General features: G+C 45.1%; 2 protein-coding genes across 3 annotated transcripts; both read right to left on the bottom strand.

Moving 5' to 3' along the window:
- Positions 1-43329: 43329 nt before the first annotated feature.
- On the bottom strand, positions 43330-147257 carry DNAJB11 (DnaJ heat shock protein family (Hsp40) member B11). 2 transcript variants are annotated; one of them, XM_075317817.1, is made up of 11 exons: positions 147083-147257; positions 123990-124146; positions 121822-121919; positions 113289-113421; positions 96468-96610; positions 78193-78275; positions 78057-78114; positions 73370-73481; positions 67714-67873; positions 53826-53915; positions 43330-44730 (listed from the first exon to the last, which is right to left on the bottom strand). In XM_075317817.1, the coding sequence occupies exons 1-10, from the start codon at positions 147133-147135 to the stop codon at positions 53851-53853; spliced, it is 1062 nt and encodes a 353-aa protein (XP_075173932.1). In that variant the 5' UTR covers positions 147136-147257; the 3' UTR covers positions 43330-44730; positions 53826-53850. The 2 variants fall into 2 exon arrangements, with proteins under 2 accessions (XP_075173932.1, XP_075173931.1); XM_075317816.1 differs by lacking the exon at positions 43330-44730 and having other exon boundaries at positions 52821-53915.
- Positions 147258-204866: 57609 nt separating this feature from the next.
- On the bottom strand, positions 204867-558702 carry CALCRL (calcitonin receptor like receptor). The gene is made up of 13 exons (XM_075317814.1): positions 558595-558702; positions 450929-451019; positions 394668-394815; positions 373853-373963; positions 333092-333204; positions 326681-326772; positions 310577-310703; positions 238482-238635; positions 214627-214687; positions 214468-214534; positions 210748-210966; positions 206172-206213; positions 204867-205966 (listed from the first exon to the last, which is right to left on the bottom strand). The coding sequence occupies exons 2-13, from the start codon at positions 450977-450979 to the stop codon at positions 205745-205747; spliced, it is 1407 nt and encodes a 468-aa protein (XP_075173929.1). The 5' UTR covers positions 450980-451019; positions 558595-558702; the 3' UTR covers positions 204867-205744.
- Between the last annotated feature and the right edge of the window lie 13651 nt (positions 558703-572353).

Raw genomic sequence — 572353 nt, 5'->3', positions numbered from 1 at the left:
GGGGCCCTCTGGGAACTTCCGGTTCCGGGCAAACGCTCAGGACGAAGGGTGAGGCTTCAGCTTTGCGCGCTTTTGGTCGAGAAGATGGCGTTTTGGCGCCGAAAATGGCGGGAATGGGACTTTTTACACGCAGTTTTCGGATTTTAAGGCGCATGTCACCCAGGTAAGTGGGTCCTGTCCGAATTCTGTTCGTGACGCCAGAAGTTTTAGAGCTGTGCTGCCCCTGCAGTGGATTGAACCGCTCGGATACGGGGTGAGTGTCCGTTCGTGGCTCGAGGGTCTCCGGACCCGGGGGCTTAGGGGCCACACTTCAAAGTAAAAGGGGGTATTTACAGAGAAGTTATTGTTCGTGATGCCACCCGTGGTGTGCGGTAACTGGGAGTACCGTCTCTGCCGTTGGGAATACCTGGGGTGATGAAGTGGGGAAGCAAGGTGTCGTTGCCCTCCACGGGTAGGGGCAGGCCCCGGGACTCTGGATGTGGCTACGGGGTGCCGTGCAGGGGGGGGGATCACTCAGGTACTTACTCAGCAAATAAGCAGACGCTGACAACTGGGTAAACCAAGTCTCTGGGTGCCGCTGCCTCTCAAAGGCGAGCTCGTCCGGGTCCCGTCCCCTGCATTACTGCCTGGTGCTCCGTGACCTGCCTCCTGGCACAAAGTTTAGATTCTCCGTAGTGGCCCGGTAGCTTGAAAGTTGCCGGGCCCCTCTCCCCACTGTGGCTAAGTGAGGGAGCCTGCTCTCAGGGGCTCATGTTTGGGATTTCAGTGGGCCGCTTGTGTGGAAAGCCCTATCCTCTCATTGCGCTAGTGCCCCTGACCTCTGAGCTGGTGGGAACAGTCCATAAAAGCCCTGTTCTCCGCAGGTTAATTGCCAGGTTGCCTGAAGCTTCTCCCCAACCTAGGGTCCGTGTACCCTGCCATGCCTTTGGTCCCGGACCGGTGATAGGACCAGGCTGCTGATCGTCCTCTTTGACAAGTCCCAGGCACCTCGCCTCAATCCCCTGCGACCGGGGGTCCGACTCCTCTAGGTCCAGACCAACGTCTGCAACCTAGTCAGCTTCCCCTGGGAGCCACTACTCCCAGCGTCCTCTTAGAATCTCTCAGCTCGAGGGCTACCACTCTTCACTCTTCGTCACACTCCCCACCTTCCTTACCTGACCCCTAGGTGGGCGACCCTAGTCCCCTTAAGCGTCCACTGGTGTGTCTGGTGGGTGTGGTGCAGGGTGTATCTAGGATTTGATTTGCTGTTGGAGGCAGCACTGCAAGATGGGGACCCAGAACCATGAGGGATTTGAATACTGCACGGGAAGGGCAGTTTGTGCAGTACCCTGTGACGACCTGAATAGTCCATGGGCGTCCCATATCCCAAGGGTATTTTCCTTATATTCACACTACTGAACTATTCACAAAAATGTGGTTGAGAATGCAAACAAAACAATTTTAGGAAAATTCCCGTACTTCCCAAACTTCCAGCTAAAAATAGACCAGCCTTTGCTTCCTTGTAACACCAGATATCACTAATCCATCAACATTCGCCTCTCATGGCCCAGGCACCGCTTCCATTTTACATGCCCTTCTGGTGGCCCATGCCCCACGGTGACCCTGACCTTTACCCCTTTGTCAGGCTAAAGGTCTTTTCAAGCAGTAACTTTATATTTATTCAGGTATATCTTCCATACTCACAAGAAACTTCAACCTTTTTTAAATGCATTATATCTCATCTGATGAGATAGATCCATGAAGCCTCTGGTCCAGGTGAGCCAATTTTAAAAGCAAGATTGACGGATGGTGTAGGAACAGTAGGAGAGATAAGTTGGTGCACAGAGATTTTGAAGAAGAAATCAATGTAGAAAAGAAAGCGGAAACAGAGATGATTAGAATAGCAGTGCTCATACAGCAGATACTAATGTAGCTCAGCTGGTGCTGCAGAGACAAATATAGCAGAATTCTAAGGCTATGTGTCCACGGTAGAATGTACCTGCGGATTTTTCTGCCTGAAAATCCGCGACTTTCGCGGCAAATCCGCACCCGCGGATTTGCCGCGGATTTTGATGCGGATTTTTTTTTTTCCCCATTCAAAACCAAAAATCCGCACCAAATCTGCACCAAACAATTGACATGCTGCAGATTTTTCCGGATCAAAATCCGCGGCAAATCCACAGCGGAAAAATCCGCAGCATGGACACAGCATTTCCAAAATGCCATTGAAATGGCTTGGAAGTGCCGCTGCTGCAGATTTTCGGGAAATCCGCGGCAAATCCGCGGCAAAATCCGCAGCGTGGGCACATAGCCTAACAGTCAAGGCTGATGCTGCACACCTAGATCAGACAACTTACCACAATATTGCATTATATAAGGAAAATACATCCTATGATGTCCACCCACAGGTTGAGCTTTACAAAACCGCCAAGATAGTGCCAGACTGGGACCCTCAGTAGGCCCACAGCTGCTATTACCACTTATGGTTCCCCGCAATTGTGTCACTTTTGGTTACATAGTTATAGGTTGAAAAAGACCTAGGTCAATTGGCTTCCTTCACTAATTCTACATTTTGTCACTACCGTAAGTCATTTATAACCAACAATGTTGTGTGTACTGAAGAAATTATCTAGCCCTTTTTTAAAAGCTGTTATAGTATCTGCCATTACTACCTCTTGTGGTAGGGCATTCCACAGTCTGACTGCTCTAACTGTAAAGAACCCTTTCCTATTTAGCTGTCGGAATCGCTTTTCTTCCACTCACAGTGTATGCCCCTGGTCCTTAGTATTGTCTTTGGAAGGAATAAGTCATGTGCCAGTCCTTTATATTGACCAGACATGTATTTATACATGTAAATGAGATCTCCTCTGAGACGTCTTTTTTCTAAGCTAAACAGATCTGACTTTTTCAACCTGTCATGATATGGGAGGCCTTCCATTCCTTATAGTAATCTAGTTAACCGCCTTTGAACTGACTAACTTCTGAAAGTCCTTTTTAAATATGTGGAGCCCAAAACTGAATCCCATATTCCAGATGCGGCCTTACAAGTGATTTCTGGAGGGGTAACAATACGTTGGGATCACGGGATCTAATCTCTCTTTTTATACACCCTAAAATCTGGTTTGCTTTAGCAGCTGCTGCCTGACATTGAGTGCTGCTGCTCAGCTTATTTGTAATGAGAATAACCAAATCCTTCTCCTGTTCTGTAGTCCCGGATTACTTCCATTTAATGTATACGCCGTGTGAAGCATCAACCAGCATCATTGTAAATGGCCGGTATGTTATGAAGCATTGGTGCTCTGCAATGTGAAGTTGGCTGGGACCTGTGGTTCCACAGTATTGCATTACATGCAGAGTCATGGAAGGGTGTGTGAGGCTGATTAAACACTCCTTACCACCTGTGAGCATGGCTCCAAGGGTTAAAACAATCCTGTGATTCTGAACCTGTTGCAGAGTGTCTAGGGCAGTCTAGGGGAGACTGGCTCTAGACTGTCAGTCTGAGTGGAGACTGGAAGGTGAGTGCAGCCAGGCTAGGGCTGTGGCTGCAGGGCTGAACCTCTCCTGGAGGGGAGACAGACAGGGGTCTGCAGAGTGTCTCTGGGTGCTGGGAAGGAACCACAGCAATTGGTGTTTGCTGGCAGGAGCCAGTGTGTACAGGCGCCACACCTCCAATAGAGACTGTATTGGACTGGAAGCCCACGGTATGTGGACGTGCTATGTTTTTGCCTTAAGCCAGGAGAGGCTTTGTGTGTTACTTTGAGGTGCAGTGCCTGTTTGTTAATAAGGTGCGTGGACTATTAATGTGATAAAGTGTTATGGTGTTCCTCAATCCCGCTGCCAGACGTGTGTCCCCAATACACTCAGGGCGCAGGCTGTCACAGCAGCTATAGAATTACTCCATCCTAGGTGCATTACTTTACATTTATCAACATTAAATCTCATTTGCCAAGTATCTGCCCATTCTGACATCTTATCCAGATCTTTTTGTAATATTGTACTATCAAGGTCAGTTTTTAATATCCTACATAGTTTGGTGTCATCAGCAAAGACTGACCCTTTACTATCCATCCCATCCACAAGGTCATTAATAAAGTGATTAAAATGAATCTCTCCTAGCACAGATCCCTGTGGTACCCCACTGCTGACTATAGCCCATTTAGAGAATGTACCATTTACGACTACTCTTTGTTTCCTATCTTTTAGCCAGTTCCTTACCCAGTTGCATATAGTTTCCCCTAGTCCTTGCTTCTGGAGCTTTAGTATAAGGCTATTATGTGGTACAGTATCAAATGCCTTTGCAAAGGCAAAATAAATCACATCAGCTGCATTACCAATATCCAGATTTGCACTTACCCCCAAGATGTTTAGACACAGCTTATCTCTCATAAATCCATGCTGTCTGTCAGTTATTATATTATTTTCTGCAATATATTTTTGCATGTCATCCCTTAAAATTACCTAAAAAATTTTGCATACTACTGATGTCAGGCTTTCTGGACGGTAGTTGCCTGGATCCACCCTCTTACCTTTCTTAAATATCGGAACCACATCAGCAATCCTCCAATACTGAGCCACCAACCCTGGTGACTTCAGACCTACGAATTCTCTCTATGCACTCTACACTTTTAGGATTCTCCCGTTCCGGCAACAAGACTGGATAATCATGTGAGTGCAAGTATACACAAATTACTTCCAGCAACGCTACAACTAAATGTGTCCCACCTCACTCAATTCACTTTTATTGAGCAAAGTCATACATGTCTAGTTGGCATGTGCCTTCATGGATTAAAATTGAATGCTTGTGGTTTTATGGCCTCTTGCTCTCACCACTGACACGAGAGAATCCTGATAGAGTGCAGTGCGAATGCTGTAAGAATTCATTAGTCTTCAGTGACAGTGACTGCAAACTTTCATCAAAAACTTGGACAACTCCTTTAATGCTCCTAATATAAATAAAAACATAATAACCCTTAACTTGTCAGCTGGCTCAACACATTACCCATATATCATGTAATTTTACACTTTATACATTGTTACATGTGTACTGAATCAGAACCAATAACGGCACAAGAATACATCACCAGAATCACCTGCAGTACAGTAGTATATCACCAGAACCCCCATCAGTGCAGAAACACAGCATTACAACCGACATCAATATATGAATACAAAATCAGAACCACAATCAGTACAGAAATACATCACCAGAAACATCATTACTACATGAATATATCATTTGAACCACCTCAGTACATGAATACCTAGTCAGGACCACCATTCATATATTAATTCAGCACCAGAACCACCATCAGTACATGAATTCAGCAGTAGAACCACTATCAGTACATGGTACATCAATTGTAATGTCAGGTTAGCCCAATATACATTTGTATCATATGAACCTACAACAACCAGTATATCCTTAACTTTCAGTATCTTCTTATCATTGTTATCAGTCATTGTCAGACTGTGGACCGTCCAGGAACTGCAGTATTGATGAGAATTAGTATGCCAAATAAATATTTACATCCAGGTACCTTATACCATTTTCTCTCATTGGAGTCGTTATTATTCTCTTCTTCATCTTGTCCAGATGACATGATGACTTTTAACGTTCACAGTTCGTCATCCTAACACAGTGTTCTTAAAACAGGGTAATTATGATGCTCCTGAATTAAAATATCTGGCTATGCTGTGCCTCTGAATAAATAATTGTACTTCACTGTGTTTCCAGCACAAAATATGACTTACACACTGTCAATCTTAAGGCCCCGTCACACTAAGCAACATCGCTGCTATCGAACAACTTTTGTGACGTTGCTAGCGATGTTGCTGTGTGTGACATCCAGCAACAACCTGGCCCCTGCTGTGAGGTCGTTGGTTGTTGCTGAATGTCCTGGGCCATTTTTTAGTTGTTGCTGTCCCGCTGTGAAGCACAGATCGCTGTGTGTGACAGCGAGACAGCAACAACTAAATGTGCAGGCAGCAGGAGCCGGCTTCTGCGGAGGCTGGTAACCACAGTAAACATCGGGTAACCAAGAAGCCCTGTCCTTGGTTACCCGATATTTACCTTTGTTACCAGCCTCCACCACTCTCACTGTCAGTGCCGGCTCCTGCTCTGTGCACATGTAGCTGCAGGACACATCGGGTTAATTAACCCGATGTGTGCTGTAACTAGGAGAGCAAGGAGCCAGCGCTAAGCATTGTGCGCTGCTCCCTGCTCTGTGCACATTTAGCTGCAGCACACATCGGGTTAATTAACCCGATGTGTGCTGTAACTAGGAGAGCAGGGAGCCAGCGCTAAGCATTGTGCGCTGCTCCTTGCTCTGTGCACATTTAGCTGCAGCACACATCGGGTTAATTAACCCGATGTGTGCTGTAGCTAGGAGAGCAAGGAGCCAGCGCTCAGTGTGCGCTGCTCCCTGCTCTCTGCACGTGTAGCTCCGTGCGGTGGTAACCAAGGTAAATATCGGGTTGGTTACCGATATTTACCTTAGTTACCAAGCGCAGCATCTTCCACGCGGCGCTGGGGGCTGGACACTGGTTGCTGGTGAGCTCACCAGCAACTCGTGTAGCCACGCTCCAGCGATCCCTGCCAGGTCAGGTTGCTGGTGGGATCGCTGGAGCGTCGCAGTGTGACATCTCACCAGCAACCTCCTAGCAACTTACCAGCGATCCCTATCGTTGTTGGGATCGCTGGTAAGTTGCTTAGTGTGACTGGACCTTTACTGTACATGCCCTCCATACTGCCCTCTCCATATTGTTCCACCACTTCATACTATCCTCACACTGTGTTTCCCCTATACTACTCAGCCTGTATATTATGCCCCTCATCATAGTCACTTTCCTCAGCATACTGTCCCCTCCTAGCTGCACTGTTCCCTCACACATTCTCTCTATACCACCCCTGTCACACTATCCAGCCTTAATTCTGTGCCCGCTCACACTTTTTCCTCCATACTGTCTCATCACACTGTTCCCCTCAAGCCTGCTTTTTGTACTCTCCTTATGACGATTTTGCTTCTTGTAAATTTATCTTGTGAATGTAATTGATGTGCCGTATTTTTCGGACTATAAGACGCACTTTTTCCCCCAAATGTTGGGGGAAAGTGGAGGGTGCGTCTTACAGTCTGAATGTAGGGCTGCGGGGAATGAGGGTGCTGCGGTGGAGCAGGTAATCGGTGGCACAAGCAGGCTGTAGCAGCCTGCCGTGACCACGTGGGCCCGCTCATTTCTTATGCATCCTCCCGCCCATCATTTTTCAGTGCTGAAGCTGGCGCTAACAGGTAGGCGGGATGATGGGGGGGATGCACGCATAATTAGCAGCCGACCCGCGTGATCACCCCTTAAAACTACAGCCTGGAGTGATCATGTATGGCTATATTCACTGCCCCCCGCGCATCATCTCCACGGGGGGGAGAATAGGTATGGTATACTCACCTGTCACCGTTCCCCTGCAGCATTGCGATATCCTCCTGTCTGCCGGCCAGCTGATCTATGTACAGAACGGTGAGAACAGGGATGATGTTGTGACGCCCTGGACTATTCAGGTCGTCACAGGGTTCTGAACGCTCTTTTTCTACAGTGCAGGATTTAACCCCCCAATGGTTCTGGGAACCTAACCTGCAGTACTGCCTCCACCAGCATTCACAAATCCTAGATACACTTTGCACCACACCTGTCAGGCACACCAGTGGGCTGTTTAAGCAGGAATAGGGTCGCCCACCTAGGGGTCAGGCAGGGAGGTGGGAGGTGTCAAGTCAGTCGAGTAGGAACAGTCGAGCTGTGAGGAGCTCTGAGGAAGCTGGGAGTTGTAGCTCCCAGGGGAGAAGCAGACTAGGTCGCAGACTGTGGTCTGGACCTAGAGGAGTCGGACCCCCGGTCACAGGGGATTGAGGCTAGGTGCCTGGAACCAGTCAAGGAGGACGGTCAGCAGCCTGGTCCTATCACCAGTCCGGGACCGAAGGCACGACGGGGTACACGGACCCTAGGTCGGGGAAAAGCTTCAGGCAACCCGGCAATTAACCTGCGGAGGATATTGCCTTAATGTTCCCACGAAGCCCAGAGATCGGGGGCACTAGCGCAACGAGGGGGATAGGACTTTCCTAGCAAGCAGCCCACTGAAATCCCAAGAGTGAGCTCCTGAGAGCAGGCTCCTTCACTTAGCCACAGTGGGGAGCGGGACCTGGAAAGCTCCAGGCTACCGGGCCACTACGGACAATTTAAATTGTGTGCCAGGAGGCAGGTTACAGACCACCAGCAGTGCTGCACGGGACAGGACCAGGACAAGATTCCCTCGAGAGACAACGGCAGCCAGAGACTTGGTTTACCTTGGTATCTGCGTCTGCTTCCTTGCTGAGTGAGTACCCGATTGACCCCTGCACTCACCTCATCACCATCCAGAGTCCCGGGATCTACCCCTACCTGTGGAGGGTAACGTCATCTCGCTGCCCCACTCCATCACCCCGGGTACTTCCAACGGCAGCGGCGGTACTCCCAATTACCGTACACCATGGGTGGCGTCATGAACTATACCTATCCCCTGTAAATAACCCCCTTCTACATTTGAGCGTGGCCCCCTAGCCCCCGGGTCCGGAGACCCTCGAGCCATGAGTAACCATTGCTCCTGGATCTGAGCGGATCGATCCGCTGCAGGGGCGGCACAACGTCATCGCTGTGCGCACTCTCCACACACAGCAGCGGCCGCAGACAGGAGGACATCGCGATGCTGCAGGTGAACGGCTCCACACAGGTCAGCGTCGCTGCTGCTGCTGACACAGAGAGGAAGATGATCAATGCTGCAGGGAGTGAGCAAAGGTGAGTATAAATGTTTATTTTTTTTCTGTGCCATAGGATACAGGCCATATAGCAGGATAGGGTATATAGCAGGATGAGGGCATATACCAGGATGGAGGTATATTATGAGCAGGATGGGGGGTATATAGCAGGATGGGCGTATATAGCACCCTTCTCTAGACTCTCTACTGACTGCTGACCCCTCCTACTAGGCTGGCTAATCCCAGGGACTCGTTCCTTTCCATGGCGACCATTCCCTTACAGAGTACATGGTTAACCCTCTATGCTCGGTGTGGAGTGCAGAACTAGGATTTTGGTTGTGCTTTGTTGGTATCGGCACTGGTACTCCAGGTCCCAGAGGGTAGGTCCTGCATCCCCAAGAGGATGCAGTTCCTTGTAGTGCCCTGAGTGTCTCAGGGGCACTACATCTGCATATGCGCGGCTGCCTTGACAACACGTCTTGGTTTCCGCGCAGACACCTGGACACCCGAATAGGTTCCGCCGCATCATATTGCTGCCGGTGGTTGCATTTAAAAGGTGCACCATGGGAAGAGAAGTGTACATCACTCCTCGCCTTCCCTTTTTGATGAAGTGGCTGACTTTATGCTGGTGACCGCGAAACGTACGTCAGGGCGTCTTTTCCACCCCTGTAATATGCTATGGCCTTTCTAAATCTGCTTTATTTGTGCTTTTCAACCTTGTTTATTCTATGCAATAATTTTATTTAGATGCTCTCTGCCTCTTTTGTTGCTCTATTTAGGAACCTTTTCCTCTCTTACTACTGTGTATACAATACATATGTGTGAGACTATGTTTTACTTGTATGAACATATGATCTAGATTGCTGAGCACTACAATTCTTATTTTTGTTTGCCATTCCAATACGGTAACATTACTCTAAGCCATTTTCGCGTAATACCGTATTTTTAGTTTTATAAGATGCACTGGATTAGAAGACTCACCCCAAATTTGGAGGAGAAAAACTTATAAAAAAAAAAAATATGGGGTCAGTTTTATAATCTAGTGGTGTCTTACCAGGGAGAGGGGGCAGCAGCAGAGTGGGGGTCACAGGAGGCAGGGGCAGTACTAAGAAATTGCAATACTGTGAGTGTTTTAGAGGGGGGCCCAGATACTCACTGCTGGTGCTGCTCTGTGTGGGGCCGGTGACGCCGCTCTGCTCTGTGCGGGGCCGGTGACACGGCTGCTGTGTGCGGGGGGTGGGTGAGTCACCAGCCATTCTGAAGATGTTGGCGGTGAGCGCTTCAAATAATGGTGAACGGAGTCGGCGCGTGCGCAGATGAGCTTGAGCTGAGAGCTCCATCTGCGCACACACTGACCCTAGTAGGCGCCATTATTTGAAACCCTGACCGCCAACATCTTCAGAATGACCGCACGCCGCACAGAGCAGCCCCCCACCAAGCAGAAAGGAGCAGGCGAGCAGAGCGGCCCCACACAGAGCAGAGCGGTGCCGCCGATGCACAGACCAGCGCCGCCAGCACACCACATAGTATTACCCCGGCCTCCTTTGACCCCTCTGCACAACCCCCCTCCGTTAAGCTACATTAAGATTTTAAGATGCAGCCCTCATTTTCCTCCCAAAGTTTTGGGAGGAAAAGTGCGTCTTATAATTCGAAAAATACGGTAATTAATTTTTGGTGCTCTTTAGTCTTTATCCATTTTCGATATTGCCTTGTTGTACCATTTGTTTGTTTTACATATATACCTATTTTTTTGAAAGGAAAATTCCTTTGTGATACTAGATATATGCAACATATTTTCGCCTGAGATCTTGCACCATCTAAGGCTGGGTGCGCACGTACATGCTGAAATTTCTGCAGCGATTTGGCAGTGCATGTGCGCTTCAAATCGCTGCAGAAACACTGCATAATGGATGCAGTGTTTCAGCAGAATAAATCCCGATTTCATGCGCTATGGATGCTGGCTCTCCCATAGACAGAGTGGGAGCTGCATCCAAAGCGCACGAAAGAAGTGACATGCTGCATTTTTGAACGCATGGATTTGGATCAAAATTTCAGCATCCAAATCGCTGCGTTCAAAAAAAGCATCGTGCGCAAGGATTATGCACAATCTACATGGATTGTGCTGGGGACGCAGGACGCATGCTAGACGCAGCGTACATGCATGCAATACGCACACATGCGCACATGCTCTGTTTCATTATTGAGGTTGATTAGAACTATGTTCTCAGTCCTTGTTCTACTGCTAATTAACATCTTATCCTACTATCCATTTTCCGTCCTCTTTTTATCAAGTCTTGTGTATTATGTACTTTCTAATCTTTACTGCATGCACTTTGCACCTTGAAAATTATATAAATAAACTCTGTATTTTTCAGCAATTTTTGCTCATGTTTCTCCTTTGATCAACATGTTTAATATAAGCTGCCAATTGTGGCCCCTCCCACTCTGGTCTCCATTTTCTCTATTGATGGAATTTAAGTTTTTCATGACTTTCAGAAGTGTTGCACACTGCTGAAAAAAGGATTAACTCCTGCACGGCTGGGAGCAGTGAAACAACTCAGCCGACGCCTAGCAGAGCTGAGCCCTTAGGGATGCTTCTCACTTGCGAGTTTCTCGCAGTAGAGCAATGCGAGAAAATCTCGCATTGGAATCGGACACATGTTAGTGAATGATTCAGCTCTCATCTGCGATTTTTTTTTTTTTTTTTTTTTTTTCTTTTTTTTTTTTTTTTTTTTCTCAGTCCGAATCGGACTGAGAAAAAAAATCGCAGCATGCTGCTTTTTTGCGAGTTTCTACTGCGAGTTTCTCCAATGCAAGTCTATGGGAGCGTGTAAAAAATCGGATGTCACGGGATGGCACTCACACCATCCTAGTGACATCCGATTTCCTAAATACATTTCTTGCATGTTTCCTAAAACACTGGAAACGAGCGATGTCTCCCAATGTCTGTCAATCACTATTCTCTGTCAGTCGGTCTCTCCCTCTCGGTCTCTATTCTCTCTCTGTCGGTCCGTCACTATCTCTGTCCCTCTCTCACAGTCTGTCGGTCATTTTCCCCTCCTCTCTCATACTCACCGTTCCCCGATCTCCGGCGCGGCGCTGCACGGCTTTCTCACTGCTGCGGCGGCTTTTACTATTTTGAAAAAGCCGGCCGCTCATTAAACAATCTCTTATTCCCTGCTTTCCCCGCCCACAGGCGCCTATGATTGGTTGCAGTGAGACACGCCCCCACGCTGAGTGACAGGTGTCTCACTGCACCCAATCACAGCAGCCGGTGGGCGGGTCTATACTGTGCAGTGAAATAAATAAATAATTAAAAAAAAATGGCGTGCGGTCCCCCCCAATTTTAATACCAGCCAGATAAAGCCATACGGCTGAAGGCTGGTATTCTCAGGATGGGGAGCTCCACGTTATGGGGAGCCCCCCAGCCTAACAATATCAGTCAGCAGCCGCCCAGAATTGCCGCATACATTATATGCGACAGTTCTGGGACTGTACCCGGCTCTTCCCGATTTGCCCTGGTGCGTTGGCAAATCGGGGTAATAAGGAGTTAATGGCAGCCCATAGCTGCCACTAAATCCTAGATTAATCATGTCAGGCGTCTATGAGACACCCTCCATGATTAATCTGTAAGTTACAGTAAATAAACACACACACACATGAAAAAATCCTTTATTAGAAATAAAAAACACAAACACATTCCCTCATTACCAATTTTAATAAGCCCCAAAAAGCCCTCCATATCCAGCGTAATCCACGGACCTCCAGCGTCGCTTCCAGCATGGAGGTGACAGGAGCTGCAGCAGACACCGCCGCTCCGGTCACCTCCAAGCAGCAACTGAGGTGAGTAGCGCGATCGGCTGAGCTGTCACTGAGGTTACCCAGCGGTGGCCGCGATTAACCTCAGTGACAGCTCAGCTGATCGCGCTACTCACCTCAGTTGCTGCTTGGAGGTGACCGGAGCGGCGGTATCTTCTGCAGCTCCTGTCACCTTCATGCTGGAAGCGACGCTGGAGGTCCGTGGAGTACGCCGGATATGGAGGGCTTTTTGGGGCTTATTAAATTGGTAATGAGGGAATGTGTTTGTTTTTTATTTCTAATAAAGGATTTTTTCATGTGTGTGTGTTTATTTACTGTAACCTACAGATTAATCATGGAGGGTGTCTCAGACGCCTGACATGATTAATCTAGGATTTAGTGGCAGCTATGGGCTGCCATTAACTCCTTATTACCCCGATTTGCCAACGCACCAGGGCAAATCGGAAAGAGCCGGGTACAGTCCCAGAACTGTCGCATATAATGTATGCGGCAATTCTGGGCGGCTGCTGACTGATATTGTTAGGCTGGGGGGCTCCCCATAACGTGGAGCTCCCCATCCTGAGAATACCAGCCTTCAGCCGTATGGCTTTATCTGGCTGGTATTAAAATTGGGGGGGACCGCACGCCATTTTTTTTAATTTATTTATTTCACTGCACAGTATAGACCCGCCCACCGGCTGCTGTGATTGGGTGCAGTGAGACACCTGTCACTCAGCGTGGGGGCGTGTCTCACTGCAACCAATCATAGGCGCCTGTGGGCGGGGAAAGCAGGGAATACGAGATTGTTTAATGAGCGGCCGGCTTTTTCAAAATAGTAAAAGCCGCCGGAGCAGTGTGAATGCCGTGCAGCGCGGCGCCGGGGATCGGTGAGTATGAGAGAGGGCTGCTAACTTCAGTCACTCGGGGGATTAGTGGTCACCGGTGAGCCCTTCACTGGTGACTGCTAATCAGGACGCGGCACAGACAGAGCCGCAGCATGACAATGAAGTCGGGTTAAGTTCACCCGAGTTCATTCTGATTGTGCGGCTCTGTGTCTGCTGTCATCTGCCATTCAGCTCTGCTACATGGCTGTCTGTGTCTGCTGTCAGTGGCCATGTAGCAGCGCTGAATGGCAGATGACATAGTAAAAAATACGCATTACACACGCATTACACACGCTAGTAAAATCATTAATTTATTCAGAAATAGCATCACACTTGCGTTGCACTCGCACCTAACGTGAACTAAAATCAGCCGAGTTTTTTTCAGCCCAGTCGGACCGATTTTACTCGCATAGATGTGTTTCCAGCCTTAGGGTAAGAACGCACTTTGCTTTTTACCTGCTTTTTACCTGCTTTTTCAACTGCAGCGTTTAATGCCAAAATGGATGTGTTCTGCTTTTCAAGCAAAGTCTATGGGAGTTTGGTTTTCTAAACTGCACTATGCAGTTCAAACTGCAGCCTTTTTGTTGCAGAACTTTGGTCAAAAACTCAGCTTTACAGTGCAAAACCCAAATGGCAAAAATAATTGCCAGTGAATTGATGTTGGTCATACACACAAAAAAAAGTGTGACACCCCCAAGGACTCGTGACAATGGTTGTTGATAGCAAATTCTGCCAGAGGAAGGAACGCTGACCTCTTCTCCTGAATATAGGAAACAAAAACAGTGCAAGTACTGCTCAAGGTTCTGATTCATACATTCCGTCTGACCATTGCACTGTGGGTGGAAAGCAGAGGAGTGGGATAACTTAATCCCCAATCGGAAGCAAAAAACTCTCCATGTACCCCTATTGGACACAATGTCAGACAGAACCCCCATCTCCTGAATAAAAACTTGAGCCAGCATCTTGGCATTAGGTAGGGAAGGTAGAGACACAAAGTGAGTCATCTTAGAAAACCTGTATTGAAGGGGGCGTGGCCTGCCAGTGATGTAGGACGTGTTGTTTATCTGCTCCTGTCATATTTGTCTCAAAATCAACAAAAAATTCTGTAAAAAGAAACGCTACTTACTACATTGGAACAGCCGGATATCTTCTTCTGAAGTGGTATAGCAAAGGTTGTTACTTTTCCATCCATTTTCTGCGATTTCTGAAAAGTGCCATTTTCTATAGATCACTCGTGTCCGAAAAAGATACGTAAAAAAGTGACTGTGGTTTCTCAAAAATTTATTTTTTCTATAAAATTTCTATTTGTGAGGACAAATATTGGATTTTGGACTTCTAATTATTAACTGACTGACTTATTTTCTGTGAGGGGGTTGCTGTGCAACTGACACGGCGGCCATCTTGGATATTTGATGAACATATGCTAATATCATATGTCCTGCTTATAAATTTTAAATATCTTCCCCTCTTCTGGATATTAACTATATAGTGAATATTTTACAGCTTGAGCTTAATTTCGGCGTTTTCTTTTTTCACTGAAGAATTTCTGACCCTCGGGCTGTATTCATCATACTGGCAGGATAGTTACGCCAGTTTTACTATTCCTCTTTTGTACTGAGGCGTGCCCTGTCAAAAAACTGTTTAGTTTATTTTTTGAGAAGTTTAATGCTGATCTTACTGCATTTTTGTCATCTTTATTTAGAAATATAAAACACTTTTCCTCATTTTTGGGGGAGTCTTGTTTACTTTTTTCTTTTTATTACTGCATACAAGTGAATTGGCATATATTATTCTAACATGTCTAGACCAATGAAACCTCAAGACAAGAAACCATTAATTTTGTCAAATGCCACTCGTGTTAAACCTAGTATTCCTGGTAAGCAAAAGAGACCAGACAACAAAAAAGACAGACTTGGAATGGGATACGATTTCTCCGTCAGCAGAGCATGACTCCACATCTGGGATGTTGTTTGTTGTTGCTGCAGCACCACACGTTGCTGTGTGACACCGCGGGAACGACGAACATCACCTTACCTGCGTCCACCGGCAATGCGGAAGGAAGAAGGCGGGCGGGATTTTACGTCCCGCTCATCTCCGCCCCTCCGCTTCTATTGGCCGGCAGCTTAGTGACGTCGCGGTGACGCCGAACGCACCTTCCCCCTTGAAGGAGGGATTGTTCGGTGGTCACCACGATGTCTCAGAGCAGGTATGTGCGTGTGAAGCTGCCGTAGCGATAATGTTCGCTACGGCAGCGATCACCAGATATCGCATGTGTGACGAGGGCGGGTACTATCGCGCTGGACATCGCTAGCCGATGCTAGCGATGTCGCAGCGTGTAAAGTACCCCTTAGATTCCAGACTCTAGATTCTTGGCTGGCAAAGGAGGAGTTATTGGATGTTTTCCGCTGCCTGAATACAACATCTAGGGAGTACACATTTTATTCTCATTCACACCAATCTTTTTCCAGAATTGATTTAGTTCTTATTTCTATTGCCTATATTAATTTTTTTACATTCATGCAAATAGGCTTGAGAACCTGGTCGGATCATTCCCCAATAATTTTTGAAGTTAATGAAGTCTTCCCTAATAATTGTCCGAGAATTTGGAGATGTAACAGCTATCTATTACAAAATAAGAAATATAGGAAAGAAATAGAGACCGCTCTTTTGCAGTTCTTCAAAAATAATGACAAAGATAGTATCCAACCTCACCTGTTATGGAATGCGCATAAGGCATTTATCAGAGGGATTTTAATTGAACTTAACAAAAGGAACCGTAAAAAAAAAAAAAAATCAAAGATTTACCGTATTTTTCGCTTTATAAGACGCACTTTTTTTACCCCAAAATTGTGGGGAAAATAGGGGTGCGTCTTACAAAGTGAATGTAACTTACCGGGCAGTGATGCAGCGGTGGAGTGAGTCACAGGAGGCTGGTGCTGGTGCTGCCGCTGGAGCGGAGGCGGCCGCCATGGATCCCGCGGCAATCGCTGCGGTGGCGGCCGCCATGGATCCCCCGGCAATCGGCTGCGGTGGCGGTGGCGGCCGCCATGGATCCCCCGGCAATCGGCTGCGGTGGCGGCCGCCATGGATCCCGCGGCAATCGGCTGCGGTGGCGGCCGCCATGGATCCCGCGGCAATCGGCTGCGGTGGCGGCCGCCATGGATCCCCCGGCAATCGGCTGCGGTGGCGGCCGCCATGGATCCCCCGGCAATCGCTGCGGTGGCGGCCGCCATAGCCGAAATCTTTATCTGCGCCTGCGCTGCCTTCCGGAAAATGGCGGAGGTGACGCAGGCGCAGATGGAGATCTCAGAGAAGCGAGATCTCCATCTGCGCATGCGCTGCCTTCCGTAGCCATTTTCCTGAAGTCCATCGCGTCGGAGGCTACGCAGGCGCAGATAGAGATCGCGGCTCTCGAAGATCGCGATCTGCGCATGCGTGGGCTCCATTTTAGATCTCCGCAGCAGACTGAGACTATCATAAGAAAGAGGAGAGAGAGAAGAACGATTCTCCCTCTCCTCGCTAGGGCTGGATGCTGATTGGTGGAGACAACTTCTGCAGAGCTGCCTCCACCAATCAGTGATCTGAGCCTGACAAAGTGTTGTCAGTTGAACGAAGGGTCCTAATAGGTGAGCAAAAAACACTGAAGGGGAACACAACCCCCATCATCAGCCTTCAGAATATACTGTATCAATCGGTGTATTCTGAAGGATGATGGGGGCTGTAGTCCTTTATTGTAAACACTCCAGGGAGGGACTAATGTAGTGGCCAAAGTGTAAATGTAACTACAACCCCCCTCATCTTTCAGAATACAGCCATGTATGGTATACAGTACATGGGTGTATTCCTAAGGATGAGGGGGGTGGTAGTCCCAGATCCCCATAAAAGTGCATCATGCAGGTCCCCCATAGCAGTGTCATCCACTGATCCCACATAACAGTGCATCATCCACAGGTCCCCATAATAGTGCGTCATCCACAAGTCCCCCATAATAGTGCGTCATCCACAGGTCCCCCATAGCAGTGCGTCATCCACAGGTCCCCCATAATAGTGCGTCATTCACAGGTCCCCCATAATAGTGCGTCATCCACATGTCCCCCATAAGTGCGCCATCCACAGGTCCCCCATAGCAGTGCGTTATCCACAGATCCCCCACAGCAGTGTCATCCACAGGTTCCCCATAGCAGTGCGTCATCCACATGTCCCCCATAATAGTGCGCAATCCACAGGTCCCCCATAGCAGTGCGTTATCCACAGATCCCCCACAGCAGTGTCATCCACAGGTCCCTCATAATAGTGAGTCATCCACATGTCCCCCATAATAGTGCGCCATCCACAGGTCCCCCATAGCAGTGCGTCATTCACAGGTCCCCCATAATAGTGCGTCATCCACATGTCCCCCATAATAGTGCGTCATCCACAGGTCCCCCATAATAGTGCATCATCCACAGGTCCCCCATAATACTGCGTCATCCACAGGTCCCCCACAGCAGTGTCATCCACAGGTTCCCGACAGCAGTGTCATCCACAGGTCCCCCATAACAGACCCTCATCCATAGGCCCCCATAATAGTGCGTAATACTCAGGTCCCCCGTAAAGAGGGCATTATCCGCAGATCCCTCATAACAATGTTATTCATTCATTGTAGCTTCCTGAATGCTGACAGCACTGATGAGGAATTCCTGGGGTTCCCTGAGGACTAGAAGAGTCCCGTATCTGAGGACTAAAGCTTTCCTTCCTATGTTGTTCACAAACATGGTTCATGTTACAAACAATGCTGCTATTGACTCCTGTTGAGTCTAAATTGTTAAAATAATGTTATTTTAATTTTATTAAAATGTTCTAGCACACTATTTGGCTCAATTTTTTTTTTTTTTAATTTTCCTCCTCCAAAACCTAGGTGCGTCTTATAATCAGGTGCGTCTTATAAAGCGAAAAATACGGTAACCCCTTCACGACCGCGGGCAGTAAAATTACGTCCTATTTTAACGTGTCTTAACGACCAGGGATGTAATTTTACTGCCTAAACTTCATTTGATTGCCGTGGCCATAGCAACGGCTTTCAAATGATATCCCCTGCTGTTTCTTACAGCAGGGGACCTTTGCTTGACCCCAGAGGGGGTGGCATCGCAACCCCCCCCATTGACGATCGTTGTGATTGGCTGTTCAAATCTGAACCGCCAACCACAACATTCGCACTGATTTCGGCAAAAATAATGCCCAAATTAGTGCGATACTATGAGATCCTGCTATGATCTATTGTAGCAGCTACAGCAGATCATAGGTGGATCTCAAACATGTCGCCCCCAGCCCCTGCAGCACTGATTGGAGCGATCGTGCTATGACGCGCAATCGCTCCAATCAGTGTCCAGTGGGGCGGTGTGATCTGCCTGTGGCCGCCCTCCCCAGGCCTGTGCTAGTCTGGGGACCCTCCCCCAACATGTCTGCAGCGTGCAGTGACTGGTACTTGTGGTACCACGCCACCGCTGCCGCCGCAGACCCCGCCTCTGATGTCACCGCTTCTGCGCCTGCTCCACATGAGTATTCCGCTCCCGTTATGGCCCCTGCCCGTGCCCCCCCCGATCTTCCCCCCCCACGCCCCGATCTGCCCCCCGACATCCCGATCTGCTCCCCCTGCGATCTGCCTGCCTCCTCTGTCATCTCTATTCTGCTTCCTTCCTTTCTTCTTTCCTTGCTTCTCCGGTATCCCCCTCTGCTCTCCCCCTCCCCCCTCTGCTCTCCCCCTCCCCTTGACGTCCACTTACCTGCCTTCACCGGGTCATCCGATTTCTTCACTGGCCCGATCACATCTGCCTCCATCTCTGGGTCCTTCTTCCTGGGTCTTCTGCTGATCTGTCCAATGTCCTTCCTGCGGCTCCTGTACAGCTGTCTATCTCGCTTGCCTTCTGTACCTCCTGCTACTCCTCTGGGTACTGTGAGTATAACTTTTTTTTTCCCTGTATCCTGTTTATTTTTACACCTCATCTGTCCGTGCGTCCCGCCAAGCGCTGATCACGGATGCAGATAACGGATCTGCATCCGTGGTCAATTTTTGGCGTGACTCTTTTCCGTATCCCCAACGCTTTTTGTATCGCATCTGTCCGTGCGTCCCGCCAATTGCTGATCAGGGATGCAGATAACGGATCTGCATCCCTGCTCAATTTTTGGCGTGACTCTTTTCCGTATCCCCGACGCTTTTTGTATCGCATCTGTCCATGCGTCCCGCTGAGCGCTGATCGATCGGCATCCCTGCTCAATTTTTGGCGTGACCTTTTTTTCGTATTCGCGATGATTTTTGTATCGCATCCGTCCGTGCGTCTCGCCAAGCGCTGATCAGGGATGCACATAACAAATCTGCATCCCTGCTCAATTTTTGGCGTGACTTTTTCTTTTTTTCCGTATCACCGACGCTTTTTGTATCTCATCCGAATGTGCGTCCTGCAGCGGCCGATCAGTGCACCGCGTCTGTGCGTTTGAAAAGTCAAATAGCGTTCCTTCTCTTCTGAGCCCCACCATACGCCCAAACAATTTATTTCCACCACATATGAGGTATCTGCGTACTCAGGAAAAATTGCACAAGACGTTTTATGGTGCAGTTTTACCTGATACCGTTGTGTAAAAAAAAAAAAAAAAAAAAGCTACCTGGTTGATGCAAACATTTTGTGTTAAAAAAAAAAAAAAAATGTTCACGGTTCAATGTTATCAACTTCTGTGGAGCCCCTGGGGGTGCAAGGGGCTCACCAAACATCTAGATAATTTCCTTGAGGGGATGGGGTCACTTGTGAGGGAGCTCCACTGTTTAGGCACCATAGGGGGGTCTCCAAACGCGACATGGCGTCCGCTAATGATTCCAACCAATTTTGCTGTCAAATGGTACGCTTTCTCTTCTGAGCCCTGCCATGCGCCCAAACAATTACTTTCCACCACATATGAGGTATCGTCGTACTCAGGAGAAATTGCACAATACGTTTTATGGTGCATTTTTTCCTGATACCCTTGTGGAAAAAAAAGCTACGTGGTTCAAGTAACAGTTTTGTGGTGAAAAAAAAAAAAATTGTATTCATGGCTCAACATTATCAACTTGTGTGGGGCCCCTTGGGGCTCGCTAAACATCTAGATAAATTCCTTGAGGGGTCTAGTTTCCAAAATGGGGTCACTTGTGGGGGAGCTCCATTGTTTAGGCACCTCAGGGGGGTCTCCAAATGCAACATTACGTCAGCTAATGATTCCAACCAATTTTGCTGTCAAATGGTGCTCTCTCTTTTCTGAGCCCCGCCATGCGCCCAAACAATTACTTTCCACCACATATAAGGTATCGGCGTACTCAGGAAAAAATGCACTATAAATTTCATGGTGCATTTTTTACTGATACCCTTGTGGAAAAAAAAGCTACCTAGTTGAAGCAACAGTTTTGTGGTAAAAAATGTTTTTTTTTCTTTTCACGGCTCAACGTTGTAAACTGAAACCCCCAGGGGTTCAAAGTGCTCACCAAACATCTAGAAAAATTATTTGAGGGCTCTAGTTTCCAAAATGGGGTCACTTGTAAGGTAGCTCCATTGTTTAGGCACCTCAGGGGGTCTTCAAACCCGACATGGTGTCCGCTAATGAGTGCAGCTAATTTTGCAGTCAAAAATTCAAATGGCGCTCCTTGCCTTCCGAGCCCTGCCGTGTGCCCAAACATTTGATTTCCACCACATATGGGGTATCGGCGTACTCAGGAGAAAATGCACAATAAATTGTAGGGTGCACTTTCTCTTTTCTCCCTTGTGAAAATTTTAAATTTTATGGCTAAAGTAACATTTTTGTGTTAAAAAGTAAAATTTTCATTTTTTCCTTCCACATTGCTTTGGTTGCCGTGAAGCACCTAAAGGGTTAATAAACTTCTTGGATGTGGTTTTGAGTAGAGTGAGGGGTGCAGATTTTAGAATGGGGTCACTTTTGGGTATTTTCTGTCACCTCGGCCTCTCAAAGTCACCTCAAATGTGATGTGGTCCCTAAAAAAAAAAAATTCGTTTGTAAATTTTGTTGGAAAAATGAGAAATTGCTGATGAACTTTGACCCCTTCTAACTTTCTAACGGAAAAAAATTTTGTTTCGAAAATTGCGCTGATGTAAAGTAGACAAGTGGGAAATGTTATTTAGTAACTCTTTTGTGTGACATATTTCTCAGATTTATAGGCATACATTTTCAAAATTTGAAAATTGCGAAATTTTCCAAATTTTTGCAAAATTTCCTAAATTTTCACAAATAAACGCAAAAAATATCGGCCTAAATTTACCACTAACATGAAGTACAATATGTCACGAAAAAACAATCTCAGAATCGCCAGGATCCGTTGAAGCGTTCCAGAGTTATAACCTGTCAAAGTGACACTGGTCAGAATTGCAAAAAATGGCCCGGTCATTAGGGTGTTTTAGTGGCCGGGGGTGAAGGGGTTAAGTAAGGAAATAGCACAAGTAGAGAGTCTCCAGATTCTACACCCAACCCAAAAGGTTTCACTCACAACTAATGGAGCTGCGGCTACAATTGAGATCTTGCTTGGCTGGAGAGTTCAATCGGTTGCAACTAGCTAGTAAGACATGTTTTTATCACTCTATTAATAAACCGAGTAAATTGATGTTGCGGAGGGTGAAACAAGATAGACAAAAAACAAGAATTCTGGCGATTAACAACAAGTCGGGTTCACTATGAAAACATCCTGGTGACATTGCTGAGGCTTTTGCAGCTTACTACTCAGATTTATATAATCTGAAAGACAACCCCAATCAATTTCAGCCTACTTCACAGTTGATCAACACCTTTTTAGACAAACTACATCTTTCTGTTATTGATAAGGTAGACTTGGACATTATTAATCAGCCTGCCACTGAACAGGAGGTATTGACTGTTATTAAACAGTTAAAGTTAGAAAAATCACCTGGTCCTGACGGGTTTAATAATGAGTACTACAAGTCATTTGACACAATTCTATGCCCTTACATTACCAAGTGAATAAATTCTTTTCTGAAAGGAACAAATATCCCGGATGAAATGCTGGAAGCCAACATTATCTTGCTACCATAGAGCACAGGTAATACAGCAATCCCAATTGATAGATATAGTTAACAGCATTAAAATAAATCCTTTATTGATTATTCTAAAAAGAGGAAACCAATCCCTCTAAGTATTTTCAGCTCACAAAGCCTTCACCATGTATAGTCAATGCGTGCCCAGATAGCCTAAGGCAGTTCATACCGCTTTTATACCATCATGGTGGAGGCCACTAGTTCAAAAACAAATAAACAAACCAACATAATAAACAAACACAAAGTGATTATGCCAGATCAACGGACCTTGGTCCAATTTGATAGAAAAACTAAGGCATAAAAAACTAAATATACCTAACAAAAATTCATCAATTTTTATATGATACTGACAGCGGTCAGATACCACAATTATATACATATATTAGGCATATAGCAGGAATGGTTCAAAAACAAAAAAACAAACCAACATAATAAACAAACACAAGGTGATTATGCCAGATCAACGGACAATGGTCCAATTTGATAGAAAAACTAAGGCATAAAAAACTAAATATACCTAACAGAAATTGCATCAATTGTTATATGATACTGACAGCGGTCAGATATCACAATTATAGACATATATTAGGCATATAACAGGAATGGTCTCACCAACTCCTTCCACAGATAGGGGGCAGGCAGTCTCTCCTTTGGATCCCTGGGTTCGGCATACTGATCCAGCATTCACTCTCCCTGTCCAATCAGGAGACCATAAAATAACAAAATTACCTGCCACCCCAAGCTCCCGTCCTAACAAGGACGGTCCACATCTAATGCAAGGTTGGACCCCTAAGCTGACCCTGTTAGCGTCCCGACGTGTTTCGTCCACATCGACTCCTCAGGGGACATATTAGAAATACACCAGGTCCTCACTGCCAGCCCTCACATGCCTCAGATGTCAAAAGACTAGAGGCAGGTAATTTGTTATTTTATGGTCTCCTGATTGGACAGGGAGAGTGAATGCTGGATCAGTATGCCGAACCCAGGGATCCAAAGGAGAGACTGCCTGCCCCCTATCTGTGGAAGGAGTTGGTGAGACCAGTCCTGTTATATGCCTAATATATGTCTATAATTGTGATATCTGACCGCTGTCAGTATCATATAACAATTGATGCAATTTCTGTTAGGTATATTTAGCTTTTTATGCCTTAGTTTTTCTATCAAATTGGACCATTGTCCGTTGATCTGGCATAATCACCTTGTGTTTGTTTATTATGTTGGTTTGTTTTTTTGTTTTTGAACCATTCCTGCTATATGCCTAATATATGTATATAATTGTGGTATCTGACCGCTGTCAGTATCATATAAAAATTGATGAATTTTTGTTAGGTATATTTAGTTTTTTATGCCTTAGTTTTTCTATCAAATTGGACCAAGGTCCGTTGATCTGTAATAAATCACTTTGTGTTTATTATGTTGGTTTGTTTATTTGTTTTTGAACTAGTGGCTTCCACCATGATAGCCTAAGGCAGTTCATACCGCTTTTATGCCATCTGGGCACGCATTGACTATACATGGTGAAGGCTTTGTGAGCTGAAAATACTTAGAGGGATTGGTTTCCTCTTTTTAGAATAATCAATAAAGGATTTATTTTAATGCTGTTTACCATAGAGCACAGACAATACTTCAAACATTTCTAAATATAGGCCCATTTCTCTTATTAATACTGATACCAAAATAATTTCTAAATTTATAGTCAATCGATTGCTGCCAATTATCCCTAGTTTAATTAATATGGATCAGTTTGGATTTATTAAACATCGACAGGCTTCAGATGCTACTAGAAGATTAATCTTTTGTCCCATATAGAAAAAGAGAAACTGCCCACCATTTTGCTCTCCTTAGATGCCGAAAAGGCCTTTGATCGCATTCTTTGGGGTTACATGTCCGCCACTCTTGACAAATTTGGTTTTCATGGGAAAATTTTAAATTTTAATTTTAAAATTATATACTACCCCCACGGCACGGATTTTGGTAAATCATTTCCTTTCAAATAAGTTTCGTATTTCTAATGGTACTAGACAGGGCTGTCCGTTGTCCCCTATACTCTTTGCCCTTATGATAGAACCGCTTGCTGAATCCATTAGATTAGATGAAAATATTAGGGGCATCCATTATAATAGAAGACAATACAAGATCTCATTATATGCGGATGACATTCTCTTGACGCTAACCAATCCGTTGGAGTCTTTGCGGCGTGTTAGTTGCATTATTACAGATATTTCTAATATTTCCTATAATCAATCTAATGATTCCAAATCTAAAATGTTGGAGTATAATTTAGACCCACATTTACGTCATTTTTTGCAGTTAGAATTTACGTTCGACTTGTCGTCCAATGATCTTCTATATTTATGTATAATTATCCCTTCTAATTTACAGAACATAATTTCGGTTAAATGTCAGACGCGCCTTAGATGTCATTCACGCCACTTTGAATACCTTAAAAATCACTGAAACGTCCTGGGTAGGGAAAATAGTCACTTATAAAGCTCTTATTCTATCAAAAATTTTGTATATAATGCGTTGTCTGCCCTTGACTATTCCAAAACAAATATTGATTAAAATACAAGCACAGATCTCATCTTTTGTTTGGCAGGGGAAGGTTCCCAGACTCTCTAAACTTACCTTATTTAAGCATAAGAAAAATGGAAGTATTGGCTTGCCTAATATCAAAGGAAGTATAGTCGTGTCAATTCTTACCAGTGGTAGTATAAACAGCCAAGCAAAATTGTATCATAAAAACTGTGGTGACAATTAAAAGTCATGGAGGCGTCTCTCACTGTTTGTGAATATTCAAATTGTCTCTCCAGTAAAGGAGACAAACTCTAGCACAGCGCCACCTATTGGAAGTAGCGATCCTAAAAGTCACAAGTGGATTTTCGACAATCCTTTGCAATATGACTCAGGATATATAAGCCAGATCAGAATCCCAATTTGCAGACACGGTGTTTCGGGGTGCTTGCCCCTCGTCAGTGCAAAGTATGGGGGTGTCTAATCTGGCTCATGAGAAAGCTATGTGGGGACCACGGGGGAACACTATTCTCCTTAAGGAGACTTTGCAAGCCAGTCTGGCTGCCAGGTAAGGGGACTTATAGCTGCAATGCCCCTCTGGGAAATATTCAAATTGTCTCTCCAGTAAAGGAGACAAACTCTAGCACAGCGCCACCTATTGGAAGTAGCGATCCTAAAAGTCACAAGTGGATTTTCGACAATCCTTTGCAATATGACTCAGGATAGGATGTTTGTGAATAGACGCGCTGGTGGGCGGAGTCTATCTTTGCCATTGCCCTACACTAGGCCCTACTTTGTTTAGGGGCGTCGCTTCTCTATGGTGATGGGCAGTTACATATAACCTCATTAAGAGATGTGGGGCGGTATTTGAACTCGCCCACAGGATATTTAAGGGCAGTAGTTTTAAAGCCCTGTGCTCTATGCCATGCCCGGACACACCATGTTGGAAGTCCGTATTCTACTGAAGGTAGGAACATGTTTTCTTGTGTATATACTGAGACTTTTTTGTGTACGTTTGCATTATATTTATCCTGACCACATTGCTCATTTTTGCAGCCTTTGGTTTCTTGACCACAGTCCCCTGATGACTAAGTGAATCAAGAAACGCGTTGGGAGGTCTAAGAACACATCAGGTCAGAATGTTGCCATTTGACGGGTATTGTGAGGCTGAAGTGTCTGCCCCCCCCCTCCATTGGGCAACATTTTTTTGTTTCATTTATCACAGTGAGACCCAATTAATGGTTTTCTTGAACACTGTAGATTAATGTGCAATATATCTTGGTGTACATATTGGTGTGACAACTGGCGATTTCTTGTCACTTCCAATACGATCATTCACGGTGGGGGACTCTCCTATCATGTTAGTTTGTTCTAATTTGGTAATAGTAGGAGCTTGACATTTGCTCTAATCACTCTAGGTTGGTTTTACAACCATTTATGTCGTGTGGTTTAAAATCTTTTTAATCATTAGTCATTAAAAGTTATACTTTAATTGTCACCACAGTTTTTATGATACCATTTTGCTTGGCTGTTTATGCTTGCCTAATATCCAAGCCTATTTGACGAATTTGGTCAAGAAAACCCAAAACACATTACTGGATAATTTCAACAATAGTTGGATGTACATTGAGAAAGGCCTGTGCCATAATCATCATAAACGGGATGTGATCTTGTCATATTTAATAAAAAGAAACAAACGTTTAGTGGATAATCCGACTACCAAGGCAGAAATGAGAACGTGGAGATTACTGCAAGATATTTTATTACGCCAGGGCGAACCCCTCGGCGAAATTAGAGAGGTCTAGTTAGATTTATTAGAATTATTAATCCCACGTATTAAACTAGGTGGTTAAAAACCTAATAAAAAATTATTGAATCAAACTGGATGGTTGGAAAAAGAAGGGAATTTTAAACATATGTAATTTATTAAGAAATAATTCTCTTTTAGGATTTGAGGCTCTTGCTGAGGTATTCCATCTGCCTGATACAGAAAAGACTAATTCGGTTAGGATAAGTGAATTCTTGGCAGATACAACAACTTCTGCCTTCAAGAATCCGAGATTACTGAATGTTCTTTTGCACAATCAGACTAATGAGATCGTCTGGAAAACTAGTAACATTTACAGAATATTCAATGATTATCTCCAATTGACTAAATTACGGTATATGAAATCTTTGGAAAGAGATCTCGATTGCTCATTCTTGCTTAAACGATTGCAAACATCCTTGAAACACACATATGAATTGTGCCTGTGCCAATTTGCAGGAAACACACTATAAATTACTTAGTAGATAGTATTATACGCCTCAGGCCCCCTTAACACGTCCGTGTCACCTGCACTGATTTATGTACCCCCCAGTGATGTCTATGCCCACAGCCACGTCTATGTCCCACAGCTTTCTAGTAATATATACTCCTCCCAAGTGATGTATTTGCCCTCAGCATCTCCTTTAATGTCTACGCCCCCAACCTCCCTAGTCATGTCTATGCCCACCAGCCTCCCCAGTGATCTATATTCCTCCCAACCCTCCCCTGTGATGGATATACAGCAGTCCCAGCCAACTCAAACCTGGAAAAGCAGTTGTGAAAAGCAACAATATAGTCTAATATTACAGCTGCACCAAAGAGTAGAAGCTCCAGCCACCACAGTGAGTTGTTTGACCAAATTTAGCAGGGTAATTTTCAAGTTGATGATTTTGTGCGGCCCCCGAAGGTTGGTAGAAATTTCCAAATGGCCCCTGGCAGAAAAAAGGTTCCCCACCCCTGGCTTAAGAGTATACACAGGTGACACATGCAGACACATAGGACACTACATCCCTCCAGATTTTTGGCCACCAGAAACAACAATGTGTTCCACAGGTCACTGCTCAAAAAGTATGTGGTAATGTTTGTAGCTGTCCCCCTTGCCCCCGGCCCCAATCATGGATGATGGTAGTTCAGAGTTTCAAATAGCTAAGATTGTTGATTCTCGTTTTATATGTCTTTCCCTTCAATACTTTGTGTACTAGAGGGGTTACGGTCCAGAAGAATGGATGTGGGTTCCAGCATTGGATGTGGCCGCCACAAGGTTGGTTTCTTAATTTCATGCTTTGCTTCCAGATAAACCTGGTCCTGAGTGTGCAGAGACTACCCTTAGAAGGTGGGGTATTGCCAGGGGTGTGTCACGCTTGACAGACAGTCCTGTGGTGTCCGGCTGTAGAAGGTTGCAGCGTTTAGCTACACAGGCTGCTCCCTGACTTTCACTTTTTCTCTTTAGGACCCTGCAGATTTCCTGGCCTTTTAGTTGTTAATCATCCCCTTGCTGTTTGCTGGTGATAGACTAAGAAAACTACATAGGCACTGGATCTAAGCAGTCAGCTTGTATTCTTCTGAAGAAACTTTGTGGCTCATTGCATCATCTCTCCCTCAGTTTTCCTGGAGATAAGTTGTTTAACACCTTCACCCCCAGATAATTCTGTTTTTCCGGGTTTTTTCCGAGAGTCGTAACTTTATTTTTCCATCAATCTGGCCATATAAGGGCTTACTTTTTGCGGGACGAGTAGTACTTTTGACAAAACCATTCGTTTTATCATATAATGTATTGAAAACCGCAAAAAAAAAATCCAAGTGCGAAGAAATTGCAAAAACAGTGCAACTGCCTGATTGTTTTTGGGATATTTTGTTTTTGGGAATATCACATGACCCTGTCCTACCATGACAACCATTAAATCCATGTAATCACATCACGCGACTTCCAATGGCGCCAGGTAAGTGAATGCTACCGCGGCTGGCATGTACAGCACGCTGTGACAATTTCACAGCGCGCTGTAAAGGGGTTAACAGGCACGAGCGGGTAGCGAATCCACTCGTGCCTGATCGCCACACATGTCAGCTGTTCAAATCAGCTGACGTGCAGAGATCGCTGCCGGCTGCCCGTGGCAGCCGGCAGGGATTACCGTGACACAATCCATGATGTACCCAGTACGTCATGTGTCGTGAAGAGGTTAAGTGCTTTCCCCTGTGGGTGCTCCCTTTCTTTTTTTAAAGCTTAGTGTGGCTAAGTGTTCAACTAATCCATTCCCTACCTAGGGCCCGTTCTAGTGTCAGGTATCCTGCTCAGCGCATAGATGCAGAACTTATCTAGGGTGGACAGGGGAGAACAGGGGCCAGCAGAAGGTTGGACACAGGACTTCCTTTCTCTGTTTCCGTATGCATGGTAGAAGTAAATAGCCTATAGACATGTATTAATCACATTAAGAGGAATACAAGCTGTGAAAACTTTAATAAAAATATGTTTTTGCATGTTAACTTTTACATAGACATCTTGACTCTCATATTCACTAAAAATTATCTTTAGTTTGAAAGCCAATTTGACTTACAAAGAACTGGTACAGCGACTGGGTCGAATGTGGCACCACCGTACACCAATAGCTATAAGACTTCCTTTTGAAGACACATGTCTACACTCATTCATTGTTTTCGTCACATGTAACAATATGGAAGAGATACATAGATGACAACTTTTTATGGAAAGGTGATAGACAAAATGCTGGAATTTTTTCATGATCTGAACTCTTAAATTGCCAACTTGACCTTTTCTCTGCATCATGATATTAGATCCATTCATCTTTTAGACACGCCTGTTGCACTATACTAGTTGTCATTCAAGAGATATAAAAAAAAAAAAAAAATTACCTAGATCACAATTTCAACACATTTAAAGAATTGTGTTCAAAAACTCGCCAGATTAGGCTGGAAGGAATGGCCTCAAAATTCGCCTCATGGAGTTATCCTGAGATCTGCTTACTAAATCAAACCACCAAAACTTCATTTGGGTCCTAGAATACCATTTGTAAACCCTTTTTATCCATTTATGCCCATTAATTCATAAAAAGTGATAATCCATTTCAGGTGTCATATTTCCGGTGCCGAAAGAGTTTGAATTTCACGTATAATACGGTTTTTAGTCTTGAGTGCTAACCCTTATAAATCGACTATTATTTTCATGCACCGCCTAAACTCTCTTTAGCATGGAGTTCACTAGAGCTTCACAGGTTGCCGGTGGCATCCTCTTCCACTCCTCTATGAAGACAGCATGGAGCTGGTGGATGTTAAAGACCTTGTGCAGGAGGATGCTCAATAGGGTTTAGGTCTAGCACCTTTACACTCAGTTTCTTTAGCAAGGCAGTAGTGGTCTTGGAGGTGTGTGTTGAGGTTATGTTGGAATACTGCCCTGCAGCGCAGTTTCCAAAGGGAGGGGGATCATGCGATGTCAGCATGTTCCAGTACATGTTAGCATTTATGGTTCCTTCAATGAAATGTAGCACCCCACAGCCGGCAACACTCATGCAGCCCCAAACTATGACACTCCCCCCACAATGCTTAACTGTAGGCAAGACACACTTATCTTTGTATTACTCACCTGGTTGCCACCACAAACGCTTGACACCATCTGAACCAAAAAAGGTTATCTTGGTCTCATCAGACCACAAAACATGTATTCCATAATCCATTTCCTTAGTCTGCATGTCTTCGACAGTGTGTGGCATATGGCATGAGCACTTACAGGCTGCCCCCTACCCCTTTAACCTCTAGTACAATGCTGGCAGCACTCCTATTCCTACTTTGAAAAGACAAGCTCTGAGCATGTGACGCTGAGCACATGAACTCAACTCCTTCAGTTGACCATGATGAGGCCTGGTCTGAATGGAACCGGTCTCGTTAAATCAACTATGTTCTTGGCCACCATGTTGAAGCTCTATTTCATAGTGTTTGGCAATCTTCTCATAGCCTAGGTTATCTTTTATGTAGAGCAACAATTCTTTTTATCAGATCCTCAGATAAATCTTTGCCATAAGGTGCCATGTTGAACTTTCAATGAGAGAGTGTGTGGGCGATAACACCAAATTTAAAACACCTGTGATCTTGTAAAACTAGAGTCACATTGCAACGGGGATAGTTTCTGTGTGCTTTCGTTCATGGGAGATGAAAGTGCTGTGAGCAGCTCCCAGTATGTCTGCGCTCTGTACTCATGCTGCTATCTCTCTCCGTTCTCTTCAGCACATCCAGTCTGTGAGCTGAGAATTGAACATTATTAGTTAAAGCCGGACATTATACTCTGAGATACCCTCTAACATTGGTACAATTTCCCCTTTTGCAATGGGAACCAATAAACAGAACAATGGTCCTTCTCTTATGAGCCTATAAATTTAAAGCAAGTAGTTTATTTTCTTTATAATCTCTGCCAGTCATAGTTATGGATGTTAGAGGAAACAGTTGTAGGACCAAATCTCATTCAAACCTTTTTTTTTTTTTTTTAAACTTTGAATTTTTATTGAGATTTTCAATTTACGTTTTTCATACATAAAATAAAACATAAAATTCAGAATTCTTATCGAACCTAGACAAACAATGACAGGACAGGTGAGGAGGGTTAGGAGGGGAGAGGAGAAATAGGAGGGAAGAGGGAAGGGTTTCAAGAGTCCATGCTCCTTCCATAGGACCCATAGGCCTCAGTCTCACAGATCCTCCTGTCCCGCAAAGTAGTCCCATGGTGCCCACACGGCCTGGAAACTGTCAACTGTGTCATGCAATAGTGCCGTGAGATGTTCCATGCGTCTAACGTCCAGTAATCTATACTTGAGGCTCTGGAGTGAGGGTGCCCCTGGCTGCCTCCAATTCTTTGCAATTAAGCATCTGGCCGCCGTAAGGATGTGGGACAAAAGCTTAGAGGCCGTTTTTCCCAATCCCCCATTCCCAAGACCCAGAACATAGATCAGGGGAATCAAGATCAACCTCTATATATAGTACTTTATGGATCAACCCTCTAACCTGCTCCCAGAAGGGGACTATCCCTGGACAGGACCAGAATATGTGCAGAATGGTGCCCCTGCCTCCCCCGCATCTCCAGCAACAAGCCGGTATGGAGGGGTCTATGCCATGAAGGAAATCTGGAGTGTGGTACCAAAATAGCAAAATTTTATAGATATTTTCCTTATATAGTGTGCATATTGACGTCTTGGCGGCGTTTCCCCAGATTGCTGCCCATTCCTGAGGAAGTATCCGCCTTCCCAATAGAGACTCCCATTTCCGCATGTATGGAAAAGACCCCTCGGGCCCCTCCCGTGACTCAGAAAGCAAAATGTAAATTTCCGAAATTAGTCCCTTAGTATCAGTGCCCCTTCTGCAAATTTTCTCAAAATCTGTGGGAATCGAGGCCCCTGCCCTGCCAAACAAGGAGCCAGCCAAGTCTCTGATCTGCAGATATTGGAAAAACTCTCGATTAGAGAGAGAGAATTTATCTCTAAGGTACTCAAAGGAATGGATCTGCATTGTACTTCCATCTATAATGTCTGCAAATCTGAATAGACCTGCCTTGAGCCAGGGGTGCACCATGTCCGACTCCAGACTGCTTGGGAGCAAGGGTTGGTATATGAAGGACACCAGAGGGGAGCAGGGGGATGCCAAAGGAAATCTTCTAATGCAAAATGCCCAGAGGTCCCTAGTGAACTGCATCGGTCCAAGAAGAGGGGGGGGCGAATCACACCGGGCCGGGGGCCACAGGAGCGTGTTTGGATGTATAGGCGCCAGCCAAAGTTTTTCAATCTCAGTCCACCTGTTGTATGCCCAAAGGGACACCCAACAGGGGATCCTCCTAAGATGGGCCGCCCAATAGTATTTTAGGATGTTCGGGACAGAAAGCCCCCCCGTTTCTCCGAGCCATCAACACCTCCCTGGCCACCCTATGACGTTTGTTACACCAAATAAATCTAAGGATAGCCGCCTGAAGGGACTTCAGCTCCTTTATTGGTACCTTAACTGGGAGGGTTTCAAAGAAATATAATAATTTTGGGAGCAAGCTCATTTTAACCGCCGCAATGCGCCCCATCCACGAAAGAGGGAGGGGCAACCACTTGCTCAAAAGATTTCTCAGCTCTCGGAAAAGGGGGGGGAAGTTAAGGTTATAGAGGGAATCATAAGTAGATGTGAGGTTAACCCCCAGGTACTTGACCGCATCTGTCTTCCAACGAAACTTAAAATTCAAACGCAGGTAATCCAGGGCCACCGGGTCGAGATTCAAGGGCATTGCCTCCGTTTTGCTAGAGTTGATCTTATACCCCGAAAGGCTCCCGTACCTACCCAAGGTGCACATTAAAATTGGAAGGGACACATGGCTGTTAGTAAGTGTAATGAGCACATCGTCGGCAAAAAGCGAGATTTTAAACGGTTTATTCCTGACCAGGACCCCCGAGATGTCTGGGTTGCTCCTGACCGAGGCCGCGAGGGGCTCTATGCATAGCACAAAAAGGAGGGGGGACAGGGGGCACCCCTGCCTGGTGCCATTGGAGATGAGAAAAGGCTTAGAGATGTGGAGGGGGAGTTTGATAGAGGCCGTAGGAGCGCTATACAGGGACTTCAAGGCCCGCATAAAGCCACCCGAGATCCCAAAGACCTCCAGTGTCTTGAAGAGAAAAGGCCACGCAAGGCGGTCAAAAGCCTTCTCTGCATCTAGACTCAACACCAACGCCTGTTGCTTCGTCCGATTTGCCACATCCACCAGGTCTATGACCTTCCTGGTGTTGTCACCCCCCTGACGGCAAGGGACAAAACCCACCTGGTCTTTATACACGAGTTGGGGCAACCATCGATTAAGCCTGGCCGCCAAGAGCTTAGTGAACATCTTCAAATCGGAGTTCAAAAGGGCTATTGGTCTATAATTAGCACAGTCCAATGGGTCCCTGGGTGGCTTGGGCAGGAGGATTAAATGGGAGTGTAGCATGGCTGGAGGGATAGGGTCACCCTGAAGGAAAGAGTTAAACAAGGCGGCCATGTGTGGGAGGAGCTCCGCCGCAAACACCTTGTAATAAAAATAAGTAAAGCCGTCCGGGCCCGGTGACTTCCCGCCAGGCAGGGCTTCCAGAACTTGCTCCAGTTCCTCTGTAGTAATCTCTTCATTCAAAGCCGCGGCTGCTCCGCAAGGCAGTGAAGGGAGCTCAAGGGCCGAAAAATAGTCCCCAAGTGCCCCAGCCCCGCGCGAAGCCATGCCCGGGGGAACCGGAAGGTTATAAAGCTTGTTGTAGTAATTGAAAAAAATGTCAGCTATTGAAGCGGGGTGATAGTGGATAGTGCCCTTTTCGTCGCGCAGAGCCTGAGGGCATGAGGATGTAGCGCGCTCCTTAAGCTGCCTGGCGAGTAAGGTATGAGCCTTATTACTCCTTTCATAGTATCTTTGTTTGGAAAAGGTTAGCAATTTTTCTGCTCTGCCAATTGCCAAGTCTCTCAACTTTTCCCTAAGGCTGATGACTCTCCTAAGAATAGTCAGTGATGGGGCAGCCGCCAGTCTCCCCTCCTGTAGCTTAAGATGGGCCGTTATAGAGTCCCGCTGACTTGTGGCATTCTTTTTAGCCCTGGCGCCCTCTCTAATGCATAGTCCCCTCATCACTGCCTTGTGAGCTTCCCAGAGTGTTGCCGGCGACGTGACCGTGCCCGTGTTCAACTGAAAGAATTCGACCAGTTGCTTATTTAAAAAGGCCCTAGTGTCGGGATTTTTGATCAGAGATTCATTAAGGCGCCAATGCTGAGGCCTAGGTCGAGGACCATCTTTCTTGAAGTCCATTATGAGTGGGGAATGGTCTGACCACATAATGGATCCCATCTCCACCCGCTCAAGACGCCCCAGCAGCTGTGAGTCAATGAAAAAATAGTCTATTCTGGTGTGCGTCTGATGCGGATGCGAGTAGAAGGAAAAGGCCTTCTCTCCCGGGTGGTCCACCCTCCAAGCGTCGTATAAAGCGCCTGATCTAATGAGCCTACGAAAGTCCCGGGACAAATTTTTCAAAGCACCCGATGGAGGGTGTCCACCCACAGAGAGTCTGTCGGCCACCTCCGAAAAAGGGATGTTAAAGTCTCCCCCCAACACCGTAGAGGCCGGTGCCAGTCCGCCTATCAGATCGAGTATTTTCTTAAAGCGTATCTGCCCTTCATTAGGTGCATAAATGTTGGCCAGTATGTGCGGGGATCCCCCCAGTTGGCCCTCCAGAATCACATATCTACCCTCTGGATCGCAGTGAGAACCCGTAATTTGTAGAGGACAACTGGAGGATATTAAAATAGCAACTCCCCCCCTCTTGGAGCCCGAGTAAGCCGAGTAATGGATGGGAAAGCGGTGGGATGCAAATTTGAAAGTGTTTGATTCCACAAAATGTGTTTCTTGGATAAAGGCTATGTCTGCACCTGATGTTTTCAGTTCCTGTAGCAGCAATTTCCTCTTACGGGGTGAATTCAGACCTTTTACGTTAAGAGAGATAATGCGGGTCATATCTAAAACTTAGAAGTAAGAAAAAGCTAATGGCACACCTATACCGTCGGGGGCATGACTTCCCCTGTGAAGCCGGCCAGAGGAGACGGTCCATACGACAAAGGGCCGCAGCTCCCAGGGACTCTAGAAGGGGTGGTACCTGAAAGGACACATAAGGAAAAAACATCGGGGAGGGGGGAAGACAAGGACAAACATAGAAATGAACATGAATTAAGAACATTAACCAAAATGCATAAACCTTAGGCATAGATTCCCGGGGGGTAAACCCGGAAGGGAGAGACCTAGAGGGAGGTTCCCCAACCCGTCTGGGCTGAGAGAGCCACCCACCTCACTCCCCAGTAGCCCTCCCACGGGGGTCAGTCCAGTGGGCACGGGCCCGTGCCTAAAGGAAACAAGGGAGAAAAAAAAAAAAAAAAAAAAAACACCTCAACCACTAACTCCAAGTAAGGGGACCGGGCTCCCGCCAACCCCCCTACCCCCCACGGCATCATTGTGGCTACAGCCCCCCCCCTTATGCAGCTCAACAGACCCAGAGGACCGCAGATGACACAATGGACAGTCAGAGGCTTGCTGTAGAGAGAGTCACAGTATCACAAAGCATGCTCAGCCACTGGAACTCAGAGGGTATAAGAAATAGGCACCAACCAGGTTAAGGAGTGTCCTCAACGGCGAGCCGGGGAGGGGAGCGACCCGCGGCCCCTACCTCCTCTCCCCCCCAAAGCCCCACGCCCTCCACCCCTCACCTTGGACCACACGGGAGGGGGCGGACCTTCCAACCTTTGCAAGTCCCAATCTGGGATACAGACCGCTGGAATGGCCAATGCTTCACAGAACAGAGTAGTATCTGCTGGAGTGCGAAGGGTCGCCGATTTACCCCCTATGCGCGCTGTTAGTGCAAACGGGTAACCCCAGCGGTATGGAACCTGGTGCTCCTTCAGGCTCGTGAGGAGGGGTTTGAGGTGCCGCCTTTTCTGGAGTGTGATGCGAGAAAGATCCGGGAAAAGCTGGATTTCCTTGCCATTGAACACAGATGCCGTGCGCCTCATTCTAGCCTTAGCCATGATCAGTTCTTTGGTGGAAAAGTCGTGAATGCAACAAATGATGTCCCGGGGTTGGGTGGATAAATTCTTCGGCTGTAAAGCCCTGTGTGCCCTGTCCAGCTTGATGATGTTAGAAGGGGAAGCGTCCAACACTTCATTAAAGATGGATTGTAGTATGGAGTTTGTGTCCTCGGGCCCATCTGACTCTGGGACCCCCCTCACACGGACATTGCAACGGCGTCCTCTGTTGTCGAGATCCTCTATGTGAGACTGCATATCCTCCATAATTTTTTGTTGCGATGTTGCCAGTTTGTGTAATTCTGATACATGGGATCTGGTGATGTCATGCTCTTCCTCCAGGGATTCAATTCTGCCAGACAATTGCTGCAAATCTCTCCTCACTTCAGCTATTTCTGACCTGCAAGTTGCTTTAACCTCATGTATGAGGCATTGAAAGTCCTCTTTAGAAGGAAGTTTACTTATGAAATCATGCATGTCCTTATAGAAGGTGTCTGGCCCTTTAAGGTGAGCACCTGCAGTAATAGACACTGGAGTTTTAGTCTGGTGCTGGGGAAGCTGGGAAGGTTGATCTCCACACCGAGGCCCAGAGGGGGGAAGCAGGCTGCTCTGTTCCCTGATATTACCAGCTGTGGCTGCAGTCCCTTCTTCTCCCGGCAGTGGGGAGGGCTGCCCCCCGACCTCCACCTTATCTCCCACAGCCACTATGTGCTCCTGGGCCTGCTGCTGCTGTGCCTGAGGATCCGATGCAGTGCAGGGCTGCTGAGCCAAGGCATCCCCTGTTGGATCTGCTGCAGGGACTCCTCCACTCCCCCCTGTGTCCCCGCTCACCCACTCCTCCTTCTCTTGCTGCTTAGCAGGCCAGGCCAGTGCCTCCATTTCCCCTCCATGCTCCTGGAAAGATGGCGTCCGGGCCTCCCCTGGACCCTGTTCCAGGCCCAAGAAAGTATCCAGCGCCGTGGTGTGCAGCGGGGGGGCCACCGATGTCTGCTGCGATGGTTTAATCCTCCATGGTCCCATCCTGAGAGCCGGTGAGTAGGTTTATGCTTATGATAAGTGCTGATTTAGCTGAGGGTCAACAGGAGCTCCTCTTTCCCACGTACACTCAGCTCAGCATCCTGGACACGCCCCCCTCATTCAAACCTTTTGATGTTACAGTCTCCATTTTAAAAATTTATTTTTGTAAAATTAGTTTGTCCCAATCTCTTATCCTCATGTGTTCCCTGACCATTTCCAGGATACAAAAGGATGCATTCCCTGACAGGTCGTGACAGTGGAGTGTCACGTTTGTGTTGCATGTCACAAAAATGTTCATTGATGCATTTCCTGAAGACACCTGTTTTACTTGCAAAGTTTCTCAAAACATTCCTTTCTACTCGTTACGCTAGTGAACTTGTTACTTGGTGTTACCCATTTGCAGAGAGTACATCCTCCACATCTTAAAGTTCCACATACTTTGCAGTCTATCCATGTTCCTGTTTGGGTTTGTTGTAGTGACTATGGCCTAACTTATCTTGTAATAACCTTCATTTTCTATATGTAATCTATGGATATTCTGGGATAAAGCCTGTCAATCCTGAGTCTGCTCTTAAGATCCCCTAATGGCTCACTAGGATACCAAGAACCTGGTTTGCTCTACTATCAAAAGTTCCTATTCATTTTTTACTTTTGGATATAAACAGAAATTGTTTATCCCTCCCTAGGTCATGTCTGAAGGCCAGATTCAAAAATTATTCTGGGTACCGCCTGTTCAAAATTTGTCTCAAAATGGAAGCCTTCCATTTTGAACTCTTCAATATCTGAGCAGTTTCTCCTTACTGAAAGATATTGCCGCTTTGGTATTCCCTTTTTAAAGTGAACCAGGTGATAACTCTTCCACTGGAGTAAGATATTAGATGCTGCATGTTTTCTATATGTGCTGGTTTTTAAGTATCCTTGGTTGGTTTTTCTAATATGGACATCAAGAAACCATTATTAGTTTGAGTGTAATTCAAATGTCAAAGTTAACCATATATGATTGATAATAAGACATCCGACAAATCTTTTAAATTCATCCTATGATCCTATTCTTAAAATTAAGATGTTATCAATGAATCTTGCCCATAGGGCGATTTTATTATTCCACCAGGTCTGCAGTGCAGATCAGTTTCCTCCAACAAGCCCAGGAGGGGATTTGTATAAGATGGCACAGAGGGACTACCCATTGTGCTCCCCCTGTGCTAGTGGAATTACTTCTTGTTAAAGATGAAAAACCATAAGAGAAAAAATTCACGTTAAAAATCAACTTTTAATAATCTTAGATTACTTACCGGTAATGATTTTTTCCAGAAGCCACGACAGCGCCACCAGAGAGATAGGTCCGCCCACCTTAGGACAGGAAACCCTACAGAAATAAAAGGCCGGCATCTCTCCCCTGCCTCAGTTAGGTTACAAAGCACAGAGGATTATAAACAACAAATTAATTTGAATAAATATGAGATCACCACTACAACTAATCAATTGGCGGAATGTGGAGCCCAAGAACCAAAGGTGAAATAGAGAGGTAGAAAAAGGGTGGGAAGCAGTGGCGCTGTCGTGGCTTCTGGAAAAAATAATTACCGGTAAGTAATTTAAGATTTTTCCCTTCACCACGACAGCGCCACCAGAGAGATTCCAAAGACAACTACATTAGGGAGGGACCACAGCCTCAAGTACCCTTCTACCAAAGGTCATATCCACTGTGGCTGACCAGTCTAAGTGGTAGTGTTGACAAAAGGTCATAGGAGAAGACCAAGTGGCCGCCTTACAGATAAGATCCAATGGAACATCTGCCCTTTCTGCCCAGGAGGTCGATACACCCCTGGTGGAATGGGTCGAGACATTCTGTGGAACGGGCCTATTTTCAGCTACATAAGCCACCTTAATCGCCTTCCTGACCCACTGGGCTATTGAAGTCTTGGAAGCGGAAAACCCTTGTCTTGGTCCCTGAAAACACACAAACAAAGCCTGACGTGGGGTAAGGAGCTGCTGCGCGTTCTACCTGCTGAGGCAGCCGCCGGGCACTGAGCAGGAACGCGAAACACGGGAGAAGGCTTCGGTTACCTGGAAGGGACTGCCACCAGGCGCCGCACAAGGACCGCTGAACGTAAGCCTCCCCGAGTCTCGTCGTTCCCAGGGGAAAAACCCCGGCCGACGCATCCAGGGCTGAGGCCATGGAGCCCGCATCCTCCAGCTCCACTCAGCCCCAGGTCCTGCCGTCCTCTTCACCGTGGCAGCGCCACAGCACTGTAGGGTCTCCGATCCTGGGACAGGAAACCGAAACTGAGGCAGGGGAGAGATGACGCCCCTTTTATTTCTGTAGGGTTTCCTGTCTTAAGGTGGGCGGACCTATCTCTCTGGTGGCGCTGTCGTGGTGAAGGGAAAAATATTAGAAGGTCAAAGACCAAAAAGTCACAATAACATGTAACGAATAAAGTGCAGAATGTGTAATAACAAATGTTAGGTGGGAGAGTAAAAATTCAGACTGCCCCTAGATAAGCCCTAATAAGTCTCTCCCTACCTAGCAATGGAGGGTATGACGCCCTAGGGTTGTGGCGCCCCTATTCACCGATGGGAGACCCTACATAGCCCTAATTAACCCTGCATCGACCAAATAACATCCTCACCAATTTAAACATAAAAAAAGACCCCCATCAAATTCAGATAAAGGGTCAAAAAAAAAAAAAAAAAAACTTATCTGAAAAAGTCCAGAGACAACGTCCCGACGCGTTTCCTCCCAACAGATGCCAGGGATTCATCAGGGGACAACCAGGTGGCAGAGAGTCAATGCAAGAGCCTCCCTGTGTTAAGGGGGGTATAATTTTACGATGATGCAATAAAAGTTATGCAACTACACCTTAAAATCCGTCTGTATCCAAATCATCGGAGTCATTTGTCATTAGCATGCTCTCTCATTCATCCAGAGACCAGTGATGTACAGAGATCTAGGATGAACATATGACTGGTTTAATTACGGAAGTTCACCTACATTTAAAGAAATCAGTTGGCTAGGAGCCAATAAAACTTAACACGTCTCCTATTGGGTAAACTGTAAAGAGCTTATTCTGAGATATATACTGTATGTGTTTCTTCATTTTATATTAAGCTAAAAGTCAGCATGATTCACTTATTACAGGAAAGTCCCAAAATGTCGTGAGAGTCTTACGATGTCTGAATACAGATTTAGGTGCGGTACATAGTGCAAGCTCCATTTTAAGTACTGCTTTTTGTATATCTTCATAAAATTCTTAATACTCATAACAGTTCATAACCATGTCTATAACATTCCCCCCTTTGGAGATAGACTCGACGAAAGTAAGGAAAGATTTTTGGCTATCGATCTGTCCTAATGTCAATGGTTACCTCACATACCGTGTTTCCCCGAAAATAAGACATCCTCTGAAAGTAAGACCTAGTAGAGGTTTTGCTGATTTGCCAAATATAAAACATCCCCCGAAAATAAGACCTAGGAAAGTGTCCGTTTGTAACCATGCCTGCCGAACAGAACAACATGCAGGGCATGCAGATATGATGATTTGTAGCCCGCCAGCATTGTCCCCTACCTTCAATGTTGCAAAGCAGCTGCATTCATGACATGACTGTCGCCGGCCGCCAACCCAGATGTAAATTTCTGCAGCCGTCACTTGCAAATCTGCAGGGAAGAGGCCTGTCACCTCCGCCATCCCCCACACAGTCTGCCGTTATCTCGTCCTTACTGCGCTCTCCTGTGGTGACCTTCTCTGGTGGCGGGAGCCGTCATATCTCACGCTGCGGCCGTCACTTGTAAATGTGCAGGCAAGAGGCCAGTCACCTGCCGCCATCCCCCACACAGTCTGCCGTTATCCCGTCGCTTACCGCCATAGCGCTGTCCCTCCTGTGCTCTCCTGAGGTGACCTTCCCTGGCGGCAGGAGCAGTCATATCTCACGCCGCGGTCGTCACTTGTAAATGTGCAGGCAAGAGGCCCGTCACCTGCCGCCGTCCCCGTACACACTTTGCCATTAACCTGTTGCTTGCCGCCATAGCGAACAGCACACTCCTGCGCTCCTGCGCTGTCCTGTGGTGAACGCCCCCTGGTGGCCGGAAGCAGTCATATCTCATGCTCTGTCCCTGGTGTGCTGATGTGATAAGCTCCCCCGGTGGCCGGAAGCTGCAATACCGTCCCTGCTTCACAAGTGGTCCAAGAGCTGCTGTGAGAAATCTATACAATCTCCAGACCGTGTGTGGGAAATCTTTACAATTTGGCCATTACAGTCTCTAGACTGTGTGTGGGAGCCAGGTACTTCACAGCACTTATTTTTTGTGGCCCTGTGTGTGAGTCAGGCACTCAGTGTGTCACTTTGATTCTTTAGGCGTCCCTCACACACAGGGATTCTGATACTGTACATATATTACGGTACAGTTTTTATACCGCACGTACCAGAATCGCGGACATATACGCAGACCCATTATAATCAATGGGTCTGTGCAAACATCAGTGATTTCTCACGGAGCGTTTTTGTGCGGCGCACCGGCGTCTCCGTGTGTTCCGCACAGAGACATGTCTGGTTTTCTCCAGCAGCACTGATGTCACATGGACCACCCATTGATGTGATCTGTGTGACACATACTGGAGAAAACACGTGCCTGTGAAATATGATTTTCTATAGTCGCCTGACACCAGCGCCGCTGTTTTTGCCTCTGCTGTCTGTTACTTTAAACCCAGCTACGGTAATTATTCTCATGAATATTAACTGCACTGCAACCCATAAGTAAAAGACAGTGGCGCCGGAGACCGCAGAGTGTGAGACATCAGCACCACGGATAGCAGGAGCGTGGACAGGCGTGCCTGATCTCCAAGTGTTACGGTATCACGGATACGGTAGCAGACGAAGATCACATGTAGCAAAATCACGGCACACGGAGGGCCATATGCGTCTTTAACACGTCAGTGAAAAACGTCTTTTTGACTGACAAAAAAGAACTTGGCACTCAACTCTGGTTTTTAGCATTTCCGTTGTCCACTTGTTGACTGAGGTTACCGTAATCTGCTCGCCATTTTCGGACCAATCAGATATTCAGTATCTTCTCATTAACAGACCTTCCTCAGTGTGCAGAGGTGATTCAGTGAGAAGTATCCTAGAAGAGGTTGGTGCTTATCTTAACCTTGCGGTGTCGACCGCTGAAGTGAGTCGTCTGTTATTGACCGAAACATTTTGTGCTATTCAGTGTTAGGGAATAAAAATTCACCTTCTTTACATCCAGATTTGAGAGCCATGTTCTTTTTGTCATTGCTTATGGGATTGGATCCTACGGTACTTGTGCACCAGCTACAGAAGTGCCATGTATTCAATTTCTTTGTTGTTTTTGACTGACATGTGAAAGAGGCCTTAGGGTTGTCTGCTTTTCTGCTGAAGGGTCTAAAGTACAAGAAATAAACATTGTTGGTATATTTTTACCCCTAGACATGAGCGCAAAAAGAAAGCTATTCCGTCGAGTACAAGAAAGGAATTGTGGAGGACTCTCGGGGCAAGAATCTTACTGCTTTCTGCAAAGAGAAGATGCTGAATATCTGATTGGTCCGAAAATGGCGAGCAGATTACGGTAACCTCAGTCAACAAGTGGACAACGGAAATGCTAAAAAGCGCAAGTGTGGATCAGGTCGGCAACCATTATTATCCTTGCTGGAAGACCTAATCTGTGAATGGGTTATTGACAGGAGAGCAAAGACTTTGGTTGTGAATAGGGCTCAGATTAAAGAATTTGCCCTTGCAATGGCACCACATTTCGAAATAGCCCTCGAAGAATTCAAAGCATCACAACACTAGCTGGATAGCTTCCTTCAGCGAAGTGAACTGTCTTTAAGAAGATCCACAACACTGTTCAGGCTGGAAGATGCTGAAATTATTAAACATGCATTTGCATTCAAGTCCTTTATTGAGAACACGGACTTCTCTAAATACAATCTTTCCAACATGATTGCTATGGATGAAGCAGCAGTGTTTATGGGCCAAGCATCTCAAACAATTGAACAGCGGGGTGTCTCCTCAGTGTACATTCCCTCCACTGCTTACGAAAGTGCACGTGTTACCTGCATATTGGCAATTCGTCTGGATGCCACTAAAGTCCCACCTTTATTAATTTGTAAGGGCAAGAAGGATAAGATTGAACGTGTTTCAGGCATATTTATTCTTGAAACTGAAAAAGCCTGGGCCACGCAAGCAATTATAAGGAAGTGGGTCGACTTAATGCTGCCACTTGTTATGCGAGGGAGCCAAAGAGGTCTGCTAGTCTGGGATGCAGCCAGCACACACCGCGCTAAAGATATGAAGAAATTTCTTCATGACAGAAACGTAGATCAAATAATGATTCCTGCAGGAATAATGGCCTATCTCCAGACTCTGGATATTGCAGTAAACAAGCCATTCAAGGATAATTTGCGCATTGGAAATAAATGACTACATTGAAAACAGAATGGAGAGAAATCGGCGTGGAAACTTTGTGAAGCCTAAACTGCAAGAGGATGTGACTTGGGTGAAAAATTCATGGGAGAAAATCACTGCTAGTTGCATTGCAAATGCACTAAGAGCAGGCTACTTGGACAAGAGGAGCTTATTTAAGGACAGTGCTATTGCCAAACACGAGAAATTTGGGCCAATGATTCTAAAAGAAATGGAGTCACACCAAACAATTGAAAGTTTGGATTGTTATGATGATGCTCCAGAAGATGATGACATGACTGTCACTGAATAAATCTTGCATTGTTTTGTTAAATATTGTGATCAATAAATGTACCATAGATTGTTGTAAATGGAAGTAATGGCAGTAACAAATTCTTGATAGGATTCACTGTTTATCTGGTTATGCTGGTTTGTGATAACTACTGTACAGCATATAATAAAGTTTCATTTTTTTGTTCATCAATGACTGAATTTTTATTCATGGAAAAATAAGACATCCCCTAAAAATAAGACCTAGTGCATTTTTGGGAGCAAAAATTAATATAAGACACGGTCTTATTTTTGGGGAAACTGTACAAGAGAACCCATCCCTTATGGATGAACCTCCCCACCCAACAGGAGGTGCATAGGAAGTCAGATCCTGACCGTATCCTCTTGACTGTCCTCATGGCTATGTTCCACGCTGGCACACGTTATTCAGGAGGGAGGAAAGGAAGTGGTGGTAGTCCTCTCATCAGCTAATATTTATCAGGGTTGGTTTCACTCAGAGCCTCATATTCCTCAGTCCTCAGGCGGTGATGGTGGGACATCATTAAAGGCGGGATGCAACAGTCATCATCTTGTCTACAAAGTATCGGTAAAGATACCCCAACATATAAGGACGCCCTCTTCATGTAAGAACGAGGCTATAAGAAGTAAACAATACACAGAAGGTTAGGGATAGACTTAAGCAAAAAGAGGCCCTGCTAACTAAGACACAAAAGAATAGATCACTGGGTGTTGCCAGCAAAACCCTAATATTTGCCAAGTCCTGATGATCAAAATCCCCTTAGGACCACACGATCCTCTACATCAGGGAACTCTTGTGCAGGACACCAGGCAGGATAATATACTAGTGAGATTATCTCAAAAATCGTCTAAGTAGCAACTGCCATAGGCAGAAAAATATTCAGTGTCCAATAGAACAAAATAGTGAACAGTCCATTGATGTGTTCTATTTTATTGTATACTAGATACAGCAAAAACAAAATATGCAAAAGTGATGGAAAAAGGGTTTTTACATGACTATCAGCAATGTCTTTTTGTCAAGGTTCATTAGTGGGAACAAATGCATATATGACAAAAAAACGTAGTGGGGATTTCAGGTTCCACCTCTGCAGCATCAGCAATAAACAGAGCAGTGGCCTTGGGTCCTAAGATGGCGACTGAAAAAAAACAACAAAAGAGGAACTATGTAGTTACACATGTCTTTTTTTCAACCTAAGTAACTAGGTCCATCTAGTTCAACCTTCCTCCACTAGTGTCGGAGTTAAAATGGCCTCCAAAAGAGGAAGTAGGTGTTGGCCAAAATGGCGTCTGAAGAGGCCGGGGAGAGAGGGACAAGAGACGAGCCATCTACATTCAGGACAGGAAATAATGGAGTGGGCTTATGTGGACACAGTGCTCCACAGACAGTACACGAGTCCAACCTATGGGGACAGTTTATAAGGTGGAGGGCGTTGATGGAGGCAATATACATGTAGTGTAGTTACTAGATTCAGAATTACATCTCTTCAATCTATCTCAATATTTTCATTTCCCTTGACATTCTCTCCTCATCTAATCTTCCCCCCCCTGGGGAGAGTCTCCATTTTCTTTTTCAACATGCGTCTCTCCTTCTGTCACTTTACACAATTTACTTCCTCTTAAACTTGCTGGTCTAAATTGATCTCACTTCACAGATTTTCAAATAGAAAACAAACACTTCTCTTTTTTTTCAATTTCATCACTTCTCAGGTCCTCCTGCACCAGAAACTGTGTACATTATATATACAAACTTCTAGAGTGTTGTGCACTGAGATACAATAACACAACAGGTTAATCTGCCACTACTCCAGCATGAATGTCCAAGCTGAAAACTTTGCTTCTGGAAAGAATCACGTGGGTGACAAGAAATTACACTCACCCTCACTATAGGCCAGCTATGCATTGATATTACAAGGAAAGACGGTCCAATCCAAAACTCAACTTAATTAAGGCCAAGATTAAGGATTCTCCATTGTAATGCTATCTTTCAAATCTTCTCTCCGGGGAAGACCAAGATTCGAGATCTTATCATGATCTTATGATTGAACACGTCACACATAGATGTATATTGCAGTCTACTTACTGCCACATAACACACAAACAGTTATTCTCGAAACTACAAGTTCCTCTATTTCACACAGCTGCTAGTAACATGGACACTTCCTCATTTTCACAAGTAACTCTGCTTGCTGGGTACAGTAAACTCATAACTTACTTCCTCTTTTCAGACCAACGACTTTTTTTTTTTTTCCTGAACAGTCAAACAAAAATGAACCAATAGAGATTGACATAAGAATGAAGACACTAGATATAACATGCAGGTGCCTGAACTCGCCTGCCACTACACAGTTACACCTATAACCATATAGCCTAGTTCATACCAGAAGTCAGCGTATATAACAACTTCCTCATTCTGCTCTAACACCAACGAAATGACTGGAGCTCATAACTTCTGCTTTTCACAGTCAAAGATACACGTTACATATATTACCCAGACAGTTTAAGAGATAATTATGACCGGGATTCACCTAGGACTTTATCTCACAGAGATCGGTCATCAGGTGTCTGGACTGGGACAGCACCACTCCCCTTCCAAATGGGAGCATGAGAGGCCAGGTAAGAAAAGAAAAATTCTTACCTTTTTTGTGGCGTTGTGCAATCTTCCCTCTCATGTCTGCCGTTTGGAAATGGAGATAAAATGGCCGTCTGTCATCCAGACTTTTCGTCTAAGGGCACATTAGGCACCATCTCTTAAAGGGGGCATAATTTTACGGTGATGTAATACAAGTTATGCATCTACACCTTAAAATCAGTCTGTATCCAAATCATTGGAGTCATTAATCATTAGCATGCTCTCTCATTCATCCAGAGACCAGTGATGTACACAGATTTAGGATGAACATATGACTGGTTTAATTATGGAAGTTCATCTACATTTAAGGAAATCAGTTGGGTAGGAGCCAATAAAACATAACACGTCTCCTATTGGGTAAACTGTAAAGAGCTTATTCTGAGATATATACTGTATGTGTTTCCTCATTTTATATTAAGCTAAGTCAGCATGATCACTTATTACAGGAAAGTCCCAAAATGTCTGAGTGTTAGGATGTCCGAACACAGATTTAGATGCAGTACATCGTGCAAGTGCCATTCTAAGTACTGCTTTTTGTATATCTTCATATAATTCTTAATAACAGTTCATAACCATGTCCATAACACCTGGAGTGACAGATAGGTGGTGCATGGGGGTGATACTTATGGTTTTTCGCTTATATTGTCCCCACTTTAAATCGGCTGCAGCCTGGTTTTGTATATTGTTAAAGATGAAGTAATTGTGTGTTCGCACAAGTTTCATGAGGTCAATGTCAAAGGGTTTGTGCCCTCTAGTTAGTTCTGGTACTCAAATAATTTCATATCTTCCAAACCTCTGTTGTGTAGGATACTACTATAGAGAGCCTCTACATCTACTGAAACCAGGACAGTATTGTCATCCACCATGATTCCATCCAACCTGGAGAGCAAGTCTGCGGTATCCCTGAAACATGAGGGCAGTGCTCGAACAAAGTGACGTAAAATGTTTTCAATATATTGCTACGTTCTGACCAATGGAGTTTATGCCAGACATTAAGGGTTGTCCATTTAAGGGGTAAAGCCCCTTATGAACCTTTGGCAAGGCATAAAATATCGGGACCATAGTGTATGATGGTAACAAAATTAAATTTATTGTTAGGAGGTCTGAACAATAAATTGATCTCTAGCAGGATTTTCTTTAAGGGATCTGGAATAATTTTTGGTGGGATCAGAGTTTAGGATTCCATATGTAGCCTTATACTTGAGGATAGACTTACACATTGTTACGTATTTTATATGACCAAGAATAACATTACCCCCTTTGTCAGACCGCTTCAAAATGAACGGATTTTTTTTCCCAAGTTATAAAGAGACCCTAGTTATTTAATGCTCATATTGGGAGTTGGTCTCAGATTTATTGGGCTTAGCATTCTAAGATCCACGTCTACCATTTGTAAGAAAATATTATTGAAATCACCCGTTGGGGGAATTTTGGTACTTGTTTTTTTCTTTAGGTCAGTGAACGGTCCTGTCGCTTCCTCTGTAGTATTTTCTTCTAAGGGGCTGGTTCCCTCTAGAGGACTTTCAGTCATTCAGTCCTAATTGCAAGAATTCTTTCCAATAAGTTTGCGACAGAAGAGATTCACATCTTTTACCCAGTTGAAACTCTTGTACATGGTAGTAGGGACAAAGGATAATCAGATTCGAAGTACCCCAATTCCTAACTAGAGTATATATGTACTCAGATTTATGAATGGTCTTTCATCTGATCTAGTCCTCAATTTCTCAGATCGGAGCAGAATGATGCTCATCTGATCTGAAAAAGATGATGACTGGGGCAGATGATGATTTTAGAGCGGGGGTCTCCATATTTCATTTGGTGGAATCTGTGATTGGTAAAATCTCCAGTCTTTTTTATCCCTAACCTCTGCCTCTCTGCCAGTTTCCTATGTCCTTTGTTTTCCGTCCCGATGCTTCCCTGTCACTAAATCTGTGTCTGATATTTCTGGTTCTGATGAGGAAATGACCGAAGTCTTATTTTTATTTTTTCATACCTCTTATGTCCTATTCTCTTTGAATTCTCCCTGATGCCCAAGAAACTATGTTTAATTTTAATTTAAATCTGTAATAGGCTCTCTCTCCTAGGATAATTTGCCTGACTTGGATTTTATAGATTTTAAAAATTAATTCATTCAAATTTACCAGTTTTGATTTGTAGGATGTTTTTTTCCTCTTCTAGCAATAATTTTATGAATCTCCTTGAAGATGCTATGGATTTCTCATGCTAGACTTTCAGGAGTGGTGGGCTGCTAGTTCGGGGGATAGGGTAAGGGTAATATGTAAACCGCTAGGTACTATATTGTTCTTAATACAGTTCTCAAAAGGTCTTAGTTTCCCTCCAATACTTACGAAAATTGCCTTAAGGCTCTGTGCCCACGTTGTGTATTTGCGTGCAGTTACGCTGCGTATTGCACTGCAGCATAACTGCATGCGTCCTGCGTCCCCAGCACAATCTATGAAGATTGTGCATAATCCATGCGCACGTTGCATTTTAGCACGCAGCGATTTGCATGTTGCCAAATCGCTGCGTTCTAAAAAGCAACATGTCACTTATTCCGGAAAAACCGGAGGAAGGAAGAACAAAACCAAAGAAGAGGGTAATGGTGAAATATAAATATTTTATTTATTATAGTGCAAAAATATCCATAAAAACATGAGTATATGGAAGGTTAAAAACAAGGGACTGGGGTAAAGGTTCAGAAATGGGCTGCACAAAATGACAGTAGCAATGAAAGGGCCCCTCTCCTGCACAAAGCGACCCACCGTAGTGAAGATGCAAAATAAAGAGGGGGATGAAAGGTAAGCCTGATAGGATGAGAAATGTGGTGTACTGAAAAATCATAAGTTTAAGGCTATGTGCTCACGCTGCGGAAAATGCGCGGATTTTGCCGCGGATTTTCCGAAAATCTGCAGCAGCGGCACTTCCAAGCCATTTCAATGGCATTTTGGAAATGGTGTGTCCATGCTGCGGATTTTTCCGCGGCGGATTTGCCGCGGATTTTGATCCGGAAAAATGTGCAGCATGTCAATTATTGTTGCGGATTTTGGCTATAGAATGGGGGAAAAAAAAAGAAAAAAAATCCGCATCAAAATCCGCGATAAATCCGCGGCAAATAAAAGGTGCGGATTTGCCGCGAAAGTCGCGGATTTTCATGCAGAAAAATCCGCAGCAACATTCTACCGTGGACACATTGCCATTGCAGTCACTGCTAGATTAAGGCTATGTGCATGGACTGGAAATCTAATGTACCACAGTCTAGTGGAGAAAAGTGTTTATTTATTTAGTGGTTAAATGACCAGTCCATGCACCAGGACATACAATAAAGATATAATATCTGTGCATATAGGTAAGATGTATTTATTATACATGCACTGCCACTGCAGAATGGTTTAGTATAAGTGAAAAAACCGATAGAAGCTGCAGAGATTAAATTTGCATTGGAAAGCAACAAAAGGTAAATATAAATTCCAAAGGTTACCTGTTTAAAGATGGGGGGGTCGCAGGGAGCAGGAGAGGGGTCCCGCCAACGATCGTTTCGCTGCAGGAACGCTTTTTCCAGGGGCAGTACAGGGATAAAAGGAGATGTACCTCTTTAAATAGTGTTGGCACAAATGAGGTAAGTCATACAATTGTGAACAGATGCGGCACACGCACTGATCGCCGAGGGGCGGGGAGGCCACAAGCGCCGTAACTCAGGCGCACGCCCAGGAGGCAGGGACGCGTCACCATGACTCCCGGGCATGCGCACACGGCGACGCAGGGCATCCACGCAGCCCGACCGTCGGCAGATCAGCGCGTGCGCACTAGTACAGACAGATCTCCTCTGACAAGACATGTAAGAGGTATGAAATATCGGAGTGTAAACACAAGTATGAAATGCATAAAGACAGCGTTATGGGGCACATAAAAACATGACACATGGGCACGATAGATGCAGGTTTCCATATATTAGTTAATCCAGGAGGCATCAGAAAAGGTGGTTGGATATAACAATGGATCCCAAAACATAGTCTCATATTCATATAAAAACACATAGGAAGAGACCTAGAGGAAAAAAAACATAAGACAGAGGAAAACATTTAATACAAGGTACACAGAAGTAAATAATCTGTACATTTGCCAACATCTTGTGATGTGGATAAATAATAGGCACAAAATTGCATAATTAGCACAAGCTGTCAAAGTTCGTACACGATAAGAGCGCATAGAGAGGTGTATGGTGCTCCAAAAAAGAGACTTTATATATAAAAAATATATATGTTGCAAATTAGATCATTATAAATTAGAAGAGAGACTGCGAGGGGGCACAGCAAGGCTCTGTGGTGTATAAAGAACAGAGCAAAGTGAGGATATCAGGGAGGAGGGCCAACACTCAGCCAGAGAAATTTTAAGGCTCCAATGGTAAAAAAGAGAGAGGGAAGGGAAAGTTTCCAGAGCAGAGAAAAGGACTTACTCCGAAGGATGTTGCTGCACGCCACACAATGACCACAAGGGTAACACCCACGACAGCTTGTGCTAATTATGCAATTTTGTGCCTATTTATCCACATCACAAGATGTTGGCAAATGTACAGACTATTTACTTCTGTGTACCTTGTATTAAATGTTTTCCTCTGTCTTATATGTTTTTTTCCTCTAGGTCTCTTCCTATGTGTTTTTATATGAATATGAGACTATGTTTTGGGATCCATTGTTATATCCAACCACCCTTTCTAATGCCTCCTGGATTAACTAATATATGGAAACCTGCATCTATCGTGCCCATGTCTCCTGTTTTTTATGTGCCCCATAACGCTGTCTTTATGCATTTCATACTTGTGTTTACACTCCGTTATTTCATACCTCTTACATGTCTTGTCAGAGGAGATCTTCTGTCTGTACTAGTGTGCACGCGCTGACCTGCCGACGGTCGGGCTGCGTGGATGCCCTGCGTCGCCGTGTGCGCATGCCCGGGAGTCATGGTGACGCCTCCCTGCCTCCTGGGCGTGCGCCTGAGTGACGGTGCTTGTGGCCTCCCCACCCTCACCCCTCGGTGATCAGCGCGTGCGCCGCATCTGTTCACTATTGTATGACTTGCCTCATTTGTGCCAACACTATTTAAAGAGCCACATCTCCTTTTATTCCTGTACTGCCCCTGGAAAAAGCGCTCCTGCAGTGAAACGATCGTTGGGAGGACCCCTCTCCTGCTCCCTGCGACCCACCATCTTTAAACAGGTAACCTTTGGAATTTATATTTACCTTTTGTTGCTTTCCAATGCAAATTTAATCTCTGCAGCTTCTATCGGTTTTTTCACTTATACTAAACCATTGCAGTGCAGTGGCAGTGCATGTATAATAAATACATCTTACCTATATGCACAGATATTATATCTTTATTGTATGTCCTGGTGCATGGACTGGTCATTTAACCACTAAATAAACACTTTTCTCCACTATACTGTGGTACATTAGATTTCCAGTCCCTGCACTTTGCCATTGCAGTTACTGCTAGATTAAAACTTATATGATTTTTCAGTATACCACATTTCTCATCCTATCAGGCTTACCTTTCATCCCCCTCTTTATTTTGCATCTTCACTACGGTGGGTCGCTTTGTGCAGGAGAGGGGCCCTTTCATTGCTACTGTCATTTTGTGCAGCCCATTTCTGAACCTTTACCCCATTCCCTTGTTTTTGACCTTCCATATACTCATGTTTTTATGGATATTTTTGCACTATAATAAATAAAATATTTATATTTCACCATTACCCTCTTTGGTTTTGTTCTTCCTTCCTCCGGTTTTTCCATGCTATCTAAAGAATATACCCACCGAGGGATCACCATTTAGTGACTCCCCGGTGTTTCACCCAATTTGGTATGGCCAGTTTTTCCTTGTGTTTAAATGTCACTTATTCCGTACGCTTTGGATGCAGGTCCCGCTCTGTCTATGGTGGGGGCTGCATCCAGAGCGCATGAAATTGGCTTTTTCACTGCATTCATTACGCAGTGTTTCTGCAGCGATTTGAAGCGCACATGTGCTGTTCAAATCGCTGCAGAAATTTCTGCAGGGACACAACGCAACGTGGGTACATAGCCTAAGTTCTTTGAAAATATTTAATAAAGTGTTTCTTTAATGGTTCTTTACTATACACAGTACAAATCACAGCAAAGCAGACAAAGGATGGTATGAATCATATGAAAGTCAGTTCTATGTAACTAGAATCCCAAAACAAGAAGAAATGAATCCAAGTGTGACATAGTAAGTGTTAGTTGCATTTGGGCTGTTCTATGTACTCAATTGTTAGCACAACCTTTTAAACCTAATGAATTGCATGTCATGATACTTTAATACATAAAGCATTTATTTTCTTTGGAGAAGGGTCATAGTCATACTCTTAGGCTGTGTATGCACGCTGCGATTTTTGTTGGAGTTTGTTGCCCAAAACTGCATGTCTTTCTTTCTCCCAGCAAAGTCTATGAGAATTAAGAAATGCTGTGGGCACATTGGGTTTTTTTGCCTGCAGTTTTGGATTGACAAAAAAAAAAAAAAAAAAACAACCACAAGAAACTGTTGCATGTTAATTCTTTGTGCGTTTTTGTCCTATGTTTTTTAGCCCTTCCAGGTATTGCTTTCACTAAAAAAACTGGCATGAAAAGCATGCTTTTTTTGTTGCTTTTTCTGGCACAAGGTGGTTTTTTTTTTGTTAACAATTTTTCTGCAGCGTGCACATATAGCCTAAAAGACCCTCTATACTGCCATTCATGGAGTGTGTTGATCCAGAGGAATGCAAAGCTCCATGAGGCAGATATTTTCCCCAAAAAAGGGGAACAAAATCCTTGCTGACTCCAAATGTGTCCCAATAAGTGTAATATGAGTGAAGTGTGTAAAATAAAGTGCCATTCATGTAAAAATGACTATGTATCATATTCACGGTATTCTGTGCCAAGATGCAGATTTCATCACCATTGATAAAGTATAAAAATGCTACAAACTATAAGAAGACCAATTCAATGGATCATTATTTTTATATTAAAAAAGAAAAAAAAAAAAAAAAACAAACACCAAAAACAAAAAAGGAAACCCAGAATAAATATATCCAGTTACTCTTTTGCCTAAATGTAATTCATGATTAATAGCCCTGAAGTCCATTATAAACATTCTGCACTGATCCATGTTTCAACAGTTGCCTCACACCTAAAAACACAAGAAAAAAATATTACCATTGGTTATGTTACACATTTCATGAAAATAACATTCTAAAAGATATCATATCCTAGTTACAAATATATTCCACACAATACCATAGAACCATGTAGGTCCACTTCCTGGAAAGATCTTTTGTAAAACCAGCTAATAATCAGTTAATACAGTTTTATAGGCTGGACATATACTATATACTGTACATACACTCATGCAAAGAAGTAATCCTACATCCATCTCCCAATGCCACATCTATCAAATGCAAGTCACACTAGATAATCCCATCGTTCAAGGGCTAAATAGAGTTGATAGACTGGGTCCTGCAAATTGATTTCCATCGGCTATAACAGGTAAGATCCTGTACTGTGGCCACTAACTGCATCCACGTCTTTTCTTTTGATTAGTAAGCCTGGTACAAAGTATTTGTTGCAGCATGATGCACATTTGATGTAGTAAAATTTGGTGCAACGTGATGCTGTTCTAAAATCATTTTAGAAATTTGGTGGCCTCACGCCATTTTCACCCAGCTCCACCAAACTGAGAGGAGCTGGGGCAGTATGGGGCGTGACATCCTCTGCTCAAAGTTATGACGAGCATCGGCTTTCCTTATATCACAATCTTACGCCAGGTCGCAACTGGAGTAAGAGACTTGTGGCAAAATGTAAATGAAAGCGCATTACACTTTTCATACACACCAGATTCATTAAAAGACATGTGTCGGTCTTGATGAATAAAGAGGCTAAAAAGGTTGTCTTATCAAACTATCCCTCTTGTTAAACTGAAGATTGGAACCAGATGATCACTGTAAGTTTTATATCAGAAGCCCAATTTGAACACGCTATTGTTGGTGAAAGCTGTGGAGAGTGTAGCGCCGACATCCCTGCACTGCTAGTTCTCCTCCAGCCCAACAGTCACCACCACGGCCGGCCCACACAACGCTGCCTGTCTTCCCTGCTGTCCTCCATGTGGCTGTTCTCTGCTTCCCCCTCCTTGGGTCTGTGCACGCCACACAGATCCTCTGGGAGTGCTCCTAAGGCGTGCGCGCACCGATGCCCTTCTCTTAAAGGGCCAGCGTGTCATTTCCTGGAAGTGCCTCTCTGCCCATCTCTGAGAAGCACTGGGTACTTAAGGTACTCTCTCACTAGGGGAGTTGCCTGATCAACGTGATTGGTTAGTGGTTTGTTCCCTAGCCAGCTCGTTGTCAGGTCCCCTTGTCCGCTGTGCGTCCTCGTGTCAGTGTTCAGTATCCTTTGCTCATTTATTTCCCCCGTCGGTACTCCTGTGTCAGTCTACACTGGGTGTGCTACCTGCCTCAGCTGCACCGGCGGTTCCAGCTATAGTTTTCACAGCAAAAATACAAAAAGAACTCATAAAAATACCTTTATTGAAAAAATATATTAAAAAAGTACAACCTGGGCGCTTTACACAAGATAAAAATGGCTCTAAAAACAAAGAATAGAGAGAAGAATGCGGGTGTACACACAAAGCAGGAAATAGGGGACGCACGTGCACCATTGTGGATGGGCATTTAGCCCAGTATTGTGTGAGTAGTTCTTCACCATACGACTTTTGAGTCCAGACTGTGATGTGACACAGGAGCATGGGGATACAAATATGAAAGCTAAACCTGTATCAGATTAAGAGTGAAAAATACTAAAGCATTAATGAGATGTAGAGAAAAAGAAAAAGGGCCAGCTTACCATACAGACCATGATGAAGGTGTAGCATATCGCTGAAACGCGTAGTCTAGGATACAGTGTTAGTTTTGTACCAGCCATTAAAATGCGGTACTTTGTAATCAAATTAAAAAATAAAATTTTGAATTTTTTATAATAAAAACTTTGTCCACTTTGGATTTGCTGTAATTTTTTAAACTGTTTCACTATTAAGGAGATATACATCGCAAGCCACTATCATAGCATGGAAAAGGTTTTCCCCTTCCCACACACAGAAAAATGAATGTGGTTATTTGTCCCCTGCCTCAGTCTAGACAGACCCAAATAGTCACATATTACAGCTTGACTATTTGTTTGAGAAACTCATATGGAGATATCTATGTATTAGCTTATCTAAAGGCGGCGTCACACGGTACGATATAACGTGCGATCGCACCCGCCCCCGTCGTTTGTGCGTCACGGGCAATTAGTTGCCCGTGGCGCACAATGTCGTTAATCCCCATCACACGTACTTACCTCTCTAACGAAGTCGCTGTGGGCAGTGAACATCCTCTTCCTGAAGGGGAAGGGACGTTCGGCGTAACAGCGACGTCACACAGCGGCCACCCAGTAGAAGCGGAGGGGCGGAGATGAGCGGTACGTAACATTCCACCCACCTCCTTCCTTCCACATTGCCGGCAGCCGCAGGTAAGCTGTGTTCGTCGTTCCCGAGATGTCACACGTAGCGATGTGTGCTGCCTCGGGAACAATGAACAACCAGCGCACAGAAAGAGGAACGACATTTTGAAAATTAACGACGTGTCAACGAGCAACGATAAGGCGAGTATTTTTTGCTCGTTAACAGTCGTTCGGAGATGTCACACGCCATGACATTTCTAACAATGCCGGATGTGCGTCACAAACTCCGTGACCCCGCCGACATATCGTTAGATATATCGTAGCGTGTGACGGGGCCTTTAGTCTTACTGATTAAGAACGACTATGTCTGCAGTAAATATAAATAGTGTATACATCCATGCTCTAACCAGATAAGGTCAAACTGAATTTTCAGTCACCTAAATCATTTGGTAGAGAAATTTTGAATAAGACCCCTGGTGAGGAAAGACGCATCGGGTTATGCATTCCCCATATTCTCCTTGGGACGTTGTGTGATGGGGATTGTTTTTGTTTTCTCTTTGATGTACTAATACACCCCAATGTGTCCTTAGTTGGCAGCATCAAGTGGGGTTTATTTAGGTTGGCTCTGAATTTTCCAAAAAAGGAAATAACTATCAATAGGATATATGATTATATGACTTAAAAACCAGAGAGAACGGACGGTACTGAACGGACTATACGGACTTATGGTATAGATGTTTGAGAACAGGTTTTGTGTCTATAGAGGGATAAGATTTTTTTTTTTGTAAAGCTGTATCTGGGAATTTCATTGTCTCAATACAAATATCAGGTATTACGAGGATGATCAACTTCTTGCCCCCTTCCCTCGTATTTCCCGCTTTGTGTGTAGACCCTCATTCTCATCTCTATTCTTTTTTGTACCAATATTTAGAGCCATTTTTATCTTGTGTAGGCTATGTAAGCACCCAGGCTGTGCTTTAATAGAAGGATTTTTGTGTACTCACCATAAAATCTTTCTCTGAGTCTTCATTGGGGGACACAGGACCATGGGGTGTATGCTGCTGTGACTAGGGGGCTGACACTAAGTGAACATGAAAAGAGTTAGCTCCTCCCTGGCAGTGTACACCCCGAGCCGGAGGCGGGACTATGCCAGTTTTGTGCAAAAGCAGAAGTAGGAGAGACCTGAACAACCATAACTAAACAATGTAATACAAGAGAAAAATGTGTGGTGAAAAAACACAGTGCCTTATTGGCATGTAAATATATAGTAGCCGGATGGAAACAAAGGTGACCCGCAAACCACATCGGCATCCGGTAAATGAAGACCTCACAATCCAAATAGGGTGGGTGCTGTGTCCCCCAATGAAGACTCAGAGAAAGAGATTTTACGGTGAGTACACAAAAATCCTTCTTTCTCTATCGCTTTCATTGGGGGACACAGGACCATGGGACGTCCAAAAGCAGTCCCTGGGTGGGTACATAAGCCGTCCTACAGATCCAAAACAAACGCACAAATTCTGTAGGAACGCTCTGTACAAATGTTTACTACCTTTTTTAGAGGTGTGCGACGGCCGTCTGCAACACCTTTCTCCCAAGGCAGGCATCTGCTGATGCCTGGGTGTGGACCTTGTAAAACCTGGTGAAGGTATGAAGACTGGACCACGTTGCGGCTTTGCAGACTTGCTCGGCTGAAGCCTGGTGCCTGATTGCCCAAGACGCCCCAACTGCACGGGTGGAATGGGCTCTTACTCCCCTCGGAGGGGACTTGTCCCTGATTCGGTAGGACTCCGAAATGGCTGACCTGATCCATCTGGCAATGGTAGCCTTGGACGCCGGCATGCCCTTTTTGGAACCAGAAGGCAGGACGAAGAGGTTGTCTGATTTGCGGAAAGGCGCAGTTCTCGAGACGTAAGTCCTGAGCGCTCGTACTAAGTCCAGAGTGTGTAGTGACCTTTTCAAGGAGCGAGTGGGTGCCGGACAAAAAGATGGAAGCACGATATCCTCATTCAGGTGAAAAGGAGACACCACCTTCGGCAGGAACTCCGGAGACGGACGCAGGACAACCTTGTCCTGGTGAAAAACAAAAAAAGGTGAACGGCACGAAAGAGCTGCCAGTTCAGACGTTCTCCTGATTGAAGTGACCACCACCAAAAAGATCACTTTCCAGGATAAGTGTGAGAATGAAGATTCTTTGAGCGGTTCAAATGGAGCCAGTTGGAGGGATCCTAAAACCCGATTAAGATCCCATGGTTCTAGCGGAGCCCGATAGGGCGGATTCAGATGAGCGACACCTTGGATGAACGTTTTGACCTGCGGACGTGATGCTAGATTTCTTTGGAAAAGAACAGACAAAGCCGACACCTGCCCCTTGATGGTTGCCAGCAAGAGACCCGCTTGCAACTCTGCCTGAAGGAACGCTAGAAGCGTCGGTATTGACAGAACTAGTGGGGAGAGATTTCAGTTGACCTCGCACCACTGAAAAAAGGCCCTCCAGGTGCGGTAGTAGATCTTTGAAGATGAAGGCTTTTGAGCCCTAATCATAGTCTGAATCACTTCTGGAGCAAATCCTGACTGGGCTAACAGCCAGGATTCAAGAGCCATGCCGTCAAATTGAGAACCCCTGAATTTTGATGGAAGAGCGAACCCTGAGAGAGCAGGTCCGGACGATCTGGAAGCCGCCATGGGGTGTCTGCGACGAGCTGTGCGAGTTCTGCGAACCATGCTCGCATGGGCCATTCTGGAGCGATGAGAATCACCGGAATGCCCTCTGCCTTGATTTTCTTGAGGACTCTTGGGATCAGTGGCAGCGGCAGAAAGATGAACGGTAGTCTGAACTGATTCCATGGAAGAATGAGGGCGTCGACTCCTGGCGCCTGCTGGTCGTGGTAGCGGGATATGAACTGTGGGACTTGATTGTTGAACCGCGAGGCCAACAGGTCCACATCCGGAGTCCCCCACCTGTGGCAAATCTGCTCGAAAACCTCTCTGTTGAGAGACCATTCGCCCGACGCCAGACCCTGTCTGCTGAGGTAGTCGGCCGCCCAGTTTTCTGCGCCGGGGATATGTACCGCGGAGATCCTGGCGTTGTGAGACTCTATCCACTGTATGATCCTCTTCACCTCTCTCATCGCCATGACGCTCCTTGTGCCACCCTGATGATTGATGTATGCCACCGCCGTGGCGTTGTCCGATTGTATCCTGATTGGAGACCCTTGGAGAAGGCGTTGAAAAGCTTGCAGGGCTCGTAGGACTGCTCTGATCTCCAAAACATTGATCGGGAGCCGGCTTTCCTGCTAGGACCACTGACCGTGAGCCGTGTGTTGATGGAAGACCGCTCCCCAGCCCAGAAGGCTGGCATCGGTGGTGACTGTCTTCCAGTGCACCGGTAAGAACGACGTTCCTTTGACGAGATTCTGGCTGTTGGTCCAGCGCAGCGTGTAGCGGACTTTCGGGGACAAATGTATCTTGCGATCCAAGGTGAATAGAGACTTGTCCCAATTGTGCATCAGGAATAGCTGAAGAGGGCGAAGGTGGAAGCGGGCAAACGGAACCACCTCTATTGCCGCCACCATCCGACCGAGGGCCCTCATACCAAATCGTATGGACACCGCGCTCTGGAGTGGTGGAGGGTCTGGACGTCTTTCCGGAGGAAGACAATCTTTTCCTGTGGAAGGAACACGCGTCCTTGGATTATTTTTTTATTTTTTATTATTATTTATTTATAGAGCACCATTAATTCCATGGTGCTGTACATGAGGGGGTTACATACAGAATACATATACAAGTTACAGTAGACAGACTAGTACAGAGGGAAGAGGGCCCTACCCTTGCGGGCTTACATTCTATAGGATTATGGGGAGGAGACAATAGGTGGGGTGTAGGTCAGGCAGCGGCTCCGCACGGTGGTCGGGCGGCAGCTCCGCACGGTGGTCGGGCGGCAGCTCCGCACGGTGGTCGGGCGGCAGCTCCGCACGGTGGTCGGGCGGCAGCGAGTTCATTGTAGATTGTAGGCATTTCTGAACAGGTGCGTTTTCAGGTTCCGTTTGAAGTTTGCAAGGGTAGGGGATAGTCTGACGTGTTGAGGCAGCGAGTTCCAGGAGACTGGGGATGCTCGGGAGAAGTCTTGGAGTCGGTTGCGTGAGGAGCGAATGAGAGAGGAGGAGAGGAGGAGATCTTGGGAGGACCGGAGGTGACGTGTTGGAGTGTAGTGGGAGAGTAGTTCGGAGATGTACGGAGGGGAAAGATTATGCACAGCTTTGTAGGTCAGTGTTAGAAGTTTGAATTGGATACGGTGGAAGATTGGAAGCCAGTGGAGGGACATGCAGAGGGGAGAAGCGGGGTGGTATTGAGGAGAGAGGTGGATAAGTCGGGCAGCAGAGTTAAGGATGGACTGGAGAGGGGCGAGCGTGTTGGCAGGGAGGCCACAGAGGAGGATGTTACAGTAGTCGAGGCGGGAGATTATGAGGGCATGCACTAGCATTTTAATAGATTGCAAATTGAGGAAAGGGCGGATTCTGGAAATATTTTTGAGTTGAAGACGGCAGGAGGTGGTGAGGGACTGGATGTGTGGTATGAAGGATAAGGCAGAGTCAAAGGTCACTCCGAGGCAGCGAACTTTGGGTACTGGCGAGAGCGTGGTGTTATTTATTGTAATAGATAGATCAGGTGGAGAGTGTAGGTGAGACGGAGGAAAGATGATTAGTTCAGTTTTGGCCACATTGAGCTTTAGGAAGCGAGAGGAGAAGAAGGAGGATATAGCAGATAGACATTTCGGGATTTTGGACAGCAGAGATGTGGCATCTGGGCCAGAGAGGTAGATCTGGGTGTCGTCGGCATATAGGTGGTATTGGAAGCCATGGGACTTTATGAGTTGTCCCAGGCCAAATGTGTAGATAGAGAAAAGTAGGGGTCCTAGGACAGAGCCTTGAGGGACGCCAACAGAGAGATGGTGGGATGAAGAGGTTGTGTGAGAGTGGGAGACACTGAAAGTGCGATTTGAGAGGTATGAAGAGATCCAAGAGAGGGCAAGATCTCTGACACCAAGGGAAGAGAGGGTCTGTAATAGGAGGGAGTGGTCAACGGTATCGAAGGCTGAGGACAGGTCTAGGAGTAGGAGTATAGAGAAGTGCTTGTTCGCTTTGGCAGTAAGCAAGTCATTTGTGATTTTAGTCAGGGCAGTTTCGGTAGAGTGATGTGGACGGAAGCCGGACTGTAGGTTGTCAAAGAGAGCGTTAGAGGAGAGGTGGGAGGAAAGTTCAGCATGGACATGCTGTTCCAGGAGTTTTGAGGCAAGTGGGAGTAGTGATATGGGGCGATAGCTGGTAGTAGAGGTTGGATCGAGGGAAGGTTTCTTTAGGATAGGTGTGACTGTTGCATGTTTAAAGGCAGAGGGGAAGGTTCCAGTCGTTAAAGATAGGTTGAAGAGGTGGGTTAAGGCTGGAGTAAGGATGGTGGTGAGGTTGGGAAGGAGGTGGGATGGCATGGGGTCAAGTGCGCAGGTGGTGAGGTGCGCTTTTGAGAGAAGACGTGCAAGCTCTCCTTCGGTGATGGTGGGGAGGAAGTTTATGGGAGAGGGGCAGTGGTCAGCTACATGAAGGGGTTGTGGTGGCTGAGCAGAGAAGACTTGCCTTATTAGGTCGATTTTTTCTTGGAAATAGGTGGCAAAGTCTTCTGCAGAAATGAGGGAGGTTGGAGGGGGCAGTGGTGGGCGAAGGAGGGAGTTGAAAGTGTTGAATAACTGTTTGGGGTTGTGTGTTAGAGAGGATATGAGGTTTCTGAAGTAATCGTGTTTAGCGGAGGTGAGGACTGAGCGAAATGTGTGAATTGCATTTTTGAATGTGGTGAAGTCTTCCTGGGAGTGCGTTTTCTTCCACCGCCGCTCTGCAGCCCTAGACCTTTGCCGAAGTTTTTTAGTGAGGCTGTTGTGCCAGGGCTGTCTATTGATTTGTCTCACTCTGCCATGCACAAGGGGAGCGACTGAATCAATAGCTGATGTGATGGTGGTGTTGTAGAAGGTGGTGGCGCTGTCTGTGTCGTGGAGGGACGATATGGAGGACAGTGGGAGGATAGAGTCGGCGAGGGTGTGCATGTTGAGGTGTGCAAGGTTTCTGCGGGGATGTGCTAGGTGCTGGACAGGGGGGGTAGGTGAGGAGGACAGGGCTGAAAAGGTCAGAAGATGGTGGTCAGATAGGGGGAGGGGGGAAGTTGTGAAGTCAGAAAGGGGACAGAGGCGGGTGAAGATAAGGTCTAGTGTGTGTCCATCTTTGTGGGTGGCAGAGGTGGACCACTGAGTTAAGCCAAACGACGAAGCAAGGGAGAGGAGTTTGGAAGCAGCTTGTTGGCGAGTGTCAGTGGGGATGTTGAAGTCACCCATGATGATGGTGGGAATGTCAGCAGAGAGAAAGTGTAGAAGCCAGGCAGAAAAGTGGTCGAGGAAGGCAGTGGTGGCGCCCGGGGGTCTGTATATGACAGCCACTTGGAGGTTGGAGGGAGAATAGATTCGGACAGAGTGCACTTCAAAGGAAGGCAGGTCGAGGGAGGGTAGAGGTGGGATTGGATTAAAGCTGCAGTTGTTAGAAAGGAGGAGGCCCACTCCTCCACCTTGTCTATTGCCAGGGCGAGGAGTGTGGGAGAAGTGCAGGCCACCGTAGCATAGTGCAGCTGGGGAGGCAGAGTTGGATGGTGTCAGCCATGTTTCAGTGATGCCCAGAAAGGATAGATTGCTGGAGGTAAAGAGATCATGAATGATGTGCAGTTTATTACACACTGAACGGGCATTCCAGAGCGCTCCTGAGAGAGGGGGCGGCGGAGTCGGTGAGAGGGGAATAGTTTTTATGTTGGATAGATTGCGGTAGTTACTATTATGTGGAGAGTGGTGGGTGGGTGATAAAGAGGGGTGTACCATCCATGGGGGGCCAGGATTGGGGGCTATGTCACCAGCAGTGAGAAGGAGTAGAGAAAGGGAGAGCAGGTGGGAGAAGGAGAGTGGACGGCATGGTCTGCGCGATATTAGGAGCGATCTGAGGTTCAGGAATAGGTCAGCAGATGAGGACAGATGAGAAGGCAAAAGGGACGGGGAGATGAATATTTGCTTAGAGGGTGCTGGGGTGTGGGGATAGCGAAGGAGAGTGAGGAGGAGAGGGGCAAAGACTGTGAGGGCATAGGTGAACATGGTGGGAGTAGTGTGGTAAGTATATGATTTAACAAGTAAGTTGTGTCAGTGGGAAAGTTGGTTAGAAAGAGCTGAAGTTTACCTTCTGGTCATGTCTGGTTCATTTCTGGTATATTTCTGACACTTATGAGGCACTTATCCAGAGGCACGCACACAGACCACGGTCATAGACCTAGTGCAGTACTTATATACATGTCTCATTGACCCAGATGAACATCAGCTGACCAGCAGGGGTGAGGCACATGAAAGAATTACAAACAGGTAGGAAGCACTCAAAGAAGAGAAAAAAAAAAAAATGGTATTGGATGGTATTGAACTCCATGCCTAGGAAGGTAATCCGGCGAGCCGGGGTCAACGAGGACTTCTTCCGATTGATGAGCCAACCGAGACGAAATAGAGTGTCGATGGTGACCTGGACACTTAGACGACAGTCGTTGAAAGAGGACCCTTTGATCAGTAAGTCGTCCAGGTATAGAATTACCAAAACACCTCTGGAGTGTAGGATCGACATGGCAGCAGCCATGACTTTCGTGAACACTCGAGGCGCAGACGCAAGACCAAACGGTAGGGCAGTGAACTGATAATGATCGTGTGCTACGGCAAAGCGTAGGAATCTTTGGTGCAGATATGCGTCCTGTATGTCCAGAGAGGCGAGGAATTCGCCAACCTCCATGGAGGCAATCACCGATCGGAGGGACTCCATGCAAAATCTTCGGGTTCTGACGTACCTGTTGAGGATCTGGAGGTCGAGAACAGGGCGCACAGTGCCATCCTTCTTGGGGACAACAAAGAGGTTGGAGTAAACTCCCCTGAACCGTTCCGAATCTGGAACCGGAATCACGACCCCTGAGCGGTGCAGAGATTTGATGGCGCGAAAAAAGGGGCGAGCTCGCGCGTCCGACTCGAGAGGATGGGAAGGGAAAAAGCGGCTTGGAGGAATTGTCGTAAACTCTATCTTGTAACCCGAGACTAGGATTTCTCTGACCCAAGCGTCTGTGATCAAGGGGAGCCAGACGTGTTGGAACAGAGAAAGGCGCCCCCCCACCTGGTCTGCGCTGACGCGCGAAGACCAGGAGTCATTTGGAGGAGTATCGCTGAGATCTAGATGCTGGCGTGGTCTGGAACGCCAGGAGGGATTTGTTTTGAAAGACGGGTTCTTCCTGCTTCTCTGCGGGGGATCTGTTCCTCCTAGGCTGTGCCGGGGAACTGAAGCTGCGAAAGGGGCGAAAACCTGAGGTTGGCTGGCGGCGTGGGAAACGCCTTGGCCTCAGCTGTGGAAGGGAGGTGCTCTTTCCTCCGTAGCCTCGGCGATAATCTGATCGAGCCTGTCCCCAGTCAGCCTCCTGCAAACGGGAGGGCAGAAAGTGATTTCTTTGAAGCCGCGTCTGCATTCCAGGCTCTGAGCCAGGCCGCCCGACGGATTGCCACCGTGTTGCTGGCCGCTTGTGCTGCACAATTGGCTGTAGACAGAGATGCGTTAATGATGTTCTCACCCGCTAGGGCAATCTGTGCAGCCATGTTGACGAGCTCGGGATCGCCAGACTGCGAGCGAAGTCCTCTGCGGAGGGTGTCGGCCCAGGTCACCATGGCCTTAGCTACCCAGACGGTGGCGAAGGCCAGAGACAGGGCCGCGCCTGCCGCCTCAAAAGCCGAACGGGCGAATCTCTCGATGTTCCGGTCCGTGGCATCACTGAGCGATGTTCCCTGCGGCAGAGATAGAACTGTATGCGAGGCGAGACAGGAGACCGGAGGGTCGACCACCGGTGAGCCCGCCCATTCCTTCCTGAGATCCTCGGGGAAGGGATAGTGTAAATCAATCGACTTACCATTGTTGAATGTCTTGTCCAGTTGCTGCCTGTGCTTGCGTAAGATCTTGGCGAACTCCAGATGATCGCAGAAATACCTGTGAATACGCTTAAGTCGTTTGAAAGATACCTGTGAGCTCTGGGTGGTGGCAGAGTCAGGTTGTAGCTTCAGCGTCGTATTCACCGCGTCGACCAGGCTGTCCACTATACGCCGGACGTCGGCTGCCTGATCCAAATCCATACGAGAGGCTGCATCCGACTCTTCCCCTGAATCATCACACGGTCTCGGAGACGAGTGGCACTCGGGCCTTGGAGGGGAGAGGGACCTCTGGGAGGAATTGGAAGACGAGACCGTGCGGGTCCGCTTCCGCGCTACAGTAGTCGGTTCTGGGTCAGACCGACTGTCATCCTGCGACGGCTGGACCTGCGGGGCCTGGCTGAGCGTAGGGAGCGACTGCAAAGCCTGCGCGATGGTCAGAGACGCCCTCGACAGGGAATCTACCGACTGGGAGAGAGAAGTCAGCCACTCCGGGGGAGGGAGCGCATTGGAGCTCGGTGCATCCTGTACTGCTGCAGTAGCAAGTGGGATGGGGGTGCCGGCGGCGTCTGGAGCAATCTGCGTGGGTTGTGGGTCAGGGGTGCAAGCTGCGCAGAGGGGGGTAGCCTGGCCTTGGGAGAATTTTTCGTTGCAGGACGACCATGCAAAATGCATTATGAAAGGGACCTGTTTGGATCGGGAAGACTTAGAGTTAGGCATGGCTGATCAGGGGGCTCCTACTAGAGACACTAGGGAGGAGACAGGAGATAGGAGGAAAAAAGTGAGGAGAAAAAAGTAAGAAAAGTTGCTGGTCCTAATCAGAAACAGCACTCACCCAGGCCTGTGTCCTCTCCGGGTCAGCAGGAGGCTCAGAGTAGCAGGGGGCAGCCACTGGAAAATAGATGCTGTTGCTCAGTGGCCTGCCTGTGCTGAGGTGGGCCGTTTGCTAGGGATGAGCTCTGCTGTTGCTGGGCAGAAAAGGCGGGGGCGGGCCAGGAAGACGCGTGCGCGCAAATGGGGGGGCGGAGCGCTCCGAACTAAGGTGGGCCCGGAGCCGGGGACTAAATTTGTGAGCGGCGGCTGCCGGGAGCGCAGCGCTGCGCGCGGAGCAGAGCTTGCCTGCGTCCCTGCGCGGTGTCCAGAACCCTGGGTCCCATCCTGGCTGCTGAGGCCCCCGGTGAGTGCAGGCTGATGCTGGCAAGTGCCAGGGGAGGCTGCTGGGGGGCTGTGGGGGAGACTGCAGAGCGCTCCTGCGCTGCAGTGTGTGATCCTTTGCCTGGGCCCAGTGAAACAGGGGAGAACGCTGGGGGAGGCCTGGTGCTGTGAGCACTCCTGCGCTTGCGATGTTTCCTCGCCGTCTCCACCCGAAACACCCCTTGGGACGGTACCATAGGGGTCGACGGGGAGTGAGCCCATAAACCATAAATGTGTGGGACCCCAATCAGCCCCTGGGGTGGTACCATGGGGCCGGAGGGGGATAAGGGCTGGTGTCTCGAGCCTCAAGGAACCCTGGGGACGATACCCTGTAGGGAAAGAGCAGGCGAGGATACTCTCTGATGCAGGATCTTTAACCCTGCAGAAGAGATAAAAAGCGTAAAAAGGATGAGAACGCTGAGCGGCGCCGTATAGGATGAAAAAACTGAAAAAAAAGGAATAGCCTAGGCTGAGGTTGGCCCACAGAGATATGGGCCCACATCAGCCTCCTACGACACTAAGCAAAAAACTGGCAAAGTCCCGCCTCCGGCTCGGGGTGTACACTGCCAGGGAGGAGCTAACTCTTTTTATGTTCACTTAGTGTCAGCCTCCTATTCACAGCAGCATACACCCCATGGTCCTGTGTCCCCCAATGAAAGCGATAGAGAAATATTTTTTTAATAAAGGTATTTTTATGAGTTCTTTTGTATTTTTGCTGTGAAAACTATATTAGACAAAATTACTCTGCATCTGCACACTGAGTTATGGTCCCTGCTATAATAGTGACTCTGCCAGTCCTTCCCGGTGGTCCCTGCTGCATTAAAGACTCTGCCCGTTTGTCCTTGGGTCAGTCCTTGCCCTGGGGATCAGCTGCCACAGTCCCGGTCTCTGCCTTGAGAGTGACACCTAGCATCTGCCTCACGGTGGGCGCTTAGTAAAGCCCCTTCCTTTCAAAAGTAATCCCAGGTCCCACTGTGGTTTAGTGGTTCCACTTCTGTTTGCCGCCTTACCATCTCCAGCGGCGGACATCACTAAGAGCTTTACACCAGTTTACCATAGCAGGAGCCACGCTTTCTTAGCAGTGCTAAGCTTTTGCTAATGGTGGCCACACAGTCCAATAAGCTATTTGGACAGGTAATATTCATAAGAGAACCTTTAAAAAGTGTTAGATCTGTACGTCTTCAGAAGATGTTAGCATGGTTTTGAATAGATCTTTACACTAAACGTTAATTTTGATGAAAACAAGAGGATTGATCTTTCATTTCCTTACTTTTTGGAAGCAGATACGTACCATTTTTTTGCTCCTCCGTTAGTTGTTCCTTTGGAAACTCCACATCAAAAGTAATAACTAGGGATCCCTTAATGTTGTTATTGTCAAAATTTGGAAGGCCCTCTCCTTTCTTCCAAAGCTTTGCTCCTGGTTTTGTGATTTTATCTCGCATTATATGAACCTATGAATAAATTAAGTCTTAATTAATAAAATCACGTTTCCTAAAAGCTTATACGCTCCATACACCGGATGTGCCCGAATAACACAAAGAAGCCTAACAGAATAAAGACATTTACCACTTCACGACATCTTTTCTCTTGGTACTGTCCTGCCTCAAGGCTGAGTGCTAGGATCAGGTCCTGATGCTGCTCTTCAGCCTGGCAAACGAGACTTGTCTCCTGCTCTGTTTCTACAGGCAACAACTGGTCCTGACACGTGACTAAGACTTGGAAGAGTTCAGAGCAGCAATTTTTAGTATATTTTAAGAGAACCCCTATAAGGACAACGCTCATCCCCAAATAGATTAGAATAGGAGATGCTCTGAAAATGTGTGTCTGGATCAATGAAAGCCTGAGTCTGGGACAGCAGATGGATATGTGAAAGCAGCTTGCTCCTGAAACTAAAGATATGTTCCTTTCTGTATGTAATATGCATCATATTGATTCTATTGGGTATTTATGCTACGGTTTTCATATAAGACTGCTTTCTGTGTACATCCATGCATATACGTCTCTCTTGTATGGTTTAGGACTCTTTCTGGGAGATATTGTCAGGGAACATGTCGGACCACCCTTAACAGTGGAAATATACCTTATACATTTGTTTTGTATCATCTTGTTCCGTTTTTATACTCATTATGTAATAAATCCTCCATTTTTATAAGGATCAGGTTTGCTTGCACTCATGCTCTGTTCGTACAACCTTTTATTTATTATTGCTGGAATAAATTGTTTTATAAGAGCTGTTTTAAAAGGGAACCTGTCATCAAAATATTAGACCCCGAACTAAAAGGCATGTGTGTACAAGCTTATTAAAGCCATACTTTGCTTGTACTATTATGCTTGGAAACTGTTGAAAAATCTCGTTTGGAAGTTTTAATTGCAAGGGCAGGAGCAGACGCTGCATTTCTAGCTCTCCTGCCTCTCATCCTATTTCCCTGCCAGCCGCTTGTCTCTGATGGACAGGTCACTCGTTTCTCAGTCACCTGCCTTCCTTGCCAGTGGTTCTGCGGTGCGTTCACATATTGACAGTTTGGATCTCGCAATGTCATCAAGAGCTTACTGTGCATGCACTGCCCCCTCTGAAGAGACTCAGGACAAGAACTGCGCCCGGGAAGAGTCTTAGATGGAGTGGGGCAAGTCATTGCAACAAGACCAATCTGTACCCAGGTTGTGCTTCTGTAGACATGCTCCCTGTAAAATAGTTAACTGGGTTCTCCCTGCTACAATAAATGTCACACACATGATTTCTTAGGCAATGTAGGAACATGGGGATCAGAAGGAAGGGGGCATTTGGGTTTGGAAGACCAGATTTCACTAAATTTTATTTGTGGTGTGAGGGCAGTCGCTCTTCCACAGTCTTTGTTCTAACAATAACGTGGGGACCTCCTGTATTTCCTGTGACAGATGACGGACCTGAGTGAGGGCTAGCTTGTGCAGGATAAGTTAGAGGTTTTTATTGGTAACATTTTGGGGTACAGAACATTTTTTGATCGCTTTCAGTATAAGGCACATTCTTGTGTTCTGCGCTGAGCACTTACATCATGGTTTCTATGTAAATCCACCCAAAAATATGCTTCTGACAAAAACCGGATGGAACCACTTTGAGCTCCGTTTGGCATCTGTTCTGGTGGTTTCCATCTTTTTTACCTCTTTGGTTGTCCACACTTATGTCCTAAAAAGACACCTAAAATGATGGAACACTGCTGGACTGGAACAGAGACCAGACGGAGTCCAAAGTGTCTCCATCTGCGATAACAGATTTATAAAAGTTTTTTTATGTTTTGCCCTCACACAATAAAAACACTTTATATAATAAATAGATTTTTTTGTTACTATATTCTGTGAACTGTAACTTTTTTTATTTTTCTGGTTAACAGGGCTGTATGAGAACATTTTTTTTTGCACGACGAGTTGAAGATATGTTTTCTACCAATTTAGGATGTAAAAAATAATGCATTATGTAACAGGCCATGATACCTTGGGGTCAGGCCCGGACTGACAGCCGGGAGGGCGGGACTTCTCCCGGTGGGCTGGCCGGTGGAGGGGTGGGAGGGCCGCCCCCCGCCTCTTCCGCACTGCCTGCTGTTTAAAATTATTTTGTGGCTGCCGCCACCCGCCGGCTGCCACTATAACTGCGGGGTCCGGTGAGCGGCCCCCGCCGCCAATTTTCAATGCTGCTGGCCAGGGCCGGACTGGCCATAGGGCAATTCTGGCAAATGCCAGAAGTGCTGGCCCCTGTAGTGGGCTGCTCACTCTATAGTCACCGCCACTCTCCTCAGCAGTCTGCATGCTGGACAACATTAATTTGCCTTGCGCGCAGTAGCATCACTGAAAGCAGCAGGAGGCAGCGCGCTGTGCTGTGCCGCCCCGGCCCTGCTGTTTAGTGAGATCCTGTGCCCAGCGTACTGCTGAGGAAAGCGCCGGTGACCAAAGCTCCCTCCTTCCTGTTCAAATATGTTTGCGTTTCTCAGACGCAAATACATTTGATCAGTGACAGCGCCGGGCCTGGGGCTCCAGCGTGCAACAACGTGATGAGATCAGCAACTTGCTGACGTCATCACACTGCTGCGGGCGCTGCTGAGACACGTCGGACAGCAGTAAGAGCTCCGTGGAGAAGCCAAAGATGGAATGTGTACTCACTATGGGTGAGTGAGGAGGGGATTAGGGCACATAACGGGGGAACATTTGTGAAAGGGACACAGCTTTGCGAGAGGCGGGGGGAAGGGGAGTACTTTATCCAGAGGGGCAGTGTGTATGAGGGGGGGGGGGGGGTATTTTACATAATGGCAGTGTGTGTGTGTGTGTTTATAGGGGGGGTATAATATTATGGAAAAGGGCAGTGTGTGTATATATAGGGGTATAATATTTTGGAGAGGGCCAGTGTGTGTGTGTGTGTGTGTGTGTGTGTGTGTGTGTGTGTGTGTGTGTGTGTGTGTATATAATATTTTGGAGAGGGGCAGTGTGTGTAGGGGTTAATATTTTGAGAGGGGCAGTTTGTGTGTCTATGGGGGTATAATATTTTGGAGGGGGGCATTGTGTGTGTGAGGGTATAATATATTGGAGAGGGGCATTGTGTGTTTTTGTGGGGGGTATAATATTTTGGAGAGGGGCATTGTGTGTTTTTGTGGGGGGTATAATATTTTGGAGAGGGGCAGTATGTGTGTGTGGGGGGGGGGCTATAATATTTTGGAGAGGGGCAGTGTGTGTGTGTAGAGGAGTATAATATTTGGTGAGGAGCAGTGTGTGTGGGGGTATAATATTTTGGAGAGGGGCAGTGTGTGTATGTGGGTGATATTTTGTGAAGGAAACACAGCAAGTCTTTATTTAGTAGCACAGCATGGGAGATATTTATATATTTGGGGCAGTATACTGACACAATGCCTTTAAAAATAAAAGTGTCAGGAAGTGCTGCTGAAGAACAAAGAGGGAGGTCTTCAGAGTCTAGCTGTGGGTATGAAATCTCATCATGGTGTCTGTACTACATGGAGACAAAAGGGACGGTAACAACTCATTCATGTTCTAGTGGTGGCTCTGGTGCTGCATTCATGTGCTAATGGTGATTCTGGCACTGCATTCATGTTCTGGTGGTGGTTCTGGTGCTGTATTTATGTGCTGATGATGGTTCTGGTGTGGCATTCATATACGGATTGTGGCACAGGTGCTGTATTCATGTGCTGATGGTGTCCCTGGTGCTGCATTCATGTGCTGCTGATGGTTCTGGTGCGGCATACATGTATTGATGGTGGTTCTGAACTTGAAAATCCAAAACAAGTTTCATGGCTATGTCAAAAAAAAGCTTAAAAATAATCAAAACTTTGTTTTGACATTATGAGGAGAATTTGTCAAAATTCTGCTCAGTTTCTGCTCCAAAAACAGTGTAAATTAACATGTCTACACATTTTTTAAGCATAATGTCTCCAAATCCTCTTCAAATATTTGGTTCTAGTAATGTATTCATGTGAGTAGCTCTTGCATGACGCTGACTGCTGACATCCTCTTGATGTCTGATGCGTCCTTTTTGTTGTAAAAAATACAAACTGCTGTTGCGCCTTGAGTCTATAAGTGTCTGCATCTCTGACATCACTTCAGCAGCGCGGTAGCCAGTTACTTGCTGAGCTCCATGATTGCTTGCAGCGCTGTCATTGTGATGTGACACCAGCGCTGCAGACAATACCAGACCTGGGGAGAGTGAATAAAACAAAAACAATGCAGGGAATGGGTTTCCAAAACTGGAAAACCTAAGGTTATGTGCACACAAGGTGTTTTAAACTCAAGCAACACCGGCAACTTTAACTAGATGTTGAAAACCGTGGCGTTTTTTTTCCTGACCCATCTGCTGTGTAGTTTTATAGTTTTTCTATGGTCTTGACCATCTTTGGCTTTTTTGTGTTTTCTTATTGTTTTTGTCACTTCTTTTTTTTTTTACTGTGCTTTTTAAGAAAAAGTGATGGTAAAACGCAATAAAAGACATCCGAGCATCTTCCGAACCTTTCCATTGATCTGCGTCTACTGAGTGGAAAACACCAAAAGAATGAACTGGTCACTTCTTTTAACCACTTGGTGGTTTTAGAAACTTGAAGTGGTTAAAAGATGCTCAAAAGCCTGAACCTGCGCACAGTAATAGATGCAGATGGTCACTGATTGTGAGTATTTTTCATAGTGGTATCCATGGTGGGATCTGCCCCCAAAAATGTCATTGCACATTCCCTAAGTGGCATGCACCCAAAATTAGTGTCAGTGACAACGATAGCTTCCCTGATCACCTATCTGTAGAATAGGTCATCAATATTAGCTGAGGGGGATCTGATTTTGCTTCCATGTCCATCAGTTATATGATGAAGCCTTAGCATTATATGGAGAGCAGCATTCTCTTCATTATCTGCGAGACCTAGCTCTGTAGGGAAAATAGCGGCTTCACCAGGTCCGGCAACTTAAGAGCAATAAACAGGACTGAGCTGTAATACTGGATGCAGCCGTGACTGCATGTTATATGGTCATGTTACACAATTTACAAGTGCACAAAAGATATTACACATTCACCAAGTGACAAGTGGGCCTGTGTACCCCCCAAATGCCAGGGCTGAATTTTAGTCCCAGTCCGGCCCTGCTTGGGGTCATCAGATGACCTTAGGGTACCATGACAATGATCGGCATTTGTGATTACGATTGCGGGGAGCCAATCTTGTCAGAGGGTCTTTTAACCCCCTTTTAACCACTTAGATACCATTGTCGATTGAGACAGTGATATTTGAGTGGTTAATTGGCCCAAATCGTTTGTAGTACAAAAAAACCCCAAAAAATGAAAACAAAACTAGTTTCCCCTGGGATGCTTTGGTGACATCAGTTGTGAACCCTGGTGCCTACTAAGACTTAGGAAAAGGAAACCCCCCCACCCCCCCAAAAAAAACCCAAAAAAACCAAAATGCTCAATTTGGCTATTGAGATTTTTAACTTACTTTGTGACCGTCCAAATGTGAAATATCCATTTCAAAACCAATAAGTGCTTCAACTAAAGAAATTGTCACGTTTGTATAAAGGTCATCCCCTCTTCTTTCAAATATAGGATGTCTGGAAAATGCAACCAAGATCATGTTACTGACAAAGCAGTTCTCAACTGAAGCAAAACACGCCACTGGAATTGTAACAGTAATGGTTAACAAAATCAAGACACTGGGAAAAGAAAATGGTGTCAACATTGGAAGAACTGTTGGTATTATAACAGAAGCCACAGCACCCCACTGGATTCTAGTACTTATCCGCACAGCAGCAGCATATTTAGTCACCCCAGATTATGTGCATGGTGAAATTCACAGCTTGATGTTACCGGTCAGCTGCAGGCAATGCATTACCTACTAATAGAAGTAGCAATTTGCTTTTACACAGAGCAATGATCGCTCCAACAAACCAGTAGATGCCTGTTTGTTATTGGCTTCATCTTTTACAGTGGCATAAACAGTATTGTTGGTCCTGTAATTAACCAGATAAGTACCAGTACCAATTTGTCACATTCCTGGACAGGCACATTTTTTTTGTATAAAGAGTTTTAAACAAAACTGTTTTGTTTGCATATGAAAATATTTTCTTCTTCATGATGCATGGGGACCTAGTTTTTATGATCTCTCTCTATTCTTTTTGCTGATATCAGGGAACAAAAAAAATTAACTGCATGTATTTGTCATATTTAATCACAAAGCAGGACTAAAATTATTTTAAATGGTCTTCTTTCCTTACAAATTATTATTGTATATTGGATAGATGTTTCACTTTGAAAGGGGCAAGTTTAGAAACAGCCAATCAGACTGATTGTGACTTTTTAAAATTATTTTTTACTTACACTACAGTTCAAAGGTTTAGGGTCACTTAGATATCTCATTTTTTTTTTTTCTTTTTTTTAAACAATAAATTTTTATTGAGTTTCAAATTATTAATACAGAGAGTGAAAAAACATTAAAGAATGACGATTGATTCACTTATAGCTTGAAATAAGTCATAAACGTTTGATATACCTTGAAAGGCGACTAAGGCCGTTTTGGCCGTCTAAGTTATCACATTATAAACCATTTCTTATAAAACTGAGATTCATATTCTGGCAATAAAGCAGAGCAATAAATATAGCAAGCTAGAAAGTGAGAGAAGAATTAAGACAGAAGGGGTTTAGGACATTGCACATTATTTCAAGATGTGATGGTATAATGGTGAAGACAAGAACGCCTCCCAGTGAAACCAGGTCTTGGCTACTGTGTCCCTTTCCTGTTGGGACCCAGCCACCAGTAATTCCATGCGGTGTGTCAGGCCCACCTCCGCAAACCATTCCTCAAGAGACGGGGGATCCATGGATCTCCAATGTCTGGGGATCACGGTTTTCGCTGCCTGCAGTAAATGTCTGAGCAAAGATTTTTTAAATTTAGATTTGGATATGGGGAACATGTAGAGCAAAATTGCTTCCGGGGACGGAGGGACTGAGATTCCAGTCACTTCCAGTACTATCCTGAGGACTCCATTCCAAAAAGCGTTCAGGGTTGGGCATGACCACCATATGTGTACCATTGTTCCCGCATCTGCCCCGCATCGCCAACACGTATCCGGCACCCCTGGAAACCATTTGTTCACTGTTACTGGAACCCTGTACCATCTCGATACTATCTTATAACTCGTTTCCTGAGATTTAGATGCAATGACTGATTTATGAGAGAGGGAGGATATCTCTTATTTTTGAAAGAAAAGCACTTTTTTTTCAATGAAGCTAACATTAAATTAAACAGAAATACACTCTATACATTGTTAATGTGGTAAATGACTATTCTAGCTTCAAACGTCTGTTTTTTAGGCAATATCTACATAGGTGTATTGAAGCCCATTTCCAAAAACCACCACTCCAGTGTTCTAATGGCACATTGTGTTAGTTAACTGTGTTAGAAGGCTAATGGATGTTTAGAAATCCCTTGAAAACCCTTGTGCAAGCACAGCTAAAAACAGTTTTGCTGATTAGAGAAGCTATATAAAACTGACCTTCCTTTGAGCTAGTTGAGAATCTAGAGCATTACATTTGTTGGTTCCATTAAACTCTCATAATGGCCAGAAAAAGAGAACTTTCATGTGAAACTCGTCAGTCTATTCTTCTTAGAAATTAAGGATATTCCATACAAGAAATTGCCAATAAACTGAAGATTTCCTACAACAGTGTGTACTACTCCCTTCAGTGGAGAGCACAAACAGGCTCTAACCAGAGTAGAAAGAGAAGTGGGAGGCCCCACTGCACAACTGAGCAACAAGACAAGTACATTAGAGTCTTTAGTTTCAGAAATAGACACTTCACAGGTCCTCAACTGGCAGCTTCATTAAATAGTACCCGCAAAACGACAGCATCAACGTGTACAGTGAAGAGGCAACTCCGGGATGCTGGCCTTCAGGGCAGAGTGGCAAAGGAAAAGCCATATCTGAGTACGGCTAATAAAAGGAAAAGATTAATATGGGCCAAAAAAAAAAAAACACAGCCATTGGACAGTGGAAGATTGGACAAAAGTGTTATAGACAGACGAATCGAAGTTTGAGGTGTTTGTATCACACAGAAGAACATTTGTGAGATGCAGAACAACTGAAAAGATGCTGGAAGAGTGCCTGACACCATCTGTCAAGCATGGTGGAGGTAATGTGATGGTCTGGGGTTGCTTTGGTGCTGGTAAAGTGGGTGATTTGTACAAGGTAAAAGGGATTTTGAATAAGGAAGGCTATCACTCCATATTGCAACGCCATGCCATACCCTGTGGACAGTGCTTGATTGGAGACAATTTCATCCTACAACAGGACAATGACCCAAAGCACACTTCCAAATTGTGCATTAACTATTTAGGGAAGAAGCAGGCAGCTGGTATTCTATCTGTAATAGAGTGGCCAGCCCAGTCACCAGATCTCAACCCTATTGAGCTGTTGTGGGAGCAGCTTGATCGTATGGTGTGCAAAAAGTGCCCATCAAGCCAATCCAACTTGTGGGAGGGGCTTCTGGAAGCATGGGGTGAAATATCTCCAGATTACCTCATCAAATTAACAGCTAGAATGCCAAAGGTCTGCAAAGCTGGAATTGCTGCAAAGAAGCAGTGACGAAAGCAGAGTTTGAAGGAGAAAACTATTATTTCAAGTAAAAATAATTTTTTCGAACCTGGTCAATGTCTGGACTATATTTTTTATTCCTTATGCAACTCATTTGATAAACAAAAGTATGATTTTTCATGGAAAAGACAAATTGTCTGTGTAACCCCAAACTTTTAAACTGTATTGTATATTTCATACATTTTGTCCCCCATAAGTTCATAAGACCTTTGTGAGGTGGGGGTGCATTTCAACATTTAGATAAATGTATCATTTTGCTGTGGCTTCTTCCAGGTGCGCCGCTGGAAGAATCAAAGGCGAAACGCATGTTGGGCATCAAAAAGGTAATATACACTATGCACCATGATTATTATAACATCCATGAGCAGTCAGACTGTGGAATGCCCTACCACAAGAGGTAGTAATGGCAGATACTATAACAGCTTTAAAAAAAGGGCTGGATGATTTCCTCAGTACACACAACATTGTTGGTTATAAATGACTTAAGGGGGCTTTACACGCTACGACATCGCTAATGTGAACTCGTTGGGGTCACGAAATTGGTGACGCACATCCGGCCGCATTAGCGATGCTGTTGCGTGTGACACCTATGAGCGATTTTGCATCGTTGCAAAAACGTGCAAAATCGCTCATCGGTGACATGGGGGTCCATTCTCAAAAATAGTTACTGCAGCAGTAACGAAGTTGTTCCTCGTTCCTGCGGCAGCACACATCGCTCCGTGTGACGCCGTAGGAACGAGGAAGCTCTCCTTACCTGCCTCCCGGCCCCAATGCGGAAGGAAGGTGGTGGGCGGGTTGTTACGTCCCGCTCATCTCCGCCCCTCGGCTTCTATTGGGCGGCGGTTCAGTGACGCAGCTTTGACGCTGAACGAACCGCCCCCTTAGAAAGGAGGCGGTTCGCCGATCACAGCGACGTCGCCGGACAGGTAAGTGACGGGTCTGGGCGATGTTGTGCGGCATGGGCAGCAATTTGCCCGTGTCGCACAACAGATGGGGGCGGGTACCCACGCTAGCGATATCGGTACCGATATTGCAGCGCGTAAAGCGGCCTTTAGTGACCAAATGTAGAACTTGTGGAGGAAGGTTGAACTAGATGGACCTAGGTCTTTTTTCAACCTAAGTAACTATGTAACTACGTAATAAACTCTAAGCATTACATTGCTAAGCTATAGCTTTTACCAGTGGTTTAGTAACCCCTATATATTAAGCACTATGCTCACTTACTTTAATGTCGGACATTTTACCTTGCCTATATATGGTATATATTTTATATTGGGAACTGTTATGGTGTCACTTTCACCCCATTTAGTCACTTGCCCTAATATTACAGACAATATTCATCTTGATTATTTAATGTAGCTCTTTTCAATAGTCTTCTGTGCATGATGCGCATTTTATATATCTCTTTTAAAAAGATTTTCATGATAATATCAACATATTTATCTCATTTTATATGTATGTTATGCTTTAACATAAATCATTATTTCAATATGTGTGTGGTCATATCTGTAGGTTGTGTGTAAACATATATCTTACTTGAGAACTTTGATACGAAAGCGCAAGTCGCCAGGCTCTCCATCAATATGGGGTTCACCTAGAAAAGCAAAGAAGGGATTTTAAGAGCTGAACACAAGTCTTGAATGAACATAAACATACAACATAAGAGTCTTACCTTCTCCAATGAATGGATACTCCATCCCATCTCTAACTCCAGGCTCAATTTCAACTTCTAACGTTCGTTCCTCATTTACAAGTCTAATTGTATGGGGAAAGGAAGCACATGCGATACAAGATGAAGCATTCATTTTAAGCCTTTTCTTGGTCACACCATAAGGATGAACTATTCCATCATATAGGTCAATAACATGAGCTTGGGTTGTTCCAACAAATTGACAAATGGCACTGCCACTGATCAGCTGTTATTTGCCTAAACAAAACACTGAAAAAACAGCCCACTGACTGATCAGCTTTTGAAAAGAATAGGAGCCAAGTGTAAGACCCTCACTGACATCTTATTGATGACGTATCCTCTGGACAGGTCATTATTAGTGATGGGCGGATTCACAGATACTCGGGATCGGCAGGTCCAACTGGGTTTTTAAACACCCCCCCCCCACAAAACAGGTTCGCATCCAGAATTGATCATGGATAACAGGCTGAACACCGGTCCTCATACAAGTCTATGGTGCCCCAAATGAGGTGCTTAAAAATGGTGGTAGAAGGAATAGGGGATTAGAGCAGGCGCTTTATATTTACCAGTTGCCACACAGCTCTAAACACTACTTCCGGGGTTGTTCATTATCCCTCATGCATACGCACAGCTTCGTTTGCCGACCGGCAGTCAACGCGTCTCTGATTGGTTACAGTGCCTGGGGCAGATATTTAAGCACCAAATTTGCCCCTCTTGGCAGAAAACCACACCAAAACTGCATCAAAACAGTTTTCATGCATTTTTGGTGCTGAAATTTTTACACCATATACCTGCACCCACCTACACCTACTGGCAAAAAAACAAATAAATTGCATTGCTATCACATCGAAACCACAAGGTGTTCTTTTGCCAGGAGGCGTAAATTGAGAACAGACATATGGTGTAGAAATTTCAGCACCAAATTTGCATCTATTGGCAAAAAAAAAATTCTGCCAGGAGATGCAGGTCTGAACTCAGTGACCTCACAGGGTGTGAGGTCACTCAGTTCAATAAGATCACCTGAGGTCAGGTTACCTGTGGTCACAGGTGGAGGACCATGGGAACCTCCAGCTGTGACCACAAACAAGTGAAGTTGCGGCGCAGTCGCTGCCTGAAGCTCATAGCGGGCGGTTCTATGCCCGCGCGCTGTCATTTCAGATGTAGCAGATCTGGAATTGTTGTGGGACCTCGTGTGGATGTCAGACCTGGGTGTTTTGGGAATAATAAAGGGGTTAAAGAGGGTGTGTGTTTTTTTATTTTAAATAAAAAAAAATTTCAGTGTGTGTTTCTTTCTTTTGCACTTACAGATTAGTAATGGGGGGCAGTCTCAGATGCCACCCATTACTAATCTAGGGCTTAGTATTAGCTGTGAGCTGTTAACCTCTTATTACTCAACTGCCATTACACCAGGGCAATCGGGATGAAATGGGTAAAGTTCTGGGATTGCCGCATCTAATATGCAATAGACACTAATGCAACCCTGCACCATCAGAGATGCAAAAATTATGGGCTGATAAGAAGATGGTCCCTCTCCTCTTGAGTGCCGGACATAGCGTTTGTGTTTCCATTTTAAATGAGTTTTGGTGCAGAGAAGACAGCAATGTTTCCGGATTGTGTTGATATATGGCTTCTTCTTTGCATAATCGAGCCTTAATTTGCATTTGTGGATTACAGTTAACTATGTTGACAGGCAATGATTTTTTGAAGTATTCCTGAGTAGAGTTGAGCGCGGTTCGAGGTTCTCCAGTTCGCGGTTCGAGTGATTTTTGGGGGTGTTCTAGATAGAACTAGGTATGCACACCAGTGACTATGGAAGGGGAATACATGGAATAGCAGAAACTGCTGTGTGAATACTGACATGAAAAATTCAATAGCTATTTGTAAGAATGAAATGTGAAAAATGGAACCTGCATTACTGCCATGAATATATGAATAAAGAGAAATTTAGCTACTGAATTGATCAATGCAGAAGAGCCCCAACACTACGCCAAAGTATTTCTCTACGTTGGGGTCCCTAGCTTGTGTGTGTCCTCTCATGCAGTTAAAAAACTTACCGTGTATGGGACGCTGAGACCCAGGCTATATATGCGTATAATGTGGATTGGCAATAGGTGTGTATGGGGAGGGTTCACAAACGAAAAACTACTAACATTAAGGAATAACGTTTGGAACTCCATTCTATGTCTGAACTGGGTGCACCCAGTTCAGACATAGAATGGAGTTCCAAACGTTATTCCTTAATGTTAGTAGTTTTTCGTTTGTGAACCCTCCCCATACACACCTATTGCCAATCCACATTATACGCATATATAGCCTGGGTCTCAGCGTCCCATACACGGTAAGTTTTTTAACTGCATGAGAGGACACACACAAGCTAGGGACCCCAACGTAGAGAAATACTTTGGCGTAGTGTTGGGGCTCTTCTGCATTGATCAATTCAGTAGCTAAATTTCTCTTTATTCATATATTCATGGCAGTAATGCAGGTTCCATTTTTCACATTTCATTCTTACAAATAGCTATTGAATTTTTCATGTCAGTATTCACACAGCAGTTTCTGCTATTCCATGTATTCCCCTTCCATAGTCACTGGTGTGCATACCTTATCTCCCCATAGTGATGTTTTTTAGGTTTTTTGCACCCAGTTCAGACATAGAATGGAGTTCCAAACGTTATTCCTTAATGCTAGATAGAACTAGAACTCGAGCTTTTTGCTAAAGCTCGATAGTTCTAGATACGTTCGAGAACGGTTCTAGCAGCAAAAAGCAGGGCTTTTTACAGCTACAGTGTGCAGGAGCCATCGCTGGCAGCCTGCCAGAAGCTGGTAACCAAGATAAACATCGGGTATCCAAGCAAAGCGCTTTGGTTAGTAACCCGATGTTTATCCTAGTTACGTGCAGGAAGCCCACGCTTCCCCGCTCAGCTCACTCCGCCCCCTCCTGCACACGGCATGTACACATATATATACACACACACACACACACACACACACACGTCCCCAGCCATGCAGTCCACGACACTGACGTCCTCCTGTCACTCTGCATACATGGTCCCGCTCGGCTTACCTGCGGTGATGAAGTCCCGACCTCAGCGCTGTCACTGTCCTCCATGGCCGCCGCTTGTCACATCACCTTCTCTCGCTTCCGACCAGAGACTGACTAGCGGTGACGTCACGGGCCTCTCGCGATACTTGGCTGTGAAGGCGGCGGTCATTGAACTCAGTGACAGGTGCTGTCAACAGTGCAGGAGATCAGCGCAGGTAATGTACCTCGCTGACAGCAGCACTTGTCATGCCCTGCAGTGACCTGGGCGGTCATGTTAGCTCAGGTCACTGCACTGCTCTCCCAGCCAATGGGGAACATCCTGCTCTTCATTGACTGGGACAGTGTGGATCGTCATGGCAACCCCTTGGATTACACCAGACCTGGATTTGTTTTTCTTTCTAATAAATTGGTTAAAGAGGGAATGTATTGGGGAGTGTTTTTTCAAATAAAAATGTGTTTGTCGTCAATTTATTTTATTACTGACTGGGTTGGTGATGTCGGGTATCTGATAGACGCCTGACCTCACCAACCCCAGGGCTTGATGCCAGGTGACATTACACATCTGGTATTAACCCCATATATTACCCCGTTTGCCACCGCACCAGGGCGCGGGATGAGCTGGGGCGAAGCACCAGGATTGGCGCATCTAATGGATGCGCCACTTCTGGGGCGGCTGCGGCCTGCTATTTTTAGGCTGGGGAGAGTCCAATAACCATGGACCTCCCTAGTCTGAGAATATCAGACCACAGCTGTCTGCTTTACCTTGGCTGGTGATCCAATTTTGGGGGGACCCCTACGTGTTTTTTTTTTTAATTATTTATTTAATTTAAAATAACAGCGTGGGGTGCCCTCAGTTTTGGATTACCAGCCAAGATGAGGTTGCCAGCTGTGGTCTGCAGGCTGCAGCAGTCTGCTTTACCCTAGCTGGCTACAAAAATAGGGGGAACCCTATGTAATTTTTTTTTTTCATTTTTTTGGCTAAATACAAAGCTAAGCACCCCTTAGTGCCACATGAAAGGCACCAAAGGGTGAAAAATTACAAAATGCAGGAGAGTGGGACATTATGTGTCTTTCTGCCATTATAATGACAGAAAAGACTGATATGAAGTGCACAAGCACAAGAAAATCACCAGAGCGCTCTACGCTGTGTAAAGCAGTAGAAAATGGCACTGGAGTGAACATGTGACCGCCTCATGTAGGATGAAGCTATGGATCCTGGGTAAATTTATGCATTTACCCTCCTTCAGTTTTTTTGCAGTACACAAAAAAAACGGAAGGCACGCGGATGACAAACAGATGACATACGGACCGTCTACGGAACAGAAACGGATGCCACACGGATGCACCTGTGAAAAAAAACGAACTTTTTTGCAGACCGCAAAAATGGATCGGTCGTGTTAATGTAGCCTTATTCTGATCTGCCGTTTATAAACTGCAGGCAGAAATAAGTGAATAACGCCCCCCGGCGTCAGAAAATCTCCGGGGTTTCAGGGCTAGCTGAGACCCTGGAGATCATGATTCAGGACGTTTTTTCCGGTCCCCGCTCACGTGATCACAGGTATACACCGTACACCGATGATCACGTTACAGTAAATGACAGCGCCGGTAAAAAAATATTTATCTCCCATCTGGCATGAACAAACATGATAAATCTCCTCCCCGGTCCCCCGGTGTCGCCAAAGTGCCCCCCCTGATGCCCTCCCAGAAATCCAAGATGGCCGCGCACACAGCAGCGCGCCGGCAGCATTCACCCTACTCCTCTGATTTCTGTCGCATGTGCCATGACACATGCGACAGAAAACTCCTCCCCGGGCCCTGCCAGGTCACCCCCTATAACCCCACTGGTGTTCCCCGGTGTCCCACGGTACCTGTGCAGCGTTGATCCCCCCACGGCCCTCTCCTTCACAATAGACGCTGCCGCATGCACAGAGCGGCTGTCAGCTCAGCTTCCTGTGTTCAGACACAGTGAGTGGTGGTTATGCATCTGTAAGCTAAATGGGCGGCACGGTGGCTCAGTGGTTAGCACTGCAGTCTTGCAGCGCTGAGGTCCTGGGTTCAATTCTCACCAAGGACACCATCTGCAAGGAGTTTGCGTGGGTTTCCTCCGGGTACTCCGGTTTCCTCCCACACTCCAAAGACATACAGCGCTATGGAATTAATAACGCTATATAAATGAATAAATTATTATTATTACTGCAATGCCCTGCTCATGAGGTAAGGAACATAATTGATCAGGAGAGCTATATACTACATTTCCAAATGGAGGGATTTGCTTTTATAGTTTCCCTGCTGAACGACTACCAAACATGAGAGTCCGTTATACGCCACAAGAAAACACATCTAAATAGCGAGCTCTGTTGTTAGCTGGATAACTGGACTTAAAGGGGTATTCCATCTCCAAGATCCTATCCCCAATATATAGTAGGTGGAATAGCAATAATATCAGCAAATACCAATATTTGGAAATGTAGAATAGTTCTCCTGATTAGGGTCCTCATGAGCAGGGTATTGCAGCTTTGGTAGCAACCATTACGACATGGACTCTGCTGCTGTGGACCCGGGGAGAGTGAGTGCAGATTCATTGCACCCACACTCCTCACATGAAGGGTCCGCACTCCTAGAAAATGGGGGATACGTTCCCTGAGTGTCTCCCCCCCATATTCAAGACGGTCCAGAGTCGTCATGGGACCCCTTTATTTTTTTTCTTACAATAAATTGGTGAAAGAGGAAATGTTTTGGGGACTGTTTTTTCAAATAAATTTCTTTTGTCGATTTTTTTTTTTTTTTTTTGTTAGTACTGACAGTTTATGATGTTGGGTATCTAATAGACGCCATGACATCACAAACTGCTGGGCTTGATCTCAGGTGACTTTACAGCTAGTATCAACCCGATTTATTACCCCGTTTGCCACTGCACCAGGGCACGGGATGAGCTGGGGTGAAGCGCCAGGATTGGCGCATCTAGTGGATGCGCCACGTCTGGGGTGCCTGCGGCCTGCTATTTTTAGGCTGTGAAGGCCCAATAACTATGGACCTTCCCACCCTGAGAATACCAGACCACAGCTCTCCGCTTTACCTTGGCTGGTGATCCAATTTGGGGGGGACCCTACTTTTATTGTGTAATTATTAATATTTATAAAATAATTATAAAAAAAGAGCCTGAGGGGACCTCCACATTGGATCCCTAACCACGGTAAAGCTGCCAGCTGTGGTTTTCAGGCTACAGCCGTCTGCTTTACCCTAGCTGGCTATCAAAAATGGGGGGACCCAACGTCTTTTTTTTTTTAACTATTTTTTAAATAGAAAAAATTAATGGGCTTCCCTGTATTTTGATTACCAACCAAGGTAACGGCAGGCAGATGTGGGTGGCAACCCATAGCTGTCTGCTTTATCTGCGCTGAGAATAAAAAATACCGTGGAGCACTACGTCATTTTTTTTACAGATTTATTTTTACAGCACTGTGATGCTCAGCAATCAAAATACAGGGAAGCCCATTTTGTTTTTAGTTATTTAAATAAATAATTAAAAAAAATATATATATGGGCTCCCGCTGCATTTTTTGTATTGCTAGCTAAGGGTAATCCAAGCAGCTACTGGCTGCTAACCCCCACTGCTTGGTGTTACCTTCACTGGCAATGTAAAATCCAGGGAAGCATTTTTTATTTTTTTTGCCAAAAAACTACCAAAAAAGGACGTGAGCTTCGCCATATTTTTGTATGCTAGCCAGGTATAGCAGGCAGGTGCTGGAAGAGTTGGATACAGCGCCAGAAGATGGCGCTTCTATGAAAATACCATTTTCTGAGGCGGCTGCAGACTGCAATTCGCAGCAGTGGGGCCCAGAAAGCTCAGGCCAACCTGTGCTGCGGATTCCAATCCCCAGCTGCCTAGTTGTACCTGGCTGGACACAAAAATGGAGCGAAGCCTACGTCATTTGTTTTCTAATTATTTCATGAAATTCATGAAATAATAAAAAAAGGGCTTCCCTTTATTTTTGGTTCCCAGCCGGGTACAAATAGGCAACTGGGAGTTGGGGGCAGCCGTACCTGCCTGCTGTACCTGGCTAGCATACAAAAATATGGCGAAGCCCACATAATTTTTTCAGGGGGCAAAAACTTCTGCATACAGTCCTGGATGGAGTATGCTGAGCCTTGTAGTTCTGCAGCTGCTGTCTGTCTGTATGGAGAAGAGCAGACAGCAGCTGCAGAACTACAAGGCTCCGCATACTCCATCCAGGACTGTATGCAGAAGTTTTTTGCCCACCAAAAAAAATGACGTGGGCTTCGCCATATTTTTGTATGCTAGCCAGGTACAGCAGGCAGCCACGGGCTGCCTCCAACCCCCAGTTGCCTATTTGTACCCGGCTGGGAACCAAAAATATAGGGAAGCCCGTTTTTTTTTTTTTTAATTATTTCACTTATTTCATGAAATAATTAAAAAACAAATGACGTGGGCTTCGCCCCATTTTTTTGTCCAGCCAGGTACAACTAGGCAGCTGGGGGTTGGAATCCGCAGCACAGGATAGCCCGAGGTTTCTGGGCGCCTCTGCTGCGAATTTCAGTCCGCAGCCGTCCCAGAAAATGGCGCTCTCATAGAAGCGCCATCATCTGGCGCTGTATCCAACTCTTCCAACAGCCCTGGAGCCGGGTGGCTTGTTGGGTAATCATGAGTTAATACTGGCTTTGTTTTACTAGCCAGTATTAAGCCAGAGATTCTTAATGTCAGGCACGTTTGACCCGGCCATTAAGAATCTCCAATAAAGGGTTAAAAAAAAAAAGACACCACACAGAGAAAAAATACTTTAATAGAAATAAATACACAGACACATTAGAGACTCCACCTTTATTACCCCCTGTCAGCCCTCCACGATCCATGGTCTTCTGTCTTTCTCGTTCAACAAATGCAGCTCTGCTACATCACTGCTGCATGGGGGAAGACGCTGCTTCCCATGGAGCCTTCACTCCGTGAAGGCTCCACGGGAAGCAGCGTGCAGCCTTCACTCCGTGAGAGATCAGTGCTGCTAGCGGTAACGCTGACAGACGCGTTACCATAGCAACGGTGCTCCCGGAGCCGCGGTTAGCGGTGACGTCACCGCTAACTGCGTTGCTATGGCAACGGTGATCTCCGTTAATGACGACCGTTAATGGGGAGTCGACCGTGTGCTAGAGCATGTCGCCGGTACCCGGCGATACACAAATGTGCACCGTGTACCGGAGAGATGCACTCGCAGGTCCTACATGACGCGTCATAGTCATGTGACCAGTCTGTAGCCAATGAGATAATAGCCACGTGACTGGTCACATGGCTATTTTGACATCACGATAGGTCCTGCATCACTGCTGGCAGTGCTGGTCACCGGGAGGATTCAGCGATCATCAGATGGAATAGCGGCAGGAGACAGAGTGCAGGAGGGATCGCGGGGACCGGTAAGTGTTATGGCAATGTTTATTAACTGTATGTGTACATTTATAATGCATTTTTATGTGTTTGTGATTGCCTCCCATTATATCCTATAGGTTCGAGTTTGGTTCGTAGAACGTTCGACGAACCGAACTCGAACGGGACCTCCGTTCGACGAACCGAACTCGAGCCGAACCACGGCCGGTTCGCTCATCTCTATTCCTGAGCGCTTGCAGTGATTTCCATAAAGAATCTTGCCCGTTTTTTATACAGTGTCTGAGGACTCACAGATTCATGCGCATCCAATTGTGACTGTCGGCCATGTCACTTGAGTACATGAACTTTTCTAAGATTGCTGAATCTTTTGATGATATGCAATATAAATGCTGTATATGTATAATGTGTATGTAATATATATATATATATACACATTATATACACACACACACATATTATATATATATATATATACATACATATATACACACACACACACACACACACACACAAGAAGCTGGCCCGATTCTAACGTATCGGGTAGTCTAGAATGTTTATGTAGGTTAGCAGATTGAGTAATAATATAATCAGCAAGTCTTGAATAATGATGGTTCATTTTTTGCTCGTTGGTCTCCCTGCTGTGCAGCACGCATCGGCGTGTTTGACAGTGGGAGACCATCGATCTGAATGGGCAGGGAGTCGGCGTACACTGGTAACCATGTTACACAATCGGGTAACTATGCAAAGCGCTTTGCTTAGTTACCCGATGTGTACCATGGTTACCAGCGTACGCCGGCTCAAGCACACATATGCCGGGAGCAAGGTGGTAACCATGGTACACATTGGGTAACTAACGAAAACGCTTTGCAAAGGTACAGGATTGTGTACCATTTGTTGCCAGCGTACGTCGGTAAGCTGATAACTATGGTACACATTGGGTAACTATGCAAAGCGACAGTGCTGGTTTATTTTTTGCTTGTTGGTCTCCTGCTGTGCAGCACGCATCGGCGTGTTTGACAGTGGGAGACCAACGATCTGAATGGGCAGGGAGCCGGGGTAAGCTAGTAACCATGGTACACATCGGGTAACTATGCAAAGCGGTTTCCATAGTTACCTAATCTGTACACTGGTTAACAGCGTACGCCGGCTCCAGCACACGTGTGCCAAGAGCCGGGGTAAGCTAGTAACCATGATACACATTGGGTAACTAAGCAAAGCGGTTTCTATAGTTACCCGATGTGTACCATGGTTACCAGCCTACGCCGGCTCAGGCACACGTGTGCCGGGGTAAGCTAGTGGTTTCACACATCCGGCTTTTCTCCACTTTGTCGGATCCTGCACGCTGCTGTAGGCTGGTTTCAGACGTCCGTGTTTTAGGTACGTGTGACATGCGTTTTGTAACACGAATGTCACACGTACCCATGTTATTCTATGATGTGCCACACACATCCATGTTTGCACACGGACGTGTGACTTTTCATGACCCCGCACGCACATATGCAGGTATCTTCGGCAGCACGGATGTCACACGGATCGCACACTGATGTGATCCGTGCGACATCAGTGTAAAACATACCAGAGAAAATATGGGTCTTTTTAATAAAAATATTTTCTATATTTACTTCTCTCCAGAGATGCTGTCTCCGGCTCTGCTGCCTCCCGCTTTTTATCGCCGCTCATTATACTCACTGAATATTCAGTGCCCTGAGGGGCTGGAAGCGCAGGAACAGCGCGAGGGACTTCAGTGCCGGGGACCGCATTGCTGGGTGAGTGTACAGCAGAGTATGTGTGTACATGCATATGCGCTATGTGTGTATGCGTCGGTGTATCCATATATGTGTGTGTGTGTGTGTGTGTGTGTGTGTGTGTGTGTGTGTATATATATATATATATATATATGTACGTGTGCTATGTGTGACGGACATCTGAAGGCAGCCGTACACTGTGTACAGGACAGTGGCTGCGCCGCAACTTCCTGGTGAACATGACAACACGTGATCGGAGCTTGTCGCGCGGCAACTGTAGTGTACACAGTGCATGGGAGCGCGCCGGATCCGACAAAGTGGAGAAAAGGTAAGCGACAGTGCGGACGTGTGCCGGGAGCCGGGGTAAGCTAGTAACCATGTTACACATCGGGTAACTAAGGAAAGCGGTTTCTATAGTTACCCGATGTGTACTATGGATACCAGCCTACGCCGGCTCCGGCACACGTGTGTCAGGAGGCATGGTAAGCTAGTGGCTTTTCTCCACTTTGTCTTGCGGTGTGGGCTTCCGGTGCTGCAGCAGTCACCTGGGAGTCGGGCGTCTCCGTGTGGGTTCGGGGAATGAGTGTGGGGTGGCGGGGCCGGGGCGAGCATCCAATGCGTGAGGGGGTGGGGCCTGGCCGAGCGGCCAATGCGTGCAGGGGACCGGGGCAAGCGGCCAATCCGTGCGGGGGGCGGGGCCAGGCCGAGCCGCCAATCTGTGCGGGGGGCGGGGCCATGCCGAGCCCAGCGGCCAATCCGCTGGTTGTCACTAACGACACAATTGTCACTGTAACGACACAATTTTGGAGCAAGACAGAGACAGAATAAGGCAATTATATATATACACTAGAAGGTGGCCCGATTCTAACGCATTGGGTATTCTAGAATTTACGTATTGTGTAGTTAATGTATGATTTTTGTTATATATATATAGATGTTGTGGGGGTGTGTGAGAGTGGTGTTGTTCGTGTGTTGCGTTGTGTGTTGCATTGTTTGTGGAGCGCTGTGTGTCTGTAGCGTTGTGTGTGTGTGGTGCTGTGTGTGTTGCACGGTTTGTGTGGGTGTGTCTGTGTGTAGGCATGTGTGTGTGGGTGTGTGTGTGTAGGCATGTGTGTGTGGGGGTGTGTGTGTGTGTGTGAGGTGCGTGTGTGTGTTTTGGGGGGAGGTGTGAGGTGCGTGTGTGTTTTGGGGGGAGGTATGTTTTGTGCAATGTGTGTGTTGCGCGATATGTGCATATATTTGTGTGTGCCGCGGTGTTTGTGTGTTGTGTGTGTGTGCGGCGTTGTCTGTCTGTGTAGGGCGGTGTTTGTGGTTCCCAGTGTGTGTGGTGTGTTCTGCGGTGCGTGTGTGGCGGTGTGTGTGTGTGTTTTGGGGGGAGGTGTGCACCCCCCATCGTGCTCCATCCCCCATGCTGCGCACCCCCCATCGTGCTCCATCCCCCATGCTGCGCACCCCCCCATCGTGCTCCATCCCCCATGCTGCGCACCCCCCATCGTGCTCCATCCCCCATGCTGCGCACCCCTCATCGTGCTCCATCCCCCATGCTGCGCACCCCCCATCGTGTTTCATCCCCCCATTCTGGGCACCCCCCATCGTGCTCCATCCCCCATCGTGCTCCATCCCCCATGCTGCAAACCCCTCAGAGAGGAGTATAATAGGAGGATTATAATAGGAGTATAACGGGAGGAGTAGTCCTGGGGAAAGAGGAGTATAACGGGAGGAGTAGTCCTGGGGAAAGAGGAGTAAAACGGGAGGAGTAGTCCTGGGGAAAGAGGAGTATAACGGGAGGAGTAGTCCTGGGGAAAGAGGAGTATAACGGGAGGAGTAGTCCTGGGGAAAGAGGAGTATAACGGGAGGAGTAGTCCTGGGGAAAGAGGAGTATAACGGGAGGAGTAGTCCTGGGGAAAGAGGAGTATAACGGGAGGAGTAGTCCTGGGGAAAGAGGAGTATAACGGGAGGAGTAGTCCTGGGGAAAGAGGAGTATAACGGGAGGAGTAGTCCTGGGGAAAGAGGAGTATAACGGGAGGAGTAGTCCTGGGGGGGAGGGGGAGGTGTACAGGTGCCCAACAAGTGCGGGGGGCGTAGCCTAAAGGGCATAGTGTGCGGGGGCGTGGCCTAGTGGGCATAGTGTGGGGGGCGTGGCCTAGCGGGCATCGCGTACGAGGGCGTGGCCTAGCCAAACTGTTAATCCATGTGGGGGGGTGGGGCCAGGGCGAGCCGACGGTTGTCACTGTAAGGCAGGGGTGGGGAACCTCCGGCCCGCGGGCCGTATACGGCCCGTGACGACTTTTTATGCGGCCCCCGGGCACATTCCCGGGGACCATTGTGCTTTGGTGGCAGCCGCGCTTTTCCCGGCTGCCGGCCCTTTAAATCCCACAGCCTGATGCCCTGTGGGTAGATGCTAGAATGTACGGGCTCTCTCCAGATCCTGACTTCCAGGACCTGACTGCAGCCCATACATTCTAGGCTTATCCCCGGCCTGTGTGCTCTGGTGGGCGGGTAAGCAGCAAGCTGCGATAAAGTCACACAGAAGAGCTGCAGCAGGTTTACCAGCCTCCCGGACCTGCTGTGTGTGTGTGACTCTCCCTCCCCCTCACTGCGAGTACTCAACCCATCGCTGCCCCCCCCCGCTCAGTGCTGTGTACACCCTCGTACTGTGTGTACCCCCCAATGCTGTATGTACCCCCCAATGCTGTGTGTACCCCCTCGTGCTGTATGTACCCCTCAATGCTGTGTGTACCCCCTTGTGCTGTATGTACCCCCTAGTGCAGTGTGTACCCCCTAGTACAGTGTGTACCCCCTAGTACAGTGAGTACCCCCTAATGCTGTGTGTACCCCCTAATGCTGTGTGTACCCCTTAATGCTGTGTGTACCCCTTAATGCTGTGTGTACCCCCTCATGCTGTGTACCCCCTCGTGCTGTGTACCCCCTCGTGCTGTGTACCCCCTCGTGCTGTGTGTACCCCCTCGTGCTGTGTACCCCCTCGTGCTGTGTGTACCCCCAGGTGCTGTGTGTACCCCCTAGTGCTGTGTGTACCCCCTAGTGCTGTGTACACCCCAGTGCTGTGTGTACCCCCTCGTGCTATGTGCCCCCTAGTGCAGTGTGTACCACCTAGTGCAGCGAGTACCCCGTAGTACAGTGAGTACCCCCTAATGCTGTGTGTACCCCTTAATGCTGTGTGTACCCCCTAATGCTGTGTACCCCTTAATGCTGTGTGTACCACCTCGTGCTGTGTACCCCCTCGTGCTGTGTACCCCCTCGTGCTGTGTACCCCCTCGTGCTGTGTGTACCCCCTCATGCTGTGTACCTCCTAGTACAGTGTGTACCCCCCAGTGCTGTGTACCCCCAGGTGCTGTGTGTACCCCCTAGTGCTGTGTGTACCCCCTAATGCTGTGTACACCCCAGTGCTGTGTACCCCCTCAGCGCGGTGTAACCCCTCAGCGCGGTGTAACCCCTCACTGCTGTCCGTGCCCCCCCTAGTGCTGTCTGTACCCCCTGGGTGATGTCTATGCCCCCCCACCAGTGCTGTCCGCACCACCTAATGCTGTCCATGCTGCCACCAGTGCTGTCCATGCCACGGTGAGTGCTGCCTGTGTCCCCCTTATGCTGTCCATGCTCCCCAGTGCTGTGTGCCACCCCTCAGTGCTCTTAACTCGCTACTGCTGTCTGTACCCTCCCACTGCTTTCTATGCTCCCCAGTCCGTGCTCTCCTATTGATGTCTATGTTCCCCCAGACCTGTCTGTCTCCCTAATGCTGCCACCCAGTGCAGTCCGTGCTGCCACCCAGTGCAGTGCGTGCTGCCACCCAGTGCAGTGCGTGCTGCCACCCAGTGCAGTGCGTGCTGCCACCCAGTGCTGTGCGTGTCCCCAGTCATGTCTGTGCCACCGCCAGGGCTGTCCATGCCCCCTACTGATGTATATGCCCCAGCCCCTCCTGTGATGTATATGCCCCAGCTCCTCCTGTGATGTATATGCCCCAGCCCCTCCTGTGATGTATATGCCCCAGCCCCTCCTGTGATGTATATGCCCCAGCCCCTCCTGTGATGTATATGCCCCAGCCCCTCCTGTGATGTATATGCCCCAGCCCCTTCTGTGATGTATATGCCTCAGCCCCTCCTGTGATGTATATGCCCCAGCCCCTCCTGTGATGTATATGCCCCAGCCCCTCCTGTGATGTATATGCCCCAGCCCCTCCTGTGATGTATATGCCCCAGCCCCTCCTGTGATGTATATGCCCCAGCCCCTCCTGTGATGTATATGCCCCAGCCCCTCCTGTGATGTGTACTCCCAGTGTCTCCTGTAATTTATGCGCCCTGGCCCCTCCTGTGATGTGTATGCCCCCAGCATCTCCAGACAGAGACAAACCTGGAAAAGCAGCTGTGAGAAACAAGATGATCAATATCACCGAACATTACAATCGCACCAAAGAGAAGCAGCTCCGGCCACCACAATAGGGGTGAGTTAATCGTTTGACCAAATATAGCAGGGTTATTTTTCAGGTTGATAATGTTGTGCGGCCCCCAAAGGTTAGTAGGAAATTCCAAATGGCCCCCGGCAGTAAAAAGGTTCCCCACCCCTGCTGTAAGGACACAATGTCACTGTGACACAATTTTGGAGCAAGACAGACAAACAGACAGACAGAATAAGGCAATTATTTATAATATATATATATATATATATATATATATATATATATATATATATATATATATATATATATATATATATATATATATATATATATATATATATATATATATATATATATATATATATATAAGAATACATATAAATAACAAACAATATAAATAAATATATACATTTAAAATTGCAAAGTGTTTGCATAGAGGAACAATTTCTGATATTGCTTCACCATTTTCAAATGCAGTTGTTGAAAGGTTGATGAATCTCTGGCCATCTTTGCTTCTGAGAGACTCTGCCTGCCTAACATGCGCTTTTTATACACAGTCTTGTCACTGAGGGGAAAATTGACCCTCTGGCTGTTTTTAATTAGTGCCTCTTACTTTTCAAGCCTTTATTAACTCGGTCACATCATCTTGTTTGCAATGTTTTACTGTAATCAATTAGTTATTTTTTTCAATGAAATCTTTCACCATCTGATGGGTGGTCTATGTTCTGTTGTGAATAGAATAGATCATGGCTACAAGAGATTTCCAAATCATTGCGTTCTTGTTTTCTGTACCTTTAACATAGTGTAACCAAGAGGCACTAAAGAAAACAGCCTAAGGCTATGTGCGCACGTTGCGTACTAGCCCTGCAGATATTTCTGCAGCGATCTGAAGAGCACATGTGCGCTTTAGATCGCTGCAGAAATGTCCGTAGTGAGCGCCGATTCCATGCGCTCTGCCTGCAGCTCCTGCCATAGACAGAGCAGGAGCTGCCGGCAAAGCGCAGGAAAGAAGTGACATGTCACTTCTTTTTGCGCAGCGCTTCGGCAGTAGCCGAAGCGCTGCGCTCTTAGACGCCACGTGCGCACGGCCCCTGCACAATCTCCATAGACTGTGCAGGGGACGCAGGACGCATGCAGTTACGCTGCGCTACAAAGCGCAGCGTAACTGCATGTTTTTACGCAACGTGCGCACATAGCCTTAAGGGTCAATATTGACTTTGTATAAAATGAGGATATTAGGCTACTTTCACACATCCGGTTTGAGCACTGCGGCTCAATCCGGCTGTGAAAACTATGCAATGGATGCAGCGAAAACACCGCATCCGTTGCATAAGTTTTTACATGCGGCCCGTCCGTTTTTTTCCGGTTGCGGCATGCTACTGAGCATGCGCAGTGGAAAAAACCGCATGCGGCGAGCGGATGCGGTTTTTTCCGCATCGCGCCGCATCCGGCCTCCATAGGTATGCATTGAAATTGTGCCGCAGCGGCCGGATGCGGCGCGATGCGGTGTTTTTTGCCGGAGCAAAAAACGTTGCAGGGAACGTTCGATCCGGCCGCGGCATCGGCTAAATCTGCCGCATGCGGCAAAAACCGGACCGAACGCAAGCCCCTGCGGCACAATACGGCACTAATGTAAGTCTATGCAAAAAAAAAACGCAACCGGCGTTACAAAAGCCAGTTGCGGTTTTTCTGCAGAACGCCGTATTGTGCCGCAGAGCAAAAATCCGGATGTGTGAAAGTAGCCTTAGAGAAGTAAAGTCTCTGAGAAGCAAAGATAGTCAGAGATTTACCGGTCTGTCAGCAACTATATTTAAAAATTGTAAAAAATTTCAGAAAAATGCTCGTCTATGTAAAATTGCAAAGACTTTGAATATCCCAGCATTTACATTGCATATCATGAAAAGATTCAGAAATTCTGGAGAGATTCATGTGCACAAGGGACAAGGCCGCAGGTCAGTATTGGAGGTCTTGATCTGTGAGCCCTTAGGTGGCAAATGAAGTAAAAACAGGCATGATTGTGTCATGGAGATCACTACTAGTTCAGGAATTCTTCCAGAAATCATGGTCTGTGAACCAAGGTCGCAGTGCAATCCACAAATACAAGTTAAAGTTTTACCACTATCATGCAAAGAAGAACCCATATATCAACACAATCCAGAAATGCTGCAGTCTTCTCTGGGTGAAAGATCATTGAAAATTGAGGCAAATAGAAAACTGTTCTGTGGTCAGATGATATTCATTATGGAAACCACAGACGCCATGTCCTGCAGAGTCAAGAGGAGAGGGACCTTCTAGCTTTTTATCAGCCCATAATCCCTACATCTCTGATGGTACAGGGTTGCATTATCGCCTATGGCATCGTCAGTTTATACACCATAAAAGGAATTATATAGGAGGTTTGGAACAACACATGCTCCCATCCAATGTCCATTTCAGGGAAGGCCTTGCATATTTCAGTAAGACCTATACTGAATACCCAGCACAACATCTTAGTTTCACAATAGAAGTTCAGGTGATGGACCTTAAAGGGAACCTGTCATCAGAAATTTCGCCTAAAACCTAACAGATTCCCCCTCTGCAGCTCCTGGGCTGCATTCTAGAAAGGTCCCTGTTATTATTGTGCCTCCTTTCTGACCCAAAAAAAGAGTTTATATCGAGGTACCTTTTTGGCTTCTGATTCTCTAAATGTGTCACGGGGGCAGGCTGCCTGATGGCCGTTATTCTGCCCCCTGGTCCTGTATGCCGCCCCCATCGCCGATTTCTATACTTCTGGACGCCGCCCACTGCTCCAGCCATCCCCGCGCATGCCCAGTGCTCATCTCTCGTGGATGAGCACTGTGCCCAGTGTCACCGCTGGTGACGTGCGCGCAGGGTTTAGATTATGGGCGGTGCTGTTATGTTTATTAACAAGCAACCGCCCATAATCGCGGGACCGCGCATTCCCCCTCGGCCTGCTTCGTGCTTCCTGCTTCCGCGCTCTTCCCATCTATTTCCTGCCTCAGGGCAAGATGGGAAGGAGGTGACGTGAGTTCAGCAGCAGCGCGCTTGCGCAGAAAGAAGCAGGCCGAGGGGGAATGCGCGGTCCCGCGATTATGGGCGGTTGCTTGGTAATTAACATCACAGCACCGCCCATAATCTAAACCCTGCGCGCACGTCACCACCGGTGACACTGGGCACAGTGCTCATCCACGAGAGATGAGCACTGGGCATGCGCGGGGATGGCTGGAGCAGTGGGCGGCGTCCAGAAGTATAGAAATCGGCGATGGGGGCGGCATACAGGACCAGGGGGCAGAATAACGGCCATCAGGCAGCCCGCCCCCGTGACACATTTAGAGAATCAGAAGCCAAAAAGGTACCTCGATATAAACTCTTTTTTTGGGTCAGAAAGGGGCCACAATACTAACAGGGACCTTTCTAGAATGCAGCCCAGGAGCTGCAGAGGGGGAATCTGTTAGGTTTTAGGCGAAATTTCTGATGACAGGTTCCCTTTAATCTGACAAGTCACCTGAAACTAAGGTTACAGATTTTTTTTCTTAGGCAGGTTTTCATGAAACTAATGGCAAGCAGAACAATAATTGCATTTCGCCATATGTTATAAGAATTGTACATGCTTATATACACAATTTGCATAAATAAGCCTAAGGCTGAACTGGACCTACATACTTGACATTAGGGCATTCATCACAAACAACTTCCTGCGTCATTTGAAAACGTCCTGGCCCCAGCTGGGTTGTTCTCATTTCTTGTCGACAATTACATTTTCTCTTGCCTGGTGCTTGGCGAGCTACGGGCTTATTTCTTACAACCTAATGAGGAAAATCCAATAAGTCAATATATTATGAATTCAAGCAAGAGCGGATAAATGCCTAGAGGGTTTTAATAACACACCAAAAGGGAAAATGTTAATTATCCGAACAAATCATGGGGTTAAGATAATGTTTCTGAGACTAAGTGAGACATCTCACTTCTTGTTAAAGATGGTAAAGCATCCGCTGAAGCCCAAAACCATTGTAAGATGACTTCTTTGGAAAAGTTTGAGATCAGTTATATGAATACTTTTTGCAGGCATTATAAAGGTATAACCTGTAAATTATATAGTAGAAAATAATATAATAACTGACAGCCAGCATGGACTCATGAGAGATAAGCTGCATCTAACCAAGATGCTAGTTTCTATTAGGAGGTAAGTGTAAATCTGGATGTTTGCAATGCAGCTGATGTGATTGATCTGGACTCTGTAAAGGCCCCGTCACACTAAGCAACATCGCTAGCAACATCGCTGGTAACGAACAACTTTTGTGACGTTGCTAGCGATGTTGCTGTGTGTGACATCCAGCAACAACCTGGCCCCTGCTGTGAGGTCGTTGGTTGTTGCTGAATGTCCTGGGCCATTTTTTAGTTGTTGCTGTCCTGCTGTGAAGCACAGATCGCTGTGTGTGACAGCGAGACAGCAACAACTAATGTGCAGGCAGCAGGAGCCGGCTTCTGCTGAGGCTGGTAACCAATGTAAACATCGGGTAACCAAGAAGCCCTGTCCTTGGTTACCCGATATTTACCTTTGATACCAGCCTCCGCCGCTCTCACTGTCAGTGCCGGCTCCTGCTCTGTGCACATGTAGCTGCAGGACACATCGGGTTAATTAACCAGATGTGTGCTGTAGCCAGGAGAGCAGGGAGCCAGCGCTAAGCATTGTGCGCTGCTCCCTGCTCTGTGCACATGTAGCTGCAGCACACATCGGGTAATTAACCCGATGTGTGCTGTACTAGGAGAGCAGGGAGCAGCGCACAGTGTGCGCTGCTCCCTGCTCTCTGCACGTATGGCTGGTCACTGGTTGCTGGTGAGCTCACCAGCAACTCGTGTAGTGACGCTCCAGCGATCCCTGCCAGGTCAGGTTGCTGGTGGGATCGCTGGAGCGTCGCAGTGTGACATCTCACCAGCAACCTCCTAGCAACTTACCAGCGATCCCTATCGTTGTTGGGATCGCTGGTAAGTTGCTTAGTGTGACTGGACCTTTAGAGCATTGGATACAACAGCCTGGTAAATGTTAAAAATAGACAATAGATTTGAATGAAGGTGTCTAGATGACCCTCTTGGGAAAGAAATTATCACCCTTATCTACCACATAATAAACCAACCATTATCTAATCAGAAACTAAAAACCATGGAGCAACGGGAAGCTGATCTGGGGATTACCCTGACTCTCTGGCATCACTGTCATGATTACATTTCGAAAGGAAGCAATCAAATCTCCCTGACTTAGGGGTGCTTCACACACAGCGAGCTCGCTGCCGAGATCGCTGCTGAGTCACGCTTTTTGTGACGCAGCAGTGACCTCATTAGCGATCTCGCTGTGTGTGACACTGAGCAGCGATCTGGCCCCTGCTGCGAGATCGCTGCTCGTTACACACAGCCCTGGTTCGTTTTCTTCAAAGGCGCTCTCCCGCTGTGACACACAGATCGCTGTGTGTGACAGCGAGAGAGCGACCAATGAAGGGAGCAGGAGCCGGCATCTGACAGCTGAGGTAAGCTTGTAACCAAGATAAACATCGGGTAACCAAGGTGGTTACCCGATATTTACCTTAGTTACCAGCCTCTGCAGCTCTCACGCTGCCTGTGCTGCCGGCTCCGGCTCTCTGCACATGTAGCTGCTGTACACATCGGGTTAATTAACCCGATGTGTACAGCAGCTAGGAGAGCAAGGAGCCAGCGCTAAGCAGTGTGCGCGGCTCCCTGCTCTCTGCACATGTAGCTGCATTACACATCGGGTTAATTAACCCGATGTGTACTGGAGCTAGGAGAGCAAGGAGCCAGCGCTCCCTGCACACACAGCTAAGCGGTGTGCGCTGGTAACTAATGTAAACATCGGGTAACCATACCCGATGTTTACCTTAGTTACCAGTCTCCGCAGCTTCCAGACCGCGGCTCCGTGCAAGCGCAGCGTCGCTTGCACGTCGCTGCTGGCTGGGGGCTGTTCACTGGTCGCTGGTGAGATCTGCCTGTTTGACAGCTCACCAGCAACCATGTAGCGATGCAGCAGCGATCCTGACCAGGTCAGATCGCTGGTCGGATCGCTGCTGCATCGCTAAGTGTGAAGGTACCCTAAAAGTCCAGTCACACTAAACAACTTACCAGCGAACCCAACAACGATACAACCCGATAGGGATCGCTGATAAGTTGCTAGGTCGCTGGTGAGATGTCACACTAAGCGACGCTCCAGCGATCCCACCAGCAACCTGACCTGGCAGGGATCGCTGGAGCATCGCTACACGGGTTGCTGGTGAGCTGTCACACAGGCAGATCTCACCAGCAACCAGTGACCAGCCCCCAGCCAGCAGCGACGCGTGGAAGCATGCTGCGCTTGGTAACGAAGGTAAATATCGGGTAACCAACCCGATATTTACCTTGGTTACCAGCGCACACCGCTTAGCGCTGGCTCCCTGCACACCTAGCCACAGAACACATCGGGTTAATTACCCGATGTGTACTCTGCTACGTGTGCAGACAGCAGGGAGCCGGCACTGACAGCGTGAGAGCGGCGGACGCTGGTAACGAAGGTAAATATCGGGTAACCAAGGTAAGGGCTTCTTGGTTACCCGATGTTTACCGTGGTTATCAGCGTCCGCAGAAGCCGGCTCCTGCTCACTGCACATTCAGTTGTTGCTCTGTCGCTATCACACACAGCGATGTGTGCTTCACAGCGGGAGAGCAACAACTAAAAAATGGTCCAAGACATTCAGCAACAACCAGCGACCTCACAGCAGGGGCCAGGTTGTTGCTGGATGTCACACACAGCGACATCACTAGCAACATCGCTGCTATGTCACAAAAGTTGTTCCTTAGCAGCGATGTTGCTAGCGATGTTGCTTAGTGTGACGTGGCCTTTAGACCTCTCAAGCTCTTTCACAGAGCATACCATGATCCAACCTTTCTACATCACATCTACCCGGGGGTCTCTAATAAATGCTTTAGAAGATGTAAATCCTTGGTCAGTTTAATACACATCTTGTGGACCTGCCCAATAGTTAAGGCACTATGGAAGGAAGTGGTTAATGTCACGGGGTGTGATGGGATCACTAGGAACAGGGGAAACTAAACTGGCAATCAGGCTAGCTGAACCCTGGCTGACCCGGATTCCAAAAATGCATCAGAAGATGATGATTTTTGGGTCGCCTTCCTTGCCCTAGCTCCTGAACAACCCTGGTCTAGCGGCCTCCCCTCCCTCCACCCAGGAGAGGGCTAGGACAGGATTGATTAATCCCACAGAGATAAACAGACGGGGGGAAAAACAAAACTGAAACGTACAGCAATCACTCACAGAGGTGTAGACAATACATGATCAGAAAGAAACTAACCTCATAATGACGGCCGTACGACTTAAAGCGGCGGCAAAACAGGGTACTTATTCTGTTCCGCCGCTTTAAAGCGGCGGGCCGAAAAAAGCCTGTAGCACCCCCCAGCGACCGAAAATCTCGGGGGTTTCAGCTACCGGGGGTAGCTGAGACCCCCCAGATTATGAATCGGGGTGTTTTTTTTGGACCCCGATAATGTGATCTCCGGTATACACCGTATACCGACGAACACATGAAAAAAAAAAAAAGAAATGATCGGTAAAACTGATTTCTTTTTCATCTGACGTGATCAAACATGTCAGATGAGAAAGAAATATAAACCCCTAGTGCCCCCAAAGCCCCCGGTACCGGAGAGTCCCCCCCCCATCACCCCTCCGGAAGTCAAAATGGCGCCGAAGCGCACAGAAAACTGCCGCCGCCGCCGGCTCTGCATTCATTTCCCTCCGATCTGAAATGATCAAACATTTTAGATCGGAGGGAAATGTCCTCCCCCTGACCCCTTCTCCGGTACACCGGAGCCCTATGGTACCCCGGAGCACCCTCTGGTTCTCCAAAGAGCCCCCCGTTCCCCCCGCCGGAGCATGTAAGATGGCGGCGCGCAGCGCACAGTAGCGCGCGGCCGCATTCATCCTGTTCTTTCTGCCGCATGTGACACGTCACATGCGACAGAAAAGTTGTCGCCAGGTCTCCTGCCGTCAGCCCCCCCCGTTACCTGGCTTCTGCTCCGTCCCCGCGATCACTCCGCCTCCTTCTAGAAAGCTGGCGGCGCATGTGCAGACAGCGGCTGTCAGCTGGATCCTTGCAAGCAGGGACGCTGACCTCACTGCTGCACTGTGGACCGGGGGAGAGTGAGTGCAGTAATCTGCAGCTACATGGAGAGCCTGCTGTTCTAGAAAATGGGGGGGTACGTTCTGTGAGCGTGCCACTCATATTCTGGAATGAGGTTACTGCAGGTTACTCTGTCCTAGGTTGGACCGGGGCAGTGTGAGTGCAGTATTCTCAGATTACTGCACCCACACTGCTCATGGAGAGCTTGCTCTTCCAGAAAATGGGGGATACGTTCCTTGAACGTGCCCCCCATATTCTAGAAGGTTCAGAGTCGTCCAGGGACCTCCAAAATGGATTACAGCGACCGGAATTTGTTTATTTTCAATAAATTGGTGACAGAGGAATGTTTCGGGGAGTTTTTTTTTCAAATACATTTTTTTTTTGGTCTTTATTTTTTTCTATTACTGACTGGGTTAGTGATGTCGGGTATCTCTTTAGATGCCGTGACATCACTAACCCCAGGGCTTGATGCCAGGTGACATTACAGCTGGTATCAACCCCGTATATTACCCAGTTTGCCACCGCACCAGGGCGCGGGATGAGCTGGGGCGAAGCACCAGGATTGGCGCATCTAATGGATGCGCCACTTCTGGGGCGGTTGCGGCCTGCTATTTTTAGGCTGGGAAGAGTCCAATAACCATGGCTCTTCCCACCCTGAGAATACCAGACCCCAGCTGTCCGCTTCACCTTGGCTGGTGATCTAATTTGGGGGGGGGACCCCACGTTTTTTTAAAAAAAAAAAAACGCCTGGGGAGCCCTCCAAATTGATCACCAGACAAGGTGAAGCTGTCAGCTGTGGTTTGCAGGCTACAGCTGTCTGCTTTACCCTAGCTGGCTATCAAAAATAGGGGGGACCCCACGTCGTTTATTTTAATTATTAATTTTTTGGGGGGCTAAATGCAAGGCACCCTTTAGTGCCACATGAAAGGCGCTAAAGGGCGCCAGCTTAGAATATGCAGGGGGGTGGGACGTTATACATGTTTGACATCTATCCATTCATCCATTGTAGCATTTTAGGCTGTGTGCCCACAATCAGGGTTTGCAGCGTTTTGGGCGCAGTGTTTTCCCTGCGTCCATAACGCTGCATTGTGCAGTAGAAGCACAGTGGAAGGATTTTTAGAAATCCCATGACCACTGTGCTTCTTTTCTCCGCAGCATACACTGACCTGTGGTGCAGCTTCCCGAGCCTCAGCATGTCAATTTATGCTGCGGAGACGAGAGTGTTCTCTGCAGGTTGCATAGAGCTCCACAGCACCCTGAACCCAAATCGTGGGCATGGGCAGCTGCGTTCTCCCGTGGACAACACTCACATCTCTGCAGGAAGGCTGACACTGTATACTAGACGCCGTGTCGCTGGATCATGGCCACATAGCCTAAAAGTGAGAAATTTGTTGCTACAGCAACATTTTTGTTAAGTACCTGTGGATTCAAAATGCTTACTATACTCCTGAATAAAATCCAGTTTCCAAAATAGGGTCACTTGTGGGGGGGTTTCTGCTGTATAGGTACCCAAGGGGCCCTGCAAATGTGACATGGTGCCCGCAATTTATTTCAACTTTTCCAGAATTCAAATGGTGCTCCTTCCATTCCAAGCCCTCCCATTTATCCAAACAGAGGTTTTTGGCCACATGTGGGGTATCCCTGTGCTCATAAGACATTGGATAACAACATGTTGGGTCCACGGTTTGTTGTTGCCTCTTGAAAAAGTAAGAAATATGATGCTAAAGCCAAATTTTTGTTAAAAAAAATGAAAATTTTCAATATGGCAACCTAAGCTTATCAAATTCTGTGAAGTACTCTTGGATTCAAACTGCTCACTATACACCTAGATAAAAGCCTTGAGGTGTCTTGTTTCCAGAATGGGGTCACTTGTGAGAAACCTCCACTGTTTAGGCACCTTAGGCGCTTTCCAAATGCAACATAGCGTCCGCTAATGATTCCAGCCAATTGTGCCGTCAAATGGCGCTCCTTCCCTTCCGAGCCCTGCTGTGCACCCAAACAGTTGATTTCCACCACACATAAGGTATCAGCATACTCAGGAGAAATTGCACAATAAATTTTATGCTGAATTTTTTCCTTTTAGACTTGTAAAAAAAAAGCTACCTGGTTGAAGTAACAATTTTGTGGTAAAATTTTATTTTTTTATTTTTATGGCTCAACGTTATAAAATTCTGTGAAGCACCTGGGGGTTCAGGATACTCACCAAACATCTAGATAAATTCCTTGAGGGGCCTAGTTTCCAAAATGGGGTCACTTGTGCGGGGTTTCTGCTGTTTAGGTACCTTAGGGGACCTCCAAATGCGACATGGTGCCCGCAATCTTTTTCAGCCAAATTTCCTTTCCAAAATTCAAATATTGCTCCTTTCGTTCCAAACCCTCCCATTTGTCCAAACAAAGCTTTCAGACCACATGTGAGGTATCACCGCGCTCATAAAAAAGTGGGTAACAAACCTTGAGGTCACATTTTTGGAATTACCTCTTGAAAAAGTGAGAAAATTGATGCTAAAGCAACATTTTTGAGAAAATTATTAAAAATTTTCGTTTAATATTTCTTTATTATTTCAAAAGTTTTCATATAACAGAAGATAAGAAATGCATAAGGGTCTTTCATGTTACCCAATGTTACAGCATATGAAGATTATAAAATAACCTATGTCTTGAAGTCTCGTAAAACGTATGGTACTATGAAATGTATCGCAAATCATGTAAATTATTAAAAATTTTCAATATGACAACGTAACGTTAACAAAATCTGTGAGGTACCTGTGGATCCAAAATGCTCACTATACCCCTAGATAGAAGCCTTGAGGGGTCTAGTTTCCAAAATGGCGTCACTTGTGAGGGGTTTCTTCTGTTTAGGTACCTTAGCGGACCTGTAAATGCAACATGGTGCCCGCAATCTATTTCAGCCAAATTTGCTTTCCAAAATTCAAATATTGCTCCTTCTGTTCAGAGCCCTCCCATTTGTCCAAACAGAAATTTCTGACCACATGTGGGGTATCGGCGCGCTCATAAGAAAGTGGGAAACAAGTTTTGGGGTCCATTTTGTTGTGTTATTTCTTCTAAAAGTGAATAAATTTGGGTTAGAGCAACATTTTTAGGTAAAAAAGGGAATTTTATTTACTTACCGTAAATTCCTTTTCTTCTAGCTCCTATTGGGAGACCCAGACAATTGGGTGTATAGCTTCTGCCTCCGGAGGCCACACAAAGTATTACACTTTAAAAAGTGTAACCCCCTCCCCTCTGCCTATACACCCTCCCGTGCATCACTGGCTCCTCAGTTTTGGTGCAAAAGCAGGAAGGAGAAGACTTATGAATTGGTATAGGGTAAATTCAATCCGAAGGATGTTCGGAGAACTGAACCATGAACCAAAAGAACAATTCAACATGAATTTACGGTAAGTAAACAAAATTCCCTTTTTCTTTGTCGCTCCATTGGGAGACCTAGACAATTGGGACGTCCAAAAGCAGTCCCTGGGTGGGTAAAAGAATACCTCGATAAAAAGAGCCGAAACGGCCCTCCTCTTACAGGTGGGCAACCGCCGCCTGAAGGACTCGCCTACCTAGACTGGCGTCTGCCGAAGCATAGGTATGCACTTGATAGTGTTTCGTGAAAGTGTGCAGACTAGACCAGGTAGCTGCCTGACACACCTGCTGAGCCGTAGCCCGGTGCCGCAATGCCCAGGACGCACCCACGGCTCTGGTAGAATGGGCTTTCAGCCCTGAAGGAAGCGGAAGCCCAGAAGAACGGTAGGCTTCAAGAATCGGTTCCTTGATCCACCGAGCCAAGGTTGACTTTGAGGCCTGAGAACCCTTACGCTGGCCAGCGACAAGGACAAAGAGCGCATCTGAACGACGCAGGGGCGCCGTGCGAGACACGTAGAACCGGAGTGCTCTCACCAGATCCAAAGAGTGCAAATCCTTTTCACATTGGTGAATTGGATTAGGGCAAAATGAAGGCAAGGAGATATCCTGATTGAGATGAAAAGGGGATACCACCTTAGGGAGAAATTCCGGGACAGGACGCAGAACCACCTTATCCTGGTGAAAAACCAGGAAGGGGGCTTTGCATGACAGCGCTGCAAGCTCCGACACTCTTCGGAGTGACGTAACTGCCACTAGCAATGCCACCTTCTGCGAAAGACGTGATAAAGAGACATCCCGCAGCGGCTCGAAAGGTGGTTTCTGAAGAGCCGTTAGCACCCTGTTAAGATCCCAGGGTTCCAGCGGACGCCTGTAAGGTGGAACTATGTGGCAAACTCCCTGCAGGAACGTGCGGACCTGCGGAAGCCTGGCCAGGCGCTTTTGAAAAAATACGGAGAGCGCCGATACTTGTCCCTTGAGAGAGCCGAGTGACAAACCCTTGTCCATTCCGGATTGAAGGAATGAAAGAAAAGTGGGTAAGGCAAACGGCCAGGGAGAAAAACCATTATCAGAGCACCAGGATAAGAAGATCCGCCAAGATCTGTAATAGATCTTGGCGGACGTTGGTTTCCTGGCCTGTCTCATAGTGGCAATGACCTCCTGAGATAATCCTGAAGACGCTAGGAGCCAGGACTCAATGGCCACACAGTCAGGTTGAGGGCCACAGAATTCAGATGGAAAAACGGCCCTTGTGACAGCAAGTCTGGGCGGTCTGGAAGCGCCCACGGTTGACCCACCGTGAGATGCCACAGATCCGGGTACCACGATCGCCTCGGCCAATATGGAGCGACGAGAATGGCGCGACGACTGTCGGACCTGATCTTGCGTAACACTCTGGGCAGCATCGCCAGAGGAGGAAATACATAAGGCAGTCAAAACTGCGACCAATCCTGAACTAATGCGTCCGCCGCCAGAGCTCTGTGATCCTGAGACCGTGCCATGTAAGCCGGGACCTTGTTGTTGTGTCGTGACGCCATGAGATCGACGTCCGGCGTTCCCCAGCGGCGACAGATCTCTCGAAACACGTCTGGGTGAAGAGACCATTCCCCCGCGTCCATGCCCTGACGACTGAGAAAATCTGCTTCCCAATTTTCTACGCCCGGGATGTAAACTGCGGAGATCGTGGAGGCTGTGGCTTCCACCCACTGCAGAATCCGCCTGACTTCCTGGAAGGCCTGACGACTGCGCTTGCCGCCCTGATGGTTGATGTATGCGACGGCAGTGGCGTTGTCCGACTGTATACGGATCTGTCTGCCCTCCAGCCACCGATGGAAGGCCAATAAGGCTAGATACACTGCCCTTATCTCCAGAACATTGATCTGAAGGGAGGACTCTACCGGAGTCCAGGTTCCCTGAGCCCTGTGGTGGAGGAAAACCGCTCCCCACCCTGACAGGCTCGCGTCCGTGGTGACCACAGCCCAGGTTGGGGGTAGGAAGGATTTTCCTTGCGATAGAGAATTGGGAAGGAGCCACCACTGAAGAGACGTCTTGGTTGCAAGGGACAGAGACGTTCCTGTCGAGGGAAGTCGACCTCCTGTCCCATTTGCGGAGAATGTCCCATTGGAGTGGCCGCAGATGGAATTGCGCGAACGGCACTGCCTCCATCGCTGCCACCATCTTCCCCAGGAAGTGCATGAGGCGCCTCAAGGGGTATGACTGACCCCGAAGAAGAGATTGCACCCCTGCCTGCAGAGAAAGCTGTTTGTCCAGCGGTAGCTTGACTACCGCTGACTGTGTATGAAACTCCATCCCGAGGTAAGTCAGTGATTGGGTCGGTGTCAACTGGGATTTTGGGAAGTTGATTATCCACCCGAACTGCTGGAGAGTCGCCAGAGCGACTGTAAGGCTGTGTTGACACGCCACCCGAGAAGGTGCCCTGACTAGGAGATCGTCTAAGTAGGGAATCACCGAGTGGCCCTGAGAGTGTAGGACCGCCACAACGGATGCCATGACTTTGGTGAACACCCGTGGGGCTGTCGCCAGGCCGAAAGGCAATGCCACGAACTGAAGGTGTTCGTCCCCGATGGCGCAAGAAGCGTTGATGTTCGGGTGCGATCGGCACATAGAGATAAGCATCCTTGATGTAGATCGATGCTAGGAAGTCTCCTTGTGACATCGAGGCGATGACCGAGCGGAGAGATTCCATCCGAAACCGTCTGGTGCTCACGTGTCTGTTGAGCAGTTTGAGGTCCAGAACGGGACGGAATGATCCGTCCTTCTTTGGCACCACGAACAAGTTGGAGTAAAAGCCGCGACCATGTTCCTGAGGGGGAACAGGGATCACAACTCCCTCTGTCTTCACAGTGTCCACTGCCTGAAAAGGTGCGTCGGCCCGAGCGGGGGGCGGAGAGGTTCTGAAGAAACGAGTCTGAGGACGAGAGCTGAACTCTATCCTGTAACCGTGAGACAGAATGTCTCTCACCCATCGGTCTTGAACATGTGGCCACCAGGCGTCGCAAAAGCGGGAGAGCCTGCCACCGACCGAGGATGCGGTTCGGGGATGCCGAGAGTCATGAGGAGGCCGCCTTGGAGGCAGCGCCTCCGGCGGCCTTTTGGGGGCGTGACTTAGACCGCCACGCATAGGAGTTCCTCTGGCCTTTCTCCGGCCTGCTGGACGCTTGAGAAGTCAGAGACGCAACCTGCGGAGCAGAATTACGTGTGACTGCATTAATCTCAGCCAGACAAGCTGAGATAGCTTGTAGTGCCCACACGGCTGCAAAGGCCGGGGCAAAAGACGCGCCCGTGGCTTCATAGATGGATTTCACCAGGAGCTCTATCTGCCTGTCAGTGGCATCTTTTAGCGATGAACCATCTGCCACCGATACCACAGATCCAGCCGCCAATCTAGAGACTGGAGGATCCACCTTGGGACACTGAGCCCAACCCTTAACTACGTCAGAGGGGAAGGGGTAACGTGTGTCAGTAAGGCGCTTAGTAAAGCGCTTGTCCGGAACCGCTCTGGGCTTCTGGACAGCATCTCTGAAGTTAGAGTGATCGAAAAACGCACTCCGTGCACGTTTGGGGAACCGAAACTGGTGTTTCTCCTGCTGAGAAGCCGACTCCTCTACAGGTGGAGGCGGGGGAGACAGATCTAACACCTGGTTGATGGACGAGATAAGATCATTTACTAAGGCGTCCCCTTCAGGTGTATCAAGATTGAGGGCAACGTCAGGTTCAGATCCCTGAGCTGCGACGTCCGCCTCGTCCTCCAGAGAGTCCTCGAGCTGGGAACCCGAGCAGCGTGAAGAAGTCGGGGAAGATTCCCAGCGGGCCCGCTTGGTCGGTCTGGGACTGTGGTCCGGGCAGGAGTCCTCCGCGTGGGACCTAGGGCCCAACCTGGGAGCGCGCTGCGGCGCGGACCGAGAGGGGCCTGGAGGCGACGAGCTAACGGGGACCGGGGCCTGTGTAAGGACCGGTCTGGACTGCAAAGCTTCTAGCAGCTTGGCAGACCATTTGTCCATAGACTGAGCCATGGATTGTGAAAGTGACTCAGAGTTTCTCAGCAAACGCAGCAAACTCTGTCCCTGCCGCCTGGACAGGGGGAGCAGGGGGGTCTACCTGAGCGGAGTGGCCCACTAGTGACCGAGGCTCCGGCTGAGCAAGCGAAACAGGGGTCGAGCATTGCTCACAGTGAGGGTAGGTGGAACCCGCAGGTAACATAGCCCCACAAGAGGTACAGGTCGCAAAAAAAAAAACCTGTGCCTTAGCACCTTTGCTCCTTGTGGACGACATGCTGTTGTCTCCTAGGAGAGTGATCACTGAGGGTATATGGGAAGGGGTATACAGCCCAACCGAACAGAAATATGTATATAAATACGTATCTATTCCGGCACCCTGGGGGGGGACCAGCACCGGGTGACCAGTGTGGCTTACCGACCGCTAAAAAGCGGAGTGTGTGTCCTCCAGATTCCCTGCCTTAGGTCTCCCAGAGCTGCAGAGCTCTTCTCTGATAATCCTCCACCGGCAGAATGCCAAAAACATGGCTGCCGGAGCTCTCAGGGGAGGAGTGGAGCCGTGGGCGGTGCTAGAAAAGTGCGGAAATCTGGGGTCCCCACAGTGATCAGTGAGGGGGGAGGAAACATACAGGATGCTCCGGCCCTCACAGCCGACGTCAGGCCGGCCGTCCCGCCCTTACCCCTGACAGGCAGGCCCGGGGGCGGGATTTTTGCTACTAGGCCGCGATGAAGCCGGGGACTAAATTTAAGACCGCGGCCGACAAGCAGGCGCGGTCGGCGCGGAAGTCCGCCGGTCTTCACAAATCAGCAGCTGCTGCAGCGTCCGGGAAGAAGGCGCTCCATGCACAGTCCCCATGGGGACACAGAGTACCTTATAGATGCAGGGCCCGGTCCCTGAGGATGAATAGACTCCTGTCCAGCAGATTCCCACAGGGGCTGCGGAGGGAGCCCGGTCCCAGTGAATGGATGACCGGTCAGGATCCCACTTCTCCCAGAGCCACTTAGGGATGGTGAAGGAAAACGGCATGAGGCTCCGGCCTTTGTACCCGCAATGGGTACCTCAACCTTAACAGCACCGCCGACATAGTGGGGTGAGAAGGGAACATGCCGGGGGCCCCGTGGGGGTCCTCTTTTCTTCCAACCGATATAACTAATCTGAGAATGCCTGAGTGGATGTGTGCCTCCTTCCACACAAAGCATAAAACTGAGCAGCCTGTGATGCACGGGAGGGTGTATAGGCAGAGGGGAGGGGTTACACTTTTTAAAGTGTAATACTTTGTGTGGCCTCCGGAGGCAGAAGCTATACACCCAATTGTCTGGGTCTCCCAATGGAGCGACAAAGAAATTTCATTTTTGCTTTTTTTCATTCCACATTGCTTTTGTTCATGTGAAGCACCTGAAGGGTTAATACACTTCTTGAATGTGGTTTTGAGTACTTTGGGGGGTGCAGTTTTTTTAGAATGGTGTCACTTTTGAGTATTTTCTGTCATCTAGGCCTATTGAAGTCACTTCAAATGTGATGTGGTCCCTAAAAAAATGGTTTTGTAAATTTTGATGTAAAAATGAGAAATCGCTGATAAACTTTGAACTCTAACTTCCTAACAAAAAAAAATTTGTTTCCAAAATTGTGCTGATGTAAAGTAGAGTAGACATGTGGGAAATGTTATTTATTAGCTATTTTGTGTCACAGAAATCTCTGCTTTAACGGTATAAAAATTCAAAAGTTGAAAATTGCTAAATTTTCAAAATTTTTGCCAAAATTCAATTTTTTTTTCATAAATAAACGCAAAAAATATTGTCCTAAATTTGGTACTAACATGAAGTCCAATATGTGACGAAAAAAACAAATCTCAGAATCACCGGGATCCGTTGAAGCGTTCCAGAGTTATAACCTCATGAAGTGACACTGGTCAGAATTGCAAAATTTGGTCTGGTCATTAAGGTTTAAATTAGCTCCGTCACTAAGGGGCTAAAGGAAGGGAGGAAATAATCAGACAACAAGAGTATTTCCACAACAAACCAAAACAGCTCACAGAAGTTCACCAACAACTGGATAACAAAGCACAAAGGACCAGGATCACATAAAGCCATCATTGGCATGGGAGACCAGGTTCCACCATCTTAAAAAGGGCAGAGGCAAATGTAATTGGTCAACTGAGACATGTGACTCAAGCAGTAATTCACAGGCTGGCAGAAATTAACTCCTGCAAGCCCAATTACTAACAAGAGCACAGCAGGTCAACGCCGAGCCTATCTGTGCAGCTCAAAAGCAGTATCGTGTGGAGGGTCTGACTCTGCTGTGTGAACAGCGTCAGAAGTAGTCCTGACACTGAGTCAGTTTTCAGCCAGACACCGTGTGACAGGGCAATAGGTTATGGGGTCTCGCTGACACCCATATTGCTACGTGGAGATAAACCACCTGGGATTAATAATAAAACATATCGCCTCATTAGCTTTATTCCAAAGGCAACAAGGTTTCATATAGTGAGTCAGTGGAGATCCCCCTCGCTCTCTTGCTCTTGTTAAGAATTGCATTAATCTAATTATGCTACATGACAAAATAGAAGCTACTATAAGTGACCAACTAGAGCAATTTCTAATATGGGGTGCCTGGATACAAAGTAATGCTAACCCAGATTTCTCCAGTTTTATCCTTCCCAATTTAGTAAGGCATTGGTCCTTTTGTCAGAACGACGGGTCACGTGTCTCTCTGGATAATTATCCTTAAAAGAAATACGTAATTACTTACCGGTAATGTGTTTTTTCCGAACCCATGACGGCACCACGATATAAGGGTGCCGTCATAGGGTGAGGGAAAAAGTACATAACTTATTATAGCAATGTGATATCATATGGTCTTTATGTACCCTCCCTCCCCTAGCCTATTTTATCTCTTATATTTCCATAACTTGATAAAACAGACTCTAGAAATATTACAAACTTAACTATTTCTAAGCCTGTGCATGGGGATCAATAATATTAATATTCCATGTATGTTGCTTATGTCACAGGTCATTTCCAATAACACTTTGCTTTTTGTGATTTTCATGGACCTATTTACTTGTATAGGTGATTTTTTTTTTTTCATGACAGATCAACAAATGGACAAAATACGGCCCACAAAAAAAACATGTAAACCACCATACAGACTATAAAGGGTATGTTTCTACAAAAAACCTCTATGAAAACGCTCATCTGAATTATTTTCAATTGATGACCTTGTGGATGGGATTGATAGTAAAGTGTCAGTCTTTGCTGAGGACACCAAACTATGTAGGATATTAAAAACTGACCTTTATAGTACAATATTACAAAAAGATCTGGATAAGATGTCAGAATGGGCAGATACTTGGCAAATGAGATTTAACGTTGATAAATGTAAAGTAATGCACCTAGGATGGAGTAATCCTATAACTGCTTATACATTAAATGGAAGTAAAATCGGGACTACAGAACATGAGAAGGACTTGGGTATTCTTATTACAAATAAGCTGAGCAGCAGCACTCAATGTCAAGCAGCAGCTGCAAAAGCAAACAAGATATTAGGGTGTATAAAACGAGAGATTAGATCTCGTGATCCCAACGTATTGTTACCCCTCTATAAATCCCTTGTAACGCCATATCTGGAATATGGGATCTAGATTTGGGTTCCACATTTTGAAAAGCATATTGAAAGTAAAGCGGCAAGCAGATGCTGCGATGTCGCACGCGATAGTCCCCGTCGCAGCAGCGATATCTTGTGATTCCTGGCGTAGCGAACATTATCGCTACGCCAGCTTCACATGCACTCACCCGTCCTGCGACGTCACTGTGGTCGGCGTCCCGCCTCCTTCCTAAGGGGGCGGGTCGTACAACGTCACAGCGACGTCACACGGCAGGCGGCCAATCAAAGCGGAGGGATGGAGATGAGCAGGATTTAAACATCCCGCCCACCTCCTTACTTCCGTATAGCCGGCGGCGGCAGGTAAGGTGATGTTCCTCGCTCCTGCGGCTTCACACACAGAGATGTGTGTTGCCGCAGGAACGAGGAACAACATCGTACCTGTCGCGGCAGCGTAATTATGAAAAAGTCGGAGCTTACACCGATGATACGATAACGACGCTTTTGCACTCGTTGATCGTATCATCTAGGATTTACACACTACGATGTCGAAAGTGACGCCGGATGTGCGTCACTTTCGATTTGACCCCACCGATATCGCACGTGCGATGTTGCAACGTGCAAAGCCGCCCTTAGAGTCAGTTCAAAGGCAGGTAATTAGACTACTACAAGGACTGGAAGGCCTCCCACATGATGAGAGGTTGGAAAGGTTGGGCTTTTTTAGCTTCGAAAACAAACAAAAAAAACCTTGGCAGCTCACTCATTTCTATGTATGTATGTATGTATGTATGTATGTATGTATAAGTACATGTGTGGTCATTATAAAGGACTGGTACATGACTTATTCCTTCCAAATACCTTACACAGAACCAAAGGACATTAATTACGTATGGAGGAAAGGTGATTTCTGGCAGCGAAGTAGGAAAGGGTTCTTAACAGTTAGAGCTGTCAGACTGAGGAATGCCCTGCCACAAGAGGTAGTAATGGCAGATACTAGAACATCATTTAAAAGAGGGGTGGATGATTTTCTCACAACAAATGGCATTGTGGGTCATAAAAAATGTATCCATAGATATTGAATAAGTGGTGGAGAAGAGAAAGGTTGGACTTTATGGACTGGTGTCTATTTTCATCCTATCCAGCTGTAATTATACACGTTGAAGCTTCAATGGCCAAATTCATGTCACTATAACATACATTAGGCATGACAAGGCATTATATTTTCTTTATATACTGTTTGAATAATGAGCAGATATTGAGGTGTCCACAAGTTAATATATCCTAAATGGGACGATCTGAATGTAAAAATTATTAAAACAAAAATTACCTCTACAAAATTCCCAGAATAAACTTCTTCCAGTGTTACTTCGAGATCAATTATTATGTCACTGCCACGTGGAACATTTCTGTCTTGTTGACGCGGATTGCCTCCAAACATGAAGCCAAAATCTCCAAAGAAACTAAGAATACACAAAAAGATATATACTAGGTGTACATATTAAAATACCAATCAATTATATAAATAATATTTGAAGAACCTGTCAGCAGATTTAACAATTTCTATGGGTGTACAGGTCATAGAATGATGAACAAAGTGTTCATTTCATCCGATGCATTGTTGCGGAGAAATCCTCTCATCTTGCTTTGTAAATTACTTGTTCCAAACTAGGGGCAGGACATCGATTGGTAGAGGAGTCTCATTCCACAGTCAGTTTCCATATTTTGTGCCCCCACAATGCCTTCTCACCTTCTGTGACGTCAGCTGCAGTTGAGGAACTCTCACGCGTGTGCAGATATTTCCTCTCCTCTCTGTGGAGGCACCATCCAGGCACTCACAAGCTTTCCTCAACTGCGGCTGGAGTCACAAAAACTGAGAAAAGATCATGGGAGGCGCAAAACATGAGAATCATCTGTGGAGCCAGACTCATCTGCTGACAGATGTACTGCCCTACTTTGGAACAAATCATTTACAAAGCAAGATCAAAGAGGATTTCTCTGCAATAACGCATCAGATGAAATATAAAAAGGTATCACATTGTTCAAGATTTTATGACCTGTATGCCCATTGATATTGTTTAGAATGGATAAATCTGATGACAAAATCCCAGCTGAAAACATGCACTATATTTTGTAATGTTCAATCTTGAAACATGTTGATTAGTGATGAGCGGATCTGTGGAAGTACAGGTTTGCCAGGTTCAGCCGGACTTTATTTAAAAGTCTGGTTCGGGATTCGGAATTGATCCAAACCCCATATAAGTAAATGGGGAAGCGAACTTTGGTGCTGTCAAACGAGTGTAAAATGGTCGTAGTAGGAGCTAGGGTGCTGCAAAATGGGGGTAATAGCAGAACAATTACTCTGCAAACAAATATGCATAGGGAATAAATAAATAATTTAAAACAAAACTTACTGCAGCTCTCAGCTTTACCTTGGCTGGTTATTATTTACTTAAATATTTTTCAAAAAATGATGTGGGATGCCCCCTATTTTTGATAACCAGCCAAGGTAAAGCACACAGCTAGGGACTGGTATTATCAGGCTGGGAATGTCCATCGTAATTTGGCCCTTCCCAGCCTACAAATAGCAGCCGGCAGCCGCGCCCCAGAAGTGTGCATCCATTAGATGTGCCAATTCTGTTGCTTGACCACCTCTCTTACCGACTGCCCAGATACGTTGGCAATCGGGGTAATACTTTTGGGGTTGACGTCACCTGTAAATTGACAAAGGTTAGTAATCGATAAGCGTCTCTAGACACCCACAATACTAACCTGGCAAGTGTAGCGTTAAAGACACGCAAAAAAAATATATTATTTGTATAAAGGCTAACACTCCCTCGTTCACTAATTTATTAATTAAAAAGAAATCCTTGAAGTTCTGACATAGTCCAATGGCGTAATGTTCCACGACACTCATCGATTCCTATGGAGTTTTGCTCTGATCGTAGGGCAGAGGAAGCGCGATCCCTCTCCCAATCCCCTAAAATGCTTTGATCGGTATCACCCTCCCTGGTATGAATTAAAGGGTTATTCCCATCTCTAAGACTTTTTTGTAATATGTAGTAGGTATAATAATAATATTACCAAATACCTCCAATTGGAAATGTTGAATAGTTCTTCTGATTCAAAGCGCATTGCAGGACCTTAGATATTCATGGTTATGAGTACAAATATAGTCACAGATAGTCAGTTGCTCATGTTATTTTTGTGCAAGAATAAATGCGGATTGTTGTTCATGGGAAATAAAGAGAATTTTGTTTACTTACCGTAAATTCTTTTTCTTATAGTTCTGACATGGGAGACTCATACCATGGGTGTATAGCTACTGCCTCCGGAGGACACACAAAGTACTACACTTAAAACGTGTAGCTCCTCCCTCCGGGCTATATACACCCCCTGGATGACAATCTAACCAGTTCAGTGCAAAAGCTGAAGGAGGACATCCACCCATAAGTAGAGATAGAGTAAAACTCGGAAAAACCGGAACTCTCTACAACAACAGCCCGTGAAAACACACGGAACAAAAACTGCCAACAGGCAACAGGGAGGGTGCTGGGTCTCCCATGTCGGAACTATAAGAAAAAGAATTTACGGTAAGTAAACAAAATTCTCTTTTTCTTCATCGTTCCTTCCATGGGAGACCCAGACCATGGGACGTTCCAAAGCAGTCCATGGGTGGGAAATAAACCAAACTGAGAAGTAGGCAAAACCTAACTTCACAAATGGGCGACAGCCGCCTGAAGGATGCGTCTGCCCAAGCTCGCATCTGCCGAAGCATGAGCATGCACTTGGTAGTGCTTCGAAAAAGTGTGCAGACTGGACCAAGTGGCAGCCTGACAAACCTGCTGAGCCGTAGCCTGGTGCCTGAAAGCCCAGGAGGCACCGACAGCTCTGGTCGAGTGCGCCTTAATCCCCGGCGGGGGAGGCACCTGAGAACACTGGTAGGCATCGGCGATAGCCGACCTAATCCAACGAGCTAGGGTCGGTTTAGAAGCAGAGACCCTTGCGCTGACCCATGGTTAGCACAAAAAGTGAGGTGCACCGCCTAAAAGCGGCGGTGCGTGACACATAGATTCGGAGCGCTCGCACCAAATCCAAGGTGTGCAACGCCTTCTCAAAGCGATGCACAGGGGCCGGACAAAGAGAGGGCAAAGAAATGTCCTGGTTAAGGTGGAAGGAAGACACCACCTTAGGGAGAAAATCCGGAGTCGGACGAAGAACCACCTTGTCTTGGTGAAACACCAAAAAGGGGGATTCCGAAGAGAGCGCAGCCAAATCAGAAACTCTCCTGAGAGAAGTTATGGCTACTAGAAAAACAACTTTCTGTGAAAGTCTAAACAAGGGAACCTCCCTAAGAGGCTCAAAGGGGGGTTTCTGTAAGGCCGTGAGGTCCAGATTAAGGTCCCAGGGATCCAAAGGCCGCCGGTAAGGAGGAATGATGTGAGCTGCGCCCTGCATGAAGGTGCGCACCTGAGCCAGTCGGGCGATACGCCGCTGGAATAATACCGACAGAGCCGACACCTGTCCTTTGAGGGAATTGAGGGACAGTCCTAGCTGTAGACCAGCCTGTAGAAAAGACAGGATGGTCGGCAAGGAGAACGGCCAAGGAGCATGGTCGGAAGAGCGACACCAGGACAGGAAGATCCTCCAAGTCCTGTGATAAATCTTGGCCGAAGAAGACTTCCGAGCCTGAGTCATAGTGGAGAGGACCTCAGAGGGAATACCTGAAGCCGTCAGGATCCAGGACTCAAGAGCCACGCCGTCAATCTGAGAGCCGCAGAATTCTGGCGGAAAAACGGACCTTGAGAGAGAAGGTCTGGGCGGTCTGGGAGATGCCACGGCACCTCTACAGACAGGCGGAGCAGATCTGGATACCAAGCTCGCCTGGGCCAGTCCGGGGCAATGAGTATGACCCGACGGCCCCCCATTCTGATCTTGCGCAGAACCCTGGCCAAGAGAGCTAGCGGGGGAAACACGTACGCCAGACGGAACTGTGACCAATCCTGAACCAGCGCATCCGCTGCGAATGCCTGAGGATCGTGGGAGCGAGCCACGTAAACCGGAACCTTGTTGTTGTGCCGGGATGCCATTAGATCCACTTCCGGAGTACCCCACTTGCGGCAGATTGACCTGAAGACTGCCGGGTGTAGGGCCCACTCGCCGCTGTCCACGGTTTGACGGCTGAGATAATCGGCCTCCCAGTTTTCTACGCCTGGGATGTGGACTGCTGATATGGTGGACTTGGAGTCCTCCGTCCACTGGAGGATTCGTTGAACCTCCAACATCGCCAGGCGGCTGCGAGTTCCGCCCTGGTGATTGATGTAGGCAACCGTTGTCGCGTTGTCCGACTGGACTCGAATGTGCTTGCCCGCCAACAGGTGGTGCAAGGCTAGGAGAGCTAGAAACACAGCTCTGATCTCCAGCACATTGATCGGGAGGGCTGATTCGGACGGAGTCCAAGTGCCCTGTGCTCGGTGATGGAGAAAAACTGCTCCCCAACCGGAGAGGCTGGCATCTGTGGTGAGAATCACCCAGGACGGAGTCAGGAAGGAGCGTCCCTGTGACAGAGAGAGGGGCCGAAGCCACCACTGAAGAGAGCTCCTGGTCTGTGGCGACAGAGCCACTAGCTTGTGCAGGGAAGAGGTCCGCTTGTTCCAACAGCGGAGAATGTCCAACTGCAGGGGACGCAGATGGAACTGCGCAAATGGAACCGCTTCCATTGACGCCACCATCTGACCCAGCACCTGCATGAGGTGTCTGATGGAATGACGGCGGTGCCTCAGCAGAGAGCGCACCGCTAGCTGAAGGGACTGCTGTTTGACCAAGGGCAACTTCACAAGTGCCGGCAGAGTCTCGAATTGCATCCCTAGGTACAGAAGCCCCTGGGTCGGGGTCAGAGTGGACTTGGGCAGGTTGACAAGCCACCCGAACTGAACAAGCGTGGCGAGAGTGAGCGAGACACTCCGCTGGCAGTCTGCCCTGGATGAGGCCTTGACTAGAAGATCGTCCAGGTAGGGGATTACTGCCAACCCCTGAAGGTGCAGAACCGCAACCACTGCTGCCATAACCTTGGTGAAAACACGAGGGGCCGTGGCTAACCCGAAGGGGAGAGCCACGAATTGGAAATGTTCCTCTCCGATTGCAAAGCGGAGCCAACGCTGGTGTGAAACCGCGATAGGCACGTGTAGATAGCCATCCCTGATGTCGATGGATGCCAGAAAATCTCCTTGGGTCATTGATGCAATGACCGATCTCAGAGACTCCATGCGAAAACGCCGCACCTGAACATGCTTGTTCAGAAGCTTGAGATCCAGGATGGGCCGGAAGGAACCGTCCTTCTTGGGGACTAGAAAGAGGTTGGAGTAGAAACCTCTGAACCGTTCCCGAGCGGGAACCGGAACAATAACCCCGTTGGCCTGCAGGGATGCCACGGCCTGAGAGAAGGCGGCGGCCTTGGAGCAGGGAGGGGTGGACAGAAAAAATCTGTTTGGCGGGCTGGAGGAAAATTCTATCCTGTAGCCGTGGGAGATGATATCCCGCACCCACTGATCGGAGACGTGTTGAAACCACACGTCGCCAAAGCGGGAGAGCCTGCCACCGACTAAGGACGTTGCTGGCGCAGCCAGATAGTCAAGAGGGGGCTGCCTTAGTGGCAGCGGCTCCTCCGGACTTCTGAGGACGCGGCTTTGCGCGCCAGATGGGTTTACGATCCTTGGCTGCGGTAGTGGACGAGGCTGAGGGCTTAGAGGCTGACCAGTTAGAGGAACGAAAGGAACGAAACCTCGATTGGTTCCTGCCCTGGACAGGTCTCTTGGCTTTAGCTTGTGGCAAGGAAGTACTCTTCCCTCCAGTCGCTTCCTTAATTATTTCATCCAGTTGTTCACCAAACAGCCGGGACCCAGCAAAGGGGAGGCCCGCAAGATACTTCAGGCTCCTGCCGCCTCATATACAGACTTGGCCAGAAGGTCAACCTGTCGGTCAGTGGGATCCTTAAGAGAGGTGCCATCAGCCACCGCTACGACTGTGCGGGCTGAGATTCTAGACACCGGAGGGTCTACCTTTGGGGACTGAGCCCACTCCTTTACCACATCTGGTGGAAAGGGAAAACGGTCATCAGAACTACGCTTTGGAAAGCGTTTGTCAGGACAGGCCCTGGGTTTGGTGACAGTGGCCTGAAAACTGGAGTGGTTAAAAAACGTACTCCGAGCCTTCTTAGGTGAGGCAAACTGATGTATCTCCACCAGAGAGGCTGGTTCCTCTGACACTGGTGGCGTGAGGTTCAGAACGGAGTTAATGGACGCAATCAAGTCACTAACGTCCGCATCATCCTCAGACAAGGCAATGGGGTACCTAGAGCTAGCGTCTGAACCCACAGTAAAAGTATCCTCCTCGCCCTGCACCTCGGCCCGAGAATCAGAGCCGTGAGACGAGGAAGGAGAAGGGTCCCTGCGTCTCCGTTTAGGAGGACGGGGTCCTAAAACATGCTCTGAGGGCTCTGCAGAGCTCGGAGCAACAGAGGCAGCCTGAGAAGGAGGCTGATGCATGGTCTGCAGTGTCCGGGACAGCTGTCCCATAGAGTCGGCAAAAGACTGGGAAATAGCTCTGGAAAAAGATGCTACCCAGGCCGGGGGATCAGCCATCTGGGCTGGAGTGGCCGGAGGAACCCCTGAGGAGGCTCCAGGCTGAGGGATCACCATGTTAGAGCAGGCATCACAATGTGGGTATGTGCTTGGCTCTGGCAGAATGAGCTTACAAGCAGTGCATATAGCGTACAGCTTTGCAGCCTTGCTCCTAGTGACAGACATGCTGCTGAGGTGAAGCTCTGCAGCTGGAATACACTCCTGTAGAATGCCCTGAGAGTGTATAATAAAAAGCCCACAACCAGAGGTTGTGGCTTACCAGACCGCTCTCTGTGTGACCTCCGGATTCCACAGCTCAGACCCCCAGTAAAGCGTCAGCCTTCTCCAAAAGCAGCAGCTGCAGCATCCAGCGCCGATCAGTGTAAGAACGCTGAGAAAATGGCACTGGAAGGAGGAGGGGGGCGGGGAGAAGCCCAAGAGCGGGAAACCAGAGGGCCAAGGAGAGATACAGGGGAGGGAACATCTCCACAGAAAGGAGTGTCCTCCCCTCTGCTAGCCGGCCGGTGGGCGGCGCCACCTATGCATCTGCATGAGTGACATGCAGGGACGCTGAAACCGAAACTAGGCCCAAACTGAAGCCGGGGCCTAGATTAGTAGCGTGCGGCCGACGAGCAGGCACCCCCGACGCGGTTCTCCGGAAAAACACCGAGAACCGGCCGGAATTACAGTAAAAGACAAATAACATACTCTCCCCCTCAATAAAAGTACCCGGGACCCCTGAAAAACGTCTCAATACTTAGCTTTTGAGACGCAGGGCCATGTCCCTAAGGGAAGGTCAAATGCTCCGTCCAGCAGGAACCTGACAGGGCTGCGGATGGAGACCGGTCTCCTGCACAGCAGAGAGGACCGTGTTAGCTCCCACTTCAAACCAGAGCCTGAAAAGGATGTTGAAGGAGCGCGGCATGTGAAGGCTCCAGCCTTGCAAAGTCAACCTTAACAGCACCGCCGACACAGTGGGGTGTGAAGGGACATGCCGGGAGTCCAGATTGGACCCGCTTTTCTTCCAAATCTTTAAAAATAAAAACTTAAAAATGAAAAAAAATCAGAATGCATGTGTGTGTGTGACCTCCTGAAACACAAAGCATTGAACTGGTTAGATTGTCATCCATGGGGTGTATATAGCCCGGAGGGAGGAGCTACACGTTTTAAGTGTAGTACTTTGTGTGTCCTCCGGAGGCAGTAGCTATACACCCATGGTCTGGGTCTCCCATGGAAGGAACGATGAAGAAATAAGACATCCCCTGAAAATAAGCACTAGCTCATCTTTCAGAGCAAAAAGAATAATATAAGACCCTGCTTTATTTTTGGGGCAACACGTTAGGGAGAAGAGACTGAACCTGTATAACATAGGATAGACTGACCTGGTTGTATAAATCGGGGACAGCAGCTGCATGTAACTAATCTATCACGGTCTGCTATAAGACTGGAGTAACATTACAATGAAACTCTTGCCTCTTGGCAAATAGTCTGCAGTAGGGAGCCATATCAGAGAGGGAGAAGGAATCAAGATGGCAGCCAACTCAGAGATGGCGTATCAACTAGGAAACAAGTATACACAATGGATACAGAAGAACCTCTGCTTTATTCTTTAATAATACAACAAATTTTGTTTGCACGGTTGCACTTTTTTTTTTTTTTTTAAAACTAAGGAAAGAAAAAAAGACTAAAAATTATATCCATATTCTTTAAGGTCATGTTAACACGCGGAGTACACGGTTTTTCCCCTCATTATTTGTAAGCCAAAACCAGCAGTTGGTATAAAATGCAGAAGTGATGCCCGCGTTACTAATATACTTTTCCACTCCTGGTTTCGGCTTACAAAAACTCACCAAATACTCAATGTGTGCACGTGGCCTAAAGAGGATTGGTCATGGTAAACATGGCAGAATAGAATAGATAGGTCCTATGCACTGATAGCACAGAGGACAACAAAATATGCTTGAACGCAGCAATAAACCATGTCAGCAAGCTCATACTTCTGAGGGGGGTGCTCACAGTCTATGTAAGGCAGATATAGTGACATACGGTTGCGTGAGGCATACAGAACCGCATGTCATTGCATCTTGCCACGATTCCATTGTAAATGAATGGAACTGAAACGCATTTATGACGGATCCGGTTTGCGGCAAAATACCGCTGGTGTGAGCGTGGCCTAAGCAGCGCTAAATAGAATACAGAACAATAATGTAAATACAAAAAGGGATTTTGCCCGGAACTACTTACTGTGAGAATATATCACCATGGGAACCTTGATGGCCCTCTTTAAGTCCTTCTTCCCCATATGCATCATACTGTTTTCGTTTTTCCTCATCAGAAAGCACCTAAATGCACAATTCATGGTAAAGGAAAAAAAAAAAATTATAATTTATATTTCGTCCTTACAATACAATACAGTGGGATGACTGGACAGTTCAGTTGCAATTCAACCACATCCACTTTACATAATCCAGTGTCCCACCTCAAGTCTTCATTGGGGAGACTTTAGGCAACTAATACCTGTATAAGCCCCAATAATCGCTTATCAGAAAAAGTCACAGTAAATTGGAGCCAAGGCCGAATTTACACTCCTCTGGGAATTCACTATCGATCTTTAAGATTGGTCATTATAATCAGATCTGTGGTGGCCTGACTACCAGAACTCCCCTCATCATTGACTTGAAGGCCCCAAAAGTAGCATAGCTCCCCAGCTTGTGTCGTGGCTGTGATTCGTAGTACAAGCTCTCTCCAATACAAGGAAAAGGAAGAGTGTGGTGCCATTCAGTGGCACTAGACAACATACCGAGCTGAGCCACTTCTGGTGCTCCACAGTACCTTCCATTAACTGACCACAGAGGTGCTGGGAAGCAGAACCCCACAATCTCGTACTAAAAATTATTTTATCGTAATCTAAGAATATAGGAAGTGATTCAGTCCATCACGTGTTGTCAGTCTGTTATCTATAGGTAGTAAGTTACAGGAAAGCTTATAGCTAGACCACAGCTTAGAGCAAGTGAAATAAGTATTGAACATATCCCCAGATATCAGTAACAACCCATCCAATCCACATTAATTTCATTTCCTAACCATAGATGGCCATTTTGTGATTTGTAATAAAGAGAAATGACACAGGGAAAAAAGTATTGAACACAGATACTGAAATGTATTAGTTCGTACAAAAGCCTTTGTTGGGGGGAGAAAATCACAGCTTCAAGACGGCTCCCATATGGAGAAACTAGTCACATGCATCGCTCATGTGTGATTTTGGACCAGTCTTCCACATAAACACTCTCCCACGGTTCAGTGGGTTCTATGAACTCTGATCTTTAGTTCTTCCCATAAATTTTCTATTAGATTCATGTCAGGTGATTGGCTGGGCCATTTTAGTAGCTTTATTTTCTTTCTCCATCCTCATTTCATTGTCAACATCCTGGTAGATGGCAGCAGATTTTTATCAAGAATGTCTCAAGTACATTTGACCATTCATCCTTCCTTAAATTATATGACGATTGCCAGTGCCGTATGCTGAAAAACAGCCCCACACCATGATGTTCCTATCTCCAAACTTCACTGTTGGTATCATGTCTTTATGGTGATATTCAGTGCCTTTTGCCCTACAAACATGGTGTTTATTATGGCACCCAAAGAGTTCAATTTTGGTCTTATTTGACCAGACTATATTCTCCCAGTATTGCACAGGCTTACCTAAATGTTTTTCAGCAAATGTTAAAACACACTTAAACACTTTGTTTATCGAGTGTTGCGTGGTGAATGTGCATACAGGCCATGGAGGTTGAGTGTATTACTTATTGTTTTCTTTGAAACTATTGTACCTGCCGATTCCAGGTCTTTCTGTTGCTCTCCACAGGTGGTCCTTGGCTCTTGACCAACTCTTCAAGATAATTATTTTCACGCCTCTATCTAAAGTCTTGCAGGGACCACCTAGTTAGGGCTGGTTTATGGTGAAGTGATGCTCTTTCCACTTCCAAAGATTTTGTGACAGCTCACTGGTTTTACCCATCATGCAATGTTTCTTTTCTGGCAAATTGGTAATGAGATACCTTTTAATGGCTACCAGTTGAACCAGCTGATATTTTTCACTAAGTGGCAGGATTGCTTTCTAATCACTGATAGATTTCAGGAGGTGTCATGACTTTCAATGGCTTTCTGCACCTCTTTCTTCATATTGTCAATACATTTTTGCTGTGTCATTTTTCATTATTACACAATTTAAGTTATGGACATCTATGGTTTGATTTTTTTTTTTTTGCCTGTGTGGATTGGATGGATTGTTACAGACATCTGGTACAAAATTAATTTCAATAGCTAATTTAGAAATAGATTAACTAAGGCAATTGGTGACGTGGTCAAGACTTATTTTAACCGCTGTATATACTTCAGCACTTTTTACTAACCTCATAGGCAGCACCTAAATCTTGAAATTTATCTTGCGCTTGTGGATCATCTGGATTTCGGTCTGGATGCAACTGCAAAGCTAGCTTTCTATAGGCCTTTTTTATTTCCTTTACAGTAGCGCCACGTGAAACTCCTAGGATTTTATAGAAATCACGTCTGAAATAAGAAAGACATATGTTATTATAAGCGATTCAAAACCTGCAGACTGACAGCTTCGTAATCAGACATGACAACTTCTCTGTTGAAGAGGTATTCAACTCTGGAAGTTGAAAAGGGAATCACCAGGGGCAAACTCTCCGAAAACCGGGTATCTGAAGAGCTTTGTCTGAATGGAGCAGTGGTTGACCACATGCACTTCGAAGTCTTCATTTATTCAATGACATGTGAGCGCACTGCTCAAATATCACGGCGGTACCCATGAAAAGGAATGGGCAGTAGTGCATGACTGACCATGGCTACATTCACACAGGGCTCTTTAGAGCCTCGGTTCTCGGCACTATTGGCATCCCGACAATAGCACCCTTACCTTATCGCGTATTTATAACTTGCTGCACTATGATTTTTAATTAGTTTTCAATAAAATGGAATTTTAAGAAAAATATTTTCTCTATGAAGATGTGGCTGCTGGATATTTTTTTTTCTTTTTGCTGCAATCACCCTTACCTTAAGCCAGGTATCCCTTATTCAATGATAGGGAATGACTTCCAAAACTGAGCAAACTAAGCGTGTTCCTAATGAATGTCCCCTTTAAGGGTGCAAACGATCAGTGTGAGCATTGTTTTGGATGCAGCGTGTTTTATACAAAAATAAATTCTTATAAATAATACACAAAGTGGAAAATCACTTGATAAGCAGTGATTTGTTCTAACTCAATAGAATGTCTTTGATTCTGTGACTAAACTTCACCCATGGTAATATGTTTTCTACACTACACTTTTACTGCGCAGCTGGATTGTATGGGGGAGAAATGTGTGAGGTGATAGTATGAAGGGAGAAAAGAAGTGAATTTTGTTTACTTACCGTAAATTCCTTTTCTTCTAGCTCCTATTGGGAGACCCAGACAATTGGGTGTATAGCTTCTGCCTCCGGAGGCCACACAAAGTATTACACTTTAAAAAGTGTAACCCCCTCCCCTCTGCCTATACACCCTCCCGTGGATCACGGGCTCCTCAGTTTTGGTGCAAAAGCAGGAAGGAGAAGACTTTGAATTTACCCTATACCAATTCATATCCGAAGGATGTTCGGAGAACTGAACCATGAACCAAAAGAACAATTCAACATGAACAACATGTGTACACAAAAGAACAACCAGCCCGAAGGGAACAGGGGCGGGTGCTGGGTCTCCCAATAGGAGCTAGAAGAAAAGGAATTTACGGTAAGTAAACAAAATTCCCTTCTTTGTCGCTCCATTGGGAGACCCAGACAATTGGGACGTCCAAAAGCAGTCCCTGGGTGGGTAAAAGAATACCTCAATAAAAAGAGCCGAAACGGCCCTCCTCTTACAGGTGAGCAACCGCCGCCTGAAGGACTCGCCTACCTAGACTGGCGTCTGCCGAAGCATAGGTATGCACTTGATAGTGTTTCGTGAAAGTGTGCAGACTAGACCACGTCGTTGCCTGACACAACTGCTGAGCCGTAGCCTGGTGCCGCAACACCCAGGACGCACCCACGGCTCTGGTAGAATGGGCTTTCAGCCCTGAAGGAAGCGGAAGCCCAGAAGAACGGTAGGCTTCGAGAATCGGTTCCTTGATCCACCGAGCCAAGATTGACTTGGAAGCCTGAGAACCCTTACGCTGGCCAGCGACAAGAACAAAGAGCGCATCTGAACGACGCAGGGGCGCCGTGCGAGACACGTAGAGCCGGAGTGCTCTCACCAGATCAAAAGAGTGCAAATCCTTTTCACATTGGTGAATTGGATTAGGGCAAAATGAAGGTAAGGAGATATCCTGATTGAGATGAAAAGTAGATACAACCTTAGGGAGAAATTCCGGAACCGGACGCAGAACCACCTTATCCTGTTGAAACACCAGGAAGGGGGCTTTGCATGATAGCGCTGCAAGCACAGGCACTCTCTGGAGTGATGTAATTGCCACTAGAAAGGCCACCTTTTGCAAAAGACGTGATAGAGACATCCCGCAGCGGCTCGAAAGGTGGTTTCTGAAGAGCCGTTAGCACCCTGTTAAGATCCCAGGGTTCCAGCGGACGCTTGTAAGGTGGGACTATGTGGCAAACTCCCTGCAGGAACGTTCGGACCTGCGGAAGCCTGGCTAGACGCTTTTGAAAAAATACGGAGAGCGCAGATACTTGGCCCTTGAGAGAGCCGAGTGACAAACCCTTGTCCATTCCGGATTGGAGGAATGAAAGAAAAGTGGGTAAGGCAAACGGCCATGGAGAGAAACAGTTATCAGAGCACCAGGATAAGAAGATTTGCCAAGACCTGTAATAGATCTTGGCGGACGTTGGCTTCCTGGCTTGTCTCATGGTGGCAATGACATCCTGAGATAACCCTGAAGACGCTAGGAGCCAGGACTCAATGGCCACACAGTCAGGTGGAGGGCCACAGAATTCAGATGGAAAAATGGCCCTTGTGACAGCAAGTCTGGGCGGTCTGGAAGCGCCCACGGCTGACCCACCGTGAGATGCCACAGATCCGGGTACCACGACCGCCTCGGCCAGTCTGAAGCGACGAGAATGGCGCGACGGCAGTCGGACCTGATCTTGCGTAACACTCTGGGCAGCATCGCCAGAGGAGGAAACACACAAGGCAGTCGGAACTGCGACCAGTCCTGAACTAACGCATCCGCCGCCAGAGCTCTGTGATCCTGAGACCGTGCCATGAATGCCGGGACTTTGTTGTTGTGCCGTGACGCCATGAGATCGACGTCCGGCGTTCCCCAGCGGCAACAGATCTCTCGAAACACTTCTGGGTGCAGAGACCATTTCCCCGCATCCATGCCCTGACGACTGAGAAAATCTGCTTCCCAGTTTTCTACGCCCGGGATGTGAACTGCGGAGATGGTGGAGGCTGTGGCTTCCACCCACTGCAGAATCCGCCGGACTTCCTGGAAGGCTTGACGACTGCGAGTGCCGCCTTGGTGGTTGATGTATGCGACGGCAGTGGCGTTGTCCGACTGGATACGGGTCTGCCTGCCCTCCAGCCACCGCTGAAAAGCCAATAGGGCTAGATACACTGCCCTTATTTCCAGAACATTGATCTGAAGGGAAGACTATCGGAGTCCAGGTTCCCTGAGCCCTGTGGTGGAGAAAAACCGCTCCCCACCCTGACAGGCTCGCGTCCGTGGTGACCACAGCCCAGGTTGGGGGTAGGAAGGATTTTCCCTGCGATAGAGAATTGGGAAGGAGCCACCACTGAAGTGACGTCTTGGTTGCAAGGGAAAGAGAGACGTTCCTGTCGAGGGAAGCCGACCTCCTGTCCCATTTGCGGAGAATGTCCCATTGGAGCTGCCGTAGATGGAATTGCGCGAACGGCACTGCCTCCATTGCTGCCACCATCTTCCCCAGGAAGTGCATGAGGCGCCTTAAGGGGTGTGACTGACTCCGAAGAAGTGATTGCACCCCTGCCTGCTGAGAAAGCTGTTTGTCTCGCGGTAGCTTGACTACCGCTGACTGTGTATGAAACTCCATCCCGAGGTAAGTCAGTGATTGGGTCGGTGTCAACTTGGATTTTGGGAAGTTGATGATCCACCCGAACTGCTGGAGAGTCGTCAGAGCGACTGTAAGGCTGTGTTGACACGCCACCCGAGAAGGGGCCCTGACTAGGAGATCGTCTAAGTAGGGAATCACCGAATGGCCCTGAGAGTGTAGGACCGCCACGACGGATGCCATAACTTTGGTGAAAACTCGTGGGGCTGTCGCCAGGCCGAAAGGCAATGCCACGAACTGAAGGTGTTCGTCCCTGATGGCGAAACGCAAGAAGCGTTGATGTTCGGGTGCGATCTTCACGTGGAGATAAGCATCTTTGATGTCGATCGATGCTAGGAAGTCTCCTTGTGACATCGAGGCGATGACCGAGCGGAGAGATTCCATCCGAAACCGTCTGGTTCTCACGTGTCTGTTGAGCAGTTTGAGGTCCAGAACGGGACGGAATGATCCGTCCTTTTTTGGCACCACGAACAAGTTGGAGTAAAAGCCGCGACCACGTTCCTGAAGGGGAACGGGGGTCACAACTCCTGTCTTCAGAGCGTCCACCGCCTGAAAAAGTGCGTCGGCCTGAGCGGGGGGCGGAGAGGTTCTGAAGAAACGAGCCGCAGGACGAGAGCTGAACTCTATCCTGTAACCATGAGACAGAATGTCTCTCACCCATCGGTCTTGAACATGTGGCCACTAGGCATCGCCAAAGCGGGAGAGCCTGCCACCGACCGAGGATGCGGTTAGGGGATGCCGAGAGTCATGAGGAGGCCGCCTTGGAGGCAGTGCCTCCTGCGGCCTTTTGGGGGCGTGACTTGGACCGCCACGCATAGGAGTTCCTCTGGCCTTTCTCCTGCCTGCTGGATGAAGAGGATTGGGGCTTGGCGGAGGGACGAAAGGACCGAAACCTCGATTGTATTTTCCGTTGTTGAGGTCTCTGAGGTCTGGACTGGGGTAAGGAGGAGTCCTTTCCCTTGGATTCCTTAATAATCTCATCCAATCGTTCGCCAAACAAGCGTTCGCCAGAAAACGGCAAACCGGTTAAGAACCTCTTGGAGGCCGAGTCTGCCTTCCATTCGCGCAGCCACATGGCCCGGCGGACTGCCACAGAGTTAGCGGATGCCACAGCTGTACGGCTAGCCGAGTCTAGAACTGCGTTCATGGCGTAGGAAGAAAAAACTGACGCTTGAGAAGTCAAAGACGCAACTTGCGGAGCAGAATTACGTGTGACAGCATTAATCTCAGTCAGACAAGCCGAGATAGCTTGGAGTGCCCACACGGCTGCAAAGGCCGGGGCAAAGGACGCGCCCGTGGCCTCAAAGATGGACTTCACCAGGAGCGCTATCTGCCTGTCAGTGGCATCCTTTAGCGATGAGCCATCTGCCACCGATACCACAGATCTAGCCGCCAATCTAGAGACTGGAGGATCCACCTTGGGACATTGAGCCCACCCCTTAACGACTTCAGCGGGGAAGGGGTAACGCGTGTCAGTGAGGCGCTTAGTAAAGCGCTTGTCCGGAACCGCTCTGGGCTTCTGGACAGCGTCTCTGAAGTTAGAGTGATCGAAGAACGCACTACGTGTACGTTTGGGGAACCGAAACTGGTGTTTCTCCTGCTGAGACGCCGACTCCTCCACAGTAGGAGGCGGGGGAGAGAGATCCAACACCTGGTTGATGGACGAGATAAGATCATTCACTAATGCGTCCCCCTCAGGTGTATCAAGGTTAAGGGCGACGTCAGGGTCAGAACCCTGAGCTGCGACGTCCGCCTCGTCCTCCAGAGAGTCCTCAAGCTGGGAACCCGAGCAGCGTGAAGAAGTCGGGGAAGATTCCCAGCGAGCCCGCTTAGCCTGTCTAGGACTGTGGTCCTGGCAGGAGTCCTCCACGTGGGACCTAGGGCCCAACCTGGGAGCGCGCTGCGGCGCGGACCGAGAGGGGCCTGGAGGTGATGATCCAACAGGGGCCGGGGCCTGTGTAAGGACCGGTCTGGACTGCAAAGCTTCTAGCAGCTTGGCAGACCATTTGTCCATAGACTGAGCCATGGATTGTGAAAGTGACTCAGAGTTTCTCAGCAAACGCAGCAAACTCTGTCCCTGCCGCCTGGACAGGGGGAGCAGGGGGGGTCTACATGAGCCGAGGGGTCCACTAGTGACCGAGGCTCCGGCTGAGCAAGTGAAACAGGTGTCGAGCATTGCTCACAGTGAGGGTAGGTGGAACCCGCAGGTAACATAGCCCCACAAGAGGTACAGGCCGCAAAAAAACCCTGTGCCTTAACAGCTTTGCTCCTTGTGGACGACATGCTGTTGTCTCCTAGGAGAATGATCACTGAGGGTATATGGGCAAAAAACAGGGTATACAGCCCGACCGAACAGAAATATATATATATAAATACGTATCTATTCCGGCACCCTGGGGGGGGACCAGCACCGGGTGACCGGTGTGGCTTACCGACCGCTAACAAGCGGAGTGTGTGCCTCCAGATTCCCAGCTTTAGGTCCCCTGGAGCTGCAGAGCTGTTCCTGAGAATCCTCCACCGGCAGAATGCCCAAAAAATGGCTGCCGGAGATCTCAGGGGAGGAGTGGAGCCGTGGGCGGCGCCAGGAAAGTGCGGGAATCTGGGGTCCCCACAGTGATCAGTGAGGGGGGAGGAAACATGCAGGATGCTCCAGCCCTCACATCCGACGTCAGGTCGGCAGTCCCGCCCTTACCCCTGACAGGCAGGCCCGGGGGCGGGATTTTTGCGACTAGGCCGCGATGAAGCCGGGGACTAAATTTGAGACCGCGCCCAACAAGCAGGCACGGTCGGCGCGGAAGTCCGCCGGCCTTCTCAATTCAGCAGCTGCCGCAGCGTCCGGGAAGAAGGTGCGCTCCTGCATATTCCCCAATGGGGACACAGAGTACCTTAGAGTTGCAGGGCCCGGTCCCTGAGGATGAATAGACTCCGGTCCGGCAGATTCCCACAGGGGCTGCGGAGGGAGCACGGTCCCAGCAAATGGCTGACCGTTCAGGATCCCACTTCTCCCAGAGCCGCTAAGGGATGGTGAAGGAGACGGCATGAGGCTCCGGCCTTTGTACCCGCAATGGGTACCTCAACCTTAACAACACCGCCGACGTAGTGGGGTGAGAAGGGAACATGCCGGGGGCCCCGTGGGGGCCCTCTTTTCTTCCAACCGACATAACTAATATGAGAATGCATGAGTGGATGTGTGCCTCCTTCCACACAAAGCATAAAACTGAGGAGCCCGTGATCCACGGGAGGGTGTATAGGCAGAGGGGAGGGGTTACACTTTTTAAAGTGTAATACTTTGTGTGGCCTCCGGAGGCAGAAGCTATACACCCAATTGTCTGGGTCTCCCAATGGAGCGACAAAGAAATATTGAGACTGGGCAATGTGTGCAGGACAATATAAAAAAAAAAAATGGAAAGAGGAGAAATTGCGAAAGGTACCATAAAAGGAATGGTGTAAGGGTCATATTAGATAACAATAAAAACCCCAGTATCTTCTTACCATTGTTAAATCCCTACTGGAAATTGTAGGTTCATGCAGTATTGTAGGTTCATGCAGTACAATTGTACAGTATATGGGCTGACATTACAATTGATCCCTGCACTGGCTGGGGCAACACAATCCTGCACTGGCAATGTATTTCTATACTGATGGTGGTTCTAGTGATGTATGTCTGCACTGATGGTGGTTCTGGTGATGTACTGTAGCTATGTACACAGGTGACGTCATCCACATCGCCGGGCAAAACCTCACCCCTGCTCAGAGAACTCGCTGGATCACGCAGGCGCACCTATGTTTACGGCTCTGTCTGCATTAGGGCAGAACGAAGTGCATCTGCCGAGATGGCAATGTCTCTTCGCAGGCGTGACATTTTGCCCAGGTATGTGGATGGCTCTGGATGCATTCATCCACGTCAACTATCAAAGGAGGACCGCGATCAATGCCAAAAAGGAGGGACAGGAGCCGCAACCTGGGAAGCCCATCAGATCAGACCCAAGGATTTACATGCACAGCGGGAGATTTTCTAAAGGTATTTGTGAGGTCCACAGGGGAAGTCAGGGGATAACATGCACCTTTATAGAATACAGCACAGGAGCTGCTGAACAAGTTAATTTTGGTTTAGAACTGAAAAATCTGGTAAGAGATTCCCTTTAAAGATTAGTACGTTTTTATTTATCTTAGGAGCATTAGAGGGATTATCCTAGTTGGTTATCAGGGTCTGCACTCTTTCTATGTGACTTTAGACCTCTGAATTCTCACAGCATGCACTGCACACTGTCAGGATTCTCTGGTGCCAGCAGTGAGAGGTTACGAAACCGCAAGTATGTGATTTACATATATGCGTTTGTGTCAACGAGACATGCATGGCCTCGCGCAATACAAGTGAAGTGAGTGAGGCCGGAAACGTCTAGTCTTAAATGAGGCTGGAAGTATGCAAATCGCATACATGCGCTCACGTGACCGCCCACACTTGCTTGTGGCATGGGAGAATCTGAATAGTGTACAGTGCACGCGATGTGAGAATTCAGAAGTCTGCATCTAGAGTGACTGCAGACTAATCACAAGCTCTTTTAAAATTGAGCATTTTAGCATGCCCAATCCTAACAGAGTGTAATATACTCACTGTAGCAAGTAGCAAAGACTAGGGGAAACTATACGCAACTGGGTAAGGAGTTGGCTAAAAGATAAGCAACAAAGAGTAGTCATAAATGGTACATTCTCTAAATGGGCAATAGTCAGCAGTGGGGTACCGCAGGGATCTGTGCTAGGAGAGATTCATTTTAATCTCTTTATTAATGACCTTGTGGAAGGGATTGATAGTAAAGTGTCAGTCTTTGCTGTTGACACCAAACTATATAGGATATTAAAAACTGACCTTGATAGTACAATATTACAAAAAGATCTGGATAAGATGTCAGAATGGGCAGATACTTGGCAAATGAGATTTAATGTTGATAAATGTAAAGTAATGCACCTAGGATGGAGTAATCCTATAACTGCGTATACATTAAATGGAAGTAAACTCGGGACTACAGAACAGGAGAAGGACTTGGGTATTCTCATTACAAATAAGCTGAGCAGCAGCACTCAATGTCAAGCAGCAGCTGCAAAAGCAAACAAGATTTTAGAGTGTATATAAAGAGAGATTAGATCCCGTGATCCCAACGTATTGTTACCCCTCTATAAATCACTTGTAAGGCCACATCTGGAATATGGGATCCAGTTTTGGGCTCCACATTTTAAAAAGGACATTCAGAAATTAGAGTCAGTTCAAAGGCGGGCAACTAGACTACTACAAGGAATGGAAGGCCTCCTATATGATCCCCATATGATGACAAGTTGAAAAAGGGAATTTTGTTACTTACCGTAAATTCCTTTTCTTCTAGCTCTTATTGGGAGACCCAGACGATTGACGATTGGGTGTATAGCACTGCCTCCGGAGGCCACACAAAGCAATTACACTAAAAAGTGTAAGGCCCCTCCCCTTCTGGCTATACACCCCCAGTGGGATCACTGGCTCACCAGTTTTAGTGCAAAAGCAAGAAGGAGGAAAGCCAATAACTGGTTTAAACAAATTCACTCCGAGAAACATCGGAGAACTGAAAACCGTTCAACATGAACAACATGTGTACCCGCAAACAAACCAAAAATCCCGAAGGACAACAGGGCGGGTGCTGGGTCTCCCAATAAGAGCTAGAAGAAAAGGAATTTACGGTAAGTAACAAAATTCCCTTCTTCTTCGGCGCTCTATTGGGAGACCCAGACGATTGGGACGTCCAAAAGCTGTCCCTGGGTGGGTAAAGAAATACCTCATGTTAGAGCTGCAAGACAGCCCTCCCCTACGGGGAGGCAACTGCCGCCTGCAGGACTCTTCTACCTAGGCTGGCGTCCGCCGAAGCATAGGTATGCACCTGATAATGTTTGGTGAAAGTGTGCAGACTCGACCAGGTAGCTGCCTGGCACACCTGTTGAGCCGTAGCCTGGTGTCGCAATGCCCAGGACGCACCCACGGCTCTGGTAGAATGGGCCTTTAGCCCTGACGGAACCTGAAGCCCCGCAGAACGGTAGGCTTCAAGAATTGGTTCTTTGATCCATCGAGCCAGGGTGGCCTTAGAAGCCTGCGACCCCTTGCGCTTACCAGCGACAAGGACAAAGAGTGCATCCGAACGGCGCAGGGGCGCTGTGCGGGAAATGTAGATTCTGAGTGCTCTCACCAGATCTAACAAATGTAAATCCTTCTCATACCGATGAACTGCATGAGGACAAAACGAAGGCAAAGAGATATCCTGATTAAGATGAAAAGAGGATACCACCTTCGGGAGAAACTCCTGAATGGGGCGCAGCACTACCTTGTCCTGGTGGAAGACCAGGAAGGGAGCCTTGGATGACAGCGCTGCCAGCTCAGACACTCTCCGAAGAGATGTGATCGCTACCAGAAAAGCCACTTTCTGTGAAAGCCTAGAAAGTGAAACCTCCCTCAGAGGCTCGAAGGGCGGCTTCTGGAGGGCAACTAGTACCCTGTTGAGATCCCATGGATCTAACGGTCGCTTGTACGGGGGTACGATATGACAAACCCCCTGCAGGAACGTGCGCACCTTGGAAAGTCGTGCTAGACGCTTCTGAAAAAAGACAGATAGCGCCGAGACTTGCCCTTTAAGGGAGCCGAGCGACAAACCTTTTTCTAACCCAGATTGGAGGAAAGAAAGAAGGATAGGTAATGCAAATGGCCAGGGAGACACTCCCTGAGCAGAGCACCAGGATAAGAATATCCTCCACGTTCTGTGGTAGATCTTAGCAGACGTGGGCTTCCTAGCCTGTCTCATGGTGGCAACGACCCCTTGGGATAAGCCTGAAGACTCTAGGATCCAGGACTCAATGGCCACGCAGTCAGGTTGAGGGCCGCAGAATTCCGATGGAAAAACGGCCCTTGGGACAGTAAGTCTGGTCGGTCTGGCAGCGCCCACGGTTGGCCGACCGTGAGATGCCACAGATCCGGATACCACGCCCTCCTCGGCCAGTCTGGAGCGACGAGTATGACGCGGCTGCAGTCGGATCTGATCTTGCGTAGCACTCTGGGCAAGAGTGCCAGAGGTGGAAACACATAAGGGAGCCGGAACTGCGACCAATCTTGCACTAGGGCGTCTGCTGCTAGAGCTCTTTGATCGCGAGACCGTGCCATGAAGGTTGGGACCTTGTTGTTGTGCCGAGACGCCATTAGATCGACGTCCGGCCTTCCCCATCGGCGACAGATTTCCTGAAACACGTCCGGGTGAAGGGACCATTCCCCTGCGTCCATGCCCTGGCGACTGAGGAAGTCTGCTTCCCAGTTTTCTACGCCGGGGATGTGAACTGCGGATATGGTGGAGGCCGTGGCTTCCACCCACATCATAATGCGCCGGACTTCCTGGAAGGCTTGCCGACTGCGAGTCCCGCCCTGGTGATTGATGTATGCCACCGCTGTGGAGTTGTCCGATTGAATTCGTATCTGCTTCCCTTCCAGCCACTGCTGGAAGGCTAGCAGGGCAAGAAACACCGCTCTGATTTCCAGAACATTGATCTGAAGGCTGGACTCCTGCTGAGTCCACGTACCCTGAGCCCTGTGGTGAAGAAACCCTGCTCCCCACCCTGACAGACTCGCGTCTGTCGTGACCACCGCCCAGGACGGTGGTAGGAAGGATCTTCCCTGTGATAATGAGGTGGGAAGAAGCCACCACTGCAGAGAGTCCTTGGCCGTCTGGGAAAGGGAGACTTTCCTGTCCAGGGATTTTGACTTCCCGTCCCATTGGCGGAGAATGTCCCATTGAAGTGGACGCAGATGAAACTGCGCAAACGGAACCGCCTCCATTGCCGCCACCATCTTCCCGAGGAAGTGCATGAGGCGTCTTAAGGAGTGCGACTGACTCTGAAGGAGAGCCTGCACCCCCGTCTGTAGTGACCTCTGCTTGCTCAGCGGAAGCTTCACTATCGCTGAGAGGGTATGAAACTCCATGCCAAGATACGTTAGTGATTGGGTCGGTGACAGATTTGACTTTGGGAAGTTGATGATCCACCCGAACGCCTGGAGAGTCTCCAGTGCAAAATTCAGGCTGAGTTGGCATGCCTCCTGAGAGGGTGCCTTGACCAATAGATCGTCCAAGTAAGGGATCACAGTGTGTCCGTGAGAGTGCAAGACTGCTACCACTGCTGCCATGATCTTGGTGGACACCCGGGGGGCTGTCGCCAGACCAAATGGCAGAGCCACGAACTGAAGATGTTCGTCTCCTATCCGTAGCAATCGGCACGTGAAGATAAGCATCTTTGATGTCTATTGACGCTAGGAAATCTCCTTGGGACATTGAGTCAATGACTGAGCGGAGGGATTCCATCCGGAACCGCCTGGCGTTCACATGCTTGTTGAGCAGTTTTAGGTCCAGAACGGGACGGAAGGAGCCGTCCTTTTTTGGAACCACAAAGAGGTTGGAGTAAAATCCTCGGCCCCGTTCCAGAGGGGGGACAGGGATCACGACTCCTTCTGCTCTTAGAGAGTCCACCGCCTGCAGCAGGGCATCTGCTCGGTTGGGGTGTGGGGAGGTTCTGAAGAACCGAAGTGGAGGCCGAGAACTGAACTCGATTCTGTACCCGCGAGACAAAATGTCTGTTACCCACCGGTCCTTGACCTGTGACAGCCAAATGTCGCAAAAGCGGGAGAGCCTGCCACCGACCGAGGATGCGGAGGGAGGAGGCCGAAAGTCATGAGGTAGCCGCCTTGGAAGCGGTTCCTCCATTTGCTTTCCTGGGGCGTGAGTGAGCCCGCCAGGAATCTGAGCTCCCTTGTCCTTTCTGAGTCCCTTTGGACGAGGAGAATTGGGGCTTGCCCGAGCCTCGAAAGGACCGAAACCTCGACTGCCACTTTTTCTGTTGAGGTTTACTTGCTCTGGGCTGTGGTAAGGAAGAGTCCTTACCCTTGGACTGTTTTATGATTTCAGCCAATGGCTCACCAAACAGTCTGTCTCTAGATAATGGCAAGCTGGTTAAGCATTTTTTGGAACCAGCATCTGCTTTCCAGTCCTTTAACCATAAGGCTCTGCGCAAAACCACAGAATTGGCGGCCGCCATAGAGGTACGGCTCGTAGACTCTAGGACAGCATTGATAGCATAGGTCGCAAACGCAGACATTTGCGAAGTTAGGGACGCCACCTGTGGCACTGCTGGATGCATGATAGCATCCACCTGTGCTAAACCCGCTGAAATAGCCTGTAGTGCCCACACGGCCGCGAATGCTGGAGCAAACGACGCGCCGATAGCTTCATAGACAGATTTCAACCAAAGGTCCATCTGTCTGTCATTGGCATCTTTAAGTGAAGCGCCATCTTCTACTGCGACTATGGATCTAGCCGCCAGCTTGGAAATTGGGGGATCCACCTTTGGGCACTGGGTCCAGCGTTTGGCCACTTCAGGGGGAAAAGGATAACGGGTATCCTTAGAACGTTTAGAGAAACGCTTGTCTGGATGAGCGTCGTGCTTTTGGATTGATTCTCTGAAGTCAGAGTGGTCCAAAAAGGCACTTAATTTACGCTTGGGATACAGGAAATGGAACTTCTCCTGCTGTGCAGCTGCCTCCTCTGCAGAAGGGGCAGGGGGAGAAATATCCAACAGCCTATTAATCGCCGATATAAGGTCATTAACCATGGCGTCACCATCAGGGGCATCCAGATTGAGAGGGGCCTCAGGATTAGACTCCTGATCACCGTCCTCAGTCTCATCACAGAGAGACTCTTCTCGCTGAGACCCTGAGCAGTGTGATGACGTCGAGGGTCTTTCCCAGCGAGCACGCTTAGGCTGCCTGGGACTGTCATCTGAGTCAGAGACTTCAGCCTGTGATGCTTGAGACCCCCTTGAAGTACGGATTAGTTCCAACTGAGGGGGACCAGTGAGCATAGCCACAGCAGTGTCCATAGTCTGAGGAACTGGCCTGGCCTGCAAGGTCTCCAGGATCCTTGTCATAGCCTCAGACATTTTATCAGCAAACACTGCAAAGTCTGTCCCCGTCACCGGGGCAGGGTTCACAGGCGTCTCTGCCTGGGCTACCACCACAATAGGCTCTGGCTGGCGAAGTGCCACTGGGACTGAACATTGCACACAATGTGAATCATTGGAGCCTGCTGGTAGATTAGCCCCACATGCAGTACAAACAGTGTACACAGCCCGTGCCTTGGCAGCCTTGCGTTTTGCGGATGACATGTTGCTGCGTCCTCAGAGCAGTACAGAGTGTCCAGCCAGAAGCGACCTTACAGTGCACTATATAAATATATATATATATATATATATATATATATATATATATATATATATATATATATATATATATATATATATATGGTACCAATAAAGAAGTACACTAATATATCACTGAGGCACTAGTGGGGCCTGCACTACTGTGCAGCTTACCACCCGTCTCCCAGAGCCTGCTGCCTCCTTCCAGCCAGATCGCATGTGTAATGGCTGCCGGCGTCCTTGTGGAGAGGGGGGGCGGGCCCTGGGCGTACACCGACGAAGAGCGGGAAGTCTGCTTCCCCTTGTGCCTAGTGAGAGGGCTGGAGCATGTAAATAAGGCTCCAGCCCTCGGCGCAGCCATTGAGCAGCGTCTTTCCCCTACCCTGATTGACAGGGTGGGGGCGGGAACGAAGCGGCGCTAGGCCGCAGAAGCCGGGGGCTAAAGTTAAAAACGCCGCCGCCGTACAAGCGCGGTCGGCGCCAAGCCCCCGGCGCACTACAAGTCGCAGCTGCGCCGCCGCTCCAGGAGCGGTCGGCGCAGTAGTTCCCAACACACAATCGTCACTCAGCAAAGCTGCAGTGACCTAACCCCCAGCGTACAGCGTCACTGTCCCCGGCGCACTATAACGCTCAGCAAGCCCTGAGAGTGTCCGTGCCTGCCGGGGACACAGAGTACCTGAAGTTGCAGGGCCATGTCCCTGAACGGCACTCCCGCTCCCAATCCAGCAGGTTCTATGGGTCTGTGGATGGAGCCCGGCCCCAGGGCTTGGGGGCCGGCAGGATCCCACTTCCACAGAGCCCCTCAGGGGGATGTGGAAGGAAAACAGCATGTGGGCTCCAGCCTCCGTACCAGCAATAGGTACCTCAACCTTACAAGCACCATCACGGGTGAGAAGGGAGCATGCTGGGGGCCCTATATGGGCCCTCTTTTCTTCCATCCGATAGAGCCAGCAGCTACTGCTGACTACAAACAGTGGAGCTATGCGTGGATGTCTGACCTCCTTCGCACAAAGCAGAAAACTGGTGAGCCAGTGATCCCACTGGGGGTGTATAGCCAGAAGGGGAGGGGCCTTACACTTTTTAGTGTAATTGCTTTGTGTGGCCTCCGGAGGCAGTGCTATACACCCAATCGTCAATCGTCTGGGTCTCCCAATAGAGCGCCGAAGAAAATCTTAAATTACTTACTGGTAATGATTTTTTCCAGAAGCCACAACAGCGCCACTGCTTCTTTGGTGGCGCTGTCGTGGTGAAGGGAAAAATTAGATATGTTTAGCTTAGAAAAAGACGTCTCAGAGGAGATCTCATTTATTTGTATAAATACATGTGTGGTCAATATAAAGGACTGGCACATGACTTATTTCTTCCAAAGACAATACTAAGGACCAGGTGGCACTCACTGCGAGTGGAAGAAAAGTGATTCCGGGAGCTAAATAGGAAAGGGTTCTTTAAAGTTAGAGCAGTCAGACTGTGGCATGCCCTACATAGTTACATAGTTACTAAGGTTGAAAAAAGACCTAGGTCCATCTAGTTCAACCTTCCTCCACCAGTTCTACATTTAGTCACTAAGTCATTTATAACCAACAATGTTTTGTGTACTGAGGAAATCATCCAGCCCTTTTTTAAAAGCTGTTATAGTATCTGCCATTACTACCTCTTGTGGTAGGGCATTCCACAGTCTGACTGCTCTAACTGTAAAGAACCCTTTCCTATTTAGCTGTTGGAATCGCTTTTCTTCCACTCGTAGTGAGTGCCCCCTGGTCCTTAGTACTGTCTTTGGAAGAAATAAGTCATGTGCCAGTCCTTTATATTGACCACACATGTATTTATACATATAAATGAGATCTCCTCTGAGACGTCTTTTTTCTAAGCTAAACAGATCTAACTTTTTCAACCTGTCATCATATGGGAGGCCTTCCATTCCTTGTAATAGTCTAGTTGCCCGCCTTTGAACTGACTAACTTCTGAATGTCCTTTTTAAAATGTGGAGCCCAAAACTGGATCCCATATTCCAGATGTGGCCTTACAAGTGATTTATAGAGGGGTAACAATACGTTGGGATCACGGGATCTAATCTCTCTTTTTATACACCCTAAAATCTTGTTTGCTTTAGCAGCTGCTGCTTGACATTGAGTGCTGCTGCTCAGCTTATTTGTAATGAGAATACCCAAGTCCTTCTCCTTTTCTGTAGTCCCGAGTTTACTTCCATTTAATGTATACGCAGCTATAGGATTACTCCGTCCTAGGTGCATTACTTTACATTTATCAACATTAAATCTCATTTGCCAAGTATCTGCCCATTCTGACATCTTATCCAGATCTTTTTGTAATATTGTACTATCCAGGTCAGTTTTTAATATCCTACATAGTTTGGTGTCATCGGCAAAGACTGACACTGTACTATCAATCCCATCCACAAGGTCATTAATAAAGAGATTAAAAAGAATCGGTCCAAGCACAGATCCCTGCGGCACCCCACTGCTGACTATAGCCCATTTAGAGAATGTACCATTTATGACTACTCTTTGTTGCCTATCTTTTAGCCAATTCCTTACCCAGTTTCATATTGTGTCCCCTAGTCCTTGCTTCTGGAGCTTTAGTATAAGGCTATTATGTGGTACAGTATCAAATGCCTTTGCAAAGTCCAAATAAATCACATCAGCTGCATTACCAATATCCAGGTTTGAACTTACCCCCTCATAGAACCCCAACAGGTTGGTTAGACACGACTTATCTTTCATGAATCCATGCTGTCTGTCAGTTATCATATTATTTTCTGCAATATATTTTTGCATGTCATCCCTTAAAATGCCCTCAAAAACTTTGCATACTACTGATGTCAGGCTTACTGGACGGTAGTTGCCTGGATCTACCCTCTTACCTTTCTTAAATATCGGTACCACATCAGCAATCCTCCAATCCTGAGGCACCAACCCTGTTACAAGTGAGTCTAAAAAGATGAGATACAGCGGTCTGTCGATTACGGAGCTCAATTCCCTCAATATTCGTGGATGAATGCCATCTGGCCCTGGGGATTTGTCAATGTTTAATTTACTCAGACGTAGGCGTACTTCATCTTGTGTTAAATTAATTATATCGGGTGGTGAACTTTGATTTTTCACTTGTTGAATGATCCCTGGTACAGTCAGTTCCTTGGTGAATACAGATGAGAAATGCCTATTTAATATCTCAGTCTTTTGTTTGTCCTCTATAACTAACTTGTTATTATATTTTAAGGGGCCGATACTATCCTTTGTTTTCCTTTTGGCATTAATGTATTTATAAAAGATTTTGGGATTTATTTTAATGTCATTGGCGATTTTTGTTTCAGTAGCTAATTTTGCTTATTTCTTTTTTACATTTCCTATTGATATCTTTATACTTCTGAAATGCTATTTCTGTATTCTCAGCCTTTAAGATTTTAAATGCCCTTTGTTTTTGTTTTATAAAACTTTGTACAGTCTTATTTATCCATAGTGGTTTCTTTTTATTCCTGGACATTTTATTACCAGAGGGTATACGTTTTTTACAGGACTCTAGTAGTATATCCTTAAACTTACCCCATTTATGTTCGGTATCCCCAGTTATTATGACTTTGTCCCAATCTACACATTTAAGCTCTTCCCTTAATTTGTTGAAATCAGCTTTCCTAAAATTCCAGGTTTTAGCATTCCCCCTTTGAAATGTTCTATTGAATATTATGTTGAAGCTTACCATATTATGATCGCTGGTGCCCAAGTGCTCCCGGACCTGTAGATCTGAAATTGTATCCGGTCTATTTGACAGGACCAGATCTAGCAAATTATCTCCCCTCGTCGGTTCATCTACCATCTGAGAGAGGAAATTGTCTTGAATGGTAGATAAGAACTTACAGCTTTTAGCAGAACCAGAAGATTCTATGTCCCACTGTATGTCTGGATAGTTGAAATCCCCCATAATAAGAACCCGATTATTATTATTAGCTGCCTTTTCAATTTGTTCCAGCATTTCACCCTCTATTTGTTGAGGTATGTTAGGAGGCTTATAGCAAACTCCAATTAGCATTTTTTCTATTAATTCCCTCCCCATGTACATTTACCCATACAGACTCTACATTGTTGCTGTTCCCCTCGATGTCATCATTCAACACAGGTTTTAGGTTAGATTTAATAAATATACACACCCCACCACCTTTTTGGCCTTTCCTGTCCTTCCTAAATGTACTATAACCCTGTATGTTTGTCACCCAGTCATGGCTTTTATCCAGCCAGGTTTCCGTAATGCCCACCACATCATAATCCATGGTTGACATAAAGCTGGTGTCACACTAAGCGACAGCGACAACGACGTCGCTGTTACGTCACCATTTTCGGTGACGTAACAGCGACCTTGTAAGTCGCTGTTATGATCGCTGCTTAGCTGTCAAACACAGCAGAAGCAGCGATCATAACGTCGCTGTGCTACATGTGCAGAGAGCAGGGAGCCGCGCTTAGCGCTGGCTCCTTGCTCTCCTAGGTACAGTACACATCGGGTTAATTAACACGATGTGTACTGCAGCTACATGTCACAGTGCAGAGAGCAAGGAGCCGCGCGCACTGCTTAGCGCTGGCTCCTTGCTCTCCTTGCTACAGTATGCATCGGGTTAATTACCCGATGCATACTGCAGCCACATGTCACAGTGCAGGAGCCGGCACTGGCAGCAAGAGCGGAGGCTGGTAACCAGCGTAAACATCGGGTAACCAGGGGAAGGTCTTCCCTTGGTTACCCGATGTTTACGCTGGTTACAGCTTACCGCAGCTGCCAGTGCCGGCTCCTGATCGCTTCATTTCGTCGCTCTCTCGCTGTCACACACAGCGATGTGTGTGTCACAGCGGGAGAGTGACGACCAAAAAATGAAGCTGGACATTCAGCAACGACCGGCGACCTCACAGCAGGGGCCAGGTCGTTGCTGGATGTCACACACAGCGACAGCGACGGGACGTCGCTGCAACGTCACAGAAAATTGTGACGTAGCAGCGACGTCGTTGTCGTCGTCGTTATGTGTGACACCAGCTTTAGAGTCTCCAATTCATTCATTTTGTTTGCAAGACTTCTTGCATTTGCCAGTAGACATTTAATCCTATTAACACCTTTATTACTCCTAGCCTCCCTACGTTCCTTGTATGTCCCATCCCCCCCTAATCCTTCATTGACCCCTACCGTCTCACTGTCTCTATCTGCTCTATCTCTCCCCTTATTTGCTCCACTACCCTCCCTCCCCCCCGATCCTAGTTTAAAAGCTCCTCCATCCGTCTGACCATTTTCTCCCCCAGCACAGCTGCACCTTCCCCATTGAGGTGCAGCCCGTCCCTACCGTAGAGCCTGTAGCCGACTGAGAAGTCGGCCCAGTTCTCCATGAACCCGAACCCTTCCTTCCTGCACCAATTTCTAAGCCACATATTTATCTCCCTAAGCTCCCGCTGTCTTTCTAGTGACGCTCGTGGCATCGGTAGTATTTCTGAAAACACCACCTTGGAGGTCCTGGACTTCAGCTTCTCTCCTAGTTCCCTGTAATCATTTTTAAGGACCTTCCACCTGCCTCTAACTTTGTCATTAGTACCAATGTGCACCATGACCGCTGGGTTTTCCCCAGCCCCACCCAGCAATCTGTCTATCCGATCCGCAATATGCCGAACCCGAGCACCCGGCAGACAACATACTGTTCGGCATTCACGGTCTCGGCGACAGATGACCCTGTCTGTCCGCCTAATTATAGAGTCCCCTACCACCAACATCTGTCTGGGCTTTGCTGCACTCCTATTTCCCTCCTTCCTACAGCAGTTGTTTTCCTGGTTGCTAGGAGCAACATCCTGCTGTAGTGACCCTAGTCCAGGCCCTTCATTCCTAATATCAGCCAAACAGGCATATTTACTAGGTTGTGCCAGGTCTGGACTAGGCTCCCTGACACTTTTCCCCCTACCTCTTCTTCTAACTGTTACCCAGCTACCTACCTCTGGGTCTTGATCTTCCCCACCTCCACCCTCCTCCATATCACTGGCCCCAGCCAGAGAAAGCTCAGTGAGCTCTAAACTCCTCTCCAGGTTTGCAATGCCCCTTAGTATTGCAAGCTGCTTATTTAGATCAGTTACCTTGGCTTCCAAATACGCAACATGCTTGCATCGAGTGCAGACATAGTCACCCTCGAACGGCTGCTCAAGAGGTAGTAATGGCAGATACTATAACAGCTTTTAAAAAAGGGCTGGATGATTTCCTCAGTACACACAACATTTTTGGTTATAAGTGACTTAGGGACAAAATGTAGAACTGGTGGAGGAAGGTTGAACTAGATGGACCTAGGTCTTTTTTCAACCTAAGTAACTATGTAAAGATTCAGTTTTGCTTACAGGTTTCAGCAGTCATCACATGGCCACTAATATGCAATTTTTATATACAGTGGAAGCTTGGTTAACGAGAACAATCCGTTCTGGGACTGTGCTTGTTAAACAAGTTACTCGTTCAGCAAAGCAAGATTTCCCATAGGAAATCATTGCAATGCAGACAATTCCTTCCACAACTTGTTAAATCTCCCATCCTGGTCTCCTATTCTGTCATTCCACACACGTATAAACACACACAAACACGCACAAGCATGCACATATATTATGCTCACCTTATCTTCTGTTCCATCACCGGCCTGCTGGATCTTGTAGTTCTCCGGTATGGGCTGTGTATCGGGTAACCAAGGCGACCGATGCAGGACGTTCAGCTGTCAAAGGCAGGAGCCGCTTGCCTCTGATTGGCCAGCACACTGCCTTTGAGTAGCGCCTGACGTGAAGTTCCTCCCTTGTCGCCGATGGTTACCGGATACACATCCTGGAGCGGCGAACTACAAGAACCATGAGGCCGGCGATGGAACGGAAGGTAAAGTGAGCATAATGTGTACCTTCCGTTCCATCGCCAGCCTCCTGGGTCTTGTAGTCCGCAGGTACAGCATGTGTATCGGCAAGCATCGCGACGAGGGAGGACCTTCCCCTGTCAGCCGCTACTCAAAAAAATCTGTATATATGTATATACATATATGAGAAACGGGTTTGCTTTGAACCACGCTGACACTCACATGCTCTACAAGGGGTTGTGACTGGCACAACCTCATCAGGTGAGTGTATTCATCTTTATCTTTTACACGGTTATTACCGGGTAAGACCCTATTGCGCCTTTTGTCTCCCCTTCTCCAGCAGCCGCTACTCAAAAGCAGTGCGCTAGCCAATCAGAGGCAAGCGGCTCATGCCTTTGACGTCAGCGCGCTGGGAGTGGAAGGTCCTGTATCGGTCGCGATGGTTACCCGATACATGCAATTTCCAGGAGGCCGGCGAGGGAACGGAAGGTAAGGTGAGCATAATATATGTGTGCTTGCGTGTTTGTGTGTGTTTGTGTGGACTGCAAGAGTGGGTTAGAGCGCGGTGGATGTACAGAACCGGAAGTGTGTGAGGTGAGGATTTTGCTCATACAGCAAAGCTTTCTCATAAATAGAGTTACAAATTTACAGCAAGCTTTGCTCGTTAGGCGAAATAGTCGCTAACTGGGTTACTCGTTAAGCGAGGTTCCACTGTACTTATGGTCACGTGATGACTAGCTTTTCTTCCCGATTCTCTCAATGGAGCAGGGACTGTAGTTTTCCTCTGATCATTGACAGAATTATGAAGAGCAGTTGGTCAGCACATGACTAAGTATGCAAATCTCATGAATGACTGGTCACATGACTACTCAAACCGCATCCTGGGGTCAGACCTAGCTCTGCCTCTGCGGCCATAGCCTAGTTTCTCCTTTATTTTTTATCAAGGAACGAGGGGATATAGTTTTTCATAAAAAATGAGTGAACTAGAAGATCAGTGACTAAATAAGAAACTCACATGAGTGTTCACATGAGATCTACTCAAAAGACTTAAGTGGCCTCACTTAATACACTTGCATTGATGGAGGCCGCATCCCTCTACTCAGATTCTGGCCGGGAGTCTGCATATCGTGGCCACGTGACTTCCCTTCCCGGCTTTGATACTGGAAAATCTTGACAGTGCACGTGATGTGAGGATAGTCACAGAGTGACACCTTTACTAACTGCAGACTTGTGGATTTAGACCGGATAAACCGTTGCTGGCTCTGACACTGGAGAATCCTGACAGTGCATGTGACGTGAGGATTCACAAGTCTGCAGTCACATAAAGACACAGTGACTGCAGACTTGTGGATTGAGACCGGATAAACCATTTAAAGGGAACCCGTCACCTGGTTTTTCCCTTATGTGGCCACGATAATTAAGCCCTTATATACAGCATTCTGGAATACCGTATATAAGAGCCCAGGCCGCTGTGTAGAATGTTAAAAACACTTTTATAATACTTACCTGGGGGACGGTCCGGTGGCTCCTCTCTGCAGTGATCTCCATCCGCTTTCTTCTGAGGCCCGTGGGCATGACGCGTCCCACTTCATCCACACTAGCTGGTATTGAGGTCCACTTTGATCCGCCCTGCTCAGGGAATATCAAAGTAATGTAGTGCATGGGCGGTCTTTAACCTTTCCTCGCGCCTGCGCATTACAGTACATTGATCTGCCCTCAGCCGGACACATCAGAGTGCGCCTACGCAGGACCGTAATACCGGCCTGGGCTGGATAGGAGGAGGACAGAGATCCCAGCAGACAGGAGGCACTGGAAGGGAGAGCAGTGACACCCATCGGACTGCCCTGCCCCTCAGGTGAGTATTATAAGTGTTTTTTACATTCCACACAGCAGCCTGGGCACTTATATACAGTATTCTGGAGCGCTGTATATAGGGCTCACTGATGGGGGTTGCAGCTTATATGCACCAAATCTGGTGACAGGTCCCCTTGTAACTAGATGGAGAGCACATTTTACCCCGGGTGCAGAAAACCTGGCGTCACCCTGAGGTCAGCATATACTTGGCCATCATATAGTTCCCTGTATATGCCCGAACTGCAGGATTTGTTGGGGGTCACCTGCGGGGATCCCGACCAGAGAGAGGACGGCCCGGAGCAGATCCCGATACCCTCGGTCTCTCTGAGCATTTGGAGCGGACCGGTCCATGTCTCCGGCCTCTGTGGTGTGTGGCCCGGCTGATACCCGCCGCCTCCCGCCACAGTATAACCTGCCCCTACTTGCTGGGCAGTGCCCGGCAGCCGCTCGCCTAGGAGACGTGTACCTGCCCATACCTACCCGGCAGCCACCATCCCCGCCACATACAGCAGCAGACACACGGCGATCCTCATGGTTCCGGCCGTCACCGCTGCTGTCAGTCACCGCGGCTGTCACCACATATGCGCTCCTCGGAGCCTGTGCTCTTCTCAGCGCCGCTGTGCAATTCACTATTTCCTGTACACTGTGCATTGAACCAACCACAGCCAATCATACAGCACAACGTCGGCGCCAGAGCCGCATCCTCAGCCAATCAGCATTTCCATGTTGTTGCTTCTGGGACCTCTGCTCCAATGACAGCTGAAGACATGGCACGCTACCGTTCTCACTCGCCCGGCCAATCCCATGTTTGAGGCTGAGGCCAGCTTCCTTTGATTTGTCGCCGTTTAGAATAGCAGCCATATTTTTGGTGTCTTCCGCCGCCTTTAGTGACAGCCAATAGCTTATTTCCCAGTGTTTAGGGCGGGGACTCTGAAATGTCTGCTGAACAGCCGGCTTTGTCCAATAATATGTAACTGGAAAAAGTGTATTACGTAGTCTTTGTAATATTTGGGTGGTTGGCTCAGTATTTTGTCCATGCAGGGGTGCAAAATATGCTGTCAGTGTTATTTTATGGAGGCGTCCACACAAGCTTTTTCTCACTTGTATACTGCTCGCAGCAACCAATCACGCGCAGCTTTCTTTTTTCCAACTTCTTTGGTAAAATGGAAGCTGTGGTGTCATTGGTTGCTGCAGACAAGACTGACAGTTGTTCTTTTAACCGCTTTTGAAGTGAGGCCCTGTGTGTACATTGCTTTCCCCCTCTGTGACCCTCAATAGGGTAAAAATATATATATATAAAAGTATAAATTATATTAAAATGAATCAGAAGCACGATGTTCTACATAATCATGGCACAGAGGACTCACACGGCAACCCACAATCAGCATCGGACTGGGGTGTCTGGGGCCCACCTGAGGAATTGACTCCAGGGGCCCACCCTACAGCGATATGCAAATACCCGTTAGCCATTATTCCTGTTATAGTGGAGCACTGACTGTGAAGTGTGACGCCCTGGGCAAGCCAGGGGTCACAGGTCATGACACCACCACACACCCCACATTCCCTGCAGGAACACCAAGGTCAGAACACAAAACCCTTATTGCCTTCCTCCAGGGGCTGATGTCCACACCAGGGGGTGGGCCAGGCGGTTGGCTCCGCCCACCGAGGAGTTCACAGCCCTGGAGGCGGGAAAACCAGGAGATTAGTGGAAGTTGAGTTGGAGAGTGGAAGTGTAGTGGTAGAGGAGCAAGAGAGAGGCGTTAAGGTGGAAGAGAAAGTGACAGTTAAGAACCTGAAGTTGGTCCGGGTGTGTGCCCCGGACTGAGACAGCAAGGTTGGCAGACGGCGGTGACCGTTTGCAGGAGAGGCTGATCGGAGGTTGCCGAAAGGACCGTGGACGGGTGGTGGCCCGGCAGTACCGGAGCGGTATACGAAGAGAAGCCAGCACCATTGACAGGGGCCTTTCGGATCCCGGCAAGGCTAGGAGTCGCCGTGAATTTGCCAAATCCGTCAGTGAAGGTGACCTCCTGGGTCTCCCAACAGCCAAAGTCCCGATTGAACGCAACTGTCCAACCATATTGGAGAGACACTACCACCGCCAGGGCACCAGTTTCTCAGGGCCAGCGCCTGCGGGCAAAAGAGGGTCTCCTCCGGCTCATATCCAAGCTGGGGAGCGGGTTACCGGTGGGAATCCATCGCTACCAACAACCGTATTTAGGTGCAGGAAAGAGACAGTCACCGCTAACTTGCAGGGAACATCAACACCGCAGCCGTCCGAGGGAGCCGTCCAACCAGCCGCTTGTTTACCGTGAACTGTGTCATCATCCTTGGGCTGAGTGAGTACCTCCGTGCCGTGCGGCACAGCGCGCCCCTGCACCCCAACAGGCCCCATAACCCGCCTGTCAACCATCCTAACTCTCCATCATCGGGCCCCGGGACCACCAACCCCCCTACCCACGGAGGGGAGGGCCAACATCTAGCTGCTCCATACCATCACTCCCGGGATTCCCATACAGAGCAGCGGTGGTGTCCACACAATCACCACAACCGTGGGTGGCGTCACGGACAATAAATCCCCAAAACCAATCCCCCTTTTCACTCACGGGCGAGGAGCGCCGCTTGAGTCCCCGGGATCCGGCACATCGCTCGAGCCACCGAGCAGCAGAGGCCGCAGCGGCAGCCGGACCTGAGCAGAGGGAGAGCGCGGCGTCCCCTCCTCCGCCCGCGACAACTTGGCGTCACGAACAGGATCTTACCGCTCTGCCGTCTGGTAGAGGTGCACCTTGTTACCGCCGGAGGTGTCCGGCCGCAAAATTTCAGAAGCCGCCATCTTTGGCGCGAAAAGTACCCGCTCGAGCGTCTTCTCGAGTAGTGGAGGCGCGAAGGCCAAAACCTCGCCCAGATAGAAGAGGGGCCGGAAAAAGGCTAAGGGGGACGGAAACAAGATGTCTGTGCCCGACGGAGCTGCTGGGGGAGCGGTGGTCGCAGCCGCAGCGGCACCCGTGGATGGGAATGGACCTGCCCAGGTCCCGGCCGTGCTGGCGGGGGGTGCCGCGGCCCCAGCTCTCGCTCAGGTAATGCCGTTCTCCTTGCCCTATGTGCCCGGAGCTACCTGGCTACCGCAGTACGACGGGAAACCTGATGCGTTACAGGTTTTCCGGAAAACGCTTAACCCGCTCCTGGAGTTGTACCCCCTGACTGATAAGCAACGTGCAGCGGTAGTGCTGGGCCAGCTAACCGGCGCGGCTGAGCAGGAGGCGGAGACCTGGGCCGAGGGGGACCGGTTCTCTGTAGCCACCATCTTTGAGAAACTACAGACTGCCTTTGAGACCCGTACCGAAGCTGAGCTGAGGATGCAGTTTTACCAATGCCGGCAACGGCCCGTAGACAGCATTCGGGACTACGCTTTACGTCTGCAAACCGCCCTCCGCACCCTGAAGCGGGTGGACACCATCAACGAGGCAGACAGCAACAAAATGTTAGTAGAGCAATTTGTGCAGGGGATGAGATCCTCTGAGGACCGCAAACAACTCCGGCTGTGGGCCCTAGAACACCCTGACGTGGACTTTGCTGTGTTAAAAGAACGGGCCATTAAAGCTCTGCAACCCCCAGCTTCGGAAGTCTTGGAACCAGCCCCATGGCCAGTTGAGACGGCCCCTGTCGTGGTGGCCCCTGCCCTACCAGCCTCTCTAGTACCTACAGATCCAAGCAGCACAATGGAAGAATTGGCTGCCCAGGTCCGCCGCATGGATGGAGACCTCGCCAAGATTCTCGCCGCACTCCAACCTCTGACCAGATCCCAGCCTCCAGCCAAGATACAGCTCGCCGACAGCCCTGAGGATGTTCCCTGGATGCAGCGGAGAGGTGCTAACAACTCGCGGAACAGATCTCCAACCTGCTACCGTTGCAGCAAGCCTGGCCATTACTTCCGACAGTGCCCGTTAAACGAGCAACCCCTGGGGCCACGGGCCAATCCTCAGGAGTAGAAACCCCGTGGCCCCCCAGACTGGCGGGACCGGTATATCGGGGCCCGGCCTATCATCCCCGTGGCTGTGGACGGCGTACCGGTGATGGCTCTCTTGGACACTGGATCACAGGTAACCACCATACCATACACAGTGTACCAACGGTATTGGGGGACAGACGTGCTGGCTCCCCCAGATACTAGTATAACACTAATTGCTGCTAATGGATTCCCATTGACCCAAGTGGGGTATAAACAAGTGGCCATGACAGTGGGGCAAGCTGAACTGAAACACCAGGGTATGATTGTCATCATGAATGAACCCAGTGATCATAACCCGAAGATAGTGCTGGGAACCAATGTGATGGAGCACTGTATGAGTGATGTATTGGCCCTACTGCAGCAGCTGGCCGCCACGGCGGCGGGGAGCCGACAGAGAGCTGTGCAGCGTGAGATCCGAGCCCTGATGTACCACCAGCATGTAAACTCAACAGGAGAGATTGGTGGAGTGAGGGTGATGGATGCCGCCCCGTTGACTGTGCCCCCTAGGAGTGAGATGATGATTTGGTGTAGGGCAGCAGTAGGGCCGCAGGGGCGTGACTACCTTGCCATGATAGAGCCCATGCCCTCTGAACACTGGCCCACAGTAATGGCCGCCCGAGGTGGTAGATGTAAAAAAAGGGAGAGTGCCCGTGAGGGTGCTGAACTGTGGGGAGGAAGAAGTCAGGCTTCCCCGGTATGCTACCCTTGCCAAGTTGCTCACCCTAGATCCCCACACCTTCCATGACGCAGCTCCTCCAGTCTCACTACCCACGGCCAACACTCACCCGCCCCAAGAGGAGTTAGAGGGGTGGCACCAACAGCTACATGTGGGCACTGACGAGACCCCTACACATCACAAAGAAGGGGTATACAAAGTGGTACGGGAGTTTGAGCAAGTTTTTAGCAAACATCCCCTAGACTTTGGTCAGATTAAAGGGGTCCAACATCATATCCCTGCCAGTGAACACCCCCCTATCAAGGAGAGGTACAGGCCCATTCCCCCTGCACACTACCAGTGCGCCAAGAACATGTTGAGGAATATGAGGGAGGCAGGGGTTATCAGGGACAGCTGTAGTCCCTGGGCCGCCCCGTTGGTACTGGTTTAGAAGAAAGACGGCACCATGCGGATGTGCGTGGATTACCGGAAGATTAACCAGATAACACATAAGGATGCCTACCCTCTGCCCCGTATTGAGGAGTCCTTGTCCGCGCTGAGAACCGCCAACTACTTCTCTACCCTTGACCTCACCAGTGGGTACTGGCAGGTGGCCGTTGCGCCTGAAGACCGGGAGAAAACTGCCTTTACCACCCCTATGGGACTCTGTGAATTCAACAGTATGCCGTTTGGGCTGTGCAATGCCCCGGGTACCTTCCAACGGCTGATGAGTGCTGTTTGGGGCACTTGAATTTTGAAACCGTCCTGTTGTATCTGGATGATGTAATTGTGTATTCACAGACATATGAAGCCCATCTGGAACACCTAGCCGAGGTGTTCGCGTCCCTTGCCAAGTACGGGATGAAGCTGAAACCCTCGGTGCAGTATCTGGGGCATGTGGTGGGAGCAGAAGGTGTCGCCCCCGACCCCGAGAAGGTCACCGCCATCCAAGACTGGCCGATGCCAACCCCAGTGAGGGAAGTAAGGCAGTTCCTGGGTCTGGTGGGGTACTACCGTCGCTTCATCAAGGGATACACGAAGATGGCTGCCCCCATGCAAGACCTCCTCGTGGGACAGACCAAAGGTGGTAGACCCCTCGGGGCCCCACTGGTGTGGGAGGAGAGGCATGAGGAATCTTTCCGTCAGCTGAAAGCGGCCTTGACCGGGGAAGAGATCCTGGCTTATCCTGATTACAGCCACCCATTCATCCTCTACACCGATGCCAGCAATGTGGGCTTAGGGGCAATCTTGTCCCAGGTCCAGGATGGGAAGGAAAAAGTGATTGCCTATGCTAGCCGAAAACTTCGACCGACCGAAAGGAACCCTGAAAATTACAGCTATTTCAAGCTGGAGCTCCTAAAGGCAAGGAACCTGTGGAAAAAAAGCGCATAGGGTCTTACCCTTATAAACATGGGGTATAATGACGAGTAATGCTACTCACCGATTGAGGTTGTGAAAGGCACAACTCCTGTAACCGCATATATGGATCAACGGCAGCAGTACCCCGATTGGCAGATAACAGAGAGAGATAGTGGAGAGGGGCTTTAGAAAACCGCGCCAGAGATCCCAGATGTAAGATTGAATCAATGTATTTTTTATTTCGGCATAGGTCTACGCGTTTCAGGAGTCTCAGCTCCCTTCCTCAGGACCAGCAAGCACAAGATACATCAAATCTCAAGACCACAACCGTGGGTGGCGTTACGGACAATAAATCCCCAAAACCAATCCCCCTTTTCACTCACGGGCGAGGAGCGCCGCTCGAGTCCCCGGGATCCGGCACATCGCTCGAGCCCCCGAGCAGCAGAGGCCGCAGCAGCGGCAGCCGGACCCGAGCAGAGGGAGAGCGCGGCGTCCCCTCCTCCGCCCGCGACAGAAGCACAACGGCTCCTGCACATCTCCTGTGCACACACAATTAATGATGTACTGTTATAGTAGTTTGCAGTAAGGGGGATCTTTGGTGACAAGTGATCACCGATCCACAGGTTAGTCAGGTGATCACTTATTGAATGAATGGATCAGGGGATGAGTCGGACATCAGCTCCACTTTCAAGGGGATAAAAGTTGCACGATCGGTGCAATTCCCAGCAATCGGTCCCTACTAATGAATAAGTTATCACTGATCCTTAGGCCACGTTCAGTATGTGGCCAGTATCTCATATCAGTATTTCTAAGCCAAAACTAGGAGTGGGAGAAAAGTGCAGAGGTGTTTCTATTAGACTTTTCCTCTGATTTTACCACTCCTTGTTTTGGCTACAAATACGGAGGTAAAATACTGAACAAATACTCAACGTGTGCACATGGCCTTAGAATAGGCAATTACTTAGCATATTTGTGCAGTGTAATAGTCACATGACAGGGAGTGGTTAAATATTCAAGTATTTAATCTCTACTGGAAATAATCTTCCCTTTATTGATAGAGAGAAAAAATGTCCTCCAGACACAACACAATCCACTATACCAAGACCACTAATATCACATACAAGGGAGAAATACCGCCACACCGTGACCAATAATATATTACCACCACGTAGTAACTGAATACAACCACATACAAGAGAGAAATACCGCCACACCATAATCAGAGCACATAGTGATTGAATATTACCACATATAAGGGAGAAATACCTCATCACTATGGTCATACCACATAAATGACCAAATAATACCACATACAACAAAGAAATACCACTACATTGTGACCAGACCACATATTACCACCACACAGTGCCCAAATAATACTACAATAATGATCATGAATAAAAACCACAATACTAATAACACTAATATTACCATCAGTGCCATTATACACAGGAGCTCTGTATATAGTGTCAGTGTACAGGTAATACAGTGATCACCAGTGACATTAATTAGTGACATTAATTAGTGACATTATACACAGGAGATCTGTATATACAGTCATATGAAAAAGTTTGGGCACCCCTATTAATGTTAACCTTTTTTCTTTATAACAATTTGGGTTTTTGCAACAACTATTTCAGTTTCATATATCTAATAACTGATGGACTCAGTAATATTTCTGGATTGAAATGAGGTTTATTGTACTAACATAAATGGTGCAATCCGAATTAAAACAAAATTTGACCGGTGCAAAAGTATGGGCACCCTTATCAATTTCTTGATTTGAACACTCCTAACTACTTTTTACTGACTTACTAAAGCCCTAAATTGGTTTTGTAACCTCATTGAGCTTTGAACTTCATAGGCAGGTGTATCCAATCATGAGAAAAGGTATTTAAGGTAGCCACTTGCAAGTTGTTCTCCTATTTGAATCTCCTATGAAGAGTGGCATCATGGACTCCTCAAAACAACTCTCAAATGATCTGAAAACAAAGATTATTCAACATAGTTGTTCAGGGAAAGGATACAAAAAGTTGTCTCAGAGATTTAAACTGTCAGTTTCCACTGTGAGGAACATAGTAAGGAAATGGAAGAACACAGGTACAGTTCTTGTTAAGCCCAGAAGTGGCAGGCCAAGAAAAATATCAGAAAGGCAGAGAAGAAGAAGAATGGTGAGAACAGTCAAGGACAATCCACAGACCACCTCCAAAGACCTGCACCTTCATCTTGCTGCAGATGGTGTCAATGTGCATTGGTCAACAATACAGCGCACGTTGCACAAGGAGAAGCTGTATGGGAGAGTGATGCGAAAGAAGCCGTTTCTGCAAGCACACCACAAACAGAGTCACCTGAGGTATGCAAAAGCACATTTGGACAAGCCAGTTACATTTTGGAAGAAGGTCCTGTGGACTGATGAAACAAAGATTGAGTTGATTGGTCATACAAAAAGGCGCTATGGAAGGAGGCAAAAAAAACACGGCATTCCAAGAAAAGCACTTGCTACCCACAGTAAAATTTGGTGGAGGTTCCATCATGCTTTGGGGCTGTGTGGCCAATGCCGGCACCGGGAATCTTGTTAAAGTTGAGGGTCACATGGATTCAACTCAGTATCAGCAGATTCTTGAAAATAATGTGCAAGAATCAGTGACGAAGTTGAAGTTACGCAGGGGATGGATATTTTAGCAAGACAATGATCCAAAACACCGCTCCAAATCTACTCAGGCATTTATGCAGAGGAACAATTGGAATGTTCTGGAATGGCCATCCCAGTCCCCAGACCTGAATATCATTGAACATCTATGGGATGATTTGAAGCGTGCTGTCCATGCTCGGCAGACTATCAAACTTAAGTGAACTGGAATTTGTTTTGTAAACAGGAATGGTCAAATATACCTTCATCCAGGATGCATGAACTCATTAAAAGCTACAGGAAGCAACTAGAGGCTGTTATTTTTGCAAAAGGAGGCTCTACAAAATATTAATGTCACTTTTATGTTGAGGTGCCCATACTTTTGCACCGGTCAAATTTTGTTTTAATGCGGATTGCACCATTTATGTTAGTACAATAAACCTCATTTCAATCCATAAATATTACTCAGTCCATCAGTTATTAGATATATGAAACTGAAATAGCTGTTGCAAAAACCCAAATTGTTATAAAGAAAAAAGGTTAACATTAATAGGGGTGCCCAAACTTTTTCATATAACTGTAGTGTATAGTGTGTGTGTACATGTAATACACTGACTTACCAGTGACGTCTCTAGCTGACGTTATTCATCTCCACTTTTCCTCTTCATCGACACAGACCGCTATCACTTCCTCCTGCCATGACGCGACTCTGCAGAAAATAACACTGTCACCTATAGCCAATCACTCTCAGAGCACATTCCTCACTTTTCCCCCAATTTCTACATAATGGGTGGCACAGCACTTGGCTGGTGGCACACAGTACTAGGGGCGTACACAGCGGCAGGAGGCTCACAGCAGCAGGAGGCAGAATGCTCACAGCAAAGGGGAGGCCCACTGCAAGGGGGAGGCTCACAGCAAGGGGAGGCTCACAGCTGGGGGAGGCAGAAGTGCTTATCTGGTGCCTGCGCATCCTCTTCTTCCGGGTTGATGGATGTCAGTGCAGTGCTGAGGAACTCCTCTGCCTCCTGGCACCTCACCGTTCAAATGTACGCTCGCCTAAAAGACGCACATACATTTGAATATGAGAAGCAAAGTCTGCAGTTCCTGCACTTACCTCATTTTGTGCAGGCCTGAAGACTCCCGCACTGCAAGGACCTGTGGTGAGTAACATGACTATGATGTCACCACAGGTCCTGCTACAACCACGGAAACTGCAGAGATCGCACAGATTATTCTGTGCGATCACTGCAGTTTATGATGGAAAGGCTGGGGGCCCATCAGAGCATGGGGGGCCCCAGTCTACCCGCTAAACGCCCCTGCCCTGCCTGTGGTAACAAGCCCACGGTACCCCGCACCATATAAAGCATGGGGGCCCACTGGGGATGAGAGGCCCGGGGGCCCACCAGAGGATCCAGTCCGACGCTGCCCACAATGGTGGAAAGTGCATTTAAACCCACCTCACCTACTTGTTTTTGCTCTATCTCCTCCCTTCTTCCCGAGGGACTGAAGTGAGCCGAACGATCAGCGATGCCATCACTCAGGTTACCCGTGGTCAGCTGGAGTCCTCCACCTGAGACCGCAAATCACCTGAGTGAGGGCACCGCTGATCTCGCGGCTCACTTCAGTCACTCGGGCGACTTACTGTCACAGTTGGAGGATCCAGCGGTGGCCGCGGGTAACCTGAGTGACGTCATCGCTGACAGCGCGACTCACTTCAGTTGTTGCTTGGAGCTGACAAAGAGCGGTCGTGGTCTGTGGCCGCTTGCTGTCAGCTTCCGATGTGAAAGAGGTGTGGGACCTCGTGTGGATTACGTCGGACCTGGAGGGCTTTTTGGGGATTAATAAAGTGGTGAAAGAGGGTGTTTTTTTGTTCTTTTTATTCCAAATGAAGGATTTTTTGGTTGTATGCGTTTATTTTCTTTAACTTACAGGTTAATCATGGGGGGTGTCTCATAGACGCCTGCCATGATTAACCTAGGACTTATTGGCGCTATGGGCTGACATTAACTTCTTATTACCCTGAATGCCATCGCACCAGGCCAATTCGGGATGAGCTGGGTAGAGTCCCGGGACTGTCGCATCTAATGGATGCAGCAATTCCGGGTGGCTGCTGGCTGATATTTTTAGACTGGGGGGGCTTGCCATAACGTGGGCCTCCCCATCCTGAGAATATCAGTCTTCAGCCATGTGGCTTTACCTTGGCTGGTATCAAAATTGGTGGGGACCGCACGTCCATTTTTTTAAATTATTTATTTATTTTACTGCACGATATAGACCCGCCCACCGGCGACTGTGATTGGTTGCAGTGAGACAGCTGTCACTTAGCGTGGGGGACAGGGGAAGCAGTGAGTACCAGATGGAGTAATGAGCGACCGGCATTTTCAAAAGCAGGAGAAGCCGCCGGAGCTTTGTGACAGCTGTGCAGTAATGCGCTAGTGATCGGTGAGTATGAGAGAAAGCGGGAGAGACCGACTGACAAACCGACAGAGAGAAAGAGAGAGACCGAAAGACATGCAGTTTGTTTGTCAAAAAAGCATGCAGAACGCAACAAAAATGCAGTGCTAGCGCATTTTGGTTGCGTTTTGGACACACCTCATTGATTTCAATGGGTGGAAAATGCAACCAAAATGCACAAAAGAAGTGACATGCTTTTGTCAATTTTTTGGCATCCAAAACGCTGCATTTAAAAAGCAACTTGCGCATGGAATTTACTGACTTCTCATAGACTTTGCTGGGGAAGCACAATGCATGCATTTTGACAATGACATGCTGCAGTTTTAAACACAGCCAAAACACAACGTGCGCACATAGCCTAAGAGTTATGGCTCCTACAGACCAGTTAGACGCTCTTAATCTACTCGTTATCTGCATTAAAGACAGCTGTCTAAAGGGTGCTTTACACGCTGCGTCATGCATATCGCACCCACCCCCGTCGTTGGTGCGATATGTGGTGATCATTGCCGTAGCGAACAGTATCGCTACGGCAGCGTCACACACACATACCTGTTCTGCGACGTCGCTCTGGCTGGCGAACCACCTTTTTTCTAAGGGGGCGGTTCGTGTGGCGTCTCAGCGACGTCACACGGCAGCCGTCCAATAGCAGAGGAGGGGTGGAGATGAGCGGCCGGAACATGCCGCCCACCTCCTTCCTTCCGCATTGCCGGTGGACGCAGGTAAGGAGATGTTTGTCGTTCCTGCGGTGTCACACACAGTGATGTGTGCTGCCGCAGGAGCGACGAACAACATCATACCTGCAGCAGCAACGATATTAAGGAAAGGAGCGACGTGTCAACGAGCAACGATTTTTCACGTTTTTGTGCTCGTTGATCGTCGCTCCTTGGTGTCACACGCTGCTATGTCGGTAACAACGCCGGAAGTGCGTCACTAACGACGTGAAACGACGATATATCGTTATCGATATTGCAGCGTGTAAAGCACCCTTTAGATTGTCACCTGTATCAAAGACTCCTGTCCATAGACTCAACCAGTCAGACTCTAACCTCTACAACATGGGCAAGACCAAAGAGCTTTCTAAGGATGTCAGGGACAAGATCATAGACCTGCACAAGGCTGGCATAGGCTACAAAACCATATGTAAGACGCTGGGTGAGAAGGAGAAAACTGTTGGTGCAATGGGAGGAAAATAAAAGAAATACAAAAGGAGTGTCAATCGACATTGATCTGAGGGCTCCATGCAAAATCTCACCTCATGGGGTTTCCAGGAACATGAGGAAGGTGAGAGATCAGCCTAAAACTACACTGGAGGAACTTGTAAATGTTGTCAAGACAGCTGGGACCACTGTCATCAAGAAAACCATTGGTAACACATTTCGCCGTAATTGGTTTAAAATCCTGCAGTGCCCTCAAAGTCCCACTGCTCAAGAAGGCACATGTACAGTTTTTTATAATGCAGTTTGGAATATTTGATGCCTTAGTGCACATTGGTGCTGGCTCTTTGTTGTTTCTTTGTTGAATTGGTCGGTGGTTGACCTCCACCTTGCTATGCACCCCAATTTGGGATGTATTCCATCTGTATAGATTTTGGCGTTTGGTGACTGTTCACATTGGGTCATCAGGCTTTGTCCACAGGCTATATATATACTTCATGCAGCATTTGCTTGGACCTGTCCCGCCCACAGCCATGACTCAGTCATGGGTACGGGACTGCAATAGACCAGGTGAGTGCTGCTGAGAGCAGTTCTGCTATTTATATGTGAGGCCGCATGGCACATTTTATAAAAATATTTTAGTGTAGGACTGCTTCAAATGAGATTTGCCGTGACGTGGCGAAGCAGCTCAAGAAATTGCAATTTTTTGCCAAAAATCTCAAAAAAATTTTTATAATGCAGTTTGGAATATTTGATGCCTTAGTGCACATTGGTGCTGGCTCTTTGTTGTTTCTTTGTTGAATTGGTCGGTGGTTGACCTCCACCTTGCTATGCACCCCAATTTGGGATGTATTCCATCTGTATAGATTTTGGCGTTTGGTGACTGTTCACATTGGGTCATCAGGCTTTGTCCACAGGCTATATATATACTTCATGCAGCATTTGCTTGGACCTGTCCCGCCCACAGCCATGACTCAGTCATGGGTACGGGACTGCAATAGACCAGGTGAGTGCTGCTGAGAGCAGTTCTGCTATTTATATGTGAGGCCGCATGGCACATTTTATAAAAATATTTTAGTGTAGGACTGCTTCAAATGAGATTTGCCGTGACGTGGCGAAGCAGCTCAAGAAATTGCAATTTTTTGCCAAAAATCTCAAAAAAATTTTTATAATGCAGTTTGGAATATTTGATGCCTTAGTGCACATTGGTGCTGGCTCTTTGTTGTTTCTTTGTTGAATTGGTCGGTGGTTGACCTCCACCTTGCTATGCACCCCAATTTGGGATGTATTCCATCTGTATAGATTTTGGCGTTTGGTGACTGTTCACATTGGGTCATCAGGCTTTGTCCACAGGCTATATATATACTTCATGCAGCATTTGCTTGGACCTGTCCCGCCCACAGCCATGACTCAGTCATGGGTACGGGACTGCAATAGACCAGGTGAGTGCTGCTGAGAGCAGTTCTGCTATTTATATGTGAGGCCGCATGGCACATTTTATAAAAATATTTTAGTGTAGGACTGCTTCAAATGAGATTTGCCGTGACGTGGCGAAGCAGCTCAAGAAATTGCAATTTTTTGCCAAAAATCTCAAAAAAAATTTTATAATGCAGTTTGGAATATTTGATGCCTTAGTGCACATTGGTGCTGGCTCTTTGTTGTTTCTTTGTTGAATTGGTCGGTGGTTGACCTCCACCTTGCTATGCACCCCAATTTGGGATGTATTCCATCTGTATAGATTTTGGCGTTTGGTGACTGTTCACATTGGGTCATCAGGCTTTGTCCACAGGCTATATATATACTTCATGCAGCATTTGCTTGGACCTGTCCCGCCCACAGCCATGACTCAGTCATGGGTACGGGACTGCAATAGACCAGGTGAGTGCTGCTGAGAGCAGTTCTGCTATTTATATGTGAGGCCGCATGGCACATTTTATAAAAATATTTTAGTGTAGGACTGCTTCAAATGAGATTTGCCGTGACGTGGCGAAGCAGCTCAAGAAATTGCAATTTTTTGCCAAAAATCTCAAAAAATTTTTTATAATGCAGTTTGGAATATTTGATGCCTTAGTGCACATTGGTGCTGGCTCTTTGTTGTTTCTTTGTTGAATTGGTCGGTGGTTGACCTCCACCTTGCTATGCACCCCAATTTGGGATGTATTCCATCTGTATAGATTTTGGCGTTTGGTGACTGTTCACATTGGGTCATCAGGCTTTGTCCACAGGCTATATATATACTTCATGCAGCATTTGCTTGGACCTGTCCCGCCCACAGCCATGACTCAGTCATGGGTACGGGACTGCAATAGACCAGGTGAGTGCTGCTGACAGCAGTTCTGCTATTTATATGTGAGGCCGCATGGCACATTTTATAAAAATATTTTAGTGTAGGACTGCTTCAAATGAGATTTGCCGTGACGTGGCGAAGCAGCTCAAGAAATTGCAATTTTTTGCCAAAAATCTCAAAAAAAATTTTATAATGCAGTTTGGAATATTTGATGCCTTAGTGCACATTGGTGCTGGCTCTTTGTTGTTACATGTACAGGCCCGTCTGAAGTTTGCCAATGAACACCTGGATGATTCTGAGAGTGATTGGGAGAAGGTGCTGTGGTCAGATGAGACATCATTTTTTTCTCTTTGGCATTAACCCAACTTGCCGTGTTTGGAGGAAGAGAAATGCTGCCTATGACCCAAAGAACATCATCCCCACTGTCAAGCATGGAGGTGAAAACAGTATGTTTTGGGGGTCTTTCTCTACTAAGGGCACAGGACTACTTCATTGCATCAGTGGTACAATGGATGGAACCATGTACTATAAAATCCTGAGTGACAACCTCCTTCCCTCCACCAGGACATTATAAATAGGTCATGGCTGGGTCTTCCAGCACGACAATGATCCAAAAGATACAGCCAAGGCAACAAGGGAGTGGCTCAAAAAGAAGCATATTATGGTCATGGAGTGGCCTAGCCAGTCTCCAAACCTTAATCCCATAGAAAACTTATTGAGGAGCTAAAGATCCAAATTGCCAAGAGACAGCTTCAAAATCTTCATCATTTAGAGATGATCTGGAGTGGGTCAAATTTCCTCCTGACATGTGCGCAATCCTCATCATCAATGACAAAAAAGTCAGACTGCTGTGCTTGCTAACAAGGGTTTTGCCAGAGGGATCAAATACGTATTTGTCTCTGCAAAATGCTAATCCATTTATCTAATTTATCAATGTGATTTTCTGGATTTTATTTTGAATATTCTATATCTCACTGTTAATTTTAACCTACCCTTTTTTTTATAAATTTAACTTTTATTAACATTATCAATAACACAGGAAACACCGTATTGTATAGAGTAAAGCACAATGTCAGAACACAAGCATTGTATTGACGAATTGTTAGCAGATCAAATCCTAAAATATGGGCAGATACAAAACTCAAGACTGTATAAACAAAATTAACCTACCCTTATAATTATAGACTGTTCATGGCTTTGTCCGTGGGCAAACTTACAAAATCAGCAAGGGAACAAATAATAATTTCCTTCACTGTAGAAAGAAAACAAGCAGGTGGAAACTGCACTTAAATGATTGGCAGCATAATAATGCAGCAAGCGCCTGTGCTGACAAGGTCCCATTAATGAGAACCTGACAGCTGACACAGGCTGCCAATTAGCCTCTGTGCTTTCACTTCTTTTGGATGAATCTCAGACATCTGAATAAAGTGTGAGAACTTCAGTCCATTAGCAACCACTGACTGGTTGCAGGGCTTCTGTGGCATAATAATGTCAAGAGCTGTATGACATATACTTATATATCAGTTGGTTGGGTGCATGGCTGTCATACCTTGTGAAGAAATATATTTATCACTGAACAAAAGGGGCCTTATCTCCAGCTTTAGTCTCCTCAATGTTTATTTGTTTTTCACTTGGAGCAGTCTCCATATACTGCTTTCAGACTGATTGAGGAGGATGAAGCTGGAGATCTCCTAATCAAGTACAACGTGGGTTAAAATATATTTCTTCACACATTAGAACCCTGCTACTAGCTGTTTACTGGGGTATATGTGATACAGCCTTTGTCAAGTGACACATACACATAAGTCTTGGGAACTACATATTTTCAATCTGTAATGCATAGTGACATGTGAGTGTAATGGGCTGTAGTTTGAATTATATGAGGGCCACCATCTTATGTCCTTCTTGGAGAACTCCTTTAAGAAGTGGTTGTCCTAGTAATATGGTAGTACTTTAAGATATTCCACAGGTCACATTTCACCTCATCAAAAGGGGATTTACTCTACCCCTGACATAGACCTATTTAATTGTGGGCATGTCTGAGTATTTTAGGATCTCACTCAAGCATTCAGCACAACACATATAGCTAAAACCAGAAGAATACCAGTGTTTAGAGGCAAGCACTTTATTACATTTTGTGCCAGCAGGGGGAGTAAAATCTATGCCACACTTGATTGCTGTATCCACCACCCGATTATTAGAAAAAAATAATAAATGAAGAAAGTAATCCAGCTGAGTGCTCACAGTGATTTATTGAGTGCAATACAGACAATGCACAGAGACGTTAATGTGTTAACCATGGTTATGATTAAGGGCGTCAAGCCAGAAACGCGTTAACGTCTCTGTGCATTGTCTGTATTGCACTGAATAAATCACCGTGAGCACTCAGCCAGATTACTTTCTTCACTTATTGCTGTGCGGCCAGGGCAGGGCCGGGCCGATATCCAAGACTGAAGCACGGTGAAGTCAGGCATGGGTGAGCTGGATCTTTATACAAATTAGAAAAAAATGTCTTACTTGTTGAGAATGGACTTGGGAGAAAGCTTTCCTAAACAAAGAACAAGTACAAAACGTTTTTGGTACTTTGCAATCTTTTATTACTTTACTGCTGAAAAGAAGTGAATGGAAGTGCAAGCAGACATAAAAACTTGTTTTGACACTAGAGTGTGGTATGACCAGGAGTGGGTAAAAAATAACGAAGTGGTGCACGTGTTTCTATTATACTTTTCCTCTGACTATTCCACTTGTAACGCCCGTACTGGCATCCCCTCACTGTCCTGCCCCCTCCCTTGGCAGTCTCACCTTCCCGGGTCGCCCAGCGCTGGTTGCTCCATCCCCGGTTTCTTCTGCAGTCTCCCAGGGCCTGCACACATTGCACAGGCCTTGTGGGAATGCCTGTAGAGTGTGTGCGCAAACACTCCCTTTTTCTTAAAAGGCCAGTATGCCCTGACCCAGAAGTACCTCTCAGCTCAGTTGAGAGGCAATAGTGCCTGGACAATGAGTTCTATACATTGCTAGTTCTCAGGTCCCTTTGTGTGCGGCAACTGCTGTTACTGTGCTGTGTGTTGTTGCTGATTGCGATCTGTGTTTCAGTGCATGACAAGTCCGCTGCTGGTGCAACTATCCACACCAACTGCTTCCACGATATCTGCTGCCGTTGCTTCAAGTATCTATGCCGGCTGCCTCCTACAATATTCGTTGCCACAAGTATCTACGTCAGCCGCATCCTACAATATCCGCTGCTTTAAGTATCTACTCTGTCCGCCTCTGCAAGTATCTACTCCTGCCGCCTCCTGCGATATCTGCTGCTGCAAGTATCCATGTCGGACTCTGATACTGCATCCATCAATTCTGGCCGAATCTATGACACTGGCTGCTGCTTTTACAACCAGAGACTATATCCGTGGCACCAGCTGCCATGGTACCATTCATTCCCAGGGGCTGCCCTCTATCGGCTACCTATCAGGATGTGTGCCTATCGCCAACTCCGGTGGCTTTAGTGAAGTCTCAGTGGCTGATCCAGTTCGTTCCTCCAAGCCAGTGCTCTGTATCTTTGATCCAGTGGATCCACTAACCCCGTGCTCGCCTGGAGAGCATAATACCATTCCTGGTTTTGGCTTACAAATACTGAAGTAAAAAAACTCACCAAATGCTCAACATGTGCACTTTGTTTTAGTATATGTGCGCACAACATCTGTTTAGGCAGGAACACTGCAAAATCTGTCTGAAAAAGTGCTAAATGCTAAAAATTATGAACACGTGCATTTGTCTGCAAAAACAACTTCTTGTTCATATGTTCAGGCTTTTAAGCTTCTTTTAACGGCTTGAGGTGTCCAAAGATAACAAGTGGTTAAAAGAAGAGTGACCTGACCATTCTTCAGGTGACTTCCGTCTGGATGCCATTCAGTAGATAAAGGGTTTTTCCACTACAAGGACAAACTGTTTTGATTCCACACATTTTCCCTAGGTAAAATAGAAAAAAAACCCCTATACTTACGTCCGCTACCAACGCGGTTCCAGCCCTCGCGGTGCTATGGCTCACTTGATGTTGTGCGCAAGCGCCGTTACCCTGGTCACCCGCATACATACGCCGACGACTAATAAAGCTTACGTTAAGCTACTTAATATATGAGGATTCTTGTATTGTGCGCTTTTACTACATTAGAGTTATTCTTGTACTATGCGCAGGAATGCGTGGTTTGTACAGTACTAAGGCAGGCAATATGTTTAAGTTTGTACGTAAGCGCCATTACCATGGTTACTCGTATGCATGCACTGATAGCCGGTAACTCTTAAGGCTGATTTCACATCAGCGTTTTTCTGCCGCACTGCCAGATCTGGCACAAGTACAGTACAGTTCACAGACAGTGCGGCAAGCCCTGGTCACATGCTGTCACATGCTCCGGTTACATGACCGCATGTGTCCGGAGCTTGCCAGTGAACTGTATTGAACTGTACTACACTTATGCCGGATCTGGCAGTGCGGCAGGAAAACGCTGATGTGAAACCAGCGTAACTTACTTGATGGCTCTTAATACAATGCATCAGGATCTGCCACTGCTCATGTGTTAAGTATTACTGATTAATGATGTGGGTTTAAATAGCCACTTTATAGCTCACATTTCATTTCTTCTATTGCCCTTGAAGACGTCACTACATGAGAATACACATGGGGCTTTGACCACCAGGATGACGGAGTATAATTTCCTTTTCTGGGGGTTCGGTGCTCTTTGACTAGGGTTTGGTTCCATTGTAAACTACCAATATTTGGGAGACTAATTTTTTTTTTTCCAGACCTTAGTATGGTTTTCCATTAGGTGTGTTTTATTTTATTGAGGGTGTTTATCTTCTTTAACAGTCCTAATGAGAGAACAATGTTTGCATTTGAACTATATTAGGACCATTACAAATTCCTATTCACCTATTCATAGTGATTTTTGGTATCCTTTATTGCATTGTCATCGTTTATCCTCTGATCCCTATCAGGGAATATTGCTGTATTTGAGTTTATACAGGGTCTGTGCACACTCCTATGTGTAATAATCTTTGATGCACTTTACTCAGTCTATATAGACTATTGTTGGTATTCATGTTTTGATTTCCATTGGAATCATATCATGTATCCATATTATTTGAAGTATTTTCCTGGTGGTCCAGTGTTGTGTGTTTTAATTGTTTTTAAATGTCCTAGTATTTTGTAAGTGGCTGGTTCCACATTTTTGTATGTATTTTTTCATATATTTGATGTGTTTTGTTTATGTCATCATTAAATAAAGTTCGGTCACTATTTTTTCATGTAAGAATTGCCTGGTTGATCCCTCATTTATTGGCAATATTTTTCACTTGTATCTTTGGCTCACTTGACGTTGTGACATCACGTGAGCCCCACTTCCGATCAGCGCTGGCTTCTCGTCTTCGGACACAGGAGCAATCAACAGAAACACAACACACTTCCTGTTCAATAACTTGTGTGTCAGGCAGAGACAGAAGCCAGCACTGATTGGAAGCAAGTCTCACGTGACATTACAACGTCGCATGAGCCCTGGCATCACAAGCCCTGGCATCACGAGCCCTGACATCACAAGCCCTGGCATCACAGGCCCTGGCATCACGAGCCATGTCAGCGGAGAGTATAGGATTTTTTATTTTACCTGGGGGAAACATGTGGCATCAGAAGGTGATGTCCTTGTATTGTAGTGGACAACCCATTTAATTCAATGCAAGTTTAAAAAAAGCCAGCAGCCAAAGACAAGATTACTCAGGACAATAGACTCTAGCATATCCTAAAGTGTTTTCATCGTGAAAAACTCACTGGATTTCTGGACATTATATACACATAACCCATAAAGGGAACCTGGTATGGCTGTGTAGTTGCTTGTCTCCAAATAAAAAATGGTACAGGTTTATGTATAGACCTGATGTGCCAGTCATTACAAGGCTAGTCTAGTTGTAACATGCAAATCAGACTGGAAGTGAATTGGGGAAGTGTTAGTTCACTTGGAAAAATAGTACAAGTGCATTTGTACACCTCCAGCCTGATTTACCTTTGACTTCTAAACAAGATTTCTTAGGATAGCCACTTCCTATTGCTACAGTCATGACTCAGTTTGGGATTAGATCCGGTTATCTGTTGTTGCATTCTTCTTCTGTCTACTAGACTATTGCCTTTTCTTGCTGATATTTTCTTTGTTCTTATTTCTTGGTATGCTTATCTTCAGGTGTTTCCTTTTTTCAAGTTGTGGTCTGCCCTGTTATATTTAGAGAACACAGGTGAAATAAAAGAATCGGGTTTGATGCTGCGCTAAAAACCACAATTCCACAAGTTGTAATGGATTCTTTTCTTTATTTCCAAAGGTCAACGTGTTTCAAAGGCATATCCGCCTCCTTCATCAGGACAAGGGGAATAAAAAGAACAGCCTAACACATGCTGTTTCCAGAGGATACATATATACCACTGAAAGAGAGCAGCCACATATGCAGAAATGACGTCATCTGTCAAGTGACTAAGCTACACGTGGAGCAAACAGGAAAGAGTGAAAAAAAGAATGAAGATGTAAAAAGAGGGAGAGGAAAAAAATTATAAAAATAGAGAATAAATTGGTGTGAGCGATGAGTTGATGTTACTAATAAAAACATGGAGAAAAATGAGAGAAATAAAGAAATTTCTATAACGAGTGTGTCCCATGTATAATATAAATAAGGTTGTGAGCAATGGTATAGAGTGAAAATGAATTGATCCTTGTGGAATAAAAGGAAGCGTGTAACAAAAAAAATTAAAATATTATAAAACAATATTTTTCCTTTAAAGAGAATATGCAGTGCAAGAAATGTGAAATTAGATACTTCATATGAAAAAAACAGGGGAACCATATTGAAATAGATTCAATAAGGAATATGCAATATGCATGTGTAAAAAGACAAAGGTGACGAGTGAAAAATAAACATAACATGAAAAAACACCATCGCGCGTGCGCTGGCTAAGGTTACTAGAAAAAAGGAGGCCAGCTGACTGAGAAGGTAAAAAAAGGTCAGGAGCGTGGGAAAAAATACACTGCGCGTGCGCAACACACTCATCGCTAGAACACGGGAACTGCTAGCGGGGTGAACTGAGTTCAAAGCGTGAGGAAAAAAAGGGTTCATTTGATGGTGCTACTGTGCAGCGTGTATCCGTGGTAGGGAATGAAGCCGCTCGGGAGCGGGGAGAAGCCAGTAAAAGGTATCGGGGGATGAACAAGAGTGAGGACAGAACGGAATGAGAATTTGAAGTTGTTTAAAACAACAGATGTGAAAAATTAAAAAGGGGGGGAAATATATGGTGGTATAGGAGAAGGGATACATATACATTCGTGCAAGAAAAATACATGATACTCCATTGGAATCACAACAATAAATAATAAAAAAATAATAAATAAAAAAAATAAATAAATATATGAATGGTATTTGCAAACATATTAAATACAAATCAGGAAATGTATATTAGAGATATAAAATTTAGAAGAAACGCGTTGAATTTAAAAGAATTGGTGGATTATCACATACAATAAAATCAAATGACCCCCACAGAAAAATATAATCTATATCCATATCTAAGTAACAATATCCGTCCATTACTAAAATCCCATTGTGCAAATGCAACCGAAATAAATAACCTGAAAAAAAGAGATTTGCACCTATAAAAGACAAAAATGGACATGTGGATAAAAATATTCAATATAAAAATATATATAAAAAGGAGGATGTGAAAATGCTTAAGAATATAAAAACCGGAGATAAACGAACAAATAAAAACAAAGGACTATAGATCAATAAAAAAGGTCAGTGACCTCATTAAGACCATGAGGTTTTAAGGTGCCCAGTTTATGAATCCAAAAGGTCTCTTTTTTGCTGAGTAATTCCGATCTGTTGGGTATGTCAATGGTAACATGTTCTATCGGGGTAATTTTGAAAGACATCATTTTGTTATGGAATAAAGAACAATGTTTTGATAGACCATGCAGCATATAGCCAACCTTCACATTGTGTCGATGGGAATTGAGTCTGTTGTGCAGAGCTTGACTAGTCCTCCCCACATACTGTTTGCCGCAAGAACAATCAATCAAATAGACAACATGGTCTGTCTGGCAAGTCATATGGTGCTTAATGGGAAAATTCTCAGATCCCTTATGGGAGCAAAAAGATGTTCTATTGTAACAAATGCTTCTACAGCACAAACAGTTCCTAATATTGCACTTAAAAGACCCAACTAAAGAAGTATTGGTGATGATTTTTTGGGGCCCCTTCAGTCTGCTGGGGGCTATCATATTTTTAATAGTAGGGGCTCTCCGGAAGGTGATCCCAGGATGGGATGGTAAGATGTCCTTTAGAATAGGGTCATTTAAGAGGATGTTCCAATGTTTAGAAAATATTTTCCTGATACTGAGGTTATCGCTGCTATACGTGGTAATAAAATTAAGAGCAAAAGCATTATTCGTATGTGTCTTATTTTTTGCCTCAATTTGTGAACGTGGGGATTTTTTGGAGGTGAGAAGATCCTTTTGCTCTAAGGATCTAGTCGTGTTAAATGCTCTTTTTAATAGATACATAGGATATTTTTTCTCTAGGAAGCGGTCCCTCAGGGTACCAACTTGAGCATTGAAATCTTCCCTTGTCGTGCAATTCCTCCTGATTCTCTTGTATTGGTTAACAGGTATATTTTGCAGCCATTTATTATAGTGCTCACTATTAAAATCAATGTAGCTGTTAGCATCAACCTGTTTGAAAAAAGTCTTAGTGTGGATTCTATTGTTATGGTGAAAAATGGTTAGATCCAGGAAATGAATGGCCCTATCATGGACCATTGGTGTAAACTCTAAACCCCAGGTGTTACTATTCAATGAAACCAGGAAAGAATTGATATCGCTCTGATCGTTGTCCCATATAAAGAACAAATCGTCTATAAACCTTCTATAGACGACTATACCATTGACATGATTCCCATTGAAAATATACAAGATTTCAAAAAGTCCCACAAAGAGATTTGCATAAGTGCAAGCTGTTTTCGACCCCATTGCTGTTCCGATTCGTTGGTGGTACAGTTTATCAGAAAATGTGAAGAAATTGTTATGCAATATGAAGCTCATGGCCTCCAGAATAAATTCTTTCTGTACCCCAGGAAATCTGCTGTCATTTTTGAGAAAGTACAAAAAACTGAAAAGACCCAGTGGTAAAAGAATGCTATATCTGGATTATTACTGAAGTCTGACGAAATTAAGTCGCTGAATGTCTTGATATGACATTCAGCGACTTAATTTTGTCAGAACTCAGTAATGTGATGAACACCAAAAGAGGCATCAAATACAACCTATCCAGAAAGGAGAGATCAGCATTAAAAAACCTCAGAGAAAATCAGGAAATTGTCATCAGATCCGCAGATAAGGGAGGGGGCATAGTGGTTCAGAATAGGGGAGATTATATGAGGAAAGCTATGAGAATTTTATCAGACCCCATTTATTACCATACAGTTGAATGGTCCAACTATGAGTCTGCTGTAACATCCTATAAGGTCATGATACAGAAAGCCGTTGACAATAACATTTTTGATGCTTCTGAAAAAAAGTTTTTACAAATAAATAATCCAAATATAGCATTCTTTTACCACTTACCTAAACTGCACAAGGATCCAGTTAATCCCCCGGGGTGCCCCATCATCTCGGGCATAAATTCCCTTACGGCCAATTTAGCGGCATATATCGATCAGTTAATGCAGCCACATGTGTTAAGTCTAAGGAGTCATCTCAGAGACTCTGCCCATCTTATAGATATTATCAATGATATCCCTTGGAAATGCTCCTATCTGTTTGTCACCATTGATGTTTCCGCACTATACTCAAATATCTCTCATACACTGGGTCTTTTAAGTTTTTTGTACTTTCTCAAAAATGACAGCAGATTTCCTGGGGTACAGAAAGAATTTATTCTGGAGGCCATGAGCTTCATATTGCATAACAATTTCTTCACATTTTCTGATAAACTGTACCACCAACGAATAAGAACAGCAATGGGGTCAAAAGCAGCTTGCACTTATGCAAATCTCTTTATGGGACTTTTTGAAATCTTGCATATTTTCGATGGGAATCATGTCAATGGTATAGTCGTCTATAGAAGGTTTATAGACGATTTGTTCTTTATATGGGACAACGATCAGAGCGATATCAATTCTTTCCTGGTTTCATTGAATAGTAACACCTGGGGTTTAGAGTTTACACCAATGGTCCATGATAGGGCCATTCATTTCCTGGATCTAACCATTTTTCACCATAACAATAGAATCCACACTAAGACTTTTTTCAAACAGGTTGATGCTAACAGCTACATTGATTTTAACAGTGAGCACTATAATAAATGGCTGCAAAATATACCTGTTAACCAATACAAGAGAATCAGGAGGAATTGCACGACAAGGGAAGATTTCAATGCTCAAGTTGGTACCCTGAGGGACCGCTTCCTAGAGAAAAAATATCCTATGTATCTATTAAAAAGAGCATTTAACACGACTAGATCCTTAGAGCAAAAGGATCTTCTCACCTCCAAAAAATCCCCACGTTCACAAATTGAGGCAAAAAATAAGACACATACGAATAATGCTTTTGCTCTTAATTTTATTACCACGTATAGCAGCGATAACCTCAGTATCAGGAAAATATTTTCTAAACATTGGAACATCATCTTAAATGACCCTATTCTAAAGGACATCTTACCATCCCAGCCTGGGATCACCTTCCGGAGAGCCCCTACTATTAAAAATATGATAGCCCCCAGCAGACTGAAGGGGCCCCAAAAAATCATCACCAATACTTCTTTAGTTGGGTCTTTTAAGTGCAATATTAGGAACTGTTTGTGCTGTAGAAGCATTTGTCACAATAGAACATCTTTTTGCTCCCATAAGGGATCTGAGAATTTTCCCATTAAGCACCATATGACTTGCCAGACAGACCATGTTGTCTATTTGATTGATTGTTCTTGCGGCAAACAGTATGTGGGGAGGACTAGTCAGGCTCTGCACAACAGACTCAATTCCCATCGACACAATGTGAAGGTTGGCTATATGCTGCATGGTCTATCAAAACATTGTTCTTTATTCCATAACAAAATGATGTCTTTCAAAATTACCCCGATAGAACATGTTACCATTGACATACCCAACAGATCGGAATTACTCAGCAAAAAAGAGACCTTTTGGATTCATAAACTGGACACCTTAAAACCTCATGGTCTTAATGAGGTCACTGACCTTTTTTATTGATCTATAGTCCTTTGTTTTTATTTGTTCGTTTATCTCCGGTTTTTATATTCTTAAGCATTTTCACATCCTTCTTTTTATATATATGTTTATATTGAATATTTTTATCCACATGTCCATTTTTGTCTTTTATAGGTGCAAATCTCTTTTTTTCAGTTTATTTATTTTGGTTGCATTTGCACAATGGGATTTTAGTCATGGACGGATATTGTTACTTAGATATGGATATAGATTATATCTTTCTGTGGGGGTCATTTGATTTTATTGTATGTGATAATCCTCCAATTCTTTTAAATTCAACCCGTTTCTTCTAAATTTTTATGTCTAATATATATTTCCTGATTTGTATTTAATATGTTTGCAAATACCATTCATATATATATATATATATATATATATATATATATTTTTTTTTTTATTTATTATTTTTTTATTATTTATTGTTGTGATTCCAATGGAGTATCATGTATTTTTCTTGCACAAATGTATATGTATCCCTTCTCCTATACCACCATATATTTCCCCCCCTTTTTAATTTTTCACATCTGTTGTTTTAAACATCTTCAAATTCTCATTCCGTTCTGTCCTCACTCTTGTTCATCCCCTGATACCTTTTACTGGCTTCTCCCCGCTCCCGAGCGGCTTCATTCCCTACCACGGATACACGCTGCACAGTAGCACCATCAAATGAACCCTTTTTTTTCTCACGCTTTGAACTCAGTTCACCCCGCTAGCAGTTCCCATGTTCTAGCGATGAGTGTGTTGCGCACGCGCAGTGTATTTTTTCCCACGCTCCTGACCTTTTTTTACCTTCTCAGTCAGCTGGCCTCCTTTTTTCTAGTAACCTTAGCCAGCGCACGCGCGATGGTGTTTTTCATGTTATGTTTATTTTTCCCCGTCACCTTTGTCTTTTTACACATGCATATTGCATATTCCTTATTGAATCTATTTCAATATGGTTCCCTTGTTTTTTCATATGAAGTATCTAATTTCACGTTTCTTGCACTGCATATTCTCTTTAAAGGAAAAATATTGTTTTATAATATTTTAATTTTTTTTGTTACACGCTTCCTTTTATTCCACAAGGATCAATTCATTTTCACTCTATACCATTGCTCCCAACCTTATTTCTATTATACATGGGACACACTCGTTATAGAAATTTCTTTATTTCTCTCATTTTTCTCCATGTTTTTATTAGTAACATCAACTCATTGCTCACACCAATTTATTCTCTTCTTTTTATAATTTTTTTCCTCTCCCTCTTTTTACATCTTCATTCTTTTTTTCACTCTTTCCTGTTTGCTCCACGTGTAGCTTAGTCACTTGACAGATGACGTCATTTCTGCATACGTGGCCGCTCTCTTTCAGTGGTATATATGTATCCTCTGGAAACAGCATGTGTTAGGCTGTTCTTTTTATTCTCCTTGTCCTGATGAAGGAGGCGGATATGCCTTTGAAACGCGTTGACCTTTGGAAATAAAGAAAATAATCCATTACAAGTTGTGGAATTGTGGTTTTTAGCGCAGCATCAAACCCGATTCTTTTATTTCACCTGTGTTCTCTACGACTATATCGGGGCTGCAGCTTACCGCATCTCTTTACATTCATTTGTTTCTGCTTTACCAGGAGCTGTGCCTGTCACAACTATAGCAGGTGAGTAGCTGTCCTATTGCTATATATCCATTTTATCATCGGATAAGACCCTATGTGCGCTTTTTTCCAAAGTTCTCTCTGACTTGTTACATTTAGGGTTGTGTTATATATGTTAACTTTCCACTGCTGGCTATACCTCTAGCTCGACTTGTTTGTACGACATCCAGCCCTTCAGCTTAAAGGATTACCATTGGGTAGCACCAGTTGAATTAGTGCTAGAGTTGGTTTGTTTTCCTTCCCAGCACCTATTCCTTTCATCTTATATGAATGTGTTTTAGTTCTTTCACTCTGGGTTTTTGTGTCTTCCTGCACACCTTCCTCTCCTTTTGTTGGCAATATTTTGAGGCCTCCTCTCTGGTCCTTTAGGAGATACGAGAAACTCATCAATGGCCTTTTAGGGAGTCAGGTCCGAGGTGGTGTTGCTAGTTTTGCAGCTAGGGTCTTTGTAGCCTGTACAGAACCAGTTGGGTGCGTGCACGTCTTCTGCTGTATTAGGTCTTCTCCTTTTCCGTTACCCGTGTGTAAGAGTGTCTATGTTCATAACGTGATAGCCAAACTGTTCAATATAGGTATCATCAGACCATAACACATTTTCCTACATGCTATTGGCAGACTTGATGCAGATTTTGGCAATACATAGCTGGGCTTGGATGTTTTTCTTTATAAGAAAAGGCTTCCATCTTGCTAACCTACACCACTGACCAGACATGTGAAGTATAAAAGCTATTGTTGTCACATGCAGTACAAAACTGGATCTTGCCATAAATTCCTGTAGCTCCTTCAATGTTGCTGTAATCCGCTCGGCTACCTCCTGAATCAATTTTCACCTTGTATTTTCATTAATTTTTGAGGGACAGCCAGGTCTAGGTAATGTCACTGCTGTGATTAATTTAAGCCACTCCTTGATGGCCATCTTCACAGTGTATCTGTAATGCTTTTAACACTAAAAGTCCCAGAAATTTCGAGCTCCCCCCTGAAGTCACGATAGTGGGTCAAATGACCCTTAAGGCCACTTTACACACAGAGATAAATCTTTGGCAGATCTGTGGTTGCAGTGAAATCATGGACATATTGTTCCATTTGTACACAGCTACAAACCTGGCACAGATCTGCCAAAGATTTATCTCTGTGTGTAAAGTGGCCTTTAGTCCAAACTGACAACTCTGATGGCTCCAATTTGCATCCTTTCATTTGTACATGTGGCCATTGCCTGAGGAATCTGCAGGGGGCAATTGTGTTGATCCACCTCAACAAAGGATGTTAGCTAAAATCCTTCAGGTATCATTGGGACTATTTGTATCCTTCTCCTGAGTGATAACTTTCAACAGTGAGATCCCTTTGCTGTGGTAAACTGTTTATATACCATGACTTTTGCTGTAAAATGCAACTAAGGCCCGTTTCACACGTCAGTGAAAAACACTGACGTTCTTCACTGACGTGTAAAACACGCACATGTCCCTCCGTGTTCCGTGATTCACGGCACACATGGGTTGTCCATGTGCAATCCGTGATCCCGTGATTGCATATGGACATTACTCACCTGCCTTCACTGCTGCTGTCCATGGTGCTGAAGTCTCTGGCTCTGTAGCATCCACCCACCACTCTCAGCACCTACTTCCTGGTCGGCAGTTCCTGCTTTCATGGATATTCACGAGCCAGGCAGGAGCTGCCGAGAGCGGAGCAGGCACAGCGAATCGCAGGCAAGGTAAGTTGAAAATTTTTAATATTTCATATGTCCGTGATTTTCTGGCACGTGTTTCACTGATCACACATGGATCACACCATAGTGTGGTCCGTGGGTCATCAGTGATGCCAGACAAAAACTGACATGTCTCCGTGCAGAATCACGGCCAAGGGAGCACGCTGCACGGAGACACGTTCAGTAAAAAATCACTGATGTGTGAGCAGACCCATTGATTAGAATGGGTCTGCGTATGTCAGTGATTCTGATACGTAGAAAAAAAAGCATAAACGTATCAGAATCACTGACGTGTGAAAGGGGCCTAAGAAAGTGTTAGGAAAATCCTACTAAAACAGCTAACCTTTATATTGTGGTTCATCAGAATTTATGGCAGCTGTGTACTGACTAATATTTACCATTAGTTTAAATGTGATTGGCTAATTCTGAAACAACAACATCCACAATGACATGAGGGAGTTCACACTTAAGCAATTATATCAGGTTAGTTCTTTGCTTTTCTTTCAAACAAAAATATTTCAGTTTCTTTTTCATTTGCAATGTACAGGTGACATTATGGGTAATATTAAAGGCATAATGAATCTAAATGTATTCAGTCCCCACCCAACCAGCATGACAGCCGCAGCCTGTTCTTAGCAATGTGAGATCTCAGTAGTAGGACACTATGGAGTGGTCAATCAAAGCAAATACAGCATAGATCTATTAGAAATGCATGCAGCTCATACTGTGAAATCTGCTGACAGATCCACTTTAAGGCGGGCTTTACACGCTGCGACATTGCTAGCGATGTCGAGCGCGACAGCACCCGCCCCCATCGCACGACCGATATGTGGTGATCGCTGCCGTAGCGAACATTATCGCTACGGCAGCGTCACATGCACATACCTGCTCTGCGACGTCGCTGTGACCGGTGAAACGCATTCTTTCTAAGGAGGCGGTTCGTTCAGCGTCACAGCGACGTCACAGCAGCGTCACTGAACCGCCGCCCAATAGAAAAGGAGGGGAGGAGATGAGCGGCCGGAACATTCCGCCCACCTCCTTCCTTCCTCCTTTTCTGGTGGACGGAGGTAAGGAGATGTTTGTCGTTCCAGCGGCGTCACACATAGCGATGTGTGCTGCTGCAGGAACGACAAACAACATCGTACCTGCAGCAGCACCGATATTATGGAAATGAACGACGTGTCAACGTGCAACAATTTTGCACGTTTTTGCGCTCGTTGATTGTTGCTCATTTGTGTTACACACTGCGATGTCGCTACCGGCGCCGGATGTGCATCACTAACGACGTGACCCCGACGATATATCAGCAGCAATGTCGCAGCGTGTAATGTACCCCTAAGTATATAGCAGAATCCTTGAAGTAAAACACATTTCAGCGCTCTAGGACCTTGGCCACAACTGTATTTCGTATACAATAGACGAGGACAAAAAAAGAATGGTCAGGCAAGTAATCTCATAAGTTGTCTCATATTTTAACTACACAATACACATATAAAGTATATGAATATACATTATTACTACTCTCACAGTTGTGTGTTGGGTTCCTTCACCTCACATTACTTTTATTTGTATGGGTTTTGTATTGGGTCTTGTCCCAACTTTTTGTTATCAGTAAAATGTATATAATTTTGATTTATCGTAATCGGGTCCTACCTGGTTTTCAAGGGTGTAATTAAAGTCACCTGGATTACCCGGTATGAATGGCTTGCCTGCCGATTCCATATCACACTACTTTTTTTTTTTTTACACAGAATACACCGTGTGCAGATCTTTTAACATCCAAAAAGTCCGTGGAGCCTCTGTTAGGAGTCTCGACACAGAAACTAGCCAGATATCCCTCCGGGAAGGACCTAGCCAAGGAGTGGCTCTTTTTAGGAGACCACCATAACCACCATATTAAGTCGCCCTTTTAGTCAATATCCAACTCTTTGACAAGTTTAAAGATATGACAAGGGAAATACCAAGGCCAGGTATCCATCCAAAGACAGCTGTTTCGGGGTATTGCCCCTCATCAGTGTGAAGTAGGTTTCTGGCCAGGTGGGAGCAATGCCTAGTAGACCAACAAGACAAGACAATCACTAATCTCGGGGAAACCAGCCAGAGAAAACACTGCCGGCAGCCAACGAGGGAATTATGAGATGCAGAATTATTAGGCAAGTTGTATTTTAGAGGATTTTTTTACTATATGATCAACAACTATGTTCTCAATCAACCCAAAAGACTCATAAACATAAAAGCTTAATATTTTTGGAAGTTGGAGTGTTTTTTTTTAGATTTGGCTATCTTAGGAGGATATCTGTTTTTGAAGGTAACTATTACTATGCAGAATTATTAGGCAACTTAATAAAAAACAAATATATTCCCATCTCACTTGTTTATTTTCACCAGGTAAACAAATATAACTGCACAAAATTTAGAAATAAACATTTCTAACATGCAAAAACAAAACTCCAAAAAATTAGTGACCAATATAGCCACTTTTCTTTATGATGACACTTAACAGCCTACCATCTATAGATTCTGTCAGTTGCTTGATCTGTTTATGATCAACATTGCGTGCAGCAGCCACCACAGCCTCACACACTGTTCCGAGAGGTGTACTGTTTTCCCTCCCTGTAGATCTCACATTTTATGAGGGACCACAGGTTCTCTATGGGGTTTAGATCAGGTGAACAAGGGAGCCATGTCATTATTTTTTCATCTTTTAGACCTTTACTGGCCAGTCACGCTGTGGAGTAGTTGGATGCATGTGATGGAGCATTGTCCTGCATGAAAATCATGTTTTTCCGATACCGAATTCTTCCTGTACCACTGCTTGAAGAAGTGGTCTTTCAGAAACTGGCAAGTCTGGGAGTTGAGCTTCACTCCATCCTCAACCCGAAAAGGTCCCACAAGTTTACCTTTGATGATACCAGCCCATACCAGTACCCCACCTCCACCTTGCTGGCATCTGAGTCGTTGTGGAGCTCTCTGCCCTTTACTGATCCAGCCTCTGGCCCATCTATCTGGCCCATCAAGAGTCACTCTCATTTCATCAGTCCATAAAACCTTTGAAAAATCAGTCTTAAGATATTTCTTGGCCCAGTCTTGACATTTTATCTTATGTTTCTTGTTCAAAGGTGGTCGTTTTTCAGCCTTCCTTACCTTGGCCATGTCCCTGAGTATGGCACACCTTGTGCTTTTTGATACTCCAGTAACGTTGCAGCTCTGAAATATGGCCAAACTGGTGGCAAATGGCATCTAGGCAGCTTCACGCTTGATTTCCCTCAATTCATGGGCAGATATTTTGCACCTTTTTTGCCCAACATGCTTCTTGCGACCCTGTTGGCTATTTGCCATGAAATGCTTGACTATTCGGTGATCACGCTTCAAAAGTTTGGCAATTTCAAGACTGCTGCATCCCTCTGCAAGACATCTCACAATTTTGGACTTTTCATAGCCCATCAAATCTCTCTTCTGACCCATTTTGCCAAAAGAAAGGAAGTTGCCTAATAATTAAGCACACCTTATATAGGGTGTTGATGTCATTACACCACACCCCTCCTCATTACAGAGATGCACATCACCTGATTTACTTAATTGGTAGTTGTCTCTCAAGCCTATACAGCTTGGAGTAGGACAACATGTATAAAACGTATCATGTGATCAAAATACTAATTTGCCTAATAATTCTGCACACAGTGTACAGCACTGACCATGGTCAAGGAGAACCAAAAGGTATGGTATACTGTTATAACTATTTAAATATACAGTTTAGTTTTGGATTCATTGGATTTATACATATCTAAACTATGCAATAATTGCAACTAAAATACTGTTCTTCTGGGATCAAAATAAAAGTGCCTTACATAGTTACATAGTTATTTAGGTTGAAAAAAGTCCTAGGTCCATCTAGTTCAACCTTCCTCCACTAGTTCTACATTTAGTCACTAAGTCATTTATAACCAACAATGTTTTGTGTACTGAGGAAATTATCCAGCCCTTTTTTAAAAGCTGTTATAGTATCTGCCATTACTACCCCTTGTGGTAGGGCATTCCACAGTTTGACTGCTCTAACTGTAAAGAACCCTTTCCTATTTAGCTGCCGGAATCGCTTTTCTTCCACTCGCAGTGTATGCCACCTGGTCCTTAGTATTGTCTTTGGTAGAAATAAGTCATGTACCAGTCCTTTATATTGACCACATATGTATTTATACAAATAAATGAGATCTCGTCTGAGAAGTCTTTTTTCTAAGCTAAACATATCTAACTTTTTCAACCTCTCATCATATGGGAGACCTCCATTACTTGAAGTAGTCTAGTTGCCCGCCTTTGAACTGACTAACTTCTGAATGTCCTTTTTAAAATGTGGAGCCCAAAATTGGATCCCATATTCCAGATGTGGCCTTACAAGTGATTTATAGAGGGGTAACAATACGTTGGGATCACGGGATCTAATCTCTCTTTTTATACACCCTAAAATCTTGTTTGCTTTAGCAGCTGCTGCTTGACATTGAGTGCTGCTGCTCAGCTTATTTGTAATAAAAATACCCAAGTCCTTCTCCTTTTCTGTAGTCCCGAGTTTACGTCCATTTAATGTATACGCAGTTATAGGATTACTCCGTCCTAGGTGCATTACTGTACATTTATCAACATTAAATCTCATTTGCCAAGTATCTGCCCATTCTGACATCTTATGGCACTATCAAGGTCAGTTTTTAATACCCTACATAAGTTTAGTGTCATCAGCAAAGACTGACACTTTACTATCAATCCCATGCACAAGGTCATTAATAAAGAGATTAAAAAGAATCGGTCCTAGCACAGATCCCTGCGGCACCCCACTGCTGACTATTGCCCATTTAGAGAATGTACCATTTATGACTACTCTTTGTTTCCTATCTTTTAGCCAATTCCTTACCCAGTTGCATATAGTTTCCCCTAGTCCTTGCTTCTGGAGCTTTATTATAAGGCTATTATGTGGTACAGTATCAAATGCCTTTGCAAAGTCCAAATAAATCACATCAGCTGCATTACCAATATCCAGGTTTGCACTTACCCCCTCATAGAACCCCAACAGGTTGGTTAGACATGACTTATCTTTCATGAATCCATGCTGTCTGTCAGTTATTATATTCTTTTCTGCAATATATTTTGGCATGTCATCCCTTAAAATGCCCTCAAAAACTTTGCATACTACTGATGTCAGGCTTACTGGACGGTAGTTGCCCGGATCTACCCTCTTACCTTTCCTTAATATCGGTACAACTTCAGCAATCCTCCAATCCTGAGGCACCAACCCTGTTACAAGTGAGTCCAAAAAGATGAGATACAGCGGTCTGTTGATTACGGAGTTCAATTCCCTCAATATTCGTAGAATAATGTCATCTGTGCCGGGGGGGATTTGTCAATGTTTAATTTACTCAGACGTAGGCGTACTTCATCTTGTGTTAAATTAATTATATCGGGTGGTGAACTTTGATTTTTCACTTGTTGAATGATCCCTGGTACAGTCAGTTCCTTGGTGAACACAGATGAGAAATGCCTATTTAATATCTCTGTCTTTTGTTTGTCCTCTATAACTAACTTGTTATATTTTAAGGGGCCAATACTATCCTTTGTTTTCCTTTTGGCATTAATGTATTTATAAAAGATTTTGGGATTTATTTTAATGTCATTGGTGATTTTTGTTTCAGTAGCTAATTTTGCTTGCTTGATTTCTTTTTTACATTTCCTATTGATATCTTTATACTCCTGAAATGCTATTTCTGTATTCTCAGCCTTTAAGATTTTAAACACCCTTTGTTTTTGTTTTATTATACTTTGTACTGTCTTATTTATCCATAGTGGTTTCTTTTTATTCCTGGACATTTTATTACCAGGGGGTATAAGTTTTTTACAGGACTCTAGCAGTAGATCCGTAAACTTACCCCATTTATGTTCAGTATCCCCAGTTACCATAACATTGTCCCAATCTACACATTTAAGCTCTTCCCTTAATTTGTTGAAATCAGCTATCCTAAAATTCCAGGTTTCCCCTTTGAAATGTTCTATTGAATATTACTTTGAAGCTTACCATATTATGATCGCTGGTGCCCAAGTGCTCCCGTACCTGTAGATCTGAAATTTTATCCAGTCTATTTGACAGGACCAGATCTAGCAAATTATCTCCCCTGGTTGGTTCATCTACCATCTGAGAGAGGTAATGGTCTTGAATTGTGGATAAGAACTTACAGCTTTTAGCACAACCAGAAGATTCTATGTTCCACTGAATGTCTGGATAGTTGAATCCCCCATAATAAGAACCCGATTATTATTATTAGCTGCCTTTTCAATTTGTTCCAGCATTTCACCCTCTATTTGTTCAGCTATGTTAGGAGGCTTAGAGCAAACTCCAATTAGCATTTTTCCATTATTACCCTCCCCATATACATTTACCCATACTGACTCTACATTGTTGAAGTTCCCCCCCAATGTCATCATTCAACACAGGTTTTAGGTTAGATTTGATAAATATACACACCCCACCACCTTTTTTGTTTTCCCTGTCCTTCCTGAATGTAGTATAACCCTGTATATTTGTCACCCAGTCATGGCTTTCATCCAGCCAGGTTTCCGTAATGCCCACCACATCATAATCCATGGTTGACATAAGAGTCTCCAATTCATTCATTTTGTTTGCAAGACTTCTTGCATTTGCCAGTAGACAAGTAATACTATTAACACATTTATTACTCCTAGCCTCCCTACGTTCCTTGCATGTCCCATCCCCCCTAATCCTTCATTGACGCCTACCATCTCACTGTCTCTATCTGCTCTATATATCCACTTATTTACTCCACTACCCTCCCTCCCCCAGATCCTAGTTTATAAGCTCTGACCATTTTCTTCCCAAGCACAGCTGCACCCTCCCCATTGAGGTGCAGCCCGTCAGAAGTCGGCCCAGTTCTCCATGAAACCGAACCCTTCCTTCCTGCACCAATTTCTAAGCCACGTGTTTATCTCCCTAAGCTCCCGCTGTCTTTCTAGTGACACTCGTGGCACCGGTAGTATTTCTAAAAACACCACCTTGGAGGTCATGGACTTCAGCTTCTCTCCTAGCTCCCTGTAATCATTTTAAGGACCTTCCACCTGCCTCTAACTTTGTCATTAGTACCAATGTGCACCATGACCGCTGGGTTTTCCCCAGCCCCACCCAGCAATCTGTGTATCCGATCCGCAATATGCCGAACCCGGCAGACAACACACTGTTCAGCATTCACGGTCTCGGCGACAGATGACCCTGTCTGTCCGCCTAATTATAGAGTCCCCTACTACCAACATCTGTCTGGGCTTTGCTGCACTCCTATTTCCCTCCTTCCTACAGCAGTCGTTTTCCTGGTTGCTAGGAGCAACGTCCTGCTGTTGTGACCCTACTCCTGGCCCTTCATTTCTAATATCAGACAAGCAGGCATATTTACTAGGGTGTGTCAGGTCAGGACTAGGCTCCCTGACACTTTTCCCCCTACCTCTTCTTCTGTTACCCAGCTACCTACCTCTGGGTCCTGATCTTCCCCACCTCCACCCTCCTCCATATCACTGGCGCCAGCCAGAGAAAGCTCAGTGAGCTCTAAACTCCTCTCCAGTTTTGCAATGCTCCTGAGTGTTGCAAGCTGCTTATTTAGATCAGTTACCTGGGCTTCTAAATATGCAACATGCTTGCATCAAGTGCAGACATATTCACCCTCGAACGGCTGCTCAAGGCATGCATACATCTGACAAGATACACACCTGGTAGCATTGTCCATGGAACACCTATTAAATGGGGATAAACAGTAAAGTAGAAAAACAAAGAAAAAAACAAAACAATGGGAAACGTATAAGGATAAATTCAAACTATGTTCTTGTGTCAAACTATGAGATTGTGTTTAAACTATGCACTTAGCTGCAATCCCTGCACTTTGCTGCAGAACCTCGCATGAGCCTTAGTTGTCTCAATTTATGCAAATATAGTATTACCTTATAAAACTTATGCTAATGTTCATTCACCTGTGTGTATCCAAACAATAGTGGCAAATAATACATATTTCTATTTCTAAAGATGATGCACAAGAAAGAGCGCAACTAGTTTACTGAAGACAAGCAGACTAAGAAAAAGGATTACTGGAACCATGTCCTGTGGTCTGAAGAGAATAAGATCAAATTATTTGGTTCAGATGGTGTCATGCATGTGTGGCGGCAACCAGGTAAGGAGTACAAAGGCCACCGTGTCTTGCCTACACTCAAGCATGGTAGTGGGAGTGTCATGCTTCGTGTGGTGCATGAGGGCTGTCTAATGTGGACAGCTACAGTTCTTTGAGGGAACCATGAATGCCAACATGTACTGTGACATACTAACGCAGAGCATGATCCCCTCCTTTCGGAACTGACCTGCAGGGCAGTATTCTGACAAGATGAGCCCAAATACACCTCCAAGAAGACCACTGCCTTGATAAAGAAACCGAGAGTAAAGATGCTGGACTAGCCCAGCATGTCTCCAGACCTAAATCCTATTGAGAATCTGTGGGGCATCCTCAAATGGAAGGTGGAGGAGCGCAGGGTCACTAACATCCACCAGGTCCGTGATGTCGTTATGGAGAAGTGGAAGAGGATTCCAGCAGCTCTTGTGAAGCTCTAGGGAACTCCATGCCCAAGAGAGTTAAGGCAGTGCTTGAAAATAATGGTGGACACTCAAAATATTGACACATTTAGGCACAATTAGGCCATTATAACTTAGGGATGTACTCACTTTTGTTGCCAGCGGTTTTGATATTAATGGCTGTGTGTTGTGTTATGTGTAGGGCACATCAAATTTCCACTGTTATACAAGTTGTACATTGACTGACTTATACTGTATCAAAGTGTCATATCTTCAGTGTTGTCCCATGAAAAGATATACTAAAATATTTACAAAAATGTGAGGGGTGATATACTGTGTCCCCCTCATCCTGGTATATATGTTTCCCATCCTGGTTCCCTTCCTGGTATATACTGTATGTCCCTCATCCTGGTATATATGTTTTCCATCCTGGGCCCCTTCCTGGTATACATGTTCCCCATCCTGGTCTAAATGTTCCTCATTCTGGTATATCTGTCCCCCATCATGGACCCATCCTGGTATATGTGCCTCCTGTTATGCCGCACACATAAATAAAAGAAAAACTGTTCTACTCACCATCTCTCCAATTGTGCAGCATCCTCTTCTGATGCCAGTAACTGACTTTGGCGTATGACGGACTGCATATGATGTCACTGCCATGTGTTTCCAGTCAAAGGCGCACCGAAGGCAGGAGCAGGATCATCGCTGCAAGAAATCGGCGGCGGTAAGAACAGTGAATATTAATTTCCCCATTAAAGGGAAATTAATATTCACTGCTCCCCATGCTCATATTCCCATGAACCTCTCAGCGCCAGTGTCAGTGATAGTAAATGACTTGAGAATTTTACTATCACTGACCTCGGTGCCGAAAGGTGGGCAGGATTATGGGCATAAGGAGCAGTGACTATTCATTTTCCTTTAATGGAAATGAATATTCACTGTCTGCCGCCACCGGTTTCCTGCAGTAATGACTCTGTTCCTGGCTCCACTGACTCCGCCCCCCACAGTGAGCCAGGTAAATTAAGACTAGATGCATCAGGAGGAAAAGTGCGTCTTATAGTTCAAAAGATATGGTAAATATTAAAGAGAATAGATGAGTTGAGATCACCATCTTGTTACCTACGGTGTACCTATTCCTTAAAGGGATTTTCCCACTAACAAAGTTCATTTTAATCGCTAGATCTTGAAATAATAATGTTTGATAATTGGATGTGTTTAAAAAAAATGTTCCCGTGCTGAGAGAATCTTATAAATGTTCCCCTGCTATGTTCTGTGGAATTGCTGTTTCTGACCGTACAAGGACATGGTCTGATCATACCACAGCTCGTGGGCTGGGGAGGAAGTAAAAACGTATACAAATACTAGCTATAGTACCCGGCGTTGCCTGGTATAGTAACTGTCTCTCTGTCTCCCAGTCTCTGACTGTGTGTCGCTGTCTGTCTCTCTATCTGTCTCTTTCCTTGTCTGTCTGTCTCTATCTCTGTCTCTATGTGTTGCAAATAGAGGAAAAGTCCTGCACCACCCGCCCTTAGGTTACCTTGTGGTTTCCACACACGTGCAGGGGATGGGGTTGTAGCGCTTAGTAATCTCCGGGTGCAGCGTGCACGTCAGGGAAGAAGATCAGTCTCAGTAATCCAATAGGAAAGAAAGAAAACTGACTGCATTCAGCTGCTGTGCCGGAAGATTTATTTAGGATTTTTCTCCATAAGTGCAGGTAAAAAAGCGGGAGGTGACCTGGATGCGAGTCCCTCCAGGAGGACGACGGCCGTTTCACCTGTCAATCGGGCTTCTACGGGTCCATACGGGTGGACCCGTAGAAGCCCGATTGACAGGTGAAACGGCCGTCGTCCTCCCGGAGGGACTCGCATCCAGGTCACCTCCCGCTTTTTTACCTGCACTTATGGAGAAAAATCCTAAATAAATCTTCCGGCACAGCAGCTGAATGCAGTCAGTTTTCTTTCTCTCCTATTGGATTTCTGTCTCTATGTGTGTGTCTGTTTGTTTCTCTCTTTGCTGGTCTGACTCTTGGCCCCTCTGTTTCTTTGCTGGGCTGTCTCTTTGCCGGGCTGTCTCTTTGCCCGGGCTGTCTCTTTCTAGGTCTGTCTCTTTCTAGAACTGTCTCTCTAAGTCTGTCTCTTTCTAGGTCTGTCTCTTTGCCCGGCTGTCTCTTTCCAGGGCTGTCTCTTTCCAGGGCTGTCTCTTTCCAGGGCTGTCTCTTTCCAGGGCTGTCTCTTTCTAGGTCTGTCTCTTTCTAGGTCTATCTCTTTGCCCAGTCTGTCTCTTTACCCGGTCTGTCTCTTTACCCGGTCTGTCTTTGGCCAACTATCTCTGTCTCTTTCCAGGGCATATTACCTCACACATAAGCCTTTTCAAAAATGTTTATTGAAAAAGAGAAAATATCATACAAAATCAAGTATAAGTAATTCTGTAACATAGTGGCATATTTTCAGTTTGTGCATGAGTACTTCCACATATCGAGGAAATAAAGACAATCGCAATAAGAGATCAAGTACACACAATCTCTACGTGGATTTTGGTAATGAGTCAATGAACATAAGAACGTTTATTTCTGAAGCACTAAATTTAGATTCATAAAAAAACTGGAAAGAGAAAAGAATGTTAAGAAAAAGCAAAGAAGAATTCAAATGAGAGGAAAGACAGATCAGAGAAAGAAAAAGAAGAGAAAGGGGGGATAGAAGGGGGGGCAGGGAAGGAGGGACTTGGGGTCTCCCTTGGAACACAACCGGTTTAAGGAGATCAACACTCCACCTCTCAGCACGAACCGAGCAAAAATTAAGTGATTGGTTCCTAAGAGGAAAGGATGACCTTGAAATCAGCGGATTCTCTAAATAGAAGCTACGGCGTCCAACAGCTGAAAAACCTGCTCAGGTGGAGCTCAGAGTGGGAGGATAGTTTCTGCATCCTGCAAATGTGGTCCATTTCCGCCAACCACTCCAGAATCGTCGGGGTTACGCCCGACTTCCACTTTCTCGGGATGATTGCTCTGGTCGCGGCAACAAAATGACGAAGACCTTGCTTTATCTCTTTGAAAGCTCCGGGGATCATGGACAAGAGACCGATCTGCGGAGAGCATGTGATTGTCAGCCCTGTTATGTGGTTATGAATTTGGAAAACTTTATGCCACAATTCCTGAATTATCGGGCAGGACCACCAGATATGTAGCATGGATCCCTCAGCAGCATTACATCTCCAACAAGTGTCAGGGACGGTCGGGAAGATTTTGTGTAGCTCCTTCGGACACCTATACAAACGGGAAATGATCTTAAAGTTTTTTTCCTGCACTTTACAAGGCAAGGGAAGCCTATGTACACACATATAAGCTTTTGCCCAATCCAGGTCAGAGGAAGCACTCCCCAGATCTTTCTCCCAGGATTTCACGTACCAGACTGGATTCGAATTGATTGGGTCAATCAAAATGGAGTAAACCTGGGAAATTACGTGGGATGGAGATTCTAGTTGGATCAAAAGGGATTCAAAGTTGGTACAGACCCTGGCCAGGTCGGAGGCTGAGCGAGCAGAGGAGATGAACGATTGCAACTGCAAATACATAAACCACTGGATTTGTTGATCAGGGAAGGCGGCTCGGAAATGCTGTAAGGTTGGCAGAGCAGGCGCTCCCAATAGGGTATCGCCAACCCTAGGCCTCTGAGATGAAGACCAGATCATAAACCTGTCCACACCAACAGCCGGCGGGAAGTCGGGATTATCAAAAAGGGGTGTCAGGGGGCCCCATGCTTCAGACAGATTAAAATGAGCATTAGTTCTATCCCAAATGATGAGTAGGTCCCTTGTCAGAGGGGAGTTCAAAATGCTCTTAGGTCTTCTGTGTTTCGCGATCCAGGGCAAGGAGGTCAAGGTCCAATCTAAAAGATTAGCTTCAATATCCACCCACCGCTTCGTCTCGGCCCCATGAAACCAATCTATTACTCTGGTGAGGATAGCTGATGTATGATATAAGCGAAAATCTGGAAGTCCTGTGCCCCCTTTTGTCTTACGTCTCGTCAAGTATTTAAAGGCCAGTCGGGGTTTACTTTTTTTCCATACAAAAGCTGTCGTGATCCGTCGAAGATGGGCAAAGAATCTGGGTACGCCTATAGGAACTGCTTGAAAAAGGAAAAGGAGTTTGGGGAGGACATCCATTTTTAAAACGTTGATACGTCCAAACCAGGACAGAGCCCGCAAATTGTAAGCCTGAAGATCGGCGTCAATGCGCTGCAGTAGAGGTTTATAGTTCAAATTAAATAGATGTGAAGGGTCCGGTGTTAGATAAGTCCCTAGATATTTCAGAGCAGTGGCATACCATTTAAAGGGAAAGGCTTCTTGCAGAGAGGATTTACATTTAGCGGGAAGGGTGATATTTAGGATTTCCGATTTAGAGGTATTAACCTTGAAATTACTAACCACAGCATACCGCTTAAACTCCTTCAGGCTAGATGGGAGAGATGTTTCAGGGTTCACGATGTAGAGGAGGAGGTCGTCAGCATATAGGGCCAGTTTATGAGTTTTTTTACCTATGCAGATCCCATGAATATCAGGGTTCTTCCTGATGTCTATGGCTAGATGTTCCATCACCAATGCGTACAGAAGGGGGGACAGAGGACATCCTTGTCGAGTCCCATTTCTGATATTGAATGAGTTGGAAAAAATTCCATTACACCGAATCTTGGCTGTAGGGAGAGTATACAATGCTAGAACCTTTTCTCTAAAGCTTGGACCGAAACCTGCCCGCTCAAGCACACGCCAAAGGAATGGCCAACTGACCCTATCAAAGGCCTTCTCTGCATCTACTGACAACACACAGGCTGGTGTTTTTAGCTTCAACATTTGGGAGATAACAAGGATCGATTTAATAGTATTGTCTCTAGCCTCTCTGCCAGGTATGAAGCCTACCTGGTCATTGTGTATCAATAGCGGCAGAGAAGGACTCAGTCTGTTAGCCAGAAGTTTAGCAAACAGCTTCACGTCCACATTAATTAGCGATTTAGGGCGATAGCTTGAGCAGAGCAAGGGGTCCTTGCCTGGCTTGGGGATTACCGTGATATTAGCAGACAGTGATTGTTTCTGGAAAGGATGGTCTTTGGAGATGGAGTTGAAGACCTTAGTAAGAAAAGGTGCCAGCTCCGTTAGAAACGTTTGGTAAAATTTGGTAGTAAAGCCATCTGGCCCTGGGCTTTTGTTGGGGGGAGAAGAGGACACCACTTGGGTGACCTCCTCTAGTGAGAACGGGGAATCCAACTCATCAGCCGTTTCCACTAATAGGGGGGGAAGCGGCGTGTCTAGCAGGTAGTTGTCGATTTTCTGCAGAAGCCGGGAGTTAGTGGGGTCTACAGATTTGTCGTTGATATTATATAACATCTCGTAATACTTCTCAAAAGCTAAAGCGATGTCAGTGGGGTGATGCTCCGTTTGTTTGTCAGCTGTCTTAATCGAGGGGACATACGTTGACGCTGTTTTCGGGTGGATATGTCTCGCCAAGGGACCCCCACACTTATCTGAAAACTCATAAAAAAACCTGTTGGGAGCGTTCTCTAAATTTAGTGTGAGCCAAGTCGAGTACTGCTTTAAGGTCTTCCCTCGTCTTAGTCAGTTTGAGTAAGGTATCCTGGTCAAGAGTCACTTTATGTGTTTGTTCCAAGGAATGGATTTTGGAAAGAAGATCCTCAATCTGTTTAGCTTTGTCTCTCTTCAGTCTAGCTCCTTCTCGTATAAGTACCCCTCTGGTTACGCACTTCAGTGCTTCCCACTTAGTGGGAAGAGGGGTATTGTCATCTGCATGATACTGAAGGAAGTCTGAAATAGTCATAGATATCCTTTCTTTAACGTCTGGATCTAGGAGAAGATTAGGGTTGAGTCTCCAGTTCCAGGACTTAGAAGGAGAGTCTGGGGGATTCAGAGTCACGTAGACAGGGGCATGGTCAGACCAAGTCACTGGGCCGATGGAAGCAGTGGGGGACCAAGAGAGTAGGTTATGGCTAATCAGGAAAAAATCAATACGGCTATACGAATTGTGTACCGCCGAAAAATGAGAAAAGTCCTTGACCGATGGATAAAGCAGACGCCAGATGTCAACAACCCTACTCAAATGCATAGCGGACCTAAGAGATGCTAGCTGACTGTGTGAAATCACCGACTTACCAGCCGACGTGTCGAACTTCGGGTTCAGAGGTAAATTAAAATCTCCACCAATGATCAGATGTCCAGTTGCAAAAGTCTCCAGTCTCCTCAGGAACCTAGCCCCGGCAACAGTCTGACCTTTATTAGGAAGATAAAAATTAGCGACTGTGTATTTTTGGTTATAGAGTACTAAGTTGACAAATAGGAATCTGCCGTGTGGATCAGTGCTAACCTCTGTCACCGTGCATGGAAAATTTTTATGTAGCGCAATACTGACCCCTTTTGATCTCGCCAAGGGGTTGGGGGCATGATGCCAAAGCGGGTAGTATTTGCTGGGGATATCCGGCACATGACCACACTTAAAGTGAGTCTCCTGTAGCAGGAGTACCTGGACTCCCATTTTGTGCATACCGTGCAGGATCTGATTGCGCTTTTGCGGGGTATTTAACCCTTGTACATTCAGCGATGAAAACTTCAAGGAGACCATAGTGTGTACCGTTTAAGTAAAACTTGGATTTCTAAAATGTAGGGAGTCCCAAGCGGTAAAGGGGTAGGACAGGCGGGGGTCGGGGGAGGGATGAGAGAGGTAGGCAGAACAAGGAAGAAGGCGAGGTAAGAGAGAAAATAGGGAGTACAAGCAAGAAAAAGTAGAGACCGAAAAACTTAGAGGAAAGCCTACTAAGAGTATAGGCTATGGCCTCGCTCCTAGGTCGAGGCAAAAAAGACTGTAAAAGGCCCAAGATGGGTCAATACAGTCACACTTGAAAAACAAGTGTCCCTAGTGGGGTGAGTCTAGCAACGGAAACACCGTAACCCCCAGACAAACACTCCACCAGGGAGACAGCAACAAAATATATGAATACATTAGCTAAAACATTTGATAACTGCAACAACATAACAATCCGATCAAGATCAAAATAGGGCCCTCTCCCAGACAAAGGGAAGTAGAGGGACGAAAAAAAAAAAGGGGGGGGGGGAAGGGGGGGAGGGGAGGGAAGAGAGGAAAGGGGGGGTGGAAGATGGGGAGGGGAGGGAAGAGAGGAAAGGGGGGGAGGAAGGGGGGGGAGGGGAGGGAAGAGAGGAAAGGGGGGGGAGGAAGGGGGGGAGGGGGGACAAGAGAGGGAAAGTCGGGAGGAGGGAGGGTGTGAGAGCACAAGGAGAGCCTACCAAAACGAAATAATGCTCATTATGTATACAAATACCAGGAAGAGTCAAATGTTCAATTATGAACGGATGGGCAACGGTCAGCCCACAGGTTGTAGGTACTCAGTCCTAGCCACAACATGAACATATCTCACGGAGGAGCAGACCAAGAGAACCATCAGGACAAAATCACTGCTCGGCCATGCGAGGTCCCACAACACCACGGTTCTGGGGTCTTTGAGAAGATGAAGGTCGACGTCTCTCTTCACCATGGTGGAAGGGTAAATATGGATTAGAGGGCCAATCTGGAATTGAGATCGTGGGTGATTCCAGTCCTTCCAGGATGGAGCTCAGGTCAGACGGGCCACGGAGAGCAAAAAGACCTCTATGATGCTGGACCTGCAACTGGAAAGGGAACCCCCACGAATAGGGGATTTCCCTCTCCCTGAGAGCTTCTGTGATGGGTCGTAGTGCTCTACGCTTGACCAGTGTAGCCCTGGATAGATCCGCCATGATATGGACCACAGCCCCATAAAAGTCAAGAGGGCCTTTGAGCCGGACCTGTTTCATGATCTCCTCCTTCTCATGATAGTAGTGAAGGCGACATATAACGTCTCTTGGGTTGTTGGGGTCAAGAGATCTAGGCCTCAAGGCTCGATGGGCCCTGTCGAAGATAATGACTGCTTCAGGGGGTCTGTCCAGCAGATTATTCAGTAGACCTTGTAATGTAGAAGCAAGATCCGAAAGTCCTGTCGCTTCTGGGAGACCTCTGATGCGTATGTTGTTGCGGCGGTCCCTATTTTCGGACTCCTCCATTAGGTTGAAGAGAGAAGAGATTTGGTCCGCATGAAGATCTAGAGTCTTAGCATATTCAGACTGAGCAGCAATTGTTTCTGCAACGGCCGATTCTGTAGCTGTAACTCTGTCAGAAATCTGTGAGATAGAGGTGGGGAGTCCCTGTATTTCAGCTCTGCAGAGACTTTCAAGACGGGATATGTAGCCCTCCATGTCCATTTTAGTAGGGATTTCGGACATTCTGGAGTGCACGTCTTTAATCTCTCCCAGTACAGAATCAGAGGCTTCAGAGAAGTGAGCATTGGAAGCCAGGGGTTCAGTGGAGTGCGGGTCCAGGGATCCCTCGGGGACCCCGCAGGAGACCAGTGTGACCGCCAGGGACGCGTTCGAGGGTTCAGCCAAGAATTTCTGTATGTTCCCGTCCTTGGCATTAGATTTGGGTGCACTCATCCCAGCAATTGGGGGGCTGGGGCTTTTTTAGGAGCCATATTGCTTCTATGCGAGTATAACAGGGCACACTAGAAAGAGGAGGGCTCAAAAAGTCCAGGCAAACAAGAGATTTCTATGGCTGAGACACTGGTCAGGACGCAGGGTCTCCGGCTGGGAGGGAGCTCTAAAATGCCCAGTAATGCCTTATCAGTAACTTGGTCCCTTGGCAGCCAGGAGCAGACAGGGGTGTCAGAACCCAGTCAGCATGTGAGGCCCGAGATGCTGCAGCTGCCACACAGAGCTTATCAACTGGGCAGAGTTATAAAAGGTAATTGTTTGGGTTAGGTTCTTTATCCCTGTGCTGAGCAAGTGCTGCAGTCTAGATCAGTGTTTGGGAATTGAGCATTATGGTGTATTGGGACGGTTTATTGTGTTATTACAAACAGGTACTAGTGTGGCTGTTTGACATTCAGCTGGATTTTAGTGTCTTGCTATTTGCAGGCTTTCACCAGACGTGCACTGGCAGCGCAGTGATCAACTGTTTACTTTAGTGATTATCCGTCTGCTGCTGAGTCGCTGTCACACAGGGCCAGTTTACCTGCAGCTCCGTCTTATCAGTAGCTCTGTGTTGATATTAACTAGTTAATCTCCTCTTATAGTAAAGGCCCAGTCACACTAAACAACTTAGGGGTGCTTCACACACAGCCAGCTCACTGCCGAGATCGCTGCTGAGTCACGCTTTTTGTGATGCAGCAGTGACCTCATTAGCGATCTCGCTGTGTGTGACACTGAGCAGCGATCTGGCCCCTGCTGCGAGATCGCTGCTCGTTACACACAGCCCTGGTTCGTTTTCTTCAAAGGCGCTCTCCCACTGTGACACACAGATCGCTGTGTGTGACAGCGAGAGAGCGACAAATGAAGCGAGCAGGGAGCAGGAGCCGGCGTCTGACTGCTGAGGTAAGCTTGTAACCAAGATAAACATCGGGTAGCCAAGGTGGTTACCCGATATTTACCTTAGTTACCAGCCTCTGCAGCTCTCACGCTGCCTGTGCTGCCGGCTCCGGCTCTCTGCACATGTAGCTGCTGTACACATCGGGTTAATTAACCCGATGTGTACAGCAGCTAGCTAGAAGAGCAAGGAGCCAGCGCTAAGCAGTGTGCGCGGCTCCCTGCTCTCTGCACATGTAGCTGCATTACACATCGGGTTAATTAACCCGATGTGTACTGTAGCTAGGAGAGCAAGGAGCCAGCGCTCAGTGTGCGCGGCTCCCTGCACACACAGCTAAGCGGTGTGCGCTGGTAACTAATGTAAACATCGGGTAACCATACCCGATGTTTACCTTAGTTACCAGTCTCCACAGCTTCCAGACGGCGGCTCCGTGCAAGCGCAGCGTCGCTTGCACGTCGCTGCTGGCTGGGGGCTGTTCACTGGTCGCTGGTGAGATCTGCCTGTTTGACAGCTCACCAGCGACCATGTAGCGATGCAGCAGCGATCCTGACCAGGTCAGATCGCTGGTCGGATCGCTGCTGCATCGCTAAGTGTGAAGGTACCCTTACCAGCGATCCCAACAACGATCCAACCTGATAGGGATCGCTGGTAAGTTGCTAGGAGGTTGCTGGTGAGATGTCACACTGCGACGCTCCAGCGATCCCACCAGCAACCTGACCTGGCAGGGATCGCTGGAGCGTGGCTACACGAATTGCTGGTGAGCTCACCAGCAACCAGTGACCAGCCCCCAGCCAGCAGTGCCGCATGGAAGCGATGCTGCACTTGGTAACTAAAGTAAATATCGGGTAACCAACCCGATATTTACCTTGGTTACCAGCGCACACCGCTTAGCGCTGGCTCCCTGCTCTCCTAGCTACAGTATACATGGGGTTAATTACCCAATGTGTACTGCAGCTACATGTGCCGAGAGCAGGGAGCCGCGCACACTGCTTAGCGCTGGCTCCCTGCTCTCCTAGCTACAGTACACATGGGGTTAATTACCCGATGTGTACTGCAGCTACATGTGCACAGAGCAGGGAGCCGCGCACACTGCTTAGTGCTGGCTCCCTGCTCTCCTAGCTACAGTACACATGGGGTTAATTACCCGATGTGTCCTGCAGCTACATGTGCAGAGAGCAGGGAGCCGCGCACACTGCTTAGCGCTGGCTCCCTGCTCTCCTAGCTACAGTACACATGGGGTTAATTACCCGATGTGTACTGCAGCTACATGTGCACAGAGCAGGGAGCCGCGCACACTGCTTAGTGCTGGCTCCCTGCTCTCCTAGCTACAGTACACATGGGGTTAATTACCCGATGTGTACTGCAGCTACATGTGCACAGAGCAGGAGCCGGCACTGAGAGCTGAGAGCGGCGGAGGCTGGTAACGAAGGTAAATATCGGATAACCAAGGTAAGGGCTTCTTGGTTACCCTATGTTTACTGTGGTTACCAGAGTCCGCAGAAGCCGGCTCCTGCTGCCTGCACATTTAGTTGTTGCTCTGTCGCTGTCACACACAGCGATGTGTGCTTCACAGCGGGAGAGCAACAACTAAAAAATGGCCCAGGACATTCAGCAACAACCAACGACCTCACAGCAGGGGCCGGGTTGTTGCTGGATGTCACACTAAGCAACATCACTAGCAACATCGCTGTTACGTCACAAAAGTTGTTCGTTAGCAGCGATGTTGCTAGCTATGTTGTTTAGTGTGACTGGGCCTTAAGTTTCTCAAGCTTTACCGGAGTTAAGAAACAAGAGGTCCCTGCCAGGATGGCTCTCACCCACCTCTCCCAGTACTTGCTTCTGCTGCTCAGTCTCTTTCACTCAGCGTCAGCCATCTTGAGAATTCAATGCTTCTTTTCACTTACTGCAACTTTGCTGTTCTGAGTACTGGCCGGACCCTGATAACAGTAATAAAAGCTCCTCCATGTGCAGAGAGGTGAGGGGATGTAGTAGGTGCTGCAGTTTTGTGCTGGAGCTGTCTCCCAGGCCGAGGAAAGTCGGGGGGTCTCAGGAGCTTTAGAATTCACAGCCCTCCAGCACTAGGCCACGCCCCCACACATAAGCCTTTTATACTAACAGTTTATTTTGTTCCTATAGCAACCACTGACAGTTGCTATTTATAGCTTGTAGCTCCCACCTCCATTCAGTTTAATAGAGGCAGGATTTTTGGAGATTAAGTGTAAAGCGCGGGGTTAAATTTTCCCACCCAAACATAGTCTATGACGTTTCCTGAGTCACGTGGGGTATCTGTGCAAAATTTCGTGATTGTAATTGCGACGGTGTGGTTCCTTTAGCGGACATACATATACACACACATACACTCAGCTTTAAATATTAGACTAGCTGTAGTACCCGGCATTGCCCGGGATAGTAACGGTCTCTCTATCTCTCTCCCAGTCTCTGTCTGTGTGTCGCTGTCTGTCTCTCTGTCTGTCTCTTTCCTTGTCTGTCTGTCTCTAGCTCTGTGTCTGTCTCTATGTGTGTGTCTGTCTCTCTCTTTGCCCGTATGTCTCTTTGCCCCTCTGTCTCTTTGCCCGGCCTGTCTCTTTGCCCGGGCTGTCTCTTTCCAGGTTTCTCTTTGGCTGTCTCTGTCTCTTTCCAGGGCTGTCTCTGTCTGTGTCTGTCTCTCTATCCGTCTCATCACCGACATCATATTACCTCACACATAGGCTTCTTATACTAACAGTTTATTTTGTTCCTATAGTAACCACTGACAGTTGCTATTTATAGCCAGTAGCTCCCACCTCCATTCAGTTTAATAGAGGCAGAATTTTTGGAGAGTAAGTGTAAAGCGCAGGATTAAATTTTCCCGCCCAAACATAGTCTATGACGTTCCCTTTTGATTGTAAATGCGACAGTGCGGATTCCTTTAGCGGACATACATACACACACATACACTCAGCTTTATATATTAGACTAGCTGTAGTACCTGGCGTTGCCCAGGATAGTAACTGTCTCTCTCCCAGTCTCTGTCTGTGTGTCGCTGTCTGGCTGTCTCTTTGCCCAGGCTGTCTCTTTCTAGGTCTGTCTCTTTGCCCTGGCTGTCTCTTTGCCCGGGCTGTCTCTTTGCCCGGGCTGTCTCTTTCCCCACCTGTCTCTTTCCAGGGCTGTCTCCTTCTAGGTCTCTCTTTGGCTGTCTATCTCCGTCTCTTTCCAGGGCTGTCTCTGTCTGTCTCTCTCTGTCTCTCACTATCCGTCTCACCACCGTCATCATATTACTTCACACATAAGCTTCTTATACTAACAGTTTATTTTATTCCTATAGCAACCACTGACAGTTGCTATTTATAGCCTGTAGCTCCCACCTCCAGTTTAATAGAGGCAGTATTTTTGGAGAGTAAGTGTAAAGCGCGGGGATAAATTTTCCCGCCCAAACATAGCCTATGACGTTCCCTGAGTCAGGCTTCTGACACACATCCGTGCCGCCGGTACGTGTTTGGTACGTTTTTGCACGTACCGGAGACACGTAGACCAATGCTACCCTATGGTAGCAGGCACACACACGTAAAACCACACGGAATGTGTGTCCGTGTCATTTGTACGTGTGTGCGTTTTCCTACACGGTCAACATGTCTGTTTTTCGCCGACATCACGCAGGCACGGACCCGCTAAAGTCAATGGGTCCGTGCTTGCACGGACGGCGCATGTAGCATGTCCGTGTGCTACACGTACCGTCCGTGTGCGTTTTTTAGTTAGCGATGTCGGTCAATCTATTTTTAATTTAGTTGTCAGTCAATTTACCTTGTTTTCTGTGGTTGTCAGTCAATATCCCTTTGTCGGTCGGTCTGTATCTCCCCCTGTCCATTACTTACAGATCCCCGATCACCACCGCGGTGAAAAACAGCTGTGCAAAAGATACGGCGGCTTTAATTATTTTGAAAATGCCGGCCGCTCATTATTCAATCTACTATTCCCTGCTTCCCCCGCCCACCGGCGCCTATGATTGGTTGCATTCAGACACGCCCCCACGCTGAGTGACAGCTGTCTCACTGCAACCAATCACAGCATCCGGTGGGCGTGTCTATATTGTGCAGTAAAATAAATAAATAATTTAAAAAAACGGCGTGTGGTCCCCCCCATTTTTGAGACCAGCCATGGTACCAGCTGAAGGCTGGTATTCTCAGGATGGGGAGCCCCACGTTATGGGGAGCCCACCAACCTAACAATATCAGCCAGCAGCCGCCCGGAAAAGCCGCATCCATTAGATGCGACATTTCCAGGACTCTACTCTTCCCGAACTGCCCTGGTGCGGTGGCAATTGGGGTAATAAGGAGTTAATGGCAGCAGCCCATAGCTGCCACTAAGTCCTAGGTTTAACATGGCAGCCGTCTCCCCAAGATAACTGCCATGTTTAACCTGTTATTAAAATTAAATAAACACACACATTAAAAAAATCCTTTATTTAGAATAATTAAAACAAACACCCTCGTTCACCAATTTAATCAAACCAAAAAACCCATCCAGGTCTGCCGTAATTCATAGATGTCCCACGACGCTCACAGCCCTGCTACATGACAGTGACAGGAGCGGCCACACACAATGACCGCTCTCTATCACCTCCAAGCAGCAACTGAAGTGAGCCGCGCGATCACCGATGAAGTCAGTCAGGTTATTCGCGGCCACCACTGGATCCTCCACCTGTGACAGCGAGTCGCCCAAGTGACTGAAGTGAGCTGCGCGATCAGCGAAGAAGTCACAGGTGAGTTGTGGTGTCGGGTGGGTGACTCCAGCTAGCCGCGGTTAACCTGAGTGACAGCAGCGCTAATGTCACCGCTAACTTCAGTTACTCCGGGGATTAGCGGACACCGGTGATTCCATCACGGGTGACCGCTAATCAGGACGCCACAGACAGACAGAGCCGTTGTATGACAATGAAGTCGCAACGACACTTTACAACACACACAGATCAACACTTAGGGCGGCTTTGCACATTGCGACATTGCACGTGCGATGTCGATGGGGTCAAATCGAAAGTGACGCACATCCGGCGTCGCAGTCGATATCGCAACGTGTAAAACCTTTTTGATACGATGAACGAGCGCAAAAGCGTAGTTATCGTATCATCGCTGCAGCCTCCGACATTTCCATAATGCCGGTGCAGCGACAGGTGCCATGTTGTTCCTCGTTCCTGCGGCAGCACACATCCCTGTGTGTGAAGCCGCAGGAGCGAGGAACTTCACCTTACCTGCCGCCAGCTGCAATGAGAAGGACGGAGGTAGGCGGGATGTTTACAACCTACTCATCTCCACCCCTCCACTTCAATTGGCCGCCAGTCGTGTGACGTTGCTGTGACGCCGCACGACCCGCCCCCTTAGGAAGGAGGCGGGTCGCCGGCCAGAGGAACGTCGCACGGCAGGTATGTGCGTGTGAAACTGCCGTAGCGATAAAAATCGCTACGGCAGCTTTCACTAGATATTGCACGTTCGACGGGGGCGGGACTATCGCTGCAGCATCGGTAACACATTGTTACCGATGTCGCAGCGTGCAAAGCCCACCTTACGGACACTACACGGACATGACACGTACGCATACATGGACATTCCACACACACACACGGCAAGCATACGCCATCACACGGATGTCACACGTACCGGAGAAACGCCCATAAAAAACGGAACACGGACCCGAAAAATGGAACGTGAGACACGTTTTTTATGCGGAAGTGTGTTATAGGCCTCACATGGGGTGTCTGTGCAAAATTGATTGTAAATGAGACGGTGCGGATTTCTTTAGCGGACATACATACACACACACACACACACACACTCAGCTTTATATATTAGACTAGCTGTACTACCCGGCTTCGCCCGGGTTAACTGCTGTTAACAAAATAGAATGTATTAACAAAAGTGTATTCTGCACACAAAAACCACAAAACAAATAGATAGAAATGTAATTATTAAAAGGCAAAAACTAAGCTAATAGAAGCATATATTTCAACACCACAGATATTCCACACAGATTTAACTTAATTGGCCAAGTAATGTGCTCCGTCTGTCTCTTTTCAGGTCTCTCTCTTTCCAGGTCTGTCTCTTTCCCCATCTGCCTGTCTCTGTCTCTTTCTTTGTCTGTCTCTATCTCTCTGTTTCTTTCCCCATCTGTCTCTCTCCAGGTCTGTCTCTTTCCTATGTCTGCCTCTTTCCCAGTCTGTCTCCCCGTCTTTTTGTCTGTGTCTTTTCCTGAGTCTCTTTCCCTGTCTGCCTGTCTCTGTCTGTCTCTTTCCTTGTCTGTCTCTATTTCTCTGTCTCTTTCCCCGTCTGTCTCTATCAAGGTCTGTGTTTTTCACCATCTATCTTTGTCTGTCTCCCTGGCTGTCTCCTCCTTCCCTGTCTGCATGTCTCTGTCCCTGTCTGCATGTCTGTCTGTCTCTTTCCCCATCTGTCTCTTTCCCTGTCTGTCTCTATCTCTCTGTCTCTTTCCCTGTCGGTCTCTATCTGTCTCTCTCTGTCTGTCTCTGTCCGTCTCCCCACCGACATCTTATTACCTCAAATATAAGCTTCTTATACTATGAATGTCTTTTGTTCCTACATATAGCAACCAATACACGCTCCTACTAATAACCTGTAGTTCCAGGCTCCATTTACTTTAATGGAGGCATGTTGTTTTTACAGTAACTGTAAAGCGCGGGGTTAAATTTTCCTTTCAAAACATAGTCTACGACGTTCCCTGGGTCACATGAGGTGTCTGTGCAAAATTTTGTGATTGTAAATGCGACGGTGCGGATACACTTTTCGTTTCACCTTTTCCCCATTATGTAGATAGGGGCAAAATTGATTTGTAAATTGGAATGCGTGGGGTTAAAATTTCGCCTCACAACATAGCCTATGACGCTCTCGGCGTCCAGACGTGTGTGTGCAAAATTTTGTAGCTGTAGCTGCGACGGTGCAGATGCCAATCCCGGACAAACATACATATACACACACACACACACAGCTTTATATATTAGACTAGCTGTAGTACCCGGGCGTTGCCCGGGATAGTAACTGTCTCTCTGTCTCTCTCCCAGTCTCTGTCTGTGTGTCGCTGTCTGTCTCGCTGTCTGTCTCTTTCCTTGTCTGTCTGTTTCTATCTCTCTGTCTGTATTTGCATCAGTCTGTCTCTCTCTGTCTCTTTGCCCGTCTGTCTCTTTGCCCGTCTGTCTCTTTGCAGGGCTGTCTCTTTGCAGGGCTGTCTCTTTCCCCGTCTGTCTCTTATTTCCCCGGTCTGTCTCTTCTTTGCCCGGTCTGTCTCTTTGCCCAGCTGTCTCTTTGCCCGGCTGTCTGTGTCTGTATCTCTGTCTCTCTTTATCCATCTCACCACTGACATCTTTTTACCTCACACATAAGCTTGTTATACTAACAGTTTATTTTGTTCCTATAGCAACCACTGACAGTTGCTATTTATGGCCTGCAGCTCCCAGCTCCATTCAGTTTAATGGCTGCAGGATTTTTGTAGAGTAAATGGAAAGCACGGGGTTAAATTTTCCCGCCCAAACATAGTCTATGACGTTCCCTTTCGTGATTGTAAATGCGACGGTGCAAATTCCTTTAGCGGGCGGACATACATACATACACACACACACACACACACACACATACACTGAGCTTTATATATTAGATTACAGCACAGGATTGCAAATAATTATTTCTTTGACATAAAACATTTTTTTAAGATCTATTGATTAAAATAAACTTTAAAATTAACTTTGTTCATAGGAAAACCCCTTTAATAAAATAAGTGGAGGAGATGGGGGTGACCAAAATCAGACATATCTCTATGATTTTGTGCTTACAGTACTAATTCCCAAAAATAAATGGACATGTGAACAGCTCCATAGACAATTATAGCCATGTGGAAAATATAAGTAGAAGTTGAGAGAACTTGGAAAAACTGACGTTTGAATGAGCCCATAGTGTTAGCAAAAAGGATCATTAAAAAGCAAACAAGCACTTTTATTATATGGCTTTAATGTAGTGTCTTTTTTCCTTTCAACAAATCGTATGCTTTTCCCTAAGAACTTTCTTAGTTAAAAGAAGTTGCAGTCAAGAAATCAAAATGTGAGCTACAGATTTTAGCTGAAATATTTGTGCATCAAAATACATAAGATGAATATAGCAGGTGGAGTAAGTATTGAACGCGTCACCAATTTTCTAAGTAAATATATTTCTAAAGAGACTATTGACATGAATTTCTCATCTGATGTAGGTAACAACCCATCCAATCTACACAGGCAAATAAATCAAACCTTAGATATCCATACATTTAGTGATGTGTAATAATGAGAAATGACACAGGGAAAAAGTATTGAACACATGAAGAAAGAGAGGTGCAAAAAGCCATGAAAAGTCATGACACCAGCTGAAAACTATCAGTAATTACACAGCAATCTTGCCATTTAGTGAAAAATATTATCAACTGGTGGCCTATAAAAAGGTGTCTAATTTACACAAGAAACATCTAATGATGGGCATAACCAGTGGGCTGTCTCAAGACCTTTACAACCTTATTGTTGCAAAATATACTGATGAGATTGGTTACAGAAAAAAATCTAAACTACTGAAGGTTCCAGTGAGCATTGTTGGGGCCATAATCCAGAAATGTAAAAAAACATAGGTTTTGCATAAACCAGGCACAACCAGGTGCTCCCTACAAGATGTCAGACAGAGGAGTGAAAATAATTATCAAAAAAGTTGTCCAAGACAAAAGGACCCAAGCTCTGGATAGCTACAGAAACACCTGAAATCAGCAGGTACAATTGTTTCAAAGAAAACAATAGGTAATGCACACAACCTCCATGGCCTGTATGCATGCTCACCATGCAAAACTGCTGAATGAAAAGCACATTTAAGGTTTGCTCAACGACATTTAGACAAGCCTGTAAAATACTGGGAGAATATAGTCTGGTCAGATGAGACCAAAATTTGACTTTTTGGATGCCATAATACACACCACGTTTAAAAACCAAACGACATTGCATATCAACCCAAAAACATCTTATCAACAGTGAAGTTCGGAGGTCAGAACATCATGGGGTGGGGCTGTTTTTTATCATACAACAGTGACAAACTTCATATGATTGAAGGAAGGATGAGTGGACAAATATACTGAGACATTCTTGATATAAATCTGCTGCCATCTACCAGGATGATGAAGATGAAAAAAGGGTGGACATTTCAGCAAGGCAATGTTCCCAAACACACAGCCAAGGTAACTCTCAATTGGCTGGGCCATTCTAACAACTTTATTTTCTTTCCCTGAAACCAATCACCTGACCTGAGTCCAATAGAAAGTGTATGGAACAAACTAAAGCTTAAAGTTCATAGAAGGAGCCCATGGGACTTTCAGACCACCTTCATGCATGATGGAGCACCTCCTCACATCGCAAATCGTGTGAAGAACGTTCTGCGTGCACATTTTCCTGATGACAGGATTTTGAGCAGCTGCTTCTCTAACGCATGGCCACCACGTCAGTCCGATCTCAATCCTTACTATACAAGGATAAGGCTGCACATCAAACTTAGATAATGGTATAATGCCTCAAGCATATGGAAAAATATTGAAAAATACAATGAAAAATGCTACTTGCTAACTTTCACATGTGAATAATGAATTGCATACCTGCCATGAATATTAGGAAAAAGGAGATATTTAGCAATCGCATTGATCAATGTAACTGAGACCCAAAACCTCGTCAAGGTATATCTCTATATTGGGGTCCCTAGCTCTGTGACCCTAACTGTGTGTCATCTCATTGCAATTAAAAGCTGCTGTGGGTGGAGAGGGGTAACCAAGGACTGTCTTATATAGGAGATGGGAAAAACATGGCCGAAAGGGGCGGAGCTGTGTTCACATTCAGAAAAAAAACTACATATAACTGAATAGGATAACTGAAGTGAGCACTAATATATATATTATGAGTGCAAGCCAAAAAAATACATACTATACAAGGATAAGGCTGCACATCAAACTTAGATAATGGTATAATGCCTCAAGCATATGGAAAAATATTGAAAAATACAATGAAAAATGCTACTTGCTAACTTTCACATGTGAATAATGAATTGCATACCTGCCATGAATATTAGGAAAAAGGAGATATTTAGCAATCGCATTGATCAATGTAACTGAGCCCCAAAACCTCGTCAAGGTATATCTCTATATTGGGGTCCCTAGCTCTGTGACCCTAACTGTGTGTCATCTCATTGCAATTAAAAACTGCTGTGGGTGGAGAGGGGTAACCTGTTGCTGTTTGGCACTGGGAGGATCAGTTCTGATATAGTCCTGGTATGTGCAGAGCTTGCTCCACATGCTGGGACCTGGGCTGGTCTCTATCCACAAGTGCCTTTTTTGCAACATAGAAGCGGTTATATACAGGTTACAGGTATGTGTGCTCCATTATGGTTCTGCTTTTAACTTTATCTAGGAGGCCGCATGGCACATGAAATACAGAATGTAGAGTAGGACCCCCCTATTGAGATTTGCCGTGACGTTGGCAGGGGTGGCTCAAAAAATTGATCAATTATTTGCTAAAAATCTCATTTTTTTTTTTTATTGTAGTACAGTTGGAATAAATCTGTGAATTTTCACTTTTTATATGATGCATGCCAATTTCAGATCATGCTGGCTCTCTTTTTTTATTTTTTTTTCTATTCAGTTATATGTAGTTTTTTTTCTGAATGTGAACACAGCTCCGCCCCTTTCGGCCATGTTTTTCCCATCTCCTATATAAGACAGTCCTTGGTTACCCCTCTCCACCCACAGCAGTTTTTAATTGCAATGAGATGACACACAGTTAGGGTCACAGAGCTAGGGACCCCAATATAGAGATATACCTTGACGAGGTTTTGGGGCTCAGTTACATTGATCAATGCGATTGCTAAATATCTCCTTTTTCTTAATATTCATGGCAGGTATGCAATTCATTATTCACATGTGAAAGTTAGCAAGTAGCATTTTTCATTGTATTTTTCAATATTTTTCCATATGTTTGAGGCATTATACCATTATCTAAGTTTGATGTGCAGCCTTATCCTTGTATAGTATGTATTTTTTTGGCTTGACTCATAATATATATATTAGTGCTCACTTCAGTTATCCTATTCGATCTCAATCCTTGTGATTTCTTGTTGTGGGGACACTTGAAAAAGCATGTTTATCGGGGAAATGTTACACCCTGGCTGTCCTCAAAGACCACATCATTTTGCAAGTGCGCAGCATCCCACCAGACATGTTACACGCAAGCGTCGAGCATGTTCTGTATAAGATGAACATGATCACCATGCATGATGATGGCCATATTGAACCGTTATACTAGTTTGTGGAAAAATTGTAACATCTCCAATCGGCACATGGTTTTTAGGACGCTCGCTCACTGTACAGTGCCACTTTTTCACCTGGTGGGGAGTTTTGGTATATATATATTTTTTTTTCAGATGCCTTCCGTTTCCCCATGCTTTCAATAGCATAATACCAATTTCCAGCCAATTCTGTCCACTGGGTCAGTCTGCACACAGCTCTAAACACCTTAGGTTATTTTATGGCCACCTTGTATATTTATTTAGGAAATTGGTGACGTGTTCAATACTTATTTTACCAGCTGTAAGTCAGTGTAACAAAAAGGAAAATATACCTATGCATTGGCACGTAACAAAAACAATATCTTACGTTAAATGAAAAATCAATATAAGAAGTCGTAATTCACAAACCTCTTATATAAGTGTAACACAAGTGCAAACAAACTTTTATACAGTTAATAGCAAATATACTTTGCATAAAAAGTATATATAAATATATATTAAAACACTCTTTATATGTTTAGATATTGCATTTAGACAGCAGCCATAAACAGTAATAAATGCAGCAGTCATAAAAACAGTAATACTTTAGCAGAAACACACACTTCACATATAAGTCTTTTCTGGTTTATAAGAAATATTTTCCATGTCATGATAGTTCTTTCCATTTGAATGTTCACTGCTATAGTCATGGGTATATGTGGTACCCTGGGCTTCACTAATTGAGGATATGGTGTATGACGCAGATCGGAGACCTTCAGAGTGTGCAAAGCCACTCCCAAACTGAATTCTGTACTGATTCCAGTGTCTCTTCAAAACAGCTTGCACCTAGAAATAATGACATTATTACTGACATATTATGAGAAATTGTTTTTTTTGTTTTGTTTTTTTTTTTTTTTAAATCAGCCATTGTAAGAGAAGTAACAGAGTTTTGGCATTTACATGCATGAGAAAAGTAAGACTATATATATATTTTTTTTTGCTACATTTGTTCAGCCATCAAAGTGCGGCAATACTACTAAACCAAACTTACCTCTCCATTAAAGAAGCAGAATATTGTTGCAACTAACAATCCCTGTTGGAAAAAAAATACGGAAATTAAAGATCTGTGTAGCAGAGTAGGGATAGGTGTGAGAGATTTTGGGAAGGTCAACAAAAATGCAGACAGCCAAAGGCATTCATTTTAATTTACAGGGATTGTCTAGGAATATGGTGCTGATGACCTATCCTCAGATTATCAATATAAGAATGTTTGAGAGTCCAAATACCATGTCCTGTAGCTCACCTCCTATTCACACTCGTACCGTTTTTTCCCAAAAATAAGACCTCCCCCAAAAATAAGCCCTAGCAGGAATTTTCAGCATTTTCAGTGTAAGGCTGTTGAATGGGGTTGCCTGATGGGTGACCCACACCAATCTGATACTGATTATCTAGCTCATGGATAGGTGTCGTAAAATCAAGCACTCCAACTTGGGTCTTTTAGAAAATCTTTTCCTAGTTTTCAAGAACAGATTAAAACTACACCATCTATATACCGCATCGGGGATGAGTTTTAAATTACAGTGCTGAATAACCCCTTCATCCCTGGACGATTTTCTGTCTTCGTTTTTTCTTCCCTTCTTCCAAGAGCTATAACTTTTATATTTTTCCATACATATAGCCATATGAGGGCTGTTTGTTTGCCGAATGAGTTGTGCTTTTGAATGACACCATTCATTCTGTCCCATATTGTACTGGAAAATGGGGAAAAAATTCCAAATGCAGTGAGATGGCAAAAAAACTGCAATTCACAATTGTTTTTAGGATAGTTATTTACCGTGTTTACAATACGGTAAAATTGACCTGGCATTATGATTCCACAGGTTGGTATTAGTTTGTAGATACCAAACATGTATAGTTTTAATATACACAAAAGTGTATATCGAAATTACAGCAGAGCATCGCGGTTGATTCTTTGAGGTAAAACATTACCGTCTGCTTTTTTTTTTTTTTTTTAAATCAGGTTCATTTTTATTTAACAGCAAAATTATACAAGCACATAAAATAAATTCCCCCCATAGAAATATCACAGAAAGGGGAAAAACCTTTAGTCAATAAGAAAAATCACACAAATAACATAATAAACAATGCACCCGCAGTCCACGTCTCATTTCAATATGGGTCTCAAAGTGCATATTATTTCCCAATATATTCTACATAGTATAGCTTACCCAGCATCATTATGACATTTTATATATATATATATATATGTATATATATATATATATATATATATATATACATATATATATATATATATATATATATATATATATATATATATATATATATATATATATATATATATATATACACATACATACATACATACATACATACATACATACATACATACATACATACATATATATATACATATATATATATATATATATATATATATATATACATACACACACACACACGCGCACACACACACACACATATACATGCACACACATATACATGCACACACATTCCAGCAGTACGCATATCACCCTATTTGAGGAAATTTGTTAAGGCTGCTTTCACACCTCCGGTTTTTGCTATGCGGCACAATCCGGCACTTTGCAGGAAAATCGCAACCGTTTTTTTTGCTGCCGGTTGCGATTTTCCTGCATAGACTTTAATTAGTGCCGCATTGTGCCGCATGGCCTTGCGTTCCATCCGTTTTTTGCCGCATGCGGCAGATTTAGCCGATGCGGCGGCCGGATGGAACGTTGCCTGGCACGTTTTTTCGTGCGGCAAAAAAAAACCGCATCGCGCCGCATTCGGCCGATGCGGCGCATTTTTCAATGCATGCCTATGGCGGCCGGATGCGGCGCGATGCGGCAATAACCGCATCCGGCCGCCGCATGCGGTTTTTGCCACTGCGCATGCTCAGTAGCATGCCGCAAGCGGCAAAAACCGGACGGGCCGCATGGGAAAAACTTATGCAAAGGATGCGGTGTTTTCACCGCATCCGTTGCATAGCTTGCACAGCCGGATTGAGCCGCAAAGCTCAAGCCGGATGTGTGAAAGTAGCCTAACCGGTCAGAAGGAGAAGGACCTGGTCGCTTGCACTGTCCTGCAGTAACGCCAAGGAGGGAAGGCCTGGGGTATCCAACCATGCCCCCCAGATCTTATAGAACTTTTTCAATGCATTTCTTTTAAGGTATACTCCTCTCTCCAGTCGAAGTATAGCATTTACTCTTTCCCTAAAATCCCCGATGACCGGAGGCGCTGGGTCCAACCAGTGGTAGGCCAACCCTGTCTGCTTTTAACCCCTTAACGACCGCGGGCAGTAAAATTACGTCCTAGCGGTCATTACGTTACTGCCCGCGGTCATGTGATGACTCCTGTACTACACATGAATTGCTTTCACTTTCATTGTGCCCACGGCCCAGTGAAAAAGAAAGTAAGCGTATCTGCTGTTTACAGCTGTGTAGCTGTGATCAGCAGATAGATAAGAGCGATCGGATTGCTGATCGCTATAGCCCCCTAGGGGGACTAGTAAAATAAAATAAAAAAATTAAAAAAAAAACCAAAAAAAAAAAACCTAAAAGTTCAAAAAATTACACACATTTGGCATCACCGCGTTCAGAAACGCTCGATCAAAATAAAAAATCAATTAATCTGATCAGTATACGGCGTAACGGCAAAAAAATTCCAACCGCCAAAACGACGTTTTTTTGTTGCCACAACTTTTGCGCAAAATTCAATAAGAGGCGATCAAAACGTAGCATCTGCGCAAAAATGATACCGTTAAAAACGTCAGCTCGAGACACAAAAAATAAGCAGTCACTGAGCCATAGATCACGAAAAATGAGAACGCTACGGGTCACGGAATATGGCGTAAAACGTGCACCACTTTTTTCGGACAAACTTCTGATTTGTTTTTGTAACCCCTTATATTAAAGGAAACCTATACATGTTTGGTGTCTACGAACTCGCACTGACCTGAGGCATCACACCCACACATCAGTTTTACCATAGAGTGAACACAGTGAATAAAATACCTCAAAAACAATAGTGCTATCGCACTTTTTTTGCAATTTTTCTGCATTTGGAATTTTTTTGCCGTTTTCCAGTACACTATATGGTAAAACCTATGGTTTCATTTAAAAGTACAGCTTGTTCCGCAAAAAATGAGCCCTCACATGACCATATTGACTGAATAAAAAAAGTTACGTCTCTCAGAAAAAGAATGGCGAAAAAAAAAAAACGGAAAGCGAAAAATCGGCCGGTTGTGAAGGGGTTAAACATGCTTTACTTCACATAAACCAGTAGCTGTATTAGCATACTGCTAATAGCAGCTGACTCCTGCCCATTTTACAGAGGTGTGCAGAGCTTTAGAACAAACGCTGGAGTGACTGGGGAAGCAAGGGAACAAGGAGAGGGGAGTATATGAGTATATTATATATATATATATATATATATATATTTTTTTTTTTTTTTTATAATCAATGAGTACATTCTGTGGGCCATTATATTGTTTGCCGGGCTATGGGGGGTGCCATTATACTGTTTCAATGGTTATATGGGGTCCAGCTTACTGGGACTTGAATGTACGGAAACTGCAGGAGCTGAGCAGGTGAAGGACTTTTTACATGAGTAATCCGAGAACCTTTCAAGTCATGTGACTGAACACATGATCTGAAAGGTCCTTCAGTTGATCGAGTAGAAGGTGCTTCAGTTGCTCAACTCCTGCAGCCTCCCCTTTAGGTACTGATCAGGAACTACAAGATGCGGTAATGTATAGTGTTTATGTTCTGTGTGTGTGTGTGTGTGTGTGTGTGTGTGTGTAAGGCTGCTTTCACACATCCGGCTTGAGCTCTGCGGCTCAATCCGGCTGTGCAAGCTATGCAACGGATGCGGTGAAAACACCGCATCCTTTGCATACGTTTTTCCCATGCGGCCCGTCCGTTTTTTGCCGCTTGCGGCATGCTACTGAGCATGTGCAGTGGCAAAAGCCGCATGCGGCGGCCGGATGCGGTTTTAGCCGCATCGCACCGCATCCGGCCGCCATAGGCATGCATTGAAAAATGCGCCGCATCGGCCGAATGCGGCGCGATGCGTTTTTTTTTTTGCCGCACAAAAAAACCTGCTAGGCAACGTTCCATCCGGCCGCCGCATCGGCTAAATCTGCCGCATGCGGCAAAAACCGGATGGAACGCAAGCCTTGCGGCACAATGCGGCACTAATTAAAGTCTATGCAGAAAAAACGCAACCGGCAGCAAAAAAAAACGGTTGCGATTTTCCTGCAAAGTGCCGGAGTGTGCCGCATTGCAGAAACCGGAGGTGTGAAAGCAGCCTTAGTGTAACTGTATATGTAGTAGAGCTGTGTATTTAAGTGTAAATGTGCATGTAGCAGAGCTGTCAGTGTATTATACACACACTGCAGGGAAACACTAACAATAGATTTATTACTTTCTTATTCTACCCCATTACATTAAAATTAGTGCTAATGACCTCTCCACTTTACACTACCAGGGAAGTGTTAAAAATTTTCTGTTGTCTAAATCTAGGGGGCGTCTTATGGTAAGGAGAGACTTTTAGTACATTATTTACCATACACTTTACTATGTTACCTGATAATTCATGAGAATATGCATAATGTAGTCAAACACTTCTTCTGCTATGCGTCCGCTTGGTCTCCATGGCAGCAATACAAACTGAATTCCAAGAAGGGGCACAAGGATCAGCGTTGCCCGAACAGCTTTCATATAGAGATTTGATTCAGCTTGATGTGTAACTTTCAATTTTGTAATCAGAACACGTACAATGTTTAGCAAGAAAAAGAGGTTGACCTTAATACAAAAGAGAGGAAGTTATAAATGATTTTATTAATGAGAAAGTCCTTACCTGACTGCAAAAAATGGATTTACGACACAAATGTACTTACATAGTTACATAGTTACTTAGGTTGAAAAAAGACCTAGGTCCATCTAGTTCAACCTTCCTCCACTAATTCTACAATTAGTCACTAAGTCATTTATAACCAACAATGTTGTGTACTGAGGAAATTATCCAGCCCTTTTTTAAAAGCTGTTATAATATCTGCCATTACTACCTCTTGTGGTAGGGCATTCCACAATCTGACTGCTCTAACTGTAAAGAACCCTTTCCTATTTAGCTGTCGGAATCACTTTTCTTCCACTCGCAATGAGTGCCCCCTGGTCCTTAGTATTGTCTTTGGAAGAAATAAGTCATGTGCCAGTCCTTTATATTGGCCACACATGTATTTATACAAATAAATGAGATCTCCTCTGAGACGTCTTTTTTCTAAGCTAAACATATCTAACTGTTTTCAACCTCTCATCATATGGGAGGCCTCCATTCCTTGTAGTAGTCTAGTTGCCCGCCTTTGAACTGACTAACTTCTGAATGTTCTGAATGTCCTTTTTAAAATGTGGAGCCCAAAACTGGATCCCATATTCCAGATGTGGCCTTACAAGTGATTTATAGAGCGGTAACAATACGTTGGGATCATGGGATCTAATCTCTCTTTTTATACACTCTAAAATCTTGTTTGCTTTAGCAGCTGCTGCCTGACATTGAGTGCTGCTGCTCAGCTTATTTGTAATGAGAATACCCAAGTCCTTCTCCTGTTATGTAGTCCGAATTTACTTCCATTTAATGTATACGCAGTTATAGGATTACTCCGTCCTAGGTGCATTACTGTACATTTATCAACATTAAATCTCATTTGCCAAGTATCTGCCCATTCTGACATCTTATCCAGATCTTTTTGTAATATTGTACTATCAAGGTCAGTTTTTAATACCCTACATAGTTTGGTGTCATCAGCAAAGACTGACACTTTACTATCAATCCCATCCACAAGGTCATTAATAAAGAACACAAAGTGGTAAAATCTATAAACTCATAAAATACATAAAGTTCATCTAAAAATACCCTACAAACCCTCTACATTCTAATGAATTTCAATGAATATTTAATTCCACATTTGTGAAAAAAGCAGATTTTAACCAATAAAAATGCATGCTACTCACAAAAAAATCCTATTTTATTAGTTTCCAAGTTAGTGTACAATTACACAGGAAGATTTCACGTATCAGGCCCACAGAGGTGCAGTTCAACAACACTTGTCCTTGTGATTTGGCAGAATGACCAGACACCCCTTATAGTGGCTTATATATGGTGGTGACAGACTATGCTGCTTCTACAAGTGCATTTCAATTAAATAGAATATCATCAAAAAGTTACTTTATTTCAGTAATTCAATACAAAAAGGTAAACACATTATATAGAGTCATTACATACAGAGTGATCTATTTCAAGTGTTTATTTCTGTTAATGTTGATGATTATGGCTTACAGCCAATGAAAACCCAAAAGTCATTATCTCAGAAAATTAGATTATTATTATATAAGACCAACTGAAAAAATGATTTTAAACTCAGAAATGTTGGCACCTACTGAAAAGTCTGTACAGTAAATGCCTTCAATACTTGGTCGGGGCTCCGTTTGCATGAATTACTGCTTCAGTTCAGCGTGGCATGGAGGCGATCAGCCTGTGGCACTGCTGAGGTGTTATGGAAGCCCAGGTTGCTATGATAGCGGCCTTCAGCTCATCCACATTGTTGTGTGTGGAGTCTCATCTTCCTCTTGACAATCGTGGCCAATTAAGCACAGTGATACTGTGATTATTAAACCAGGTATTGGTACTTTTGCCAGTGTGGACAGGTGCCAAGTCCTGCTAGAAAATGAAATCTCCATCTCCAAAAAGCTTGTCGGCAGAGGAAATCATGAAGTGCTCTAAAATTTCCTTGTAGATGGCTGTGCTGACTTTGGTCTTGATAAAACACAGTGGACCTACACCAGCAGATGACATGGCTCCCCAAACCATAACTGATTGTTGAAACATCACACTACACCTCAAGCAGCTTGGATTGTGGCCTCTCCACTCTTCCTTCAGACTCTGCGACCTTGATTTCCAAATGTACTGCAAAATTTACTTTCATCTGAAAACAAAACCTTGTATCACTGAGCAACAGTCCAGTTTTTTTTCTCCTTGTCCCAGCTAAGACGCTTCTGGTGTTGTCTATTGGTCATGACTGGCTTGACAAAAGGAATACGACAGTTGTAGCCCACGTCCTGGATACATCTGTGTGTGGTGGCTCTTGAAGCACTGACTCCAGCAGCAGTCCTCTCCTTGTGATTCTTTCCCAAATTCTTGAATGGCCTTTTCTTAACAACTCTATCAAGGCTGCAGTTATCCCGGTTGCTTGTGCACCTTTTTCTACCACACTTTTTCCTTCCACTCAACTTTCCATTAATATGCTTGGATACAGCACTCTGTGCACAGCCAGCTTCTTTAGCAATGACCTTTTTGTGGCTTACCCTCCTTGTGGAGTGTGTCACTGACTGCCTTCTGGACATCAGCAGTCATGATTGTGTAGCCTATTGAACCAGACCATTTTAAATGCTTAAGAAGCCTTTGCAGGTGTTTTGTGGTAATTATTCTAATTTTCTGAGATAATGACTTTTGGGTTTTCATTGCCTGTAAGCCATAATCAACAACATTAACAGAAATAAACACTTGAAATACATCCCTCTGTGTGTAATGACTCTGTATAATATATAAGTTTCCCTTTTTGTATTGAATTACTGAAATAAATTAACTCTTTGATGACATTCTAATTTATCAAGAAGCATTTGTATATCCTATCCGAGTTGTCATCACTATAACGAACCTAAAAGGCTACATTTCCACAATCAATATTTGGTGAGTTTTTTTTTCTGCAGCATTTCTGTACCTATTAAGTAAGTTAGGTTGTGGTTTTTCATTGCAATTGTTAGTGCGTTTTTTTTAATTAACATTCATTTTTATTGTTTTTTTTCTGTTTCAGGTTTTGTCTCCTTTTGATATGTCAGCTTTAAATAAACTACTTTGTTCTGAGTGCTTCTGAGTCCCAGCATTTGGCTTTGAAAATTTTTTGATAAACTCACGTGAGAATTATATATGTTTTTCATTGTTTTTCTGCTGTAGAAAAGCACTAAAAATGCACATGCGTTTTTTTTACCTGCAGATTTTCCTAAGCTCAATCACATCTATGGGAAAATCGCAAATAAAACGCATTTACTGCAAGAGAAATTGACGTTTCACAGTTCAAAAATGCAATTTTACACAATGTAAGCAAAGACGCACAGTAGGCAGGAGATTTCTATAAATCCCAGCACTTTGCTGGAACTGTAAGACATTGCTTTTTTCGCACAGTGAAAATACCTGAAGGTTACCATAGTAACACTTTTTATACAGTTATAGCCCCCAACATTTATACATACCAACAATGCAGCACAAATAGGTCCGTGAATAATATAAAGTAAATGGGTGTCGGAACTAATCCAGCAGCTGAAAGGAAACAATATAACACATTATAAGTTGTTAATAAAAATTCAAGAATATACAAATACAATTCTGTTGGAGGAATACTAGACTCTTACTTGTCATTATAATACAAGCTTCTTGCAACAGCATGGATGAAGGCTGGAATCAGTGGAAATCCTGTAAGAGATGGGAAATAAATTTTACACACAGTATATAAGCAAGTATATAGACTCGAAGTAGACATAAGCAGCTCACTATAGCTTGAAAGCACCACTCCAGCAAGTTTCTTTTTTTTTTCCTTCAGCATTGGACTCCCCTACATCCTGTCATATACTCACTCTCCAGTGTCTTCACCTTTTACCGATGCCACTCTGGTCCCGCAGCGCCGTCTTGTGCCCGTAACTTCTGACTGTCCAGAAGTTAGAAGTTATATCACAAAGTCTCAATGCAAGTCTATGAGAGCATGAACTAGGACAGAATGAAGGCCAGAATAAGGCTCTCATAGACTGTTATTGAGTTGTGACCTCAAGCGCACTCCATGAAACACTGGAGCTGCCACCAGGTCATAAATCGCTGAAGACTGGCCAGAGCAATGCTGGAAAAAGATGAAGACAACAGCAGGTGTGTATAAGACAAGGTGCAGGGAACTTAAATTTAAGACACCACTTCAGCTGTGAAGTAAAAACAAATGTTTATCATGTTGAAACAATAACATCAAATGAAACAATATGATAGAATATTAGCCCTAGAGTCTTAAGCAGGTTTTACACGCTGCGACATCGCTAGCATCAGCGATGTCGAGCGCGATAGCACCCGCAACGTCGTACGTGCGAGATTGTGTGATCACTGCTGTAGCGAACATTATCACTACGGCAGCGTCACATGCACATACCTGTGCAACGACGTCGCTATGACCGCCGAACAATATCTCCCTCAAGGGGGAGGTGCGTTTGGCGTCATAGCGACGTCACTGCGGCGTCACTAAGCGGCCGGCCAATAGAAGCGGAGATGAGCGGGACGTAACATCCCGCCCACCTTCTTCCTTCAGCATTGCCGGTGGAGGCAGGTAGGAGATGTTCGTCGCTCCTACGGTGTCACACACAGCGATGTGTGCTGCCGCAGGAACAACGAACAACATCGCTAATAAGAAATTAACGATTTTTTGATTGAGGACGACCTCGCCGTGGCGAACGATTTCGGCCACTTTTGCGATCGACTAAGGTCGCTCATACGTGACACATGCTGTGATGTCGTTAACGTCGCCAGGTGTGCGTCACAAACACCGTGACCCTGACGATAATACGTTAACGATATCGTAGCGTGTAAAGCCCGCTTTAGACTCAGGGAGTAGATTTATAAAAGGTTAACTATTATTTAAAATGATTATTATACTTCCTGTTCCTGTCCTGGCTGAGGTGGCAGCTTAGGGGAGAAGCTCCTGCCACCCCTCACAGAAACCGACTAAAAACAAACCCCCCGGACGAGCCACCAAACAGAGAGCAGCACAGGAGGTTACCTAAAGCAGACAGCTATGGAAAGGTACCTCCTGAGAAGCTCTGGGAGCGGTGAATCAGCCTGGAGAAGCTTTGATATGGACAGAGGAGAAGATAAGATAATGGCACCGAGCCTGATGGGGGAGGAGCCTGAACGCATGGTGAGAGACACAGAAAAGCAAACACAGAGCTGGAAGGGGAGAGATAAGGGAGATATGAGCGAGGAGACAGGAGATAAGGAAGATATGAGCCAGGAGTCACAGGAGGACACAGCAGGAGAGAGGTGGATGCAGGGGACTGATGACAGTGGATCCCAATGGGAGGATGAAGGAGATATGGAGGCAGAGGGGAGAGAGGATGCAGACAAAGCAGGGCAGCTCAGAGACACAGCAGTGTTGGAGGATGAAACTGACAAACAGCACAGGGAGATTAATCCCACTCAGACTCACAGGAAGTCAAATGCAAGAATTCATAGTACCCCTTCCAAAGGAAACAAAAAGCAGCCTACTACACCAACATCACAAGCCTGCAAGCTATTGGGGGATGGAGGTGGTGGCCCAGTCCAGACAAAGAGAACTAAGAAAACAGCACCACCTGCAGGCCAAGACAAGTACACACAAAAGCTTAATGTGGACTATAAAAAACTGGCTGAAGAAGTGACATCACACTTGTCAAAAGAGGTTAAAGTGGCTATTGAGGCAGCCATACAAACATCATTAGCTAATATGCAAAAACAGATAAATGCCCATGCCTCTAGACTGGCAGAATCAGAGCAGAGAATATCTGACTCCGAGGAGACAATACTGGCTATGCAGGCACAAATAGCAGCTCTAGCAAAATCTAATGAATACTTGAAGGATAAAGCGGACGATTTGGAAAACAGATCGAGACGAAACAACTTACGTATAGTCGGGTTGCCAGAGTCTGTGTCGATTGGACAGTTGGATAATATATGCGAGTTGGAGCTACCGCAGGCCCTGGGCATAAAAGCGAAATTCAGAGTTGAAAGAGCCCACAGAGTGGGTCCACTGAGACACCAGGAGGCGAATAAGGGAGAGGGCCAAAACTCAAACAAGAATACCCCGATAAGAGCCAGGCAGGTGATTGTCAAGTACCTTGATTATAAGCATAAGGAGGAAATATTGAGGGCCTTTAGAGAACGAAAGCGTCCACTACAATATCAAGGCAACAGACTGCTAATTTTTGGGGATTATTCAGCGGAAGTATCCAGAAGGAGAAAAGAATTTACCAAAATTTGCTCATTTCTGTACAACAAAAAAGTAAAGTGCCAGCTATTATACCCTGCTACACTGAAAGTTAGAAACCCCAATGGCTCGTTTGTATACTACAAGGACTACAAAGAAGCAGAAAACATTCTCATGGCAGAGCTCAACAAGACTAGGTCAGAAAGGCAAGAAAAAGGAGCTAGTGGAGAAGGGAATAATAGAAGAGGATCCCCCACAAGCTCAGGAAGAGATGTGGGACGTCTTGGGGGACAAAAGCAAGTCGAGACCAGGGAGGAAAGGAGGCCAAGCCCGGGTCGACAGCATAATTCTCGCCTGGAACACAGGAACCAACCCTTGGAGAGAAACCATGATACCTGAACTGGAACTCGCTCATTGTTTTTCCTTTTTTTGCCTGTTTTTTTTTTTTTTTTTCTCTCTTCCCAAACAGGGAGAGGCGTTGAGGAGGATGCATTACGGAGAGAGGGTTGGGGAGGTGAGAGGAGGAGGGGGAAGGGAGAAAAGAGAGGAAAACATCCCAAAGTCTGGGTCCTCTTCCCCCCCTCTTTTTTTTTTTTTTTTGTTCTTCTCCTTTCTTTCTCCATCTTCTCTCCCCTTGGTCTTTTTTTTTCTTTTTTTCTTTTTCTCCTTTGTCCAGGAACATCATCCAAATTCAAATGAAGTGGGCCTGTTCTGGGCGGACTGATGGCTACCTGGAGTCAGAGATAAGTAGGACTGGAGAATCTTGCTGAGGTTTTGACATACTGTGCTAATTTTTGCATAATTTTCAAAGGCTTATTCAAGTTAGTCCGGGGATAGAACATATATTTTTTGGGGGGTGATTAGGGAGCTACATATTTTGGCTAGGAATAGGGGAGCTCACCAACGTGGCGGGAAACGCCGTGGATTTCTCGGAAGGGAAAATATGTTTTACTTTTACATGCTTTTTGTTGTATTTGTTATATTTGCAAGGTGGGGAAAGGGAGTGTCGATTTTGTGGTACCAACTGTGATTCTAGTGTCGAACATCTCGTCTTCCTTGATGCAGGGGCCCATAGGGGAGGGAGTAGTAAAAGCAGAATACACAGGTTAACATGATACAGATAACTACGTGGAATGTTAAAGGGCTGAGATCACCTAACAAACGAGCAATGATATTGAGACATCTGAAAAGACTAAAGACAGACATTGCCTTATTACAGGAAACCCACTTGGGGGGGGAGGACTTTTTCCGCATGAAGAAACATTGGGTGGGCACCGTTTACGGGGCAGCGGCACAAGGTAGAAAAGCGGGCACTATGATTCTAATAAATAAACAATTCAGTCATGAGGTAGTGGCACATGAGGCAGACGACCATGGAAGGTGGCAGCACTTAACAATCGTTAGTCCAGCGGGTAAACTCAGTATTTATAATGTCTATGGCCCAAATTCACAACAAATCACATTCCATGATGACATAAAGGCCACCATATTAGCAGATGGGGAGGCTAACATTATAGTGGGAGGCGATTTTAACACTGTCCCAGACTCAGCTGAAGATAGGAGGAGGGGCGAGGAGGGGACAGCTAATGTGGGCAGGAGTTTAGACAATAGGGATGTAACATTAGAAGACGTAGGACTGAAAGACATCTGGAGACTAACTCACCCACATGACAGAGAGTATACACACTTCTCTCACCCTCATGATAGCTGGTCACGTATTGATCAGTTCTGGATCTCGCAAGACTTACTGAGTGGAACGCAAGATTGTGTGATAGAGAATATGGTGATCTCTGATCATAGTCCGGTGAGATTGGGCATTAGAGAGAAATTCAGAAGAGGTACAGATATCATATGGAGATTCCCATCGTTCCTTCTCAGGCAAGATAATTTCCACAAGGTGCTACAGGAGTGGTGGGGAGAATTCGCAGAGGACAATAAGGAACATAGAGAGTCCCCAGTGATATTTTGGGAAACGGCAAAAGCGGTCCTAAGGGGCCGTCTGGTGGGGTACGCAGCCATGATCAAACGGAAAACCAATGAGAATTATAATTTCCATAGTGAAGCAGTACGGGTAGCATATACAAATTATGTGACAAATAGATCTCCCATGACAAAAGGCAGATGGCTGGAGGCAAAAGAGGGATTTGACGAATGGGCCAAAAAAAAGGAACAACTATTCTGGTCGCACAAGGAGGTTGACTTACATAGGTTTGGCAACAAGGCGGGAAGGATGTTGGCCAATCTGGCAAGGGGCAGCAGAAAGATGACAGTGATCTCTAAACTGAAAACAAAGGGGGGAGAGGTGACTACGGATCCTAAGGACATTAATAAACTGTTGGGAGATTACTATAGAAAACTATATGGGTCAGGGAATAACGACATGACTGATGAGGCAGAGTGGCTAAGACAAGCCCAAATGCCTAGCTTGACGGAGGAAGATTTGAGTGCCTTAAACGCAGATATCACAGTAGAGGAGGTGACGAGAACAATTGGGGAGCTTAACACCAACAAGGCACCGGGACCTGACGGTTTCAATAGTGAATTCTATAAGGCTCTGAAGGATCTGATCTCGCCGGATCTAACCTCAGTCTTTAATGCTTTCCTGGGAGGGGCGGAAATACCCAAAAATTCCAACATAGCATATATTAAATTACTCCCCAAGGGAACCAAGGACCTGGATGATCCCTCTAGTTATAGACCTATATCGCTCATAAATCAGGATTTAAAAATTATGTCCAAGATCATGGCTAATAGACTGGCCGAGATCTTACCTAGGATCATTACGAATCACCAGGTGGGGTTTATTAAGGGGAGAAATGCCGTTACCAATATCCGAAAGACAATTCTAGTGGTAGACGCGGTTAGACTGGGTCTCACTGAGGGAGGGGCTAGACCTGCCCTAGTTACACTTGACGCAGAAAAAGCGTTTGATAATGTAAATTGGGGGTGGTTAGACAGGGTAATGGAGGCCATAGGGATTGTAGGCAAGATGAGACTTTACATTAGAAACCTTTATGCCAACTCGGGAGCTAGGGTTCACACTCCGGGCTTTCTATCAGACGTGTTCCCTTTGATGAAGGGAACAAGACAGGGCTGCCCATTATCTCCTCTTTTATTCAACCTGGCAATCGAGCCGTTGTCAAGAATACTACAGGGACAAAATAGCTTTAAAGGAATCAAGATAAGGGGTTCAGAAGTAAAGACAGCGCTTTTTGCTGATGACATCATACTTTATATGGGGGACCCCGGTGCGGATTTGCCACAGACTCTTGCCTTGATTGAAAAATTTGGCTCATTCTCCGGTTTCAAACTGAACAAAAAAAAATGCGAGATCATGTTCCTAAAGGGGCGTCATGGGACAATGGGGGGACAAATAAGGGATGGCTGTCTATGTGGAATTCCTATAGCACAATCTTCAATTAAATACCTGGGAGTGCATATAGGAAGATCGGTGGAAACAATCTATAACTTGAATTATGGACCGCTAATCAGGAAAATTATAGTTCAATTAAAGGGATGGAAAGGTCTGCCACTTCCATTACTGGCAAGATGTCACCTGATAAAAATGATGAGCTTTCCTAGGCTGCTGTATCCCTTCCAGACAATCCCGCTATTGCTAAAACTAAAGGATGTGAATAAGCTCAACTCCGCGTATACAGAATTTCTGTGGAGGGGAAGGAAACCCAGAATAAAGCTGCGTACGCTGATGAAGTCAGCAGAGGAGGGAGGTCTAAACTTTCCAGATGTCCAAGGGTATAATCTTGTATGTATCATGAGGCATGTAATTGATTGGGTGAGAGGAACGAGTAGGCACTCAGATCATGCGATGGAAACTAAATATGCGTCACCGTGGGATCTGACGTCCATTCTGCACTCCCCACTATCCAGGGTTGAAGGGCACATAAGGAACTCAATTATATTCCGAGACACCATGCTAACATGGAAGTCGGTAAGGAAAAAACTGGGGCTCTCATGGAAAGTGTCCAAGTACTTGAACCCCTGGGCATTCCCAAATTTTCCCCTGGGACGAGAAAACAAGCTATTTACTAGATGGAAAGAGAGGGGAGTCAGGAGAATGATAGATGTTATGAATGTGGAGGACAGGAGGTGGATGACAGGTCGGGAAGTGCTGGATAAGTACAACCTTAATAGCTCACATGTCATCCAGTATGAACAATTGAAACATGGAATAATAGGAGACCTGGGTGTGGTTGGAAGAGAGCTGAACAGAAGTTCGATTGATGAGTTACTGGAATGTGATGTAACAAGTATAAATGTCTCTAAAATTTATCGATCGCTAAGGGGGGTGCTTATCTCTCGGGAGGATAGTCGGACTTTAAAAGCGTGGGGGAAACAATTGGGAAGGGAAGAAGTGGTGGATGATATACTGAGAGGATGGGTACAAGTGCGGAAACACATTACCAATGAGAGATGGAGAGACACTCAATTCAGAATTCTACATAGGGCCATTATAGGTTTCAACATACCAGGTAGGGATAGGTGGTGTCCTAAGTGTCAAAAAGAAAAAACGGATATGCTGCATGGGCTATGGGAATGTGAGACAATCGCTAGGTTCTGGAACCAAGTCAGACTATTTGCCCAGTCAACATGGGGAATTTTCAGCAAACTAGACTTAATGGTGTGGATTTTCCACTCCTTTGAGGGAGGAGTAGGAGGAGGACCGAGCACGCAGGAAAAGAGGAAATACGCAATAATGCATGACATAGCCTTGATAGCTAAGCGTTGCATCTTAAAACACTGGATTCAAAGGGAGGGCCCATCCATAAAGGAGGTTGTGGGCGAACTACACAACCTTCTGAAGTGGGAAAAACTAGAAGCGGAGAGGGATAAAGATGGGTTGACAGCCAAGTTTTTTGTGAGATGGAGACATTTTATTGAAAGCCAATTCACACAGGGAGAAATAATTAACCTGATGGCACCTTTTGTTCACTCGGAGTGGTATATCCTGAGCGATATCCAGGACAGCCTGGGTAAACTGAGAATCACCTAGGAGGGGGCTCTGGCGGGAGGGGGAGACGAGACGGTTGGGAATACCAAGACACGCTAGCAAAATTGAAATCATTCAGGGACGACACAGAGATTTAACGAATTGTATTGCATATGTTATATTACATTTCATTACCTATGTTTTGGTTTAATGTTACTGTATACTATCTTAAATCGAACAGCAACATGGAACTCCAAATTGGGGTATCACCCACCTCTATGTCACATTTTGTCAGACGAATGTTCTTCTTTTGCAATGATACTTGTCATGTTTTTACAAATTTGAAAAATCAATAAAAAACGTTTTGGAAAAAAAAAAATGATTATTATTATTATTACGTTATGCAAACTTAAATATGCTGCCAATCAGAGGGGCCCTAAGACCCCTCCGATTGCTCAAATCACTGCTGTGAAGTGTTCACTTTGGCAAGGAGCTGAGCACAAAATTGTCTAAATGGTAATGATACTAGGTAATGGGTATTGAATAACATGCCTGTGGGCGTGCTAACATGCTAAGTGTAAGGAAAGAGCCGCAGGAACTAACGCCCTCGCGATGAGTCCCTGCGCTCATTAGCATATCATAGAGGATCTTTAGAAATACTTTTCCTAAAGATCTCTTTTTATCTATATTACTAGATACAGGGACTGTTAAGCAGAGATCAGAAATGTGCACCCAGAACTGGTTATGATTCTTGGTGCATATTGCACCTGATAGGTTCCCTTAACCCCTTCACCCAAGGGTGATTTTCTGTTTTTCATTTTTCCGTCAATCTTGCAATATAAGGGCTTATTTTATGTGAGGTGAGATGAGTTGTACTTTTAAATGAAACCATGAGTTTTACCATATAGTGTACTGGAAAACGGCAAACAAATTTCAAGTGCGAAAAAATTGCAAAAAAAAAAAAAGTGCGATTGCACGTTTGTTTTTGGGGTATTTTATTCACAGTGTTCACTGCATGGTAAAACTGATGTGTCGGTGTGATGCCTCAGGTTGGTACGAGTTTGTAGATGCCAAACATGTAAAGGATTACTTTTATCTAAGAGGTTTCAAAAAATTCTGAAGTTTGTCCAAAAAGTTTGGCACACTTTTTGCATCATTTTCCGGGACCTGTAGCGTTCTCATTTTTCAGGATACGAGGTTCAGCAATGGGATTTTGTAAGGGTAATTTTGTTGTTTGGATTTTTTTGCCACTATGCCGCTTACTGGTCAGATTAATTGATTTTATATTTTGATAGTTGGGCATTTCTGAATGTGGCGATACCAAATATGTGTATATTTTTTAACAGTTTAATTTTCAATGTGGCAATTTAAATGTGAACTTTTAGGGTTTTTGTCTTTTTTTAAATTTTTTACTTTACTAATCCCGCTAGGGGACTATAAGTATCAGCAGTTTGATCGCTGATTCATTTCCGTTGATCAGAACTGCACAGCTCTGATCAGCAGAAATGCAGAGTTCCTGTTAGAGCCCCTGCTCTGTAGGCTCTAACAGGTAATACATGATGATAGAGACAGAAGTCATCACATGACTCGTCGCTACCATGGCAATCATCATCTCCCCGTGATCACGTCACGGACCTCTGAACGCGTCGGGCAAAGGTGATTTCCCTGCCGCGGCAATTTAAATCCAACTGTCACATTTTAACAGCGCAATCTAAAGGATTAACAGGCGCGGGTGGATCTCGGATCCACCTGCACCTGATAGCCGCACATGTGTGTTGTTCAAATCAGCAGTCATATGCAGGGATCTCCACCGGCTCATCGCAGTAGCTGGTGGTGATTATCCCTTCATGATTTAGGACGTACCGGTACGTCCTCGGTCGTGTAGGGGTTAAGGACTGGGCAACTTTTTGTTTTTGCACTTTCATTTTTCTCCTCCCTTTATTACAAGAGCCATAACTTTAGTTTTCTGTCTATATAGCCGCGTGAGAGCTTGTTCTTTGCGGTATGAGTTGTATTTTTGAATGACACCATCCATTTTATCATATCATGATGTAATGGTAAGTGGGGGGAAAATACCAACTCTGGTCAAATAGCAAAAAAAAAAAAAGGTGAAATTCTGCAAATGTTTTTTTTTTTTTTTATTTCCAGAGTTAATCTTTACCATAAAACCATAGTTTTTGTTTTATTTACACTGATAAGCAAAGGGTAACAATGTTTTGAGCTTTTGATTTTCAGGCTCCATATCTCACCATCCACTTCAGCTTTGAGAGTGAGATTTTCTTTCATATTATAGACAGACAATCATATTGGCTGCCTCATACATAAATTTGACTAGCAACTATTTAGCATATGATTAATTATGCAGATTCTTGTGTCAGAACATTGTTACTGTTTTGCTTCTAAAAATCTACATTTTAAGTTTTGATTATTTTGTTAATATTTTGTAAATTCAGGCTTTCAGCACTGCCTGAATCCTTCAGATTCAAGCACGTCTCGACCGAAATCTGATCCCAGGTCTCTTTTACATGGTTCGAATGTTGCTGCATACTGGTCAACTCAGTTCAGTATGTACAGTTAGGTCCAGAAATATTTGGACAGTGACACAATTTTCGCGAGTTGGGATCTGCATGCCACCACATTGGATTTGAAATGAAACCTCTACAACAGAATTCAAGTGCAGATTGTAACGTTTAATTTGAAGGTTTGAACAAAAATATCTGATAGAAATTGTAGGAATTGTACACATTTCTTTACAAACACTCCACATTTTAGGAGGTCAAAAGTAATTGGACAAATAAACCAAACCCAAACAAAATATTTTTATTTTCAATATTTTGTTGCGAATCCTTTGGAGGCAATCACTGCCTTAAGTCTGGAACCCATGGACATCACCAAACGCTGGGTTTCCTCCTTCTTAATGCTTTGCCAGGCCTTTACAGCCGCAGCCTTCAGGTCTTGCTTGTTTGTGGGTCTTTCCGTCTTAAGTCTGGATTTGAGCAAGTGAAATGCATGCTCAATTGGGTTAAGATCTGGTGATTGACTTGGCCATTGCAGAATGTTCCACTTTTTTGCACTCATGAACTCCAGGGTAGCTTTGGCTGTATGCTTGGGGTCATTGTCCATCTGTACTATGAAGCGCCGTCCGATCAACTTTGCGGCATTTGGCTGAATCTGGGCTGAAAGTATATCCCGGTACACTTCAGAATTCATCCGGCTACTCTTGTCTGCTGTTATGTCATCAATAAACACAAGTGACCCAGTGCCATTGAAAGCCATGCATGCCCATGCCATCACGTTGCCTCCACCATGTTTTACAGAGGATGTGGTGTGCCTTGGATCATGTGCCGTTCCCTTTTTTCTCCAAACTTTTTTCTTCCCATCATTCTGGTACAGGTTGATCTTTGTCTCATCTGTCCATAGAATACTTTTCCAGAACTGAGCTGGCTTCATGAGGTGTTTTTCAGCAAATTTAACTCTGGCCTGTCTATTTTTGGAATTGATGAATGGTTTGCATCTATATGTGAACCCTTTGTATTTACTTTCATGGAGTCTTCTCTTTACTGTTGACTTAGAGACAGATACACCTACTTCACTGAGAGTGTTCTGGACCTCAGTTGATGTTGTGAACGGGTTCTTCTTCACCAAAGAAAGTATGCGGCGATCATCCACCACTGTTGTCATCCGTGGACGCCCAGGCCTTTTTGAGTTCCCAAGCTCACCAGTCAATTCCTTTTTTCTCAGAATGTACCCGACTGTTGATTTTGCTACTCCAAGCATGTCTGCTATCTCTCTGATGGATTTTTTATTTTTTTTCAACCTCAGGATGTTCTGCTTCACCTCAATTGAGAGTTCCTTAGACCGCATGTTGTCTGGTCACAGCAACAGCTTCCAAATGCAAAACCACACACCTGTAATCAACCCCAGACCTTTTAACTACTTCATTGATTACAGGTTAACGAGGGAGACGCCTTCAGAGTTAATTGCAGCCCTTAGAGTCCCTTGTCCAATTACTTTTGGTCCCTTTAAAAAGAGGAGGCTATGCATTACAGAGCTAGGATTCCTAAACCCTTTCTCCGATTTGGATGTGAAAACTCTCATATTGCTGCTGGGAGTGTGCACTTTCAGCCCATATTATATATATAATTGTATTTCTGAACATGTTTTTGTAAACAGCTAAAATAACAAAACTTGTGTCGCTGTCCAAATATTTCTGGACCTAACTGTACACAGCTTTTTCTTCAACTCTACGCACAAGTGTTTAATTGAGTTGAGCTCTGGGGACTGTGGGGGCCAATCTAGCAACTCTACTTCATTGTCATTGAACCATTTCATCACCAATCTTTACATATGCTTTGGGTCATTGTCCTATTGGAACACTATATTGTCCTTATCACACTCATAGTACTTGAGTGTGCAAAATAACTTGTCTTGTAGGATACTCACATATAGCTGAGCAATGAGACAACCATTATCTGAGAAATATCCAATGTCTTTGGCTGTGAAACAACACCATATGATCAGGTTTCCACCACTGAACTTGACAGTTCCTTCAATTTCTCAATCTGTTAGCCCCTTTTTCCCTTGTTTCTTCCAGACCAATTTGCACCCATCAGAGGCTAGTCTATTGACTGTCGTCTCATCGCTCCAAATCATCTGTTTCCTCTCTTCTACTGTCCACTTTTTGTACTTCTTTACAAACTCAAGCTCACGATTCTTATGATGATATTGAAGTTGAGGCTTCTTTACCTTTTTTCAGGCCACCATTCAAGACTTGTGTAACATATATTGCATGATGCTTGCATGGATGTCTGTGATCTCAATATTACAAAACATAAGAGCCACCTCTACTGCCGTGTTTGTTGCGCCAGAACTGATAGACCTTGTGATGAGCCAACTTGTTGACTGACATTTTGCCTGGACATCCACCTCTTGGCTTTTGACCAGATGGACGAACTTCATTTTTTATTCTTCCCACTGTCATGGTCCTTACATTATTATTTATTATTATTTTAGCGCCATTTAATCCTTGGCGCTTCACATGTGAAAAAGGGGCATACCTAGACAAGTACAATAATCTTGAACATTTCAAGTCACAGACCGGTACAGGAGGAGAGAGAACCCTGCTCACGAGGGCTCACAGTCTACAAGGAAAAGGTTCAGGATACAGTAGGTGAGGGTAGAGTGGGTTGTGCAATGCTATGGTGGACTGAGGGTTACTGCAGGTTGTGAGTTTGTTGGAAGAGGTAGGTCTTCCTTTTGAAGGTTTACATGGTAGGCGAGAGTCTAATGTGTTGCGGGAGAGTGTTCCAGAGTATGGGGGAGGCACGGGAGAAATCTTGTATGCAATTGTGGGAAGTGGTGATAAGAGGGAAGTAGTGAAGAGGATCTTGTGAAGATCGGAGGTTGCGTGTAGGTAAGTACCAGGAGACTAGGTCGCAGATGAATGGTGATTTCAGGTTGCGGGTGGCTTTGTATGTTATAGCTAGTATTTTGAAATGAAGTCTTTGGGCAATGAGAAGCCGATGAAAGGATTGGCAGAAAGGAGAGGCTGGGGAATAGCGAGGCAACAGGTGGATTAGTTGGGCAGCAGAATTTAGGATAGATTGGAGGGGAGTAAGAGTGTTAGAAGGAAGGCCACAGAGCAGGAGGTTACAGTAGTCCAGTTGGGAGATAATGAAGGCATTCACTAATGTTTTTGCAGACTCTAGGTCAAGGAATGTACAGATTAATGAAATATTTTATAGTTGGAGTCGGCAGGCGGTGGAAAGATGGAGTTTGGCAATTTTGTTGGCCCTATTGATGAACTGGACGATACTATTTCTCTTTTCTTAGGAAATCTTTTTCATGGCTGCTCTTCTATTCAAACCAGTGACCTTTTGGTTGGGAATCAACCTATTAACAAACAGAGCTATTATGGACTGTGAGAAAAAGTTGTAATTTGTAGTATACAGGAAAAAAATTCAAACACCAGGAGCAAAACAGTAATAATGCAGTAACATGACGAGAATCTGCATAACTAGTCATATGCAAAATAGCTGCATGTGAAAAAAAATTTCCGTTGTGGTGGCTGAAAAATTGCAATTCTGGGATTTTTATTTTTTTTCTCATTATGCGGTTTACTGATTGGATTAATTAATTTATTTTTTTTTTTAAACACCAAATTTTATTGCAAATTTTCATATGCATTACATCTTGTTAAACAATATAGCAAGTATGGATTCACCATGTCCATTAACAGGTTATTGGCAATTAACTATTCCTCCTGTTTCCCTTGTTTCCCCCCCTTCTATTCTAAAATAACCCCCCCAACAACTTAGCACACTTTTTTCCTCCTGTCTAGCCCACACGAAGAATATCCAACCACGCCACATTTTGTCATTTTTTTTTTTTTTCCACCCCATGCCTCTAGATGAATCATTTGCCGCCTTATCACACCTTCACATTATGGCTGTTTTAATTTCCCTAATGTTCCCTTAATGTCTTCTAGTAGATACCACTCTGTGTACGTGAAGGGGGTAACTATTGTTTGTATTTCTGTAGCTGCACATTGTTTTTCAATGAATTTTCTCCATTTTTCAAAGAATGTGTCGGTCAAGCCGTCTTTGTTTTTTCCTGCTGTCCTCTGTTCAATTCTAAGTAGCATTTTAATCTGCCTCATTACCTCGTCTTCTGACGGAACCTTGCCTTCGAACCATTTGCCCAGCAAAGCCCTTTTTCCTATTATGGCTATACTATGGAACAGCTTTGGTATTCTCTCTCTTTTTTCACTCACTCTTGCCATTTGTTCAACATGGTCATCATGAAAAATCCATATCAATGGGTCCATCGCCACCTCTACCCCCCATATACTAGTTATTAGCGGCTGCATTTTTTTTCCAGAATTTTTGACTCTCTGGTCATTGCCAAATCCCATGTAACAGATCCGTGTTTAGCATCCTACATTTGGGACAATGTACTATCTTATTAACCTTCTGTTTGTTTGGTATGTTGAAGTCTATTATATGTCTCATGAGGCACGCCAGATTGTACCCTCTAATGTTTGGCATTTTAAATACCCCCTTCTCCAGCGTCTGCATTAGTTTCTCAGCCTTTATTCTCGGCCTTTTTCCCCTCCACAAGAAGGTCAAAAACGCTTTGTTCAGCCTGTTTACGTCTGTGTGTTTTAATAATATAGGGATAGTCTGCATTGGGTATAATAGTTTTGAGAAACTCATCATTTTTAGAAGATAGTTCCTACCCAGTAGTGATAATGGAAGCCCCTCCCACATCTTCAATTCCCGTTCTATGTTCGTTATCAATGGTTTAAAATTTAACTCATATCAATGCAGGTTGGCGTCCCACTTGGATTCCCAGATATTTAACGTGGGTTCTCGCTATTGGTATCCCATAGACATTGTCTCCTATTCCCCGGGCTGCCAGCACCGCTGTGCTCTGCTGGTGTAGAAACAGTATTTCACATTTTGCCTTATTTAATTTAAAACCTGCCAAGTTTCCAAATTCCTCTATCCGTTGTAGTGTCCTTGGGAGTTCCTTCTGGGGTTTATTCATAAACAATATAATGTCGTCCGCAAACAGGGCTGACCGTAGCACCTCGCCTCCAATGCTGATACCTTCAAAGCAATTTCCCTCATTCAACATTCTTGATAGGGGCTCGATCGCCAGGTTGAACAGGAGGGCGGACAGTGGGCACCCCTGTCTAGTCCCTTTAGTCAATGGGAAAGGTCTCGACAGAAATCCTGGGGTTGCCACCCTGGCTTTAGGATTCGTATATAATACTCTAATGAATGTTCTAAATGCTCCCTGAATGCCTACCTCATCCATTACTGTTTCCAGCCATGACCACCTTACATTGTCAAATGCCTTTTCGGCATCTAGTGTGATCATGGCTGGAAATGCCCCCTTCTGTGGTTGTCCGTGCCTATTGGCATCCATTACTAGCATGGTTTTTCTTATATTGGTCACCGCCGATTTCCCCTTTACAAACCCTGAATGGGCCGAAGAGATTACGTTCGGCAATATCTCTGCCAGTCTGTTGGCCATCAATTTGGTCAGTAATTTTAGGTCCTGGTTGATCAAAGAGATCGGTCTATAGTTTGCTGGATTATCTAGGTTTTTCTCTCCCTTAAGTATAAGTTTTATATATGCCGTGTTGAGGTAACTCGATATTTCCGTGCCTCCCAGTATTTTGTTAAACACACGTGTCAATATTGGTGAGATCTGCTCCTTCATCCCTTTATAGAATTCCCCATTGAACCCATCGGGTCCCGGAGCTTTATGTACGTTTAACTCTCCTATCACCTTTTGGACTTCTTCTATTGTGACTTCTGCATTCAGACTAGTCAGCTCCTTTGTGCTGAGTCGGGTGAGGTTTATTTGTTTCAGCCATTCTGCCCCTCCTTCACCCCCCTCATTCCCCTTACTATACAGTTTCTCATAGTAATCCCCCAGGATCTGGTTAATTTCCTGTGGTTTTGTGGATTTGTTCCCCTCCTGTCCAGTCATACTGATTATTGAAGTCATTGGTCGCCTTCCCTTAGCCAAATTGTCCAGTAATTTCCCTGCTTTATTGACATATCTGTGCAGGTCAACCTCCATTTGTGACCGTACGAGCGCTTCCCTTTTTCCTGCCCAAAGCTCGAACTCTTGTTTCGCCCCCTTCCATTCCTCTTTTGCTTTTTGGAACATAGAGAAAAATATATGAAATATTTGGGAACTAAGCGTATCACTAGCTTCTTGGTATTGTGAATGTCTCTTGATTGTAGCAAGATACCCCATTAGCCTCCCTCTCAGCACTGCTTTTGCTGCTTCCCAAAATAACATTACATCTGTCTCATGTTCGCTGTTGGTGTTGCTATACTCGTCCCACCAGCCTTTCAGAATTTTGACAAAATCTGTATCTCTAAGTAGAAAGGACGGGAACCTCCACAAATAATCTGGTCCCCTCTGAACTGTGTCATTTATTTCTAAGGTCACCGGGCTGTGGTCCGATATCACCATGTTCTCAATATCCACATCCCTGAGAAGTATACAAGGCACTCCCCAAGATGATTTGAAGAAAAATGTATTCATGTGCGTAACAAAAATGTTTTCGGTCCTATGTGGACCTTCCTCAGTAGCACATGTGTGAGGGAACACGCTGTGTGGGCTGTCAGACGCGGAATCCACCGCTGTAATGGGGGCTGCCATGATGGCAGCCCCCATTACAGCGGTGGATTCCGCGTCTGACAAGCCACACAGCGTGTTCCCTCACACATGTGCTACTGAGGAAGGTCCACATAGGACCGAAAACGTTTTTTGTTACGCACATGAATACATTTTCTTTAAATCATCTTGGGAGTGCCTTGTATACTTCTCACTGTTTGGCTTTGGAACCTGAAGTGCACCCCAATATCTCCGACGCATATACAGGAAGTGCCATTCTCTTCTTGCTAATATCCACATCCCTGACCCTACTCAAAAATGATTGGTCAACCAGAATATAATCAATTCTTGACCATGCGTCATGCGGATGTGAGTAGTGAGTGAATTCACGGTCATATGGGTGCTGTAGCCTCCAACTGTCTTTCAGATTTGTGTCTTCCAGCAGCCTAGCCATCAAGCCTTCTGTCGTTCTTGTCTGCCCACCTTGACCCCTGTTATGTCGCCTATCCTCTTCCCCTAGGACCACCGCATTGAAATCTCCTCCCACTAATTTGTTCCGTTCTGTGTCCATTCCCACTTTACTTGTGATAAGTTTGAAAAACGAATTCTGCTCCTTGTTGGGGGCATATATGTTGTGAATGCTAAACTCTCCCTGCGGGCTATTTAATTTTATATGGACATATCTACCTTCCTCGTCGCTATCTTGGGAAGTTATTGTATGGTTGAAATGTTTGTTTAATAGAATCATGACCCCTGCTTTCCTTCCCGGGGAGCCCGACCCAACTACTTTTCCTACTCATAATTTCTGCATTCGAAAAAAATCTTCCCGTGGTAAATGCATTTCCTGCAGCAGTGCAATATCTACCTTCAATCTTTTAAGATGTCTCAGAACCATCATGCGCTTGTGAGGTGATTTCAGACCTTTCACGTTCCATGTCACTATTTTAACCATAGTCTCCGTTGCTCATGTTTTTTGCGTCGCTATGTGTCCCCCCGTGTGCGTGGCTTTGGATTTCCTCTAACTCCGCTGTGTGCTTACAACTATGTATTGCCTTGGCGCAACCTTGTGTCCCCTTCTTGGCATTAACTATAAACCTGTTGGCTACCCCCCCAACTGCCCTCAGTTGTCTTTCGGTGTGCTTATAGCATTGCTTTCCCTGAACCCAACTATTCAACCTAGATCTATTATCAACTAACAACCCCTCAACTGTCCCCCCCCTTTACAATCAATGGTCTTATCACTTCCATTTTTTCTGTGATGTTCCTAGCTCCTCAATCCCCTCTCAGCCAACTGATTAACATTTACATATAGCCAGTCCCCCATTGTTCTGTTATCTAACACACCAGAGCAAGGCCTTCCTGGTCAATAGCCGTGCCAGCATACAATACCCCCACCCTCATTGCCCATATCTATTATTTGTTGCCTATAATCTCAATTTCACTCCACCTCGCATCAGCATAAGTGACCTGGCTACCAGAGAAGCGATATATCAGTAGATATTAAAGAGAGAGAAACCCGCTCCCTCATAGATGTTAGGACCCCCCTACACCCCCGAGGGGGCAGGGCACCTTGGTCAATATAAATTGAAGAGGCAAGGGGAAATGAAGAGAAAGAGAAAAGAAAGGAAAAGCCTACAAGAAGAGAGAAAAAAGGAGGAAAAGAAAAAGAAAGCACAAGGGAGATGGGAAATGAAAATGGAAAAGGAAGTGGGAAATATAAAGGGAAGTGGGAGAGGAAGTAGGAAGTGGAAAAGGAAGTGGAAGAGGAAGTTGGAAGAGGAAGTGGAAGAGGAAGTAGGAAGTGGGACAGGAAGTAGGAAGTGAAAGTAGGAAGTGGAAGTAGGAAGTGGAAGTGGAAAAGGAAGTAGGAAGAGGTAGATGGGGTGTAAGAGGAAGTGTAAGAGGAAGTGTAAGAGGCAGTATGAAGTGTAAGAGGAAGTGGGAAGTGGAAGAGGAAGTAGGAAGTGAAAGAGGTAGTGAAAGGGGAAGCAGGAAGTGGAAGGGGAGATGGAAGAGGATGTAGGAAGTGGAAGAGGAAGTGGAAGTAGGAAGTAAAAATGCAATAATAAACAGTAGATGTTACTCATCCCCTGCATTCCGTCAGTCCCCTCTCTCTTGGGCCCCTCAGTTCAGTTCAAAATATCAATTCTTCTCCTTGCAGCCTCTCTCATGGCGCTCCCTTCTTTTGGTTTCCAGGCCTATGCGACGGCGACCTCCTTGCCTTTGGGCTTCCTGCATGTATCTCCTTCCCCTCCATCTAGTCGTTCCGGCCCGATGCCCGGCTCTCCTCCTCTCTTCCTTGCCGATCATGTTGCCTCTCCGGGAAGTCCTCAGTCTGGTTTCTGTTCTCCATCTCCTCCATCCATCTCTCCACCTCACTCAAGTCTTTCGTCGCAAAAAGGGATCCATCTCGTCTTGTTACTTTCAGTATTGCAGGATAGAGCAGTTGGAATTTTATGCCTTTACGATACAGCGCGGTATAAATCTTACTAAAGGCTTTCCTTTTGCGCGTAACCTCCGCCGAGTAGTCCCCGAAGATCAGCACTTTATGCCCTTGTAAAGACAGTGGGGTCCTCCTTCCCCTAAACGCTCACAGTATGTCTTCTTTGTCTTTGTATTCCAAGTATTTTATTATCACTTGGCGCGGCCTGGCTGGTCCCGTCACTCCCGTGCTGTCTTCTTTCCCACTTGTTCCTCCTGTGCCTGGACGCTCTCTTACAGGGCCCACTCTGTGCGCTCTTTCCACCCTGCATTTGTGCATCAGACCTAGCACCTTGGGGAGCTCTGCTTCACATATGTTGTCCAATTGCCGCATGCTTATGGATTCCGGCAGTCCCACCAGCCTTAAATTGCTTCTTCTGGAGCGGTTTTCCAGATCCTCTAGTTTGTCTCTCATGGCCTGGGATCCCTCCACCATCTCCTGCAGCTGCCCCTTTATTGCTTTCACCTCGTCCTCTGTGTCAGAGATTCTTTGCTCCATCTCTGACATCCTGGCTCCCTGCTGTGTGATCTGTTCCTTTAAGGGTGCTAGCGCTGCCCCCACCATGGCCTCTAGAGTCTTTGATCTTGTCTGCCAGGTGCACTGCCACTGCTCCAGCCAGACATTCATAATCAATTTGCAGGCCTGGGAACTGGTTGTGCTGCTGGGCTGTCTGCTGCTCGTGCTGCTGGGCTGTCTACTGCTCATGCTGCTGGGCTGTCTGCTGTTTGTGTTGCTGAGCTCTCCGCTGCTCTCTCAGCTGCTCCCCCTCCTCCATCTGTCCCCACTCACCTCCCTGCATATTGCCGCGGCCCGCGGCCGCCATTTTGTGCTCCATGTGCTCTGCTCTCTCTGCAGCACCCTGCTTCAGCTGTTTGCCGTTGCTCCGGAGGAGGTACCGCTCCATGCACGGTCACCTCCTGCTCCTCGCCTCCCGTTCTTCACCTGCTCCCGCGGCCGTGGGGCTCTTGTAGTCTGTGTGTGGGGCTGAGGAACGTGCGGAGCTCTGTCTCCCACGTCCTCACATCACAGCGCCGGAACCGGAAGTCCGGATTAATTTATTTTATATTTTGATATCTAGGACTGTTACGAACGTAGTGATGCTAAATATGTATTTTTTCCCTTAATTTTTAAAGTGGTGAAAGGGGGGTGATTAGAACTTTTACTTTTATTTTTTTTAACGTTTTTCTAATTTGTACAGTATTTAATAGTTCCCTTATGGGATTTAAGCATGCAATAGTCTGATCACTTGTTCCATATATAAAGCAATGCCATACCATTGCTGTATATAGAAGACATCACAATCTCCTATGAACGTCATATGCGGGCTAGTTTTCACAGAAGTACTGTGATGAGAGATACAGGGGTCTTCAGCAGACCCCTGGCTGTTATGACAACACATCAGCACTCCTATGAGGGATCAGAAGAATGCACCTTCTGCTATTGTGCATTAAATGTCATTGTCAGAGATTGACAGCGGCATTTAACAGGTTAATGCCACTGACGCGGAGCGCCGCTCAACCATTGGCTGTTAGAGGCAGATGAAGGCTGCAGAATAGAGGCAAAGATGAGAGTGAGGTCCAATCTGAGCATGCGTGCTCAGACTACTGTCACTCAGTGAGAGGCAGCCCCACCCCCACCAATAATGTCCGCTGTTCAGTGCGTCCGATTCCGGTCCCCAGATCAAAAGTAGCCTGAGTAATAGTAATAGCGCAGCCACAAACACAGAAGCTTACAGGAGCAGTGCAGGTAATAGAAGTATATTAGAAAAATGATTATTAGGGAGAGTTAGGTCATATGCGAATGGGTTAAATTAGTAGTGGAAAACCTCTTTAAGCCTCATTTAGATTTCCGTTTTTGAATACAAATGCTATCTGTAGTTTTCATGGATAGCACTTTTACCTACAAGAGTGAGTGGGGTCATTAACATGTCCATGATTTACAGCAGAACGAGCTGTCTGCACAAAAACGTGGAAACACATCTGAGTTTGATACAAGTACAACTCTATGGGTTCATTAAAAAAAAAAAAAAAAATCGGGCAGTACTCAAATGCCATATGAGTGTAGCCCGATTTTCACAGACTGTTAGATAGGAAAAGAATAGAGAAATGTTCTCATATGAGAAAAACTGATTAAACTGATTGAGATCAGACCGAACTGATAAAACTCAGATGAATCTTACACTAAAATCACTGATGAAACTCACTCAGTTTTTCTTGTATGTAAAAAAAAAATGACACCTGAATGAGACCTTGCTTTGATAACCTTACAATTAACAGTAATATAAAAAAAAGATGAATAACCTTTTTATCCTCCTAACTAATAGAATATCATTTTTTTATGGTGAGCTGTATATTGCAGAGGTAAAGTGAGAGAAATTGTGTTCCTTTAATTCAGTGGGGAGGCCCTGACAATATCAGGTCCTCTATGAGACGGACACTAATGCCACCCCCAAACAGACCCTAATAACTCAGGATCATTGGGGTTCCCCAAATTATGACTGTTGTTTTAACAGGAAGAATAGCATTGATTCTAAAAGAATATCTGACACTTCACAGCTCTTTAAACCATATGTATGGGGGTAAGAAAAAACAAAAACAAAAAAAAACAAAACAGAAAATGTGCCCGAAGTAAATGGCCTGATCTTGAACTAGTTCTCTTAGGCTATGTTCACACACTGCGTTTTTTACCTGCGTTTTGGGTCCGTTTTTGCTGCAGAAATTTCTTGAGAAATTCTTGTAACCTTTCTGCAGACATTCCCCAGCAAAACCTATGGCAAAAAAAATTAGCTGTGCACATACTGCGTTTTTTTCTTAAGAAAATTCTTTCAGTAGATTTTCTTAAGAAAAAGAATGAGCATGTCACTTCTTTTCTGCAGCTAACTGCGTTTTTTGCCATAGATAATTGGCACAATAACGCAGGGAGCAACCAGCGGTAAAAACGCACCAAAAACGGACCGAAAACGCACCAAAAACGCACCGAAAACGCGGCAAAAACGCAGGTGCGTTTTTTAACACAGGTGCACTCTTAAGAAATTTCTTAAGAAATTTCTTAAGAAAAATCATTTTTCTAGTGTGAACATAGCCTTAAGGGGGAGTGTAACCACAGGAATGAGAGATATATAAACTGTTAGGGTACTCTCACACTGGCGTATAAAAAAGTCGGTCCCATTCTTATTCAGAAAAATAGGACAAGTGAAATCCCTTTGGTATTCCCTATACAGTGTAATGCGAGTGTGAATTATTTTCTCACTTAGCATCCGTGTGACATCCATATGACATGCATCTTTATTCTCAGCAGCTATTATTCTATAGTCATTCACAGGACCATTTACAGTGTTCTATGCTATAGAACTTATTTGATTCAGTTATCAAGTGTTTGTGGCGCCAAGCAGGTGAGGAATACAACGTCAAGTGTGTCTTGCCTAGAGTTAAGCATAGTGGTGGGGGTGTCATGGTTTGGGGCTGCATGAGTGCTGCCGGATGTGGGGAACTACAGGTCAATGACAGAACCATGAATGCCAACATGTGCTGTGCACAGCATGATCCCCTCCCTTTGGAAACTGGGCCGCAGGGCAGTATTCCAATATAATGACTCAAAACAGCTCCAAGAAGACCACTGCCTTACTAAAGAAACTGATAGTAAAGGTGCTGGACTGGCCAAGCATGTCTCCAAACCAAAACACTATTGAGCATCTGTGGGGCATCCTCAAATAGAAAGTGTAGGTACGCAAGGTGTCTAAAACAGCCACCAGCTTAGTGTTATCATGTGGGGAAAGAGGATTCCAGTGGCTCCTGTAAAGCTCTAGTGAACTCCATGCCCAATAGAGTTAACCCCTTCACCCCCAGGTGATTTTCCGTTTTTTGGGGGGTTTTTTGCTCACCTTCTTCCGAGAGCTGCAACTTTTTTATTTTTCCATCAATCTTGCCATATAAGGGCTTGTTTTTTGAGGGAGAAGCTGTACTTTTGAATGAAACCATAAATTTTACCATATAGAGTACTGGAAAACAGCAAAAAAAATTTCAAGTGCGGAAAAATTGCAAAAAAAGTGCGTTTGCACAATAGTTTTTGAGATATTTTATTCACCATGTTCTCTATATGATAAAACTGATGTGTCAGTGTGATGTCTCAAGTCGGTATGAGTTTGTAGAGTCCAAACATGTATAGGTTTACTTTTATCTAAAAGGTTAAAAAATTGCACAAGTCTGTCCAAAAAAGTGGCGACATTTTTGCGCCATTTTCCAAAACCGGTATCACTCTCATTTTTCAGGATCTATCGCTCAGTGACTGCTTATTTTTTGCGTCTCGAGCTGACGTTTTTTAACAGTACCACTTTTGCGCAGATGCCACGTTTTGATCGCCTGTTATTGCACTTTGCGCAAAATTTGCAGCAACCAAAAAAATGTAGTTTTTGCGTTTTGGAATTTTTTTGCTGTTACACCGTTTACCGATGAGATTAATTGATTTTATATTTTGATAGATCGGGTGTTTCTGAAAGCCATATGTTCTGTGTTGTCCCATGAACAGATATAAAATATTTACAAAAATGTGAGGGGTGTACTTACTTTTGTGATATCCTGTACATTTTTTCATAAGTTACCAGTATATAAATAACACATTCAGATTATGAATAGAATTTTGACATTGAACATGGACAAAGCGACTGTAAATGTAATGATTAAATAATTCAAATATATACACATACCCCATCCAAGTAAGTAGTACCATATCAAGTGCTGCTTTTCTGCAAATACAGCTACTACTATCAGTGTATGTAAATATATTCCTTCACATAGCATCCAAAAATAATTACATCCCATGAGGTAAAAGTGGATGAACTGAGATACTTTACAGCTGACCTGTGGGAAAAACAGCAAAAAAATGTTAATGTCTAGAATACGTATTTATAATCATCGATAAAGACAGATTTCTGGAAAGAGTTTCACATAGTTGAAGGCCACGTGTTATTAGAGTCATTACCTGCTACCCCTCTCATCATGTGGCCTCTCCACCCTCTAGCCGATGTAAATTGTCAGCAGTAACACAGTATATGATAGCAGCAACTAGGGAATAGTGTAAAATCAAAAATATAACTTTTTATAATTCAGTTAAAAAATACACTCAGTGATGAAGGTACAACATATAAAATACAAGGTGCATGTCACCAATATCACATCCCTTTTGGATTCTCAGAAGGTACAGTTTTGGATGGTATCTACCTTAGGTTCCGTACCCTTAAAGGAGTTGTCCGACATTAGCTTACCAAAAAATGTTGAGTTTATCTGTGCTGTATTGTTTTATAAATCATCCCTACATTGTTATTTTTTCTTTCTAACTTTTGTTCCTCTTGAATTATCCCTTTATTCTCTGCAGCTCTTTGTTTACGTTCAGCACAAGCAAACTGACCACTTCCTGTGCAAAACCGTAGTCAGAGCTGGCACCGCACGGCCTCAGTGTCCAGCCCCTCCCTCTGCCCGCCCCCTGCACACACATTCCCTGTTAGTATTCTGCCCCAGCACCTGACCTGTTATCACTCTAGCAATGGAAAAAACAGCCCCACATCGGGCTCTACACACACACACACACACACACACACAAAATCAGGCTCTGCGCCCCACATCACATCAGGCTCTGAAACCCTCCTCCCACCCACACACACACAAACACACACACGGCGCTCTGTATCGACCCCCCCCCTCACCATCGTTCTGAACCGACCCCTACCCCCATAGGGAACACATGTAGGCTACATTCACATGACCGTTCCATTTTAGCGGTCCGCAAAAAAGGTCAATTTTTCACGGATGCATCCGTGTGTCATCCGTGTGCCTTCCGTTTTTATTGCGGACCGCAAGAAAGATAAATAGATGAGTAGATATAGAGATGAATAGATAGATATAGAGACAGAGATAGAGGGATGGATGAATGCATGAATGAATAGAGGGATAGATAGATAGACAGATAGATAGATAATGGATAGATGAATAGATAGATAGATGAGAAAGACATATATAATGTCCCACCCCTCTGCATATTCTAAGCTGGAACCCTTTAGTGACTTTCATGTGGCACTAAAGAGTGCTTAACCTTGTATTTAGCCAAAAAAAAAATTAAAAAAAACAAAAACAAACGACGTGGGGTCCCCCCATCTTTTGTAGCCAGCTAGGGTAAAGCAGATGGCTGCAGCCTGCAGAGCACAGATGGCAGCTTCACCTTGGCTGGTAATCCAAAACAGAGGGCACCCCACGCTGTTATTTTAAATTAAATAAATAATTGAAATAAAAAAACATGGGGTCCCCCCCAAATTGGATCACCAGCCGAGGTAAAGCGGACAGCTGTGGTCTGGTATTCTCAGACTAGGGAGGTCCACTGTTATTGGACACTCCCCAGCCTAAAAATAGCAGGCTACAGCCGCCCCAGAAGTGGCGCATCCATTAGATGTGCCAATCCTGGCACTTTTCCCCAACTCATCCCATTGCCCTGGTGCGGTGGCAAACGGGGTAATATATGGGGTTGATGCCAGATGTGTAATGTCACCTGGCATCAAGCCCTGGGGTTAGTGATGTCAACACGTCTATCAGATACCCGACATCACCAACCCAGTCAGTAATAAAAAAAAATAGACAACAAAAAAAGTTTTATTTGAAAAAACACTCCCCAAAACATTCCCGCTTTCACCAATTTATTGAAAAGAACAATCAGGGGGGCGGAGCTAGCCGATGGCACACTGAGATGCTGTAAGAAGGAGCTCCCACACACCAGTGGTGAATTCTCACACTTCAAAGGCACTCACCGGGTCCAGGATCAGTAATGGCACGCAGGAGAGGACGGGCGACGAGTGTACAGACTCCAGAGGGGGAAGGTACAGATATCACCCGCTTTTTCGGGACCTCAGCCTCCCAGCCTGATACCTCTGCTCTCTCCAACATGGCGCTGGCAGACACTGAGGCAGGAGATAAGGCTCAGCAAACATGCAGTGGAGCGACCTCACTGTCTCCTCACATAACAGCAGCCAGCTCAGCTATAAACATAGATAAGGCACAGCAGGACACTACAGAAGGGAGTGTTGAAAACCCCCTGTCCCAGCCACAAAAGCGACTGCCAGATGAACTGCAGGCAGAGCAGGGCCCCAGCTCTGTGATACAGCAGACCCCAGCAGCCATGGGAAGTAGATCTGTGACACCCGGAGAGGAGCCTGTAATACCACAACAGCACACATCACCTAAAGAACAAAGATCCCCCACCTCCACCCGCAGAAACAAGGGAGATAAGAATAAATCAGACCAGACACAGGAGCAAGAAGAAGATTGGGATTGGAAAGCACATATCAGATCAATTCCAACCAGGCAGGAAATGGACTCTTTGCTGGGGAAATTGAGGGAATCCCATAAGCAAGACATGGCTGCTATACAGTCAGAGATCAAACAAATTGGCCAGCGTGTAGCAGCTACAGAAGAGGTGCAGGAACGGATATTTTCCCATATAGAATCACATCAACAAGTCCTATCAGAGCACACGGCCCAGATACAGGACATTCTGACCCACTTAGACGATATTGAAAACAGACATCGCCGTAATAACTTAAGGATTAGAGGGCTCACAGAAGCAGTGGCACCACCACAGCTGGATGAATGGGCACAAAAATTCTTTACCCGTCTCCTCCAACGTGACCCAGAACAACGCATAGAACTGGACCGCATCCACAGATCCCTAGGCCCCAAATCTCCTGATCCGGCCAGACCAAGAGATGTGATATGTCGGGTCCACTTCTATAAAGAAAAGGAGGCCATACTACAAAGATGCAGAGAGAAAGGAGCGGGTACATATAAAGGGACACCTCTGATTGTCCTACCAGACCTAGCACGGAGGACACTGCAACTACGCAAGGCCTTAAGACCACTACTCCAATCCCTCAAAGATAAGGATGTTCCATATCGCTGGGGATATCCATTCCAACTCACAGCAAAGAAAAATGGGAAGTCGGCGGTCTTCCGGTCCTTGGGAGACCTCCCCAACTTCCTAGGGACTTTTGAACTGCCTATGATCAGCCTGCCAGATTGGCCAACCCCGGGAGGCCCTGCACCCTTACCACCAAGAGAGCACTGGCGTCAAGTCCAGAAGAGAAGGGGTGGAGGATCCCCCCGTGATATACACCGCTGAATATCGCTGACCATCCAAAGAAAAGGACAAAAACTTCTTGGAAAACCAGGAGGCGAGATATAAATTGATTGTATTGGACTGCTTACCTGTTCATAGAGCGTCATGTATCAGTATCTTCTCTCCTCACGCTTACTTTCCTAGTCCCCCCCTTTGTTTTTTTTTTCTTCTTTTCTTCTCTTTCCTTCTCTCTCTCCCTACTCCCCTCCACTCGCCCCCTCTCCCCTCCCCTTATACCTCTTCCTTCGTATCATTCCCGCCTTGCGTCTTCCTCTTCACACACCTTCTATGAGCGCACTACTTCCTACAAACTAACTCTACTCAACCCATCTTCCCTCCCCAGCACACATACTTACAAAGGACACATGCCCTACACTAATTTCTACCCCCTTCCTCTCCTCCCCTCTTAGACATGCTCTCTACATACACCCCTCCATACGCCTCCTACACTCCGTCCTCCCACTTCTCCCCACGTCCTCCCCCCTGGTCCTTTGCCCTACACCACTTCATATTTTTTTTTTTTGTATTGTCTCACTCAATCTGTTGCTCCCCCTTTCATTCTTTACATCTGGATCCGATACTGAGCTCTGGTTTAATGGCATTTTATATTGAGTTGATAGCCTCGTGTTCTCCTGCCGATGTGCGATCCATACCCAAAACACACCAAGTAATTGGGGGTGTGGGGGAGGGGAATGGAAAAGTGATTAATCACTACTAGACTGTATACGTTGATTGTTATTCATATTACTTGTGGGCGTTCGCCGCAGAGGGGAGTTCCTGAAAGACCGTAGGCTTTCCCGCACCTCTATTAGGGACGTGGCAGAGTGCCACATTAGACAATAGTCTACCAGTAGATACCTAAGATCAGTAGGCACCCTAGTCCTACTTAGCTTATCTAATTTTACCTTTCACCACTATCTTATCTCTGCTCTTTCTCTTCTCCCCTTGGTTTTCCCTATACCCTGCCTACCCTTTTCTGTGATGTCGCACCTCACCTTTTGCACTTACAATACTAAAGGCTTAAATAAACCCGAAAAGAGAAGTCAGATCCTATATCGCCTGCACAGGAAGGGAGTTAAAATAGCCCTATTTCAAGAGACACACTTCATAGCCTCCAACACTCCCAACTGTAAAACCAAGAATTACCCGACATGGTTCCATGGCCCACACCCCAACAAGAAGGCATGTGGGGTTTCCATTGCTTTTCACAAGACATTCCAGCCAACAGTTCTCGACACACTCACTAGCCCGGAGGGACGCTGGCTATTTCTTAGAATATCTTTCCTGAATAATACTTATACAATCGCTAACATCTATTTCCCAAATCAGGACCAGGTATCCTTTGGAGTGGAGACTCTGGAGAAGCTGGCAGAGTTTGCGGGTGGCACCTGTATCATCTTGGGAGGAGACTTCAACCTTGTGCTGGATCCAGCCATGGATTCGTCCTCTGGTAGGTCTGCAATCCCTTCCTCGGCACTACGCAGATTAAAACGAGAACTAACATCCCTTAAACTAGTCGATCTTTGGAGGGTCTTACATCCCGGAGTCAGAGACTACAGTTTTCATTCCACAGTTCATAATAGCTACACCAGACTAGACCACATTTTCATATCCCACGACCTGCTAGACAAATCCCCGGGTTGTTCAATGGATGTTTTTCTCTGGTCGGACCACGCGCCAGTATATGGGGAAATTGGGGTGAGAGATATGGGGGGGGTGGGACACACATGGAGACTGAACGACAACCTGCTCAAGAATGAGCAATGCCTGGAGGATATTCATAAAACCATTGCAAACTTCAAAATAGATCATATGGCAGATCCCACACCTGCCCCGGTCAAATGGGAAGCGTTGAAATGTATGATCAGGGGGGTCTGCATATCCCATGGATCCAGAATTAAAAAAGAAAGTGCAAGGGAACTAAAAGAACTGTTAGCACAACTAGGCCATAAAGAAACGATAAACAAAACCAAATCCAGTGACACCATTAAAACGGAAATTTCTACTATCCGCCACCAAATATTATCTATCCTTGACCGAAAATCACTGTGTATCAGAGATAAATTTCGTAGGAATATCTTTGAGTTTGGAGATAAAAGTGGACGATTGTTAGCCAGGACCCTTCACCCCAGACAGGCACAAACCCCAATATTAGCGTTAAACTCACAGACAGGAACCCAGATACATTCCACCCCTGACATATTAGAAGAATTCAGAAACTACTATACAAAACTTTATAACATCCGATCCCCACATGCCCCATCACCTGATGCGAGACATCGCGACATTTGGGAATACTTAAACAAATATGCCCCAGACCCCCTTGAAGATGCGGTAGCTGAAGACATAGACGAGGATTTCTCAGACACAGAGCTAAGCGATGCCATTAAAACCCTTAAAGTGGGTAAAAGCCCTGGTCCTGATGGGTTCACCCCCCGGTTTTACAAAATATGTGGAGGGGCCTGCAGCCCTATAATGCTGAAAGCCTTCAATTCCATAACCAACACATGCCAGTTCCCTAAACAGACACTCCAAGCCCGAATAACTGTAATCCCCAAGCCTGGCAGGGACCCACTGACCTGCTCTAATTACAGACCTATCTCACTAATAAATGTGGATATTAAATTGTACTCTAAAATGATAGCCCTGAGACTAGGCCCCCTCATACCCAAACTAATCCACAAAGACCAGGTGGGATTTGTCCCAGGGAGGGAGGCACGGGACAACACTATTAGAACCCTGTCCCTAGTGGCCCAGGCACGTCAGCGTCAAATCCCAATGTGCCTCTTGACAGTAGATGCTGAAAAGGCATTTGACAGAGTCCATTGGTTTTTTTTAGAAGCCACGATGCAGGCAATCGGCGTCCGTTCGCGCTTACTACAATGGATAAAAGCATTATATCACGAACCAACGGCACAAGTGGGCGTGAACGGACGCCTGTCAGCTCCATTTAATATTAGAAACGGTACCAGACAGGGATGCCCCCTATCGCCATACCTATACATCCTGGTAATGGAATCCCTAGCAAATGCACTCAGGGAAAACCCTTCGATAAAAGGGATACAGATCGGACAAACATCTCATAAATTAGCACTATTTGCGGACAATCTCTTGATATATGTGACACAGCCGAAGACTAGTTTGCCCAACATACTGCAGGAGTTTGAGATCTTTGGCAGACTCTCCAATTTTAAAGTACACCTACAAAAAACAGAGATCTTAAATGTATCGCTACCATCCGTAGAAGAGAATACTCTCAAACCCGCCTTCCCCTTTAAGTGGGCCAGCAATTACATTAAATATCTGGGGATTAGGGTTTCTCCCAACCACCAAGATCTATATAATTACAATTTCCCAGACCTTTTAAAAAATATCCACAAAGACCTCATAGCATGGCATAACCTCCCCATTTCCTGGTTCGGCAGGGTCAATACAATTAAAATGGATGTCCTACCTAAAATACTATACCTGTTTCAAACTATCCCACTGAACCTAGGAGAAAATGTCTTCCTCAAGTTAAAGAAGATGATCAGCAATTTTATATGGCGTGGCACCAAACCCCGACTGAAATACTCAATGCTGATTAAATCTCGCTGGGACGGAGGGGCGGGGCTCCCGGATCTTAAAGCTTATCACGCAGCAGCGGTGGGTGGTTGCATATTGGATCTCCTGCACAGTAAAGACAGAAAATTGTGGGTGGAGATTGAATGTGACCTATGCCCGAATATGGCACACGGAATCTTCTGGTTGTCATCTAGAACTAACCTTGGGACCCTGGAAGTTTCCCCAATCCTCTTGTCCCTGGCTACAGCGTGGAGGACAGCCAATAGACGATATAGATTGACAGGAGAACCGGGTCCTATGACGCCTCTGGTGGGCAACCCCGCGTTTCAATGCTGGTTTCACGAACCTCATCCCAGACTGATTTCAACGCCAATGGGAAGGATTCCACGAGTTAAAGACGTAATTACCCAACAGGGATGCAAACCACTGATATCCCTGCTTGGAAACCGGCCACGGGAACCAGGCTACTGGTTCCAATATCTACAACTACGTAGTTTCATAGATTCTCTGGCTCCGGGATCTGAGATACATAAGGAGCTGACTCCATTTGAAAAACTATGCTTCCTTAGAGAAACACCCCCTCACATAGTCTCAATAATCTACAACATAGCAGTGCCCGAGGGGGATGGAGGAGACGACTTGCCTGACTACGTTAGACATTGGCAAACAGAATTGTGCCAGACTTTTCCCAAGGCACAATGGTGTAAGTCATTTAACCTAACACATAAATCCACCATTTCTTGTAGAATGCAGGAACTCAATTATAAAATCCTCTCACGGTGGTATAGGACACCCGCCAGACTACATAAAATGTTCCCAGAGGTATCTGACGCCTGTTGGAGGTGCAAGACCTCAGTGGGCACAATGCTACATATCTGGTGGACCTGCCCAGGGATACAGGGTCTTTGGAAAGATGTCTTTGCTCTCTATAACCATTTACATCACACGGAAGTGACACCCTCACCGGAAGTGGCCCTCTTATCAATGTATACAGGGGCAGTCTCCAAGGCGAAGAAAGGCTTGCTCTCGTACTTTATGATTTCAATGAGACAAATCATACCGAGGCATTGGAGATCCCCCTGTACATTGAGGAGAGCAGACTGGGTAGAGGCTATGGATGGCCTGCGGCGTCTGGAGGAGTTGAGAGCGTTTGACGAAGGGAAAGACTCCTTGTGTTTCTCGGTTTGGTACCCGTGGCTTCAGTATAGAGAAACACAGCAATTTCAAACCTGGTTACTCACAGGCGCTCTATCACAATAAATATTCAAGAAGCCGGGATGGGCTCCCGGACACAGAAGTTGGGCGGCATCACAATACAGACCTTCTCCTCCTCCCCCCCATTTCCTCATGTCTTCCCCTCCTTCCCTTTTTCTCTACCTATCTTTCTCTCCCTCTCTCTATATCTCTTTCTCACCTAATTGATATACATAGGGTCATGTTTTCATACCTATTGAACCAGACTATACAGAAGGAAGTTGCCTTTAACACTTTACACGGAATAAATATAAAGATAGAAGATTATTACATGTTAAAATTAAGATGTTCTATAGGATGTTATACAGATTTTAAGTTCCACATGATTTGCGATACATTTCATAGTACCATACGTTTTACGAGACTTAAAGACATAGGTTATTTTATAATCTTCATATGCTGTAACATTGGGTAACATGAAAGACCCTTATACATTTCTTATCTTCTGTTATATGAAAACTTTTGAAATAATAAAGAAATATTAAACGAAAAGAACAATCAAATCCGGGTCCGGCGTAATCCAATAAGGGGGTCACATGACTATCCATACCATAGTAAATGTCCCAGTCAATGAAGAACAGAATGTTCCCCATTGGCTGGGAGAGCAATGCAGTGACCTGAGCTAACATCAATAGCCCAGGTCACTGCAGGGGATTACGAGCACTGCTGCCAGAATGTTAGATGAGACATTACCTGCTGTGACGATCTCCTCTTCACTCGTGTCAGCGATGTCACTGACTTCTATGCCCGCCGCGTTCTCAGCAGTATCGCCCATGACGTCACCGCTAGTGACGTGAGAACGCAGCGGGCATAGGCGGCAGTGACAGCGCTGACAGGAGTGAAGAGGAGATCGTCACAGCAGGTAATGATCTCATCTGCCTCCTGGAGGCAGCGCTCTTCATCCCCGTGGCTGCCAGCACTGCAGGGTGAGAAGCTGCATGCGGGCAGACACACACTGCAATGAAGGCAGCCGCAGGGCTGGAGTGGGACACAGACTGCACGGGCACTCCTGCTATCCTGGCAGGGGGCCTGGTGCTGGCGGTGACACCGTGGGCAGGGAGAGTATGGGGTGCGAGGGAATGTGTGGGAGGGTGCAGGGAAGGGGGCAGGGACTCACGCACTGTACAGCCCAGCAGGGTGGCAACATGCTGTTCCAGATTTGCATGTCAACATGGTTCTGCCCATGTTGACATGAAATGACCGGAAGCAGCAAAATCGCGGCAGGAGCGGTCACATGACCACTCTGAGTCAGGGGAGAGGGGCTGACAGCAGGGCAGGTAAGTGGTCACTATCTACTTACCTGCCCCAATGTAGCCCAATAGGGTAATAATGAAAAAAAGTAAAAATAAGCCGGATAACCCCTTTAAGGTGAACTATCCACAAGGTAGTAAGAACCTTAAAAGGTAAAGATCCCCAGCAGCCTTATATAAGCATTAATAAGCTTTAAACTTATTCCAATAATGGAAAAAATGATGTTTATAGTTTAGTGTATCAATTACAATTTTATCCAACAGTCGTGGTCATCAAACCTCCTACAAGAGAATTAAATGCGCAATCTAGCTATAACATAGCAACAGGATATTACAAAATTACAGTGATGATATTTTGTATTGAAAGATCACAGTGCGGATGATTGTAATAAATGATCATCAGTGGATGTCAGGAACAGTAGAGTCAGTTACACTCAGATCATCAAGGCATTCGATGTCCTCCATGTGCTTGGCACTATCCCTAGAATTAACAGTAGGTTTCACATCTATGACAGCATGACTTCCGCCCTGACATGGGCAGCCCAAATCTAACTCTATATAGCTGTGATCCTAGGACACCCAATCAGTCTCCCATCGCATTTCTTCTGCTAGTATTCATCATGGGAATTGCTAAGTAAATCCAAGGCTATTAGAAACCTATGTTGAGACCCAGGTATTCCTTCGGAAAGCCCAAACCTGCTAAATGGGTATGCAATTTATACATGTTTAATGTTAATGTTACCACATCCCACATCAATTTCTTGTGAGGTAATATGTTAGATCAATATCATACTTTGGCGAGTGGTCAATACCGACATCTGGTACCTGTCCTTGATATTTCTTCGTATGCATTACTTTCCCAACGATATCATATATACCTTCTGCACTCACCACAGGTCTCCAATACAAACGTGCCGCCAAACAAAAGTACCGTGTTGGTCATTTTCCGCAGAGAGCATAGTAGAAAAACATCCCCATTTTGTCATACCTTCCATGCGCTCCAGGCTTGAATACAAAACTGCGCTTTGCTTCCGGATTCCATTGTATTCCAAAGAGGAACGTGCAATCCATGAATGAATTATGTGCATGAAATTAATGGCCCCTCATACTAAGGCCTCTGCCACACTTACGTGACAAAACATAACGTTTTTTGTCACGTACGTGTTAAAGGGGTGGTTTTGTCCCCGTGTGCAGTGTTTATGGCACGTACGTGTTCTCCGTGTGTTATACGTAATAACACGCGGAGAACGGAAAGCCCCGCCTTACCTGCATCATCCGGCGCTGTCTGTGGTGCTGAATGACAGCGTCTGGCCAAAGCCACGCCCCGCTGACGCTGCTTCCGGCCCCCAGTGAAGAAGAAGCGTTGTTCAAATTCACTGGGAGACGGATGCAGGGGACAGCCGCGGCAGAGACTGCAGGTATGGTGGAGGCGAGTATGTGTTTTTATTATTTTTACACTGACACGTGTCTTTCTCCGGCGCGTGTCACACGGGCCCGCATCCACACTACATCCGTGTGGTACGGGTGCGGGCCGTGTGACACCCGTGCTGCCGGAGCAACACGGACATGTTAGTGTTTTTAAAAAACGGACACACGTAAGTACGCAACGGACACACGTTCCGTTCCTGAATACTTACGTGTGTCCAAAACAATAACAATACATAGGACCACGTGGGCCCGTGTCTCCGGTATGTGAAAAAAAAGGCACACACGTACCGGAGGCACGTGAATGTGGCAGAGGCCTAAGAAAATGTTCTATAGCTTCAATTTCCTTTTGGTGGGGTATTGATGAAGAGGGCCTCTACGTCAATAGTAGCAAGGAAAGCAATAGGTTCAATTGTCAACCCATCAAGTTTCAATAAAAGGTCTGCAGTATCCCTGACGTAGTAGGGTAGTGCTGTAACAAAGTGCCTTAGAACTTCATTGATATATATGTCCACATTCTGACTGAGGTTATTAATGCCCTATACCAGGGGTCTCAAACTCGGCTGGGTGTATGGGCCGCACAGAGGAAAAAAATAATTTGGGGGGCCGCATTCTTTGCAGGACAAGGTGACATTTTTATTGGTACCATATATATTTTTTTACACACCTTTGGATGACTGATTTTCAACATTTTTCACTTGTTTATTATAACAAATGTGCACATTCTTTGGTTAAATCTAAAAAAAAATAATTTGATGTTAAAAAAAAGTCATGCCTTATTTTGTTATTTTTTTACATTTTATCCCATTCTTGTAACTAATAGTGTTACAATTATCACGATATAGAAATTTTGGCCAACATGTTTTAGTAATGTTCCCTATCCTATAGTAATGTGCCCACCTTGTCCCCATCCTATAGTAATGACCCCAGCCTTGTCCCTATTATATAGTAATGTCCCCATCCAATAGTATTATGCCCATCCTTGTAATGTCCCCATCTTTTAGTAATGTCCCCATCCTATAGACATGTGCCCACCTTGTCCCCATGCTATAGACATGTGCCCACCTTGTCCCCATCCTATAGACATGTGCCCACCTTGTCCCCATCCTATAGTCATGTGCCCACCTTGTCCCCATCCTGTAGTCATGTGCCCACCTTGTCCCCATCCTATAGTCATGTGCCCACCTTGTCCCCATCCTATAGACATGTGCCCACCTTGTCCCCATCCTATAGTCATGTGCCCACCTTGTCCCCATCCTGTAGTCATGTGCCCACCTTGTCCCCATCCTATAGTCATGTGCCCACCTTGTCCCCATCCTATAGACATGTGCCCACCTTGTCCCCATCCTATAGTCATGTGCCCACCTTGTCCCCATCCTGTAGTCATGTGCCCACCTTGTCCCCATCCTATAGTCATGTGCCCACCTTGTCCCCATCCTATAGACATGTGCCCACCTTGTCCCCATCCTATAGTCATGTGCCCACCTTGTCCCCATCCTGTAGTCATGTGCCCACCTTGTCCCCATCCTGTAGTCATGTGCCCACCTTGTCCCCATCCTATAGTCATGTGCCCACCTTGTCCCCATCCTATAGACATGTGCCCACCTTGTCCCCATCCTATAGTCATGTGCCCACCTTGTCCCCATCCTGTAGTCATGTGCCCACCTTGTCCCTATTCTAGTCATGTGCCCACCTTGTCCCCATCCTATAGACATGTGCCCACCTTGTCCCCATCCTATAGACATGTGCCCACCTTGTCCCCATCCTATAGACATGTGCCCACCTTGTCCCCATCCTATAGTCATGTGCTCACCTTGTCCCCATCCTATAGACATGTGCCCACCTTGTCCCTATTCTATAGTCATGTGCCCACCTTGTCCCTATTCTAGTCATGTGCCCACCTTGTCCCCATCCTATAGACATGTGCCCACCTTGTCCCCATCCTATAGACATGTGCCCACCTTGTCCCCATCCTATAGACATGTGCCCACCTTGTCCCTATTCTATAGTCATGTGCCCACCTTGTCCCCATGCTATAGTCATGTGCCCACCTTGTCCCCATCCTATAGACATGTGCCCACCTTGTCCCCATCCTGTAGTCATGTGCCCACCTTGTCCCCATCCTATAGTACTGTGCCCACCTTGTCCCCATCCTGTAGTCATGTGCCCACCTTGTCCCCATCCTATAGACATGTGCCCACCTTGTCCCCATCCTATAGTCATGTGCCCACCTTGTCCCTATTCTATAGTACTGTGCCCACCTTGTCCCCATCCTATAGTCATGTGCCCACCTTGTCCCCATGCTATAGTCATGTGCCCACCTTGTCCCCATTCTATAGACATGTGCCCACCTTGTCCCCATTCTATAGACATGTGCCCACCTTGTCCCTATTCTATAGACATGTGCCCACCTTGTCTCCATCCTATAGTACTGTGCCCACCTTGTCCCCATCCTATAGACATGTGCCCACCTTGTCCCTATTCTATAGTAATGTCCCCATCCTGTAGTAATGGGTGGTGGGGGCAGTGGCGGCGGCGGGTGAAAGGTGATAACTTACCGATCGCTCTCGGCTTCCACCCACAGATTCCTGAGTGAAGCTGAGGGGGCGGTCTCTGGCCCCAGATCCACAGTGATTGGACAGATCGGTCACAAGGCCGGTTTCTCCAATCAGAGCTGGGGGCGGGTGAAACAGAGGTCACCCAGCTCCAGCCAATGATCGGTGCTAGAGCTGCACTGATCAGGGCTGGATTTCAATGTTACAGCCATTTTCAATGGCTAAAATATTACAGTGGCTGTGATTGGCTGACGAATGCCGCACAGCCAATCACAGCCTCCGTAGGTCCGGGGAGGAGACACCACCCCTCCTGAGGTCCCCTCCTCCCCGAATCTAAGGTATTTGCTATTGGCAATGCAAACGGCGATCGCAGCCACCGAAGCTGCGATTTCGCCATGACGTACTAGGTATGTCATGGATCCTTAAGTACCAGGGAGCCATAACATACCCAGTACGTCATAGGTCGCTAAGGGGTTAATGTGCCGTCCTTCACATACACAAAAAATAAAAAAAACACCATTCTTCTCACCTGTCCCGCGTTCCCTCGGCTCCTCATCTCTGCTTCTTGCTGTCTGCAGGCCCATGCACCCGGTGACTATCGCGGCCGGTGCAGGGGCCGCAGCCCCTGGCAGAGATTTATGTCAGATCAGATGGTTGTTTTGCCGGCGCTGCGTGGGCACAGTCCTTGCCTCTGAGAATGCAGCGCCGGCAAAACACTCATCTAACAAAGTGCAGACAGTGGCTGCGGCCCCTGCACCGGCCGCGATAGTGAACAGGGGCACGGGCCTGGGGGCCGCACGAAGCAGTCTGACGGGCCGCATGCGGCCCGCGGGCCGCGTGTTTGAGACCCCTGCCCTATACTATGGGTTTCCCTTTAGGGGGTCCAGGCCCTTGTGTATCTTTGGCAGGCTATAGAATGTGGCCACCAATGTGTCGGTTGGTAAAAGACAGCCATATTCAGCTTCACGCATCATTTTTTCAGGCATCTCTCTATCCAGAATATCTTTTAATTCTCTAAAATATTCTCCTGTGGGGTTTGAGGATAACATGTCATGTGTTTTTATCTTTTAGAATATTCATACTCCGTTTTTTATATTGGTTTACGTTGAGAAATCCCGCTTTACCCCCTTTGTCAGATGGCATCACTACGATGTTTCTGTCATTCTCCAAATCCCTGAGGGATAGTTTCCCTTAAAGGTACAGAACCTAAAAGGTAGATATCATCCAAAACTGTATCTTCTGAGAATCCAAAAGGGATGTGATATAGGCAACATGCACCTTGTATTTTATATTTTGCACCTTAATCACTGTGTGGATTTTTTAAATGAATTTTTAAATATTTTGTATTTACACTATTCCCCAATTGTTGCTATCATATTTGATTGTGAGGAACTGTAGTAGTTTTGTTTGGAGCTGCGGTATTGCTACATACAGTATCATAATATACCATAAAAAAGTAGGTTTGGAATGTCATCAAGAAATGCCAAATTCACATGCGCTAGTCCTGATCTGAAGAACAGGTAGTGATGCAGAACAATTTAAAGCTCATGTAAGATATGGAGCCAGGTCCGGCTCCAGGTTTTTGTGGGCCTCGGGCGGAAGAGTCCCAGTGGGCCCCATCCACACACAGACACCGATACGAACACGTACATATACATATTTAAAGACAAACTCACAAAAATACATATAAACAGACAAATCTATATAGTCATATACACTTATAGACACACACGCGCACACACACACACAACTCTGCTACAGGCAGACAAACACACACAACTCTGCTACATACAGGCAGACAAACACACACAACTCTGCTACATACAGGCAGACAAACACACACAACTCTGCTACATACAGACACACACAACTCTGCTACAGGCAGACAAACAACTCTGCTACATACAGGCAGACAAACACACACAACTCTGCTACATACAGACAGACAAGCACACACACACACACACACACACAAGTCTGCTGCATACAGACAGACACACACAACTCTGCTACATACAGACACACACACACAACTCTGCTACATACAGACAAACACACACAACTCTGCTGCTCTGTGGGGCCCGTACCCGCGGCTCGGCGAGGACAGCACCCGCGGCTCGGCGGGGACAGCACCTGCGGCATTGGCGGGGACAGCACCCATGGCTCGGGAGGGACAGCACCCGCGGCTCGGCGGGGACAGCACCCGCGGCTCGGTGGGGACAGCACCCGCGGCATCGGCGGGGACAGCACCCGCGGCATCGGCGGGGACAGCACCCGCGGCATCGGCGGGGACAGCACCCGCGGCATCGGCGGGGACAGCACCCGCGGCATCGGCGGGGACAGCACCCGAGGCGGTAGCTCCGCCCACAGATGAAGTTCAAACCAGGATGTCTGCGCGCCTTAAAGTGACGGCGCTGAAGATTGCTGCCGAGGACTGCGGTCCCTGGAACTCGGCCGGGGGCAGCAGAACTGTAAAGGCGAGTGGGCCCCGGCCAAGGGACAGGAGAACTGACGAGGCCGAGTGGGCCCCCCGGCTCTCCAGGGCCCCGGCATTTGCCCGGGTTTGCCGGGTGCTGACGCCGGCCCTGTATGGAGCCCTATTGGGGACAAACAAGGATAAAGTTACGAATGTATATGACATAGTGAAACCACTTTAGGGGGGCAAAACTGATGACAGGTTTTCTTTAACAGCACAAGAATGGGAATGAACTTCATAATTGTTTTTTAATTATGGACACTTTAATTTTATATATGATCTTAGCTACTTAGAGTGCAAACAACTGAGTGTACAAAACAATACTACTGTTTAAGTTAAATTTGTAAGTTTTAACTCTACATGTGTTAGAAGACAGTATCAGTGGCGGTCTAAGGCATCGATTCTAACTGTTTATGCCAGTAAAACTTTGAAAAGTTGCACAAAAATGTGACATTTAGTATTTTCCCACCAGTCATGGTAGTGTTCCACCCAAGCAAGCAGAGCATGGGGGGGGGGGGTAACGTCCCCCTGTCTAGTTAATGACCATACATTTTGTGTCTGACTGGAATAAGATTTCTGTTGAGGTGCATGGAGACATGTTTCTCCTAATTAATCTGGCGCCTCTTAGTCCACCACCCCTGTTCATTGAGACTTGCATGTATGTAGTGGGTGGGCCTACCCCCTACTAGTTTAGCATAGTTTACCCGGCATTGTGATTATTAAAAGTGTTGATTTTATTATATACATGTGTTGTGTTAGGGCACCCCCTAGTGGCCGGGTGGGACGGCTGTTGCCACCGGGGAAGGAGGAGTCGGCCGGATATCTAGGGAAGGTCTGAGTGTGTGTGAGGTAGTAGGATCCGGGACAGCAGGCAGTGAACATCTAGAGCGGCAAATGTGAGTGTGTGAGCGGAACACCAGGGGACACCGGAGTAAAGGAGGTGGACGCAACCTCAGGGTCTATTCCGCTGGTGTGGGTCCAGTGCGTGCTTGACCGGAGAGTGGGAGCCCAGAGAAGAGGAGTATCTAGGGCATATCCCCACCAGAGGGCGCGTTTGGGCAGGTTGTCCCCAGCTCCACCAATTCTGCCGGATTCTGCTGACCGGAGTGTTACTTTTCTGTGTGAATAAATGTCAGTTTTTATGCATTCCAACTTTTGCCTGAAGACTCTTTATGCATCGGTCGGGGAAAGAGACGCCTCACTCTGCACACTTAAGTCAGCCCCAGAAGTTGAGGAAGTGGTGGAACCAGGGGTCTGCCTCAGTATCAGTGCCACGACTACAAGGCCAGAGGCTCCCCTGGCCCATAACTTCATGTACATCGCCAGTCTTAATGAATTGAGGCCCATGCCTTTACTCATTGCAAAATGAAAGGGATTCACAAGTAAATTGCTTTTTTAGACTCACTTAACAGCAATGCTGTTGAGCTAAATTTTTAATGCACAACTATCAGCAACAAAACCCCAAAAAACGTGCACCAGTCTAAATGGATGTGCGGCTCCAGGGAGAAAATTAAGTTATAGTCTCTCTGCACCTGCTAGACTGCAGTCATTTTGGCGGCGGTGGGGCTGTGAACAGTCATCACCATGTACACCGTGTATACAGTCATGGCCAAAAGTGTTTGCAGTCTTGAAATTGTTCCAAAAAATGAAGTATTTCTCCCAGAAAATTATTGCAATTACACATATTTTGTTATACACATGTTTATTTCCTTTATGTGTATTGGAACAACACAAAAAAAAATAAAAACAGAAAAAAAGGCACAAACCCCCAAAAATGTGTGAGACAAAATTGTTGACACACTTGAAAAAATTGCAGGTAAACAACTGTGTTTCAAGCATTTCAAGCATGTCATGCTCACTCAAACTCACCTGTGGCAAGTAACAGGTGTGGGCAATATAAAAATCACAACTGAAACCAGATAAAAAGCGGAGAAGTTAACTCAATATTTGTATTGTGTGTCTGTGTGTGTCACACTAAGCATGAAGGACAGATACAGCCCTGCTCATTGTTATTGGCACCCGTGAAGTTTAAGTACATAATGTGAAATATCACTTGAAAAAAACAAATGATTCAAGTGAAAGAGCGTTTTTGCATAGAGCACTCATGTAAACACAAAATTGCAAATGATAAAAAAAAAAACTATTTTAAACAAAAAACAAAACAATGGGACTGAAAAATAGGAAAAACCTGAGGCTTGCTGTGAAACTAGTATTAGCACCCTTTACTTTAAATGAATATGGAAATACATTTTGACTCGCCTGTGGTACATCACAAATGAAATCACCTGTGATAAATTGTTGGTGCTCATGTGATATAAATTAGCCAATGAATGATGACTTCAGTGTTTTAAACAGCCACATGGTAGGCCCTGTTCTTTTGTCACAATGGTGAAGACAAAGGAGTTGTCTGAGGATATTAAAACTGTTATTATTAGCAATAACTCAAGACTTCCAAAGGGTATAAGGCCATCTCCAAAGACATTGGTATCTAAATTTCAACAGTGTGCAATGTTAAGAAGTTTGCCAAGCATGGAACCGTCAAGGAAAATTGACAAGAGAGGTCTTCAAAAGGTAGGTGCAAATGGTGAATAAAACACCACGTCAAAACATCCAAAGACCTGAAGGGCAACCTGGAACTGTCTGGGGGTATAGTTTCAACAAATACCATATGCCGCACACTAAATCAAGCAGACCTTTATAGGCAAAGGCCAAGGAAGAAAAGATTGCTGAAGAAGACATAAAACGGAACAACTGATGTTTGTCAAAGAGTATCTTGACAATCCACAATCCTTCTGGGAAAATGTTCTGTAGACAGATGAAACAAAAATAGATATTTTTGACAATGCAAAGCAACAGTGCTACGAAGCTTAAAAGGAAAATAACACCCTACCAATAGTTAAGCATGTTAGAGGATACATAATGCTGTGGGGTTGCTTTGCTGTGTCTGGTACTGGAGGCCTTAACTGTATCACAGGATTCATGAAATCAGAGAATTATCAAGTTATTTTAGAGTGAAATATCCTACCCAGTGTAAGAAAACTTAGTTTGAGTAAAAAATCATGGAATCTCCAGCAAGACAATTACACAAAGCAATCCCAGTAAACATCTTTGGGGTGAGCTGAAATCTGCCATTGGAAAAAATAAAAAAAATAACCCTGCAAGCATTCAAGAGCTTGAACAAACTGTAAAGGAAGAGTGGAAGAAAATACTAGCTGAGAAGTGCAAGAAGCTTATAGATAGCTAAACGTTTGAAAGCGGTCATCAATTCCAAAGGGCGTGCAACCAAGTATTAATTAGGGGTGCCTTTATTACAGCACATGCTGTTTGTTTCTTCTTTGAAATTAAAACATATAAGTTGGCAAACAATGTTTTATTGTTGTATAAATTTGGACCACCAATTAAAAAATCCAGATGATACAACTTTGGTACATTTCAATTTACTTCTGAAGATATTGTACAATCTTTGAAAAAAATTAAGGAGTGCCAAAATTGGTGAGCAGCACTGTAGAGGAGAAGATGACTGAGGACTTGAGAACCAAAATTGTAGAAAAATATCAACAATCTCCAGAGATCTTGATGTTCCTTTGTTCACAGTGCACAACATAATCAAGCAGTTTACAACCCATGGCACTGGAGCTAATCGTCCTGGACATTGACAGCAGAGAAAAATTGATGAAAGCTTGCAACGCAGGATTGTTGGATGGTGAATAAGCAGCCCTAATCAAGTTCCAAAGAATTTCAAGCTGTCCTGCAGGTTCAGGGTGCATCAGTGTCAGAGCAAACTATCCATTGACATTTGAATTAAATAAAATGCTTTGGCAGGAGATCTAGGAGGACCCCACTGTTGACATAGAGACATAAAAAAACTAGACTGCAGTTTGCCAAAATGTATGCAAGTAAGCCAAAATTCCTTTTGGGAAAGCATCTTGTGGACAGATGAGAGAAGACACTGATTTTTAGTAAAGCAGATCATTCTACTGTTCACCAAAAACAGAGTGAGGCAAACATAGAAAAGAACACAGTACGTATGGTCGCATATGTTGAAGGCTCAAATATGTTTTGGATATGGTTTGCTGCCTCTGGAACTGGGTCCTTGACTATGTGCAAGGCATCATGGAATCTGAAGCTTACCAAAGGCTTTTGGGTGGCAATGTATTGAGTTCCCAGTGTTAGAATGCTGGATTTACATCCTAGGTCATATGTCTTCCAGCAGGACAATGACTTCAATCATACTTCAAGAAGCACACAGGACTGGATGAAAACGAAGCACTGGAGAGCTCTGAAGTGGCCACCAATGAGTCAGGACCTAAATTCCATTTAAAAACCTGTGGAGAAATCTTATAATTGCTGTTGGGATAAGATACTCTTCAAATATTAGAGACTTGGAGCAGTTTGTAAAAAAAAGAGTGATCAAAAATTCCAATTGAAACATTTTTAAGCTTGTTGATAGTAATAGGAAGTGATTAATTACAGTTATTTATTCCAAAGGGTGTGCAACCACATATTAAGTTGATAGTGCCAAAATTTTGTCCAGCCCATTTTTGGGGGTTTGTGTGAAATTACCTCCAATTTGCCTTTTTCTCAGTTTTTTTGTATTGTTCTAAGACACACATAGGAAATGCATGTGTTTAACAAAACATGTAATTCAATAATTATCTGGGAGAAATACTTCTTCATTTTCTGGAACAATTTCAGGGGTGCCAACACTTTCGGCATGAATGCACAGTGTGCGAGCCGTAATCACTGCACCTGCTACTTTACAAACATCCTGCTCTCCAGCTTGAGTGTTGAGAAGGATATCGGACAAAGAACATGGCGAGTGACTGTGTAGTAAGTGCTGACTGCTCACAGCCACAATGTTGCTACAAGTCAGCGGATGCTGAGTGAAAATAATTTAATTTTCTCCCTGTAGCTGCATTTTCAATTAGACACAATAATAATATTTATTCACTTATGTAGCGCTACTAATTCCATAGCGCTTTACATACATCAGGAACACTATCCTCATTGGGGCTCACAATCTAAGGTCCCTACCAGTCTGGCTTTGGAGTGTGGGAGTAAACCGGAGAACCCGGAGGAAACCCACACAAACAAGAACATACAAACTCCTTGCAGATGTTGTCCTTGGTAGGATATGCACTGTGTATGACCGGAAGTTCAGAAGACATGTACGTGAGCCATCTTCTGACCTTACGGTCTTGCACAGTGCGTCTTATGATGACACTCTTCTTCTTAGCTTTTTATGCTTAGAAAACTGTTCATTCACTCTAAATTTACTGCTTGAATCCATCTCCAGAGAGAAGACCGCATTCTGCTTCAGTGGCAGAGCAGGATACATGCTGCTCAGACGTTTATAGAGAGTTCCACTACTTTTAAAGGAACAATTTGTACCTTATATATGTATGGCTGCATTCATGTGACAGGTCTGTGTGCTGCTTGATTTTGTATGGAAAAAATTAAGGTGGTAAATGATGGTAAATCTAAAGCAAAGGTATTACTTCAATTAAATTGTCACTAGTTTACACATATAAGAGGAAAGTGTATGGGCAATAGATAAGTGTCTAAAGGCTACTTTACACACTGCGATATCGGTCCCGATATCGCTAGTGTGGGTACCCACCCCCATCTGTTGCGCGACACGGGCATATCGCTGCCCGTGCCGCACAACATCGCCCACAGCCGTCACACATACTTACCTGTCCGGCGACGTCGCTGTGACCGGCGAACCGCCTCCTTTCTAAGGGGGCGGTCTGTGCGGCGGCACAGCGACGTCACTGAAACGTCACTGAACCGCCGCCCAATAGCAGCGGAGGGGCGGAGATGAGCGGGACGTAACATCCCGCCCACCTCCTTCCTTCCGCATAGCGGCCGGGAGGCAGGTAAGGGGAGCTTCCTCGTTCCTGCGACGTCACACGCAGCGATGTGTGCTGCCGCAGGAACGAGGAACAACCTCGTTACTGCTGCAGTAACGAGATTTGAGAATGGACCCCCGTGTCGCCGATTAGCGATTTTGCACGTTTTTGCAACGATGCAAAATCGCTTATCGATGTCACACGCAACGGCATCGCTAATGCGGCCGGATGTGCGTCACGAATTCCGTGACCCCAACGACTCCGCATTAGCGATGTCGTAGCGTGTAAAGCCCGCTTTAGGCTACATTCACACGTCCATGTAACTCGTCCTTGTGCTAGCTGTTTTCAATTCTCGGATAAAACACTGACCCACAGAGATTCACTGATCCCTGCACAGTGTTAAAACCGATTTAGTGTCTTCTGTCATGTGAAACTCAGAGCGTGTCTTATTCTCTAAAATTAAAATATTTTCTTTATTAAATACTATAAAGGTTCCCAACCAGAGAGGTCCCATTCAGGAGACCAGAGGCCCCTGTGTAGACACGTTTACCCAGTAAATATATGGGTTACTCAAGAGAACAAAGGATCCTTGGTGAGGCACAATCGCCCTCTATACCAAGGAGAAGGCATGTAATAGAGTCTTGACATCATGATCACCGCGTCAGGAAGTTATACCTGCAAAGGGGAAGTAAATCCATCATTGATCTGCATAGGGAGTATGCAGGAAATTGTCTACACTAAGCAGCCCAGTAAGTGACTGACACATCGCTGGAATCAGGTTCTCTGTCCCTACATTATGCTGGTCTCAGATTAGGTGGCAAAAGCCTGGAGACAGATTCCCTTTATTAATATAAATAATTTAATATTGGAGCCTTTCTATACTCTCTTTAATCTAGTTATCACCTATTTTGTATTTTTGTCCGTCTACCATGTCTTATTCTCATGCACTTTGTAGATCAGACTCAGCCATTAATGTCTATTGCAATCCATATAATGTGGGGGACAGAGGAGCATATTTTTTGTCTGTATGCTGTCCATAGAAAAAAATCTGACATCACTATGATCAATTGTCATGGCTCCACTCCGGGATTCAAACCAGTGATCTCTGGCTGTTGGTTGGTTTCCTTCTTGGATGGACCACAGACTGTTTTGTGTTGGTCCAACTGATGAAGGATCTCTTCCTCTCTTCGTCTTTCTTCCTTACACAGCGCCTTTCCTGTTTAACTTCTATTCAGGTGTGTGGACTTTCTCGTTTGGTTTGCCCAATCACATTTTGGGAGTGCTTGAACGGCTTGCACTTGGGGTAACATCAGTGTAATCAGATGTAGTGCACACACACACAAAAAAAAAATAAAAATTGAAAAACCCCACCCTACTGCCCTGGAAGTGTTCTGCTTATGTCTGGCAGCATGTGGGTGGAGCCAGGAACTGCCCAATTACAGACTTACATTGAGATTCCGATCAAGTTGGGATCAAAAACCAAACTTTTTTAAGGTTCGATTGTACCTGCTGAACCGAACTTCCAACAGTTCGCTCATCTCTAGTCTGGAGTCCTAGCTCCTTAATGAAAGGCAATCTGTCAGCACGTTTTTGCTATGTAAGCTGAAGACAGCATGCTGCAAGGGTGAACACAGGAAATTGAGGGCTGCCTCTCGTCACAGTCCGATGTGTTCTTTTTTTGCTATGTTTGTTTAAGCAGCAGGACCCTTATCATTGCGGAACTGCAAAGTCACCGGCAAAACAGTCTGACACACACCCTGCTGTGATTTACACCTCACAGTCGATGTATAATCTCTATAGAGACTCTGGTTTGGGCAGGGAAGCTCACTCAGCTCTGCTAGATTGCCAAAACTAAAAATTCTGACAGTGTCAGATCAGCTGCACCCAGTAATCTGAAAGATACATCTTTGGATTCAGGATTTCTTTGCCTACATCATGCTATTCTCATATGAGGTAGCAAAAACCTGCTGAAAGATTCCCTTTAAGGTTTTCTTACTGAGACATTGCTATTCCTATTCCCTACAGTTTGTATGAGTGAATCCCTTCCTAGTTATCTCCTATTATGTTACATTTAGGTATGGAAGGGTTTCCAGATATTTTGTTATTCTTTTGTTTTCTTGCATTCCATCATTCCTGTTCGAATGTATTTGCACATTCCTAGCCCTATGTGTCACCCTCTGCCTGTCTGCACTTCATTTATGTTTATTGTTTTTGTTAGGCTGGGGTCACACGTAGTAACACACCAACGATCCCACCAGCGATCCGAACTGGCAGGGATCGTTGGTGCATTGCTACATGGTCGCGGGTGAGCTGTCAATCAGGCAGATCTCACCAGCGACCATCCATCAGCCACTCGTGTAACGATGCTGCGCTTGGTAACCAGCGTAAATATCGGGTAACTAAACAAAGCACTTTGCTTGGTTACCTGATATTTACCCTGGTTACCAGTGTACGCTGCTTACACAGTCAGTGCTCTTTGGTCTCCCGCAGTCAAACATGCTGATGCGTGTTGCACAGCGGGAGACCAACGAGGAAAATATGAACCAGAACAGTGTGTAATGATGAGCGGTTTCACAGCAGGGGCCAGGTCGCTGCTTAGTGTCATACACAGCGAGATCGCTGATGAGGTCACTGGTACGTCACAAAACCTGTGACTCAGCAGTAGAGTTGAGCGCGGTTCTAGGTTCGAGGTTCTCCAGTTCTAGGCTCGAGTGATTTTGGGGGCTGTTCGAGATCGAACTAGAACTCGAGCTTTTTGCAAAAGCTCGATAGTTCTAGATACGTTCGAGAACGGTTCTAGCAGCAAAAAGCAGGGCTTTTTACAGCTACAGTGTGCAGGAGCCATCGCTGGCAGCCTGCCAGAAGCTGGTAACCAAGATAAACATCGGGTATCCAACCAAAGCGCTTTGGTTAGTAACCCGATGTTTATCCTAGTTACGTGCAGGAAGCCCACACTTCCCCGCTCAGCTCGCTCCGCCCCCTCCTGCCCGCGGCATGTATTTTACACACGTACACACACACACACACACACACACATGGTCCCGCTCGGCTTACCTGCGGTGATGAAGTCCCGCCATCCCGACCTCAGCGCTGTCACTGTCCTCCATGGCCACCGCTTGTCACATCACCTTCTCTCGCTTCCGACCTGAGACTGACTAGCGGTGACGTCACGGGCCTCTCGCGATACTTGGTGTGAAGGCGCCGGTCATTGAACTCAGTGACAGGGGCTGTCAGTGTGCTGGAGATCAGCGCAGGTAATGTACCTCGCTGACAACAGCACTTGTCATGCCCTGCAGTGACCTGGGCTGACCCATTGATGTTAGCTCAGGTCACTGCATTGCTCTCCCAGCCAATGGGGAACATCCTGCTCTTCATTGACTGGGACAGTGTGGATCGTCATGGCAACCCCTTGGATTACACCAGACCTGGATTTGTTTTTCATTCTAATAAATTGGTTAAAGAGGGAATGTTTTGGGGAGTGTTTTTTCAAATAAAAATGTGTTTGTCGTCTATTTTTTGTTATTACTGACTGGGTTGGTGATGTCGGGTATCTGATAGACGCCTAACCTCACCAACCCCAGGGCTTGATGCCAGGTGACATTACACATCTGGTATTAACCCCATATATTACCCCGTTTGCCACCGCACCAGGGCGCGGGATGAGCTGGGGCGAAGCACCAGGATTGGCGCATCTAATGGATGCGCCACTTCTGGGGCGGCTGCGGCCTGCTATTTTTAGGCTGGGGAGAGTCCAATAACCATGGACCTCCCTAGTCTGAGAATATCAGGCCCCAGCTGTCTGCTTTACCTTGGCTGGTGATCCAAATTTTGGGGGACCCCTACGTGTTTTTTTTTTTTTAATTATTTATTTAATTTAAAATAACAGCGTGGGGTGCCCTCAGTTTTGGATTACCAGCCAAGGTGAGGTTGCCAGCTGTGGTCTGCAGGCTGCAGCCGTCTGCTTTACCCTAGCTGGCTACAAAACTAGGGGGAACCCTACGTCATTTTTTTTTTTCATTTTTTTGGCTAAATACAAAGCTAAGCACCCCTTAGTGCCACATGAAAGGCACCAAAGGGTGCTCCACTTTTTCTCCATTTTTTTCTCCACTTTTTCTCCACTTTTTCTCCATTTTTTTCTCCACTTTTTCTCCACTTTTTCTCCACTTTTTCTCCACTTTTTCTCCACTTTTTCTCCACTTTTTCTCCATTTTTTTCTCCACTTTTTCTCCACTTTTTCTCCACTTTTTCTCCACTTTTTCTCCACTTTTTTCTCCACTTTTTCTCCGTTCTTTTTCTATGGTCGGTCTACCCATTAGCTCTGCCATGCATACTGTAGCTCTACACCTACTGCACATGTTACTTTATGATTGACATCTCTTTCGTACCAGAGCTGTCTAAGCCTACTCTGACCCCATATTTGTCATTACTATATTGTCCTTGTACTGTATTATGACATTTGTATCATGTGTTTCATTTCTTGCTGTGTTGCAATTTTTTTGCTGCATCCCAATTGTACCTCTACATTGTTCGAGTTTATGTTATTGTTCTCTCACTCTTATGTGATACTGATTATTGTCATTTTTCATGATTACATGCAGATAAGTCCAATCTGACGAAGGCTCAGGCCGAAACGTCATTTGTAACTTGTTTTGGACAAAAACATATATGCTTATGAAACATAGTTCTCCTGATTAGGCATGCCCTTACCTCATGAGCAGGGCATTGCAGCTTTGGTAGCAACCATTACGACATGGACTCTGCTGCTGTGGACCCGAGAAGAGTGAGTGCAGATTCATTGCACCCACACTCCTCACATGAAGGGTCCGCACTCCTAGAAAATGGGGGATACGTTCCCTGAGTGTCTCCCCCCCATATTCTAGACGGTCCAGAGTCGTCGTGGGACCCCTTTATTTTTTTTCTTACAATAAATTGGTGAAAGAGGAAATGTTTTGGGGACTGTTTTTTCAACTAAATTTCTTTTGTCGATTTTTTTTTTTTTTGTTAGTACTGACAGTTTATGATGTTGGGTATCTAATAGACGCCATGACATCACAAACTGCTGGGCTTGATCTCAGGTTACTTTACAGCTAGTATCAACCCGATTTATTACCCCGTTTGCCACTGCACCAGGGCACGGGACGAGCTGGGGTGAAGCGCCAGGGTTGGCCCATCTAGTGGATGCGCCACGTCTGGGGTGCCTGCGGCCTGCTATTTTTAGGCTGTGAAGGCCCAATAACTATGGACCTTCCCACCCTGAGAATACCAGACCACAGCTGTCCGCTTTACCTTGGCTGGTGATCCAATTTGGGGGGGACCCTACTTTTATTGTGTAATTATTAATATTTATAAAATAATTATAAAAAAGAGCCTGAGGGGACCTCCACATTGGATCCCCAACCACGGTAAAGCTGCCAGCTGTGGTTTTCAGGCTACAGCCGTCTGCTTTACCCTAGCTGGCTATCAAAAATGGGGGGACCCAACGTCATTTTTTTTTTTAACTATTTTTTAAATAGAAAAAATTAATGGGCTTCCCTGTATTTTGATTGCCAACCAAGGTAACGGCAGGCAGATGGGGGTGGCAACCCATAGCTGTCTGCTTTATCTGCGCTGAAAATCAAAAATACCGCGGAGCGCTACGTCATTTTTTTAAAGATTTATTTTTACAGCACTGTGATGTCCAGCAATCAAAATACAGGGAAGCCCATTTTATTTTTAGTTATTTAAATAAATAATTAAAAAAAATATATATGGGCTCCCGCTGCATTTTTTGTATTGCTAGCTAAGGGTAATCCAAGCAGCTACTGGCTGCTAACCCCCACTGCTTGGTGTAACCTTCACTGGCAATGGAAAATCCAGGGAAGCATTTTTTATTTTTTTTGCCAAAAAACTACAAAAAAAGGACGTGAGCTTCGCCATATTTTTGTATGCTAGCCAGGTATAGCAGGCAGGTGCTGGAAGAGTTGGATACAGCGCCAGAAGATGGCGCTTCTATGAAAATGCCATTTTCTGAGGCGGCTGCAGACTGCAATTCACAGCAGTGGGGCCCAGAAAGCTCAGGCCAACCTGTGCTGCGGATTCCAATCCCCAGCTGCCTAGTTGTACCTGGCTGGACACAAAAATGGGGCCAAGCCTACGTCATTTGTTTTCTAATTATTTCATGAAATTCATGAAATAATAAAAAAAGGGCTTCCCTTTATTTTTGGTTCCCAGCCGGGTACAAATAGGCAACTGGGGGTTGGGGGCAGCCGTACCTGCCTGCTGTACCTGGCTAGCATACAAAAATATGGCGAAGCCCACATAATTTTTTCAGGGGGCAAAAAACTTCTGCATACAGTCCTGGATGGAGTATGCTGAGCCTTGTAGTTCTGCAGCTGCTGTCTATCTGTATGGAGAAGAGCAGACAGCAGCTGCAGAACTACAAGGCTCAGCATACTCCATCCAGGACTGTATGCAGAATTTTTTTGCCCACCAAAAAAATGACGTGGGCTTCGCCATATTTTTGTATGCTAGCCAGGTACAGCAGGCAGCCACGGGCTGCCTCCAACCCCCAGTTGCCTATTTGTACCCGGCTGGGAACCAAAAATATAGGGAAGCTCGTTTTTTTTTATTATTTCATGAAATAATTAAAAAACAAATGACGTGGGCTTCGCCCCATTTTTGTGTCTAGCCGGGTACAACTAGGCAGCTGGGGATTGGAATCCGCAGCACAGGTTAGCCCGAGGTTTCTGGGCGCCTCTGCTGCGGATTTCAGTCCGCAGCCGTCCCAGAAAATGGCGCTCTCATAGAAGCGCCATCATCTGGCGCTGTATTCAACTCTTCCAACAGCCCTGGAGCCGGGTGGCTTGTTGGGTAATCATGAGTTAATACTGGCTTTGTTTTACTAGCCAGTATTAAGCCAGAGATTCTTAATGTCAGGCACGTTTGACCCGGCCATTAAGAATCTCCAATAAAGGGTTAAAAAAAAACACCACACAGAGAAAAAAATACTTTAATAGAAATAAATACAGACACATTAGAGACTCCATCTTTATTACCCCCTGTCAGCCCTCCACGATCCTGCTCTTCTGTCTTCTTTCTTTCTAGTGTAGTAGTAGTGACGATTGTAGTGAGGATGAGGTTCACCAGCTCATCACTTGGGGCTGGGGAACCTCATCCTCACTACAATCCTCACTAGTGTAGTAGTAGTGACGATTGTAGTGAGGATGAGGTTCACCAGCTCATCACTTGGGGCTAGGGAACCTCATCCTCACTACAATCCTCACTAGTGTAGTAGTAGTGATGATTGTAGTGAGGATGAGGTTCACCAGCTCATCACTTGGGGCTGGGGAACCTCATCCTCACTACAATCCTCACTACAATCGGGAAGCAGCGTGCAGCCTTCACTCCGTGAGTGATCAGTGCTGGCAGTCAGCGGTAACAGCGGTAACGCTGACAGACGCGTTACCATAGCAACGGTGCTCTCGGAGCCGCGGTTAGCGGTGACGTCACCGCTAACTGCGTTGCTATGGCAACAGTGATCTTCGTTAATGACCGGCTGTGTCAGCCGGTCCCTAACGGAACGGGGAGTCGACCCTGTGCTAGAGCATGTCGCCGGTACACGGCGATACACATATGTGCACCGTGTACCGGAGAGATGCACTCGCAGGTCCTACATGTCGCATCATAGTCATGTGACCAGTCTGTAGCCAATGAGATAATAGCCACGTGACTGGTCACATGGCTACTTTGACGTCATGATAGGTCCTGTATCTCTGCTGGCAGTGCCGTCACCGGGAGGATTCAGCGATCATCGGATGGAATAGCGGCAGGAGACAGAGTGCAAAAGGGATCACGAGGACCGGTAAGTGTTATGGCAATGTTTATTAACTGTTTGTGTACATTTATAATGCATTTTTATGTGTTTGTGATTGCCTCCCATTATAGCCTATAGGTTCGAGTTTGGTTCGTCGAACGTTCGCCGAACCGAACTCGAACGGGACCCCCGTTCGGCGAACCGACCTCGAGCCGAACCGCGACCGGTTCGCTCATCTCTACTCAGCAGCGATCTCGCTATGTGAGAAGTACCCCTTAGGCTACTTTCACACATCAGGTTTTTTCCATCAGGCACAATCCGGAAAAAAACGGGTAAAACGGATCCGGTACCGCATCCGTTTTATCCCCATAGATTTGCATTGTTACCGGATTGTGCCTGATGGCTTTGCGTTGCATCCGTTTTTTTACGGATGCGGCAAAATTAATTAATGCGGCGGCCGGATGGAACGTTTCATGTAACGTTTTTTTGCCCATTAAAAAAACCGCATTGTGCCGGATCCGGCGCAATGCGACGTGGTCTACAATGAAAGTCTATGGTCGCCGGATCCGGCGCGATGTGGTTAAAACCGGATGCGGCCGCCGCTTCCGGTTTTGTAAATGAGCATGCTCCATTTTTTTCCCAAAACATATATAAAGACCTTCAGTAAACATTGTCCACACTACCTGCCATTCTGTCCAGCGTTCCAGTCCAGTGGTGCTGTCGTCCAGTCCAGTGTTCCTGTGACGTTCAGCAGTCCTGTCCAGCAGTCCAGTGCAGTCCAGCAGTCGGGTCCGGTCGAGTCCAGCAGTGCAGTCCAGCGGTCCTGTCCAGCAGTCGGGTCTGTTCCAGCGGTCGAGTCCAGCGGTCCAGGGCAGAGGTAATGTCCAGAGTAATGTCCAGAGATCCTGTCCTGAGGTCCTGTCATCCTACTTACAGGTCTTGTTTGTTTCCAGGTCCAGTCCAGCGTTACGGTCCAGAAGTCCGGTCCATCAGTCCAATCCAGCGGTCCGGTCTATCAGTCCAGTCAAGCGGTCCTGTCCAGCGGTCCGGTCCAGCAGTCCTGTCCAGCGGTCCGGTCCAGCAGTCCTGTCCAGCGGTCCGGTCCAGCAGTCCAGTCCAGCGGTCCGGTCCATCAGTCCAGTCCAGCGGTCCGGTCCATCAGTCCAGTCCAGCAGTCTGGTCCAGCAGTCGGGTTCGTTCCAGCGGTCGAGTCCAGCGGTCCAGGGCAGATGTAATGTCCAGAGTACTGTCCAGAGATCCTGTCCTGAGGTCCTGTCATCCTACTTACAGGTCTTGTTTGTTTCTAGGTCCAGTCCAGCGGTCCGGTCCAGCAGTCCTGTCCAGCAGTCCGGTCCATCAGTCCAGTCCAGCGGTCCGGTCCATCAGTCCAGTCCAGCAGTCCGGTCTATCAGTCCAGTCAAGCGGTCCTGTCCAGCGTTCCTGTCCAGCGGTCCGGTCCAGAGGTCCGGTCCAGCAGTCCTGTCCAGCGGTCCGGTCCAGCAGTCCTGTCCAGAGGTCCGGTCCATCAGTCCAGTCCAGCGGTCAGGTCCATCAGTCCAGTCCAGCGGTCAGGTCCATCAGTCCAGTCCAGCGGTCCGGTCCATCAGTCCAGTCCAGCGGTCCGGTCCAGCAGTCGGGTCCGTTCCAGCGGTCGAGTCCAGCGGTCCAGGGCAGAGGTAATGTCCAGAGTAATGTCCAGAGATCCTGTCCTGAGGTCCTGTCATCCTACTTACAGGTCTTGTTTGTTTCTAGGTCCAGTCCAGCGGTCCGGTCCAGCAGTCCTGTCCAGCGGTCCGGTCCATCAGTCCAGTCCAGCGGTCCAGTCCATCAGTCCAGTCCAGCGGTCCAGTCCATCAGTCCAGTCCAGCGGTCCGGTCTATCAGTCCAGTCAAGCGGTCCTGTCCAGCGGGCCTGTCCAGCAGTCCTGTCCAGCGGTCCGGTCCATCAGTCCAGTCAAGCGGTCCTGTCCAGCGGGCCTGTCCAGCAGTCCTGTCCAGCGGTCCGGTCCATCAGTCCAGTCCAGCGGTCTGGTCCATCAGTCCAGTCCAGCGGTCCGGTCCATCAGTCCAGTCCAAAGGTCCGGTCTATCAGTCCAGTCCAGCGGTCCGGTCCATCAGTCCAGTCCAGCGGTCCAGTCCATCAGTCCAGTCCAGCGGTCCGGTCCATCAGTCCAGTCCAGCGGTCCGGTCTATCAGTCCAGTCAAGCGGTCCTGTCCAGCGGTCCGGTCCAGCAGTCCTGTCCAGCGGTCCGGTCCATCAGTCCAGTCCAGCGGTCTGGTCCATCAGTCCAGTCCAGCGGTCCGGTCCATCAGTCCAGTCCAAAGGTCCGGTCTATCAGTCCAGTCCAGCGGTCCTGTCCCGCGGTCCGGTTCAGCGGTCCGGTCCAGCAGTCCTGTCCAGCGGTCCGGTCCATCAGTCCAGTCAAGCGGTCCTGTCCAGCGGGCCTGTCCAGCGGTCAAATCTTGAATATGCAAGTTTTTTGTTTTTTAATTTTTTTTTTCTTCTGGTTTTAAGTTCTGTAATGTAATTTTATTTTAATAAAGAGCTGTCTGGCTCCGACCTTGTTAAATTTATTTTGAAAAAAATTAAAAAAAAAATTAAAATTATACAAAACCTTTGCATGCGTTGTCTGATTTAACAAGTTAACTTTACATTTTTTGGTTGTGTATAAAAGCCAAGCACCTGTGTGTTTTTGGATGTTACTTTACTTTGTACAACATTAAATCGGTGTTAAATGATAAAGTGCGGTTTTACGGGTGTGCAGTCGTTAGGATAGGTATAATCGTGTTTATTTCTTGCAGAAATTTGCACGGAAAAAAACAAAAAATACAGCTATGTCTTCTTCTGGGATTTAATTTAATTTTTGGGGTTTTTGCATAAAAAAAAAAAAAAAAAAAATTCCCAACAAATAAATTTGGTTTTAACAGGTAGCGGAAACATCACAGGTGCTTCCAGAAGGGGACGAAAGGGGTGGAGAAATCCACGGAGCGGGTGGTCAGATTGTAAGTTTAATTTCACAGTAATTGCTTATCACAGCACACCCAACACATAAAAGCACATAATTTTTATTATTTTTTTTTTCCTAAAGGCTTCCACTTCTAGGGCTCACGATAGAGCTCCTCCAAGACCGTCTCAGGGTTGGCGTCGAGTTGGCGGAGGTCATAGCGTAAGTTAAAATATATAATTTTTTTATTTGTTTTTTTGGTTTAATTTCTGCATTCTGCTTTTGCTTTAAGTGTAAATTTCTTTTTTTTTTGGGCCAACAGGATTCACAGTGTGCTCCCGAATCTGACGGTGAGGAGGCCGGATGTATCAATATCGACCTCCTCATCGATGAAGTTCGAGAGAGGGAGCCGCTGTGGAACATGGGTGACCGCCGCCACGCTGATACCATTGTAACCCGTCGACTCTGAGACGAGGTATGCCACGCAGCGGTACAAGGTTGGGAGGATCTCAATTCTCGAGCCCAGAAGAAAGCGCGTAAGTATTCGCAGTTAAGTAGGTTATGCTGCAGGATTTAATGTGTTGTATACTAACCACTTTGTGCTTTCACCTTCCAGGTGACAAACTTCAGAAGCGGTGGCGGTCTATCAGGGATCGCTTCAAGAAGGAGTTGAATCTAGAGATGCAGGCCCCGAGTGAATCCGGAGGACGCAGATCCAAATACAGATACTTTAGAGCATTGTCGTTCCTCCGGACAACTATGGTGTGCAGAAGGTAAATATTCCCCACAATATGTACTAAGTAAAATTGTTGATATGTCTAACCTTTTTTGTATTTTTTAGCCAGGGCCAATCAATAGCAATTTAATTAATATTTTATTTTTTTTTCTTTGTAACAGCACCGTTTGCAGCACTCGGGAGCCTGCATCGAACCCTTCTAGAGCGATCCCACCAGAGTCCGCCACTGGGGAACACATGCACATACCCCACCCATCAGCACCTTCCCTCACATCTGGACCCTCGGTCCCATCCACCTGCGCTGGAGCATCAGGTGAGACTTCATTACCTGAAGCTGCTGGTGACGAGGTAGCTTTTCCCCTACCCCACCCCTCTGACACTGCTGCCCTCAGTAGAACACCTTTGGGTTCTGGGCGTCAGCGTCAGAGGGGTCATGATAGGAGCTATGCGCCCGAGTTCTTGCATCTAAATGCAGCCTTCCAGAACGCCATTAAATTGTTAGCAGAACAAACAAGTGCTGGTTTTAGCCTCATGCAGAACTCTATGGAGAAAAATACGCATGAATTGTGCACGCGTCTGGACAGGATGCATTTAGATGCAAGTAAATCGCCAAATCATTGTTTTTTTCAAGCCGTACTCGAGCGCATGGAAAAGCTGTCTCCTGACCAGCAGATGCATGTAATGCAAGCCACACAGCATGCTCTGGCGCAGGTTTGCTCCCAACCACCTCCACCCACCCCTCGTCCAGCACCTGCCCCCCCTCCAGCCAATGTCCCTCCTCCCCCTCCTGCCCAGTACCAGCCTCCTGCCCAGTACCAGCCTCCTGCCCAGTACCAGCTCCCAACCACATCTGCCCCTCCACTCCCTACCCACTACCACCTCTCACCTTCCACACCCATCATGACCCCAATACAAGCCTCTAGTTCACCCACCACCTCTTCTGTCTCCCAATCCCTCCACTCCACCCCTCAATCCTTACCAAATCCCATCCCATCTCCTGTTTTCCCTCTCGGTTTCTCCACCACCCCTTCACCTTCTGTTACTTCCCCACCACCAACAACACCACTTTCCACCCTCCATACTCCCATTGTGCATGTGTTCCCATCTGACAGCCCCTCCACCCCAACCCCAAGATATACGGATTTATAACTTTTTTATATGTATGTAATAAAAAAATAAAACATTTTTTGTTGAAATGATTTATTTGTTTTGGGGTTTTTTTGTAATCAGATTTTTCAAGTTTGGATGGTAATAAGGTATAATACAAATACTTAACATGTTATAATAATAATAAGGTGTATTAATTACAAAATTTTAAAATATACAAATATTTTAAAATTAACTAGGTTAACAAGGTACAGAATTCTTTTAACAATAATTTTATTTTTATTAAAACTACAGAGAAATTTTAGATCATTTGATCTTGCCAATCTACTCTACCTTTTGGGGACACAAAATATTCTGCATATTTGTCACGGATTGTTGAACTGGCAACACTACTCCTAAAACCAGGATTGGTGTAATCAGACAAAGAGGTGGATTCCACACTCATGTCATCCATGGACAGTGGTTCCTTTGTTAAAACAAAATTATGTAGTACCACACAGGCTTTGACTAACTCATCAACAGTTTCAATGTTTAAATTTATCGCAGTTAACAACACTCGCCATTTGCTGGTTTGATCCCAATGGAGCATTCCACCATTCTTCTTGCTCTGGATAATCGATAATTATATATTTTTTGGGTTTGCGTCCATCCACGGCTTGCATATGGCTTTAGAAGATGTGTTGATAGTTGAAAGGCTTCGTCTGCCACAAAAACAAACGGCATTGGTGGATCACATGTGCCAGCAAGTGGTCTTGCAGGAGGGAAATGAAAAGTGTTACCATATAATCGCCGCCCCATATAGGACATTTTAAAGACCTGAGAGTCATTTGATCTCCCATATGCGCCAATGTCCACTGCGATAAATTTGTACTCCGCATCTGTTATTGCCATGAGGACAATTGAAAAAAACTTTTTATAGTTGTAGTATTCCGAACCTGAAGCTGCAGGTTTTACAATTCTTATATGCTTTCCGTCCACTGAGCCCAGGCAATTTGGAAACTGAGAAATGTTGTTGTATTTTTCGGCAATCGCCAGCCATCTGTCCCTGGTGGGCTGTGGGATGAATTCCTCCTGTAGACAATCCCACAAGGCTCGGCAAGTCTGTCTGATGATTCCAGAGATGGTGGAAATACCGAGTCTAAACTGGTAATGGAGTGATGACAGCGACTCTCCTGTTGCAAGGAATCTATAAAGGAAATTAATAAAAAAATACCAGCAACCACATCACAGTTAAAAGTCAAGTTAACAGGAGTTATCCTCCTGTTAACTTGACTTTTAACTGTAATGTGGTTGCTGGTATTTTATTAATAAACAATTTAACCAAACAAAGCTTACCTAAGCGTAACCAGCAAACGTTCCTCGGGTGATATTGAGTACCGGCAGTAGGTGTCCGTCTTCCGTATCTGGTCTGCAACGAGGCCAACGAGTATGTCAAAATTTGCCACTACCATCCGTACATAGTTTGAAAATTTTTCAGGGTTTCCACGAAGCTCCATGTACAGTGTGGAAAAAACCCCACGGGTCAGTCTCTGGGCAGTCACTGGAATCCAAAATCGACGATGGCGCAGACGCCTCAGACGCTGTCGCTCCTTTTCTCGGACGATGACACCCAAGCGATTGGCCTCAAATGCAAAGTCAGACGATATCTTTGTGATCTTTTCCAGAACACCTTCCATGTTTTCTGCTTGCCTCTCTCTTCATTCTGTCAAATATGCTTCAAACCACGGTATATATACCGTATTTTTCCATTAGCCAATCAAAAAACGGAAGTCGTTAATTGTTTGTTTTGTGTTTAAAAACCGAATCCGTCAAAAAACGGACGAAATGGATAGAAAACGGATGCAAAACGGATCCAACGGATCAGTTTTTTAACGCATCCGTTATAACGGATCCGTCAAAAAACGGATCCGGTGGATACGGTTTTCACTATTTTTTCCGGATCCGTTGGAGCTGGAAAAAAAAGGACTGTGCCTGAATACAGAAAACTGATGTGTGAAAGTAGCCTTACACTTGTTTTATAGCTTAGGGTGCAGTTAAGGACAGTCAGGGAGAGCCATCAACGAGTTGGGGCGCCATTACATAATAATAGGGTTTCAACTTCTGCTATCAGACAGGGACAAATCAGGGTCAGGTCTAGGGCAAGTACTAGCCTGTTTTGGGACCTGTGGATTTCTGGTGTAACATCTCCCCTGGTTTTACATCCCCGTGACAATGTTAGGGTTCAGTCGTAACACTAAAGTTATTCAAATGGGGCTGTTCAGATAACCGCTTCATTTACACAGACAAAATGCCTGCACAAAAAAAACAAAACACAGCATGTACAAGTCTCTTCTGTATTCTGAATGAGATTTGCCTATTCAATTCTATGGGTGCTGAAAAAAAACAAACAAATGCCATATGGATTTGCTGCATAGCATTCAATTTTCTCTGTATATATTGGCATTCTCAACATGGCAAACTGTATTTGGTCATGTAAATGTTATTTATTGCTAATGTATAAAAGTGAATGAAATATGACAAATCGTCAGTTTTTTTCGGCATGAAAATCAGACTATTCTTTTTAATCTCTTGTGAACTTACTATCACACAGATGTGCGAGTGTTGCATAAGGCTAGGTTCACACACTGCGTTTTTTTGACGCTGCGTTTTTGTGCGTTTTTTGCGGCAAAAAACGCACAAAAACGCACCCGCGTCAAAAAAACGCGGCCAAAAACGCACGCGTTTTTGCCACGATTTGGTGCGTTTTTTGCTGCGTTTTGTTGCGTTTTTGCTCACTGCGTCTTTATGCGTTTTTTATCAGTGAACAAAAAAAAAGGTCTGATGTCATTTCCTTCTTCAATATGTTCTTCATTCTCCACTAGTGTTTGCAGGAGAGCAGACAGCTGCAGAACTACAAGGCTCAGCATACTCCATCCAATAGTGTATGCAGGAGAGCAGACAGCAGCTGCAGAACTACAAGGCTCAGCATGCTCCATCCAGGACTGTATGCTGGAGGGAGAGTCAGGGGGAGCAGACCTACAAGGCTCAGTATCCTCCATCCAATAGTGTATGCAGGAGAGCAGACAGCGGCAGTCGAACTACAAGGCTCAGCATCCTCCATCCAATAGTGTATGCAGGAGAGCAGACAGCAGCTGTCGAACTACAAGGCTCAGCATCCTCCTTCCAGGACTGTATGCAGGATTTCTTTGCCACCCCCAAACAAAAAAAATGACGTGGGCTTCGCCATATTTTTGTATGCTAGCCGGGTACAGCAGGCAGGTACGGGCTGCCCCCAACCCCCAGCTGCCTATTTGTACCCGGCTGGGAACCAAAAATATAGAGAAGCCCTTTTTTTTTTTTTTAATTATTTCATGAATTTCATGAAATAATTAAAAAAAAAAAATGACGTGAGCTTCGCCTAATTTTTGTGTTCAGCCGGGTACAACTAGGCAGCTGGGGATTGGAATCCACAGTGCAGGGTGCCCATGCTTTCTGGGCACCCCCGCTGAGAATTGCAGTCCGCAGCCACCCCAGAAAATGGCGCTTTCATAGAAACGCCATCTTCTGGCGCTGTATCCAACTCTTCCAGCTGCCCTGATGCCTGGTGGCTCACTGGGTAATAATGGGGTTAGGGCTAGCTGTATATTATCAGCTGGCCCCAAGCCCAAAATTCATGGTGTCATGCCAATATTAGACATGGCCACCATGAATTTCTAGTAAAGATAAAAAAAACCACAACACACAGAAAAATATTTTTATTAGAATAAAACACAACACAATTAGTGACACCATCTTTATTGAAATAAAGAGCCCCCCCTCCGCAGTAATCCTGGGTCAAGGGTCCCACGCCGTCCAATCCGGATCCAATATCATCTGATCGGTTTGCTGGAAGGCAAAGTGATCAGATGATGTGTCAGGATCAAGTGCCTGAATCACATCACACATCAGCTGATTGTATAAAAGCCGTTTATACAAATCAGCAGATGCATCGGTGCAAAAAAAAAAAATACTCACTTATCTGCTGATTACCGGCAGCTCCTGGAGGAGTCTGATCCCGTCCGATCGCTGCAGCAGCTGCCGGTAATCAGGGATGAAGTCTCCTGACGCATCTGCTGATAGGTTAAACCGGCCGGGCGCTGGCGTCAGCCCGAGACTTACGATCAGCTGATGCGTCAGGTGACTGCATCAGGTGATCCATCGCCAGGTCCTGCATCCTGCGGTACCGGGAGGAGATGGGAGCGGGCATGGCACCGGGACCCTGCAGACAGGTGAGTATGACTTTTTTTTTTCTACTGTTCACTTTTGATTTCGCAGCTGCTTCCACCTCCCGCCCAGACATGGCGCCGCACGGCAGCATACATGCACAGGATGGGAGGTGGAGGCAGCGGTGACGGTACCGGGAGGATTCACGCTTCTGTATTTACTGACAGAAGGATTCCTCTTCCTGTACATGTCACTTTACTACCCACCTCCTGCGTTTATAGCTGCGTTTTTGGTCTTAGAAACGCACTAAAACGCACCACAACGCACCTATTTGCGTTTCTCATTGCGTCTTTCAACATCCCATTGCACTCAATGGATGAAAAGCGCAGTGAAAAACGCGGGAATAATTGACATGCTGCGTTTTTGTGGCATCACAAAAACGCAGCTGAAAAAAAACGCTGCGTGCAGACAGCAAAAATTAAAACTCAGACTTTGCTGGGGAAGCAAAGTCATGCAGTTTTCTGAGCAAAAACGCACCTGAAAACTGCGCAAAAACGCCGCGAAAAACGCACTGTGTGAACTTACCCTAAGACTTTATTTATTTCTCCTTTTTTCCCACATGATAGGTTTGTTTGCTTCCAAGCCAATAAAACGACTCCTGGAAGGTCACATATTTATGTTCAAATTTTATCACTAAGCAACAGTTCAATGAGACACGAAAACAAACTGGAAGCCTTTGGTTTTGCGTCTGTTGTCTCACGGATCTCCATAGACTTTAGTGTCTGATTCTGATCTGCAAAATTGGATGAGAATAGGACCTGCTCTGAGTATCATGAGTCTCACTGTCAGGCCTCACTCCCAGTGTATTAAAGGGGTTATCCGGCTTAATTTGCTTTTTTTTATTATTTCCCTATTGGGCTACAATGGGGCAGGTAAGTAGATAGAGACCACTTACCTGCCCTGCTGTCAGCCCCTCTCCCCCGGCTCAGAGCGGTCATGTGACCGCTCCTGCCGCGATTTTGCGGCTTCCGGTCATTTCATGTCTACATGGGCAGGGCCATGTTGACATGCAAATGTGGAAACAGCATGTCGCCTCCCTGCTGGGCTGTACAGTGCGATGAGCCCCGCCCCCTTCCCTGCACCCTCCCACACATTCCCCCGCACCTCCCCCTGCACTGCTGTGGGGGTCCGTGACCTGGCGGCTGGGCCTGGCGGCGGCTGCCATGGTGTCAGCTCCAGCACCGGCCCCCCTGCTCAGGATCACACATTCAAATATACCGGCATCACAGATCACCGATGCCGGTACATTTGAAAGTGCTGATGAGAAGCAGCGCAGCGCTGCTTCTCATCACTGTCCCTCCCGCTGTCTGTGCTCTCTTCAGCACAGCGGTGACGTCACCACTGTGCTGATATGTCTAGAGCACAGACAGCGCGCGAACGTGCAGGAGCGGCGGGGACCGATGACGGGTGAGTATGTACTCCCTATGGGGTGTGTGTGTGTGTTGCACAGCCCAATGTGTGTGTAAGCGGTGCAGAGCCTGATGTGGTGTGGGGTGCAGAGCCTGATGTGGTGTGGGGTGCAGAGCCCGATGTGGGGCTGTTATTTGCAATGCTGTAGTGTAGTGCGCTTCCCTGTAGTGTGCTGCCCTGTAGTGCGCTGCCCTGTAGTGTCCTGTAGTGTCTTGCCCTGTAGTGCCCTGTAGTGTCCTGCCCTGTAGTGTCCTGCCCTGTAGTGTCCTGTAATGTGCTGCCCCGTAGTGTCCTGTCCTGTAGTGTCCTGTAATGTGCTGCCCTGTAATGTGCTGCCCTGTAGTGTCCTGTCCTGTAGTGTCCTGTAATGTGCTGCCCTGTAGTGTCCTGTCCTGTAGTGTCCTGTAATGTGCTGCCCTGTAGTGTCCTGTCCTGTAGTGTCCTGTCCTGTAGTGTCCTGTAATGTGCTGCCCTGTAGTGTCCTGTCCTGTAGGGTCCTGTAATGTGCTGCCCTGTAGTGTGCTGCCCTGTAGTGTCCTGTCCTGTAGTGCCCTGTAATGTGCTGCCCTGTAGTGTCCTGTCCTGTAGTGCCCTGTAATGTGCTGCCCTGCAGTGTCCTGCCCTGTAGTGATCTGCCGTGTAGTGTCCTGCCGTGTAGTGATGAGAGGTCAGTGCTGGGGCAGAATATACTGACAGGGAATGTGTGCAGGGGGCGGGCAGAGGGTGCGGCTGGACACTGGGGTGGGGCTGGACAGTGAGGCCGGGTGGTGTCAGCTGTGACTGGGAGGTTCAGCACAGGAAGTGGTCAGTTTGCTGGAGCTGAATGTAAACAAGAAGCTGCACAGAATAAAGGTATAATTCAAGAGGAACAAAAGTTAGAAAACAAAAAATAACAATGTAGGGGTGATTAATATGACAATACAGCACAGATTAGCTTAAACTCAAACATTTTTGTTATGTCGGACAACCCCTTTAATAATTGCTCCTATATTCATCCCAAAAAGTGGAAAAAGTGTAATATGTATATTATTGGATTTGTCATGCAAGTGCTATACAAGTGCGCAACTCTTTTCTCGTGTAGCATCCATATGACATGCATATGCCATATGTACACAATGCGATTTTACCATCAGAATACTCTGTACATTCTTGCTAGTTACAGCAATCAAATGTAAACAATAGACAGCTAGATAGATATCCTGCAGATATATAATGTCACAACCCCCTACATATAATACATCTGATCTCTTTAATGCCTTTCATGTGGCACTAAAGGGTATTTAGCCTTGTATAAATAATTAAAAAAAAAATGATATGGGGTCCCCCCTATTTTTGGTAACCAGCAAAGGTAAAGCAGACATCTACGGGCTGATATTATCAGGCTAAGAAAGTCCATGGTTATTGGTCCATTCCCAGCCTAAAAATACCAGCCCGCAGCCACCCCAGAAGTGGCGCATCACATTAAATGCACCAATTCCAAGAACTGATTGATAATATGAATAATATCTTCAGGTTAAGAAATATGTATATCAAAGAAGAAAGGCATACAAGAAATTTGAAGACCTTTGTGCCCCCTGGCTGGACACTCCTAATTTGGCACCAATGACTGACGTGGGCTTGATCTCTATTAACTGGTTTATTTTAAGTAGCGTATATATTGTAGGTGGGTTGGAAGGGTGTGTGTGTTACAGTAGTTTCTATGTAAGGAAGGAGCGTTAGGGTTGCTAGGTTGACTTAGGCGGGCTTTGCACGTTGCGACATCGCAAGCCGATGCTGCGATGTCGCACGCATAGTCCCCGCTCCCATCGCAGGTACGATATCGTGTGATAGCTGGCGTAGCGAAAATTATCGCTATGCCAGCTTCACATGCACTCACCTGCCCTGCGACCGTCGCTCTGGCCGGCGACCCGCCTCCTTCCTAAGGGAGCGGGTCGTGCGGCGTCATAGCGACGTCACACGACAGGCGGCCAATAGCGGCGGAGGGGCGGAGATGAGCAGGATGTAAACATCCCGCCCACCTCCTTCCTTCCGTAGAGCCGGCGGCGGCAGGTAAGGTGAAGTTCCTCGCTCCTGCGGCGTAACACACAGCGATGTGTGCTGCCGCAGGAACGAGGAACAGCATCGTACCATCGCTGCAGCAAAATTATGGAAAAGTCGGCGCTTGCAACGATGATACGATAACGACGCTTTTGCGCTCGTTTATCGTATCATCTAGGATTTACACACTACGACATGGCAAGTGACGCCGGATGTGCGTCACTTTCGATTTGACCCCACCGACATCGCACCTGCGATGTCGTAGTGTGCAAAGCTGCCCTTAGGCTAAATGGCCAATATGATAGAGATATAACAATTGTTGGTGGATTATGCCATATGCCTTGGCTAAAGTGAGATTGAATATTGGTTCTGTTTAATTAACCATTTTGGGTATGTGGGGGCGGGACATATTTTCATTATGACCTTGCTTATTTATTTTTTCTTTATCTTTCTTTCTGTATATGGAAAAGCTATTTAATAAAAAGTTATCTGATTTAAAAAAAATGCACCAATTCGCCTAGGTTTTTCCCACATTGCCCTGGTGTGGTGGCAATCGGGGTAATGGTCTTCAGGGTTGATATTAGCTAGCTGAGTAGGATTTCCCTTCTTGAAAAAGCAATAATACCCTCGCGAAACGCGCGTCGGTGGCGATCCTGCTTTCTCTGGGTATGTACACCTTGCATTGTTTGGCTCTCAGAATGTGTCTTTATTAACATTTTTTGTAATGTATGATCCCAGTTTTTTTCACGCATGAGTCCTTCGGGACCTTGGTCTAATGTTATGCACTTGCACTTTAGGCTGTCATAAACTGACCTGGGTATTCCCGCTGAGCTACATCCCTGCACCTGGGTCACTTTCATTATGATTACGTATTTTTATGACCTCTTCTGAGACATTTTGCCATCCCATTTACCCTGGGGCTCACCTCTCCCACGGCTATTTGAGACAATACGTCCTTGGTTTCCACCTCTCCCACGATTAGAGGTGACTGAGTTGAACCTTTATATCCCTCAATGCTAAGTGTCCCCCATGATTTGCACCTGGTATTGTTTGGCTCTCAGAATGTGTCTGTACTAACACCTTGTTTTTAACATTGATTGACCCCAGTTTTTTCATGCATGAGCTATTCTGGACCTTGGTTGAGTATAATGCACTTGCACCTTATGGTTATATATATATTTTTTGACATTGCCACAAACTAACCTAGGTATTCCGGTGTTGCTACATTCTTGCTTCTGGGTAATTTTATTACAATTACGTAATTCTTGACCCATTCTGAGACACCTTGCCGTCCTTACTGGCCCTGAGTTCCACCACTCCCACGGCTACTAGAGACAGTGTGTCCTTGGTTTTTACCTCTCCCACGGCTAGTAGTGACGGATTTGAACCCTGTATGCCTCTCAATGCTATGTGTCCCCCATGAATTATTGGTAGTTGTCTTTAACTATTCATTGCTGTTCTTTGCGTGTGCAATCTTTTCACTAATAAAACTTTGTATATTTTGCATATTACTCCTTGTTTCTCCTGTTTTTCGCATTGTATGTGAGTAGTGCATGCACTCTGATGGTATATATATGTCAGCAGTGTGCACACCATATGGCTCTTCTCTTGAGAACTGTCCTTTTGATATTAGCTATGTAGAATCAGCCGGCATTAAGCCCTGGTGTTATTAATGCAGAGGCGCTATCAGTCACCACGACTTAGTGGCTGCTGCTCATGTCTATGGATCCTCGTCCTGAGGCTCCATAGCCTTTGATCTCAGTCATCGAGAAACGTTGTGGAAACTGCTGGACTATGACGGAGCTGGGAACTTTACTTTCTAATAAATTGGTGAACTTTGTTTTGTCTTTTGGTTTCGTTTCTCTCTTTTACTCTCCTGGACTAAGTTGGATTCTTTGTACAGCTTTGGACCTGCATGAGTTTATTTTTATTTTCTTTAATAAATTGGTGAATCAAGGAAAGTGTTGGGGATGTTTTTTTTAAAAAAATAAATAAATATATATATATATATATATATATATATACACACACACACACATATATGTATATATATATATATATATATATATATATATATATATATAATACACTAGGGATAGTGACTGTCTCTCTCCCAGTCTCTGTGTGTCGCTGTCTGTCTGTGTCTTTCTTTGTCTGTCTGTGTCTATGTCGCAATCTGTATTTGCATCAGTCTGTCTCCATCTCTGTGTCTGTCTGTCTCTCTCTATCTCTGTGTTTGTCTCTATATGTGTCTGTCTGTCTCTTTCCCCGTCTGTCTCTTTCCCGGGCGGTCTCTTTCCCGGGCGGTCTCTTTCCCGGGCGGTCTCTTTCCCGGGCGGTCTCTTTCCCGGGCGGTCTCTTTCCCGGGCGGTCTCTTTCCCGGGCGGTCTCTTTCCAGGGCGGTCTCTTTCCAGGGCGGTCTCTTTCTGTCTCTCTCTATCCGTCTCTCCACTGACATCATATTACCTCACACATAAGCCTGCTATACTAACAGTTTATTTTGTACTTATAGCAGCCACTGACAGTTGGCATTAATAGCCTGTAGCTCCCACCTCCATTCAGTTTAATAGAGGCAGGATTTTGGAGAGTAACTGTAAAGCGCCGGGTTAAATTTTCCCATCAAAACATAATCTATGATGTTCCTTGAGTCACATGAGGAGTCTGTGCAAAATTTCGTGATTGTAAATGCGACGGTGCAAATTCCTTTAGCGGACATGCATACATACATACATACACTGAGCTTTATATATAATATATATATATATATATATGTAAATATATATATTATATATATTTTTTTTTCTTTTTTTTTTCCTTTTGTTTTGTTTTTTCTTCTGACTTACTGGTTAAGTAATGGGGGGGGACGGACACCTCTCCATTACTAACACCAGAACTCCATTACTATCACCAGGACAACCTCAAAAACCATTACCTGGATTGCCACTGCACCAGGGCATTCGGGAGGAGCAGAGGCAAAGTGCCAGAACAGGCGCATCTAATATAAGATGCCACTTCTGGGGTGGCTTTGGGCTACTATTTTTACGCTGGGAAGGGCCCCAATAACTATGGAACGTCCCACCCTGATAATATTAGCCTGCAGCGGTCTGCTTTACCCTTGCTGGTTATCAAAAATAGGGGGGACCCCACATCGTTTTTTTAAATTATTAGGTTAAACCATGCTAAAACACCTTTTAGAGCCACATGAAAGGCACTGAAGGGTGCAAGTTTATAATAAATAGGGGGATGTGACATTATAGAAGCATGATATCTATCTAGTTTATCATCTATCTATCTATCTATCTATCTATCTATCGTGGGTGAAAATAAGTATTTGATACACTGCAGATTTTGTAAGTTTTCACACCTACAAAGAATGGAGAGGTCTGTCATTTTTATTATAGGTACACTTCCACTGTGACAGACAGAATCCTCCCCCCCAAAAAAAAAATTAAAAAAAAAATCCAGAAAACCATATTGTATGATTTTTAAATAATTAGCTTGCATTTTTTTTTTTATTTTTTTTTTACATGAAATAAGTATTTGATCACCTATCAACCAGCAAGAACTCTGGCTCTCACAGACCAGTTATTCTTTTTAGTCTTTTTTCAAGAAGCCTTCCTACTCTGCACTCACTACCTGTATTAATTACAAACATTTGAACCTGTTACCTGTATAACACACACCTTTTCACACACTCATCAGTCACACTCCAAACTCTACACCATAACCAAGATCAAAGAGCTGTCTAAGGACACCAAGGACAAAATTGTAGACCTGCACAAGGCTAGGATGGCCTACAGGATAATAGACAAGCAGCCTGGTGAAAAGGCAACAACTGTATGCGCTATTATTAGAAAATGGAAGAAACAGAAGATGACTGTCAATCTTACTAGGTCTTGAGCACCATGCAAGATATCACCTCTTGGGGTAGGGACGATTCTGAGAAAGGCCAGGAATTAGCCCAGAACTACATGGTCAATGGCCTAAAGAGCTGGGACCACAGTCATGCCATAATAGGCCCACAGCATATTAGTGAAAAAGATGTCATTTCAAATACTTCCCTCAAATTGGTGCCGTACACATGGCCTCGACGCGTTTCCCCGCCTGTTGTCGGATCATCAGGAGGCCCAGGGGACAAAGAGAAGAAGGAAGGTTCCAATAGCATAAATGGTAATCTACCATTTATGCTATTGGAACCTTCCTTCTTCTCTTTGTTGAAGGTTGCTGTGGGCCTATTATGGCAATAGTTATGGATTAATGTGTACCTAAGATGTACGGGCTATTTATCAATTTTAGATGGCACCTTGACTATCCATATTTATAGCTATAACAGATAATTATTTCGTAGTGTAGCCGGATGACATAAGACAATTGTAGTAATCAGTGTGTATCTCATTTGGTAATATATCACCTACTTGGTACCTCATTTTGGGGGATATATTACTAATTTGGCAATTTGCCCTTTTTAAACGAACTAGGTACTGACTATGATGGCATACCTTCGTATTAATATCACGGAGGGTACTGATTATAGATATTAGTTTACCAGTTTATTACTACGGTCTATTAATAGCCCTGTATCTAATATGACATTATAATGTACACAATTTGCTATTGTATGGTAGGGTATTTATAGGGAGAGTGAGGGATAGCCGACGAGGAACAGGGGTGCCCAGCTAAGTTACAGTGTCATACCCTCCGTTGGGAGGCAGGGGTCAGACATAGTGACTCATCAGGGTCACCACAGTGTAGGTCTTCACTTTTTGGTAATTGTGACCACACTAGGTTGACCTTTGTCTATAATTATCTTATATTCGGCTACCTCTTGTCTATATGGTCTCCCTATCATTTATATTTATTTGTTTGACATTTGGGTTTGCAGGTTATTTCGCCTGGGCGATTTTAATAATATTTAATAAAAACGTATTTTATAGGGATTTGTGTTGTTCACTTGTTAAATTTTACAATCACATTCTCAAAATTATTTTGATTGTTAGCCGGTATCCTGTCTTTCACAGTTTAAGTGTACCTAAGATAAAAATTACAGACCTCTCCATTCTTTGTAGGTGGGAAAACTTGCAAAATCGGCACTGTATCAAATACTTATTTTCCCCACTGTATCTTTTTTTTTGATTGGTTACCAGGAGGGTTACGTATGTGCGTATATCGCATGAGACTCGCCAAAGCAAGTCTATGGGTACGAGAAAAAAAATGGCACAACACTCACCATCCGTGTACGTTTTTTTTTTTCTCGAACCCATAGACTTGCATTGGCGAGTCTCGTGCAATATACGGGGCTTATGCAGCATGCTGCAATTTTTTCTTCAGCCTGAATACAGCTAAGGAAAAAAATTGCACATGGACACTGCCTCTTTGAATAACATTACTGCTAGTGCAATGTTTGCCTATCTTGCGGCAACCCCATATCTTGGGACAACAACAAGCACAACATACGGGGTAGCAGTAGGATGGGAGTTTATTTTCTGAGACTGAAAATTTTTTGATGGAGCTGTATGAAGGCTTGTTTTTTCTGTGACAAGAAATACTTACCATTTTTGGCTATGGTAGATTTATGATTGCATTGCACTTGCAGAGTAAATTATCAGCATATCGGGTGTGTCACCAGTCACATAGCAGAAGAAAATCAATGCATACGTCTTGATAATTGCAAAGTGACAAAGAATGTTATTGTGAAAGACAGCACATAGGTATGCCATTGATGTGTATGTATAGGTCTTTGTGACAATCAGTACAGTACATACGTTTCACTAGATCACATGGATGCTGATAGAGCTGTGAATAGGCCCTTTTAGCGCTGAAGTAGAAGCCACTTTGACCTCAGAACTATATGCACCTATTCACATCTATCTGCGATCCAGAGACATTATTGAAAAAGACTAAGGAGGGTCGAAACATATTTACTACATATTCTGATTGTCACAAAGATCTATACTCTGCTCAGAGCAGATCAAAGTGCGCGTCATGCACCCAGGCTTCAGAAGAAGGAGAACAAAGATGGCCGAAAAAGGAGGCACCGGTACCGGAGAACAAAGACACCCATCCATCCAGTCTGCACCGCACCGCCCATTAGGTGAGTATTATAAAGTGATTTTTACATTCTACACAGTGGCCTGGGCTCTTATATACAGCATGTTAGAATGCTGTATATAAGAGCCCACTGGTGGTTGCCGCAGCTTATAGTTGCCAAATCTGGTGACCGGTTCCCTTTAAAACAAAAACTATGGATGTGTGAAATCTATGAATCTGTACTGAGATAGAGAATAATATTGCCAGGTAATTTTTACCAAATAGACAACGCTATATATATATATATATTATATATATAAAAAAAACCTTTTGCGAAATTGCGCTTTTTTCGCTATTTCGCCACAATTGTAATTTTTATTTTCCCCCATTTCCCAGTACATCACACGATAACATGGAGGGTATCATTCAAAATTGCAACTCATCCCACAAAGGCGAACTTTCACATGGCTAGGTGAATAGAAAAATAAAAAAAAGGCTATGGCTCTTGGAATATGGGGAGGTAAAAACAAAAGAGAATGAAAAACCCGAAAAATCATCTGGAAGGGAAGGGGTTAATCTTAGACAAAAAGTCCTCCATTTCAGGTACATTATTCAGAGATGAAGAATTGTGTAATGTGTATAGTTGTGGTGAATGTTTCGTATGTCTTTATTATCAGTGACACCCTCCTCTGATTCATTAATTAATTGCATAATGAGTGGAGAACCATCCCGAGCCCTAATTGTAGCTAGTAAATGCACACCACTCTCAGCTTCTTCAAAAAAATGCTTTTTTCTTTATAAAGCAAAAGTAAGCTTTTCTTGTCTGCTCTGTTTAGTGGGAGGTCGGTATATAATTCAGGGCGTCTTCCCAATTACAGTGTTCCTTCAGAAGAGTCATTACAAGACAACTGCTCCGATTTCTCCTCATCATCATCATCATGAAGCTCTCTCATTAGTTCCCTAAATTTGGATTTATATTTGCATATCTGCATAATTAGTACTCCCCTGACATATACCTTCATGGCATCCCATACTGTATCTATATCAATTAACCCTTTATTAATATAAAACAATTCCCGTACATACTCTGGAATAATTTTTCTTGTTAGTTGGAGTCAAAAGGGAGTGTGTTGTCACACATGTGTGATCACAAGAAGAATAACATGAATATTTATTTACTCAGGGATTTTTTATCCTTCAAATGTCATTACATTACATGGAAGGGAGGGAAGCAGACTCATAAATGTTACACGTGTTGAATTTATCCCAGAGTGGGATAAATAAAATCAACAATAAAAACAACTGAACCCATAGGGTGCAACAATAAAAGAAAAAAATATTTATAAATGTTTCAGTAGAAGAGGGGTGGATGTATACCGTATTTTTTGGACTATAAGACGCACCGGACTATAAGACGCACCCTGGTTTTAGAGGAGGAAAATGGGAAAATAAAACTTTAAGCAAAAAATGTGGTCATGACACACTGATATGGGGCGAGGATCTGCTGCTGACACTGTTATGGGGGTAATGTCCCCAAATTCTCTACTAAGGTACCCCATCCTGGTAATGATCCTCCTGCCTTGTATATGATCCTGCTATAAACCCCCATCCTGCTCCTATACCAGCATCCTGCTCATATACTCCCATCCTGCTCATATACTCCCAATCCTGTTCATATACCCCATCCTGTTCATATACCCCGATCCTATTGATATACCCCCATCCTATTGGTATACCCTCATCCATCCTGCTCATATTCCCCCATCCATCCTGCTCATATACTCCCATCCTGTTCATATACTCCCATCCTGCCTGCTCATATACTCCCATCCTGTTCATATACCCCCATCCTGCCTGCTCATATACTCCCATCCTGCTATATGCCCCCATCGTGCTCATATACCATCCTGGTATATGGCCTGTATCCTATAGCACAGAGAAAAAAATAAACGTTTATACTCACCTGTTCCTCACTCCTGCAGCACCGATCATCTTCCTCTCTGCACCACTGACCTGTGTGTGTGGAGCCGTTCCCCTGCTGCATCGCGATGTCTTCCTGTCTGTGTCGATCAGCTGATCAGCTCAGCACAGATCAGCTGACCAGCACAGACAGGAAGACATCGCGTGCTGCAGGGGGACGGCTCCACACACGGGGACAGGTGAGTACACTGATTCACTGCACCCCGCGCTGATGATGACGCGCGGGGCGCAGTGAATACAGCCGCACATGATCACTCCAGGCTGTAATTGCCAGGGGTGATCATGCGGCCGGCTCTTTGCTATGCGCGCGTCCCCGCTCGTCCTCCCGCCCACCTGTCAGCGCCGGCTTCTGCACTGAGAAATGGGCGGGAGGATAGGCGTGCATATGTAATGAGCAGGCCCACGTGGTCACGAGCAGGCGCTGCTACAGCCTGCTCGTGCCCCCGATGACCCGCAGCACCCTCATTCCCGGCCGCAGCCCTATAGTCAGACCATAAGACGCACCCCCAACTTTCCCCCAACATTTGGGGGAAAAAAAGTGCGTCTTATGGTCCGAAAAATACGGTAATTCAACTAAAATTAAATATGAATTATAGATGGAGCAAATCTCCCCTAGGCATCTAATAATGACGTAATACAATGAAAGGGAAAGGAGCTGTGAATTAATACACTGACCCCTAAGACATGAGTTGAGTACACTGAGTGGTAACAGAAGCCAACACAAGGACGTCGCAGATAAGGAATCCTATCCCTTATTATAAGGCATAGAGGCTGAAACTGATGGAGAAAAGAAAACATGGCCGACTTCTTATTTGCATCTTCCATACCTCTCACATTCCAGGCAATAATATTTACATTTTGAGATAAATTATCAATGTAAGGTAAATAAATGCAGCAGAGATTTCCGTACTTACTATAAGCAGAGTACCATAGTTATCATATAAATATAGCTTTTGTTTCATCACTGAACAATCCCTTAAGGCCACGTCTCACTAAGCAACATCGCTATCAACATCGCTGCTGAAGCACGACTTTTGTGACGTAACAGCGATGTTGCTAGCGAAGTTGCTGTGTGTGACATCCAGCAACAACCTGGCCCCTGCGGTGAGGTCGCTGGTTGTTGCTGAATGTCCTGGACCATTTTTTAGTTGTTGCTCTCCCGCTGTGAAGCACAGATCGCTGTGTGTGACAGCGACAGAGCAACAACTGAATGTGCAGTGATCAGGGAGCCGGCTTCTGCGGACGCTGGTAACCAATGTAAATATCGGGTAACCAGGAAGCCCTTTCCTTGGTTACCCGATATTTACCTTCGTTACCAGTGTCCGCCGCTCTCACGCTGTCAGTGCCGACTCCCTGCTCCCTGCACACATAGCCAGATTACACATCGGGTAATTAACCCGATGTGTACTCTGGCTAGGAGTGCAGGGAGCCAGCGCTAAGCAGTGTGCGCTGGCAACCAAGGTAAATATCGGGTTGGTTACCCGATATTTACCTTAGTTACCAAGCGCAGCATCGCTTCCACGCGTCGCTGCTGGCTGGGGGCTGGTCACTGGTTGCTGGTGAGATCTGCCTGTTTGACAGCTCACCAGCAACCAGTGTAGCGACGCTCCAGTGATCCCTGCTAGGTCAGGTTGCTGGTGGGATCGCTGGAGCGTCGCTTAGTGTGATGGTACCTTTACTCACATAACTAGAAAACAAAGACAAAAATAGACTATCCGCTCAGAATGAAAGGACATGGAAACATTACAAGTAATAGGTCAGTAAAGTGTATATGCAGTGGGTATACGTACGTAAAGTACGTAAAGTATTCAGACCCTTTTAAATTTTTCACTATTTGTTTCATTGCAGCCATTTTGCTAAATACAAAAAAGTTTTTATTTTCTCATTAATGTACACTCTGCACCCCATCCTGACAGAAAACCCGCCAGAAATGTAGAAATTTTTGCAAATTTATTAAATAAGAAAAACTGAAATCACATGGTCATAAGTATACAGACTCTTTCCTCAGACACTCATATTTATGTAACATGCTGTCCATTTCCTTGTGATCCTCCTTGAGATGCTTCTACTCCTTCATTGGAATCCAGTTGTGTTTAATTAAACTGATAGGACTTGATTTGGAAAGGCACACACCTGTATAAAACCTAACAGCTCACAGTGCATGTCGGACCAAATGAGAATCATGAGGTCAAAGGCACTGCCCAAGGAGCTCAGAGACAGAATTGTGGCAAGGCACAGATCTGAACAATGTTTCAAAATAATATCTGCAGTACTCAAGGTTTCTAAGAGCACAGTGGCCTCCATAATTCTTAAATGGAAGAAGTTGGGCCACCAGAACTCTTCCTAGACCTGGCTGTCCAGCCAAACTGAGCAATCGTGGAAGAAGAGCCTTGGTGAAAGAGGTAAAGAAGAACCCCAAGATCACTGTGGCTGAGCTCCAGAGATGCAGTAGGGAGATGGGAGAAAGTTCCACAAAGTCATCACTGCAGCCCTCCACCAGTCAGGCCTTTATGGCAGAGAGGCCCGATGGAAGCTTCTCCTCAGTGCAAGACATATGAAAGCCCGCATAGAGTTTGTAAGAAAACACATGAAGAACTCCCAGACTATTAGAAATAGGATTCTCTGGTCTGATGAGACGAAGATAGAACTTTTTGGTGACAATTCTAAGCGGTATATGTGGAGAAAACCAAGCACTGCTCATCACCTTCCCAATACAATCCCAACAGTGAAACATGGTAGGGGCAGCATCATGCTATGGGGTGTTGTACAGCTGCAGGGACAGGACGACTGTTTGCAATTGAAGGAAAGATGAATGCAGCCAAGTACAGAAATATCCTGAAAGAAAACCTCTTCCAGAGCACTCTAGACCTCAGACTTGGTCGAAGGTTCACGTTCCAACAAGGCAATGACCCTAAGCACACAGCTAAAATAACAAAGGAATGGCTTCAGAACAACTCTGTGACCATTCTTGACTGGCCAAGCCAGAGCCCTGACCTAAACCCAATTGAGCATCGTAGGAGAGACCTAAAAATGGCTGTCCACCAACGTTCACCATCCAACCTGATGGAACTGGAGAGGATCTGCAAGGAAAAATAGCAGAGGATACCCAAATCCAGGTATGAAAAATCTTTTGCATCATTCCCAAGAAGACTCATGGCTGTACTAGCTCAAAAGGGTGTTTCTACTCAATACTGAGCAAAGGGTCTGAATAATTCATAGTTTCATAGTTTTTAAGGTTGAAGGGAGACTCTAAGTCCATCTAGTTCAACCCGTAGCCTAACATGTTGATCCAGAGGAAGGCAAAAAAACCCCAATGTGTCAAATAAGCTCCAATGGGGAAAAAAATTCCTTCCTGACTCCACATACGGCAATCAGACTAGTTCCCTGGATCAACACCCTGTCATAAAATCCAATATACATAACTGGTAATATTATATTTTTCAATTAATGCTATCAGGCTCTGCTTAAATTTTACTTGTGAATCCCTCAATACAACATCATACGGCAGAGAGCTCCATAGTCTCACTGCTCGTACAGTAAAGAGTCCTCATCTGTGATTATGATTAAACATTCTTTCCTCAAGACGTAGCGGATGCCCCCGTGTTCCAGTCGCAGGCCTAGGTGTAAAGAGATCTTTGGAAAGGTCTCTGTACTGTCCCCTCATATATTTATACATTGTGATTAGATCCCCCTAAGCCTTTGTTTTTCCTAACTAACTAACCCCAAGTTTAATAACCTGTCTTGGTGTTGAAGCCCACCCATTCCTCTAATAATCTTGGTCGCTCTTCTATCTACCTGTAAGATTATGCTATTTATAACCTTCTATACTTTTGCTAACAAGAAATGCATCAATTATGACTGTGATATTTCAGTATTTTTTGCTTAATAAATTTGCAAAAATTTTTACATTTCTGTTTTTTCTCTGTCAAGATGCGGTGAAGTGTGTACATTAATGAGAAAAAAAAAAAACTTTTTTCAATTTACAAAAGGGCTGCAATGAAAGTGAAAAATTTAAAGGGGTATGAATACTTTCCGTACACACTTGAGGAAGGTAAAAAATGTTGTTTACCATTATGTAACATAATATAAACCCACAGACACTTTTGATTTTAGGGGTTCCAAAATAAAATATATCAATAGTAAATATTCATAAATAGCCTTAACCATTAGTCCCAATATACACTAATTTGTCACAGTTTTTCTTGTTGTAGTCGCCTCTCATTGGAGTCTATGCACTAAGAGCTTCTTTTACTAATTCAAATATGGAAATTACTCCAAAGCTGTAACTCAGAGACGTGCAGGGAACAAAATAGCATAGGAAATGTCCAGAACATGAATACGTTTCTTTTCATTCATGACAAGGGTTCTCTTTTTCTGGATCTCTGCAGACAAATCTGGATATATAGATATTTTCCTCCCCTCAATGAACAACTTACGGTGAACCCCACTGTTTCTGCAAAATGATATCCCGGTTTTTAAGATGGTGTAGTTTAATTAGCACAGAACAAGGCCGCACCCCTAGCGATAGTGAACGTATCAGGACTAGTGATGAGCGAGTGTAATCTTTACTATTCGCTACTGGCACGGATAGTACGGTGTTCGGGTTACTCCTTATATTGCGAGTTTTGGTATACTTGCCTTGCTATATTCGCATGTCCCGCCCAGCAGGTTTGGCGCCTGATTTGCTGCCACTAAACATGCTGGGCTTCTAAACCAATCACAATAATGCCGCAGCCATCTTGGTTGTGGCAGTACTGTGACTGGCTGGCCGCACAGTGTCATAGGGTCTATAAAAGCCCTTCCACCGCCATTTTGCGCACATTGCATCCAGAGCCAGCATTGTCTCAGCATAGGGACAGAGCGAGCAGCTGCTAGGGAGAGTGTTTAGGCCTCTTAATAACTTAAGAGCTGAAACCACTGAACAAGGTCACAGTGCAGGGAGGGAGAGGTTAAACTCTTGTTGAAAAGCAATGGTCCTTTTTCCTCGCTATTTTTGGGGTCACAGATCACAGCTTGGCTTGTGGCGTCCACATCAGCCACATGAATATGCTAGTGGGCTTGCCAAATACAAAGCAGTACTACTAGTATTTTGTGCTGACTGATACACTAAATGCACCGGTCCTGTTTCCCTTAGGGGGTCAACGTTTGCTTGACTTGGGTCAGCAACATCTGCAAATATGTCACCAAAATCCAAAATGACAAAAAATTCAGTTGTTAAGGGACAGGGATGTGGATGTGGGCGTGGTGTTGTCAATGGTGGGTGACAAGGCACAGAGTCTGTGTCAGGTCAGAAGAAGCTTTATGCATCCACTATGTTACTTGCCAAATTTCCCTGTCTGGAACGTAAATGTGTGTGGAAGCCAGAAGAGTGAGAGCAGATTCTGTCTTGGATGGCAGACAAGGCCTCTTCGCATTTCTCAAGCAGCAACAAATCTTCCACGACCATCCAGTCTATTGTGGATACACAGAAGGCTGGCCTATGCAATTCTCAACCTGGCCCTCCTTTCTCCCCCATCATCAGTCACAGGAAACATATGACCCAAAGCTTGGCCACTCTGAGGATCTGTTTTGTATGTATCCTTTGGTTGACTTTGGTCTCTCATCGTGACGCACTGAAGAGGGACGTGAGGAGGTGGCGTTCGTTGATGCTCAAGTATTTGAGGACCTACAGCCAGAAAAAAGCCCCTTTGAGGAACCTGATTTACTGTCTCCAGAGGTAAAGGCTGATGATGATGAGACACAGCTGCCATCAGGTCAGCCTACAATCACAACTGGGAAGGAGGATGAGATGGAAGATGAGGTGGTCGATGAGGAGTCCACTGATCCGACTTGGACAGTTGACATCCATAGCCAGCGCAGCAACACAGATATGTTGATACAGATACGGATATGTAGCACCAACACAAGCACCAAGGGGTAGTGGTTTGCCCAGAGTGAGAATTGGGTCAACTGTTCCGAAGAGCACCCCCACTGTGGCCCAAGTCAAGGCAAGAGGGCTTTCAGCCGCTGTCAGGAAGTTTCTTTCTGAAAGTCCTTGAGAGAAAAACATTGTAATCGGTTTCTTCTGCAATACAGAGCTGAGAAGATGCCAGAGCAAAGGCAACCTGAGCACCACAAGTATGCGGAACCACGTAGCAGCCAAGCACCCCAGTAGGTGGGCAGAACACCAGGGTACCAAATTTGTGTCTACTGGTCAAAACACTGCCATGTCGCCTATGCTATGTCCTTCACAATCTGCTGTCCAGAAAGCAGGTGCATACATCCTGTCCACAGGCTGCGATTACACCGACACAGCAAACATCAACCACATCCACTTCCTTGTCCCAGCGAAGCTTCCTGTTGTCCGTGCCTGAGATCTTGGAAAGGAAGCGCAAATACCCAGTCATGAACCCACAGGCACAAAACGTAAACTTGCACATTGCCAAATTGCTAGCCATGGAGATGTTGCCGTTTAGGCTTGTGGGAACAAAGTGTTTCCGTGATCTCTTGGCTGTGGCTGTCCCACGATACAGGGTTCCCAGCCGCTGTTATTTTACCCGGCGTGCCATCTCCGCGTTACACAAGCACGTGTTAAACAATTTCAGCTATTCTCTGACCAACGCCTTAACCGGGAAGGTCCACCTAACAATAGACACGTGGACAAGTTGTTGTGGACAGGGAAGATACATATCTGTCTAGGTACACTGGGTGAACCTGGTGGAGGCGGGGACAAACTCGCAAACTGGAACATCACAAATCCCACCCATGCCAAGAATAGCGGGCCAAACTACTATCAGGTTTCCACCTCATCATATGCCACTTCCTGTCTCCCCTCCTCCTCCTCTGCTGAATTACCCTTCCCATCACTGCAAAACAGGGAGCTGGTCAGCAGCACATCGGCAAAGTGGCAACAAAATCTGCTGAAGCTGATCTGTTTAGGTCAAAAACCACAAACTGCAGTAGAGCTGTGGCAAGGTATAAAAGAACAGACCGATCAGTGGCTCTCCCCGCTGCACCTCCAACCCGGTCTGGTCGTTTGCGATAAAAGGTGTAACCCGGTGGCGGCTTTAAAGGTCGGCAAGCTGGTGCACGTGCCATGCATGAATCACATGCTGAACCTAGTTGTTCAGAAATTTCTCAAAACATACCCTGACTTGCCGAACCTACATGAGAAGGTACAACAAATTTCCACTATTCCTCTAACACTTTTTCAGTGCTGCAAAAGCGTTTGAATTTGCCAAGTCACCGACTCATGTGTGACCTGCCCATGCTGTGGAATTCTACATATCATATGTTGGTGAGGATTAGTGAGTAGCAGAGGGCAGTAGCTAAATACCAGCTTCAACATGCCTGTCAGACAGAGTCAGGCGCCACACATAACTGTCGAGTGGGTGTGGATTGCTGACATTCGTGAGGTTCTTGAGAACTTGAGTACTGCACCACGCTCATGAACTGTGATCAGGCTATTATCAGTTTAACTATCCCACTGCTGTGTCTGTTGAAACAATCACTGCATAATCTCAAAGAGGAAGCTTTAAGTGCCCAGCATGTGGCTATGGAGTCATATTTCCCCATGGGTGATACTACCCAGCCCAGCCAATATTCTGAGGCAACATTGGGTAATGATTATGATGAGGAGGCAGAGGACTAGTTTTTCTGTGCTACCGAGAGGACTCATCAAAACCAATATCAAATACTATATCATAAGAGGGTATACTATATAAACCAGAAAAAAACTCTAGAACATAACATTTATTTTATTACTTAAAATGGTCAATCTCAATCTAAAAACACTGGAGTAATGTCCATTTGTTACGGTCACTCAACAAGGTCGTGAAGTGTAATACTATGTGAGGCCCTGAAATAGGGCAGTGGACAAGGGGCGTGCACCACCCGTTACGAGTAAGTTGTTAATGGAAATTAGCGATAGTGGGCTAGGGGGACCTGATATTTCCTGATATTTATCCCTTCCTAGCAACGGAGGTCAGATACACCTTAAGGTTTTGGGTGCCCCCCGTTCCTCGGCGGCTAACCCTATTTGTCCCTGTCACTATTCCTGGCCTAAGACCACCACCAGGTGCTCTGTGCTGGAGTGCTTATTAGTCATGTGTCGTAGGTCATGGTCCAATAACCCAAATCTCATGCAATTATTATAGGTATCAATCCCCGGTTATGCAATTAACTATATAATTATAGCTCTTGGGGAGATATATAGAATAGGGGTAGTATTAACCAAAGATATGATAGGCCTAATTGTCCCAGTACTTATCCTACCAGGACTGCTCTTGATCCTGACGCGTTTCCCCCCAGAGTGTCGGGGTTCATCAGGGGATGTATATATTTCAAGATGTCTCTATTTATTTTAGGCCATCAATCTCCTCATCTCATCATGGTTCTTCAGATAAAGGGGTCACGTTATGTTTCCCTATGGGGAACCCCAACACTCTGGGGGGAAACGCGTCGGGTGAAGACCAGTCCTGGCAGGATAAGTACTGGGACAATCAGGCCTATCATATCTTTGGTTAATACCCCTATTCTATGTATCTCCCCAAGAGCTATAATTATATAGTTAATTGCATAACCGGGGATTGATACCTATAATAATTGCATGACATATTATTACTCACATATTATTACACTTCACGACCTTGTTGAGTGACCGTAACAAATGGACATTACTCCAGTGCTTTTAGATTGAGATTGACTATTTTAACTAATATAATAAAGGTTATGTTTTAGCGTTTTTTTCTGGTCTACTGAGAGGACTCCCAATGCTACATAGGGGACTCTCAACCCCAGCTTCATGTCTGTCCAGCATGAATGGGCTCGACAGGAGGATGAGGAGGTGAGTCAGCATGAGGAGACGATGGGTATTGTTCCTCCTGGTGGGGACACAAAACCTTTGCCTGTTTGCAGCTTGACCCACATGGCACAGTTCATGTGTAAGTGTCTGTGGCAAGACCCTCACATGATACATATTTTATCCAACAACTATACTTTGTTGGCCACCCTTCTGGACCCACAGTACAAGGAGAATTTCCTTCTCTCCTTTTGGAGTCACAAAAGGGTTTCACAATGGAATCCTTCAAGAGGGTCATTGTAGATTAGTTGGTGAAAACATCACCCTCAGACAAGGCTGGTGGCAGAGCTACCGGCTCTTTTCGACACCAAGGATTAATGGAGAGACACACGAACACCAGGTCCAACAGAGGTGGGGAAGGGGAATTTGCACAAACTGGGCCATTTTCAATAAACCAGCACATCAGCAAGGGCTATCTGTGCCTGTAACAATGCCAAAGAGGGATAAGTTGCACAACATGGTCAAGGGGTACTTAAGTGACCATACCTCCGACCTTTCTGATGCTTCAGTTCTCTTTAATTATTGGGTGTCAAAGCTGAACACTTGACCTGATCTCTCCTTATACGCCTTGGAGGTGCTGGCCTGCTTGGCTACTAGTGTGAGGTCAGAGCGTGTTTTCAGTTCTGCTGGGGCAATCATCACTGATAGGCGCACAAGCCTCTCCACAGAAAATGCAAACAGACTTACCCTGATTAAAATCAACAAGGACTGAATTTCTCCACAGTTTCTAATCCCTCCAGATGAAAGCAAGCCAAACTAAATTCCTCAAAAATGTTGATTTTGACTACTGCTGTTAACGTCCACCATTTCCTATATAAAGCCGTTTCCTTCCTGCATCAACCACGACTCAGGCCATAGGGATAATTTTTGCAAACACTATGCACATTGTGCAGTGGACAAACCAGGACAGTAATCCTACTGCAGCCTAAGTACTATATGTCATTGGAGGCCCTTGTGACGGTGAGTCCCTGTGTCAATCATGACTCAGGCCATAGGGCTAATTTTTGTAAACACATTGTGCAGTGGTGGTGGACAAACCAGGACAGTACTCCTACTCCAGCCTAACTATTATTTGTCATTGGAGGCCCTTGTGATGGTGACTCCGTGCACTAACCATGACTCAGGCCATAGGGCTAATTTTTGTAAACAATGCACATTCACACCAGGACAGTAGTCCTACCAAACTAGTATTTGTCACTGGAGACCCTTGTCACAGGTTGTCTCACATTGTGACTGGGATAGAGGATACATATTCAATAGCAATTTACAATGACTGTTGATGAACAACTGATGGCCCTCTGAAAATTGAATTGAGGTCCACAACTACTACAATAGTCATACGTAAATAATGTTTGTTATGGGAGGCCCTTGTCATGGTGTCTTCCTGCATCTATGACACAGACTCCTGGAGTAATTTTTTTGAAATCCGATGCACATTCTGCACTGGCCCCAGTACAAGAGTATCAAACAGCAAGTCTTCTCTTCCTATATAATCTGGGGAATATTGCCATTAAATATCTCTGAGCCATTTCGAGGAACTTCTCCAACCCATCCTGGAAGGGGGGCACCATATATGATTTGAGGTGAGATAGAGGCATGGAGCCCCAGACCGAGTAAGTTTCACAGTCATCAACAGCTGTTGCCTTTTCACTAAGCTGGTTGCCTCTTGTCCTGTAGCCCATTCCAGCTTTGTGCAGGTCTACAATTTTGTCCCTGGTGTCCTTAGACAGTTTTAGTCTTGGCCATGGTGAAGAGGCTGGAGTGTGATTGATTGTGTGGACAGGTGTCTTTTATACAGGTAACTAGTTCAAACAGGTGCAATTAATACAGGTAATGAGTAGTGATAGGCAAACCCGAGCTGTAAAATTCAGGATCTGTAGGGATACCAAGTAGAGATAAGCAAACCTGAGGTTCGATGTTGAAAGTTAGGGTTTGGAAACTGACTTTCAAAACTTCCAAGACTTCAAAAAACCAAAGTTCGGGTTTGAAGTTTGAGTGAGTTAAAACTTCAGTCGCGGTCTGATTTGAGGTCACAGGTGGAGGACTCCAGCTGTGACAGCAAATCACCAGTGTGACAGAAGAGAGCAGCGCAATCAGCAGGACGTCACTCATGTAATTTGCTGTCACAGCTGGAGGACTCAATCTGTGACCAGAAATCACCTGAGTGATGTCACCACTTATCGCACGGCTCATTTTGCTGCGTGGAGCTCACAGCGGGCAGTCTTGTTCCATGATGCTCGCTGTGAGCTTCAGATATGTAGCAGTGTTGCGTCATGGGACTTCGTGTAGATTATGTCGGACCTGGAGGGGTGTTTGGGGGGTTAATAAAGTGGTTAAAAACTGTGCTTTTTTGTCTTTTATTTCAAATAAAGGATATTTTTGGGTGTTTGTGTTTATTTACTTTCACTTACAGATTAGTGATGGGGGGTGCCTCATAGACACCTGCCATGACTAATCTGGCATTAACTCCTTATTACGCCGATTGCCACTGCTCCAGGGCAATTGGAAACAGCTGGATAAAATGCCGAAACTGTCGCATCTAATGGATACGGTAATTCCGGGCGGCTGCTGGCAGATATTTTTAGGCTAAGGGCTCCCAATAACCATGGGTATCCCCAGTCTGAGAATACCAGCCCCCAGCTGTTGGGCTTTATTTGTGCTGGTATCATAATATTTCAAATCTGTTTTATCGATAGAACTGTTGTCAACATACATATCATTTGTGCAATTACAATACATAAACATAATTTTCTCAATGCCGGGATAACATCCAGAAATTATTACATTACTAAATTTCTTGGAATTCTTCAAATCATCTTTGTGCTATTACCATATAACCATTGATAAATTATAGGTCAGAATTCCCACTTCTTTTGACTTCCCGTATCCTAATATACTCATTCTCATTGTATGTCTATTGTCTTTTGAATTATTGATAAATCTTTTCATATAAAAAATGAAACTAGAAAAATGCAGATTAATGCTCAAAAAAGAAAGAAAGAAGAGGAAAGATACAAGCATAAAGAAGAGGAAATTAGAGAGAAGGGGGGAGAGGAGGGAGAGCAAGAAAAGAAAAGAAAAAAAGGGGGGGAGGAGGAATGAGACTCCCCACCGTTTCTCAGTTCAAAAAGCTCGCCAAACTCTCCACAAACTCTGGGGACTCCATGAACATAATCCATGGTTCCCAAACTGTAGTAAATTTTTCTGTGCTCCCATTTAGTTCTGCTGTCAGCTCCTCCATTCTCTGGAGGTTTGTCATCTCTTCCAACCAATCCAGCACCGTAGGGCATCTAGTCTGTTTCCAAAATCGTGGGATAATCATACGGGCAGCCGCCAGGCAAAATCGCAACATGTCCCTTTTTTGTGTTTTAATAGCTCCGGGGAGCATAAAAAGAAAGGCAACCTGGGGGGACTTTTCTATTTCACCTCCGCTCATCTTTTTGCACAGGTAGAACACAGAGTCCCAAAAGGGTTGCAGCTTAGTACAGCTCCACCATATGTGTAGCATTGTACCTGTGTCTGTGCCATACCTCCAGCACATATCAGACACAGAGGGAAATATAGCATGTAATTTAGTCGGGTAATGGTACCACCTTGTGAGAATTTTATAACTTTTCTCTTGAGCGGCGCACGCCAAGGAAAGCTTGTGGGTCCACAGATACGCTCTTCTCCAATCGTCCTCTGGAATATCCTCTCCCAGTTCCTCTCCCCACCTACAGACAAAGTGAGGTTTATCCACCCTATTTCTCTGGTTCAGCATTTTATAAATGAGCGAGATGCCATGTCCAGGTGAAGACCCCTGTAAAAATACTTTCTCAAATGGAGTGGGGGGTGTCCTCATCCTTCTCTCCCTGTCCTGGTACGAGAGGAAAGATTTCAACTGCATATATTCCATCCAGGAAATCTCTCTCACTGTGGCCTGCATGGAAGTATAAGTTGGTAGGGTGTGTCCCTGGAGTACGTGACCAAAACGAGTATCATCCGCCCGGGTAAATCCCCCGAATCTATGGGAGTGGAGTCCTGGGGGGAACTTCTTATTACCAAATACGGGGGTAAGTGGGCCCTGCTCCTGAGAGAGATCCCTTTTTTATCTCTCCATCCCACATCCCCATCGCTGTCCGTGTGAACTCCATTCCCTTCGCTATCTGGATCCTACTTTCTTTCTCTAACATGGGAGTAAATGTAACATAGTTCCCAGCATATCCTGTTTGATCACCACCCATTGTTTCGAATTCCTATGAAATTATCCAGTCCAGTAATCTCGTTAGGCTAGCTGCCTTGTAATATAACTGAAAATTTGGGAGCCCCACCCCCCCGTCACTTTTGTGTCTGGTCAGAGTTTTAATTCCTGTTCGGGGTCTCCTGTTCCCCCAGACAAACCCAGACAAGGCTGTACGGATCTTGGAGAAGTAACTTAGCGGTAGCTGTATGGGTATTGTCTGAAGCAAGAACAGGAACCTCGGTAACACATCCATTTTTATAGCGTTTATACGCCCAAACCACGTCAATCTCTTTTCGTCATATTTCTTTAAGTCCCTGATTGTCCATTCTAATAAGGGGAAAAAATTGTGATGTACAATTTTTGCTGGATCCCTAGGTACCATAACTCCCAGATATTTTAAAACTGACGGTTGCCACTTAAAAGGGAAGTTTTGTGATACTCTCGCAAGGTCTTCTGCCGATAAAGTCACGTTCATGGCTTCTGATTTGGAAAAATTTACTTTGAAGTTGCTTAAGTTGCCAAACTCTTCGAACTCCTTGAGCAAGGGCGGGAAGGATATGTGTGGTTGGGAAATGAACATGAGAAGGTCATCCGCGAATAGAGCCAACTTACGGTTCTCCCCACCCGCCTCTATCCTGTGGATGCTTGTGTTGTTTCTCAGGGCGACCGCAAGGTGCTCCATGACTATGACGTATAACAGGGGCGACAGTGGATATCCCTGTCTCGTTCCATTGTGGACCAGAAAGGATGATGATAGAAACCCATTTGTCCTGACTTTTGCTGAGGGTCTCGTATACAGGGACGCAATTCTACCCAAAAACGTCTGACCCAAACCCACCTGTCTCAAGGTTGCCATCATAATGCTCCAACTGACCCGGTCGAAGGCCTTCTCCGCGTCCACTGAAAGTAAACACATGGGGAGAGACTGAGCCTTCGACCGAGCCATCAGGTGGAACAATTTGTTGGTGTTGTCCCGTGCCTCCCGGCCTTTTACGAATCCCACCTGGTCCGTATGTATTATCCCAGGCAGGGACGGGGCAAGTCTGTTGGCAAGTGCTTTAGAGAAAAATTTCAAATCTAAATTAATCAGTGAGATAGGTCTGTAATTTGTAACCAGCAAGTGGTCCTTTCCCGGTTTGGGGATAACACATATGTGTGCTTCAAGAGACTGTGCTACCTACTGGGAGTTTTCAGATTATGGAGTTAAATACTTTGGTCATGAACGGGGATAACTGAGTCTGAAAAATTTTATAGAACTTAGGGGTAAACCCGTCCGGACCTGGGCTTTTGCCTGAGGGAGAATCCCTGATAATAGATGCCACTTCTGTCTCTGTAAAGTCTGCTTCTAGGTTTTCAACCTCAGTATTGGGTATAGTCGGCAGGGCTATTTTAAGTATGTAATCATTTATTTTAGTCTCCAAAGCTTCTTGTGGCATATCCCCAAATTTGTCCCTTATGTCGTAAAGGTAACTATAATATTTTTGAAACTGCTCCGCTATGTGGATTGGGTTCTGAGTCAAAAGGTCGTCCGATTTTTTGATCTTAGGGCTGTGACTGGGGTCCCCCCTCGGATGTAATAACCTAGCTAGTGGTCTGCCACATTTGTCCGCATATTCATACATAAAACTTTTTAGTCTATTCCTGTGGCGCTCGTATTGTCGGTCCAGATTGTATTTAAGCTCCTCTCTGTTTTTAACTAGCTCTGTCAGTGTCACCGGGGATAATGTCGGCTTATGGATCTTCTCTAGGTCTGAAATATTCTGAAGTAGAGACAGAATGGTTTGGCCTCTCTCCCTCTTGATCCTAGCCCCATGTTTGATCAGAATCCCTCTCAACACACACTTGAGTGTCTCCCATTGATCAGGTAGGGTAGTAGTGTCTCCTGAGTGTATCTCCAAGAATTCATCTATTGTGTTCTGCAGGTCTTTCAAGCATCCCTGGTCCCTCAGCAGACTATCATTCAACCGCCAAGACCACGGCCTCCCAGGCCCGTCCGGGATAGTGAGGCTCAAAAATATGGGGGCATGATCTGACCAAGAGATACTGCCTATAGAGGCCTGTATCTGCCATGTCAGGGCCTTCTGATTTACAAGGAATAGGTCTATGTGGCTGTACGAAGAGTGAGACGGGGAAAAATATGTGTAGTCACGGTCTACTGGGTGTAGTGTTTTCCATGCATCCACTAATCTGAGTTCCTGTATACAACGTTTAACCTTCGTTAGTTTCCTTATTGAGAGAAAGTTATGTCCCGATGTTATGTCCAAAGTGAAGTTTAAATCACCGCCCACGATCACGGTCCCTTCTGCGAATTCATCCAGTGATGACAAGAGAGAGGAGCAGGTCGTCGCCGGGTCACTATTCGGTAGATACCAATTGACAATGGTAAAAATGGATGAGTTAACATTAATTTTCAGGAATATAAATCTTCCCTCCGTGTCCACCCGTGTATCTAGAACTGTGTGTACCAGGGACTTATGGATGCCTATGGACACTCCCTTGGATTTTGACTCTGGGTTGGAACTGTGGACCCAGTTAGTGTAATATCTGTCTCTAAAAATGCTCCCAGATATTTTTTGACATGCACAAAAAAAGAGTCCATATACTATTGATCCAAGAAACACATTTTAAAACGGGTCACCCCCGTTTTAAAATGTGTTTCTGGGATCAATAGTATATGGACTCTTTTTTTGTGCATGTCAAAAAATATCTGGGAGCATTTTTGCGGGACATTAAGTCCCCTCACATTTAGTGAACCCCAATTAATCTGAGTCATTCCAATGCTGAGGAACGGTGGGGACTCTAGGGATAGGTTCGGGGATTAGGGAGAGAGAGAGAGAGATGTGCAGGCAAGTAGGATAGGAAGAGCAGGGAAAGAGAAGAGGAAATAAAAGAGAAGAGGTAAAAAGGTCGAGAATACAAAAGAAACTACCAACAAAGCAGTAGAAACCACAGGCAAGGAGGTCAGAGTGCTTCCCGCCTGCAAGGTCACAACAAGACCCTAACGTCGGGTCTAAAAAGACTAAAAGTAACTGTATAGGTATAAGAGAATACCAAACTGTCTAACCTAGGGATGGTGAGACTACGCCACTCCTTTATGGGGTGTTATCCCAATCAGGGAGGGAACTTTCTACAAAAGGAGCCCTCTGCCCCGCACGAACAATAAGCAATTATTCAACTTAGTTTGTCAGCCAGAGCCCTATATAATGTGGGGACACAAGGTCTAGAGAGAATATTGTGTTATACACCGTCAAGGGGTGCCCCCCCTTCCAGGAAGGCGGGAGGGAACCCCCCTCCCTCATAATTAGAAAGACTTAATCCCCCCTGGCAAAAAAAAAACGATGGCAAAACTGGGAGGTACATTCTATTGAGAAACAACCCAATGAATTTTTGTTTATAAACCAATAACTCCTTAAACATCAGATTGGTCTTCCTCTTCTTTCTCTTCGAGGGCCACGCATCCGATCACCATCTGGGGCAGCACCCCCTCCCCCATTGGAAACACCGGCCATTCCTCTATAGGCACCAACGGAATATCCAGAGCTGCAGCAAACGATGGTATATCAGTCGGGTTCCTAAGAACATGCATTCTTCCCGCGTGTCGGACCTGCAGGCGGAAGGGAAATCCCCAGCTGTATTGAAACTCATACGAACGGCGCATGTCCAGGAGAGGTTTTAGTGCTCTCCTCCTTTGCAAAGTGAAACGGGATAGGTCCTGCAGAATCTGGACTTGGCTCGGCTCGTATGCTGGTGAAACTCCACTGCGCAGCTTACACAGGATGGCCTCTTTAAGGACATAACAGTGGACCCTGCAAATCACATCTCGAGGTCTGTCATTCTATGTAGGTCTAGGGCCAAGCGCTCTATGCACTCTATCTAGCTCCAGGGGTTGGCTTGATGGTTCACCCAGGATCTCATTAAACATCACTTGGAGGGCTCTCTGGAGATCCTTAGGTTCAACAGACTCTGGTAAACCCCGGACCCTTAGGCTATGTTCACACTAGAAAAATGATTTTTCTTAAGAAAATTTCTTAAGAAATTCCTTAAGAGTGAAGGATAGTGCACCTGCGTTAAAAAACGCACCAAAAACGCACCTGCGTTTTTGCCGTGTTTTCGGTGCGTTTTTGGTGCGTTTTTACCGCTGGTTGCTCCCTGCGTTATTGTGTCATTATCTATAGTAACTAACGTAGTTAGCTGCAGAAAAGAAGTGACATGCTCATTCTTTTTCTTAAGAAAATCTACTGAAAGAATTTTCTTAAGAAAAAAACGCAGTGTGTGCACAGCTAATTTTTTTCCCATAGGTTTTGCTGGGGAATGTCTGCAAAAAGGTTACAAGAATATCTCAAGAAATTTCTGCAGCAAAAACGGACCAAAAACGCAGGTAAAAAACGCAGTGTGTGAACATAGCCTTAGATTGTTTCTCCGACCCCTGTTTTCAGCATCGTCCATTGCTTCCACCATATATTGTATTTGGCGGGAGTGTTGATCCAAAATGGCCCCTTGTGCCTGAATGGTGTCTTCTATATTCTGTATTTTAGCCGCCTGTATTTGGTTCTGAGTGTCCACTCTTTCCACCTCCCCCCTCAGGGCCGACAGCTCTGTGCGGTATGCCTGTTACAGCCTTGCTATATATGTCTCCATATCTTCTCTGGTGGGCATAGAAGAGATGTGTGCCCGGATTTCATTAAGTTCTGTCAGCACTCCTGGTTCATGTGATCTTATTGTACTTGTGGCAGGCTCTAACTCTGCTTGCATTTCCATATCATACACACTTTGACTCAGGCTGTGTCTCACTGAAGATAGGAGATTTCCACTAGCAGGGCCCTGTTCCCCATTTGCAGCATTAATAGCCTCTGCTTGAGATTCATTATTGTCCTCCTTCTGTGACAGGGGTAAGGACACCTCTCCCCCCTCCGGAGGCCTCCCCACTGCAGGTCTGCAATCAGCAATGGTGGGGGTTGTACCCATGCTCCCTGCTCCAGGGCTCCCCTGTACCTGAGACCTTGCACTCTGGCTGTCTGGGGTTATCAGCTGCCTCTCCTCCGCAGCCCGGGTGGTTTCCTCCCTCTGTCTCTGCTGCTGCTGGGGCTTCCCCTGCCTCTCCATCTTGGAAGATGTCTGCGGTGCTGTCTTCTGCTTCGGCCCGGTAAGGAAGCCTCTGATTACCTTCTCCTCTGTCCGTGACGCTCTGCTGCTGGGCCCCTGGGAGCTCTCCCTTCTCCTCCGCTGCATATCCTTTTCTTCCAGGCTCTTGGGCTAGTTTAATTGTCAGTAGTGTAGTCCGGTGGCAGGAGCTGAGACAAACACATCCTCACTCCTCCATAGCCAGGACATGCCCCCCTGGTATCATAATATGAGGGGATCCTACACCAATTTTTTTAATTTATTTATTTTACAGTACATTATAGACCCGCCCACCAGCGTCTGTGATTGGTTGTAGTCAAACACGCTGTCAGAGTGGAGGCTTGTCTAACTGCAACCAATCACAGCCACCGGTGGGCGGGGGAAGCAGTGCACATTCAATGAAGGTAAGGAACATACCCGGGAAGTGAATGACCAACCGCGGAAGTAGTGTGCAAGCCGTGCTGGTGATTTTGTAAATATGAAGCGCTTGATGCTACCCCTTTGTGCAAGATTCCGGTCCCCATAGACTTTATGGGAACCGGCATCTAGCCACATACCAGGGATCAATCCCCCGCAGACCCCGAGGCAGTGGGGGTTTTATCTGCCAGGGACAAAACGCAAAAGGAATTGACATGCTGCATCTTGGCTGCTTCTTCAAAAATGCAGCCAAGATGCAGCCAAAAAAACATGCACTGTGCGGACAGCAAAATAGAAATCTCATAGACTTTGCTGGGGGAAGGAAATGCAATCATTTTGTGACCAAAAATGCAGTAAAAGATGCAATGTGTGAACATAGCCTTACACCCACCAACTTACGTGTATTTTATTGGGATTTTCTGTGATATTCCAACACAAAGTAGAAAATGTTTGTGAAGTGTAAATGACATGTTTTTCTAAATATTTTAAAAATATAAAGCTGATAATTGTGATTTGCATTTGTATTCAGCCCCCTGCAGTCTGATACCCCTAAATCTAAATAAAATCCTAAGTGACCAGCTGCATAAGTCATCTAATTAGTAAATTGAGTCTTGTTTGCAAACTCGAACCGACGCTACCTATGATGACATTAAAGATGAGGCTTCTTCACCTTTTTTGGGGCCACCATTCCAAACTTGTGTAACATGCATTGGACAATGCTTGCATGGATATCTGTGATCTCCATATTATGAAGCATACAAGCCACCTCTACTGCTGTGTTTGTTGCATCAGAACTGATAGACCTTGTTGACTAAAGGCTACTTTACACGCTGCGATATCGGTCCCGATATCGCTAGCGTGGGTACCCGCCCCCATCTGTTGTGCGACACGGGCAAATCGCTGCCCGTGCCGCACAACATCGCGCAGACCCGTCACACATACTTACCTGCCCGGCGACGTCGCTGTGACCGGCGAACCGCCTCCTTTCTAAGGGGGCGGTCCGTGCGGCGTCACAGCGACGTCACTGAGCGGCCGCCCAATAGAAGCGGAGGGGCGGAGATGAGTGGCCGGAACATCCCGCCCACCTCCTTCCTTCCTCATAGCGGCCGGGACGCAGGTAAGGAGAGGTTCCTTGTTCCTGCGGCTTCACACATAGCGATGTGTGCTGCCGCAGGAGCGACGAACTACATCGTTACTGCTGCAGTAACGATAATCGAGAATGGACCCCCATGTCACCGGTGAGCGATTTTGCACGTTTTTGCAACGATGCAAAATCGCTCATCGGTGTCACATGCAGCAACATCGCTAATGCGGCCGGATGTGCGTCACAAATTCCGTGACCCCAACGACTCTGCATTAGCGATGTTGCAGCGTGTAAAGCCCCCTTAATACTTGTTGACGCCGATATTTTGCCTCCACGTTCACCTCTTGGCTTTTGACTAGATGGATGGACTAAATTTCGTATTCTTCTAATTGTCATGGCACTCATATGATGTAGTTTTGCAATTTTGTTGACCAAGAGACCACTATTGATGAACTGGATGATGCGGTTTTTCTTTTCTTGGGAACTCTTTATGGCTGCTCCTCGATTCGAACCAGTGCTCTTTCATTTGGGAATCAACCTAATAACACACTGAGCTATTAGAAATGTGAGAACAGGTTCTACGTTGTAGCATACAGAATTACAGAAAGAAAAATATTTTTCCACCACCAGGAAGAAAACCGTAACAAATGCAGTAAAATGACAAAAATCTGCATAACAAATCATATGGCAATTGTGGCAAGTCAAATTTATGTATGGAACCTGAAATCAAAAGTTCAAAACATTATTACCCTTTGGTTTATCAGTATGTATATATATATATATATATATATATATATATATATATATATATATATATATATATATATATATATAAAAAAAAGAAAGCAATAAGAAATTCACTTAACCTCCATGGTCTCTATGAACGCTCACCATGCTAGACACCATTGCTGAACAGAAAGCATGTTCACCAGCGTTCAGTTTTTGCTCAACAACATGTAGTTAAGCCTGTGAGAAACTAGGAGATTAGAGTATAGTGAGAAGAGACCAAACTATAGTCAAATGAGACCAGACTCTCCTAAAACACCATATCAGTGAAGTGAAGTTTGGAGGTGGGATCATCATGGTGTGGGACTGTTTTTGAGCATACAGCACTGTCAAACTTCATACACTCAAATGAAGGATGTATGGACAAATGTAATCTTGATAACAATCTGCTGCATTCTACCAAGATGAAACAGGGGTGGACATTTCAGGAAGACAATCATCCCAAACACACAACTAAAGAAACTCAACTAGTTTCAGAGAAAGAAAATAAAGTTGCTGAATGGCCCAGCCAATCACCTGACCTCAATCCAACAGAAAGTTTATGGAAAGAACTAAAGTTCAGAGTTCATAGCAGGAGTCCACGAAACCTTCAGGATTTGAAGAGTGTTTGTGTGGAAGAATGGAAGAAAATCACACCTGAGCAATGCACACAACTAGTTTCTTCATACAGGAGGTGTCTTAAAACGGTCATCACCAATAAAGGCTTTTGTGCGAAGTATTAAAGAAATTTCAGTAAGCGTGGTCAATACATTTTCCCTGTTTCATTTCTCATTATTACACAGAACTTAAAATTTATGGATATCTATTGCTTCATTTCTTTGGTTGTTACTAACATCTGGTGAGAAATTCATGTCAATAGCACCTTTAGAAAAATATTTATTTAGAAAATTGTTGCTGTGTTCCATACTTATTTCATCCGCTATGTATATGTATACTTGTACATAGTTGCATATCCCCTACATAGCTCCACAAATGATGTGGCTGTAGGTACCAATTTCTTTATCATTTAACTCCTAAAACATGACAAATATTTACTGTAAAAAATCATTTCCTTTGCAGTTAAGTAGCATTATTGGCATTGTGAATACAGGACAGAGGATAGGCATTTTGAGATGACCGCACTGATTTAGGAGATCAAGTTTCCACATTCCAAGGTAGTATGAAGTAGCTTTATTATGCCTTTCTAGTTTGAGCCAAATTCTTTTACAAATCAAAATACACATATGTATTTTTATTTGAAAAAGGTGTGGTGTAAATCAGACAAGTAATAAAGTTACCTTGAAGCGCTGTCATCTCTAAATGCCTATCCTCTGTCCTATATCCATTCCTACACAGAGGGGATTCTTCTAGCTGCTGGGGTGACTGCAGCAGCTGATTACATCAGATAAGTCAACATCTCGCTTCCCAACGCTTGCACCCCACAGAGTCACCTTATATGCGCTTGTCACCTTTCTGTCTGTTATTGGCATTGTAACATAGAAGACAAAATAATATTTTAATTACACAGTTTTTGCTTGACTTACTGGGTTGGTAGCCACCAATGACTGGTTGTTTGCCACAGCTGTTAATGAAATTATCGTGACAACCGAATTGCAGACAAAGGACAGAAAAAGATTCTTGTGAAGTGTAATTCTCTGGCAGCTTAAATTTCTAAAGCGGAAAGAAATAAAATTAAGCTACAATATCATACTAAACCAAGATCTAATCTAATTCTGAAATACATTGTACACATAAATATAGGAAATAAAGCAATACTATTGTTACCAACAATATAAAAATGTGACTAATATGGTGCATAAATAGTACAAATGGGGATACCCAAATTGTTCAACCCTTTTTTTAAATAAAGGCCATTGGGATAGAAGAATATCATCACTTTTCATGCAGCTTCAACTACAAACTAATGTACTACTATATAACTCGTGGTTCAATAAAGCCCTATAGAATGGCATCAACCTGCTCTTTGCAGATGCCCTCTCGGCTGTGGATAATAAAACCCGTACTCAGGAGATCACTTCTATGATGTCCATATGTCCTAATAGGGTATATGGAAAATGGTTGCCATTCTGTTTGCTAGGACCCTAGTTGCTTACAACAATGGATGGGCTGCACTTTGAAGTTTTATCAGACACATCATAATGATGATTAGTAATACAGGACTCTCAAAAGGAGCTTAAATAGGTTCTCCAGCAATGTGATAAAATGGCCCTCATCACATAATTCAAACGACAGGCCATCCTAATCATATGTTAGGATGAGCTGATGTCAGAAGAAACTATGCTCCTGAGACCTATGTCTCAACTGACAGAGGTGCTCTATCTTAAGAACACATAGCTCTGTTAACCAAGGAGGTCTGCGACAGGAGAAGAAAATCAATATAATCCTTAGCTGACTGACTGTGCACCGAGGTATACTGCAGTGGAGGAGAAAATGTATTTCTTCTGGTATTCCCTCCCTTCTCAACTCCTGGACGTATGTGTATTTATGATACATATTCTCTGTTGAAACACAGGTTTCAGGATCTGTTTTTCTTTAGCCTGCAACCCATCCCGACAAGTGACAAGTACAAGTTGCTGTTTGAATTATGTGACTGGGATTACATTCTTATTACTTGAAATACCCCTTTAAGAGTTCTGTATGGCCAATATATTTAATAAGTCAAATTGTTGGGATTCCTTGTAGTAGTATCCCCACAGATCCATACCTTGCCTAGTTGCCTTAGTGGAATTCCTTGCTTAGAGAGTATACTGCTACTTTTATACGGTTGTGAATTCATTTCTGGTTTCAAAGAGAGGCTGAAAAGTTCAGATTATTCATTTTGGAGCAGGCTGGTTGTAAAGGCTTATTTGAATTTGTGAAAGCTAAAGATTCAACTTAACTGCGCAATGCTGTACATCACTTTTTTTCTCCTTTTCGAAAGAATGTAAATGATGTCCTATCTTTAAGACCATTGATATTCTGCATATGCCACCCGAATGCCTCCAGAACAGTCCAGAATAGTCTTAAACTGACTTCCATTTGCTTTATTCTCCATTCTGTACTTTAGCAAGATTTGTAAATGGGAAATAGACTTAGGTTCTCATCCACGTGACTCAGGTTGGCAGTTTACAGAGTCAGGAGTTTTTGCAAAGCACTTATTCTTGAGACCTAATACAGGGTAATTATTTAGTTAAACTAGGCCCCCGACAGCATTGCTCATTCAATGTCTTTGAATCAATCACCTTACTTTTGAAGTTGCCCATACCCTGGTGAGTTCCTGCACCTCTAGATGGGAATCGGTCTTCAGATTTATGCTTCCAAATCTGAGGGCAGCATAAAATAGAAACCGTGAATAGGCAGAAAGCTGCCCATCTATAGTAGGGAGCATGGGTGAATAGAGCTTAGCTTGTGAATACTGAGAACTACAGAGCATAAGTTCATTTTTGAGAGGACTGGGGAGAGCTGCAGTAGATAAGCAGAACACTGGCCTTGCAGCACTGGGGTCCTTGGTTCAAATCCTACTAAGAGGTACTTCTCACATAGCAAGATCGCTAGCGAGATCGCTGCTGAGTCACAGGTTTTGTAACGTACCAGTGACCTCATCAGCGATCTCGCTGTGTGTGACACTAAGCAGCGACCTGGCCCCTGCTGTGAAATCGTTGATCGTTGCACACAGTGTTGGTTCATTTTTTGCTCGTTGCTCTCCCGCTGTGAAGCACACATCAATGTGTTTGACAGCGAGAGAGCAACGATCTGAATGCGCAGGGAGCCGGCATCTGGAAGCTGCGGACGCTGGTAACCAAGGTACACATCGGGTAACTAAGCGAAGCGCTTTGCTTGGTTACCCAATATTTACCTTGGTTACTAGCGTACCAGTTCATATCGTGGTCGGAATCGCTGGTACGACGGTACCCTTAGACAAAGTACAATTTCTTCAAAGAGTTTGTATATTCTCCTTGTGCTTGCATGTGCTTCCTCTGTTCCCTGGTTTCCTCCCACACTCCAAAACATACTGATGCAGAATTTATATTGTGAGCCCCATTGGACACAGTAATGATAATGTCTGTAAAGCACTGTGGTAAGTAATGGCGCTATATATGCAAGTAAAATAAATAAAAAGCAGAGTATCAAAACTACTGCACAAAGCCCAATAAGTGACTCATAATTAGAATCAAGGTTTCTGCACCAAATTATTGCTGCTCTCAGATTGGGCAGCAAAATTCTGGTGACATCTATAAACAGAAAAAGAGACCCTTGGAAATTACCACTATGCAAGGTGATCAATGGAGCGCCCTGAAAACATGCACTGTGATTTCTTACATATTTGGGCACTAAGCTATTGATTGCAAAAGCATCAATACAACCATTATTATTTTTTTTTTCTGAGGAAGTGAAAACCATGTTTTCTGTTAGATGGTCACCTTGTTAGATTCTCCTTGACTGGCATTTATTTCTCCTCTAGGCACACCTTTATACCTCTTGCTAGGTATTTACTATTGGCCTTTAATCCATTCCGTAGGTATCTTTTTCTCTCCTCCTCTCTTTTTTTCTCACGTTTCCGTCTTTCCAGTCTGAGATCATTTTTCTTTCTTACAGTTTTGGTGGAGTAAAGCACTCCTCTATAGGGCTAAGCCACACGGCGAGAAAATCGTTGCGAGTGGAGTGCGATAAAACATCGCATTCCCCTCGGACCAATTCTAGCCTGTGTGTCAGCACACATGGGCGATTATTTTCTCAGCCCTAATCGGACTGAGAAAACAATCGCAGCATGCTGCGATTGTAAGCTGAGTCTCTTTCTCTCGCACCCATTCAAGTGAATGGGGCGAGAGAAAAATCGCACTGCACTCGCGGTACACTGGTGAAATCCCTCCCTCCCCTCCTGAGTGCCGGCCCGCCCCCCGCAGCTGAGGTCTGCTCGCACGAACGGACCTCAGTTGCAAGGACACAGGCATGACACTCGGCTCTGCTGTACTGCCAGCACGAGCCGAGTATCATGCAAGTGGATCGCAGTAGTGCCCGTGTGGCCCCAGCCTTACTGTGAAATTCTCTCATATTTCACCTGTTTATTGTTAGCTGCAATGGTCCATTTAGCCTCGTTTTGATCTACTGTAATGGCCATTTCAGTCTGTTTACAATTTCACTTCTTTTATTGTAAAACTCCTTTGTTCTAAATAAAAATAACAGTGAAAGGGAAGCAGTTAGGCCTAAGCCACACGGCGAGAAAAACAGTGCGAGTGGAGTGCGATAAAACATCGCATTCCACTCGGACCAATTCTAGCCTGTGTGTCAGCACACATGAGCGATTATTTTCTCAGCCCTAATCGGACTGAGAAGACAATCGCAGCATGCTGCGATTGTAAGCCGAGACTCTTTCTCTCGCACCCATTCAAGTGAATGGGGCGAGAGAAAAATCGCACTGCACTCGCGGTACACCGGTGTACCGCTAGTGCAGTGCGAGAATGGCAATAGCCGGCTATGCAGGAGAGAGAGAGATAAATCCCTCCCTCCCCTCCTGAGTGCCGGCCCGCCCCCCGCAGCTGAGGTCTGCTCGCACGAACGGACCTCAGTTGCAAGGACACACGCATGACACTTGGCTCTGCTGTACTGCCAGCACGAGCCGAGTGTCATGCAAGTGGATCGCAGTAGTCCCAGTGTGGCCCCAGCCTTATGTGATATCTGCTGCCCGAACCCCAGCAGCGAGTATCAGAGACAGGTCCGTCATTACTATATCCAAGAAAACCTACTTTTAACATGGATCTGGGAACAAGGTAACTAGGATTAGTCAAGACCGCTCAGTACCCGCCTCTGCTTGGCTGACAGGCCTCAACCTGGGTGTATATCTACATATATCTATCTATCTATCTATCTATCTATCTATCTATCTATATATATATATATATATATATATATATATATATATATATATAAAAGCGTATTTTTCGCTTTATAAGACGCACCTGATTTTAAGACGCACCCCCAAATTTGGTGAAGGAATAGAGAATTTTTTAATAAATGGGGTCCGTCTTATAATGCCAGTGTCCGTCTAACAAATAATATAGGGTATATGTCCCTCATAGCCCCCTCATCCTAAAATTAGCCACCTTAATCTGGATATGGCCACCTTATATTGAACACGTCCCCCAGTAAGGCCCACTGTGGCAGGCCCACAGGCCCACAGTGGCCAGGTCCGCAGGCCCACTGTGGCCAGGCCCACTGTGGCAGGCCCACAGGCCCAATGTGGCAGGCCCACAGGTCCACTGTGGCAGGCCCACAGGCCCACTGTGGCCAGGCCCACAGGCCCACTGTGGCCAGGCCCACTGTGGCAGGCCCACAGGCCCAATGTGGCAGGCCCACAGGTCCATTGTGGCAGGCCCACAGGCCCACTGTGGCCAGGCCCACTGTGGCCAGGCCCACAGGTCCACTGTGGCAGGCCCACAGGCCCACTGTGGCAGGCCCACAGGCCCAATGTGGCAGGCCCACAGGTCCATTGTGGCAGGCCCACAGGCCCACTGTGGCCAGGCCCAATGTGGCAGGCCCACAGGTCCACTGTGGCAGGCCCACAGGCCCACTGTGGCCAGGCCCACAGGCCCACTGTGGCCAGGCCCACTGTGGCAGGCCCACAGGCCCAATGTGGCAGGCCCACAGGTCCATTGTGGCAGGCCCACAGGCCCACTGTGGCCAGGCCCACTGTGGCCAGGCCCACAGGCCCACTGTGGCCAGGCCCACAGGCCCACTGTGGCCAGGCCCACAGGCCCACTGTGGCCAGGCCCACAGGCCCATTGTGGCCAGGCGCACAGGCCCACTGTGGCAGGCCCACAGGACCACTGTGGCAGGCCCACAGGACCACTGTTTGCAGGCACACAGGACCACTGTTTGCAGGCGCACAGGCCCACTGTTTGCAGGCGCACAGGCCCACTGTTTGCAGGCGCACAGGCCCACTGTTTGCAGGCGCACAGGCCCACTGTTTGCAGGCACACAGGCCCACTGTTTGCAGGCACACAGGCCCACTGTTTGCAGGCACACAGGCCCACTGTTGGATATCGCCCCCATGTTGCTGCTTTTAGTAAAATAAACTCCTTACCTTCTGCAGCAGTGTCCTGTCTGGTGTCACCCTCCTCGGGGTTGAGCTCCTCCAGTGTCTCCTGCACTTCCTACTTCCTGGTTCTAGTGCCAGTCATGTGATCGGGACAGCAGAGAGAGATATCTCTGCGTGCAAGATCACAGCAGCAGGAGGGAGACCGGGCAGACACGCTGGAGGAGGTGAGTAAAGAGTTTATTATTTTACTATGGGCAGCAGCATGGGGGCCATAGCTAACACAGGGGGAGGGGGCATGTGCGATCAAAGGTAAGCACAGGCAGATAATATGCACAGCTCCCCCAGCCCATCGCCGCGGTGCAGTTTCAGCACCATGGTGGTGGACAGCGGCTGTGCATATTATATGAGTGGGTGCAGGAGATCAAAGGCTGCCGCCCGCAGCTTCACAAGCCTCTACCAACCCCCCCAGCACCGCTCCAGAGCGGCCTCCACCTCCCCTGGACCCTGCAGTATATAATCTGTATATTCGGTTTATAAGACGCACCCCCTACAAAAGTGCGTCTTATAAAGCGAAAAATACGGTATATATATATATATATATATATATATGTATATATATACATACATACATACACAGTCATGGACAAAAGTTTTGAGAATGACACCAAAATTATATTTTCACATGATCTGTCTGTTGCCCTCTGGTTTTTAATTGTGTTTGTCTGATGTTTACATGACATACAGAAATATAATTGCAATCATATTATGAGTACCAAAAGGTTATATTGACAGTTAGAATGAGTTAATGCAGCAAGTCAATATTTGCAGTGTTGACCCTTCTTCTTCAGGACCTCTGCAATTCTCCCTGGCATGCTCTCAATCAACTTCTGGACCAAATCCTGACTGATAGCTGTCCATTCTTGCATAAGCAATGCTTGCATTTTGCCAGAATTTGTTGGTTTTTGTTTGTCCACCCGTCTCTTGATGATTGCCCACAAGTTCTCAATGGGATTAAGATCTGGGGAGTTTCCAGGCCATGGAGCCAAAATCTCTATGTTTTGTTCCATGAGCCATTAAGTGATCACCATTGCTTTATGGCAAGGTGCTCCATCATGCTGGAAAAGGCATTGTTGGGCACCAAACTGCTCTTGGACAGTTGGGAGAAGTTGCTCTTGGAGGACATTCTGGTACCATTCTTTATTCATGGCTGTGTTTTTAGGCAAGACTGTGAGTGAGCCGATTCCCTTGGCTGAGAAGCAACCCCACACATGAATCGTTTCAGGATGCTTAACAGTTGGCATGAGACAAGACTGGTGGTAGCGCTCACCTCTTCTTCTCCTAATAAGCTGTTTTTCCAGATGTCCCAAACAATCGAAAAGGGGATTCATCTGAGAAAATGACTTTACCCCAGTTCTCAGAAGTCCACTCCCTGTACATTTTGCAGACTATCAGTTGGTCCCTGATGTTTTTTCTGGAGAGAAGTGGCTTCTTTGCTGCCCTCCTTGAAACCAGGCCTTGCTCAAAGAGTCTCCGCCTCACCTTGCGTGCAGAAGCACTCACACCAGCCTGCTGCCATTGCTGAGCTAGCTCGGCACTGCTGGTAGTCCAATCCCGCAGCTGAAACAGTTTTAAGATACGGTCCTGGCATTTGCTGGTCCTTCTTGGGCGCCCAGGAGCCTTTTTGGCAACAGTGGAAGCTCTCTCCTTGAAGTTCTTGATGATGCGATAGATTGTTGACTGAGGTGCAATCTTTGTAGCTGCGATACTCTTCCCTGTTAGGCCATTTTTGTGCAGAGTAATGATGGCTGCACGTGTTTCTTTAGAGATAACCATGGTTAACTGAAGAGAAACAATGATACCAAGCACCAGCCTCCATTTAAAGTGTCCAGTGGTGTCATTCTTACTTAATCATGACTGATTGATCGCCAGCCCTGTCCTCATCAACACCCACACCTGTGTTAATGGAACAATCACTTAAACAATGTTAGCTGCTCCTTTTAAGGTAGGAATGCAATGATGTTGAAATGTGTTTTGGGGGTTAAAGTTCATTTTCTTAGCCAATATTGACTTTGCAAGTAATTGCTGTTAAGCTGATCACTCTTTATGACATTCTGGAGTATATGCAAATTTCCATTAGAAAAACGTAAGCAGTAGACTTTGAAAAAATTAATATTTGTAGCATTCTCAAAACTTTTGGCGATGACTGTACATTTTACATCTATATATATACTCACTGCCATGAGATCTTCCCGGAGCTCCTTCCTTGTTGTCCTTGGGTTAGCCTTGACTCTTCGGACAAGCCTGGCCTCGGCACGGGTGGAAACTTTCAAAGGCTGTCCAGGCCGTGGAAGGCTAACAGTAGTTCCATAAGCCTTCCACTTCCGGATGATGCTCCCAACAGTGGAGACAGGTAGGCCCAACTCCTTGGAAAGGGTTTTGTACCCCTTGCCAGCCTTGTGACCCTCCACGATCTTATCTCTGATTGCCTTGGAATGCTCCTTTGTCTTTCCCATGTTGACCAAGTATGAGTGCTGTTCACAAGTTTGGGGAGGGTCTTAATTAGTTAGAAAAGGCTGGAAAAAGAGATAATTAATCCAAACATGTGAAGCTCATTGTTCTTTGTGCCTGAAATACTTCTTAATACTTTAGGGGAACCAGACAGAATTCTTGTGGTTTGACGGGTTGAATAATAAATGACCCTCTGAATAAACTTTTCACAATTTAAAAAAAAAAATAAATAAAAAAAGAAATAACATTCTTTTTTGCTGCAGTGCATTTCACACTTCCAGGCTGATCTACAGTCCAAATGTCACAATGCCAAGTTAATTCCGAATGTGTAAACCTGCTAAATCTGCAGGGGGTTGAATACTACTTGTAGGCACTGTATATATGTATATGTATATATATATATATATATATATATATATATATATATGTATATATATATACACACACATACATACATACATACATCTACATAATATATATTATATATATATATATATATATATTATATATATATATATATATATATATATATATATATATATATATATAGACATACATACATATATATAATATATATATACACGCACACACACACACACACATACATACATACATACACACACACACACACACACTACAGACCAAAAGTTTGGACACACCTTCTCATTCAAAGAGTTTTCCTTATTTTCAGGACTCTGAAAATTGTAGATTGACATTGAAGGCATCAGAACTATGAATTAAAACATGTGGAATGAAATACTTAAAAAAGTGTGAAACAACTGAAAATATATCTTATATTCTAGGTTCTTCAAAGTAGCCACCTTTTGCTTTCATTACTACTTTGCACACTTTTGGCATTCTCTTGATGAGCTTCAAGTAGTAGTCACCGGAATGGTTTTCCAACAGTCTTGAAGGAGTTCCCAGAGATGCTTAGCACATGTTGGCTCTTTTGCCTTCACTCTGCGGTCCAGCTCACCCCAAACCATCTTGATTGGGTTCAGGTCTGGTGACTGTGGAGACCAGGTCATCTGGCGTAGCACCCCATCACTCTCCTTCTTAGTGAAATAGCCCTTACACAGCTTGGAGGTGTGTTTGGGGTCATTGTCCTGTTGAAAAATAAATGATGGTTCAACTAAACGCAAACCGGATGGAATAGCACGCCGCTGCAAGATGCTGTGGTAGCCATGCTGGTTCTGTATGCCTTCAATTTTGAATAAATCCCCAACAGTGTCACCAGCAAAGCACCCCCACACTATCACACCTCCTCCTCCATGCTTCACGGTGGGAACCAGCCATGTAGAGTCCATCCGTTCTCCTTTTCTACAAAGACACGGTGGTTGGATAAAGCACAGATTTCCACTGGTCTAATGTCCATTCCTTGTGTCCAAACAAGTCTCTGCTGCTTGTTGCCTGTCCTTAGCAGTGGTTTCCTAGCAGCTATTTTACCATGAAGGCCTGCTTCACAAAGTCTCCTCTTAGCAGTTGTTCTAAAGATTAGAAGGTGTGTCCACACTCTTGGTCTGTACTGTATATATACATGTATGTATACATACATATATACACAGTGGTACCGTGCTTAACGAGAACAATCCGTTCTGGGACTGTGCTTGTTAATCAAAGTACTCGTTCAGCAGAGCAAGATTTCCCATAGGAAATCATTGCAATGCTGACGATCCGTTCCACAACTTCTAAAATGTCCCATCCTGGTCTCCTATTCTATCATTCCACACATGCACAAATACACACAAACTCACACAAACTCACACAAACTCACACAAACTCACACAAACTCACACAAACTCACACAGACACACATGCACACACGCATATTATATGCTCACCTTACCTTCCGTTCCATCACCGGTCTACTGGGACTTGCTGTTCTCTGGTACGGGGCCGGGCTGTGTAACGCGTTACCATAACGACGAGGCAGGAACTTCCCGGCCAGAGCGCTGACGTCAAAGGCAGAGCCACTTGCCTCTGATTGGCCAGCGCTCTGCCTTTCATTAGCGGTGACAGGAAGTTCCTCCCTCGTCGCTATGGATGCAGATACACACCGTGGACTGGAGCGGCGCGGTGCACTACAGCACCCAGGAGGCCGGCGCTGAAACGAAAGGTAAACATATTATGTTATATTATATGCTCACCTTACCTTCCGTTCCATCGCAGGCCTCCTGGGTCTTTTAGTTCGCCGCGAGGATGCCGCGATGTACCCGGGAACTACAAGAACCATCAGACCAGCGGTGGAACGGAAGGTAAGGTGAGCATAATACTGTATGTGCGTGCGTGTGTGTGTGTGTGTGTGTTTGTGTGTGTTTGTGAGTACATGTGTATGTTTGTGCGTGCATGTGTGTGTTTGTGTGGGCTGCAAGTGCAGGTCAGAGTGTGGTGGATGGACGAAACCGGAAGTGTGTGCGGTGAGAATTTCGCTCGTACAGCAAAGCTTTCTCGTAAAGCGGGTTACAAATTTACAGAAAGCTTTGCTTGTTAAGCGAAATTCTCGTTAAGAGGGTTACTCGTTAAGCGAGGTACCACTGTATACACATATATATATATATATATATATATATATATATATATATACATATATACAAACACACAAGCAAGCATGCACACGCACATATTATGCTCACCTTACCGTCCGTTCCCTCGCCGGTCTGCTGGGACTTGCTGTTCGCTAGTATGGGCTGTGTATCGGGTTACCATAACGACGAGGGAGGAACCTCCGCTGCCAGCGTGCTGACGTCAAAGGCAGGAGACGCTTGCCTCTGACTGGCCAGTGCGCTGCCTTTGAGTAGCGGTGGCAGAGGAACTTCATGCTTCGTCGCTATGGTTGCCGATGCACAGCCTGGAGTGGAGCGGAGCGGCGAACTACAGGACCCAGGAGGCCGGCGATGAAACGGAAGGTATACTATATTATATTATATGCTCACCTTACCTTCCGTTCCATCGCCGGCCTCCTGGGTCTTGTAGCTCGCCGCAAGGACGCTGCAATGAGCCGGCGGACTACAAGAACCATGAGGCCGGCGGTGGAACGGAAGGTAAGCTGAGCATAATACTGTATGTGTGTGAGTGCGTGTGTGTGTGTTTGTGTGTGTTTGTGTGTGTTTGTGTGTGCTTGTGCGGACTGCAAGTGCGGGTTAGAGTGCGGTGGATGTACGAAACCGGAAGTGTGTGCGGTGAGAAATTTACAGCAAAGCTTTCTCGTAAAGCGGGTTACAAATTTACAGAAAGCTTTGCTTGTTAAGCGAAATACTCGTTAAGTGGGTTACTCGTTAAGCGAGGTTCCACTGTATATATATATATATTATATTTCTTGTACATTTTCAACAGCGTCATGCTTTCTTGCTTATACATTATATATTCCTCTACTTTCGGCTAACCCTGCTCCTTAGCACATTGTGTTGCTGCACCATTCTCTGAAGCCACCTAGGCTGGCTCTCTGTTCTGCGATGCCAACTCTGCAATATTTGATTCTGCTACAAACTCAGCTCAACTACATTGAGGGGCACTGCCTGAATACTTATATAGTTGGCGTCCTGAGCGCTACCTTGAACGCTCACTCAGCCCTTTAAATGGGTTGGTTCACTACTTATTTTTCCAATCCACATTGATATAGCATTGAGAAACAAGGCTTCTCTCTAATACCTTGTGTTGGCAATAGTGCGTTTGAGCAGCGCTATTGCGGACTGCTCAACCCCATTGTGTGACCACCGGGCTCCGTGACCTCTGATATCCGATCATGTCACGTCAACTTCCAGTTGACCTGACATCACTATGGCCTGCCCCAGTCTCCGTGAGTTAATGGGCTGTGGGCAGGGTTTCACCTCTCATCACAGCCCAGCATCGCTACTGCTTTCAGCGCTCTGCAGTGTAGGAGAGTGCGCGAGATGTTGGGCTGTAACGCTGGGCTATGACAAGCAGTGAAACACTGCCCAGAGCCCAGTCACTCATGGAGGCTGCGGCTGGCCGCGGAGATGTTGGGTCAACAGGAAGTTGACATGACATCACCAGACATCATAGGTCCCAGAGCCTGTGGGTCACGAGATGGGGGATCAGCACAATAGCGCCGCTCACAGGTACTATATTGCCAATACAAGGTATTTGAGAGAAGCCTTGTTTCTCAACATTATATCAATGTGGCTTAGAAAACTTAGTGAACCACCTCTTTAACACTGCTGAGTCAACGTTGCTCTTTCTTGTAGAGAAAAAAGGATTTTTCAGCTCACCTGCTGCCCGGACTGCTGGATATCCTGGGTGCTCGGCATCCGCTGGTAAGTTCCAACCAGCTGCAGATAAATAACATGGAAGGGAATAGGATCCGGCACAAATTCCTTGTTTAAGATAAAATCATCACATTCTTTATTCCAAAAGTTTTAAAATCGCATGAAGACCGAAAAACAGTATTATGATACTTATGATTAAGGACTCTTTTGTTTTTATACCTGTAGTCCGAAACGCGTTAAGCATCTCCATGTTATAATACTGTTTTTCGGTCTTCATGCGATTTTAAAACTTTTGGAATAAAGAATGTGATGATTTTATCTTAAACAAGGAATTTGTGCCGGATCCTATTCCCTTCTATGTTATTGCTCTTTCCTGTGCCAGGTGTAATACTATTGTATGAACTGAGGATTTCGATTGCGTTAGGGCAATGACAACCAGAGACGGGTTCTTGGTGCAAAGACGTTTTATAATATGCAACCAACAATATGTACACAGAACAGAACATAAACACAGTAGAACATAAACACAGTAAATACCTGCAAGGTTCGGAACAAAGGGGAATTCCCGGGGCCACGCACCGGACTCACCCAGGGAGACCACCAGGAGTGATCCCCTATACAGGGGCTGTCTGGCGATCACCCCAGAAGGCCTAAATGCGCAGCAGCCAGGACACGAAAGGGCAACAGGTATAGTCCAAAAATGTCCGTACGTGATGTGAGTCCTAGGGTGGATATGAAACGGAAGGAACCGGGCAGAAGTGCCGACTAGAGACGGCAGACGGAGTCCGGGACCAGCGAGGGCACAGCTTGCTGAGACCAGGTGAAGTCCAAAGCCGGTGTCGGGTGTTTCAACAGGATCCAAAATAGCAATCAGGAACCAAGAGCAGCAGGGCAGGAGTAGACAGTAAGCAGTATACTCAAGCAACTAGACTAAGCTTAGGGGCGGGCTTTTAAACAGATGAACAGGAAGTAGGGCAACAGAACAGAAAACTCCATGTTAACAAAAGGGCAAGATCCTTCAGAAGCAAACTGGAAATCCCGGAACTCTGACACCAGGTCTGCAATATTAGACTCTGCGGCATATTCAGCTCTGCTACATTGCTCATTCAAATTTGCTATTCTGCTGTGCCAGTAGATAAAGCAGAGTTTTATCAAAACTACATGTAGAAGCACTAAGGTACCCAGCTATCAGGGTTTCTGTCCCTACTTACTACTTCAGAAATAACCTTGTGACAGATTCAATTAAAAAATAGAAGGCACCCTTGGGAGGCACCATTATGCTATTATGACACTAGTAGGCAAACTCAGTTCTGTTATGTTGCTGAGTAAAATCTTGTATATTGCTGTGCTCTCTCTACAATATTGAATTTTCCTGCAATCTCACCTCTGCTATATCACTGTGCCCACTGTGCCAACTCTGTCTCTAAACCTCCTGTGAAGCTCAGATCTGCTAGTTCTGTTCTTCAATGATGAGTTGACTCTGCTACTCCACGTGACCAGCTTTGCCTCTGAACGTTGTGTTCAACGCAGATGCCACACCAGTTCCTCATTCCTGCGTCTACTCAGCTTCCTTGTGCATTACAACTTTGCTACATCTGTTGCCTTAGCTTCAACTCCGCTTCATCAGTTTCCATGTTTCCAGGTCTAGTTCCTTCAGTTACTGTCCATCCACATCTGCCTCCTATTGTTCCAGGTAGACCATCCCCTTCACTAACAACTGCTCATCTGGACCAAGGACATCAAGAATCCACCTCATGAGGTGAGATACAATCCCAGAACGACCTCACTGGTGCTATATGCACAAATTGAGCTTTGGATTTTTCTGCCACAAGAAACCAGAGTAGATGCTGCATAAATACTTTTCTATGCATTTTTACTTGTGGTTTGTCCCCTGTACTTGAATGGGTTAAAACCGTTGCAAAATCTCATTCGTTTTGCCCTAAATTGTCACTGCCATTTCAATAAACTTTGCATAAAGCAATACTACTAGCAAAAATACTAAATTTTAAAATATATTGTATAAGGGAAATAGGCTTTTTTTTTCTCCACCTATGATTCATTTTGTCACCTTTCCCTGCTTTATTGACTGATAATTACCTCAAACATTGTTGAAATCTGTCTTGTTCACTTCCAGCTCACAAAGGGTTCAGATTACAGCTGCCTATAGAAGTATATGTAAAGGGAGGGAGAGGAGGAAAAAGGAGCAAGAGACAGATTCACCCAGATGGGGCTGCTGCTTTTTGGTAAATGTTTTATGTCCCCTCAGTGTTGGATTCACAGCTACATTGCACAGTACTGCTTCATTATGCTACAAAGAGCCAGCAAAATAGACTTCCCTTATGTCTCTGTATACAGAATATGAGACACATTATAGCAACTGGTATCTACCCACTAGCTGCTATGAGATATGCCAACCAGTGGCTAGACACCAGATGCTGGGACAGTTTCCCTTCTTCAGGCTTCATATTTTGAATCAAACACTGAAGAGGGGAAAAATGGTAAGAAATGTAGATTTAAATCATGTCCTGCCCACAAAAAAATGAATTCATATTCACATTTACATGATGACTTATTCTAAAATAATCACCTAAAATAACAGGAATACTTTAAACGGGTTGTCCCCTATCAGAAATCCCAGTCCCCTGGTACAGTTTGTCCCCTGGTTCACCACTAATTCTCCTTTTCTGCTCCCGGTATCTGATATTAGTTGCACCGTTGAAGGCACGTAGGTAGCCTGTTAGTCAGTGAGCTCAGTGGCTCTGCGCGCTTTACATCTACATCACCAATTGGCTGTCACAATGTCATCATGCCTTGAGCGGTGCAGCCAATATCAGACTACAAGAGCAGTAGTGGAGATTGAGCAGTGGACCCGGTAACGGTGAGTTAAATACTTTTTTATATATACTTTTTTATATATATATGTATACACACACACACACACACATACATACATACATATACACACACATTGATTGATTATATATATATATATATATATATATATATATATATCTCAAACTGCACCCTAGTACCAGTATCTCCGCAAAGGGACAACCCCTTTAGGAGTAATTTTAACAAACTATTGATTTTTTTTTTTAGGAACAATTTTCCATCTGTTGATAGTTTTTAGGTTTTCTCATATTGAATGTTGATAAAAGGTATATAATTTCACATGTATTGTATATTTTGTTTTATGATTGTTTCTGCCATTCGTTGGCCAATAATTCTAGAATTCACAGTCTTTGTAATTTGGAAATTGATTTTAGTTTACAGAAAATTAGCCATGTCTGCCTGAATAGAAAAGGGGTTGTCCGATGGACAACCCCTTCTCAATCCCTATGTTTTCCCTTAACAGAAGAACAACATCTCTACCAACTTCTAGTGCTGGCACCGTTCCAGCTGTGTCGGCACGGTCTCTCATGACATTATGTTGCATGATCCCTCTGCCCAATTATCGGTGCTTCACTCTCACCTCCTCCCTTTCAGTGTTGGCAATGGCTTTCCCGGAAATCGTGTGACATAATAATGTCACGTGATCCCCAACAGAAGCAGTACCAAAACTGCTGAAAGAGTGACAGCATCTGTTGTTAATTTGTTGGGAGAAAACATAGGGATTGAGAAGGGGATGTCTGAGTAGTGAACAGCCCCCCTTTAATAATAACATGTTGTAAAACATAGTCATGAGATATGCTAAATTAGCTGTCCTAAGCCAATGTTGCATTAATTTCAACAAAACAAAAAAACATAGCCTTGGCCCAAGGGGAATCCATAAAGTATCTAGAAACTTTATACCAGAAGAATTATTACTAGGAACCAAGTCATTAAGAATTAATAATAAAATAGATTTGTTACATTAACAATCATATATAATCACTTACTTGAAGTAAAAGAAAATTCCTAAAGATATCAGAAGAGATACCACAGACAATCCATGTCCAATAATGGTCAAGTAGAACAAATTAAGGGCTGTCTATAAAAGATAAATATTATCATAAGAATTAGGATACAGTAATCAGAAAAATATCATGTAAAGGAGTTATTTTAATATTTTACAATTCTCTATTTAAGATAGGCATTCAATGTTAATCAGTTATGTGAAGGGAGTTGTAACGTCTGCCCGGGACCACATACTCAGGATGGCTGTTACGGACAGACTAGAGGCTAGCTGCCTACTCAGCAGGATCCCAAGAACCCCAAAACCCTTTAACCCCTATACAGGGATCTGGAATTACAATAAGGTCCAGAGGATCACTGCCTATGGAAAGCTGCAAATCCAGGAAAGAGTAGTCGTCAGGCAGGGTCCAAACCAGGACGCACAAAAAGGAACAAAATCGGCAGGCAAAGAGGGTGGTCAGGAAATCAGGCTAAGGTCAAAACCGGAGAGGGCAGCGAAGTACAAAACACGGCAGGCAGGAGAGTAGTCAGAACAGGCAGAGGTCAAAACACGGGGATCAGAAGTTCAGGAGCAGGGTGCGAACCAGAGACAAGCAGTATACTACAAGACTATATGTGACGGCGACCAGCAGACAGGAGGGTGAATAAGAAGGGTGTGGTGTCTCCCCATTGGCTGAAAGGTGGTAACTTCAGCTGGAAGACACACGACACTACAGTCAGCCAGTGGTACTGCAGGTCCCAGGGAAACCCAGCATAGTGGATGGGTGGAGCCTGCACACTAGCACTGACTCCTCCCCTAGCACCAGCATTGTCCACGGCGGAAATACGGCGGCGCTTGGTGATCGAAGCAGAAGTCACAGGCGGACTCTGGTGGAGACATGACAGGAACAAAATACTCCCTAAAGTGCCTTCTTCACTTTATTGTTTACACTTCTTCATACTGTACAACTCTGTTCTTTAAGTAGCAGTTTATCTTCCCAAGAATAAATTTAGTAAATCCAACTGTCTGATCCTCATCTCCTCCAACCTCTGCTGAAGGGGGAAGGTTTGGAGTCTGTTATACACAGATGGTTGGCGGATCCCATCGAAAAAGGTACTTCAACCAATATATTATACATCTATGACCAACCTATATATGTGTATATTTTTCCTGCTTAAAGATTCCTTTACGACCGCCGATCTGTAAATATTTAGATTGGTGGTCATTTCGTAGTCGCTAACACAGGCAGACTGCGTTTCAGATACGCACTGAATGATCTATTACAACATCAGTGTTTTTCAATCAAAGGAGACTGATGTAGAGGTCAGGTCACATGCCTTCCCTTAAAGTCTGTCAGTTTATTTTTATTTCATAATTCATTAGTACACATGAAAATAAGCAACTTTGTGATGATCTTATCAGGGACATCAGCTTCTTTCGTGGACAGATTTGTCCAATCCTTATCAATATTCTTAATTCGGAGGTAAAATCTGTATTCAGTGAAGACTTTCCCATTCCTTAGATAGTTGTTAATGATGAGAGTCCACTGTGTTGCCCCGAAAATAAGACCAACCTTAAAAATAAACCCTAGCAGGATTCTTTGGCCTTTTTTGGAGTATGCGTAAAATAGAAGCTCTACTTCAAAAATAAGCCGTAGTTGTGGTTTATCATACTAATAGTATCCTGAATTAGGGCTTGTGCAGTCCTTTAAGGATATGTAACTTTTATTGCTGCACTTTGCCCCATTGTGTTGCTGTATTTAGAGTCATGCGCCTACTGTTAATACAAAATGGATATTCACCCTTTGTCTCTTTATGCCAATCTAATACTATTTTTTGTTTTGAGAGGACCTTATTCCATGAAGATAAGTGGTATGCGACAACTTGCCATTGCTAAGTGATGTTCTGTGTTCATGTTTTTAACCCCTTCAGCCCCAGGGAGTTTTCAGTTTTTCCGTTTTGTTTTTTTTGCTTCCCTTCTTCCAAGAGCCGTAACTTTTTTATTTTTCTGTCATTCTTACCATATAAGGGCTTGTTTTTTTGCGGCGGGAGGAGTTGTACTTTTAAATGAAACCATAAGTTTTACCATATAGTGTACTGGAAAACAGCAAAAAAATTCCAAGTGTGGAAAAACTGCAAAAAAAAGTGTGATCGCACAATAGTTTTTGGGATTTTTATTCACCATGTTCACTATATGGTAAAACTGATGTGTCGTTGTGATGCCTGAGGTCGGTGCGAGTTTGTAGACACCAAACATGTATAGGTTTACTTGTATCTAAGGGGTTAAAAAAAAATCACAAGTTTGTCCAATAAAAGTGACGCACATTTTGCGCTATATTCCAAAACCCACAGCGTTCTCATTTTTCGGGATCTATGGCTCAGTGATGGCTTATTTTTTGGGTCTCGAGCTGATGTTTCTAATGGTACCATTTTTGCGCAGATGCTACGTTTTGATCGCATGTTATTGCATTTTGTGCAAAACTTGCAGCAACAAAAAAAAATGTAATTTTGGCGTTTGGAATTTTTTTGCCGCTACGCCGTTTACCGATCAGATTAATTGATTTTACAGTTTGATAGATCGGGCATTTCTGAACGCGGTGATACCAAATATGTGTATATTTTTTAACCCTTTAATTTTCAATGGGGCGAAAGGGGGGGTGAATTGAATTTTTTTTAAACCTTTTTTTTTTACTTTTTTTTAATTTTACTAGTCCCCCTAGGGGAGTATAAGGATCAGCATTCTGATCACTCTGCCATATCTGTAGATCTCAGCTACAGAGCTGAGAACTGCAGATATGCTGCTTTACTCTCAATCCCGGAACTATGCCGGAACTGAGAGAAAGTGACTCATGTTAGCTACAGGCGTTATCACATGACCCTGTGCTACCATGGAAACCACCAGAAGTCACGTGACCACGAACGTGACTTCCGGTGGGGACAGCCGCATGGCCGCGCGCATATACATCTCGCTGCCAGATTTTGGCAGCGAGATGTAAGGGGTTAAAAGTTGCGGGTGGAAAGCAATTTCCACTCGTAACTTGCAGGCACACATGTCAGCTGTTGAAATCAGCTGATGTGTGTGCGGATCGCCGCGGCCTGCCCACGGCAGGGGGCGGGGATTAACCTCACATGATCCATGACGGATATATCTGTCATGGGTCGTGAAGGGGTTAACTGTGATTTTATTTGTATTTAGTATTGTCATGACAATGGATGCTGGATCTGTAGAAGGGGCTAATGGAAGTGACCTGCAACCATACCTCCATATAAAGCACTGTCTTCCTGTGTATTGTGATTAGGTACACCTTTAATGGCTTGAAAAAAAGCCCTGCATTGGTTGAAATGTTGCATATTTTTCCTCTGTGTATGCTGGGAATAGAGTTGAGCGAGTACCCAACTATTCGTACTCTCTATACTCATACTGTCTAATACTCGCGTATTCATTCAGCATAGCGTGTGCAATGCAAATCAATGTGGAAAAGATGCAAAGTAACGAGAAACCTGAATTCTGCACTATTTGCACGAATAGTGCGGCATTCAGGTTACTCGTTAGTTTGAGAGTTTTTCCCCATTGACTTGCATTGCACAAGCTATTCGGAACAAATACGCGAGTATTAGACAGTACTCATTATGAGCTAGCAAGTATGAATAGTTAGTTACTTGCTTAACCCTAGCTGGAACCAATAAACATTTATTCTAAATAGAAAGGGAGTTTCGGTGCCTTGGATGCTGTGGTAATTGTTACAAATTTAGAGCTAATGGAGGGCTGTACCAATTAGCAGGAACAATGGAGTGATGCATGGAATATAGCGGCTTTTCATCTAGCTCCTTCCTCCTCCCACCGTCATAGAAGCTCCTCAGTAACAACGCTCATCTCCTATCTCAGTAATGGCAAAGTCTTCACTGAATACAGATTTTACCTCAGAATTGAGAATCTTGATAAGTGATCAATTCTCTCAGAGAAAGAATCAGATTTAAGTGATAAGATATTACAGAGTTGCTTATTTTCATGTGTACTATTGATTTATAAAATAGAAATTAAAACAGTTAGGCTATGTGCGCACGTTGCGTATTTGCATGCAGTTACGCTGCGATCTGCACCGCAGCGTAACTGCATGCGTCCTGCGTCCCCAGCATAATCTATGAAGATTATGCAGGAGACGTGCGCACGTGGCGTATTAGAGCGCAGCGCTTCGGCTGCTGCCCGAAGCGCGCGTTCTAAGAAGTGACATGTCCCTTCTTTCATGCGCTCTGCATGCATCCCCCGCCCTGTCTATGGGAGGGGCTGCAGTCAGAGCGCATGGAATCGGCTTTTTTTTTTCCCATTACAGACTCTTTCTGCAGCGATTTGAAGCGCACGTGTGCTGTTCAAATCGCTGCAGAAATTTCTGCAGGGACAGTACGCAACGTGCGCACATAGCCTTAGGGTTTAGGCCCTGTGCGCACCAGAAAATGAAATTTTCTTAAGAAAATTCCGCAGGCACTGAAAGATTTCCGCACCCGCAGAAAAAAAAACGAAAAAAAAAAACGCACCGAAATCCGCATGCGTTTTGCTGCGTTTTTTCCGCAGGTTGGTACATGTGTTTTAATGCATTCAATGTAATAAAGCACGTTGAAAAAAAAAGTAATTTCCTTCTGAGATAAGATAGCTAGATAGATAGATAATGGATAGAAGAATAGATAGAGGGATAGATAGATAGATAGATATATAGATAATGGATAGATAGATATATAATAGATAGATAGATAGATAATGAATAAAGGGATAGATAGATAGATAATAGATAGATAGATAATCAATAGATAGAGGACTGATCAAACACTAGATAGAGTCAGTTCTGCCAAGCGGTAGTGTGCTCACATTACCGGCCATGAGAAATGACCGGTAATTACCTCTGCAGTCTGTCTCGTTACGAGGCTGCATTCAGTACAGTGTGTCAGTCGCGGCTGGATGCAAGCGTCGTGGGATCTGCGTGGATTACGCCGGAGCTGTGTGTTGGGAGGGGTTAATAAAGGGGGCTTTTTTGTGTTTTATTTAAAATAAAGGATTTTTCATGGTATGTGTTTATTCACTTTACTTACAGGTTAATCATGAAAGCTGTCTCATAGACGCTGCCATGATTAAGCCTGGACTTAAATGGCAGCGATCCGCTGCCATTTAACTCCTTATTACCTGGATTGCCACCGCATCACAGCAATCTGGAAGAGCAGGGGACACTCCGGGACTGTCGCATAATGGATGTGACAGTCCCGGGGCAGCTTCGGGCTGATATTCTCGGCTGCGGGGGGGGGGGGAATTAACCATGTCCCTCGCCCTCCCCAGCCTGAGAATACCGGGCCGCCACTGTGTGTTTACCTTGGCTGGATGGTAAAAATACAGCGGAGCCCACGTTTTTTTTTTGTTTGTTTTTTTATTTTTATATGTACGTTTGATTTCTATGTGCATTCTATATGTCCGTGTCTGTGTGTGATCTGTGTGTGTGCTTACTCTCTGCTCCGCTTCCTCTTCCTGTCATAATGACATCACTTCCCTGCAAAACGCTGGGGCAGGGATGAACATTATGTCCCGAAAACGCAAAATACTGCAGGGAATAACGCAGGAAAATGAAATGAACCGCACAGAATTTGCTGCCTCCGTTATTCCCTGCGGGATTTCACAATTACATTACAGTCAATGGAGTGAAATCCCGCAGCTCTCTGCGGAAAAGAAGTGACATGCAATTGTTTTTGCTGCGGGATTCCCGCAGCAAAACATGCAGCTGTCAAAATCCGCATAGTGCGCACAGCATTTTTTTTTCCCATAGTATTTGCTGGTGAATCACTGTTATCTTTATTAGCCATACAAACCCATTTGTGTCAACTTCTGTGCATGTTATCAGGCACCAGGGTTTGTGAACTTTTGATCAGGGTAATTTGTATGTTTTGTTTGTCATTATAATTTAAAAAGAGAAAAACACAGTAGTTTGACAATAAATGGCTTCACCCAACCACTAACCATGAGTGGAAAAAATATTTTATATGTTATCATTCATATTCTCTGAAAAAAGGCCAACAAAGCAAAAAATCTGCCGGTGTGTGTACTTTTGGGCACAACTGTATATTATATACTTCCATTAGGATATGAATACCATCAAATTATAGCTGTGAGTCTGCAGTTTAAGCCCTTATTTATTTTATAACTAACTGTATCTTGAATAGGTTGTGGGAACAGCTGAAATGCCAAACCTTGCATCACTGACCAAATATTTCTGGACCTAACTGTATATGATATTCTTATATTTATTGAATTCTTGGTACCATTGGTGCTTGAAGAAAATAATGTGACTGTATGTATAACACAGCACCTCTTGTGTTCTGTATGTATGGTAAGGATTCCATTAACATTAAAAAGTTAGTTTATTTGAAAGCATTCCTACCTTTACTCTTTCTATTGTGAAAGAATTGCATTGTGTATAGTTTGTCCATGTCCTGTTACTGTCGGGATGCCTGAACCAGTATCCATTTGTGTCGCAATGCTTTGTAACTTTCTCTAAGTAGAAAAAATAAAAGAGTTACAAAATACTATAAAAAAAATCCATTAAAAAGAATATTGTTTACGCTTATGCTTGTGCATCTAAAATTTAATTTTCTGTGTTATCAGTGCAGGCAACATTTAATCATACCCTGGAGTAAACTATGAGTATTTGACAATAAGTACAAATACTCTTTTATAAATGTATTTTATGCAGCTGTATGAGGGCATCTAGTGATAAGTGAAAGAAACACCTGTATTGGGCTCAAAGGGAAAGAAAATCTGGCAAAGTCTGGTTTGCTTTCCATGAAACCAGTGAGTGAAATTCTAAAATTATATATACACTACATTTCAAAAGTTTGGGGTCACACAGACAATTTTGTCTTTTCTATGAAAAATCATACTTTTATTTATCAAATGAGTTGCATAATGAATAGAAAATATAGTCCAGACATTGACGAGGTAGAAATAATAATTTTTACTTGAAATAATAATTTTCTCTTCACACTTTGCTTTGGTCACAGAATGCTCCTTTGCAGCAATTCCAGCTTTGCAGACCTTTGGCATTCTAGCTGTTAATTTGATGAGGTAATCTGGAGATATTTCACCCCATGCTTCTAGAAACCCCTCTCACAAGTTGGATTGGCTTGATGGGCACTTTTTGCGCACTATACGGTCAAGCTGCTCCCACAACAGCTCAATAGGGTTGAGATCTGGTGACTGGGCTGGCCACTCCATTACAGATAGAATACCAGCTGCCTGCTTCTTCCCTAAATAGTTCATGCATAATTTGGAGGTGTGCTTTGGGTCATTGTCCTGTTGTAGGATGAAATTGGCTCCAATCAAGCGCTGTCCACAGGGTATGGCAAAATGGAGTGATAGCCTTCCTTATTCAAAATTCCTTTTACCTTGTACAAATCTCCCACTTTACCAGCACCAAAGCAACCCCAGACCATCATATTACCTCAACCATGCTTGACAGATGGCGTCAGGCAGTCTTCCAGCATCTTTTCAGTTGTTCTGCATCTCACAAATTTTCTTCTGTGTAAAAGCCAGGGAAGGAGTCTTGCGAGGATAATTTGCATATTCCCAGTGCCTTCTGGGATAAGTGAAGAGTCACAGCGAGCTCAAGGAGAACCGGGTTTTGGCCGTTACAGCCGGAAGGAAGACTTCTGAAAGCCAGTCTTCTTCATTGTGAGTGTGAGTGAGCAAAGTGTGAGCAAAAGTTAGTGAGAGTAGAATTGTTTGTATTTAGTTGTTAAATTACTTAACATTTGTTTAGTGCTATCCCCATTAGAAAATGTGCTCCACTATTGCTAATGCAATCCAGTGTACATCTTGTCTCATGTATGCAGTCCTTGAAAAGCCGTTCGAGGGTGCATACTGTTGTTCGAGATGTGCGCAAGTTGCACATTTGGAAGCCCAGATACTGGATCTAAATGAGCAGCTGGCAACTCTGAGATGCATTAGCAATATGGAAAGGAGTGTGCTGCTCACTGAGCAGCAGCTTGCTGGGTCAGATGTGGGGGAGGATCGTAGTAGGGAGCGGCAGGACGGTGAGGTAGGTAGTTGGGTGACAGTTAGAAAGGGGGGTAAAGGGAAAAGTACTAGGAAGGCTAGTCCTGAACTGACACACCCCAATAGGTTTGCAAACTTGGCAGATGAGGGGGATGTCATTACAGGGGTAGCATTGCTGCAGCAAGGCATGACCTCTGAACGCCAGAGGAGTGTCTGCTCCAGTAAGGGGGGGAATAGGAGTGCAGGGCAGGCAAGACAGGTACTGGTAGTGGGGGACTCAATTATTAGGGGGACAGATAGGGCAATCTGTCACAAAGACAGGGATCGCCGAACAGCGTGTTGTCTTCCTGGCGCTCAAGTTCGGCACATCGCTGATCGGGTTGACAGATTACTGGGAGGGGCTGGGGAGGACACAGCGGTCATTGTACACATTGGCACAAATGACAAAGTTAGAGGTAGGTGGAAGGTCCTTAAAGATGATTTCAGGGAATTAGGTTGTAAGCTTAAAGCATGGACCTCAAAGGTGGTATTTTCGGAAATACTACCTGTGCCACGGGCCACACCAGAGAGGCAAAGAGAGATCAGGGAGGTTAACAGGTGGCTCAGGAATTGGTGTAGGAAAGAGGGTTTTGGGTTCCTGGAGAATTGGGCCGACTTTTCAGTTGGCTACAGATTCTATGCTAGGGATGGGCTGCATCTTAATGGGGAAGGTGCAGCTCTGCTGGGGCAGAAAATGGCTAGAAGGTTGGAGGAGTGTTTAAACTAGGAATGGGGGGGGAGGGTATTCACTTTATAGAAGGGGAATGTAGTGCAGATAGTGACCAGGGCACAAGTAATGAAATTGGGGGTGGTACGGGGGGAAGGGTTAGGACAGTTAATACAGTAAGCAGGAATACAGGTACAGAGTCATACGTAACGTGCATGTACACTAATGCCCGAAGCCTCAAAAATAAGGTGGAGGAATTAGAATTAATATTGTTGGAAGAAAATTATGATATAGTGGGGATATCAGAGACATGGCTGGATGAGAGCTATGACTGGGCTGTTAATTTACAGGGTTATAGCCTATTCAGGAATGACCGTACAAATAAGCGAGGGGGAGGTGTGTGTCTATATGTAAAATCATCCTTAAAACCCATCCTGCGTGACAACATATGTGAGGGTACTGAGAATGTAGAGTCCCTATGGGTGGAGATAAGGGGGGGAGAATGAATAATAAAATACTGATAGGGGTGTGTTATAAGACGCCGAATATTATGGAAGAGGTAGAGAATCTCCTCATAAAGTAAATTGATAAAGCAGCGAGTCTCGGAGAGGTAATTATTATGGGGGACTTTAACTATCCTGATATAAATTGGGGAACAGAAACTTGCAGTTCCAGCAAAGGAAATAGATTTTTGATAACAATGAAAGATAATTACCTTTCACAAATGGTACAGGACCCCACAAGAGGGGGAGCACTACTAGACCTTGTACTAACCAATAGGCCAGACCGCATATCAAATATAGAAGTTGGGGGTTACTTGGGGAATAGTGATCACAAAATAATAAGTTTTCATGTATTCTTTAGTAAGATGTCTAGTAGAGGGGCTACAAGGACACTAAACTTCAGGAAAGCAAATTTTAAACGGTTGAGAGATGATCTTAGTGCAATAAACTGGGATGATGTACTAAGTAATAAAAGTACACAAAGCAAATGGGAGACTTTTATGAGCATCCTGAATAGGGCTTGTGCAGAAAATATACCGTATGGGAACAAACATGCTAGAAATAGGAGGAAACCCCTATGGCTAAATAGAGCTGTAAGGGAAGCAATAAAAGAAAAACAGAAAGCCTTAAAAGAATTAAAGAGGGTAGGTAGTGATGAGGCATTATATAATTATAGAAAATTAAATAAAATATGTAAAAAGCAAATTAAGTTAGCCAAGTTTGAGACAGAGAGACTCATTGCGAGAGAAAGTAAAAATAATCCTAAAATATTCTTTAACTACATAAACAGTAAAAAACTGAAAAGCGATAGTGTTGGCCCCCTTAAAAATAGTCTTGGTGAAATGGTGGAAGGGGATGAGGGTAAAGCCAACCTGCTGAATGACTTTTTTTCTACGGTTTTTATACAAGAAAATGCCATGGCAGATGACATGACCAGTGATACCATAAATTCACCCTTGAATATTACCTGCTTAACCCAGCAGGAAGTACGCCGCCGCCTCGAAATCACTAAGGTTGACAAATCTCCGGGCCCGGATGGCATACACCCCAGAGTACTACAGGAATTGAGTTCTGTGATAGATAGACCATTATTTTTAATCTTCTCAGATTTCTTAATAACAGGGTCGGTACCGCAGGACTGGCGCATAGCAAATGTGGTGCCAATATTCAAAAAGGGGACAAAAACTGAGCCGGGAAATTATAGGCCGGTAAGTTTAACCTCTACGGTTGGTAAAATCCTTGAGGGTTTCTTGAGAGATGCTATACTGGAGTATCTCAAGAAAAATAACCTTATGACAGAGTATCAACATGGGTTTATGAGGGATCGATCCTGTCAAACTAATTTGATCAGCTTCTATGAAGAGGTAAGTTCAAGCCTGGACCAGGGAAATGCAGTGGATGTTGTGTATATGGACTTTTCAAAAGCTTTTGATACGGTGCCACACAAAAGGTTGGTACATAAAATGAGAATAATGGGGATAGGGGAAAATATGCGTAACTGGGTTAAAAACTGGCTCAGTGATAGGAAACAAAGGGTGGTTATTAATGGTACGTACTCGGACTGGGTCTCAGTTCATAGTGGGGTACCACAGGGGTCAGTATTGGGCCCGCTTCTTTTCAACATATTTATAAATGACCTTGTTTGGGACATGCGGAGTAGAATTTCAATATTTGCAGGTGATACTAAACTCTGCAGGGTAATCAATACAGAGGAGGATAATTTTATATTACAGGGAGATTTATGTAAATTGGAGGATTGGGCTGAGAAGTGGCAATTGAAGTTTAATGTAGATAAATGTAAGGTCATGCACTTGGCTAGAGGAAATAACATTTATGATTATGTACTTAATTGTAGAACACTGGGTAAAACAGACACAGAAAAAGACTTGGGTGTATGGGTGGATGGTAAACTTCACTTTAGTGGACAGTGTCAGGCAGCTGCTGCCAGGGCTAATAAAATAATGGGATGTATTAAAAGAGGTATAAGTGTTCATGAAAAAAATATAGTTCTACCTCTGTACAAGTCACTAGTGCGACCGCACTTAGAATACTGTGTACAATTCTGGTCACCGATATATAAGAAGGACATAGCTGAACTGGAGAGGGTGCAGAGAAGAGCGACCAAGATTATTAGAGGAATGGGTGGGCTGCAATACCAAGACAGGTTATTAAACTTGGGGTTATTTAGTTTGGAAAAACGAAGGCTTAGGGGGGATCTAATCACAATGTATAAATATATGAGGGGACAGTACAGAGACCTTTCCAAAGATCTTTTTATACCTAGGCCTGCGACTGGAACACGGGGGCATCCGCTACGTCTTGAGGAAAGAAGGTTTAAAGAAGTTGTCCAGTTACCAAAACTGATTTTTTTTTTTTCTGATAAATCTTGCTAATATGTGCCCCTCAACACATCTATTATGTTTTTTCAGCAAAATTACCTTTCATTGTGCACTAGCAGCACACGGTCATTGCTGGCTCCAGCTCTGATGGGGTTAATCTCTCCTCTGACTTCCTGTGTTCAGTTCCTACAAGTCCCAGAATTCTTTGTGGCTCTAGGGCGGTGTCTGGCTTATCTAACACACCCATTGTGTCTAATACACCCACTCTGCTCCCACCCAAAGCCTCCTCCCTGCCTCTTCCCTGTGGATGCACTGAGATCAATTACACAGAGACAGCAGCACCTTTACACAGCCAGGGGAAGAAAGTGTGTGTGCGTATATACAGTGTGTGTGTGAATATACAGTGTGTGTGTATATATACAGTGTGTGAGTGAGTGTGTATGTGTATGTCATACTCACCTGTCTGCAGGGTCCATGCCTGCTTCCAGCCCCTGTCCCGGTCCCGCCGCTTCGGCTGTGTGCAGTCTCCCCGGGGCAGGACCTTGCTTGCAGGACCTGGCCGTGGATCACCTGATGCAGTCACCTGACGCATCAGCTGATCGTAGTCTCGCCGGCTTTTTCGGCCGGCTATCAGCTGATCCTGCCGTCAGGGGACTTCATCAGCTGATTACCGGCAGCTGCTGCAGTGATGGGCCAGGATCAGACTCTCATCCCATCACTCCAGGAGCTGCCGGTAATCACCACAGCACATAAGTGAGTATGTATTTTTTTTTTTTTTTTCTACTGATGCATCAGCTGATTGTATAAAAGCCGATTATACAATCAGCTGATGTGTGATGGGATTCAGGCACTTGATCCTGACACATCATCTGATCGCTCTGCCTTCCAGCAAACCGATCAGATGATATTGGATCCGGATTGGACGGCGCGGGACCCTGACCCAGGATTACTGCGGAGGGGGGGGTTCTTTATTTCAATAAAGATGGAGTCACTAATTGTGTTGTGTTTTATTTCTAATAAAAATATTTTTCTGCGTGTTGTGTTTTTTTTTTTATCATTACTAGAAATTCATGGTGGCCATGTCTAATATTGGCGTGACACCATGAATTTCGGGCTTAGGGCTAGCTGATAATATACAGCTAGCCCTAACTCCATTATTACCCGGCTAGCCACCCGGCTTCAGGGCAGCTGGAAGAGTTGGATACAGCGCCAGAAGATGGCGCTTCTATGAAAGCGCCATTTTCTGGGGTGGCTGCGGACTGCAATTCGCAGTGGGGGTGCCCAGAAAGCATGGGCACCCTGCACTGTGGACTCCAATCCCCAGCTGCCTAGTTGTACCCGGCTGGACACCAAAATTAGGCGAAGCTCACGTCATTTTTTTTTTAAATTATTTCATGAAATTCATGAAATAATTAAAAAAAAAAGGGCTTCTCTATATTTTTGGTTCCCAGCCGGGTAGAAATAGGCGGCTGGGGGTTGGGGGCAGCCCGTACCTGCCTGCTGTACCCGGCTAGCATACAAAATATGGCGAAGCCCACGTCATTTTTTTTTTCTCTTTTTTGGCAAAAAACTGCATACAGTCCTGGATGGAGTATGCTGAGCCTTGTAGTTCTGCAGCTGCTGTCTGCTCTCCTGCATACACTAGTGAATGGAGGATGCTGAGCCTTGTAGTTCTGCAGCTGCTGTCTGCTCTCATGCATACACTAGTGAAGTTATGTACTAGTAAAACAACTCCCATGTCAGGAGCCAAAATTGGGAAAGATTTGTTTTGCCGAATCCATTGCAGGGTTAATGGTGTTCTCAGATTTTACAGAGGACCTCAATGTTAGCCTGTGTGGATGACGTAGGACGCATTAAGCACCCAGGCTTCAGAAGAAGGAGGACAAAGATGGCCAAAAGAGGAGGCGCTGCACCCGGAGAATGGAGACGGTCATCTGACCAGTCTGCATCGCCCCTTAGGTAAGTATTATAAAGTCATGTTTATGTTCTACACAGTGGACTGGGCTCTTATATACAGTATGTTAGAATGCTGTATATAAGAGCCCACTGGTGGTGGCCGCAGCTTATAGTCACCAAATCTGGTGACAGGTTCCCTTTAAGTGCCCGGCTCCTGGTCTTATACTCACCTTACAGCGTCTTCATCTTCCATCAGTGGTTTTCTGTAGTTTGTGACCTGCCAGCTTCGCTAATGTTTCATGGAGTAATCTGGAGGTCACAACTCAATACAAGTCTATGAGACCCTCGTTCTGGCATTCATAGAGTTAGATTGAGAGCTTGTGACGTAATTTCTAACTTCCAGACGTGATTGTCACAAGATAGCGCTGCGGGTCCGGAGTATCGCCGGTAAAATACACAACAGGGGTTTTAAGCGCCACTCGCGTGCTGAAATAAAACACTGGAGCGGTGCTTTAAGTAAAGGCTGTAAAGCGGTAGACAACCCCTTTTACGTTTGGCCGGTTGCTAATTTCTACTGAAAATTAGCCATTTGCCATAATTCAGAGATTAGCATCAGAGTCCTGATAGCCATAAAGACCTAAAAATCAAGGTGAAGGTGAAGGTGGGACTCACCTGGTGCAGGTCCATGTGGAAACGGATCTGTAAATGTATAAAGCATTGCGATGAAAACAAAGGAACGGCTTTCCTGTAAGGATTGCCTGTCAGCTGGTGCTAAGGCTGCTTTCACACATCCGGTTTTTGCTGTGCGGCACAATACGGCGCTTTGCAGAAAAAACGCAACCTTTTTTTTTTTGCCGCCGGTTGAGTTTTTTTCTGCATAGACTTGCATTAGCGCCGTATTGGGCCGCATGGCCTTGTGTTGCGTCCGTTTTTTGCCGGATGCGGCATATTTAGCCCATGATGGAACGTTGCCTGGCACTTTTTTTGTGCGGCGAAAAAAACGCATCACGCTGGATCCGGCGAGATTTACAATGCAAGCCTATGGACGCCGGATGCGGTTTTTTGCACTGCGGATGCTCAGTATCAAGCCGCATCCGTCAAAAAATGGACGGGCCGCATGGAAAAACTTATGCAACGGATCTGTTTTTTTCGCCGCATCCGTTGCATAGGTTTTCGAGCCGCACTGCAAAACCGGATGTGTGAAAGCAGCCTAAGACGTCTACTACTTCCAGACCGTGACCATATAGTGTGGTGAGGACTGAAAGCAATTACTACTCTGAGGCTGGACCAGAGCGCAGCAGGCAGACGCTGACCCCCTTCTCTGCTCCAATCATGCTCTGACCTGATTGTATATCATCAAGGCTGGAGCTTTCCATCCGGTGGCCATTCACAGAAATGTTCAGATATCAGCAGGCGATAGAAAAGAACACAAGGTCCGGAAGCAGAAGCAGATACATATAGCGGAGCACTGCGGGAATTTGTGATTTGGCACATTGCTACACCAACACCAAGATTGGTACTTCTCTGGGGAGGTGGTATGGTCATAGTAAAGGCCGCTTTACACGCTGCGACATCGCATGTCGCTAGGGATAGCACCCACCCCCATCGTTCGTGCGTCACAGGCAAATCGCTGCCTGTAGCGAACAATATCGCAGGAACGCGTCACACGAACTTACCTTCCTAACGACATCGCTGTGGATGGCGAACAACGTCCTTTCTAAGGGGGCGGTTCGTGCGGCGTCACACGGCAGCCGTCCAATAGAAGCGGAGGGGCAAAGAGCAGCCGCATGAAAGTCACGCCCACCTCGTTACCAGAGGACGCAGGGACGGTGTTGTTCGTCGGTCCCGGGGTGTCACACGTAGCGATGGAACGACAGGAACGACGAACAACCAAATGAGCAACGATATTTGGAAAATGAACGACGTGTCAACAATCAATCAATGATTTGGTGAGTATTTGGGATCGTTAGCGGTCGCTTGTAAGTGTCACACGCAACGACGTTGCTAACGAGGCCGGATGTGCGTCACAAATTCCGTGACCCCAGTGATATCTCGTTAGTGATGTCGCTGCGTGTAAAGCGGCCTTAAGTCAGGGCTCCTACAGAGGTATATATAGGTGGTGGTGATCAGAATAGAAAAGGCACACAAAGAAAAAGGGAATGATGGGCACACCGGGCTGTATGTAGGGTGTTCTGTGTACACGAGCCTAAGGGTATGTGCCCATGATCAGGGTTCAGGGCGCTGAAGTCTCTCACTTGTGTTCTCCCTACGGAGGACACAGGCGAATGCGCGATAAACAACTGACATGCTGCAGTCTGGAAAGACGCACCGCAGATCAGGGTTTGCTGCGGAAAAAACAAGCACAGCGGGCACAGGATTTCTAGAAATCCCTCCACTGTGCTTGTACTGTACAATGCAGCGTTTTGGACACAGCTGAAGAATGCCGCATCCAAAACGCTGCAAACACTGATCGTGGGCACGCACCAGCAGACATTCAACTTCTCCCACACAAATGAAAAGCAGAAACCTTGTAGCACCTGCACTTATTGGAAGATAACCCATAAATATCGCTACTATCCGTCATGAGGTCATTTAAGTGGCCGTTGGATCATTCGGCCAAAAGCAATCATTCTGGATTCCCCCATACATAGTAACACTTAGACAGGCCAACATGCCGAATACTATTTTTTTTCTCCCACATGTTACATTGTGGGCAGATCCAGCAAGTTTTGACAACTTTAATGTTTTTGGGGACCTTCGCTAATAGTATACAAACACTGAACAATAAAAAATAAATCTTTATTTTTATATAGCGCTAACATATTCCGCAGCGCTTTACATACATCAGGAACACTGTCCCCATTGAGGCTCACAATCTAAATTCCCTATCTGTATGTTTTTTGGAACAATCCTCTACTGACCACTTCTATAATCCAGCATCAAATACAGCTGACCGGGGCCACATGAAATATTCTACATTACTGGACATTTTAAGAACTGGACTTCCTTCACCAAAAAAAATAAAAAATTGCTAGTAATGATCTGTTCACATGGTATTTGATGAGGATATTCAGCGGGAATGTGATGGCTTAGGCTGCTTTCATACATCCGGTTTTTGCAGTGTGGCTCAAAAACCTATGCAACGGATGCGGCGAAAAAAACGGATCTGTTGCATACGTTTTTCCATGCGGCCTGTCCGTTTGACGGATGTGGCTTGATACTGAGCATGCGCAGAGCAAAAAAAAACCGCATTCGGCAGCCGGATGCAGTGTTTGCCGCAGGACGCCGCATCTGGCGTCCATAGGCTTGCATTGTAAATCGCGCCGGATCTGGCGTCATGCGTTTTTTTCGCCGCACAAAAAAAACGTGCCAGGCAACGTTCCATCCGACCGCCGCATGGGCTCAATATGCCGCATTCGGCAAAAAATGGCAAATGCATGTCACTATCTGTCTCCCCTCTGGGACTTGTTGTGCAGGTGACCGGATGCTACATGTCACTAACTGTATCCACTCTGGGACTTGTGCAGGTGACCGGATGCTAAATGTCACTATCTGTCTCCACTCTGTGATTTCTGCTGCATAGTACCAACTGTATACACTCTCACCTGCAGAACAAGTACCACAGTGGAGACAGTTAGTGACATGTAGCATCCGTTCACCTGCACAACAAGTCCCAGAGTGGATACAGTGACATGCAGCACACTATGTGTCAGGGCACAGCATGTCACCAACTTGCTCTGCTCTGTCACCTGCGGTGCTGCATGTCACGTTTTTGCTGCGATTTGGTGCGTTTTTTGCTGCGTTTTTGCTCACTGCGTTTTTAATCAGTGCACAATGCCATTAAAGATTGTTGATGAAAAAAAAAAAAAGGTCTGATGTCATTTCCTTATTCAAAATGTTCATTGTATGCAGGAGAGCAGACAGCAGCTGCAGAACTACAAGGCTCAGCATACTCCATCCCGGACTGTATGCAGTTTTTTTGCCAAAAAAGAGAAAAAAAAATGACGTGGGCTTCGCCATATTTTGTATGCTAGCCGGGTACAGCAGGCAGGTACGGGCTGCCCCCAACCCCCAGCTGCCTATTTCTACCCGGCTGGGAACCAAAAATATAGAGAAGCCCTTTTTTTTTTTAATTATTTCATGAATTTCATGAAATAATTTAAAAAAAAAAATGACGTGAGCTTCGCCTAATTTTGGTGTCCAGCCGGGTACAACTAGGCAGCTGGGGATTGGAATCCACAGTGCAGGGTGCCCATGCTTTCTGGGCACCCCCACTGCGAATTGCAGTCCGCAGCCACCCCAGAAAATGGCGCTTTCATAGAAGCGCCATCTTCTGGCGCTGTATCCAACTCTTCCAGCTGCCCTGAAGCCGGGTGGCTAGCCGGGTAATAATGGAGTTAGGGCTAGCTGTATATTATCAGCTAGCCCTAAGCCCGAAATTCATGGTGTCACGCCAATATTAGACATGGCCACCATGAATTTCTAGTAATGATAAAAAAAAAAACACAACACGCAGAAAAATATTTTTATTAGAAATAAAACACAACACAATTAGTGACTCCATCTTTATTGAAATAAAGAACCCCCCCCCTCCGCAGTAATCCTGGGTCAGGGTCCCGCGCCGTCCAATCCGGATCCAATATCATCTGATCGGTTTGCTGGAAGGCAGAGCGATCAGATGATGTGTCAGGATCAAGGCCTGAATCACAGGACACAGCAGCTGATTGTATAAAAGCCGATTATACAATCAGCTGATGCATCAGTAGAAAAAAAAAAAAAAAAAATACATACTCACTTATGTGCTGTGGTGATTACCGGCAGCTCCTGGAGTGATGGGATGAGAGTCTGATCCTGGCCCATCACTGCAGCAGCTGCCGGTAATCAGCTGATGAAGTCCCCTGACGGCAGGATCAGCTGATAGCCGGCCGAAAAAGCCGGCGAGACTACGATCAGCTGATGCGTCAGGTGACTGCATCAGGTGATCCACGGCCAGGTCCTGCAAGCTTCGTGCTGCCCCGGGGAGACTGCACACAGCCGAAGCGGCGGGACCGGGACAGGGGCTGGAAGCAGGCATGGCACCCGGACCCTGCAGACAGGTGAGTATGACATACACACTCACTCCGCGTCCGGTCACCTGTGCTGCTGGTGGGAGTATATGATCACACTGCCGACACCGCCAGCTCTCCTGACAGCTGAGCACAGCGGGCGGGTGGACAGTGTGATCACATACTTGCGTGACAGGGGGGATTTCAGTTGGAGAAATCCCCCCTGTACTCCACACTGGAGCCCCGTACCTCCCACAGCTGAATGCTGGTAGCGCGCGCTCTGCCTTCACCGCTCCACACACTGGCATCCTCCGGCTCCTCCCCTCGATGCTGGGCTGTGACGTCAGGTAGTCACCGCCCACAGCCCAGTCAATCACTGTGAGTGGCGCCAGCATCCTGTGACGTACCCGTCCAGTTTGAGAGCCCGGAAATGCCGGGACGTCAGAGGATGCCGGCGGCCACAGCTCCAGGGGGTCATGTGACTGGCACTGAGCGTGCAGGATAGCGCCGCTCAGTGCCAGAAATGGAAACAGAAGCCAATGCAGAAGATGCATATAATGGTAAGTGAGAATCATTGGGGAAAAAAAAAAAATGGGTGAACCACCCCTTTAATCATAATCACAGACGAGGATTTTTTACTGTACGAGCAGTGAGACTATGGAACTCTCTGCCGCATGATGTTGTAATGAGTGATTCACTACTAACATTTAAGCAGAGCCTGGATGCCTTTCTTGAAACATTTAATATTACCAGTTATGTTTATTAGATTTTATGACAGGGTGTTGATCCAGGGAATTAGTCTGATTGCCGGATGTGGAGTCAGGAAGGAAATTTTTTCCCCATTGGAACTTGTTTGCCACATTGGGGTTTTTTTGCCTTCCTCTGGATCAACATGTTAGGCTACGGGTTGAACTAGATGGACTTAGAGTCTCCCTTCAACCTTAAAAACTATGATACAAACACCTCAAACTTCGATTCATCTGTCCATTCATCTGTCCATAACACTTTTTTCCAATCTTCCACTGTCCAATGTCTGTGTTCTTTTGCCCGCATTAATCTTTTCCTTTTAATAGCCAGTCTCAGATATGGCTTTTCTTTGCCACTCTGCCCTGAAGGCCAGCATCCTCTTCACTGTAGACGTTGACACTGGCGTTTTGTGGGTACTATTTAATGAAGCTGCCAGTTGAGGACCTGTGAGGCGTTGAATTCTCAAACTAAAGACTATAATGTACTTGTCTTGTTGCTCAGTTGTGCAGTGGGGACTCCCACGTCTCTGTCTACACTGGTTAAAGCCTGTCTGTGCTCTCCTCTGAAGAGAGTAGTATACACCATTGTAGGAAATCTTCAGTTTCTTGGTAATTTCTAGCATGGAATATCCTTAATTTCTAAAAACAAGAATAGACTGTCAAGTTTCACATGAGTTTTCTTTTTCTGACCATTTTGAAAGTTTAATGGAACCAACAAATGTAATGCTCCACATTCTCAACTAGCTCAAAGTATAGCTTCTCTAATCAGCAAAACTGTTTTCAGCTGTGCTAACATACTTGCCCAAGGGTTTTCAAGGGATTTCTAAACATCCATTAGCATTCTAACACAATGTATCATTAGAACACTGGAGTGCTGGTTGTTGGAAATGGGCCTCTATACACCTATGTACACCGTGGTCTGATTAAAATTTTTCAAACCAATTGAAGCTACAGATATCAATTCAATATTAAAAATTATTATTTTTTATTTCAATTTTATAATATAAACTCTCAAAAATATAACATTTCCAATAGAGTTCCACAATAATACAACTAGGGACACAGATGCGAGTCAAAATCAAGTAAAAAATATATATATTAGATATTATATATTTTTTTATTATTATTATTTATATATATATATATATATGTCTGTCTGTCTGTCTTGCTCCAAAATTCTGTCGTTACCATGACAAGCTTCTCTTTGGCCGCTCGCCTCACCTCGGCTCTGCCCCACCGCACGGATTGGCCGCTCGCCCAGGCTCCGCCCCCCACACGGATTGGCCTCTCGCCCCGGCCCCCTGCACGCATTGGCAACTCGGCCACGCCCCGCCCCCTCACGCATTGCATGCTCGCTCTGGCCCCGCCCCCGCACGCATTCACCGAACCGACACGGAGCCCCGACTCCCAGGTGAGTGCTGTACCCCCGGGAGCCCACACCAGCGTACGCCGGCAACCCAGCCGACACATACCATCGCATTGCTGGGGTTGCCGGCGTACGCTGGTGTGGGCTCCCATGCGTGCGGGGGGCGGGGTACGCTGGTAACCATGGTACACATCGGCTAATATTGTGTAGCATGGTTACCAGCGTATGCCGGCTCCCTGCCCATTCAGATCGTTGGTCTCCCGCTGTCACACGCTGATGCGTGCTGCACAGCAGGAGACCAACAAGTGACCCAGCACTGTCTCTTAGACTCCTCACCCCCAGGACTACTCCTCCTATTAACCTCCTCTCCCCCCAGGACTACTCCTCCTATTAGATTCCTCTCCCCCCAGGACTACTCCTCCTATTATCCTCCTCTCCCCCAAGGACTACTCCTCCTATTATACTCCTAACCTCCAGGATTACTCCTCCTATTAGATTCCTCTCCCCCCAGGACTATTCCTCCTATTATCCTGCTCTCCCCCCAGGACTACTCCTCCTATTATCCTGCTCTCCCCCCCAGAACTACTCCTCCTATTATACTCCTCTCCCCCCAGGACTACTCCTCCTATTATCCTCCTCTCCTCCCAGGACTACTCCTCCTATTATACTCCTAACCTCCAGGATTACTCCTCCTATTAGATTTCTCTCCCCCATGGACTACTCCTCCTATTATCCTCCTCTCCCCCCTGGACTACTCCTCCTATTATCCTGCTCTCCCCCCAGGACTACTCCTCGTATTATACTCCTCTCCCCCCAGGACTACTCCTCCTATTATACTCCTCTCCCCCAGGACTACTACTCCTATTATCCTCCTCTCCCCCCAGGACTACTCCTCCTATTATACTACTCTCTCCCCAGGACTACTCCTCCAATTATCCTCCTCTCCCCCCAGGACTACTCCTCCTATTATCCTGCTCTCCCCCCAGGAATACTCCTCCTATTATCTTCCTCTCCCCCCCAGGACTACTCCTCCTATTATCCTGCTCTTCCCCCAGGACTACTCCTCCTATTATCCTCCTCTCCCCCCAGGACTACTTCTATTATACTCCTCTCACCCCAGGACTACTCCTCCTATTATCCTCCTTTCTCTCCAGGACTACTCCTCCTATTATACTCCTCACCTCCAGGATTACTCCTCCTATTCTCCTCCTCTCCCCCCAGGACTACTCCTCCTATTCTCCTCCTCTCCCCCCAGGACTACTCCTCCTATTATCCTCCTCTCCCCCCAGGACTACTCCTCCTATTATCCTGCTCTCCCCCCAGGACTACTCCTCGTATTATACTCCTCTCCCCCCAGGACTACTCCTCCTATTATACTCCTCTCCCCCAGGACTACTACTCCTATTATCCTCCTCTCCCCCCAGGACTACTCCTCCTATTATACTCCTCTCCCCCCAGGACTACTCCTCCTATTATCCTCCTCTCCCCCAGGACTACTCCTCCTATTATCCTGCTCTCCCCCAGGACTACTCCTCCTATTATCCTTCTTTCCCCCCAGGACTACTCCTCCTATTATCCTGCTCTCCCCCCAGGACTACTCCTCCAATTATCCTCCTCTCCCCCAGGACTACTCCTCCTATTATCCTGCTCTCCCCCCAGGAATACTCCTCCTATTATCTTCCTCTCCCCCCCAGGACTACTCCTCCTATTATCCTGCTCTCCCCCCAGGACTACTCCTCCTATTATCCTCCTCTCCCCCCAGGACTACTTCTATTATACTCCTCTCCCCCCAGGACTACTCCTCCTATTATCCTCCTTTCTCCCCAGGACGACTACTCCTATTATCCTGCTCTCCCCACAGGACTACTCCTCGTATTATCCTCCTCTCCCCCAGGACTACTCCTCCTATTATCCTCCTCTCCCCCAGGACTACTCCTCCTATTATCCTGCTCTCCCCCCAGGACTACTCCTCCTATTATCCTCCTCTCCCCCCAGGACTACTCCTCCTATTATCCTGCTCTCCCCCCAGGACTACTCCTCGTATTATACTCCTCTCCCCCCAGGACTACTCCTCCTATTATACTCCTCTCCCCCAGGACTACTACTCCTATTATCCTCCTCTCCCCCCAGGACTACTCCTCCTATTATACTCCTCTCCCCCCAGGACTACTCCTCCTATTATCCTCCTCTCCCCCAGGACTACTCCTCCTATTATCCTGCTCTCCCCCAGGACTACTCCTCCTATTATCCTTCTTTCCCCCCAGGACTACTCCTCCTATTATCCTGCTCTCCCCCCAGGACTACTCCTCCAATTATCCTCCTCTCCCCCCAGGACTACTACTCCTATTATCCTGCTCTCCCCCCAGGAATACTCCTCCTATTATCTTCCTCTCCCCCCCAGGACTACTCCTCCTATTCTCCTGCTCTCCCCCCAGGACTACTCCTCCTATTATCCTCCTCTCCCCCCAGGACTACTTCTATTATACTCCTCTCCCCCCAGGACTACTCCTCCTATTATCCTCCTTTCTCCCCAGGACGACTACTCCTATTATCCTGCTCTCCCCACAGGACTACTCCTCGTATTATCCTCCTCTCCCCCCAGGACTACTCCTCCTATTATCCTGCTCTCCCCCCAGGACTACTCCTCGTATTATACTCCTCTCCCCCCAGGACTACTCCTCCTATTATACTCCTCTCCCCCAGGACTACTCCTCCTATTATCCTCCTCTCCCCCCAGGACTACTCCTCCTATTATACTCCTCTCCCCCCAGGACTACTCCTCCTATTATCCTCCTCTCCCCCAGGACTACTCCTCCTATTATCCTGCTCTCCCCCAGGACTACTCCTCCTATTATCCTTCTTTCCCCCCAGGACTACTCCTCCTATTATCCTGCTCTCCCCCCAGGACTACTCCTCCAATTATCCTCCTCTCCCCCCAGGACTACTCCTCCTATTATCCTGCTCTCCCCCCAGGAATACTCCTCCTATTATCTTCCTCTCCCCCCCAGGACTACTCCTCCTATTATCCTGCTCTCCCCCCAGGACTACTCCTCCTATTATCCTCCTCTCCCCCCAGGACTACTTCTATTATACTCCTCTCCCCCCAGGACTACTCCTCCTATTATCCTCCTTTCTCCCCAGGACGACTACTCCTATTATCCTGCTCTCCCCACAGGACTACTCCTCCTATTATTTTTCTTTCCCCCCCAGGACTACTCCTCCTATTAGACTCCTCTCACCCCAGGACTACTCCTCCTATTATCCTCCTTTCTCTCCAGGACTACTCCTCCTATTATACTCCTCACCTCCAGGACTACTCCTCCTATTATCCTCCTCTCCCCCCAGGACTACTCCTCCTATTCTCCTCCTCTCCCCCCAGGACTACTCCTCCTATTATCCTCCTCTCCCCCCAGGACTACTCCTCCTATTATCCTGCTCTCCCCCCAGGACTATTCCTCCTATTATCCTCCTCTCCCCCCAGGACTATTCCTACTATTATACACCTCTCCCTCCAGGACTACTCCTCCAACACACACACACACACACTGCACAAAACATACCTCCCCCCAAAACACACACACACTCACACAAACCGTGCAACACATACAGCACCACACACACACACACAATGCTGCAGACACACAGCGCTCCACAAACAACACAACACACAAACAACACCGCTCTCACACACCCCCACCCAGACAACACCCAGAACATTTACAGCGAACTACAAAAAACACTTGGCAACTACAGACAACATCTATATATATATATATATATATATATATATATATATATATAACAAAAATCATACAGTAACTACACAAATTCTAGAATACCTGATGCGTTAGAATCGGGCCACCTTCTAGTATATATATTATATATATATATATATATATATATATATATATATATATATATATATATATATACACATACACATACACACTAGCTGTACTACCCGGCTTCGCCCGGGTTAATGGCTGCTGTTAACAACATAGAGTGTATTAAAAAAAACTGTATTCTGAACACAAAAATCATAAAACAAATAGATAGAAATGTAATTATAATATCTGTCTCCCCCTCTGTATATATCTCTCTGTCTCTATCTCTATCTCTTTGTCTGTCTGTCTCTTTCCTTGTCTGTCTCTGTCTTTCTCCATCTGTCTCAATCTCTTTCCCTGTCTGTCTACCTATATCTGTCACTTTCCCTGACTCTTTCCCTCTCTTTCCCTGTGTCTCTTTCCCTCTGTTAACCTGCCTCTCTCTTTCCCTGTCTGTCTCTTTCCCTGTCAGCCTGTCTCTTTGTCTGTGTCTGTCTCTTTGTGTCTGTCTCTTACCCTGTCTATGTCTGTTTCTTACCCTGTCTGTATCTGCCTCTTTCCCTGGCTGCATTGTGACACGCCAACATTCCATATAAGGGCGTGGCTGCGCATTCTTCTGAAGTTCTGGCTGCACTGTGGCTCCCAGCTCCATTTGCTTTAATGGAGGCAGGTTTTTTGGCTAATAACTGTAAAGCGCGGGGTTAAAACTTCCCCTCAAAACATAGCCTATGACGCTCTCAGGGTCCATACGTGTGAGTGTGCAAAATTTTGTGGCTGTAGCTGCGACGGTGCAGATACCAATCCCGGACATACACACATTCAGCTTTATGTATTATATATATTTTTTTATCTAATATATAAAGCTGAATGTGTGTGTGTGTGTATGTGTGTGTGTATGTCCGGGATTGGCATCCGCACCGTCGCAGCTATAGCCACAAAATTTTGCACACTCACACGTATGGACCCCGAGAGCGTCATAGGCTATGTTTCGAGGGGAAATTTTAACCCCACACTTTACAGTTATTCGCCAAAAAACCTGCCTCCATTAAAGCGAATGGAGCTGGGAGCCACAGTGCAGCCAGAACTTCAGAATAATGCGCAGCCACGCCCTTATATGGAATGTTGGCGTGTCATAATGCAGCCAGGGAAAGAGACATACACAGACAGGGAAAGAGGCAGACACAGACAGAGTAAGAAACAGACATAGACAGGGTAAGAGACAGACACAAAGAGACAGACTGACAGGGAAAGAGAGAGACAGGGAAAGAGAGACAGGGAAAGACAGGGAAAGTGACAGACAGGGAAAGTGACAGACAGGGAAAGTGACAGACAGGGAAAGTGACAGACAGGGAAAGTGACAGACAGCGAAAGTGACAGACAGCGAAAGTGACAGACAGCGAAAGTGACAGACAGGGAAAGTGACAGACAGGGAAAGTGACAGACAGGGAAAGTGACAGACAGGGAAAGTGACAGGGAAAGTGACAGGGAAAGTGACAGGGAAAGTGACAGGGAAAGTGACAGGGAAAGTGACAGGGAAAGTGACAGGGAAAGTGACAGGGAAAGTGACAGGGAAAGTGACAGGGAAAGTGACAGGGAAAGTGACAGGGAAAGAGACAGGGAAAGAGACAGGGAAAGAGATTGAGACAGACGGAGAAAGAGATTGAGATATACGGAGAAAGAGATAGACAGGGAAAGAGACAGACAGACAGACAAAGAGATAGAGAGAGACAGAGAGATATATACAGAGAAGGAGACAGACAGAGAATGGGAAAGAAACAGAGAGACAGTTACTATCCCAGGCAGCGCCGGGTGCTATGTTGTGAGGCAAAATTTTAACCCCGCGCGTTCCAATTTACCAATCAATTTTGCCCCTATCTACATAATGGGGAAAAAGTGAAACGAAAAGTGTTGGGGGCAAATTGACAGCTGCCAGATGTGAACAACGGGGACTTAAAGAATGAGAGCGATGGCGCCAAAGAGTATATACCGTACAGTTGCTAAGGTGGGGCCCCGACATGGGATACTCACCACACTCGGGGATATGAACACACATACAAAATGCGCCACACACTACCACGTGCTTGAACACATATACCACCCTCAGCACACATCTCACCACACATACACCAACCTCGCCACATAATCGCCCTAAAACACACACAAGTCTGGGATTATCCTTCAAAAATAAAAATCTGATTAACAAGCAGCCAAACTACAAGAACAACAAATGTACCACATAGGAAATACGGCAGCTGTCAGTCACATGACCTGTCTATATGTGTATGTGTGAGCTAATATATACTGTCAGGGGGGAGGGCTTTCTGTTGCCTGGAGATTTATCAGTCTGCCAATAGCAACCAATCACAGCTTAGCTTCTATTTTGCTACAGTTAATCTGAGCTCTGATTGGTTAATATAGGCAACAATTTAATAATTACATTTCTATCTATTTGTTTTGTGGTTTTTGTGTGCAGAATATATTTTTGTTAATATATTCTATTTTGTTAACAGCGGTTATTAACCCGGGCGAAGCCGGGTAGTACAGCTAGTATATATATAAAAGCAGTGACCTATTGTTACTGGTGCTGTAACAGATATATATACGTTAGGGTTAAATTCTCAATAAATATATGGATCAAAAAATAGTCATAAATATGTAAGTATAAAATTGAATATAAGTACACATAACCAAGATTACGTATAAAGTGTTCTGTGCTATTTAAATATATTCACCAATGTTGCTTCAAACATATATAATAGGGAATAATCAATGTTATTAAGAGCACTTTAAAACGTAACATCCATGCTAATTCATCCTAATGCCGATATCTTATATAATACCAAAAAGTGCCTAGTGCTGTGGCTGGATCTATTGAATCGTAAGATGTGCAGAATGTATGTTGCTCCCTGCTTAAGGTGGCAGACCTGGCTGCTATCACCAAACAACCATAGGAGACATAAAAAGCATAGAACACTGCACAATACTTACATTAAATAACTCACTCCACGTCCCGTCACCCCAACATATGTTAAGCCTTTTCTTCTTCGGGGGGCATGTATACTGCATTACAAACCGGACGTTTGCAGCTAGAATAGTAATTTACCACAGTAATAATAATAGTATTAATATTTTTTCATTTATATAGCGCTGTTAATTCCACAGCACTTTACATACATTTGGCAACACTGTCCCTATTGGGGCTCACAATCTAAATTCCCTCAGTATGGCTTTTTTTTGGAGTGTGGGAGGAAACCGGAGTACCCGGAGGAAACCCACGCAAACACTGGGAGAACATACAAACTCCTTGCAGATGTTGTCCTTGGTGGGAATTGAATCCAGGACCCCAGCGCTGCAAGGCTGCAGTGCTAACCTCTGAGCCACCGTGCTGCACAGTAACAATGTATAGAGTGTATTTCTGTTTAATTTAATGTTAGCTTCATTGAAAAAAAAATGTGCTTTTCTTTCAAAAATAAGGAAAGGGATTAAGTGACCCTAAACTTTTGAACTGTAGTGTATAGTAACGAATGTTACGCACGCAGGAAAACAAATTGGTGGCGTCTAATGCAATATTCACAGAAACTGAGAGCAGAGTTGTGATACAATTCTTGTTTCTGCAAGGAAAGTCTGAAAGGGAAATTCATGGTGATATGTCGCAGACATTGGGGGATTAATGCCCTTCATATTCCACATTTAAGAATCGGGTTGCCAAATTTAAAACAGGCCACTTGAGCACCAATGATGAGGAACATCCTGGATGACCGACAGTGGTTGTTGTTCCGGAGATCATCGATGCTGTGCACAACCTCATACTGGAGAATTGATGAATTTCAGCTAAAGCAATAGCACACACCATGGGGATTTCCCGTGAATGTGTTTGTGTCATTTTCCAAGAACATTTGGACATGCGGAAGCTATCTTCAAAGTGGGTCCCAAATGTTTGACAAAAAATCAAAGAAGCTTGCAAGTGAAAACTTCCCAGTCCATTTGTCAGCGTTTCCGGACTGATGATAGCTTCCTGCATCGACTGGTCACTATGGATGAGACCTGGACTTATTTGTGTGACCCTGAAAACAAGGAGCAGTCAAAAGTGTGGAGGCACAGTGGTTCTCCTCGTCCAAAGAAGTTCAGGGTGCAAAAATCAGCCACTATGGTGATGGCATCTGTGTTCTGCAATAAGGAGGGCGTGCTGCTAGTGGACTACATTCAAAAGGGTTCCACCATCAATGCAAGGTATTACAACCTGATCTTTCAGCATGTCAAGGAATACAGGAAACTCGAGGCAAAACTTGGCCTGCCTGGGTGTCACCCTGGCAGTCAGGGCACAACTTGTTCACCACTGGGGCTACCAAAGGTATAAGCTTCCTCGGTCTCAGATGTTTTACCAACTGCACCTTATGGAAAAGTGTCTGCAGCTGGAGACTTCTTCTCTGGTACAGATGGTGGGGAGAGTAGTGATGGATCGGTTTATCCACTTCATGCCGAGGCTGGTTAAATGCTGGGTTGCCAAGCTAGACACCCAGAATGCTGATGGCTTGGTAAGCTTGGTGGCGAGATACAGAGTGGTCAAGCACTCCCTAGGAAAGCAAGGGGCTTTAGCGTCAACTTAATGGGGGGCTCACAGGAGGGTGGTTATTCCAAAAGAAGGGGGGCTAAAGCCAGACCAGTCCCATAGTCTGCTGGAGATGTCATGTCCCTGGCCATATAGCTACTCTGTGTCCTATGTCTTCAGAACCCATGGACTGGAGCCTACACTACCTGCAGTATTGTTCCTCATTCTGGCAAGGCATCTCAGGCATGCTAGGTGAGTGTAAATGGGATGCAAGTGATTGTTCTGTTGGACTCATAAGGGCCACACTTGCTCATCCTTTGGTTCCTGAGAAAGTGGTAGGCATCATGTGTACCCATGGGGACGCCAAGAACTAAAAACATGGACTGTGATTCCCCGTCCCATGAAGTAGGAATCATCAAGGATATGTTGCATCCTCTAATTATCAGATGGGACTTTTTACCTTGTTTTGGGACCTGTGGGGCAGAGCGGGATCACCTGGAAGCTCGGCTAACCATCAGTTCACAACTAGAGATGAGCAAACCCGAGCAGTTAAGTTCAGTGTTTGTACCGAACACAGACTTTACAAAAAAATAAAATAAATCAGTGTTCAACTTCGGCTGCTTTATGTATGCTAACCACTAGATCGAGCATTGTTGTGCTCGAGTACGCTCAGTGCTCGTTCCACTGCCAGCCACTTGTAGTGTTTTGAATGGCTTGCACTGGGGGTAAAAACAGCGAATGTAGTATGCATAAAAAAAAGATACAAAAAAAACCCCCCAGAACAAAACAGAAAAACCCTGCCCTCTCTGTTTTTGGCTGCTTGTATATTGATGCAGAGCCAAACTACGAAATTAGTGATTTCCCATGGGGTTCAGGTCAAGTCTGGGTCTTGATCCGAACTTTATCTAAAGTCTGGCTGAACCGAACTTAAACTGGTCCGCTCAGCTCTACTCACATTTAAGGAAAATGTGACGCTTAATGAAGCAGATGAGTTTCCGTTTTCGGTGCTGGCCAGCCATGGAAGATGAGGAAGCAACCCCTGAGTCCTATGTCCCTGAGCTGGAGTTGTTCAGGGGAAACTTTGGAACTCCCCAAATCAGAAATTTAACGTTGAAAATTAATCTAGATAATGTGACAGTACTAAATAGGGTTCCTGAGGAGGAGGGCACTGACTGTTGATTTCCTGAATTTGCCATGAATGAAGATTTATTGTATTGGATTATCGAACAAAGTGGGGAGATAACAGATTAGTTGCTGTGCCAGGGCCTTATAGAAACAGGGTGCTAGACATGGCTTAGTCACATGTGTTGGGTGGCCATCTAGGGTAGACCAGACCCAGGAGCAGATCCTTGAGAGGTTCTACTGGCCCAAGTGCTACAGAGAGATCCTGAGCTAGTGTAGCTCCTGTCCCACGTGTCAGTAATCCTCCCTGGTAGCCCATTTCCGTGGTCTTTTAGTTCAATTGCTCTTCATTGAGGTCCTGTTCAAGCAGATCACAGTGGATTTAATGTGATGTTTAGTAAAGTCAACCAGAGGACATCAGTTTATTTTAGTGGTCCTTGATTATGCCACACGGTACACGGATGCAGTGCAGGTAAGAAACTTCTCCGCTAAGTGCATCGCTCGATAAACGGTCCATATATTCTCTCAAACGGGCCTGCAAGGGTACACCTTTCATGTCAATGGACATGAGGAAGGTGTGCAAAAAGCTGCAAGTTACACAACTCAGGATCACAGTGCACCATCCACAGACGAACGGCCTGGTGAATAAATGTAATAAAACCATTTAGATGATTATGAAGAAGGTGATCGAGAAGGATGGCCGGACAAGGGACTTCTTCCCTACCTGTTGTTCTCTATCAAGTAAGTACCACAAGCCTCTACAGGATCCTCACCATTTGAACTGCTCTACGGCCAACATCCTCATAAGCTCCTTGATGCGGCTAAAGAGTCCTGGGAAACGGAGGCCACACCCTACAGGAGTGTGGAAGAGCATGTGGCCCAGATGCATGACAGGATGCTATTGTGATGCACATTGTGAAGAAGCACCTCCTCAAGGCACAGGAAGCACAGAGAAGTGTGTATAATGTAAGCTAGAGCGAGGCAGTTTAACCAAGGGGATTGAGTACTTATGCTGGTACCCACGGTGGAGAGCAAATTCCTGGCCAAGTGGCAGGCCCCTATGAAGTAGTGTAGAACATTGGCAAAGTCAACTATAAAATTCACCAAACGTGAGAATAAAGACCTACGAGGCCTACCCTGTTAACTTGATCAAGACTCGCCAGGACAGGGAACCCATGGTGGCTCCTTATTTGGTGGCAGTCTGAAGTAAGCATGGAATACGTTAAGGTGGCAGACACCTTGTTATGTTCCCGGAAGCAACAGTGTCAAGAGTTGTTGCATGAGAACTAACATCTATTCTTGGAATTATCAGGTGGTACTCAAGTCATAGAGAATGAGGTACTCACAGAGTCTCAAGTTTGCGTCAACATGAAGCTATATGGGATGCCAGCAGCTCGGCAAGAGATGCTGAATCTGGTAATCATCAAAGAGTCCAAGAGGGGGTAGTCCAGTGCCATAGTGTTGGTGCCAGAGTCAGATGGGGAGTGGCGCTTCTGTAATAACTACAGGAAACTCAATGAGGTCTCTAAGTCTGATGCTTACCTGATGACTCAGGTGGATGAGCTCATTGAAAGACTAGGACCGGCGAGGTACATAGCCAGCCATGACTTCACAAAGAGTTATTGGCAAATAATCCTGTCCAAAAATGCCAAGGAGAAGAACAACTTCTCAAGACTCAAAGGATGTTACCAGTATGTCAGGATGCCTTTCAGGTTGCAAAGCCTCCAGCCACCTTCAAGAAAGCCATGGATTGGGTCCTGGCCGTCACCAGAAATATGCATTATGACATCGGCATAATCAGCCAGCATTGGGGAAGTCACCTGAACAAAGTCCAGGCAGTACTTGATGCTCTGAAAGAGGTGGGCTTTACCATTAACCCGAAAAATGTGCCATGGGGATGAAAAAAGCCAAATATTTGGGCTATTTAGAAGGCAGGGGTGTGATCAAACCTCACAAAAATAAGATAGAGGCAATACAGACCTGGCTTCAACCCCTCCTCAAGAGGTAGGTCAGGGCCTTCCTCAACATAGTAGGTTATTAACTGAGGCTTGTCCACAATATCGCCCTGAAAGCCGCCCATCTGATGGACCTCCTGAAGGTTAATAAGTCAGCCATAGCTTAGTGGTCACCGGAAGCCAATGGGGCATTTCAGAACTAAAGATATTGCTTGTAGACAGCCAATATTGGTAACCCTCGACTTCACAAAAGAGTTAAAAGTCCAGACGGATGCGACAGACATCAGGTTGGTTGTTGTCATGTCACAGGAGATAAATGGGGAGCATGCTGTCATCTGAGTAGGAAATTGTCCTCCTGCAAGCAGAACTTCGGTATTGTAGAAAAAGAGGGTTTGGCCATCAAGTGGGCACTTGAAGCCTTAAAGCATTACATACTGGGCCAGAAGTTTAAGTTAGTCTCTGACCATGCCCCATTGAGATGAATGTGGGAGAAAAAAAGGGAACAATACCTGCATGACACGGTGGTTCCTGGCCCTTCATATTACTTTTCATGTCGAAAATAGGCCTGGGAAGTTAACACGGAAATGTGGATGACCTGTCAAGGGTACATTGTTTGTTGGCTGAAGGTGCCAAGCCCACCAGTTTTGTGCAGGTGGTAGGTATGTAAAGTGGCAGCAGGACAGGTCCTGGATGGGAAGTATGCGTCACTGAGGTTGCAAGCCTTGGTGATGTTGGACCCAGAGAAGCGGGCTCCAGCACATATAGTGCTGAGAGGTTTTTTTTTTTGTTTTGTTTTTTTAATGGGACCGGATTTTGGGTCCAGGTTTTAGGAGAGGCCACATGTGCACGGTGGGATTCACCAGTCTGATAACTCCAATCCAGGATTTCCATGCTGTCCAGTTCTCTGAGCTGTCTCAGAGGTTGTATATCAGTGGAGAGATGAAAAGACCTGCATGTGTCTGTCAGTGGAGTTCTGAAACTGCCCAAAAAAAAGCAGTGCATGTGTTTAAGCTGTGCTATAGTAAGGACTATTTATTTTCTGTTTGTTCCTGTGTTGCCTTTATGCCAAACGAAAGGCTATGTTGTTTCCCCAAATGCTGAAAGTTTAAGAAGTCTAATAAACTTTCCTGTTCACACTAATAAGTTTATTATGCCTGTGTGAACACGACCCAACTGCCTAGAAGCGAGTGGATCCTGACAACACCAAAATGTATGCATAGTAAACACTGCAAGGTAATGTTAATATTGTATTGTTTTGTATTGTTCTGGAGCATATCATGATATTTAGAAAAAAATACATACTGTATATTACAAAAGTAAGTTTACCCCTAACCTTTTGTCAATATTTTATATCTAGTCATGGGACAACACTGAAGATATGACACTTTAACACAATGTAAAGTAGTCAGTGTACAGCTTGTATAAAAGTGTAAATTTGGTGTGCTCTCTAAATACAGTGGAACCTCGGTTTATGAGTAACTTGGTGTGCGAGTATTTCGCTATGCGAGCAAAGCTTGCTGTAAATTTGTAAGTCAGTTTACGGGCAAGCTTTGCTGTACGAGCAAATACCGAGCACACCTCCTGTTCTGTACTTTCACTGCGCTCTGATGCGCTCTTGCAGTCCACACAATCACACACAAACATACACATATTATGCTCACCTTACCTTCCATTCCTTCGCCGGCCTCCTGGTTCTTGTAGTCCGCCGGTACAGGATATGTATCGGGTAAAATCGCGACGATGGAGGAAATTCCGCTGTCAGCCGCTTCTCAAAGGCAGTGCGCTGACCAATCAGAGGCAAGCGGTTTCTGACTTTGACGTCAGCGTGCTGGCAGCGGAAGCTCCTGCATCGGTCGCGATGGTTACCCGATACACATCCTGTACTTGCGGACTACAAGAACCAGGAGGCCGGAGATGGAACGGAAGGTAAGGTGAGCATATGTGTGCGCATGTGTAATGGCACAATAGGGGATCAAGATAGGAGATTGAACAAGTTGTTGAACAAATTGTCTGAGCTTGCATTTTATGGGAAATTTTATTTTGCTAGATGAGTAACTTGGTTTACAAGCACACTCCCAGAATGGATTGTTCTCGTAAAGCAATGTTCCACTGTAACTTATCACACATCCGTTAATGTCTAAACCACTGGCAACAACAGTGAGTACACACCTAAGTGAAAATGGCCAAATTATGTCCAAAGTATCAATATTTTGTGTGGCCACCATTATTTTCAAGCACTGCCTTAACCATTTCGTGCCAGAGCCTGTTTTGCCTTCGTGACCGGGCCAATTTTTTTCATTTCTGACCAGTGTCATTTTAACAAGGTTATAACTCTGGAACGCTTCAATGGATCCCGGTGATTCTGAGAATGATTTTTTGTGACATTGTCCTTCAATATAGGTGTAAAATTAAGACGTTATCTCTTGCATTTATCTGTGAAAATATCAGAAATTTGCCGAAAATTATGTAATTTTCAAACTTTTTATTTTTATACCCTTAAACTAGAGTTATGTCACACAAAATAGTTACTAAATAACATTTCCCACATGTCTACTTTACACCAGTGCAATTTCTGAAACATAACTTTTTTTTTTGTTAGGAAGTTAGAAGGGTTCAAAGTTTATCAGCAATTTCTCTTTTTTCCAACAAAATTTACAAAACCATTTATTTAGTGACCACATCACATTTGAAATGACCTTGAGAGGCCTAGGTGACAAAAAATACCCAAGTGACACCATCCTAAAAACTGCTCCCCTCAAGGTACTCAAAACCACGTCCAAGAAGTTTATTAACCCTTTAAGTGCATCACAGGAACCAAAGCAATGTGAATGAAAAAAATGAAAATTTTACTTTTTCCCACAAAAATGTTACTTTAGTCTCAATGTTGCATTTTCACAAGGCTATCAGAAAAAATGCACCATACAATGTGTTGAGCAATTTCATCTGAGTACGCCTATACCTCACATGTGGTGGAAATCAAGTGTTTGGGTGCAAAACAGGGCTTAGAAGGGAAAGAGCCATTTGAATTTTTTAAAGCAAAATTAGCTGACATCGTTAGCGGACGCCATGTCGCATTTGGAGACCCCTGATGGGCCTAAACAGTGGAACTTACCCACAAATAACCACAATTTGGAAACTAGACCCCTCGAAGAATATAGCTAGATGTTTGGTGAGCACCTTGAACCCCTGGGGGCTTCACAGAATTTTATAAGATTGAGCTGTGAAAATAAAAAAAAAAATACAATTTTACCACAAAATTGCTACTTCAACCAGGTAGCTTTTTTCACAAGGGTATCAGGAAAAAACGCACCATGAAATTTATTGTGCAATTTCTCCGGAGTACGCTGATACCTCATATGTGGTGGAAATTTACTCTTTGGGCTCACGGTAGGGCTCGGAAGGGAAAGGGCGCCACTTGAATTTTATAGAGTGCACAACAGTCTGTAATAGATAGCGGACACCATATTGCGTTTGGAGAGCCATCCAAGTGAGGTTTTATTTTTGCAGGACAAGTTGACATTTTTACTGGTACCATTTTCAGGCACATAACATTTTTGGATAATTTTTTATTCTCAATTTTGATAGCTAGAATTAATATAAAACAGCAATTTAGGAATTACCGTATTTTTCGCTTTATAAGATGTACTTTTGTTCCCCCAAATTTTGGGGGAAAGTAGGGGGTGCGTCTTATAATCCGAATATACGGATTATATACTGCAGGGTCCAGGGGAGGTGGGGGCCGCTCTGGAGCGGTGCTGGAGGCTGAGGGAGGCTGGTAGAGGCTGGTGAGCTGGTGAAGGCTGCAGCGTTAGATCTCCTGCTCCCGCTCTTATAGTATGCACAGCCGCTGTCCATCACCATGGTGCTGAAACCGCACCGCGGTGACGGGCTGGGGGAGCGGCGCATATTATATGTGCCTGAGCTCCCCTTTGATCGCATATGCCCCCCTGTGTTAGATATGGCCCCCATGCTGCTGCCCACAGTAAAATAAAAAACTCTTTACTTACCTCCTCCAGCGTGTCTCCCTCCTGCTGCTGTGATCATGCACGCAGAGATGTCACTCTGCTGTGCCGATCACATGACCGGCACCAAGAACCAGGAAGTGCAGGAGGCCAGAGCTCAACCGCACGGAGGGAGACACGAGGGAGGACAGTGCTGGAGCAGTTAAGGAAAGAGTTTATTTTACTAAAAGCAGCAGCATGGGGGCGATATCTAACACAGAGTGATGTGTGCCATCTACAGGGAGCCATGGGCAGCAATAGGGGCCGTGTGCCAGCCACAGGGGGCCATGTGCCAGCCATAGAGGATGTGTGCTAGCCATAGAGGACGTGTGCCAGCCATAGAGGACATGTGGCATCACTGGGGGCCGTGGCCAGCCACAGGGGGCCATGTGCCAGCCACAGGGGGCCGTGTGCCAGCCACAGGAAGCCGTGTGCCAGCCATAGAGGACGTGTGCCAGCCAAATGGGACGTGTGCCAGCCATAGGGGACATTTGGCATCACTGAGGGCCGAGTGCCAGCCATAGGGGCCGTGTACCAGCCATAGGGGATATGTGACATCACTGGGGGTTATGTGCCAGCCACAGGGGGCCATGTGCCAGCCACAGGGGGCCGTGTGCCAGCCACAGGGGGCCGTGTGCCAGCCATAGGGGCCGTGTGCCAGCCATAGAGGACGTGTGCCAGCCATAGGGGACGTGTGCCAGCCATAGGGGACATGTGCCAGCACAAGGGGGCTATATTCAATATAAGGTGGACATATCCAGATTAAGGGGGCTAATTTTAGTATGGGGGGGGCTATGAGGGACATATACCCTATATGATTTGTTAGACGGACACTGACATTATAAGACGGACTTCATTTATTAAAAAATTCTCTATTCTTTCACCAAATGTGGGGGTGCGTCTTATAATCAGGTGCGTCTTATAAAGCGAAAAATACGGTAGTTTTTGCAAATTTTTTTTATGCTGTTCACTGTTTGGTAAAAGTAACAACACAGGTTTATTCTTCAGGTCAATACGGTTACACCGATACAACGTTTTTTTTATGTTTTTTTCGCTTTTACACAATAAAAACTATTTAAAAAAAAAAAAAACAAATTGCGGCATTGCTGTATTCTCAGAGCTGTAACTTTTGTATTTTTCCGCTAATGGAGCTGGGTGGCAGCTTGTTTTTTACGTGATAAGATGTAGTTTTCAGTAATACCATTTTTGTATGTGTTCAACTATTTGATTGCGTTTTATTCCCCTTTTTTTTCTGCAGTAATATGACAAATCATTTTTTGATGCATTTTTTTTTAAACTGTTTACTGAAGGGTAAAATAGTGAGACAGTTTTATAGATCAGGTCGGGCCAGGCGTGGTGATACCTAATATGTGTACTCTTTTTTTTTTTTTGTTTATTTCTGTTTTTATATAAATAAATGTATTTTTTCGGTATAATTTTTCTGTCATTTTTCTTGTACATTTTGCAAGTTTTTTTTTTACTTTAATTTTTTTTTTCCAAAACGTTTTTTATTGATTTTTCAAATTTGTAAAAACATGACAAGTATCATTGCAAAAGAAGAACATTCGTCTGACAAAATGTGACATAGAGGTGGGTGATACCCAATTTGGAGTTCCATGTTGCTGTTCGATTTAAGATAGTATACAGTAACATTAAACCAAAACAGAGGTAATGAAATATAATATAACATATGCAATACAATTCGTTAAATCTCTGTGTCGTCCCTGAATGATTTCAATTTTGCTAGCGTGCCTTGGTATTCCCAACCGTCTCGTCTCCCCCTCCCGCCAGAGCCCCCTCCTAGGTGATTCTCAGTTTACCCAGGCTGTCCTGGATATCGCTCAGGATATACCACTCCGAGTGAACAAAAGGTGCCATCAGGTTAATTATTTCTCCCTGTGTGAATTGGCTTTCAATAAAATGTCTCCATCTCACAAAAAACTTGGCTGTCAACCCATCTTTATCCCTCTCCGCTTCTAGTTTTTCCCACTTCAGAAGGTTGTGTAGTTCGCCCACAACCTCCTTTATGGATGGGCCCTCCCTTTGAATCCAGTGTTTTAAGATGCAACGCTTAGCTATCATGGCTATGTCATGCGTTATTGCGTATTTCCTCTTTTCCTGCGTGCTCGGTCCTTCTCCTACTCCTCCCTCAAAGGAGTGGAAAATCCACACCATTAAGTCTAGTTTGCTGAAAATTCCCCATGTTGACTGGGCAAATAGTCTGACTTGGTTCCAGAACCTAGCGATTGTCTCACATTCCCATAGCCCATGCAGCATATCCGTTTTTTCTTTTTGACACTTAGGACACCACCTATCCCTACCTGGTATGTTGAAACCTATAATGGCCCTATGTAGAATTCTGAATTGAGTGTCTCTCCATCTCTCATTGGTAATATGTTTCTGCACTTGTACCCATCCTCTCAGTATATCATCCACCACTTCTTCCCTTCCCAATTGTTTCCCCCACGCTTTTAAAGTCCGACTATCCTCCCGTGAGATAAGCACCCCCTTAGCGATCGATAAATTTTAGAGACATTTATACTTGTTACATCACATTCCAGTAACTCATCAATCGAACTTCTGTTCAGCTCTCTTCCAACGACAACAAGGTCTCCTATTATTCCATGTTTCAATTGTTCATACTGGATGACATGTGAGCTATTAAGGTTGTACTTATCCAACACTTCCCGACCTGTCATCCACCTCCTGTCCTCCACATTCAAGACATCTATCATTCTCCTGACTCCCCTCTCTTTCCATCTAGTAAATAGCTTGCTTTCTCGTCCCAGGGGAAAATTTGGGAATGCCCAGGGGTTCAAGTACTTGGACACTTTCCATGAGAGCCCCAGTTTTTTCCTTACCGACTTCCATGTTAGCATGGTGTCTCGGAATATAATTGAGTTCCTTATGTGCCCTTCAACCCTGGATAGTGGGGAGTGCAGAATGGACGTCAGATCCCACGGTGACGCATATTTAATTTCCATCGCATGATCTGAGTGCCTACTCGTTCCTCTCACCCAATCAATTACATGCTTCATGATACATACAAGATTATACCCTTGGACATCTGGAAAGTTTAGACCTCCCTCCTCTGTTGACTTCATCAGCGTACGCAGCTTTATTCTGGGTTTCCTTCCCCTCCACAGAAATTCTGTATACGCGGAGTTGAGCTTATTCACATCCTTTAGTTTTAGCAATAGCGGGATTGTCTGGAAGGGATACAGCAGCCTAGGAAAGCTCATCATTTTTATCAGGTGGCATCTTGCCAGTAATGGAAGTGGCAGACCTTTCCATCCCTTTAATTGAACTATAATTTTCCTGATTAGCGGTCCATAGTTCAAGTTATAGATTGTTTCCACCGATCTTCCTATATGCACTCCCAGGTATTTAATTGAAGATTATGCTATAGGAATTCCACATAGACAGCCATCCCTTATTTGTCCCCCCATTGTCCCATGATGCCCCTTTAGGAACATGATCTCGCACTTTTTTTTGTTCAGTTTGAAACCGGAGAATGAGCCAAATTTTTCAATCAAGGCAAGAGTCTGTGGCAAATCCGCACCGGGGTCCCCATATAAAGTATGATGTCATCAGCAAAAAGCGCTGTCTTTACTTCTGAACCCCTTATCTTGATTCCTTTAAAGCTATTTTGTCCCTGTAGTATTCTTGACAACGGCTCGATTGCCAGGTTGAATAAAAGAGGAGATAATGGGCAGCCCTGTCTTGTTCCCTTCATCAAAGGGAACACGTCTGATAGAAAGCCCGGAGTGTGTACCCTAGCTCCCGAGTTGGCATAAAGGTTTCTAATGTAAAGTCTCATCTTGCCTACAATCCCTATGGCCTCCATTACCCTGTCTAACCACCTCCAATTTACATTATCAAACGCTTTTTCTGCGTCAAGTGTAACTAGGGCAGGTCTAGCCCCTCCCTCAGTGAGACCCAGTCTAACCGCGTCTACCACTAGAATTGTCTTTCGGATATTGGTAACGGCATTTCTCCCCTTAATAAACCCCACCTGGTGATTCGTAATGATCCTAGGTAAGATCTCGGCTAGTCTATTAGCCATGATCTTGGACATAATTTTTAAATCCTGATTTATGAGCGATATAGGTCTATAACTAGAGGGATCATCCAGGTCCTTGGTTCCCTTGGGGAGTAATTTAATATATGGAATTTTTGGGTATTTCCGCCCCTCCCAGGAAAGCATTAAAGACTGAGGTTAGATCCGGCGAGATCAGATCCTTCAGAGCCTTATAGAATTCACTATTGAAACCGTCAGGTCCCGGTGCCTTGTTGGTGTTAAGCTCCCCAATTGTTCTCGTCACCTCCTCTACTGTGATATCTGCGTTTAAGGCACTCAAATATTCCTCCGTCAAGCTAGGCATTTGGGCTTGTCTTAGCCACTCTGCCTCATCAGTCATGTCGTTATTCCCTGACCCATATAGTTTTCTATAGTAATCTCCCAACAGTTTATTAATGTCCTTAGGATCCGTAGTCACCTCTTCCCCCCTTTGTTTTCAGTTTAGAGATCACTGTCATCTTTCTGCTGCCCCTTGCCAGATTGGCCAACATCCTTCCCGCCTTGTTGCCAAACCTATGTAAGTCAACTTCCTTGTGCGACCAGAATAGTTGTTCCTTTTTTTTGGCCCATTCGTCAAATCCCTCTTTTGCCTCCAGCCATCTGCCTTTTGTCATGGGAGATCTATTTGTCACATAATTTGTATATGCTACCCGTACTGCTTCACTATGGAAATTATAATTCTCATTGGTTTTCCGTATGATCATGGCTGCGTACCCCACCAGACGGCCCCTTAGGACGGCTTTTGCCGTTTCCCAAAATATCACTGGGGACTCTCTATGTTCCTTATTGTCCTCTGCGAATTCTCCCCACCACTCCTGTAGCACCTTGTGGAAATGATCTTGCCTGAGAAGGAACGATGGGAATCTCCATATGATATCTGTACCTCTCCTGAATTTCTCTCTAATGCCCAATCTCACCGGACTATGATCAGAGATCACCATAATCTCTATCACACAATCTTGCGTTCCACTCAGTAAATCTTGCGAGATCCAGAACTGATCAATACGTGACCAGCTATCATGAGGGTGAGAGAAGTGTGTATACTCTCTGTCATGTGGGTGAGTTAGTCTCCAGATGTCTTTCAGTCCTACGTCTTCTAATGTTACATCCCTATTGTCTAAACTCCTGCCCACATTAGCTGTCCCCTCCTCGCCCCTCCTATCTTCAGCTGAGTCTGGGACGGTGTTAAAATCGCCTCCCACTATAATGTTAGCCTCCCCATCTGCTAATATGGTGGCCTTTATGTCATCATGGAATGTGATTTGTTGTGAATTTGGGCCATAGACATTATAAATACTGAGTTTACCCGCTGGACTAACGATTGTTAAGTGCTGCCACCTTCCATGGTCGTCTGCCTCATGTGCCACTACCTCATGACTGAATTGTTTATTTATTAGAATCATAGTGCCCGCTTTTCTACCTTGTGCCGCTGCCCCGTAAACGGTGCCCACCCAATGTTTCTTCATGCGGAAAAAATCCTCCCCCCCAAGTGGGTTTCCTGTAATAAGGCAATGTCTGTCTTTAGTCTTTTCAGATGTCTCAATATCATTGCTCGTTTGTTAGGTGATCTCAGCCCTTTAACATTCCACGTAGTTATCTGTATCATGTTTACCTGTGTATTCTGCTTTTACTACTCCCTCCCCTATGGGCCCCTGCATCAAGGAAGACGAGATGTTCGACACTAGAATCACAGTTGGTACCACAAAATCGACACTCCCTTTCCCCACCTTGCAAATATAACAAATACAACAAAAAGCATGTAACTGTAAAACATATTTTCCCTTCCGAGAAATCCACGGCGCTTTCCGCCACGTTGGTGAGCTCCCCTATTCCTAGCCAAAATATGTAGCTCCCTAATCACCCCCCAAAAAATATATGTTCTATCCCCGGACTAACTGGAATAAGCCTTTGAAAATTATGCAAAAATTAGCACAGTATGTCAAAACCTCAGCAAGATTCTCCAGTCCTACTTATCTCTGACTCCAGGTAGCCATCAGTCCGCCCAGAACAGGCCCACTTCATTTGAATTTGGATGATGTTCCTGGACAAAGGAGAAAAAGAAAAAAGGACCAAGGGGAGAGAAGATGGAGAAAGAAAGAAGAAGAAAAAAAAAAAAAAAAAAAAGAGGGGGGGGGGGAAGAGGACCCAGACTTTGGGATGTTTTCCTCTCTTTTCTCCCTTCCCCCTCCTCCTCTCACCTCCCCAACCCTCTCTTCGTAATGCATCCTCCTCAACGCCTCTTCCTGTTTGGGAAGAAAAAAAAAAAAAAACAGGCAAAAAAAGGAAAAACAATGAGCGAGTTCCAGTTCAGGTATCATGGTTTCTCTCCAAGGGTTGGTTCCTGTGTTCCGGGCGAGAATTATGTTGTCGACCCGGGCTTGGCCTCCTTTCCTCCCTGGTCTCGACTTGCTTTTGTCCCCCAAGATGTCCCACATCTCTTCCTGAGCTTGTGGGGGATCCTCTTCTATTATTCCCTTCTCCACTAGCTCCTTTTTCTTGCCTTTCTGACCTAGTTTTGTCGAGCTCTGCCATGAGAATGTTTTCTGCTTCTTTGTAGTCCTTGTAGTATAGAAACGAGCCATTGGGGTTTCTAACTTTCAGTGTAGCAGGGTATAATAGCTGGCACTTTACTTTTTTGTTGTACAGAAATGAGCAAATTTTGGTAAATTCTTTTCTCCTTCTGGATACTTCCGCTGAATAATCGCCAAAAATTAGCAGTCTGTTGCCTTGATATTGTAGTGGACGCTTTCGCTCTCTAAAGGCCCTCAATATTTCCTCCTTATGCTTATAATCAAGGTACTTGACAATCACCTGTCTGGCTCTTATCGGGGTATTCTTGTTTGAGTTGTGGCCCTCTCCCTTATTCGCCTCCTGGTGTCTCAGTGGACCCACTCTGTGGGCTCTTTCAACTCTGAATTTCGCCTTTATGCCCAGGGCCTGCGGTAGCTCCAACTCGCATATATTATCCAACTGTCCAATCGACACAGACTCTGGCAACCCGACTATACGTAGGTTGTTTCGTCTCGATCTGTTTTCCAAATCGTCCGCTTTATCCTTCAAGTATTCATTAGATTTTGCTAGAGCTGCTATTTGTGCTTGCATAGCCAGTATTGTCTCCTCGGAGTCAGATATTCTCTGCTCTGATTCTGCCAGTCTAGATGCATGGGCATTTATCTGTTTTTGCATATTAGCTAATGATGTTTGTATGGCTGCCTCAATAGCCACTTTAACCTCTTTTGACAAGTGTGATGTCACTTCTTCAGCCAGTTTTTTATAGTCCACATTAAGCTTTTGTGTGTACTTGTCTTGGCCTGCAGGTGGTGCTGTTTTCTTAGTTCTTTGTCTGGACTGGGCCACCACCTCCATCCCCCAATAGCTTGCAGGCTTGTGATGTTGGTGTAGTAGGCGGTTTTTTGTTTCCTTTGGAAGGGGTATTATTAATTCTTGCATTTGACTTCCTGTGAGTCTGAGTGGGATTAATCTCCCTGTGCTGTTTGTCAGTTTCATCCTCCAACACTGCTGTGTCTCTGAGCTGCCCTGCTTTGCTTGCATCTTCTCTCCCCTCTGCCTCCATATCCTCTTCATCCTCCCATTGCGATCCACCGTCATCAGTCCCCTGCATCCACTTCTCTCCTGCTGTGTCCTCCTGTGACTCCTTGCTCATATCTTCCTTATCTCCTGTCTCCTCGCTCATATCTCCCCTATCTCTCCCCCTCCAGCTCTGTGTTTGCTTTTCTGTGTCTCGCACCATGCACTCAGGCTCCTCCCCCATCAGGCTCGTAGGCGCCATTATCTTATCTTCTCCGCTGTCCATGTCAAAGCTTCTCCAGGCTCCCTCACCGCTCCCAGCACTTCTCAGGAGGTACCGTTCCATAGCTGGCTGCTTTAGGTAACCTCCTGTGCTGCTCTCTGTTTGGTGGCTCGTCCGGGGGGGTCTTTTTTTAGTCGGTTTCTGTGAGGGGTGGCAGGAGCTTCTCCTCTAAGCTTCCACTGCAGCCAGGACAGGATCCGGAAGTCTCTAATTTTTTTACCTAGTCCCCATCTGGAACTTTTCTTAGCCTGATCACTGGTATAATACTTTGCCATGCAGCAGCATAGTAATCCATTATAAAGGCAGTGTCATGCTGTACATCGCCTGTCAGACCCTGCTTCAGGCTGGGTCTGACAGGCCACCGTACATGGCAGACCCGGAGGTCATTATGTGACTTCCAGCTGTCATGACAACTCTCGGCTTTCCCATGATCATATGGCAGGACTACCGGAAGAGGTAAGAGAAGCACTCACTGCACATCACATAGAAGATCGCAAAGGGTTAACATCAACAGGACCTGATCTAATCAGGACCTGGTGAAGTCTTCGGGCATAAATATCGGTCTGCACTGGAAAACCCGGTGATTGCAGCATGCATGGTGTTGCGATCCCCTCCTGACTGCCAACCGTAAAAATGTCGGCTCTGCACAAAGCCCAGCAAAAAACGACGTATATTTACTGTAGGCGATTCTGAAGCGGTTCCTGAAGCCGGTGGTTGCTGAATGTCCAGGACCATTTTTTGGTCGTTCCTCTCCCGCTGTGAAGCACACATCGCTGTGTGTGACAGCGAGAGAGCAACGAACTGAATGTGCAGAGAGCCGGCTTCTGCGGACGCTGGTAACCAAGGTAAATATCGGGTAACCAAGCAAAGGCTTGGTTACCCGATATTTACCTTGGTTACCAGCGTCCGCAGCTTCTTGAAGCCAGCTGCCTGCTCCTTGCACACGTAGCCAAGGTACACATCGGGTAACTATAAGCAAAGCGGTTTGTGTTATGATCCGGAACCATGGAAGACAACAAACACATGGACTTATAGGAGCAATACTCCACGGAGAAAAAGCTGTGGAAAAACAAGCGCATAGGGTCTTACCCCAATATGTGAGGGGTGGGGGTGGGGGAGTGAAACTACTCACCAGATGTAGTTGTGAGAAGCCACAACTACTGTAATCGCATGTATCACACAATCCAAGGCTGCAGCCACCAAAACGGTAGATAACAGAGAGCACAAGAGAGTGGTGTTTTAATGCCGCGCCAATAGATCACTTCAGATGATGTTCAGACCAGTGTTACTTTATTGTTTTCCAGGTCGACACGGTGTTTCGGGGTGCTTGCCCCTCGTCAGTGCAAAGTATGGGGGTGTCTGATCTGGCTCATGAGAAAGCTATGTGGGGACCACGGGGGAACACTATTCTCCTTAAGGAGACTTTGCAAGCCAGTCTGGCTGCCAGGTAAGGGGACTTATAGCTGCAATGCCCCTCTGGGAAATATTCAAATTGTCTCTCCAGTAAAGGAGACAAACTCTAGCACAGCGCCACCTATTGGAAGTAGCGATCCTAAAAGTCACAAGTGGATTTTCAACAATCCTTTGAAATATGACTCAGGATATATAAGCCAGATCAGAATCCCAATTTGCAAGCACCCCGAAACACCGTGTCGACCTGGAAAACAATAAAGTAACACTGGTCTGAACATCATCTGAAGTGATCTATTGGCGCGGCATTAAAACACCACTCTCTTGTGCTCTCTGTTAGGAGCAATACTCCAAACATAGCTGCAGGGAGCTTTCCAGCTAAGCAACTGAGAGGGAAGATCCCTGCATGCAAATAAACTGAAAACAACCACAGCAAATGACAAACTCAGATAAGAACAAAAAGAACCAAACAAAAATAAAGAGCCAAGCACTTATCTGGGGTAGATGTGGTCTGGAGCAGGATGAAGCAGGCTGGTGAACAAAGAACAACTGACATCCGGCATAGCCTGCTATCAGACCAGGGCTTAAATAAGCAGAGAGTTAGCAATGGAAACGCCCATTGCTCAACACACCTGGTCTCTGTTCAAACCATTCCTGGCCACAAGAGGGAGCCTCACAGCAGCCAAAGCATAACTGACATTCACAACAGGTTTGCTTATTAACCCGATATGTACTCACTCTGGCTATGAGTGCAGAGAGCCAGAGCTAAGCGGTGTGCGCTGGTAACCAAGGAAAATATTGGGTAACCAAGCAAAGCACTTTGCTTGGTTACCCGATATTTACCTTAGTTACCAAGCGCAGCATCGCTTCCACGCGTCGCTGCTGGCTGGGGGCTGGTCACTCGTCGCTGGTGAGATCTGCCTGTTTGACAGCTCACCAGCGACCATGTAACAACGCAGCAGCGATCCTGATAAGGTCAGATCATCGTCGTGATCGCTGCTGCGTCGCTATGTGTGACCTAGGCTTAAGTCTGCTTGTCTTCAGCAAACTGTTTGCGGGCTTTTACTGGGATGAAAGCCATGCTGACCTATTTGATGCAGTGAGTAGCATATGGTCTGAGCACTGACAGGCTGACTCCCCCCAAACCCCTTTATCCTCTGCAAAAATACTAGCAGCTCTCATACGTCTATTTTGAAAAGACAACCTCTGGATATTATGTTGAGCATGTGCACTCAACTTCTTTGGTTGACCATGGCGTGGCCTGTTCTCAGTGGAACTGAATTAAACCGCTGTGTGGTCTTGGCCACTGTGCTTCAGCTCAGTTTTAGGGTGTTGGCTATTTTCTTATAGCCTAGGCCGCCTTTATGTAGAGCAACAATTATTTTTTTTAGATCCTCAGAGAATTCTTTGCCATGAGGTGCCATTTTAAACTTCCAGTGACCAGTATGAGAGAGTGTGTGAGCGATAATACCAAATGTAACACACCTGCAACCTTGTAACACCAACGAGTCACATCACACTAGGGAGGGAAAATGAGTAATTGGGCCCAATTTGGCCTAACATAGGGATGTACTCACTTTTGTTGCCAGCGGCTTTGACATTAATAGCTATGTGTTGAATTATTTAGAAGTCACACTAAATTTACACTGTTATACAAACTGTACACTGTCTACTTTACATTGTATCAAAGTGTCATATCTTCAGTGTTGTATCAAGAAAAGGTGTAATAAAATATTTACAAAAATGTGAGGGGTGTAATCACTTTTGTGATATACGGTTTTATCTAGAACTTACCGGAAGGATCAAAGTCCTGAAAGTAATCAGGGCAGTGCTGCTCAGATACATCTCCTGCTGCTGCATCACCCCAACATAACCAGCCATCCCATGTCCTATTACAAAACCGACCTGAGCAGAGTAGGAAGAAAAAGCAACATATAAATAAAGTTGAAATTTTACAATGTATACACAATGTTACATAATTTATTTGTTCATTAAGACCTTCAGGGGTTTCTGGTTTAAGACAAAATTTACATTTTGCTTATTTTTGAAGAATTTGATGGCTTCCAATCACCACCCCTCCTCTGTTCTTTCACTTAATACCAATAAAATTAAACGTACAGATGACCCCATGTATAATATTAACATGGCATGAGAGTAGTGTCTCTATTATGCGTAATGTTACCCAGATAATTTTAAAGTCTCCTTTTATATTCTCTTTTAGGCTTACCCACATAATCCATTCTACATTCACATGTGGCCTTATATATAACACCACATGTCTTGCAGTTGATGAAAGAATCGATGTTAATTTGTTCCCCTGTAACTTAAAAAACTTCCTTTTCCTTATGTCATTCAATACATCCTGTTGTCCTTAAGAGCAGCCACATTCGAAATTTTGGATTATTGTAATGGCTTTGTACAAGTCTGTCTTTGAGTAATCTTTCATTTTTATATGTGATAAGGAGATGATTACCCATCACATCTTTTAAATCCTCATCCACTGCAAGTGAAAGCAAATATTTTTCAAAAATGTACTGTTGTTTTTGAGCCATAACATCAAAAGTTGTTTAAAAACTTATCTTTTTGTAAGATTACATTATACACTATGTTAAAGGGAACCTGTCATCAGAAATTTAGCTTTAAACCTAAAAGTTTCCCCCCTCTGCAGCTCGTGGGCTGCATTCTAACAAGGTTCCTGTACTTTTTGTGGCCCCTTTTAAACCAAATTAAATACTTTATAAACTTGTACCTTTTGCTATGTAAATTTTGTAAATCGTCCATGGGGGCGGGCTCTCTGCTGACCGTTGCTGTTCCTCCAGCAGATTTACGCCGCCCCCCAACGCTGAATTTCATACCTCAGGACGCCGCCCCTGGTCCCGTGCATGCGCTGTGCAACTGTAGCGGGACTGTGCACTGTGTGACCGCTGGTGACGTTTTGCGCAGGCACGATGTTATGGGCGGCGCTGTGAGTGTCATCAGCAAGTGCCGCCCATAACCTCGTGACCGCACTTTCCCCTCTTCCTCCAGCGTTCTCCGCAAGCGCTTGCTGGCCAGATGATCCGACGTCACCTTTTTCCCATCTTGCCCTGCTGCAGGGTAAGATGGGAAGGAGGTGACGTCGGGTCATTTGGCCGGCGAGCGCTTGCGCAGAACGCTGGAGGCAGTGGGGGGAAAGCGCGTCCATGAGATTATGGGTGGGCACTTGCGATGCAAACACAGCGCCGCCCATAATCTCGTGCTTGTAACACACGTCACCAGCGATCCTGGAGTGGGCGGCACCTCGGGCGCAGTGGGCGGCGTCCTGATGGATGAAATGGAGCGTGGGGGGACGGCATCAATGTGCTGGAGGAACAGCAACGATCAGCAGAGAGCCCGCCCCCATGGACAATTTACAAAATTTACATAGGAAAAAGGTACAAAATTATAAAGTATTTAATTTGGTTTAAAAGGGGCCACAAAAAGTACAGGAACCTTGCTAGAATGCAGCCCAGGAGCTGCAGAGGGGGAAACTTTTAGGTTTCAAGCTAAATTTCTGATGACAGGTTCCCTTTAATAAAGTATTGTGCCATCTGACAAGTGAAGGGTTACTACATTTCTAGTTATGTTAGGAACCTTAAAGGAGTTGTCCAAGTTTGTGCTGAAAGTTTGCAGTCACTCTATGTGACTGCAGACTTCTGAATTCTCACAGCTCCCGCACTGCACACTGTCAAAATTCTCTGGTGCCGGTGGAAAGAATGGGAGGTCATGAAGCCGCAAGTATTTAACTTGTATACATACTGTCACATGCCAACTAGACATGCGCGGCCTTACTCAACACAACAGAAATAATCAAGGCTAGACACGTCTAGTCAGAATGTGGCACAGTTTGCAAACCGCTGTCACGGGGTGGCAGGGGATAACACAGGACCGGGGATCCTAAACTGGCCCTCAGACTAGAGGGTGCTATCTGGCCCTGATCCAAGGGATACGACTGATAGCGATGATGGCTAGGCGCCTTCCTACCCCTGCTCCTAACCAGCCCTGATTTAGTATACCCTCACTCTCTCCCTACCGCGGGTGGGGAGGGAGGGGACAGGAGCGTGTAAGCAACAGCAGTGATAGACAAGCAGGGGAAACCAAAACTATCACACAGCATGCTCACATAGAGCAATCAGACAACAAGTGATAAGGAGGAAAACTAAAGCAGGAGGAAATAACCAGACACAGAGGGTAATCCACAGCACAAAAAGCAACATGCAGTAAATCATCAGACTAGAAAACAACACCACACGGACTGGTGTAGCAGAAAGCTATAGTTGGCATAGGAAGACAAATTTGTACATCTTAAAAAGGCGGGGAGTACTTGTGATAGGTCTCCTTCAAAATGTGATCCAAAAGGAAACCAGCAGGCTAGCAGAAATTAACTACTGTCAGTCCGATCACTAATGAGCACACAGCTGGTCGACCCCAGAGCCTGCCTGTGCAACTCTGAAGCACCAGAGAAAGTACACTGAGGAGTGTCAGAGTCTGTGGTCTGAACAGGGTATGATGCCACCATAACACCAGGCAAGTTTGGAGCAAAACATTATGTGACAGTCGCATACTTGTGTTCACTCTTACTGCCATCATGGGAAAATCCTAAAAGTTCTCAGTGTGTGTGCTGTAAGAATTCAGAAACCTGCAGTCACCTAGTGACTGTAGACGTTAATTACAAATTTAGACAAGCCCTGTAAGTATAAATTTAAGCACTGTAGAATGCCCAGTCCTAACAGTAAGTAATATACTCCCTGTCAGTATTTGGCTGCGCTTGCTATTTCCAGCAGTCATTACATGGCCACGTACTCCAATTAAATGTGAATTTTATACTTATGACCACGTGACAGCTAGTTTTTCTTCCTGCTTCTCTAATTGAAAGAACATTAAGAGAATTAGGAAGCGCAGCTAGTCGGAACGTGACTAAAGCTGGTGTCACACATAACGACGACGACAACGACGTCGCTGCTACGTCACCATTTTCTGTGACGTTGCAGCGACGTCCCGTCGCTGTCACTGTGTGTGACATCCAGCAACGACCTGGCCCCTGCTGTGAGGTCGCCGGTCGTTGCTGAATGTCCAGCTTCATTTTTTGGTCGTCACTCTCCCGCTGTGACACACACATCGCTGTGTGTGACAGCGAGAGAGCGACGAAATGAAGCGATCAGGAGCCGGCACTGGCAGCTGCGGTAAGCTGTAACCAGCGTAAACATCGGGTAACCAAGGGAAGACCTTTCCCTGGTTACCCGATGTTTACGCTGGTTACCAGCCTCCGCTCTTGCTGCCAGTGCCGGCTCCTGCACTGTGACATGTGGCTGCAGTATGCATCGGGTAATTAACCCGATGTGTACTGTAGCAAGGAGAGCAAGGAGACAGCGCTAAGCAGTGCGCGCGGCTCCCTGCTCTCTGCACTGTGACATGTAGCTGCAGCACACATCGGGTTAATTAACCCGATGTGTACTGTACCTAGGAGAGCAAGGAGCCAGCGCTAAGCGCGGCTCCCTGCTCTCTGCACATGTAGCACAGCGACGTTATGATCGCTGCTTCTGCTGTGTTTGACAGCTAAGCAGCGATCATAACAGCGACTTACAAGGTCGCTGTTACGTCACCGAAAATGGTGACGTAACAGCGACGTCGTTGTCGCTGTCGCTTAGTGTGACACCAGCTTAAGTGTGCAAACTGGATATGACTGAGCGGTCACATGATGTCTATCTACTCTAACCACTTTCTAAACTTTTCTATACTTTTTTAATGGTTTTGTACTCTACACAGTAACTTGCTGGGATAAATCAATTACGGTTTTCCTTCATATAGATATACGTACTGTGGTATAGGATTATTCACAGTTTTCTACTCTGAGGTTTTTTTGGGTGTTTTTTGTTCTGTGTGTCTTTATGGTCATAGTCACTGTACTGTTTTTTAAAGTATGAGATAAAAAAGTTATGTTTTTTTTTTTTTTTTAAAAAAGTGTAATTTTTTAAATTAAATTTTGTATGAATTTTACAAACAACATGCACAGAAGACAAGGCAGTGTAATACAATAGGCATATAAGAATCAATAAAAATAAAATAATGATCTGGAGTAGGCCTCTCAGTGACTTGAGGGACGAAGAGGGAAAATGCACAGAATCTTGAGAAAAACAAGAATAGCAAATCACATAGGATCATGAAGAAATACTGTAGAACTAGAATAACTTCTTATATGAAAAAAACTATAAAGATGCATACACTGCTAACAATACAGATTACAAAGGACCAAGACACAAAAGAAGGATGGGGAGGTGTGGCGAAGAGAAGAAGCTATGAGTTGTTGCTCTCAGTAATAATCCAAAGGTGCCCAAATTATCTCAAGAGAGACAACCCTTGTATTCAGTATGGCAGTCATGTGTTCCATGTGATGAATATCACAGATTCTTCGGAGATCAGGGAAGAACCTGCTTCCAAACAATAAATGCAAGAGCAGTTTGGATGACTTTTTACTAATATCTTTAGAAGAAATGTTGAGGAGATAGCTCTATGGATCTAAGGCAACCTCTGTAGATAACACAGCCTGAATCACAGACTTGACTTTCACTGAAATGAGGTCAATTTTGGACATGATCAGAAGTTGTATGTTAGAGAACCCATTGAAGGACCTGTCACAGCACCAGCAGACATCTGGAATTTTGGGATATATCTTATGGTTGAGTACTGGGGTATGATACCAAAACATACGAATCTTGTATTGGTTTTCTTTACATAAGGTAACATATTGAAGTTTTAGCTTCTTTATGCCAGTCTGCCGAAGCTGGGGTGACAGCTCTCTACCCAGGAAGGATTCCCATGTAGTAATATATGAGTGTATAACAATTGAGTTGATGTTGAGTTTAAGGAAAGCTATTTATGCTAGAAATATCAGGTATCTGTAGATGCACCTCTCCTACAAAGTTTTTCAATATAATTTGGGGATGAGACCTTAGAGGAGGCAAAGAAAGATAATGCTAAATGTTCGATCTGCATGTATTTGAAAAATTTACGGTTGGAAAAAGGATAATTAGATTTGATATGTTCAAATGTGTGCAATTCCAGTTAATCAGATCTGCAAACCTAAACAGACCAGCCGAAATCCACAGGTAGGCCATTTATGATTCCAGGCTATTTGGTAGTAAAAGTTTGTAGATAAAGTTTGTCATAGAAGAATTTAAAGACAAAAGGTTAAAAGTCTACTGCAGAAGAGCCAGATATCTCTATCAAACTGTATTGGTCCCAGAAGCGGAATAGATATGTTAGGGGGAATGGGCAGATTATAGAAAGGCATTTGGATAAATAGGCACTAACCATAAGCCCACAGGGAGGCCCAAGATATGATCCTTCTTAGGTGAGCAACCCAATAGTATTTTATAATGTCCGTAACTGACAGATCGCCTGAAAACTACTAGTGGTAAGTATTTGGTTAGAAAATCTACAACATTTGCCGTTCCAAATTAATCTCATTATACCGGCTCAAAGGAACCTAACTTGCCCTAAAGTGACTTTCAAAGTAAAGGTCTCAATAAAATATTGTACTTTAGGGAGAAGTGACACTTTTACCGCTGATATATGACCTAAAATGGAAACTGAGAGAAGCCAATAGTTTTTTTCAAATCTTTAAAGAGAGAAGGATAATTGTTGGGGTGTAAGGTTTTGTATGAGGAAGTTAGATTGATCCCCAGGTACTTGGCAGCCTCTGCTATCCAAGGGTGTTTGTAATTTATTTTCAGGTGATCCAATACCTCTCCTGGAATGCTGTATGGAAGTGCTTCAGTTTTGGAAAAATTAATTTTTTACCCCAACAAGAGACGAAAATCCAGGAGGCCAATCTTAAGGTTAGGTAACATTATATAACATTATATGTAATTAAGTAAGAGTTAATAGGAACTCATCCGCTAAAAGTAATGTTTAACTGCAACCCTTGAAATATAGGCATTTTGTCTAGTAGGTGTTAATGGTTCGATATGCAAAGCAAACAAACATAGAAAGCAGGCATCCCTGTCTAAATCCATTTGCCATTTTAAAAGGTATGGAAAATACAATGAAGACCTTTAATAGACATGGAGGGTGATTTATAGAGGGCTTCTATTTCATTTAAAAAGGTCTCTGATATCACAAACGTTTTTGACTGTTTCAAACATAAAAGACGAATTGCAGTGATCAAAGGCCTTCTCTGCATCAAGACTGAGGATAAGAACTTGATTTTTAATGTCTGTCCACCACATCTACCAGTTCTACCACCTTCCAAGTGTTGTCAATCCCTTGGCAGAATGGGACAAACCCGACTTGTTCCTTATGGATTAGCTGTAGGAGCCAATTGTTAAGTCTACTGGCTAAGGCAAGAAAAGATCTTTAAATCCGAGTTGGGGAGAGCAATGGGTCTATATTTGCAAGTCAAAAGGATCCTTATCTGGTTTAGGGATAAGCATTGAATAGGAATGAGATAATATTATTATTATTAATAATTATTATAGCGCCATTTATTCCATGGTGCTTTACAAGTGAAAGAGGGCATACATACAACAATCTAACAGTACAAAACAGACTGATACAGGAGGAGAAAGGACCCTGCCCGCGAGGGCTCACAGTCTACAAGGAATGGGTGATGGTACAATAGGTGAGGACAGAGCTGGTTGCGCAGTGATGTACTGGACTGAGGGTTATTGTAGGTTGTAGGCTTGTTGGAAGAGATGGGTCTTGAGGTTCCTCTTGAAGCTTTCCACGGTAGGGGAGAGTCTGATATGCTAAGATAGAGCGTTTCAGAGTATGGGGAAGGCACGGGAGAAATCTTGTACACGATTGTGGGAAGAGGAGATAAGAGAGGAGTAGAGAAGGAGATCTTGTGAGGAACTGAGGTTGCGTGCAGGTAGGTACTGGGAGACTAGGTCACAGATGTAAGGAGGAGCAGGTTGTGGATGGCTTTGTATGTCATGGTTAATGTTTTGAACTGGAGTCGTTGGGCGATGGGAAGCCAGTGAAGGGATTTGCAGAGTGGCGAGGCTGGGGAATAGCAAGGGGAGATGTGGATTAAGCGGGCCGCAGAGTTTAGGATAGATTGGAGGGGTGCAAGAGTGTTGGAAGGGAGGCCAGAGAGCAGGAGGTTGCAGTAGTTGAGGAGATGATGAGGGCATGCACTAATGTTTTTGCTGATTCTTGGTTAAGGAAAGCACGGAACCGGGAGATATTTTTGAGTTGTAGTCTGCATGAGGTGCAGAGGGCTTGGATGTGTGGCTTGAAGGATAGAGCAGAGTCGATGGTTACTCCAAGGCTACGAGCTTGTGAGACTGGGGAGAGTGAGCAACCATCAAGTTTGATGGAAATGCTTGTTGGAGGAGATGAGTGAGGAGGAGGAAAGACAATGAACTCTGTTTTGTCCATGTTAAGCTTTAGGAATCGCTCAGAGAAGGATGAAATAGCAGACAAACATTGTGGAATTGTGGATAGTAGAGAGGTAATGTCAGATCCAGAGAGGCAGATCTGTGTGTCATCGAAATAGAGATGATACTGAAAGCCGTGGAACTCTATGAGCTGTCCCAGGCCGAAGATGTAGATGGAGAACCGCAGGTGTGAACTGAGCCTTGGGGGACACGACAGATAGGGGGCGAGATGACAAAGTGGTGTGAGAATGGGAGACGCTGAAAGTTCGGTCGGTTAGGTATGAGGAGATCCAAGATAGGGCCAAGTCTGTGATGCCCATAGATGAGAGAATCTGTAGTAGGAGGGAATGGTTTACTGTGTCGAAGGCAGAGGACTGGTCCAGGAGGAGGAGGATAGAGTAGTGTCGCTTGGCTTTGGCGGTTAGTAGATCATTGGTGACTTTGGTTAGGGCAGTTTCAGTAGAGTGATGTGGTCGGAAGCCAGGTTGTAGCTGGTCAAAGAGGGAGCAGGAGGAGAGGTAGAAACCAGATAGAGCTTCTGGGATAGGTGTGCCTGTTAGGAAGGAGTTGAACAACATATTTATGTGTGGTAATAGCTCTTCAGAAAAAGTTTTAAAATATAAGTAGGTTGACTTCCGGTTCCTGTCCTGGCTGAGGTGGAAGCCTAGAGGAGAAGCTCCTGCCACCCCTCACAGAAACCGACTAAAAACAGACCCCCCGGACGAGCCACCAAACAGAGAGCAGCACAGGAGGTTACCTAAAGCAGACAGCTATGGAACGGTACCTCCTGAGAAGCTCTGGGAGCGGTGAGTCAGCCTGGAGAAGCTTTGATATGGACAGGGGAGAAGATAAGATAATGGCGCCGAGCCTGATGGGGGAGGAGCCTGAACGCATGGTGCGAGACTCAGAAAAGCAAACACAGAGCTGGAAGGGGAGAGATAAGGGAGATATGAGCGAGGAGACAGGAGATAAGGAAGATATGAGCGAGGAGTCACAGGAGGACACAGCAGGAGAGAGGTGGATGCAGGGGACTGATGACAGTGGATCGCAATGGGAGGATGAAGGAGATATGGAGGCAGAGGGGAGAGAAGATGCAGGCAAAGCAGGGCAGCTCAGAGGCACAGCAGTGTTGGAGGATGAAACTGACAAACAGCACAGGGAGATTAATCCCACTCAGACTCACAGGAAGTCAAATGCAAGAATTCATAGTACCCCTTCCAAAGGAAACAAAAAACAGCCTACTACACCAACATCACAAGCCTGCAAGCTATTGGGGGATGGAGGTGGTGGCCCAGTCCAGACAAAGAGAACTAAGAAAACAGCACCACCTGCAGGCCAAGACAAGTATACACAAAAGCTTAATGTGGATTATAAAAAACTGGCTGAAGAAGTGACATCACACTTGTCAAAAGAGGTTAAAGTGGCTATTGAGGCAGCCATACAAACATCATTAGCTAATATGCAAAAACAGATAAATGCCCATGCCTCTAGACTGGCAGAATCAGAGCAGAGAATATCTGACTCCGAGGAGACAATACTGGCTATGCAAGCACAAATAGCAGCTCTAGCAAAATCTAATGAATACTTGAAGGATAAAGCGGACGATTTGGAAAACAGATCGAGACGAAACAACCTACGTATAGTCGGGTTGCCAGAGTCTGTGTCGATTGGACAGTTGGATAATATATGCGAGTTGGAGCTACCGCAGGCCCTGGGCATAAAGGCGAAATTCAGAGTTGAAAGAGCCCACAGAGTGGGTCCACTGAGACACCAGGAGGCGAATAAGGGAGAGGGCCAAAACTCAAACAAGAATACCCCGATAAGAGCCAGGCAGGTGATTGTCAAATACCTTGATTATAAGCATAAGGAGGAAATATTGAGGGCCTTTAGAGAACGAAAGCGTCCACTACAATATCAAGGCAACAGACTGCTAATTTTTGGGGATTATTCAGCGGAAGTATCCAGAAGGAGAAAAGAATTTGCCAAAATTTGCTCATTTCTGTACAACAAAAAAGTAAAGTGCCAGCTATTATACCCTGCTACACTGAAAGTTAGAAACCCCAATGGCTCGTTTGTATACTACAAGGACTACAAAGAAGCAGAAAACATTCTCATGGCAGAGCTCAACAAGACTAGGTCAGAAAGGCAAGAAAAAGGAGCTAGTGGAGAAGGGAATAATAGAAGAGGATCCCCCACAAGCTCAGGAAGAGATGTGGGACGTCTTGGGCGACAAAAGCAAGTCGAGACCAGGGAGGAAAGGAGGCCAAGCCCGGGTCGACAGCATAATTCTCGCCTGGAACACAGGACCCAACCCTTGGAGAGAAACCATGATACCTGAACTGGAACTCGCTCATTGTTTTTCCTTTTTTTGCCTGTTTTTTTTTTGTTTTTTTTTTTTCTCTTACCAAACAGGGAGAGGCGTTGAGGAGGATGCATTACGGAGAGAGGGTTGGGGAGGTGAGAGGAGGAGGGGGAAGGGAGAAAAGAGAGGAAAACATCCCAAAGTCTGGGTCCTCTTCCCTCCCCCTCTCTTTTTTTTTTTGTTCTTCTTCTTTCTTTCTCCATCTTCTCTCCCCTTGGTCCTTTTTTCTTTTTCTCCTTTGTCCAGGAACATCATCCAAATTCAAATGAAGTGGGCCTGTTCTGGGCGGACTGATGGCTACCTGGAGTCAGAGATAAGTAGGACTGGAGAATCTTGCTGAGGTTTTGACATACTGTGCTAATTTTTGCATAATTTTCAAAGGCTTATTCAAGTTAGTCCGGGCATAGAACATATATTTTTTGGGGGGTGATTAGGGAGCTACATATTTTGGCTAGGAATAAGGGAGCTCACCAACGTGGCGGGAAGCGCCGTGGATTTCTCGGAAGGGAAAATATGTTTTACAGTTACATGCTTTTTGTTGTATTTGTTATATTTGCAAGGTGGGGAAAGGGAGTGTCGATTTTGTGGTACCAACTGTGATTCTAGTGTCGAACATCTCGTCTTCCTTGATGCAGGGGCCCATAGGGGAGGGAGTAGTAAAAGCAGAATACACAGGTAAACATGATACAGATAACTACGTGGAATGTTAAAGGGCTGAGATCACTTAACAAACGAGCAATGATATTGAGACATCTGAAAAGACTAAAGACAGACATTGCCTTATTACAGGAAACCCACTTGGGGGGGGGAGGACTTTTTCCGCATGAAGAAACATTGGGTGGGCACCGTTTACGGGGCAGCGGCACAAGGTAGAAAAGCGGGCACTATGATTCTAATAAATAAACAATTCAGTCATGAGGTAGTGGCACATGAGGCAGACGACCATGGAAGGTGGCAGCACTTAACAATCGTTAGTCCAGCGGGTAAACTCAGTATTTATAATGTCTATGGCCCAAATTCACAACAAATCACATTTCATGACGACATAAAGGCCACCATATTAGCAGATGGGGAGGCTAACATTATAGTGGGAGGCGATTTTAACACCGTCCCAGACTCAGCTGAAGATAGGAGGAGGGGTGAGGAGGGGACAGCTAATGTGGGCAGGAGTTTAGACAATAGGGATGTAACATTAGAAGACGTAGGACTGAAAGACATCTGGAGACTAACTCACCCACATGACAGAGAGTATACACACTTCTCTCACCCTCATGATAGCTGGTCACGTATTGATCAGTTCTGGATCTCGCAGGATTTACTGAGTGGAACGCAAGATTGTGTGATAGAGAATATGGTGATCTCTGATCATAGTCCGGTGAGATTGGGCATTAGAGAGAAATTCAGGAGAGGTACAGATATCATATGGAGATTCCCATCGTTCCTTCTCAGGCAAGATAATTTCCATAAGGTGCTACAGGAGTGGTGGGGAGAATTCGCAGAGGACAATAGGGAACATAGAGAGTCCCCAGTGATATTTTGGGAAACGGCAAAAGCGGTCCTAAGGGGCCGTCTGGTGGGGTACGCAGCCATGATCAAACGGAAAACCAATGAGAATTATAATTTCCATAGTGAAGCAGTACGGGTAGCATATACAAATTATGTGACAAATAGATCTCCCATGACAAAAGGCAGATGGCTGGAGGCAAAAGAGGGATTTGACGAATGGGCCAAAAAAAAGGAACAACTATTCTGGTCGCACAAGGAGGTTGACTTACATAGGTTTGGCAACAAGGCGGGAAGGATGTTGGCCAATCTGGCAAGGGGCAGCAGAAAGATGACAGTGATCTCTAAACTGAAAACAAAGGGGGGAAGAGGTGACTACGGATCCTAAGGACATTAATAAACTGTTGGGAGATTACTATAGAAAACTATATGGGTCAGGGAATAACGACATGACTGATGAGGCAGAGTGGCTAAGACAAGCCCAAATGCCTAGCTTGACGGAGGAAGATTTGAGTGCCTTAAACGCAGATATCACAGTAGAGGAGGTGACGAGAACAATTGGGGAGCTTAACACCAACAAGGCACCGGGACCTGACGGTTTCAATAGTGAATTCTATAAGGCTCTGAAGGATCTGATCTCGCCGGATCTAACCTCAGTCTTTAATGCTTTCCTGGGAGGGGCGGAAATACCCAAAAATTCCAACATAGCATATATTAAATTACTCCCCAAGGGAACCAAGGACCTGGATGATCCCTCTAGTTATAGACCTATATCGCTCATAAATCAGGATTTAAAAATTATGTCCAAGATCATGGCTAATAGACTGGCCGAGATCTTACCTAGGATCATTACGAATCACCAGGTGGGGTTTATTAAGGGGAGAAATGCCGTTACCAATATCCGAAAGACAATTCTAGTGGTAGACGCGGTTAGACTGGGTCTCACTGAGGGAGGGGCTAGACCTGCCCTAGTTACACTTGACGCAGAAAAAGCGTTTGATAATGTAAATTGGGGGTGGTTAGACAGGGTAATGGAGGCCATAGGGATTGTAGGCAAGATGAGACTTTACATTAGAAACCTTTATGCCAACTCGGGAGCTAGGGTACACACTCCGGGCTTTCTATCAGACGTGTTCCCTTTGATGAAGGGAACAAGACAGGGTTGCCCATTATCTCCTCTTTTATTCAACCTGGCAATCGAGCCGTTGTCAAGAATACTACAGGGACAAAATAGCTTTAAAGGAATCAAGATAAGGGGTTCAGAAGTAAAGACAGCGCTTTTTGCTGATGACATCATACTTTATATGGGGGACCCCGGTGCGGATTTGCCACAGACTCTTGCCTTGATTGAAAAATTTGGCTCATTCTCCGGTTTCAAACTGAACAAAAAAAAATGCGAGATCATGTTCCTAAACGGGCATCATGGGACAATGGGGGGACAAATAAGGGATGGCTGTCTATGTGGAATTCCTATAGCACAATCTTCAATTAAATACCTGGGAGTGCATATAGGAAGATCGGTGGAAACAATCTATAACTTGAATTATGGACCGCTAATCAGGAAAATTATAGTTCAATTAAAGGGATGGAAAGGTCTGCCACTTCCATTACTGGCAAGATGTCACCTGATAAAAATGATGAGCTTTCCTAGGCTGCTGTATCCCTTCCAGACAATCCCGCTATTGCTAAAACTAAAGGATGTGAATAAGCTCAACTCCGCGTATACAGAATTTCTGTGGAGGGGAAGGAAACCCAGAATAAAGCTGCGTACGCTGATGAAGTCAGCAGAGGAGGGAGGTCTAAACTTTCCAGATGTCCAAGGGTATAATCTTGTATGTATCATGAGGCATGTAATTGATTGGGTGAGAGGAACGAGTAGGCACTCAGATCATGCGATGGAAACGAAATATGCGTCACCGTGGGATCTGACGTCCATTCTGCACTCCCCACTATCCAGGGTTGAAGGGCACATAAGGAACTCAATTATATTCCGAGACACCATGCTAACATGGAAGTCGGTAAGGAAAAAACTGGGGCTCTCATGGAAAGTGTCCAAGTACTTGAACCCCTGGGCATTCCCAAATTTTCCCCTGGGACGAGAAAACAAGCTATTTACTAGATGGAAAGAGAGGGGAGTCAGGAGAATGATAGATGTTATGAATGTGGAGGACAGGAGGTGGATGACAGGTCGGGAAGTGTTGGATAAGTACAACCTTAATAGCTCACATGTCATCCAGTATGAACAATTGAAACATGGAATAATAGGAGACCTGGGTGTGGTTGGAAGAGAGCTGAACAGAAGTTCGATTGATAAGTTACTGGAATGTGATGTAACAAGTATAAATGTCTCTAAAATTTATCGATCGCTAAGGGGGGTGCTTATCTCACGGGAGGATAGTCGGACTTTAAAAGCGTGGGGGAAACAATTGGGAAGGGAAGAAGTGGTGGATGATATACTGAGAGGATGGGTACAAGTGTGGAAACATATTACCAATGAGAGATGGAGAGACACTCAATTCAGAATTCTACATAGGGCCATTATAGGTTTCAACATACCAGGTAGGGATAGGTGGTGTCCTAAGTGTCAAAAAGAAAAAACGGATATGCTGCATGGGCTATGGGAATGTGAGACAATCGCTAGGTTCTGGAACCAAGTCAGACTATTTGCCCAGCCAACATGGGGAATTTTCAGCAAACTAGACTTAATGGTGTGGATTTTCCACTCCTTTGAGGGAGGAGTAGGAGGAGGACCGAGCGCGCAGGAAAAGAGGAAATACGCAATAACGCATGACATAGCCATGATAGCTAAGCGTTGCATCTTAAAACACTGGATTCAAAGGGAGGGCCCATCCATAAAGGAGGTTGTGGGCGAACTACACAACCTTCTGAAGTGGGAAAAACTAGAAGCGGAGAGGGATAAAGATGGGTTGACAGCCAAGTTTTTTGTGAGATGGAGACATTTTATTGAAAGCCAATTCACACAGGGAGAAATAATTAACCTGATGGCACCTTTTGTTCACTCGGAGTGGTATATCCTGAGCGATATCCAGGACAGCCTGGGTAAACTGAGAATCACCTAGGAGGGGGCTCTGGCGGGAGGGGGAGACGAGACGGTTGGGAATACCAAGACACGCTAGCAAAATTGAAATCATTCAGGGACGACACAGAGATTTAACGAATTGTATTGCATATGTTATATTATATTTCATTACCTCTGTTTTGGTTTAATGTTACTGTATACTATCTTAAATCGAACAGCAACATGGAACTCCAAATTGGGGTATCACCCACCTCTATGTCACATTTTGTCAGACGAATGTTCTTCTTTTGCAATGATACTTGTCATGTTTTTACAAATTTGAAAAATCAATAAAAAACGTTTTGGAAAAAAAAAAAATATAAGTAGGTTAGTCCATCTGGTTAATGTGATCTACCCATAAGAAAATACTTTAAAAGGTCAAGAATCTCTTTGTTAGTAATCCAGTTTTTAAGGAATTAGACAACGTCTGAAGAAAGGACTGGTAATTTAAGATTTCACAGGTAGTTGTTAAGTAGGGAAGACAGATGGTCTAGATCCTTCAGTAGAGTGTCCTGGAGATTATATATCGTCTTATAAAAATCAAGGAAAATATGTGAGATAGCTGATGGGTTGTAATGTAATGTACCCAAATTATCTCAAAGGGCTTCAGTGGCAGATGCCACAAATCGTTAATGAAGAAGTTGTTGGGCAAGCAGCAAGTGTGCTTTATTACCTTTTTCGTAGAACTTCTTTTTAATGTACAGTATAGAAGAAGCTTCTCAGCCTTAAACATAGATAGGTCTTGCATCCTATCCCTTACAGCGATCTGTTTCCTCAAAGTCTCAGTTAATGGGGAACTGGCAAAATAGGGAATCTGTCACCCTTTTTAGTTATTAATATGGGTATATACAGAGTGGGTCATAAGTATGGATGCACCCTGATAAAATGGAAGTGGTTGCTGACATCACCTTACCGTTTGTGGCATATTAGTACATGGGAGGGGCTAAACATTTGAGGCCGGGTGACGCCCATAGCGGCCATCTGCAAAGCCGCCATCTTGAATTGAACTTTACTTTTTTCAATGGGAAGGGGGTCATGTGAACATCAAACACAGAGAATTGCACAAGAAAAACAATGGTGTGCTCATTTTTAATGTAGCTTTATTCATTATTGAGTTATTGACATGTTTGTGACATGGACCAATGACAGTAACCCACTAAAGGATGTGCTCAAAGTGCTGCCCATTGTGTTCAATTGTCAAAGTGATTCTCTTCTTCCACGCTTGAGACACCGAGAGAAAAATACTGCAGAAGAAATGCTACCATAGGCATCCTATATCAGTTGTTTCAGGTTCCCCACATACTAGATCCTGGATTGGCGGTATTGCTCTCAGTGTGTCAAGAGTGGGAGAAGAGAATCACGTTGACAATTCCGCTGCCAACACAGCCTCCACTGCCAACATAGCCCCACTAACACCGCCCCTGCCTCCTGTGACTCAGCTCCACCACCGCTGCTGTCCCCCTCTAGTAAGACAACATGGGAGTATAAGACAGACAGACCCTTTTTTTTTTTTTTTTTTTTTTTTACTTTTATCTCTAAATTTAGGGTGCGTCTTATAATGCGGTGTGTCTTATAAAACGAAAAATACTGTATGTTAATTGTGTTGCTAAACTAAAAATTGCTGTAGCCACAGAAAGGACTGTGCAGAACATAATCACTGCTATGAAAACTGAGGAAGCTCCTCATTAGATGTCCTACACATGTGAATATTTGGCATTCTACAGAGCTTTTATGACATTACATGTGCAGACCCTAAAGTGGCCCCAATACATTTTGTGGCTTTTTTTAAAGAAGACCTTTCAACAGTCTAAATGGCCAGTTTTTGCTTTTATTTTATTCTTGGTGCTCCTCTGAGTATTCTGGGGTTATTTTTGGTTCTAATTTGTAAATCACCATATGTTAATATTCTACATATCCGCTTCTTGTTCACTATGTACTGATGCCTGTGACGCTGCGGTCAAATGCCGGCTATTCCCACTTGTCGTTTCATGCACATCTGCATTTCTGACCTGACATTTTACTGTCTGACATGGTGGTCACCTGACCAGAGCGTCAACTGAAAGCCCTGTCATCTGATTGGACCAGCCAATAATCACGACACTCGCCAGATCTTTTCATTGATTGGCGCACATGAACAAATGCTAGCCCTGTGATCTGACATCAGTGCACTGACACATGACTGAATGACACTCTCACTGTGTATGCATTGGGATATAAACTGCACTAGTATGATATCTCCATCTGATGTGTTTTAATATTTCGATGTATGCATTGGTTTTACCTGGTGCTATTATGTGGCACTCATTCTACTGGTCACTTGCATTTTAAATACCTGTGTCACCTCCTCACCTATGACCCCTGATGAAGCATTTGTGAATCACATGTTGGGTATTTGTTTGGTGAGCTCTTTATTACTATACACTTACGGTATGTAACTTTTGTTACGGGACATATATTTATTGGCATATCTGCTTAGACTTTTGTACCATTAAATATATAGCCCTACCTCATTGAATATTTATCTGTACACATCGTTATTGCTGTTTAATGTATATGCGATGAGCTATTTATTCCATTTTATTACGAGGGTTCCCACAACGGCTAATCTACTAATGTTATGGTTTGTCTAAATTTCTCAGATTGTTTATATATTTAGATTTTAGGATTTGTACTCAATAAAGTTTAATATTTTAAAGGGAACCTGTCAGGTGCAATATGCACCCAGAACCATGAGCAGTTCTGGGTACATATTACTAATCCCTGCCTAACCGTCCGTGCATACATTAGCATAGATAAAGAGATCTTTAGAAAAAACATTTCTAAAGATCTTTTAACTTATGCTAATGAGCGCGGGGACTAGTCCCAAGGGTGTTAGATCCCCCGACTAATCCATCCTCTTAGCATGTTAGCACGCCTACAGGTGTGTACTAACATGCTATTCAATGCAGCATCACCAGCGGTGCCGCGAGTACCTGTGTTTGCGTTTCTGAATGCCTGGCACTTCCAGCCATGCGCATTAGACCTCTCTGAAGCTGGGAGGCATACGTCATACTGCACATGACCGTAAGTGTCGGGGCATTCAGAAGTACGAACACAGGTACGCGGGTGACCACAGGTGGGCGTGCTAACATGCTAAGAGGACGGACTAGTCAGGGGATATAACGCCCTTGGGACTAGTCCTTTCGCTCATTAGCATAAGATAAAAGATATTTAAAAATTCTTTTTCTATTCAAAAGTCATTGGCCACAATCTACAAAAATATACCTTGCGTTGCTTTTATAGAAACCAATTATAAGATAATAACGCGCTGGTATTACACACCCCATAAATTGCATTTAATTAACCCAGAAACCTCAAACAAATGCTGGAGAAACTGTGGAAATTCAGGCAACATAACTCACATATTTTGGTCGTGTCCAAAAATTAAGAAATTCTGGAGAGACATTCAATCACTTATAAGGTCCATTACACAGCTAGATGTAGCTCTAACTCCAGAATTAGTTCTTCTTCTCAAACATTGAAGCGATACCTAAACATTTTAGGCCCATAGTAATACATATTCTACTAGTGTCCACTAATCTCATTGCATCCAAATGGAAAAGTGAGAAAGCTCCTAATATTAAAGAAGCTAAGGAGAAACTAACTACATAAAACTTTAGAGTACTACTATGCCATAAAAAATAATACTCAAACAAAGTACATCACCAAATGGGACCCATGGCCAGAGCCCAATCACCGACAGACTATATAGCCCAACTGACGTTAAGAAAACACTAACTATATTCGAGAAATACAAGCTCACTAATAATTCCAGGCTTGAAGCTCTAGTCTTTGATACCTCCCTGATCTAAAACTCACTAGAATTATATGTTTCTGATATCGCAAATTTGCTGGACTGTCTACGGAATCCATGTCAGGAAGTTGTTAATTTTATTTGTTGTTTAGTTATGTTTTGCAAAAAGTTAATTTATAAGCAATTGATTTGACCAACAAAATATACTGCTTGATGTATCAACACTAAAACTGGAGGGTCAAAATATGTGCATTTTCTTAACCTTGTTATTACTATCTATATGTCCTTAAATTTTGTAACGCATGATTTCAAGATTTGTTAACTACAAAACCTAATAAAAATCATTTGAATAGAAATTCTTTTTCTAAAGATCTCTATCTATGCTACTAGATACAGGGACGGTTAGGCAGGGATTAGCAATATGCACCCAGAACGGGCAAAAAGTCACCATCTACCTTCTCTAATATTTAGTCGTTTTTATTTTTTTGCCATGCCCTGCACTTTTTTTTATTTCTCAACATCCACTAGTTTTAGTTTAACCACATGTAAACAGTTAAAGGGGTGGCCCAGGCTTGGGACATGTCTTCAGTCATTCTATGTGACTGCAGACTACTGAATCATGGCAATTTGTGATCCCTTGTTAGGTGGCCACATGTATTTGCTTTACACACTTTCAGTCAAGTGCCAACTAGGTTAAGCAAGTTTCTCTAAATTAATTTCTATTGAGAAAAGCTGAATGCACCAAGTTTGCGTGTAACTGAGAGTATGCAAATCACATACATGCAGACATGACCAGCCACTCCCACCAAATAATTGTGACAGTGTGCGCACTGCACACTGTGAAGATATGGAAGAATGCAGTCATGTAGAGTAAGGATTGCAGACTTCTGTTCTAAGCCTGGACAACCCCTTTAAGTGCCATGTTTGGCCTGCACTTTCATTATTCTCCCTTCATATATTTATAGTAAAGCACTGTCTTGACATAATTCTGTGACTTGTATTGTTCTTAGCTCTGGGATCAGTTAAACAAGAAGACTCATTTCTGAATCTGTTTGAGTTACTGTACACAATGGATAATTTTATATTTACACTAAAATATTGCAATAAAACTATTGACAAGAGGTTTCTTGTTTTACATTTTGTTACAGGAAGGCTCACTACCTAATGTTTTGGAGGAGAATATATTCCAACTCAAAAACAATATAAAACCAACTGTAAGAATGACCCACATTAACAGGAAGCAGATGCTCCACCAACAAAGAACAAAATGAACAATTAGAGCTAGAGGGGCATCAACAGAGTGTGTGTGTGTGTGTGTGTGTGTGTATATGTGTGTGTGTGTGTGTGTGTGTGTGTGTGTGTGTGTGTATAAATATACGTGTGTGTGTATAAATATACGTGTGTGTGTGTGTGTGTATAAATATACGTGTGTGTTAAATATACGTGTGTGTGTATAAATATACGTGTGTGTGTGTGTGTATAAATATACGTGTGTGTGTGTGTGTGTGTGTGTGTGTGTAAAAAGGGGAGATTTTCTGAAATCTGAACACTTGGAGAGAAAACCAGTGGATTCACAGTGCACAAACATGATTTTGGTTTCTAAGAAATACACTCTGGAGTAGCTATATCCTCTGACTAGCTGCCCTCTTAGCATGGTAGCACACCCACAGGGGAGTACTAACATGCTATTCAATGCTGCATCACCAGCAGTGCCGCACGTACCAGTGTTCACTATGACCGTGCTTCTGAATGCCCGCAACTTCCAGTCATGTGCAGTAGATCTGTCTGAAGCCGGGACGCGTACACCTGGCTTCATACTGCGCATGACTGCCATTCAGAAGTGCAGTCAGAGAAAACATAGGTGCGAGCTGCACCGCTGGTGACACTGCATTGAATAGCCTGTTAGTATGCCCCTGGGGGCGTACTAACCTGATAAGAGGGCGGACTAGTCGGGGGATGTAGCACCCTAGGGACTAGTCCCCGCACTCATTAGCATAAGATAAAATATCTTTAGAAATACTTTTTCTAAAGATCTCTTTATTTATGATAGTGTATGCAGGGATGGTTAGGCAGGGATTAGAAATATGCACCCAGAACTGCTGTGGTTCTAGGTGCATATTGCACCTGACATGTTCCTTTTAAACACTTATGTTCAGAATGAGGAGTGGAAGACCACTACTGCCCCAAACCCACATGCTGTGAACCAACCCTTCCAGCCAAGACTATAGGGTAAAGGACATGCATGACAGACAAACATTTTGCATCTGTAACTGCTTGCTGAAGCAGCTTCCATTACAGGACTCAACTGAATCAAGCAAAGGGGATAAGACTTTTATTTTTGTCATCCACAGTATTGTCTTACACAAGGGAAGCAAGAAAACCCTACTATCATTGCTTTGTGCATGCTTTGGAAATAATATTCTAGCACTGATGTTTTGTTAAAAAAAAAGTCAAAAGGCAATTGGAAAAGTTACCTTCCTTTGTGTGTGTTGGCTCATGCATTATTTTCTGGTAGCACTCAAACTGGGCGGTCATTATCTTATTCCTTGTAACACCAACTACTTCAATCATTTGCTCTTCTGCTTCTGGAGGTTCCTGTATCTGCTCATCCACTGTATGAGTCTATGGAAAATTGAAGATTCACACATATATGTTTAGTAAATATATAGTATAGAAAAAAAAGAATAATTCATGACTATTTACAGTTATGTCCAGAAATATTTGGACAGTGACAAGTTTTGGCCGTTTACCAAAACATATTCAAGATACAGTTATATATATTCAACATGGGCTTAACATACAGACTCTCAGCTTTGAGGGTATTCCCATCCTAATTGGTGTAAGGGTTTAGGAATTAAAGCTCTTTGATATTTTGCGGCTTCTTTTTCAAGGGATCAAAGGTAATTGGATATTTATCTCAAAAGCTTTCCAATGGGCTGCATGTGCTATTCCCTCATTAATCCATCACCAATAAAGCAGGTAAAAGGTCTGGAGCTGATTCCAGGTATGCCATTTGTATTTGGAAGCTGTTGCTCTGAACCCACAACATGAAGTCAAAGACGACCTCAATGGAAGAGAAACAGACCATCATTAGTCTGAAAAAAGTAATAGTTCCACCAAAGATATAGCAGAAATGTTAGGAGTATTGAAATCAACAGTATGGTTGGGGCCATATGGGCGACTACTGCGATTCTCGCATGACAGTCGGCCCACCCTGGCAGCACAGCGGGAGCAGAGTGTCACTGCGACTGAGGTCCAAACATGCGATTGGACCACAGCTGCGGGGGACGGGACGGCTCTCAGGAGGGGCGGGCCGGTGCTGCGGAGGGGAGGGAGGGATTTATCTCTCTCTCTCCTCTGTTGCCGGCTATTGCCATTCTCGCCCTGCAGTCGCAGTACACCGGTGTAATGTGAGTGCAGTGCGATTTTTTTCTCACCCCATAGACTTGAATGGGTGCAAGAGAAACAAGGATCGCATTACACTCACAGCATGCTGTGATTGTTTTCTCGGTCCGAATAGGGCTGAGAAAATAATCGCTCATGGGTGCTGGCACACAGGCTAATATTGGTCAGAGTGGAATGCGATGTTTTATCGCATTCCACTCGCTCCGATTTTCAAGCTGTGTGTCTTAGACCTTTAGTACATTCTGCAATAAAAAGAGCACACTGGTGAGCTTGGGAACTCAAAAAGACCTGGAGGTCCACAGAAGACAACAGTGGTGAATGATAGCTGAATCATTTCCACGGTAAAGAAAAATCCCTTCACAACATCAAGCCAAGTGAAGAACTCTCTCCAGTAAGTAGGTGTTTCAGTATCGAAGTCTAACATAGAAAAAACTTCATGAGAGGAAATACAGAGGGTTCATCACAGGGTGCAAACCATTAATCAGCCTTAAAAATTGAAAGACCAGATTAGACTTTGCCGCAAAAAATCTAAAGAAACCAGCCCAGTTCTGGAAAAGCATAGTTTGGACAGACGAAACTAAGATCAACCTGCACCAGAACAATGGGAAGAAGAAAGTATGGAACAGGGTTGGAACAGCTCTTGATCCAAAGCACACTAACGCTCAGGCCTGCATCCTCGCAGGCACTTGCTCCCCTTGTCCGGCGTGGACACCGAAGTTCTCACCTGTCTGGGCATCCTGCTGCCTGGGTTCCATCTCTGTCTCATGCTGCTGCCTCCCGAAGCATCTGTACACCAGCTTCTGTCCTTACACCGCGCCCATGGCCATGCCCCTTTCTTAAAGAGCCAGTACCCTGTTACCCGGAAGTGCTTCCCAGGTCAGCTTGGAGACTGTAGGTATTTAAGGCTCCCTAGCTCTATGCTAGGTGCCTGGGCAATTAATTTAGTCATTGCCAGTTGTCAGATCTTATAGCACTTCTGCTGCTATTCTCTGTTGTCAGTCATATTGCTCATACTTGTCTGTATTGCAGAGGTCTGCTGCTGTTCACACTATCTGCTGTTGTTGCACGCCATCAGCTCATCCATGCGTCCCGGACGAAACCATTACACCAGCTGCTGCCATCCAGCTATCCGTCCATCCCGGATGGAACCTCTCTACCAGCTGCTGCCACAATCCTTTATCAGAGACTGTCACTCCCATACCCCTGGGGCCAGCCGATGCAACACCAGTCTTCCCGAGTGGCACCCAGACTTGTCCTGCAGCGCAACACCTCCACCATCAGGAGCTCTGGTGAAAACCAGGTTCGTGTCCGTAGTCAAGCCAATCTGAGTTTTCTGTGTGTTGTGGCTTAGTGGGTTCAATATATCTGTGCTCGCCCGGCGAGCGTAACACACACCACATGCTCTGTAAAACATGGTGGAGGCAGTGTGATGGCCGTGCATGCATGGCTTTCAAAGGCACTGAGTCACTAGAGTTTATTGATGATGTGACTGAAGACAGAAGGAGCAGGATGAATTCTGAAGTGTGTGGGGTTATAACCTCTACTCAGATTCAACCAAATGCAGCAAGGTTGATCTGATGTCAGTTCACAGGACAGATGGACAATGATCGAAATTATACTGCGAAAGTAACCCAGCAGTTTTTTAAGGAAAAGAAGTGGAATATTTGGCAATGGCAGAGTCAAAGACCCCATTTCAACCCCATTGAGCATGTATTTCACATGCTTAAGATAAAACTTAAATCAAAAAGACACACAAACAAGCAACAACTGAAGACAGCTGCAGTAAACACCCGGCAAAGCATCACAAAGGAGGAAACCTAACGTTTGATGTAGTCCATGGCTTCCAGCGTTTCGACAGCCATTGCTTGCAAAGGTTTCTCTACAAAGTATTAAAAATAAACATTTTATTTATGGTAAAATTAATTTGTTCAAATACTTTTGAGCCCCTGAAATGTGGGGACTTTGTAGAAAAATAGCAAGTAGCAATTCCTAAACATTTCACAGGATATTTTTGTTCAACCCCTTTAATTAAGCCTGAAAATCTGCACTCCTATTGCATCTCAGTTGTTTCTTTTTAAATAAAAAATAGTGGCCTGCAGAGCTGAAATCACAAAGATTCATTCACTGGCCAAATATTTCTGGACCTAATTGAATATCATGTAACTGGGTGAGATACTAAGGAATAGTTTATTGCTAACAAAGTACAATGTTCTTTTTACTGATGACAAGTCAGTGGATCCGGTTGCACTTCAAAGACACTGTAACACAGCCTTCTCTAAAGGTCCAGTCACACTAAACAACTTACCAGCGATCCCAACAACGATAGGGATCGCTGGTAAGTTGCTAGGAGGTTGCTGGTGAGATGTCACACTGCGACGCTCCAGCGATCCCACCAGCAACCTGACCTGGCAGGGATCGCTGGAGCGTCGCTACACGAGTTGCTGGTGAGCTCACCAGCAACCAGTGGCCAGCCCCCAGCGCCACGTGGAAGATGCTGCGCTTGGTAACTAAGGTAAATATCGGGTAACCAACCCGATATTTACCTTGGTTACCAGCGCACGCAGTTACACGTGCAGTGAGCAGGGAGCAGCGCACACTGAGCGCTGGCTCCCTGCTCTCCTAGTTACAGCACATATCGGGTTAATTACCCGATGTGTGCTGCAGCTAAATGTGCACAGAGCAGGGAGCAGCGCACACCGGGTGCAGCTGCACAGGGTACATATATAGGGTATAGAGTACAGGGTGCAGCTGCACAGAGCAGGGAGCAGCGCACACCGCTTAGCGCTGGCTCCTTTCTCTCCTAGTTACAGCACACATCGGGTTAATTAACCGATGTGTACTGCAGCTAAATGTGCAGAGAGCAGGGAGCAGCGCACAATGCTTAGCGCTGGCTCCCTGCTCTCCTAGCTACAGCACACATCGGGTTAATTAACCCGATGTGTCCTGCAGCTACATGTGCACAGAGCAAGAGCCGGCACTGACAGTGAGAGCGGCGGAGGCTGGTAACAAAGGTAAATATCGGGTAACCAAGGACAGGGCTTCTTGGTTACCCGATGTTTACTGTGGTTACCAGCCTCCGCAGAAGCCGGCTCCTGCTGCCTGCACATTTAGTTGTTGCTGTCTCGCTGTCACACACAGCGATCTGTGCTTCACAGCGGGACAGCAACAACTAAAAAATGGCCCAGGACATTCAGCAACAACCAACGACCTCACAGCAGGGGCCAGGTTGTTGCTGTATGTCACACACAGCGACATCACTAGCAACATCGCTGCTACGTCACAAAAGTTGTTCGTTAGCAGCGATGTTGCTAGCGATGTTGCTTAGTGTGACGGGGCCTTAAGTGCCAATCACTTACCCAAGATCTAGCTCTCCTTTCATCTTTAACCATTTAAACAGGTGAGTCATTGTGAGAAAAGGGTAAAATGCTAAAATAGAATCATTATAACCATAACAACCCGATCTATAAAGACTGTCACAATGCCGTAGTTAACCTCTTCAGTGAACACTGTAAAAAAAAAAAAAAAATGAAGTTGCAAAACGTATGTCTTGTTATCATACAGCTGCCAAAACAAGTGAAATGAAATTAAATCAAAAAGTCAAATATAAATAAAAATGCTACCGCTGAAAATGTCATTTTTATGTGCAGAACTTAGCATTCTGGATCAAGGTGAACAGTGGTTTTAATTGTAGAAAACTTGTAGGACCAGCACAAGCACAGATGTTTCGGTCATAAAAGACCTTCATCACTGTGTGTACAAAGGTCCTCAGGAGGTTTAGTAGCGTAGTAGCGTGGCGAGTGGCGCTACAGGGTATAACGCAGTGTCTACTGCTGTATAGTACAGCGCCATACTTCACACCACATTATACCCTGCAGAGCCATTCGCCACGCTACGAAACCTCCTTTGTACACTGATGAAGGTCTTTTATGAATCCTACTATTCTTCTACAATAAAAACTACTGTTCACCTTGATCCTCAGTGCCAAGTTTCTGCATATACTTGGGACTATTTTGGAATCCAGACCATGTGCAGAATTATTAGGCAAGTTGTATTTTAGAGGATTTTTTTTTATTGATCAACAACTATATTCTCAATCAACCCAAAAGACTCATAAATATCAATGTTTAATATTTTTGGAAGTTGGAGTGGGATTTTTTTTTAGATTTGGCTATCTTAGGAGGATATCTGTTTGTGCAGGTAACTATTACTGTGCAGAATTATTAGGCAACTTAATAAAAACCAAATATATTCCCATCTCACTTGTTTATTTTCACAAGGTAAACCAATATAACTGCACAAAATTTAGAAATTAACTTTTCTGACATGCAAAAACAAAACCCCCAAAAATTAGTGACCAATATAGCCACCTTTCTTTATGATGACACTCAACAGCCTACCATCCATAGATTCTGTCAGTTGCTTGATCTGTTTACGATCAACATTGCGTACAGCAGACACCACAGCCTCCCAGACACTGTTCCGAGAGGTGTACTGTTTTCCCTCCCTGTAGATCTCACATTTTGTGAGGGACCACAGAATCTCTATGGGGTTCAGATCAGGTGAACAAGGGGGCCATGTCATTATTTTCTCATCTTTTAGACCTTTACTGGTCTACTGGTCAGCCAGGCTGTGGAGTAGTTGGATGCATGTGATGGAGTATTGTCCTGCATGAAAATTATGTTTTTCTTGAACGATACCGACTTCTTCCTGTACCACTGCTTGAAGAAGTTGTCTTCCAGAAACTGGCAGTAGGACTGGGAGTTGAGCTTCACTCCATCCTCAACCCGAAAAGATCCCACAAGTTCATGTTTGATGATACCAGCCCATACCAGTACCCCACCTCCACTTTGCTGGCGTCTGAGTTGGAGTGGAGCTCTCTGCCCTTTACTGATCCAGCCTCTGGCCCATCAAGAGTCACTCTCATTTCATCAGTCCATAAAACCTTTGAAAAATCACTCTCAAGATATTTCATGGCCCAGTCTTGACGTTTTAGCTTATGTTTCTTGTTCAAAAGGTGGTCCTTTTTAAGCCTTCCTTACCTTGGCCATGTTCCTGAGTATGGCAGACCTTGTGCTTTTTGATACTCCAGTAACATTGCAGCTCTGAAATATGGCCAACTGGTGGCAAATGGCATCTTGGCAGCTTCACGCTTAATTTGCCTCAATTCATGGGCAGATATTTTGCGCCTTTTTTACCCAACACGCTTCTTGCGACCCTGTTGGCTATTTGCCATGAAACGCTTGATTGTTTGGTGATCACGCTTCAAAGGTTTGGCAATTTCAAGACTGCTGCATCCCTTTGTAAGACATCTCACAATTTTGGACCTTTCAGAGCCCGTCAAATCTCTCTTCTGACCCATTTTGCCAAAGGAAAGGAAGTTGCCTAATAATTAAGCACACCTTATATAGAGTGTTGATGTCATTACACCACACCCCTCCTCATTACAGAGATACACATCACCTGATTTACTTAATTGGTAGTTGGCTCTCAAGCCTATACAGCTAGGAGTACGACAACATGTATAAAAGTATCATGTGATCAAAATACTAAATTTGCCTAATAATTCTGCACAGAGTGTATTTATACACCACTCCAGAAGTGCCGTGTGTATCTATTTACCGACAACGTCCTCTTGCCCCGTAAAAAACAAGCCACCACATAGCTCCATCAGCAAAAAAATAAAAAAAAGCTACAGCTCTCACAATACAGCAGTGTAAAAACTTTTTTTTTTCTATAAAATAGTTTTTATAATGTAAAAGTGGCAAAACATAAAAAAAACAAATATTATATAAACTTGATCTGAAGAATAAAGCTGTCTTATCACTTTTACCACAAGGTGAATGACGTAAAAAAATAAAACAAGCAATTCTTGAATTACTGTTTCTTCATGATTCTGCCTCACAAAAAGCGGAATAGGAAGGGATGTAAAAATATTAAGTGGACCAAAATGGTACTAATAAAAACTACAACTCATCCCACAAAAAACAAGCCCTCACAAGACTCTGTCAGCAGAATAAAAACAACCATAACCTTCCAAATTCATTGCTGCAAAAATCCTTTTTTTTTTTTTTTTACAAAAGAAAGCGTTTTTAGTGTGTTAGTAGCCAAACCTAAAGAAAGCAATATAAACCTGGTATTGCTGTAATCGTACTGATTGGAGGAATAAAACCTCCTAATCACCAATACTGCAAAGTGTATGGCATAAAAGATAAATAAATAAAGCCTATCATGTTAAAACTCTTAAGGGTGCCTATACCACCCCAGCACAGAGATGAGTGTAACTATGACGACTTTATCTGATCAGCCTGAGATTGTGGTATTTACGACCAGGGAGATGGAGCAACTGGAGGCAAAGTTGTGCACACAAAGACTTTGTTCTTTAAAGTACAAAAGCTATTAACACAGTTTTTAGGTGCCACGTTTGTTGGAATCCCAATGAAGCCCCATTTTGTTTTGCTAGGTGATCGCTGATATCCCAACAAATTGGTATTGGCCAATAAAATCATAGTCTATGCGTTGTGTTTGGTATCTATGAGAATGAAAAATCGAGATATAAAATATAATGCTAAAATCGCTCACCTGTGTGGCCCACGGGCAAAGATATGCGAAAAATTAGAATTACCTAATTTTTCTGAAGCCCTCGGCACAGCCCACAAGATATTTTAAAATGAGGTCACAGATGGGATGGTGAACTTAGGTCATAAAAGTCAGAAATCCAATACTGGACTTTGTCAGTACTGGAGGGCATACCTAAGTGGTGGCGCTGCCCATTTGTTTACCACCTTATCCTGGAGTCCCTCCCTCCATAAATTCGGACGTCAGATCTATAGCACGAGTTTAGTAAGTTTCATGTTTATCCCTTTTATTTTTATGTAATTGTCTAGACTGTATTTGTACTATTCCCCTTTTGCAACATCTTGTATATTTTATAAACACTGCTTATTTTCGGATTAAATATATAAAAATTAAAATTGATTCCCTGAGGAAGAAGGCTGTTTCTGCCTTCGTAACATTTAGAAAAAGACTATACCTCTCTTTATTCCAGTAAGGGCTTGCATAACCCAAGCCGTGTGACGTCACCTGCTCATTCCCCTTGCTAATACCGCCAGGTTGCCAGGTACGCCTTTGGCCGCGGCCCTTGACAATAGAGCGCTTCCAGCTATCACGCTTGCTGCTTATAGCTCTTAAACTCTAGCTAGCAGCATGCAGCCGCTGCAGCTCTAAGCTACTGATAAAGCAATACCTCCTTATCTAGCATGGTGAAAGCAGGCATCGGAAAGCTACCTAGCTTACCGCTCGCAGCATCCTAACTTCAGCCTTTCAGCGTGGAACCACAGCATACATCACCTGCAGATTGTGACTTTTTGCCTATTATTCAGCACAAGGCAAGTGGCTCTGAGCCAAATTTTATTCTTGATTATATGTTCCCTACTGCAACTTGCACTAGGTATAATCCTTATCCACTCTACTAACAGACTGACAATTTTGCTTACAGCACGCCAGGGGACAAGCAACTTATAGCTGTCTAGCTTGCTGCCCTTACCACCCTACAACATCTGCACATTGTGACTCTCGCATACAGTACAACACAAGGCAAGTGACTCTGTGCCAAATCTATGTTATTACATACTGCCTATAGATGCTCTGTCCTACTGTAAATTGTATTAGATATAACCACCTTATGTAAACCCATTTTTTTTTCACCTTTAGAAGTGTGTCAGTTCATTAGGTTGCAATTTCTCTTGAGGGGCATCCCCTCAGTCTGCACCAGGCTCCAAATAGGGTAGGCAGTCACCTGTGAGCACTATCAAGTGAGGCCATCAGGGATTAGCATTTTCTGCATTACCCTAATATATTCATTTTATTTAATATTTCATTCATTTATTATTTATTTTGTCACCTAGGAGTCAGCACCTACTTACCATCTGTTGATCCATTGTACATTCTACTAAATTCGAACACGTAGCTTACATACGGCCAGGCAAGTGTGACAACATATTTTATATTGGTTACTCTGTCTGAGGCTAATCAAACAGTAGCGCGGTAGTACTGATTTAGTTTCTATAACATTTAATAGTTTCGTTCCTCCTGCTCTATATACAAATCCGAACCCGGAGGGCCTTTTGCTATCTGAAACGGGTGTCCAAACTACTTGTAAGAAAGTTCGGTGGTGGCAGTGAAATTATTTTTGCTTAAAATTATTGGGGTGCTACCAGTAAGGGTATTGGGGTATATATATATATATATATTCCATTAGCATGAATCGGTAATATATTGATTACCCATGCTGGGAGACTTTCAATATTTGGTATTAGTAGTTCAGCAGCCTCATTTTCTTATTGTCCGATAGTACAAAAATTGACCTGCCGACAAGGGGGCACTAGAGAGCAGTCTGATCGTGACAAATTGGTAACACTGGGTGGATCTTGCGAGACCCCCACCCGACTGTTCATGACAGAGCCAACTCTTCAACTGCTGTTTATTGTGCCTCCCAAAGATCACAGTACGGCACAGCTAATATTTATCCTGGCCTGTATACTGAGCAATTACACCAGGGGACTGCGTGTAAATCTCTGAACAACGTGATTCAGACTAAATTCTCAACGGAAAATTCACTGTAATGAGGCAGAGGGAGTCACTTTGAACTCCCATCTGGCCTGTGGTGTGGCAGTGTCCATCTTTTTATGTGCCTTTTTAGATGTGCACAAAAATGGGGTCATCAACACTTTTGTTCACCATTAAAAAGACAGACATCTCTGAATAGAGGCCAAACGGAGTCCGGCGTAAAGGGTACTTTACACGCTGCGATATCAGTACCGATATCACTAGCGATCGTACCCGCCCCCGTCGGTTGTGCGTCATGGGCAAATCGCTGCCCGTGGCGCACAACATCACTGACACCCGTCACACGGACTTACCTTCCATGCGACGTCGCTCTGGCGGGTGATACACCTCATTTCTAAGTGGGCGGTTTGTGCGGCGTCACACAGCAGCCTTCCAATAGCAGAGGAGGGGCGGAGATGAGCGGCTGGAACATGCCGCCCACCTCCTTCCTTCCTCATTGCCGGTGGATGCAGGTAAGGAGATGTTTGTCATTCCTGCGGTGTCACACACAGTGATGTGTGCTGCCGCAGGAACAACAAACAACATCGTACCTGCAGCAGCAACGATATTTCAAAAAGGAACGACATGTCAACGAGCAACGATTTTTCACGTTTTTGCACTCGTTGATAGTCGCTCCTTGGTGTCACACACTGTGATGTCGCTAACGGTGCCGAATGTGCGTCACTAATGACGTGACCCCGACGATATATCTTTAGTGATGTCGCAGCGTGTAAACCACCCTTAACTCTGCTGCCTTATTAGTGAATGGATCCGTCGGGGGTATAATCTGACTCACGTATTTCAGAGATGTAGATGGAAACCCCAACGTAAGTGATCAGCATAGAGCACAGGATAAATGTGAACTGATCAAAAATGTTCTGTACCCAAATCACCACCATTAAACTCAACCCATAAAAATAACAAGTCCCCATTCAGGTCCATCATCTGTTAAAAAAATATAGGAGGCTTCCACATTACTGATAAAACAAAAGCTCTGGAAAAATGCTATGGTTCCCCTCTAAAACTAGAAATACAGCAAAATCTGTGTCCAAAGTCCAAATGCCCCACTTCTTTCTGAGACTCACAGTTAATGTTTACGTTTGGCATTATTGTAGTCAAGAGAGACCACTTAATTTAAGGTGGTGCAAGTCCGATACGTGCATGTACACTAATGCCCGAAGCCTCACAAATAAGGTGGAGGAATTAGAATTAATATTGTTGGAAGAAAATTATGATATAGTGGGGATATCAGAGACATGGCTGGATGAGAGCTATGACTGGGCTGTTAATTTACAGGGTTATAGCCTATTCAGGAATGACCGTACAAATAAGCGAGGGGGAGGTGTGTGTCTATATGTAAAATCATCCTTAAAACCCATCCTGCGTGACAACATATGTGAGGGTACTGAGAATGTAGAGTCCCTATGGGTGGAGATAAGGGGGGGAGAATGAATAATAAAATACTGATAGGGGTGTGTTATAAGACGCCGAATATTATGGAAGAGGTAGAGAATCTCCTCATAAAGCAAATTGGTAAAGCAGCGAGTCTCGGGGAGGTAATTATTATGGGGGACTTTAACTATCCTGATATAAATTGGGGAACAGAAACTTGCAGTTACAGCAAAGGAAATAGATTTTTGATAACAATGAAAGGTAATTACCTTTCACAAATGGTACAGGACCCCACAAGAGGGGGAGCACTACTAGACCTTGTACTAACCAATAGGCCAGACCGCATATCAAATATACAAGTTGGGGGTTACTTGGGGAATAGTGATCACAAAATAATAAGTTTTCATGTATTCTTTAGTAAGATGTCTAGTAGAGGGGCTACAAGGACACTAAACTTCAGGAAAGCAAATTTTAAACGGTTGAGAGATGATCTTAGTGCAATAAACTGGGATGATGTACTAAGTAATAAAAGTACACAAAGCAAATTGGAGACTTTTATGAGCATCCTGAATAGGGCTTGTGCAGAAAATATACCCTATGGGAACAAACATGCTAGAAATAGGAGGAAACCCCTATGGCTAAATAGAGCTGTAAGGGAAGCAATAAAAGAAAAACAGAAAGCCTTAAAAGAATTAAAGAGGGTAGGTAGTGATGAGGCATTATATAATTATAGAAAATTAAATAAAATATGTAAAAAGCAAATTAAGTTAGCTAAGTTTGAGACAGAGAGACTCATTGCGAGAGAAAGTAAAAATAATTCTAAAATATTCTTTAACTACATAAACAGTAAAAAACTGAAAAGCAATAGTGTTGGCCCCCTTAAAAATAGTCTTGGTGAAATGATGGAAGGGGATGAGGGTAAAGCCAAACTGCTGAATGACTTTTTTTCTATGGTTTTTATACAAGAAAATGCCATGGCAGATGACATGACCAGTGATACCATAAATTCACCCTTGAATATTACCTGCTTAACCCAGCAGGAAGTACGCCGCCGCCTCGAAATCACTAAGGTTGACAAATCTCCGGGCCCGGATGGCATACACCCCAGAGTACTACAGGAATTGAGTTCTGTGATAGATAGACCATTATTTTTAATCTTCTCAGATTCCTTAATAACAGGGTCGGTACCGCAGGACTGGCGCATAGCAAATGTGGTGCCAATATTCAAAAAGGGGACAAAAACTGAGCCGGGAAATTATAGGCCGGTAAGTTTAACCTCTACGGTTGGTAAAATCCTTGAGGGTTTCTTGAGAGATGCTATACTGGAGTATCTCAAGAAAAATAACCTTATGACAGAGTATCAACATGGGTTTATGAGGGATCGATCCTGTCAAACTAATTTGATCAGCTTCTATGAAGAGGTAAGTTCAAGCCTGGACCAGGGAAATGCAGTGGATGTTGTGTATATGGACTTTTCAAAAGCTTTTGATACGGTGCCACACAAAAGGTTGGTACATAAAATGAGAATAATGGGGATAGGGGAAAATATGTGTAACTGGGTTAAAAACTGGCTCAGTGATAGGAAACAAAGGGTGGTTATTAATGGTACGTACTCGGACTGGGTCTCAGTTCATAGTGGGGTACCACAGGGGTCAGTATTGGGCCCGCTTCTTTTCAACATATTTATAAATGACCTTGTTTGGGACATGCGGAGTAGAATTTCAATATTTGCAGATGATACTAAACTCTGCAGGGTAATCAATACAGAGGAGGATAATTTTATATTACAGGGAGATTTATGTAAATTGGAGGATTGGGCTGAGAAGTGGCAATTGAAGTTTAATGTAGATAAATGTAAAGTCATGCACTTGGGTAGAGGAAATAACATTTATGATTATGTACATAATTGTAGAACACTGGGTAAAACAGACACAGAAAAAGACTTGGGTGTATGGGTGGATGGTAAACTTCACTTTAGTGGACAGTGTCAGGCAGCTGCTGCCAGGGCTAATAAAATAATGGGATGTATTAAAAGAGGTATAAGTGTTCATGAAAAAAATATACTTCTACCCCTGTACAAGTCACTAGTGCGACCGCACTTAGAATACTGTGTACAATTCTGGTCACCGATATATAAGAAGGACATAGCTGAACTGGAAAGGGTGCAGAGAAGAGCGACCAAGATTATTAGAGGAATGGGTGGGCTGCAATACCAAGACAGGTTATTAAACTTGGGGTTATTTAGTTTGGAAAAACGAAGGCTTAGGGGGGATCTAATCACAATGTATAAATATATGAGGGGACAGTACAGAGACCTTTCCAAAGATCTTTTTACACCTAGGCCTGCGACTGGAACACGGGGGCATCCGCTACGTCTTGAGGAAAGAAGGTTTAATCATAATCACAGACGAGGATTCTTTACTGTACGAGCAGTGAGACTGTGGAACTCTCTGCCGCATGATGTTGTAATGAGTGATTCACTACTAACATTTAAGCAGAGCCTGGACGCCTTTCTTGAAAAATGTAATATTACCAGTTATGTATTTTAGATTTTATGACAGGGTATTGATCCAGGGAACTAGTCTGATTGCCGGATGTGGACGAAGGAAGGAAATTTTTTCCCCATTGGAACTTGTTTGCCACATTGGGTTTTTTTTTGCCTTTCTCTGGATCAGCATGTTAGGCCACGGGTTGAACTAGATGGACTTAGAGAGTCTCCCTTCAACCTTAAAACTATGATACTATGATACTATGATGAAGTCTTCAGAAGCACGAGCTAGGCACAATGTACGGTCACTATAATGTACTGGGCACAACAAGGACTTATTTGCAATTTTTAATTCCGCAACATTCACTGTGTTTGACACCATGGGTGTTTTCCAGAGACTAAATCTTCACTATACCAGTCAATGAATTCCCAGAAGGGTGTAATTTCCAATATGTGTTCACTTGAGGGGGGTTTCTGTTGTTTTGGCACTTTTTTTTTTGTTTGGGGCTCTGTAAATGGAGTCTAGAAACTATTCTAGGAAAATCTGTGCGCCAAAAACCAAATGGCGCTCCTTCCCTTTGGAGCCCTGTGCTGTGGCCAAACAATACTTTATACATGAACCGAATGCAATATCAAGGTAAAAGTATTAATTCATTAACCAAAAGAAACTATTTTACCTAAAAAATCATTTTTATTCACATATATGCCACAAACAAGGTACACATATAAAAAATTAATTAAAAATGATGAGAAGGAAAGGTGGGAAACAAACACCCTACTCCTCACCCTTCCTGTCATACAGGGGTCGACGTCCTAAGGTTTACTGACGCCCCTGTTCCTCGTCGACTGAAGTCCTATAACAACCCTCCACTTACACTAGGAAAGTACCGTGTGCCCTAATTTAAAGTGGGTAAGGTGAAACACCCAAGGTCAGACCCATATAGATAGTGTGTGACATTTAGTCCAGATAGCAATTTACTGTCAGTAAATGTCATAAATTATCTATGGGGGAGTTATTTACTCAGTCGACTATCAGTCAAAAGTTTCAGAATATAAAAACTGCTGTTGCATATGTCCAGGATGCACCCTACGCGTTTCGCCCTCTTATCAAGTCAATAGGGCTCATGAGGGGTATAGAACATAGATCCTTGACAATTAAATCACAGCTTCAACCTAGAACAAAAACATAAATATGGTAATCAATACACTGTTACCAACTTAGAAGTCAATAGTTATGTCAAAAAATACAATATAATCAAAGAGAAGAACCATGACAGTACTGACCGGTAATAATGAGCCAGAGCAATTTTATATACTGTTAATAATTTGTCCTCCAAGAGTACAGACCAGGATAATGCATCTATCAATACAAACAATACATGATATATATACAAATACGGATATAGATATACACATATATGGGGTATCCATTAACTCCAACCCTCCTAAACAAAAGAGGGCTCACATATCAAATAAGAAAAGACATATGGACATATATATATACCTGTTGGAGCAGTCCCGGGTTATAGACATATCCCTCAACCAATCTGGGAGCTATCCCGAGGTTCAAACACACCCATATATGCACGTGCTGGTCTATGAGAGATCAAATCAGGACACACAAATCAAATCCCCTCTATCTGCTTCAACAGTATAACTAAACCACACATCTCCATCCATAAATCCGTACACCCAATAAGGACGTATAATAGAAAAACCACCTCATTCAGCTATCCCTGCCGATTTCACAGGACGTAAACAATGTACGTACATGTATATAAAAACAAGACAGTACCTGGTCTAGTTAAGGATAGATGTCAGCACTTTTAAAGATTCATCCCGCAATACAGGCTCAATCACGTAAGTGATGGTACAAATGTCCTCAGGAAAGCCAGTCTTCCCTTAAAAAATATATATACATGGCATAAGAATGAACAGATAAACACGCCCCAAAGAAGGCTATAGGGACCTTAAGAGGTGCCGCACATACCTCAAACAAATCCGGATCCTGGTCTAGGCAACACCTCTATTAGTGCCTAAGTAGAAAGGGATATAGCCCAACTCAGTCCCATTATATAACCACTATAGACAATGTATACCATAAGATGACAACACAGCAAAAAATCGTTTTAGACAAGGCAAAACGGAAATACCTGGACGAGCAATGTCTCCTGGGTAGCGATGTGTATCCAGTACGGCTGTGCTAGAACATAGCAGCCCTAGCCGGTTTTTAAACCTCATATTGCGCGCCAAAAGACAGCTGATCAGCCGCTCCCGTATCGTCACTTCCGGGATTTGCGGCATAGAACAATATCCCACCAAGTCTGAGACTACAGGGAATGGTTCCGTATACCCGGACGTTCCTAACACACCGCGCATGCGCAAAAAACCCGCGCATGCGCACACTCTCAAAATTACCACTTAGAAAGAAGGAGCTTCACCGCAATCGCGCATGCGTGAATTAATCACCGCACGAGTTTATTATGCTCCCGGAGGTGAGACTGTCAGATGGATCTCAACAACCGCCACAATTCTCTAATAGACAAGGGCACAAATACCCACAATGGGGATAGTATTTGTACCCATAAGGACCCGATAGGTCCTGCCATGTCAAAAAACAAAAAGTACTGATAATACATATATTATTTAAAAACATTAAAGTCAAAAAGGGGAGTGTCCATTCAAAACCATCCCTAAAGAAGGTAACAGTGTTCAAAAACAAAAGCAACATAAGGCAGTCACTGATAAACTGGCTACCTAATTGTGTCATATCCGTAAACAACGATAATAATGCCCAATATCCAGGATTAATAGGTGGGCATAAATTCATGTCAGGCCTACTACAGGCCAAATTTATTTAAAGGTATGGTCGAATTCACTTTTATCAAGTTAAATAAAGCTAGTATAGCTTATATGCTCATTCAGGCCATCCGGATACACGGACCCCAACCAGAAAATCCACCTCGCCTCTCTTTGTAACAAAATTTTATCCCAGTCCCCTTTTCTCTCCGGTTCTGGGACAGATTCTATAGATTTGAAACTTACATCCTCATAGCGACCATTATGTTCCTCATTTATGTGCCTAGCTATTGGCGTATCCCTTTTATTCCGGATGTCCCCCAAGTGTTCTCCTATTCTGACTCGCAGTTGTCGTTTTGTTTTTCCAACATAATTTTTTGGGCAGCTACATGTAAAGAGGTATATGACCCCTTGGGTCCGGCAGTTCGCAAAAGTACGGTTTCTATATAGTGTTCAATAGCATGCAATCCAGCAGAATGAGGAATACTGGTGTATAAGGATTCGACGTCAATGGACGTAAGAATCATATCTTTGTCCAATACAATCCCTTCCAATTTGGTTAGGAGATCCAAAGTATCCCTAATATATGAGGGAAGAGAGGTTACAAATGATCTAAGTACCCGGTCCACGTATGTGCTGCAGTTCTGGGTAAGAGAGTCGATACCCGACACAATTGGTCTACCCTTAATCGGGTTCGTCCCCTTGTGGACTTTCGGTAAAGCATAGAAAGTTGCCAACCTCGGGAATCTAGGATAGAGGAAGTCAAATTCAGTTGTTTTTGGCCTGTAGTAGGCCTGACATGAATTTATGCCCACCTATTAATCCTGGATATTGGGCATTATTATCGTTGTTTACGGATATGACACAATTAGGTAGCCAGTTTATCAGTGACTGCCTTATGTTGCTTTTGTTTTTGAACACTGTTACCTTCTTTAGGGATGGTTTTGAATGGACACTCCCCTTTTTGACTTTAATGTTTTTAAATATTATATGTATTATCAGTACTTTTTGTTTTTTGACATGGCAGGACCTATCGGGTCCTTATGGGTACAAATACTATCCCCATTGTGGGTATTTGTGCCCTTGTCTATTAGAGAATTGTGGCGGTTGTTGAGATCCATCTGACAGTCTCACCTCCGGGAGCAGAATAAACTCGTGCGGTGATTAATTCACGCATGCGCGATTGCGGTGAAGCTCCTTCTTTCTAAGTGGTAATTTTGAGAGTGTGCGCATGCGCGGGTTTTTTGCGCATGCGCGGTGTGTTAGGAACGTCCGGGTATACGGAACCATTCCCTGTAGTCTCAGACTTGGTGGGATATTGTTCTATGCCGCAAATCCCGGAAGTGACGATACGGGAGCGGCTGATCAGCTGTCTTTTGGCGCGCAATATGAGGTTTAAAAACCGGCTAGGGCTGCTATGTTCTAGCACACCCGTACTGGATACACATCGCTACCCAGGAGACATTGCTCGTCCAGGTATTTCCGTTTTGCCTTGTCTAAAACGATTTTTTGCTGTGTTGTCATCTTATGGTATACATTGTCTATAGTGGTTATATAATGGGACTGAGTTGGGCTATATCCCTTTCTACTTAGGCACTAATAGAGGTATTGCCTAGACCAGGATCCGGATTTGTTTGAGGTATGTGCGGCACCTCTTAAGGTCCCTATAGCCTTCTTTGGGGCGTGTTTATCTGTTCATTCTTATGCCATGTATATATTTTTTAAGGGAAGACTGGCTTTCCTGAGGACATTTGTACCATCACTTACGTGATTGAGCCTGTATTGCGGGATGAATCTTTAAAAGTGCTGACATCTATCCTTAACTAGACCAGGTACTGTCTTGTTTTTATATACATGTACGTACATTGTTTACGTCCTGTGAAATCGGCAGGGATAGCTGAATGAGGTGGTTTTTCTATTATACGTCCTTATTGGGTGTACGGATTTATGGATGGAGATGTGTGGTTTAGTTATACTGTTGAAGCAGATAGAGGGGATTTGATTTGTGTGTCCTGATTTGATCTCTCATAGACCAGCACGTGCATATATGGGTGTGTTTGAACCTCGGGATAGCTCCCAGATTGGTTGAGGGATATGTCTATAACCCGGGACTGCTCCAACAGGTATATATATATGTCCATATGTCTTTTCTTATTTGATATGTGAGCCCTCTTTTGTTTAGGAGGGTTGGAGTTAATGGATACCCCATATATGTGTATATCTATATCCGTATTTGTATATATATCATGTATTGTTTGTATTGATAGATGCATTATCCTGGTCTGTACTCTTGGAGGACAAATTATTAACAGTATATAAAATTGCTCTGGCTCATTATTACCGGTCAGTACTGTCATGGTTCTTCTCTTTGATTATATTGTATTTTTTGACATAACTATTGACTTCTAAGTTGGTAACAGTGTATTGATTACCATATTTATGTTTTTGTTCTAGGTTGAAGCTGTGATTTAATTGTCAAGGATCTATGTTCTATACCCCTCATGAGCCCTATTGACTTGATAAGAGGGCGAAACGCGTAGGGTGCATCCTGGACATATGCAACAGCAGTTTTTATATTCTGAAACTTTTGACTGATAGTCGACTGAGTAAATAACTCCCCCATAGATAATTTATGACATTTACTGACAGTAAATTGCTATCTGGACTAAATGTCACACACTATCTATATGGGTCTGACCTTGGGTGTTTCACCTTACCCACTTTAAATTAGGGCACACGGTACTTTCCTAGTGTAAGTGGAGGGTTGTTATAGGACTTCAGTCGACGAGGAACAGGGGCGTCAGTAAACCTTAGGACGTCGACCCCTGTATGACAGGAAGGGTGAGGAGTAGGGTGTTTGTTTCCCACCTTTCCTTCTCATCATTTTTAATTAATTTTTTATATGTGTACCTTGTTTGTGGCATATATGTGAATAAAAATTATTTTTTAGGTAAAATAGTTTCTTTTGGTTAACAAACAATACTTTATAGTCACATGTGGGGTATTGACACAATCAGGAGAAATTGTGTAACATGTTAGGGGGCCTTTTTTTTTTTACCAATTCCCATTGTCAAAATTAGAAATCTGAGGTTATAACAACATTTTAGTGGTAAAAATGTAATTATTTTTTTCTTCACCACCAAATAGTGTAACATTTTGTGACACCCTGTGGTGTCAATATGCTTGCTGGCTGCACCCCTAGATGATTTCATTGAGGGGTACAGTTTATAAAACGGGGTCACTTGAGGGGGGTTTCTACTGTTCTGGTACTTCAGCAGCTCTGCCAATGTGAAATGGCACCCGCAAACCATTCAACTAAGTCTGAACTCAAATATGGCGCTCCTGCCCTTCTTCACTTTGCACTGTTACTCAAAAGTAGTTTTCGACCATATATGGGGTACTGGCATACTCGGGAGAAATTGCACAACAAATTGTATGGTCCACTTTCTCCTGTTACCCTTATGAAAAGGAAACATTTTGGGCTCAAGCAACATTTTTGAGGCTAAAAAAATATTTTTACCATTTTCACAGCTCAACGTTATAAAATTCTGTGATGTACCTGGTGGTTCAAGGTGCTCACCAAACGTCTAGATAAATTCCTTGAGATGTCTAGTTTCCAAAATGGGGTCACGTGTGGGTGAGCTCTACTGTTTAAGTGCATCAAGGGGTCTCCAAACATGACATGGTGTCCGCTAACAATTCCAGCTAATTTTGCATTCAAAAAGTTAAATGGCATTCCTTTCCTTCCAAGCCCGGCCGTGTGCCCAACCAGCAGATATCCACCACATATGGGGCATTGGTGTACTCAGAAGAAACTGCACAACAAACTGTATGTTGCATTTCTCTTATAAATAAGGAATAACGTTTGGAACTCCATTCTATGTCTGAACTGGGTGCAAAAACCTAAAAAAACATCACTATATGGAGATAAGGTATGCACACCAGTGACTATGCAAGGGGAATACATGTAATAGCAGAAACTGCTGTGTGAATACTGACATGAAAAATTCAATAGCTATATGTAAGAATGAAATGGGAAAAATGGAACCTGCATTACTGCCATGAATATATGAATAAAGAGAAATTTAGCTACTGAATTGATCAATGCAATAGAGCCCCAACACTACGCCAAAGTTTTTCTCTACGTTGGGGTCCCTAGCTTGTGTGTGTCCTCTCATGCAGTTAAAAAACTTACCGTGTATGGGAAGCTGAGACCCAGGCTATATATACGTATCATGTGGATTGGCAATCGCTGGAAGCGACGCTGGAGGTCCGTGGATTACGCCGGACATGGAGGGCTTTGTCGGGGTTAATAAATTGGTGATGAGGGAATGTGTTTGTGTTTTTTATTTCTAATAAAGGATTTTTCGGTTGTGTGTGTTTATTTACTGTGATTTACAGATTAATCATGGAAGGAATCTCGGGGAGACGCCTGACATGATTAATCTAGGACTTATTGTCAGCTATGGGCTGCCAATAACTCCTTATTACCCCGATTTGCCAACGCACCAGGGCAAATCGGGAAGAGCCGAGTACAGTCCCAGAACTGTCGCATATAATGTATGCGGCAATTCTGGGCGGCTGCTGACTGATATTGTTAGGCTGGGGGGCTCCCCATAACGTGGCGCTCCCCATCCTGAGAATACCAGCCTTCAGCCGTATGGCTTTATCTGGCTGGTATTAATATTGGGGGGGACCGCACACCGTTTTTTTTAATTATTTATTTATTTATTTTACTGCACAGTATAGACACGCCCACCGGCTGCTGTGATTGGTAAAAATAGTAAAAGCCGCCGCAGCAGTGTGAATGCCGTGCAGCGCCGCACCGGGGATCGGTGAGTATGAGAGAGGAGGGGAAAATGACCGACAGACTGTGAGAGAGGAACAGAGATAGTGACGGACCGACAGAGAGAGAATAGCGACCGAGAGGGAGAGACCGACTGACAGAGAATAGTGATTGACAGATATTGTGACACATCACTCGTTTCCAGTGTTTGACTAGCTAGGTCGTTCTGCAGGTCCGGATCGCTCTTGCGTCGTTGGCCAGGTTTGCCTGTTTGACAGCTCACCAGAGACTCACCAGAGACTTTGTAGCGATCCCGGCCAGGTTGGGATCGCTGAAAGTCTCAGTGTGTAAAGGGGCCTTAAAGGTTCGCCTCTAATCAGTGTCACCTCACACCATCTGTCACTGTGTTCGCCAAGTGGACTTCATGGTAGACCACTGAGGAGGAAGCTACTGTTAAAAGCAAATCATATAAAAGTGAGACAGATTTTGCATACTGACAAGCCACAAAGTTTCTGTGTGCATTTCTGGAGTTTTTGGGGAAGTCACATCAGCTCTATGTTCACAGATGTGAAAATAAAAGCATAAAAAGAAAAGAACACTGTACCTACTGTAAAACATGCAGGAGGCTTGGTTATATTTTGGGGATACTTTACTTCATCTGGCATAGGGTGTTTTGAATCTATTCAGAGTATAATGAAATCTGAAGAATATCAAGGTATTCTTGATTAATATGTGCTGCCTAGACATCTGTGTAGCAGGTCATGTGTCCTCCAATAGGATACTGACCCACAACACACAGTTAAAAACATCTAACATCGAGGAATGGTCAAGACTAATTCTGAAGTGGTTTTCTATGAGCCCTGATCTAAATCATATTGAAAATCTGTAACCTGCATTCTGGAGAAAGCACCCTTCATACCTGAGACAGCTGGAGCAAGTTGCTCATGAGGAGTGGAACAAAATCTATGGACAGGTGCAGAAGTGTCATTGACAGTTACAGTTACAGAAATCGTTTATTTACTGTGATTGCTTCAAACGTTGTGCAACAAAAAAATTAAGTTAAAAGGTACTATAATTTTTATTCAAGCCATTTTGATCAGTTTTCTCTTTTTAATTTCTCTAACTACAATTCAAAAGCAGCTTTAGTTGATATTCAGTAAATATAGATTGAAAATTACTTTTGTCAGTTTGAAGTTATTTCAGTGACCATTCTGGAATTTTATTAATTTGATAGAATGGGACCAGTAGTGATGGACAGACCTGTTCTGTAAAAGTCTGCACGGTTTCAAAAGTACCCGAGTGCTGGACCTGGGCCTCTCAGGGAACTCCAGGTAATGATATGGATCCGGTAACTCGGGAAACAAAAAAAATAAAGGAAAGATAGAAAATACAAATAAATCAAGCACGCTATTCTTACTGAGTCTCCCGTGTGGCTGTAACTGCTTCTGGGGCCGCTCATTATCGCTCATCCATATGCACTGCTTTCCCTGCGTACCAGCAATCCCCGAGTCTGTGATTTGTTGCAGTCACACAGCGCCCATGTGTAACAATGTGTCTGACTGCCTGCAATCACAGACCCTGTCTGCAAGTCCCTATCGTGGTATAAAACTAAATAATTTTTTATTTTTTTTTTAAATTGGCATAGGGTCCCCCCATATTATGATACCTAGCACAGATAAAGCATACAGCTACAGGCTGCAGCCCCCAGTTATATGCATTATGTTGGCTGTGTATCAAAATAAGACGAACTGCATGCTGATTTTTTAATTTTAATTTTTTTTAATTTTAAAAAACAGCATACGGTCCTCCCAATTTTGATACCCCACCATGAGAAAGACAAACAGCTGGTTGCTGGTATTCTCACGCTGAGGAGACCCATAATTATTGGGCCCCTCAGCCTAAAAATAGAAGCCTGTAGCAGCCTATGAATGGATGTGACTATTCTAGAACTTTTCCTGGCTCATTCTCGATTCTCTCATGACTTGATTTCCCTGGTGCGGTGGCAATCAGGGTAATAAGGGGCTAGTGACAGCTCACAGCTGCCACCAAGCACTAAATTAGTAATTGGGAGGTGTCTATGAGACCCCCTCATTACTAATCTGAAAGTGAAAATAAATAAATACAAACACCAAAACAAAATCTTTTATTTGAAATAAAATACAAAAAGAACATTCTATTTCATCCCTTTATTAACCCCCAAAACACCTAGGTCCGATGTAATCAAAACGAGGTCCCATGACGATTCCAGCTCTGATACATCTGAAGTGACACAGGGGGTGGCCATAGAACATGACACCCTGCTGTGAGCTGAAAGCAGAGAATGAGCCGCACGATGAGTGGTGACATCACTCAGGTTATTTGCGGTCACAACTGGAGGTTCCCAAAGCCATGCACAGGTGATCACAGTTAACCTTATCTCAGGTGACCACACCTCCTGGCAAAAAAACAACATCACTACCCCATGTGGTATGATACATTTTTTTTTGCCAGGTGTAGGTTGGGTACATGAATATGGTATAAACATTTCATCACAAAATTTGGGTCTCTTAACCCAAATGCAAAAAAAACAAACGGTTTTTATGTTGTTTGGGTGTGGTTTTCTGCCAGGAGGTGCAAATTTGATGCTGAAATCTAGTGCAGACATTTCAGCACCAAATCTGCATCTCCTGGCAGAAAACCGCATTGATATGATGATATGGCGTCAAAAACCTTTTTTTTTTTCTTTTTGGCAAAGTGATCCAAATTTGGTGATGAAATTTTTATACCACACTCATCCACCCAATCTACACCTCCTGGCAAAAAACCCCCCACATCAAATCCGCATGTTGTATGATGCGGTAGTGTTTCGATTTTTTTTTTTTGCCAGGAGATGTAGATTGGGTGCAGGAATATGGTGTCAAAATTTAAGCACCAAATCTGCCTCTTTTAGCAAAAAAAACCTGTGGTGACGTCACTGAGTTTAATGAGGTCACCTGAGGTCAGGTTACCTGTGATCACAGTTGAAGGACAATGGTAATCTCCAGCTGTGATCGCAAATAACCTGAGTGACGTTACCGCTCATCACGCGGCTCATACATTCTCTGCCTGAAGCTCACAGCAGGTGGTCACATTCTATGGCCATGTACTGTGCCTTCAGATGTAGCACAGCTGGAATCATAATGGGACCTCGGGCTGAGTATCATAATATTGGGGGACCCTATGAATTTTTTTTTTTTATTTAGTTTTACACCACCCCACAATATAGACTTGCAGACAAGGTCTGTGATTGCAAGCAGCCAGACACGCTATCACACAGGCTGGTAGCACATCTGACTGGAACCAATCACAGATGGCAGGACTGCTGGTGGGCGGGAGAAGCAGTAAATATGCATGAGCAATAATGAGCGGCCAAGGGAGTAGAATGTGTGGCTCGAAAGCAGTTACAGCCTCGCCGGAGAATTGATAAGTATAGCTTGCTTGCTCTAATCCCCCAATCCCTTCTACCACCATTTTTAAGCTCCGGATTCTGGTTCCCATGGACTTTATATGGGAACTGGCATACGGACAGATATTCAGGATCAATTCCGGGCCGGAACAGTTTTGTTTTTTTTTTTTAATCCGGTTAGTCCTGCCGATCCCGGATATCTGCGAGTCCGCCCATCACTAGTTACCAGCAATTTTGGTCACGTCTGCATATAGATTAGTATTGTGCAAATGTTTTAGGCAGGTGTGGAAAACGTCTTCCAAAAGAAAGAATGTTTTCAACAATAGAATTGGAAATGGTTTATGTTTATCAATTCGTGAAATGCAAAGAAAACCAACAAAAGATAAATCTAAATAATTTTCAATATTTTTTGTGACCACCTTTGGTCACCAAAACAGCATCAAAGCATCTAGTCTTCTACGTACACAGTTTTTGAAGAAATTTGTTCCAAACATCTTGGTTAAATGAACCATAGATTTTATACGGATGTAGGCTTGTTTAAATCCTTTTGTTTGCTCAATTACTCTGAGACAGACTTGACTATGTTGAGATTAGGGCTCTGTGGGGCCATATCATCACTTCCAAAGGTACCGTCACACTTAGCGATGCTCCAGCGATCCCACCAGCGATCTGACCTGGCAGGGATCGCTGGAGCGTCGATACATGGTCGCTGGTGAGCTGTCAATCAGGCAGATCTCCACAGCGATCAGAGATCAGTGACCCGTGTAACAACACTGTGCTTGGTAACCATAGTACACATCGGGTTACCAAGCAAAGCGCTTTGCTTATAGTTACCCAGTGTGTTCCTTGGCTACGTGTGCAGGGAGCCGGCTTCTAGAAGCTGCAGACACTGGTAACCAAGGTAAATATCGGGTAACCAAGCAAAGCCTTTGCTTGGTTACCCGATGTGTACCTTGGTTACCAGCGTCCACAGAAGCCGGCTCCCTGCTCCTTGCACATTCAGATCGTTGCTCTCTCGCTGTCAAACACAGAGATGTGTGCTTCACAGCGGGAGAGCAACGATCAAAAAATGGTCCAGGACATTCAGCAACGACTGGCGACCTCACAGCAGGGGTCATGTCGTTGCTGGATGTCACACACAGCGTCATCGCTAGCAAGATCGCTGTTGCGTCACAAAAAACGTGACTCAGCAGCGATGTCGCTAGCGATGTCGCTTAGTGAGACGTGGCCTCAAGACTCCTTATTCTTCTTTAAGCTAAAGATAATTCTGAATGACATTGGCTAGATGTTTGGGGTTATTGTCCTGCTACAAAATAAATTTAGAGCCAAATCAGAAGCCTCGCTGATGGCATTTCTCAGTATTAAGAACACCAAGAAATTTCAACATTAAGGACGGTAGCTGCAGTGGTTGGTCAAGGAAACAAAACTTAGTACAGGAGATGCATCTAAAGATGTCCATAAGTAACAACAGTTTAGAATTTACAGCAAGCAGTGGGACCAAGCTGCACCCTTCCACTGTTCAGATAAGGGTCATGTTTCATCTACGTGTGACATCCGTTTTTAACACAGACGACACACGTACCCACGTTATTCTATGCTGTACTCACACGGTCGTATAGTCACACGGACGATGTGGCCCCGCACGCACACACAGAGATGTGTCAGTTTTTTCTCCGGCAGCACGAGTGTCACACATATCGCACACTGATGTGATCCGTGTGACATCAGTGTGGCATGTACCGACTAAAACACGTGTCTTTTAAATATAAAGATTTTCTATATTTACCTGTATCCAGAGGTGCTGTCTTCAGCTCTGCTTTCTCCTGCTTCTCACCCTCGTTCATTATATTCATAGATTATTCACTGCACTGAGGAGCTGTAAGCCGGAGCAGCGGTGGGACTTCAGTGCTGGGCACCGCATCGCTGGGGACAGGTGAGTATCTAGCAGTGTGTGTGTGTGTGTTTGTTCAGTGTATACATGCATGTGTGCTGTGTGTGTTTATGTGCTCAGTGTATATGTGTGTGTGTGTGTGTGTGTGTGGTGAGGACCTGGAAGCCGAAGGATCGCAGGGACAGCATCGGGGACTCATCGGTTCCCAATGAACTCTGATGAACCCGTGAAGTCACCATCCTGACACCCGCTATAGTGCGAGTGTGTCATCAGGATGTCATCAAGAGTTCATTGTGAACTCCACTGACCTCCTGGACGTCACTGCACACACACTGCTTGCTGAATACTCACCTGTGCCCACGATGCTGTCCTCGGCGGTGCTGTACCCAGCGCTGTCCCCTCAATGCTCCGGCTTCCAACTTCTCACTGCGGTGAATATTCTATGAGTATAATGAGCGGCGGTCAGAAGCGGAAGGCAGTAGAGCAAAAAAAAAAAAAAAAAACAGCGCTGTATACAGGTAAATATAGAAAATCTTTTTATTTAAAAGACCCGTGTTTTCTGCGGTACGTGTGACACATAAGACCATAACCATGTGTGTGCGTTGTACCTGATTAAACACGGACGTCTGAAACCGGCCTAAGTCTGACTACAATTGGTCTTTTTGGAAGAATTGCGGCCAAAAGCCATACCTTCTACATGACGACAAGGATAAGTGACTCCACTATGCACAAAAAAATACAAACTGCATGCAAAAAAACCACAGAAGATTCTTCAGCTTGTCAGGTCAAAATGTGAGAAATGTGGCTGTAACTGAAAATAGTGTGTCTGCTATTATTAGTGTGTCTGTAATTGTTGAAGATTATGGCTTACAGCCAATGAAAACCCAAAAGTCATTATCTCAGAAAATTAGAATATTATATAAGACTAACTGAAAAAATGATTTTAAACTCAGAAATGTTGGCCTACTGAAAGGCATGTACAGTAAATGCACTTAAAGCTTGGTCGTGGCTTTTGCATGAATTACTGCATCAATGTGGCGTCGCATGCAGGCGATCAGCCTGTGGCACTGCTGAGGTGTTATGGTAGACCAGGTTGCTTTCATAGCAGCCTCCAGCTCGTCTGCATTGTTGGGTCTGGTGTCTCGTCTTCCTCTTGACAATAGCCCATAGACTTTCTATGGGCTTTAGGTCAGGAGAGTTTGCTGGCCAATCAATCACAGTGATACTGTAGTTCTTAAACCAGGTATTGGTACTTTTGGCATTGTGGTCAGGTGCCAAGTCCTGCTGGAAAATTAAATTTCCATCTCCAAAAAGCTTGTCAGTAGAGGGAAGCGTGAAGTGCTCGAAAATTTCCTGGTAGACGGCTGCGCTGACTTTGGTCTTCATAAAGCACAGTGGATCTACACCAGCAGATGACAAGGCTCCCCAAACCATCACTGATTATGGAAACTTAACAATAGACGTCAAGCAGCTTGGATTGTGGCCTCTGCACTCTTCCTCCAGACTCTGTGACCTTGATTTCCAAAAGAAATGCAAAATTTACTTTCATTTGGAAACAACCCCTTGGACCACTGAGCAACAGTCCAATTCTTCTTCTCTTTGGCTCAGGTAAGACACTCCTGGTGTTGTCTATTGATTATGAGCAGCTTGACACAAGGAATGGGACAGTTGTAGCCCATGTCCTGTATACATCTGTGTGTGGTGGCTCTTGAAGCACTGATTCCAGCAGCAGTCCACTCCTTGTGAATCCCTCCCAAATTCTTGAATGGCCTTTTCATAACAATTCTATAAAGGCTGCAGTTATCCCGGTTGCTTGTGCACCTTTTTCTATCATACCTTTTTCCTTCCACTCAACTTTCCATTAATATGCTTGGATACAGAACTCTGTGATCAGCCAGCTTCTTTAGCAATTACCTTTTATGGCTTTCCTTGTGGAGTGTGTCAATGACTGCCTTCTGGACATCTGTCAAGTCAGCAGTCTTCTCAATGATTGTGTAGCCTACTGAACCAGACTCAGATCATTTTAAACCCTTAGGAAGTCTTTGCAGGTGTTTTGTGTTAGTCTAATTTTCTGAGATAATGACTTTTGGGTTTTTATTGGCTGTAAGCCATAATCATCAACATTAACAGAAATAAACACTTGAAATAGATCACTCTGTTTGTAATGACTAGCTAATATATGAATTTCCCTTTTTTCTATTGAATTACTGAAATAAATTAACTTTTTAATATTCTAATTTATTGAGATGCAATTGTGACTATCTTTAGGGTAAAGAAGAACAAAAAAACAAGGAGTCTGAGAAGTGACGCTATGGTCCCCTCAGAGACCTCATATCCATATTATCAAATCACTCTGGGATGAATTAAAGCAGGGGTGGGGACCCTTTTGCTGTCAAGGGGCATATACATCACAGGAGGGGCTGGGGGCATATATATCACATGAGACGCTGGGGAATACACATCACAGGAGACACTGAGGCATATATATCTAAGGAGATGATGGGGCACATACATTACTGGAGGGTATACACTTCACTGGGAGGCATAGATATTGCTGGAGGGCACAAACAGCACTCGGGGGGCACATACAGCACGGGGAGGCGCAGACAGCACTGGGGGGAGGAACAGACAGCACTGGGGGGAGGAACAGACAGCACTGGGGGGAGGAACAGACAGCCCTGGGGGGGAGGAACAGACAGCCCTGGGGGCGAGAAACAGACAGCACTGGGGGGAGGAACAGACAGCACTGGGGGGGAGGAACAGACAGCACTGGGGGGGAGGAACAGACAGCACTGGGGGGAGGAACAGACAGCACTGGGGGCAGGAACAGACAGCACTGGGGGGAGGAACAGACAGCACTGGAGGGAGGAACAGACAGCACTGGAGGGAGGAACAGGCAGCACTGGGGGGAGGAACAGACAGCACTGGGGGGAGGAACAGACAGCACTGGGAACTGTAAGGCTATCGCTCCTCTTCTTCTGCAGGACGGGAGAGCATTCATTGCGTCCTTCCACCCACCCATAAAGTATGTCCCCGGCACGCTGGCACTGGCCAAAGTGAGGACCTAGTCCTTCAGTGTAGGATTTAAAGGTCCAGTATCCGGCAAGATGCAGCTGCTGCCCGAGCACTGGGGTCTCTGAGAATCTTCCAAGGGAGCGCAGGAAAGGTCATTGGCCACCGGGGCAGAGATCCGTTACCCTTGACTTAAAGAGACAGAATGATTTGCTAAAGCCTATATCCACAGAAGATGGGTGGGTATTTCTCCATGATGTTTGGAACAACCTCTTTAGCACTACCAATTGGATGTAGCAATCATAAAAGTCAATATCAACCCTTTAATGACTGTGGACACATGATTTAGGATAAAAATTCAAATGCACACATGTTTTTGGATGCTCGCCGTTCATCAATGCAAAACAGGAGATTGAGTTGGCCGGGTTGAGAGCCCTCTCACAGGGGATAAAATGGGTAATGTTTCTACTTATGAAGAGTGCCAAGCTGGCGCACATAGACCTATAGGCCATGCAATAAACTTCTGGGAAAATTAAGTATGCAGATAGCCTCTTTAGAGATGAAAAAGACTGGAAGTCTAATCATGTGGCAAGGCTCGTTACTTGACTTGAGTGATTTCTACATCCAAGTGGTGTTGCTAGAGTTCAAGCCCCCTTCCTCTCTAAAAGGCTATTTGCAGATGTACAGTTGGGAAAAAAAGGATATAGTCAGCCACCAATTGTGCAAGTTCTCCCACAAAAAGATGAGAGGCCTGTAATTGACATCATAGGTAGACCACAGCTATGAGAGATAAAATGAGAAAACAAATCCAGAAAATTGTCCTTGTCTGATTTGGCAACAAAGTTTTGCAAATTATGGTGGAAAATAAGTATTTAGTCATCTAAAAACATGCAAGATGTATGGGGCCATGTATCATGAGATTTTGAGTGCAAACCTCCTTCCATCAGCAAGGGCTTTGAAGATGAAACATGGCTGGGTCTTTCAGCATGATAATGATCCCAAAGCACACTGCCAGGGCAACGAAGCAGTGGCTTCGTAAGAAGCATATGAAGGTCCTGGAATGGCCTAACCAGTCTCCAAATCTCAACCCCATAGAAAACCTTTGGAGGGAGTTGAAAGTCCGTGTTACCCAGCAACAGGCCCAAAACATCACTGCTCTAGAGGAGATCTGCATGGAGAAATGGGCCAACATACTAACAACAATGTGTGACAACCTTGTGAACACTTATAGAAAATGTTTGACCTCTGTTATTGCCAACAAGGGATATATAACAAAATATTGAGATGAACTTTTGTTATTGACCAAATACCGTATTTTTCGCTTTATAAGACGCACTTTTGTTCCCCCAAATTTTGGGGGAAAGTAGGGGGTGCGTCTTATAAACCGAATATACAGATTATATACTGCAGGGTCCAGGGGAGGTGGGGCCGCTCTGGAGCGGTGCTGGGGGAGCTGGTGGAGGCTGGTATAGACTTGTGAAGCTGAGGGCGGCAGCGTTTGATCTCCTGCACCCGCTCATATAATATGCACAGCTGCTGTCCACCCCTGTGGTGCTGAAATTGCACCGCGGTGATGGGCTGGGGGAGCTGTGCATATTATATCTGCCCGTGCTTCCCTTTGCTCACAAATGCCCCCTCCCCCTGTGTTATCTATGGCCCCCATGCTGCTACCCATAGTAAAATAATAAACTCGTTACTCACCTCCTCCAGCATCTGCCGTCTCCCTCCTGCCGCTATGATCAGGCATGCAGAGATAACACACTGCTGTGCCGATCACATGACGGGGACTGTGAACCAGGAAATGCAGGAGGCCGGAGTTCAACCCTGAGGAGGGGTACACGAGGGAGCACAGCGCTGGAGAAGGTAAGGAAAGAGTTTATTTTACTAAAAGCAGCAGCATGGGGCAGCGTGTGTGCCAGCCACAGGGGCCAGGGTGTGTGCCAGCCACAGGGGCCAGCGTGTGTGCCAGCCACAGGGGCCAGCGTGTGTGCCAGCCACAGGGGCCAGCGTGTGTGCCAGCCACAGGGGCCAGCGTGTGTGCCAGCCACAGGGGCCAGCGTGTGTGCCAGCCACAGGGGCCAGGGTGTGTGCCGGCCACAGGGGCCAGGGTGTGTGCCGGCCACAGGGGCCAGCGTGTGTGCCGGCCACAGGGGCCAGCGTGTGTGCCGGCCACAGGGGCCAGCGTGTGTGCCGGCCACAGGGGCCAGCGTGTGTGCCGGCCACAGGGGCCAGCGTGTGTGCCGGCCACAGGGGCCAGCGTGTGTGCCGGCCACAGGGGCCAGCGTGTGTGCCAGCCACAGGGGCCAGCGTGTGTGACAGCCACAGGGGCCAGCGTGTGTGACAGCCACAGGGGGCAGCGTGTGTGACAGCCACAGGGGGCAGCGTGTGTGACAGCCACAGGGGGCAGCGTGTGTGCCAGCCACAGGGGGCAGCGTGTGTGACAGCCACAGGGGGCAGCGTGTGTGACAGCCACAGGGGGCAGCGTGTGTGACAGCCACAGGGGGCAGCGTGTGTGACAGCCACAGGGGGCAGCGTGTGTGCCAGCCACAGGGGGCAGCGTGTGTGCCAGCCACAGGGGCAGCGTGTGTGACAGCCACAGGGGGCAGCGTGTGTGACAGCCACAGGGGGCAGCGTGTGTGACAGCCACAGGGGGCAGCGTGTGTGACAGCCACAGGGGGCAGCGTGTGTGACAGCCACAGGGGGCAGCGTGTGTGACAGCCACAGGGGGCTGCGTGTGTGACAGCCACAGGGGGCAGCGTGTGTGACAGCCACAGGGGGCAGCGTGTGTGCCAGCCACAGGGGCAGCGTGTGTGCCAGCCACAGGGGGCAGCGTGTGTGCCAGCCACAGGGGCCAGGGTGTGTGCCAGCCACAGGGGCCAGGGTGTGTGCCAGCCACAGGGGCCAGGGTGTGTGCCAGCCACAGGGGCCAGGGTGTGTGCCAGCCACAGGGGCCAGGGTGTGTGCCAGCCACAGGGGCCAGGGTGTGTGCCAGCCACAGGGGCCAGCGTGTGTGCCAGCCACAGGGGGCAGCGTGTGTGCCAGCCACAGGGGGCAGCGTGTGTGACAACCACAGGGGGCAGAGTGTGTGCCAGCCACAGGGGGTAGCGTGTGTGCCAGCCACAGGGGGCCAGTTTGTGCCAGCCACAGGGGCCAGCGTGTGTGCCAGCCACAGAGGGCAGTGTGTGTGCCAGCCACAGGGGGCAGCGTGTGTGACAGCCACAGGGGGCAGCGTGTGTGACAGCCACAGGGGGCAGCGTGTGTGACAGCCACAGGGGGCAGCGTGTGTGCCAGCCACAGGGGGTAGCGTGTGTGCCAGCCACAGGGGGCCAGTTTGTGCCAGCCACAGGGGGCAGCGTGCCAGCCATAGGGGACATGTTGCATCACTGGGGGACGTGTGCCAGCCCAAGGGGGCTATATTCAATATAAGGTGGCCATATCCAGATTAAGGGGGCTAATTTTAGGATGGGGGCTATGAGGGACATATACTCTATATGATTTGTTAGACAGACACTGGCATTATTAGACGGACCCCATTTATTAAAAAAAATTCTCTATTCCTTCACCAAATTTGGGGGTGCGTCTTATAATCCGGTGCGTCTTATAAAGCGAAAAATACGGTACTTAATTTCCACCATAATTTGCAAAAAAAATCTTGCCAAATCAGACTAAGTAATTTTCTGGATTTGTTTTCTCGTTTTCTTTCCTATATGAGGAGCAAGATGGAGTTTTGTTTTTTTTTATATAAATTCTTTATTTAAATTTTTTAAGTCATAACAAGGTATAGGACAAAAAAAAGGGGGGAATGGCATCTTAACAAATCTTTTACAGGACATGACATAATATACATACACGGAGTGTAATACACATTGCGACATATATGATCCAATATCAATAGAGTACAAAAGAGAGAAGCTTTGATGCCTGAGACGATATGGGAGTAAGAAGAAGAAAAGGAGGGAGGAGGAGTATTAAGTTTAGGATAAGGCAGAATGCGGGGAGAAGATGGATTAATGATATATAGAGGAGAGAGGGTGTTATGGTGAACAGAGTAAAGAAACTGAAGTCCTGCTAAGATTATCACGTTCTTTTTAGAGCAAGGAGTAATAAAAAAAACATGAAACATATGAAGGGAATTGTTTCGTCAATATTGACGAAGGCTAAGCTACTATTATCATGTAGCCAAACACTCCAGTTCGTTGATATTTTCTCATCTTTAATTTTTGACAATCTAATATTTTCGTATATGCCTACTCGTGTTGTCTCCTCGATCCATTCTTTGATGGAGGGCGGGTCTTCATTCTTCCAATGTCTGGCTATCATCAGTTTTGCAGCATTGAGTAATTGAGGTAGCATGGAATTTTTTTTTAATAGTGTATTTGTAGGATCTAGATTTAAGAGGGTGAATTTTGGTGTTAAATGTATATCTATTTTAGCCACTCTCTTAATGTGTTCTCTTATCTTTTCCCAGTATTCTTGAATTTTAGGACATTTCAACCAGATGTGAGTCAAAGTGCCCAACTCCATCTCACATCTCCAGCATAGTGGTGATATTGTGCTATTTATTTAGTTTAATATTACTGGGGTTTTGTACCACCTTGAGATTATTTTATAATTTAATTCTTGATATTTCACTGAGAATGTAAGGTAATGAATATTTCTCATTATTGCTTGAATTTCGTTTGGAAGAAATTTTATGTTCAGGTCGGTTTCCCATTTGCTTATAAAATTTGGGATAATTTCTCTTTGTGTTAAATTTTTATTTATTTTAGCTATTATTTTGTCATTTCTCATTGTGTTTAAAAATTGCTTGAGTATTGGGGGGTCTGGTGTATAAGTTGAAATGTCTGGAAAGTGATGTTTTATTATGTCTCCAAGGATTTGTGCATCAGCGTTATCTAGTTGGAGGGAGGAGATGAGTAAGTTGATTTTATCAGATGTTAGGGAGTCATTTTTGTCCATCAATGAATATAGTGGTGCATCTCTATATGCTTTCGAAAGACCAATCTTTTTTTTAAGTGTTCTATATTTGTTTGGTATTAAATGGAGAATAGGGGTGGCTTTACATATCCTTGGTATGATGTTCATTTTTTTATTCGTTCTGTGCCATAGCTTAAGAGTTGTCATAGTATAGGAGTTTGAGATGCGATTATATTTGAATTTGTTATGTGGGGTAGGCCAAAGATAGTGTTGGAGCCCTGCATCTAGGTCATTGATCTCTAGAGTCGTCCATAGTTTTGTTGGGGAGTGAGTTCTAAGTTCAATTACTCTAGCTATGTGTGCGGCTATTCTGTATCTCTTAAAATCTGGAAGACCTAGACCTCCTTTGTGTTTTGGGTTCGTTAAGATCTTGTAGCTTATTCTATGATTTTTTCCTGCCCATATAAAGTTTGAAACTAAGCTTTCCATTTTTTTGAAGAATTGTTGGGGGATCTCTATCGGGAGAGTTTGTAGAAGATATAAAATTTTTGATAGGATTATCATTTTTATTAAGTTGACTCTACCGAACCAAGAAATTGGAACATCTTTTCATGACGTCAGAGTGGATTCTAATGACAATATTAATGGTGCAAAATTAAGCCTATAGAGATGGATGGAGGAGTCACTCAACTTTGTACCTAGATAGGTGATGGATGAGCATTCCTTAAAGGGTGAGATTGTTGTCAATTTTTTTTTGTTTTCAGGTGATATTAGAATGTGCATAATGTTTGATTTAGAAAAATGTATTTTAAAGTTCGAAATTGAATTAAAGTAACAAGTCAGATAGTAAGGTTTTTTTAGATTCATTTGGGTTTACTAGAAAGAAAAGAATATCATCTGCGTAGGCAGCACATTTGTGTTCAAGTGTGCCAAGTTTCAATCCTTTAATTTTGGGGGATTGTCTAATTTTTTGTAACAATGTTTCTAGCATAAGGATAAAGAGTATAGGAGATAGGGGGCAGCCTTGTCTTGTGCCATTCTGTATATTGAAGCCAGGAGATAATGTGTTGTTGATTTTGACTTTCGCTGAAGGGGCGGTATATAAAGCCATAATTTTGTGTATGAATTTTTGTGGAAGTCCGAATTTGGAAAGGGTCTGTTCCATGAAGTACCAATCGACGCGATCAAAGGCTTTTTCCGCATCTGTAGAAAGTACAGACATTTGTATTTTCCGGTGTTTTGCCAGGTGGATTGCGTCGATTGCCCTCATTACGTTATCCTTAGCTTCTCTACCTTTGACAAAGCCAACCTGTTCCGGGTTTATCAGTTCTGGGAGAAATTTTTGTAATTGGTTCGCTAAAATTTTGGCATAGATCTTTATGTTATTGTTGATAAGGGAGATTGGCCTGAAACTACTACAGGACGTAGGGTCTTTTCCCTCCTTCGGTATCAGGCTAATGTGAGCAATAAGGGATTCCTTTTTAAATTTGTTGGATTCGTCAGTGTGGTTAAAATAATCTGTCAGATATGGAACTAGTTCAGCTTTAAAATGCTTATAGCACTCAAATCAGGAAGCCGTTTGGGCTTTTGCCATTTGGGGTTTGTGATATAGCTTCTTCTACCTCATTTCTAGTTATTGGGCAGGTTAAAGAGTTCTTTTGTGTGTCAGAGAGCTGAGGAAGAGTTAATTTTTTTAAAAAAAGGTCTTGTTTTTGCGATTTTTTCGGATTCAGTCTTGCAATTTGGTTTTAGATTGTATAGGTTTGAAAAGTATTCGGAAAATGTTTTAGCGATATCTTCCATCTTGTATAGGATCTGATCTTTATTATTTATTTTTAGTACGTGGGTAGAGTTGATTTGTTTCTTAATAGAATTTGCGAGGTATTTACCACATTTATTTGCATACGAATATGCTTTGAATCGAGAAAACGACAGAAATTTCTCGTATTTCTGGTCAAGAAGAGCTCTCAGCTCGAATCTTAGATTGTAGAGTTTTTTTTCTAGAATAGGGGAGTGTGACGTCTTATGTTTGTCTTCTAATTTTTTTATCAGGGCTATTTTTGTTCTGATCTCTTTTTCCCTCTCTTTCTTTGATCTTGATCCTAATTCGATAAAAGAGCCTTTAAGGACGGCCTTGTGGGTTTCCCAAATATTGGAATCACATTTGTTACCCAAACAGTTTTCTCTGAAAAAGGTTTTGATATTTTTGGCTATTTGTTCTCGTGTGTTATTATTTTTGAGAAGATTATTGTTTAATTTCCAGTTAATAGGCCCTTTGTTTTGTTGGTGTATTTTCAAATTAAGAAATAGCGGGGCATGGTCTGAAAATAAGATTGCGTCATATGAGATGTCATGTACATGACTCAGAAATTTGTGTGGAAGAAACAAGTAATCAATTCTCGAGTATTTTTTATGTACAGCTGAAAAGAAGGAATAGTCCCTCGAGGAGGGGTGTACTATTCTCCAAACATCCTTCAGAAGTCAGGTGGATAAAAGCTTTCTAATGTATTAAATTGTTTTTTGTGGTGTTGTCGATTGGCCATTCGATGTATCTGAAGGGGGATGTAAAGGAACGTTAAAGTCACCGCCTAGAATTAATTGACCCTCAGCAAAGTTATCTAGTATGTCGGTTACTTTTTTAAGAGAAAAAACTGTGGAAAAAGAAGCGCAATAGGGTCTTACCCCAATATATATAGGGTGAGACAATGACCAATACTACTCACCAAGAGGGGTTGTGAAAGTCACAGCTCCTATAATAGCATGTAACTCCAAGTCCCGGCAGTGGTCCCCATAAGGCTGATAACAGATAGTAGTAGAGAAGGGTTTCACGGCCGCGCCAAAGACTACTGGATCATATCAGCTTAAGATTAATGCACAGGTCAGGTCAACGCGTTTCAGGAGGCACAGCTCCCTTCCTCAGGACAACCAGCAAAGAACATCAAACCCTTCTCTACTACTATCGGTTACTTTTTTAAAGAAGGCGCCTTGGTTATTGTTTGGTGCATATACATTCGCTAACGTGAACAGGACATTGTGTATTGAGCCTTAAAGCATTATATATCTGCCATCTGTGTCGTGTAGCACATCTTGGAATGTAAAGGGGATCCTTTTATTTATAATTATGGAAACACCTTTACTTTTTTTTATTAGTGAATTGGAGTTATACCACCTGGTATAAAATCTGTTCTTGGTTATAGGCGTATGTGTTTGTTTGAAATGGGTTTCTTGTAGGAATATCACATCTACTTTATTTTTTTGTAAATAGTTTAAGATCGGTGTCCTTTTTTTTTTAAATGTTTAGGCCTCTTACATTAAAAGTAGCTACTTTTATGCTAGTCATTAGGCATTGAAAGATGCATGTTTATATGTTTTTTAGATTTTCCTAGCAGGGTTTGGGGTAAACCAGAACATAACAGTAAATAAAACAACAAAGTGAGGTAGACATGCTGAGAAATTTTGATCTCAGGTCTATCACTAATTTGGTAAAAAAAAATTTTTTGCAGCTGGTTGGGGGATGGGCAACGGTGCAGACCCCACTAGCAGTAAATGCAAAAAAGAAAGGATCTCAGGTCCGCGGGGGTGTGGACCTACGGGTGTTGGGGGCTTTAGTTTATAAAGACTCCCGGTGAGTCTTAATTGATCAAATGAGTTGATTACATCCTGTCAGATTTCCCCACAGGACAGGCTTACGTGCCTGATCCAAGGGGGTTGTATTTTCCGACATGGATGTATTTTCCAGACCCCTCCCGCCCCTCTGCCTTCCCCAGACGGCGGGGCACAAGAGCGGGAGGAAAGAAAAAGAGGGAAACATGTCTTGTGAGAGGCGGAGGGAAACCCCCCCCCCAAAAAAAACATTCAAACCTGCGCCTCTCTATAAATGTCAACAAGTTTAAAAGACAGCATTACTCATCAAACTAGACAATAGTTATACCAGGTAAATCAGATAGTTACGCCATGGGTTCCACATCTGATTTTCATTCGGCTTCATCATCCTCTTTTGAGTCTTTTTTGGGTGTTCTCTTGTATTCTAAGTTGAGCCTTCTTTTCTTCTTTTCTTCGGGCGAGATGGCTGTGGACCATTTCTCCATTGCTGGTATTGGGGGTAGGTTTAGATAGACTTCGGCAGTTACCCAGTCTGGAACATGGAGATCCATCAGGTCTAGTTTCTTGAGGGCAGGCGGCAGATCATCCGGAGTTCTGATTATTAGAGTTCGGTTATTGATTGGAATTGCCAGTCCAAATGGGAAGAGCCATCTATAGTTAATGCTTTTGTTTCTCAGGGCCTTTCTCAGGGGTTGAAGCTGCCGTCTAAGGTCCAGGGTCAACTTTGTGAGGTCTTGATAGATTTGGATCTTGTTACCTTCATATTCTATTTTCTCTGTGTCTCTCGCTTTTTGGTATATGTCTTCTTTGGTCCTGAAGCTTTGGAAGCAACATAAAATATCCCTTGGTCTATCTGATCTTAGTTGTCTGGGACGGAACACCCTGTGAGCTCTTTCAATTTTCAAGTCGTTATCGCCATTTTTCCCGATAATGTTGTTAAAGATTGTGGTCAGTGTAGTGAAAATGTCCTTATCAGGAATGGATTCTGGCAGACCTTTAACTCTAAGGTTATTCCTATTCTCAAGATCGTCTATGTGAGTTCTTTGTAAGAATTGATCTTTTTGATTTTCTATTAAGATTTCTGTTACCTTGGTGGCGTGCGCCAAAATCTGTTCGCTGTTGTTCTCCAGAGTCTGTATTCTATCGTGTGCAACTTTAACATCATTTCTTAGATCTGCTATTTCCTCTTTCACTGCCTGTGTGAAGTCTTTGAATAGGTTCTTCATATAATCTGCTGTAGGTAGAGCCTTTAGGTATTCTTTTATACTTCGGTCTTGTTGGAGAGAGTTATGATCCTCATCTTCACTCTCTGACCATTGATAAGTTGGGAGTGAGCTTGTTTTCTGTTTGTGTGGGTCACTGCAATGTTTAGTATGCTGTGGGGTGTCTGCTGCAGGAGGTTTTTGTGCTTTATTCTCATCTTGAGTCTTCTTAGGTGTCTTATGCACCTTGTTTGTTTCTTCAGTATGAGGTGTGTTATTTTCCCCATTTTGTCTGGTTTTATATCACTACACCGGGAGCTGGGAGTCAAATAGTTAAATGATTGAATTCTGCACCTAGTTTTTTTTGTAGTACTCAGGAACTTTAACTGCCTGTCAGCTCCTGTCTGCACTACAATCTCAGGCTTTTTCCTTGTCAAGATGGCCACGGGAGATAAGAGCAGGGGCTGCCCTGGGGAACAGAAGGCAGCCGATTGCCGAGGGAGGGAGACAAGAGCTGCTGGTCACCCGACACCTAGCAGGTATCAGATGAACTCCTCACCTTTAGCTCTCTTGCAATCGTCTCTTCTTGCTCCTCGGTGCTTAAATCTTAATTAGCTGTCTGTAGTTTGCAGCAGGGATCTTTTCTTCTGGTGCTGTATTTTATGATGGCAGATTTTCCTCCACGTTGCAGCCTCTCTGTCTCTTCTTGATGGGACTTTCTGTGGTCTATGGGTTTTATTTTATTCACTTAGGGGTCCCCACAACGTCTCCTCCTCATCCTTTTAGGGTGATTTAGTGAACTTTATTTGGTGTTTTGTTCACTTCTCTTCTTGATATTCAGGAGAGCTGGGAGAGATGTGTCGTCTCTGTTCAGTAGCTAGGCCACACCCCCCGCAAGATGGAGTTTTAAAGTCTGCAGCTGATGTCTGATATATATTTCAGTTTGTTTTCGGATTACTGCTACATATCAGGAAAAGTATGCATACCCAAGGTCACCAACTGCACTGACACAAAGCAACGGAATGCAGATGTGATAAGACTGGCTACCTGCGCAAGTCCAAATTCAATGCTGAGACATTACGTGCCAGAGACATTGCCAGAGATGGAGTCGGAAAATAGGAGGCGCTGAGTGGAATTTCCAAAATAGATAAACGTCACAGACTTTTTGCATATTTTTTAATATAGTGACTGGCATACATAGAAATTTTTCTAAAAGATTAACCCATTCCTGTTCTCTATAAAAAAAAAGATTGTAAAAAAATAAAGCACGTCACTCTTGTGCACCTACCCTCACTGAGAGGGGGTTTAGACCAGATAGTTATGTGGTCTAAATCTCTTTGTCGGCACTCAGTAACTATTAGGCCAGAGTCACACTTGCGAGTGCCTCGCGTGTAACTCACGCGAGTCTCTCATTGAATCACCTGGCACAGACTCGCACTCTCCTGACAGGAGCGGGTCGGTTGCATGTATGTCTATGCAGCTGAGATGCTCCTGTCTGGAGAGTGTGAGTCCATGCCGGGTGATTCAATGAGAGACTTGCGCGAGTTACACGCGAGGAACTCACAAGTGTGACTCTGGCCTTAATCAGAGATTTTAGAAGACATTCACCATTAAGAAGGTGAATTCCAAAACTATGGAATTTCTCCTTGACAGTTGGTGCCAGTGACTTGGGTTGCTCCAGGAAGGAACGGAGATTTAAGAGACCGACACCGGACGGACGTCCTTGTGGTGATTGTGGGCTGCCCAACTCGGAACCTGATCAATTCCAACGAACTACGGTAAGAGTTTTGATTTATAATCATTCTCTTATCTGTGTCCTTGGGCAGCTTTCATTAGCCTGGGGAAGTTTAGTCGGTCCCATGACTATCTTTACAACCGGATTCCCTTCCTCCTGGGCGACCTTAAAGAACCCGAAAAGGTTGTAAGTGTCTGTCTGCTGAAATAGTTCTCGGGGATATGATATGTCTAGCTAATTGTGTTTTCTGACACTTTTTTTTTTTTTGTTGTTTTATTTTCTCTGTGTGAATTTTATTGTGTAGATCAGGTACGCTTGATTGGTATTAGTGGCAGACGTAAATGTCATAAGGCCCATTCAAGGTATACGCCCTTGCTATAGACTTCAGGCTAGCTGATGTCTTGGTAGTGGGAAAAGGCCAATCAAGGTCCTGGTTGGGTGTCCCCCCTGAGTGGACACGGGTGCCCCCCTGAGTGGGCACGGGGTTAGGTTTCTGTCTCAGAATTCACAATTAGTTGGAATATTCCCAAACAAATGGACGCCTTTAAGTCCATTTTTATGTCCGATGGTGGCTTAACCCCCGGACACATGAAAGCAAACATGTGACAAAATGAAAAGTTGATGCTAATTTTCAGTATTTCAGAATGTGGTAGATTACAATATGAATAATGGAATAAGGCATTGAAAGAACAGAAGGGAACTTTGGAAAATGCAGGATTACTTGAGACAGCCCAAGCTTGGTATAGAGTAGCCTGCGCAATTGTAAAAGAATGTTATATGCGAAGGAGGAAGTACGTAAAAAGAAAGTCAATGTATTGTGTTATGCTTAATACAAGTCTTTGTCACAACCACCGCCCTATAATGGCGTCGATAGTCCACATTTTTGGACATGTACACACTGTGCCCAGTCAAATGCTCCCACTCCTTTGTTCTGTTTCTTGTGGGATGCCCTGCCCCTCACCCACACCACCCTGTATTTCCACACCCTCCGCCCCCTCTGATGTCAAGCTGCCTTCCATCATTGATGTAGTTACCCATGTGGCAAGCTCCTCCCCAAACGGCCAATTTGGTACACCCAATATGCGGAGTACACCCAGTACAAGCCATGTTTCCTTATATCCATTACTGGAATCAGATGGAAGTTAGTACATTTCTCCAGAACATGTAGCAGCCCTATTCCCACACTTACCCTCCCCTGAAATTTTTTTGATACTCCTGCTTTTAAAAATGTTTTCTGCAAAAGACATGATGTTATTGAACCAAGTGAGACTGTCCCTCATCCCGGTCCATCAGCTGCCTCTCCCGAGGAAACAGGTCCCGATCCCCGGACCCGCAGTCGGCTGATACCTGCCGTAGTAACCTTCTCCACTCCTAACCGTTCCTCATTAACTATAGATGAGGACATTCCTGATCAGAGGTACTACCTCTCAGTTTCAGAGGTGCCCGAAATTTGGGACCCAATCATGCATTCTTAAATATGGACCAATACTATCCTTAAGCCAGCTTTACACCTTACAATTAGGTATGCGATCTCGTATGCGATGTGACACGCCCAGGTCGCATATGCGATCTAATGAGATTGCACGTAGGTCGTTCATTTGCTGTCACACGTGCGTTAGTAGTCTATGTTAAATTGATTAATTTTGTGTGCGATCCTTTAGATCATGTGTTCTGTGACGTATGCATTGGGCACCTTTTTTTTTTTTTTATTTATTGACTTGACAAGCGTGTGTAATGTGTAGGGATGCGTTTTTACTATGTCATCTGCCATTCAGCTCTGCTACATGGCCGCTAACAGCAGACACAGACAGCCATGTAGCAGAGCTGAATGGCAGATGACAGCAGACACAGACAGAGCCGCACTGTCAGAATGAACTCGGGTGAACCTCACCCGACTTCATTGTCATGCTGTGGCTCTGTCTGTGTCGTGTCCTGATTAGCGGTCACCTGTGAAGACTCACCGGTGACCGCTAATCTCCTGAGTAACTGAATTAAGCAGCCCTCTCTCATATACTCACCGATCCCCGGCGCTGCACGGCATTCACACTGCTCCGGCGGCTTTTACTGTTTTGAAAAAGCCGGCCGCCCATTAAACAATCTCGTATTCCCTGCTTACCCCGCCCACTGGCACCTATGATTGGTTACAGTGAGACACGCCCCCCACGCTGAGTGACAGGTGTCACACTGCACCCAATCACAGCAGCCGGTGGGCGTGTCTATACTGTGCAGTGAAATAAATAAATAAATAATTAAAAAAAACGGCGTGCGGTCCCCCCCAATTTTAAAACCAGCCAGATAAAGCCATACGGCTGAAGGCTGGTATTCTCAGGATGGGGAGCTCCACGTTATGGGGAGCCCCCCAGCCTAACAATATCAGCCAACAGCCGCCCAGAATTGCCGCATACATTATATGCGACAGTTCTGGGACTGTACCCGGCTCTTCCCAATTTGCCCTGGTGCATTGGCAAATCGGGGTAATAAGGAGTTATTGGCAGCCCATAGCTGCCAATAAGTCCTAGATTAATCATGTCAGGCGTCTATGAGACACCTTCCATGATTAATCTGTAAATTACAGTAAATAAACACACGCCCGAAAAAATCCTTTATTGAAAATAAAAAACACACACACATTCCCTGGTTCACCACTTTAATCAGCCCCAAAAAGCCCTCCTTGTCCGGCGTAATCCAGGATAGTCCAGCGTCGCATCCAGCGCTGCTGCATGGAGGTGACCGGAGCTGCAGCACACACAGCCGCTCCGGTCACCTCCACGCAGCTAATGAAGACAGCCGCGCGATCAGCTGATCTGTCACTGAGGTTACCTGGATCCAGCGGTGGCCGCGGGTAACCTCAGTGACAGATCAGCTGATCGCGCTACTCACCTCAGTTGCTGACTGGAGCTGACCGGAGCGGCGGTGAGTAGCGCGATCAGCTGATCTGTCACTGAGGTTACCCGCGGCCACCGCTGCATCCACCGCTGCATCCAGTGACAGCGGGTAATCTCAGTGACAGATCAGCTGATCGCGCGGCTGTCTTCATTAGCTGCGTGGAGGTGACCGGAGCGGCTGTGTCTGCTGCAGCTCCGGTCACCTCCATGCAGCAGCGCTGGAAGCGACGCTGGACCATCCTGGATTACGCCGGACAAGGAGGGCTTTTTGGGACTGATTAAAGTGGTGAACCAGGGTATATGTGTGTGTTTTTTATTTCCAATAAAGGATTTTTTCGGGCGTGTGTTTATTTACTGTAATTTACAGATTAATCATGGAAGGTGTCTCATAGACGCCTGACATGATTAATCTAGGACTTATTGGCAGCTATGGGCTGCCAATAACTCCTTATTACCCCGATTTGCCAACGCACCAGGGCAAATCGGGAAGAGCCGGGTACTGTCCCAGAACTGTCGCATATAATGTATGCGGCAATTCTGGGCGGCTGTTGGCTGATCTTGTTAGGCTGGGGGGCTCCCCATAACGTGGAGCTCCCCATCCTGAGTATACCAGCCTTCAGCCGTATGGCTTTATCTGGCTGGTTTTAAAATTGAGGGGGACCGCACGCCGTTTTTTTTAATTATTTAATTATTTATTTCACTACACAGTATAGACACGCCCACCGGCTGCTGTGATTGGGTGCAGTGTGACACCTGTCACTCAGCGTGGGGGGCGTGTCTCACTGTAACCAATCATAGGCGCCGGTGGGCGGGGTAAGCAGGGAATACGAGATTGTTTAATGGGCGGCCGGCTATTTCAAAACAGTAAAAGCCGCCGGAGCAGTGTGAATGCCGTGCAGCGCCGGGGATCGGTGAGTATATGAGAGAGGGGGATAGACTGACATGGACAGAGAGAGAGGGACAGAGATAGTGACGGACTGACAGAGATTAGTGAAAGACAGACATTGTGAGGCACTTCAGAACGCAGCTTTTCAGCTGCGCTCTGAAGCAGACCTTTTTTAAGCTGCGGTGCAGAGCGCACACCTGCGCACATAGCATCAGACACCAAAATCGTATGAGGGATGTCACACGTTACAATTGACTAGTTTCGTACTACCAAACGTCCAATGTATGAGGAATAAACGACGTGTATGCGATCACCGTATTTTCGTTCAATATCGATCGCATGTAGGTTTCACACGCAAATACGTCACGAACGATGCCGGATGTGCGTCACTTACAACTTGACCCCGACGACGGATTGAAAGATCTATTGAAGTGTGTAAAGCAGGCTTTACTGTAGACATAGGGCCCATAAAGACCCAAAGACTCTCTGCTATTGTCAATTCGGCCAACTCGTCCCTCCGCCATAGTGGGGGAATAGCCATACTTATAGTACAAGCAGGGGGGCCAGAAATACAATCTGATTGTCACTCAATCATAAAGAAACAGGGCAAAATCCAACTCCCGGACCTGGCTGTTACAGGACCAGGAAACCTCCTTTGTAATATGATCATATATGCAGTAGGACCAATGTATGACCCCGATGTATGACCAAGACAAACGCCAGCGCTGTGTGGAGGACCATATCCCATGTACTTGAACTGACCAGGAAGAAACTCCTCCAATCCATTGCCATTCCTACAATCAGCTCCCAGTCAAATAATGCACACAGGCTTTTGTGGATACAATCATTAGTCTCTGTCCCATTTATTCACTAGAAGAAATCCGTCTGGTCACTATAAGTCCTGACACCGCACGGTACTTCACAGAAACAGTTCGGCTTTAGGCTATGACCCCTAACTACCCGAGTCATTTACTGCAGCCAGAACGTATTTCCACATCACCATTCCCAGGGTCATCAGATGAATTACTGCCTGCAATTACTGCTGACTAGCAGCACAACCTGTTGTTATACTCCCACTAGCCCCAACGGGTGAAACCATTCCAGACCCTAAACTAGAAGAACCCAAGTATGTCCTCTTTACCCCAGTCCAAGTGAATAGCCTACTCACTCAGCTACCAGACCCGGAGAAGCAGCCTATGCCTTTCTACAGAAGACTTCAGGAAATCTGTACATCTTATGCTGCAATTTGGAAGGATCTATCCAACTCAGCTAGCATCAAAGTTGGTACTGTTTTTTACCCAGTCATTCAATTTGCTATTGACTAGAGCGCTCTGGATTCAACAGGGGACTTTAGATCTGGAGTCGAGTTCTGCCGCCAAGTCCAAGCATGAGGCAAAGATCGCCTAGTGGACTCCTTCACCAATATCACCGACGCATTCCAACAAGACAATGAGTCAGCTGAAAAATTCTACATGAGATTATTCACTTCCTTTGGTGATCAAGGCTATGATATGTCTGTCCCGTTTCAATGTGTTCACTTCATAACTTCCTTTGTAAAAGGACTTAAGGACTCTATCAGATCAAAAATTGAAGACACCAGACTCGAATACCCAGAGCGCCCCACTAAACAGGTTCTCCTTATTGCTAAGTCCATTCAGAAGAAATCTGCCTCCACCAATTCTACCTCTGATACTACGTCAGTTATGTGCAATGCTCCTGTTAACCAAAACCAACAGACCCAATGCCAGAAGTACCCTCTTCAAGTATACTCACCTCAACAACCATATCCAGGCAGTCCCCAGCAACTCCTCCCACCCAGGAATCTTAAAGATACTATGTGTTTCAGATGCGGCAACTATAGACATGTCAGAAGAAACTGCAGGACTCGTATGCAGGAAGCACTCCCCGTCGGAAACAGAGGTCACCCGCAGAACAACTATGGCAACCATTCACAACAAATATCCCGTCCATAGGAAATCGGCAAGCCTGCTTCAAATGCTATTACAAATATTATTGTCACCAATACTCCTTCTAAAATCAGGCCCCATATCAACAGTATCTCTTGATGTTAATGGGCAAACCTTGCCTTTCCTGGTCGACACAGGCGCAGCCAGATCAGTTATATGCCTCCAGGACTTAGAAGATCTATCTTTGCTCCTACAGAAACTCAGCGCTTCTATTGTATATAATGAAGATGGGATGCATTTGTCTATGAACGATTCTCTGACACCAGAAGATGCCTGCTTTCTCGAAGCCGCCCCACTCCTCTTCATTGCACACCTTCCGGTTTCACCTGTACAGATTTTCCTAAAACCAGGAGCTACCATACCTCGATTACCTCAATATCCCCTGAAGACCAACCAAGAGAAATGCCTTGAGGAACAAATCCAATTTTTCCTCGCACAAGGTGCCCTGATACTATACGTCTTTCCTGCCAATACCCCTCTATTTCCGGTAAAGAGAGAAGACTGCCGAGAGAGAACCAGAAAGAATGAAAAAACGAAGATATTATCCTAAGTCACTCTGTCACTATCCTTGTCCCACATGATCTCAAGGCTATCCTCGAACAAAGTCAGCAGAAGAATATCTCCTCACAAAAGGCATAAAAGACTCCAGTGCACCTTGCTCCTGCCCTCCAACGTTACACCCCAGTGCTGTACTACTCTCAATCTATCGACTCTGCTTCCTCTTTCAAGGGGGGAATACTTCTCTACATGGGATATCCTCTCCAGCCCTATGGACATTGACTATGAAGACCAAGACACTCAGAAATATAATTGCTTTGAACTTATGCGATGTCAGTGCTCCGACATGCCCACAGCTACAGACACCATTGCCAGATGCTGATCTGACCATCTTTACGGATGGCTCCCGCTACGCGGATGAGACAGGACGGTTTCACTCAAGTTACTCTGTTGTGGCGCCTCCGGATATCATTATTGCGGAACCATTGCCTCCACACAAGTCAACACAAGAAGCCGAACTGGCGGAAGAAAAAAACCATCAATATCTACACAGACTCCAGATACGCATCTCTGTGCGCACTACGAGGCTACAAAACAGCAAGTGGAGCAACCATAAAGAACTCTGAAGCTGATGAAGCATTGATCACAGCTCTTAAACTACCAACGGCTGTGGTAGTCACAAAAAACTAAAGCAGACTGGAAAACTCAGAGAAAGGGAATCAACTAGCAGACCAAGCAGCCAAACAAGCAGCCATTTGTGACATTCAAGAGGAAGCAGGAGTCTATGTCATGACAAGACAACAAGAGAAAGATAAACAGAACAAACAAGAAGATGTCTGAGGAATACACCAATTCAAGATCTTCCAAGACAAGGCTACCTGAGGAGAAAAACTGAATGGAAAGAGAAAGGTGCAGAGCAAGACACAAAGGGGATTTTGTCGAAAAGGGAAGAAAGTCTGCCTACCAAGGAGCCTATATCATGCGGTATAAGGCCTTGTGCACACTAGGCGTTTTTGCTGCGTTTTTAGCAGCGGTTTTTACTGCGTTTTTGTGCTGAAAACGCAGTGACATTGCTTCCCCAGCAATGTCTATGGGTTTTCAGAAGTACTGTCCGCACACAGCGTTTTTTTGTAGCTGCGTTTTTGTGGTGACCACAAAAATGCAGCATGTCAATTATTTCTGCGTTTTTCACTGCGTTTTTCACCCATTGAGTTCAATGAGATGTTCAACAACGCAATGAAAAACGCATATAGCTGCGTTTCTATGACTAAAAACGCAGCTATAAACGCAAGGGGTGGGCAGTAAAGTGACGTGTACAGGAAGAGGATTCCTTCTGTTGGTAAACACAGAAGCATGAATCCTCCCGGTACCGTCACCGCCGCTTCCACAACCCGACCGGTGCCATGTCAGCTCCGTGCGGCGCCATGTCTGGGCGGGAGGTGGAGGCAGCGGCGAAAACAAAAGTGAACAGTAGAAAAAAAATGTCATATATACTCACCTATCTGCAGGGTCCCGGTGCCATGCCCGCTCCTGTCCCGGTCCCGCCGCTCTGGCTGTGTGCAGTCTCCCCGGGGCACGTACGAAGCTTGCAGGACCTGGCGGTGGATCACCTGATGCAGTCACCTGACGCATCAGCTGATCGTAATTCTCGCGGTGTCGCCGGCATTTTCGCGCCCGGCCGGCTATCAGCTGATCCTGCCGTCAGGAGACTTCATCAGCTGAGTACCGGCAGCTGCTGCAGCGATGGGACAGGATCAGACTCTCATCCGATCGCCCCAGGAGCTGCCGGTAATCAGCACAGACGTGAGTATTTATTTATTTATATTTTTTTTTTGCACCGATGCATCAGCTGATTGTATAATCAGCTTTTATACAATCAGCTGATGTGTGATGTGCTTCAGTCCCTAGAACCTGACACATCATCTGATCGCTTTGCCTTCCAACAAACCGATCAGATGATATTGGATCTGGATTGGACGGCGCGGGACCCTGACCCAGGATTACTGCGGAGGGGGGTTCTTTATTTCAATAAAGATGGAGTCACTAATTGTGTTGTGTTTTATTTCTAATAAAAATATTTTTCTGTGTGTTGTGTTTTTTTTTTATCATTACTAGAAATTCATGGTGGCCATGTCTAATATTGGCGTGACACCATGAATTTCGGGCTTAGGGCCAGCTGATAATATACAGCTAGCCCTAACTCCATTATTACCCAGCGAGCCACCCGGCATCAGGGCAGGTGGAAGAGTTGGATACAGCGCCAGAAGATGGCGCTTCTATGAAAGCGCCATTTTCTGGGGTGGCTGCGGGACTGCAATTCACAGCGGGGGTGCCCAGAAAGCATGGGCACCCTGCACTGTGGATTCCAATCCCCAGCTGCCTAGTTGTATCCGGCTGGACTCAAAAATTGGGCGAAGCCCACGTCATTTTTTTTTTTAAATTATTTCATGAAATTCATGAAATATAAAAAAAGGGCTTCCCTATATTTTTGATTCCCAGCCGGGTACAAATAGGCAGCTGGGGTTGGGGGCAGCCTGTACCTGCCTGCTGTACCCGGCTAGCATACAAAAATATGGCGAAGCCCACGTCATTTTTTTTGGGGGGCAAAAAACTCCTGCATTCAGTCCTGGATGGAGGATGCTGAGCCTTGTAGTTCTGAAGCTGCTGTCTGCTCTCCTGCATACACTAGTTCTGCAGCTGTCTGCTCTCCTGCATACAATGAACATTTAGAAGAAGGAAATGACATCAGACCTTTTTTTTTTCATCAACCATCTTTAATGGCATTGTGCACTGATTAAAAACGCAGTGAGCAAAAACGCAGCAAAAAACGCACCAAATCGCAGTAAAAACGCATGCGTTTTTATCGCGTTTTTTAGCCGCGGGTGCGTTTTTTGAGACAAAAACGCACATACAAACGCAGCGTGAAAAAAACGCCTAGTGCGCACATACCCTTACAGTGGTATTACCCAGCGAGGAAGAATCCAAACACTATTGGTGATCACAGGTCTTTATCTGGCACCAGGGATATCTTCAATCATTAACCAACTTGTACAGGACTGTCAGATCTGTCAGATGTGTAATGCGGGAGGATCAGTGAAGACACCGGATAAATATCTGGCCAAACCACTACACCCATTCCAAAAATCCAAACTGATCATATGCGGTAACAGATATGCTCTCAGCATGGAGCGAGGCCTACCCCATTTCCAACATGACAGCCAAAAAAAAAAACCCCACTATCAAGAAACTGGTTACAGAAGTAGTCTCCGCTTTGGAATCCCAGAAGTTATGGAGCGCAATCAAGGCCCGGCCTTTACAGAAAAACAGAAGATGTGACCAGAGAGCTCTGGTCCGTAGTGAGCACACATAGGTCTTCACACAACCCCAGAGGAGTGTCAAAGTTAAAAGACTCAATGGGACCCTGAAGAATAAAACCCTAAAAGTCAGTCAGGAACTGTCCATACCCTGGCCTGAGAGATTGCCCATAGCCCTGTACTCAGTTAGAAACACCCCACACCAACCTTCAGGGCTAACTCCCTATGAGATTCTGTTTGGGGGGCCTCCAAGGCTAGGACTGTCTACTCTGGCCAATATTCTTATGCCATTTCATATAGCCTCTGAAAAGCAGCAGGGCTGTGGAGTCGGAGTCGGAGTCGTGGAGTCGGAGTCGGAGTCGGAGCTCATTTTGGTGGAGTCAGAGTCGGAGTCGGTATAAAATGCACCGACTCCGACTCCTAAAATATATAATAAATTGGGGACAGGAGTGCAATGCAGAATGTGCTGAATATTTTACTAAATAATAACATTTAGTATAATGCTTATATTTAAGTGAAAAATTTATTGTAGTACAATGTGAACATCAGACATTTAATTGTTTTTATGATACAATAATCAAGATATTTGGATAGAAGATAAAATATTTATTGGAATACAACTTTAGAACACAAAAAACTAATAAATTGTAAATATGTAATATATATATATATATATATATATATATATATATATATATATATATATACACAGTGTATATACACACAAGATATATATGTAATCTACTGTATATTACATAGTGTATTACATATTTACAATTTATTACAGTTTTTTGTGTTCTAAAGTTGTATTCCAATAAATATATTTTATGTTCTATCCAAATATCTTGATTATTGTATCATAAAAATTATTAAATGTCTGATGTTCACATACACATATTCATGTACTACAATAAATTTTTCACCTAACTATAAGCAATATATGTAGGAGTCGGAGTCGGAGCCGGAGTCGGAGTCGGAGCCGGAGTTGGTGCAAGAGAATTTGAGGAGTCGGAGTCGGAGTCGAAGGTTTGGCTTACCGACTCCACAGCCCTGAAAAGCAGGAGCCTCACAATCTACGGGTATATATTGTGAACGTTGCGCCCTGCAACGTGGGGGTTTCACTCGCTTGCAGCGGTGTGAGGTAGCTTCAGCAACACACGTACACAGTCTCTTCATAGAAATTCTGGCAGTTTATTAAAAACACTCAGCATAAACTGCCCTCAAACATAAACAATAAGTCCATAATGGAAGTTTAGCAACTTCCCCACTCTCTGGCTCCTGCCAGCGTACAACTCTAGCCAAGGTTCCTTCCAGCACCCAGGGCCCTCTGCAGACCCCTGTCTGTCTCTCCTCCAGGAGAGATTCGGCCCTACAGCCCTGGCCTGGCTTGGCCGCACTCACCTCAGACTCAATATCAGAGCCTTGTGATCAGCCTCCATGCAGGCTGAAACACCCAGAGCTCCTGGCTCTGCTCTAACTTGTTTCCAGTCCACACACTGGACATCTAGAGCCAGTCTCTCTCTAGACTGCCCTAGACACACTCCTCCCAGGTTCAGAGACAGGATTGCTTTAACCCATGGAGCCACACCCACAGGTGGTAAGGAGTGTGTAATCAGCATCACACACCCTTCCATGGCTCTACATGTAATGCAATCCTGTGGAACCACAGGTCCCAGCCAGCTTCACATTGCAGAGCACCCATGCTTCTGCAAAACATACCGGCCCTTTGTAATACAGCCGGTTGATACCTCACAATATATATATATATATATATATATATATATATATATATATATAAGCAGAAGAGAAGTTTAGACCCCATGTTTATACTGATGCCATAGAAAAATTATGAGAGTACAGGGAATTAACAAGGATAGATTTAGGGAATCAGATAGAAAAGTATTTTGGACTGTGAGAATACAAAATATTTTTCTATATGCTTATCTACTGTGAGAGTAGAATATACTGTGTATATATATATATATATATATATATATATATATGTTTTTATATAACCACTATATACCTTTCTATAACCAAGTTTTCTTTCGTATATGAGGAGCAAGATGAAGTTTTAAAGTCTGCAGCTGATGTCTGATATATATTTCAGTTTGTTTTCGGATTACTGCTACATATCAGGAAAAGTATGCATACCCAAGGTCACCAACTGTACTGACACAAAGCAACGGAATGCAGATGTGATAAGACTGGCTACCTGCGCAAGTCCAAATTCAAGGCTGAGACATTACATGCCAGAGACATTGCCAGAGATGGAGTCGGAAAATAGGAGGCGCTGAGACGAATTTCCAAATTAGATAAACGTCACAGACTTTTTGCATATTTTTTAATATAGTGAATGGGGGATGATCAAAAGAAATCGGGTTAAATGCTGCGCTAAAAACCACAATCCAAAGATATATCGTGAATTCCTTTTCTTTATTTTCACAGGTCAACGCGTTTCAAAGGCATCTCCACCTTCTTCATCAGGACAAAAGTCAGAAAGGAACAGCATAACACATGCTGCATGCAGAGGATATATATATATATCCAACTGAAGTAGCCACGTTTACAGAGTTGACGTCAGCTGGCTGATGACTAAGAGTCACATGGGGAAGGCAGGAACATACAGACAAAAAGAGAACAAAGAGAAAAAAAAAAAAAAACAACACACCTATGGGGGAAGTGTTATTTGTGAAAATGAAAAATCATGGTAGAACATTATAATCGTCCTTTGAAAATAATGTTATAAGGGGCAATAAACCGACTGGTGCCAGAAAAACCATATAGGGTTATAAAGAGTGATTTATGAAAATCATATTTAAAAATTGATTATTTATTTTTATTATTCACCAAGAAGGGGATTGTATGGAAAAAAAGGTGAGTGTAAAAGGGAACAATAATAGTTTCAAAGAATGTAAATGGGTCCTCACAAAACATTTGTAATAGTCTTGGAGGGCCAGAAAAAGGCAAAAATCACTGGATGGAAAGGTAACAAAAAACAAAAACAAAAAAAAAAAAAAAAAAAAAAAAAAAAAAAAAACCACAAAAAACACTTTTTTTCTTTTTTTTTTTTTTTTTTTTTTCTTTTCCCTTCTGTCTGTCGAACGCGAGGATACTGTAGCAGAGTGATAGGGAAAAAGACCTGTGCTGTGAAGGAGGTGACGAGAGTTCAACAGCGTGAGAAAAAATGTACTGCGCATGCGTGAAGCACCGCTGCAGCGAGAACCCGCGGGGAAAGGTGAAATAAGTTCATAGCGTGGGAAAAAAAAAAAAAAAAAAAAAAAAAAAAAAAAAAACAAAAAACTATTTGCGCGTGTGCGGGACTCTGTCTAAGAAGGTGCCATCCTTCACAGCACAGGCCTTTTTCCCTATCACTCTGCTACAGTATCCTCGCGTTCGACAGACAGAAGGGAAAAGAAAAAAAAAAAAAAAAAAAAAAAAAAAAAAAAAAGAAAAAAAGTGTTTTTTGTGGTTTTTTTTTTTTTTTTTTTTTTTTTTTTTGTTTTTGTTTTTTGTTACCTTTCCATCCAGTGATTTTTGCCTTTTTCTGGCCCTCCAAGACTATTACAAATGTTTTGTGAGGACCCATTTACATTCTTTGAAACTATTATTGTTCCCTTTTACACTCACCTTTTTTTCCATACAATCCCCTTCTTGGTGAATAATAAAAATAAATAATCAATTTTTAAATATGATTTTCATAAATCACTCTTTATAACCCTATATGGTTTTTCTGGCACCAGTCGGTTTATTGCCCCTTATAACATTATTTTCAAAGGACGATTATAATGTTCTACCATGATTTTTCATTTTCACAAATAACACTTCCCCCATAGGTGTGTTGTTTTTTTTTTTTTTTTTTTCTCTTTGTTCTCTTTTTGTCTGTATGTTCCTGCCTTCCCCATGTGACTCTTAGTCATCAGCCAGCTGACGTCAACTCTGTAAACGTGGCTACTTCAGTTGGATATATATATATATCCTCTGCATGCAGCATGTGTTATGCTGTTCCTTTCTGACTTTTGTCCTGATGAAGAAGGTGGAGATGCCTTTGAAACGCGTTGACCTGTGAAAATAAAGAAAAGGAATTCACGATATATCTTTGGATTGTGGTTTTTAGCGCAGCATTTAACCCGATTTCTTTTGATCATCCCCCATCCTGTTGCAATATCGGGGCTGCAGCTGACCACTTTTGTATTCATTTATTCCATGCTGACAAGGAGTTGTGCCTGTCACAACTGAAGCAGGTGAGTACCTGTCCTATTCCCTGCACCTATATCTATCGGTTAAAACCCTATGTGCGCTTTCTTTCCACAGTTTTTGCTATCTTAATATAGTGAATGGCATACATAGAAATTTTACTAAAAGATTAATCCATTCCTGTTCTCTTTAAAAAGATTGTAAAAAAATAAAGCACGTCACTCTTGTGCACCTACCCTCACTGAAAGGGGGTTTAAACCAGATATCTATGTGGTCTAAATCTCTTTGCCGGCACTCAGTGACTATTAATCAGAGATTTTAGCAGACATTCACCGTTAAGAAGGTGAATTCCAAAACGATGGAATTTCTCCTTGACATACCTATGATGTCAATAACAGGACTCTCTCATCTTTTTAAGTGGGAGAATTTGCACAATTGGTGACAGACTAAATACTTTTTTTCCTCACTGTAAATTCCAAGAGGAGCATTGCATTGTCCATAATTCTAAGTACAATGACTTGAAAAGCATAACGTACATTTATAAAATGGAACATGAGAATTCATGCCTAAATGCTGAAAGAGCTACAGAATATCTTGGCGCTATACATATACAATTATTAGTAGTAATAAAATTTGGAAAATTGTCTGCCAAAGTCAATATGCACTCATAATAGCAAATGTGCCCCAAAATGTGTTTAAAAGTATTCCAATACAGTGGAACCTCGCTTAATGAGTAACCCAGTTAGCGAGTATTTCGCTTAATGAGCAAAGCTTGCTGTAAATTTGCAACTCAGTATACGAGCAAGCTTTGCTGAACGAGCAAAATACTCACCACACACACTTCCGGTTCCGTACATCCACCACGCTCTAACCCGCTGTTGCAGTCCACACAAGCACACACATATTATGCTCACCTTAACTTCTGTTCCACCGCCGGCCTCCTGGTTCTTGTAGTTCGCCGGTACAGCATGTGTATCGGCAACCATCGCGACGAGGGAGGAACTTGCTCTGGCAGCGGAAGTTCCATCCTTGTCGCGATGGTTACCCGATACACATCCTGTACCGGCGAACTACAAGGTCCAGGAGGTCGGCGATGGAATGGAAGGTAAGCTGAGCATAATATGTGTACCGTCCGTTCCATCGCCGGCTTCCCGGTTCTTGTAGTTCGCTGCTACAGGATGTGTATCGGCAACCATCGCGACGAGGGAGGAACTGTCAGCAGCTACTCAAAGGCAGCGCGCTGGCCAATCAATCAGAGGCAAGCGGCTTCTGCCTTTGACATCAGCGCTCTTGCAGCGGAAGTTCCTCCCTCGTCGCGATGGATACCCGATATACATCCTGTACTGGCAAACTGCAAGATCCAGGAGGCTGGCGATGGAACGGAAGGTAAGGTGAGCATAATATGTGTATTTGTGTGTGTTTGTGCATGTTTATGTGTGTTTGTGCATGTTTGTACGTGTGTGGAATGGCACAATAGGGGACCAGGATGGGACATTTAACAAGTTGTGTAACGAATTGTCTGCACTGCAATGATTTCCTATCGGAAATCTTGTTTTGCTGAATGAGTAACTTGGTTAACAAGCACAGTCCCAGAACGGATTATTCTCGTTAACCAAGGTTTCACTGTATATCAAAAGATAACGTCATATAGTGAGATATAAAAAAATCATAAGCAGAAATACTAAGTTTGGTCACAACTATATTATATTATACTACAAAATTATACTTACAATTGTTACTATAGCAAGTAACATATGAATTATAAGAAGATATTTCCCCATTGCTGAAAAATGTTCTAAGAGTCGGGTCTTCTTAAATTATCTGCAACATGAAAAAAATGAAAGTTTGAATAAAAAAAAATACATTAAAAATTACTTAAATAAAGATTCATTTTCAAAGTGTTATGGTAAAACCAAGTTATCATCATATTCCTAGGATAGGTGATAACTATGAATCGTAGGGTGTAATTGATGGGACCCCCATCGATCAGTAGAATTAGAAACTTTAATCTCCATTTAGAATGAAGCAGCGATTTCTGGCAGCTTCATAGAGCATGAATGGAGCGGTGATTGGCAGGGATAAAATATCCCCATTCTGATGATAGGTAGGGATCCCAGCGGTCAGACACCCATCGTTCAATAAGTTGTGGATAACTGATAACTTGTTTTCATTAGAGAACCCCTTTAATTAAAATGATTCAAGAAAATAATTCAAATAAATGTTAACCCCTCTCAAGCAAATTGTCAGGCTAATGGTATAATCCTTGTGCTAAAGGCCTGGTAATCTTCATGACCACCAGATAGAGAACTGAAAAAAAATCAGCTATTGCAGTGCTATGAACATATCTACAAGAATCAGAAAATAATCTAATATTTTTAAATAAACATACCTTTACAACAGGAGTGGGGAACCTCGGGCCCGCGGGCCGTAAGCGGCCCTTGAAGACTTTTTATGCGGCCCCTGGGCACATTCCCAGGGACCGCAGTACTCGGGCGGTAGCTCCGGTTTTGTCTGCCAGCCCTTTAAATCACAATGTGTGATGTGCATACAATTAGGTCCTCAGCCTGCTGGTCTGTGCCAGTGTGCTGAGGACGTACTTTGTGGGCGGGGTAAGCATGAGTGTGCTGCACTACCATCCCGCAGAAGAGGAGTATCAGGTTTACCGGCCTCCCGTTTGTACATGCCTCCTTCCTCCAGTGGTGCGGTTAGCCTTCTGCATCCCACGGTACTGTGCGCCTCCTGCCTCCCACGGTACTGTGCGCCTCCTGCCTCCTGTGGTGCCTTGAGCCTCCTGCCTCCCGTGGTGCTTTGAGCCTCCTGCCTCCCATGGTACTGTGTGCCTCCTACCTCCTGTGGTGCTGTGAACCTCCTGCGGTGCTGTGAACCTCCTGCCTCCCATAGTACTGTGAGCCTCCTGCCTCCCGTGGTGCTGTGAGCCTCCTGCCTCCTGTGGTGCTGTGAGCCTCCTGCCTCCTGTGGTGCTGGTAGCCTCCTGCCTCCTGTGGTGCGGTGAGCCTCCTACCTTCAGCTGCTGTGAGCCTCCTGCCTCCCGCTGCTGTGAGCCTCCTGCCTCCCGCTGCTGTGAGCCTCCTGCCTCCCGCTGTGCTGTGAACATCCTGCCCCCTGCTGCTGTGAGCCCAACACCCAGTGCTGTGTACCCCCTAGTATTGTGAATGCTCACCAGTGCTACGTGCCCCCCTCCCAGTGCTGTATGCCACCCCCCAGTGCTGTCTGTGCCCCCTCAGTCCTGTCTGTGTCCCCCAGTTCTGTTCGTGCCACTCTAGTGCTGTCCTTGCCGCTGCCAGTGCTGTCCGTGCCCGGCAGTACTGTCTGTTCCCCCCAGTGATGTATGAGCCCCAACCCTCCTGTGATGTGTATATGTCCCCAGCCCCTCCTGCGATGTATATATACCCCAGCCACTGCTGCGATGTATATATGCCCCAGCCCCTCATGTGATGTATATATGCACCCAGCCCCTCCTGTGATGTATATATGCACCCAGCCCCTCCTGTGATGTATATATGCCCCCAGCCCCTCCTGTGATGTATATATGCCCCCAGCCCCTCCTGTGATGTATATATGCCCCCAGCCCCTCCTGTGATGTATATATGCCCCCAGTCCCTCCTGTGATGTATATATGCCCCCAGTCCCTCCTGTAATGTATATATGCCCCCAGCCCCTCCTGTGATGTATATATGCCCCCAGCCCCTCCTTTAATGTAGTATATGCCCCCAGCCCCTCCTTTAATGTAGTATATGCCCCCAGCCCCTCCTGTGATGCCTCCAGCCCCTCCTGTGATGTAGTATATGCCCCCAGCCCATCCTGTGATGTATTATATGCCCACAGCCACTCCTGTAATGTATTATATGCCCCCAGCCCCTCCTGTGATGTATATACCCCAGCCCCTCCTGTGATGTATATATACCCCCAGCCCCTCCTGTGATGTATATATACCCCCAGCCCCTCCTGTGATGTATATATACCCCCAGCCCCTCCTGTGATGTATATATACCCCCAGTCCCTCCTGTGATGTACAGTATATATACCACCAGCCCCTCCTGTGATGTATATATACCCCCAGCCCCTCCTGTGATGTATGTGCCTACAGTCTCTCCTATGTGATGTATATGATTTACCAATCTGTTAACTGCTCTCCAGACTGTGACAAACCTGGAAAAGCAGTTGTGAGAAGCAACATGATCAATATCACCGAACATCACAGCCGCACAAAAGAGAAACAGCTGCAGCTACCACAGTAGGGGTGAGTTCATTAAAGGGGTTATCCGGGTTATTTTACTTATTTCTTGTCATTACACTATTGGGCTACATTACATTGGGACAGGTAAGTAGATAGTAACTACCTACCTGCCCTGCTGTCAGCCCCTCTCACCCGGCTCAGAGCGGTCATGTCACTGCTCCTACCGTGATTTTGCTGCTTTCTGTGAGGTCATGTCAACAGGGGCAGGACATTGTTGACATGCTTCACAGTGAACAGCAGAACAGCATCTTGCTGCCCTGCTGGGCAGGTACATTGCGACAGAGTCTCTGCCCCCTCCACGCACCCTGTGCGCTGCTATCTGTGCCCTGTATGAACTGGACAAACAGGGTTGCCATCTCTGTCTAGAACACCATGAGTGCTGTTTGCCCGATGGTGTCTGGGCAACTGTGACCCCCCCCCACCCTCCCCCGTGCTCTATCTGTGATGAATGCAGCCTCCGGCACTCCTGGCTTCATAATATACAGTCAGGAGCAGAGAGCAGGGATGTCACCTGACACCAGGTCAGCAGCACTGAGCTCTGCATCGCTTGGCTGTAAGGACGCTGCAATCATCACAGCACGGAAAAGAAGAGACAGCAGGGGTGAGAGCGTGCGGGGGGGGGAGCAGAGAAGAGAGTGCACGAGTGACAGAGCTGGGGGATAGAGAAGAGAGTGCACGGGTGTGAGACGGAGCGGGAGGCAGGGCGGTGTTGCACAGTGAGGCCGGGCGGTGCCAGCTGTGACTGTGAAGTTCGGCAGTCAAACATATCAAAGTGAACAATCAAGATGAACAAAGGTTAGAAAACAAAAAAATAATGTAGGGGTGTTTTCTATGACAATACAGCACAGATTAGCTTACTTTTTTTTTCTGTACATGAAAGCATTTTAGTAGCACACTAGGGTCCCATAGAGGATAATTCTAAAAACTAAAGAAAGGCTAAGATATATTGAGCTGTGTATCTCTGTTGTCTGGGTGTAACACACAAAAATATTTCTTCACTTTTTGTTTTCTGATGATTCTCAAAAAAGCTGAAATCTGTGTGTAGTAAGTGATATAATATTAATTTTGCTACCTAGGAAGCGCTATGGAGAAAGCAGGGGAGAGAAGCTATAAAGAAACAAAAGCTGAAAGGAATATGGAGACACTGCTGAGGCTTCTAGTGCAGAGGGAAAACTGCTAAAAATGCAGGATACAAGGCATATAATGACCAGAAATACTGCTATTCTTCACGTACACAAAAGATTACCACTATTTTTGAAACCTCTACATCCACAGGTCTGTAGTCCTATGTGACTGCAGACTTGTGAATGCTCACATCACATGCATTGTGTGCTCTGAGGATTTTCCGGTCTCGGAGCCAAGAACGGCGGTCACGTAACCGCAATTATGAGATACGCTAACTACAGAATATCCGAATAGATGAGTGTGCTCTCACTTAATGCAAGTTGGGTTGTCCGGACTAAATCCATAAGTCTGCAGTCATATTGAGTGACTGCAGACATTTGGATTTAGATCAGACAACACCTTTAAACTTAGTTCAAAACCAGCTAGAAGAGCACAGAAAAAAAAAGAACCAAGGCCATTGCAGGAAAGTATGGCTTTAACAGCGATATCTATAGGATAGGAAAACGTTCAAGTCATTGTTGGCGAAACCACAGAAAATGTGGATCTAGGTACCAGTCATGTTGTAAGGAGGTCCGAAGCGGTAGCTGCAGCCAAGTGGTCCCTCCAGTTGTCTGCACCCTGGCCCTGCTCACAGAGCAAGGGGCTTGAACATAGCAGTGGTCCTGGTTGGGCGTGTGGTCTTTTAGGGTGCTAGTCATACCTTTTGTTAGGCCGCCTGTCGAACTAGGATCCGTCCGTAGGGGAGAATTATACAAAGAATATTATCAACAAAAATCTTTTACTGAACGTTAGAGAAAGATCATTCAGCACAACTTCAGAAGTGATACGACGGGCACAACACTTAAACACATTTTCTACAGTACACTTCACTTTTAGACATGCTTCTTCCTTAACCTCTTCTATAGCCATTAGTTTTTCTTGTGTTACTAGTCTATGCTCATCCACCCAGCCTAGCATCAAAATCCCACATGTAAGAGACAATAAGGCCAGGTCAGTCTCTTCCAAGCACAGGAAGTTGTTCACTAACGATTCAACCATTGACCGGAGTACACAGACTATATACCTTGTCCCATGTCTGTTCTTGTACTGACCTGTTTGTCAAGGTCTATGCTAAGCATCCACCTATGGACTCGTATCACTGGAGTCCGTACACTATTAAATGGAACCTGTCAGGTGCAATATGCACCCAGAACCACGAGCAGTCCTGGGTGCATATTGCTAATCCCTGCCTAACTGTCCCAGCATCTAGTAACATACAAAAAATAGATCTTTAGAAAAAGTATCCCTATAGATCCTCTATGATATGCTAATGAGCGCAGGGACCAGTCGCAAGGGCGTTAGTTCCTTCGCTCATTTCACCCTCTTAGCATGTTAGCACACCCACAGGGGCATGCTAACATGCTATTCAATGCCCACTGCTTAGCGTCATTATCGGCAGTGACGCACATACATGTGTCCGTTGCACCCCCTCAGAACGCTAGGCATAAATTCCGTACACATGTTCAGAATTTCCCGGCATTTTCGGTCATGCACACTAGACCAGTTTGAAACCGGGATGTGTACACCCGACTTCATAATGCGCATGACCAGAAGTCTGCGATCATGTGCACTGAATCGAAATCCAGTGTCGGGTGCTGTGGTAGCAGAGGTGAGCACGACCATGCTTCTGCTGCTGCCCATTCATTATCATGCCTATATGCTAAAGGAGCCGACTAGCCAAGGTAAAAAACGCCTTTGCGATTAGTCGCTGGCCCCTTTAACATATAATGAATATAATGAAGGATATAATATAATATAATATAATGAATATATATAATACATAATGAAGGATCTTTAGAAATACTTTTCTAAAGATCCCTTTATCGATGCTACTAGATCCTGGGACTGCTAGGATGGGATTAGAAATATGCACCCAGAACTGCTCATGAGTCTGGGTGAATATTGCACCTGCCAGGTTCTGTGGTACTCACTCTGACCCCCCCCCCCCATTTTTATAACGCCAGACAAGATACAGGAGACAACTGGGGGCTGATATTATTAGGGTGGGAAGGGCCATCGTTATTTGGCCCTTTCCAGCCTAACAATAGCAGCTCACAGCTGCCCCAGAAGTGGTGCATCTATAAGATGTGCCAATTCTGGCGCTGGACCCTGCTCTTCCCGTTGCCCTGGTGTGGTGGCAATCAGGGTAATAAGGAGTTAATGGCAGCCCACAGCTGCCACAAAGTCCTAGATTAGTAATGGCAGACATCTATGAGACCCCGCCACATCACTAATCTGTAAGTGAAAGTAAATAAAACACAAACCACCCAAAAATTCTTTTGGAATGAAATACAAAAAGCAACTTCCGGATCCAGTCCTGGCTGACGTGGAGGCATAGAGGAGAAGCTCCCGCCACCCCCTGGAAAAACCAGTCTGATAGAAGCCCCCCCGCACCAGAGATCGGGACGAGAGTGACCCAGCTGGGAAGCGGAGGTCGGCAGCAATGGACCGGTACCTGCTGCGGAGCGCCAGCGGCGGTGAGGGGCCCGGGAGAGGCGGCGACGCTGCAGACACGAGAGGAGTGGAGGAGATGAATATGGCGCCGGTGAGCCTGCCGGGGGCGGAGCCAGAGGTGCAGGGGAGAGACGCGATGGAGCTGTGTCGGAGCGGGAGAGTAACGGAGGACACGGCTGAGGAGTCAGAGGAATGCGGAGCTGGAGACAGGTGGATGCAGGGGTCAGAGGAGGGCAGCTCACAGTGGGAGAACAAGGGGGATGTGGGGGGAGAGATGAGAGAGGAAGACGCTGGCGATATGGAGGGGGGATATGGAGGAACAGGAGGGCTGGAGGAAAATGTAAACCAGCGGAGCAGAGAGAACAGAGGGGGACAACCTCGCCACAGGAGGAGCTCAATCTCTGGCACCCCTTGTAAAGGAGGCAAAAAGCAGCAAGATCCACTGCCATCTCAATTCTATAAGACACCAGAGGGAGGCAGAGGCTCAACTCAAACAAAAAGATCTAAAAAACAGCACCACCTGCTGGCCAAAATAAGCAATTACAAGAGTTCCATGTGGATTATAAAAAATTGGCAATAGAAGTGGCATCTCATCTGTCTAAAGAAATAAAAATAGCCATTGAGGCAGCCGTACAAACTTCACTAACCGCCATGCAGAAACAATTGACTGATCATTCAAATAGACTTACAGAAACAGAGCAGAGAATCTCTAGTTCTGAGGAGGCAATCTTGACCATGTAAGAACAGATAGCAACTCTTGTAAAATCTAATGAATACCTGAAAGACAAGGCAGAGGCCCTAGAAAACAGGTCAAGACTAAACAATCTACGCATTGTGGGGCTGCCAGAATCGGTAACACTGAGACAGCTAGACAGCATTTGTGAGGCGGAACTACCACAGGCGTTGGGTATAAAAGCGAAATTTAGAGTGGAAAGGGCCCACAGAGTGGGACCATTGAGACAGCAAGAGGCGAACAAAGGAGAAGGACAAAATTCAAGCAATAAACCCCCGCCAAGAGCCAGACAGGTGATAGTCAAATACCTCGACTACAAGCACAAAGAAAAAATTCTGAAAGCTTTTAGAGAACGAAAACGGCCTTTACAATACCAAGGACATAGACTGCTGATCTTTGGAGACTATTCTGTTGATGTATCTAAACGGAGGAAGGAATTCAGCAAACTGTGCACATTTCTGTACAACAAAAGAGTAAAATGCCAACTACTTTACCCGGCAATATTAAAAGGTCAGGAACTGCAATGGTTCGTTCTCATACTACAAAGATCACAAGGAAGTGGAAAATATCCTCATGCCAGAACATAACGGGAGCCGGACGGAGGGACAGGAGAGGAGATCTAATGGAGGAGGAAACTAGAGAAAAGGTTCCCCGACACTCTCGGGAGGAGAGGGTGGTCAACGCGGCAGGCAAACACAACCCGAGACCAGCGGAGAAGGGAGTCGCATCCCAGTCCAACAGCCTAGCCCTGGGACGGGCTCTAGGGAGCAGCGTTCTTGAGAGCCAACGAGACACATGATTACTCTTGACTTGACCTCTACTGGCCCTTATCTGCTCCCCTTGATTAAAGAAGGTGGCCAAGCCGAGAGGGATGAGCCAGCGTGAAGGTGACACTAATCGAGTTACCTACTATCGGTGGTAAGGGGAGGGGGGGGTGGAGGAGAGGCCCCCCTCCTTTTTCTCCTTCCTCTTCTTCTCCCTTCTCTCCTCTACCTTCTCCCTTCTCTCTTATGTGTTCTCTCTGGTGTGTTCTCTCTTCTCTCCTCTCTCTTCGATGTTTCTCTTCTCTCTCTCTTTTCTGCTCTTCCCTGCTCTCCTTCTCTTTCCCTCCTCTCGGCTCTGCTCTTCGTCTCTCTCTTCTTTTCTCTTCCCTCTTTCTCTCTCTCTCGCTTCTCTGCTGTGTTCTTCTCTCTCTGTTCTCTCTCTTTCTCTGCTCTTCTCTTCTTCTCTCTGTGTGGTTTGCTTTACAGATTCAAATACAGTGGATCCGACCAGGGTGGCAGGAAGGTCCCACAAAACCAGGACTAATCCAGTAGATGAACTCTCTTTAAGGTCCTACTACTTATAACAATGTTTTAATCCTTGCATAATACTTAAGGCCGTTGTGTTTTACTCGGGGGATAGAGCATAGAACTTGTTTATCAGGGGGGTGACTAGGCAGATTCATATTTTGGCCAGGAAGAAGGGAAGTTACTAGCATGGCAAAAAGTGCCGAAAGTCCCTTCAAAGGGATAACTTGTTCTATTGTTGTAGGATTTATATTTTACATATGTTGTTCAAGAGTTTACATACAAGTTGGGGAAAAGAAATGCCATTCTGGCGGAATCACATGTGAAGGCAATGATGATAGTCGTGTCTCTCCTACAGTCGGGGACCTGAAGGGCGGTATTGACAAGAGCAAATTATTTAGACAAACATGGTGCAACTAACAACGTGGAATGTTAAGGGCCTAAGATCACCTAACAAACGAGCAATGATACTAAGACATTTGAAAAGATTAAAAACAGATATTGCGCTACTACAAGAAACCCACTTAGGGAGGGAAGATTTCTTTCGCATGAAAAAATATTGGGTGGGTTAAGTATATGGGGCAGCGGCACAAGGTAGGAAGGTGGGCACAATGATTTTGATAAATAAACAGCTTAGACATTAAGTAGTGGCTCAGGAAGCGGATGACCAGGGAAGATGGCAACATTTAATAATCAATAGCCCAGCGGGAACACTCAGCATATATAATATCTATGGTCCAAACTCGAAGCAGAATCAGTTTCATGACACCATAAAAGCCATAATCCTCTCAGACAAGGAACCTATCATCATAGTGGCGGGGGACTTCAATGCAGTGCCAGACTCGGCGGAGGATAGAAGCAAGGGAGAGGGTGAGTCAGGATCCGGAGATAAAGGTTCAGTCCACAGAGATGTCTCACTGGAGGATGTAGGCTTAAAAGACATCTAGACACTAAATCACCCACATGATAGAGAGTATACGCACTTCTCTCACCCGCACAACAGTTGGTCTCGTATAGACCAGATTTGGTTGTCTATGGAACTTGCGAATGGTCTGCAAAACTGCACGATTGAGAGCATGGTGATCTCTGATCATAGCCCGGTGAGAGTGGACCTTAGAGAGAAATTCAAGAGAGGATCAGACATTATTTGAAGATTCCCGTCGTTTCTCCTTAGACAGGACAATTTTCACAAGATAATAGAAGAATGGTGGGAGGAGTTCTCAGAGGATAACAAGGACCACAGGGTGACCCCAGTATTATTTTGGGAAACTGTGAAAGCGGTCTTGAGAGGGCACTTGGTGGGGTATGCGGCCATGGTCAAACGGAAGACGAATGTGAACTACAACTTCCACAGCGAGGCAGTGCGACTAGCGTATACTAATTATCTGGCAGACAGGTCTAGCATGGCAAAAGACAGGTGGTTGGCAGCCAAGAGAGATTTTGACGAGTGGGAAAAAAAAAAAGGAACAACTATTTTGGTCACATAAAGAGGCAGATCTTCATAGATTTGGTAATAAGGCGGGGAGGATGTTGACAAATTTAGCAAGGGGTAACAGAAAAATGACGGTAATCTCTACATTGAAAACAAAAGGTGGGGGGGTGACTTCGGATCCCAAGGAAATTAATAAGGTGCTGGGAGAATATTACAGAAAGTTGTACGGGCCAGGACATAACGACATGACTGACGAGTCGGAGTGGTTACGACAAGCCCAATTACCTAGCTTAACAGAGAAGGAACTGGAAGCCTTAAACGCAGACATTACAGAGGAGGAGGTTTCAAAAACAATTGGGGAACTTAGTACTAACAAGGCACCAGGGCCCGATGGTTTCAATAGCGAATTCTATAAAGCCCTCAAGGATCAGATTTCACCGGATTTAATTTCAGTCTTTAATGTGATTCTGGGAGGAACAGAAATCCCTAAAAATGCCAATAAAGAATACATTAAATTAATACCTAAGGGAACCAAAGACCTGGACGATCCCTCGAGCTATAGATCCATTTTGCTCATCAACCAGGACTTAAAAATGTCTAAAATTATGGCTGATAGATTGGCCAGAGTCTTACCTAGGTTAATTTCAGAACACCAGGTAGGGTTCATAAAAGGGAGAAATGCAGTGATCAACATTAGGAAGACGATTTTAGTGGTTAGATTGGGGCGTACGGAGGGAAGGGCAAGTCCTGCATTAGTCACACTCGATGCTGAGAAAGCGTTCGATAATGGTAACTGGAGCTGGTTGGACAAGGTGATGGAGGCCGCAGGGATCTTAGGTTGGATGAGACTCTACATTAATAGTTTATATGTCAACTCGGGAGCAAGGATTCACACTTCGGGCTTTTTGTCTGACGTGTTCCCCCTGATGAAAGGGACGAGACAGGGATGCCAGATATCCCCCTTACTATTTAACTTGGCAATTGAACCCCTATCAAGAGTGCTGCAGGGTCACAATAGTTTCAAAGGGATCAACATAAGGGGAGCAGAGATGAAGTTAGCGCTTTTCGCCGATGACGTGATTTTATATATGGGGGACCCTGGTGCGGACCTGCCCTGGACACTTGACATGATTGAAAAATTGGGTGCCTTTTCAGGCTTTAAGTTAAACAAAAAGAAATGTGAGCTCTTATTTCTGAGCGGAGGTCAAGGGCCAACTGGGGGAAACCCAAGTGAGGGTCATGTAAATGGGATCCCTATAGCGCAATCATCAGTAAAGTACCTGGGAGTGTATATAGGGAGGACGGTGGAATCAATTTACAAATTGAATTATGGTCCACTGATCAGAAAAATCATTAATCAATTGAAGGGCTGGAAGGGACTACCCCTGCCACTATTGGCAAGATGCCACCTCATAAAAATGATGAGCTTTCCTAGGCTGCTGTACCCCTTCCAAACGATTCCTCTATTGATAACACTAAAGGATGTCAACAGACTTAATTCAGCGTATGCAGATTTTGTTTGGAGGGGAAGGAAACCCAGAATAAAGCTGCGCACGCTGATGAAGTCAGTGGAGGAGGGAGGGATAAATTTCCCGGATGTCAGAGGGTATAACATTGTGTGCATCATGAGACATGTGATTGACTGGCTGAGAGGAACGAGCAGGCACTCAGATTATGGAACGGAATGGAACTCAAGTATGTAGAACCATGGGACCTGACGTCCATCCTACACTCCCCACTGTCCAAGGTTGAAGGTCATATAAGAAACTCTGTCATACTCCCAGACACCATGTTGGCCTGGAGATTGGTTAGACGGAAATTGGGACTTTCATAGAAGGTATCAAAATACCTAAATCCTTGGGCATCACCAAACTTCCCCCAGGGACGAGAAAATAAACTATTCCTCAGATGGAAAGAGAAGGGCATCAGGAGAATGATAGATGTTATGAATGTGGAAGAGAGAAAGTGGCTGACGGGAAGTGCTTGATAAATACAACCTCAACGGCTTCCACATCATTAAGTACGAACAATTGAAGCATGGCATAATGAGAGAGCTTGGTGAGATTGGAAGGGAATTAAACAAGAGTATGATTGACGAACTTATGGGATGTAGTGTAGCAAATGTAAATGTTTTTCGAATATACCGAACATTTAGAGGTGTGCTAATATCCAGGGAAGATAGTTGTACACTTCTAGCGTGGGAAAAACAACTGAAAGGGCAAGAAGTGTTGGAGGTCATACTGAAAGGATGGGTTCAGATGAGGAAACAAGTCACCAATGAAAGCTGGAGAGACACCCAATTTAGGATATTACACAGGGCTGTTTTGGGCTTCAGCATATCGGGCAGAGAGGCACGATGTCCTAAGTGTCACAAAGAAAAAACAGACATGCTGCATGGTTTGTGGGAATGCAGGACAATAAAGAGGTTTTGGAATAAAGTCAGAGCATTAGTTCAGACAACATGGAGAATTTCCTGCAAACAAGAGTTAATGGTGTGGATTTTCCACTTTTTTGAGGATGGAGTCAGAGGGAGACTGAACACTCAGGACAAAAAGGCATTTGCAATCATACATGATATAGCCATGATAGCTAAAAGGTGCATCCTAAGGCACTGGATACAGGAGGAGTCTCCATCCACTGGGGAAGTCATCGGTGAACTACACAATCTTTTGAGGCTGGAAAAATTAGAAGCAGAAAGGGACAAGGATAATATGACAAGTTCAACTAAGTTTTTTGGGAGGTAGAAAGCTTTTATAGAAGTCTATTTCAAACAGGAAGACATAAACCATTTAGTGACACCTTTCAGGCATACAGAGTGGTACCTTCTAAATGAAATCCAGGATAGCTTGGGAAAGTTGAGGATTACTTAGCGGGGACCCAGGTGAAGGACAAAGGTGAGATGGTATGGCATCATCAAGACACGGCATCGACATTAGAAATATTAAAGAATGGCACAGGGGCTCAAGGGTTTGTTTCATGTATGTTACGGTCGGATTTTCTAACTCTGATTTATTATATGTCAATGTAATCTGAAATGTGATTTGAGATAGAGAGGGGGTTCTACCCTTTTCTTTGGTACATATTGACAGTTGAACTCTTGTCTTTCGCAAATCATACTACTTTTGATACGATATTGTATAGAATTTAAAATCAATAAAAATTGTTTGGAAAAAAAAAAAAGTGCCCTCTTTCACCAATTTTTTAACCCCCAGATACCCCTGTAGGTCCGAAGTAATCCAAATGAGATCACATGGCAATTCAGCTCTGCTACATCCTTGTCCTGTCACAGCGAGCATCATAGAGCACTACTGCCAGCTGTGAGTGCAGACAGAGCCACGTCATCTGAATTAACTCAGGTTAACCCATGATGTCACAGCTGCGAGCCCCGCAGTACGGCGTGTTGCGGCAGTGACGTCACAGGTTCACCGCTGCGAGGTTCAGGCCACGACTGAAGTGAGCCTCGCGATCAGCAGTGACATCCGGTGAGTTATCCAGCTGCGACTCACTTTAGTTGTGGCCTGATTTGCGGTCACAGGTGGAGGACTCCAGCTGTGACCGTAAATCACCCGAGAGATGTCCCTGGTGATCACATGGCTCACTTCAGTCACTCGATTGATTTTCTCTCATGGGTGGAGGACTCCAGCTGTGGCCGCGGCTAACCTGAGTGACGTTACCGCTGACCGCGCGACTCACTTCAGTTGCTGTATGGAGCTCAGAGCGAGCAGTCTTGTTCTATGGCGCTCGTTGTGAGAGTCGGATGTAGCAGTGCTGGAAGCGTCAAGGTACCTCATGTGGATTACGAGGGATGTACAGGGGTGTTATTGGGGTTAATAAAGTGGTGAAAGAGGGTGCTTTTTTGTCTTTTATGTCAAATAAAGGATTTTGGGGGGTGTTTGTGTTTATTTACTTTCACGTGCAGATTAATGATGGGGTTGTGTCTCATAGACACCTGCCATGACTAATCTAGGACTTAGTGGCACCTATGGGCTGAAATTATCTCCTTATTACCCTGATTGCCACCACACCAGGGCAATCGGGAAAAGCTGGGTAAAGTGCCGGGACTGTCGCATCTAATGGATGCGGCAATTCCGGCCGGCTGCTGGCTGATAATAGTCTGAGAATACCAGCCCCCAGCTGTGGGGCTTTATCTTGGCTAGTGGTCAGCGGAAGCAGTGAATATGCATGAGTCTAATGAGCGGCCCTGAGAATAATGAGAGGCCACAGGAGCAGTGTGATAGCCATGCCAGTGATCGGTGTGTATGAAGCACTTGGAGAGAGAGAGAATTAAATTTATCCTGGAACAATGTGGGTGAGCTGTGTTTTTTGTGACAAAAACGCAAGTAAAACACATGCAAAACACAAAAAAATTGCGTATAATGCATTTTCTTTGCGTTTTTCATCCCCTCACTAATTTCAATGGGTGACAAAAATGCAAGAAGAATGAACACGCTGCTTCCTTTTTGTCAGACAGTTTTGACAGCCTGCAGACAAAAAAAAACTGCAATGTGCGCACAGCAAGTCTGAATTCTCATAGACCTTGCTGAGAAGTCAAATGTCAGAACTTGCTGACACCAAAACTGCACCAAAAAAAGTGTCAAAAACGCGGGAAAAAACACAGCGTGCGCATGTAGCCCAAGTCAAAAGGGACGCTACATGCACTCAGTGTAAGTGTAGGAGAGCCAGAATGAGGCTCTCATAGATTTGCATTGAGTTGTGACCTCTAGCTCACTCAATGAAACATTGGAGCAACTGGCGGGTCACAAATTGCCGAAGATCGACCAGAGCAATGCGGATATCAGACGAAGATGCCAGAGGGTGAGTATAAGACAGGGAGTAAGGGAAAAGTACCACTCCAGTAGTGAAATTAAAAAAAACAACAAAAAAAAAACAACTTAAAATGCTGTAGTAAAGCTTTAAATTAATACAACAACAACATAATGCTGGCAGATCAGACATGGTGTCCAACATGACTGGTTTCTTTAACAGCAGCTTATTGATTTTATATTTCTTAATTTTTTCCCCTACCTATTTTGTGAATCTCTGGTGAAGAAACTATGCACTTTATAAAAGGAGCACTAGAAAAAGTCATAAATTGCAAGTATGCTTTGCTTATGTCAAGCCAAAAAAACTATTTTGCTAAAATATTTCTGGTCATTGGAGGAACAGATGCAGGGAAAGGTCAGCCAAGTTTTTATTTTTAGTTAGGGAAAGTGCGCCACAGAAAAAGTTGAATGGCATCATGTGAAAGCAGTTATCTGAAGTATTAGGCTGTGTGCACACGTTGCGTTTTTTACCGCAGAAACGCTGCGTTTAGAACCGCAGCGTTTCAGTGGCAAATTGCATGCGTTCAGCTTTCCCAGCAAAGTGTATGAGAAAGCCGAAAAATCAGTGCACACGCTGCGTTTCTGTTAAAACATTAAAATTAATACATCTAGTTATCAAATATTTTATAGTAGGACATATATGTTCACCGTTCTGTTTATGTTGGAGGGCATAGTTTATTAATAAAGTTCTTATAAGGAATAGATCCATATTGAATATACTTGAGTACTGACATGGAAGGATATATATAAATCTTCTAGAAGCTTCTAGAAGATTATGTCATATGGAACTATGTTCAACTAAAACACCCTATATGGACTGGACAGTTGTCATATAACACACGATGGAGGGGGCTACTGGTCGCTCCTGCACGTTGCCTGCTGCCAGAATGAATAGAGGCTGCAAGATGAACACATGCTGTCCAGCCTAAGAGATCACCCCTACTTTGCCGTTCAGAAACCAAGGAGAGATGGGTGAAGATTTTCTATTGATCAGTATGGACTAAATGAACTCTTTTTCCGTAAGCTAATGAAGTATATTATTTTTCCTTTCTGTAACTGAACCCTGGCAACCATTTTTAAATAGATAAAATACATTAATTTTTTACATTTTTGAAGTTCTTTCTTTCATGCGCCTTTACGTATTTGAAGAAAAATATATTTAAGAGTATATTTTTTAACATTTTGGCGAGCTCAGTCATTCGTGTTTTTTTTTCATTTTTGTGCTTCTTCCTTCACTTTGCATAAGGGGGGAGAGAGACATCAGAGACATATGCCTCCTGCAAAGTGAGAGGGAATCGACAATTTATAAAAAATCACGCAGAACCTAGGAAATACGTATAAGTTAAGTTGCATGAAAGTTTTTTTGAATGAACTTTAAAGTCTTTACAAAGCCACAGAAGTTAACTTTTGACGTATTTTTTGAGCAAGAAAGACAAAGTCAGTCCACAAGAAGTATTGGACGTGCTGGGCAAGGTGAATCAAGTCTTAGAGGATCATCCATCAGATCATCTGATCATTTCAGGTAAGAAAATGGATTTTATCTCTTCATATGTTAAGCAAAGTAAAATTCAGTTCACTTATTCAGATATTTCTAATGTGGAGGAGATTTGGTTACGCTTTTATGGGGAGTGTGAACTTGAGAATTCACGTATAGAATGTGCAAGGTCTTTTAATAGAGAGAAACAGAAAATCAGAAATGTCTGTCATTTAGTCTATGATTTTCACAAGTTAATCGTAGAAAAATGTAAAAATGGTGGAAATAGACAACCTGAATTGTCAGGAGAGTTAGTGACAGAGAGATCCAAAGACTGCTTAGAACCTGGAATGTCAGTCAGTGATATTGTGAATTCTGACTGTAATGTTGCAAATGAGAAGTCAGATTTAGACTGTAATTCCAATCAGAATCTTGACAATGGCGACAGACACGTGCTACCTAATCAAGGTGACTTTCAGCATACTGAGAAAGAAGCAGGAAATGACGTAGTGAAGCCAGAAGGGGGAGGAGCCAGAGTGGGACACGTGCAGAAAGTTGTCAGAGAAGGACACGTGCAGAGAGAAAATGGCGACGATCAGTTTAAAAAAATAGAACAGACTAAGTTAGGAATTAAACTTAGAAAGAGTCTATTGGACATATGCAAATTAATTCCCGCATATAATCCTAAAATACATGTTTGCAGAAATTCAGGGATATTTGAAAGTTCCGTTGAGAAGTTAAATTTAACCAATAGTGAGACGAATCAGTTATTCCGTATGTGGATACCTCAGCATTTCTTTAGACAATTGGCATTAAAAAAGTCTTCTGACAATGAGACATTTGATTGTTCAAATGATAACGATATCATAAGGCTGAAAAATCTCATCTTCTGTGCAAGGAATGAATCTGATCCAAATTATGAGATGTTAAAGGAATTACAAATTGAACAGAATGAGAGTACGTTCTCATTTATGTCCGTTTTTGAACGTTTGTATAGGGCGGTCATTCCAAATGTCAGATTGGATGGAATGATACGTTTATTCATCAAGAAATTTAATTTCCTTGATAATGCAGCTTGTGCGGTGGCATTAAATAATAAGTCCCTATTCGAATGTACGACATTTATCGATTTTGTTATGAAAAGTCAATCGAAACAGAAATTAATTAATTCTGAAAAACCAACACAAAAAAGGGAGAGTTTCTGTGAAAAACCAACAGTGTCTCCCAGATCCAGATATTTCTGTGACAGGATATATGAAATTCGCAGGAAAATGCATACGTGTTATAAACCATACAATCCATCCCAATTATTATCATCTAAAAATCTTTTTCCACAGGAAAAACCTTTGTTTCCCTTGTCACCAGTGAAGGGATTGGTCACTGGGAATGATGGTCCCAGACAAATGATGAGTAAAAGCTTTGAAAGACAGAAACAGGTGTCTTGTGCAGATTCTTTCCCTGGGTTAGAATTTGACAGCCAGCGACAGCTGGGGGGTCTTTCAGAGAGAGAAATTCTTTCTCATTTAAGGGACAAACTTGAGTTACAAAATTTCAGAGATTCCTATAAGTTTAAAATGAATCTAATAGACCGAATCTTTGAAGAAAAATTTAGGTTTGGTCTTCAGCTAAATAAAGTGGATTTTTGGGTAAATTAATTTTATTGTTTGATAAATATGATTATTCATATACAGTAAATTTATGTATATATATATATATATATATATATATATATTAATATTAAAAAAAGTGATAGTAAATCAAGATCATATTTTCATTTAGTAAAATGATAGTTTAATGTTATAAATTAATAATTTGATCTCTGTATACGGATAATGATATTTAAAATGAAATAATAAGAGAAAGTAACTGATTCTAAGTGTTTCATTTTTATCATAAATATGATAATAATTTTATTCTTTTATTTCCCTCAGAATTTATCAGTAAAGCAGATTGATGAAGTATTAACTTTTTATTTATACATTTGTTCTTGTCCTCAATCAGGTAACATATATCTTATTGTGTAAGGTTAATCGCGAAAGCATGATTAATAATAATTATTATTTTCTCAGGTACCAATTGCCAGAGAACCATTAGTTTAACGTTTCTTTTATGAATATATATATCTTCTTTAGAGTTATTAGAAATGTAATCTGAGCTTTGGAGTGTAGTAAAAGTGCTTGCTGTTTTGGAATGGTGTACTTTGCACGTAACCAGAGCATGTGACTTTTGAATTACTAAAGCTAATAATAAATGTCTGTCGGTTCCATGGTCAAATGTACAGTATGTAATACATTGGAATTTGTATTTTTCAAGAAGTACTTCAAATTAGTAACATAATTTTTGAAATGCGCATAGAATAATTGGAAAAAAAGAGATATGTGTCTGTCAATGTTTCTATGTAGAAGTATATGTTAAAGAACCATGACAGTCTTGTGTGCATAGATGTGTCTATGAATGATTGATTGTCTGAGCAGCTGCCAATGTGAAGTACTTTGAAGTTTCAAAAAAAAAAAGGGAATTTTTGTTTTAAGTTCGAGGTTATAATATATGTATGTATACTATTAGAATAAATAAGTTATAGTACATAAGTATAAATAATGAAGGAACTTATACTGAATATATCTTATTCTTAGACACATTTCTTTAGTATAGAGATGTTAGGATTTTTTATTAAGGGTTTATTTTGAAGGATTACATTCTAGAATAAGGTTTTAACTTTTGATTTTTATACAGTTATGAGTTACTTCCTTTTGGTAATCATTTTTCTTATATGGTCTTGAAGATATAGAACATAAATTTTAATTTAATTTAATCTTGACATATTAATTTTTAGAATATCATATTTCATGATATTGAAAGGGAAAGGTTTGGTCTCAATCACACATTTATATTTGATAAATATATGTGTTTACAGGATACTTTAATAATTAATATTTCAAGCATAAGGGAAGAATTGGGAATAAAAAATATATTTGAAGTATATCATAATGCATTTATATACTAAGAGAAGAGTATTATTTGCAAGGTTACATGACTTAATTATTTATAGGTTACTGATATGATAGGTATGGAAATCCTATAAGATACTGGTAACATTAAGGTTATGTATTATTAAAGACATAGGTGTTATATACATAGAAGGCCTTATTTTCATTTCAATTTTTATTTTTATTCCGATTTTCATTTTTTCTTTTATTCCTATTTTTTATATTAATTATTATTATTTAATATTCACATTTTTAATCAAAATTTTAATTCTACAATTTTTATTTTTTTCTTCAAATTTTAAATATCTCAATTGAGAAAACACTTCAATATTTAGTTAAGTAATATCTAATATAAGAATATTACTTTATTAAATATGAATCATATAAAAAGGGAAAAGTTCCATTTTTTAGAAGAAAAGATACTTCCTTCATCAATATATACAATTGTCTACTTCCTAGTAATACATTATTTTTATATTAGTATGTTAACACAATAAGGATGAAATATTACTTATAGTTACACATTTTCTTATAGTAGGTTATTTAATAAATAATAGAGAAATCAAATAAATTAAATTAGAGTAATAAAGATGGAAGATCGAGGTACATCTAGGTTTACCTTCCTATATTTACAAATAATATTAATATTATATTTTTAATCAATAAGAATTTATAATGGGTATTATTGTGTTTTGATGGAATCATCCAGTCTTTCCTAAAAGGTTATTTGCTTTGGTTTATAATTTTACAAATGATCTAACTAAATAAGCTACATTGTTGCCTTTCATATTTATAATATGATACATGTTATAGGTACACATTATATTGTTTCATATTTTATATTATATTTTGGTTACATTCAACACATTGCCACCTATGGGTTTGGAAGGGTAATACACCAATGACAAAAAGGTTATTACATGAAATACTATCGTCTATACCATTATGCAGTATTATTACATCATTCTAAGTATCAATTATATTAATACTTCTACGATAATAATAATGACATGGTATTATAGTATTAAAGTTATGATACGCTGTGACATTTATTAGTGATAGTTATTGCCATATTTGGTATCTAGATTAGGGAATGAAGTCTTCAATCAAGATTACAGAAGATAAAAATAATTTTCCTAAAGTTAAAAGAGATTCTGCAAAAAGGTCCAAAAGGTAACGTCTCAAATGAGACTGTGAAACATACAATACACTTACCGTGTTTGCACCTCAGAAACACAGTGATTCTATGGTTCCAGGATGGACAATGACACATGGTCTGTGCATTAAGACCTCACTACAGATACTAAGAAGAGCAATGATGTGTTAAAGTTAACCCCTGTCGTGCTGACCAAGAACCTCTTAACATCTGTTCCAGGATTTGACAACAGGCAGCATGGAGGATAAAGGTGACTAATGTAAATTACACTGCACAGACATCAAAGACTTCTGCTATTCTTCTACACTCATGAACTGTGGTTTATCAACATTGGCTATGGACTTTGTAATAAAGAATAAAGTTTATGGACTTGATATAACGATGATAAACACAATACGGGACTGTTTAAATTGGTAACCATTCATTTTTTATCAAAGGATTTATTTCTAAGAGACTGTGTTTATGCCAGATTACATCGGAGATAAGAAGAAATCAACTCAGAGGACATCCTATGGTGACCGGATTTGTTTTTTTGCATTTCTTTTTAGGTCTAGCGAAGTATAGATATATATTTATATATGATTGATCAGTCACGGCCTATCATAACATGAATTCACATTATTATATTATTGAACTTACAACATGAATAATGCAAATTAATTATTATTCATCATTATTATTGATATTAATCCATTATCGCCAAATAAGGAAAGAAGATTTGTTATTTTAATGATGTATTAATTAATTTTCGGAGTTACTTCACCCGCTTCAAGGGGGAATTGTAAAAACATTAAAATTAATACATCTAGTTATCAAATATTTTATAGTAGGACATATATGTTCACAGTTCTGTTTATGTTGGAGGGCATAGTTTATTAATAAAGTTCTTAAAAGGAATAGATCCATATTGAATATACTTGAGTACTGACATGGAAGGATATATATAAATCTTCTAGAAGCTTCTAGAAGATTATGTCATATGGAACTATGTTCCACTAAAACACCCTATATGGACTGGACAGTTGTCATATAACACACGATGGAGGGGGCTACTGGTCGCTCCTGCACGTTGCCTGCTGCCAGAATGAATAGAGGCTGCAAGATGAACACATGCTGTCCAGCCTAGGAGATCACCCCTACTTTGCCGTTCAGAAACCAAGGAGAGATGGGTGAAGATTTTCTATTGATCAGTATGGACTAAATGAACTCTTTTTCCGTAAGCTAATGAAGTATATTATTTTTCCTTTCTGTAACTGAACCCTGGCAACCATTTTTAAATAGATAAAATACATTTATTTTTTACATTTTTGAAGTTCTTTCTTTCATGCGCCTTTACGTATTTGAAGAAAAATATATTTAAGAGTATATTTTTTAACAGTTTCTAAACGCAGCGTTTTGGATGCCAAAAATCGGTGCGGAAAGAAAAGCAGCATGTCACTTCTTTTGTGCGGTGTGGCTGCGTTCTCTCCCCCATTAAATCAATGATGTAGGTCAGAACGCAGCTACACCGCAGTGAGCTGCTTTTTTGTTGCAGTCCACAGGCTTTGTCGGCATGCCAGAACGCAGGCATTTACCTGGAAGTGAGGTCAAGAGGTTTCCTGTTGACCTCACTTCCTGGCAAAGTTTTTTTCAAATTTTTTGATTAAATTGGAGAACAAGGGAATGATTTGGGGAGTGTTTTTTTCTAATAAAAAATTTGTCATTTTTTTTGGGAGACATGGGAGACATTTTTCAGACCTTCTGTATTGAGGTCTTGCTAAGTTGGTGAGATAAATCCAATTATTTATGTGCGGTGTTATTTGGGCCACTGTCAAGAGGGGCCAAACTATTTTAATTCAATTTATGTTGTTTGTGAATCTGACCACGATTTTAGTGATTGAAGTAAAAGTTAAATTTTAATAATTTTTTTCAGCAGTGATATGCTGTATCGTAACTTTGCTGTTTGAAACTGATTTATATAATTAATTATCCAGTGGCTATATTTATAGTGTTTTTTTCTAATAAAAAATTTTTTGTCATTTTTTTTGCTTTTGTTTACTGTCAATTAGTTATGTCTGGTATCTGATAGACGCCGTGACATCACTAATTGCTGGGCTTGATGCCAGGTGACATTACACATCTGGTATCAACCCCATTTATTACCCCGTTTGCCAACGCACCAGGGCGCGGGATGAGTTGGGGCGAAGCGCCAGGATTGGCGCATCTAATGGATGCGCCACTTCTGGGGCGGCTGCGGCCTGCTATTTTTAGGCTGGGAAGAGTCCAATAACCATGGCTCTTCCCACCCTGAGAATACCAGACCCCAGCTGTCAGCTTCACCTTGGCTGGTGATCTAATTTGGGGGGACCCCACATTATTTTTTTTTTAATTCTTTATTTATAAATAAAAAAAAAAAAGCCTGGGGAGCCCTCCAAATTGATCACCAGCCAAGATGAAGCTGCCAGCTGTGGTTTGCAGGCTACAGCTGTCTGCTTTACCCTGACTGGCTATCAAAAATAGGGGGGACCCCACGCCATTTTTTTTCATTGTTTTTTTTTTGATAAATACTAAGCTAGGCACCCTTTAGTGCCACATGAAAGATACTAAAGGGGCCAGTTTAGAATATGCAGGCGGGGGGTGGGACGTTATATATATTTGACATCCATTCATCCATTGACGCTTTTTAGGCTGTGTGCCCACAATCAGGGTTTGCAGCGTTATGGGCGCTGAGTGTTTTCCCTGCGTCCATAACGCTGCGTTGTGCAGTAGAAGCACAGTGGAAGGATTTTTGGAGATCCCATGCCCACTGTGCTTCTTTCCTCCGCAGCATAAACTGACCGGTGGCGCAGCTTCCCGAGCCTCAGCATGTCAATTTATGCTGCGGAGACGAGAGTGTTCTCTGCAGGTAGCATAGAGCTCCACAGCAGCCTGAACCCAAATCGTGGGCATGGGCAGCTGCAGGAAGGCTGACACTGTGTACTAGACGCCGTGTCGCTGGATCATGGCCACATAGCCTTAGGCCTCTTTCACACGTCAGTGATTCTGTGACGTTTGTGCTTTTTTTTAAACGTACCAGAATCACTGACATACGCAGACCCATTATAATGAATGGGTCTGCTCACACATCAGTGATTTGTCACTGCACGTGTCTCCGTGCGGCGTACCCGCGTGTGCGTGATTGCTGCACGGAGACATGTCCATTTTTTCTGGCATCACTGATGTTCCACGGACCACGCAGTGGTGTGATCCGTGAAACACGTGCCAGAAAAAAACGTGCTTTTAAAATAAAAAGCATTTTTACTCACCCGGCTCCAGCGATGTCCTCTGCAGCCCGTGCAGCTTGCTGCTTCTGAGCTGGCTCATTATTGTCACGCATATTCATGATGCGCGACACAGCCGACCCGGAAGCAGCTGCTGCGGGGGTCAGCGCCGGCCGGATGCTGCACCGCGGGAGCGATCAGCACCATGGAGAGCGGGAGCAGGCGCAGGTGAGATGATTACTGAGTGCAATCATGGGCCACGGAGAACGGAGCCCGGATTGCACTTAGACAACCCACGTATGCCGTGATTCACGGCACACGGAGGGACATGTGCGTGTTTTACACGCCAGTGAAAAACGTCAGTGTTTTTCACAGACGTGTGAAACGGGCCTAAAAGTGAGAATATTGTTGCTACAGCAACATTTTGGGGGAAGTAGCTGTGGATTCAAAATGCTTAATATACTCCTGAATAAAATCCTTGAGGGGAGCAGATTCCAAAATGGGGTCACTTGTGGGGGTTTTCTGACGTATAGGTACCCAAGGGGCCCTGCTACTGTGACATGGTGCGCGAAGTTTATTTCAACTTTTCCAAAATTCAAATGGTGCTCCTTCCATTCCAAGCCCTCCCATTTATCCAAACAGAATGTGGAGAAGGAAATGACATCACAGGTTTTTTTTTCCAAAGGTCTGTGTTCAACCAACTTTATTAACACTGACAAGTCTTAAAAAAACGCACCTAAAAAAACGCATGAAAAACGCATGCATTTTCGATGCGTTTTTCACAAAAAGCATTGTTTACAATTCTCCCCTCTGCCAGAGGGTGCGTTTTTTTCCGCGCTGAAAAAAAAGCAACGTGTGCACATAGCCTTAGGCTACATGCACACGCTGCATCTTTTTGTGTTCACAAATTGCAGCCAAAAGTGCAGCCAAAACTGCAACTTGTCAGAGAGAGCCTGGAAATGTCACAAAAAACGCATGTAATTTTAGGTGCGTTTTTGCTGCGTTTTTGATACGTTTTCGGTGCGTTTTTTACACCATGCGTTTTTGCTGCGTTTTTGTGACAAATGTTGACAAAAACGCAGGAAGAATGAACATGCTGCATTTTTTTTTGTCACAAACCTTTGACAAATAAAACGCTGTCAAATAAACTGCAACGTGCGCATAGCAAATCTGACTTCTCATAGAATTTGCTGGGAAGTCAAATGTCAGAAAGTTCTGACAACAAAACTGCAGCCAAAAAAGCAGCAAAAATGCAGCAAAAAAAGCAGCGTGCGCATGTAGCCTTATTTGGTCACTTTTTGCCACAACTATTTGTAACATTTTTGTCATTATTTGCTTTTATGTAAAAAGTTAATCATTTACACATTGTATATTACTAATATTTAAACAATAATTTAAGAGCTGCTGCAGTGACATAAAGAAGGTGTTTGTTATAGCCATCAGATTATGGCTCTCAGTTTTCCACGGATTGAAAAAAATAAAACAGTATGTAGTCTCGTTATGATAGGAAATTGATCCAACTCTGCCCACGCTAGATTTCATAACCGAGGCACAAAATGATGGTGCAGTTACCTAAATAATGAAAATAAATTAAATTCTATAAAGCAGCAGAATCAGTTGGGATCAAATACAGTGGAACCTTGGTTAACGACAACAATCCGTTCTGGGACTGTGCTTGTTAACCAAGCTACTCGTTCAGCAAAGCAAGATTTCCCATAGGAAATCATTGCAATGCAGACAATTCGTTGCACAACTTGTTGAATGTCCCATCCTGGTCCCCTGTTGTGCCATTCCACACATGCACAAACACATACAAACACACACAAACTCACACGCACATATTATGCTCACCTTACTTTCCCGTTCCATCGCCGGCCTGCTGGGACTTGCTGTTCGCTAGTACAGGCTGTGTATCGGGTAACCATGACGACGAGTGAGGAAATTCCGCACCCAGAGCGCTGACGTCAAAGGCAAGAGCATCTGATTGGTCAGCGCGCTGCCTTTGAGTAGCATCTGACAGCGGACGTTCCTGCCACGTCACCGATGGTTACTGATACACAGCCTGGAGCGGCGAACTACAGGACCCAGGAGGTCGGCGATGGAATGGAAGGTACACATATTATGCTCACCTTACCTTCCGTTCCATCGCCGGCCTCCTGGGTCCTGTAGTTCGCCGCGAAGATTTCTCCCTCGTCGCGATGCACCGGCGAACTACAAGACCCAGGAGGCCGGCGATGGAACGGAAGATAAGGTGAGCATATTACTGTATGTGCGTGCGTGTTTGTTTGTGTGTGTTTTGTGCGTGCAGGTGTGTGTTTGTGTGGACTGCAAGAGCGGGTCAGAGCGCAGTAGATGTACGGAACCGGAAGTGTGTGCGGTGAGTATTTTGCTCGTACAGCAAAGCTTTCTCGGAAACAAAGTTACAAAATTACAGAAAGCTTTGCTTGTTAAGCGAAATTCTCGTTAACTGGGTTACTCGTTAAGCGAGGTTCCACTGTATATACATTTATATTATACATACACTGAACAAAAATATAAACAACATTTCAGTTTTTTTGCTAACATTTTCAAGTGCTAAACTCAAAGATCGAAGGCTTTTTCCTATTTATACAGGAGTCCTTTTTCTCTCAAATATTGTTCGCAAATTTGTCTAAATCTGACTTTGCTGGGAGAATCTGTTCACCTCACAGGTGTGGCATATCCAGATGAAAAAGAGGAGAAAAAACGAAAGAGGGAAAAAAAAAAAAAAAATTGCCTGGGAGTGACTGGGTTAAAGAAACCAGACAATACTTTGTAATTCAGCACAAGGCCTCCTTCACACCTCCATGTCTCCAGTAAATGTGGTGTCCGTTTTCAAATGTACCGGAGACACGCTCATGCGCATACTAATTAATGACGGTGACTTCAGGTGGTTACCGCACATCACTGTATCCGGCTCTGTTTCTTTTAGGACTCCTGCCGGCAGTGAACTGCAGTGACCTCATTATGTCACCACCTCCTACACTTTTCAAGCTGCTGTGTGACACGGCTGCACTGAACTAATGTGACCTTAGGAGATCACTGCAGTTCACTGTCAGCGGTGGTTCTCACACAACACAGTGTGAGAGCCGGTAGTGGCTGCTGTTCCAGTCTATGGGGTTCGTTCTCTGAACAGTCTCCATAAGCTGGGACACAGAGTCAGGGAATGTTGTGAGACCTCCATGTGGATTACGGAGGAGCTTCAAGGCTTTTTTTTTTATATATACATTTTTTAATAAATTTGTTAATGAGGTTTTGAGTCTGGGGGTGTTTTTTTATTTTTTAAATAATGTATGTTTTTTTCCATTTCCATTTACTTGGTTAGTAATGGGGGTGTCTGATCGATGCCCATCCATTACTAACAACAGGACTTGATGTCACCTGTCACAGGTGGCATTAACCCCATGAACCATTACCCTGATTGCCACCGTACTAGGGCAAATCAGGAAGAGCCAGGAACAGCACCAAAATTGGCGCATCTGATAGTTGCGCCACTTCTGGGGCGGCTTTGGGCTGCTATTTTTACAACCATGGGCGTTTTCAGTGTGATAATACCAGCTGTCTGCTGTATCTTGGCTGGTTATGAAAAGTGGTGTGGACCCCAAACCTTTTTTTAAATTAATTACTTAAATAATAATAATAATAATAATAATAATAAACAGTGTGGGATCCCCTCTATTTTTGATAACCAAGGTACAGCTGACAGTCACACAGACGTTACACATGGAAAGAGTAGAGTGGCCTTCATAATCCTTAAATGGAAGAAGTTTGGCACCACCAGAAATATTACTAGACCTGGCCGTCCAGCCAAACTGAGTAATTGTGGGAGAAGAGTTTTGGTAAGAGAGGTAACGAAGAACGCCAAGATCACGGTCCCTGAGCTCCAGAGATGCAGTAGGGAGATGGGAGAAAGTTCCACAAAGTCAAATATCACTGCAGCCCTCCACCAGTCGAGACTTTATCGCAGAGTGGCCCGATGGAAGCCTCTCCTCAGTGCAAGACATATGAAAGCCCGCATAGAGTTTGCAAGAAAACACATAAAGGACTCCCAGACTATGAGAAATAAGATTCTCTGGTCTGATGAAATGAAGATAGAACTTTTTGGTGATAATCCTAAGCGGTATGTGTAGAGAACACCAGGCACTGCTCATCACCTGCCCAATACAATCCCAACAGTGAAATATGGTGGTGGTAGCATCATGCTATTATATTATTATTATTATTATTATAATAGCACTATTGATTCCATGGTGCTGTACATGAGAAGATACATACGTAACATTACATACGTAATACATATACAAGTTACAATTGACAGACTGGTACAGAGGGAAGGAATAGGACCCTGCAGGAAAGAGGTGGATTAGTCGGGCAGCAGAGTTAAGGATGGACTGGAGACATGTGAGAGTGTTAGCAGGGAGGCAACAGAGGAGGATGTTGCACTAATCGAGGCGGGAGATTAGGAGAGCATGTACTAGCATTGATTGAGAATTGAGGAAAGGACGGATTCAACTATTTTTGAGTTGAAGACGGTAGGAAGTGGTGAGGGATTGGATGTATGGTATGAAGGACAAGACAGAGTCAAAGGTCACTCCAAGGCAGCAAACTTTCGGTACTAGGGAGAGAGTGATGTTATTTGTTTTAATAGATAGATCAGGTAGGGAATGTAGGTGAGATGAAAGGAAAGAGGATTAGTTCAGTTTTGGTCACATTGTGCTTTAGGAAGCGAGAGGTGAAGAAGGAGGATATGGCAGATTGACACTCCGGGATTCTGGACAGCAGAGATGTGAAATCTGGGCCAGAGAGGTAGATCTGAGTGTCATCAGCATATAGGTGGTACTGGAAGCCATGAGACTTTATGAGTTGTCCCAGGTCAAATGGATAAATGGAGAAGAATAAGGGTTCCCAAGTCTGAGCCTTGAGGGACTCCAACAGAGAGAGGGTGGGATGAAGAGGTTGTGTGGGAGTGGGAGACACTAAAAGTGCGATGCTATGGGGAGGTGCTTTTCAGCTAAAGGGACAGGATGACTGGTTACAATTGAAGGAAAGATGAATGTGGCCAAGTACAGAGATACAGTGGGAAAAAAAAAGTATTTAGTCAGCCACCAATTGTGCAAGTCCACTTAAAAAGATGAGAGAGGACTGTACATTTTTGTTTTTAAACAATAAAGTTTTTGATAGATTTTTCAAATAATAGGGTAAACATTGACATTTAAAACATGACAAGATATCAAGCAATAGCCGCAGTAGTTACACATTTTATACAACCAAGATATCAGGAGGGGTAACGGGGGGATGTAAGAATAATGCCACTCGGAAACAGCCTTGGGATCCACATAAAGCCTTAAGAAGGGTTACTATCAGAGGAGGGGGTCCGATTAAACCGTAGGTTGGAAGTTACATCTCAGGGAGGAAGGGAAGCATAGGATGAAGACAACCAGAGAGCCCAGCGCTCCTCCAGAGTGGTACATCTCTGAGGGTTATAAAAGAGGGTGAATTCATATAAACTTTGAAGTGTTAACTCTATCTATGACTTCCCAGAGGGATGGGACCATGGGTTGATTCTACGAGGCAGTATTGCTTTGCCTAGCTGCAATAAAAATAAATGAGCAGATGCATTTAATCTCTTTTGGTAGGTTCGAGATTCCAATATGAAGCAACACCATGGCCGGGTCTGGGGAAAGCTGAACCATCGTACATTTAGTCATAAGGGAGAAAACTTGGTTCCAAAAAGAGGTGATTTTGGGGAAAGCCCACCAGACGTGGAGGAGCGTGCCCATATTCCCACATTTTTTCCAGCAAAGGGGAGAGTACGAAGAAAGAAAGCATCTTAATTGTATTTTCTTACTAAGCTCTAAATGGTTGACACATGAGGAGCAACCCGAGGACCGCACCAAAGCCTTAGACCATTGTTCTAATGGGTGAGACACACCCAAGTCCAGTTCCCATTTCAACATAAATAACAATTTCTCTTGAACCGGCGGGGAGTTAAATATATTATATGCAGTTGATAGGCCTTTAGTTGGGCCTTTTTTACCCGTTATAAATCTTTGAAGTATAGATGGGGACTTATGGGACTTCGCTGCCGGACAGGACATCAGGAAGCTCCTCACCTGCAAATATTGATAAAAACAATGCTTTGGGAGACAAAATCTCTTTCTTAAATTCTCAAATGAACACATAATAGCCCCTTCAAATAAATCTCCCAAGTTCTCAACCCCTGAGAAACTCCACTGAGAAAGAGAAATATCAGGAATCAAGTGTTCGAGACTCTTCAGGGAGATCAAGTCGAATGGGATGTTGAGGTGATTACCGTATTTTTCGCTTTATAAGACGCACCTGATTATAAGACGCACCCCCAAATTTGGTGAAGGAAAAGAGAATTTTTTTTTTAATGTTAAATGGGGTCCATCTTATAATGCCAGTGTCAGTCTAACAAATCATATAGGGTATATGTCCCTCATAGCCCCCCATCCTAAAATTAGCCCCCTTAATCTGGATATGGCCCCCTTATATTGAATATAGCCCCCTTGTGCTGGAACACGTTCCCCTGTGCTGCCTATGGCCCCCTATTGACTGAACACGTTCCCTGTGCTGCCTATGGCCCCTTATGGATTGAACACATTCCCCTGTGCTGCCTATGGCCCCCTATGGATTGCACACGTTCCCCTGTGTTAGATATCGCCCCCATGCAGCCGCCCATAGTAAAAAAAAACACGCTTTCCTTACCTCCTCCAGCGCTGATTTCCCTCCTGTCTCCCTCTGTGCTTTCGTTCGTCCACTTCCTGGTTCTTGGTGCCGGTCATGTGATCGGCACAGCAGAGTGACTTCATCTCTGCGTGCCTGATCACAGTGGAAGCAGGGACACCAGGGAGAAACGCTGGAGGGGGTAAGTAAAGATTTTTTATTTTAGGATGAACAGCAGCATGGGGGCCATATCTAACACAGGGGGATCATGTGACATCACAGTGGGGCGCAGGCTCATATAATATGCACCGCTGCCCCAGCCCGTCACAGCGTCTGTGCATATTATATGAGCAGGAGATCTAACGCTGCCGTCCGCAGCGTTCACCTGCCCCCAGCAGCGCTCCAGAGCGGACCCTGCAATGTATATTTATATTATATTATATATATATATATACCGTATATTTCCCTTTATAAGACGCACTTTTGTTCCCCCAAATTTTGGGGGAAAGTAGGGGGTACGTCTTATAAGCTGAATATACGGGGGGGAGGGGGGGTATATGTATGTATATATGTATGTGTGTATATATATATATATATATACCGTATTTTTCGCTTTATAAGACGCACCTGATTATAAGACGCACCCCCAAATTTGGTGAAGGAATAGAGATTTTTTTCAAGACTTCTTAACTTCTTCAAGAGGCTCCTCTGTCCTTCACTCATTGCTCGTAGTAATGGCACCTGTTTGAACTTGTTATCAGTATAAAAGACACCTGTCCGACTTCCGGGAGGCGGAGCTACGAGGTAGCTGCTTTTATCATGAGCTCCTGCAGCAGCCTAGGCCAAAAAAGTTATCCAGGCCCATCCTAACATCTCAAGGCTGCAGAGATAAGGCCAGGACAAGGGGCGCACATCAGGCCCGGCTCTCCTGATACTCCGGAGGTGAAAGGTGTATGCTGCACCACAAAGAAAGGAGTGCTCTGACACAAAGCACCAGGCTGCAGGCTGTGGGCTGTGCTGCACAGAAGAACGCTGCCCATCCTCCCTGCTCCCCCTGCAGCTGTGCCACTGCAAACTGAAAGCACCCGGGATCTGGTAAGAGAGGGGTTAAATATCGGGCACTAACATCCAGAAGGAGACAGGGAGGGGGACTGAAGTGCTTCCAGCGGCAACCATAGTTTTCAGTGAACTCTCACACACTCCCCTCCCTGCCACAGAAGAAATAGTGAAACACTGAGCAGCAGCAAGCTCAGCAAACAGGACTGCACGCTGTGTTTACCTGTCACACAGAGCTCCGTGGACAGGCCCACCGTCTGAGATACTGTGAGTGAGGGGGGAGCTGAGAGCCCCTGGAGACATTCGGCTGTGAGAGCAGGTCAGGAGATAAACAGGGGGCTATGGAGGGGGCAGATACATCCCTGCAGGTCTCATCTTATATGGCTGCTGCACAAGGCCTGTAATCTGCAACAGTAAACAGAGGCAGATAAGCCTGAAGTGCATCACAGCTCAACTTGATTAACCCATACTTCACCACTTCACCAGCACTGACAGTATAGAAGAGGGTGAAAAACAAAAAGAAGTGGGATCAGTCATCTGGCCTGCCTCCTGCCCTTCTGACTGGTCTTTTTCAAGTAACATCTATACACTCTCATACACAGCGTGGAAATAATTGTGAAACAGCCAAGTTTACCACACAGATGTAATTAAGCTTATGTTATTGTGACGTCACCACAGTCTCTAAAGAAGCTCCATATTTACAGTTCTTACTATGGATAAATTTGTGGGCAAGAGCAATGCCACACAACCAAGTAAAGGAATTAGAATGCAAAGACGAAACCAAAATGCACCCCCATCACCAGGGGCTTCCCCTGAGGCAACTACAGACCCACCCCAGGCCACTGTTAAGCCCATCACGGATCTCTTGATGCCGGTGATTGATGGGCGGCTGGCAGCCTTCCAGTCTTCATTAGACATTATAGTCACCCAAGTTAATGCCCAGGGTTCAAGGCTAACAGATGTGGAGCAGAGGGTCTCTGACATGGACTCTGTAAAGGAAATTTCAGAGATGCTGGAGAGCAGGAATAAGGACATTGCTGTATTGCTGGACAAGGTAGATGATCTTGAAAACAGGTCCAGACGCAATAATTTAAGGTTGGTGGGCGTCCCTGAATCGGTTCGGCAAGCTGATCTACTGAAACTCACTTCAGAATGGCTACCAGGAGCTTTGAAATTGGATCTAAAGTCGGGGCCAATTGCTATTGAAAGGGCCCACAGAGTGGGCCCACCTCGAAATGATGGAGAGGTCAGACCCAGACAAGTAATTTTTAAGGTCCTGGACTTCCAAGACAAGATCAGATTGCTGACAGCATTTAGAAAAAAATCGCTCACTTACCTACAATAACCCTAAACTGCTTTTGTTCCAAGATTACTCAGCAGCCTTGACAACAAGACGCAAAGCCTTCAATCCAGTATGCAAACTATTGGCGGAAAAAAATATTCGCTTCAGTCTACTGTATCCTGCTGTTCTACGCTTCACTACAGGGGGAAAGAATTGGACTTTTGAAGATCCTAAGTTGGCTTTAAATTACCTTCTTCAGGAAAATGGAGCTTCGCCAGCACTCAACATAGACACTTAAATCGGAGACGTCACTGTGCTACAGTTCTGATGTTCATTCTGTTTTTCCTTTTTTTTTTCAGTGTCAGGACTGCCAGAGAGGCAGGTGACATTGCCATTAGATTAAGGTTTTTGTTTAGATGGGAAGGGGTTAGGGGGCTCTGCGTGCGTACCTTTAGTTTAGCTCTCATATGGGTTGTCGCGTTTACTCGCTGGGATGGACGAGGGAACCCAAATAGGTTGTTTATAATTTTACAATTAATTCCGCCTTCTGGAATAGGATAAATGACTAACACAGAGAGCACAAATGTGTCCACGATTAAATCGCTGTATTGGTGCTCCTGGAATGTTAAAGGGAACCTGTCATCAGGAATTTGGCTTTCAACCTAAACGTTTCCCCCTCTGCAGCTCGTGGGCTGCATTCTAGGAAGGTTTTTGTACTTTTTGTGCCCCTTTTTAAACCAAAATAAACACTTTATAAACTTGTACCTTTCTGTTTGAAAATCTTGTTAATTTTCCATGGGGGCGGGCCGTGTGGCGTCCGTTGCTGTAGCTTACGCCGTCCCCCATGCTCCAAATCATACCTCATAACGCCGCCCACTGCGCCGAGGTCCCGTGCACGCCGGGACACCTAGTGACGTGGTCGCAGGCACGAGAGTATGGGCGGCGCTGTGATTGCATCGCAAGTGCGCGCCCATACTCTCGTGTGCGCGCTCTCCCCTCTGTACGTCGCTCAGATCCTCTGCTTCTCCTGTGCTCTGCTCCTCCCATCTATTTCCTGCTGCAGGGTACGATGGGAAGGAGGTGACGTCGGGCCGGCGCAGAACGCTGGAGGCAGTGGGGGAGAGCGCGCATACGAGAGTATGGGCGCGCACTTGCGATGCATTCACAGCGCCGCCCATACTCTCGTGCCTGCGACCACGTCACTAGGTGTCCCGGCGTGCACGGGACCTCGGCGCAGTGGGCGGCGTTATGAGGCATGATTTGGAGCATGGGGGACGGCGTAAGCTACAGCAACGGACGCCACACGGCCCGCCCCCATGGAAAATTAACAAGATTTTCAAACAGAAAGGTACAAGTTTATAAAGTGTTTATTTTGGTTTAAAAAGGGGCACAAAAAGTACAAAAACCTTCCTAGAATGCAGCCCACGAGCTGCAGAGGGGGAAACGTTTAGGTTGAAAGCCAAATTCCTGATGACAGGTTCCCTTTAACGGGTTAAACTCTCCTATTAAGAGGAAAAAAGTTTTAAATTATCTACATCGTTTAAATTGCCATATTGTCTTCTTACAGGAAACACACTGGATGAAGGGCAATCACCCATTTCTTCACAGCAGAAAATATGCCGTATGCGCAGAAGCGTCATTTACGAGAAAACAAAGAGGGGTAGCTATATTGATCAATAAGCATATTAGTCATGAAGTTCTGGAGGTTTCAGAGGACCCTATGGGGAGATTATTATTGGTGAAAGTGAAGATAGAGGGCACTATCTACAACTTAGCAAACATATATGCACCAAATATTCCTGATCCACAGTTCAGAGACAGATTGATCGAAAGTATCACAGGTTGGGATATGACTAATTTAATTGTAGGCGGAGATTTCAATGAGGCTCATGATGGAATTTTAGACAGGTCAAGTCCCCAGCCATCTCCTCTATTGGCGCTCCATAGTGGTTTGCAATATCTCGTCAATCAATTGGGACTAATAGACACATGGCGCATGCAGCACCCAATAGGATAAAGATTATACATTTTATTCACATGTCCATGACTTACATACACGGATTGACTATTGGCTACTAAGCCCAGCACTGATGCCACATTTACTTTCCTCCAACATCCTAGACATCTGTATTTCGGATCATGCACCGGTTACTTTTAATTTGTTATTATCTACCACAATACTACGGGAAAGAAGGTGGAGGTTTCCTTCATATTTATATCAATCTGAGGATTTCAAAGCTTCTTTACAAAACTACTGGAGCTTTTATGAGAAGGATAATCACGAGCATAGTGGGGACGCTGGTTTGTATTGGGCTGCCTCCAAGGCAGTAGTAAGAGGTCAGATAATATCATATGTCAGCCATAAGAGAAAAAAGCTCCTGGAACAAACTATATCAGCACAAAAACTTCTCACGCAGGCATATAAAGATTTTAAAAACAACAACACGGATGCGACAAAACAACATTTCTTAGAGGCCAAGGAGGTGGCGGACACCTTGGCCCATGAGATGGCACTTAGTAACCTGGACTATCAGAAACATAAATACTTTAAATGGGGCAACAAACCTGGGAAATTACTAGCTTCTTTAACCAAACCCTTTAGAACCACCACTAGAATCCACAAAATTAAAAAGAAAGATGGTACCATGGTAACAAAAGATGAGGAAATAGTGGAGGAGTTCAGGGCATTCTTTGGCTCGCTGTATGAGGCGGAACCGAGGGAGGTTGACGGGGAAGCTGATTTTATCCATGGTACCGTAGCGCCCATCTTGACAGAGGAACAAAGAGTAGTACTAAACACCCCTATAAATATTTCAGAAATAGTAAAAACTATTGGCACTCTTAAACTAGCCAAAAGCCCAGGGCCCGACGGATTTAGTAACGAATATTATAAGATCTTGGGAGCCTCTATCGGTCCTCATCTATGTGCAGTGTATAATAAGATAGTCACAGATAGAATAATTCCCGACAGGTTCAATGAGGCAAACATTATAGTATTACCTAAGCCAGGAAAAGACCCACTACAGGTGGAGGGATACAGACCCATCTCATTACTCAACTCTGATTTTAAAATCTTTACTAAAATACTAGCTGGTAGATTACAACAAGTGATTCCAGATCTTATTCTGCCCTTCCAAACGGGATTCGTGCACGGGAAATCCATCACCTATAACATCAGGACGGCTATTGGGGCTATATCTTATAGCAGGAAGCATAGATGTACCAAACATATAGTAGTTAGCCTTGATGCGGACAAGGCCTTTGACAGGGTCTCTTGGGCCTATTTACATAATCTTTTGGCATGTCGCCAGGCGGGATCCTGGTTTTGCGAAGCAGTCAAGATGATATACACAGAACCCAAATCCAGACTATCTATAAATAATACATTCTCTGAGCCATTTGAGGTACAGAGGGGAACGAGGCAGGGGTGTCCCTTGTCACCTTTATTGTTTAATTTGGCTCTGGACCCAATGTTGAGGACCCTACATAATTTAGCAATATTTCAGGGCATGAGAGTCGGTGGGACAACAATTAAACTTTTGGCTTTTGCCGATGATATTTTATTGTTTATTGCCAATCCCTCTCAAGCGATTCCAGAGATAATGAACACATTGAATAATTTTGGAAAGTCCTCAGGCTTCAGGGTAAATTACAAAAAAACTGAGGCATTGGCAATGTACAAATCGGGTAAAATTGATAACAACTTATTTCCCTTCCAGTGGTGTACCAGGTCCATTAAATATTTGGGGATTCAGCTCCCAGCAAACCCCTTGTTACTATATCAAATTAATTATAAGCCTCTTATAAATTCATTAATACATCTACTCCAATCTTGGAAACATCTGAAAATATCCTTTTCGGGCCGATGTCACTTAATTAAAATGGTAGCATTCCCCAAAATAATGTTCTTATTTCAGACTCTCCCGTTGCTTCTACGCAAATCAGATATTAAGCTACTAAATTCATCCTTTGGAAAATTCATTTGGGGGCACAAGGGGCGTACTAGGATCAGCTTAATCAAGCTTCAATTACCAAAAGGGTCAGGGGGCATAAATCTTCCAGATCTGGGCAGATATAATCTAGCAGCAAATTTTAGATATGTGGTGGACTGGGTGCGAGGAGTATCTCACTTTGCCAACGTACAATTGGAACAACAGCTATGTTCACAAGTCTCGTTAACAGCATTGCTGCATTTAGGGAACGAGGAAATACCGAGTGAGGTTAGGGATCATCCAACACTATGGCATACTATACTAACGTGGAGGAAGGTGAGGAAACTTGGTAAAATTAACACTTCAAGTTCCCCATTTCAACCCTTTATTGGAAATCCGAGATTCCTCCAGGGTCGCCCTCCGAGGATTTATGAAACATTGTGCTTATGCTGCAGATCTAATGGAGCCTGATTGGTCGTTGCTTTCTTACGAGAAGGCGGCACACCGATTTCCAGCTTTTGTGGGTCAGCCTTTTCTTTTTCTTCAGGCGCGTAGCTTGGCACAAAAATATCTTGTTGACAAGCCAAAGGGAGATCTTGGAGGAAGTGTGGATAACTTTCTTAGGAGGGCAAGAAGCCAGGCGTCCTCGACTAGTCAGGTTTATTCAATGTTGCGTACAGTTTGGACACGGGAGGGGAAAACAACAGGTCCAGCAAAATGGAAGGTAGACATGCCAGAGTTCGAGGTAAAGGATTTTTTACAAGCCACGCTGTTGCAACGTAAATTTCTGTCGTCCAGTAGCTACACAGATATGGCCTTGATGATTCTACATAGAGCATATATTACTCCAAAAATTCAATCAAAAATGGACACAAATACCTTATACTCTTGTTCTAAATGTGGCATAAGAGACACTGACCTGTTTCACCACTTATGGGACTGTGTTCAGATACAGGGAGTATGGAGAAGCGTTCACTCAGTCTTACAAAACACATACAATATTCAGTTTGCTCTGACACCACAGTGGGCGATTTTTAACATGTTGGAGGAGGCTCAACAAAGTCTTCCGAGAGGTACCAGGGCAATGTTAACTATTTGGGCCTCGGCCACTAGGAAAAGTATCCTACATCTCTGGGTAAATCCTGAAGCACCCTCTCTAGCGTTTATCCAAACCAAACTAATGTTCATATTCAAAATGGACTGGCTGGATGCACTGTCGAATAAGGAGAAGCTGACTAAGCCGTTTCTTTGAAACATGGTCTTTATACCTAACTTGGCTACAGTGCTTAAGGATAGACTTAAATCTCAGTTTGGTCAGACCTCTTGGTACCGTCTTGAACTGCTCAATGGACACATACCAATTACATAAGTTACCATTTTAAGTTGCTTCTGGTCGCACGCAGAGCGGGGGGAGGGGTGGGCGGGACTGTTTTGATTATAATGTCATCAATGAAATGCTCTTTGTATAAGAGCAGATTGTAAAAGAAATTCGGTTAAAATTCAATAAAAAGATGTTTAAAAAAAAAAAAGACACCTGTCCACAACCTCAAACAATCACACTCCAAACTCCACTATGGTGAAGACCAAAGAGCTTTCGAAGCACACCAGGAACAAAATTGTAGCCCGGCACCAGGCTGGGAAGACTGAATCTGCAATAGGCAAACAGCTTGGTGTGATAAAATCAACTGTGGAAGCAATAATAATAAAATGGAAGACATACAAGACCACTGATAATCTCCGTCAATTTGGGACTCTACGCAAGATCTCACCCCATGGGGTCAAAATGATCACAAGAACGGTGAGCAAAAATTCCAGAAACACATGGAGGGACCTAGGAAATGACCTGCATAGAGCTGAGACCACCGTAACAAAGGTTACCATCAGTAACACACTATGCCACCAGGGACTCAGATCCTACTGTGCCAGACGTGTTCCCCTGCTTAAGCCAGTACATGTCCGGGCTCGTTTGAAGTTTGCTAGAGAGCATTTGGATTATCCAGAAGAGTATTGGGAGAATGTCATATAGTCTAATGAAACCAAAGTAGAACGGTTTGGTTGAAACACAACTTGTTGTGTTTGGAGGAGACAGAATGCTGAGCTGCAGCCAAAGAACACCATACCTACTGTCAAGCATGGGGGTAGCAACATCATGCTTTGGGGCTATTTCTCTACAAAGGGACAAGGACGACTAATCCGTGTACATGAAAGAAAGAATGAATGGGGCCATGTATCATGAGATTTTGAGTGCAAACCTCCTATCAGCAAGGGCATTGAAGAGGAAACGTGGCTGGGTCTTTCAGCATGATAATGATCCCAAGCACACCACCAGGGCAACAAAGGAGTGGCTTCGTAAGAAGCATGTGAAGGTCTTGGAGTGGCCTAGCCAGTCTCCAGATCTCAACCCCATAGAAAATCTTTGGAGGGAGTTGAAAGCCTGTGTTGCGCAGAGACAGGCCCAAAACATCACTGCTCTAAAAGGAGATCTGCATAGAGGAATGGGACAACATACCACCTACAGTGTGTGCCAACCTTGTGAAGACGTACAGAAAATGTTTGACCTCTGTCACTGCCAACAAAAGGATATATAACAAAATATTGAGATGAACTTTTGTTATTGACCAAATACTTATTTTCCACAATAATTTTGCAAAAAAAATCTTGCCAAATCAGACAAGGTGATTTTCTGGATTTGTTTTCTCATTTTGTCTCTCATAGTTGTGGTCTACCTATGTCGTCAATTACAGGCCTCTCTCTTCTTTTTTAAAGTGGGAGAACTTGCACAATTGGTGGCTGACTAAATACTTTTTTCCCTTCTGTATCCCGGAAGAAAACGTCTTCCAGAGTGCTCTGGACCTCAGACTTGGCCGAAGGTTCACCTTCCAATAAGATAATGACCGTAAGCACACAGCTAAAATAACAAATGATTGGCTTCAGAAAAACTCTGACCATTCTTTTTGCCTGCCGTTCCTCACTTTCCTTCTCTAAGAGAGAGTCTATGTAGAGCTCCGCAGCTTTAGGGTCCTGGAAGTTTTTTGTTGTGCCATCCGTGCACCATATTTTCAAGGTGCCCGGGTAGATCAGTTGAAATTGCACCTGATTCCTATATAATTTGGTGCAGCTCGCACTGAACATTCTACGTCGCTTAGTAACCTCCACTGAGAAGTCATTAAAAAGGACAATTTTGTAATCCTGGAACATCAGGGGTTGTTTACGCTTCCTAAAGGCTCTTATTATGTCCTCTTTATCATTAAAGTCTAGGTATTTTGCAATAGCTTGTCTCGGCTTCTGGTGCCCAGCTTTATCTGCGTTTTTTCTCGGCGGTCCCACTCTATGCGCTCTTTCTACTCTTCTCTTAGGTTCCAGACCCAGGGCAAACGGAAGGTCATCCTCAAAGATTCTTTGCAGCTGCCTTTGCTGTATTGTTTCTGGGAGACCCACTAGCCGCAAATTGTTCCTGCGGGATCCATTTTCCAGGTCTTCTATCCGATCCAGCAGGATGTGCACATTTTTTTCCAAGAGATCCACATCCCTACTCCTTTGCTCAACCTCATCCTCCAGTCTGCTCACACGGCATTCTGCTTCATCCAGTCTGGCACCTTGTTGCCCAACCTCATCTGTTAACCCTTTCAGGGCATCTTGAATTGCTGAGGCTATGATTGGGGCTATTTCTATTTTTAAATATTTTTCAACCTCCTGGGCCATGTTTTTATAATTTATTACTACAGGTCCAGTTGAAGAAACTCGTTTGTTTTTGTATGCCATGTGCTACTCCATGTGATTCACTCTCTCCACTTTTACTTTCGTTTTCACAGTCCTGCATAGGCAGTGTGTCAGGAGCTGCAGCCTCCTGCTCTGTCTCTACTTTTCTGTCCATGCCTGGATCTGCATTTTTATCATGTGGTTCTTCCTGCCCCAGGATTTGTGCTGTCCCTTGCTCCAGGTCTCCTTCATCTCCCATGCCTCCTCTGTGGCCCTCCATTACATCGGTGCAGCTCACCTCTTTGTCATGCAGAGTGGGATCTCTCACTGCAGCTTCCCTTATCTCCTGTCTCCTGTGGTGTGCATCAGGAGCTGCCTGCACGCCTGACCGCCAACAGCCCTCTGCCATCTTTGAAGTTTTTCACGCCGCCGGCTCTGTTATCGTTCTCTGCACTCCCACGCCGCTCTGGAGGACATACCGCTCCATCGCTTGGCCGGTAAGCTGATCAGCTGTTCCAGTGCCCTATCTATGTGGGGGATTCTCGGTATTTGCTGTGTGAGGGGTGATTTTCGGTCAGGGTACTGCAGAGCTCCTCACTTTCACTCCTCTTCAGCCAGTGCAGGAACAGGAAGTAAAACTCTGACCATTCTTGACTGGCCCAGCCAAAGCCCTGACCTAAACCCAATTGATCATCTCTAAAGAAACCTGAAAATGGCTGTCCACCAACATTCACCATCTAACCTGACGGAACTGGAGAGGATCTGCAAGGAAGAATGGCAGAGGATTCCCAAATCCAAGTGTGAAAAACTTGTATCCTTCCCAAGAAGATTCATGGCTGTACTAGCTCAAAAGGGTGCTTCTACTCAATACTGAGCACTACTCAATACTGAGCAAGGGGTCTGAATACTTATGACTATGTGACATTTCAATTTTTCTTGTTCATTTAATTGGCTAAAATTTCGACATTTTTTTTTCTGTCAAGATGGGGTGCAGAGAAAAAAAAATGAACTTTTTTGAATTTACCAAATGGCTGCAACAAAACAAAGAGTGAAAAATTTAAAAGGGGTTTGAATACTTTTCGTACCCACTCTACAATGAACAAAAAATCTAAGCGCAAAAACGCAACACTTGTTTTCGCTCCCATCTTTCATGACCTGACCTCAAGATCTAACGCTTTTTCTATGTACACACAAGGCGTTTTTCTCTCAAATTTGTCTAACTCTGTTAGTGAGCAATTCTCCTTTGCCAAGATAATCCATCCACCTCACAGGTGTGGAATATCGAGTTACTGATTACACAGCATGAGTATTGCACAGATGTGCCTTAGGCTGGCAACAATAAAAGGCCACTCTAAAATGTGCAGTGTTCAGGATTGGAAGGGTCCGAGGCGGTCAGAAAACTACTTATCTGGTGTTAGCAACATTTGCCTCACGCAGTGCAACACATCTCCTTCATATAGAGTTGATCAGATTTTTGATTGCGGCTTGTGGATCGTTGGTCCATTCCTCTTTAATGGCTGTGCAAAGTTTATGGATATTGGCAGGAACTTGAACACACTATCATATACGCCAATCCAGAACATCCGAAACATAATCAATAGGTGACATGTCCGGTGAGTATGCTGCCATGCAAAAACAGGGATGTTTTCAGCTTCCAGAAATTGTGAACAGACCCTTACAACATGAGGTGATGGTCGTGGATGAATGACACAATAATGGGCCTCAGGATTAGGGATTGGCGAACCCGAACTGTAAAGTTCGGGGTCCGTACCGAACACATGGTGTTCGTGCACACGACCACGAACACGAGCTTTCTGGGACATTCGTGTTACAGTTCGTGTAACCGTTCGCGTCCAGGAGCTGTTACAAAAAAGCATGTTATTAAAAAACCATTCTGATCATACTTACAGGTCCCGCAACGCGTCCTGCAGACTCTGCCTCCCAGCGCTTCTGCCTCCTCGTCCGTCCGATCATTGCTGTTCTCCCCGGTAAGCACCTCTGGCTAAAAGGACCTGCCGTGACCATGACGTCATACCCATGTGACCAGTCACGTGTGAATGTTGTATTACCTCATTGGCTAGAGACTGGTCACGTGAGTATAACGTCATCACAGGTCCCGACGCGTCGTGATGCAAGTGTCATCACATCACGGCGTACAATCTCCCAATGGCAGCGAGTCAGCTGCATGTATTTCCACAGCTGAGGCGTTACTGTCGGGAGAGTGGGGTGATGCACTGCGAGACGCAAGTGCAATCATCCAGTCACTGTCAGCGTCTGCTTCATCGGTCTATCCAGAATGATGTAGCAGACCTGACATGGCTCTCTGTGCTTCTCACTGTGTATAGACACTGTCTGTGTACAGTGATGAAGCAGAGTTAACTTTGCTCTTTGCTTCTCACTGTGTATAGACTGTACAGAGTGATGAAGCTAACATTGCTGTCCCTGTGGATTACGTCGGACTAAGGATTTTTTTTATAATAAAGATGGAGTCTCCAAATGTTTTTTGTTTTATTTCTAATAAAAAAAATCTCTGTGTTGTGTTTTTTTAATGTTTCCTAGAAATTCATGGTGGCCATGTCTAATTTGGCGTGACATCATGAATTTCGGGCTTAGTACCATCTGAGAATACAAAGCTGGTATTAACCCCTTTATTACCCAGCAAGCCACCGCCATCACGGCCGTTGGACGAGCCGGGTAAAGCACCTGGAAGTGGTGCTAAGAAACAATGTGCCATTGCCAGGGGCGGCTACGGGCTGCGGAGATTCTCAGCCCCCGGCTGCCTGGCTTTACCTGACTGGCAATCAAAATACGGTGGGAACCCACGCATTTTTTTTTTTTATTTTTTTATAAATAAAAAAAATTAATGGGCTTCCCTGTATCTTGATTGCCAGCCAAGGTAACGCCAGGCAGATGGGGGTGGCAACCCGTAGCCGTCTGCTTTATCTCCGCTGAAAATCAAAAATACAGCGGAGCGCTACGTCATTTTTTGTAATGATTTATTTTTACAGTACTGTGATGTCAGGCAATCAAAATACAGGGAAGCCCATTTTTTTTAGCTATTCTAAATAAATAAAAAAAAATGCATGGGCTCCCGCTACATTCTTTGTATTGCTAGCTAAGGGTAATCCAAGCAGCTACTGGCTGCTAACCCCAACTGCTTGGTGTTACCTTCACCGGTAATGGAAAATCCAGGGAAGCATTTTTTTTAATTTTTTTTGCCAAAAAACTAAAAAAAAAACATGGACTTCGCCATATTTTTGTATGCTAGCCAGGTACAGCAGGCAGGTACGGGCTGGGAACTAAAGAATAGGGAAGCCCTTTTAATTATTTTATGAATTTCATGAAATACTTAAAAAATAAATAAATAAAAAAAAATGACATGGGCATCGCCCCATTTTTGTGTCCAGCAAGGTACAACTAGGCAGCTGGGGATTGGAATCTGCAGCGAAGATTGGCCCAAGCTTTCTGCCCGCCCCCTCCCTCCCGCTGCGAATTGCAGTCCGCAGCCGCCCCAGAAAATGGCGCATTCATAGAAGCGCCATCGTCTGGCGCTGTATCCAACTCTTCCAGTGGCCCTGGTGACGGGTGGCACGCTGGGTAATAAGGGGTTAATACTAGCTTTGTTTTACTAGCTAGTATTAAGCCAGAGATTCTTAAATGTCAGGCAAGTTTGACCCGGCCATTAAGAATCTCCAATAAAAGGGTTAAAAAAAAAGAAGACACCACACAGAAAAAATACTTTATTAGAAATAAATACACAGACACACTTAGAGACTAGAGACTCCATGTTTATTACTCCCTCTCACCCCTCCACGATCCTGGTCTTCTTTCTCCTTCAACCCATGCAGCTCTGCTACATCAGACAGAACTGCATGGGAGGAAGAACGCTCCTCCTCTCCCGTGCAGCCTAATCACTCAGTGATTGAGCAGCGGTGATGTCACCACTGCCACCGTTGCAATAGTAACCTGACAGGCGGGTTACTATAGCAACGGTGATCTCCAATCACCCGATTCCCGGCACCACTATTCACTGGCTGTGGCAGCCAGTCCCTGTATGTAGGCTGACTCTGTAAAGAGCGCAGACATGCAGGGACGGGGAGCCAAGCATGTGCCCGAGCATCTCACCGGTACACGGCACTCGCCGAGTATACTGAGTACGGAAATGCTCGGGCGAGCACTGCATACTGGCGAGATGCACTGACAGGACCTAGCATGACGTCATAGCCATGTGACCGGTGATTGGAAAGAGCGATGATTGGAAAGAGAAGCGGCGTTAGAGTCTGCAGGACACGTCGCGGGACCTGTAAGTATAATGAGATTATTATTAACTCTATTCTTTATTTTACAGCCCCCCCCGCCACATAACTGTAAAGTCCAAGATCATTGTTCGGACGCAAGTTCGCGTTATATCAGAACCCGAATGCGAACTTTAACAACGTTCGGGCAAGTCTCCCGAACATCGGGGGTTCGCCCATCCCTACTCAGGATCTAGTCACAGTAACTCTCTGCATTCAAATAAAATGCACCTGTGTTCATTCTCCATAACATATGCTTTCCCATACCATAACCACACCGCCACCATGGGCCATTCGATTCACAACGTTGACATCAGCAAACCGCTCACCCACACGATGACGTACACACAGTCTGCGATCTGCCCAGTACAGTAAAAACCGTGATTCATCCTTGAAGAGAATACCTCTCCATCGTGCCAGGTGCCGCCGAATGTGAGCATTTGGCCAACTCAAGTCAGTTAAAATGATGAACTGCAGTCAGGTGGAAACCTGGATGAGGACGATGAGCATGCAGCTGAGATTCCTTGAGATGGTTTCGTATTGTTTGCGAAAATTTTATGTTAAGTAAAATGTTTGTTGCAGCAGCTGTCCGGGTGGCTGGTCTCAGATGGATGAAAAGATACTGGATGTTGTGGTCCTGGGCTGGTGTGGTTACACGTGGCTGCAGTTGTGAGGCCGGTTGGATGTGCTGCCAAGTTCTCTGAAACGCCTTTGGAGACGGCTTATGGTAGAAAAAGGAACATTCAATTCCCAGGCAACAGCTCTGGTGGACATTCCTGTAGTCAGTATAACAATTGCACGGTTGTTGTGAATGTTAGTTATATTTTGGCTGCTGGGAGGCTCCCTCTGGTGGCCAGGAATGGTTTGGACTTGGACCAGGTGTGTTGTGCATTGGGTGTTTCCTTTGCTAACTCTCTGCTTATTTAAGTCCTGGTCTGATTGCAGGCTGTTGCCGGATGTCAGTTGTTCTTTGTATCTCCAGCCTGCTTAATCCTGCTTTACACCACATCTACTCCAGATAAGTGCTTGCTCTTTATTTATTGTCTGGTTCTTTTGCTTATCTGGGTTTGTCATTTGTTGTGGTTGGTTTCAGTTTATTTCCTTCCAGGGATTTTCCACCTCAGTGGATTGTTGACGAACTCCCTGCAGTTCTGTGTGCAGTATAGCTCCTTTGGATCCATGTGTTTGTGGCTTGTTGAATTTGTTATAATTCTTGTTTTCTGTTCATTGGTATGACAAGGGCACCTGGTATAGGACGGAGTTCAGATCGAGCGATCTGAGGGCCTTTTTGTACTATCAGGAAGTTGGTATTTTGCAGGGTTTTTCTCTGGTCACCATCAGTCCCCTTTCCTGTCCTTTCCCATTTTAGTCAGCGGGGACCTCACCTTTTGCTAATCCTGTCATCTACCTGTGTATTGTGTTTTTCCTATATCACCGCAGTCTTTGAATGTGGGGGGCTTGCTCTTCTTGTCTGATTTCCGTGATGTATTTAATGACCAGGAATCTGATTCTCTGCCCCCTGTGGGACTGGGACTGTGACTGTGCCATTGAGTTGGTGCCCGGTTGTAAATTTCCCAAAGGGCGGATTTTCAACTTGTCTGTGCTCGAACATGATGCCATGCGGTCATACATCAGGGAATCATTGGAGAAGGGGCACATTCGGCCCTCATCTTCTCCTTTGGGTGCCGGTTTCTTCTTTGTTGCGAAGAAAGATGGTTCGTTGAGGCCTTGTATTGACTACCGTCTTCTTAATAAAATTAGGGTTAAATATCAGTACCCTTTGCCTCTGTTGTCTGATCTGTTCTCTAGAGTGAAGAGTGCCAAATGGTTTATGAAACTGGATCTCAAGGGTGCGTATAATCTCATCCGTATTAAGGAGGGTGATGAATGGAAGACGGCTTTTAATACTCCTGAGGGGCATTTTGAGTACCTAGTGATGCCTTTTGGGCTCACTAATGCACCCTCCGTCTTCCAGGCCTTCATGAATGATATTTTTCGGGACCTTATTGGTAAATTTTTGATTGTGTATTTGGATGACATCTTGATTTTTTCTGATGATTGGGACTCTGATGTTGGGCAAGTACGGGATGTTTTTCAGATACTTAAGGATAATGCACTGTACGTTAAGGGGTCAAAGTGCCTCTTTGGGGTGCAAAGGATTTCCTTTTTGGGCTTCATCCTGTCTCCCTCCGCTATCAAAATGGACCCGGTTAAGGTTCAGGCTATTTACGACTGGGTGCAACCGACTTCTCTAAAATCCCTGCAGCGGTTTTTGGGGTTTGCTAATTTTTATCGTAAATTTATAGCCAATTTTTCTGCCATTGTCAAACCTCTGACGGATTTGACAAAGAAGGGAGCTGATGCGGAGCATTGGACCCCTGAGGCTATTGTGGCCTTCCAGGAGCTTAAAAGGCGATTCACTTCTGCCCCAGTTCTGCAGCAACCTGATGTGTCTCGCCCATTTCAAGTTGAGATCGATGCCTCAGAGATCGGAGCAGGTGCTGTTCTGTCTCAACGAGACGCTACTTCGGGTAAACTTAAGCCCTGTGCCTTTTTCTCTCAGAAGTTTGCTCCTTCTGAACGGAATTATGATGTGGGGAACCGGGAATTATTGGCTATGAAGTGGGCATTTGAAGAGTGGAGGCATTGGTTGGGAGGGGGCTAGGCATCAAGTTGTGGTGCTTACGGACCACAAGAATCTCATCTATCTGGAATCGGCCAAGAGGTTGAATCCTCGGCAGGCCAGGTGGGCTTTGTTTTTTACCCGGTTTAATTTTGTGGTCTCTTTTTTGCCGGGCACCAAGAATGTTAAGGCCGATGCCCTTTCCAGGAGTTTCTGCGCTGACTCTTTGGAGGTTGTCGAGCCGTCTACTATCCTGAATGATGGTGTAGTTTTCTCGGCTATTTCGCCTGATCTGCGGTTGGCACTGGCGGAATTTCAGGGGGATAAACCTGAGACATGTCCTACAGGGAAACTGTTTATCCCAGACCAATGGAGAGACCGAGTTGTCTCTGAGGTTCATTGCTCTGTTTTGGCGGGTCATCCTGGCATTTTTGGTACTCGGGATCTTGTGAGACGCTCTTTTTGGTGGCCTTCCCTGTCCCGAGATGTCCGTCGTTTTGTGCAGTCGTGTGGAGTTTGTTCTAGGTCCAAGCCCTGTTCTTCACGTTCTAGTGGGCTATTATTGCCTTTGCCTGTATCTAAGAAACCTTGGACGCACATCTCTATGGATTTTATTTCAGAGCTTCCCGTCTCTCAGAAAATGACTGTGATTTGGGTGATGTGTGTCAGATTCTCCAAGATGGTCCACTTGGTTCCCCTATCTAAGTTGCCGTCTTCATCAGAGTTGGTGCCTTTGTTTTTTCAACATGTTGTTCGTTTGCATGGTATTCCCGAAAACATTGTTTCTGACAGAGGAATGCAGTTTGTATCCAGGTTTTGGAGGATTTTTTGCTCCAAATTGGGTGTTCAGCTGTCTTTCTCCTTGGGGTTTCATCCTCAGACCAACGGTCAGACTGAAAGGGCTAACCAGACCCTAGAGACCTATTTACGGTGTTTTGTTTCTGCGGATCAGGATGACTGGGTTTCGTTTTTGCCTTTGGCTGAATTTGCCCTTAACAGTAGAGCTAGCTCTACCACATTGGTGTCCCCCTTTTTCTGCAATTTTGGGTATCACCCTAGGTTCCTCTCAGGGCAGCTTGAGGCATCTGACTGTCCGGGGGTGGAGTCGGTGGTCAATAGAATGCAGCAGATTTGGGGGCAGGTAGTGGATAAATTGCTTCAGTCCCAAGAAACTGCCCAAAAGTTTGCCAACCGGCGTCGGACTGTTGGTCCCTGGTTTAAAGTAGGGGACATGGTGTGGTTGTCCTCTAGAAATATTCCTATGAGAGTTCCATCTCCTAAATTTCAGCCCAGATTTATTGGACCTTATAAGATTTCGGAGATTATTAACACTGTATCTTTCCGTTTGACTCTGCCTGCGTCATTTAAGATTCACAATGTCTTCCTTAAGTCCTTGTTGAAGAAACATGTGGAGCCAGCAGTTCCTGCAGCAGCGCCTCCTGACCCTGTTTTGGTACAAGGGGATCTGGAGTATGAGGTTGAAAAAATTCTGGATTCCCGTCGCAGTAGGCGTCAGCTTCAGTACCTTGTGAAATGGAAGGGTTATGGGCAGGAGGATAATTCTTGGGTTGTGGCTTCTGACATTCATGCGGACAGGTTGGTTCGCGCCTTCCATCATGCTCATCCCAAGCGACCCGGTTGCGTGGGTGAGGGTTCGGTGACCCCTCCTCAAGGGGGGGGGTACTGTTGTGAATGTTAGTTATGTTTTGGCTGCTGGGAGGCTCCCTCTGGTGGCCAGGAATGGTTTGGACTTGGACCAGGTGTGTTGTGCAGTGGGTGTTTCCTTTGCTAACTCTCTGCTTATTTAAGTCCTGGTCTGATTGCAGGCTGTTGCTGGATGTCAGTTGTTCTTTGTATCTCTAGCCTGCTTAATCCTGCTTTACACCACATCTACTCCAGATAAGTGCTTGCTCTTTATTTATTGTCTGGTTCTTTTGCTTATCTGGGTTTGTCATTTGTTGTGGTTGGTTTCAGTTTATTTCCTTCCAGGGATTTTCCCCCTCAGTGGATTGTTGAGGAACTCCCTGCAGTTCTGTGTGGAGTATAGCTCCTTTGGGTCCATGTGTTTGTGGCTTGTTGAATTTGTTATAATTCTTGTTTTCTGTTCATTGGTATGACAAGGGCACCTGGTATAGGACGGAGTTCAGATCGAGCGATCTGAGGGCCTTTTTGTACTATCAGGAAGTTGGTATTTTGCAGGGTTTTTCTCTGGTCACCATCAGTCCCCTTTCCTGTCCTTTCCTATTTTAGTCAGCGGGGGCCTCACCTTTTGCTAATCCTGTCATCTACCTGTGTATTGTGTTTTTCCTATATCACCGCAGTCTTTGAATGTGGGGGGCTTGCTATTCTTGTCTATTTTCTGAGGCAGATAGTTATTCATCTTTCCTACCTTTAGGATAGTTAGTTCTCCGGCTGAGTTCGCGGTGCACAGGATGTTAGTTCACCCCTCGGCTACTTCTAGTTGTGATGGTTAGTAAGGGGATGGCGGCCAGATTAGTTGCCAATGCTCTTGTCACCTTTTGCCAATGATTTGTGGTGGTCTTCCATGGTTCCAGATCATAACACACGGTCCCTTAAAACCTGCAACATATGTGGCATTGTGCTGTGTGATAAAACTGCACATTTTAGGAGTGCCATTTTATTGCGGTTAGCTTAAGGCACACCTGTGCAATAATCAACATCTTGATATGCCACACCTGTGTGGAGGATGGATTATCTCAGCAAAGAAGACATGCTTTCTAACACAGATTTAGACAAATTTCTAAACAATATTTGAGAGAAAAAGGTCTTTGTGTACAGAGAAAAATCTTAGATATTTGAGTTGAGCACATGAAAAATGGGAGCAAAAACTGAAGTGTTGCGTTTATATTTTTGTTCAGTGTATATACACCCTGCTATTATTTTATAGATCCAATGGTGAACCACGAACGGTGCAGATAATGCAGTCGCTATGGGGCCCGTGAATTGATAGGGCCCAGTGCTGGTACCAGCTACGGCACCGCCACTCCTCCTTCAACTGTATTAGCATCATGGATGCCTATACAGTTGAAATAATGATGAAAGAGGGAGTGCCCAGCTGACACTCCCTTCTCCATCATTCTCTCTTAGCGTCGACGTCTCAGCGCAGCAAGAGTGATGATGTCATTTCAGCACACCTGCTATGCTGAGCAGAGCTGTAGACCTGAGGAATATGGGGTATGCATTATTTTAAATGGAGGACTATGGGGTGTGCATTATTCTATATGGAGGACTATGCAATGTGCTTTATTTCATATGGAGTACTGTGGGGATGAATTACACTATATGGAGAAAAAAAGGCCCATTTACAACAACCACCACTCCAATGTTCTAATGATACATTGTGTTTGCTGTGTTAGAAGGCTAATGGATGTTTAGAAATCTCTTGAAAACCCTTGTGTAATTATGTTAGCACAGCTGAAAACAGTTTTGCTGATTAGTGAAGCTATAAAACTGACCTTCCTTTGAGCTAGTTGAGAATCTGGAGAATTACATTTATTGGTTCCATTAAACTCTCAAAATGGCCAGAAAAAGAGAACTTTCATATGAAACTCGACAGTCCATTCTTGTTCTTAGAAATAAAAGATATTCCATTCGAGAAATTGCCAAGAAACTGAAGATTTCCTACAACGGTGTGTACTACTCCCTTCAGAGGACAGCACAAAAAGGCTCTAACCAGAATCTAACCAGAGTAGAAAGAGATGTGAAAGGCCCCGCTGCACAACAGAGCAACAAGACAAGTACAATAGAATCTCTAGTTTGAGAAATCGACGACTCACAGGTCTTCAACTGGCAGCTTCATTAAATAGTACCCGCAAAACGCCAGTGTCAATGTCTACAGTGAAGAGGCGACTCCGAGATTCTGGCCTTCAGGGCAGAGTGGCAAAGAAAAAGCCATATCTGAGACTGGCTAATAAAAGGAAAATATTAATATGGGCAAAAGAACACAGACATTGGACAGAGGAAGATTGGAAAAAAAAGTGTTATGGACAGACGAATCGAAGTTTGAGGTGTTTGGATCACATAGAAGAACATTTGTGAGACATAAAACAACTGAAAAGATGCTGGAAGAGTGTCTGACACCATCTGTCAAGCAAGTTGGAGGTAATGTGATGGTCTGGGGTTGCTTTGGTGCTAGTAAAGTTGGAGATTTGTACAAGGTAAAAAGGATTTTGAATAAGGAAGGCTATTACTCCTTTTTGCAACGCTATGCCATACCCTGTGGACAGCGCTTGATTGGAGCCAATTTCATCCTACAACAGGACAATGACCCAAAGCACATCTTCAAATTATGCGTGAACTATTTAGGGAAGAAGCAGGCAGCTGGTATTCTATCTGTAATAGAGTGGCCAGCCCAGTCACCAGATCTCATCCCTATTGAAATATCTCCAGATTAGCTCAGCAAATTAACAGCTGGCATGCCAAAGGTCTGCAAAGCTGTAATTGCTGCAAAGGGAGCATTCAGTGACGAAAGCAAAGTTTGGAGGAGAAAATTGTTATTTCAAGTAAAAAATCATTATTTCTAACCTGGTCAATGTCTGGACTTTATTTTCTATTCATTATGGAACTCATTTGATAAAGAAAAGTATGCTTTTTTTATGGAAAAGACAAAATTGTCTGGGTGACCCCAAACTTTTGAACTATAGTGTATATTAGTAAGGATATCAGAATGTAAAAGCTGTAAATTCTTATCTACCATTCAAGACCATTTCCTCTCTCAGATGGTAGATGAACCGACGAGGGGAGATAATTTGCTAGATTTGGTCCTGTCAAATAGACCGGATACAATTTCAGATCTACAGGTCCGGGAGCACTTGGGCACCAGCGATCATAATATGGTAAGCTTCAACGTAATATTCAATAGAGCATTTGAAAGGGGAAATGCTAAAACCTGGAATTTTAGGAAAGCTGATTTCAACAAATTAAGGGAAGAGCTTAAATGTGTAGATTGGGACAAAGTCATGGTAACTGGGGATACTGAACATAAATGGGGAAAGTTTAAGGATATATTGCTAGAGTCCTGTAAAAAAAACTTATACCCTCTGGTAATAAAACGTCCCGGAATAAAAAAAAACCCCACTATGGATAAATAAGACTGTACAAAGTATAATAAAACAAAAACAAAAGGGCGTTTAAAATCTCGAAGGCTGAGAATACAGAAATAGCATTGCAGGAGTATAAAGATATTAATAGGCAATGCAAAAAAGAAATCAAACAAGCAAAACTAGCTACTGAAACAAAAATCGCCAATGACATTAAAATAAATCCCAAAATCTTTTATAAATACATTAATGCCAAAAGGAAAACAAAGGATAGTATTGGCCTCTTAAAATATAATAACAAGTTAGTTATAGAGGACAAACAAAAGACTGAGATATTAAATAGGCATTTCTCATCTGTGTTCACCAAGGAACTGACTGTACCAGGCATCATTCAACAAGTGAAAAATCAAAGTTCCCCACCAGATATAATTAATTTAACACAAGAAGAAGTACGCCTACGTCTGAGTAAATTAAACATTGACAAATCCCCAGGGCCAGATGACATTCATCCACGAATATTGAGGGAATTGAGCTCCGTAATTGACAGACCGCTGTATCTCATCTTTTTAGACTCGCTTGTAACAGGGTTGGTGCCTCAGGATTGGAGGATTGCTGATGTGGTACCGATATTTAAGAAAGGTAAGAGGGTAGATCCAGGCAACTACCGTCCAGTAAGCCTGACATCAGTAGTATGCAAAGTTTTTGAGGGCATTTTAAGGGATGACATGCAAAAATATGTTGCAGAAAATAATATAATAACTGACAGACAGCATGGATTCATAAAAGATAAGTCGTGTCTAACCAACCTGTTGGGGTTCTATGAGGGGGTAAGTGCAAACCTGGATATTGGTAATGCAGCTGATGTGATTTATTTGGACTTTGCAAAGGCATTTGATACTGTACCACATAATAGGCTTATACTAAAGCTCCAGAAGCAAGAACTGGGGAAACTATATGCAACTGGGTAAGGAATTGGCTAAAAGATAGGAAACAAAGAGTAGTCAAAATGGAACATTCTCTAAATGGGCCATAGTCAGCAGTGGGGTGCCGCAGGGATCTGTGCTAGGACTGATTCTTTTTAATCTCTTTATTAATGACCTTGTGGATGGGATTGATAGTAAAGTGTCAGTCTTTGCTGATGACACCAAACTATGTAGGATATTAAAAACTGACCTTGATAGTATAATATTACAAAAAGATCTGGATAAGATGTCAGAATGGGCAGATACTTGGGAAATGAGATTTAATGTTGATAAATGTAAAGTAATGCACCTAGGACGGAGTAATCCTATAGCTGTGTATACATTAAATGGAAGTAAACTCGGGACTACAGAACAGGAGAAGGACTTGGGTATTCTCATTACAAATAAGCTGAGCAGCAGCACTCAATGTCAAGCAGCAGCTGCAAAAGCAAACAAGATTCTAAGGTGTATAAAAAGAGAGATTAGATCCCGCGATCCCAACATATTATTACCCCTCTATAAATCACTTATAAGGCCACATCTGGAATATGGGATCCAGTTTTGGACTCCACATTTTAAAAAGGACATTCAGAAGTTAAAGTCAGTTCAAAGGCAGGCAACTAGACTACTACAAGGAATGGAAGGCCTCCCATATGATGACAGGTTGAAAAAGTTAGATATGTTTAGCTTAGAAAAAAGACGTCTCAGAGGAGATCTCATTAATATGTATAAATATATGTGTGGTCATTATAAAGGACTGGCACATGACTTATTTCTTCCGAAGACAATACTAAGGACCAAGGGGCACTCACTGCGAGTGGAAGAAAAGCGATTCCGACAGCTAAATAGGAAAGGGTTCTTTACAGTTAGAGCAGTCAGACTGTGGAATGCCCTACCACAAGAGGTAGTAATGGCAGATACTATAACAGCTTTTAAAAAAGGGCTGGATGATTTCCTCAGTACACACAACATTGTTGGTTATAAATGACTTAGTGACCAAATGTAGAACTGGTGGAGAAAGGTTGAACTAGATGGACCTAGGTCTTTTTTCAAACTTAGTAACTATGTAACCATGTATGAGCTTCTTGTGGTATATATAGTGCTGTGAAAAAGTGTTTGCCCCCTTCCTGATTTCTTATTGTTTTCCATGTTTCTCACATTAAATGTTTCAGATCACCAAACAAATGTAAACATTAGACAAAGATAACACAAGTAACACAAGTAAACAGTAAATGTAGTTAATAAATTAAGGTCTTTAATATTAAAAAAAAATCCAAACCTACAGGGCCCTGTATGAAATAATGATTGCTCCCACCCCTTTAAAACATAAAAATGTGGTTTATCATATATCTTTGTTAAGCTCGTTCAATTCTCCTAGCCACACCCAGGCCTGATTACTGCCACACCCGTTCTAAATCAAGAGATCACTTAAATAGGACCTGCCTGACAAAGTGAAGTAGACCAAAAGATCCTCAAAAACTAGACATCATGCTGTGATCCAAAAAAATTCAGGAGCAAATGAAAACCAAAGTATAGTGGAACCTCGGTTTACAAGTAACTTGGTATGTGAGTATTTCGCTATACGAGCAAAGCTTGCTGTAAATTTGTAACTTAGTTTACGAGCAAGCTTTGCTGTACGAGCAAATACTCACCGCACACACTTCCCGTTCCGTACTTTAAACCCACTCTGACCCGCACAAACACGCACACACACATATTATGCTCACCTTACCTTCTGTTCCATCGCCGGCCTCATGGTTCTTGTAGTTCGCCGGTACAGGATGTGTATCGGGTAACCATCGCGACGATGGAGGAACGTCCGCTGTCAGCCGCTACTCAAAGGCAGTACGCTGGCCAATCAGAGGCAAGTGGCTCCTGCCTTTGCTGTCAGCGCTGTGGCAGCGGAAGCTCCGGCATCGGTTGCAATGGTTATCCGATTCACATCCTGTACCGGCGAACAATAAGAACCAGGAGTCTGGCGATGGAACGGAAGGTAAGGTGAGCATAATATGTGTGTGTGTGTGTGCGTGTGTTTGTTTATGTGTGTAATGGCACAATAGGTAACCAGGATGGGACATTGAACAAGTTGTGGAACGAATTGCCTGAACTTGCATTATTTCCTAAGGGAAATTTTGCTTTGCTAGACGAGTAACTTGGTTTACAAGAACACTCCCAGAACGGATTGTTCTCGTAAACCAAGGTTCCACTGTAATTGAGATCTATGAGTCTGGAAAAGATTACAAAAACAATTTCTAAAGATTTGGGGCTCCAGCGAACCACAGTGCGAGCAATTATCCACAAATGGCAAAAACATGGAACAGTGGTAAACCTTCCCAGGAGTGGTCGGCTGACCAAAATTACCCCAAGAGCTCAAAGAGCTAACAAAAAAAACCACAACAACATCCACTTTTGGCGTCCAAGAAAGGGCATAGTTAAGGTGCACACTAATGTAGTACAATAAATTCTAATACAATTTAATACAAAAAATTGTAGTGTGAACATATACCGTAGTAAGATGCATGCACTTTAAGTTCAGGTGTGAATATACACTAATTAAGTATATTTAAAGAGCAGATTTTGGTTGGACATGGAGTGCCCACAGTATATAAAGAAATATTTACTGTTGTGAAAAGTAAATAGGATAGGGAGAAAAAAAAAAGGATGAGTGTTAATATAAAAACAACAAAAAAAGTCATACTGATCAAAAAGTCATTCAATATCCCATACTACAATTACTCTGTCTAGTTAGCATAGCAATTGATAGTGATTCTCTATGCTGCATATGGTTCGGGTATTTTGTATCCGGTCTTGAGAGATATACCGGTATATAACCTGAGGCTAAGGATTATAGGTCCGTTATTCTCTTATTATAGATGCTGGGTCCCCCACATCAATTAACAAAACCTGACCAGACAACACCTTATATAAAAAAATTTCTTTATTAACCCCTTCACGACCCCCGTTAAGCCCCGCCCCCTGCCGCGGGCAGGCGGCGGTCGGCACACATATCAGCTGTTTTCAACAGCTGACGTGTGCCTGCTAGCCGCGGGTGGAATAGCTTCCACCCGCGGCCATTAACCCCTTAAATCTTGCTGCCAAAGTCTGGCAGCAAGATCTATATGTGCGCGGCCATGTTTTTTACTTACCGCCGCCCCCACCGGAAGTCACGTGCGTGATCACATGACTATCGGTGGTTGCCATCGTAGCACAGGGTCATGTGATGACGCCTGCAGCTATGATGTTTCACTTTCGTTTTCGCTCGGCATGGAGCATGGAGGGAAACAGAAAGTGACTGTATCTGCTGTTTACAGCTGTATAGCTGTGATCAGCAGATAGATTAGAGCGATCGGATTGCTGATCGCTATAGCCCCCTAGGGGGACTAGTAAAATAAAGTAAAAAAAAAAAATTTAAAAAAAAAAACCTTAAAGTTCAAATCCCCCTCTTTCCCCCCACTGAAAATTAAAGGGTTAAAAAATAAATAAATATACACATATTTGGTATCGCCGCGTTCAGAAATGCCCTCAATGCCATGCTCTTCCAGAGGTCTCTGTAGGATTAGTGGGCAGTTTCTCTCCAATATTATCACAGACGCTCGCTTTACTTACGCAGTTCTCAAAACTGAATTTGACTCCGCAGAGGTCCCAGCCTCTTCTTCACGGCAAAAATATTACAACATGAACAGAGTTGAGAAAAAGATCTTCAATCCTATTGTTCTACAAACCTATGAATACAGAATCAACCCCTTCAGTGCCAAGTCCAAGAAGTTAGACAATATGTTTCTGATTGTTTGGAGTGGAATAGATCTGCACAACACAAGAAGAATGTGAATCTAAGTGTGAGGAGGAGGAAGGGCAAGCAGACAATAAAATGAAAGTTAAACTTTGAGCACAATACTGCAGCATAGCCACAGACAGACAAGTCTGGATCTGTTTGTGTGTACGATCTGAGGTTTATTACATTCTTTCCTTATAATGGCAGCAGGCCGTAAAAGAGACCCAGTTTGGGAATATTTTAATGAAGCTCCTTCGCCTATCGGTAAGGCAGGCATGCGTGCAAAATGCAAATGATGCAACAAAGAGATGCAAGGCCTGGTGGCGCGAATGAGGCACCATCATGAGAAGTGCGGTGATGAAGATGACCAAAGAAACACTTCTGAACAGGCAGGATCTTCAGATTGGTAAACATTTTTATTTCTAAAGACTGAACTGTCATGTGTGAGAAAAATTATATTTCTTATTATTACTGCATGTTACTGTCATTTGGTACAGTTATGAAGAAAAACAATTATTCCTTTTGGGGCAGGGGCAGTGATGTGTTGTGTACAATAAGCAGAAATTGTATAATAAACAATAAAATAACAGCATTGACTTTTTTTGTTTAGGGGAATTCATGGATTCTGGAAACTATCCACCTTCAAGATCACCATCATCCTGTTCTACAGTTTCAGAGTTATCCATCCAGGATAGTGCTTCATTAGCAGTAGCATCATCATCAGACACCCACAGCCACATATCACCATCACCCAAAAGGAAGAAAAAACCTTTACCTCCTGGAACCACCATAGATAGGTTTGTGATAAGAACTAGCAGATTAGAAAAAGAGTTGATTGATAAAAAAATTGCCCAGTTTATTTATGCAACGAACTCTTCTTTCCGTCTGACTGAGAACCCACATTTCATTAATATGGTTCAGTCACTGAGACCAGGATACAGTCCACCCAGCAAAGCTGATGTTGCAGGGAAACTGCTGGATCAAGTGTATGACAGAGAAATGGAGTAATGTGCAACAGCTCTGGAGGGTAAAATTGTTAACCTAAGTATTAATGGGTGGAGTAATGTCCACAATGATCCTATTGTATGTGCTTGTATAACAACAGAAGGTAAAGTCTTCCTTGCACAAACAACTGATACGTCAGGAAATGCACACACAGCAGAATACTTACAAGAAGTGGCAGTAAAAGCTATAACATGTGAACAAAAATTCAAATGTCTAGTACGCAGTTTGGTCACTGACAATGCTGCAAACGTATCCAAGATGAGAAGAGATTTAGAAGAGCAGGGAGGGAATACAAAGCTGCTAATAACATATGGTTGCAGTGTTTATTTGCTGCACCTCTTAGCCAAAGACTTAAGTGTTCCAGAAATAAAGGCTAACATTGTTGAAATTGCTAAATACTTCCGTAATAATCATTTTGCTGCAGCAGCTCTGAAAAGGATGGGTGGAACCAAGCTAACGCTCCCACAAGATGTTAGATGGAACTCGGTGGTGGACTGTTTTGAGCAGTATATCAAAAACTGGCCTATTCTGATGACACTTTGTGAAGAAAATCGAGATAAAATAGATGGCACTGTCACGGCCAAAATCCTCAACATTGGGCTTAAGAGAAATGTTGAACATATGCTGAGCTTCCTGAAACCCATCTCTCAAGCTTTAAACAAAATACAGAAAAATAGCTGTTTTATTGCGGATGCTGTTGAAATTTGGAAGGAACTGAGTGAACACTTAAAACAGAACTACACATTGACAGAATTAAATTACAAGCAGTAAACAAACGAATGGGACAAGCACTGACTCCAGCTAATTTTTTGGCAAATATTGTCAATATCCAATATCAGGATCAAAACCTAAGTGCTGAGGAAGAGGAGTTAGCTATGACATGGGTATCCAGCAATCATCCATCTTTAATGCCAACTATAATAAACTTCAGAGCTAAGGGGGAACCATTCAAGAAATATATGTTTGCTGAAGATATTTTAAGGAAGGTCACATCAGTAAACTGGTGGAAGTCACTTAAGAGCTTGGATTTAGAGACTGTTCAAGTAATGATTTCACTTTTAACAGCAGTAGCTTCTTCTGCAGGCGTTGAAAGAATATGCTCTTCCTTTGGACTCATTCATTCTAAATTGAGAAATCGGTTGGGACCCAATAAAGCAGGAAAGCTTGCTTTTCTTTTCCAGATTATGAATAGGAACAAAGAAGAAGATGATGATGATGATGAAGATGACGACAAGTGAGCTACAGAGGACAGCAGGGACAGTAGTATTTAAGTTTTTCATGTGTCGGCTGGGCTGACAGTCTAAGTTTCTTAAAATATATATATATTTTGTTTAGCCAAATTAGTTAACAAACATGGATGTTTGTTTAAGCAAATAACTTATGCTGTAATGTTGTTATTGTTTCAGTTGAATAAATCTATTTAAATTGTTATTAAGGTCAGGATTATTTTTCTCCTTCCTAAGTACAACAGAACAGTGGTGTCCAAATATGAATGATTAACCCATTAAACTGGGGAGAAAAAAAGTAATATAAAAAGTGATTCTAAAAATCTTCATCTACTTGCATATTAAAGTAGCAAGAACTAGTTTAGGTAGAAACTTTGATTTAAATCACTGATTTAAATCAAGCCTTACTGACTAGTAGAGTTGAGCGCGGTTCGTGGTTCGTGGTTCTCCAGTTCTAGGCTCGAGTGATTTTTGGGCTGTTCGAGATCGAACTAGAACTCGAGCTTTTTGCTAAAAGCTCGATAGTTCTAGATACGTTCGAGAACGGTTCTAGCAGCAAAAAGCAGGGCTTTTTACAGCTACAGTGAGCAGGAGCCATCGCTGGCAGCCTGCCACAAGCTGGTAACCAAGATAAACATCGGGTATCCAAGCAAAGCGCTTTGGTTAGTAACCCGATGTTTATCTTAGTTACGTGCAGGAAGCCCACACTTTCCCGCTCAGCTCGCTCCACCCCCTCCTGCCCGCGGCATGTACACATACATACACATACACAAACACACACACACACACACACATCCACCCCCCCCCCCCCGCCCGCCCGCCCGCTCGCTCGCTCGGCTTACCTGCGGTGATGAAGTCCCGCCATCCCGACCTCAGCGCTGTCACTGTCCTCCATGGCCGCCGCTTGTCACATCACCTATCGCTTCCGACCCGAGACTGACACTGGCGGTGACGTCACGGACCTCTCGCGATACTTGATGTGAAGGCGCCGGTCATTGACCTCAGTGACAGGGGCTGTCAGTGTGCTGGAGATCAGCGCAGGTAATGTACCTCACTGACAGCAGCACTTGTCACCCCCCCTGCAGTGACCTGGGCTGACCCATTGATGTTAGCTCAGGTCACTGCACTGCTCTCCCAGCCAATGGGGAACATCCTGCTCTTCATTGACTGGGACAGTGTGCATCGTCATGGCAACCCCTTGGATTACACCAGACCTGGATTTGTTTTTCAATCTAATAAATTGGTTAAAGAGGGAATGTTTTGGGGAGTGTTTTTTCAAATAAAAATGTGTTTGTCGTCTATTTTTTTTTTATTACTGACTGGGTTGGTGATGTCGGGTATCTGATAGACGCCTGACCTCACCAACCCCAGGGCTTGATGCCAGGTGACATTACACATCTGGTATTAACCCCAAATATTACCCCGTTTGCCACCGCACCAGGGCGCGGGATGAGCTGGGGCGAAGCACCAGGATTGGCGCATCTAATGGATGCGCCACTTCTGGGGCGGCTGCGGCCTGCTATTTTTAGGCTGGGGAGATTCCAATAACCATGGACCTCCCTAGTCTGAGAATATCAGGCCCCAGCTGTCTGCTTTACCTTGGCTGGTGATCCAATTTTGGGGGACCCCTACGTGTTTTTTTTTTTAATTATTTATTTAATTTAAAATAACAGCGTGGGGTGCCCTCAGTTTTGGATTACCAGCCAAGGTGAGGTTGCCAGCTGTGGTCTGCAGGCTGCAGCCGTCTGCTTTACCCTAGCTGGCTACAAAACTAGGGGGAACCCTATGTCATTTTTTTTTCATTTTTTTGGCTAAATACAAAGCTAAGCACCCCTTAGTGCCACATGAAAGGTACCAAAGGGTGTTCCACTTTTTCTCCATTTTTTTCTCCACTTTCTCTCCACTTTTTCTCCACTTTTTCTCCATTTTTTTCTCCACTTATTCTCCACTTTTTCTCCTCTTATTCTCCACTTTTTCTCCACTTTTTCTCCACTTTTTCTCCATTTTTTTCTCCACTTTCTCCACTTTTTCTCCACTTTTTCTCCACTCTTTCTCCTCTTATGCTCCACTTTTTCTCCTCTTAATCTCCACTTTTTCTCCACTTTTTTCTCCACTTTTTCTCCTCTTATGCTCCACTTTTTCTCCACTTTTTCTCCACTTTTTCTCCTCTTAATCTCCACTTTTTCTCCTCTTATGCTCCACTTTTTCTCCACTTTTTCTCCACTTTTTCTCCACTTTTTCTCCTCTTATGCTCCACTTTTTCTCCACGTTTTCTCCACGTTTTCTCCACTTTTTTCTCCACTTTTTCTCCTCTTATGCTCCACTTTTTCTCCACTTTTTCTCCACTTTTTCTCCTCTTAATCTCCACTTTTTCTCCACTTTTTCTCCATTTTTTTCTCCTCTTATGCTCCACTTTTTCTCCTCTTAATCTCCACTTTTTCTCCACTTTTTCTCCACTTTTTCTCCACTTTTTCTCCTCTTATGCTCCACTTTTTCTCCACTTTTTCTCCACTTTTTCTCCACTTTTTCTCCTCTTAATCTCCACTTTTTCTCCTCTTATGCTCCACTTTTTCTCCACTTTTTCTCCACTTTTTCTCCTCTTATGCTCCACTTTTTCTCCACTTTTTCTCCTCTTAATCTCCACTTTTTCTCCTCTTATGCTCCACTTTTTCTCCACTTTTTCTCCTCTTATGCTCCACTTTTTCTCCACTTTTTCTCCACTTTTTTCTCCACTTTTTCTCCTCTTAATCTCCACTTTTTCTCCACTTTTTCTCCACTTTTTCTCCACTTTTTTCTCCACTTTTTCTCCTCTTATGCTCCACTTTTTCTCCACTTTTTCTCCTCTTATGTTCCACTTATTCTCCACTTTTTCTCTACTTTTTCTATGGTCGGTCTACCCATTAGCTCTGCCATGCATAGTGTAGCTCTACACCTACTGCACATGTTACTTTATGATTGACATCTCTTTCGTACCAGAGCTGTCTAAGTCTACTCTGACCCCATATTTGTCATTACTATATTGTCCTTGTACTGTATTATGACATTTGTATCATGTGTTTCATTTCTTGCTGTGTTGCAATTTTTTTGCTGCATCCCAATTGTACCTCTACATTGTTCGAGTTTATGTTATTGTTCTCTCACTCTTATGTGATACTGATTATTGTCATTTTTCATGATTACATGCAGATAAGTCCAATCTGACGAAGGCTCAGGCCGAAACGTCATTTGTAACTTGTTTTGGACAAAAACATATATGCTTATGAAAAAAAAATTTTCTTAATACGGACCAATAAAGAGTGATTTTGCATTACTATCCGTTGTGACTTACTGACTTAGTCTGGGAGATATAGAGTGCCGAGGTTACTCACTAATTTTATCTATTATTACCTCTGAGCACCTATATACCAGTGAGCAGAGATTCCTCTACAGTAGTTCTCCTGATTAGGCATGCCCTTACCTCATGAGCAGGGCATTGCAGCTTTGGTAGCAACCATTACGACATGGACTCTGCTGCTGTGGACCCGGGGAGAGTGAGTGCAGATTCATTGCACCCACACTCCTCACATGAAGGGTCCGCACTCCTAGAAAATGGGGGATACGTTCCCTGAGTGTCTCCCCCCCATATTCTAGACGGTCCAGAGTCGTCGTGGGACCCCTTTATTTTTTTTCTTACAATAAATTGGTGAAAGAGGAAATGTTTTGGGGACTGTTTTTTCAAATAAATTTCTTTTGTCGATTTTTTGTTTTTGTTAGTACTGACAGTTTATGATGTTGGGTATCTAATAGACGCCATGACATCACAAACTGCTGGGCTTGATCTCAGGTGACTTTACAGCTAGTATCAACCCGATTTATTACCCCGTTTGCCACTGCACCAGGGCACGGGATGAGCTGGGGTGAAGCGCCAGGATTGGCGCATCTAGTGGATGCGCCACGTCTGGGGTGCCTGCGGCCTGCTATTTTTAGGCTGTGAAGGCCCAATAACTATGGACCTTCCCACCCTGAGAATACCAGACCACAGCTGTCCGCTTTACCTTGGCTGGTGATCCAATTTGGGGGGTCCCCTACTTTTATTGTGTAATTATTAATATTTATAAAATAATTATAAAAAAGAGCCTGAGGGGACCTCCACATTGGATCCCCAACCACGGTAAAGCTGCCAGCTGTGGTTTTCAGGCTACAGCCGTCTGCTTTACCCTAGCTGGCTATCAAAAATGGGGGGACCCAACGTAATTTTTTTTTTTTAACAATTTTTTAAATAGAAAAAATTAATGGGCTTCCCTGTATTTTGATTGCCAACCAAGGTAACGGCAGGCAGATGGGGGTGGCAACCCATAGCTGTCTGCTTTATCTGCGCTGAGAATCAAAAATACCGCGGAGCGCTACGTCATTTTTTTAAAGATTTATTTTTACAGCACTGTGATGTCCAGCAATCAAAATACAGGGAAGCCCATTTTATTTTTAGTTATTTAAATAAATAATTAAAAAAAATATATGTTAGCTCCCACTGCATTTTTTGTATTGCTAGCTAAGGGTAATCCAAGCAGCTACTGGCTGCTAACCCCCACTGCTTGGTGTTACCTTCACTGGCAATGGAAAATCCAGGGAAGCATTTTTTTTTTTTTTTTGCCAAAAAGCTACAAAAAAAGGACGTGAGCTTCGCCATATTTTTGTATGCTAGCCAGGTATAGCAGGCAGGTGCTGGAAGAGTTGGATACAGCGCCAGAAGATGGCGCTTCTATGAAAATGCCATTTTCTGAGGTGGCTGCAGACTGCAATTCGCAGCAGTGGGGCCCAGAAAGCTCAGGCCAACCGGTGGTGCGGATTCCAATCCCAGCTGCCTAGTTGTACCTGGCTGGACACAAAAATGGGGCAAAGCCTACGTCATTTGTTTTCTAATTATTTCATGAAATTCATGAAATAATAAAAAAAGGGCTTCCCTTTATTTTTGGTTCCCAGCCGGGTACAAATAGGCAACTGGGGGTTGGGGGCAGCCGTACCTGCCTGCTGTACCTGGCTGGCATACAAAAATATGGCGAAGCCACATAATTTTTTCAGGGGGCAAAAAACTTCTGCATACAGTCCTGGATGGAGTATGCTGAGCCTTGTAGTTCTGCAGCTGCTGTCTGTCTGTATGGAGAAGAGCAGACAGCAGCTGCAGAACTACAAGGCTCAGCATACTCCATCCAGGACTGTATGCAGAAGTTTTTTGCCCACCAAAAAAATGACGTGGGCTTCGCCATATTTTTGTATGCTAGCCAGGTACAGCTGGCAGCCACGGGCTGCCTCCAACCCCCAGTTGCCTATTTGTACCCGGCTGGGAACCAAAAATATAGGGAAGCCCGTTTTTTTTAATTATTTCACTTATTTCATGAAATAATTAAAAAACAAATGACGTGGGCTTCGCCCTATTTTTGTGTCCAGCCGGGTACAACTAGGCAGCTGGGGATTGGAATCCGCAGCACAGGTTAGCCCGAGGTTTGTGGGCGCCTCTGCTGCGGATTTCAGTCCGCAGCCGTCCCAGAAAATGGCGCTCTCATAGAAGCGCCATCATCTGGCGCTGTATCCAACTCTTCCAACAGCCCTGGAGCCGGGTGGCTTGTTGGGTAATCATGAGTTAATACTGGCTTTGTTTTACCAGCCAGTATTAAGCCAGAGATTCTTAATGTCAGGCATGTTTGACCCGGCCATTAAGAATCTCCAATAAAGGGTTAAAAAAAGACACCACACAGAGAAAAAATACTTTAATAGAAATAAATACACAGACACATTAGAGACTCCATCTTTATTACCCCTGTCAGCCCTCCACGATCCTGCTCTTCTGTCTTCTTTCTTTCTAGTGTAGTAGTAGTGACGATTGTAGTGAGGGGCATCACTTGGGGCTGGGGAACCTCCATCCTAACTACAATGCTCACTACAATCGGGAAGCAGCGTGCAGCCTTCACTCCGTGAGTGATCACTGCTGGCTGCTAGCGGTAACGCTGACAGACGCGTTACCATAGCAACGGTGCTCCCGGAGCCGCGGTTAGCGGTGACGTCACCGCTAACTGCGTTGCTATGGCAACGGTGATCTCCGTTAATGACCGGCTGTGTCAGCCGGTCCCTAACGGAACGGGGAGTCGACCGTGTGCTAGAGCATGTCGCCGGTACACGGCGATACACATATGTGCACCGTGTACCGGAGAGATGCACTCGCAGGTCCTACATGACGTGTCATAGTCATGTGACCAGTCTGTAGCCAATGAGATAATAGCCACGTGACTGGTCACATGGCTATTTTGACGTCACGATAGGTCCTGCTTCTCTGCTGGCAGTGCAGGTCACCGGGAGGATTCAGCGATCATCGGATGGAATAGCGGCAGGAGACAGAGTGCAGAAGGGATCGCGAGGACCGGTAAGTGTTATGGCAATGTTTATTAACTGTTTGTGTACATTTATAATGCATTTTTATGTGTTTGTGATTGCCTCCCATTATAGCCTATACGTTCGAGTTCGGTTCGTCGAACGTTCGACGAACCGAACTCGAACGGGACCCCCGTTCGGCGAACCGGCCTCGAGCCGAACCGGGACCGGTTCGCTCATCTCTACTGACTAGTGATTTAAATCGTGATTTAAATCAGTTAGATTTAAATCAAATCCACCCTACCGCCAACACAGAGGGTGAAGGGAGGAAGCACAGAATATTCATGATGTTTAATGAGTGGGCCAGAAAAGAGTCTTACTGCTGTGTTATCTTCCTGGAAACATGGTATGTATAACTGTTCTGCTCTTACTCCCATTGTGCTATCTTTTGCAGCCCCCTATTCCTTACTACGAGTATTTTACAGTCATTTTTCTGCACAGAAATTAGGGTGCCCATTGACTTGTATGGGGTTCTTGTCTGGGGTCAAGTTCAGATGACGTCTGGTTCCAGAACAAACCTTTTTTCTTTTATCAAGTCTGTGCGATCCCGAATACCCATGGGTCTGCTCATCTCTAATCATGATGTAATGGTAAGCGGGAAAAAAATCAAAGTGTGGTGAAATAGCAAATAAAAGAAGTGAAATTCTGCAATTATTTTTGGGGATATTTCTTTATAGTGTTCATTTTACAAAAAAACTGACCTTGCAGTATGATTTTCCAGGTCAGTGCGATTATGTAGATTCAAAAAAAAAAAAAAAAGTATAGATTTTGTTTTCAGTGGTGAAAAAAATTTGGAAATTATGAAAAAAAAAAAAAAAATTGTCCGAGAGCCGTTACACTTTCAAGTTTTAGTTTGAGGGCTTGTTTTTTGTGCTCTGAGCCGATGTTCTTATTGATATTACTTGGAGGTATACACGATGTTTGATCACCTGTCATTACATTTTTTTTTCTGTTGTGGCAGACTTGCAATTCTGGCATTTTGATTTTTTTTTTCCTCGCTCCGCTGTTTACTGATCAGATTAATTTATTTAATATTTTGATAGATCGGACTTTTACTAACACAGAGATATCAATTATGTGTATTGGTTTTTTTTATTTTGAATGTGGTTAAAAAAAAGGAGTGATTTGAGGCTTCTATATATTTTTTCATCTCTACTTTGAGCTGCATTTAATAGTCCCCTTAGGGGGCTCGAGTCTGCAACAGTCTGATCACTTGCTTTATATACACCAACGTGTCACAACCACAACCCTAAAAACACATAAAACAAGTAAGGGTTTCTAGGACTGTTCCTCATTGGCAAAGTGAATTCTGAAGTAGTCATAAAGCCAGGTAAAGTTTTTTGTTTTGTGTTGGTTTTTTTTTTGTTTTTTTTTTTTTAAACGAAAAGGTAATACAGATACAAGCAGTTTCTCATCCCTGAAGCGGAGCTTTCATCATGGGCGTTTACAGGGTTTTACACTGTCAGTCGTTAAATTGCAAATTTATTGGTAAATTTACTACGACCTATGAAATGATATCACCGTCATTCACTGTGTGCAGAATTATTAGGCAAGTGAGCATTTTGACCATGTCATCATTTTTCTGCACATTTTCCAACTCCAACCTGTATAAACTTGAATGCTTATTGGCTGAAGCATACCAGGTGATGTGTAATTACGTAATGAGGGATGATGTAGACTCATGTCAGATGTCAGTACCCATTCATGGTGGGCAGAAGAATTAGACAGCTTGTTTTCCTCAGGCAATATGGGCCAAAAAAAAAGATTAAATTGACTCTGAAAAGTTTATACTTGTTACAAGTCTTACAGAAGGGATGTATCTTGCTAAGATTTTGGGGTGCGCTCACAGGACCATCAAAAGTTTTGTTGCAAATGGTCAACTGAGTCGCAAAAAAAGTGTTGAGAATTATTATGGAATGATGTGTGGTTCCTCTAGATTGAAATGAGTTCCAAAGGTCTTGAAAGAATGTATGGTTTATTTCTACGCGTTTCAAGGTGCACTTGCCTCTTCATCAGGATGTAACCATAATGCTGAACATGTGATAAAGTCTGCTATATATAGATATACTGATAATAAAAGAGCGCCAAAGAAAGTGCAAAAGAACACATGGGAGTGTCAAAGGTCATCACATGGCATAGAAAGAAAGATGTTCTTTGGACAAGAAAGTTGAAAATTTGCAGGTGTGTGTTATGCAAACAATATTGTTTGCATGTGAGGTTAAATGTATCATTGAAAATGACATAATAAATTTATGAATATACAATGCACACTAGACCTCTCTGAAGCCGGGATGCATACACCCAGCTTCATATTGTGCATGACTGGAAGTGTCGGGCATTCTGATCATGTGCACTGACCCTCTGCCCGGCGTCTGAGGCGGTGCAACGGACACAGGTACGCACGTCATCACTAATGACGCTGCCAATGGGCATTGAATAGCATGCTAGTTATGCTAGTCCCTGCGCTAATTAGCATATCATAGAAGATCTTTAGAAATACTTTTTCTAAAGATCTCTTTATGTTTACTACTACAGTGCTGGCCAAAAGTATTGGCACCCCTGCAATTCTGTCAGATAATACTCAGTTTCTTCTTGAAAATGATTGCAATCACAAATTCTTAGATTTTATTATCATTTAATTTGTCTTCAATGATTAAAAAAAAAAAAAAAAAAATTGTCATAAAGCCAAATTCCACACCAAACATAAAAAAGGGGGTGGACAAAAGTATTGGCACTGTTTGACAAATCATGTGACGCTTCTCTAATTTGTGTAATTAACAGCACCTGTAACTTACCTGTGGCACCTAACAGGTGTTGGCAACTAAATCACACTTGCCGCCAGCTGACATGGATTAAAGTTGACCCAACCTCTGTCCTGTGTCCTTGTGTGTACCACATTGAGCATGGAGAAAAGAAAGAAGACCAAAGAACTGTCTGAGGACTTGAGAATCCAAATTGTGAGGAAGCATGAGCAAGCTCAAGGCTACAAGTCCATCTCCAAAGACCTGAAAGTTCGTGTGTCTACAGTGCGCAGTGTCATCAAGAAGTTTAAAGCCCATGGCACTGTGGCTAACCTCCCTAGATGTGGAAGGAAAAGAAAAATTGACGAGAGATTTCAACTCAAGATTGTGCGGATGGTGGATAAAGAACCTTGACTAACATCCAAACAAGTTCAAGCTGCCCTGCAGTCCGAGGGTATAACAGTGTCAACCCGTACTATCCGTCGGCGTCTGAATGAAAAGGGACTGTATGGTAGGATACCCAGGAAGACCACACTTCTTACCCCGAGACATAAAAAAAGCCAGGCTGGAGTTTGCCAAAACTTACCTGAGAAAGCCTAAAACGTTTTGGAAGAATGTTCTCTGGTCAGATGAGACAAAAAGTAGAGCTTTTTGGGAAAAGCCATCAACATAGAGTTTACAGGAAAAAAAAAAAAGGAGGCATTCAAAGAAAAGAACACGGTCCCTACAGTCAAAAATGGCGGAGGTTCCCTGATGTTTTGGGGTTGCTTTCCTGCCTCTGGCACTGGACTGCTTGACCGTGTGCATGGCATTATGAAGTCTGAAGACTACCAACAAATTTTGCAGCATAATGTAGGGCCCAGTGTGAGAAAGCTGGGTCTTCCTCAGAGGTCATGGGTCCTCAGCAGGACAATGACCCAAAACACACTTCAAAAAGCACTAGAAAATGGTTTGATAGAAAGCACTGCAGACTACTAAAGTGGCCAGCAATGAGTCCAGACCTGAATCCCATAGAACACCTGTGGAGAGATCTCAAAATGGCAGTTTGGAGAAGGCACCCTTCAAATCTCAGGGACCTGGAGCAGTTTGCCAAAGAAGAATGGTCTAAAATTCCAGCAGAGCATTGTAAGAAACTCATTGACGGTTACCGGAAGCGGTTGTTCGCAGTTATTTTGGCTAAAAGTTGTGCAACCAAGTATTAGGCTAAGGGTGTCAATACTTTTGTCTGGCCCATTTCTGGAGTGGTGTGTGAAATGATCAATGATTTGATTTTTGTTTCATTCTTTTTTGTGTTTTTTCATTGCAAGCAAAATAAATGAAGATAATAATACCAAAGAATTTGTGATTGCAATCATTTTCAGGAAGAAACTGAGTATTATCTGACAGAATTGCAGGGGTGCCAATACTTTTGGCCAGCACTGTAGATACAGGGATGATTAGCAATATGCACCCACGAGGGTGCATATTACACCTGTGACAGGTTCCCTGTAACTTTTTTTTAATATTTGATAGATAAAAGATTTCACTTTAAAGGCTTTTCCCCTCTAACTATAGATTTACAAAATCATAATATCCTTCAAGTATATAATATATCCATACCATACAATGTATCTCCACATCACCTCATCTTACTTTCCAACATTTTTCTCTTACATATTTATTTTATTTATTTATTTATTTATTTTTTAAACATTTTATAACAAAGTTCTTTCCCCTTTTTATAAAAATGTATGGCATGTATGGTTCCCAGTATAGCAACACATTCCAGCATTTACTATTCATACCCTTCCCCCTAGGTTCCACTTCTTCAATCACAGGGAAGGGCTATTTATTACTATTTATTATACTGTATTTATCCATTATTTATAGTCTTCCCATGTTCTGTCTCTCTCCTTTCATCCCACACACATTACAACAATCTATATAGACACTCACAATCACTAGCTGTTTCAGCAATGCTCTTTTTCAATTGATGTCGCTCTATCCTTTTTATTTCCTGTTCCACCCCCCTCTCACCACCATCTGATATTTTTACCCGCTCAAAATATCATTCTCCTGTGTGTTTACTAAAGTGTCCTATACCACAAAAGGTCCAGCTCCAATGTGATTCATTATGTGCCACTGTGCGCTATAGCAAAGAATGGTCCGCCAACCCATGCTCCATAGCAATGAATAGCTTGCCGTGCTCCATAGCAAAGAATGGTCCGCCGTGCTCCATAGCAATGAATGGTCCGCCGTGCTCCATACCAATAAATGAGCCGAAAGCAATTAATCGGCCACCACACTCTATAGCAATGAATTGGTCGCAGTGATCCATAGCAAATAATGGGCCACCGTACACCAAAACAATGAATGGACTGCTGTATTCCGTAACAATTAATGGGCCAGCGTGCTCCATAAGGCTGGTTTCACACTACGTCTTTTTAACATCCGTTGAAAACGTTATTTTAACGGAAGTACGGATCCTGTGCAAATCCGTTTTCACTTCAATGCATTTTCAATGGACTCGCGTCCACCTGCGTTCGCATGCGTTTGCGTCCGTTAGACGCAGGATCCGTCCTTTTGCGTTATTTTAACATGTTTCAAAAACGCAACATGTAGCGTTTTTTTGCTTTGTCAAAATAACGCATCTCACAGGATCCTTCACATTGCGCCGCGAGCTGCAATGCATTTCAATGAGTGCTGGATCCTGCCTAGCAGAATGCGTTCAGTTGCGTTGTAACAGGATCCTGCTTTTGTACTGAGCATGCCCAGAAAGTACTGAGCATGCCCAGAACCAGTCTCCAGTGATCTGTCTATCTCTCTACTCCCTCCCTCACCCCCTCTCTCTCTATCTCTGTCTTTCCCCCTTCCTCTCTCTCCCACCTGAGAGCTGCGGACACTCGTAACCAAGGTAAATATCGCGTAACCACTTATCTTAGTTACCCGATGTTTACGTTGGTTACGCGTGCAGGCAGCCCTGCTCCTAGCAGCTGCAGACACTCGTAACCAAGATAAATATCGGGTATCCAAGGCCGATGTTTACCTTGGTTACCAGCGTCTGCAGCTGTCAGAAGCCTCCTCCCAGTCTAGCTCCCCTCACTCCCGATCACATGACTCCAATGCCCGCCCCTAAACATCCAGTGCAGGATCCTGCAAAATAACATATGCGTTTGCATACGTTATTTGCTGTAAAAGCAGGATCCGTACTTCCGCTAAAAAAACGTTTTCAGCGGATGTTAAAAAGACGTAGTGTGAAACTAGCCTTACAGAAGCTGCGGAGGAGAGGGAGGGACTAATCTCCCTATCTCCTCCATTATTAGCTGATGTGTATATCGCACTGCACTCCAGTGTCATGCAAGTGCAATGCGATGCGGTTTCTCTCGTACCCATAGACTTGTATTAGTGCGAGTGAAAATGAATCGTATTCAATCCGCAGCATGCTGTGACTGTTTTCTCGCTCCAATTAGAACTGAGAAAAAAAAAAATCGCGCATGGGAACTGCCCCATAGAGTAACACTGGTCCAAGTGGAATGCAATTAAATTATTGCATTCCACTTGCTCCGTTTTACTCGCCGCGTGTCATTAGCCTAAGGCTGGGGCCACACGGGCACTACTGCGATCCACTTGCATGAGACTCGGCTCGTGCTGGCAGTACAGCAGAGCCGAGTGTCATGCCTGTGTCTTTGCAACTGAGGTCCGTTCGTGCGAGCAGACCTCAGCTGCGGGGGGCGGGCCGGCACTCAGGAGGGGAGGGAGGGATTTCTCTCCCTCTCTACTGCGTAGCCGGCTATTGCCATTCTCGCACTGCACTAGCAGTACACCGGTGTACCGCGAGTGCAGTGCGATTTTTCTCTCGCCCCATTCACTTGAATGGGTGCGAGAGAAAGAGACTCAGCTTACAATCGCAGCATGCTGCGATTGTTTTCTCAGTCCGATTAGGGCTGAGAAAATAATCGCCCATGTGTGCTGACACACAGGCTAGAATTGGTCCGAGGGGAATGCGATATTTTATCGCACTCCACTCGCACTGTTTTTCTCGCCGTGTGGCTTAGCCCTAATGTACCGACTCAACGTGGCTCAGCAATCCGACAACCATACTCTCAATCAAAAGAACACAGACAATGCAGGTTCTAGTCCAAGGAAAAAAAAAAAAAACCCTTGTTTTTTTTAGTGTACACATGCACAATATTATCTCATTTTTCAATTATACATTTACGGTCGCATACATATAATTAAGAATATTGTTCACATAATACACACTTGGTAATTTTCAACTTTTTTCTCAAAAAAACCCCATCTTCCTTTCTATGTCATGTGTTGAACTTTGACACTCCGTGTGTTTTTTTTACGCTCTTTTGTTATCAGTATATAGCAGACTTTATCCCATATTCAGCATTATGGTTACATCCTGATAAAGAGGCAAGTGCACCTTGAAACAGGTAGAAATAAACCACACATTCTTTCAATACCTTTCAGACTAATTTCAGCTGGTTTTTCACGGCAGCACAGAGGAACCACACATGGCTTCACCCGTGGGTCTGCAGCAGCTTTTTTCCATGCTCGTCAGTAGTTGTGTCACACACAACTATAAGTGCAAAGCAAGAAATATGCAGCTCACCCCAAGACGTCCGCACTCCTGGCGGTGTTCAAGCACGAGATCCCGCTGCTGTTCAGCGTCTGAGGCACAGGTGAACAAAGGAATGAGCCAGATTCACGTTTCCATAAAGACACAGCTTTAATGAAAATCATTTTTAAAATACAAAGAATATTTTTCTTGTAATAAAGATAAGCCACAAAAGTATACCATCTCTGAGTCAGGAAAAATCCGAAAGGTTCTTTAAACCACACAGCAGATTAGGCAGCTTTATTCCTCAGGTCAGGAAGATTACAGCGATACCAGATTTATATAGTTTATTTTTTCAGGATTGGCAACTAGCACACTAAAAATGCTTTTTTATAAAATAAAGGTTTTTTGCATCATCGGATTTTGAAGGCTATAGTTTTTTTATTTTTCTTCCGACAGTCATGTGAGGGCTTGTTTTTTTGCGGGATGAGTTGAAGTTTTTATTGGTACCATTTTTGGCCACATAATATTTTTTTATTTCTTTTCTACTTTTAGTGAGGCATAATCAAAAAGAAACATCAACTCAGGAATAGTTTTTAGGTTGTTTTTCTTTTTTACGCCGTTCATCATGAGGTAAAAGTGATAAGGCAGTTTTTATTCTTCAGGTCAGTACGATTAAAGTGATACAACATTTGTGTCTGCTTTTTTTATAAAAACTATTTTATAGGGGTGAAAAAAACAAGTTTTTGCATTGCTGTAGTCAGAGCTATAACTTGTTTAGTTTTTAGCTGACAGAGCTTGTTTTTTGCGGGACAAGATGACGTTTCAGCGGTACCATTATTATTTATATATAACTTTTTGATCGCATTTTATTCCACTTTGTCAGCTGTTTGATGAAAAAAATTGTTTTTGCTACGCTTTTTATTCATTTTTTACAGTGTTCACTGAAGGGGTTAACGTGTGAATTTTATTGCTCGTGTTGTTACGGACACGGCAATACCAAAATGTGTATTTTTTTATATAATATAACTATTGGAATTTTTTTTCCGTTCTTTAGTTTCTGATTTTTTTAAATATTATTTTTAACTTTTTTTCTTACTTTTTCACTTAGTCTCTTTAGGAGACATCACCCCACAAGACTCTAATCACAGCTGCAACATTCTGCAGTGCTCGATCACTGCATGACATCACAGCTGTTAGAGCTACACAGTGTAAGGCCCCCTTCACACGCACATGAAAAAAGTACCGTTTTTTCACGTACGTATTAAAGGGGTAGTTTGCTCCCCGTGTGCCATGTTTGTGGCACATGCGTGTTCTCCGTGTGTTATACGTAATAACACACGGAGAACGGAACGTCCCGTCTTACCTGCTTCTTCCGGAGCTGTCTGTGGTGTTGAATGACAGCGTCCGGCACAGGCCACACCCCGCTGACGCTGCTTCCTGCCCCCAGTGAAGAAGATGCGTTGTTCAAATTCACTGGGGGTTGAATGCAGGTGACAGCAGCGGCAGAGACTGCAAAGCTGGTGGGGGTATGTGTTTTTTTATTTTTAAAATGACACGTTTGTTTCTCCGGCGCGTGTCACGTGGGCCCGTGTGCAGGCCACGTGACACCCGTGCTGCCGGAGAAAAACGGACATGCCTCGGTATGGAGCACACGGGCTCACGTGTGCTCCACACGGAGGCACAAGCCAATGGCTGAACACGTGCGTGCACATAAACCCATTGATTTTAATGTGTTTATGTGTGCCCGTGTCTCTGGTACATGCGGAAACGGACCTAGCACGTACCGGAGACACGTGCGTGTGAAGGGGGCCTAAGACTGTGTGATCATGCTGAAGACCTGATCACACAGGCTTTACATAGTCAGGTGACTCAAAAGGTTGTTATGTCGATCTTGGGTCACCATGACAATGATCGGGCCCTCGCGATTACATCGGTGGGGGTCCTGATCAGAGGGAAGAGGGAGCGAAATCCCTCTCCCAATCTCTTGAGTGCCGCAATTGGTATTGATCACGGCAATTAGAGGGTTTAACAGACAGGAACAGTGCAAGAACCATCCCTGAGTGAGAGGGCAGGGGCTCGGCTGTGCACCCCCGATTGCCAGGACGTACCAGTATGTCCTTAACTGTTAAGACATCTAAAAATAGGACATACTGGTACATCCTTGGTCGGAAAGGGATTAAAACTTAAAAAACCTCAGAGTAGAGATTTGAGATTATGAGAAGTATTTTGTGAGTTTCTGCTCCAAAAACACAATTTAAGTTAGCGTGAGCAAGAAACTCTCCTCTTGACACACTGAAAACTTGGTTGTAGTGATGCATTAATGTACTGATAATGGTCCTGGTGATGTATTCATGTACGGAGGGTGGTTGTGGTGATGTATTCATGTAAGTAACCCTTAAAATTATTTTCCAGCCCTTGGGATTGGTTCAGTATGGGAATGTGGCCCGTGGACCAGAAAATGTTGTGTACCCTTGTATTAACCCCTTAACGATGCAAGTAGTAAAATTACATCCCAGCGGTCATAGTGTTAATCCCACCCGGTTGCCTGCACGACCAGTCGATTTTGCGCTGTTTTTTGCCATTCTTTTTCCGAGAGACATATGTTTTTATTTTTCAGTCAATGTGGTCATGTAAGGGCCCGTTTTTTTTTGCAGAACGAGCTGTACTTTTAAATTAAACCATGAATTTTACCATATAGTGTACTGGAAAATGGCAAAAAAAATTCAAAATGCAGGAAAAATTGCAAAAAAAAAGTGCAATTTCACGATTGTTATTGAGATATTTTATTCACTGTGTTCCCTATATGGTAAAATTGATGGGTCAGTGTGATGCCTGAGGTTGGTGCGAGTTCATAGACACCAAACATGTATAGGTTTACTTTCAACTAAGGGGTTAAAACAAATCAGACGTTTGTTCGAAAAAAGTGGAGTACGTTTTGCGCCATTTTCCGCAACCAATGGCATTTTCATTTTTCGGGATCTATGGCTCACTGACAGTTTATTTTTTTGTGTCTCGAGCTGATGTTTTTAACGGTACAATTTTTGCGCAGATGCTACGTTTTGATCGCCTGTTATTGCATTTAGCGCAAAATTTGTGGCGACCAAAAAATGTATTTTGTCGTTTGGAATTTTTTTGCCGCTACGCCGTTTACTGATCAGATTAATTGATTTTATATTTTCATAGAGCGTGCATTTCTGAACGCGGCAATACCAAATGTGTGTATATTTTTTTAACCCTTTAATTTTCAATGGGGCAAAAGGGGGTGATTTCAACTTTTATTTTTATTTTTAAACTTTTTTATTAAAACTTTTTATTTTACTAGGTCCCCTAGGGGACTATAATGATCAGCAGTCTGATCGCTCATTAATTTCTCCCGATTAGAGCAGCACCGCTCAGACTGGGAGAAATTATCATCTCTTGTAACAACCAGAACTCGGCTGTTTCTTATAGGACCTGAGTCATGTGAGCTACAGGAGTCATCACATGACCCTGTGCTACTATGATAACCACCGGATCCACGTGATCACGTCCCGTGACTTCCGGTATCGGCATGTGAGTAAAGTTACAGTGCGATCATTATTATAATGGCGCTGTCACATATTGACAGCGCCATTTAGGGGGTTAAAAGGCACGGGCGGATAGGTATTCCACTCGTGCCTAGCAGGCACACATTTCAGATGTATAAATCTGCAAATTTATATGCATAAAAGTATGGACGTGGCTTTGCTCACGGGATCTCATGCTGACCCCCCGTCCTTGCTCCCACACACCTTAACTACCTTCCCCTTAGAGGGATTTATGGTCTGTATGTAAGTATAGGCATATCGCTATATCAGGCTATCTGACCATAGCCAGCAATTGCTATTCCATACTTTTTGACTATGTCCCATTGTTACTGGGCCTCTTTGTGGCTTTTTGAGGGTGTAGGTCTATATTGACTTTTACTATCATCTTTTCCCCTTGGGATTGACATGATTGTATACATATTGTCTATTGTTGTTTCAATTTTGCCACATGTTATTGATGCCTGTAATTATGATTTATGATATATAATATTCATAATATTGCTGTGGGACTGGGCGGCGGGTGCATGCCGTGTTATTAGGTGTGTGTTTTTGTATTTTAATGGTTTTTAATATTTTGCTACAAATAAAGGTTGCTTTTACCACTATTGTTGTTGTGCTCCCCATTATGTGCGGTACTTTTTTCTTCTTGTTCCCATTCACTCCTTGCCGCACGGGTGAGCACTTGCTCTAACATAATATCAATTATTTTTGGCGGTGCACCCTTTTTTCTGGTTGTTAGTGCAAGCCTTTTATTTTAGTACACAGCCAAGATAAGCACACGGCTGGTAACTGCAGCCTGTAGCTGTGTGCTTTATCTGCACTGCGTATCACAAAATACGGGGACCCTATGACATTTTTATTTATTTATTTTTACCCTACTATAGAGACACAGACAGCATGTGTGATTCCAAACAATCACAGACACTGTCACACAAGGTGGGGACATGGTCTGACTGCAACCAAAGATGCTAGCACGGATGGTGGGGTAGTGGAAGCAGTGAATATGTATGAGAGTTAATGAGCAAACCCAAAAGTAGTGTTAAAGCTGCGCGTGAGACTTGGTAAGTATAGCTTTCCTGCTTTTCAGCCGCCTAGCCCTTTTTCACCATTTTACAGCACAATGTCGGGTCCCTATAGACTTAAATGGGGTTCGGCATTCGGGAACATGTTCGGGTTCATGTCTGGTCCCGAGCCAGCCGGGTTTTTTTTTTTTTTTATAAAAAAAAACAAAAAAAAATACAACAAGTCCGGCCGGACCCACTGAACCCAAACATCCGCAGGTTCGCCCATCTCTACTCGTAACCTATTAAAGTCTATGGGGCTGTTCACATGTCTGTAATTTTGCGGAACGAGTGGTCAGCACTAAAACTCTTAGGTTAATATGCGCACTTTGCGTTGAGTTTATTGGAGTTCTAAAACGCATCCTCTGGCAAAAAAAAAATTTGTCAAATTTGATTTGGACCACAAAAACGCTAAAAATACGCTTGCGTTTTTAGGCTATGTGCCCACGTTGCATTCTATTACACAGCGTGTAAGTCACTGCATGTGCGTTTCCGAACGCAGATGAAAAGCTGCGTTCTGAGACGCATTGTAACTGCAGAATTCATGCATTCTGGATGCTTGCTCTGCCATGGGAAAAGCATCCAGAACGCACATTTTTGTCAGTGCGGTCCCACTCGGCTCTGCTGCATCCACATAGACTTGCAGCACAGCCGAGTTGGACCGCACTGTCAAAAAGAGCATGGCTGGCTGCGAGAGAGAGCCGCGTGATCAGAATTAACTCGGATGAACTTCACCCGACTTCATTGTGATCGCGCGGCTCTGTGCGTGTGCCACGGCTTGATTTGCGATCACAGGTGAAGGACTCAAATCTCCTGAGTGACTGAAGTGAGCCGCGCGATCACCGGTGCCGATACTCAGCTAACCCGCGGCCAGCTCGAGTCCTCCACCCGACAGGAGCGGCGGTGTTCTACGGCCGCTTCTGTCAACTTCGTGTAGCAGAGCTGGATGCGTCACGGGACCTCGTGTGGATTACGCCGGACCTGGAGGGGTTTTTTGGGATTTTAATAAAGTGGTGAAAGAGGGTGTTTTTTTGTCTTTTATTTCAAATAAAGGATTTTTTTGGGTGTATGTGTTTATTTACTTTCACTTACAGGTTAATCATTGGGGGTGTCTCATAGACGCCTCCAATGATTAACGTAGGACTTAAGGGTGCTTTACACGCTGCGACATCGCTAGCGATGTTGAACGCGATAGATAGCACCCGCTCCCGTCATTCCTGCAATATGTGGTGATCGCTGCCGTAGCGAACATTATCTCTACGGCAGCGTCACATGCTCATACCTGTGCAGAGACGTCTCTGTGACCGCCGAGCAATCCCTCCTTCAAGGGGGAGGTGCGTTCAGCGTCACCGCGACGTCACTAAGCGGCCATCCAATAGAAGCGGAGGGGCGGCGATGAGCAGGAAGTAACATCCCCCCCCACCTCCTTCCGCATTGCCAGTGGACGCAGGTAAGGAGATGTTTGTCGTTCCTGCGGTGTCACACATGGCGATGTGTGCTGCCACAGGAACGACAAACAACATCGTACCTGCAGCAGCAACGATATTAAGGAAAGGAGCGACGTGTCAACGATCACCGTTTTTGGACAATTTTTGCGATCGTTGATCGTTGCTCCTTGGTGTCACACGCTGTGATGTCGCTACCGGCGCCGGATGTGCGTCACTAACGACGTGACCCCAACGATATATCGGTAGCGATGTCGCAGCGTGTAAAGCAACCTTTAGTGACAGCTATGGGCTGCTATAAACTCCTTATTACCCAGATTGCCACCGCTCCAGGGCAATTCTGGATGAGCCGGGTAGAGTCCCGGGATTGTCGCATCTAATCGATGCGGCAATTCCGGGCGGCCGCTGGCTGATATTTTTAGGCTGGGTGGCTTTATCTTGGCTAGTATCAAAATTGGGGGGAGACCGCACGCAGTTTTTTTTCAATTTATTTATTTATTTATTTTACTGCACTACATAGACCCGCCCACCGATGGCTGTGATTGGTTGCAGTGAGACAGCTGTCACTCAGCGTGGGGGCGTGTCTGACTGCAACCAATCATAGGCGCCAGTGGGCGGGGGAAGAAGTGAATACGAGATGGGAGTAATGAGCGGCCAGCATTTTCAAAAGCTGGAGAAGCCGCCGCAGTGTGATAGCCGTGCAGCGCCGTGCCCGTGATCGGTCAGGGATCGGAGAGTATGAGAGAGCGGGGAGAGGGATAGACCGACAGAGAGAGACCGACCGACAGGGAGACAGAGAGACTGACAGGGAGACAGAGAGAGAACGACATTGCAACCAAAACGCACAAAAGAATTGACATGTTGCTTTTTAGAACGCAGCGTCTTGGCAGTAGCCGTAACATTGCATTCTAAAACGCAATGTGGGGATGGAATTTGCAAAATCTTCATAGATTGTGCTGGGGACGCAGGACGCATGCAGTTACGCTGCAGTGCAATACGCAGCGCAACTGCATGCAAATACGCAACGTGGGCACATTGCCTTACCGCGTTCTTACCGCGTTTTACATGCTTTTTCATTGCTTAAAGTCAGATGCGTTTTGAATACAAATACACTACTAAATAAAGTTTAAACATTCAAACACTATGAAAAAAATGACAAATATCATGAGTAAAATCATACACAAAATAGCTAATTTTATTAAAATTGTAACTGTGTTCTAATATTTATGCATAAAATAACGTTAAATTATTGATTTTCATTAATTTAACTGTCGGACTGTGTGTGTGTAAAGGGACATATCATGCCCTTATTATAAAGTCAAAAACGCATGCGTTTATTTTGTCAAAAAGCATGTTTTCCGCATCAAAAAAGCATGTTAAACGCTAGGATTTTGATTTAGGATGCGTTTTGAAACTTCTCATTGACTCTAATGTTAGCAAAACACTGCCAAAATGGCAAAAACAATTGACATGCTGCTTCTTTAAATGCAGAGATTTTGACAAATTTTCTGCAACTGAAACGCTGCGTTTTTAACAGCATTGTGCGCACAAGAAAGCCATATTTCCCATAGACTTTGCAGAAAATCAAAACGCATGCATTTTGGTATTAAAACGCTGCAGTTCAAAACGCGGCGGAAACGCATGAAAAAAAAAAAAAAAAAAAAGCAAAGTGCGCACATAGCCTTAAGGCCGCTTCACACGCTGCGATCTCGCTAGCGAGATCACTAGCGTGTATACCTGCCCCTATCGTTTGTGCGTCACGGGCAAATCGCTGCCCGTGGCGCACAAAAATCGCTTGGACCCGTCACACTTTAGCTGTCTAGGGCCGTCGCTGTGACTGGTGATCCGCCTCCTTTCTAAGGGAGCGGTTCGTTCGGCGTCATAGCGACGTCACTAAGCGGCCGCCCAATAGAAGCAGAGGGGCGGAGATGAGCGGGACGTAACATCTCGTCCACCTCCTTCCTTCCGCATTGGCGGCGGCCGCAGGTAAGGTGATGTTCCTCGCTCCTGCAGTGTCACACATGGCGATGTGTGCTGCCGCAGGAACAACGAACAGCATCGTACCTGTAGCAGCAACGATTTTTGGGAATAGGGGAGCATGTCAATGATTAACGATTTTGTACGATTTTGAGACCATTTTCGATCGCACGCAGGTGTCACACGCAACGACATCGCTAACGCGGCCGGATGTGCGTCACGAATTCCGTGACCCCCAACATCGCTTTAGTGATGTCGCTGCGTGTAAAGCGGCCTTTAAACATGTCTGATTTTAATCCAAGTCACAGATCAAATTCAACAATGCAATTCTATGGGTCCATGAAAAAAAGCGGACCACACTCAGATGCCATCCGTATGCTCTGCGACTTTCATGTTTGCTTGGCAGCAGGAGCTTTAGAGACTTTCTCATAAGCAAGAAAAACCAGAAGAATCTCTGATAGTAAAATCTGACACACGGACCAAACCGTGCTGAAAATCTGATTTAAAATATTGATCAAAAATGTTCCATTTTTTGCATATGACAAAACTATCACTTTTGTCTGAATGAGCTCTTAAGTGTATTTTTTTTCTGTAACGGGTTTCAAAGTAAAACATACCTGCCTGATAGGACGGCACCAGACCCTATTAATGCTAGCCGTGGTTTTGGCAGATTCCCCATTCCCATTATCCTTTTCCCATTCCAGAACTTTCATATTTACATCCTCTATCCTACATCCTACAGCCGAGGCCTTAGACGTACTATTATGTTGCATGTTGGGAAGGGGATAAATCCAGAGGATGTTAATTTATACTTTATATTCTTACCACAAATGTAACCCTTCGCCATTCAGAAAATGAAATCCGCTGCAATTCTGCACGAAGTCCCAAACAATTTGTGAACCTACCCTTATGAAATGTTCTTTGGATAACCAGATTAAATCATAGGAGTTTGCGGCCAGGGAGGCTTCTCACACATAATTGCAGGACATAACTGCGCATCAGTGAATTTGTCCATTGCTTCAGGCTTATAAATTGACGTCTTCACGGTAAACTAAATTATTAACATTGTAATAAATCAAGCAAACCTCATTTGCAATATTAGTTTAACCCCTTACAAGATGCACTTTAAGTCCTGATTTTCATTCAGAAACAGCGGACGACTTTTCATCTGTATGGCATCTGCTTTTTTGCATCAACAGTGAGTAACATTTACAAGACCAAAAATAGTTTCCTATGTTAATAATGGCAATGTAACCATGAAAACTGGATGCTATACGGTTAATCCATATGGGATCCGATTTTTATGTGCACTGTAAGGCTACTTTCACATCAGTGTTTTATTGCCTGTAGGCAAAAAAACCCCCGCAAACTGCATATGACCGGATCCTGTGGATTGAATGTGCAACACATGCAACCGCAATTGTTATTTTACTGGATCCTTCCACTTGCGATGGATGCAGCGGGACACAGAATTTATCAGCCGACACTGGAGTCAGCTGATCGGGGGTCAGCTGAACTCCTGATCTCACAGCCTGCACACGCTGCCATGGATGCAGGTTAACAGCAGTCACTGGCTGCTGACCGATCACGTGTGACCGTGTGTGATCTGTGTGGTCAGGAGTTCAGCTGAGTTCAGATCAGCTGCCTTCAGTGTCGGCCGAATATTTGATCTGTGTCCTGCTGCATCCATCGCAGCGTGTGCGGGCTGTGGAATTCAGCTGAGTTCCGCCAGCACCGGAGTCAGTTGATCTGAACTCAGCTGAACTCCTGACCTCATAGCCAGCAGAACAAGTAATCAGATCAGCTGACTCCAGTGGCGTCCGATTACTTGTTCTGTGTCCCGCTGCATCCATCAAAGCATGTGCCGGCTGTGAGGTCAGCTGAGTTCTGATCAGCTGACTCCAGTGCCGGCCGAGCTCAGCTGACCAGAACAAGTAATCGGCCGACACTGGAGTCAGCTGATGTGATTACTTGTTCTGCTGGCTGTGTGATCAGGAGTAGGGATGAGTGAGCAATAAAATGCTCAGGTGCTCGATGGGCGAAGCTACTGGCTACTAATCCCCACTGCTTGGTGTTTCCTTCACTGGCAATGGAAAAGCCAGGGAAGCCCTTTTTTTTAGGTTGCCAAATAAAAAAAAAAAATACGTGGGCTTTGCCCTATTTTTGTATTCTAGCCAGGTAGAGCAAGCAGGTGCAGGCTTCCCCCCAAACCCCAGCTGCCTATTTGTCCCCGGCTGGGAACAAAAAATATAGGGAAGCCCTTTTTTTTTTAATTATTTCATGAAATAATTTAAAAGAAATGACGTGGGCTTCGCCAAATTTTTGTGTCCAGCATGGTACAACTAGGCAGCTGGAAATTGGAATCCGCAGCACAGGGTAGCCCAAGCTTTCTGGGCCCCGCCGCTGCGAATTGCAGCCCGCAGCCGCCCCAGAAAATGGCACTTTCATAGAAGCACCAACTCTACCAGCGGCCCTGGTGCTGGTTGGCACGCTGGGTAATAAGGGGTCAATACCAGCTTTATTTTACCAGCTGATATAAAGCCCAAGATTCTTAATGTCAGGCCAAGTTTGACCCGTCTATTAAGAATCTCCAATAAAGGGTAAAAAAAAAAATAGATATCACACAGAGATAAAATACTTTATTAGAAATAAATACACAGACACTTAGGGACTCCATCTTTATTACTCCCTCTCACCCCTCCACAATCCTGGTCTTCTTTCTTCAACTGATTCAGCTCCACTATATCAAGAAAGCACGAGGGAGGAATTATTTTCTGGGCATGCTCAGTACTGAAAACAGGATCCTGCCTACCAGAATGCGGTGACTTCCGATAGAGCAGGATGCGGCTCATTGAAAAGCAATGCAGGTATTCGGTAACATGAAGGATTCGGTGAGATGCAGTATTTTGTCGGAGGTCAAAATTGTAGCGTTTTTAAAAAAAGATAAAATACCACATCTCCCTGGATTCACTGTGTGCCGCAAGCAACCGCATATGACCGCATATTGCTGCGATTCCATTGCAAATGCATTGAAATAACACATTTGTAAAGGATTCGGCTTTGCAGCAAAAAATCTATTTGTGCCACAGTTAAAAACAAAAACGCTGATGTGAGAGTAGCCTAAAGGGTACTTTACATGCTGCAACATCGCTAGCGATCTCGTTAGCGACGTGAAATTCTAGATCGCAAGTGCGATCTTTCGAGATGGCACATGCGTAAAATGACCTATGTGCGATCTCAAAAGATCGCACTTGCTATCTAGAATTTCACATCGCTAGCGATGTCGCAGCATGTAAAGTACCCTTAAGATGGGCACTGGTACAATCCTGGAGGGGAGATATGTTTCACTGAGGTTTATAGCCTCAGTGATGTAAACCTTGAGGCAGGCTCAGTGCAGCAGCCGCATGATGTCAGAATGCTATTAGGCTATGTGCGCACGTTGCGTACTAGCCCTGCAGAAATTTCTGCAGCGATCTGAAAAGCACACGTGCGCTTCAAATCGCTGCAGAAAATGTTCGTAGCAAAAAAAAAAAAGCCGATTCCATGCGCTCTGCCTGCAGCTCCTGCCATAGACAGAGCAGGAGCTGCCGGCAAAGCGCACGGAAGAAGTGACATGTCACTTCTTGAACGCAGCGCTTCGGGCAGCAGCCGAAGCGCTGCGCTCGAAGACGCCACGTGCGCACGGCCCCTGCACAATCTCCATAGACTGTGCAGGGGACGCAGGACGCATGCAGTTACACTGCGCTACAAAGCGCAGCGTAACTGCATGAATTACGCACACGTGCGCACATAGCCTAAACCTGAAGATTAACCTCATATCAGCAGGTTAGTAGCATTTTATTCACACTAAGATCCCTTTAATGATTTTAGGCCACAAATTCTGTTAAGGTCAAAGTTACATTGTTATAAAACATTGCGTTACTGCAGCTCATGCTATTATCCCCAGAAAATGGAGATCATCTGTTGCCCCCACTCTGAAGGATTGGGTGACAGAAATGGACGCCTTGAGTAGAATGGAACGGCTCACTTCCTACAATCAATTGTACATGGATAGATATTATTTGGTTTGGCAAAGCTGGATTATGTTCCGAGATTCACCTGATCTCCAGAGGTGGATCTAGATTTACCTACCATAAAGAGGTTGGTCACCTTAGAATGGTCTAAAATTACATAATACGAGGTACATAAGCTCTCCTATCCCCCCCCCCCCCAAGCCCTCCCTTAATCTGTCATTGTTTGTATGTTCCCCTGTCGTTGTCGTTTCTCTCTTCTCTTTCTCTGACTTTCTTTCCATTTTTCTCTTAATCTTGTTTTCCTTTTTTTTTCTCTCTATGATATGGTCTTGATGTAAGGACTCTGTTATGGGTTTATTAATATAGCATAAGGACTGTGTTTTACACGTGTTGTACTTGATGGGTTATCACAGGCTCAATATCCTTTTGGGTATGATATGCAATGAGACTATTTACAATTGTTCTTTTATACATGTGTTGATTCACATTCTGATGTAACTTGCATTTCAATTTTCAATAAAAATTTGTTTAAGAAAAAAAAAAAGTTATTGTTATATAGATTGAAAAAAGACAAAAGTACATCAAGTTCAAGCGCTCTAAAGAAGTTAGGCATTCTCTACCGCTAGATTATTATTACCCACAATGCAATTTGTTGTGAGAAAATCATTCAGCACTTTTTTACATGCTGTTGTAGTATCTGCATTATTATCGCTTGCAGGAGGACACACTCCAGTCTGCTCTAACTGTAAAGAATAATTTCTTATTTAGCTTTTGGAACTGCCTTTCCTCCCCACATAATGACTGTCTCCTGGTCAAGTAGTCCTTATTAATTTGGAAAGCAAATAAGAGTTCAAGGGAGACATTCTCTGTATGGCTTCATTGTGTTTTTACAGTCCCTGATCCAGAGTTTAGAAGGATGAATAGAGGCTGTGAACCACAGGAAACAAATACCCTTCTCCCACAAACTACATGTTACCTTGTGAAAAATGCATCAAATTCATTGCTGTTTAACTCATTCACCCCCGGACAATTTTCCGTCTTTCATTTTGCTTTTTTCCTCCCCTTCTTCTTCTGAGAACCATAACTTTTTTTTTCCGTCAATATTGCCACATGAAGGCTTACTTTTTGTCGGACGAGTTGTACTTTTGAATGAAACCATTAGTCTTACCATACAGTGTACTGAAAAACGGGAAGAAATTCCACATGTGGAGAAATAATGAAAAATTTGGAATTCCACAATAGTTTCGGGGGGGTGGGGGGGGGTTATTCACTTGTTCACTATATGATAAAACTGTGTCAGTATTATGCCCCACGTCAGTACGAGTTCGTGGATACCAAACATGTATACTTTTATCTGAATGGTGAAAAAATTCAGAAGTATGTCCAAAAGTGAGGTCTTGTTTTGAGTGTCTTGAGTTGGTGTTTTTAATTATTCCAATTTCTGCACAGGTGCTATGTTTTGATCGCCTGTTATTACATTTTAAAGAAATGTTGCGACGACCAAAACACACAATTTTGGAGTATTGATTTTTTTTTCTCTCCACGCCGTGTACTGATCAGAATAATTGATTTTATATTTTGATAGATTGGGCATTTCTGAGTGCGGCAGATCCAAATATGTGTATTTTTTATCTTAAAAGTTTTATTTTCAACAGGTCGAATTGCTAGAAATTGGTTTTCTAAAAGGTGTTATCTGTACTCTTGTTAACTGGATTAGCTAATAAATTAAGATCCAGAAAGTGTATGCGATTTTCATGGAATGAACAGTGTATTCCACCAAATCCTTTAGTTCAGTAGACGTACCTTACCAAACAGAGAGGAGGTAGTCTATATAATGTCCATATTATGTTAGCGTGACAGATATTGGTGTCACTGTAAAGGAATATTTCCCCCAATCTTGACATTACAATGTTTGCCAAAGATGTGGAGAACTTAACATCCATACTAACTCTGCAGTTTTGGAAGAAAAACCTGTTAACCCTTTTAAAATTTAAATTTTATTGATACTTATTAAAATCCACAACCTTTGTGCAAAATAATTATAAAGAAATAAAGAGGGAAGAAGGTAAGATGCTTACCCTTTACAATAGCCCTCCCTCCTGTCCACTACCTACCGCGGGGGTCGGCACCCTGATAACTACGAAAATGGCGCCCCCACTCCGCGGTGGCTGACCCTGTGATATCCCTATACAAGCCCTCGAATAGGTGGTAAAAAACAGATAAAGTCAAGGGTCATACACAGGGTACACTCATGCTTCAGTGGACAGAAAGATAGGGACAGTCACACATGAACACCAAGTTCAGACCACCTCCAATGTCATTGGTGATCCTGGGGTAATGATACAGACCATAGATATCAAATACACTAGATGTACAATCCTATATGACCCCAAGAGACAGTGTCAATGGCAAGTACATACATCAAATGACCAAAATTACCCCTTAGCATGCACAATAAGGAGCATAGATGTGCTCAGTACATTAGAGTGTACAGATTTATGCACACACCCTGGCCTACGACGCTGACTAATGCAGACGGTCGGTTTGCTCATATAAAAAATTCTCAGCGCATGCCCAAGAACAACCAGTTGACAGTGTCAATGGCAAGTACATACATTAAATGGCCAAAATTACCCCTTGGTATGCAAAATAAGGAGCATAAATATGCTCAGTTCATTAGAGTGTACAGATTTATGAACTCACCCTGGCCTATGATACTGACTGATACAGACGGCCGGTTTGCTCATATACAGAATATATCAGCGCATACCCAAGAACAACCAAACATGATAATTGAGGTTAGTCAAATATATCAAACACTTATCGTGTGCAGAGGGTTCATGTGTGAGTCCCAAAATTGCCCCGGTTCTGCCTCAACGCGTTTCCCCGGACACGGATCATCAGGAGGCTTGATACAAGGCTTGCCAACTGGTTTCAGGACAGCATAATGTCAGGATAAGGGGGGAGAACCGATGCTCTTAGTTCTCCTTTTGAACCTTGCCGGTAGTGGGCCGCCCCCATCCCCAGCCAATCAGCCCATCCCCCCTCCCCACGCCCAGGCACGCCCCCCACCACGGCAAACATCTAGCTAGCGTACATGACTTTGAAATAGGAGGTGTGTGGACGGAACATGTGTTTTGCCGGTGCGGTAACCATGTTCCCTTATGGACACCTCTATTGTATTCATTGGTGAAGGGATTATAACATCTGACAATGGATCCTATTTTAACATCACATCATGAGGGCATGGTTTGCCGTGGTGGGGGGCGTGCCTGGGCGTGGGGAGGGGGGATGGGCTGATTGGCTGGGGATGGGGGCGGCCCACTACCGGCAAGGTTCAAAAGGAGAACTAAGAGCATCGGTTCTCCCCCCTTATCCTGACATTATGCTGTCCTGAAACCAGTTGGCAAGCCTTGTATCAAGCCTCCTGATGATCCGTGTCCGGGGAAACGCGTTGAGGCAGAACCGGGGCAATTTTGGGACTCACACATGAACCCTCTGCACACGATAAGTGTTTGATATATTTGACTAACCTCAATTATCATGTTTGGTTGTTCTTGGGTATGCGCTGATATATTCTGTATATGAGCAAACCGGCCGTCTGTATCAGTCAGTATCATAGGCCAGGGTGAGTTCATAAATCTGTACACTCTAATGAACTGAGCATATTTATGCTCCTTATTTTGCATACCAAGGGGTAATTTTGGCCATTTAATGTATGTACTTGCCATTGACACTGTCAACTGGTTGTTCTTGGGCATGCGCTGAGATTTTTTTATATGAGCAAACCGACCGTCTGCATTAGTCAGCGTCGTAGGCCAGGGTGTGTGCATAAATCTGTACACTCTAATGTACTGAGCACATCTATGCTCCTTATTGTGCATGCTAAGGGGTAATTTTGGTCATTTGATGTATGTACTTGCCATTGACACTGTCTCTTGGGGTCATATAGGATTGTACATCTAGTGTATTTGATATCTATGGTCTGTATCATTACCCCAGGATCACCAATGACATTGGAGGTGGTCTGAACTTGGTGTTCATGTGTGGCTGTCCCTATCTTTCTGTCCACTGAAGCATGAGTGTACCCTGTGTATGACCCTTGACTTTATCTGTTTTTTACCACCTGTTTGAGGGCATGTATAGGGATATCACAGGGTCAGCCACCGCGGAGTGGTGGCGCCATTTTCGTAGTTATCAGGGTGCCGACCCCCGCGGTAGGTAGTGGACAGGAGGGAGGGCTATTGTAAAGGGTAAGCATCTTACCTTCTTCCCTCTATTTCTTTATAATTATTTTGCACAAAGGTTGTGGATTTTAATAAGTATCAATAAAATTTAAATTTTAAAAGGGTTATATGATTAGTTACACAATACCCATGGCCAGCTTTCTGACAGGTCCCATTGATATTAACTCTTGGGTCGAGGACGCGAATCAGGCGTTCTGCACTAAGGAAACTCCTGAAGGTGGGATTGGCGTCACCTCCCTAAAAACCAAATTTGGTGACTTGTACTCATCTTATAAGGAGTACACGAAATCTTGGTAGGAGATTAAGGCTCTTGAAAACTACCTTAAGAACAGAATTGTTCCCAAAGGCCTGAGAATTAATCTTCACCCATCCCCCCGTACCTCAAGTTCCAAACTGTTGGAAGCGTGGCAGAAGGAATCCATAGAGTCCTCCCTTAGGTTTATGACACTGCTGATACAGGAGGAGAGGATACTTTTGGAACAAGCCACCACCAAATTAAATCTGGACATAGAGAGCATTCTAAAATACAAATCAGACCCTGATTTTAATAAGAGGGAGAGTGCCCTACAGGTTTCTGTAGAGAAATATCAAGGTTACATCAAAGAAAGGAAGCATCTGCAATTCCAGAGAGATCTCAGAGAGTTCTCCACGAACCAGGCTTATAATTTTGTGAGTCCAGCCTAGAGGGATACCGATATATCCTCTTCGGATCAGGAGGTATCGGATACCGAAAGGGTTGGAGGGGAAGCCCGGTTTAATAATAGAGGTAGACGGCAGAATAGAAGATGGAGACGGGGAGGAAGGAATATCTATCCCACAAGAGATCCCATAAATACGAGGTCCTTTGGACAGGAATCTGGATATGCATCTACTTCTGGAGTATCAGGTGGAACAAAGACACCATCTTTTTTAGAGCAGGGGGTCTCCTGGGCTTACCACCTAAGGAACCGGGTGAACTAACGGCTGAGCTAACACAAGGTGGAGGGCTAAATAGGAGTCAAATTATTAATTTATCCAACTTTATTCCCAATGAGAAGCAGTATAACATCTTAAGAAAGGGTCTTTCATTCGTACCCACGAATGACTATAATTGCTTTCATTGGGTTAAAGACATACAGCTATTCGGGAGAAAATTAAAATGGAGAAAATTCTTCCTCAAAAATGATAGAGAGAGCTGTAGGAGGTTGGGATTGTCCGATGATGACATAGAGGGATTTCGGTCTCTCATGGGACTCCTTCAAGAACAGGACATTGCTAATAGCAATGGACGTGGCCCCTTCACTAGGCTAAAAGCCAAAAGTGTGAGGATGCCCCCGCAGGGTGATACCACCAATATCGATTTGTTTCTGAACCTTGTCGAGAGGGACCTCAAAAAGATCCCCCGTAGAAATGATGGTGTTGATCGTAACCTAGCTGATGATGAATTTTTGGCACTGCAAGATTTGGAAAAAAATGAGAATGTAATAATAAAACCCTCTGACAAGGGTGGGAACCTCGTGATTTTGAGCCATGATAAATATCTTGAGATGTGCCATCGTGTATTAAAGGATAAACATACGTATGAAGTACTCACCTCCAATCCTCTGGACGACTATAGAACATCCTTACTCACGATACTTGAGGAGGCAAGGAGTAGTGGCCTGTTGAGCAACAATAAATTTGATTTTTTGAAACCAGTTTGCCCAGTCATGCCAACCTTTTATACCTTGCCCAAGGTGCATAAGGGGCTGGAGCTATTGAAGGGCCGTCCCATTGTGTCGGGTGTGGATTCATTTACGCAAAACAGCGGCATTTACATTGATGAGGTTTTGCGTCCCTTTGTCACTTCGCTTCCATCATATACACGTGACACGGCCGACCTATTAGGGAAGTTGGATGGTATTACGGTTGGAGAGGACGTCCTTCTGGCTTCAATTGATGTGGAGGCTTTATATAGCAATATACCTCACACCTTGGGATTAAAAGCAATCGAATATTATCTTAATACAAGAACTAGGGAGCACCAGGATCACAATCGATTCCTGTTAGAGTTACTGGATTTCATATTACATCATAACCTCTTTAAATTCGACGGTAAGTACTTCCACCAGCTCAGGGGGACAGCTATGGGGAGCCCCTGTGCTCCCTCGTATGCTAACCTCTTCCTGGGCTGGTGGGAAGAAACCGTCGTCTTTATGGATGGGGACCATTGGTGGCAGCCACACATTTTGTTGTGGTCAAGATATATAGACGACGTGTTTGTCCTATGGTCTGGGTCCAGTGCATCATTTGTGAGGTTTGTAGAGTTGCTTAATGTGACTGAACTAAATCTTCATTTCACTTTTGAGGCAGAGACAGAAGAACTGCCTTTTTTGGATGTGATTATCAAAAAAGAGCCAGACGGAGTCCTCTCCACCAGCACTTATCGTAAACCCACCTCAACTAATAATCTCTTGAGGTGGGATAGTCATCATCCATTCCCATTAAGGAATGGCATTCCCAAAGGTCAATACCTTCGGCTGAGACGGAACTGCTCAACCTTGGAAACGTATCAGTCTCAGGCGAGGGATATGACCAGACGTTTTGTAGAGAGAGGCTACCCCCCTAAAGTACTACATCAGGCCAGGGACCATGCTGAAAAGCAGGATAGAACGGTACTTTTACATGGCTGTGGTAGTAAAAGGAAGGAGGAGGAAGACATCACCAGATTGATTGGCACATTTGATTGCCAGAGCGAGCGGGTTCGCAGAGTGCTTTTCAAGCATTGGGATATTCTTACTCTGGATCCCGATCTAAAGCACATGATCTCACAGAGACCAAGTGTCACGTACAGGAAAGGGAGGTCCCTTAGGGACAGATTGGTCCATAGTTGTTACACCAGACCAAAACCCCCCGGTACTTGGCTAGATAGAGGCATATGTGGTTTTTACAGATGTGGAGACTGTTCATATTGTAACTCCATGAGACCTGCAAAGTCCATCAGAAGCTCAAAAAAATGGGAGAGAGTTCTTCCTAAGGTCCTTTGCTAACTGCAAGACGATGGGAGTGATATATGTGGCTACGTGTACTTGTGCCATGGACTATGTAGGTAAGACAAAGAGGGAGCTGCGAAGAAGGGTTGGAGAACATCTTGGTGATATACGAAACAAACGAGACACCCCTCTGGGGAGGCACATAAACTCTCAGCATGGGGGCAATATTCATGAGGTAAAATTTCAGGTATTAGAGGTGGTGAAGAGTAATCCCAGAGGTGGCGACCATGATAAGACTCTGTTGAGAAAGGAATGTGAATGGATTTTCAGAATGGAGTCTGTACAGCCTGGGGGTTTAAATGAGCAGATTTCATACGCCTGCTTTCTATAATTCTGGAGTTGATTCCATGGGCTCCTGGGGTTGGCTGGCCCGAATCTCGTAATAGGGAGGCAATATCGATATAACACACATGCTCACATGTGAATTAAATCCAGATCGGTGCTGGAGTGGGCGCCCTGCCCCTCTGCCTGTCTGCCCCCCCCCTCCCTCTCCCGTTTCCGGCATGCGCCTCAACCCTGTCTGCCTGTCCCTCTTTCATAGTTAATATCCCTTCCCATCTAATGGTGTTCTCTTGTTGTAAATTTGGGGGTGTGATGTTTTATCATATGATCACTGATGCGACACTTGGGCTGCTTTTAAGTATAACCCAAGTGTGTGTACAGGACGTCCCCAGGTTGAGACAGGATCATATATGAACGTACACCTTAAGAGTGAATAGGTGCTCGTCAGACTCTGGGGGTGTTATCCCCTTCCCTCCTTCCCCCCCCATTGACAAGTAATAAGCGTCCCACTGTGGGAGTGGTTGAGTGATATTGTCTATCATGGGGCGGGTTTGTTGATGTTGTTCGCCGCCGATGCATCCGGCCGCGTGTACCCGTATGACGTCATTTCCGGGTACCGATCTCTGACGCCACTTCCGGTTCCGCCTGGCGATCCGATTGTGGAACGCAAGCGGCGCCACATTGTGGAACGCATCGGGGGGCGTTCCCGGAGACATCTAGCTAGCGTACATGACTTTGAAATAGGAGGTGTGTGGACGGAACATGTGTTTTGCCGGTGCGGTAACCATGTTCCCTTATGGACACCTCTATTGTATTCATTGGTGAAGGGATTATAACATCTGACAATGAATCCTATTTTAACATCACATCATGAGGGCATGGTTTGCCGTGGTGGGGGGCGTGCCTGGGCGTGGGGAGGGGGGATGGGCTGATTGGCTGGGGATGGGGGCGGCCCACTACCGGCAAGGTTCAAAAGGAGAACTAAGAGCATCGGTTCTCCCCCCTTATCCTGACATTATGCTGTCCTGAAACCAGTTGGCAAGCCTTGTATCAAGCCTCCTGATGATCCGTGTCCGGGGAAACGCGTTGAGGCAGAACCGGGGCAATTTTGGGACTCACACATGAACCCTCTGCACACGATAAGTGTTTGATATATTTGACTAACCTCAATTATCATGTTTGGTTGTTCTTGGGTATGCGCTGATATATTCTGTATATGAGCAAACCGGCCGTCTGTATCAGTCAGTATCATAGGCCAGGGTGAGTTCATAAATCTGTACACTCTAATGAACTGAGCATATTTATGCTCCTTATTTTGCATACCAAGGGGTAATTTTGGCCATTTAATGTATGTACTTGCCATTGACACTGTCAACTGGTTGTTCTTGGGCATGAGCTGAGATTTTTTTATATGAGCAAACCGACCGTCTGCATTAGTCAGCGTCGTAGGCCAGGGTGTGTGCATAAATCTGTACACTCTAATGTACTGAGCACATCTAATGCTCCTTATTGTGCATGCTAAGGGGTAATTTTGGTCATTTGATGTATGTACTTGCCATTGACACTGTCTCTTGGGGTCATATAGGATTGTACATCTAGTGTATTTGATATCTATGGTCTGTATCATTACCCCAGGATCACCAATGACATTGGAGGTGGTCTGAACTTGGTGTTCATGTGTGGCTGTCCCTATCTTTCTGTCCACTGAAGCATGAGTGTACCCTGTGTATGACCCTTGACTTTATCTGTTTTTTACCACCTATTTGAGGGCTTGTATAGGGATATCACAGGGTCAGCCACCGCGGAGTGGGGGCGCCATTTTCGTAGTTATCAGGGTGCCGACCCCCGCGGTAGGTAGTGGACAGGAGGGAGGGCTATTGTAAAGGGTAAGCATCTTACCTTCTTCCCTCTATTTCTTTATAATTATTTTGCACAAAGGTTGTGGATTTTAATAAGTATCAATAAAATTTAAATTTTAAAAGGGTTATATGATTAGTTACACAATACCCCCCTTCTTTTTCATATAGTTTAAGAAAAACCTGTTGTCAGAGCTGAAATAATTGTCTTTAAGAAGCAGCTACTGCTGACAGTAGGAATTCTTTGATTTCAATGTTATAGATGCTGAATGTATCAGATGGTATGAGAGGCCATTTGTAATTTTGTAGCCATGTGAATTTATCAAAGACTGACTACATATGTAGTGTTTTTCATGTAATCAGGCATACCCTGTATTAGGAGTTTTAACTGATTATGAACTCATGCGCCTAATCTTTCTCCCAAAGAACCTATACTGGCTACTATCGGTCAAAAATGAAGCAGAAATACATTTTATATATCTTGGGGAAAAGGTGGGAAATGGCCATAATCAGATGGTCTATAGAGAGATAGTCAGAGGTTTTTTCTAGCAATAGCCCCCGACTATAAACTTTCCTTTGTTTATAAACCATCCTCTATCAATTTGTGCAGAATAGTTCCAAAGGGTTTCGTGGGATCATGTGGCAATTCCAAATACGTATACACATTTTCCAAGGCAAAAAAGATAATTTTATATATTTATTTATTTATTATCTAATTGCCTTATTCTGTCTGTCTGTCTGTCTGTCTGTCTTGCTCCAAAATTGTGTCCTTACGGTGACACAAAGCTGATTGGCCGCTGGGCTCGCCATGGCCCCGCCCCCCAACACGGATTGGCCGGCCGCTCGCCCAGGCTCCACCCCCCCCACAGATTGGCCTCTCGCCCCGGCACCCTGCAGGCATTGGCAACTCGGCCACGCCCCGCCCCCCTCATGCAATGCACGCTAGCTCTGGCCCCGCCCCCCCACGCATTCCCCGAACGGACACGGTCACGGAGCCACGACTCCCAGGTGAGTACTGTACCCCCGGGAGCCCACATCAGCGTACGCCACCAAACCAGCCGACACATACCCTCGCATTGCTGGGGCTGGCCGGCGTATGCTGGTGTGGGCTCCCGTGCGAGCGGGGGACGAGATACGCTGGTAACCATGCTAGCATAGTTACCAGCGCATCAAGGTCCTGCAGCGGCGGAACATACACATACGCATGCACATAACAGCACACACATACACATCAGATCACACTCACTCTCACACACACCTCACACACACATCACATCGCATCCACACACTCACAACATCCTGGGATATCGTTTGCTTCTCGGCGGCGATACTGTGCTGTGAGCTTCCAGGACCTGCCGGAGGATCACATGGCCAGAAGCATGTGGTATCTCCGGATGTTTTGAGTGTGAGCGCGTATGTGCAATATCGTCAATGTGTGTGTGCGTGAGTGTATGCGATCGGGTGTGTGTGAGTGTATGCGATCGGGTGTGTGTGTGTGTGTGAGTGTATGCGATCGGATCTGTGAGTGTCGGCAGAGGAGCACGGCGTGCTGGAGGAGGCTGGGAGGAGAAAGGCTGATCCTGGGGAAGGCTGGGATGGGGAGGCTGAGAGAAGAGAGGCTGATGCTGGGGAAGGCTGAGGCTGGGGTAGGCTGGGGACCGAAAAGGCTGATGTTGGGAGGAGAGAGACTGATGCTGGGGGAGGCTGAGGCTGGGGTAGGCTGGGAAGAGAGAGGCTGATGCTGGGAAGAGAGAGAGGCTGATGCTGGGAAGAGAGAGAGGCTGATGCTGGGAAGAGAGAGAGGCTGATGCTGGGAAGAGAGAGAGGCTGATGCTGGGAAGAGAGAGAGGAGAGAGGCTGATGCTGGGAAGAGAGAGAGGCTGATGCTGGGGACAGAGAGAGAGGCTGATGCTGGGGACAGAGAGAGGCTGATGCTGGGGACAGAGAGAGGCTGATGCTGGGGACAGAGAGAGGCTGATGCTGGGGACAGAGAGAGGCTGATGCTGGGGACAGAGAGAGGCTGATGCTGGGGACAGAGAGAGGCTGATGCTGGGGACAGAGAGAGGCTGATGCTGGGGACAGAGAGAGGCTGATGCTGGGGACAGAGAGAGGCTGATGCTGGGGACAGAGAGAGGCTGATGCTGGGGACAGAGAGAGGCTGATGCTGGGGACAGAGAGAGGCTGATGCTGGGGACAGAGAGAGGCTGATGCTGGGGACAGAGAGAGGCTGATGCTGGGGACAGAGAGAGGCTGATGCTGGGGACAGAGAGAGGCTGATGCAGCATGGCGGATGGACCACGTTTGGGAGTGCGCAGCATGGCGGATGGACCACGTTTGGGAGTGCGCAGCATGGCGGATGGACCACGTTTGGGAGTGCGCAGCATGGCGGATGGACCACGTTTGGGAGTGCGCAGCATGGCGGATGGACCACGTTTGGGAGTGCGCAGCATGGCGGATGGACCACGTTTGGGAGTGCGCAGCATGGCGGATGGACCACGTTTGGGAGTGCGCAGCATGGCGGATGGACCACGTTTGGGAGTGCGCAGCATGGCGGATGGACCACGTTTGGGAGTGCGCAGCATGGCGGATGGACCACGTTTGGGAGTGCGCAGCATGGCGGATGGACCACGTTTGGGAGTGCGCAGCATGGCGGATGGACCACGTTTGGGAGTGCGCAGCATGGCGGATGGACCACGTTTGGGAGTGCGCAGCATGGCGGATGGACCACGTTTGGGAGTGCGCAGCATGGCGGATGGACCACGTTTGGGAGTGCGCAGCATGGCGGATGGAGCACGTTTGGGAGTGCGCAGCATGGCGGATGGAGCACGTTTGGGAGTGCGCAGCATGGCGGATGGAGCACGTTTGGGAGTGCGCAGCATGGCGGATGGAGCACGTTTGGGAGTGCGCAGCATGGCGGATGGAGCACGTTTGGGAGTGCGCAGCATGGCGGATGGAGCACGTTTGGGAGTGCGCAGCATGGCGGATGGAGCACGTTTGGGAGTGCGCAGCATGGCGGATGGAGCACGTTTGGGAGTGCGCAGCATGGCGGATGGAGCACGTTTGGGAGTGCGCAGCATGGCGGATGGAGCACGTTTGGGAGTGCGCAGCATGGCGGATGGAGCACGTTTGGGAGTGCGCAGCATGGCGGATGGAGCACGTTTGGGAGTGCGCAGCATGGCGGATGGAGCACGTTTGGGAGTGCGCAGCATGGCGGATGGAGCACGTTTGGGAGTGCGCAGCATGGCGGATGGAGCACGTTTGGGAGTGCGCAGCATGGCGGATGGAGCACGTTTGGGAGTGCGCAGCATGGTGGATGGAGCACGTTTGGGAGTGCGCAGCATGGGGGAAGCAGCACGATGGGGAGTGCGCAGCATTGCGGATGGAGCACGATGGGGAGTGCGCAGCATGGCGGATGGAGCACGTTTGGGAGTGCGCAGCATGGCAGATGGAGCACGTTTGGGAGTGCGCAGCATGGGGGAAGCAGCACGATGGGGAGTGCGCAGCATGGCGGATGGAGCACGTTTGGGAGTGCGCAGCATGGTGGATGGAGCACGTTTGGGAGTGCGCAGCATGGCGGATGGAGCACGATGGGGGGTGCGCAGCATAGGGGATGGAGCACGATGGGGAGTGCGCTGCATGGGGGATGGAGCACGATGGGGAGTGCGCTGCATGGGGGATGGAGCACGATGGGGAGTGCGCTGCATGGGGGATGGAGCACGATGGGAAGTGCACACCTCCCCCCAACACACACACACGCGCACTGCACAACACACACACACTGGGAACCACAAACAACGCCCTACAGACACCCACACACACAGACAACGCTGCACACACAACACCCAACACACAAACACCGCGGCACACACAAATATACGCACATACCGCACAACACACATTGCACAAAACATACCTCCCCCCAAAACACACCACACACACACAAACCGCGCAACACACACACACACACAACGCTACAGACACACAGCGATCCACAAACAACGCAACACACGCAACACACATACAACACCGCTCTCACCCCCCGTCACACCCAGACAACACCCAGAACATGTACAGCGCCCTACACAAACACTTGGTAACTACACACAACAACATCTATATAACAAAATTCATACATGAACTACACAATACGTAAATTCTAGAATACCCGATGCGTAGAATCGGGCCACCTTCTAGTATATATGTATATATATATATATATATATATATATATATATATATATATATATATATATATATATATATATATATGATATATTAAAAAAATAGGTCCAGCAGACAAAGGTAGTACCATAGTAGTGTTCAATTCCAGATTTTTATATATACTAGAAGGTGGCCCGATTCTACGCATCGGGTATTCTAGAATTTACGTATTGTGTAGTTCATGTATGATTTTTGTTATATATATATATATATATATATATATATATATATATATATAGATGTTGTTGTGTGTAGTTACCAAGTGTTTGTGTACGGCGCTGTACATGTTCTGGGTGTGGCGGGGGGTGAGAGCGGTGTTGTATGTGTGTTGCGTTGTTTGTGGAGCGCTGTGTGTCTGTAGCGTTGTGTGTGTGTGTGTGTGTGTGTTGTGCGGTTTGTGTGTGTGTGGTGTGTTTTGGGGGGAGGTATGTTTTGAGCAATGTGTGTGTTGTGCGGTATGTGCGTATATTTGTGTGTGCTGCGGTGTTTGTGTGTTGGGTGTTGTGTGTGCAGCGTTGTCTGTGTGTGTGGGTGTCTGTAGGGCGTTGTTTGTGGTTCCCAGTGTGTGTGTGTTGTGCAGTGCGCGTGTGTGTGTGTGTGTGTGTTGGGGGGAGGTGTGCACCTCCCATCGTGCTCCATCCCCCATGCTGCGCACCCCCCATCGTGCTCCATCCCCCATGCTGCGCACTCCCAAACGTGCTCCATCCGCCATGCTGCGCACTCCCAAACGTGGTCCATCCGCCATGCTGCGCACTCCCAAACGTGCTCCATCCGCCATGCTGCGCACTCCCAAACGTGCTCCATCCGCCATGCTGCGCACTCCCAAACGTGCTCCATCCGCCATACTGCGCACTCCCCATCGTGCTGCATCCCCCATGCTGCGCACTCCCAAACGTGCTCCATCCGCCATGCTGCGCACTCCCCATCGTGCTCTATCCGCCATGCTGCGCACCCCCCATCGTGCTCCATCCCCCATGCTGCGCACTCCCCATCGTGCTGCATCCCCCATGCTGCGCATTCCCAAACGTGCTCCATCCGCCATGCTGCGCACTCCCAAACGTGGTCCATCCGCCATGCTGCGCACTCCCAAACGTGCTCCATCCGCCATACTGCGCACTCCCCATCGTGCTGCATCCCCCATGCTGCGCACTCCCAAACGTGCTCCATCCGCCATGCTGCGCACTCCCCATCGTGCTCTATCCGCCATGCTGCACACTCCCAAACGTGCTCCATCCGCCATGCTGCGCACCCCCCATCATGCTCCACCCGCCATGCTGCGCACTCCCAAACGTGCTCCACCCGCCATGCTGCGCACTCCCAAACGTGCTCCACCCGCCATGCTGCGCACTCCCAAACGTGCTCCATCCGCCATGCTGCGCACTCCCAAACGTGCTCCATCCGCCATGCTGCGCACTCCCAAACGTGCTCCATCCGCCATGCTGCGCACTCCCAAACGTGCTCCATCCGCCATGCTGCGCACTCCCAAACGTGCTCCATCCGCCATGCTGCGCACTCCCAAACGTGCTCCATCCGCCATGCTGCGCACTCCCAAACGTGCTCCATCCGCCATGCTGCGCACTCCCAAACGTGCTCCATCCGCCATGCTGCGCACTCCCAAACGTGCTCCATCCGCCATGCTGCGCACTCCCAAACGTGCTCCATCCGCCATGCTGCGCACTCCCAAACGTGCTCCATCCGCCATGCTGCGCACTCCCAAACGTGCTCCATCCGCCATGCTGCGCACTCCCAAACGTGCTCCATCCGCCATACTGCGCACTCCCAAACGTGCTCCATCCGCCATACTGCGCACTCCCCATCGTTCACCATCCGGCATGCTGCGCACTCCCAAACGTGGTCCATCCGCCATGCTGCGCACTCCCAAACGTGCTCCATCCGCCATGCTGCGCACTCCCAAACGTGCTCCATCCGCCATGCTGCGCACTCCCAAACGTGCTCCATCCGCCATGCTGCTCACTCCCAAACGTACTCCATCCGCCATGCTGCGCACTCCCAAACGTGCTCCATCCGCAATGCTGCGCACTCCCAAACGTGCTCCATCCTCCATGCTGCGCACTCCCAAACGTGGTCCATCCACCCAGCATCAGCCTTTTCTGTCCCTAGCATCAGCCTCTCTCCTCCCAGCCTACCCCAGCCTCAGCCTCCCTCAGCATCAGCCTCTCTTCTCTCAGCCTCCCCCTCCCAGCCTTCCCCAGGATCATCCTCTCTCCTCCCAGCATCAGCCTCTCTCCTCCCAGCATCAGCCTCTCCTCTCTGTTCCCAGCATCAGCCTCTCTCCTCCCAGCCTTCCCCAACATCAGCCTCTCTCCTCCCAGCCTCTCTCTCTTCCCAGCCTCCCCCAGCATCAGCCTCTCTCCTCCCAGCCTCTCTCTCTTCCCAGCCTCCCCCAGCATCAGCCTTTCTCCTTCCAGCCTCCCCCAGCATCAGCCTCTCTCCTTCCAGCCTCCCCCAGCATCAACCTTTCTCCTTCCAGCCTGCCCCAGCATCAACCTTTCTCCTTCCAGCCTGCCCCAGCATCAGCCTCCCTCTCCCAGCCTTCCCCAGGATCAGCCTCTCTCCTCCCAGCCTCCTTCAGCATCAGCCTTCCCCTCCCAGTCTCCCCCAGCATCAGCCTCCCCCTCCCAGCCTTCCCCAAGATCAGCCTCTCTGCTCCCAGCCTCCTCCAGCACGCCGTGCTCCTCTGCCGACACTCACACACACCCGATCGCATACACTCACACACACAACCGATCGCATACACTCACACACACAACCGATCGCATACACTCACACATACAACCGATCGCATACACTCACACATACAACCGATCGCATACACTCACACATACAACCGATCGCATACACACACACACCCACCCACCCACACCCGATCGCATACACTCACCCACACCCGATCGCATACACTCACCCACACAGACACTGACGAAATCGCACATACGCGCTGATACTCACAACATCCGGAGATACCACATGCTTCTGGCCATGTGATCCTCCGGCAGGTCCTGGAAGGTCACAACAGCACAGTATCGAGGCCGAGAAGCAAGCGATATCCCAGGATGCTGTGAGTGTGTGGATGCGATGTGTGTGTGAGGTGTTTGTGAGAGTGAGTGTGATCTGATGTGTGTGTATGTGTGTGTTATGTGTGTGCGTGTGGATCTTCCGCCGCTGCAGGACCTTGATGTGCTGGTAACTATGCCAGCATGGTTACCAGCGCATCACGTGCCCCACTCGCACGGGAGCCCACACCAGCATACGGCGGCAAGGCCAGCAATGCGAGGGTAAGTGTCGGCTGGGTTGGCGGCGTACGCTGATGTGGGCTCCCGTTGGGGGGGGGGGTGTTGTACAGTACTCACCTGGGAGCCGTGACCGTGTCAGTTCGGGGAATGCGCGGGGGGGGGGCAGAGCTAACGTCCATTGCGTGAGGGGGGCGGGGCGTGGCCGAGTTGCCAATGCCTGCAGGGTGCCGGGGCGAGAGGCCAATCTGTGGGGGGGCGGAGCCTGGGCGAGCGGCTGGCCAATCCGTGTGGGGGCGCAGCCTGGGCGAGCGGCCAATCGGTGTGGGGGGGCGGGGCCATGGCGAGCCCAGCGGCCAATCAGCTTTGTGTCACCGTAAGGACACAATGTCACCGGAAGGACACAATTTTGAAGCATGACAGACAGACAGACAGAATAAGGCAATTAGATAGATATATATATATATATATATATCTCTATGTGGAATTGAACACTACTATGGTACTACCTTTGTCTGCTGGACCTATTTTTTTTAATCATTTAAGAGCCATTTTCTTTTGGGTGGATAAATTGTGCATAATTTGTAGGGTTTTTTTTATCCAAGTTAAGTTCTTTTTCTATGTTCCTGAAAATCATCCAATATTGGTGGTCGAGAATGTAGGGGATAGAAGAAAATAATTCCTGTAGTAAAAGTATAATTAGAGGGGTTGTCCACTAGTTTGACATTGATGGCCTATCCTTGGTAAAGTTCATCAATGTCGGATCACGCTGCACCACTGCCAATCAGCTGTTCGCTGTCCCAGCGGCGGCAGCAGGCAGCTGGACATGCTCAGTTCTGGAGGTGCTTAGTCTTCTGATAACGGCCGTGGCCAGGTACTGCACATCCGCCTTCTATTGATTAAAATGGGAGTTGGATGTGCAGTACACGGCCGCGTCTGCCATCAGGAGACGGACCAGCACCGAAACTCAGCATTTCTGTCCGCCTGCCGCTGCCTGAACTGAGGTCAGCTGATCAGAGGGGGTATGGCGTGTCAGACCCCGGCCAATCAGACATTGATGACCTATTCTAGGGATAGGCCATCAATGCATAAGTAGTGGACAACCACTTTAAGAGACGTGGTAACTGTTCGTGACTTTGCTTCTATCAATTTCAAATGAAGGGAAAAAAAATTGTTCAAAAAAGTTTGGCGAAGTAGGGTATTCTTTCTCTGGTGAACTGCAAGAATTCTAGGTATTAGAATTTCTTATGTTATCTGGTGGGTTTGGTTACAAAAAATGGCATTTTATTGTTAAATTCCTTGTGAGTTTCTTAACTTTCAAGATTGTTTTAAAGATTTTGAATGAATTTCTCGCAGCAAAACCCATTACTTTAGATAACAATGAAATTTGAGATTCTGATAAAGTGTAACAGAGCATATCCTTCCGTCCAAACCACAAAAGTCAGGAGATATAGGCAGACTTCCTCTTACAAAGAGCTATGGTGAAATTTATTAAAGGGGTTGTCCACTACTGGGACAACCCTTTCTCACGCTGAGTGTTTGCTCCTGTTAAAATAGGAATACATACAGTTCCAACGGTCTTAGCATTCACTCTCCTGGGGATCAGGTGAGGTTGTTACGTCAAGCGAGCCATGAGCCCAATCAGCGTTGGCTTAGCTGTCTCCAACTTTGGACAAATTGAACATAAAGAAGAAATCAGAGATTCAACTGCTCGCTCACTTCCACTTGACGATTGATATATCCAAAGGTGGGGACAGTTAAGATGGTGCTGACTGGGTGCAGGGCTTTCCTGACGTAACAACCTCACGTGAACCCTGGGAGAGGCTGACACTGGAGTATGATTTTATTTTAACAGGGGGCAAACACTCAAATTGGAAAGGGGCTGTCCGAGTAGTGGCCAGCCCCTTTAAGATATCTCTTAGGCTATCTACACAAAGTTCTCAAAGCAGAAACTGAAAAAAAGCCCTCCCCTTCTTTGGGATGATTTTGGAGGAGGTATTCATTTTAAGAAGTGTTTCCTGAAGTTTTTGAAGAGTCTTGAGATGTTTTTTTAGCAAGCTTTTGATGTGACAGTGCCTAGTTTGGAGGAGTTTCCTTCAGGATTTGCTTAAAAGAAGTGATATGCACTTCCTTTTTTCATGGTGTTCTTCAAAAGCTCTTCAAGAAAAAAAAAATGCTAAAGAAACTCCACATATGCACAATAAAGTGGATTTCACATGCAAATGAATAGGGAGATTTCTTTTTTTTTTAAAATCAGTTTGAGTAGGATTTTGGGGAGGGTATACAGCAAAAACTCCAAGTGAACACAAACTTGTGTGACAGTCGTAATGAAAAGATCTCTTACATGCTGCTCACGGATCGTGCGGCATGATTCAGCTGTCAGTCTCTCTTTAAGGCCGGAGTCGCACTTGTGATTGCCTCGCGTGTATCTTGCGCGAGTTTTGCGGTGCATCACCCGGCACGGACTCACACTGCTCACACGAGTGGGTCGGCTGCATAGAGATGCATACAACCAACCCGCTCCTGTGACCAGAGTGTGAGTTTGTGCCGGGTGATGCACTGCGAAACTCGCGCAAGATACACGTGAGGCAATCACAAGTGCGACTCCGGCCCAACATCCATCTGCTACTGGAGCTGGTAATGGGGATGGGATGCTGGGCGTCACATTGCCATCGATCTGAGATTAAGGCTATGTGCGCACATAGCGTTCTGTCCCTGCAGAAATTTCTGCAGCGATTTGAACAGCACACGTGCGCTTCAAATCGCTGCAGAAAGAGTCTGTAATGAAAAGCCGATTTCATGCGCTCTGAGTGCAGCCCCTCCCATAGACAGAGCGGGGGATGCATCCAAAGCGCAGGAAAGAAGTGTCATGTCACTTCTTAGAACGCAGTGCTTCGGGCAGCAGCCGAAGCGCTGCACTCTAATACACCACGTGCGCACATCTCCTGCATAATCTTCATAGATTATGCTGGGGACGCAGGACGCATGCAGTTACGCTGCAGTGCAGATCGCAGCGTAACTGTATGCAAATATGCAGCATGCACACATAGCCTAATAGCATTTTAATATTTTAGTGTTTAAATGTTAAACTGAAAAGTTTTTTAATAAGTAGAGCTGCCGTGATGTGTTACATGTGGCCTTATCGCAGCATAAGCTTTGTTCTCCCTGTAATCCCCATACACTAATGACACAAGTGCAGCAGACTCTACTTTGCCTTCACATTTCTCCTGCTTTGTTGACAAAATATATTTTGAGAGAGGTCAAACACAGGACCCTCCGACAGCGGGTTCAGCATAAATCAGGGCGGCTCCGGAGAAGACAGATAAGAGCTCCAAACCCTGCCGTCCCTTTGTGCACGCAGAGTACAGACTGACGGGATTCTGTCTTCTGGTCACTACATCCACCAGAAGAAACACCTGCATTTTGAATATTACAATCTCTAAATTGAACCCTGATTGTAGAACGAATAAGATCATATCCTCTTCACCGTTTTGTGCTTCAGGCACCTATAGAATTAGCAGCCAAGCAGATCACATTGGCCATTTTTCTAACCTCTCCCTCTCCAAACACAATTTTAAGGCTCATCAGGACATCAGTGATTTTTCACATGCAAAACAAAAAAATCAGGCCATCAGTGTTTTGGATCAGATTTTCATCAGTTTGTTCGGTGGCAAGTTTTACCATCACTTTTTAATGTATACAAAAAAACATAAAACATGATGGAGATTCTCAAGCTTCTCCTATTAGTAAGCAAATAAAAACAGACAGCACGCAGATGGTACATGGATGGCACGCAAGTGCTGTCAGACATTTTTTCACAGGCCCATAGACTTGCATTGGTAAGGTTAATCCATGACTTGTCTCTATGTTTGGGCAGAATACTCGTCCTGCAAATATACATGGACATCAGTGTAGCCACATTGACTATACCATGTACGAAGAACATGGATTGGACTCGGAGAATACCTGACGTGTGAGTGCACCTGATATAGCCGTAGTCTGAACCATGTCTGCCATCTCCCCAACTATTCCCTGCACGCCTGATATAGCCGTAGTCTGAACCATGTCTGCCATCTCCCCAACTATTCCCTGCACGCCTGATATAGCCGTAGTCTGGACCACGTCTGCCATATCCCCAACTATTCCCTGCACGCCTGATATAGCCGTAGTCTGGACCACATCTGCCATCTCCCCAACTATTCCCTGCACGCCTGATCTAGCCGTAGTCTGGACCACATCTGCCATATCCCCAACTATTCCCTGCACGCCTGATATAGCCGTAGTCTGGACCACGTCTGCCATATCCCCAACTATTCCCTGCACGCGTGATATAGCCGTAGTCTGAACCACGTCTGCCATCTCCCCAACTATTCCCTGCACGCCTGATATAGCCGTAGTCTGGACCACATCTGCCATATCCCCAACTATTCCCTGCACGCCTGATATAGCCGTAGTCTGGACCACGTCTGCCATATCCCCAACTATTCCCTGCACGCCTGATATAGCCGTAGTCTGAACCACGTCTGCCATATCCCCAACTATTCCCTGCACGCCTGATATAGCCGTAGTCTGAACCACGTTTGCCATATCCCCAACTATTCCCTGCACGCCTGATATAGCCGTAGTCTGAACCACGTCTGCCATATCCCCAACTATTCCCTGCACGCCTGATATAGCCGTAGTCCGAACCACGTCTGCCATATCCCCAACTATTCCCTGCACGCCTGATATAGCCGTAGTCTGGACCATGTCTGCCATCTCCCCAACTATTCCCTGCACGCGTGATATAGCCGTAGTCTGGACCACATCTGCCATATCCCCAACTATTCCCTGCACGCGTGATATAGCCGTAGTCTGAACCACGTCTGCCATATCCCCAACTATTCCCTGCACGCCTGATATAGCCGTAGTCTGAACCACGTCTGCCATATCCCCAACTATTCCCTGCACGCGTGATATAGCCGTAGTCTGGACCACGTCTGCCATATCCCCAACTATTCCCTGCACGCCTGATATAGCCGTAGTCTGGACCATGTCTGCCATATCCCCAACTATTCCCTGCACGCCTGATATAGCCGTAGTCTGAACCACGTCTGCCATATCCCCAACTATTCCCTGCACGCGTGATATAGCCGTAGTCTGGACCACGTCTGCCATATCCCCAACTATTCCCTGCACGCCTGATATAGCCGTAGTCTGGACCACGTCTGCCATATCCCCAACTATTCCCTGCACGCCTGATATAGCCGTAGTCTGGACCATGTCTGCCATATCCCCAACTATTCCCTGCACGCGTGATATAGCCGTAGTCTGGACCACGTCTGCCATATCCCCAACTATTCCCTGCACGCCTGATATAGCCGTAGTCTGGACCACGTCTGCCATATCCCCAACTATTCCCTGCACGCCTGATATAGCCGTAGTCTGGACCACGTCTGCCATATCCCCAACTATTCCCTGCACAGGAGCGCTCACATTATAGGGTGGCCGAGCCCCTCAATACTGGTGGGTCCAGCTCATGTTAAGACCTCATGATTTTTCATTTATGTGACATATTATACACGTGTCATCAATGTTTTAGATCCGAGTTTCATCAATGTTCGGTCAGTGTCAGTTTTTGCCATTATTGTTTCATCAGTGATTTTCACCTATGGAGAAATCAATAAATTGCAAACACTGGTTTGATAAAAACATGGCCATGTGCCCAACACCATAGATTGTCCATGTGTATGGGGGCTTAGGGCGATGTAGAAGAGGTGACGGGGTGCTCCATGGTTATGGGGTGCTATGTACATCATGAAGCAGATGCGCTCTGTCATCGCCTGGAAGATAGGACTTGTCTAACTACTTTCCCATCCTCTGCAGATGACACTTCGCTACAAAGCTGTGATGGCTGTCACCCAGTCTGTACAGCACGTGTCCTCATACACACAGCACCCGGACAATGACAACAAGGCATCACAACTATCACGAGAAGCAACAATATCGGCACACTCGCGACAATCCAGTGTCACTGTCAATCACCACTGAGCCTCCCGGAGACAAGGCGTGCGACAATGTCAGCATCAGCAACAAGCGTAAGGCTCCGGGGAGCGGCCGATCATCAGGTGTCAGGAGGAGCCCACAGAAGCCCAAAGCCGGTACTCACAGCGCGGTCACCATAGAGCTCCGCTCTCCTCTGCAGTGCCCGAGCCCGAGAGCAGCCGCACAAAGCAACTGGCTAAAGTGAATGTCTGATCATCAACAGGAAACATCGGCGCTTCCTGTGACATCATGGACTCCGCCTGTAGTGTGCTCTAAAGAAAGTTGTGTGTGCTGCGGCCGGCTGCACCCGGTCACTTCCTCTGCCCAGAAGGCAGGATATGGCCGCTCAGCTCAGGAAATCTGCCACAGATAACATTGTTATTGGTCCGCCCAGAGAAGCCATAGACGCCCAGGGCCAGCTGATGACTGATGGCCAGCACAGAGGAGCATGTACATATAGAGCACGTGAGGTCGGAGAATTTGCCCTTGATCTCTCGCCTCCAGCGTGTTCAGCTTTCTCTGCTTTCTGCTGAAATCACAGAACGTTTTTAATAATAAAGTTATATGTTGTTAGATTTTTCCCTGAACCTGAGCCTTGTTTGGAAAAACGTAAAAGCCGCTGTCAGTATTGAATCCGCTCACTGGCCATGAGTGCACATGGCTCATGTCTGCAGTCCGGGCGCCGGTGCTGCAGAGCTCGGGTGGAGAGGAGTTTGTCACCGGCTGCTGCACTGATGACATTTAATTCGTATGACATATTCCATGTGCAAAGTGCAGCACAGACAAGGTCAGCTCCACATTATAACGGGTGTGCTGCACTAGCCTTGAGAAACAGACATGTACCTGACTGGTGGATGTGGCGCCCTGGACAAGCCAGGGGCCACAGGTAACAACACCACCACATTCCACACTCCCTGTAGGCACATCGAAGTCAAAACACAAAATCCTCCTTGTTGCCTTCCCCAGGGGCTGATGTCCACACCAGGGGGTGGAGCCAGGCGGTTGGTCTCCACCCACCAAGGAGTTCACAGTCCTGGAGGAGGGAAAACACAGGCAGTTAGTGTTAAGCTAGGGAAGTGAGAGGAGAGATAGAGTTTGGAGGAGGAAGTTGAAGGAGGAAAGTAGTAGAGAGGAGAAAAGTGACAGAGAAAGAGCCTGAAGTTGGTCCAGGTGTGTGGCTCGGACAGAACAGCAAGGTCTGCAGACGGTGGTGACCGTCTGCAGTGGAGGCCGATTGGAGTCTGCCGTAAGGACCGTGGACGGGTGGTGACCCGGCGGTACCGGACCGGTATACAAAGAGAAGCCAGCACCATTGGCAGGGGCCTTTCGGATCCCGGCAAGGCTTGGAGTCGCCGTGAATTTGCCAAATCCGTTAGTGAAGGGGACCTCCTGGGTTTCCAAACAGCCAAGTCCCGACAGAAGGCAACCGTCCAACCTTGAAGGGGAGACACCGCCACCGCCAAGGGCAACCGTTTACCAGGGCCAGCGCCTGTGGGCAAAAGGGGCTCCTCCGGCCCATATCCAAGTCGGGGAGCGGGTTACCGGTGGGAACCCATCGCTACCAACATTTAACTTAGGTGCAGGGAGAGACAGTCATCACCAACCTACGGGGAAGAAGCAATCGCAGCCATCTGGGGGACCCGTCCATCCAGCCGTGTGTTTTACCGAGAACTGTGTCATCGTCTCAGGCTGAGTGAGTACCCCCGTGCCGTACTGCACAGCGCTACCCCTGCGACCCTGCACCTCATCAGGCCCCGCAATCCGCCTGCCATCATCCCTACCTACCCCATCACCGGGCCCCGGGACAACCAACCCCCTACCCACGGAGGGGAGAAATAACAACTCAGCTGCTCCCTGTCACCGCTCCCGGGATCCCCGTTCAGAGCAGCGGTGGTGTCACCAAAATCACCACAACCGTGGGTGGCGTCACGGACAATAAATCCCCAAAACCATTCCCCTTTTCACTCACGGGCGAGGAGCGCCGCTCGATTCCCCGGGATCCGGCCCATCGCTCGAGCCACCGAGCAGCAGTGGCCGCAGCGGCAGCCGGACCCGAGCAGTGGGAGAGCGCAGCGTCCCCTCCTCCGCCCGCGACATGGACATCCCCAATACAGGACAGAGGAGGGGATCTTGTGCCTTGTCCGAATATGCAGATTAAAGGGAACCAATCACCAGGATTTTCGTATACAACCTAAAGCCAGTGCTATATAGGTCTGTATAGAATCAGCCTGATATTGCCAGTATAGCACTTGATTTAGGTTATATACAAAAATCCTGGTGATTGGTTCCCTTTAAGAGCAGATATTGAGAATTACACCCAATATGCAGGACTATGTTCAATTCGGGTTCATGTTTGCCGAGTTTACCTGTTTTCATCGAACAGTTCAAAGAACATATCCAAACCCCATTGAATTCAATGGGATACAAAACTTGTGTTAGTAAGGGCTAGAAAGAAAATAAGGAATGAAGCAGGACCGTTATACTTACCACCCTTTGCTGCTGCTGTAACACTACTTCTGGGTCCATGATTAGCTCTCTTAGATATTCACTGCTTCCCCCGCCTATCGGTAGTCACCCTGTGATTGGTTGCATTCAGACAACGCCCCAACCCTGTGTGACAGCGTCTGTGATTGGTTGGAATCACACTCTGTCCGTGTCCATATAGTGGTGTAAAAATAATTAGCGTAGGGCCCCCCATATTGTGATACCCAGCGCAGACAAATCAGACAGCTCCAGGCTGCAGCCCCCAGCCGCACGCTTTATCTTACCCGTGGTTCAAAATAAGATGGACCCCAGACTGCTTTTTTTAATTATTTAAATAGTTTTAAAAAATAACATGCGGCCCCAATTTTGATACCCAGCCTTGATAAAGCCGACAGCTGAAGATTGGTATTCTCAGGCTGGGGAGGCCCATTCTTATTGGGGTCCCCCAGCAAAAATATAGCAGCCTACAGCTGTCCACAATTGTTGCATCCATTAGATGTGACAATACCGGCACTTTACCCAGCTCATCCCAATTGCCGAGGTGCGGTGGCAGTCGAGTTAATATAAGGAGATAATGACAGCTGTGATTTGTCAATAAATGACAGCTGCCATCAAGCTCTGGATTAGTAATGGGAGGCAACTATGAGACCATCTCACCATTACTAATACTGTAAGTAAATAGAAATAAAACACAAACATCAAAAAATCCTTAATTTGAAAAAAAGAATAAAAAAAAACACCCTCTTTCTCACCAAACACCCAGTTCCGACATAATCCACACGAGGTCCCATGACAATCCCGACTCTGCTACATACTGAAGTCGCAGCACATGGACACAGTACAGAACGTGATCGCCCACTGTGGCTTCAGACAGAGACTGTGAGCAGGCAGCTGTGACCAGTGATGTCACTAAGTTTATCTGCGGTCACAGCTGGAGGTTCCCATGGTAACTGCCCGTGAGTACAGGTAAACTGACCTCAGGTAAATTGATTGAACTTAGTGACCTCATCTCAGGTGAACTGATTTCAAATAGACCTGCATCTCCTGGCAGAAAACCGCATTTTTTTTTTTTTGCCAAGAGATGTAGATTTCGTGCTGGAATTTATATACCAAATTCCTGCACCAATACTGCATCTCCTGTGGGAAAAAAAAACAACAAAACAAACCATGCTGTTTTGATGTAGTATTAATGTGATTTTTTTGCCAGGAGATGCAGAATTAGTGCAGGAATTTCAAATCTGCATCTCCTGGCAGAAAACCGCACAAAAAAGGTTTTAATGCCGTTTTGGTGCGGTTTCCTGCCAGAGATGCAAATTTGGTGCAGAAATCAGGTGCAGACATTTCTGCATCTCCTGGACAAAAAGCTGCAACTAAACTGGGGTTTTTTTGCCAGGAGATGCAAATTTGGTGGTGAAATTTATAAACCAAATTTCTGAAACAAATCTGCATCTTCTGGTAAATAAACACATCAAAACTGCATCGCATTTTGAAGCATTTTTTTTATAAGAACATGCAGATTTGGTGTATAAATTTCAGAACCAAATCTGCATCTCTTGGCAAAAAGAAAAGCAAAAAATGATTTTGACGACATTTTGGTGTGGTTTTCTGCCACAAGATGCAAATTTGGTGCAGAAATGTATTTAGATAATTAAGAAAAAGCTGCATGGGGTCCCTCTTATTATGATACACAGCTAAGAGAAAGCGGACCGAGAAGCAGTGTGACAGCTGAGCGTGTGGAGGCTGGTTGCTAAATCCCTCCACACACCCTCTTCCCCCCCAGCTCATCATACACTATCTTACCAAAGTCATGATAAAGTAGAAGAAAAGCATTACCGCAGCCGCAAACAGTTACCGAACAAAACCGAATATTGATGATTTTTGAGAAAAGTGCTTGGGCTTACGAACATGAATCTGAAAAGACAAGGCTCTTCCCAAATTTGAGATTGTCGAACCTTTTTCGAACAAGTTCGCTCATCTTATTAGGCATGATCGAATACCCTAATATTCGATTCGACGGATATCCGGCGAATACTTCGCCACTATTCGCGAATATTCGACCCACAATGTAAGTCTATGGGAAACCAGAATAATTTTACGTTGGACCTGTCGGTGACCTGTGGTGACTGAGGAAAAGGCTGAAATGGATGGGAAAAGGCTGAAGCAGTATGGGCACAGCCTGTAGAAGGTGCCTGACTGCATTTCTGGTGTCTTTGAATAACGTGGTCAGAGCAGCACGCGGCGTTTACGTATTCGCCAGAACAACTCTCAAACCAAAGTAAAAGAGGGGAAATTGCTAAGAAACAGTTTCTAGTGCCTATTAACTGTAATAAAATGTCAAATCAAGCCCCGACCTTCTAAAAAAAACACTTTAGCATATGTTCACACGTTTCGTTTTTTACAGTTTTCCTTCTTTTTCAATTAGAAAGGTCTGTAACTTATACATTATATTGGTGTCTGTCTCACACCTCCTTTTTTTGGCACAAATTTTACAGCACTTTAAAGGGAAGGTATCATCAAAAAAAAAATAATAATAACTGAAAAAATGTAAAGTAATAATGTTTAAATGTTTTGTTTAAATATTTTTTTTTTTTTAATTGTGCAAAGTATAAAAAAAAAATTAAAAAGTTTGATATTTTCCACTGTTAAACACTAGGGGGAGCAGCTTCTGAAATCCTACTGAATTTCCACTGTATAAAAAGCTCAGATTACAGCCTGCCGTAAAGTGGGCGGAGTCTGCTCTCCTGTGTGTGATGGCGCCTCCCCCCTCCTAATCTGAGTGTATACAACAGATAACAGAGAATGACATGTAAGGACACAGTGCACAGCCATTTTCATGGTGACCAGAAATGTCTAAAGTGTCACAAAGGACAGCAGGAGTATCACACAGGAGAGAATTAGATACACGGCTCTGCAGACAGTACCACACAGGATAGGATTAGATACACGGCTCTGCAGACAGTATCACACAGGATAGGATTAGATACACGGCTCTGCAGACAGTATCACACAGGATAGGATTAGATACACGGCTCAGCAGACAGTATCACACAGGATAGGATTAGATACACGGCTCAGCAGACAGTATCACACAGGATAGAATTAGATACACGGCTCTGCAGACAGTATCACACAGGATAGGATTAGATACACGGCTCTGCAGACAGTATCACACAGGATAGGATTAGATACACAGCTCAGCAGACAGTATCACACAGGAGAGGATTAGATACACGGCTCTGCAGACAGTATCACACAGGATAGGATTAGATACACAGCTCAGCAGACAGTATCACACAGGATAGGATTAGATACACAGCTCAGCAGACAGTATCACACAGGATAGGATTAGATACACAGCTCAGCAGACAGTATCACACAGGACAGGATTAGATACACAGCTGTGCAGACTATCACACAGGAGATGATTAGATACACAGCTCAGCAGACAGTATCACAGGAGAGGATTAGATACACAGCTCAGCAGACAGTATCACACAGGATAGGATTAGATACACGGCTCAGCAGACAGTATCACACAGGAGAGGATTAGATACACAGCTCAGCAGACAGTATCACACAGGATAGGATTAGATACACAGCTCAGCAGACAGTATCACACAGGATAGGATTAGATACACAGCTCAGCAGACAGTATCACACAGGACAGGATTAGATACACAGCTGTGCAGACTATCACACAGGAGATGATTAGATACACAGCTCAGCAGACAGTATCACAGGAGAGGATTAGATACACAGCTCAGCAGACAGTATCACACAGGATAGGATTAGATACACGGCTCAGCAGACAGTATCACACAGGAGAGGATTAGATACACGGCTCAGCAGACAGAATCACACAGGATAGGATTAGATACACGGCTCTGCAGACAGTATCACACAGGATAGGATTAGATACACAGCTGTGCAGACAGTATCACACAGGACAGGATTAGATACACGGCTCAGCAGACAGCATCACACAGGACAGGATTAGATACACGGCTCAGCAGACAGTATCACACAGGACAGGATTAGATACACGGCTCAGCAGACAGAATCACAAAGGATAGGATTAGATACACAGCTCAGCAGACAGTATCACACAGGATAGGATTAGATACACAGCTCAGGAGACAGTATCACACAGGAGAGGATTAGATACACAGCTCAGCAGACAGTATCACACAGGAGAGGATTAGATACACAGCTCAGCAGACAGCATCACACAGGCCAGGATTAGATACACAGCTCAGCAGACAGTATCACACGATAGGATTAGATACACAGCCCTGCAGACAGTCTCACACAGGATAGGATTAGATACACGGCTCAGCAGACAGCATCACACAGAACACGATTAGATACACAGCTCAGCAGACAGTATCACACGATAGGATTAGATATACAGCCCTGCAGACAGTATCACACAGGATAGAATTAGATACACGGCTCAGCAGACAGTATTACACAGGAGAGGATTAGATACACAGCTCAGCAGACAGTATCACACAGGAGAGGATTAGATACACAGCCCTGAAGACAGTATCACACAGGAGAAGATTAGATAAACAGCCGTGCAGACAGTATCAGACAACATAGGATTAGATACACAGCTCAGCAGACAGTATCACACGACAGGATTAGATACACAGCTCAGCAGATAGTATCACACAGGAGAGGATTAGATACACGGCTCAGCAGACAGTATCACACAGGATAGGATTAGATACACAACCCTGCAGACAGTATCACCGGTACACACACAGGTACTCACATGCAGTGGCGCGCGCGTACACACACACACACAAAATCACCCCTGATGGGGACCTTGTGCCACACACGCGCAGACACACACACACAATCACCCCTGATGGGGACCTTGTGCCACACACACACACACACAATCACCCCTGATGGGGACCTTGTGCCACACACACACACACACACGCACAATCACCCCTGATGGGGACCTTGTGCTACACACACGCACACACACACACACATTCACCCCTGATGGGGACCTTGTGCCACAGACACACACACACACACACACACATTCACCCCTGATGGGGACCTTGTGCCCCACACACACAGACACACACACAGACACACACACACACCACACACCTTACACACCTTTCACATCATTCCTCCCTGTGACCTCCGGTGGGCGCTCCAGGCAGCTGTGCTGCATGCCATCCTCCCCTGCATCCGGCCGACATTTCACACATCCGATCGCATACACTCACACATCCGATCGCATACACTCACACATCCGATCGCATACACTCACACATCCGATCGCATACACTCACACATCCGATCGCATACACTCACACACACTCACGATATCGCACATACCTGTACAATTGCACGCACACACTCACAAATCCGGAGATATCACATGCTTCCCATGTGATCCTCTCGCAGGTCCTGGAAGCTCACTGCACAGCATCGCAAGCGCCGACACACACTCACAATCACCCCCGATGGGGACCTTGCGACACACACACACACACACACACACACAGCAGCGGCGGGCAGAGCTGGGAGAGCTGCGGCAGTGGGCAGAGCGAGGACTTGGGAGAACGGAGGGAGGGGGGTGTCATTGGAGAGGGTAACGGCGGGGGGGAGGGGCGGCGGCAGTAGCTGGGGCAGAGCAGGGGCTGGGGAGAACGGAGGGATGGGATGTCATCGGAGACAGTAACGAGGAGAGGGGAGGCGGCCCGTACTCACACATCCCGGCGGGTGACAGGGGTAAAGTGGAGCAAACAGCACACGCTGTGAGCTCCACAATAATGGCGCTGGTCTCCTCCCTCTGTTGTGTTCTGGATAGCCCAGGGGGCGCGTCCAGGTCACAGCAGACGCCCATTGTAACGTACTTCATGGGGTCGGAGCGCGACTATCAGAGTCTATGCACAGGGGCTGCCATAAAGGAAGGAGTTACTGTCGTTACACAGACAGCGAATCCAGCATGGCAGCCCCCAGTGCCTCCAGTAAAATAAGAATTACATAAAAACTAAATAAGCTGCGATTTTTCATTTTGTATTAGAAATACTTGATTTCATAATCACTATTTTTAATACAAAAATAAAAAAAACGCGATACCTTCCCTTTAAAAGGTCAGCTACAATGTGCCCGTTGGGATGTTGACCTTGCCCTCCTCCTCCTGCACCAGCACTATCGGCTCCAGTGGCCCTCTACTCAAATGTAGAAAGGGCCACTGGCTGTCCTCATATCTCAGACTAGTTAGGGCTCTCAGGTGGGCCCTGTAACATACATTGGGGAGGGATGGCAGTCATTTGTAGTTTTCTGCGTCCCCTATATCATTAGTGTGAAAGTTGGAATACGTACTCCATAAGACTGATGACATGAACAAGCTCACAACCCGTACCCATGTGTCCCGGCGCAGAAATAACAACTACAACTTCATAACCTTTAGTGGACGGGGTCGGCCACAGCTTTATTTTAACCTTAAACTTGTTTTAACCAACTTCCACTCAACACGTGAGTGACATCTCTCTTTGAACCGAAACGGTTGCCCCTCCAGCTCCTGGAGGGCATGTGCGTCCTCGGTCCCTTAACTGTTGAAAATACCGCCTGCTGTGACTTGTATCATAATCGTTAGCAAATTGAAACCACAAACAGGGAGGGTGGGTGGGGAGCTCTCGTCAGCCGATGCCGGAAGAGGAAGAAAACGGGGGTGGGGGAACCTATGAGCCCAAGGGCTAAACCATAAACCCACCAACTATAGGGTGAGCACCATGCAGGGGAGGGGGAGGGGCCCAAGCCCTAACCAGCCCATTAACACCAGGGCGCCCCCTGCTACATTCCACAATCCCTCCTCTTTTTTTTTTTTTAAACAAACTTTAATCATGTGCCCCTTGGTACAAAACAGCTGCCGGACACCGCTCCATTCCTTCTCCTCCAACCTAGGCCCTCAGTCAGGGACTACTTGCCCATAAAGGGCTCGTACTCCATCAGACTGATGACATGAACAAGCTCACAACCCGTACCCATGTGTCCCGGCGCAGAAATAACAACTACAACTTCATAACCTTTAGTGGACGGGGTCGGCCACAGCTTTATTTTAACCTTAAACTTGTTTTAACCAACTTCCACTCAACACGTGAGTGACATCTCTCTTTGAACCGAAACGGTTGCCCCTCCAGCTCCTGGAGGGCATGTGCGTCCTCGGTCCCTTAACTGTTGAAAATACCGCCATGAAGGGGCTTGTGTACCCCTACACCAAGCCCCGACCGCCACGTAACAACAACAGCGCCTGCTCGACCCCGTCCTGAAGGCCTGACAAAAATATGTCCAAGCCTATCTCATTTAGGTGGACACCATCCGTTCCCATTAACCGCCGATTATCCCCTTCCAGTTGCCTATGATGGATCACCACCCCAGACTTGGACCGCACAAAACGTGATAGACGACAATTAATCGTGCGGCGAGACCGCTCTATTGCCTCCGCATCCCTCGCACCCTGCCATACGACCCTGGGAATCAACTCCGACCAAACTAAAATGACCTCGCTGAAAAAATTGATGATTCTCTCAAGATCCGCCCGCATTAAGGTCATCAATTCAGCCATCTTGAGAAAACAGAGGTCATTACCGCCAGCATGAATTACTAAAATGGTCGGTGGCCGTGCAACCCTACTGATTTCCATTGCCTCTAGCAACACCTGGTTCCATACAAGCCCACGGGTCCCTCTCCAATACACATCGATGTCCCGTAGCCCGAGCTCTTTTCCACCGGGTCTGCACGCCGCTCTTTGTGAGGCCCAAAATATGTATGAATGGCCAATCAGCCACACGTTCGGGCGACGGTGACCTGTAGAAGAAAAACCATTAGATCAAAAGTTCCGGACGAACATAACTATTTACACAGTCCGATTTCCACCTGCCAATCTGCTTCACTTTACCTATCGACAACCCTGCTCTGGACGCTCCTGTCGCTGCTCCAATTCTGAATGAATGAGTCCCGAAATCTCCTGGTGGAACCCCAACAACCGCTAAACATTTCCGCAAAACCGAAATGAATTGAAAACGCGTTAAAGGGGACCCATCAATATGGGATAAAAAGACCTGACCCTCAGTTCGACATGCGAAATATTCCGTGATTATTCTCAGTGGGCACGTGTGCCCCCGTACTGGTTGCAAAACTACCCAAGAACCCAGGCCTCCTTGGTCTGTCTTTGAACCCCGAATTCTCATCTGAACCGTGCCATTGCTTACCACTACGTCATTGTGCAAAAGGCCACCAGGACGCAATTTTGAGACTGATACCAACTCCCTTACCCGCAGCGCGCCGAAAAAGGCTAAACAAAAAGCCGCACTAAAAAGCGACACTTCAAAAGGGTCCGTGCACACAGATCCCAAAGCCCCGATCAATTGACCCATCAGCTCATACGACACCGGCCGTCGATTCTCACACCGCACATGCTGCTTCCTCCAACCCTTTAGTGCCTGCTGCACGAGAAAGATCTTTGTTACATCCGTCATTCCCCTCAGCCGTAGGTGAAAGCTAATACCCGACACCTTTTTAACCGCCGACGAGTATGGAACGCCTTTCTCCCGGAGATGAAGCAAAAAACCCACCACAAGCTCGCGGAGCCGAGCCGGGGGAAGGACCTCGGGGTTCTCCCCCGCCATGACACACCACTCCCTCCACGCCTTACCATACGAGTTCCAGGTGGATTCTGCAACTGACGCTCTGACCAGGGACATCATTCCTTCGTTACCAAGTCCCACACCAACTGGGGGCAGGGTTTGCCCACCCTGCATGCTTCCGGCATTAAACTGTGGAACTCCTGCCATTTGAAATGAGAAAGAGCATCAGCGCATTGGTTTTGAACACCTGGTATATGCCTAGAACGAAAAAACACGTTGTGTTGAAGGCAGCGAAGAACCAAAGACAAAACCGGCAAGGAGCTGGATGACAAACTGTTCAGCATTTGGACGACTGACAAATTATCAGACCAAAAACAAACCCTCTTGTTGCTCAGCTCAAAGCCCCACAGTTCTATGGCCACCACTATTGGAAAAAGTTCAAGGAATGCAAGGTTTCTACACAGCTCACCTTGCAACCACTCAGGGGGCCACCGAGCAGCACACCATTCCTTACCCAAAATGGCGCCAAACCCAGTGGAACCTGCTGCATCCGTAAATAATGCCAATTCCTTGTTAGATACTTCCTCCGCCTGCCAGCACGTCCGGCCGTTGTAGCTCTCCAGAAAAGCCCGCCATATCTCCAAATCCGCCTTCATTGCTCTAGTAACCCGAATCCGGTGCTCAGGCCTGGACACCCCTCTCGTTGCCAATGACAACCGCCGAGAAAACACTCTGCCCATAGGCATGACACGACACGCAAACACCAACATGCCTAACAGTGACTGCATTTGTTTCAAGGTGACCTTGGAAACCGCCAAAAAGCCCTTGACCAAACCCAGCAATTTACTGATCTTATCGGGTGGAAGGCGAAAAACCATTTGAACAGAGTCCAGCTCGATGCCCAGAAAGGTTAGGCACCGAGCTGGACCCACGGTCTTTTCTGATGACAAGGGAACTACAAAGCGTTGCATTAGGGAGCAAAAAGAATTCAAAAGATAACTGCACCTGGAACTGTCCTGTGCAACGAAAAGAAAATCATCCAAGTTATGAATGATTGCTCTAGATCCCGCTTCATAGCGAGCAGCCCACTCCAGAAAAGTGCTAAACAACTCGAAATAAAAACAAGAAATGGAGCAACCCATCGGCAAACATGTATCGTAATAGAATGCATCACCAAAATGACAGCCCAGTAGGTGATAACAGTCAGGGTGGACCAGGAGAAGCCGAAACGCTGATTCAACGTCAGACTTTGCCATGTAAGCACCTTCCCCCGCTTCCCTAAGGAGGGCAACTGCTCTATCAAACGATACATATGATACCGAGACTTCATCCTTAGCTATCCCATCATTCACCGAAGAACCCCTCGGGAATGACAAGTGGTGGATAAGGCGGTACGTGTTCGGCTCCTTTTTAGGTACCACACCTATGGGTGACACTCTCAAGTTTGAAAAAGGAGGGGAACTGAACGGTCCCATTACCCTACCCAAAGCGACTTCTTTTGCAATCTTATCTGCTACCACCTGGGGGTATTGAACGGCAGACTTCAGGTTCCTTGAAAACATCGGACAGCTAGAGAATACGAACGGAATAAAGAAACCGTAAGTAAATCCTATTCGTAGGCATGCCGCTGCGGACTTATTGGGGTATTGGTCTAACCATGGCCCCAACTCTCCCACTTTCACCGGGGTCTTTTCCTTCAACTGCACCTGCCGGGCGGACCTGTCTGCCAGGTTTTGTACACTTTGTCGCGGCATGCTGCCCGCCACACGAGGAACACTCGTGCCTGTATTTACACAGGCCAAAGAAACGGCAGTGGCCCTCGTTAAACAGCCAGCATGCCCCCGGTCTACGCACGGCCGCTCCCCCTTGACCGTGGGATGCTGGGGGTGCGGCCGCCGGCTGAAAAGGCCTCTGTGACATCATTAAACGCAGCCACACATCTGTTGCTTTTACTCCCCAACCTATCTCAGGCTGCAAGGCGAGGCGCCTGCGAAATTCCTCGTCATAGCGGTGCCAGGCTGTACCGCCGTGAGATTTGTAAGCGTTATAAATCAAATCCATATACGCAAAAAGCTCGGAACAGCGCTCTGGGTGTTTTTGACCCATTACGTGACCCAGCACCGAGAATGCCTGCAACCAATTACCCATTGTTCTGGCTACCTTTGGTTTTCTGTCAATCCACCTGTCCGTGTTTGGTCTCCGCTCTCTGTCGATCGTGTGTTGATCAACAGACACCAGAGACCAAATATCTATATATTGGTTCGCCCATATTTTAGCTTTAGTGTCATCCTCCAAATGTGAACCTAAGGGACTTATTCCACAGAAAAAAGTTTCTTTATGAACTGAAGCCCGGGTTAAACTCTCTGACTGTGAAACCAAAGGGGCAGGGGGAGGGGGGTCACTGGAGGCTAACCTTGCTAACAGCGCTTTCACCGCTGATGCTAAACTATCCTCACTATCCCCCGTACCCCAAGCCCCAGCATAGTTAAACTCACCATCTCCAGACGCTGGAACCGGCGTTGGCCCATGCAGGGAAAGCGGCACCGCGCTGGCTTGTGGTGCCTCGCGGAACGGCCCACTGGCCGACATCGACGACCTGTGTCTTCCTCTCCGCACCGACCCTGCGGAGCTAGCGGAGCTGCTTGAAGGCGACCTCCACCTCGACGAACGTGAGCGACGGGACCTGCTGCTTCCTCCTGATGATCTAGATCTGTGCCTGCTGCAGCGCCTGCAGTTTGACGCCGGTGTCCTGTCCCGAGCTGTGGCGCGAGAGCGAGA

The sequence above is a fragment of the Anomaloglossus baeobatrachus genome, chromosome 7 (assembly GCF_048569485.1).
Source record: "Anomaloglossus baeobatrachus isolate aAnoBae1 chromosome 7, aAnoBae1.hap1, whole genome shotgun sequence".
NCBI lineage: Eukaryota > Metazoa > Chordata > Amphibia > Anura > Aromobatidae > Anomaloglossus > Anomaloglossus baeobatrachus.
The sequence above is the reverse complement of the archived record's forward strand: the minus strand, read 5'-3'. Positions and strand labels throughout refer to the sequence as shown.

Coding starts and splice junctions, on each gene's coding strand:
- DNAJB11 (XM_075317817.1), bottom strand. CDS start 147,135: ATGAGGATCGCCGTGTGTCTGCTGCTGTATGTGGCGGGGATGGTGGCT. Junction 78,276..96,467: donor GATGAATGCCCTAATGTCAA/GTATGTAGGTCC, acceptor CCATACAATTAG/ACTTGTAAATGAGGAACGAA. Junction 78,115..78,192: donor GTATCCATTCATTGGAGAAG/GTAAGACTCTTA, acceptor TTGCTTTTCTAG/GTGAACCCCATATTGATGGA.
- CALCRL (XM_075317814.1), bottom strand. CDS start 450,979: ATGGGGAAATATCTTCTTATAATTCATATGTTACTTGCTATAGTAACA. Junction 373,964..394,667: donor GCCAACACACACAAAGGAAG/GTAACTTTTCCA, acceptor TACTCTGCTCAG/GTCGGTTTTGTAATAGGACA. Junction 238,636..310,576: donor CATTGGTGGCTACCAACCCA/GTAAGTCAAGCA, acceptor TTTTTCCCACAG/GTCAGCTGTAAAGTATCTCA.